Source organism: Zootermopsis nevadensis, unplaced genomic scaffold, assembly GCF_977971745.1.
Source record: "Zootermopsis nevadensis isolate Lab colony 2312 unplaced genomic scaffold, Znev_1.0 Znev_ptg000024l, whole genome shotgun sequence".
Classification (NCBI taxonomy): domain Eukaryota; kingdom Metazoa; phylum Arthropoda; class Insecta; order Blattodea; family Termopsidae; genus Zootermopsis; species Zootermopsis nevadensis.
In genome coordinates, this window is record NW_028259156.1 from 2,072,596 (window position 1) to 2,629,269 (window position 556,674).

Below are 556,674 nucleotides of genomic sequence, written 5' to 3' on the forward strand. Positions count from 1 at the left end.
CACAGGTCAACAACACAGGGACTCGGACACTGATTCAGTAGATAGGTGTCCACAGTTCGAAGCCACGTTTCACTTCTCGTGTTAAACAATCGATAATTTAATTCCGTGACGTCATAAAATCACTCTTTTCCACGAATTTAAGGATTAAAATGAAAGTAGTGTCCTTATCAACAGCAAAGCGATTTTACCATCCCCAGATTCTGGGGATAAATTGTTTTAATCCCTTAGTTTAATCCACCTGACCCCAAAAATAACTGAATAAACAATTTACATGACCGGAAATGAGTGATCGTATCCCGAAGGGGTCAACTTTACTCCAATCACAGTAAAGATTATGATATTCGTATTCTGTAAATTAAAACCGTGTCGACCTGTAGATGTATATAAACTTATCAGAGAACATACTGCCTCCATCTTCAGGGCTAAGATATTAAATGTTATAATAGAATACAAATTGTCTTATCGATTTACTAACAAGTTTTATATTAGACTTATCGACTAGGGTTTTAACACTTTGAAGGCCAGTGGCGTAATTTTGAGAGTAATTAGAGACATTTTCTCAAAACAGCATTTACCTTCGTAATTTAGATGGGCTGAGGAAATGTTTATATGGTATTCAGATGCGTTTATATAGTGTGAAACGTCCATTAAGCCGTCAGGGTCATCCGTAAGTTTATAGCATCATAAACTTGACAGCAAAAGGTTGTCAGTGGAACGACGGTTCCGGAGAATTTGACGTAAATACGTCTATACGGAAAGGAAGTTTATATATTGGCTTTATTATAAATATTTCCTTTATATATGCTTTACAATTGAGTAAAGTTTGATTAAGACATTGCTTATTTAACTTGAATTAGTTACGCTTAAGATGGGTCTGTGGTAGCTGAATGTAATGTAAAGTAATGAAATGTTTTATAGGTAACAACAATGCCGAGTAAACATATCACGTTTCCTAGGTAACCACCTTACACATTTTCATGACGCTTTTTTGCCGAATGACACTGACCCTAAAATATAGACGTATTTACGTCAAAAAACAATGAACTATCCGTTTTTAATCAGAATACTAGTAGCAGATGGAGTTATAACACTTCGTGTATGTAAACAGAACGCATTTGTCTTGTCTCTGTGTTTCTACACGACTCGCCTTTTATAATTACTGTCTAAAACGACATTAGGTAATCAGTACAAATTATGACGGTCACAGAAACCGAGCATAGATTAGAAACTGGGATCCTGGCTTCTAATCCTACGCGAGGTATGCGCCTTCCTGCGTTGTCCTTTCCTGTTTAGGTAGAGGCCTTGAGACAGGCTGATCTCTGTGCATGGAGCCCCACAAAATGTACGAACGGGCCCACAGTTTCAACAGTGATTCAGAGTTGGAACAACCCACGAGGCTTAATCCCTACAACCTGGCCAAGATTACAAATTACAAGAACCCCCGTCCAACTGTTTCTAAGGCTGAATGGCCTGTTTGTAATCTACACTTTGTTATCGAATATTCTCAATATTTTATATTTAATATATGAGAGAGTAGAGAAAATAAAGTATTTTGAACAGCGTTATAGCAATAATCTTCCCAACTAAATTCCCGTTCCTTCATAAAAATTTGTGAATTATTACTTGAAATATGAATTTATTGCAAAAGACGATAATTACATCTTGTAATGCAACTCTTCGCACTTTTTAATTCCTGTGTTAGTACAGCTTGAAATCTGGAATGACAAGTGATCTTAGAAAACGTCTTTTCGCATATGTACAAGTATATATTTATATATGCCTGCGTATATTTGCTCAGTTAATGCCAGAGATACATTTTTCATGTATTTGTCTGTATTATTTTTACATTCGTTGGTACAGTGGAACCTCGATATAACGCGGATTTCGGGGGGGACAGCTTCAGTACCCGCGTTATATGTTAAATACGTAAAATATGTATAATCGTATTGGGGAACATGATCATAGCCGCTGGTATATCGAGGTTCCAATGTATTTTGTTTAATTTATAGCAGGTAACACCTCTATATAAAGAAATCCCATTATGACCTTACATAAAAATAAGCAACGCAGATTACGTAACATTTTAAAAGAAAATTAAAGCAGATAAAATCAGTTTTGTAACACAGGCTTTGTGAAAGACGATAATATTATATAATAATTATAAATCAGAACGACAAAATAAGATAATTATTATTTACTTCATATAAAAACAGAAATATCATCTAAGAATTAAATATAGGACTACATTAGTTACTTTACTGTTCATGAAAAGGGAAATTTGAATATTGTTCTCAATACAACTTCCCTTCTGCCTTGGGGGTTGAATCAGTACACATGTACTGACTCGTCCCTTTATTTAGGCTGGAATATTTTAATAAAAGGTCACATGCTGCTCGCTGATCGCCGTTTACTGGCCCATAAAATGTTATCTCCGCCTCTGATAGGCTGACCTGTAACTCATTCTGTGCTTTAAACAATCAATGACTCCTAGTGACAATTCGCGGCGTAGTGGTTGGCACTCCTGCTCCAAAGTCGAACGGTCTACGATTCTAATTACGTTTAGGAGGCCGACTATCATGATTTAAGTGTTTCGTGGTTTTCATATGTTATTTTAACTAAATTCATCACTTACGTCTATCCTATTGTTTGACGTCTAAGTCTATAAATTTCGCCGGTAGAAACGCCTAGGTAAATAACCCAAGGCTTAAACAAGTGGTATTCAATCTTTTATGTTCGCGTACCCCCAGATATAATTTCTCTTCAACTTTGTACCCCCAAAGTTGTTGGTGTATAATTCAAGTTATACATAGTATATAATCTACATCTAAAATAAATTAAATAAATTACATTACTGATTATTCAGTGTTTATCATAAAATATTTTTTTTTTAAATTTCACGTACCCCTTAAAATGTCTTTGAGTACCCCAGGTTGAATACCACTGACTTAAACGAAGCCTTAGTGGCTATTTCTTACAGGTTCACGATGAAGAATACAAAGGAGACTTGAAATTACAGATTTGCTGAAAATATGATCTTTCCATTGTGTACTTATTTAACTAACCCTTCTCTTGAGAAGCGTACACAATGAAAAACAGCTGATTTATTCCTTGAGTAAAGGGGGTAAGTAAGGTCTAAGCGTGTACCTCCTTTGTCGTTCCCAGTACCACGCTAGGAAGCTCAAATCTTTCTCTGGTGGTCTAACTACCTGAGCTCCTTGGTGCGTCCTTCATTACCGGCTCCAGCAACTTACGAGTGACACACCTAATGGCCTAGAAGCCAATGTTAAGATCTGCTATAACCACTGCGCACCGTTAGTGTTAGTGCCATGAGAAGAACTGCACCTGTAACGGGCTCTTTGTCCAACCCCCAACCCCCGAAACGATATAGGCCTATTAGTCTATGTGGAGTGCTATTTTCTCCGACACAAATCCCAAATGTCCACCTGGGAAAGAACATGGGTCTTCCCGGTGAGAAACCTCCAACCATCGCCTGAGTACCATCACATTACGTCTATCTAAATTGTAGTTTGTTGTAAAACAACGTTTAAATTCCAGTTATCTCGGACCAAGGTCACAGGACGAGCGTTTCTACAAAGTAGACAGGTAGAATTTGGAATGAGATAAAAACAATTGAAGAAAATTATGACGTTGTCTTGCATTGGTAAGATGACGGACGTCAAACGAACGACTGGAGAACTGAGTTTTGCCACAGCTGTCGGATTCTGGTAGAAACAGTCAAGGGATAAAACCATCTGAGAGATACGGACGTAGAGGCTACATATTTAACCTTTCAACTGTACCGATAAACATTTTACAAGGCCACATACTCAGACATTCTGCACACCTAACAGACAATTCTCTGGGTGTGAGGTCTTCAACGCTTCTCGAATTACAAGAGCAAACGTGTTCTTTTACACACAAAGAAATCCAAGGCTAATTCTGGTGACCTTGACAGCCATTCCACTGGACTTGTACGCCCCAATCAGTGTCGAGGAAAGTTCTGGTTAGGACAGTGGAGAAAAGAAGTAGCAGCTGTTAATATGACTAATCATCGATCGTCCAGCAATAAACACACGTTCAGGTAAGACACAGCGTCACTGCAACGCCGAAGACAGGAGGACGTACGACCTGCTTTTTGAGTGGTTTAAGGACAAGGTCATTACGGTTTCATGAGATATTACAATTCGAAGAACGCCAGACTTTGAAGCATCCGCCAGATGGCAGACCGAGCTGGTGGCCGATCATTGTAATAGCAAATTACTGTCTTTCGTAATGAAAATTCTTTGCTCTAATTCAGTTTCGTAATTTTTCATAACTTCTAGAAATATAATTGCATAATAGTATGAACAGTAAATAAAACTGTAGTGTAATATTTGATAGACTTTATGAAACATTAAAGACGAATTATTTTGTGTCAACTTGTACACTTGTTGTTATTATGTTGTGAATAATTAAGGAACATAAATTTTGCTACAGAAGATACAACAGAGTTTCGAGTTAACAGAGGGGTGTCTACTCATTATTATTTCTTTTAATCATATTCAATCATTAAACATTTTTATATTTTCCGATTTGAAATCACTTGCTTCTGAATGTTTTGATATCTGACAGAACACCTTTGACAATGGTCGTCTCATCCAAACACTTCTACATACACAGATTACATAATTACGCTAATTAATAAGATATAGGATGTTTTTTTAATTATGTAGCCTTATTATTTAATATTATTTAAATCTTGTCCGTCTAATCACAATAAATTCGTATTAAATATTAAAATAATTAACATTTAAAATATTTAAAATATTAAATGATGTTCTTTATCGAAATATTCGATTTACATTAGACCAATATCACAATACGACGCAACTTTATCATCTTATGTAGCCTTGTATATAATTTTCCCTCTTCTATAGGCCAATTAGAAATATGGATGCTACGCATAGTTTGAACTTGTAACAATTTTAATCAATATTCCTGCTACACTGACAACCATCATCTCCTTACCTAGTCTTGAAACTGGTAGGCAGGGGAAGGTAAATTTAAAATTAAAAAAAAAAAGTAATTTGGATATGTTCGCAGAAATAAGTTCAACTTTTCCACTAGAATAAATGCAGATCTATCATTTAGCTTCAAGGCAGGTTCTTACCTCCAAGAAAACACACAACATGCACGTATCGAAATGATAATTAAGAATATTTTTTTCTCTGTATACCAAGTACCAAACAAAACCTTATAAACAGACTCTAGGAGGGAAATGCAAAATTATGAACGAAAAATATAGTGTACACTGGCCTTCGAAGTTCAAGCAGTTGGAATTGGCGTTTTCCTTCGTCTATACGTTTAAATAAAACTGTTCAACATCCAAAATATATCGGAGATGAAACTAACCAATTTTTTATTAATTTTGAGCTGCTAAGCGGTTAGAACGCTGGCCTTGTAATACTGGGGTCTCGGGTTCGATTCCCGGCGGTGCCCGAATTTATAACTTGTGTTGGGCAAGGCCGTGGTCTAGACAACACGGAGTTTTCCTCCGTGGCATGCCAACAATTACTCCATTCACACACAGAAGAAGGCAATGGCAAACCACTTCTGGATCATCTGCCAAGAACGTATATGAACAGGTCCCAGTCCGAGAAAAGGATGGAAGGATCCTGTTCATATGGACCTGTCGTCAGACAGAACACTAAATAATAATAAGATGAGGTGGTCTAGCGGTTAGAACGCTGGCCTTGTAATCCTGGGGTCTCGGGTTCGATTGCCGGCGGTGCCCGAATTTATAACTTGTGTTGGGCAAGGCCGTGGTCTAGGCAACACGGAGTTTTCCTCCGTGGCATCCCAACAATTACTTCATTCACACACAGAAGAAGGCAATGGCAAACCACTTCTGGATCATCTGCCAAGAACGTATATGAACAGGTCCCAGTCCGAGAAAAGGATGGAAGGATCCTGTTCATATGGACCTGTCGTCAGACAGAACACTAAATAAATAAAGACACGAAAATGACAAATAAGAAACGTGATTGGTGATGAACATTTCGTTGATATTTTGACGGGAGAGGTGAAAATTGCATGGGAATCCTTCAAGTCAGTTGTTAGGAATTTTCTTGGAAACAACATGGCGCCAAACTATAGGGAATTAGTAAACAAATTGTTGAAAGCTTACAGTAAAATGGGGTGCAATGTCTCTTAAAATGCATTTCCTCCACTCTCACTTGGACTTTTCCCCTGATAATCTTGGATCGTTTAGTGACGAACATGGCTACTCTTGAAAGGCGTTATCAGGGGATGATAGCTGATTACTGCTGGTCGGTGGTAAGAGATGCCTCTGAGATAAAATACAGAACAAAGTCCAAAAGACAACGTCTATAAGGTAGGTGAAAATTTTTAAACATTTGCATATCATATAGACGAATTTATTGGTGATATTTTATAAAGTACAAAATATATTCAAAACGCGAACTAATTATCTTTTTTTATTGTCATTTTCGAATTTAGCGGATGAAAATACATAAGAATTGATTAGTTTCATTTCCGATATAATATACAACTCATTAAAATTTGTTGTCTAGTGTAATCGAAATTTCGCCATCAGGTGAAATGGTACAACTTAACCAGTTAGGTCCATTTGGAAAACTAACTGAGATTAGGGTTCTCAAATAGAGACAACTGTTTCCTAGTGACGAAAGTACAGCCAGCTTCAGAAATATTGTGGGTTTTTAGAAATACAGACGAAGGAAGATTCCTACTAACACGTATCACTCTAATGGTTTCAAGTTACCTGACAGGTAGTTCTAACGCCGTACACGAGTCACTATATAAGCCTAAGGACATTTTTGCTTTCATAAACCAGTTCTAGAGCCCAGAAAAGAAAATATCAGATTCATCACAACCAAATTGTGACTTATAAGTGACAACCTCCTAAACTAAGACGAATCTGAGTCATTCTTAAGAACACAAAGATCGCTCAGCTAGCCAATACATTCCCCGTCGTTAATGGAACCTGAACCTTAATTATACCCTTCATTGGAGACCACCATGGGTCTCTAACACGAACCAGTTTAATCCAACGCCAACTCTTTTACCATCTACACCCAGATCCTGAATGTGGTGTCTTCTGTTCAGGTTTTTCGACTAAAATTTTGCATTCATTTCTCATTTCTACCAGAGGATTGGTGCACATTAATTAAGCAGTTTTTTTCCAGTCTCCTGTCATCTTATTCGTGTTGAGTACAAATATTATCCAAAGCACCCGATCCTCAATATTATAAATCTGAGGAGGGGTTTTTCCAAAAGTGAAAAGTCAAGCACGTAAAATTATTATTTCCTACAGCTTATTTTAATTTTTACATTTCTAAATAGGCGACGCGAAGGCAAGAGACTCTAAACTACACGGTAGCAAGTATTTCAAGAATTTGATCCAATTTTAATTCCTCCGTGAAGAGAATTTCGATTTCTTATCGCCGTTTCCAGGTGTTCAAATTTTTGTACATTTTCGAAAAACTATGATCGTATTGTAGTTTTCCGCGCATTCTGATTTGCATGTTTTTGCAAAAACAAATTAACATCATCAACACGGACCAGAAGCTGATGTGTCCCATTCATGGATTCTTCTGATGACGGAGCATTAAACAAAGTGCAAATCCAATGGTGACGATTAAAGATCGCATGAGACAAACTTAAAACATTTACGAGTTGTCTATATCGCGATAACGATGCTGAGTGATATTTTAGATTATTCTGTCAGCCGAAAAGTATGTGACGAGACATTTGGGGGCCACTGGTAGAAACAAAATCCTTCCTGAAATAGTTCGACATACCGTTAGCACACTCATACTCAAAATCATTAAATTAGGTGCTACGAAAATTATTTACGGAACTAACAGGATAAATGAAATTCCACAATTGGCGTGTAGAGGCGACACCAATTAGCTTTCTGATAGATCGTACCTTCGATCTCTCCGTATTTATTTCTTATAATAACTTTATGAATTGTTGGAATAATTTATAAATTGGTCTATACGTTTCTTTATTTTATTTAGTGTTCTGTCTGACGACAGGTCCATATGAACAGGATCCTTCCATCCTTTTCTCGGACTGGGACCTGTTCATATACGTTCTTGGCAGATGATCCAGAAGTGGTTTGCCATTGCCTTCTTCTGTGTGTGAATGGAGTAATTGTTGGGATGCCACGGAGGAAAACTCCGTGTTGCCTAGACCACGGCCTTGCCCAACACAAGTTATAAATTCGGGCACCGCCGGGAATCGAACCCGAGACCCCCAGGATTACAAGGCCAGCGTTCTAACCGCTAGACAATAAATTAGGCCACGACCTCTTCCTTTTTACATTATTTACAATTAATTGATTATTATATTACGTAAAGAGTTTTGTTTTCGTAGTTACGTCATGGGTTGGGCATGTAGCTCGAATGAAAGAGACACACGAAACGTATATAAAATTTTACAGGGAAAAGGTGTTGAATTATGCCACGTGGAACAACGAGACTTACAGAATAGAGTAACAAAATTCGAACTGAGTTTTAATTCCGGGTAGATTAATTACTATTTTCTAATGTTTTGCTTTGCAGTTCTGTATTTGGAGGAATAGATGACACGGTTCTGATACAATGGAGGTCAATCTGTTTACTACGTCTTTATATATTTATATATTCTTATTTAAAATTTAAACGTATGAAACACGCGAATTCGTATGTAACGAAAATTACAGGGATTCTAATGTGTATTTAATTAACAATACTTTTGGAGATGGCTGTCTTCTGGGTTATTGCGTCGTGTAGAAGTTTACCGACGTTTCAGAGGTCTCTGCTGCCTCCATCATCGCCCTGAAGATGGATTGCGCAAAAACCCAGACTCACCGCCGTGAAAACCTCAAATCCTACTTAAAAATACTTTGACGTATTCCTTTCTTTTTACGTACCATAGAAATAAGTCGTCACTATTGTACTTCTGAGTTGTATCCTACGCCTGTTTCTGCATACAAGTCCACAAGGAGTTACAACCCAGAAGACCAACATTTATAATTCACCATTTTCAAAAAACCCAAATCTCACAAAGATATTTTATCAACGCCCGCAGAATGAACATCTGTAGAGCAACAGTATACGCGATATTCTACGAATGATATTTGACGGTACTGCTTCAACAGTCAAAAGGGAGAATAATTGTCGCTAACTGGATAGGCAGTACGATTAATGTAATCTATTTTATTAAATATCCACCATACAAAGTTTAAAACAGAACCACAATTCTTACTGATGTCAATATTTCATAATATAAATTTATTTTATATTAAGTGTCATTTGTTATATGCACGCATAGCGTAATAATGTCGGTGCGTTCACGTGAATTTAACCTTTGACATTAAACTAAGGTAACCACAGTAACCATTGTAACCAAGACAGTCTATAGATTCTCCACCCTGTCACGTTGACCTTGGTGTAGGCCCACAGTGCCCATAATTGTCGACTTACTGAAACCAAAATTGAAACGTCGAAAATTTTTAGTATACAACCCCCTCAACACCCAATTTAATGAAAATTTATTCATCCGGTATACAGGCCTTTCTATTAAATATCAATTAATCTTAAAAATATATCTTCAAACAGAATTTAATATTCATAACCACAGTAGTCCGTTACATTTCTACATCAATTTGGGAAAAAAATAAAAACAAATTATTGGTAAAATATTTTTGGTTTACATTCTACGTTAGAAATCATTTTACCATAAGTTCTATCCTATTCAAACGTCGTCATTTCACGTCACCGTAAGAAGTGTCGCTACTATCGCTCCAACCTCTCAACTCTGTTTCCGCTACGATGTTATTAGTGATGATAAGAAATTTAAAAAAAACACTGTTAGTTTAGTCTCGAATAGCATACACCCAACTTTCACACAAAGTTTCGTGAAAATCTGTAAACTGATCAAATTCAGAGCAGAAGAAGATTTTGTCGCTAATCTAATCTCTTTCATAGAATCGAGATTCGATCTATCGAATCTCTTTCACAGAATTTAGATTCGATCTATCGAATCTCTTTCATAGAATCGAGATTCGATCTATCCAATCTCTTTCATAGAATCGAGATTCGATCCATCGAATCTCTTTCATAGAATTTAGATTCGATCTATCCAATCTCTTTCATAGAATCGAGATTCGATCTATCGAATCTCTTTCATAGAATTGAGATTCGATCTATCCAATCTCTTTCATAGAATCGAGATTCGATCTATCCAATCTCTTTCATAGAATCGAGATTCGATCTATCCACTCTCTTTCATAGAATTTAGATTCGATCTATCGAATCTCTTTCATAGAATCGATAGATCGATAGGGACGTCTTGCTCCTCAGAATTAAGTCCCGTTGTGGGTATTTTAGACACACGACATGTAGACATGCAGCGTCATTAAACACGGACAGTTTGCTACTCCTGTCTGACTGGTGGCTTCTCTAATAAAAGGCGCTAATCGGCCCCGAGGGAACTCGTGGACCGAGGTGGGGTGGAGGCGGGGGGGGGGGGGGGGGCTAACTCGACTGCCTCACTGCTCTTGTGTACACAACGAACAATTGCAGGCAATATAAGGCAGCCACAGTAACCATTTTAACGGTACGACAACGCAGTTGCTCGCCCAATCACTGCTAAATTAAATAATATTGTGGAGGGAGACGGCCATTCAAGCTGCTTGTGTGTGGAGGCAACGTCAGACTTTATTAACTGCTTTCCTGGGGAATCAGAACACAACACACTAAAGCGAGTAATCGAATGGTATAAAAATTCTGGAACCATGTTATAGTAACTTTGATTTCGTAAAACGTACTGCAGGTGATACGCGCTCATAATATAGCTGGAACACTCGATGGCGAAACTGAAGTCTTTTTTCTATCTAGCCTTGTATATCACCGTCATGGTAGAAATGATGTCTAAAGAATACTTATACTTTGGTGAGATGTCAGACTCTCACAGTGGCGAGTGTGAAGATGACTGTCTTATGGAATGATCGACGTTTCAGAGGTACTTACTGTCTAAATCATCAAGCCCTGACGAAGATATCTTCATTTATAAATTCTTGTTACACTACATAGGTTTTATATTTATTTTTAATATTAGTATATTCATATAAATTCAAGATAAATAAAAAAACATTATTAGATAATATTTGTTACTGACAAAAGTAAAATATTTGTATAGATTATAATATGATAAATTTACGTTTGCAAAGATACCTTAAATAAAACGCATATTACCAAGACAACTGTTAGAATAGAGACCAGTCATTCATAACGTTTCTTATAAGTTCACTGGTTCGAGCCCAGAAGCTCCTTAATATACTTTATTGGAAATAAGATTTTGGTTTGGGAGAAGTTTCTCTGTTGCCTTTCGGATCGTTGGTTTAGCATTTAGAAACCACTTTACATTGAAGAAACCTATTTTGAATGGCCGCTGATTAATGTATCTCTCTTCAAAGTACAGCTTCATTTACGTTTAAAAGTTAAAATATTCGAACTTCTGCGTGCAGAATCAAGGCAGGATATCGTTGTCGATATATTTATTGATGTTTCAGTTGAAAATGGAAATATCCACCGGAGTGTATTCCACAGAACCGGAGTTGATACGAATAAACCATTTTGGAGAGACCTAGACGTAGATGGGAGGATAATCTCAGGCGGGATCTATGGGAGATAGGAGTTGAAGGAGACTGGATTTTGTTGGCCCAGGACAGGGTCCGGTGGAGGGCTTTGGTTAATTCGGTGATGAACCTTCGGGTTCACTAAGCCATCTGGTTGGTTGGGTCCACTATTTGGGAAGCCTGAGGGGAAGAGACCTCTGGAGAGACCTAGACGTAGATGGGAGGATAATCTCAGGCGGGATCTATGGGAGATAGGAGTTGAAGGAGACAGGGTCCGGTGGAGGGCTTTTGTTATTTCGGTGATGAACCTTCGGGTTCCCTAAGCCATCTGGTTGGTTGGGTCCACTATTTGGGAAGCCTGAGGGGAAGAGACCTCTGGGGAGACCTAGACGTAGATGGGAGGATAATCTCAGGCGGGATCTACGGGAGATAGGATTTGAAGGAGACAGGGTCTGGTGGAGGGCTTTGGTTAATTCGGTGATGAACCTTCCTGGTTCGGTAAGCCATTTGGTTGGTTGGGTCCACTATTTGGGAAGCCTGAGGGGAAGAGACCTCTGGGGAGACCTAGACGTAGATGGGAGGATAATCTCAGGCGGGATCTATCGGAGATAGGAGTTGAAGGAGACTGGATTTTGTTGGCCCAGGACAGGGTCCGGTGGAGGGCTTTGGTTATTTCGGTGATGAACCTTCGGGTTTCATAAGCCATCTGGTTGGTTGGGTCCACTATTTGGGAAGCCTGAGGGGAAGAGACCGCTGGGGAGACCTAGACGTAGATGGGAGGATAATCTCAGGCGGGATCTACGGGAGATAGGATTTGAAGGAGACAGGGTCTGGTGGAGGGCTTTGGTTAATTCGGTGATGAACCTTCGGGTTCGGTAAGCCATCTAGCTAGTTAGTTAGTTAGTTAGTTAATACAAGTGATATAAACTGGCAACACCAGATTTTATTAAATTCAGAACATTCGGAGATGACGCATGCAAGCTACGGACGGACGGACACCACCACCAACATGCAACTCTGGCTCCCTGTGGCCCCCATGGGCTCGCACTCGTAGATCAGGCAACGTGTCTTACTGTTCTATCGAAATCTGGTTTGCCTCGAAGCAACTGTCAGTTAGATGGGAATTTCTGTTAATCTAGTGACCGCACGCCACATCCCGGAGTCAATAAATGTGGACAGGCCCCGAAATCTAATCATTTTGGTACGACAATATCTCCACGTTCCGCATCATCTATGTTATTAAGTCGCTCACACATTCGAGTGGCGCTGTTTAGCGGCCGGTTGGTTGGTATCTCCAGAACTGTTGCATTGCAGAGCCTCGGGTTCGAAGTCCGCCTACAGATTTATTGTCTCTGTTTTTAATCAATTGACCTCTTCACCACAGAGATAAAGTTTTTAGACAACTGTAACCTGCTCTTTCGACGACATGAACAAGTGTCGAGTTATGTTCACTTTCGGCGGTTAACGATATCGTTAACCCTTTGAAGCCGAAGATCGTCTGAATATTATTTATGAATTCAGTCCGTACCGCGAAGAAAACACTACACCTCACCATTACGAAAATCAGCTGGTTAACCCTTTGAAGCCGAAGCTCGTCTTCATAATATTTACGAATCCAGACCGTACCGCGAAGAAAACACTTCACTTAACCATTACGAAAATCAGCTGGTTAACCCTTTGAAGCCGAAGCTCGTCTTCATAATATTTACGAATCCAGACCGTACCGCGAAGAAAACACTTCACTTAACCATTACGAAAATCAGCTGGTTAACCCTTTGAAGCCGAAGCTCGTCTTCATAATATTTACGAATCCAGACCGTACCGCGAAGAAAACACTTCACTTAACCATTACGAAAATCAGCTGGTTAACCCTTTGAAGCCGAAGCTCGTCTTCATAATATTTACGAATCCAGACCGTACCGCGAAGAAAACACTTCACTTAACCATTACGAAAATCAGCTGGTTAACCCTTTGAAGCCGAAGCTCGTCTTCATAATATTTACGAATCCAGACCGTACCGCGAAGAAAACACTTCACTTAACCATTACGAAAATCAGCTGGTTAACCCTTTGAAGCCGAAGCTCGTCTTCATAATATTTACGAATCCAGACCGTACCGCGAAGAAAACACTTCACTTAACCATTACGAAAATCAGCTGGTTAACCCTTTGAAGCCGAAGCTCGTCTTCATAATATTTACGAATCCAGACCGTACCGCGAAGAAAACACTTCACTTAACCATTACGAAAATCAGCTGGTTAACCCTTTGAAGCCGAATCTCGTCTTCATAATATTTACGAATCCAGACCGTACCGCGAAGAAAACACTTCACTTAACCATTACGAAAATCAGCTGGTTAACCCTTTGAAGCCGAATCTCGTCTTCATAATATTTACGAATCCAGACCGTACCGCGAAGAAAACACTTCACTTAACCATTAGAAGTCGAATCAGGCGGTACCACATACGATTTAACAAAAGAACATCCCGGTCAAAGCCTTAAGTTAAATATAGACCCCAGACGAGCAGGTTACTGGATTTATTTAGATGAGGTCTGTAGGTACATGAACGAAATTGCTTTGAGTGAATGTTAATTCACGTGAATTGAGATTTCAATCTGGAACAACTTTTCCACACAACCGCAAGGAAAGATCCCAGAAACACTGCGTCATTTTGGTACACACAGGGGACCGTTAAATGTCTAAATGAGTTTCAACTTCTTCGGGCTGTTTGTTTCTGTTTGCCTAAAAACGAAATAACTACGCGAACAGCAGTAAAGTGATCATATCGAAATTTGTGATCTCGCTCTAGAAAAGAAATCGTCTCTCTTTTGACTCTGAAGTTTGGTTTGATCATCAGACAGACTGCATGCCCTAAAGCTGCTACGAGTTTCATTTCGGGGGCTGAAGTAATGTTTGGGGGGGCGGGGGGGGGCAGAAACCAAAAACCAATAACGTTAGCTCGGATTAGAGAGAGAGAGAGCTGTCGAGAAACCTCTATTTGTTTAAAGTCCATTATATAAAGTCGTAACTGAAGGTAACCTAACATGCTGGTTGGCTTACGAGCTGTTGGTAAAAGCAAAGTAAATTCAGAATTGCTTTTAGACTTGTAAAAAAAAAAAAAAAGTTACGCTACGCAAATCTTACAATTCCAACATCAAAGAAATGCTTATATTCATTATGTTTCAACCTAACATGAGAGAGATTTCTGTCTGGTCCTATTGATTTCTGAAAATTACTTCTACTTTTAACACTGATAAACACTCAATACCCAGTGCATTACGAGCGTTTATTGGTTCATTCATATGTGGGCTTCCCGTCTGCAATTTCAATTCTGAATATATCTTCGTACAGATTCACTGAGTAATTATTCGGTTTTTGTCCGTCTAATCAAAATTCATATTTAAAATTTACAATTAAGATAATTAAAATATCATTTTATGTTCCTCATCGAACAAAAACCGAATAATTAATTAAATTTCACAATATGACGCAACTATATCTTATAGATTCACTGAGAACAATAAAAAACGTTAGTGTGGTACATTAGTCGTCACTATAAATTAATATATTTATATCTGAATAGTCTTCCCTAGTCCTGACTGCCTTTGCCCGTCATATTCAGATGTGTTAGTCTTGCAGGAATGCTTACGTGTTATAATATTTTATATTATATTATGACCCGAAATCGTGAGGTATTTGGTAATGTGTAATCACGTGTGTCAAACTAAGGGCCTTAAGTTGAATTGAAACTTCTGTCTTAGTGTAAACATATAGGCCATTATTATATTTTACCAGTACGTTAACATTTTGTATATAATTTTAAATATATAAGTCTATTCGTGGAAATTATTTTGTCAAAGCTTCCAGTAAACTGCCTTATGGACTTCTATAGATTTATTAAATATATGTAAATCACATTCTTTTCACATGTTGGCATAACTATCCCTCATTGGCCTTCGTATTCATTTATTGATTAACTGCTCGAGAAAATCGTGCACCGGAGGAATTAATATTTGTTTATTTTTTAGTTATTAATGCGTATATTATTAGTTATCTAAAATATAATTAAAATATGATTATCTTCAGCCCCCTTTCTACGACATACGACAATATTCTCCATCGCCAGCCATTTGTAAGTCGTAATACGCAGAATAATACTGAATCGATTTAATATAGGCCAAAGTTTTGAATTGGGATATTTTAATTTTAATTATATTTTAATAAAACACAAAAAAACTAACTAACTCAGTGGTAGCAGAACCCACAGGCAAGAATACGTTTCAGTAAGTACACAATGCCACCTAAAATCATATACAAAGTATGATTTGAGGTTTTAACAGCGGTGAGTATGAAGATTTCTGTCTTCTGGGTTGTTGCGCTGTGTAGTCTGGTCAATGTTAACCAACGTTTCAGAGGTCATACTGCCTCCGTCATCAGGGCGATGAGTATGAAGATTTCCGTCTTCTGGGTTGTTGCGTTGTGTAGTCTGGTCGATGTTAACCAACGTTTCAGAGGTCATACTGCCTCCATCATCAGGGCAATGAGTATGAAGATTTCTGTCTTCTGGGTTGTTGCGCTGTGTAGTCTGGTCGATGTTAACCAACGTTTCAGAGGTCATACTGCCTCCATCATCAGGGCAATGAGTATGAAGATTTCCGTCTTCTGGGTTGTTGCGCTGTGTAGTCTGATCGATGTTTACCAACGTTTCAGAGGTCGTACTGCCTCCGTCATCAGAGTATGAAGATTTCTGTCTTCTGGGTTGTTGCGCTGTGTAGTCTGGTCGATGTTTACCAACGTTTCAGAGGTCGTACTGCCTCCGTCATCAGAGTATGAAGATTTCTGTCTTCTGGGTTGTTGCGCTGTGTAGTCTGATCGATGTTAACCAACGTTTCAGAGGTCGTACTGCCTCCGTCATCAGAGTATGAAGATTTCTGTCTTCTGGGTTGTTGCGCTGTGTAGTCTGATCGATGCTAACCAACGTTTCAGAGGTCATACTGCCTCCATCATCAGGGCAATGAGTATGAAGATTTCTGTCTTCTGGGTTGTTGCGCTGTGTAGTCTGATCGATGTTAACCAACGTTTCAGAGGTCGTACTGCCTCCGTCATCAGAGTATGAAGATTTCTGTCTTCTGGGTTGTTGCGCTGTGTAGTCTGGTCGATGTTTACCAACGTTTCAGAGGTCATACTGCCTCCATCATCAGGGCAATGAGTATGAAGCTTTCTGTCTTCTGGGTTGTTGCGCTGTGTAGTCTGGTTGATGTTTACCAACGTTTCAGAGGTCATACTGCCTCCGTCATCAGGGCGATGAGTATGAAGAGTTCTGTCTTCTGGGTTGTTGCGCTGTGTAGTCTGGTCGATGTTAACCAACGTTTCAGAGGTCATACTGCCTTCGTCATCAGGGTGACTCATCTCAACAACCCAGAAGACAGAAACCTTCATATATTAAGTAATTTGCGATCCAATGCAATCTTTCGCGGTGATAATTCGAACGACTTGTTACAGTGACTCCAAATCTCGATTCTATTACAGTCGATCCTAACAAAAAATTGTTATATATATATTTCAGGCAAATATTATGAAATGAAACAGAACACGATCGACTATTTAAAGTCCACGTCTCATTCAGCTCAATTAAATCACTGTCGTAATGACTTTAGAATCTATTTTCAATGCCGTCTGATTGACGACTGTGATATAAAGTCTAAGGAAAGTTTGTCCTGTTCCTTAACTAAGCACTAAGTGGAGGTAAAGCTCCACGCGTTCTTAACCGTGGTACTAAATCCACATCAGGAGTTAGCTTTGTAGAATCTAATGCGTTTTGATGGTAAACAGAAATGCCAGGAACCCTCGCTCGTTCATCGATCCGGTCGTAAGGCCGACGCTAGAAATGCAAATGTCTGCTCAAAATGTTAAAATGTTGCGGTATGGAACAGTAGTCTCACTTAAATAAAATCAAAATTCATTAAAAGCGTATTAAGGACGTCTTTCAAGTTCAGAAGCACCGAAGAGCTACGTTAGATCAAATATGGAAACTTATAATTCTCTGACCTGGTCTTCGAGTTGTAATCGAAAAGAGATGCGTCTGTCTGCCTGTGTCCATTTCAATTTCTGAAAAGACGCGACTAGTTACCCAATTAATTCCTTAAATAAATTTCGAAACCTAAAAATTTCAATCCTTGCCGGGGTGGATCTATAGAGAGTTTTCAAGTGAATACAAGTACACCACAGCCGATATCGTCGTCGTGAGAACCACAATTATAAGAACGCAGAAACTACATATATAATAAGCCTATTCGTTTATATCCGCATTGATAGGTCATTAATACATAAATTATCACACGCCGTACATCAAAAACACGTATTGTAATATAAAATAAAAAAACGTCATTAAAACAGACGGACATAGAAAATATGGTTATGAAAAACATGCAATTCTGGGTCCTTAGTAACCTAACCTGTACGCTCTATATTGTACCAACAATTTGTATGACGGTCATGGCATTTGTGACTCAGTTCAAAGCATTTCTTAACATCCTCGGAGCACCTATCAAATTTTGAGAATCCTGTACGAATTAATTAGCCCCATTACAAAAGCAATTCATATGTATTCCTTTACAGTGCATTTTTTATTTATTATTTAGTGTTCTGTCTGACGACAGGTCCATATGAACAGGATCCTTCCATCCTTTTCTCGGACTGGGACCTGTTCATATACGTTCTTGGCAGATGATCCAGAAGTGGTTTGCCATTGCCTTCTTCTGTGTGTGAATGGAGTAATTGTTGGGATGCCACGGAGGAAAACTCCGTGTTGCCTAGACCACGGCCTTGCCCAACACAAGTTATAAATTCGGGCACCGCCGGCAATCGAACCCGAGACCCCAGGATTACAAGGCCAGCGTTCTAACCGCTAGACCACCTCACCTTATTATTATTTAGTGTTCTGTCTGACGACAGGTCCATATGAACAGGATCCTTCCATCCTTTTCTCGGACTGGGACCTGTTCATATACGTTCTTGGCAGATGATCCAGAAGTGGTTTGCCATTGCCTTCTTCTGTGTGTGAATGGAGTAATTTTTGGGATGCCACGGAGGAAAACTCCGTGTTGCCTAGACCACGGCCTTGCCCAGCACAAGTTATAAATTCGGGCACCGCCGGGAATCGAACCCGAGACCCCCAGGATTACAAGGCCAGCGTTCTAACCGCTAGACCATACAGATTATTAAATCAGGGACGACAACGAAATGTTTTAAAACAGACGCGTTCAATTCCACACGGGACCATCATCAGCGTTAGCTTATAGGCCTATACTTGTTTCAGACGATTCCACTATTTAAAAACACACAATGTTACAGTTTCTAAAACTATATTTCATACAAACATCTACACGAAATGAAATGGTTTAAGAACACGGTCTCAATCTGACATAAACTATACCTCGGAATTACACAAAACTAGATTATAAAATAAATTTCAAGTACAACATCACATTTTGGGCTGCTGGAGGAATGTTGACAATGTTACGTATAATCGCGTACGACCACAGATATTGATCACATGTTGAGAGGATTTGATTGGATACACTCCCGCCTAATTTTCATTATCGAGTAGGAGAATAAGAATCAAATCACTTTTCTGCTAATGTCAAGTGAGAATAAAAATGACAAATGTGAACATAGTATGAACAGGAAATCCGCTAGAAGAGACATTACAACCCCTAATGACAATTGTCATTCACGTAAACTCAAAAAAGCTAAACATAGATAAACAGAACTATCATCCGATGACAAAACTAGAGAAACCAACATTTTAAAAAGTAAAATGGTTGTCTTGTGGGTCGTAGACTACATCTTCGTACTCACCGCCGGTATAACCTCGAAAAATAATTCACAAAACAATAAATATTCCCCTTAAACATTACGAAATTTCTCACACAACATTCAGAATCACGTACGTCTACAACAAAAATAGTCAATTGAATAAAAATTTCCTTGGATATTATCCATCGTCTAGTAAATATAAAACGTAAAAAACGACGTTTCGGAGATGGGACTCTATCTCCGTCTTCAGGTTCCTACACAGTTGGGCCCACTAGATAGAGCTAATCCCTATCTCCGAAACGTCGTTTTTTACGTTTTATATTTTACTAGACGATGGATAATATCCAAGTAAATTTTTATTCAATTGACTCTTCGCCATCGTCAAGAAGTTTTAGATCTGCTAAACAAAAATAGACCATCACAAACTTCGTAAAACAAGTCAGATATAAGAAATACGTTTAAAAACACTAGTAACATTTATCATTACCCACCGTGAAAGAAACTTGTTTTAGGCAAATACTTTAAATTCAGCATCTGAATGTTAACAGAGAAGGAATATTTAGGATAAAAAACCCGAACAAGTTACCAAAGACACACTGAAGCCACCTGATCGAAGACTGTGTCAATAGAGGGCGAACCGGATGTAGTACGAGCTTCAGACGCTAGGGGGTGCGGCCTACATTCATAGTGAATCAGTGTGCCAGCCGGCATCATCGAATTAGCATTTGTTTCTTAGTTACGGGCGTTTTGGTAGTGCATTACACCGACCCTCCTGCGACTTCGGAATGGCGTGTGCATCAAATTTTGCCAAAGACTCGCCAAAACGGCTACGGAAACCTATGAAATGCTAAAGCAAGCATTTGGGGAGTCCGCAATGGGTCGTGCACAAACTTTTGTGTGGCATTCACGTTTTAAAAATGGCCGAACCTCTGTCGATGATGACGAGCGTTCTGGACGACCATCTTCGAGCACAACGCCCGAAAATGTTACGAAGATTCGGCAGGCCATTCACGAAGATCGACGTCGTACCATCAACGACTTGTGCGACATTGTTGGGATAGGCTATGGGACCTGTCAGCTGATTCTAAAGGAAGAACTCCACATGCGACGCATCATGACAACGCGCCAGCGCACACCGCCCTCAAATTTCGGCAGTTTTTGGCCTCAAACACCATGGCCGTCATCCCGCACCCTCCTTATTCGCCGGATTTAGCTCCGTGTGACTTCTTCCTCTTCCCAAAGATGAAAATTCAGCTAAAGGGAAGGAGATTTGAGACGATAGAAGAGATTCAGGCAGAATCGCAGATGGTGCTTGACAGGCTGACAAAGAAAGATTTCCAGAGATGCTTCCAGGCTTGGCAGCGGCGCTGGGATCGTTGTGTTCACTCCCAGGGGAACTACTTCGAGGGTGATGGATGAATTTAATACCTGAGATAAGTGTACGGGTTTTTATAGGCGCAGTCTTGAAACTTTCCGATCGCACCTCGTAGAACTAACTCAGAACACACACACACACACACACGTGTACTCCTACGAGAAAATAGAATTCTACGTGTCACCAAAAAGACAAGGGTACATTTGCATTAGAAATGTTTCACGTATATTTTACAAAGCTGTACATTGAAATAAATCGAACATCGACAATATAAAACCCATCTTTGATATTTCGATAGCTACAGATAAAACCCAATATTACAATTCTATCCCCACCCCTAAGTTTAACTTTCTATGCTTCAGTCACGGAATGTTTAAGTCTAGTGATTTGCACTCCTGCTTCGCATGTGGGAGGTCCTGGGTTCAAATCCGGCCCCCATATCGGCTATCCTGTCATAGTTTTCCTCAGTCTCTCCAGAAAAATTCCACGACCGTTCCTTCCAAATCCTTTCCAGTTCATTATTCGCTAATCATCTTATCATCAGACACTATAAAGTCTTAGCAATTGACAATGTCGTAAGATAAAAATAATTAAATAAATAAACAACAGATTCCAGTCCCAGTCCACTAACAGAAACATGCAATCAGTGCTGTGACTAGGACGAATTTGGTGACTTCTATACATCATTAAACAATAACAGAAGAGGTACGTCCACAGAAATATTTTAGTTTAATTCATTTGTTAATCAAACCACATGTTTCGATCCTAATGGAGTCTTTTTCAGGTGGTTACGTACTATAGGATACTATTGAAGCTGATGTGGATATGATAATAGAACATTAATAGGTAGAATGGTTAAACCATTTGATAGACTTTCTTAAGGTTAAAATTAAAATTACTTCAATAATTAAGGTTTTCACAATGGTGAGTCAGAAGACGGGGAATTTATTGACTATCTAAGCAAATATTTGCTTTCCAATATCGATTCTTCTCCATGGAAATTTTAGTACGAATAATTAAGAGAATTGTGGGAAAATTTCTTATTTTATTACGTTATTGTCACAGGTGATCAGGTGTTTGTAAAGTTACTGCCATTAGAAATGAAAATTGTGACAAGAAGTTAACTATATTAATATTTTAATATTTTCCGTCAAATCACAATTTTTTAATAAGATAATAAAATATAAAATATTTAAAAATATCATTTCACGTTCGGCATCGAATGATCGATTTACAAATTGAGACGTTCCAATTTGTAAATAGATCATTCGATGCGGAACGTGAAATGATATTTTTAAATATTTTATTATCTTATTAAAAATTGTGATTTGACGGAAAATATTAAAATATCAACTTAATTCACAATATGACGCAAATATACTACCTTAAGAAGTTAGCTTTCAAAATGTGGCGAATTTTTTTGTATAAGTCATAATTGCATTCACGAGGAGACTTAGAGAAAACTGAATTCGTGGAATGTTAACATTAAAATAATTTTAGATCTTTTTTAACATGGTTGTAAAACCTGGTCCCTGTGATGAAGGGGTTCATAATTCAAACTTTTAACCAAATCAAGGAGGACTAGATGGACAGGGAATGTAGTGCGCGTGGTAAAGATGAGAAATTTCGGTTTAAAATTTTGAAGAGAAGAAACTTCTCGAAAAATCTAAGCGTAATATGGGAGGATAATTCTAAAATGTATCTTAGCAAAATATGATTGGATTGCGTGGAAAAAATTCATCTGGCTCGGGACATGTGGCGGGCTCTAGACTCTAGAGTCTAGAGTCTAGAGGACATGGTAATGAACCTCCGAGTTCCGTAGAACACGGGATATTTCTTGAATATCAGAGTTTCTCAAGTAGAATTCTGCTTCATGAAGGTAATTAAGCTTAAAACTTTGCATACCGTGCAAGGTTATTAAGGAATGTGAACCGGGTTAATGAACCAGGACCGAGGTTAATCCATTTAACTTATTACAAAATAACAACGTCTATGGGTCTTTAAATTTATTGGAATTTTAATTAATGATATAATTACTTTATCTTATTGGATACTTAACATATTTTAGCTTAGTAATAAATTAAAAATTATTAGTACAAACGCATGTAATGGCAATGAACACCAGTTTAATTCATATTACTAAGAATAATAATTAGACTATATGAGAGTTGAGGAGTTTGCGGTTCTGAGTTCAAATCCCAATACAGAAGGTTATAACATCATGTAGTCCTATAAGAGATTACCGACGTTTCGGAGGAATCTGGGGGGTTCCGGTATCAAATTGTCAGAAAGGAATCTACGTAATTCATATTTGAATTAAATTCGGTTTAAAACCATGATCATCAAACCGATTACCGTGGAGTAAAAGATTATAACATAAATAAATTAAATGTAGCCACGTATTATGTGTGACGAAAACGATAAGTATATAATTATAAACAAAATAAAATATGGCTTGTGATTTGTTTTGATAAACAGACGAACAGTTCTTAGCGACAAAAGTTGTTCGTATTTCCCGTCTTTGCAAAAGACTACTGCGAGTCTCGGTGGTCGCAGTCTCGTTTCTTGAGGCGGGCTGCACGTTGCCCGGGGGTCTGTTCAATGCATCCTATAGAGAGACGCTCTCCTGCAATCCTCAACAGATTGATTCAACATTTCCTCACTCTCGCGTGCACAAGGACAGATTATAATATGGCTGACGCTTACACAGAAAAAGAACTTTTGCTCAAGCACCCGCTAAGAATCGGGTTAGTTCAAAATTACCCCCTTCAAAGCACGTTGGATTTCAATTTCAGCTGTTCACAAGAAAGAGCTTTTGATGGGTAGAGTTCTCAACGGAGACTAATATTACAGATTTGGATAACGCCACTCTACTCCCAACGTTCCCCACACGCTGAGAGAGTCAGTCGACATGAAATGAAATGAATTTTCGCCCCCTTCCCCCCCACCCAAAACCCCCCTTCCCCCCCCCAAACAAGTTGTCCCCCCCCTTCCCCATCGCGTACCGTCGATTCCAATTTCGGGCAGATTCCACTAAAATTCTGACTTTAATTCGAAGGCTTATCTATTGTATTTGGTAAGAGAGGCAAGGCATTTAAAACCCTCTCCTCCCCCTCCCCCTCCCCCACCCCCACCTGCCCCCGCACGCCTCTTTGCCGTCAGCGATTCAGCGAGCCCCATTATATAAGTCTGACATTCAGGAGCGTTATTACACACTGACGATGTATACGGGCGGCTCGAATATTACGAGGGAATTCACTCCTCGAGATTGCACAAAATGAATAGGAATTAGCCAATTTCTGTCAAATTAAATGTGCATTAGCGCTAAGTAGCTGCTACCGGATACGCATAGTTTCTCCTCCCAAGCGACAGAGTTCGCTAGTGAATCAGTCCCGGTACGGTGTTGCTACGATTAACCCCGTTGCATGACTTTGTGTCTTCCAGAGCTCTGGGTCTTTATCCATTATAACTTCATCGAATTCACTTTTGTTAATGGCGACACTAGGGACCAGTGCGTCTAGATTACAGTTTCTTATGAACGAAAACATTTCCATGGGTCTCCGAGGTCTACGTGCATTTTCGTCTGCCTGTAATGTTGTAAAATTATCTCGCCTAACCTAACCTAACTTCTTAGTGATCACGTAAGAAAACAAAACACGACAATTTTTATTTCAAGCGCAAGGAACATTTAATAAGCGACCGAATACAGCTTTCCTTGTTTGAATGACAGACGTTTCAGAAGCGATACATTAAAATCAAGAAAATTGACGTTTGCAACGAGCAGAAGTAGAATATTCTGGAATTTATTTAATAATTATAAATCATGGAATACACCCAACAAAATAAATAGAATAATACGAATTACAAGTTAAAATTAAAAATAACATGCAGAAGACATGAAATTGTACGAAAATGTTCAAATGAATACAAAATAAACACACACTAACTCCCTGGTAGCAGAGCCCGCCACCGAACACGATCCTCAGCCAACTCCATCCTCACAGCCCACCGCCATAAGATCCATCCTAATGTTATCCTTCCATCTCCTTCTTGGTCTGCCCAGTTGTCGTTTCCCATAAGGATTTTTCACCAAAATTCTGTATGAACCCCTTTCATCTCAAACCCAATTCGTGCTACATGTCCAGCCCATCGGAGCCTCCTAGATTTCATTATCCTCACTATGATAGGTGATCCGTACAATCCACGTTATGAAATATTCCAAATTCCCCATTTATCTCATCCATCCTAGGACCAAATATCTTCGTGTGCGCCTTGTTTACAAACTCTTCTAATCTACGTTCTTCCTTCAAAGTAAGAGACCAAGTTTCACAACCATACAAGACAAAAGGCAAAATTATTGTTTTATATATCGTAATTTTCAGTGACTGGATAGTAAACGAGATTATAACAGCTTTTGAATTAGACAGAAACACGTTTTCCCCGAATGTATTCTACTCTTAATTTCATCATGGAACTCAATTATATTTGTTATTGTTATTCCCAGATATTTTAATTTTTAAACATTTTCAAATTATGAGTCAATTATAGCCTCTAAAATACACTCTTTAAAATTAACCGAAATTCGACTCAAGTCAAACGGGAGACACGGATAAAACTCTTGATGCCGGAGGAAAACCTTGAAAAATATATTTATTTTACGTCATGTCCAAGCGTAATATAACTTTCGTAAGCATGAGCGATAATTTGCGACAAAGTCACAAAAGAAGAAACGATTCCAACTCCAAAATCCATATTTTGCCTTTGAATTACGAATTTCATATTCCTTTAAATATTTACTAATACTTTTAAGTTATTTAACGTGTTTGTCGGGAGGTCGCTGGTTCAAATCTAAGCCCGGAGACTCAGGTTTTTCGTGGTTTTATTCAGTCCTTCCATGCAAATTCCGGGATAGAACCTCAAGCGAAGCAACAAATTATAATAACTAAATAACTTTTGTTGAAAAAAAATACAAGTTGCGTTCGTCAGCTACGACGACGGTATGGTTTCTTGTTCAGTTGGTCATACTGGAGTTACTGATGGTATGGGACACCAGACACCGACGCAAAGCCACAGATTTGTCTTCTCCTTGGTATACAAAGTGTTCAGAATGCCAAGACTCGACGTGTTCATCACTGACAAATGTTCCAGAAGGCACAATCCCAGTCGACCCCCTCCTCAAAATGCTTCATTTTTCAATAATCTTAGTCCAGGCGAATACCTTGATATTTAAAGACGCAAATTAATTTTACACGAATTCCTTGGCAAGCAAAAGTGAATCTGCGTTAGTATCAGGGAATGTTAGTGCTCGCGTGTCTGATAAATTGCTTTCTAGAAGATGGCAACATTATAAACACAGTGACAAGCTATACGAAAGGAGACCAATGCAAATTATTAGATTAACACGGCTAGAATCAGCCGTTAAAATGACAAATGAACGCGTTCTTCGAACAAATAATACGAAGGAATATTTTATCAGCGAAAGGTACATAATGAAATTTTAATTTTGTTTAAACTCACATTTACTGACACGTTCATACAAATTACTTGTATGAACAGTATTAATTTCTTATTACTTATAAAGTCTAAATGCATGTAAAATTAAAAATGTAAAATTTTTATTCCATTCATTCAAGTTGTTATTATTATTATTATCCCATCTATTCACCATTTTACAGGGTATTTACTTCTATGTGCCTGAGGCAAACCTCGCCCCTGAGGTACATTAGCGCAGAAGGTATTTTCGAAATACATTTTGTTTTTAATACGTGTTACGTGTATTATATATGGTTATATATGTATGTTAGGTTTTCCGAATTCTCTCGTCACGCCAGGATTTCCAACAAAAACTTTGTACGCATTTCCCATAACACTGTCAAGATGGATCAAATGGACCACGGTTCACACTTTGGTGAGAAAAGTGGCAGGAGAGTTCAGATAAGTGAACGAAACGAAGTTTTCATTCTGCAGGTATTGTAAAAAAAACTATGATATGTGAATTTTTTTAAGAAATACATTAAAATTCTTCCTTAAAAATAAAACCTCTCCTGTTCACAAAGACGATATCCGAAGGCTATCAGTTGTCGACACATTACGGACTGAAGTTAGTGAGTCATTTTACAGGTTAACAAGATTTATAGCTACTTAAGGGTTTGACCGGGATGTTCTTTTGTTAAATCTTATGTGGTACCGCCTGATTCGACTTCTAATGGTTAAGTGAAGTGTTTTCTTCGCGGTACGGTCTGGATTCGTAAATATTATGAAGACGAGCTTCGGCTTCAAAGGGTTAACCAGCTGATTTTCGTAATGGTGAGGTGTAGTGTTTTCTTCGCGGTACGGACTGAATTCATAAATAATATTCAGACGACCTTCGGCTTCAAAGGGTTAAATATAATCTATTTAAATTGTTTTCATTTCAATTTTATTTTTAGCCGTCAGGCACAAAATTGTTTTAACTGACTGAAGTGTAGACGAATCTATCGTAAGAAGTTAGCACAATTCATGAATTTAATTACGTAATTCTCTTTAATCCTCTGTACTTCTGGCTTAGAAGACGGAAGAATATTTGCAAAAGAGAATTAAATTTAAAACATTCGTATCTGCTTTATTAAATATTTAATAACTGTAGCAGTGTACGATAAACTCAATTACGTAGGGTAATGAGGGGCAGAGACAATGTAACAAAAGAGTTGATGCGAGGCGTGTTCTGCCTTTCGACATTCTTCTTTCCGGTCGAATGATTATGCTTTGAACGCGTTAATTTTCGCAAGAATTTTCAGTACAACTCGTAACATATTACAGTACCTATTCTATTATATTCTATAATGATATACGGATTAAATCCTCTATAGCTTCTTGATTACGACTGATTCATTACTCGCACGTCGCAATACAATAAATCCTTTCGTTCGTCGTAAGTAAAGCTTCACAGTTCACAGGTCACATTACAAAATTATCGAAGAAATTAAAAGCAAATATAATTCAGATAATACTTTGTACATTTAACTTCAGAACCTTTCCTCATTCCCAAAACGTAAAGATTAAATTATAAAAACTATAATTGTACATCTTATTTTCTATGTTCGTTGTCTGTCATATTTCGGGAATAACGTAGAATAGATTTAGGGCATTTTATAACAGGGTATTGAGGAGAATATCGAAATCGAAAAGGGAGGTAAAGACATTAGGGTGGAGAGCATACATAACGCTCGCCCAAACACGAGAGGAATCATGCGAGTGTGGTCCAGTTGTAGTCCATTATTTATTTATTTATTATTTAGTGTTCTGTCTGACGACAGGTCCATATGAACAGGATCCTTCCATCCTTTTCTCGGACTGGGACCTGTTCATATACGTTCTTGGCAGATGATCCAGAAGTGGTTTGCCATTGCCTTCTTCTGTGTGTGAATGGAGTAATTGTTGGGATGCCACGGAGGAAAACTCCGTGTTGCCTAGACCACGGCCTTGCCCAACACAAGTTATAAATTCGGGCACCGCCGGCAATCGAACCCGAGACCCCAGGATTACAAGATTATGGCATAAACATGGTTGCTATACTGCACGATTGCACCAAAGGACGAGCTACATTAACGCAAAGTCTATCAGCTGTTACCGCAATATTTACACTACAGTTTCTAGAAAGGTTTACGTCGTTTGTGGACGTAGATCGTGGCTATTGCATGTTGGATGTTCTTGGTGAAAAACCCTAGTGAATCCGTCGTTAAACTACGCTCACTCGGCGCAAATTGGCTATAACTGAAACACATATCACCTTTTGACGTCGAACTTCTGCATGGAGAGGCCTAAGAAGTGTTTTCTGTTATCAATAAAAAATATTCCAATCCTAACCTTACCTTTTAATCTCCTTCTTGTGTTGGACTCTACGTGTTGAGGGGTGATGGGGGATATGCTACTTTCATCCTCGGGTGACGGTAATTACTGTGTTGACAAATTTGATTTATTCATGGCAGTAATGAAGCTGTTCCCGATTATCTTATGGTATTGTGCAATGACGATTAATTAAACCCGAAACCCTTTTAAACGTCGACCATAAACTCTGGAAGGATCACACAGACAGGTCCAACTAAAATCTAAGTTAATACTTTAATATTTTCCGTCAAATCACAATTTTAATAAGATAATAAAATATAAAATATTTAAAATATCATTTCACGTTCCGCATCGAATGATCGATTTACAAATTGGAACGTCTCTTACGACATGTTTCGGTTATATTTAACCGTCCTCAGGTATAAATTAGATTGGTAAATTTAAAACTCGAATTAAAATCATTTACAATGTTATGCAGTTTATTGAAATGTTCTTATCAGATTACTCTTATATATTAGAACGAAGGTATTGTTTTTTATATGGCGTGCGTAAATGATTGTAATTCGAGTTTTAAATTTTACCAATCTAATTTATACCTGAGGACGGTTAAATATAACCGAAACATGTCGTAAGAGACGTTCCAATTTGTAAATCGATCATTCGATGCGGAACGTGAAATGATATTTTAAATATTTTATTATCTTATTAAAATTGTGATTTGACGGAAAATATTAAAATATTAACCTAATTCACAATATGACGCAAATATTCTACCTTATAAAATCTAAGTATCAAAATACGAAAAAAACACGGAAAATATGGGCTAACAATAACAGACGTATAATTTTAAGGATATTATCCTCATATCTCTTCATGCACCGTCATATTATTTTAAATATTTTATTCGTCATACATAACTATCTCCATGGAACATTCTTCAGAAGCTGATAGCCGCTGACGAAATACTCACCCAACGGCTAGTTACTCTACCACTCGAATATCAATGAGACCCATTTTAATATTATCATCCCACACACTCCTACTTCTTCAAAATGCCCTCGTCTCTTTATACTTCCCAACCAAAATCTTTCACGTATTTCTCATCTATCTCATGCATGCTGTATGCCCAACTCATCACGTCAAAAACATTTGCTGAAGAATGCAAAAGCTTTGATAATTAAATACAAATTAAACGAGAGATTTTGTGTGTAACGAATGCGAGGTGGAGTACGTGTAGGTGGGCTCTGGCTTCGCAGTCGAAGTCTGCGCACTTCGCCCCCTATCCCCCGGTAGCTGGTTCACTTATTGAATTCGCTCCTGTGTTTACAATGGAGTCTCCACTGTTTGTAACTACTTTAATCAAAGCTCAACTCCAGCCGCGTGTATTTTTCATCTACCACGTTTATTAACTTCTTCGTCTTTTATTCGCTAGAAAATTGGACTCACCCAAGGAGAAGGCAAATACAACAAGAAGTCGATAACAGTTGAAATGCTGGGCGCGTTATCCGCTTAGCAGATAAATTGGTTACTTGTGGAGGTATCGGCCTCAGATTAAATGCAGATGAACCCTTTCACCAGTCGTACAAGACCATTTCTTCTGTTTAATGACGTGTTGATCTTTTGTGTCAAGTCAAGCGGTTGGCAGTGAATTAAACGCTCTGGAAAGGCAGAGTTTGTATAGACTACGTGTTTCTTTTAGGGTAAGGGTGGGAATTTCAAGTATGTACAGTTTACAAATACGATATATTCGATGTTTTTAATATCTAAATTAAAATCGAGTTGGTGTTTTTTATCGGGAGAGATTACCACAGTTTTTAAAAGCGGCACATTATGTTAAAAATCTTCAGAACAAAAATATATTTAAGTTCTACAAAATTTTATGACACCCCGAAATGTTATTTAAACTTTAAACCCGACATGGCACATCTCTTCCGACCCCAGCGATCAGGAAAGTCTCCCTACGTAAAAGCCTTTATTTTCTAAGATTTTTCTGAAATTAGAGGGGATTTTTTTTTAAAAAAAATTCGCCCTCAAAAATGTAGGCCTGCTTAGAACAGCGTTTACGGAACCTTTTATTACATTCTGAACACTTGAACCAGCCGTCTGCCATTTAAATTTGGCAATAATTTCCACCACATTAAAGCCTCCATCAGGTTTCAAGTACGAACAGTCGGATTTATAACTTGTGACACCTTAAATTCCCATTTTTAATAAATAATTCTAGGTTTTATCAAATCTTTCTCGATTGTTTCTCAGTTTCCTTTCCTTTTGACAATTTTCTAAAAGTTTTCCGGAAATGTCAGAAGGACGAGGGAAATGAAGCAAATAGAATTATTTGGAGGTTGAAGGAGTCACGTCAGGAGACTTGAGGACAGACACTGAGGTTAATTCGAACGTTTTTTGTAAGCTCCAGTTAGGCTAACCTCGAAGCCAGCTTTTCACAAAACAACATTCAGAAGTTCGCTAAACGTAAGCCAAGTTACTGTAAGAACTCATTATTTTATAATAATAACAAGCTTTGAGCGACTTGAAAGAGGCCTTTCTAGAAGCTGAAGTTAATTAGTGGATAAGTTAAGAAAATATTATCATAATCGGGTTAACAACTCCACCATGACGATCGGTAATTCGATTTTACACGGAGATACCCTCAGATACATAATTATTTAAGACTATATTATATTTGCTGGTGTCAAATTGGATACATTCAACCAAATACACGCGGCATCTAACCCGAGAAACATCGACAATCCCTCCCGAAGGACAATGACAGACCTTTCACTAAAGCCGTTCTGCGCCATAACGTAAGAAACTGCAGTCTTGTAGCTTATTTATTTAACTGGACGAAAATATATGTAAATATATTTAAAATACCTTGGGCATAACTTCCAAACCGCTGAATACGTTCTTTCAGCCTGCCAGCACAGACGCCATATGCACGACTGCAGTGCTATCTGGTTTCTACTACTTGTACCAGTGACCGCGTTCCAATCAGCAGTGGCGTGGTGAATGTACTTCCGGGAGTACCAAACGCCGCTAAAATACAAGAGTTTTCACTTAGTGCCACAATGAGATATGATTATGGCGCCAGGGAACACCTGCAGATAATTCCTATCATTTGCTTCCAAATGATCTTTGAATCCTTGGGGCTTTAACACCCAGATCTATCGTCAGTATACTCGTTTCTTGGACCCTAGACCCCTGTCCCACTGGCATGTCTCTCCATTGTCTAGCCCAGTGGTATTCAACCGGGGGTACGCGAAGACATCTTAGGGGTACGTGATATTTTTAAAAAAAATATATTATTTTATGATAAACACTGAATAATAAGTAATGTAATTTATTTAATTTATTTTAGATGTAGATTATATACTATATATAACTTGAATTATATACCGACAATTTTGGGGGTACAAAGTTGAAGAGAAATTATATCTGGGGGTACGCGAAGACATCTTAGGGGGTACGAGAAATTTTAAAAAAAAATATATTATTTTATGATAAACACTGAATAATCAGTAATGTAATTTATTTAATTTATTTTAGATGTAGATTATATACTACGTATAACTTGAATTATACACCAACAACTTTGGGGGTACAAAGTTGAAGAGAAATTATATCTGGGGGTACGCGAACAAAAAAAGGTTGAATACCACTGGTCTAGCCGACCTGAGCTTTCAAAAACTGTTGCTGGTCTTAGACACCCCTGGACTTCAATCATGATGGGTTATACCGCCATCATGTCTCCATGGGCTACAGCACATTTGGGGCCTTCACGTCTCTTCCACAATTCCATCGCGATAAGGCCCATGTGACCAGTCAGAGGACGGTTTCATGCCTGACGTTTGCTACATCGTGGTAATCTTAAAGCTCAGGTTGGCTAAAAAATATCTAACAAGCCATGAAAGGGTGTTTCGTACCTGAATACACTGGCATTTCTCAGGAGGTATTTGCATCCAATTACATTATCAGACTTTCATATATTTTTTCAGATTATAAACTTGTCATGTCCTCAACATCTTCAAAACTTAAAATTACTCAAAATTACAAATTTGAAAGAAAAAAACTAAAAATTTAAAAAAAAATGTTAATATCTGAAATTTTCAAAATTTGATTTCATCCATTATATTAAAGTTTCAAGACTTTTTGGAATTTCAAAATCCAAAATTAAAAAGACTCATAATCCATATTCGAAATGCCAACATTCAAAATTCAATTTTAGACATTTTTAAACGAAATTAAACTTATCCAAGCTAACAACCTAACCTAACTTAAAATATCCTAAATTTACTTAACCTAAAGGAACGTAACATAACCTAACCTACACTGACATGTCTTAACTGATCTAACGTAACACGACTCAACAAAAAATTACTTTTACATCATTACGAATCAGTAAAAAAAAATCCTTGCAGATCAATTAGACTGGGTTGGATGTAGCGATGGACAAGGTGATTGGCGGTATTGAAAAACGCACACAATCATTAATAACATAGGCGGGATACGACCGTGAGACCGTGCCAACCGAGGCCACAAGGACCACGCTGTAATGGTTATGTCCACCGCAGGTCAAAAATGATTATATTCACCATTTTAAATAGCAAAGTTTTACCGACACTTAATTTTAAGCTCTACAATCGAATGGCGATTATTTCGAACAAACTGTGCTCCTCACTATACGAACACGGTCGACATTTTCAATTACGCTGAATCTCCTTTTCACAGAAAGACGAACAGAAGACAATCTAATGGACAAATATCTGTGATAAATTGTCTGGACAAGAGTTCAAAATTAAGCCTAGCAAACAGGACTGATTTCCGAAAATTAAAAAAAATTCCGAGGAGATGTGGGAAGAAGTTCTATGACCATCAAGATATGAGATCGTTCAATTTGTTATTTAGTGACATAATTACACTTTTAAATGCAGAATTGAACGATAAACACCCCCCAAAATGCAAATGCTTAAAGAGGTTAATGCTCCCGACAGAAAATTTTTACAAGCTATCTGACTTGTAGTGCAAATTCAAGATGGATGTCTTCTGGAATTTTGCGGGGCGTGGTATGGTAGATACTGACCGACGTTTCAGAGGTGCTGACTACCTCCAACGTCATCGCCCTAATGATGGAGACAGATCCCTTGAAAAACTACATAATATTTTTAAGATAGAGGAATGTAATTTCATTTCTTATATACAGATATATGAGAAATATATGAATAACAATAAATACGGGTACTTAAAATAAACAGTCGGTTTGTGCTTCAGTAAACAGATTTATATACAGCAATCAAACTGGTGAAAGTAGAACACTGCTCTCGGAAGCCATGCTTAGAATTACTAATCTTGTCTTTAAATAAATGAAAAAAAAAGATCATTGATAATAAATTCAGACATTTTAGAAAAAATCATTAAGTATGTAAATACGCCTATAATTTCAAGCCCTAAAACTGTTCTTGCCTGTTTCTAAATAGGTCTACGCTGTTGGTAGTAACTAATTTCATAAAGGATGAGTCCTTCTTGTAAGCTGACAGTCATACATCTTGTCAACAAGATTACGTCTTGAGAAGTTAATATTGGCTCAGCTGCTCAAGAAACATGACTACTAACCTTTTATTAACGCGAAATTTCATTACCGTATTCAATACTCAAACGAATCCAGACCACACCATCTTACACAGTGTCTGTAAGATGCATTTTAATATTATCCTTACAGCGTCACAATTTTGTCACGCGTATGGGCTAATATTTGTAATAATTATTCATCTACCTCAATGTCTGCTACATGCCAAACCCATCTAATTCCCTTTCTTTTAATAATCTTAATAATACCTAGTAATTATGAAGCTTCTAATTATGCAGTTTTCTCCATCAGTGCATAATTATGTACCATAAAGCTGTTTTTTTTTTTTTCACAGAGCGAGGTCGTAGGACAGAACTCGGGTTAAGGAAATGACAGTCTCAGTGTCCTCGTTCGTCAAACAAAAGCCACAACAACGAGAGAAAAAAAAAAGAGAGAGACTTTGATGACGTGAATCGATGCATAGCAACGAGGCATAATATTACAGGAAACGAATCCATTCAAGACGTGCCTGCTGATTCTCGGGGACAGAGTCTTTTATTGCACAAAGCCTGTAATTGTTCCCCATCAAGAGCGCACCGAAGACCCCATTCTCCCTACTCCTTCCGGCAGCACGCCTGCCTCCGTTCCGAACAATTTCCCAGATCCAAAAGTGTTCCTCTATATTCACTATACTCTACTATATATTGACAACACTTTGGAGCAAATTGGTCGTATTGGGAGAGCATTAAGCTTGTCCATTGACACACAAAGGCTGAAAGCACGAGAGAGAGAAAAATGAGATGAAAAAGGCTTGATAATTGTACTCAGCTTTCCTTCATTATTATACCGAGACGACTACACACATTCTTCGCCGCTCTTTTGGGGAACGCAGAAAATATTCAAGTTTTTTTCTTCTGCGTTCGACCACTCGAACAAATTGTACATTTTAATACAGTCCAGTTGACATTTTATTTATAACTTCGATTGTTTAATTTTAACCGTCTAATCACAATAAATACCGCCACGGTGGTCTAGCGGTTAGAACGCTGGCCTTGTAATCCTGGGGTCTCGGGTTCGATTCCCGGCGGTGCCCGAATTTATAACTTGTGTTGGGCAAGGCCATGGTCTAGGCAACACGGAGTTTTCCTCCGTGGCATCCCAACAATTACTCCATTCACACACAGAAGAAGGCAATGGCAAACCACTTCTGGATCATCTGCCAAGAACGTATATGAACAGGTCCCAGTCCGAGAAAAGGATGGAAGGATCCTGTTCATATGGACCTGTCGTCAGGCAGAACACTAAATAATAATAAGATGAGGTGGTCTAGCGGTTAGAACGCTGGCCTTGTAATCCTGGGGTCTCGGGTTCGATTCCCGGCGGTGCCCGAATTTATAACTTGTGTTGGGCAAGGCCGTGGTCTAGGCAACACGGAGTTTTCCTCCGGGGGCTTCCCCGGTTTCTAAGTGGCATCCCAACAATTACTCCATTCACACACAGAAGAAGGCAATGGCAAACCACTTCTGGATCATCTGCCAAGAACGTATATGAACAGGTCCCAGTCCAAGAAAAGGATGGAAGGATCCTGTTCATATGGACCTGTCCTCAGACAGAACACTACAAATAAATAAAAATAAATCACAATAAAATATTTTATTAAATATTAAAATATTATTACTACAATTAACATTTAATATTTAAAATATGTTAAAATGATGCTCTTTCTATCGAAATGTTCGTTAATATTTTAATATTTAATAAAATATTTTATTGTGATTAGACGGTTAAAATTAAACAATTATAATTCATCACAATATGACGCAACATAATCATCTTATAACTTCGAATTAAAATAGGGAAAAGTTATTTGTCTTCGTCATCTATTACATAGTTTATGCGCTAAAACTTTCATTTTGAAGCCCCTAATTTAACAAAGACCTAAAGTTAGAATACATGAGTCTACGGTTTCTGAATTTTAGCTTTTAAATAACTAAGAAACCAGCTATCAACTTTCATCATTAAAAATCAAGCTCTCCTGAATGCAATTTCCTTTTGTAATAAGGATTAAAACACGTCGTAAATGAAGGCGTGTTCTATTTAATCCGATGAAGATTAGCCAGTCATAAAAGAACAATAAATTATATGATATTGTAGGTGCGTCATATTGTGATTTTATTTAAAAATAGTATTAAAATATATTAAAATTGTCCGTCAATCACAATAAAGTAATATAAGATAATTAAATGGTTAAAATATTATCCTTTGTTCCGTATCGAGTACTCGATTTACATATGGAACATTCTCGACATATTTCGGCTTTCATAGAGCCATCATCAGTAATTGAATTAAGAGTTTATAACATACACCTGATGACGGCTCTATGAAAGCCGAAACATGTCGAGAATGTTCCATATGTAAATCGAGTACTCGATACGGAACAAAGGATAATATTTTAACCATCTAATTATCTTATATTACTTTATTGTGATTGACGGACAATTTTAATATATTTTAATACTATTTTTAAATAAATTATATCATTTTACTTTTTAATATTTTGGCTTTGCATTGGTGTAATTTTAAGGCACGATGAATATTGTTGAACCAGTGTTATCATCAGTAAACAACACCATCAACAGATGAGTTTCCCCACACAAACACCTTCCCTTCTGCTGTTTTAAAACCCCGTCCAATAAATACCCTGAGATCAACGACGACCTAACCCGACAAAGCTAAAACCTCGTCCACTCAAACTGTCTCATCGTCACCCATCAAGAAGACTTCGCTAATGCGTGAATAACGAATAAAACCCAAATAAATATGTGAACTGTGAACAGCGATTCCACTGTCGCCTCTGCTTTTGGTTAAGTCTATTTCCCCCTCTGCGAAACTCTCTCTCGCTGACCTTCGCACTGAAGACAGACTGTAGTCAGAATTAACCCGATTATATAAAACACGGCGTTCAAAGTCATAAATAAATAATGTGTAATAGTAACAGTTATCAAGGCCTGAGAGCCTAAAGTTCGTTTCAGGAACTCAGATCCACAATTAAGCACTCGAAAGTTGAATGTATCAATGCGCTATATTTTAACAGTTAGGTTATAATAATCATAATTTATATTATAGGCAAGAAATGATAAATCCCACATTATACGTTATTATGGACCTAATCATCACACATGGCAAAAATGCACCCTCTGACCCGAAAGCCACCACATGATATCAACGACTTACTACGATGTAAGAGACAGTCGGTATGACGTTCAAAAATACAAATGGCCGCTGCACTGGAAATGTGCACGCGAAGTACGAAGAATCAATACGACAGGCATCGGGATTACTGAGATTTCACATTACGCAGTTCAAGTGAATTTGACTTTCGAATATGGAAGTTTCAATCTGTCCAAAAACTTTTTCCTGAACTCTGTAATAAACGCAAAATTTTCTTTATAAATGTATCTTGAAATGATTCAATATTCTATCGTCTGGCGAAGCTATTATCAAGGCTTGTTAATTTCCATTGTATTTTATTTATTATTATTTATTTAGTGTTCTGTCTGAGGACAGGTCCATATGAACAGGATCCTTCCATCCTTTTCTCGGACTGGGACCTGTTCATATACGTTCTTGGCAGATGATCCAGAAGTGGTTTGCCATTGCCTTCTTCTGTGTGTGAATGGAGTAATTGTTGGGATGCCACGGAGGAAAACTCCGTGTTGCCTAGACCACGGCCTTGCCCAACACAAGTTATAAATTCGGGCACCGCCGGCAATCGAACCCGAGACCCCAGGATTACAAGGCCAGCGTTCTAACCGCTAGACCACCTCATCTTATTATTATTTAGTGTTCTGTCTGACGACAGGTCCATATGAACAGGATCCTTCCATCCTTTTCTCGGACTGGGACCTGTTCATATACGTTCTTGGCAGATGATCCAGAAGTGGTTTGCCATTGCCTTCTTCTGTGTGTGAATGGAGTAATTGTTGGGATGCCACGGAGGAAAACTCCGTGTTGCCTAGACCACGGCCTTGCCCAACACAAGTTATAAATTCGGGCACCGCCGGGAATCGAACCCGAGACCCCATGATTACAAGGCCAGCGTTCTAACCGCTAGACCACCTCAAATCCAAAGTGTGTAATAATTTGGAGAATTCGTTGGCCCGAACTTGTTACGATATACCATGAACAAGATTACATTTTAAAAAGGCTTTTTCGAAAACGTTACAGAAGAAATCTTGACAACGCTAAGAACGTATTGAATTTTAAAGTAAACGTTAAGTAGCCTTCATTTCAGTTAAGAGATGTTTAATGGATCATTAAGTTTAGAAACAACACTTCTTTCCAGGACCCCTTTGCCGTTCAAGTCAGCTACGACCCGAGTTATAGGACCGATTCCTCAGCGAGATGTGACGACAGCTCGACTCCGCCTAGCGGCGCTGTGCACTGGCGATTGTCAATTGCTTCTACTAAAAGAGTTTCTTGGATTGCCGTTGGCGGCGCTAAGGACCAGCAGTTTGTCGCAGTGTCAAGAAGACGCTGTATTTCGAATTTACTCCGCAAAAACAGATGAATATTCCCTGGCTACATCCTTAGACTCTGATTTAACAACGAGAAAGTTACGTTCTCCTTTTGGATGAGATAAGAATCAAGTATTTTAACCCCCTATTCGGGGGGGGGGGGGTGCGTTTTAAAAACTTCACCAACCCCCCCGAAGAGCTCCGAAAGGAGAGCTCTGCTCTAGTAGAAATATATTTGGCAAATTAAAAATTAATTACGTTAAACTGTGTAAAAGCATATTAAATAGTTTACCAAACGTTTACTTTGTAATCCATACACGAAGAAACTATCATATTCTCGTTGGCACGTGAGAAGACGATTGGCTATTCTGCTAAGAGTTTTCCATGTACATATTCAGCAATTACCTAAAGTTATTTCCACATTCTTCCTAATTTATCATTCATAATCATCCAACGCTATACTTCGTATTTTATTAGCCTGTTTATTTTATTTGTAGTTTTCCATAGAATAATTAAATTTCAGAAAGGAAGGATTTTGAAAGAAGAGGCCATGGAATTCCGGGATTTACATGGGTTAACTAACAAAAACCACGAAGGACCTCGGTCAGGTGTCTGGATCGAGATTTGAACCAGGACCTTCCGAATGCGAATCAGGAGTGCTAACCACTCGGACCTGACGTTCGGTTTCATTTTGTTTGAAGGATCATTCAACAGCCTTGAAAATGAGGACAGAGATGGTTCTCGAAATCTTCATACTCATCGCCCTGATGATGGAGGCAGTATGACCTCCGAAACGTTGGTTAACATCGACCAGACTACACAGCGCAACAACCCAGAAGACAGAAATCTTCATCTCTTGTTCGCATTACAGTGGGCTTATGTTTCTCTATGACGCATTTTAATAACATCTTTCCATCTGGTCTACGTATTTATGTTTCAAAATTAATAAAATAACTCCATATAAATGCTAGATAATCCTAGTGGCACATGTCAAAAAAATGGGATCGAACTGAACTCTTTTCATTCGAGATTTGCGGGAACATAATCGAATCAATCGATGTATCGATTTAGTTTCGAGTTACGATTTTCTGTTTTATACAATGACAGCTAGAAAAGAGCCTTAAGTTACGTTCTCTACCTCGGCGTTATTAATACTTATAAAAACTACAGTTTGATCATTAGGCCTACCGTCTCCTTTAGAATCCGCCCCTCCGGAGGCTGCGAAGGGACCACTATTCTTTGACGTCTGCAACGCTAGAACCAGATCATCAGAACACACAAAACACGCTGTCGGTTATGCTTCAAGCCAATTACCGCGCGACTTGGGGGGTCCGGCTGTTTCTGATTGGTCGTGGATCTGTAACGAGCTTGTTGATTATTGAATGTACTCAGCATGTGGAAAGCGTACACCGCACAGCCTAATTGAAAAATGTTCCGGTAATCCGAGCTAAACGATATAACTAAGGGCTTGACGGTTAATTACGCGGTGGTTTTTGGAATAAGAAACACATTCACGTTCTGCTCAAACGTCAAGCTAATAATGAAATAAGCTTGGGGGCCCCTCAAACAATTTCCTGTGATTATTACCTCATTGCAGGTGCAACTGACAGCTCCCAATAGTAACCCCCCCGCACTCCACCCCACCTCTGAAACCGCCATCATTTTACGAAAGCTGAAGGTGTATAAATGAGGTCGGACAACAAGCAACTGATAAACAAGGCACAAAGCAACCCTTGAAATAATCTCAAATCAAGCTAAAATGAAATCAATTTACGGAAAACTTGAGAGAGAGTGTTTGATATCTGGTGGGGGGTGTCACGTTAAATTGTCGTGAAAGTGAATCAGCTTTTATATCACAACGTACGTAAGACAGAGGTTTAAAATAATTGAAAACAAAAAACAAACGTATTGCGTCAGACTACGTCACAAATAAATAATATCGCATACGGATAGCTGGCGTTTTTGTTCGCAAAAGAGAACATTTCATCATATTCTTGAAAAATGTTATGGGAATTACAACTCCAAATTTAATTATTAACGTAACTAAAATTTTTAAAGATTAAAAACGGAGACTTAATAAAATGTGGGCTTTTGTGGGGCCTCCTTAAATATTTTGAACTAATTATGGAAAATTGCGCATCACAAAATAATTTTTTTTCTATAAAGCGCGTAGAGGCAGGATTTAAACATAAATATTCCCTGCTGTGTTTTCGAACGAGAAATACTGTACTACAGGGTGTTACTTTTAAAACGCAGTCCTGATCATAGCAGATTTTGAATGCTTTGGTGACACCAACGAGAAAAACAAGTTAGGATTTGACGTTTTCACGGCAGCAAAAAGGACCTCCGAAACGTCTGTAAACTTTTACCAGACTACACGACGCAACAACCCAGAGGACGGCAATCTTAAGTAATTCGAAACATAATTTTTAACGTCGGAACACAATAAGACGAAAGAGAGAGCTGAGAGAAAAAACAAACATAGAAAATGAACAGCAAATATTACGAAGAGGAATATCCATTAAAAAAATCTCTAGACGGCGAACACGTGGCACTGACACAATTTAAATTGCAAGTTACGTCACCTTACGAAAATAAATATTTAGCATAAAAAATTTAAATTTCATTACCAGTAGACTTCATTTTTTTAAAAAACCGAGTTAATATTAAAAAAGATAAAAAAATTCCTATCTTTGTTTTAAGGTAATAATAACTGAAAATTTGAAGAAATAAACAAGTAAACCTGGAATTTGTATCTGATGGTGTTTCTCGACGAAACACGTCAATTTCATTCTCTTATTACCACGTTTGTACATTTTATCCCATAACCTCTGACGAGATCCACAGCGCTTACGTGTTAAGGTCTATTTATACAGGAACGTAAAGATAACGACACGAGCACGACACGAGCCCTTGACGATTTTTCACAAAATATTACTCAACATCTTTCAATGGAACTGTTTACGAAAAATATCGTTGGAGACGTAAGTTGGGCGAGACTCGTTCGTGGAACGGACGAGCTCAGAGTCGATATAAACAGTTCCACTGAAACACGTTGAATAATATTTTCAGAAGATAGTATAATTGCGTCATATTGCGAATCAAATATTAAATTAATTATTCGGTTTTGTCCGTCTAATCACAATTATATTTAAAATTTACAAATAAGATAATTAAAATATCATTTTATGTTCCACATCGAATAATCGATTTACATTTGGAACATTTTTACAACATGTTTCGGTTTCATCGAACCATCTTCAGGTGTAAAATTATATCGACAAACTTAAAACTCAATTACAATTTATGTTGTGTAGCTTTTTGGAGATGTTCATATCCAGATTATTTTCACATATTGGAGCGAATGTATTGTTTTGTTTTGAAGTTGTAAATCGATTATTCGATGTGGAACATAAAATGATATTTTAATTATCTTATTTGTAAATTTTAAATATATTGTGATTAGACGGACAAAACTGAATAATTAATTTAATATTTTCAGAAAAATCGGCAAGGGCTCGTGTCGTTATCTTTACGTTCCTATATAAATAGACCCTTATAACTTACGAGGAAGTTTTCTGTAAGTGGATGTAATCAAAAATTGGATGCATATTTGCCTGCTTTGTGATTCTAGAACACGAAAGCAACTTTTACAGTTGACGGAAGACATTTCTGTTCGTGAGTCCAGAAATGACAACTTTTTACTCAAAATTTTTAAATTTTACATACTGAGAGAACTACTAAGGTAAAAACCATGCTTCATCAATCGTGAACAGCAGCAAATGGGAAATTCATGTTGTACGACGCCATTTTGCACAAAACACATCAGCAAACCACAGATTGCAAACCCCTGACTTTACGATTTCGTTGCGAGTACGAGAAGTACCATCTTACAAGAAAGAACGAGGCATTTTCAATTATTGAGTCAAATCCGCATTTAAATTTAATTTTCAAAAATTCATCTGCGAGATTTGTGTGTTTCATTTTTCCACCAGTTCCACGTAAATATCTCGTATTTCAAATATTTAAAAAAATAAATTAATGATCATTATTTTACTTCCTTCGTAAAATCAATCTCGACGGTCAGCTGTTGCCCTACACAGTTCATAAACACCTGACAATCCTGGTTTAATCATTCATCATCAAAATCATCTAGCAGTGAAGAGGTTAGGACATTTGTCGACCAGTTCGAGGCTCGATGTTCCGAAGGTCTCTTCAAGGTCATCCTTTTTTTTATTCACGTAGTTTCAAAAATCTGTTTATTAAAAGATTTCGAAAAAAAATTCATTTTATATTTCAACATTTTTCCCAAATTATGAATTACTTACGGTTGTAAATAAAAATTACTCGAGGCTGTTAAAATTTTTCCAGAAAGTAAATCATAAATTCGAAATAAATAATTTTTCCAAGTTCTGTTTGAACGGCAGGGGTTGTAACCTTTCAAAACTTAAAATAAATTTCAAAATATTACATTTATTTTCTAACTGGGGATACAGAACACTTACGATCTTCCGTCACTTCAGTCACACGGAGCTGAAAGTGTTCAACATTCACAAAACATCAAACTCGTCTCTTCTGCGTGCTTATGTACAAGACGTTGTTGCCTCGAATGAACGCGTCGCCATATTTGTTTTTCAGTTGCCCATTTACATATTCCTCCGTTTGCTCTAGAGCAATGTTCATGTAGCCATCCAGACACGCCAGCACACCTGGAAAAGGATACAATTCTTTGAATCGTCGCAAATCTGAAATAAGGACCGCAGAGAAACACAACTTCCTCAAACGCGCGTCCTCCGTCCTCTAAACTGTAAGAAACGAGAGTACAGGTAGGCCCCGCCCCCTCAAGGTCGTTAGCTGACGCGACATAAATCGAGGAATAATTATAATGGCGGATGAGGAGACAGCAACTGACACCGACACTAGCGCCGCCTAGGTGCCAACTTCCTGTACTGCGTTTACGCTGTCGTTTTAAAATTTTCTTCTTATATGCGTTTTTTATTTTATTTTTTCAATATTATTTTAAAAGGCTCGTGAGGAGTTGCTGGTCTCCCATTGGGCGCCTCCCCCGGTGGCGGATAGGGGAATGGAGGGTACCGGGAGAAAACAATACCCAGGGCAGACCAAAACCAGACACTGCTGCCTTGTAGTGATAGAAGTTGGTTCTTCAAAGGTTAGGGGAAGGACACCCTGAGGAAAAATCACCTGGTCCTCCAGGTTTGTGGTTGACACGGTGGGCCAGCTCCTCGCCCGTCGGAATAAACCACGATGCTAAAAAAGCCTAATAAAAATAAGCCTCGGAATTGGAACCCAGGGCGGCTGGAATATCCAGAAGAGAGAGAGTGAGGAACGAAAGGATTAGAGAAATCATGAGGATGGATCGAGATACAATAGAGGAGATAGAGAGAAGACAACTGATTTGGTACGGACAAGTGCAGAGGATGGAGGAGGAAAGGTTACCAAAGAAGACTATGAAATTGCAACCAAAAGAGAGAAGGAAGACCGAGACCAGGATGGAATGACAGAATTACAAGAATCATGAAGGAAAATACCTCTGGAAGGATGGGAAAATAGAGAAGAATGGAAGAAAATATTAGGCACTGGAAGACCGAAGTAAAGGTCAAGAAACGGAAGAAGAAAAAGATTTTAAAAGGGCATTGAAGTGAAACAGCGTAAAATGAACCGTCGTAAAGCGGGGCCTACCTGTAATTGCATTTTTATAAGAGCCATTCTTAACACCAGAAAGGGCAAATTAAACAACAATCAAACTTAGGGACTAACCTACAAAATTTTTAACAAGCATTTACTCCTGTTCCAGCTCACCAATAACAATTCAGTTCCGATCACGTGGTTTAGGATTTATGTGAACAGACCTTGCTGCCAATTAGTCATCATTAAACATATAGAGATCATCTCTCACATCCTCCTCACACATCACGTCACTTACTTAAGCTCTACTCCTGGAACAATGCGTTTCGTAGGCAGGAATGGTGTAACCTAGCAAGGGACGATGTCTTGCACTTGCGCAGGACACCGCCCTTAGTCAGCTTTTTCATTTGTTGGTTGGTAATCGTGGCTTAGTCATCACTTCCATGATGGACACAGCAAGGACCTCTCTCAAGCACTAGTCTATCGAGGACTTTGGCTTCCAGCACAATTTTCCTCCATTATTGATGGTCCTAAGTCATTGAAGGTCAATTTCTTGTTTCCATAATCTTCAAATCCTCTTTAACCTCATCTATCTATCTTTTGTGTGATCTACCTCTTTTCTTTGATCCTTCCAATGTAATTGTCATGTTTCCAGGGATTCTTTGAGTTATTCACCCTTTCAGTATGTCCACACCATCTCAATCCGAGATATTTTATAAATTTCACATCTGTCCCTTCTAATACATTCTCTACCTCCTTATTGGTTCTTATTCGCAACCTTTCTCCTTCATTTGGACCTCAAAATCTGATAACACTCGACCTGAGTTAATTATTCACAGGACAAATAATGGTCACTTTTGTTCCTTACAATACGAAGCACAAAACACTGAATTATCGGTGATAGTGAAAATAAAGTATATAATCTAAGCGTAAACCAGGTCTTCCTTCTACAAGAACAACAATCATTTATTTCTTTATCCTTCTTCAGCCATTTTGAACCCAATATCTGCAATATTATAAAATATCCACTATAAAAGGCTTTTTTTCTCGAAGGTATCACCACCTTGTCGAAGGCAATCTGCCGGGTGAGGAGGCTTGCGTGCTCAAATGACCCTTAGGGCTATGCCGGCCTGAGCTTCGGCTCATGGTAGGGTCACCCAAGCCGGACAGGTCTAAGGAGATGCGCTAGACTAAGAGTGATACCCTGGTCCTCCAGGTTGGGGGTTGGGTGTAGGGCTAACAACCTTTCACCTTTAAAAAAAATATGTGTTACGAAAAAATCAACCAAGCCTCGGATCAGGACGGACTCTTTGGCACGACCACGGCAATTGAAAAAGGACATGAGATTTGGTACCTGGAACATTAGGAGCCTCTATAGGGCTGGGGCACTGAAATCAGTGTGTAGGGAATTAGGGAATTATAAGTTAGACTTAGTGGCAGTGCAGGAAGTGCGATGGGAGGGGGAGGGCACGATCCCAGTGGACAATTTTACATTTTTCTATGGAAAGGGGAATGACAATCATCAGCTAGGGACGGGTTTTTTTGTTCATAGCAGAATTAGGGCAGCAGTTAAGAGAGTAGAATTTGTTAGTGACAGGTTGTCTTACGTAATTTTGGAAGGACGTTGGTGCGACATCATTGTCCTTAATGTTCATGCCCCAACTGAAGACAAAAGCGATGATATCAAGGATAGCTTTTATGAAGAATTGGAATCAGTATTTGATACATTTGGCAAGTATCACATGAAAATTCTGCTAGGAGATTTCAATGCAAAAATTGGGAGGGAGGATGTCTTCAAACCCACAATAGGCAGCGAGAGTCTCCATGCACTTAGTAATGATAATGGCGTCAGAGCAGTGACCTTCGCTACGTCAAAAGATTTAATTGTAAAAAGTACAAAATTTCCACACCGTGATGTTCATAAATACACTTGGACTTCCCCAGATGGCAGAACACACAATCAAATAGATCATGTTTTAGTAGATAAGAGAAGGCAGACAAATGTAATTGATGTGAGATCATTCAGAGGAGCAGATTGCGACACTGATCATTATCTGGTGGTAGCAAAAGTGAGGGAGCGGCTTTCAGTAAGTAGACGAACTAAACAAAATTTTGACACAGAAAGATTTGATTTGAAAAAATTAAGTGAGGGAGAGGCAAAGGAACAATATCAAGTTGAAATTTCGAATAGGTTTCAAATTTTAGAGACAAATGAGGATAATGAAAGTGTGGACATCAACAGGGAGTGGGAAAATGTCAGAAACTGCATCAAAATTTCAGCAAAAGAGAAACTAGGATACTACAGGAGAAAGCAAAATAAACCGTGGTTTGATGAAGAATGTTCAAAATTAATAGATCGAAGGAAGCAAACAAAATTTCAATGGTTGCAGAACCCAAACAAAACAAATGCGGATAATCTATGTAACGTGAGACGTGAGGCTAGTAGAACCTTTAGGACTAAGAAAAGGGAATACCTGAAGGGCAAAATTGCTGAACTTGAGACAAATAGTAAGGAAAAAAACATCAGAGACCTGTACAGAGGCATTAATAACTTTAAGAAAGGATATCAACCCCAGACTAATTTGGTAAAGGATGATAGTGGCAATTTGCTTGCAGATCCAATAAAAATTGTGAATAGGTGGAAAAATTTCTTTAGCGAGCTCTTAAATGTTCATGATACTGGTGATATTAGACAGATTAAAATGCATACAGCTGAACTGTTGGTGCCAGAACCTAGCTTAGATGAAGTGGAACTAGCCATTGGGAAGTTGAAAAGTTATAAATCTCCAGGAATTGATCAGATTCCGGCCGAATTAATTAAAGCAGGTGGCAAAGGGTTGCATATGAGGATCCATAAGCTTATTCAGTTAATTTGGGATAAGGAAGAGATGCCACATCAATGGAAGGAATCCATAATTATTCCTATTTATAAGAAGGGGGACAAGACTGAGTGTGGTAATTACCGAGGAATATCGCTGCTATCAACCTCATACAAAATTCTATCCAACATTCTTTTGGCAAGATTAACCCCATATGCGAATGAAGCTATTGGGGATCATCAGTGTGGGTTCAGACGAAACAGATCAACGATTGATCAGATCTTTTGCATTCGTCAGATACTAGAGAAAAAATGGGAGTTCGGTGGGACTGTACATCAGTTATTTATAGATTTCAAAAAAGCCTATGACTCTGTGAAGAGAGAAGTGCTATATAATATTCTTATTGAATTTGGTATACCAAAGAAGCTAGTGGGTCTAATAAAAATGTGCTTAAATGAAACCTGCAGCAAAATTCGAGTAGGTAAATATGTATCTGAGACATTCCTCATCAAGAACGGTCTAAAACAAGGAGATGCTTTGTCTCCCTTGCTCTTTAACTTTGCGCTAGAATACGCCATCAGGAAGGTCCAAGGTAGGCAGGAGGGTTTGCAATTGAACGGGACACATCAGCTATTGGCATATGCTGATGATGTTAATTTATTGGGGGACGATATAAATACAATAAAGAGGAACGCAGAAGTTTTACTAGAGGCTGGTAGACAAGTGGGGCTGGAAGTAAATTCAGAAAAAACTAAGTACATGTTAGTATCTCGTCATCAGAAGACAGGCGGGCAAAATTATCTTAGGGTAGCTAATAAATCCTTTGAAAGGGTTACAAAGTTCAAATATTTGGGAACAACAATAACAAATCAAAATGATACTTGTGAGGAAGTTAGGAGGAGACTAAATTCCGGAAATGCTTGCTACTTCTCAGTCCAAAATATTTTGTCTTCCCGTCTGATTTCTAAGAACCTGAAAATTAAAGTATACAAAACAATAATCTTGCCTGTTGTTTTGTATGGGTGCGAAACATGGTCTCTCACTCAGAGGGAGGAACACAGATTGCAGGTGTTTGAGAATCGGGTGTTGAGGAGGATATTTGGGCCTAAGAGGGAAGACGATGGGGCGTGGAGAAAACTGCACAATGACGAGCTTAAAAATCTGTACTGCTCCCCCAGTATTGTGAGGGTGATTAAGTCGAGAAGAGTGAGATGGGCGGGACATGTAGCGCGCATGGATGGGACAAGAGGTGTGCACCGGGTACTGGTTGGGAAACCTGAAGGGAAGAGACCGCTGGGGAGACCTAGACGTAGATGGGAGGATAATCTCAGGCGGGATCTATCCGAGATAGGAGTTGAAGGAAACTGGATTTTGTTGGCCCAGGACAGGGTCCGGTGGAGGGCTTTGGTTAATTCGGTGATGAACCTTCGGGTTCGGTAAGCCATCTAGTTAGTTAGTTAGTTAGTTATAAAAGGCTTTTTCTGTTTCTTGTAGGAAGCAATGGTATGTTGTACTGGAAATTTTTCACACACAAATGAATCCATCCATCCACCTATCCATATTTATTACATTCCATGGATCCATAAGTTAGTCAGATGACAATAAGATGTAGAATAATATCCTTCAAAGTTCATAAAATACTAGAGGCTGAAACTGAACAATGCCTAATTGGTATTATATTTGTCTGTCCCTCAACTGTTTTCATGCAAAGATACAGTCTGTAAGTGTTCATAAGCCACAAGGTATATCTGAAACTGAGGACAACGGGCTGCTAGCAAATATTTTCACGGCCTTACCTCGGTAATCTACACCACTGTTCAACTTTACCACTACTGGCCTCCCATGGATTTGCTGAATGAACTGCGACAAAGCTTCCTTTCTGCTCATGATACTGCCAGTAACCTGCAAAGCACAGCAGTTTATGTACAGGTAAAGCCAATAGTTTCACCACACTATCTTATGAGTAGATTGCATTATTTGATAACAGTAAACACAGACAGACAGACAGACAAATGCTGAGCAGGTAAAAATTACATGTTGGATTTCTATGAGCTGTGTGCCATGTGCATCATTACATATAAATACAGTAGATTCCGGTTAATTGGGCCATCGGTTAATCAGGGCAGATGTTTATTCGGACAAATCTTAAAGAACAAACACTTTTAATCCTTTACATGGAACTTCACATAATTCAGGCCGCCACTTAATTGGGCTAAAGTGGTCTGGTCCCAGTGTGTCCCAATTAAGTGGCTGCCTGAATTATGTGTGTCAATCTATACATATGCAGAACCGACACTTACCTAATGTTACCCTCCACTTCTAATTGCCAAACACGTCCTACCAATATTTAAATTACTCAAAGAATGACAATTTTTCTTACTGCAATTCACATGCGTTCAAATATTTGGATATATAAATTTATCTTCGATACATCGAGTTCAATACATTGCCAAAGAGAACATTACAAACCTCCAACCAGAGAAAATTTCAATGGCCGATTTACCAAACCAAAGATGCTTGAAACCATGTAAATAGTATCAGAAAATTCGCTCCCACGAATCTTATCACAAGAATTTTTGCGAATTTTCAAGACGAAAATGTTCTCTATAAATTTCAGCAACTCGTTAAAAGGTCTATAGTTCAATGAAAAGGCTTTGTGGGACCAGAAAATGAAAACTTATCACAAGGAAGGTATGGCAAAATATAAGTGAGGTTATGAATGTTTCAAGTAAATATTGCAAACTGTTCCTTGGCACATCAGTACAAATTCTACATTTATGTATATTGAAGTAGTGGATTGTGGCACACATAATTAAGGAACGCAGAACTGTTAGATAATGCTATCTTCACTACTTTTAAAATGCATATCTGATGACACAAGCTTGTTTTGCTAACCTATTATTTGATTGTTATTTGTTTATATTTTGTGGTGTGGACGATGTGATAGTTGGATCATACATTCTTTATTAAAAAAATATTATGTAACAAGCATATGCACTTTACAATTAAATCAGCTTTATCTGGTGCAGTTTCAGTACACTTATTGAGTAACCTCCATTTGGGTGCAATTATACAAAGGCACAGTCCACTATTCTCCTTGCTCTAGAGAGTCTGTAGTTACAGATCTGTTCTTCCCTTGATAATTTTTTTTTGAATATGGTTTCAGGATATGTATCATCACCTAATAAAACATGAGGAAGTGACGAATCAGTTTGAGGAAGATTTGAATTTTGTGATAATAAATTTTCCAGGGATTTGTAAACACTTGATGCAGTGAAGGTTCCTCCATCGACCAAGACACGTTCAACATCAGTATACATCGTGTCATGGTCAGGGAAACATGATCTTCGGCTGTCGGAAAGCATGTTTCTGAAAATGTTAATTGTTAGTAAAAGGAAGGCTGGTCAAAGGAATAGATCTCCAACAAACGCCATCTGCTTGGAGAGGGAAGTGTACGGTGAATTTCACCATTTGAGGAACTCAGAAATTGGTCAAGAGGACCACAACTGTTTCACGAATACTCAAGGTTGCTGCCCAATATATTTTATTATATTGCAAATGCAATAAGAGATTAATTCATTTACTGTGTAACCAAGTTTCAACTGCAGTATTTTATTATTTATAATGAGATCAGTTTGTACAAATATGAATAATAAAGTTAGAAATAAAATTTTAAAAAGTATCAATTCCTGCTATCGTGCTCCATTCCCTGTCCACAAGCATCCAATTATGATACCTGTTATGTTTCATATCGCAAAGAATGTGTCTGCCAGTGCTTTCCCTGTATTGTATGGCCAGCACAGCTTAGTGTTCCGTGCGCTTTTTTCCAGACAGGAAAAGTGGGATCATGTTGGGCTTGGTCCACTGTATATTCCAAGGTCAGGCACAAATTGTTTCCTGAATTACAAGCCACTCCATAGACAGAAAGATAAAACTGAAATGGGTCTTACATTGGTGGCTTTGTAAACTGGATTAACGCCTTCAGGGTTCAATTGTTTTTCAATATCTTGAATCTTTGTGCTTTACAGACCACTGAGTTTGTGAAATTTTGCTGTTAGTAAATTCTTATTCTTCTCAGTGTTTCGCCCCCACAGCTCTTTGGAACTCTGGAAGTAGTTGAAGATTGAAGATGAGAAAAGATTATGGGGTCTACAAATATTTAAAACCAGGACTAATCCCAAGAAACAACAGGGATCAGAGTTATCACATTCTGAGATGATCTATTTAAAGTTTAAAATATTTAAATATAAACTGAGTCATGTACTGCAGAATACGTTTATGTAACAGGCACCAAGAGGCTGTTTTCTATAAAAAACACATTCAATTTTGACTTTCAAACGAGGAATCCCTTTTAGAATATTGTAGTTAGAATTAGTTCCTCATTGTCAAAAAAATTATAGTAAAATAAGATCAAGAATACAGTATATCATTTTGAAATGTCCATATTTTGGTCAGAAATGCATGTCAAAATTGCATGCATGCATATTAATATAAAATTACACAAAACTTTGTTGTCTGGTGACATAATATGCAGATACCAAAGTATTTTTAAAAACTTGCAAATATATTTTAAGTTACAATATGTTGCAGCATTGACCTCTCTATTCTTCTTCTATGGCGCAACAGCCCGAAGTCGAGCCTTGGCCTCCTCCCATGTGGGAGGATTCTTTGCCTTTAATTTTGCTTACGAATCATCTTGTTCATGCTCGTAAGGTTCCTTCACATGCCATAAATCTACGACACGGGACTGCCGGATTTGCTTCCCCTCCGAAGGAAGTTGTGCTACGGATTTTTATCATCCTTAAAATCCATCGACCTCGGCCGTGTTTGAACCTGCGAACCTTGGGTCCAGTGGCGAGCATGTTAACCACTAGTCCACCAAGGGCAACTGTCCTCTTTATTATCAACAAAGAATTCACTTCTCATTAAAGAATGGGAGTAATAGCAAATAAAATACTGTAATTTGCAGAATCTTCATTAAAAAGTTTCTGCACATACTTTATCTCAAAACAACAAAATTTTTATCTAATCCAAACCTTATTCATCAGTGTATTAAAAACTGTCTTTTACTTCAACCATGAATGAAGATATTGGTCTCTACACCAACTGGTGTGGGAGTGGCACGAGTCTCTTCAGCATCCATGGGCATGGAAGTGCCATCAATCCGCTCAGCATCCACTGGCATGGAAGTGTCATCAATCCCCTCAGCATCCCCTGGCATGGAAGTGCCATCAATCCGCTCAGCATCCACTGGCATGGAAGTGCCATCAATCTGCTCAGCATCCCCTGGCATGGAAGTGCCATCAATCCGCTCAGCATCCACTGGCATGGAAGTGCCATCAATCCGCTCAGCATCCACTGGCATGGAAGTGTCATCAATCCCCTCAGCATCCCCTGGCATGGAAGTGCCATCAATCTGCTCAGCATCCACTGTCATGGAAGTGCCATCAATCCGCTCAGCATCTGCTAGTGTAAAAGTAACATCAGTCTCCACACCAGCAGCTTGCATTAGTGGTCTCTACAGCAGTGTTCGGCAACTGGTGTGATGCCACAAGGTTTCAGGTGTACCATGAATTTTTATAGAAAATGTCATACTTGCACACAGAAGTTAGCAAAGAACAACATTTACATTTTGTAACTAGAATTTGTAAAACATCGTGCGCGTGCACACACACATTCATTATTGATATTTTTATTCAACATATGTAATGTTTTGTTTTCATACGCCTGCATTCTTACAGGGCAAGGACTTACGTGTAGATATATTTCTACGGCAATGTATGATTTCATACCCCGTTTCTGCGAGGAAAATTCTGTCTTGTCATGTGTCTGACAAATTAAGATGTGCCGCAGATTAAAAAAGTTTGTAGACCACTGCTCTACAGCATCAACTAGCATTACATTTTATGAATTAGTCTGAACCAATTCCTAACTGGAACATGAGATTACCATCCGAACCAAACCCCTTCAATTAGTTTAGAAAAAGTAATGATCTTACCTGGTTCAGTTGGTTTGGAAAAGTTGCTGACTTTGTCAGTTGGTCCAGAAATAATTTTCAGGTTATCAGTATCAACTGACTTGGAAATGGCGCTGGTTCCCCCAACTTCAAATGCCTCGCAAAACAAAGTGGTCTCTTCATTTTCACACGTATTCGCATCTTGGACATCAACTGTGTCACTGGTACCGCCGTTAATTTTAGGAGACGGTAATTCGAAGGAGGTACCGGCTTCAATATTTGATACTGAGGTGGCAGTCCGTTCTGTCTCGGCAGTTTCCTGTAGTTCCTGATTTGCTTTCATTCTCGCAAGCCTCTTCTCCTTTGCCAATAACTGATTCCTAAGCATACGTTGTCTCTGTTCTGCAGTCATGTCCTATTGTGAATAAAGAAACGCCTGTCATTTGTATCGTGCTAATGTTTTTTATATAACGAGGCAGTCCACGTAATATTTGTGATGGAAATTGTAGCACTACAGCAAGTTTCTCTCCAAGTACTACAGTTTTCTCTTGCTAATTAGCATTTTACTAGCATTTCATATTCATCTGATAACTCTTTTAAGGCGTGTACTAGGCCTCCCTGCTCAGTACATTATCACAACCCCAAATGGGGTTTCAAATCTGACTCACCACACAGCCAGACACAGAGTAAGAAGTTTAATATTTTTGGTACTTGTGGGTTATCGGGACACATCGCTTTAAAAATAGGTTAGGTTAGGTTAGGTTAGGTTAGGTTAATGTGTGTGGATAAATGACATATACTTGAAAGTTATTATATTTTATTTCAATAAATGAAAAATTATTATATATTATTTGGATATGCACGAGATGTTAATTAATCCGAAATTTTTAACATGGTACCGAAAAGCAAGAAATAACTGAACGAACCAAGAGATATCAACAACCGAGTATACGGATATACCGATACGCATGCGCCGTGCCGATTCAACTCGCACATATATGACTCTCCCGTTTTGTGTCCCGATAACCCACAAGTACCATATTTTTCATATGTTAGACGTGCCAGACTACATAAAAATGTTTAAATTAAACAAGTGCTTTTGCCATACAGACATCAAATCATCAACTATTGACACTTAAAGAAAGGTAAACACTGAAAATGTTAACCGAGTTTGAAACTGAATTTCCAAACTACTCGCTTGTTTCATTAATTCACAAAAGTGAACAGGGAAGGGGGGGATTATATACTCACTGCTGATTGTGATACTGCGGACTGATGTGGCGGTGGTAGTGTCTGCGAAGAAGGGAACTGTGTCCTGCTTTCTTGCCCAACTCTGGATAACTGCTGACTTAAAAGTTCATCAAAATCATCGACAGGTGCTTCATAATGAACTTCAGGTTCATCATCCTCATCAACTAATTCCACTGGTACATCAGCAGTTTCTAATCCCATGCGTATCTTTTTCACATAAACCTGGAAAGGTACACCATCTAATGGCAAATTACTATAGCAAGTCCAGGATCAGTGTAGCCGCTTGCTACACTTGGCTTTATGTAACATTTGCATGAAGTACCATTCATAAAATAAACACATAGCACGAAGTCACGTCTGTCCCGTCTGCTAGCTCAATTTTAAAACTACTATATCCTGATGATATTTAATATTTGGGTATTACACTAAAAGCTTCCACGTAAATTTATACAATGCCACCTCTACCAACCAATTATTATATTTTGTGAATGTATATTTATTTTTCCTACTGTTCACAAACACCAGCCACTGGACTCTACCATGAACCAATCCGCATCTTAAAAAGACATTTTCCTAAGAATTATTTTAATATTTACCTCCTAGCTACACCTAAATATCCCAAGCCCCCTTGAGACTGTGATAAAAATATGTGTATGCATTTTTCACTTCTCCCATGCATGTACCTTGGTTTAAAAACATTAACGTCTACTGACCACGCATCACTGTTTACACAAAATTCAGATGGCCATGCTCTGCGTAATATACCACTAAACTGTTAATCCCACACTGAAAGTCTGGTTGGCAGTTCCTTAGTTCGGGGACTTACATCTCCTGTACATATAAGATAAATGTTAATATTAGGTGGAGCGTAAAAATAATGCCCCACTTAATGGTACCTGCACCTTGTCGTGGTGGTGGGGCCGAGTACCTCAGTGACCCCAAGAGCTACTGGTAAGGTCTCCCTAGCCAGATTGGTCGAGGGGGAGAGGTCAGACTAAGACAGGTACCCTGGTCCTCCAGGTTGGGGGTTGGTCACAAGGCTAACAACCTTGCACCGTAAAAAGGAAGATGTTTCAAAACCTCGGACAGACGGACCTAACAGAGCAGCGGAGGATAGGACCGAACGGAAGAGGAGAATTGAGGAGGCCATGGACCGAATACGGACCGGAGAGCCATAGAAGAAGAAAAATAATGAAACCCCTCATTATGTAATTTCCCTCAGTCAGTTGTGCTTCATGTGTCTGATACAAATATCTTCAGATATTCAATAACATTTTTTAGGATATCAGCCACATCATATCATCAGGGTTCTGGCAGAATGGGTCCCTGAGATGTCAGTTTCATCGTTTAACCATCTGACGCAGCTGATCTGCTAAGAAAATTTTATTGAGTTACGTTGCCGGAAAACCTTCAAATCACATATCCTCAGATATTCTTCCTTCAGAGGGAGACGCAAAGTCTTTTCATCAAACGAGACAATACTTCAAATTATAGTTTTTATGTCTAAACAAACAGTGCAACCTCCAGTTAACGTTCCTTAAAATAAGGCTTTCCCTCATTTAACATCTGTTAAATCTGCACCACTAAAGGTTTTCCTGTTCACCTGTTAAGCAGCGAAACTTAAATGTGGTCTTTGTAATGGATGGCACTCGAAAACATAGAAATCAAACTCCGGATCGTAAAAGGTCGGTAATTACTCGACCAAATGAGCGATCAACAGAGTGCTTGAAATAAGGATGATGTAGATTCTAGCAATGCTTTGCCAATAAACTTAAAAAACATAAAATCCCTCTTATCCTTCAGCTTTCCTTACATATTTACCTGCACATTCTTATTCTGCCCTAGTTTCTCAATCCTTTCTAAGCAGTCATCGAACTGAAAGCGGGGGGAAAGACGATGCGCCCAGTGCTCCAGTCTCTTCATTACCCTATCAAGATCAAATTTTTCATAACCTTTTCCGCGGAATTTGAAATCTTTGAAAGTATTCTCTAAGACAGCGATACCACGAGAACTTTGCAGCTGCTCCGGACCCAATTTTGGCCGAGGATTCCGGATGACTTGTTTCTTCCTGGGTTCAACTCTAGTACCATCCGGGTTTTCATTATCAGCAGTAGCTTCAAAAATCAAACGAGCACATTTATTACTGACATATTTCAATTAATTCTTAGAGAACATAACAAAACCATTCCATTTGCAGTGGTAATTTAGCTTTGAAATAAATGGGATTATAATCACGAAAACAGAGTACGTAAAATTTTCAAAGGAAGAAGCTGTTGCATATTTTAAGGTACTACGACATAGGTGAATAACAAATATCCTCAGTCAGGATTGCTGGAAATCGAGCTGAGATTCAAACAAGATGTCCTGCATGTACAGGTCCAGAAACTTAAACCTTTTGTGGAATTAATGGGGAAGCGATATGCTCACTAAATAAACTGTCCTGAACAGAACTGAAATTGGAGAATTACGATGTCAATCTCAATTTGTCTCAAGTACGTTATCACTTCAACAACAAAAAAACAAGTAGTTCAGGGCCGAAGCCTACTTTTCTATTGCATATTTTGGTAATTCCAAGTTTATAATCCAATAAAAACAAACAAGTTTGGGGAAGACTCCAGTGGTATAACATCCATACTGAATTTTGTAAAAAGTGATCAGTATGTACATGCATACATGATCTAAATAAGTCCATTTTTAGGCATATTTACAACTAAATTGAAAAAATGCACCTGTAAGCTTTACCAAGTGTATCTGTACATCTATCTGTCTGCAAGTAACAACTTGAGAACTGCTAAACATATTTTCAGTTTGTAAATGTCACATTTACACTTTTAAACCAGACATCCGAGTTTCATTTCAATAACATATTGGTACGCAGTTTTTAGCCTGACAGGAAAGTGTAATTTTAGAACAATGTATTGTACTGATGCATTCAAAGTATATAAATTATAGTCAAATTTCTATTTCATGATCATTAACTAAGAAAATTACAAAGCAAAACTCATTTTAATGTTTTTATTTTTTTTTACACATTGTTAGGAGAAAGATTAAATGAGGGGCAGGATCACTGGTGTTTACTTATGGAGTCAAAAATTTTTCCAATTAAATTTCTAAAATAATATAAAAATGTTCTGTTACTGTTAAAACAAGAACAAATTTAATTTAAACAAAGTCAAATTTGACTCTTAACAAAATAATGATCACATACCATCGTTAACACCGTCTTCAGACCCCCGGTCTTCTTCCTCTGCTTCACCAAACTGCCTATCACCCTGCTGCTCTATTATCTCATCTAAATCATTCGGATCGCCAATGAGGTTATCTTGATATATCTCTTCCAACATCTACAGTACAGCAAAATTGTCACCAAAATAATCATCAGATAGCTTCTTGCTATGGGCATATATCTTACGTAATTTTGTGAGACGCCTCCAGAGATAAAAGAAAACATAAACCTGAAGATTGCTGTCTTCCGGGTTGTTTCGCCATGTAGTCTGGTAGACGGTGGATGTCTACCAGACTACACGGCGCAACAACCCGGAAGACAGCAATCTCCAATCTCACTGCCGTGAAAACCTCAAATCCTACAAAACATAACCTCTCTGATAGTTGTACGCAGCAAAGTAAATGCTAAAACCCCCGACCATAAACCATAAATATTAAATTCATATATCAGATGCATCACACTGCAGGTTTGTAAGGGATAATCTGCCTCTTGTAACCTCTCCTAACCTTCGCCTTCTCGTGGTGCAATCTGTGCCTACTAATATGCTCTGGGGACCGTTGCATCAGGTACAGAGGAAATGTTGTACATAACAGCCGATCCAGAGGTTAGAAAGATAGCAGCCCTACCACTGGACTTACCTTCTTTCGCTTAGCAACCAATCGAAGGGACGTATATCACTTTCAAGGAAATAAAACAAACAGAACCGGACACATACATCTGATGACGATCAGGATTTGGATAGAGGACAACAATAAAATACATGGAAAAAGAAAAAATATATTACAACTTACTACCTGGAATGTTCGTGGCATACATTTTAAAGATCAAATGGATGGTATTTTGGAAGGAAAGAAAAAAAAATATGTAACAAAAACTAAAAGGTTTACAGGAAGCCAATAATTTCATTCAAATTTATATATCTGGAGTAATGATAATGATTCACAAATCCCTTAAACCTAACACAGACAGCTATTCATACTGGAGCGTCAGAATTATACAAGTAATGACTGTCAATGAAGACATACAATGTACTGTATGGGTTAAGACTGCATTCGGATGAGACATGAGCCACATCGCCTGTGGAAACCACATTAACTACCTACTTTTACATTTGTTTAGGCTGTATTTAACTAATTAAAATGGCAAAGACACGCATATAATTAATCAAATTGTTAGGTTGCAGCTTATTTGTAACATAACACAATTACATATAAAGCCACACAGTTTACTGTGATCATTATCAATTCCATTTCATTCCATCAATTAATTCACTGCTATGAAAGGATTTCTTGTGGAAACTGTAATGGAAAACAATGCTATAGGAGGGACATGTTCAGTATGCTTGCAGTTAAAGGTTGAAAACCACTGATTTACAAAATGGATGACAAACATGTAGAGGTTTAGAGCCACATAAAATAATTAAACTTGAGTGCATAATGAGTTCATATTCACACCATCGAAAATCAGGCATATATTTTTTTGTCTTCATTCCACACAAGGAGAAAACAAACCTGCTGTTTGGCACATGTACAAAGCTCTTCTAAATTTTCAGGATAAATTCCATTCTCCTTTTATTATTTTTATGTACATACATTCTAACCACTCAACATAACCAATCTATAACATGCACACTCTTGATAAACCCAGAGGTTTTCCAGTACAAGAACAAAACCTGAATTAAGTTGCATTACTTTTCATTGAATTAAATTATTTTCTAAAAGAAATATGTACATGACAGAAAAGGAATTGACACTGTACTCCTTGCAGCTTACAGATTGGTCATGTGTATACTTCTATTCTACTATTCCTTACACACAATTAAATAGTTTAAACAAAATTATTACCATGCACCAGCAGTATTAATTTTATTACACCCGAACTACAATTCACTATAAATGTAGTAACAAATTACAAACTTTTTAGCACTGCTTTTATCAGCATTAATCACAGGCAGGAAAATACCGCCAAAATATAAACAAACGATACAAATGTACATCTTCCGATACATCGTCAGATGTCTCGATGTCCACTCTGGCAACGAATTCCTAAGCGTAATAATTACATTATCAAAAAACTCTTGCAAACCTGTTTTAAAAAAGACAATATTCGTACGGAGATATAACTACGGTAAAAATTCGTCCTCAGTCGGCGAATTCTCTGGGTCGTTTTGAGGTATAAACCGGTCGAACTGCGTTCCACAATTCATCCTCTCTAACAAGGAAGATAAGAGTTTCTTGTTCAAACGATCAGTCAATGTCAGGACATTTTCGTTATTTTCCACCGTTGTGTTGCTCGCAGTGTCTTTAGATGTCATTTCTTCACTTGGTTTACTCGGCATGTTTCAGAACGTTCTAAGAAAAAATACAGCAGTATATAAACAATCCACACACAAAAAACAAATTATCCAGCTGAGTAACTCTTTAACCGTTAGCGAGAAAAGTAACTCCGTGCGTATTGTGCTGCGACCTGTAGCGATATAAATGTAAACAACACAACAGCGACGACCAATAGCCCAATCGGTAACAAGGTTATCAACTTTTCAACCTTACGGTAAAAATGAGTGTGTATAATGATTTCCACGTAACTCTTATCCATCAGTTGATGGTATCCCAGCAACATGACTGTTCCTTAAACAAACGCAACAATGTCATTAAACAAACACAACAATTATAAACGAATACAACAATGCCAAACGCAACAAACAGACAACTAAACTGTTTATTGGCAATGTTGCGCTGCTCTCACGGCAACACGTCACAATATCATTTGATTTCCGACCGGGGCTGAGTTTTGAGTTTCTATATTTATCCTCGTGTATGATACGAGATGTTTCGTAAGCAAAATACAGCGGCCATTTCTCACCCAAAAAGTCTCCTGATTCACAGCTAGATGGCTCTGGCAGTCAAATCAGGATTGAGTAGAAATTGTGCAGTCTCATTGGGCTGGTCACTCACTACATATAAATGCACGCTTAAAAACCAAGAAACCTTCGTAAAGGAGACGTCGAAAACCCACAACAGGGTTGTAGTGCCGATAAACATTTATCCTCGTTAAGATAAATGACTTAAATTAGCCACGTGGGAATTTTGGTAGTTGATGGGTTATCTACTTATTTAACATGAATCTCTCTTTTATCGCAGAAAAATTGGAAAATTGTAAACAAAGAAATACTTTTATTGGCCTATTAACCGAATCTTATATCTACAGACACTGACAATTCACACCAGAAGAAATTCTGGACAAGGAAAATGTATTATTATCAAAAACAGATTTACATACGTTCTTAAATAACCATTTATTTTCACGAAGAACTTTCAATTTGAGACTCATGAAAATTTCACGTACAGAACTCGAGAGTATCGATTAGCAGACGTACATTCGATCGATTGTCTCATATTCCATAAATGTGCGAGATAAATATTGGAGTATCACTATCTCATTACAAAGATGTATGACAACTACCATAAGTCAATATTATTCCAAAGTATTATATTCATGACAGATCTAAGTGCATCTCTTCACAAAATTGGTTTTGTCTCCTGTCATCCATGAGCTCATACACAAAACCTCTTTAGGTTATAACATATTATAGAACTAAGGGGTGTCCATTATATTTCCCATCAATAAATTATATGCTTCAAGGCCACGGGGAAAACTTCATTTCCCTTAACGCTCGACTCTGAGTTAATGCGATGGAAAATTTCTTCCGAGAACTTAACTTCTGTCACGTAAGGAAAATCACATTTTAATTGGCCCCAATATTTGAGCGTAATAGAAGCGTCAATATATATTTCACACGTTTATACTACTTTAAAAATCAGATTCCATCACATTTATCTTCAACACCCGTTGTTATATTGTACCTGGTACATTTTTACCTTCCATTTGGACAACGTAGCTACGATGTGTGTTTAACTTTACACAGAAATATCTGCTACAAATTCTGCAGGTATCTTGAAATAATTTTATTTGGACAGCCCTTGATAAAAATCGTAAAATATATTAGATGCGTAAATAAATAATACTGCAGACAGACAGAGCTCAACACCACGCTCTGATCTATTTCTTCTCAAGCAGGTTGTAGGTGACTGAAGTAGGTTGAAGCCATGGTACCTACCAAATGCGTTATAGTTTTCGTGTTATCGGCACTAGTTATAGCTGGCAATAAGAATGAATCAGGTGTTATTCCCATAAGCACAGTTTCCCAAGTCATCACTTCAATTTACCACCAACTCCACTCAAATTTCGTAATATTACTCCACGAATCTACTAACATCGGAGGACGTAAGTATCTTGATGTTTATTTTAATATTCCGATGACTGTCTTCTGGGTTAAGCCGCGTAGTCTGATAGAAGTTTACAGACGTTTCAGAGGTCTGCCTCTCTTAACACGGCGATAAATACGAATGGACATCAACTATACGAGAATTTCATAATTTTTAACTGAATTCTTAAAGAATTCTGAATGAGATTAGGCCAGAGGAACTAATTCAAGATGATTTAGCTCCCAAATACAAAATTAACTAATTTGAGTCGTAAATTGTTTCGCAGAGGTCGGTCTTACTAAAAGACTGCACACACTTAAGAGACAGCTGACTGTGGCAAGAGTGTACACTGCAGTTATCGACATATATGCTGTCGATAACATTCTACAATTACATTCTGTAGACCACCGTTCTCCCCTGGTGGTACTGCCAACGGATACGCTGACCGTCCACGAGGTAAGTCCTTACTGGGACGAGCTCGAATTATCTGCAAGTCCACCTTACTTCATTAACAATACTTTAAATTAAATCTAGTTAATTATGTTATTATTTTATTTATTTAGTGTTCTGTCTGACGACAGGTCCATATGAACAGGATCCTTCCATCCTTTTCTCGGACTGGGACCTGTTCATATACGTTCTTGGCAGATGATCCAGAAGTGGTTTGCCATTGCCTTCTTCTGTGTGTGAATGGAGTAATTGTTGGGATGCCACGGAGGAAAACTCCGTGTTGCCTAGACCACGGCCTTGCCCAACACAAGTTATAAATTCGGGCACCGCCGGCAATCGAACCCGAGACCCCGAGATATAAATATATTTTATTAATATCAAAGAAATACAACACAAATATTCTCTCAGGGAATTTTCCCAACGCGTATGAAAGTATCAAAATTCATGTCTACTCAACCCAGATCCAGTTTTATTTACACAGAGTGAATGTCGAATGCCACTGAATATTCTGTTATGCAATCCCGCACAACGAACGTTATACACTCTTACCTGAAAACATCAATCTTTATATCTACCTTTTCCTTTATATACACATTTTTCTCTTCGCACTGTTAGTTAATTCACACTTTAATTTTCAAACTTGAATGCACTCCATCACAATGTTTTTTTTTACAAAAGCCTTTCCAATCAAAGTCAGAAGCTGGATCTTACTTAAAGCATATCACATATTACGTAAACACTATTTACATACCAAACGCTTAAAAGACCAACACCAGAGACTTTAATAAGTTGTGCAGGACTGAATAATGATACCAGAAGCCTGTCTAATATCGATGGTTGTCTACCGATGTTATATTAAATGCAAAAAAATATTTTTCATAGACACTTTTAAGTTCCACCGACAGCAAACAATTTTTACCGACAGATCAATGAATGCGTCTTAGAAATTAAACTTAGACCCCCAATAAAAAATTACCCAACACTTAAAATTAATGTTTGTTTGTGTCTTTTTTAACTGAAAATCAACGCGTATGACGATTTGGAATGGTAAATTCTGAAAGGATGTGACAGTGACGTGTTTTAACTGGGTTCTAGCATTTTTTAAAGGGACTAACAAAACTTCAGTCAATGTAATCAGGTACGAGGTGACTCCTAACAGAAATAATCGGTGCCCAGAGACTTTCAGTATATTCCACAGAGCTGATCATAAATCAAGCAAGTGTAAGTAATATTATTACAAGCGATTTACCTTGAGAGAAACTGAAAATACAAAACAACCACCACCTAAGATACGTTACAATTCGTTTTATCTTAGTCTTACCCGATTTAATTTTTATATCGGTAAATGTGATCCATTTAAAATATATAATTTAAATTTTACCTTAAACATGATATGCTTTGATGCTTAAAACTTCTTTAGTAGTATAATTAGAAATGAGAATAATTAGAAATATTTAAATGTTAATTATAGTAATATTTTAATATTTAATAGGAATTTTATTGTGATTAGACTGACAAGATTTAAACAAACAAATATAATTAGAAATATTTAACATCACAAATATATCGTTTATATTTTAAAATAAGAGTTTATCATTATACCGTAGTACAAAGAGATGTCCGGATGCAGGAACATTAAGGTATATAATGACTATTAATATAACTCCCCTAACATTTCCCTAACATAAGTCCATATGACCTTTCTTTGTTGACAATTTGCCTACAGAATTATAATAATACAATATAATTTACGTTTTGTAACTTAATGCAATAATTTATTGGTTTGTATTGTGTGTAATTTACGAGAAAATTACATTTTCAGTTACAGGTTTCATTATACAGAATTAACTTTCAACCCAAGGGAATACCAAGTGAAACCTTAACTGAGGTTTTAAGTATTAATCTGTCGTTTGCTCACAATTTCTGTTTCTATTAATATTAATCCTTTGCCTTGTCATTCGTCAAAATACCATATTAATTCACGATTAGACATATTGTATCTATATAATTTTTAAAACCCAGGTCCCGTCTTTATAAAACCTCATCACATCGTCGTTATAAATGCAAACATATTAATGATTAACAGAAAATATTAACTAACTAACTAACTAGATGGCTTACCGAACCCGAAGGTTCATCATCAAATTACCCAAAGCCCTCCACCGGACCCTGTCCTGGGCCAACAAAATCCAGTCTCCTTCAACTATCTCCCATAGATCCCGCCTGAGATTATCCTCCCATCTACGTCTAGGTCTCCCCAGAGGTCTCTTCCCCTGAGGCTTCCCAAATAGTAGACCCAACCAACCAGATGGCTTACTGAACCCGAAGGTTCATCACCGAATTAACCAAAGCCCTCCACCGGACCCTGTCCTGGGCCAACAAAATCCAGTCTCCTTCAACTATCTCCCATAGATCCCGCCTGAGATTATCCTCCCATCTACGTCTAGGTCTCCCCAGAGGTCTCTTCCCCTGAGGCTTCCCAAATAGTAGACCCAACCAACCAGATGGCTTACCGAACCCGAAGGTTCATCACCGAATTAACCAAAGCCCTGTCCTGGGCCAACAAAATCCTGTCTCCTTCAATTTCTATCTCCCATAGATCCCGCCTGAGATTATCCTCCCATCTACGTCTAGGTCTCCCCAGAGGTCTCTTCCCCTCAGGCTTCCCAAATAGTGGACCCAACCAACCAGATGGCTTACGGAACCCGAAGGTTCATCACCGACTTAACCAAAGCCCTCCACCGGACCCTGTCCTGGGCCAACAAAATCCAGTCTCCTTCAACTCCTATCTCCCATAGATCCCGCCTGAGATTATCCTCCCATCTACGTCTAGGTCTCCCCAGTGGTCTCTTTCCCTCAGGCTTCCCAAATAGTGGACCCAACCAACCAGATGGCTTACGGAACCCGAAGGTTCATCATCAAATTACCCAAAGCCCTCCACCGGACCCTGTCCTGGGCCAACAAAATCCAGTCTCCTTCAATTTCTATCTCCCATAGATCCCGCCTGAGATTATCCTCCCATCTACGTCTAGGTCTCCCCAGAGGTCTCTTCCCCTCAGGCTTCCCAAATAGTGGACCCAACCAACCAGATGGCTTACGGAACCCGAAGGTTCATCACCGAAATAACCAAAGCCCTGTCCTGGGCCAACAAAATCTGGTCTCCTTCAACTCCTATCTCCCATAGATCCCGCCTGAGATTATCCTCCCATCTACGTCTAGGTCTCCCCAGAGTCTCTTCCCCTCAGGCTTCACAACCAGTACCCGGTGCACACCTCTTGTCCCATCCATGCGCTCTACATGCCCAGCCCATCTCATTCTTCTCGACTTAATCACCCTGACAATATTGGGGGAGCAGTACAGATTTCTAAGCTCGTCATTATGCAGTTTTCTCCATGCCCCATCGTCTCCTCTCCTAGGCCCAAATATCCTCCTCAACACCCTGTTCTCAAACACCTGAGACCTCTGAGTGAGACACCATGTTTCGCACCCATACAAAACAACAGGCAAGATTATTGTTTTGTAAACTTTAATTTTCAGGTTTAATAGAAAAAATTAATTTTCAGGTTACCACACAACAACAAAAAAGTTTATTCACCTAGCAATACGCCATCATCAAAATCATTTATGAAATCTCATATAATTTTTTTAAACTTTATTTCAATTTATAAATTATTTTACGTATTCTTAAAGGCATTGACAAAGGTACAGCTGACGATGGCAGAATGGTTGTTCTTCAATTCGGAGCCAGGGTCTATGGAAGATATTTTCAAGCGACTATTCATTCCTCTGGACTGCGAGTTCCTGGTGGCTCAGTGGCAAAGAGGTGGGACTGTGCAGTTAACAGAGGTCTACCACATAAGCACAAGGTCCGCTCTGGAACAGCGCAGCGTCGGGAATTGGTCCCTCCGAAAAGGCCTTCAATGGAGAACTATCGGCTTCTATAAAAGGCGCAAAGACCTTCGAGGTCTCAAACTTCGAGTGGTGGTATCGGAAGTAAGACTCCTCGTTTATATTTCACGCATGCGTAGTACTAATTAACACGTATGAGCCGATTCAATAATACCGTGGTTGGGTTTCGAACCACAGAAAAATTCGACAAGACACAACACGACAGAATCGGTAACTTTCAGTAATATTTGCCTTTAACGGGCAACAAGACGGGGTACAGAAAAATTATACCGGTAAGTATTTCACTTATATTTACCAAAATAAAACAAACAAAGCTACACTAATAAGATATTGTAGGTGCGTCATATTGTGATTTATTTAAATAGTATTAAAAATATATTAAAATTGGCCGTCAATCACAATATAAGATAATTAAAAGATTAAAATATCATTTTACGTTCCGTATCGAGTACTCGATTTACATGTGGAACATTTAAAAAAAATTAAAATCAGTAATTCAGTTAAAAAGTTTATAACATAACACCTGATGATGGCTATATATAGCCGAAACATGTCGTAAATGTTCCACATGTAAATCGAGTACTCGATACGGAACGTAAAATGATATTTTAATCTTTTAATTATCTTATATTGTGATTGACGGCCAATTTTAATATATTTTTAATACTATTTACACTAATAAGGTATTGCATAATAATTATCAGTACCCCGTATCGTACTCAGACAGAAAGAAACCTTATTTTTTCGTCGTTATTAAAATAAATATTTCCGTGTTTGTTTCAAAGTATTTATGTTTTTTATTTCGTAGTAAAGATATTCGAGCCTGTTCCGAATCCACAAATACTCATTTTAAAAATTTCCAAATTCTGACTCGGCCTCGAAGTGGATGTGCTTGGGAATCCAGTTATCCAAAATATTTAGCAACATTAAATTACAAAAACCGAATTTTGACTTAACCGGTTCAAAATAGGGTTCATTGGCAAGCTTTTATGACCACGATAATGTATCTCTGAGATACATAAAATATGGGTAATGTAATCATTTTCGCAAGCATTAATCTCCGCTAAGTTTATTATTAAGCATAACTAGAGATTTGTTCTACCTTTTTAATCATTAATTTTAATTTTTTTTTAAAATGACATAAGCTTTATTGTAACAGATGGATGTTCCAACAACGCTGCAAAGAGATGAGAAAGGTAAAACTGTTGGAATCACCGGATTCTTTGGCGAAACCTGGAAAGCCCTCGAAGAAAGTCTAAACTTCACGTAAGTTTAATATTATTTATTTTTTTCATAAGATAGTGTAATTCCGTCATATTGTGAATATTATATCAATTATTTATTTTAATCCGTCTGATCACAATATAATTTTATTTAAAATTTCTTATAATTAAGATAATAAAATATCATTCATTCATATCTAATAACATTTAAGAAAAAAAAACACCTTCGCCCAAATATGGAAAAACAAAATGTAATGAAACATCACCAAAAAACTACAGAAATCATAATTGAGTTTTAAGTTCTTAGATATACTTACACCTGATGATGGTTTTATAAAAACTGAAACATGTTGTGTAAATGTTCCGAAATGTAAATCGATCAATCGATAAGGAACATGAATGATATTTTATTATCTTAATTATAAGAAATTTTAAATAAAATTATATTTTGATAAGACGGATTAAAATAAATAATTATTTAATTTTATCAAATAAGTCAACAGTTTCCAGTGACTTTAACGTCACTCTATTGACTTATTAGGTACTGGAGTAAAAATAATTACTAGTAGAACACGTCTGTTGAAATTCAACAGTTAATTATTTATTATTTTTATAATTATCCCTTCCTTCGTGGCTTTATCTCATTTATAAATACTTTTAATAGAAAACTAATGGCATCAGAAGTTTTATAAAGTAGGACATTCTGCCATGATGGTCCCGCGTAAACACACTCACATTATTCCATTAGCTTACAGACAACTGCACTACTCTTATCGCATAACTAGTAACAGGATAACGTCTTCTTATCCTAAAGCAATAACGTCATCAATAACGTTATACACTAAATGCGCTGGGATACTGCACAAGCGGAACCTGATTCCCTGTTCATCCCTTGAATAATCAGCTTCATAAATCCATAAATACTCTGCCTTTTATGGAATACAGAGGTTTATTGCCACATTCACGACACTGAGATAAATCCATTTCACATATTAAATTTGAGGGATTATTTTAATATTTTCGTCATAGCTAAAGTAAGTCTCCGACGTAGTTGCATCTCTTCAGGACTTTAACTAACATTTTGTAAGTGTTTATCTCTCTTAAGCGTGTAACATGTACCGCCTATACCAATCCAAGTCATTTCATGGTTCTGTTTGATACATTTATTTATTTATTTATTTGAGTGTTCTGTCTGACGACAGGTCCATATGAACAGGATCCTTCCATCCTTTTCTCGGACTGGGACCTGTTCATATACGTTCTTGGCAGATGATCCAGAAGTGGTTTGCCATTGCCTTCTTCTGTGTGTGAATGGAGTAATTGTTGGGATGCCACGGACGAAAACTCCGTGTTGCCTAGACCACGGCCTTGCCCAACAACACAAGTTATAAATTCGGGCACCGCCGGGAATCGAACCCGAGACCCCAGGATTACAAGGCCAGTGTTCTAACCGCTAGACCACCGTGGCAGTTATGTTTGTTATAGGAGACTGTTCGCAAAAATAGTTAAATCTAATCGGCTTTACAATTTATTAACCTTTTTGGTTATTATATTTAAAAAAAACATATTTTCAAGGTTAAATTATCACAACTTTCGTAAGAAAATGATCCCGTATTTGATCTGCATGTTACCATGAACGTAGACTTCCATGGAACATCTAATTTTACTACTCGGAAAGGATGTATCGATCAGATTCGATTATCAACCAATGGATTCAGTACATATCCTATGTTATGATATTAGTAGAAATGCTAAATTCTCATCCATTCTACAGATCTAATTATATTGAAACCAAGGAAGAGGATTGGGCGGTTATGTCAGAAAACGGAACTTGGTTTGGAATGGTTGGGATGGTGGCTAGAAGAGAAGCGGACGCAGCTGTTGGAGGACTGACGATGTACCCCAGTCGACTGAACCTGGTGGATTTCCTTATACCACTAATGGTAGACAAGTACGAACAAAAACAAAACAAATATTCTTATAAAAACTAACTTTCGTAAGAAGCATTTTAAGTTGGCATGTGTGGTAACCTTTTAAAAGTCCTTAACAAACCTCATACAGGACAGTCAGACTCGTACTGGACCTCCCAAATGAGAAGATACTGTCTGTAAATCTGACAGTTTCTTTCCCACAATTTTAAACAGTAGCCATTAATAACTTACGAGGTAAACATATTGATATGCCATAATCTTACGCAAATTTGGCTGCGAGATGTTTCTGAGACGATACAGAGATTAAATATGAGATTCCATCTCTCACGGCGGATAAAATATGGATTGTGATCTTCTGGGTTGAAACTACGAGTAGTTACAAATGTTTCGGAGGAACATACAGCTATCATCTTCAGTGTTACCCGAATATTGATTTCTCATGTTATACTTTTAAACGTCGTTCGTTACGAGAAAATGTGTTAAACTAGAGCGAGTTTCATGTTACATGAAATTAAACCATTAGGGATAAGGTAATCACACACACATGCATAGAAACATAATAGTAAGGATGGGAAAATATGGCAACGAGATCTGGGCCGTGGGCCCTGATCGCTCGGAAACTCGGACTATGAATTCGAATCTCACTACAGGCATGGATGTTGTCTGCTGTCTTGTACAGATAGAGACGTTGCGAGGACATTTATGAGAAATGTAAAATAAACTTGGAGAGTTTCTCTTTCTATCGGCATGTCGCATGTTACAATCCTTTGCACCATTCAAGTCTGGCGACTTTTTGTAATGTGTCAGGGAATTATGAATAACCCTGTATATATATCTACAAAGACTGATTATACCTATACGGGAAGGGTATGAAGGAAAATACATTATTAATTTGTGAAAAATACGTTGTTTCTCAACGCTGTATCAACTGCCCAATAGTTCAACCCGTTAATAACTCTCGTGGTGTGTTTTTGTGCAGCACAAACATGTACATCCGAGAGGTTGAAACGCTGGAACTACACTGGGGCAGTTTTCTCGCCCCGTTCAGACGTCAGCTATGGTTTGCCATCATTGCAGCCATCATTCTACTGACAGTGCTACTAGTCGTATCTGACAAGCTCTGTCGTTGTTATGGAAACACTGGCCAACATCATGAACATTTCTGGGAATCATTTTACTGCGTTTTTGGAGCTTTCTGTGGACAAGGTAAGGAACTTCTCATTCAAATACATCGAATGTGGAAAGTAAGATCAATTCCAATAATTATAGGAGCAATTGGAACTGTCTCCAAATCAATCAAAAATATTTGGCCAACATCCCGGGCGAACAGGACATCAGGGAACTTCAGAAAACCGCCATTCTAGGAACATCGTACATCATTCAAAAGACGCTCATGTAAAATGCCTCACGCGAAATCCATTTAAAACAAAATGTATTTCGGAAATAGCTACTGCACTACGTACCTCAGGGGGCAAGGTTTGTCTCGGGTACACAGAAGTAAATATCTTGAAAAATGGTGAACAGATGGAATAATAATAATAATAATTTGTATCTTATATGCGTCATGTTTGTGTTTGATTAAATATATTTATTTTGTACAGTCTATACACAAACGTTTGAAGTTTATTGGTGTTGTAAAGAATTATATAATATTAAAACATTTTATTGTGTAAAATATTATATTAGCGCTCTTAATCGTAAATACGATTTTACATTATATATTTTAGCGCTTTTTATTAAAACGACATGTTTCGACGGGTAATACCGTCGTCTTCAGGTTTTTATCAATTTAAAATATTTTAAAAACTATTAGATATTTGATGCAATATATTATAATGATCCGTAGTTCTGTTTGTAGCTTTCCATTTTCATTGTAAGTTGCTTATTGTAGTCAGACGTTATATTTATCTGTAGAATTAATGTTTAATTATTTTCTTGGAATGAGTATGAATTAACTTCAAACGTTTGTGTATAGACTGTACAAAATAAATATATTTAATAATAATAATGTTCCTTTGTAATTAAAATGTTTCTATACTGAATCCCTATTCTTCTGTTTCGCCTAATAAGATATTCGATCCCGACTTTTGGCCATCCCTGTACAGTAAGGACCGCATGGGGCAGGCACAGATTTGGATGATAGCTTTTACTTTATGTCATCTATGCGTCACCGAAATCTGTCCATTAGCGTCGAAATTAGTTGGCGTAGATAGAAAGATCAAAGGACACGACATATATATATTTTTATTTTTTTAGAAAAGTCATCGAAGTAAGACCTGAGTCTCGCGAAAACTATTTGTGTACTGAATCATTAAAACTCAAAATTTAATTCGTCAGATAAAATCCAGTAGCCTTCCAGCGTAGAAAATCTCGTTGTGTGTTGAGTTCAGGGCATGCGCTCTGCGTGTCTGCAGGCAGAGAAGAGATGCCAAGTTCCTGGCCGTGTCGAGTGGTGTACTTCACGTCGTACGTCGTGGGCTTTGTGCTGGTAGCAGCGTATTCTGCCGAGTTAGTGTCCTTCCTAGCGGTTCAGAGGGAAGAACTTCCCTTCATCAACTTCAGAGGGCTGCTAGAGGACGGCACGTACAAGCTCGGCGTCACTAAGGGAGCGGAGGTCTCATATTTCAGTGTAGGAAGCCACTGAATTACTTAAATAATACGTCATTCGTCGCACTACTTAAGTATCTGACATCAATAAAAGTCTTAGAAAATATTTATTCCTATTAGCATTTAATAATGAGTTAAATATCAAAAGTCAACAAGTTTAAAAACAAAACAGAATCAATGCCATCTTTTCTAAGGTGTCGTTTACAGATAAAGTTGATTATTATTAATTATATAAAATTACTTTAAAATCAAATTAATAAAGCTACTTGAGACAGACAAACCGAAACGAAACATTAGCATGTCATGAACAAAAAAATATTTCTGAAAGTTCAGTATAAACAAAATTGTAATTGTAATCTGAAGTACAGAAAAATTTTAAATTAATAATTTTAGTGAAATTATAATAAATGAAAAGTGTCTTAATCAATCGTGGTTCATGGTCATTCGTATCACGCTGAGAGAACGGTCCATGGGACTAAGAGGTCCCCATACCACTGACTAACGCCATTTCCTTACTTGGAAGCCCTGTAATGCATAAAGCGATCACTATACGAGCCACAATAATACATAGTAAAAATATATGTTCAAACTATCGTCACAAAATAAACAATTACACAATTTCAATACAGTTTTCTTAAAAAAAGACTATGTCGCTGTCAGAAATTCGCTTCATATACCACGCCCTTAAAATGCGGCCAAAATTAAATAAATGTATTCGATATATATTAAATCTTGTCCGTCTAATCACAATAAATTCTTATTAAATATTAAAATATTACAATAATTAACATTTTAACATTTAAAACATTTAAAATATTTAAAATATCAAATGATGTTCTTTATCGAAATATTCGATTTACATTAGACCATCATGTGAAAAATGATGGTCTAATGTAAATCGAATATTTCGATAAAGAACATCATTTGATATTTTAAATGTTAATTATTGTAATATTTTAATATTTAATAAGAATTTATTGTGATTAGACGGACAAGATTTAATATATATTTATTATATCACAATATGACTTCAACTTTACCATCTCATAAATGTATTCGGTTTTAAACGAAGTGATCAACGCATTTCATATTGAGAATTCTGAAGTATTTTTTTTCCGTAGGAATCGAATAACTTAGTGATGAAGACGTTGTACTATAAACTATTAGCCAAAAAGAAGGACCACTTTCATGACAACGCACTTCAAGGCTTCTTGCGTCTGTGTGCGGAGGACAAATACGCACTCGTCACATCCGATATGTGGTTAATGAGACTCAGAAGTGGAGATGTCCCATGCAACATCCAGAAGATACCACAGACCACCATCCCTGGCAGCGTGTCTATGGCTCTCAAGAAAAGGAGTCCTTACAAAATTCTTTTCAATTACAAGTAAGTATTAATAATATTCCAATGCTATAAAGTCAGTACTAGCGGTTAGAACGCTGGCCTTGTAATCCTGGGGTCTCGGGTTCGATTCCCGGCGGTGCCCGAATTTATAACTTGTGTTGGGCAAGGCCGTGGTCTAGGCAACACGGAGTTTTCCTCCGTGGCATCCCAACAATTACTCCATTCACACACAGAAGAAGGCAATGGCAAACCACTTCTGGATCATCTGCCAAGAACGTATATGAACAGGTCCCAGTCCGAGAAAAGGATGGAAGGATCCTGTTCATATGGACCTGTCGTCAGACAGAACACTAAATAATAATAAGATGAGGTGGTCTAGCGGTTAGAACGCTGGCCTTGTAATCCTGGGGTCTCGGGTTCGATTCCTGGCGGTGCCCGAATTTATAACTTGTGTTGGGCAAGGCCGTGGTCTAGGCAACACGGAGTTTTCCTCTGTGGCATCCCAACAATTACTCCATTCACACACAGAAGAAGGCAATGGCAAACCACTTCTGGATCATCTGCCAAGAACGTATATGAACAGGTCCCAGTCCGAGAAAAGGATGGAAGGATCCTGTTCATATGGACCTGTCGTCAGACAGAACACTAAATAAATAATAAATAAATATAAAGTCAGTACTCGACCGGTTAGCCAGAGAAAAAATATTAATTATCAATGTATCCATAATCTTCATAATTGAAGAGGTGGACTCACTAATGACGTCTCGGATTACAACAGACATCAGCACGCAATTTGATCCTATTACTTAGTTATTAAAAATCCTTTGATCGTAAAACTGTTGAGTTGTGATTGGGACGTACACAGTGACTCATAATAAATCGTCCAATTTAAAATAAACTAAATATTTATTAATTATTAGTTTTTAGTTTTTATTTGTCAGAAATAAAGTAGACTATTATATAACTATTATAAAAACCACTATACAGCCCAGCAGCATGTAGAAATTCTTGAATTATTATTTAAAAAAAAAAAGTTGATAAATTTAATTGAAGCAGATAGTATTTCACAGAAATTTTAAAACCGAAATGTCTGAGCGAATCTTGAACATTTTTTTCCTATACAAGATTCGACTAAGAATCATCCAAATGATCGTGAAAACCCCAGCACCACCCTGTAATAGACTGTAAATTCTATCAAGAAGTCTTCAAATATTTTCAAGATTAAACAAAATTACAGAAAAGAGATTTCCGTGATTCATTATCAGTAAAATCATTAATATTACGTACGGTTCCTAGCGTTAATATAAATGTTCTGTAGGCATTTACTTACTTCAAATGTTTAATACGCCGGTAAAATTTTAATCCCGTGATGATATGTTTAAATAACGATTTATTTATAACTTTGTTTATTACAGAATGTGGGTTATTTATAGGAAGTATTTAATCGTTCAGCATTAATGATACTCTCAATATAAGTTTGCATACAGACTAAATTCTTTCAAACAAAGTGTCTTAAATATAAGTTTAAGGTTTACATGCGTCATGTTTGTGTTTTTGATTAAAATATATAATAAAATACAGGTCAATACACAAAACTATATTTGGATGTTAAAATTTAAAATGTAAATGTTAAAATTTAAGTTTTTTTAAAAAAAATTAATTTTTTTTAAAAAATTTAAAAAAAAAATTATTTTTTTTTAAAATTTTAAATTTTAACATCCAAATATAGTTTTGTGTATTGACCTGTATTTTATTATATATTTTGTCTTAAATATGTACCTTCTTGTCAGAGACATCTAAATACAGGTTGTCCCAAAAAATACGTATCCATAGCAGTAAATCTGTTGACTGCTTGTCAGTCAGCTGCTAAACGCTGAAAACTGTAACACGAAGCTGACGGTGGTCATTTTAAACACCTAATACATCAGATTCGCTAATTCACCAAGCGCTAATATTGACGTAATTAAAATGTAATTATTTAATTTATTAAATGTGTATATACATGTTTTTTGGGACATTCTGTATATCCTACTTTAGGGAAAAATTTGTTTTTGTTACAGCCTGAGACAAATGAAGCTAAGCGGAGTTTTACACCGATTACGTCAGCTTTATTGGCAAAATAATATTCCTAAAATAAATAAAACGTCATACGGAATAACTTTCGCTGCAATCGCACCATTACTCACAATTTTAGCGTCTGGTATGGTGATCGCCATTTTGATTCTGTTACTAGAATGTTGTCTTCACAGTTTAATGCAAAACGCTGATAGATGAGCGTATTAACTGATTGAAGACGTCTTGTGTCTTGTATTAAAAGCACTGACTGGATTATTTCAGGCACATTAATCGATGTTGTTTAATATCTGCGCTTAAGTAGTCAAATCGCTCAGATTACTTGAGAATATAATGTCTTAATAAGAGTGAAATAAGTTAAGAGCAAATATGCGTAACTGTAAACAGAAAATAAAATGGTAACTCCTAATTATTTTGTCGTAATTTTTAAGAAATTTTCAGGTAAGAATTAACAAGAAATAGTGAGGTTTCTTTAATGTAGTTTTTTAGCTTCTCAAGGACGACTCTGTTCAGTGGAGTTGCTTATTCAAAGTATTATGAATGAAAGCCAACCTCACTTTGGTGATGCTGTATACTAGTGGTATTCAATCTGGGGTACGCGTACCCCTGGGGGTACGCGAAGACATCTTAGGGGGTACGTGATATTTTTAAAAAAATATATTATTTTATGATAAACACTGAATAATCAGTAATGTAATTTATTTAATTTATTTTAGATGTAGATTATATACTATGTATAACTTGAATTATACACCAACAACTTTGGGGGTACAAAGTTGAAGAGAAATTATATCTGGGGGTACGCGAAGACATCTTAGGTGGTACGTGAAATTTTTAAAAAATATATTATTTTATGATAAACACTGAATAATCAGTAATGTAATTTATTTAATTTATTTTAGATTTAGATTATATACTATGTATAACTTGAATTGTACCCCAACAAATTTGGGGGTACAAAGTTGAAGAGAAATTATATCTGGGGGTACGCGAAGACATCTTAGGGGGTACGTGAAATTTAAAAAAATATATTATTTTATGATAAACACTGAATAATTAGTAATGTAATTTATTTAATTTATTTTAGATTTAGATTATATACTATGTATAACTTGAATTGTACCCCAACAACTTTGGGGGTACAAAGTTGAAGAGAAATTATATCTGGGGGTACGCGAAGACATCTTAGGGGGTACGTGAAATTTTTAAAAAATATATTATTTTATGATAAACACTGAATAATCAGTAATGTAATTTATTTAATTTATTTTAGATTTAGATTATATACTATGTATAACTTGAATTATACACCAACAACTTTAAAGAGAAATTATGTCTGGGGGTACGCGAACAAAAAAGGTTGAATACCACTGACTTAGACTACATAATCATGTGGTAAGGCTTGTATTTGGGAGGTTTTCAGTTCAAATCCACCACGATGCAGAACTATTACCACGAATAAGTTAAACCAGCAAATGTGCCGGGTCTTCTGCACACACGATACGTGATTAAACTGGTTTTCAAAAAACCGCGGTACATACCCGAACGTCTGAATTACTCTTACGGAAATTACTGCTTTGTACAGACGGCAACTACGTCCGTTTCAGGGGTTTTGTCTGTCATTGCAACTCCAATGCAACAGGTGTTAACTTTTCTTTTTATTCCTTGTGTTTTGTGGCGCTAAGGACATGTACCTGCCCCTGAGCGTCGTATTTACTACAAACATGATTTACTTTTGTTGTATTACAAAAAAAGGAATGGCGACCTTCCCAAGTACACTTCATCTTCAATAAGCATAAGTGTTTTTTATCTGTCTGCAAAGAAGAAGCCAAACGAGACTGAAAGGAGGAGGGACACGATAATAATGAAAGATTGATGTTCTGAATCACTCAGCGGCGTCTTCAGATATTTGGTTAGACAGAATCGGTGACTAGATTCGTTATTTTCAAGTTTCTTTCTTGTGAAGAATTTTAAACTGTTCTTGGTAACTGTTACAGGATAGAATTCGTATTTCTAGACTGACAGTTCTTCCAAATATCTGTGATAACCCTGACGTCACAGTGGCCCTGTGGTCTGAGGCGTGGGCCTTGTGACCGTGGGTTCGAATCCCACTCAAGGCATGGATGTTCGCGTTTTTCTGTGTTGTGCTGTCCTGTGTACAGGTAGAGGCCTTGAGACGGGCCGATCCCTCATCCAAGGAATCCTACCAATTGTCTAATAGATCAAGCCAACGAAGAGTTGGGACCCGCAAATGCTCAAAGCACTGAAGAACGGGTCTCCTAAGTATCATAAGTAAATATCTGTAATAATCCTCTTGATTATATTTCTGGTATATCTGCATTTTTACGAAATTGTTACATTAAATTCAGTATTTTGAGTCCAACAGTATTACTGGCATCCAGCAAGAATTTCATTTTCTATTACAAAATAGATTAGAAATTGCTTGTTTTTGTAACATATATTTAGAATAAAATAATATGTTTAGTAATTATAATTCTTAATATACAAGCACACTGGTTCATCATCGATAGTTTTATCCAAAAATGTGATATGCTTTGTTTTTTATACGCCTACATTATTTTAAGGCAAGCATTTATATGTAGATACATATCCTGGGGTCTCGGGTTCGATTCCCGGCGGTGCCCGAATTTATAACTTGTGTTGGGCAAGGCCGTGGTCTAGGCAACACGGAGTTTTCCTCCGTGGCATCCCAACAATTACTCCATTCACACACAGAAGAAGGCAATGGCAAACCACTTCTGGATCATCTGCCAAGAACGTATATGAACAGGTTCCAGTCCGAGAAAATGATGGAAGGATCCTGTTCATATGGACCTGTCGTCAGACAGAACACTAATAATAATAATAATAATAATAATAATAATAATAATAATAAACATATTTATGTCTATGTGTTCCGTGAGGTAAAATCTCTTGATTGTATTAAGAAAAAATTATGATATTTAATGTTTTACTTATTTCACAGTATTTATAGCTTATCTTTAGAGTGATAAGGTGAAATATTTTCAAGAAATTTAATGTCCGTTGTGCGAACGATCATGATAGTAGCAATACTAAATTATACAACGAAATTCTGTGACGTAGTAAACATTTGAAAAATATGCAACGTTTATGAAGGCAGTGACAAATCTATATTCAATGTTCAGGTGAAAGACATTGTTTTAGAAAAACCTTTTATGTTGTGTTGATACGGCAGGGTTTGTATTTTACCGACACAAAGAAATACTAAATTATCTAAGCAACGTACAGTGATAAATTAATAGATATTCAGTTAGTAAGTAAAATAAATATCCAGAAGGAAATGACCTCATTACGTGTACGTTTTGTGCATTCTGAATTCATAAAATGTTTTGACGAATAGTATAGCTATTTATCAGACAAATGTACCTCCATTTACGAAGACTTGAATATAAAAAGAATAAACATTCTGTAAGTATGAGTCATTTAACGTGTGGACTTAATGAAACTTCTTTTTTACAAAACTAATTTCTTTCTTTCTTTCTTTCTTTGAACAGAATTATGTTATTAAAATCTCATTATTTAGTACTGATTTATGTACATTCTGCGTAGGTTGTCTTTAGTAAGTAGAGTAGCAATTTCAGATGAATGTGATTATTACAATAAGAATAATGTCTTACTTAGATTCAACAGGTGACACTTTGTATCCCATCTGAGAAAAGAACTTTGACTGTAGGTTAAAGTAACGAATTTCTTAGACATTAACCATCGCCTTAATATAATTAAAACGCGAGAAATCGAATTTTAATTACATTATGACAATAGATAGTTACCAGGAATTTTATTTTAATAACACACCACCGTCATAAACCTTTAGATTTAATTTGAATGATGGTGTTGAAGGAAGCTCAGGTGAATATCTAGGCTTGACGAAACGTAAAAACAAGAAAATACTAAGATTTTCATCTTCAGCAGCAAAAAGGACCTCTGAAACGTCTGTAAACTTTTACCAGACTACAACAACTCAGTAGACATCCATCTTTAAATAATCACAGCTGTTAGGTCTATAGTATTTAAGAGAATTCTACGGGTTACAAGGAAAGCTAAATGTTTTTTTGTATGTGAAAAATAGTTAAGCTTTTAATACAGTTAAAGAAACCTGTGGTAAGTTCTCTTAAGAAACAAAAACACGTTATAACGAATTTGTTAATGTAATTCAATTATCCTTTATTTAATATATCTTGCGTTTATAGAGGTTTATAACAGATTCAGAGCGGATAAAGCAAAATGGTGGAACATGAAGTTCATAACAATCAACCCACTGCACACGAGGTGCGATCAGAAAGTTTCCACACTGTGTCAATAGCGGGCGAACCGGATGTAGTATGAGCTTCTGCCGCTAAGGGGTTGGGCCTACATTCATAGTGAATCAGTGTGCCAGCCGGCATCATCGAATAAGCATTTGTTTCTTAGTTACGGGCGTTTTGGTAGTGCATTACACCGATCAAAGATCTCGCAAGAACCGACCCCAACTTCCTTTCTAAGGTTTCCTCTTCCCAAAGATGAAAATTCAGCTAAAGGGAAGGAGATTTGAGACGATAGAAGAGATTCAGGCAGAATCGCAGATGGTGCTTGACAGGCTGACAAAGAAAGATTTCCAGGGATGCTTCCAGGCTTGGCAGCGGCGCTGGGATCGTTGTGTTCACTCCCAGGGGAACTACTTCGAGGGTGATGGATGAATTTAATACCTGAGATAAGTGTACGGGTTTTTATAGGCGCAGTCTTGAAACTTTCTGATCGCACCTCGTACATATGTTTAGGTGGTGGTCCTGTAATTTTGAACCATAAAATTTAAGCACTAGGTATTATAACATAGTTTTCCTATAAAGAGACAACCGGTTATTTTACGATCAACTTGATGTTATTAGTATGGGTCCCCACGAAATTTCTTCAAAATATCAAGGCTCGCACATGAAAGTATGGTTATTTAAAATACAACGTACAAATAAACAAACTTGTGTTGTAATTAATATCATAAATAAAACCTTAAGTGATAGTTAACTGCATACAGAAATACACATATTTGCATGTCGTACCTATAAAATCTAACCACCATGAACAGTATTACCGTAAATTCGAATTATATTACAGTAATATTTTATTTCCAATTTTTAAGAATTCTGTTATAGTATTTTCCCACCAGGATTGGAACTGAAAATATTCCGATTTGTAAAATAACTGCTATACACTTCATCACGGTGTTCAATGGTTGGGTTTCGAACCAGGAACATTCCGATATGAAGATGTAGACCATTAGTAACCATTACATCACAATTTTGATAAATTATCTGTAACACATGGATATATTTGAGCTGAAACATCGGTGTCCAGAATTAACATTTCTAGCGTCTTCGTAATTAAATTTCAAAAAAATAGAAAAGTGTCGAAGAGCTTCGCCCTGTCTGTTCATCATAAGTGGGAATTATAGAATAGGTGAATAGGTTTTTAATAAAATATGATATTGGAGCGTTCTAATAACATATGTTAAAATCTCCTTTTTTAAATCGCATTAAGTCAGGACACGCCTTGCTGTAAACTGTGATTGCGTGCAACTCACAAGATATTTACCACAACGAAAAAGTCTCGAAGAAATATTGAAAATAAAATAAAATTACATTTAATGCCCGATACAACTTTTTCGTAAGTTCTGTGGTTTTCGAAAAAAAATACATTTCATATCGGAAGGTTTTACTCTGCTTTATTAAACACCATAACAACTTAAGCACCTACGAATTAAAAATTTAGAAGCATTAACAGGACAAAATCATCGGAAATATTCTTGAAATTTAAACGTTTCATAATACCAAATACACTTAACACTATCCATTGCCCGAGATACAAGTTTTCGTATATTTGGTATATATTATGTTTCGGAAGTTTATTTTACTACCATCTTCAGGTGACTGGTTATCAGAAAATTGCTAGGTTGGCTTCTATATTAAAGAATGGAGTAAAAAGTTGTTCACGATTCACAGTAATTATATTATGTTTCAATGCAATAACAATAAGAATTAGTACAAGCCAAAGACTCATTCCAGAAAATGTATCCTTAAACATAAAATATATCTGTACAGTATGAACCATGTTCTTGCGGGTGGAGAAATTCCATAAGTTTTTTCTATATCCAAATTTATTTTGTGATCATATTTATATTTTTTCCACATAAATTCAGAGATTCAGCGTCACATAGCGAACATTTCAATCCACAAATTTAATGATTATAGTAAACGCATGCTTAGGAATGCCTTGTAGGATCTAAAAGAAGTTTCTTGAGTTAAGTGGTTCATCTTCTTGGCTTGTCGTTCAGTTTCATTATTTGAAATTGTTGGGTTCAGCTCTTTATACGCTATTGCATTATACCGCAGTCATTATAAACCGCAGACATCTTGATGTGTGAGAGAATATGTCAGTGGCGGCTCGTGACATCTCAATGTAAGAGACGGTTTTTCTGGATAAATGAACAGTCCTGAGCTTATCAAACATTCTACTATGCCTCAGAAGGTTATCTCAGAGTTAATGCATTAGATCTGTATTATATAAGTGACCGGTTTGAAACTCACTGACATAAATCAGTGCAATGGAATCTTAGGGAGTCTTCTGGGTTATAAAGTTTTGTAATCTTGCTGGTAGTTATCAACGATTCAAAGGAACGTACTGACTCAATCTCCAGACTTTAATAATATCTTGCTTGTTGTTTAATTGTTTAATTTTAACCGTCTAATCACAATAAAATATTTTATTAAATATTAAAATATTAAAATATTATTACTACAATTAACATTTAATATTTAAAATATATTAAAATGATGCTGTTTCTATCGAAATGTTCGATTTACAATTAGAGCATCATCTTTTTCACGACATGTTTCGGTTTTCAATGAACCATCTTCAGGTGTATAATCGATATAAACTCAAATGTAATATCTTAAATGCAATCCTTCGTCAGATGTCCATTAAATATCATCTCATGAATATCTTGCTTGTTTGTTTATTGATTCATTTTATTTGCTATCTCAACTTCAAATGTTTATAGCCTCGAATGAAAGATAATGGTAATAAATCAAGAATTAAGAAGAACCTGGAAGGGAGAGGTAGTTGGCTATTTAAGATACTATTCCACTTATTGTTCGAACACATGAGAAAAATTATGGGAATTATTTTATAGGTTTTCCTTCCGTGCATTGTATTTATCCACTAAACATTTCAACCAAGTCGGTAAAACTCATGCTTCTTACCCCGTAGGTCATGGGGTCACATCTCGGTTCGAAACCCTCGTATTCTGATTGAGATTTTTCGTAATTTCACGCATTCCCTTCAGACATATATTGAGATACGAGGTGCGATCGGAAAGTTTCAAGACTGCGCCTATAAAAACCCGTATCTCTTATCTCAGGTATTAAATTCATCCATCACCCTCGAAGTAGTTCCCCTGGGAGTGAACACAACGATCCCAGCGCCGCTGCCAAGCCTGGAAGCATCCCTGGAAATCTTTCTTTGTCAGCCTGTCAAGCACCATCTGCGATTCTGCCTGAATCTCTTCTATCGTCTCAAATCTCCTTCCCTTTAGCTGAATTTTCATCTTTGGGAAGAGGAAGAAGTCACACGGCGAATAAGGAGGGTGCGGGATGACGGCCATGGTGTTTGAGGCCAAAAACTGTCGAACTTTGAGGGCGGTGTGCGCTGGCGCGTTGTCATGCGGCGTCGCATGTGGAGTTCTTCCTTTAGAATCAGCTGACAGGTCCCATAGCCTATCCCAACAATGTCGCACAAGTCGTTGATGGTATGACGTCGATCTTCGTGAATGGCCTGCCGAATCTTCGTAACATTTTCGGGCGTTGTGCTCGAAGATGGTCGTCCAGAACGCTCGTCATCATCGACAGAGGTTCGGCCATTTTTAAAACGTGAATGCCACACAAAAGTTTGTGCACGACCCATTGCGGACTCCCCAAATGCTTGCTTTAGCATTTCATAGGTTTCCGTAGCCGTTTTGGCGAGTCTTTGGCAAAATTTGATGCACACGCCATTCCGAAATCGCAGGAGGGTCGGTGTAATGCACTACCAAAACGCCCGTAACTAAGAAACAAATGCTAATTCGATGATGCCGGCTGGCACACTGATTCACTATGAATGTAGGCCGCACCCCCTAGCGGCAGAAGCTCGTACTACATCCGGTTCGCCCTCTATTGACACAGTCTTGAAACTTTCCGATCGCACCTCGTACTATCTTTATTTGGGGTAAAACCTCTTCCTTACTTATCCTTTCGAATTCCCTATTCATTAACTATCCGAAGCTAATCTAAATAATATTTAAAAAGTCAATCCATGCCTTAAAGGGAAACACAAAGCTCATTCGTTGGTTAATGACGTATTCGGAAATATTTACCCATCCTGATACTCATACGAAGCCCATATATGCACTCTATGGGCAGAATTAAGCGTCATTAAATGTCAAAGTATGTGGAACATGTCGCCGTCTTGGTCTCGTAATATCGTGTTTGCCAATGGGCCAAAGGTTTGCGGGTTCAAACCCAGCCTAGTATCATAACTTCTTTCGGAGGGAAATTAAGCAGGCGGTCCAATGTCTTAGATTTAAGGCACGTAAAAGAACCTTATGAGCATGATCGAGATGTCTCTGATAGAGGCCATGTGACTCTTCAAAAAATTCAGTAACAAATGTCTAAAAAAAATAGATCAGGAACCTCCGAAAGAATGCCCCTATGCTCCAAGAACGTGGTACATACACTAAATACTGTGATGTATACGTAGAGTTCATGATATTCAGTGAGAAATTTATTTTATTTTCAAAAAATTATGTTAAAATATAAACAAACTTTCCATATTGATAGTTCATAAAATCTTCAGTCAGGATAAGAAATTTCCGAGCTGATACTCGAAGCCTGGACCCTGAAATACTAAGCAGGGTTATAAGGTTATGACCGAGCAGGTTAGCTCAGATTATTATTAATCCTCGGATCCTCCAGGGGAATACTGGGATGTACAAAAAAAATCCTAATCATTCCACATCAAAACGTGAAGTCTGCGTCCGAGTGTTGTGAAACAGCTTTCGTTTAAAATTCAATGAATGAAAATGCAACTTCCATCCACCCACATTTTTCTATTTGTTTCAGTGAGGAGAAAACACGTTCTGAGTTCTATTTTACGTCGTTTAGATTATTTCACACAACAGAACAACGCACGTACATGGTGTTAAGGTTACAATTTCACGAAGCAGGTATCTTATTTGCCTACAAAGGAGAGAGAGAGTTTTTGTACGTGTATTTGTTTTGTGGGTTAGAAGATTCTTGTTAGAAACATCTCCTTCTCATTAACTTCGGCTTAAGCGTAAATTCCCAAGGAGAAACACAAGGCCACCAGCTTGAAAGTGGAGAGAAATGATATAGCAAACAAATGTTTAAAAAAACTGGTTCCTTATTCACGACAAATTTACATTCAGAACCAAGTGAAAACATACGAAGCCCATGACCAATACGATTTCAGGGGTGTATCAAACTACGGATATTAAATGCCAAAAAGGTCAGATATATTGTAATCCTGGGGTCTCGGGTTCGATTCCCGGCGGTGCCCGAATTTATAACTTGTGTTGGGCAAGGCCGTGGTCTAGGCAACACGGAGTTTTCCTCCGTGGCATCCCAACAATTACTCCATTCACACACAGAAGAAGGCAATGGCAAACCACTTCTGGATCATCTGCCAAGAACGTATATGAACAGGTCCCAGTCCGAGAAAAGGATGGAAGGATCCTGTTCATATGGACCTGTCCTCAGACAGAACACTAAATAATAATAATAATAATAATAATAATAATAATAATAATAATATGAAAGGCCGTGATGTAAAAAAGCTAATTCCTCATTTTCAAGTTCAATCATCGTGATTAAATATTTCAGAAGATATACAAATTATTCAGCGTACAAAACATGAACTCAATGGAATACAGTCCTTGTTCAGAATTAACAACATTCGCTTAGCTGGTTAACAAACAAGACGGTCATCACCTCGACAACTGTAAGATACTGGACTCCATTCTATGCCACTTTAATCTAGTCCACATAATGTCCTACTTATTTTAAGTACTATTTTAATATTATACATACATGTATCTATGCTTAAAATTTTCAAGTGGTCTTTTCCCTTCAGATTTATCTACTAATATTTTGAAAGACGTTCTTGTCTGCCCCCCCCATGAGTTCTTCATATTTATCATTCTCTAACCTCCTTAATTTTATTTAAAGTCATTCCAAATATCTAAGTCAGGGTTCTCAGGCAAAAATATCCACGGATTGGAATTGATTTAGTAATTTTGTATAGTTTTAAACTCATATACTCTTTAAAAAAATAGAAATAAATTGTAACTAAGAAAACTTTATACTAAAAAAAGGACTTTTAACAACAGTAATGTCGGTTTTACAAGACCTTACACCTTGAACTGAGACCACAAGTTCTCACGCGGCGAGTACAAAGATTCTGTCGTTGGTTTGTTGCGCCGTGTCATCTGGTACAAGTTTAACGACGTTTCAGAGGTGCTTACTGCCTCTAAAACGTCGATAAACGTCTATGAAACAACGATCCAAAAACAGCCATTATCCTGTTCCTTAAACTGTTATAATTGAACTCTGTAGCGTCGGACTTATCACCATTTTGCATTTATTAGATATCGGATTCAAGTCGCAGATCAAACGGCGTGTTCTGAGAGTGAGATGTTACACTGTCATCATCCTACAAGACCAAGTCCGGGATTACACAATTATTTTCTCACCGCCTGCACTAAAGCACATCCGTATCCCGCTACACACATGCACAGAAGATGAATATTTGGTTAACGATGCACTTTGAACTGTTATACAGGGTTATTCATAATTCCCTGACACATTACAAAAAATCGCTGTACTCGAATGGTGCAACGGATGGTAACATATGACATGCCGATAGAAAGAGAAACTCTCCAAGTTTATTTTACATACCTCGTAAATGCTCTGTGTGTCCGCCCTTTGTGACGCGGCAGACGTCAAGCCGATAATCCATTTCCGCCCATATTCGCTGCAGCATGTCACGATCGATTTGTGAGATGTCAGATCCCGTGGCAGAGACGGTACAAAGGCCTGGTCCTTAACGTACCCCCATAAGAAAAAATCACATGGCGTCAGGTCAGGTGATCGGGGTGGCCAACGAAACAGCGCATGGTTATTGGCAGTCATGCGTCCGATCCAACGTTGTGGCAAATGCTGATTGAGGTAGCCGCGGACGAGGCGGTGGCAGTGTGGCGAAGCCCCATCTTTCTTGTAAATGAAGTCATCGCTGTGATCATAAAGTTGCAACATTAGCCATTCCTGCATCATCTTAAGATAGGACATGCCAGTGACAGTTGCCTCGGCGAAGAAGAATGATCCGTACGCCTTCTCTTTGGATATGGCATGGAAAAGTCCAGTTTCGGTGAATCCCGAATGTACCCAATTATAGCACGTGGGTTTTCACATCCCCATACCCGCACATTGTGTCAATTCACCTTCCCATAAACGTGAAACGTAGTTTCGTCGCTAAAATTCAGTTTTTCAGCGGCCACCGACGAATCCAAGTGACCGCGGCACGTACAAAGAAACTTGGAGAGTTTCTCTTTCTATCGGCATGTCGCATGTTACAATCCTTTGCACCATTCAAGTCTGGGGACTTTTTGTAATGTGTCAAGGAATTATGAATAACCCTGTATAGTACAAAACAAGATGGGGAGATGATTATTAACGGTAAATAGGCAAGGAATTTAAGTAAACAACCACAGTATTTTAGAAGCATCACATTCCTACCACGTTTTATGTAAATCTACCAGTTCAAATATTATAGGTTGGGATATATGTAGACTAAAGAATTATATCTGTATCACCTGCATGCATTACTTCTCGTTTTAAACAAACAAAAAACATTGTCTTCAAGTACAACGAACGCAAACGTAAACAGGCAGTTACAAAAGCCTTGCGTAACGTCCAGAGTTGTTATTATGTGGATTCACTTCACGCCACTTCATTCGACAATAGTAATTTAGAGACGGACAACTGAGGGCAGAATTTTAACCACAGATTTTTTATTAATTAGTGTTCTGTCTGACGACAGGTCCATATGAACAGGATCCTTCCAACCTTTTCTCGGACTGGGACCTGTTCATATACGTTCTTGGCAGATGATCCAGAAGTGGTTTGCCATTGCCTTCTTCTGTGTGTGAATGGAGTAATTGTTGGGATGCCACGGAGGAAAACTCCGTGTTGCCTAGACCACGGCCTTCCCCAACACAAGTTATAAATTCGGGCACCGCCGGGAATCGAACCCGAGACCCCCAGGATTACAAGGCCAGCGTTCTAACCGCTAGACCACCTCATCTTATTATTATTTAGTGTTCTGTCTGACGACAGGTCCATATGAACAGGATCCTTCCATCCTTTTCTCGGACTGGGACCTGTTAATATACGTTCTTGGCAGATGATCCAGAAGTGGTTTGCCATTGCCTTCTTCTGTGTGTGAATGGAGTAATTGTTGGGATGCCACGGAGGAAAACTCCGTGTTGCCTAGACCACGGCATTGCCCAACACAAGTTATAAATTCGGACACCGCCGGGAATCGAACCCGAGACCCCCAGGATTACAAGGCCAGCGTTCTAACCGCTAGACCACCTCATCTTATTATTATTTAGTGTTCTGTGTGACGACAGGTCCATATGAACAGGATCCTTCCATCCTCTTCTCGGACTGGGACCTGTTCATATACGTTCTTGTCAGATGATCCAGAAGTGGTTTGCCATTGCCTTCTTCTGTGTGTGAATGGAGTAATTGTTGGGATGCCACGGAGGAAAACTCCGTGTTGCCTAGACCACGGCCTTGCCCAACACAAGTTATAAATTCGGGCACCGCCGGGAATCGAACCCGAGATCCCCAGGATTACAAGGCCAGCGTTCTAACCGCTAGACCACCTCATCTTATTATTATTTAGTGTTCTGTCTGACGACAGGTCCATATGAACAGGATCCTTCCATCCTTTTCTCGGACTGGGACCTGTTCATATACGTTCTTGGCAGATGATCCAGAAGTGGTTTTCCATTGCCTTCTTCTGTGTGTGAATGGAGTAATTGTTGGGATGCCACGGAGGAAAACTCCGTGTTGCCGAGACCACAGCCTTGCCCAACACAAGTTATAAATTCGGGCACCGCCGGGAATCGAACCCGAGACCCCAGGATTACAAGACCAGCGTTCTAACCGCTAGACCACCTCATCTTATTATTATTTAGTGTTATGTCTGACGACAGGTCCATATGAACAGGATCCTTCCATCCTTTTCTCGGACTGGGACCTGTTCATATACGTTCTTGGCAGATGATCCAGAAGTGGTTTGCCATTGCCTTCTTCTGTGTGTGAATGGAGTAATTGTTGGGATGCCACGGAGGAAAACTCCGTGTTGCCTAGACCACGGCCTTGCCCAACACCGCCGGGAATCGAACCTGAGACCCCCAGGATTACAAGGCCAGCGTTCTAACCGCTAGACCACCGTGGCTCTACTTGCTATATTACTGAATACTTATAACCTTAATGATGTAATGAAAGGCACTATTTATAACGAACTATGACGCAAAAGAGATTGTAATATGATATCTTCACATCTAGAAGGCATACGACAAAATTTGTCATGGCACAGTAAGAATAGGTATTCAGTGTTTTGACAAGTCTGGACGTTACACAACTTAGAAATTGAACCGGGCAAAAACGAGGAACAGAAGACATTTATATCATCACATCCACATCTTTGGCTGCTCTGTTTAATAAACGGTCTGAACTGGAAAGCCAATGAGAATGAAACTTAATATATGTACTATAATTGCATATCTGAAAACAGTAATTGAAAGGGATTTATCAACTGGGCCTATAAACCTCTTCAATTAATTCTTCTTAGTGATAGCTTCAAGTACAGCGTGGAATGCAATCACAGGCCAAGATCATCCACTGTTCCTGGATTATAAAATGAAGTCTGAAAGAACAAACTATCAATTTGTCCAGAGACTGTACTATGTATCGCTTTTCTAAGGCGTATAATAGTAAAAAAAATGCCTCAGGTGTTTAAAGCTGGTTTTCTTTCGGTGTGTGGGAGGGCGAAGGGGTAATAGGAGGTATAGGAATTCCTGAGCCACCGCCTAATAGTTTCCCATTGGCGGATGGCTCGTGACGTGAGCATAACACAAGATGGCACCGCTTGTTGTTACCTGGCTCAGGTAAGCCAGTCTACAGAGACGAGCAAGTCGCCGCGTCCCGTACCGTGGATCCATTTTTACGCAGAAATTATTTTAAAAAATACTAGTTCTTTTGGTAACCGTGGAGTGTTTGGAGTGAATTGTGTGCTTGGTGTACGGAAAATTGGTGTAGTGAGTGTTGAAGGTGTGTCCTTCCAATTCGATTGTGTTAAGTGAGTTGGTGTTGTGATCGTGCGTTGATATCTCCTACTCGCTGCGTGCATCAATACAGTGGATTTGGCTTATTACTGTGGATATATCTTCAACCGTCCACCTCATGCTGTCAGAGGGATATATGTACCGAAACATGTAGGTCAGGTAAGGTCTCATTAACAAATATATTTATATAGGTTTATTAAAATTAATCGACAGTTATAAAAAAAAATTTAAACATTTAAAAGTAATGCTACAAAATCAATTTTAGATAAGAAGAGATTCATAATATTCTTTTTAAACAAAATCATCAACCACTAGAACATATTAGACTAATGTTTATAGTAATATAAACTCTTTCTGTAATTATGGGTTAGTATTTTTTTACGATAAAAGTGAGAAAATAACTAGAGTACCTGTAAATGCAAAATATTTCTTATTTCCAGAATGAAATTAACGGAAATAAGGCAGGTATGTTGGACAAACTGGATAAATTATAGTAAAGGGAAGATTTTTATATGATCGATAACCGAAGTATAACAGAAAATGAACAGATAACAGAATAAAAACGATTCATTCAAATTTAAACCTTCATGAGAAACGTTAACGTATTATAACTCACCAACTACAGATGATCGAAGTCAGGAATAAACTGACAATGCAAGAAGGCGTATGGATACAGAAACCTCAATATGAGGAATGAATCGAGGTTGAATGGTCGTGATACTTATTAGTCTTGTGTTGTTACATTTAATTTAAACAACTCATCTAATACGATTTGTTAACGATAAGACTTGGTGTCTTTGAAAATTGGACATTTTAAATGTTCTCTTTACCTCGCGTTAACCGTATGAAACTTTTTTCAGTTATTTACCAAGAGCTTAAAGAACGGGTACTGATAGATGTACCAAGTGGATTGTAGGCTATTGCTTAAAAGAGCATCTTGGGAGAGCCTTATAATTAAATAAAACCACAAAGAATATTCACATTATATTTTACCAATCGAAGCAATCAGTTTGTTGTTATAATGTTAGTTACTTCAAATTTTAAAAAAAGTATTACAGCTACAAGAGTTCTAAAAATGAAATATTAAAGTAATATTCTTGATTGTAAAGATAGATGTATCGTCCAATCATATTATTAGGAAGTAAATACGTTTTGAAATTGATGTAGGGTTATCTAAGAGTCTGATTATTTAACCTAATCAAACTGTAATAAGGTCCCTAATCAAATATCCCACTCAACGTCACAAAGAAATTAAAGTGGAAAGCCAAACATTAGAGTGAAATGTGTACTTTTGATGTTCAGAAGAAATATGTACATAAGGGGTTTCAATACTTTTCTTCGTACGCAATAAATAACAACTCCATAAATTAAGTACCCTTTGTTACTGCAATGAAATTAGGCTTCTGATGTCGAGAAAATTCTACTTTCCGATATCAATCGATTAATGTACACTAGAAATAGATTTCTAGAACTCGCGATAATCTCGTTATCTTCTACCAAGAACTTAAATGATGGGATAAAATATTTGTGTTGGAAAGCTTTAAAGAAAGATACCAGATGTTATGACAGAGTCAGAACTGGATTTAGCTCAGGATAATGACTGACGAATCCTTGTAAAAACGTCTATGAAGTTTCAGGTGTCTAAGATAAAAGAGTTAGCATCTGAAAATGATTTTTTCGACATGGAGTGCGTTAGTTAATATCCATAATAGCAACAGAGACTTGTGCCAAGTTCTGTACGATAACATGGCGGTCTAGCGAAACCTATATTTAGCTTTTGATTTGATGGCTATAAATGATTAACCATTGCAAATATGTATGTAAAGTTTTGAACGATGACAATCGATCTGCAATTTATGCATGGAAGAAGTTAACAGGTTATAATTAACACCTGGAAGTGTGAAGACAATTTGGGCTGTCTGAAAAATTTAATACGGTGAAAAGTCATACCTAACTAGATTAACTGCATGTAGCAAAGTCCTCCCTGAAAAGGTAATAGTAGAATCAGCTAGTTAAGTAATTTCTCGTCTTTTAAGGAACCCGAAATTTCATTAACAACAGTCCCTATCCTAAATTACATGAATCGAATCCACATTCACCAACCCGATTCCTCTAAGATACATTTCAATATTATACTCTTATCTACGCCTAGGACTTTCAAGTAATCTCTTTCCTTTAAGCTTGACAAGAAAAATATTGTACTTATTTACCATTTCCCAATGCACGCTACATTCCCCGCCCATCTCAGCCTCCTTTATATAATCATCCTAATAATATCTTAAGAAAATCACAAATTATAAAATTCCACCCTGTCACTCAAGTCAGGTCAAAATATTCTTCTCTCTCTTCATCGTAACGTAAAATCAAGTTTCAAACCATAAAAAATATTTTTTACTATTAATTTATAATTATATAGTTATTACTATTTGTTGTTTAAAGTTATATTTGAAGAAAATTTCGGGCCGAACATTATTCCTAGAACCAATTGTTCGTACACTAATTCATGAAGTCCATTGACACTTCATGTTCGCCATCCGAGTGATAAGACGATGTACACTGAAACGTACATAAGGCTTTTTTATTATTTATTTTATTATTTAGTGTTCTGTCTGACGACAGGTCCATATGAACAGGATCCTTCCATCCTTTTCTCTTCTCGGACTGGGACCTGTTCATATACGTTCTTGGCAGATGATCCAGAAGTGGTTTGCCATTGCCTTCTTCTGTGTGTGAATGGAGTAATTGTTGGGATGCCACGGAGGAAAACTCCGTGTTGCCTAGACCACGGCCTTGCCCAACACAAGTTATAAATTCGGGCACCGCCGGGAATCGAACCCGAGACCCCAGGATTACAAGGCTAGTGTTCTGACCACTAGACCACCGTGGCGGTTAAGGTTGTTTAATTATAAACGCGTGGTGTGATACATTAAATACCTTCATTATTATGTTGGTTCACGAATAAGCCATAGAAACTTAAATATTTTAATTAATATTACAACTATCAGAATTACTCTTACCAGATACAAGATGATGATCGCGCTTGAGTGATTATGACACGTGGTTTCGTGGTTTGTGGTTTATTTAACGACGATGTCTGTAGTTCAAAATATATAGAATCGGTCGTGACCCGTCGGCTTTAAATCTCAACCTACAAACCTGTGTCTTGACAAATACATTTTTGTGATTTTCCTCAGAGACTCGAAGCAAATTTTTTGGATAGTTACTTAAAATAGGAGACAAATACTCTTCATTCAGTTCTTCAAATCAAATTTTTTGTACACGGTCGAATGCTGTCTTCAATGTAATTACAAATTAATATTATTTTCCAAAGAAAGTCGGTAGTAAAATTTTACTAAGACTCGGGAGTTCATTACGTATTATTTTACATTCAATACAACGTCGTATAACACAGACCCCAAAACCATACAAAATTATTTTTCAAAAACATCATATCACATTAAATTAATTTTATACATTTCAGCACAGAATGCGAAATGACTTAAGCGCTGAACACGACATAAATCTACAGGTTACATAATTTCAATCATACCGGTACGTTTAAATTCATCTGACGAGATTGTATCGAAATATTAGTTGTCGTATATCAACGATCTACACTCTAACATTACAATTTCTTAAAATATCTCCGGTTTCTCAGTTTGCGCCCCATGGGCATAAGAGAGAAGCCAGTTCCGAGTTATCACTGGTCCCGTTTAATGACGCAGAAAAACCGGTACATAATCAAAATTTCAGTCACGTTTCACCATCAAATGAAGAATTACGCCAACCGACGGTTCTTCTAAACGTGTTTCTTATAGACATTAATAGCGAGAAAGAACAACATTTTGGACTGATTATGTAGGATCACTGAAATGGAACACGTTTAGAACAGGTTCATATGTCCTTAATATAGCAACAAGAAATCAGTGGGTCACCTAATTCAGATAGACTTAGCTATGGTTTGGTGTTTGTACAATAAATTGTGAAGAATGGAATAGATTAATCAAGGAATTGATAAATTATACTGAAAGGGAAAAAAAAAATTAACTATCAATTATTTATTTTCATCCGTCTTATCACAATATTTAAAATTTCTTATAATTAAGATAATAAAATATCATTGATGTTCCATATCGATTGATCGATTTACATTTTGGAATATTTTACACAACATGTTTCAGTTTTTATAAAACCATCATCAGGTGTAAAATATATCTACGAACTTAAAACTCAAATATGATTCCATTTGGTGATGTTTCATTACGTTTATTTTTCATTTTTGGGCGAGGTGTTGTCTTTTCTTAATTTTATCAGATGTACATATCGGTCGTAGATGTAGGAGTGATTGTTCCGATATGTCCAGAAGTACTACTGTCTTCGTATAGGTGATAAGACGGATTAAAATAAATAATTGTTAGAATATTCACAATATGACGCAATTACACTATCTTAAAAATTAACTATACTTAAGTGTAGTATGTCTACAGTTCATAAAATGTCTCGTGAGCGAAAAAAAATATTCAGATTTTTCCCAAACACTTGAACGTCAACAGGTTCTCGGAAATATTATTAGAGGCCGAGCGAGAAGTTTTGACACTTTCGCAAAGGACTGGACGAAACCTCGAACCCCAATGACACTGTCCAGAGTTTTGATCATGGTACTCCATCGTAAAAATTCGCCTCGTGGAATTATGTTCTCTAGTTCTACAGAGAAATAGTTTGTGAAAAATCTACGGCAGGGATCGCCAGTCATATCCCAGTGGAAAACGTGGTGCCATCGAGGGGGAGATTCTTTGGTACAAGACAATTTTAAAATACACATTACAAATGTAATTTCCTAAGATTATTGCCTATTTTTCAAGCATCTTTTGTGTGAGAGAGAACGTATCAGTAGGCTATGTTTTGTAAAGTGTCTTCATGTGAGAACACGATGTCTTCACATTCATACTTTTTCCTTTCGAGCTTCGGATTTGTAGAACATATCTGATACAGTACGAGCATACAAATGTTAATCATCGGTCTCTTACTAGGGAGGCCTATATTCGTGCCCAGGTCAGTCCATATGAGATTTGTGGTGGGCAAAGTGGCACTGGGACATTTTTTTTTTCAGAGTTCTTCGATTTTCCCTTAGTAGGAATCCATCGCTGCTAAATATTGAGAAAAAAGAACATCCATATAAAATTTAAGATATCGTATGACAGTTCTACCTGTTCCCTTCTTACAACCTAAGAACTGCCCGGAACACATAAAATCAGTTTGAACCTGATATTTAAATTATCGAATTTTATACAGTAAAACCTATCTAACATCCATAAATGTAAATTGTGTTAATATTTTTATCTGATTAGCTATTTATTTTAACTGGTAATTAATTAGATAAAAATTAATAACAATTAATTTATAATAAATATATAACACAAAATCTACGAACACAGAAATGTAGGATAGAATTTTTGCTTCTCGGATTAGAAAGAGAATGGTATAAGTCGCCTTGTACTTATATTAAACAACAGAAGTGAGTAATAGAATATTAATTACTCATTTAATCGGAGATATTACTGTAATAATTTAACAAGTCTAATAAGAAAATGTCCTTAAAACACGATTACCCTTGGTCTCAGCATCCGGCGACCTATATTAAGCCACGTGAACTAACAAATGGCATGACGTCAGACTCACAACATCCTAGTAAATCAGCACACAAAATGTGGAAATGAAATATGTATGAAATCTTGGCATTTAACACGGAATATCCTAATAGTGTAAGAATAAACGTAGGCGTGTCCTTAGATCTCAAGGTGAATGGTAATGCACACTGCGAGCTCAAGAATAAATTTCGTGGGTTCCAAAAAAACTATGATAAATTTTTGGTTTCCATAAGAGGAAGATGACGTGGGTTGGGACATGTATTTAAACTGACTTTCTAAAAGAAACATAATAGGCATATTATGGAAATTAACGGCGTCTCTCCCTAAAACCTGATTATCACGAAACTCGGTATGAATTGTCACCTTATTCTGAAATTCTGAAACTCAGACTTCGACACAACAAAATTCGAAAAATTTTGAAAATCGGCACTTTGATATTTTCTACAGTAGATCTTTTAAAATATCCCACTTATGTCGTTAATTTTGACTAAAATCCAAATTAATATTTTTCAATTAAGCCTTCGGTCTTGATACACCTTAAAACAACAAAGTATAAAAAAATGTATTTAACTGATTTATCTATTCGTTGTTTTTGGGGTGATGGATGTGATATGCATTCCCGAAACGTCGGCAACACAGTCAATATCTGAATAAATATGATCAACATCATCAATGGACCGCTGTGAAAGTCTTAAATCTTCTATAACTCACTTATCTGCTGTTAATGCAGAAACATTGATTATGTTTTCGGAACGGCTAGTATACCTGCACTCGTACACTGAAGAATTTTTGTATGAGTGTCGTGCCATCTCCGTCTGTCGCTTACTCTATAATCGCAGTGACCGCGTCTCCGAACTCGTAACTCCGACGGACAAAGACTCTCTTACATTCGACTGATTCGTTGCACTTATTCGAGCCTTATTTAGTGCTCTAAAGTCGAATTCAACGCAATTTGTTAGTTGTAAGTAAAATCTACAGTCCCCACTATCCCGTCCTGATTCTGTTCAGTCTTCTATGTTATCTGTGACAATAAAGAAGCTGGTTATAGTCAGAGAGGACGGTTATCAATACCAGATCGTGATTGATTTATTTAACGATGTTTTTTTAAAATGCGGAGTTTGATAAAAATCAACTGAGATCAGATGATCATAATTGGAAGATCATCGTGGCTTATTTCCAGATAAAATACAGAAAATAATTGCAGTAACTGAGGAAAATCTACGAGTAATGCTGGAGCATCACCTCTCAGCATCGTCCACGGTGACTTCGGATCAATTCCGGACATATTTGCTCCGACTACAGTACAAAATAGTACCATCTCCCTGACGACAATTCTACACCGGTCGTCCATTTGTTATCACTGCACTCATGAAATAAATATCTCATGAACTGGCACGAATTAGAAAGGTTTCTGTGTTTTAAGGCGATAATCTAACATTTATGTTATTACAGAACAGTTAAGTTTAAACTCGCCTCGTACCTGTAGTCATCGCTTCTGGAAAATCCAATCGACGAGTCTCAGCTGAACGATAACTGGGCTATTTTAGACGCATAAGATAAACGTTTATATCTCGGATTGAACACTAAGTATTATGATTTATTTTTGTTGGGTTTCTCAGTCAACCACGAGGAAAGTCGAAGTAGTCCTTCCCAGTTCACTGCACATTACATTCATTTCGTTCTACATAACCTAACCTCACAGCTGCTGCAATGTCTTGGATTGACGAACAAATGGGTTACGAGTTAATCAACCAGACAAATATATTATCGTTATTTAATGGTAAGTGGAGTTCAAATCTTATGATCGTGGTCTTTCTAACCCTTTAAAAATCAGTAACACTTGCAGCATGTATTTATAGGTTTCGTCTACTTCTCATTTGAAACAGTGTTAAGAAGTCACACCTAAGTTTTTCTCTGAGGTACGGACTAAATTCTTAACTTAGCAACGGTAAAACGTGACATCTGGAAGTGAGTTGTTCTTACAGAATGAAATCGGAAAATTGCTTATAAATTACAGCTAAATTTCGTGTAATTATTTTATGGGGGGGGTCTTACTGTGATGCTTGGAGAAACTCTGTGAAAGTTGTTTCATGAGAGTGTAATCAGGTGTGAACCTCATGGAAGGCTTCCATTAATTTCACAACTATCCAAATATTTAGTAGTTAAATGACTACTTCTGTGTAGCCCTGGTATTTCCCGAATTTTCCCACAGTAGTATTCTGCAATGGGCCACGGTGGTCTAGCGGTTAGAACGCTGGCCTTGTAATCCTGGGGTCTCGGGTTCGATTCCCGGCGGTGCCCGAATTTATAACTTGTGTTGGGCAAGGCCGTGGTCTAGGCAACACGGAGTTTTCCTCCGGGGGCTTCCCCGGTTTCTCCGTGGCATCCCAACAATTACTCCATTCACACACAGAAGAAGGCAATGGCAAACCACTTCTGGATCATCTGCCAAGAACGTATATGAACAGGTCCCAGTCCGAGAAAAGGATGGAAGGATCCTGTTCATATGGACCTGTCGTCAGACAGAACACTAAATAAATAAATAATAAAGTATTCTGCACTATAATATTAATTACTTTGTATGTTTCATTCTCAGAAACAAAACGTCCTATTCCATGCATCCAGAAATACATAGTGGAAGATTCTGTGGAAATCTTTGCCGAATATAAAACCTAGAAAGATACAGGCTTTATGTTGTGGTACAATCACTTATCACGAGTAAAATGAACATTTATATCACGACTAAACAAATTCACACAACAAAGTGGGATGGTATCCTCCAAGATACAGTAATTTTCAGAAGCACAGAGCATTCTGGGAGCAGTTTGATAAATTATTTTACCATTTTAAGTGTAAACTCGTATAATATTTAATCAAAATCCTTACCGCAAAGAAATACTATCCATAACCAACACATATCAGCTGATTAACGCTTAGTTATGCAAGATAAAAGATGGTTTTGTTTTCCAGTGGAAAAGACAGTCAACGAGGATGGAACGGGGGGCATGTGGAGACTCTTGGGATACATAAATGCGTACAAACTTTTGGTTGGAAAGCCTAAATGAAAGATACCACTTGACAGACCTATTCAAAGATGAGAGGATAATATTAAAATGGAGCGAAGAGAAATATGACTTGGGCTGAATTGGTTTGGCTCAGGACAGAGACAGATAGCAGACTCTCGTGAACACGACATTCAACCATCGGGTTCCATAAAATTCATAAAGTTTTGACTAGCTGAGTGCAAGGGTTTCGTCTATAGAATTAGTTTTCGTCAGGTATGGAAAACGGAGCTGTCTTCTACGTCTGACGTAAGAAATGCGTGCTCTTACACTGCAGTCGTCGTATTTTTCTTAATTTGAAAACAAAAGTAACAATAAAATAGACCAAATACATCGTGAGTACACGTGAAGCTTGAAGAGGTTAACCAGACCGTTAACGTCAGTTTGGCAAACAAAGTAAAAGCTTTGCTTAGTGTCTGGAGAACTTTCAATGCGAATAATAAAAGTTTCACAGAAAAATGTGCCTTAAATTTTACAATCTACAAGCACGTCAATGCTATCTCAGTCTTCGCTGTTTTTATTTTAAATATGAACGAACATAACCTTAAAAGTAGTAACATATTTTTAAGGGTATAAAGTACGAGAGTAGTTTGAAACGTCTTACTTTACAATAACGTGATTTATTGATTCCCCAAAATTTTCATACATCCGCCATGTTTATTTTCCTGAAAGAACGGTTTTATGACAGAGGATTTAGTAAATAGGGTATTGAGATCGTTTCCCACTCATTGTCAAATAGTCCAGAAGTTATTAATCATTTGAAGACGATTTGAGACGGAATTTAATTTTAATTTTCTTGTGAATATTAAGATGATAATTTGGAAAGTTGAGTACATAGATAAGAGAAAAGAGAAAGTTGGAGAGTAGCAATGGACACTAAGGTAGGCTGAGAAGGAGTTAAGACGCAAAATGCTTTGCTAATAACAGACACGTAAACGTAAAAGAGAAAATCCGCTCAACAAACAGTTTTAGTCAATGTTTAAAGTTACTGTCATCAGTATTTGTCGCAATACATTTATTAAATAAGAAAACTATTATTTGTGTGCAATATTATTATATAGGGTAATTCAAAAGTACCCTTGTAACCGGAAGGACACAAATGTTTCTCATAATGAACCAGCTTACACTTACAAACGCCGGTCAAAGTCACACACGTGGACTATCTATAGTCCGCAACTGTAATCTTGAGACTTGCGGGGTGTGGAAGTGGGGTGAAGGAGGAAAGCGTCTGCCTTTAATAATCCGGACTTTCTGCATTCCTTGCAAGTATCAAGATTACAGTCACGGACTATAGATAGCCCACGTGTTTTTCTGAGTGTCAGGTGTTTTGAAATCGATTCTAATAAATGCTGTTATTACAGGTGCAGAGGGAATTTTGAATAACCCTAATTACGTGTTACTATGTTGTATTAAAGATTTACCACAAAAATGGACCACGACATACGCCACTTTCAAATATTACAAAGTCGTATATCTTAAAAAAATAAGCTCCCATCCCCTCACACGCAATTAACATTAATATTAATTTAAATGTAATTTCCTTTTTATCATCAGTAAACCTATCATCTTCAACATAGGATTTTTCAGAATCATTCCTAAAGAATTTACTTTGAATGTAACCGTGACTGTCATTAGCTAAGTCGCTTTTAAAATGTAAAGTCCTTCATTGCCCTGATTTTACGTATGAATGCAAATATAGTCCGTGTTATTCCTCTTGGCCTCTGGCTGGCGTGTTAAGGTGAATGTAGGGGAAAGTAGTGGGGGGGGGACTTTCTCAGAAGCAACGTACGTCACTGAAGCATGCTGGTCTGTAATTACTAGTTCAATGAAAAAATATCTGCCGTAGTTTCCCAACACTCGAGACACGCAGAAATCAACTCAGGTTTTTTACAGCACGAAAGTGTTGCTATGGCAACAGTAATACAAGACATTTTCACTGAACCAAAGTATTTCAATAGGAGGCATCTTATAAGCTGCCGAATGTTTATATGTACGTTAGTATCACAACTCGGAAGTGCCAGCAATACCTAACGCGCCCACAGCTGCAACACAACTAACCCAAACACCCCTTTGTGAAACAATGTCGGAATTTGGACTCGCCCAAACCTACGGCGCATGCGCAAACGATACATGCTGCTACGCGTGACAGAAAATGCCTTCGGAACAGGTTTTAAAAATGCACTGGACACAAGTCGCAGCTTGCATTTCAAAATGAGTTTGTGTTTAAAACGTTTTCACACTGCTATAGTGAAATGGAGACAACTTTAAAGGATAATGCCATCTGCTGAGAGAAATCGAGGCCTCAGGCAGCACATTTATTGATATGACGTCGTATAATGCATGTGTTAAAAGGATAAGAAGATAAAACAAACCCGGACATCAGGCTTTCTTTCGCTGCTCAAACGATTCTGTAGGTGTTTTATCGTGATGTTGCAAAAGTGCTTAACACATAGGTGTTTTTTTTTTAAATTATTTAAGTAGACTGTGTGAATTGCCAAGGTCTTAAGTATGACGTGAGAAGAGGTGCAAATGATGGTCTCGAGGTCACCTACCAACTTGGCTTTCGTCTGGGGTCTGAGCAAAACTTCAGTCAAGAAATAAACTTGTTCAGAATTCGAGTCAGTCACTTTCCGAATGCAAAACTACAATACAGTTTGTCCGACAATGTCTTGAGATGCAAAGTGTCTGAAGAGGGAGGGAGAGGGGTTGTCGTACACAACAAAAACAACAACAAAAGTTGCACAAACATTCTTACGTTCTTTTCTGTTGTTAATAAATGTAAAGAAAGTTGTGGTTGTACTTCGTACATGTACAAGAAAAATGTGTTAACTTCACGTGATGATAAATAGTCTTTTTTTTTCCCTTACAAACCTTTGGACAATTATACGAGTTCCAAGGGCAAACAATCTGTCCAAACCATTTCATACGTGGTCTTCCTAAATATCATTTTCCTAGAAAAAATATAGTTAAACACCATTTTATACAAATAATTCAAGAACTATCAGAAGAATTAAGAAGTCGTTTTCACCAGATTCCAGACTACAGAGGAAGAATTTGTCAAAGATAATCAATTACGTCGATGATGCACGAACCTTATCAAAGATATAGAAAAAAATTAAAATTAAAAAGTCAAAATTAGAATTTTAAAATACGTTTCAGTACGATTAATCATTTCATTCTATATACAGTGACGAAAAAATAGAATAACGTAAAGAAATATACAGAGACCTGTTAGAACAAAGGAAAATAGAAACAAAATGGAAGGAGAAAATAATGAAACAGAAACGCATCGACTCCAAATAAGGGTAGGCTCTGCGGATAAATAAGACTGATATCGGATTTTTTTTTATATTAAAATACGTGACTTTTAACCTACAAACTACATTAGTCCTTCCGTACCTTGTAGTTTTAAAACAATTTTTTATAATTCCAACAACTTTCATTACACATCAGTTTATCGTAACTAAAAAACAAAAACAAATTTGACATATTGGTAAGACGAACTCAAGTCTTTGTTTATCCTTTACAATCCTCTGGTAACTATATGTACCAAAATCAATAACTACATTTTTTTAAATACGGGTTCCCTACGATTCTCACTGTAAACAAGATATTTTTCTTCAAACCTCATAAAATGATTAACTTTGTAATAGTAAAATGTTAAGTTTTCTTCGCGGTACGGACTAAATTCTTAAATATTATTTACATAGGTCTAAAACTTCACTTTCATTCGTCAATTCTCAGACCCCACGTATTACAGACAATTGTTGATGTTGAAGGGGGGGTTAGTTCTGTGTCTTATTCAAGATTTTAAAACGCAACCAACCCCCCCGAAGAGGGGGTTGGTTTTGTTTTAAACACTTGACCAACCCCCACCCCCGAGGAGCCCCGAAAGGAGCGCTCTGCTCTAGTTAAAATATATTTTATATGTTTCTATAACGTCTTTATTGTACAAAAAGAATTATCATTATCGTTATAGAATATAAATCATTACGCCTTTCAGTAGGTAATGTAGTATTATAGCTCTTGGCAGAAACAGTTCACATTTTACGGTGATATTGTAACTGGATAACCACTCAAACCACACAACGAAACTATGAGCTTCATGAAACCAAAACGTGTATAACATGACGGCGTTATAATGGCTGTGCGCTGGCCAGTTCCCTCAGACAAATCAACCTTTAGCCCTTGAAGTGATTGATAGGCATCATTATGTACTGGGATCTGTAAACTGGAAGACTGAGCACAGCCTCATTTCTTCTTAAGGTCTTCTGCGTTGCAAACGCCAACCAAAAGATTCCTTGTTTACTATTTGCATCGTGTCTACTTGAATACGGAGGAAACATAATAAATTATCTTGACCTGAAGATGGCTGTCTTCTGGGTTGTTTAGCCGTGTAGTCTGGTAGAAGTTTACCAACGTTTCAGAGGTCCTCGATGCTTCCATCATCAGGGCTATCGCCAATTTTAAACTTTGTTTTTGGATAAGAAACCAGAAAATTCCGAGAAAATCAGAACGGACTGACATTTATTGAGATATACCAGCTCCTGATTTACGCTGATGATGTAACTTATTGGACGATGACATAAATACCACAAAGATTAAAAACAAAAACTTCGTCAGATGCGAGAAAGGAAATTGGCTCAGAAGTAAACGCAGAGAAAACTAAGTATATATTTATGTCTCGACATCAGACTACACGTATAAATGTAGCTAATGAATTATTCATAAATGTAATAAGATTCAAATAATATTATTGAATGATAGAAACTTTAAGAATTGAATATTGCTGTCTTCTGGATTATCGCGCCGTGTATTCTGGTAGAAGTTTACAGACGTTTCAGAGGTAAATGCTGCCTCGATCATCGCCCTGATGATCGAGGCAGCAAGGACCTCTCTGAAACGCCAGTAAACTTCTACCAGAATACACGGCGCAATAATCCAGACCAGTGGTATTCAACCTGGGGTACGCGAAGACATCTTAGGGGGTACGTGAAATTTAAAAAATATATATATTATTTTATGATAAACACTGAATAATCAGTAATGTAATTTATTTAATTTATTTTAGATGTAGATTATATACTATGTATAACTTGAATTATACACCAACAAATTTGGGGGTACAAAGATGAAGAGAAATTATATCTGGGGGTACGCGAAGACATTTTAGGGGGTACGTGAAATTTAAAAAATATATATATTATTTTATGATAAACACTGAATAATCAGTAATGTAATTTATTTAATTTATTTTAGATGTAGATTATATACTATGCATAACTTGAATTATACACCAACAACTTTGGGGGTACAAAGTTGAAGAGAAATTTTATCTGGGGGTACGCGAAGACAACTTACAAAGTTGAAGAGAAATTTATATCTGGGGGTACGCGAACAAAAAAGGTTGAATACCACTGATCCAGAAGACAGCAATCTTCAGACTCACCGCTGCGAAAATCTCAAATCCTACATAACTTTAAGAATTGTACGCACGTAGAAATTAAAAGCAGATCAAAAGCGGATAATCCTCTTTCTCTTGCAATTCAAACCACTTTATCTCCCCGTCTGCTATCAAAGAGTTGATAGAACAAAGTAATATAAACTGTAACTTCGTCTCTGGTTTAGCTGCTGGGAGATCTTGTAAAGGAGGAAACAACCTGTAGGCGTTTGAGAACAGGGCACTAAGGTGAATATTCGACCTCAAGAGAAAGTGACAGGTGGGTGGAGAAATTTGCATAACTAATGACGAACTTTGTGGTACTCTGGCTCTTGAAGACAAAATGACGTCACAACCCAAATTACCAACAGCGATATCTTCTCACCACCGTGAGAACCTCAAATCCCCAGAGCAGCTTAATAATTTGTAGCTGAATTGTTACGGAGATCGAATAAAGGAATATGAGATGGACAGGGTATGTAGCACACATTATTTATTTATTTATTTAGTGTTCTGTCTGAGGACAGGTCCATATGAACTGGATCCTTCCATCCTTTTCTCGGACTGGGACCTGTTCATATACGTTCTTGGCAGATGATCCAGAAGTGGTTTGCCATTGCCTTCTTCTGTGTGTGAATGGAGTAATTGTTGGGATGCCACGGAGGAAAACTCCGTGTTGCCTAGACCACGGCCTTGCCCAAAACAAGTTATAAATTCGGGCACCGCCGGCAATCGAACCCGAGACCCCAGGATTACAAGGCCAGCACACATAGGGAATATAAATACACACACAATTCTAGTCGGAAAGCCAGCGGAGAAAATAACGTACGACAGACCTAGATGCAGACTAGAGGATAATATTATAATAGGATTATTCTAAGTCGCTTAGTACATGGATCAGTGTCGACCTCTTGTAAAGATAGTAATTAACCTTTTGGTTTTTGACAAGCTTCTATATAAAGCCTCTGGAATCAAATATTTAGGCCACCAAATCACGCAGGACGAGATTGAAAAGAGAAATGCTTACAGAATTTTAGAAAATCCTGAAATTACGACAAATGCGTAAATGGAAGAATAATATTAAAAAAGATCTTACATAAGGTATGAACTTGTGGACTGCATTCACAGTGATCAGTAGCAGTCTCTCGCAAATGCGGTAACAAACGTTTCTTATCCAATAGATGACGAGGAATTTCTTGGCTGGCTAAGCGACTATCATCTTGTCGATTATATACCGCCGTGTAATATTTCAGATGTTTACCAACTTTTAGGATGAACTTGTACCGTAACATTATCAGAGCAGAGGCTATACTTTTGTGTTAAATATCAATTTTATTCATTTACGTAATAAGATTAACCTCATTAAATTATCAACCAATATAATTAGGTTAATAAATCGTGACCAAGGAGTTCAATCACAGCCATGAGAAACTCAGATATCTTGAATATCAACTTGCCAAGAAGACGTCTTCTCTATGGAATCTTCGAGAATCTTATTTACCTTTATGAAGGTGCAAAAGTAGATTTAAATCTGTGGTCATTTAGTGTTGAGAACTTTGCTGTATTCATGGACTGGTGTCCCATGTCCCTACCTAGCTCGTTCGGTCTTAAGCCAGCTGTCGTCGTAATTAGACTCCAGAGTCCACTTCTTTTCTAAAACACATCAGTCCCGAAATAATAACTTAAAATTATCTCAGATGCACAATTCAGAAGTTGGTATAATTGAAATGTCTGTTGTCCTAAACGTATCTAATGCATTACCCGTGGTTATGTATTCCTTTCTGTAATTCACGGCTTCAAATTAACTTTTATTACGCGATTTACAAACTTGATTAAAATCGTTTAGTGTTCAGTGTTCCGGATCAAGAGATTATTTAGCTACCGTGATTCATTCGTAACATAATCAACTTTACAAAGCTCACGTTATAGAGAACAAATGAAGGCTTTCAGCGTTAGTAACAAAAGAATTTCCTAAAGCGTACGTATTTGCATAAGGTAAAGGCGATCACAATTGAATTTCAAAGTATTTATACAATAATAAGCCATTATTATTAAGTACCAATCTGAAAACTGAAAGCTATTAGCATTTTTTAGGTAGAGAAGAAAATATTTTGTTTCAAATACAGCCTCTTAATCTTTCTTTCATCCTGCTGGAAAATAAAACATATGAAGTTTCATCTGATCCACATCGCTAGCCATTTTAATCCATTTTACATGTGTAACAGTCGCTACGTTGGTATCAAATTTAATATTTTAACACAAGGAACAGCTCAGCGAGAAACATACGAGGTGCGATCGGAAAATTTCCAGACTGTGCGTATAAAAACCCGTACACTTATCTCAGGTATTAAATTCATCCATCATCCTCGAAGTAGTTCCCCTGGGAGTGAACACAACGATCCCAGCGCCGCTGCCAAGCCTGGAAGCATCCCTGGAAATCTTGCTTTGTCAGCCTGTCAAGCACCATCTGCGATTCTGCCTGAATCTCTTCTATCGTCTCAAATCTCCTTCCCTTTAGCTGAATTTTCATCTTTGGGAAGAGGAAGAAGTCACACGGAGCTTAGAAAGGAATTTGGGGTCGGTTCTTGCAAGATCTTTGAGCTCCTGACAAACGAGAAGTCGATTCTGCTTCTGGTCCTCAGACAGGATGCGTCGCATGTGGAGTTCTTCCTTTAGAATCAGCTGACAGGTCCCATAGCCTATCCCAACAATGTCGCACAAGTCGTTGATGGTACGACGTCGATCTTCGTGAATGGCCTGCCGAATCTTCGTAACATTTTCGGGCGTTGTGCTCGAAGATGGTCGTCCTGAACGCTCGTAATCATCGACAGAGGTTCGGCCATTTTTAAAACGTGAATGCCACACAAAAGTTTGTGCACGACCCATTGCGGACTCCCCAAATGCTTGCTTTAGCATTCCATAGGTTTCCGTAGCCGTTTTGGCGAGTCTTTGGCAAAATTTGATGCACACGCCATTCCGAAATCGCAGAAGGGTCGGTGTAATGCACTACCAAAACGCCCGTAACTAAGAAACAAATGCTAATTCGATGATGCCGGCTGGCACACTGATTCACTATGAATGTAGGCCGCACCCCCTAGCGGCAGAAGTTCGTACTACATCCGGTTCGCCCTCTATTGACACAGTCTTGAAACTTTCCGATCGTACCTCGTAAGAACCGAAGTTCGACTCACTGGTCCTTATTTTCTATTGGCTTCTTTGAGATTTAAGGTTGACTTCAGACCTGAATATGGAAACAAAATTTTTACCCGAAAGTCGGTATACCTATCTGCGAGTCTGCAAATCGTCAGAACCCTGATGAAGATTACCTTCATATCAATTTATCTGATCATTTATAATATTAATGAAGCTTCAAATGCATTGCGCGGTTTTCGCCAGTAATTTGTTTCATAATTTCTGAATCTGGAACATTTTGCTGAGTACCTTTAGCCACGAGTAATTACTAGAAATCCGTACGCCATGTTCTTAGGCTCCTGCAGCTGATGGTGACGTAGAACAAATCTCACGTATGCTCTTAAGTCACTGGACCCTTAACACTCGTACGTCTGCTAGCAACTATTCCAGACTTCTGCCACGTGACTCACTGATTACAGTTTCCACATCAGATTCCCGGATTTTCTGTTGAATTTGACTTGATTTTAAACGAAGTGTAGACTTGTAGGTACTAACGTTTCGGTGAAACGTATCGCCTCCATCTTCAGGGTCGATCTTTTTAACGTAAAATAAGAGTACATCAAATGCGGAAAATTTAAAATTACTTTCTTTTTTTCGTGTAGATAACTGAAGAATTATGCAAGACAAAATGTCGTATAGAAATTTTTGATCGTTAAAAATTACGAAACGAAGCCAAAATATCAAATAAGTAACAAAGAAACTATTAATACTTTAAAAAGACACTATTTCCATACGCGTTTCGACCTCAAGAGGTCATCATCAGTGGCAACAGGGAAATCATTTCATTTAACCAAATGGTTATTTCTAAATCCAGTTTGAACCTTTTGGTTAAATGAAATGATTTCCCTGTTGCCACTGATGATGACCTCTTGAGGTCGAAACGCGTATGGCAATAGTTTATTTTCTAAAGTGTTAATAGTTGTTTGTTACTTAATTCATATTCTAATACATTACACGATATACAAAGTTTTAAGAGTAGCCAAAACAGAAAAGTTTTATTAATTTAGGTAGCGAGTTTAATTTTTATTGAAGACAAATCACTAAGCTGCATTTATAGTAAATATTCTATGTACATTATTTACCATTTATACGACAGGATTCAACCAAAAGGCATAATTTAACAGGTAGAGGACGTTCGTATATCCGGACTACGTAACACTTTCGTGAGTATGAAAAGACGACACAAACTGTAGGATTTCATACGTAAATCTTTTAGTTAAACTTATAAATTACTAAGACAGACAATATCACGTAGCGTGTCACCAGGTTAAAGAACATAAGTAGTCATAATTTGGTAACTTGACTTCATTTTTAACATACATTACTTTCTTAACAAAAAAAGTATATCTATGATATCACTACGCTGTATGTCATGTCTGCGTGTTTCTCGCTTAAACTCTTGAACCAGTTTACCGATTATCATGACATTTGGTATAAATGTTACGCCACTACAGGCCACTCCAACTATTTTATATATTTATTTAGTGTTCTGTCTGACGACAGGTCCATATGAACAGGATCCTTCCAGCCTTTTCTCGGACTGGGACCTGTTCATATACGTTCTTGGCAGATGATCCAGAAGTGGTTTGCCATTGCCTTCTTCTGTGTGTGAATGGAGTAATTGTTGGGATGCCACGGAGGAAAACTCCGTGTCGCCTAGACCACGGCCTTGCCCAACACAAGTTATAAATTCGGGCACCACGGGGAATCAAACCCGAGACCCCAGGATTACAAGGCCAGCGTTCTAACCGCTAGACCACCGTGGCATCACTTATTAATTTACTATATCTAACAATAACAATATGGCGGACGCACGAACTTCTGGGGTGAAGGCGATGCCACTCTCATTTAATTCAGGGCATTGAAATAATGTATTATAATTCCTGTCTCTGACGTGTTGCGAAGTTTGGTATAAATTTACCGACATTCCAGAGACTATACGGCGCGACATTCGAGTAAACAGAAATTGAGAATATGAAATATCATTTATTATAACAGAACTTCGGGAAATTAGAAACTTTTGTTTCCCTGCAAGGAATTTAATAAGACCGTTCAGTCAGTGGTCAGTGTCCTATACCACGGCGTTCACCATTTAAGTACATAATGCATACATCGATCTGTGCCCACTGTAGTATTATCGCGTGTGTTTTAATGCAAGAAGTGATTTACTTGGTAATTAGCCACGTAAGCTAAGAATTAGCATCATACGTCGACATAGTAATAACTGATATAAATGATTCGGGGTTTATTTATTCTTTTGGTATACGAACTTTCAGGTCTCATGTTAAAGGTAGGGTGTCTTGATATACAGACCACTGTTTATGAATTTTATTAAAGATGAACGCAGAGAATTAACAAGTTAGGAATGATACGTATAGCGTAACAATTCTAGAGCGTTCGCTCTGTTACTGACTTTAGATTTTCAATTAGTTTATGCCAACTGTTTATGTCTCTATATAGAAACCGTAAAACAAGCTGATTGGGCAACCAGGGTCATTGAATTTTAAGCCTCATTATAATCAATGGTTCAAGTTTTTCGAAAAAATAATTCTCAATGCATTTCTTATCTGTTTTTTTGGTGCGATATATTTTTCGCATTCAAGTTCAGGAAACTAAACTTATGTGAGCTTTGGAGAATGTCAGGCCACAGATTCTGTAAATTACATGAATAACCGTTACGGTAACAGTATTAACCATTATAACACAAGCTTAAGAAAGAATGCATTAACTTCAAAGAGAATTTCTAACCGAGGATGTTTTTCAATTCGTCCTGCCTTTACACATTACCTGCTAGCTACAATTTAGAAGTCACGTCGCGGCTAGTAAACTGTCACTTTGTGACTTTCAAAATGAAATCAGCGAAAATAAATACCTTCATATCATTCCTTACACTGTCCCTAGACTCTTCCGGTTGCTATGGACACTGAATCCATTACAGCAAAGAACCAAATGCATCTGATCCAAAATACTTGTAAACTCATGTAATTAGATTTTTTTAAAAAAATATATTACATTTTATGACTTTAAATTATTTAACACTTTAAAATTTTACCTCTTTATAAATTTCAAACACCTATTCCATCAATAATTACATTAAATACTGATATCAACAGAAATGTGATATACTAATTACTAAGATATTGTAGGTGCGTCATATTGTGATTTATTTAAATAGTATTAAAAATATATTAAAATTGGCCGTCAATCACAATATAAGATAATTAAAAGATTAAAATATCATTTTACGTTCCGTTAATAATATTGAAACCTTTACTTCACAGTCCAATATACACAACATTGGCATCACTACGAAATACAATCATATTAGTGACATGTGACACAACAACGGATGAAGATACAATATGAAGGACGTGAACATGATAAGAAAAATGAAAACTAAAAATCATTAAAAATCAGTAAAAATCAGTAATTCAGTTAAAAAGTTTATAACATAACACCTGATGACGGCTATATATAGCCGAAACATGTCGTAAATGTTCCACATGTAAATCGAGTACTCGATACGGAACGAAAAATGATATTTTAATCTTTTAATTATCTTATATTGTGATTGACGGCCAATTTTAATATATTTTTAATACTAATTACTGTTAATTGTACGTAAACGAAAGATTTGAGTTTTATGTTATAATAAACACAGAAATTATAAATTAATTAAATATATTTAATTTGTATGGGAGAATTCTAAGTAAGATACTTAACTGAGCTTGTCACGTGGAAAGAGCTTTAATAGTTAATGGATTATACACCAAGAGAAGTGGAATCCATTCGTGGACTCCTGCTGCTTCGTTGGAAAGAGACACACGAAATGAATAGTAAGAATCTAACCTTGATACCACTGCCGCAAATTTATCATTTACATCTTACTCTTGAACTAATCTCAGAGGCTATGAAAACGCACGGACTGATCTTGTCGTGATCCTGTGGTGACGTTGACCTATCCATGACCTCAGTCTGATATTAATGTGGTCAGTCAGTTTTCTACAGAACGGCAGATAAATGCGTTTGAAAAAATGACTGCGGAATGAAGTTGAAATTTTCAAAGGACTCTATTCGGAAAACCCATGGACTGATCTTGTCGTGATCTTGTGGTGACGTTGACCCATCCATGACCTCAGACTGACATGAATGTGGTCAGTCAGTTTTCTACAGAACGGCAGATAAATGCGTTTGAAAAAATGACTCCGGAATGAAGTTTAAATTTTCAAAGGACTCTATTCGGAAAACCCATAGACTGATCTAGTCGTGATCCCATGGTGACGTTGACCTATCTATGACCTCAGTCTGATATTAATGTGGTCAGTCAGTTTTCTACAAAACGGCAGATAAATGCGTTTGAAAAAATGACTGCCGAATGAAGTTGAAAGTTTCAAAGGACTCTATTCGGAAAACCCACGGACTGATCTTGTCGTGATCCTGTGGTGACGTTGACCTATCTATGACCTCAGTCTGATATTAATGTGGTCAGTCAGTTTTCTACAGAACGGCAGATAAATGCGTTTGAAAAAATGACTGCGGAATGAAGTTGAAATTTTCAAAGGACTCTATTCGGAAAACCCATGGACTGATCTTGTCGTGATCTTGTGGTGACGTTGACCTATCCATGACCTCAGACTGACATGAATGTGGTCAGTCAGTTTTCTACAGAACGGCAGATAAATGCGTTTGAAAAAATGACTCCGGAATGAAGTTTAAATTTTCAAAGGACTCTATTCGGAAAACCCACGGACTGATCTAGTCGTGATCCCATGGTGACGTTGACCTATCTATGACCTCAGTCTGATATTAATGTGGTCAGTCAGTTTTCTACAGAACGGCAGATAAATGCGTTTGAAAAAATGACTGCCGAATGAAGTTGAAAGTTTCAAAGGACTCTATTCGGAAAACCCACGGACTGATCTAGTCGTGATCCCATGGTGACGTTGATCTATCTATGACCTCAGTCTGATATTAATGTGGTCAGTCAGTTTTCTACAGAACGGCAGATAAATGCGTTTGAAAAAATGACTGCCGAATGAAGTTGAAATTTTCAAAGGACTCTATTCGGAAAACCCACGGACTGATCTTGTCGTGATCCTGTGGTGACGTTGACCTATTCATGACCTCAATCTGACATGAATGTGGTCAGTCAGTTTTCTACAGACCGGCAGATAAATGCGTTTGAAAAAATGACTGCGGAATGAAGTTGAAATTTTCAAAGGACTCTATTCGGAAAACCCACGGACTGATCTTGTCGTGATCCTGTGGTGACGTTGACCTATCCATGACCTCAATCTGTCATGAATATGATCAGTTAGGTTTCTACAGAACAGTATATATATATGCGTCTGAAAAAATGACTGCCGAATGACCTTAAAAATTTCAAAAGCCTATATTCGGTAAACCCTCCAACTGATATTGTCGTAACCTTGGCATGACACTTACCTTCCTGTGACCTCAAACTGACATAAATATTGTCACTCCCTCTGCTACATACCGGTAGAAATACGCCTTTGAAAAATTGACTTTTCCATGACCGTTACAAGAATTTAAATGCTTCTATTCGAAAATCCCAAGGATTGATTTTGTCGTGACCATTACAGAAATAACAGATTAAGCGAAGATAATTATTTATACATTTTACGTTTTAAGCTCTCACTTCTAAATCGCATTTAAATTATATTTCTATTACTCTTAATTTGTCTTCGTTAAAATTTAAACTCTTGTCACCAGTTCGATTTCTCTTACGAGGACAAAGCCAATTATCTTTCAGAGTGCCTAGCCTATTGGGTGGAAGACCGGGGTTCGATTCCCGTCATGGGCAGAGCTTTTCTCTTCTCCACTTCACCCAGACCGACTCTGGGGCCCACCCAGCCTCCTAACCATAGCCACCGGGGCCTTCTGTCCTGGGGTAAAGTTGGTCACACACTTTCATCTATTGCCGAGGTTACTGCATACAACTACACCTTCGCTCTACATGAGACTTCTTTTGTGCTTAATTAAGCACATGAAAACCTTTATATTTACATATACAATATTTTATTTTCCGTCTATACACAAACTTAAAATAATGTTGTTTAAAATTACTTAAAATTATAACATTCTCAGTAGACACTGCATCTTGTTACATTTTTTGTATCGACGACATGTTTCAATGTGTATCACATCATCATCAGGTCTATCAATTTTAATATATTTTAAAAACTGTTGTACATCTTGCGTTGCGTATATTGGTTATTTTGATTTGTTTTATTTTTAATTTTTAAGTCTCTTCTTTTAATTTTGGAGGTTGTACTTGGATGTTTTATATCTGTAAAATTAATTTTCAAATCATGATTTTGGATATTGACATAGGAAATACAATAATTCAAAAAATTAATACGTAATATAACGTAATAAAATGTAAATGAATATGTTAATAAGAAGTAGTAAAAGGTAGTTATAATTTTAAGTAATTTTAAACAACATTATTTTAAGTTTGTGTATAGACGGAAAATAAAATATTGTATCAATAAAACACAAACATGACGCAATTAAGATATAAACCTTTATCTTTACTTTATATGTGACGACAACAGTAAAGGAATATAGGTGACTCTCGTTATACGCGGAGGTTGCGTTCCTGATAATCACCGCGTATATCGAAAACGCGTAAAACATGTCGGCAACATACCGGTGGATTTTCTGAATAATACACAATGAGAAGCCTTAATTTGTAGTCGCCGGGTCCAAAATTGTGGGGGGGAGTCAGTGAAACTGCCACCGAAAATAGGATCTGATGTTCATGATACGAAAACAAAGCCTCGGATATAGAAATCTCTTATAACAAGTCATCTGTATATTAAATCTTTAAACCCCAGTGGTAAATACATTTCCGAAGTGCTTTAAACAGCGGAAACCATCTTGTAATGGGCAAGTGCTGTGTTTTCTTTGCGGTACGGACTGAATTCTTTAAAATTACTCATACGAGCTTCGTCTTCAGAGGGTTAAAGGACCACACTGAACCCGAGTTGGTAGCTCTAAAGCTAACTTTAATACACTGCCACGTTTATAGTTAGGTAAGTGTTACTGCCTTAAACCTAAGATATTATCTCTGGAAACGTATATTATAGTAAGTATCTTAAAGAGATGTCTGTTCCAAGAAAGAAGCTTTCGCTCCGGCAAGCTCTTTGTCCATTATAAAAACCGAACGTATCTGCCAAGTCACAATGACTTACCATGGCGGCCGCTGCAACGTCGCCGAAGTGAAGATACGACAAAAGCCAATGGCGAACAGAGAGAACGTAGCTCCTGGCTGGTTCAAATAAACTCTTAACATTTTCACGATATCGTGATATTACATTGTTCATATGTTACTAAATTAAAAACACAATTATTCATCTTTACCAAGTAATAAATATTAAACTTTTTGTTATAATACTGAAGGTCCAATTCTTGACGTTAGTCGCAAACGTTTCAAGGGTAACACGATGTCTTCGTTTTACGAGACGGCTATGTTCCTGGAAAGTCTTTCAGTAACCGGAAGTTCTATTTAAATTTCTCATAGCAGCTAGTATGAAGACGGTCGTGTCCTGGGTTCTTGCACTGTGTAGTCTGGTAGAAGTTTACCGACGTTTCAGAGGTCATTGCTGTCTCCATCATCGCGGCGACAGACCTGACCAGATTACACAGCGCAACAACTCAGAAGACAGAAATCTTCAAGTAAAAATTCGTTAAACAAAGATGCGTTCTACTATTATTTAAAGGAAATCAACAGAGAAATGTACATTTAAAATAATATAATTACAAACAATTATTATTATTTAGTGTTCTGTGTTCATGGTTCTCCAAGTTAGAAGACCATGTTGGTGTATAATTCAAGTTATACATAGTATATAATCTACATCTACAATAAATTAAATAAATTACATTACTGATTATTCAGTGTTTATCATAAAATATGATTTTTTTAAAATTTCACGTACCCCTTAAGATGTCTTCGCGTACCCCCAGATATAATTTCTCTTCAACTTTGTACCCCCAAAATTGTTGGTGTATAATTCAAGTTATACATAGTATATAATCTACATCTACAATAAATTAAATAAATTACATTACTGATTATTCAGTGTTTATCATAAAATAATATATTTTTTAAATTTCACGTACCCCCTAAGATGTCTTTGCGTACCCCCGGGGGTACGCGTACCCCAGGTTGAATACCACTGCAATAGACTACTGATACCTGGATCAGCAAAGCGTAGGGCCACCGACAAAATAGAAAGAATTTTATTGCCACTACGTACAAACTGGCTTTATAACCTGTTCTCCTTTTCATCTAGGCTTCCTTGAAAACTGGGATAATGGGTTTGAGCCCCACTCGAGGCATCGGTCTCTTTATGAATGTCCTAGTTTAGAAATATCTTATGTTTTCAGATGTTAATTCTGAGTTGGAAAAGACCACAAGATAAAATCATAAAATCCAGAAGAAGGAGAATTAGCACAGAAAATAGTTCTGCAAACACAGATTGTGAATACGTAAATGTTATCGTTTGAAAACTCCTTTGTAATTCAAACGCACTTCGGGACAAGTTCTGTTTTAACCTCTCCCACGCAACCAACCGATCAAACGGTTAACATCCTGCTGAGTTACATTAGGAACCTGACCTTTATAAAGGCTGTTTCACACTCTGGGGCAAGGCACGGTCAAGTCTGGAACAGGACAAGGACACATTTTGCACACTGTTAGGTCAGGTATCGATCAGGACCCAGACAAGAGCATGATGTAGTATATACCAGGATATTGGACATTATAAATTCTTCTTGCCATCGCAATACCCTGAGGACGAAGATGGTTCTCGAAACGTTCTTCATTAAGGCACCTTCCACGGGTGGTAGCCCGAGAATAATTTATTATACTTAGTCGCCATGAAAGTTGCAGATCATTGGATATCGGACAATTCGGATGTGAAGAAAATGTGAAAAGTAAAAATACAAGTGAATGTAGATGACCGACATTTTGCATGAAGATGTAACAAGGATGAATTCCACGCACTATTGCAAAGACCATGCAAAGATCCCGGAAACTGGCGACAATTCTGCACTGGATTGCTGCCTCAGACACCGACGTGACTTCGGGTGTCATCGGGAGAGGCCCGGGGCGTCGGACAAAGTTGCTTGCTTGAGTGACTCGAGGTGTGTCCTTCCGATGCGAAAGCATTTTGTCCTCCAAGACAGGATCCGTATTTTAAAAGGTTTCTTTTGTATTCGGTCTAAAATGACCTAACCGTGTCCTCCCCACAACGTAAACCATCCTCAAGTATGCAAGAAGGCAAGATTACTAGTTGCACCGCACCAAAGACTGTCACGTGGTAAAGAGTTAAACCAGTCAGCATCAGCTAGCCTTCGTGACTACTAATGTATATTTCTGACGTGGGAAGAGACCGCTGGGGAGACCTAGACGTAGATGGGAGGATAATCTCAGGCGGGATCTATGGGAGATAGGAGTTGAAGGAGACTGGATTTTGTTGGCCCAGGACAGAGTCCGGTGGAGGGCTTTGGTTAATTCGGTGATGAACCTTCGGGTTCCGTAAGCCATCTAGTTGGTTGGGTCCACTATTTGGGAAGCCTGAGGGGAAGAGACCTCTGGGGAGACCTAGACGTAGATGGGAGGATAATCTCAGGCGGGATCTATGGGAGATAGGAGTTGAAGGAGAGTGGATTTTGTTGGCCCAGGACAGGGTCCGGTGGAGGGCTTTGATTAATTCGGTGATGAACCTTCGGGTTCAGTAAGCCATCTGGTTGGTTGGGTCCACTATTTGGGAAGCCTGAGGGGAAGAGACCTCTGGGGAGACCTAGACGTAGATGGGAGGATAATCTCAGGCGGGATCTATGGGAGATAGGAGTTGAAGGAGACTGGATTTTGTTGGCCCAGGACAGGGTCCGGTGGAGGGCTTTGGTTAATTCGGTGATGAACCTTCGGGTTCCGTAAGCCATCTAGTTGGTTGGGTCCACTATTTGGGAAGCCTGAGGGGAAGAGACCTCTGGGGAGACCTAGACGTAGATGGGAGGATAATCTCAGGCGGGATCTATGGGAGATAGGAGTTGAAGGAGAGTGGATTTTGTTGGCCCAGGACAGGGTCCGGTGGAGGGCTTTGATTAATTCGGTGATGAACCTTCGGGTTCACTAAGCCATCTGGTTGGTTGGGTCCACTATTTGGGAAGCCTGAGGGGAAGAGACCTCTGGGGAGACCTAGACGTAGATGGGAGGATAATCTCAGGCGGGATCTATGGGAGATAGGAGTTGAAGGAGAGTGGATTTTGTTGGCCCAGGACAGGGTCCGGTGGAGGGCTTTGGTTAATTCGGTGATGAACCTTTGAGTTCTGTAAGCCATCTGGTTAGTCTGTTAGTTACGGAAATAGGTTTTGGGGATGGGAACTGGATGAGACTAGTTCATGATCGTGTCCAGAATCGCTAAATCTGAAATTTATACTGCCGGAGAATTAGTTACGTACTTCGTGCCATAAAGTACGACGTCGTGTGTGACAGCGGAAGCCTCTAGGTCTAACAAGCATCTTTCTTCGCTCTGATTCATCCTAATTCACTAATTTCAACCCATCATTCGTATTCTTTAACATTCCAAGAATTCGAATCTCTCACTGTCAGACGACAATGGACTGACAGGTTCATTCAGTGATAACAAAGAAGATCTTAGACTGAGGTGAAGGGAGGTTCTTCACACTATCTAGATCTGAGTTTTCATCAGCGCTAAGTAATGCCATACTCAGCTCGAAAACCGCGTAAGAAGTTGTTCAAGCAGTCAAGGGTCCAATCTTCGTCTTTATATAAGCCAGGACAAAATACAAGACGCGATAGGCATGCACAGAGAACGGAAATGAGAAATGTGCACATTTTGACCGGAAAGCAAGGAAAATGACCACCAGGAAGACCTAAGCGTAAATGGAAGGATAATATTAAACTGGATACCATGGACTTAAGGTTGAAGGGTGTGGATTGGATTGAACTGACTCAGGATAGGGACTGTTGACGGGCTCTTGTGTACACGGTAATAAAACTTCTGGTTATACAAAAAGCGAGGAATATCTTGATTAGCTGGGTCTCCATGGAGACAGAGAATAATTCAATAAACCGTTTCGAACACGAGACCCTTCGGAGGTAACCTATTTCCGAACCATGTTTTCTCGGTCTTTGGATTAAACATCGCTAAGTTATAGGATCTACGTCACAGACATTCTCGCTTCGCGGCTTAGCTGTGAGAATCAGCAACATCTCACATAGAATCTACTGTCTTCCATCTAATAGTGTATCCCGAACACAAACGAAGAAATGTTGGTGTTCCCCACCGTAGATGCCTTCCTGGAAACCAAGACTAGTCCTGATTTAGACCGGTTAACTCGTACCTCACCTCCACACCTTTAAATTGTTCATGTGTAACATTAACTCTTTTGTTTAGGGTTGAGTCGGCAGTACAGAATTACTGAGCATTTATAAAATAAGGGCGAGTGTAATCAAAATTCCTATTCCTGTAAATGTCGTGTATTGAAGACACCGAGTAATTATTTACGAATTTGTAGGACAGAAATTCATAAAATATTTTTCTCAACTTCTACTGTTTTATGTTAGCAAATAAGCAAATTACATAAACTTCAAAGCGATATAAATGATAAGAAATTCCGTATAACAGTTTAAATACCACATCGTTTACTTGAGACAGGAAGTTACATATGGAAGGATAATTTTAAAATTTGTACTGGGAAAATATTGTGTTGTGACGAAGAAAGATTATTTGAAATGTAATCCAGTTGTCGGATTGTGTAGTAAAAATAATAAACCCCAATTTTTTACAATAGATAACTCCTACTTTTAACTTGTAAGTTAAAGTTGAAAGTTAAAAATTGAATACTTACAAATACCTTCGGAAAATCATTATATCGAAAACTCAGTTACTTAGAATTGCTACAGTGGCTACTGAAAGTCTTGTGATAATCTAAACCCTCAAGTAAGGCAATTATCCTTCAAAACTAAAAGAATATTAAGAAGGCACGGGGGAAATGGTGGTGACAAAATGGTTGTTAAGCTTACTTAAACAGTGTTTTATAGACACGTTAAATATCACAGAAGTCTTTTATATAGTGTAAACTTGTAATTATACCTCCTAGAAAGCGTCAACTTCTGGATCGTTCGTAATTATAGTTCACGAAAAATGTGGCCACAATTGCACGCCAGTTTTAAATCACGCATTGGTTCAACTAAAAAGAAAATAGGAAGACATTTATGTCCGAAATAAAATACAGAGTAGTACTTACTTTTAACCTTTTAAAGTCTAGTGGTAACTATACGTCCCACTTGCTTCAGTAATCAATATTCCGGGGTGTACTCCAGCAGAGAGCACGAACAATATTTTAATGATACAATATTTTATTTTCCGTCTATACACAAACTTAAAATAATGTTGTTTAAAATTACTTAAAATTATAACATTCTCAGTAGATACTGCATCTTGTTACATTTTTTGTATCGACGACATGTTTCAATGTGTATCACATCATCATCAGGTCTATCAATTTTAATATATTTTAAAAACTGTTATACATTTTGCGTTGCGTAATACACATTGAAACATGTCGTCGATACAAAAAATGTAACAAGATGCAGTATCTACTGAGAATGTTATAATTTTAAGTAATTTTAAACAACATTATTTTAAGTTTGTGTATAGACGGAAAATAAAATATTGTATCAATAAGACACAAACATGACGCAATTAAGATATAAAAAATATTTTAATGGTGTGATTTCGGTAAATTGAAATCTCTACATTCCTAATTTACAACGTGTTAACTAAAATCAATTCGCTACAATATCATCGCAGTTGAACTATCAGAAATTCACCTACACCACGGTGATCCAACTCTTTCGCCAGCAACAATTTTCCTGTCGGAACCAAGGGCCAAGAAACCCCTTCTTACACTATTTTTGAAAATTAACATACAATTTCCATATCATTAACAATACTTATTCCAAAATTACAAATTACCATAGTACAATCTACACTCAAATATAAATTTTATTGAAACATTGCATAAATTACTATAGAGTTAAATATCATTTATAAATTTGGTCCTGAAAAATCTCGTATCTAACATAATTTTTTAGCTAGAAAGTTTGCACATAAAGCATCAGGGGACATAAGAATCACGATATTATTTTTCAAATCCTTCTGCGTAAAGTTAATATATACACTTATAGTAACTAGTAATATTAAAAGAAATTCGCGGGCCTGGTTACAAGTGATCTCGAGTAGGATGTAGCCCGCGGGTAGGGCTACGCTGACCTCCATAAGAGAACAAAAGAATCACTCCAGATATTCTGATATAAAGTCTAATTACTGAATGGTTTGCATGTTAACGTACGTTCGTACAAGATTAGGTATGTTCCGTGCCTGAAACAATTGTATACAATGCAGAGCAGGGTACTACTAATGTAAGCTGTTAATATACTCACATGTTAAACGTGTTCTGAAATTTAAATAACAGGCGTGATGTTTTGTGTTGAAACTCGAGACCCAGTTGACGAGAGCGAGTTTAGGTTTCAGCAAATTCTTGTTAAATATCCACTGGGATACAGTTTATGAAGTGACTGTTAATATGGATTTAGTGTTTTATTGTCGAAGCATTTTCAAAGTCAAAAAATATGGATGACAAATAACTTTTTATTACAAAGATTTTTTAAGAACTTTTATTAAAATTAAATTATTTGGTTATTCCGTCAAATCACAATGTATTTAAAATAAGATAATTAAAATAATTAAAATATCATTCTGTGTTCCATATCGAATAATAGATTTACAATTGGAACAGTTACAACATGTTTCGGTTTTATTAAACCATCATCAGGTGTAAAATTATATTAAATTTAAAACTGATGATGGTTTAATAAAACCGAAACATGTTGTAACTGTTCCAATTGTAAATCGATTATTCGATATGGAACACAGAATGATATTTTAATTATTTTAATTATCTTATTTTAAATACATTGTGATTTGACGGAATAACCAAATAATTTAATTTTAATTTAATAAATCACAATATGACGCAACTACACTATTTTAAGAACTTTTATGTCAATGAATTATGGTATCAGATTAGAATTTATTTCCCTCTAAAACAGTCAACCAAGAATTCTATCACCCAGCGCATTCGTTGAAAGGAATATATAAATGAAGATTTCTGTCTTCTGGGTTATTGCGCTGTGTAGTCTGGTCGATGTTAACCAACGTTTCAGAGGTCATACTGCCTCCGTCATCAGGGCGATGAATATTCATCGCCCTGATGACGGAGGCAGTATGAATATTCATCGCCCTGATGACGGAGGCAGTATGACCTCTGAAACGTTGGTTAACATCGACCAGACTACACAGCGCAACAACCCAGAAGACAGAAATCTTCATACCCTGATGACGGTGGCAGTATGACCTCTGAAACGTTGGTTAACATCGACCAGACTACACAGCGCAATAACCCAGAAGACAGAAATCTTCATATTCACCGCTGTGAGAACCTCAAGTCTTACATTGAATATATAAATGCTATCCTAAAAACATTATTCCATCACGTCTTTGAAACCGTTATAGACATCTGCATCGTAATGTCATTACCAGCAATTAAATATTTAATGCTTTTGAATTGACAGTGGTATATTCTGTTTCGTAAGTTCAGCACGCCACTACACGACAAATAACTTCTATTTAAATTAAGTATTAACAATTTTTACCGATTTGATAAAGATTTCTCCAGCGTTTCTGCTAGGCAATTATGCTTCAAGATCGACTCAGTTCTCTGATCGGACAATCAGTACACTAACATTTGTTTTTGTACAGAATCAATCCGGTTATTTGATTACGAGACATCATATTACGTATGATTTCTTGATAAACTTCCCCGCTGTCAGAATTAACCTCAATATTTACGAGGTGCGATCGGAAAGTTTCAAGACTGCGCCTATAAAAACCCGTACACTTATCTCAGGTATTAAATTCATCCATCACCCTCGAAGTAGTTCCCCTGGGAGTGAACACAACGATCCCAGCGCCGCTGCCAAGCCTGGAAGCATCCCTGGAAATTTTTCTTTGTCAGCCTGTCAAGCACCATCTGGCACACTGAATCACTATGAATGTAGGCCGCACCCCCTAGCGGCAGAAGCTCGTACTACATCCGGTTCGCCCTCTATTGACACAGTCTGGAAACTTTCCGATCGCACCTCGTATTAGATTTATATTATGATTTATCTTCGCAAATCAGAACACTCGTGAACTGAGTACACAGTATGATCACTGCTTGTTTATGTTTCTTTGATCAAAGTGTATTGTCTTGAACTATTAGATTACCTTATCTCCCTCACTCTCTCTTTTTCTTTGGCGCGTGTAAGCGATAGAATCTGTGTTATAGCTCCAGTATCTGAAACAGGTTGTAGTTTTTTTTTTTATAATTGTATGTAAAAATCTTTTGCGTTATTCAAGAAGATTTCTGTTTAATTATTCGTGTTTTTTCCCCGTCTAATCACAATTGTATATAAATAAAATTATACATAAGATATTAAAATATAATTTACATATTTGGTACAACTTTTTACTACATGTTTCGGTTACATTGAACCATCTTCAGGTGTAAAGTTAAAAGTTAAAAATTATAATCTTATAAACCTAAACTTAATTACTGTTGTTGTGTAACTTCTGATGATGTTTACTTCCAAAGTATTGATCCAGTTCTCCTCGGATACGTTAGTACTTCTGAATACCTTCAAGACATACCCACGCTCTTCCTCGGCCAATGTTAAACCACTATCACTTCAAAATATACCCTCATTCCAATGAATTTGGCAGTAAACATCATCAGAAGTTACACAACAACAGTAATTAAGTTTAGGTTTATAAGATTATAATTTTTAACTTTTAACTTTACACCTGAAGATGGTTCAATGTAACCGAAACATGTAGTAAAAAGTTGTACCAAATATGTAAATGATATTTTAATATCTTATGTATAATTTTATTTATATACAATTGTGATTAGACGGAAAAAAAACACGAATAATTAAATTTTAATTCACAATATGACGCAATTATATCAACTTAAGATTTCTGTTGTTAGATTCACAACCCGCAGGTATGAAACATTAAATTATGATCGTTCTAATACCACGCGTCAAAGAACGAAGACATGGCATTTTTTAAAAAAAACCCACTGATATTCTGAGAACCTCCGTGGAATTGATGGAAAAAATCTTGATCCCGCCAGGAATCAAAGCTCGACCGTTCAGGCCTTAGTTAGTCGTCTTACTGAATAAGGCACACAGATTCAATAATTTAGCAGTTAAAGCTTGATAAAACATCTATTGTTCTATTTTCGTGGTTTAAAACATTTCGTCATAATTTTGGCCTGAAAATGTTTGTCTTCCGGGTTGTTGCGCCGTGCAGTCTGGTAGAATTATGCCGACGTTTCGTAGGTCTTTGTTGCCTCCATCATCAGGCAACAAGGACCTCTGATACGTTAATAAACTTCTAACAGACTACACAGCCATCTTTGTACTCACCGCCGTGAATACCTCAGATATTACAAACAATTTGGGTTTTCTTTCGAGATATTTGTAGAACGAATTAAGGATATTAAGAGTTGAACTTGTGCAAATATACCGCCAATTTTTGTGTCGTAACGTTTTAGAAGGTTTTTAAATAACAGTGCAAAATAATTCTGGTTCTGAACATATAAAATAAAATCGGTTTGAGTGCCTTCGGTACGTTCATATTTTTCTATCCTAATCTATCCCCTAATATGTGGAGCTCTTAATATTACCGTCATCTATCCATGTTACATGTGGTCGAAATTAAAACTTTTAATTTAAAGTTTCACTTTCCGTCTGGTTTGATAACCTTACTCATCTTATCGTGTATCATAAAAGTATCTCTTTACACTACAACACGGACGCGACTAATCGAGCGGAATTCGAAATCACGACCTCGTAAGACAGCTTACTAAAATATAACGCTCTTAACTCCCAGACTTTAAGTTTGAAGGTGAACATGCTATTAGTCTCATTAATTTTTATGAGATTAGTTTTATTTTATATTCGGTTATGTTACTGGTGTTCACCGTATATACAGGATGATTTAGAACATCAACGCGTAATTTTATCCCATTAGCTCCGATGTCTGAAAAACAATTATGTTTTTAATTATTCATTAATAAATCCAATTTAACATAGACAATATATTTGTTTCAACGGACGTTCATGAGACCTCAAAAATTATTAAGTAACTTCAGACCCCGTGTAAAATTTCATAAAATTATATTTTTTTATAATAATGGGGGGGGGGGTTAGTCAACTGCACAGCCCCCAAAAACTGAGGGACCAACATCTGTCAAAAGTCAAGCAGTGTGTATTAAATAAATCGCCATTTGGCATACACACCTGGAGGCCGCCTCCTTTCATAATTTGGGGATACAACGTCAGAATAAAAACGGTACCCCGTGCCCTACGTTGGATTTGAACAGTGCAACCCCAGGATTAAGATACCACGTGACAATGACTAACAGACTTGACAATCACAAGATCTAAAACAATTGAAGCCGTAATTCTGAGACCAGTTCGTAATGTCTCAAAAATGTTCATGCTAATCTATTTAAATAAGCAAGTATTTATCTCCCCAAAATTGTGCATCAAACAATTAGGTTTCTCTAAAGGCTTGTAACAACAGATAGCCATTTTCTGAAAAGTTCCGATTCGGTCGTTGCTAACTCCATCATCAGGGCGATGATGATGAAGGCAGCAAGGACCTCTGAAATGTTGGTGAACTTCTACCAGACAACATGACGTTACAACCCAAAAGACAGCCATTTAATATATCTGCTATTCAGAATAAAAATATAGACCAAGAACACCTTTTTCTGTTTGATAATGATTTAAATTTAACATCAGTGTCTGGAATCGAATCCGGGACCTTTTGAGTATTAGGTCAGTAGGCCAACCACTAAAATACTAGGATAAAACAGCCATCAATTTAGATGTAAATTTCATATGGCACCTTCTATTAGTTTGGATATAACAACATACACAACACAAGTTTCCTAGGGCCATAAAATCAACCAATCATGGCCCGCCCTGGTGTCTGCTTAGTGGTTAGTGTTCTAGCTTATAATTCAGATGTACTGAGATCCATCCCAAACGCTGTTAATCTTGAAATAACAAAACTTATTAAAGAACCGTCAAGACCGAACATTCAACGTGAACCGACACAAAAACGTCGAGAATATCAAATACGTTACTTTAACAGACAACGTCATAAATGATACTGGTCTCACGTTCTTTGGATCTGTCCTGGTCACATATAAATCTGTTTTATAGCCTCGCGACAGACTCGGCTTACATTCACAATTTAAACATAACAAATTTTAAAAATATATTAAAATTGTCCGTCAATCACAATAAAGTAATATAAGATAATTAAATGGTTAAAATATTTTCCTTTGTTCCGTATCGAGTACTCGATTTACATATGGAACATTCTCGACATGTTTCGGCTTTCATAGAGCCGTCATCAGGTGTATGTTATAAACTCTTAATTCAATTACTAATTTTTAATTTTCTTATCATTTCTTCATTTTTCATATTGTTTCAACATTTATTGTTGTGTTATATATCATTGATGCAATCGTATTGTCGGAGTGATGTTAATGCTGCGTATATTGGTCTGTGAATTAAAGGATTCAAAACCATTAATGAAATTGAATATAGAAAACAAAATAAATAAATGAAAGTGAACGTATAAACTTACCAGAGAAGTAATATCGAATTTGTAAGAGGAGAGATCAGAAGTACATCGTATCGGAGCGAGGTTGGTTATTGACTGCGGTGTTAGTGGATGAAAGGCGGTTTGTCAGGGTTGAGGTCAAGGTACTGGAGTGCATTAAAAATGGGGTTGTAAATCGAGTACTCGATACGGAACAAAGAATAATATTTTAACCATTTAATTATCTTATATTACTTTATTGTGATTGACGGACAATTTTTAATATATTTTAATACTATTTTTAAATAAAATCACAATATGACGCACCTACAATATCTTATAACAAATTTTATCTCACAAAATTTAAGCGCCGGTTTTGAAATGTTAATCTTAAACATACGTATTATTTAATAACATGTATTATTATGGAAAATAAATCCTCTTATGAGGATGGCAATCGTGACGTTGCTACTTTAGATGCTGGAATCAATCATTAGGAGAGTCTGCACGTTAAACCTAGTAGCAGAGAGTTCGCCTCGCAGGCACAGATAAAATCCATCCTAGTTACAACTCTATGTAACCCATCAAAAACTGTAAGAGCTATGTCCCATCAGTTTTAACTCAATGTCTCAGCTGTCATGATTTACAGTAAGGTCGTCATTGGGTCCAGTGTCTTCTTCATCTTACAGCGCAGTATATGACAGCAAATCTTCATGTAAAGCTGTCCCACTATACGCCATGTAGACGCTTGGGGGGAGAGGAGGTATGGCTCCTACTAATTTTTGACCTCGGCACTAGATGGGGGTGAGTGGTCAGCATCAGGCTAGTGGATAGGAGGCTGGGTGGGCCCCAGAACCGGTCTGAACGCAGAGGCTGGAGGAAAAGTCCTCTGCCCCCGTCGGGGATCGAACTCCGGCCTTATTAAATATTCGTTGGGTAAGCTACTGGGTAGCGAAGAATATCATTTTGATCAGACCACCATCATCTGTTATTAAACTAACAATTTGTTAAAGACAAAAGGCGATCGAGAATTTATTTGAAGCCTTAAAAAACAATATATTCCCATAAATTGAGGAATCTAAATACATTTCTGACTAAAATGATACATCCTGTCACGTATTCCACGTAAATATGTTGATTATGAAAATTTAGATTAAATTTAATCATTCGATGTGGAACGTGAAATGATATTTTAAATATTTTATATATTTTATTTATTTTTTTATTTGTAGTGTTCTGTCTGACGACAGGTCCATATATCATGAACAGGATCCTTCCAACCTCTTCAGGTTGTCAGGGACCTGCTCATACATATATACATTCTTGGCAGAGATGATCAGAAGTGGTTTGCCATTGCCTTCTTCTGTGTGTGAGTGGAGTAATTGTTGGGATGCCACGGAGAAACCGGGGAAGCCCCCGGAGGAAAACTCCGTGATGCCTAGACCACGGCCTTGCCCAACACAAGTTATAAATTTGAGCACCACCGGGAATTGAACCCGGGACCCCAGGCTTACAAGGCTAGTGTTCTGACCGCTATACCACCGTGGCGGTATATCTCATTAAAAATTGTGATTTGACGGAAAATATTAAAATATTAATCTGAACGTAAATGATTACTGCAAGAAAGCATACTTTAACATTCGACATCATCTTCACATAACCACACAGTTATTTCCTCTTGAACCTTGAGACTGACGATTCCATTAGTCCAAGGGAATGCCGATGAAAAAGTAAATAATCAAACATTACTTATCTGTATTCCTTACATATTTATGTACTCTGGTAAATACGCAGAGAAGACTGATGGTCAAATCTGAACAGCACGTTTCATTCATCGTGATTTGAACTTTGTCCACAAATTCGTGGCACAGAACACAAAGGTTACTTAAACCTCTTCTGTCCTGGGGGGTCTTAAAAAAGGCACGTAATCATTCAATACCCCGATCTAAACCAAGCATAATCATTATACTAACGAGAAACTCATTCGTCCATGAAGGCTTTTCAAATAGTTCCCAAGCGTCATAAGCCAGCTGTCTTAAATAGTCATGTATTTCTTTTATCCCCAAGTTCTTTTAGGACACTGTCACAGAATAATCACTGTTTATTTAACAAAAGAAAGACGACAGTTAGCAAAGAATTGTCAGTCCATAAAATGTTTAAAAGAGTTCATTCAATAGCGTTTTATTTTTTGTATACAAAGACAGAACTCATTCGGCCTTTCAAACACTCGTTATATCTCGACAAAACGCTTTAAGTGACATCGACCATGACGTGATCCTACCTAGGATCGATATTATGAACCACTAAAGGTTCCATTTTACTAACATCAGTTACAGATTCGAGGTTTTGACGGCATTAACCCTTTGAAGCCGAAGATCGTCTGAATATTATTTATGAATTCAGTCCGTACCGCAAAGAAAACACTACACCTCACCATTACGAAAATCAGCTGGTTAACCCTTTGAAGCCGAAGCTCGTCTTCATAATATTTACGAATCCAGACCGTACCGCGAAGAAAACACTTCACTTAACCATTACGAAAATCAGCTGGTTAACCCTTTGAAGCCGAAGCTCGTCTTCATAATATTTACGAATCCAGACCGTACCGCGAAGAAAACACTTCACTTAACCATTACGAAAATCAGCTGGTTAACCCTTTGAAGCCGAAGCTCGTCTTCATAATATTTACGAATCCAGACCGTACCGCGAAGAAAACACTTCACTTAACCATTAGAAGTCGAATCAGGCGGTACCACATAAGATTTAACAAAAGAACATTCCGGTCGAAGCCTTAAGCATCTTGGTGATAGTCTTCTGGGTTTTGTACACCTCGAAGGCTCGTAGAAAAATGACAACGTTTTGGAAAAATACTGTCTTAGTCTTCAGGCTGAATTGAAAATACTACTACACTTCCCAGCATTGCCACGTCAACCCTAGAAGTGGAGACAGTAGGTTTCTACGAAACGTAGGCATCTATCTACGAGTCTTCGAGACGCCAAAACCCATCAGATATATCAGATACAGTTTTCAGTATTCGCCTATTTGACAGCAAAAATCGATAGGAACATTCATTTGTCAGCTAAATATGCCATGAAATACAAGCGATTATATTTTTACAAAATTCTTTCTTTTATAAATGTTTCTTGGGTGTAATTTAAGTTTTCTTGGATCAGTGTTTTACAAGTTTATTGAATCACTAACATAACTTTCCTCAATATCAACAAGTCTCTCGATTACAGGCCTATTGGACATTGAACACTTTTCGAGGTATATTTGGTATTAGTTTCATAATGAGCAGTTGGCTCTACTGCCATTTCCAGGTGACTGCACCAAACAAATCTGATTCAGCTATAAAATATGGAAACCTGACCAGTACTTCAGGTTTCAGTTGGTGTCATTACACACCACATTCCACAACCATTACAAGAAACAATGACAATGTGGATTGTGGTTTCTGGACTGCGAGAGAAGGCAATCATCACAGATGTAAAAACATCAGAGCACAAAAAACAAAGTAGTGAGCACGAATGCAGGTCTAAACTACTCACATGGATGTTAAGTTGATTCTTACGTGATATAAGGACCTCAGACAGGGAATATATTCTCAATTAATTCCGTATATCTATAAAACTAATTAAAATGTATTTAAATGAAGATTACAGTTAGACAAATATTTCTCTGATGCATTTCTAATTCAGAATAACCTGAAAAATTTATCACCATTGCTCTTAAATCTGCTACAGAAGTCTAACGAAAAAGACAGGCTGTTTGAGAACATGCATCAACAATTTGAGCTAAAAACTGAAAGGAGGACATTTTTGGAAAACCTGGGCGAAGATGGGGAGAATAATACGAAATTTTATCTAATAGAGACTTTCGAATATCTCGATTTATTACATCGATCGCTCGTGATTTGTGCTATAAGCAAGTTTACACGTCTCTAAATTGTTTATAAATAATAGTCTTAATAATAACGAAATATCTTAAACAAAATTTGGCGTGTAGACAATCACGTAATTTTCTTTTAACCGTATACATTTCCGAGTTACAATACATCTTGGTATACCAGAACCACTACTGTTCGCGACTGTAATCTTGAGACTTGCTGGGTGAGGACGTGGGGTGAAGGAGGGGAGATAGCGTCAGCCTTTAACGCTTCGGACTTCCTGCATTCCTTGCAAGTCTCAAGATTACAGTCGCGAACTTTACTTGAATATAGAGAGTGGTTCTCATTCAGAAGATAACAATGAGTACTTTACTGAGAATATAACACTTAATTTACTTAAATAACTGTACAGATGATTTAATGACATGTTTCTGGTTGTGAGACCTTTTATAAGAGTAAATAACATGGGAAACTGTAATAATCTTTAGATGAACAATACAAATTATATCAACCTTTGAAGTACTAAACTTCTTACGTGACACTGCGTCTTCCATATACGTACGTACTACAGCACTCCAAAGATTTTAACTCAGACAGTACAATTTAAATTCCAGTTATGTCGGACAGCGGAGGTCACACAGAGTTGGAGGCTGTTTGCAGTTCGCAAACCTGACACACTACATCTTCGGAATATGTTACACAGTTTTGTACGTTTCGAAAACTAGGAATCTAAACTATAACTCTACATTTTGCCAGCAGAGTGTGTTTATGGATTTCTTCTGATTGTCGTAATAGACAAAGATACTTTTCCTAAACAGCGTTAACCAGTTGATCTTGTGGTTGTGTTTTCTTTGCGGTATGGACTAAATCTTTGGGTGTTATTTAGGCAAGTTCCGTATTCAAAGGGTTGTTTGGGATAATTGGGAATATCGCCGATGCATTTATTGTTCAATATTATTAATAAAACATTTTATCCCAGTATTGTACGGAGATCCGAAATTTGTCTAAAAAATATTAATAGAAGGGGAACTTCTGTATTGGTTTACCAATACCACTCGTTTTTTTTTTTGTGGTTCAATAACGCAAAAAAAAATATTTTTACATCTCGCGTCTCCTTGACTTAAGCTACAAGGATCCCAGGGAGGCCGTGGCCCCTAGTTTGACAAACACTACCAAAAACAATAGAAAATATCCAACACAGTGTTTCTATAATGACTCAATCATTGTCAGAAACATTTATGGAATAATTTTCTCCTGTATCATAATTATTATTATTGCATTTAAATTAATTGGAATTTATTTTTATCTGAAAAGGATTTTCAAAGACATCCTTTCCGGGAATAGAAGATTTAATACACAGAGTATCTACCAACACGTATCGTTTGCATAATCGATTATGTTAACCCCAAATTGGGAACGTGGAATGTTAAGTAGTATATCTTGTTCTCAGATTCAACATGTCTGTCTTGTAGAAACAGAGAAGTACATAGTTTCTTGTCTAGCGGAAACACGTTCATGTTAACTTCATCTCACTTACGGTTGTGATAAGATCGAGTCTTTTATTTTACTACGAATGGCCTGCTTTAAATGGTAGTGTCTGTGTGAATAAGCTACTGCTTTATACGAAAACTTTAAACCTAAACCAAATCCACATAATAAAGCGGAATGAACTACCTAATTCGATTCTCTAAGTCTGATTTGTTTTATCCTCTATATCAGTCATTAAGACTATTCTACTTGTTTCCAATATTTACTAGCATTACAGGCGTTCTTTATGGTCCTTTTAATATTATAATTCCATCCAATCTTCGTTAAAATCTGTAGCTACTGCTAAAATATAATTTGGCTTCAAATTAGATTTTAAAGGAGATGGATGTCTTCAGGGTTGTTGCGTCGTATAGTCTGATATAAGTTTACCGACGTTTCAGAGGCCCTTGCTGCCTCCATCATCAGTACTCATCGCCCTAATGATAAAGACAACAAGGATCTCTGAAACGTCGGAAAACTTCTACCAAACTACACGGCACTTTACCAACGTTTCAGATGTCCTTACTGCTTCCATCATCAAGGCTCAGTAACGGTTCAATTTTGGAAGTCTATGAATACAGTGATAAACCTTCGAAATTAATTGACCAGCTGGAAAAATATGATTCGCTCAATACAGAGTTATTTAAACTGGTTTAGCTCACAAGAACCTACAATAATTCACATCCACACGTCATATTTCGTTATTACCGTCTTCAATACTGATCTCCGGTAATATTGCGTTAACTGGAAATTTGGCCTCGTTTTACGAATCTCACCAGGATAGTAACTAATCTTATTCGCTTCAGGTTTTCCCGACTAAATTTTATCGCCTTCATGAGTACTATATATTGAATAAGAAACTTAAAAAAATCGATCAGAACCTCAAAATTTTATTGACTTAAATGTCTGACTAGCTACTATTTCCTCAAGGATTCTACATCAGTTTCTAAGGTCCAGGAACAATACGTTTCAAGCTAAAAGGCCTTCAATACGTATTAAATCTATTTGAAAATTGTAACAAGCCAATGTACAGAATGGCATTTTCAAGACATACATTTGATTGCATATCAGCTACACGTGTAATTAAACAAGCCAGTAAACACCCTACAGCGACTTATTTTCATTCGTATTCACAAAATATCCATCATACAATAAAAAAACATTCAACCATCATCAAAACGAAATATATCGAAACTCTTTCCAACGTCGTCGTCCGGTACGAAAATCCAGAACTCACTACGGCCTCAGAATAGAGAACGTAGTGCCATTCACTTTACACTAGCCATACAAGTTATGTGGTCCTCAAGACAGACAGCATTCTGTTACAAACCAGACTCGTCGGTCTGCGACGGATGGTTCAGTTCAAAGTATCTAGCTGACAACATAGAAATGGTACAGCAAATAAAACCCGGTTGGTGACGTCGGTGTGACGGAGGCACATTTCATCTGAGCACAAGATAATCCCGTCATACGCGTATTGGTCCGCGATCTTATCTGTTACTCTCGTACTCTAAAATCTCCCTAGGTTGGACACTTGAGGTTCCACGAAAATGTGTCCAACTTACAGAGGTGTCCAAGATAGAATGAAAGGGGAAAACCATCCTTTCTTATTGTGGTGTAATGACAATGTAATATATTTATTTATATAAACTAACTACTGTAGGCTTGAATTAAGAATTAACGACGATAACAATAATAATAATAATAAGTAACTTCTCATTGAAATACAGCGAATGTGAAAAGTGAAAAATTCCAATAATTATAGGAGCAACTGTAACCGTCTCCAAGTCACTTAGAAAATATTTGGCCAACCTCCCGGGCGAACACGACATCAGGGAACTTCGTAAAACTTCAATTTTAGGATTTTCATACGTCATTCGAAAGACGCTGTCGTAAAATATGTAGTCATCCCTCACAATAAAACTATATAATACTTTTAAATATACTAAAAACAAAATGTATTTCGGAAATAGTTGCTGGACTATGTACCTCAGGGGCGAGGTTTGTCTCGGGTACATGGAAGTAAATAACATATAAAGTGGTGAATAGATGGAATAATAATAATGTTATAAAACCCACTCCCATTCATTGCACATTACACCCCAGCGTTTTCTAAATTTAATTCCATCAATTTTCGCTTCCACATCGCAAAGAGAAAAACTCCATTTCTGTCAACACAGATTGAACTCAAATGGAAGCACAGTGCTGATGGAGTTAAAACCATCTGCAATTCTGTAGTCCAGTGGAGGGTTCAACAAAAGAATAACTAAACACTTTCACTGCATTCCAAAGGTGGGTTCAACGTCTCCCACCCTCAACCATAAACTAATCCTCCAGACAGAAGGCATTCCTCAGTCAGAAATTCAAAACAACAAAATAACTGCAAAAGTTTCCCTAAAAAGTATCGAAGCTAAGTGCGTGAACCTGTCCAACTTACAACAAAACGGGTGTCCAACTTCCAGGATAAATGGGTTTCCAAAAATTACAGGATATTCGCCGGTTCCAATAAAATGTGTCCAATATAGAGGGGTGTCCAGGATATAAGGAGTGTCCTACTTGAGGGGTTTTACTGTCAGCATGGTCAGATTTAAATCGCCGGACATATCGATATATCTTGTCGACCTTGTAAACTAACTACCGCCCCTAAAATAAAGCTAAGAACATGATAGTTGACCAAAGGCGTGTTAAACGGGAAGTATCACTTTAAAAAACAATGGCTGGATTTGGTTTCGAAAAAATATAGCCTACGCCTGTTTCGCGAACAGTTTAATGAGACTGATGTTTGTTAAACGCTGCCTGATGTATGATTTGACCTCCTCTCCTGTCGCCAGACAGTGAAATGCCATATGCAGTATGACGTCATACCGTGGTTTGCTGTTGTAGCTTTATTAAACCTTTCAGGGTTCTGGTTCGAAGTAGCGTCACGTAAAATCGATGTGGACGTTATTCGTCACGTAACTTCTCGATACAATCGAAATTCATCTACATATATAGGCTAACACGAACACATACATGTATAATTTGAGTGTAATGTGTTTATGTAGCAGAGAGGCGCATTAAATATTAAATATTTTAGCTAGTAGGCATGTCAGTTTCGTATTCTGAAGACTACAAATATCATTACGATTTTGTGTGTCGCATATTTAAATGTATTTTGAAAGTTTTATGACATTTCCCATGTTTGGGGTTTTGGTGTTTTTTAGTGTATAATATTATAAACCAGATGAATAAATAGGATCTACTTACATTTTAATAATAGGGACATATTTTATATTTATTATTTATTTATTTAGTGTTCTGTCTGACGACAGGTCCATATGAACAGGATCCTTCCATCCTTTTCTCGGACTGGGACCTGTTCATATACGTTCTTGGCAGATGATCCAGAAGTGGTTTGCCATTGCCTTCTTCTGTGTGTGAATGGAGTAATTGTTGGGATGCCACGGAGGAAAACTCCGTGTTGCCTAGACCACGGCCTTGCCCAACACAAGTTATAAATTCGGGCACCGCCGGGAATCGAACCCGTAAAGACACTAATTTGTTTCCTTTCTCAGCCCTGGAACATCTCACACTCGTACTAAATCGAAGTGAACTGTGCATTACAATATATTTGTATCTGAGAGGTATATGTATCGAAATGTATCACGCACTGAGGTAGAGTACAGGAAGGAGACTGGAATAAACTGCCATAATATTCATTTCTCATTACATGTGTAGATTGACGTGGTGGAAAATACAGAGTATTTAAAAATGAAGTAATTCTGTGTCCCTCATTGGTTGTAAAAGACTAAATTGTGTCCGCAGACTCTGGACTCTCAAATGAACCGTTAGATGGAACAAAACACAAGAATATATTTCAGACGAAATAAGTTAGTGTTATTTTTAAGGACTAAACTACAAAGGAACAGAATATGTTTGCTGGAAACTTTAGTATGTAATTTCAGACTTTCCTATTAAGGTAAGTTGTTTGAAATACAGTACAATCGTTAAGTCTAACATGTATCGTCTTTAATAATTTATTAGACTGTTAACAGAAACCAGAGATTAATGGAACTTCTGTTGCTTAATGTGTTTATTCGTCATTGTAAATGGACAGGATTCCCAAGCCTTCGAGACACTCCGATTTTTAAATACAAGCAATTCACAGAGTGGTACAGCGGTCTAACATTTTAGACCCTTAAAATTTCAGGCCCCACTCGGGTTAGAAATAAACATCCGTGACTTTTAATATCTTGTGCTTAGCATATCCCTTGCGTCATTTGAAATGTTTTAATTCAAATCTGAAAAAAAACAAGCCTGTGTACGGATAAGTAAAACGATTAAAGATAAATAATAAATTACCATAGACACGTCATCCATGGATTAAGACAGCCAAAATATATTCGGCAAGAAACAATTTGCTTGTAAGACCATCATCCATATCTAAGTTTCCAAAACTCTACATATTAAAACGTCGCTATTTTATGTTCAACGTCATCTTTATCCACAATCCTACCACTGGGTCTAAGACAGTTAAATCAATTTCATATATTCACACCCTATTTCTAAAAGATCCGTTTTAATATTATCTTAGCATCTACCACAGACATATCAGGAGATGAAAACAAATTATTAAGATTTTAATTGCGTCACTCTCCATTCTCTTAAAACATTTTCTTCCTCAGGTATGAAATATATTAAACTCTGTGTCAAAAACTCTGTAATCTGTATTATTTATTTTGAGTGAAGGACCAAATTTCACGACCATACAAAGAAAGAGAATTTTACAGTTACCACCACTATAATTTGTATAAGATAATTACAGGAAACTTTTATACTAATGACAGTAATAATAGTTGTGGTGTTACTGTTAACCCATAATGACGTCTCTCAGACATTGACACTTCCAACTCAGAACCACCTCTGTTCTCAAACAAATTTAATGCGAATAATGACCAATTCATTTTATGACAACGTGCACGATCGATTGCTTCATATTCGAGAGGTCGCGAGTTTAAATATCGATCCGGAAACCGAATATCTTGGTTGAGGTTAACAGTGAGTTTCCTCCGTTCCTCCAGCCAAAATCCGGGCTAAAAACTTAGCTACATTCCTTCTAATTAATCATCGTCAATATATCTCATAACTAGATTCTACGTACCGTTATTTATTTATTATTATTTTAGTGTTCTGTCTGACGACAGGTCCATATGAACACGATCCTTCCATCCTTTTCTCGGACTGGGACCTGTTCATATACGTTCTTGGCAGATGATCCAGAAGTGGTTTGCCATTGCCTTCTTCTGTGTGTGAATGGAGTAATTGTTGGGATGCCACGGAGGAAAACTCCGTGTTGCCTAGACCACGGCCTTGCCCAACACAAGTTATAAATTCGAGCACCGCCAACAATCGAACCCGAGACCCCAGGATTACAAGGCCAGCGTTCTAACCGCTAGACCACCTCATCTTATTATTTTTTAGTGTTCTGTCTGACGACAGGTCCATATGAACAGGATCCTTCCATCCTTTTCTCGGACTGGGACCTGTTCATATACGTTCTTGGCAGATGATCCAGAAGTGGTTTGCCATTGCCTTCTTCTGTGTGTGAATGGAGTAATTGTTGGGATGCCACGGAGGAAAACTCCGTGTTGCCTAGACCACGGCCTTGCCCAACACAAGTTATAAATTCGAGCACCGCCGACAATCGAACCCGAGACCCCAGGATTACAAGGCCAGCGTTCTAACCGCTAGACCACCGTGGCTTATCTACGTACCGTACGAAATTAAAATGAACCAAAATGAGTCGATCTAATATAAAATGTAATGGACGTATCGACAGGTATTATCACTCTTACAGAACTGAGCTGTTTTAATACTACATTTTTCTAGCCTTCATTTTTTGATTTTTGAACGCTGTGACTTTCTTTTCACACTTGAATGCCTCCAACTAAATAATACAAAGAACAAAAACACGAGTACAAGACTCACTTTGTCTTCAGTTCCAGTCAGAAGAAAAACCATCAGTGACGCAGTAAAACAAAGAAAGAACGATTTGCCCCAACATTCAATTGAACATAACTGATCTATAAGGGCAGGAAACAATTTGATTTCAAAGAAATATCACATTATAAAACCAAAAAAGATCATAGAAACTTACAGGACTAAAGCAGGACAAATAGAATTTTAATTTTTAAAGTTCCTTAGCCTAATTTTATTGTCTCGTGGATAATATTTTCGATAAAGTAATTACTAACTAACCAACCCATGGAGCAGTGTCATTCTTGGTAAACTAATCTGGTCAAAAGAATATAAATCAAAATGATTAGATTAATATACTTACAGTCAGTGGAAATCATTTTAATGATGACACAAGACGAACAGCATAAATTTTGAAGTTGAATTATATTTACGTAAATTCCTTACACATTAAATAGGATAACACTGAATTTTTAGCAAATGGAAGGGGTCCTATTTACGCTCACTAAGAAAAGGATAATGACAACGTTACTACTTTATTTGCTATTTTGCATATATAATTAGTCCTCATATTCATTTACAGCAGATACAAAAAATCTGGTTTTGTACCCTCAAACACGTCGTTACATATTAAAATCTGCAAAGATAAAAATTATTCTTATTTCATAGGATTTGAGGTTCTCTGGGCTATGAGTTTTAAAAATGGCTGTCTTCTGATTTGTAGCGCCAGAGTAATGAGTGCTCATCGCCCTGATGATGGAGGCAGCAAGGACCTCTGAAAAGCTGGTAAATTTATATCAGACTACACTGCGCTACAATCCAGAACACAACCATATTAGATTATTTGTTATTACGTTAAGTATTCACAACGCAAAAAAATGCTTAAAATAAAAATTTCTGCTCTCACAACGTTCTATATTTTATACCGTACCCTAATTATTTTGTATGTCAGCCACTGACGGCACTGTTACGTAATAATATTTATAGTTACATTTAATCTTTATGTAATGCAGAGCTCAACTCAAATCAAAACTTAAGTTTACAGACACTTTCGAATTAAATTGGATATTCGCACAACACACGGAGGAACATACAAAGAAAACTAATCTAGTAGTAATGAAACACGAAAGGCACTACCTCTTGGCTATTAATATAAATAAATTCGTGTTATAAATCAGACATTCCGTGCACACGTCGTACATAAATGGGATACGCCCCCATCCCAAATTTCATTTTGCCCCAATGCCTAAAACAAAATACAGATATACAATAACTACTGAGTTATTTAATAATAAAAACCTATATATAATATAAGAACCTTCTTTATCTCCAATTTTTCTTAATCCTGTCTGACTAGTTGTTAATAGAAGACAATATAAGGCATAATGAATAATAATATTAATGTCCACAGCTGCTCCGTCAACATTTCGTATACAGAATTTGTGTCATTCCGTAGTCCCAAATATCATTCATGACCTCTCGCCTGTTGGAAAAAGAACTCAGAATTTTACACGTATCAACTCTTCTGATTCTTTAAGCATCTGATACTGTCGGAAGAACAGAGTGCATTGCGGGATGCCTAAATGATAAATATAAAGGCGTGGTAGCTCTACAATATTGAGAAGAAGAAATGTATCGATCATGAGAATCGAAAGATATCAAAAATACGTATTTCAATTACACCAACTCTGTCGTCAAGATTATGTAATTTTCTTTGTCATTTGTTGGAAATTATGCGTTAAATTTGTTTCTAGTGACACTTCAACAGTGGAGGACTTGTTTTTAATTGGTTCTTATTCATGTATAATTATCCACGAATATTTCATAACCTAGAAATGTACCACGATTGTAAAATTCATACTTCGTGTGTTGGACGAAAAGGCGCGCGTGTTTCTTCGTCATCGTATAAGAAAGTACCAAGCCGAAGTATGAAAGACAGAGTACGGATGTTTTTATAGACCTACACGAAAAACTGCAAAAGTTAACACTAGACACATTTGTAGTACTAAAATGATACATAACAAATATAAATAAATTGTAAAATTCCCAAATATATTTCAATATTAAATTAACCAAATTAATGGTACAATCTTAATAAATGTTTATTTTCCTTGAATATGGCTGTCTTGTGAGTTATTGCGTCATGTAATCTGGTGATGAGTAAACCGCTCGCCAGGAATCACCCTGATGATGGTGGGAGCAAACGCCTCTGAAACATAGGTAAATTTCTACCAGACTACATGGCGCAATAACCCAGAAGACAGCCATCTTCATACTTACCACCGTCAGAACATCAAATTTTACTTACAACTTATTAATTATAAAACATAACCTCAATAATTTTTGGAATTGCTAACTGTGTCACCGTTCCTACGTTATTTGAAGTAACTTCGCAATTTGTTTTCACTGTTCTAACCCGCTGGAATCAATTAAATGTTAATTTCCAATGTGCCCTGAACCTAATCTCTTATTTCAGTCTTAAGCGATAAATATTCCCATGTTTAACTGAATCACCAATTTCAAAATGACGTTAATCACAATTTAAGACAGAACTACTCGCATGTCTCTTTTATGGTTACAATAACAAACCTGTTTGCAATAGCCTTTATTTCTTGAACTCACCAATATCTGGACTGGAAAATGTCTTAAAAACGACTTACAGCGTTACTATATTGCTAATTTTTTTATATATATTTCTACAGCGTATTTTTAAGAAAAAGATTTGTTTATCTGGGCTCATATTTTAAAGTATTAACTGTTGTGCCACGGTGGTCTAGCGGTTAGAACGCTGGCCTTGTAATCCTGGGGGTCTCGGGTTCGATTCCCGGCGGTGCCCGAATTTATAACTTGTGTTGGGCAAGGCCGTGGTCTAGGCAACACGGAGTTTTCCTCCGTGGCATCCCAACAATTACTCCATTCACACACAGAAGAAGGCAATGGCAAACCACTTCTGGATCATCTGCCAAGAACGTATATGAACAGGTCCCAGTCCGAGAAAAGGATGGAAGGATCCTGTTCATATGGACCTGTCGTCAGACAGAACACTAAATAATAATAAGATGAGGTGGTCTAGCGGTTAGAACGCTGGCCTTGTAATCCTGGGGTCTCGGGTTCGATTCCCGGCGGTGCCCGAATTTATAACTTGTGTTGGGCAAGGCCGTGGTCTAGGCAACACGGAGTTTTCCTCCGTGGCATCCCAACAATTACTCCATTCACACACAGAAGAAGGCAATGGCAAACCACTTCTGGATCATCTGCCAAGAACGTATATGAACAGGTCCCAGTCCGAGAAAAGGATGGAAGGATCCTGTTCATATGGACCTGTCGTCACACAGAACACTAAATAATACAAATAATTAACTGTTACGCTTAATAACTGAGGTAAATCAAATACGATGCAGTCCCCACACAAGATGTAGCCAGTCTTTTGTCATTACTGTACCCACACAAAGCTAATAGTACGTGTAGGTATGATATTATTACGACAGGATGCACTTTGGAAGACAAGTTCCGTTATGCAATTAAAATCTGTGTAAAACTATACCACGGATTTCAAAGAAGCAAGTCCTTTATGTACAAAGCTTTACTGTTCAACGATGCGAAATTTTACATACAGTGCAGACACTTTACCTCGGCGAATTTGCTGAGTGTCGCCAACACTTGGCTTCAGCGCGTCAGTCCTTGTTTCAACATCACGAACACCAGCGGACTGACGCCTTCACTTGTTTGTTTTTGAGACACGGTCGACTGTTCAAGTTACAGTCATGCTTCATCGGTGCATTGTCTGTCCACCGTCCCGCTGTACGTCTTTAGAGGTCCATTGTGGTTGTCGAATACTATCTGCAATGTCATTTTCTCAGCAGGTACTGTTTTCACAAGATATCATGACCTCCCTTATCACTCTTTTGCTTAGATGCCAGTGGTATTTCCGTAAACTTATCACTAGAAAAACTGTAAATTTCTTTGAAATCATCCACACAACTTACAGTTCATTTAGGTTCTTCGGGGAAACTACCAGAGAAATATTCTTACAAATAAAACACAGAAATATATGAATAAATAGGTATATTTAGTATAAAATAGGTCTTATGAGTGGTCTCACACTTCAGGCTTACCAAAATATTGCTTAAAAAGCCTGAAGCGAAGAGACTATTTAGAAAACGTAGGCGTATGTAAGGATAATATTAAAGTAGATATTAAGAAAATTAGTTTAAAAGGTGTGGATTGGATTCATCTGGCTTAGGATAGGGACCGATGGCGAAGTCTAGAAAGACATTTCTTCACACGTAGGCCAACATATTAGCTTCTTTAAAATATTAAGTAAATTTCTCTAAAGAAAAGAAATGATTTCTCCAGGACTTTTGTCATTACGAGATACAAAACATTCACGAACTTGTAACAGATACAAAGATTAATTCTGTTTCATCTTCCATAACATTTTCGATATACCTTGACGACCTACCCGAGATAACCAGATGCAAATCCGTCATCGTCTTATATCAGTTGACAATTATGTCAAAATTGCTAAAAGACAGGAAATTATCACAGATATATATATATATATATATATATATATATATATATATATATTATACCAACCTTCTACCGCATGAAGTCTCCTAGGTGTAACCCACAGGTCGTGAAATCGTGTAAAATGCTAAATTCAATCTACACGCAGCCCAAAATGGATATCGGCCATGAGTCTGCCGCGTATTTGGCAAAAGCAGGCAAGAAACTGTAACCAGTTCTGTGCCTCTAAATGACGTATTATCGTATGTTTTTGGGCGTTTAGATATAGAGCCACGGGCCAGCTTTGAATTATCTGAGACAAATTGCGAATTCAGATGCGGGCATTCTATAATGATAACGTAGTGTTTATAATTAGGAGTCATGCTTTTTAAAACAGCACGAGCTGGAACAGAACGTTCGCCTTTGTTCTTTATATTGGCCATATTTGACATAAAGCCTCTCTAAATAAGGTAAAACTTATTAATAAGAAATGCAGTGTTGTCTCACGAATTTTCATGAACGCGTCCTTTCTGTAATACTCATGTTCCATAAGTTTATTCACCTTTGAAGGCAAACATCGTTAGATATAATGCTTTCTACAAATGTCAGAGTTCACGTACTATGTTACGAACTCATCGAAAAGAGTCTAACGCTACTCCCGTCAAGTCCTGTCGACCCGTAACACGTAATTTCGATTCACGGTTGCGCTGTCTAGAAAACAACTCGTGCTGTTGGCCAGAGAGAGTAATTTGTGGACTCAGTCACACTTTGGGGTATCAAAGTCACTAATATCGTAAACTGGTGTTGTTAACTTTGCGAAAGTTCGTCTTCTGATTAAACCTCCGGCGATAAGTCGTAGAATACAATGGGATCCTGACCTTGTAAGACTTGATTACATGCATAAATTAGTAGAAGTCGTCATGAATTTCAATTTCGGATCACGACTTCGTACGTATATACGACATTCCTTTCATTACTTCGATGGTTTAACCTGCATATAACGGAATCCCAATAGACCTGAACATTTTAACACCACTATGAACCGAAACACGCCACGTGGACACAGTATTTATTTATTTATTTATTTAATTTTCTCCTTCTGATCGTGTCCTTTGATTTTACTGTCCTAAACTTCCTCCAATACTCGTGATAAAGATTTATTTTTCATCCCTCTGACGATCGAGGCAGCAAGAACCTCTGAAACGTCTGTATACATCCCATAAGACAACCATGTTCGTTTTAAAATTAATTCTGGAATTATATATTATTTTAGATAATTGGTATAACTGTTTTATAGAAGGGAAATCAGCCAATTTAAAATATTAGAGACTGCACAATAAATCGAAAAGCGAGAGTAGTTTATATTCGTGCTTTAAGCAGATTCCGGTCGACTTGAAGACAATAAGATCATGTAATTGCTTAGCTTGACATGTACACCGCAAGGAACTACAACATCCAAGAACTCGGATGTGTGTCATGTATTTTGCTCATGTTAGCGTGGCATAATCCTCGACATTTAAGAACAATATGAGAATATATTTTAATGTCATGAAGACCTAACAAAGGCGCACGGTTTCCTAGTCACATTTTTCGTTGTATTTTCTAGACGTTTTGTTCATGCCCGCCTCATTTATGAAAGGACAGTTCCCGACATCTCTACGCAGACTCCACCCTGATAACTTCAAGCCAAGATACCATTGTTCATTGAGACAATGTAACATGAGGCGACCACACAATTCTTACCGATTTGTATGTGGGTTCCCGTTACGAACTTGTTAGTACCAGTCAGTGTCTTCTCACTGATTTCATTTAGCAGAGTCATTCTTGGCAATCTGATAGTCGCTCACCGTGTTCACTAAATCTCGCCACTGAACCTTATCATTTGAAGCTAGAATCCAGTCTGTAGCTTCATGCTCGAATTTTTAAGATTTGATATATAACTAACTAACCAACCAGATGGCTTACCGAACCCGAAGGTTCATCACCGAATTAACCAAAGCCCTCCACCGGACCCTGTCCTGGGCCAACAAAATCCAGTCTCCTTCAACTCCTATCTCCCATAGATCCCGCCTGAGATTATCCTCCCATCTACGTCTAGGTCTCCCCAGCGGTCTCTTCCCCTCAGGCTTCCTAAATAGTGGACCCAACCAACCAGAGGCTTAGGGAACCCGAAGGTTCATCACCGAATTAACCAAAGCCCTCCACCGGACACTGTCCTGGGCCAACAAAATCCAGTCTCCTTCAACTCCTATCTCCCATAGATCCCGCCTGAGATTATCCTCCCATCTACGTCTAGGTCTCCCCAGAGGTCTCTTCCCCTCAGGCTTCCTAAATAGTGGACTCAACCAACCAGATGGCTTAGGGAACCCGAAGGTTCATCACCGAATTAACCAAAGCCCTCCACCGGACCCTGTCCTGGGCCAACAAAATCCAGTCTCCTTCAACTCCTATCTCCCATAGATCCCGCCTGAGATTATCCTCCCATCTACGTCTAGGTCTCCCCAGCGGTCTCTTTCCTTCAGGCTTCCCAACCAATACCCGGTGCACACCTCTTGTCCCATCCATGCGTGCTACATGCCCAGCCCATCTCATTCTTCTCGACTTAATCACACTGACAATATTGGGGGAGGAGTACAGATTTTTAAGTTCGTCATTATGCAGTTTTCTCCACGCCCCATCGTCCTCTCTCCTAGGCCCAAATATCCTCCTCAACACCCGAGAGGCTCTAATCTGGAGTTAGTCATTCCTCGCTTTACGAAGATTCCCATTCTCGTACGATCTTTTGTAATGAAGCACGTGACTTCCGCTTGGCTTTCCACCCGAACGCGAGCGAGCTCATCCGAAATCTTCCGAACAAAATCGAACATCAGTTACTCAAAACGTAGACAATGCAACGTCGGCCAAGTCAGTCATTCAAAGCAGGAGAAGTACAAGAATTAGTTCGCCTTACGCCCTACTTGGTGTGAATTTGTGAAAGATTTTGTTGTATCTTAACATTTTTTTTTAAAATTTTATAGCACGAAAAATTCAATGTTTCGGTTCCTTCTATTTTTAGTTTCAGGAAAGAATGGTTCATTTGTGACTTTTTTAGTCATTTTTCCTTCTTTAGAGAACGTAACCCTCAGTTATAACAATTCGTTTTAAGAACTCCCTCCAGGAACATAACTGTTAGTAAACAATTGGAACTTCCCACAAGGCCAAGTTCCCTTCCATAATAAACTTTTGTGGGCATTTCTTATTTCCTATATGTGCTTTATATGTAACATTGGAGACTCTGCAGCTCATTCGGAAGCCATGTTTAATTCCCATAAGTTCAGTCAATACAGTGACTGAACTATGGACAGCGCGGCCGGGGTTCGATTCACCGTAAGTCAGGACACAGGACTGCGTCTTTCCACGAATCTGGCACGATCAATAGTAAAAATCATGTTGGTTGATTTTACATTTCACCCTCGAGAGCCAAAGCTCGTCTAATTAATTTTTAAACATTCAGTCCGTACCGCAAAGGAAACACAAGTCTTCGCCATTACAAGGATCAACTGGTTAATGTTATAAAAATAAATAATCTCTGTTTACACCAACTTGTGGGTGTATGTAATGGTTTTGTACGATTCCTGTAATAAACATATCTAATAATTTTTTTAATTTTTTTTTTTTTTGTAATATTTAACTCCAAGAAGCAGAAATTGACAATCGCTCAGCTAGTTAATAAAATTCTCGTCTTTTATTCAACCCTAAGAGTCATTATAGTGTTGATATCAGCTCGCCATTGGTCCCTATTCTGACCCAGATTAATCTAATCCACACGTACCACATTTCCATATGATCCATTTTAATATTATTTTCTCATCTACGCTTAGATCTTTAAAGTGGATTTTTACCTTTAGATATCCCGGCTAAAAATGTCCTACGGATTTTTCCAATTGTAACAATCCTCCTTGGCCTGATTCTTCCTTATCATTTAGTGAATAACAAAATTATTAAGTTTTCATTACGAAATTTCTCAAGGATTCTGACACTTCATCCTTGTTCTCGATTATTCTCGATATAAATCTAATCTTGGTGCTTTAACGATTGCTACATTTATGAATAACCCACGACATAGTACAAACGTTGTTTCATGATGCCCTATAAGCTTCAATTTGTGTTCCAAACTCATTCTGTGACTCTTTCCACTACATTGGAAAAGTTTAAGCGTGTAATCTAAGTCTGAGCTTCGTCTGGTAATAAAATTCGTTCCATGTTGATGGTACGTAAGATGAATACAGAGAATGTTAATTTATGGTTTGGAATGCTGAGATACACTGGCAATGACCTCATGGAATGAGGGATTATGAGACGTTGGTTCATTTGTGGAAATGACCGCGAAATGATCACCACACTAATCATATACTACATGAGGCACTTAAAATGGATGATTCCCAACTCCTTAGTTCTGTCACTTAACACATCCACGATCACAGACGGGAAGGATACGTGTTTATGGAGATTTTAGTAATAAATCTCATTCTAGATTTCTGTGCTGCAAAACCAGATAAGATTTTTTTTTAACAGTCTAGCTAGATATATGGGAATGAAATGATTTATTCTGTTTGGGAAAAAGATAATTAATATCTGTAATGAGAACAAAAAGGAGAAAACAAAATTATATCTCATGAGTGTGTTCGCTAAGCCTGTTGGTCAGAGCCCTTTTTACGTGTACAGTAATGAACATAATAACATGCACCACACGTAACAATTCTGTATTCATGAACACAACAGCTTCATGACAAAATGTTGCTCCATTGTCTTTAACAAACAAAATTATTGTTATGACATGTAACGCATTTAATGTACTAGGAATTTTTTTTTTAAAATTATGAACCACTAATAAAATCATAATTCATCCTACTTTTTAATTTCAGACGCATACGTAACTGAAAGTAATAAAAAATAACCCTGTTACCTTTCACATGTCTGTCTGTCCATCTGTACTTATGCAAAAACTAGCAGCTAATCAGGTTTTCAAGAACTTTGACACTAGATAGTTTCAACCAAAGTATGATGTGAAGTTTTCACGGCGGATGGGTCCGAGAAAAATTTATTAAAATTTTACCTAAATTTTATCATCGCTTTATTATTTCGATTAAAGACAATAATAACGGACACTTTAAGATGTAAATTAAGACCGAGAGACGTTTCTGTTCGCGGGCGTTAATATTTGGGGAGTCCCCAGTACATTGTCCGAAATCCCTGTGGGGAATCCCGCGACGGCAAATACCCAGTAAGCCGCGAAAATATGTGGGTGTATCCTCCATTATGACATGATCACCCAACCAAATCAAAACCTATTTTCAAAGTTCTAACGTCGAATTCGTCTGCAGGTATTTAAAAAATTCAGTGCAGCCAACATACAGGCCGAAATTCATGTTCGACAGATGTCCCTGCTGGTTTCTACGCCATCTGTCTGTATAAAGTAATATTTTTTTGTTACAACACTTAATAACGTTGGGTTCTGATGATTGAGGTTCAGTTCAATTGAGATGTTCATTCAAAATTACTTTCAACTGCCTCATTTGACTTTTGTACACGTTATCAGACTAGAAATTCAACTCGATGTTACAGCCTTCTAAATTCGTCTTGCATCAACTGTATATTCCTGGACATTAATTCGTAAATCTAACCCTGAGACGAGACGGCGTCACGTGTAGAATGTTTTGTTATTACATTTGCATAATGTTTCCACCACCTCCTAGATCTTATAATTCTTCGTCCTCCACTTCTAGTCTATACTTGTTTTGCATACAGGAAACTTAAGCTCTTTTTAATTCTTCTGTGACCATCAATGTCATAATATCAAGTACTAAGCCCATTCGTTGCACTGTCTTCTCTTTGTCTTGGTGTCATGAACCCTAAAACAGTCCACTGTGTCTCCTTTAAGCCACTCATCCAGTAAGAGCAGGACACTGTAATGTTACTCTGGCTTCAAAGACAACATTTTTGTACATCTTCAGCGGGATCTTGTAAATACGTTATAGAGCCCTCGTGTTTCAGATAGGCGGAGAGTTCCTTGACCGACAAAGCGATTATCGGCTTCCGTGAAGTTAGTTATATTTCATCACATTGAATACGTGACGAGCAGGTGATCCTACGTACAGAGAAACCTCACTATAACCCTGGTATCGAAAGACAGATTTAGTACCCGGGTTATAATTGTACGACGTAAATTTAAGTTATCGTATTGGGGGGGGGGGGGGGGTATGATCTTAGCGGTATATCGGAATTCGCGGTATAACTGGGGGCATTTTACAGTGGTACCACTATATTACCATTTGGGAGATTTTGATCTCGAAAAATGTCAGACTGAGAAATTCTCATGGTTTCTTCAGCATATCTCACACCGATTACATCTAAATCAGGGGTCCTCACCCTTTTTCGTTGACGAATCACTAATTCTAATTTGACACATTAAATGTACCACTAACCAAATGCGTTCAAGGAAAACTTATTTATATTAATATTATCTTTCGATTTTCTTACCTAATTCGCGTACCACCAGTGAAACTACATTATTGTAGCATCACTTTCAAAATAAAACATTTTACCACACAGAGTCTATACTGAAGAATTCTAGACCTCTGTGAGTAAATATCAGACTGTGAGATTTGAGATATTCACAAAGGCGATGATGATGTTCTTCAAAGCTGAAGATGGAAACAGTACGTTCCTACGAAATGCTTACATCTACCGACCAGTCAACATGGTGTCAAAATCCAAAATAACATCATCATTTAATTTCAAATTCCTTTTTGTTTACCTACAATACATTTTTACTTTAAATTGATGCGAAAATTTTATTAAACGAACGAATTAATAGAATTGTATACCATTCGTATAACATGAAATCAAAAAGAGTGCCTGAGGTTTTGTCTCTTTTGTGCTCGGTTTTGATATTTGATACCCTGAATTGAAATCTAACCGGAAAACCAGGTGAATGTCCTTAGTACGTGGACAGAATCTCACAGATCCAAATGAAGGTCATATCTCCAAGAATAATAAGTGGAAAGTTAGAAAGATAATAAAATGTAATGGTTTCATTTCGATTAACGTCGCTGTTCGTTCGCATAGCTTGCCGGGAAATCACGTTTGAACCACCAACGCCCATATCATTGGCCATCACTACTTTCAATTGGCATTTAAACACAGGATGAATCTGTCGGTTACAACATGCATCTGAGTCTTTACTACTGTCTCATACTGAAAAACCTCTCACAGTCAGTAAATGTGACTGGTTGTAAGACCTAGGTTTGATTCCCGGAAGGGGTAGCCATTTCTAGAATCGACATTACAATCGCACCGTCTGTAAGAATAAAACAACTCGATTTTGATAACATTAGACACTGAATAATTTTACGAAAAATTGTGTATAAATGAAAGTTGTAATTCAGATTGCACAATTTCAATGACAACTTTAAAAAAAAAAAAAGAATATTATCTGATATTATCTCAGTATGACTGGAGGCATTACATTTGGGTACCACGTTGGCTGTCAAGATGGAGGTTGTGCAAGATAGTCGCGAAAACACCAAAGCTACTGAATCTGAACACAACAAAAGTTTTGAGAATTAAAGAAATTGTTTTATATTAAATTTTTAGCAAATACAAAAGATAGGTCTAAATCTTACTACAGAAACTTCTTTGTTATATTCTTTGCCTAAAGAATCCGATGCATTTTATAAAATTCCTACGTATTCTATAAAATAAACTTTTAGTTTCATACATTGCCTAAAAGTTCTAGGCATTTTATTAAATGTCTGGGCATTCCATAGAATACCTGAATTCCATACTTTGCCTACTGACTTTAGGCATTCTATACATTGCCGGATTTCATAGTTTGCCGGTAACATATACATCTTTTGGGGACATACATAATGCATCTGTTTTCACTGACAGTGCAGTGACTTAAATGCACTGAAATTTATTCATGAAACTGATGATGACCAGAAAATCGAAACGTATAGTTCAAAACATTAGTTACCAGCTTGAACGATACAACGTTGAAATAAAGTGATACGAAATGTGAATTTCTCTGAGATATTAATGATACTTCGCAGAAACCAAATCTTCAGGTTTTGATACAGCAAAAACTAAATACACCGGAAACTGAGGAGCTCAATTGTCATATTCACAACAGAAACAAATGCGTGTTTGCTGATGGATTTATTCCATTTATCATCCTGGCATGGATCTTGTACCTGCTACACAGAAAATGCTAATCGACGTGCCAGCAAGATGACCCTGAGTTCCATAAATAAACAGAAGTCAATAAGTATTAAAGATGAGACTTGAGGTTTTACAGCGTTGAGAATTTAGATTTCGACACCGTTTCCTCTATCTTCAGAATCTAACTTTGACCCTGAAGAAAGACGCAGCAGTATCCTCCGAAATTATCTACGCAACATTCTATACTACACACCGTCAAAATAAACGGTAAAAAGTAATTAATCTCGTGATCTGGAGTTAATTTAGAATTCTAAAAAAATACATTTTAGTTGTAAAAATTGCTTCTTTAAAAGATTAAATAAAGGGACCGCCAGGTTTTAGCAGAAAAAAGATTGAACTGTCACTGTTGTAATAAATGGGAAGGAAGTCTAAAGAAGTTAAAGTAAATTTCTTTACTTAAAATGAAGTCGTGTCAATTAACAAGTGTTCTCGTCTGCTCCCAAATGAATAAATTGACTCGTAAACTTAACAGATCAAATTCCAAGGCAGAACAAAATAAAGATTTTAAAATGTTTCTTTCTTTTTTCTAAAGAAAGGCAGAGATATCCTACCTAATTATTTCTTTCTCTCGACAATCTTTTTAAAATTCATTATCCAGTCCTGCAAACTAGCTCTTTTTTTTTTTACAACGACCTCGAAGAATAGCAGAACGTAATTTAGTACAAATTAAATTACTTCAAACACAGCAACGTTAAGAGAAAAAAGCTGGAAAATAAGTACTTAATATTCATCAATATTAATTTTAGGAATGATTACATTGAAGACTGAAAATATAAAGTTACAGACTCCAGATGGGCGAAGACATAACGATGAAGTAAATGACAAAGAACATGACAAAGGAAGCCCGAAAACAATACGAAACAAAACAAGAGCCATTAAAAAAGGAAGAAATTAGAGACGACAATGAACGTGATCGAGAAACAATGAGACGGTGAGTGGGGTTGGTAGGCCTGGTCACGACAGACGACTGCTCTCTCCACTGAATATTCAGTTGGGCGAGAGAACACGAGAATGATACGAGATGGTCACGACCGCAAGATGGACACTTCGGGAATGGAAACCGTGTTACGCGAGCCTTTTAAAGTAGAAAATTGCCCCCAGGAACACCTACCAAATCTTCATCGCATGAAAACATAACTAACTACAGTTTTACCAACAAAATATTTGTGGTCTTCAAGCTGAAAAACGGGAGTTGTTGAAGAAAGGTTCCCATAGAATAAGTGCGGAACGAATAACCATTGTTTTGTAGAATCAGACTGAACTGGACAAAAACTTGAAAGGTTCATTGCTACAAGATTCTAGGTTCCGTATTGTTGGCAGTATTCACTCGTTTGTATGTCATAATACGTAAAATTAAAGTCGGATTCATGGTTAGTAAACAAATCCGCCACTAGGTAAGCCCTAGTACGATTTAGCAAACTTGAGGTCAACTGTCCTCTAAAATCTATTATTTATTATATTATTTAGTGTTCTGTCTGACGACAGGTCCATATGAACAGGATCCTTCCATCCTTTTCTCGGACTGGGACCTGTTCATATACGTTCTTGGCAGATGATCCAGAAGTGGTTTGCCATTGCCTTCTTCTGTGTGTGAATGGAGTAATTGTTGGGATGCCACGGAGAAACCGGGGAAGCCCCCGGAAGAAAACTCCGTGTTGCCTAGACCACGGCCTTGCCCAACACAAGTTATAAATTCGGGCACCGCCGGGAATCGAACCCGAGACCCCCAGGATTACAATGCCAGCGGTCTGACCGCTAGACCACCTCATCTTATTATTATTTAGTGTTCTGTCTGACGACAGATCCATATGAACAGGATCCTTCCATCCTTTTCTCGGACTGGGACCTGTTCATATACGTTCTTGGCAGATGATCCAGAAGTGGTTTGCCATTGCCTTCTTCTGTGTGTGAATGGAGTAATTGTTGGGATGCCACGGAGGAAAACTCCGTGTTGCCTAGACCACGGCCTTGCCCAACACAAGTTATAAATTCGGGCACCGCCGGGAATCGAACCCGAGACCCCAGGATTACAATGCCAGCGTTCTGACCGCTAGACCATCATGAACGCATAATGGAGAGGGCCTGTGAATCCGCAGATTTAATCGCCAGGTATCTTGATGAATTCAAGCAGAATTTGATTTGAAATTCAAATCCTGAAATTTGTAGATCAGCCCTAGCGATGTTAATTTTAAAACCCACAGTTCCTCTAGAACGTCATGTAGATTTGTTTTACGTCTACCCGTGGAAAACAAAAACGATGCTAGAAGAATATTGTTTGACAAATTTGTTTAAGAATATTGACTTTTCCAGTCAAGAGACTAATCCCCATCTGAACTAAAAGATTCATATGAGACTCAATCTCAGAACAACACATTTAGCCCTCCATAGCCCGAAGTGGATCTAGAAAATATTTTAAAAAATTCAGTCCTTGCCTCAAAAAAAACAAGGAAACAATAACTGTTTACAATGACAATCATGGGAAATAACTTTGTGGGCAAAATGAAATGTTAGAAACTTGTAAAATACGTAATACATATAATAATAAATCAATTTAGCAAACATAAAAAAATCGAATTTAATTTTTTTTCCACATTTAAGAGAGGGGGAACAACACTGTGGCAGAACGTAGTTAGAGGACAGAGTTTTTGAGAAGTTTACAGTTGCTCAGCTAGTCAAAAACATTTCTCACTGTTCATGTAACCCAAAGGTTGATTACCTTGTTCACAAGAGCCCGCTACCGTCACTATCCTGAGCCAGATCGAGGACCACCCCTTTTCGATCATCCACAGCTATTTCTCTCTTCATTTGTGGTTTTCAATATGTTATCTAACATTCACCTACGCACGATAATGTAATTACCAATAAACTAGCTCTTAGTACGACTAAAATGTCGATCGTCCTTCTGGGTTGCGACACCAAGCGATCTTGTAGCGGTTACCAACGTTGAGGAGGAATATATCGCCTCCATCTTCAGGGTGAATATATGCCTACACTACACAACCCAGGAGACCGAGATTGACACCAATAAATTAATCTTCATCTTCTACATGAATTCAAAAAAATTCAATTTCCGATTTCGATTGTGTCTTTCGATTATCGTAGTTTTAATTTTGTCAAGTTGCATACCTGGAACATCGCCACACGGAACACGTGCCGCATTCTTAATTAGTAAGAACCTTCTTTAAATCTTTGGTTACTAGACTCGTCTTACCACGCGTAGCTAAATTTCAGTACTGAAACACTGATTTAAAGTTTATTTCTTCGAATTATTTTTTAGAATGCTAAAGAAACAAAACACATGATTAATTACGCTTGTTAGAAATCATTTTTGAAAATGTTACGAGAGGAAGCTTTACATTCATCAATTCCCTGACTTAACTTCAACGATATTTAAGCATTACGATACGTTATGTAGTCGTATTATACGTAACATGAGTATTTGAAGTATAATCCGGATAGCGATTACTAAACAGCACAAACCTATTTAATATCATCGTAATTAAGGCTTCGACCGGGATGTTCTTTTGTTAAATCTTATGTGGTACCGCCTGATTCGACTTCTAATGGTTAAGTGAAGTGTTTTCTTCGCGGTACGGTCTGGATTCGTAAATAATATTCAGACGATCTTCGGCTTCAAAGGGTTAACCAGCTGATTTTCGTAATGGTGAGGTGTAGTGTTTTCTTCGCGGTACGGACTGAATTCATAAATAATATTCAGACGATCTTCGGCTTCAAAGGGTTAACCAGCTGATTTTCGTAATGGTGAGGTGTAGTGTTTTCTTCGCGGTACGGTCTGGATTCGTAAATAATATTCAGACGATCTTCGGCTTCAAAGGGTTAACCAGCTGATTTTCGTAATGGTGAGGTGTAGTGTTTTCTTCGCGGTACGGACTGAATTCATAAATAATATTCAGACGATCTTCGGCTTCAAAGGGTTAACCAGCTGATTTTCGTAATGGTGAGGTGTAGTGTTTTCTTCGCGGTACGGTCTGGATTCGTAAATAATATTCAGACGATCTTCGGCTTCAAAGGGTTAACCAGCTGATTTTCGTAATGGTGAGGTGTAGTGTTTTCTTCGCGGTACGGACTGAATTCATAAATAATATTCAGACGATCTTCGGCTTCAAAGGGTTAACCAGCTGATTTTCGTAATGGTGAGGTGTAGTGTTTTCTTCGCGGTACGGTCTGGATTCGTAAATAATATTCAGACGAGCTTCGGCTTCAAAGGGTTAAAAATACTCACATCATCCCAACATCAAAATTTCCACAAAGAAGCAATTGTGGTTAATTGAAATTAAGTACTGGGATCTTACGCATACCCAGGGGGGTCTATGGCCCCTCCAATCTCAACAAACTTGCTGACATGTAAAATTAGGACAATAAATTGTAACAACATCCTATAATAAAATAAACTATAATCATTCTGTTGTTAAACTTCCCACTGTCATAACAGCAATCTCGATGGCATAACTACACTCTGTGACGTAGAAAATGATGAATATTCACATTCGGTTTACTGGACACCGGAGATGGTTAGAACACGCCCCACTGGCCAGGTTTGTTTTAACTGGACCTCCATGAATATCTCCTTATCTGTATCATCAGCCGATGATATTCATTTTGAAATATTTATAGTTTAAAATTGCGTACTTCTAAATAACAAGTGTAAAGTTATTTCTCAAGCGTCAAAACTTTAAAAATGCAGTATCTTCAATCTTAAACGCACGAGAATTAAACCCACGTCTATTATTTGAATGTTTATGTTCATCTTGTGCATTCCACAACAGATATTTTCAATGACGAATAAGATAATTTTATGTTTACATTCATTCATCTATATTTATATCACACACAAGGATTTTAAGACGATGGTGAAGTTGCCTCAGAAATAAACGTAAGGAAATCAAATAATACAACTTCATGTGCGATCGGAAAGTTTCAAGACTGCGCCTATAAAAACCCGTACACTTATCTCATTGTTCATGAAAATCCGCCATTCCGAAATCGCAGGAGGGTCGGTGTAATGCACTACCAAAACGCCCGTAACTAAGAAACAAATGATAATTCGATGATGCCGGCTGGCACACTGATTCACTATGAATGTAGGCCGCACCCCCTAGCGGCAGAAGCTCGTACTACATCCGGTTCGCCCTCTATTGACACAGTCTTGAAACTTTCCGATCGCACTTCGTATTCAAATCAGAATGCAGGGTAAAATCCTTCGAAAATGTTGCAAAACTCAAATATTTTGGTAACTATGGTAGCAAATAAATATTATATTCACTGACCAGTTAGGCAGAGAATAAATTCGTATAAATCTTGCTATAATTCGGCTAAGAAAACATTAACTTCCAGTTTCCTACATAAAACTCGATAGGTGATTTGTTAACGAGAGAGATTTCAGACGAATATTAATACAGCTGTCTTCTGGGTTGTTGCGACGTGAAGTCTGGTAGAAGTTCGCCGACGTTTCAGAGGTCCTTGCTGCCTCCATCATCAGGTCGAAACGTCGGTAAACTTCTATCAGGCTACACGTCGCAACAACCCAGAACTCACCGCCGTGAAAACCTCAAATCCTACATATCTACTGGGATTAGTAGTTTGATGCTTCGTTCTGACGTAAAAATACATCTAACTAAGACAAATTGATGAATATACGACCCTACTGAGGACCTTGTTTTCTGATATCGTTTCTTCTCGTGTCAATATGTAAATTATATCCTCCGGCCCTACCAAAAGTGTTCGACTATTGTTACGAGTTCCGCGAAACGCCCTGTATGCCATTTAAAGAGCACAGTTATCAAAGCCGTTCCACTGTTACCTTACTAAACTTCCAGTCACGTCATTACGGATGAACAAATACAACCCTAGAAATGAAAAGTTAGGTGGAGTTCAGATTTTATGAAGCATGAATCCCAACAAATACAAAGTACTGGGCGATTAATAACATTAGATAATACTGTTACAGGATAAGAATGGAATTTTATTTATATTCTTACAAGAGGTATTTATTAAAGTCAACTTAAGTCCTGTGTATCCGACTGAATAAAGTCCCTACGGTTACCTCAGTCATCCCAAGTCAAATACCGGATACCTTAAATCAGGCTATAAACGCTTCCTTACATATCCTTACCTTTCATTAATCATTCGAGGCTGATTCACTGAGAGTGTAGTCAAACAAAATAAATCCTTTCCCGACTAACCACAAAGTACCAAAAGAACTGCTGTGGTTTTACGAAGAAATGAAAGGCTACTTTTAAGATTTATATCGTATGAAAGCCACTTTTGAGCGATCATATTATTCTAGTGTCTTTTTTTTTTCCCTTTGTTTGCACGCTGCAACTCGGCAGATGACGCCAGAGGGGGCATGGCAGCGGGGAAGCTACGGGTAGCGGCCGCCCGAGGAAATCTGCAGGATGTCCTTCGCCTCATAGAAGACGGGGCGAAGATACAAACTGACGAGGTGAGCCGTGCGCTGTAACTTGAAAAGGCTTCTGAAATTTACGAATCTCACAAAATATGATGATTGTGATGACAACTATGATGATAAGCACTTTAATCTGAGCGTGTTTTGGTACGTCAAATATCATCAGATAATTTGAAATTTACAAATGACCTCCAGACCAAATAATAAACCTTTTTTACACAAATATTTAATATTTCTTTATTATAATAGGGAACTATGCTTATTAATGTAGAAGAAAATTTCACGAAATATTTTCAGAAAACTACTACCGAAGTACGTCTGTCCATCTGTGAAGAAATATTATCCAAGTGAAATTATCGTAAATTTCAAGACGGTTCTGCAATGTTGGAACTGACTTTGAAGCCTAAACCACATTCACAAACACATTGAAGAATGTGGATCCTCTTTCAGGGTGATGTCACTGTCAGGATATAATTTTCAGAGATTCTTACAGTCTCCATCTTCCGATACGTAAGCAACACAGCCCATATGGCCATCACCACGCCAACAATTTTACTCAGGAACAACGAACAAGATTCACATTAGCAACGGACTACTGTAATAGCCTGAAATTTTCTAAAAAAAATTACGAATAGTTGGCATATTATCAAACTTATATGTAAATTCGAAGATTCCGTTTACAATTCATGTTTCTGCGTGTAATAAACAGTGAGGATATTTCGCGACTGTGCCGTCGGCATGGCACGGCCTTGACGCTATGCGCGATTACTGCGTCGGCTACCGCATATCCTAGTACTAGCGGCACAGCCGCCAAGTATCCTCATTCTACTTCAGAACATCGCAGAATAATTTCCTCTTTTTAATTTCGATTTAATTTTAATACCGTGCGCTACCCGTTATATTTTAACGTGTTTTCAGGTCACGCTCTCATAACACTTACTGTGGTGGGATTCAAACTCGGAATTATTTTGCGTCCACTGTAAATGTGCCGACCCGTGTTAGTGTAGCTGTTCGTTAAACGTCTTTCAGATACATTGTTATTATTAAACTATACGTGGCTGTCTAATTGGCGTATATATTACAACTTCAGCCCGTCTGAGAGTTGGCGTGTCTGGAGAATTTTTCTACCGAAATTTTTAACATTTTCTTCGACGTCTGTCGAATTCTTGTATGTGGAATCGGCCCGTCGCTAGCCTCTGCCTAAAAGGAGCGGTATAACACAGAATAACGCGGATAAACATTCGTGCCTTAAGCAGGATTCGAACCCACGGCCCCAGTGACCAAGCGGGACAAGGATTTAGGGAACGGCGTATATAATTTATAACATTTCATTTTTTTTAAATACGCGAATGAACCTTTTCTATGCCAGAACTGCAGTTTTTTTAGGCACGATTTCAAATTATTAATTCTGACAACTTCCAATTTACCCCAACTGAAGTCTGGCGCTAATTACTCTTTGCAGAATGGACGCAACGCATTACACCTGGCGTCGTCTGCAGGCCACGCCGACGTCGTCGCCGCACTTATTCTTGCAGGATGTGACGTCAATGTATCGGATTCGGTAAGTACATCGATATATCTCGCATTACTTCTATGCGACTAGGACATAGTTAATAACAAACGTCTGAGAAAGGTTTCATCTGCCCAGTCAATTATCAGAACACAATCTACAACAACAGGAATCAGCCATTCTGAAATAATATTTGAGAATTGGAGGTAAATAACCTCCCCTAACCTCCATCACGAAGAGAGTAAGATACACTCACATGCTAGAAATGTTGCTAATATTTGTGAAAATGTAAGTCACGTTGCACATAAAACATAATTCAGCAGTAATTAAAAAAAAACGAATATGTACCAATTAATCCACTGTTCAGTCACTGCTTTTGAGATATTCTTTCGATACTGTCACCTAGAATCGCATGTTATCGAAACTGATAGTAGCAACGCTTACCGTTCTGGAAAATTCCTAATTCCCCATCTTTATCAGATATTATAAATACGAATTATTTTATGCATTAACAAGAAAAATTAGTATTATTTGTTGCTTCTCGTTTATTAAGCTTAAATGCAAGCTCAATTTTCATTTTAAGGAATACATATGCAAACAGCGGTGCATTCAACCAAACCTCCCTCTTAAAACAGTTTACGTCATCGTTCAAGCACCGTGGGGCAGAGTCAAGCGACCTTCAGCTAACAAACCTCTCGAAGGCTGTTAAAAGCAGCAGGCGATAAGGACAACTCCCCCCCCCCTCCCCTTCCCGAAATATCTTCCGCCATCTTGCCATTCTCTATATTAAAGTTGTAATGGTTTTCTGTCTACCGTACTAGAAAATCTGCCGGGAATCGAACCCCGATCGTCCAACCTATAGTCATTCACTCCCTGAGCTAATCGACGTAATTGATATGGAAATATTTTCAGTGTTTTTCACACTGTGTGTTGGCATACACTTCGTGTTATCTGAACGTCACGTATTAACCACGCCAATGATTTCATTGTACTTCGTTCCAATGGTTCCTGCAAAGTACAGACTATCTCAACATCAGTAATACTTACCAAGTGTATTAATCCGCCTGGAGTTCTTCTTGTGCTGAATATGCTTTTGAATTCACATTGCAAGTGCATGTCACTGTTATATTTCACGAACAAAATCACGCACGTTCCATTCCGTGTCGAATCGTCTTCGCCATATTTGTCTACACAATGCTGTCAATTGTACCACACGAAACTCCCTGCTTCAGGCCTGGTTTTGAGACTCTCCCTCTCACAAGTGGTTTTTGCACGAATTAAATTTCCTTCAGAATAAATAATTGTGAGATATCCCACATTTTTATTTACTACTATCCTGGTGTTTGCTAAAACACCATTTAGAATCTCACGTAATAATAAGTTCAATCACCTGTCCTTTTCAGCAATGTACAATGTTTCCCACACTTTACCTTGGCTACAGAATGCGTCAATCAACTCTAACTCGATCTACGTAATGGCTTATTTATTATTTTGTGTTGGACAGCTGCCAGGAGCCGTGAATCATCGAGTCACTCATCCTACTATTGTATCCCTCCTTCATTCCTCGTAATATTTTAAGTGTTGAACAGTTTAACTAATCATACAGACACTGAATATCAAATTTCATCTCGTGACACCTAAACCAAGCAATAGAAGCAAACGATTGAACCTCCGTGCGTATTATTTGATATCACTAGATGGATACGTACGTATATAAGCTAATACTGTGTGTTGTCAGGGATATTTCAACCTTTTTTTCCCAGAATTATTGCCGGATTCACCCTTGTTTATCGACTCGCGGGCATTATAAATAAGTACAATAAATTGAAAGTTCATGGCAATGTATTATTAAATTAGTATTACAAAGAGGTTAGCATGACTCAATATTTAAACAAGGTCTGTTATTTTCGATTTCATCGTACAAGATGACATTAAATTACAAAAGAAAATATAAGATGATAATGTTGCGTCATATTGTGTTGAAATATATACTTGTTCAATTTTATCAGTCTAAACACAATAAAATATTATTATTAAATATTAAAATATTATTACAATTAACATTTAAATATTTAAAATATATTAAAATGATGCTCTCTATCGAAATGTTCGATTTACATTAGAGCATGTAAAAGATGATGCTCTAATGTAAATCGAACATTTCGATAGAGAGCATCATTTTAATATATTTTAAATATTTAAATGTTAATTGTAATAATATTTTAATATTTAATAATAATATTTTATTGTGTTTAGACTGATAAAATTGAACAAGTATAAATAAAATATACTCGGGTAGCACAATGCGGATCGGCGGGCCACATGTTAATAACCCCTGCCCAGTTTCGTATTATTTAATATCCCTAGATGTAGGCTTGAACATAAAAGTAAAAATTAATGGATTTGACGAGACAATCTACTAAGGCGTATACTTCTGGTGTTGAACATTTTGGAGTGCACATCTTCGTACCAGAACATTTAAATAAACAATTCATCTTGTTGAGCGAGATGAGATAAAATTTCAGTGCAAACATCACATGACAACAACACAATCTTCAGGGCGATGGTGTCAAAGCTTTCTCTAGCATGTTTCCACTCTTCAACACACATTACTAACACATTCTAAGACAACACAAGGCATCTTCTCGTCTCTTTAAACCATAACTTCGAAGAAAAAATTACATTTTTAGACAACAATTATAGTTTGTATTATGCGTTATTTTCATAATTTTCATAAGATTAACTGTTAATAGATAGGCCGCGTCTATTTTTCCATCCGCACGCATAATATAAACAAATTATTCAACGTATTCCGATTAAATTTAGTATCTGCAGCAAACGTTAGCGTAAATTTGTCAGTGTCGGTGCCCTCCTACTTCGAGAGCAGTCAAAATAAAATTCTGTAAATTTTATTACAATCACTCATCGTACAATTAACGTTTACCTGACGTGAACTATAGACTTGAGGAATTTAAATTATTTTCCTACGTCGTGTTTAAATCAGATACAAGGAAAAACTTGTAACTATAAGCAGTGTGATTAGCTTCGCACCTAAAACTTTGTTTGCACGATAAACGAACAAAGGAAATTAGCAAATACAGTCAAAACAGTATCCTCTTTCTTACAAACTCACATAATTTACGTCTCGGGCAAGGAAGCAAATTGGTCACTGGTTTACAGTTAATAAAATCTAACACAAATTCCTTCTTTAATAACAATAAAACACGCTAATGTCATTACTGCAGTATAAAAAAGTAACATATATTATCTAATGTAACGCAAATAAACATTAAAAATGTCATTATTACATTAAGTGTCTATCTGATTAGACATTCACGTTAAATTTATACAATATTCATTTTGTATTCTTTCGAGCTTTTAAAATTTTAATTGGAAGTTGATCTCTTGCCCGCTACTCGCAGCGTGTTACGTAAACGATTTAGCACGAATTAAAATAATCTGATGTAAATTCGTGTTACCTTAAAGGGTATTTCAAAGACAGAGGTCAATTCTTTAGACAACGGTCATAATTTGTGTTTACCAAAGACTATTTTGACCATATATTTGTATTTAAATTTAATATAAGAAGGAAAGTTGAAATTTCTGAAATACGAAAATTTATTTATTCAAAATAAAAAGAATTTCGCTGTAAAAGTCTGAAATATAAACAAATTTCAATATAAAAAGTTTCCTATATTATTTAAAACATCAAAGGAAATTTCTGAATATTCCTTTTGGCGAATAATTAGAGTTGTAAGTTTTGAACTAACACGTCACAATAATACATCCATAATTGTATTTATTTCTATTGTATCAGTAACAAATTATCAAGACCCATGTATGAAAAATAATGAGTTGTAGGCATCCAGCAGAACATCGAGTAGTCACATGTCGAACGGATATGCCGAGTCGATATTTGCATTCTACATATCGCATATCTGTCGGTCCCAAACATCACGATCACGGCTAGGGTTACTCTTTTGTTACAGTTGTCAGTCGACCATCTTTCTTCCAGTTGGAAGAACACGATTCGACTTTAGTTCGATCTAACCAGAATACAAATGATACGCTCGGAAGTTTCGATTCAACAGGATCACTGAAGATGAATAAGTTTTGCATAAGACTGCTGGACAATCCTGTCCGGTTCAGAATACAAAAGGAATAAAAGTGAATTCAAAAGTGAAAGGAGTATAAATAATAAAGTAATTTCTCACAAACCGGAGATCACCGCTTGTTCTCACATTTCGGAGACACAGAGACGTTTATCTACGGATCGTATGTAACTTGTTATGAAAATGTAAGCGTAACAGATAAAAGTGAAAACTAGATTCTTAGACGGCAGATCGCTCGAGAAGATTTCGTTGTGTTCAGTCGCCGTGAAAGCTTCAAATCTTGTTAAATATAAAAAAATAAAGTACGTTCTAAAAATATGTTATATTTCTTATTATTATAAGCACACAAAACATATTCTTGCGTTAAGTTCGTCGCCTTTTCACAGCGAATCTAATGAATATTCAGTGTTGTTGGTACGCGTTACGTGTCCCCCTGCTCCCCTGGAACTTTTGACCGGATGAAATAGCCTGCCCCAAAATTCCGGGAAGAAACATTCACACTGAGTTGCTGTACAGAGCTTTAGAAATGTTTGTTATTATAGTCAAGAAACATGACGGATTAAAGAATCAAAATGCAAATTACTTACTTAAGAATTATCGAATGGGACATAAAGTTGACTACAATTTGGAGTTACAATCTATTTCGGATTAAGATTTTTCTCAGGAAATGAAAATTATTTACCTTGATATCTCAGGATAGAAACAAGTAGCTAGGTGTAGATGGGAGGATAATATTAACATGGATCTAGATATAAGTGGCTCAGGATACTGTTGTAAATGAACATACGAGTTCCATAAAAGTCGATTTTGTTGACTAACTGGATGATTACCATCTTCTTAAGACGTACTCTGCTGCTACACGAATTTCGTTGTAAAGAATAAGTGAAATTTGTAATCTGTAAAAGTGGTATTTTGGACTATGTCTATCTTCTAAAATAGAATAAAATCACAACATTTTGGAAGCTGGGTCTTCTTTTTTTAGGTGAAAGGTTAAGGATTAAAACCGTAATTGATGGACTCCTGGTTAAACTATCCTCGGACCTGGAGGTGATTGCTAAAAAGGGGGCCCAACAACTAGGGTTTCTGCCTTTATCATTTTACCTGAAGACGGAAGAATATACATCTTCCGAAACATAATTTTACTGAAATGTAGAAGATGACAAATTTTAAAATACAATTTTTACAGATCACTATCGTCAGAAACCTTCAGACTTCGTGTTACATATAAATTATGTGGATTTCTACCGCAGCTGAAGTGATATATTCTATTACTGACGGTGTGTTATGAATTGTCCGGCGGGGGTTCCAACACGACCATAACAACTCCAACCTGCCCGGTTTAATACGTGTATGTTATAACATTTACGAGGGTCGCTCATTAAGTAATGCCCCACATTTTTTTCCTCAGAACATATTTATTCAAGATGGCTCAAATTTAGTGACAATATAAATCAATGTTTCCTTTACACATACTATTTTTCCACATAGTCCCCATCAACTTGTACGGTTTTACGCCAGCGTGGAACAAGTGCATGCATGCCTTGCCGGTACCAGCTCTTGTCCTGTGCACGTAGCCATGTCCTCACTGCTTGAATCACGCTCTCGTCATCTTCAAATCTTGTTCCGCGGATAGCATCTTTAAGTGACCCAAAGAGATGGAAGTCGGAGGGTGCCAGATCTGGACTGTAGGGTGGATGGGGTAGCACCGTCCAACCCAATTTGGTGATTTCTTCCCGGGTTCTCAGACTTGTGTGAGGGCGTGCATTGTCGTGCAGGAGCAAAATTTCTGCTGGATGCTTGTGAGGCCGAACTCGTCGAAAACGCTTCTTGAGGGTTTTCAGGGTCCTGATGTACGCGTCTGAATTGATGGTCGCACCTCTTGGCATCACATCCACAAGAATGACCCCATCACTGTCCCAAAAGACAGTCATCATGACTTTTCCGGCGGAGGGAGTTGTCTTGAATTTCTTCTTTCTCGGTGATTGAGGATGATGCCACTCCATTGACTGCCTTTTTGTCTCTGGCTCAAAGTGGTGTATCCAAGTTTCGTCACCTGTAATGATCCGGGACAGAAAGACCTCTCCCTCAGCATCAAAACGCTCCAACAATTCAGAAGAAATCGTTTTCCTTTGAATCCTGTGGTCTGCTGTGAGACTTCGTGGAACCCATCTTGCGCACACCTTCGAATATGCGAGAGCCTGGATAATTGCAATCACACTTCCATTGATGACTGAAAGCTGTTGGGCCAATTGTCGAGTTGTGATGCGCCGATCCTCACGAATAATGGCATCCGCGCGGTTCAACATGTCTGGAGTGGTGGCTGTGGCAGGACGCCCAGAGCGCGGCAGATCACGGAGCTCGGTTTCTTCACTTCCTGAAGCTTTAACTCTCTTAGCCCAGCGACCAACGGTGCTCCTATCGACTGCACAGATTCCATACACAGCACACAAACGTTTATGAATGTTCACCACCGTTTCTTTTTCAGCAACAAGGAATTCAATTACAGCTCGTTGCTTGTAACGAGAGTCGTTCACAGACGCCATTTTAACAGTTCACTACAGCTCCGCTATCGGTTGGAATCATTTGAAACTCCGTACACGAACGCGGGAAACATCAAATCTCAAGCATGTAAAAGTACACTTTTCTATCTTCATTATTGGCTGAGAAAAAAAATGTGGGGCATTACTTAATGAACGACCCTCGTATATGATAACTAGACTGCATTTGCGAGCCACATAGTTTTAATCAAAGAAGCTTTTATTTTGATTGTTCTTAACTGATTTTTATTTATTAATTTTAATTTCGTGTCATACTTTAATATTAAACCAAAATGAAATGAAGTAACATTATTCAAATAACATTAATATTCACTTTAGACAATCATAATTATTATTATTTTAGTGTTCTGTCTGACGACAGGTCCATATGAACAGGATCCTTCCATCCTTTTCTCGGACTGGGACCTGTTCATATACGTTCTTGGCAGATGATCCAGAAGTGGTTTGCCATTGCCTTCTTCTGTGTGTGAATGGAGTAATTGTTGGGATGCCACGGAGGAAAACTCCGTGTTGCCTAGACCACGGCCTTGCCCAACACAAGTTATAAATTCGGGCACAGCCGGGAATCGAACCCGGATTTAAAACTCAAAACATGTCGGAAGTAATTCATTACAAGACATAATGAAACTGCTGTGTATGGACGGATAACAATAATATTTTTGATAATTTTCACAGCACGACACAATCTTACAAAATGCAGAATCATTGATTTTTACAGTCTGTGGTACATATAGTTACCACTGGGTATCAAACGCTTATTGGAAGACGTGTGTCCACATTGTCTGAAGGTGGCATAGAGATATTAATCCAAAGAAGAATTTACTTAACATCAACCGATGATTCGCATGTAATTGGTACTTTGACTATTCTTATCCTCAATTAGTCAAAACAGAGACAAAAATCTTATCTGAAATGCAAAAGACTAAGGATCTTATGTCATTAGCAGTTCTTTAAAATAATTTGTTTGATAGCGGAAGGCAAATAACACCAATACTTCAACACGCGAACTACGCACACGGTTAAATATAATAATGAAAGAAACAGTTGTCTCAGTTGATAATAAAAGATTAATATTGCTAATAGAACTCCTTAATGGAATGAAATCTACCGTCATTAAATATCTAATGTAATCTGTAAGTGTATAAGTCATTTTCAGTGTAAACTGTTAGGATACGTAAGTTTCAATTCTGGGACGGAGATCTAAGATTTATACAACCACATCGCAATAAAATATTGTTATGTGGCACAGAAGTTGTACCAGAGGTCACCTAGATGCGCCAACATACTTTGAGGACCCACTTAAGGTCTAAAACAAGGTGGGAATTCATACGCGTTGCCCAACTCCTGAGGTGCGGTAGCCAGAATTTGAACTTTGACCTCAGCAAATGGTGCCATATGGTTTCAGTTGTCTAAATTCGACATTTCCGTGGGCGGGGAGTATGGAATTTGCCTGATGAAAATTATGGAGAATGCTGTTAATAGCTCAACTCCCACAGCGTAAACGTACAGAACGAATAATAAATTATCAACTGGAAAAGATGAGCTATTAAAGAGTTTGTGACCTAAATTAAGGATCTATTCAGGAATAGAGAAAAACCTCGAAACGCCTCTGTTATATAACCGATCTCCGGGACGGGATATGAACCTGGGACATCCACTTAACCACAATGTTACATAACTTATTCTTCTGATATTTATTCTGTCAATAGTTTATTTAATCTCTGAATTGTTATATCATTATTATAAAACTTAATATCATGGATGATGAAAAGGTCTTGGAAGTTGATACGTCGTAGTCAAATGTAGCAGTCAGCGCTCTTACAACATTTTAACTGTTAAGACTGGTAATAGTGGAAATATATTCGGTCAGTATCACATTCTGACACACTATAAAAGTGCTTACTTCTTGTGTAATTTGTGTTGACTTAAGTCCTTCTTACCCAGCAAACACGATACACTATAGAATTTTACGTTTGTCTCCCTGAGAGGAATACCAAAATAATTTACATGTTTCATGTTATGTTTATTGCAAATATCCTGATTATAAATTTATAAAACGTAAAGTATACGAATGTACAAGGATTTAAAAATGGCCGCAAAGAATCAAATATAAGTTTTATGCATAAATTAACCTCGCTTTGGAACGTATTTTAAAGTTGTTTGTTCTGTACAGATGTGTTATTTTTTTATATCTTCATGGCGATAGTAAATCAGGAAGAGCTTAAGAGCTTTATCATGACAGCAATGCAATGGTAATGGCCGGTGTTAAAATATTTCCACACCACATACTGAATTTTAATTAATCTGGGAATCTATCCGCTTGACGAACACTGGGGCTTCCAAGCGTCAAAACAAGTCAAAATCATAATTTTGTCTCCCTTCCACAGTTGCTACGATCTGTATACGAGGTGCGATCGGAAAGTTTCAAGACTGTGACAATAGAGGGCGAACCGGATGTAGTACGAGCTTCTGCCGCTAGGGGGTGCGGCCTACATTCATAGTGAATCAGTGTGCCAGCCGGCATCATCGAATTAGCATTTGTTTCTTAGTTACGGGCGTTTTGGTAGTGCATTACACCGACCCTCCTGCGATTTCGGAATGGCGTGTGCATCAAATTTTGCCAAAGACTCGCCAAAACGGCTACGGAAACCTATGAAATGCTAAAGCAAGCATTTGGGGAGTCCGCAATGGGTCGTGCACAAACTTTTGTGTGGCATTCACGTTTTAAAAATGGCCGAACCTCTGTCGATGATGACGAGCGTTCTGGACGACCATCTTCGAGCACAACGCCCGAAAATGTTACGAAGATTCGGCAGGCCATTCACGAAGATCGACCATCGTCGTACCATCAACGACTTGTGCGACATTGTTGGGATAGGCTATGGGACCTGTCAGCTGATTCTAAAGCAAGAACTCCACATGCGACGCATCCTGTCTGAGGACCAGAAGCAGAATCGACTTCTCGTTTGTCAGGAGCTCAAAGATCTTGCAAGAACCGACCCCAACTTCCTTTCTAAGCTCCGTGTGACTTCTTCCTCTTTCCAAAGATGAAAATTCAGCTAAAGGGAAGGAGATTTGAGACGATAGAAGAGATTCAGGCAGAATCGCAGATGGTGCTTGACAGGCTGACAAAGAAAGATTTCCAGGGATGCTTCCAGGCTGGGCAGCGGCGCTGGGATCGTTGTGTTCACTCCCAGGGGAACTACTTCGAGGGTGATGGATGAATTTAATACCTGAGATAAGTGTACGGGTTTTTATACGCACAGTCTGTAAACTTTCTGATCGCACCTCGTAATATGCCTGCATCTTGTGGCTACAGGCTAAGAGAACTTGTTTGAAAGTACGTACCACGACACAGCGGGGCGTCTCCGTATTCAAGAGATCGTATAAATAATGCAAAATAAAACGTCTCTGATATATTAGCATTTATTTTCAGTCTACACAATTGTAAGATGCCGTATTTTCATAAGCAGCTTTCGTCGGTTGTCATATTCGGACGTTTCGGCAGCTGATATAAGATGAACCCTCGTTCACCTGGTACACCTACTGTTAGAAGCAAAGATGGGCTGGACATGTAGTTGGGATGGAGAAGACAAGAGATGCGAGCACAATATTGATGGGGAAACATATTGAAAAACGTCCACCTGTTAAACCAAGAAAGAGATGAGATGATATTACGAGGATCGTAGGTAGAAAGATTTTAGGGGACAGAGGTGGATGAAACTGGCACAAAGTTTTGAACAGTGGTGGACTTTTGTATCACTTGGTATTCTGCAGTAGCAGATTTGATTATTTCGTGAGATTGTAAGGTGAATTTAACTTTTTATTATATTGTATCTATGAGCGAATTATATGTTAGTGTCAGTTATCAATAAATTCTGTATCAGTAAGATATTATTTAGATCCATATTAATATTATCCTTCTATTTTCACACAAGACTTACACCCCACTAATAAAATAATAATTGCATGATGAATTAGGATGCTAAACTGCGTTATTTTCTTCAAATCGTCTGTAATTTGACGTCCACCAGAAAAACACACCGACAGCCTGGAAGAAACAGTCCTTTATGTCACGTGACATACGCCTGGCTCCTTCCGTTCCATCATGGCGGCCACTGAACAATCTCCAGTGAACCGTGCTTCCTCGCATAACAAATGACATCCTTTTGGCGCCCAAACTGTCCGGCGACATGCGACTCATCACATCAGATACAAACATATTCACGAGTTGTAACCTTGCGGGGTCTTTTATACAAATTTAAAACTAAATTTCAAAGTAATTTTAACATTCCAAAGAGTAATTTCATCTACTGCGGTACGAGGTCAGCTTGATATGACGGATATCCGGTTTAGAAATTGCCGTATGTGGATGAATATTTATATGGACTTAAACCCTCCACTCTTCTAGAGTATCTGAGGAACATACGATAGAGTTTTCGGTGTCAGAATTAAGAAAAAAGATTAAAATGCTATCAGTAAAAAACGTAATGCAAATGTCTAACAAAGTAAATTAAAGGCTTGTAATGTCTCATGCAGTCATAAAGTCCGCCCTCACGATTATGTTGGCTTAATCCATATTCTGAGAAGCATTATGTCACAATTAAGGTGAATTATATTAATATTATAACAGTTTTTAATTCAAAAACAATAATCATGCAAATAGAAATATCTTTGTCTCATTTGATATACATTAATATTAAATTACAATGTCTCGGGTAATAACAATATAAATTGCCTATTATAAGTAAATTATATCTCTACTTATCATAATTATGTGTTGTTGTTATTATTATTAATATTATTCCATCTATTCACCACTTTATAGGGTATTTACTTCCATGTACCCGAGACAAACCTTGACCCTGAGGTACACAGTCCAGCAACTATTTCCGAAATACATTTTGTTTTTAATACGCATTACATATATTATATAGTTTTATTGTTAGAGATGACTACATATTTTACGACAGCGTCTTTCGAATGACGTATGAAGATCCTAAAATTGAAGTTTTACGAAGTTCCCTGATGTCGTGTTCGCCCCGGGATGTTGGCCAAATATTTTCTGAGTGATTTGAAGACATTTCCAGCTGCTCCTATAATTATTGGAATTATTTTTCCTTGAAAGTTCCACATTCTCTGTATTTCAATGTGAAGCTCCTTGTATTTCAAGATCTGTTGTTTCTGATTACTCATTATTATTATTATTATTATTACTCTTATCTGTTCAAGATAAAAACTATTCAACGATTTATATTTAACGTCGGTAAACTTCTACCAGACTACACGGTTCAACAACCCAGAAGACATCCATCTTCAAACTCACCGCTTTGAAAACGTCAAATCCTACGAAAATCTAGTTATTTCAAATGGAATGATTAATTATGCGTTAACTTATATACGTCTCAGTTTTCGAGCCGTCATTGTCCATAATAGGATAATGTCTCATGTTTTCCTCTTGGTCTTTAGTTAATGAGTTTATACTCGACTGAGATGCTAGAAAGGGTATTTTGCTACTGGCTTGCAGTAATGCCTTCTTGAACACTTTTAAAAATTATATCGACTACATTTTTATTTTTTATTTGTAGTGTTCTGTCTGACGACAGGTCCATATGAACAGGATCCTTCCATCCTTTTCTCAAACTGGGACCTGTTCATATACGTTCTTGGCAGATGATCCAGAAGTGGTTTGCCATTGCCTTCTTCTGTGTGTGAATGGAGTAATTGTTGGGATGCCACGGAGGAAAACTCCGTGTTGCCTAGACCACGGCCTTGCCCAACACAAGTTATAAATTTGAGCACCACCGGGAATTGAACTCGGGACCCCAGGCTTACAAGGCTAGTGTTCTGACCGCTAGACCTAATCTCGGAGGGAAATCGATGTTTGTCGTCAAAGAGGTCACGTCCCACATACTACGAACCTTTGACGAAACAGGATATGTTAGTCTAGCATATATAATTGAGATGTCACGTCACTGTTCCTTAAGGCCAAAGTGTTTAACAGCTCAACAACTTCTAATGGAAAACATTAATGTCTTGGAAAGGAATAACTACAAAACACGACTCAATTTGCACTGTAAAATGGAATATTCCACGTAAAAAGTTCTATCGGTTAGCCTAATTGTGTAGAGTTTCTTTAAAAAAGTTAAGGCAATCATCAGAACTATTTTATTCATTATTATATCCAGCTAGATAACTTTATTACAATGTCTTACTATATGGCAACACGTTTCGGTATATGTCATGTCACCTTCAGGTCATTAAATGTTACGTAAAACATATTAAAAATTAAAGTTGTAATGAATTTCTGTAGATGGCAGTAATAATGAACATAATATTACAAAACTCAACCAGATTACTTCGATATATAATTATCACTCAGGCCTACATCAAAATTTTGTATGCAAACATCATACATTTCAAATACAGTGTTTAATCAAGCGATGATGAGATGTTCATGTCTTTTCTTAACTATGTAGCTCTCTGTGTAATACCTAACCATGCATCCTGTGTGCCTGTAGGTATATCGATAATTACCTACAGATTCAGTTAAGTACAAGTAAGTGGTCATTGGCTTCTTTGTAAAAATTATACATACGGCCAGTGTCCACGTCAATGAACTCCCGTTTTCCTTATCTTATATGGAAAACCAGATTTATGGTAAAATGTCCCCGTTCCACCTAATAACTTCTGAACCAACTGAAGGATTTTCATAAAACGTATTATGAATCACACGCCACCAGAAATTACCTTATACTGGAATCATTTGTTTTACTGTTGTTGGAAAACGACATCAGGTCTACTACATATAAAATCCTAAAATGTTGTGTTGCTAAATGTTCGATTCTCACACGTACAGAACATTTTGGAAATGCAAATTATTAAGCGGTCTATATTTTAGCCCACAACATTAACAAATCAAAATGATACTCGTGAGGAAGTTGGGTGGAGACTAAATTTCGGAAATGCTTGCTACTTCTCAGTTCAAAATATTTTGTCTTCCCGTCTGATTTCTGAAAACCTATAAATTAAAGTGTACAAAACAATAATTTTGCCTGTTGTTTTGTATGGGTGCGAAACCTGGTCTCTCACTCTGAGGGATGAACACAGATTGCAGGTGTTTGAGAATTGGGTGTTGAGGAGGATATTTGGGCCTAGGAGAGAAGACGATGGGGTCTGGAGGAAACTGCATAATGACGAGCTTAAAAGTCTGTACTCCTCCCCACAGTATTGTCAGGGTGATTAAGTCGAGAAGAATCAGATGGGCTGGGCATGTAGCGCTCATGGATGGGACAAGAGGTGTGCACCGGGTATTGGTTGGGAAGCCTGAGAGGAAGAGACCTCGGGGGAGACCTAGACGTAGATGGGAGGATAATCTCAGGCGGGATCTATGGGAGATAGGAGTTGAAGGAGACTGGATTTTGTTGGCCCAGGACAGGGCTTTAGTTAATTCGGTGATGAACCTTCGGGTTTCATAAGCCATCTGGTTGGTTGGGTCCACTATTTGGGAAGCCTGAGGGGAAGAGACCGCTGGGGAGACCTAGACGTAGATGGGAGGATAATCTCAGGCGGGATCTATGGGAGATAGGAGTTGAAGGAGACTGGGTTTTGTTGGCCCAGGACAGGGTCCGGTGGAAGGCTTTGGTTAATTCGGTGATGAACCTTCCGGGTTAGGTAAGCCATCTAGTTGGTTAGTTAGTTATATTTTAACCCCATGGGATTACAATCTTCACGTAGAACAGCATGACAATTCAACCTAACTTTCATTGTTTATTCGTTAACTGCCGTGTGTCCTGCGTCATGTATTTTGATTCTGCGAAGTTGATAATGAAGCTGTCTAAATTTTCTACGCTTCGCAAAGACACAACCGGCCAGTAAGTCTCCTTGTTGAAGACAGGAAGAAAGGAGAAACCTTTAAACCGTTAAGTCTATGACTCCTACAGCGCTCCTGTTAGACACTGTTTCATCTATTCGGTCATATGAATTCCAATTAATAATATTAGCGGTAGATGGAGATCACAAATCATTGAGGTCGATGATCTGTATCACAATCAGAGGACAATGTTCTGTTGAACAATAGGAAGGAATTCTGCAGAGGAACAGAGCGCAACGGACAGCTACAACTTAAAGGGAGTCCTTGGTGGTAACACGTAATAGAAATTTATTGTTCCTTTAAATAAATTTGGTTAAAATGTCAATGATATAGTTTCAATAAATAAATGTATTTCCATACTATATTATAATAAATATTCGGGGTGTTTATTCGTTTTCGAAATGTTGTAAAAACTTCAGAGTTTATATTCTTAAGATCAAATAGTTCAAATTTAAAATATGCTGGTTTATTACAACTATAGTTGTAAGGTAAATGCAAAGTACTGGTTTCAAACGACAAACTTTTACCCTGAATAAATTATTTTTTATAATTTTGTATGCTATTTCAGGTGATTAAAGACTGTATTAGCGGCAATTTATAAACTTCACGTCACCAAATAGTGTTTTAATTATAATTTTTATCCTAAACTACAACATTTATTGTCACGAATGACGGTAAAATATAAATAATTATTTCAAAATAAGTTTTTTTATGTTAAGGGTTTAACAAAACAGAATATAAAAATTAAAATCATTATTTATCTTGGCTCTGTAATTTGCTTCTGTAGTTGCTAAGTTAGCACGTTATAAAAGAGGAATCGAATTAAAATTAAATAAATTAATTATAAAAGCTATTAAGCTTTAACATCTGCATGTATAACTGAACAGTCTTTCGCTTTGGTTCATTGTTTCCACAAAGCATCATAGACAAACCAAAATTAAATAATATTTTATAACAAAATTAATATCATTATTTATCTTCTAGATTATTGCACCGTGTAATCTGGCAGTTAGCAGACATTTTTAAATGTGCTTAATGCCTCTATCTTTCGGGCGATGATGTTGATGGAGGTAGTTAGCACCTCTGAAACGTCGGTCAACTGCCAGACTACACGGCGAGAGTAACCAGAAGACTGTTATCTTATTCAAACAATTACTTTGTATTATTCAAAAATATGATTAGGGTACTAAGATCATGAAGTATGAGAAGGATAGGACATAAAACACGCACATGTAACCTAGAAATGCACACAAAATTTTAGTCTAAAAGATGAAGTGATCTAATCGGAGGTGTAGGGAGGACAGTATTGAAATTGATACTACAGAATTAAAGTGTGAAGAAATGGAGTGGATTAATCTGGCTGGGAATAGGGACCACTGGTGGGGGGTCTTGTTATGGCAATGAACTGTCTGATTATTAAGAAGCTTGAAGTTTCTTGATTAGTTGGGAGATTTTTCCCCCTATGGGCCTTCCTGAGGACTTTTTTTTCCGGCATTTGGTAGAGCTCCACGGTTCAAATGTTCCAAGATCCACGCCTTATGCAGCGCGGAGTTCATTAATCAATTAAAATATTTCAGACAGCGGATATATAACTTAGTGGGAACATGTGTACAGCATATGCAAATTAACTTCGAGCTTACACATACACGTGTGACGGACGGTAAGACCTCGAAGCGATGGCACACACGAAGAGATAACCCAGCCCTTCCCTGTGAACAATAGTTTGTGAATCTACCACGTTTTTAAATTTTAGAAATAGCTCATGCGTTGTTAGTATTTTACAGTTCCCTTTGTTTATAAAACATTTTCGTGTATCAAAATTCTGAAAGTTTGTGACGATGGTGCGTTGTTGAAGCAAGCTTTTTTCTGGATAAAAGCCATCGCCCAAGACTAAATAAAACACGACGTTTCGAAGATTGAAGTCTATCTCCGTCTTCCGGTAAAACCTATTCTGTTAGGCCCAGTCCCTATCTCCGGACATAAGAGAAGTTAAAGTCATGGTATATATAAGTTAAGTGAGACAGCGCATAAGGTAAGGAGTAAGGGAGTTTTATTTAGTCTTGGACTTTGAAAAATGTCCAGAAAATAGTTTGCTTCAGTATATCAGAATACGAATATGTCAAAATGAAAATGGCAAACACTTTTTTAGTCACACTATACTTGTTCAGACAGCCTCTTTGCCGTCTGGTCCAATCTCGGAGTTATTTTGCGTCGCATGTTACAGACGGGGACTGGTAATTATTTATAAACATTTATTACAATAGTTTTAAACAGCGAGTGTCTCGAAACACTGCGTGTTTATTCCATTTCGTGTTTGAATTTTAATAGAAATAATTGTTAAAATGTCTGCAGTATCTAAATATCATTTAACCGGTTTCCTTCTTGAAATGCGACCGACTTTGAATGGCAGGTAGCATGCTTCCATTTGTCGCACTGGCAGGGGGCAGACAAGAAGCTTGAAGCTGGCATTACATTTGCAGAAAGAGCATTCGTCCCACTGCATTGCATTTGGGAGATTCCCTGCGGTTGCTTTGTCAAATGACTGCTCGGCTGATACGAGGTGCGATCGGAAAGTTTCAAGACTGCGCGTATAAAAACCCGTACACTTATCTCAAGTATTAAATTCATCCATCACCCTCGAAGTAGTTCCCCTGGGAGTGAACACAACGATCCCAGCGCCGCTGCCAAGCTTGGAAGCATCCTTGGAAATCTTTCTTTGTCAGCCTGTCAAGCACCATCTGCGATTCTGCCTGAATCTCTTCTATCGTCTCAAATCTCCTTCCCTTTAGCTGAATTTTCATCTTTGGGAAGAGGGAGAAGTCACACGGCGAATAAGGAGGGTGCGGGATGACGGCCATGGTGTTTGAGGCCAAAAACTGCCGAACTTTGAGGGCGGTGTGCGCTGGCGCGTTGTCATGATGCGTCGCATGTGGAGTTCTTCCTTTAGAATCAGCTGACAGGTCCCATAGCCTATCCCAACAATGTCGCACAAGTCGTTGATGGTACGACGATGGTCGATCTTCGTGAATGGCCTGCCGAATCTTCGTAACATTTTCGGGCGTTGTGCTCGAAGATGGTCGTCCAGAACGCTCGTCATCATCGACAGAGGTTCGGCCATTTTTAAAACGTGAATGCCACACAAAAGTTTGTGCACGACCCATTGCGGACTCCCCAAATGCTTGCTTTAGCATTTCATAGGTTTCCGTAGCCGTTTTGGCGAGTCTTTGGCAAAATTTGATGCACACGCCATTCCGAAATCGCAGGAGGGTCGGTGTAATGCACTACCAAAACGCCCGTAACTAAGAAACAAATGCTAATTCGATGATGCCGGCTGGCACACTGATTCACTATGAATGTAGGCCGCACCCCCCTAGCGGCAGAAGCTCGTACTACATCCGGTTCGCCCTCTATTGACACAGTCTTGAAACTTTCCGATCGCACCTCGTATTTCAGATTATCACAGCGGCAATCTGTAGATAAGTACGTACTCATCGCCCTGATGATGGAGGCAGCAAGGAACTCTTAAATGTTGGTAAAACTTGTATCAGACGGAGCTACAATCCAAATTAAAATCTGTCCAATGGCTCGTGATTTTCGAAATGTAACCAAAACAAAATAAAATTTCTTTCGTCTAATTACCACCGAAACTGTAATACGTAGGGAAATTGCTATCTCTTTGATGTTTCTCCGTAGCTACTATTCGGAAAATGTTTCGCTCCAATAAACATTTAAAGAGTTACGCTACGTAAATGTAACGAAAAGATCGATATTTACCACTGTATCACTTATAGCGAATTAATTTCATTCTCAATTTACGATGGCCAAAGGCCATAATAAGATAAAATCTGTAGCAGCTTCCAGACATTGCTTGTTTACACTAATTCCATACCTAATCTTATCCTACCATAATCCCCCATTCGCCTGTCCCATTTTACTATTCCCACTGATTAAATCGTCTTTGTATTTGTTATGAATTATGTTTTCTTTCAGGTAAGGAATAATGTTTAAATATTAATAATACGAGCTCCGTATTAAGAATATTAATGGTTAAAACATAGATATTTTACTTGCAGGAAGTTCAAATTTAGCATTTAAAAATTTCTACATGAGCGATTATTATTGGAGTGTTTTTCGAAATCAGAATTTTTCTTACAAAAGCTCAAGTTCGAGCGATTACCAGTTTTAGGTTCAAAAATTAGTCCTTCTACGCAGGTGGATCCAAAATCAGTCTGCCAAACTTTTTCGTTACAGTTGCCAAGTTATTCTAGTCGTAATAATTTGGTCCCAACATGGAAAGGTTAGAATTCATTTCATTCAGAAAGCACGCGGCTTTACTGATAAATTTCGCAATCAGTTCAACATTAAAATGAAAATTTTTATTTAATAATATAACGTGTTACGGATTTCACAACTCACAGACTGCGTGACACCGTTCTGTAATACATTCACGTGGCACACATTTTAAGACATATTTTATTATTAAATATTAACATTTATTTTAATTTAACATTGAAATTACTGTAATTTTCTTGTATTAAATCCCTTATTTCTGGTATGTCTTTATATTATTCTCAAACCGCTGTGGTTCCTTAATCTATTCGAATTGGGACCTTCCTTTTTCAATCGCAATGACTGATTGACGTAACCACGAAGTTTGTCAGTCTCTAGAGACTGGAGCGGTGGTTTCACTGACCTGTAGGACTACATTTCATTGTCCATGTCACGAGCTGTTGCTGGAAGATGGTGACGTATGTCATAAGTGTCTACAATTACAATCTGTCAACTTTTCAGTTTCTTTATAACCAAACTTCGCTTCTTTGTCTCTACAGCCTGACAACCAGAGGAAATATGTAACATTTTAACATAAGTCCATCATAAAAATAATTTAGACTACTTAAACCACGCGTGTTCCTGGCTGTCTGGTTGTTTAACAGCGCTATATTAGCCACAGAGTAATAGCTTCGAATTAGACAGGTGATTACGAACTGTGATAAGAAATGATTTGGAAGTCGGCGTACATCGCCTATTGAAAGTCCTATAAAGATCACGAAATCTCCTACAAATCCGGTAAAGATTCAAATCAGGAATCTCTAAAATACAAGTCCAGGTTGTTATTGATTTGCAGACATGCTCTATAACAGTGGTATTCAACCTGGGGTATGCGAAGACATCTTAGGGGGTACATGAAATTTAAAAACAATATTATTTTATGATAAACGCTGAATAATCAGTAATGTAATTTATTTAATTTATTTTAGATGTAGATTATATACTATGTATAACTTGAATTATACACCATCAACTTTGAGGGGTACAAAGTTGAAGAGAAATTATATCTGGGGGTACGCGAACAAAAAAGGTTGAATACCACTGCTCTATAAGACCCGCTTATGAATACATACACTACCCTGCAATGTGTTTTCTCAGTCAGACGCCCTGTTCTGTCAAGACCTGTCAGCGCGATCCATCAAATTATTATCTGAGCAACACATCACGACAGACTGTTACAAATACGTACTACTGCGCTCTCAGACACATCCCAAAACACGTGTAGGTTATTTACGAGTCTTACGCCGTTTTTATATCGTATCGGGTGTCAATTTATAACCCTAGAACATCTAACATCTATTTCTTTTCATGGACACTGAATTTGGAAGCTTCAGTTATTCGAAAATTAAATTTCAGTAAGTATTCTTACTAATAAAAATTTCACGCTTGAGACACCATCTGATACTGAATCAAATGTTTAATTAACCAATTTATTAAGTTCTTTCCTCGGATCAACTGAACCGAAATTTGAAAATGTTTAATACCAAAACGTTAATATCAAAACCAAAAAGAGATAATTACAAAGGAAAATATCAAATCCGCAGCGCAGTGGTCATACCTCTGAGATATTGCGGTTCGGTTTCAGACCACCGCAATAAAGCGAGTCATATGAATTTTTTGGTTTCCCAGTGCATATAAAAGTTATGTTTACTCTATACTGTAGTCTGTTAAGCGTGCAATAGAATTATGTCTATAAAAACATTGCGAGAATTACCAAAATGTGACACAGAGACGCGAAGTGAGCACGTACTGTTGGAAAAATGGCGCCGATAGACTTCCTCGACGTAGGGTTGCCACAAACCTTCAATTTGTAAAAAACGCAATATCTGCGAATCGCAATAAATCGAGGTATGTCTAGTCCCTGGTGTTTAATTAAGTTGAAGGCCATATGGATGTGTTAACCCTTTTAAGCCGAAGCTCGTCTTCATAATATTTACGAATCCAGACCGTACCGCGAAGAAAACACTACACCTCACCATTACGAAAATCAGCTGGTTAACCCTTTGAAGCCGAAGCTCGTCTTCATAATATTTACGAATCCAGACCGTACCGCGAAGAAAACACTACACCTCACCATTACGAAAATCAGCTGGTTAACCCTTTGAAGCCGAAGATCGTCTGAATATTATTTATGAATTCAGTCCGTACCGCGAAGAAAACACTACACCTCACCATTACGAAAATCAGCTGGTTAACCCTTTGAAGCCGAAGCTCGTCTTCATAATATTTACGAATCCAGACCGTACCGCGAAGAAAACACTTCACTTAACCATTAGAAGTCGAATCAGGCGGTACCACATAAGATTTAACAAAAGAACATCCCGATCGAAGCCTTAAGAAGCTGAGGTAACTATAATCTCCGGACTATATTGAGCTGAGTAGCTAGCTTTAACCCGAAAAATAGAACTGTGTTATCAATTGTAGGTCCTGTAGGAAGCTAGGTGGGTCCTTGATCCGTTCTGGATGTCGTGGCGAAAATAAAAATCTTGCCCTGTTAGGAATCAAACCCCGCATTCCAGTCACTGTACTGACAACCATTCAAGCTTTCCTCTGCAAAGTAATTATTTGAAATTAATTTTCACGTTTTCGTCTTTAATCGCTTGGGATGTGGCATTTCTTATGAAGCTTACTGTGGTGCGAATAATATAATATAGCGGTATAAAGCAATTCCTACGGCTACAAATAGTAAGTTAGAAAGTCAAACTGACGGAGATGAGGTGGAATTAATGACAGTACTCGTGTCCATTAACTTAACTACGCTTTAAAGTGTCTATAAAGTGTCGAATGAGATTGTTACTGAACTGGAAAGGAAGCGGTCGTGGCCTAATTTAAGGTACTATCCTGGAATTTGAAAGGACTGATGAATCTCCGGGTCGGAATACGAAGCAGGAATGTTAACCACTCGACAACGACGTTCGGTATTTACGTAATATAAATGTTTAAGAAATACTAGATTATACAAAATTGATTAACGCGAGTACACACAGAAGAAATTAAAAAGGCCTACATATTCGATGAATTGAGGTACAAACGGATAGAGATAAAAATAGATTGTATATTTCATAATACATTCAACATTAAGCTTAACAAAAGCATTAATTATTAAACAGTTTAATTTATTGTTTATTAACAGAATGATTAATAATAAACTCACGAAATGTTATTTTTCGAATAACCAAATGAATATTAAGACATGAGAATTGTATTCAAAATATGGCCATGAAGAAGCCCTCAACTTTGGATGTTGAACTCCGTCCGTGCTTCTGAAGCCAAAACTGAGTGTCACAGTTGGTATTTAAGCATGCACTAAGTCTATCTGAAACTCAATTTCCTTACGATCCATATTATTTCAATTTATTTTAAAGATTTCTGTCTTCTGGGTTGTTGCGCTGTGTAGTCTGGTCGATGGTTACCAACGTTTCAGAGGTCATACTGCCTCCGTCATCAGGGTATGAAGATTTCTGTCTTCTGGGTTATTGCGCCGTGTAGTCTGGTCGATGTTTACCAACGTTTCAGAGGTCATACTGCCTCCATCATCAGAGTATGAAGCTTTCTGTCTTCTGGGTTGTTGCGCTGTGTAGTCTGGTCGATGTTTACCAACGTTTCAGAGGTCATACTGCCTCCGTCATCAGGGTATGAAGATTTCTGTCTTCTGGGTTATTGCGCCGTGTAGTCTGGTCGATGTTTACCAACGTTTCAGAGGTCATACTGCCTCCATCATCAGAGTATGAAGCTTTCTGTCTTCTGGGTTGTTGCGCTGTGTAGTCTGGTTGATGTTTACCAACGTTTCAGAGGTCATACTGCCTCCATCATCAGGGCGATGAGTATGAAGATTTCTGTCTTCTGGGTTGTTGCGCTGTGTAGTCTGGTTGATGTTTACCAACGTTTCAGAGGTCATACTGCCTCCATCATCAGGGCGATGAGTATGAAGATTTTTGTCTTCTGGGTTGTTGCGCTGTGTAGTCTGGTCGATGTTTACCAACGTTTCAGAGGTCATACTGCCTCCGTCATCAGGGTATGAAGATTTCTGTCTTCTGGGTTGTTGCGCCGTGTAGTCTGGTCGATGTTTACCAACGTTTCAGAGGTCATACTGCCTCCGTCATCAGAGTATGAAGATTTCTGTCTTCTGGGTTGTTGCGCCGTGTAGTCTGGTCGATGTTTACCAACGTTTCAGAGGTCATACTGCCTCCGTCATCAGAGTATGAAGCTTTCTGTCTTCTGGGTTGTTGCGCTGTGTAGTCTGGTTGATGTTTACCAACGTTTCAGAGGTCATACTGCCTCCATCATCAGGGCGATGAGTATGAAGATTTTTGTCTTCTGGGTTGTTGCGCTGTGTAGTCTGGTCGATGTTTACCAACGTTTCAGAGGTCATACTGCCTCCGTCATCAGGGTATGAAGATTTCTGTCTTCTGGGTTGTTGCGCCGTGTAGTCTGGTCGATGTTTACCAACGTTTCAGAGGTCATACTGCCTCCGTCATCAGAGTATGAAGATTTCTGTCTTCTGGGTTGTTGCGCCGTGTAGTCTGGTCGATGTTTACCAACGTTTCAGAGGTCATACTGCCTCCGTCATCAGAGTATGAAGATTTCTGTCTTCTGGGTTGTTGCGCCGTGTAGTCTGGTCGATGTTTACCAACGTTTCAGAGGTCATACTGCCTCCGTCATCAGAGTATGAAGCTTTCTGTCTTCTGGGTTGTTGCACTGTGTAGTCTGGTCGATGTTTACCAACGTTTCAGAGGTCATACTGCCTCCGTCATCAGAGTATGAAGATTTCTGTCTTCTGGGTTGTTGCGCCGTGTAGTCTGGTCGATGTTTACCAACGTTTCAGAGGTCATACTGCCTCCGTCATCAGAGTATGAAGCTTTCTGTCTTCTGGGTTGTTGCACTGTGTAGTCTGGTCGATGTTTACCAACGTTTCAGAGGTCATACTGCCTCCGTCATCAGGGTATGAAGATTTCTGTCTTCTGGGTTGTTGCGCCGTGTAGTCTGGTCGATGTTTACCAACGTTTCAGAGGTCATACTGCCTCCGTCATCAGAGTATGAAGATTTCTGTCTTCTGGGTTGTTGCGCCGTGTAGTCTGGTCGATGTTTACCAACGTTTCAGAGGTCATACTGCCTCCGTCATCAGAGTATGAAGCTTTCTGTCTTCTGGGTTGTTGCGCTGTGTAGTCTGGTTGATGTTTACCAACGTTTCAGAGGTCATACTGCCTCCATCATCAGGGCGATGAGTATGAAGATTTTTGTCTTCTGGGTTGTTGCGCTGTGTAGTCTGGTCGATGTTTACCAACGTTTCAGAGGTCATACTGCCTCCGTCATCAGGGTATGAAGATTTCTGTCTTCTGGGTTGTTGCGCCGTGTAGTCTGGTCGATGTTTACCAACGTTTCAGAGGTCATACTGCCTCCGTCATCAGAGTATGAAGATTTCTGTCTTCTGGGTTGTTGCGCCGTGTAGTCTGGTCGATGTTTACCAACGTTTCAGAGGTCATACTGCCTCCGTCATCAGAGTATGAAGATTTCTGTCTTCTGGGTTGTTGCGCCGTGTAGTCTGGTCGATGTTTACCAACGTTTCAGAGGTCATACTGCCTCCGTCATCAGAGTATGAAGCTTTCTGTCTTCTGGGTTGTTGCACTGTGTAGTCTGGTCGATGTTTACCAACGTTTCAGAGGTCATACTGCCTCCGTCATCAGAGTATGAAGATTTCTGTCTTCTGGGTTGTTGCGCCGTGTAGTCTGGTCGATGTTTACCAACGTTTCAGAGGTCATACTGCCTCCGTCATCAGAGTATGAAGCTTTCTGTCTTCTGGGTTGTTGCACTGTGTAGTCTGGTCGATGTTTACCAACGTTTCAGAGGTCATACTGCCTCCGTCATCAGAGTATGAAGATTTCTGTCTTCTGGGTTGTTGCGCCGTGTAGTCTGGTCGATGTTTACCAACGTTTCAGAGGTCATACTGCCTCCGTCATCAGAGTATGAAGATTTCTGTCTTCTGGGTTGTTGCGCCGTGTAGTCTGGTCGATGTTTACCAACGTTTCAGAGGTCATACTGCCTCCGTCATCAGAGTATGAAGCTTTCTGTCTTCTGGGTTGTTGCGCTGTGTAGTCTGGTTGATGTTTACCAACGTTTCAGAGGTCATACTGCCTCCATCATCAGGGCGATGAGTATGAAGATTTTTGTCTTCTGGGTTGTTGCGCTGTGTAGTCTGGTCGATGTTTACCAACGTTTCAGAGGACATACTGCCTCCGTCATCAGGGTATGAAGATTTCTGTCTTCTGGGTTATTGCGCTGTGTAGTCTGGTCAATGTTTACCAACGTTTCAGAGGTCATACTGCCTCCGTCTTCAGGGCGATGAGTATGAAGATTTCTGTCTTCTGGGTTGTTGCGCTGTGTAGTATGGTAGATGTTAACCAACGTTTCAGAGGTCATACTGCCTCCATCATCAGGGCGACGAGTATGAAGATTTCTGTCTTCTGGGTTATTGCGCTGTGTAGTCTGGTCAATGTTTACCAACGTTTCAGAGGTCATACTGCCTCCGTCTTCAGGGCGATGAGTATGCAGATTTCCGTCTTCTGGGTTGTTGCGCTGTGTAGTCTGGTCGATGTTTACCAACGTTTCAGAGGTCATACTGCCTCCGTCATCAGAGTATGAAGCTTTCTGTCTTCTGGGTTGTTGCACTGTGTAGTCTGGTCGATGTTTACCAACGTTTCAGAGGTCATACTGCCTCCATCATCAGGGCGATGAGTATGAAGATTTCTGTCTTCTGGGTTGTTGCGCTGTGTAGTCTGGTCGATGTTTACCAACGTTTCGGAGATCATACTGCCTCCGTCATCAGGGCGATTCATCGCAACAACCCAGAAGACAGAAATCTTCATACTCACCGCTGTGAAAACCTCAAATCATACGATTTAATTTAGTTTAACAACATTAACTTAAAACTGAACATATTATACACGTCGTTACTTTGACGTTTTGTTCGTAAGTAAAGTTTATAGCGACTTTGTTATCTGTTCTTCATTTTTGGAAATTTTTCACTATCAGACTTCAAAAACAAAAACTTTGCGACTTCTCCCTATGTTCGCTGCTCCTTAGCTGCCAGTGAGATTTGTAATAGACCTAATGTTAACAAGTTCTATAACATAAGTTAACAAATCTTTTGTTCAAATCTATTAGTCGGTAATAATCACTTACTTTGTATATTTACTTCTTGTATGTACTTTCGTTCTTTTATCTTTGTATTTAATTTTCTTAATTGGTTTGTGTAGCTGTTGAGTTAGCACGTTAAACTAAAGTACTAAATTGAATTATGTAGGTTTCTATTTACAGACACATTACCACAGACACTGAAAGAATCATAACAAAAAAAAAAGTGTTTTAAAATACATAGAAGTTTTCTCGCCTTAAAAATCTATCGACCTCGACCGGGTTTGAACCCGTAAACCTTAGATCCACTGACAAGCGAGCTTACAACTAATCCAACCGAGGGCAAGAATAATTAATTATAAAACACTGCAACTCTGTCACTGTGACTTTAAAATCGTCTTTAAGTATCGGACAGAACAGTTAAGACATTTGTTTCATTTTAAAAGTATTTTAATTGCGTTATGAAACAGCCACTTCGTTTCAACGAATTCACGTGTCAATAACTGTCAGACACGAATCTCATATCTGACGATGAAAACGTAAGATAAAGAATTCCTAGTTTTCATCAAGGCGTTGGCTATTAACACGCGGAATACAACAGTGGTCTTCTTTTGTCACCTTGAAGACCAAAACAAGTCTGACTGGGTTTGCTTTACCAACACCCCGAGGGCAGACCGCGAGACGACAACTTACATCTCCATCATCAGATGAAAAAAAAAAAAAAAAAGGCTGAATCAACCAAGGAAGAAGGATGTGATATATGACAGAATGAACCAAGATTACACATAAAACGGAATGTTTATAGTTTCACTTAACACGTGTCCGTCTGCTATTCTCATAAAAATATGTTACGAGTTAACTATTCGAAGCCCGAAGCTCAGCTTACTAATATTTAGAAAATGCAGTTCCAACCTCAAATAAAACACGTGTCTCCATTACAAACACCAGTTGGTTTGTTCTGATTATCATAAGAAACCCGTACATACATTCCGTGGGCAAAATGTTGGTGGTACATATAGTTACCACTATTCTTAAAGGGTTAACAAACGAATGTGGTTCGTGGAACCTGCAGGTTGGGAGACGTATGGTTATGACGTCATCAAAGTAAACTGGCCACGGGGATTCCCCAATCAGTCACTTGGCATGCGGAAACGCTTAGAACTCCCGATATTTTCGCCCGATTTCAACAAAAATTAGAACAGATCTTAGAAAGAACTCCCAATATCTTACTTAGGAGACCCGTTCTTCAGTGCTTTGAGCATCTGCGGGTCCCAACTTTTCGTTGGCTTTGATCTATTAGACAATCGGTAGGACACCTTGGATGAGGGATCGGCCCGTCGCAAGGCCTCTACCTGTACACAGGACAGCACGACACAGAAAAACATTCATGGCTTTAGTGGGATTCGAACCCGCGGCCACTGTGACGGCCCCCAATATCACAATTAAATTGTTACATGTGGCCAGGTAAGAAATTACACAATAATTTGGACAGCCCTGACATTTTAACACCTTCCGTGTTATGTATGTGTCGTATAGCTTGTTATGGGACTTAATTTTGCTTTCGCTCTGTTATGGGACTTAAAACATCGGTCTTATCGGAATAAGACATTATTTTGTTTCAAGTTCCATTATCTTCCTAACAGGTCGACAAACTCTTATTCCGCAAAATATTATGTACTCTGAGTGACATTTCGGGTTCTCAGGGTGGCGAGCATAAAGACGACTGCCTTCTGTAATGTGTAGTCTCAATAAACCGAAGTTTTAGGACCTGATGATGACAGCGGGAAATCCCTTTGAAACGTCGGACAATTTCTCCGAGACTATACGGCGCAAATTTCAGAAGACACCAATTTTTATTGTGTATTTTTTAACCTATAGACCAATAAAAAATATCCAACAGTATGCGCCAATTCATGTATTCTGGCCTGTTTCGACACAGAATTATTCTGATATAACAAACGAAGTTAACACCTTTTACAACCATCTATCAATCTTGCTTCATTCCGCAGAAACACCGGTTTTCCTCTATTAGAATAATTAAGAACTGATATGTACATAACCTCTGTGTCGTATTGCCTGCATTAGTCAATATCTTTACTCGAATATAAATTTATCACCTCTCAATTACGGTACACATTCCATGTGTTAATTAACAGGTTACAGAACTCGAAAGGACCGTCTACAAAGTGGTTGCAGCCTATTTTAAGAAACAAATTATAAATCTCTGTCAAGATATTAGTATCAGAATTCGATCCCTATAAATTCCGAACGCGTAGAGTTCGATTTAATGAAGACATGAACCATCTGTTCTGAGACTTGTAACACTCCAGTTTGATTCAGTAGGTTTGGTTATTTCGTAGATAACACTGGCCATTTTAAGTGGTTCCCTTGTCACAACAGCAAGGCACGTCTTTTGGTATTGGTGTAAGAGATGGCCTTCAGATAAAAAGTGATGGATAATGGATTGTTGCAAATATACTGAATAATCACTCAGGGACAGACAAGAAGCCTTTGTCTTCGAACTTGGGTGTAGGGCGAAGTGCTAACAACCTCTCAATGTAAAAATACCAGAATGTTAAGAAATGTTACACAGATGTGGCGAGTTTGATAACATGGCTATAAACGTTCGGTTTTACGTAAGTGAAATGTCTTCATCACTAAGAGACATGGATTTTTACCACAAGCAGCATTAACTAATTTATCTTTGTAATGGAGAAGTTCTGTTTACTTTGCAAAGTAGAAGCTTTAGTCACATTACGAATAACTCCTTCTTTCCTACTGACTTCTTTGCATTGTGTGTTCTTCGCGTTAGTGACACCACGCCTGCCAACTTCTCTGATTTCTTCCTACTGTTGCCGTACTTAACGGTAACTGTTACGAAAAATCTGCAACTCATTCATTTGGAACTTACAAATTCACAGCTGTAACAATTTATATTAAACTTCAAAGACTTAAACCTTAAGGGGTAATTTAAACTACGTTGTTCGATTTAATTTATCACGAAGTAGGAGTTGAGCTTCTCTCAGCGGTGAGTACAAAGATGGCTGTCGTCTGATTCGTAGCGCCGTGTGGTCTGGTACTACCTTATTACACTGTGGTAAGAAGTACTTAATGGAAGGACTTATTACAGGCATATTTCAGTGCATGTCATTAAACAAATTAATATGTTCGTAATGGACAATTCAAAAGTGAAATAAGCTACACTACTACAGACTAAAAATGTATAATTTTCGCGAATCTCCTATCTTTGATTCTATAATATAATCTAGTACTTAAATTTCGACAAAGCTAATTGAGAACATATCACCTACTCATTCTTAATATCGGCCGCGACTTACCCCCGGGAAAGGAGCCGTGGTAAACATTAGATAGACAAAACCAAGAATCGTTTGTCCCCACCGGTGATCAAACCCCACGATCAGCCAATTCGTAGGCAACATGATACTGACGGAACTATCCAGGCCCACACAAAACAGCAGAACTGAAAAAAAAACTTTTTTTTTTCAGCAGACCTGTTTCGAAGGAATATGTCGCCTCCATGTTCAGGAAATAAATGGGGGGAAAAAACATATCGAAATGGAGAGTAGCAGGGACTTAACAGATGCTTTAGAGTTCTAACCAATTGACAGATTAAAAAAAATACACAGTCCTCCAATAATTCACCAAAATGTCAACAGTCTATATCCTGTTCAGAATTTACAACGAAAATTTTGTACGCATTTCCTCAATCTAAGGAATTTTTTTTATAAATAAATCTCGATGATACTGACGTTTATGAGGGCTCCTTTTCAAGGCCGTCACTGAAATGAGTTGTTTACCCAAAGATCGACATTCCTCCAAACCATACCTCACGCTAGACGTACTCAACACGTTATAAGCGAAACTTGTAATGAACCAACATTTTTTAACCCTCGTACATCACAGATACGTACACTAGGCAACACTGCCATTACGCGGTCATTAAGTATTGTGCAAAGCCACGCAACCCATATTAAAACATTTATTAATGGTTACAATTCAATACAATTCGATTGGACTGATAAACACTTAGTATCGCTCTGACTATGTAAGAGCCCACGAAGGTCACGTGATGTCGTAACCTGATCACGCCAGTCCTTCCTTCAACTGTTTTTCAACAGTCGAAGTACAAGGACGTATTTTTTTTCACAGCGCAAAGAAGGTTCATTGTCGAACACTACCTGACATCGCGTTCTTGCTCAACTTTCCACAACGAGTTTCGGGCTACATTTCACGAAATAAATCATTCCCCGTTTCACTTTACTCATTTATTAATTACAGATGGGGTGCACTGCACTGCAAAGGGCAGCAGCCGAGGGACACCTGGAGGTTGTCAAACAGCTCATCAAGAATGGGGCAGACGTCAATCGTCAAGACAACGTGGTAAGTATAATTACCACGCTCAAAATTCCGGACAACAAAGTTGTTGACATTACGTGTTGTGTCACATATCGCAGAAAAGATCGTGCTTACGTTGAACACCACTGAGTTGTCACGTGTGTACCACTGTTTTAAAACTAAAAAATGTGTACATTTTGTTTAACATTTAATAGTTTCTGAAGATGCTCCCACTAAAATGGCAATATGCAAAACACGTTTTGTAATATTTTCAGTTTCCTAGACAAAAGAAGTTCTTATCAGTACCACTTGAAAAATATTGCTGGTAGCATGAAACACCTTTATCTGATTGAATAAGTTGGAAAATATTGAAGCATTGTTTTCAGGTCCCACACACTTCTTTTAAGCTGCTATCTCGAAACGTCAGAACAAAGCAAGACGAAACTTCGTACTTGATAAACAACGGAACATGGCTGCAGCCTTAAAACGTTTCATGTGCCACGATGGGTGCCGAACAGAAACTTATAAACATCAGAAAACCTGTTTTCTACACTGCAATGGTACATACGGAGAACATACAATGAAAGAGAACAATTTAATTATTAATTTTATAAGTACTTACCGATGTAAACTATAAAATATCCATCACTACAAGAAGGCGACTGTCAACTGCACTGTTAGTTGCTATAGTCAACGCTAGGCTTCAGCACATTGCAAAGGTAGAAGAGCGGATTACGTATTACCACCCTTTTTTCAGTACTGCATGGAATAAAAATTAATTTAACCTCGTAACAATTATCGGCGGGAAATAATCTAAACAAACTTTAGTTGCTATAGTCAACGCTAGGCTTCAGCACTTTGCAAAGGTAGAAGAGCGGATTACGTATTACCACCCTTTTTTCAGTACTGCATGGAATAAAAATTAATTTAACCTCATAACAATTATCTGCGGGAAATAATCTAAACAAACTTAAAAAAAAGAATTTCCCTTCCAAAACAATTCAAAACAAAGCTAAACATACTGTGCAGATCGTTTCATTGTTCTTAACTAATTTCGGTTAAATGGAAGGAATGTCTATTAAAGAAAGTTGCATGGACACTGATTACGCAATGTTGTGATTAAGTGTTTTCAAACTGGGTCACTTAGACTTTCAAATGCCATCCAATGAATGACATAAATTCAAGTAATCATTAAATCTCCTCTAAAAAGGTCAAACAATATTACCTTTCCATTGCAAACATAAAATCAATTGAAGTGTGATTATGCACATGTATGTCTGTATCTGAAGACGACGATGCTGTTCTGGCTTGTTTGATGCATGTATCCAGAGACTTAAAATCGATCGGAAAAGCAGACGGGCGTAATGGCCTCGTAAACACGGACTATTTTTACTCTTATTCTGTATTGGCTATCATATTAGGGACAGACTGATGCCATTGAAGGCCACTTTAACCTCAATCTTGTTAATTTCCTGGGATCTTGATATGATGTATGAAAAGAGGTAAGAGATCTTTGAAATATGATGTCTTCCCTTCCGTAATAATATTTGAGGCCTTGGGACTCTACATCTTGTAAAATATAGGCATACAAACAACACTCCTTCAAGCTCACAACAACGCGAATTAATGACACAAGACCTTGTAGCCAGCCTGTACAGATAACATCTCACAGAAAGGGAAAAGGTGAAAGGTGAGAGAAAATGAGTGAGGTTATGTTCTGACTGGAGTCTAACCTGAGGGATGTTTCCCCGCCCACTTCTAAGCACTTATAAAAAAACTGTTTTGCATCTGAACAGTCGTTGATGTACGGGTGTTCGGACATTTGTTTCTACTTATGCACCTTATTCATACGTAAATCCCAAAGCTCTTCCAAAGAATATATAACAAAACAGTTCCGACCTCAAAGAAAACAAGTTATTTCATCACTGAAAAGATCGATAGGTTAATGATATTTAAGGAAATAATCGATGTTAACTCTGATAATCATACCACACCCATAAATAATACAATCTTTGCGCAAAATAGTTATTGAGTGTTAAAACTAGTGGTACATAAGTTATTAATGGACTTTAATCAGCCTTGTTAAATTTATAAAATTTGTCGAACACTATCAGGTATCTCGTTCTTACTTAACTTTCTACAAATAATTTAAGGTTACATTTATCTATTCCCCTGTGCCAAACAAATCGATAATATCTGGCGAACCATTTCCTTGACACAGGAAACGCGCAGGACAGAAACCGTTCCGGTCGACAATCGATATTAAGTATCGATAGTTTAAACGATAACCGTCGAACTTTGTTTCGCTTTCCTTGAAAGTTACTGAAAAACTTTCTCTTCATAGTAAATTATCCTACGGGAAGTGTACAAACAGAACATATGTCAGGAATGTTTTGCATTACTTTCAAATCATCCTGTAAACAATTTCAGTATATTAACGAAAAATTATTATATTTTACTACGTGTTTCGATTTCATGCTTTGGTTTCTAAAACAGACGTTACTTATGACGACACACAGCTGAAAATTACTCCGATTCAGTGCGGAAATGGACAACCCTGTATAAGACGCCCTGAGGGCCGATTCCAGGTTTTATACGCCGACAGCAGATCAGACCGTTCACTGAAGGACTCGCTTGTTAATAGGCCCGGTCTATCAACCGAGTCTTCCATTTCGCTCCGTTCCAGTATTGCTTTATATCACAGGACCACGCGATCAAATAAGCAGATGTTTTTTACTGTTCATTTTTTCGCCTGAGAACGAGATATTTATGCGATGTTACAATGGACGCTACAAAAGTTGTTCCGCCTTCGAAAAAAAACACCTAACCAGGAAAAGGTTGGTCACTGCGGCACGAATTCACAAGTAATTTTATGCAATGGCCTGAAACTTATGTTGTTTTTTTATCAGCAGTGTTGAGGTATCGCCACCACCTGTTTTTCCAACCCTACGTTCATCACCACGTCATAAAACAACACAGAGGGAGTGGCGGTTAAACCCCACGCGTTGTTAATTCGGTTCAAGGTCAACCTGATGTGCAGCATGCCAGGGAACGTGACTCCCCAGACAAAAGCAATAGGTTACACAAACGTACTATTTAATATAGCGGATTGTGTAAAAATCTTATTTTCAAACTTTTTATTAATTGGGAGTAGGGGTATCACAGTCAATGAGAAGACTGGCTTCGGGCTGAAAAACCGGGGTTCGATTCCCAGTTTGTGTAAGGATTTTTCCTCTCTGCCACTTGCAAAGCTTCACACAGAAGAACTTTCACTTTCAATATATCTTGCAGATGTTTTTCTCAGCTCTATGCAGCAAATGGTGTCTTGTTAAACTTCTAGATTACATAAATATAAAATATAAATAAAAGCCTTCTGAGTTGTGATGTCAAAAAGGGACATATCAACTTCTATTCTGAATTACGACTACCTCACAACCCAGAAGACCACAATTCACATTTCCCAAACCTGTTTTCAGTTCCCCTGAGCGAATTGTAAAATTTTATACTCCATACAAAATGGCATTCACTGCTTCTTTATTATCAGACTTTTTATATTTGTATCCATTAAAAATTAACCTACATGCATTTCAGTAGCTTCTTCCATATTCTGCTATTTTATTTTACACGCTAAACCTGAAAATCAGGGTCATAATTGAACGTGATGAAGTAAATTGTATACATTCTTGGTTCCTTTACTATAGCGTCTCAGATAATATCAGCAGGTTTACCAACACAGAAGACGACGATAAAATACGTCACGTAATGATACTCATTAGCGTCATATTCTTGAGCATTACAGTTTCCTACAATGAGGAAACAGCTTTATCTACTTCTACTCCACACGTAATTTTAAGTTTAACGCAATTTTTACTACATAATAAAACGTCTTCTATAGAATTCCAGAAATAAATGTTATATTTCAAAAGCCTTCTGAGAGCCAAGAACTGTCCACAACAATGATCAGATTACCTACATTCAGTTGCCTACACAGCGTAAATGTTAATCCACGATATTGTTACAGCATGGCAACACCGCATTGCACGAGGCCAGCTGGAAGGGTTACAGTCACAGCGTCGCAGCCCTGGGAAAGGCAAAAGCCAACCTGCACCTCAAAAACTGTGGAGGATTTGCAGCTCTCCATCTCTGCTGTCAAAATGGTCATAACCAAAGTTGCAGGGAATTACTTCTGGCAGGTTGCAACCCTGACCTGCAGAACAACGTAAGTCGCGTCCCAAAGGATTGTTCATTGTTAAATATAACGTAAGGGTAATATAATTTATCTACGCAGGTGCCAAGTAGCAACAAATGTCAAAAAATTACAATAAAAATTGTTGGCTAACTTATTTTTCAGTACGGGGACACACCGCTGCATACGAGTGCAAGATACGGCCATGCAGGGGTCACACGCATCCTTATCAGCGCGCAGTGTCGGGTGTCAGATCAAAACAAGGTAAAATGGGAGACATAAGAGCTTACTTCAACACACAGTGTAAAACTAGATTATTATTTTATATAATAATTTATTCACCGTCTCTACACAAGCTTAAAGATTGTTAAAATCACATAAAATTATAACATTTCTTCATTTGATATTGTAAATGTAACAATATCAAATGAAGAAATGTTATAATGTTGTGTAGAGACGGTGAATAAATTATTATATTGAAGAACACAAGCATGACGCAATTAAGATATAGATTATTATTTTAGTAAAAGTATATTCTATATTATCAATCCATTGCATTTAATGAAATAAAAATCAGTTCGGCTTCTCGAAGCATGCCACATGACGTCATCAAAAATAACTATAATATAATACCATACAAATTTAAATTATTAATATAAAAGGTTTACTTTAGGAAATATTTTTTTGGTCACACTTATAAAAAGAGAAAATTCAGAGAAAAAGTCTCTAACTGTTCAAGGGCATTCAAATATAATAACTTTCAAGTATATGTCATTTATCCACACACATTAACCCAACCTAACCTAACATAACCTATTTTTAAAGCGATGTGTCCTGATAACCCACAAGTACCATTCATTATAACCTTATTATAGAAGTTAAACTAGCAAGTGGTAATTAAAACTTATTTCTCAGAATGGGGACACTGCGCTACACATAGCCGCAGCGATGGGACGGCGGAAGTTAACCAGGATACTGTTGGAGGCCGGATGTGACAAGAGTCTAAAAAATAAGGTGATTATGTTTAATGCCCCTGAAAATTTAAAGCCAGGCACATAAATAAGCATGTATCAAAAAATTGAATATACAATTCATTCTTACGAAATAACTATGGAAAAATGTCAACATGACGTCTGATGAAGAAAGTATAATGGCAGAATTCATATCTTCATAGAATGCAATCTGAACGCGCCGCAAGTTGCCGATTCACCTTTCTGTGATGTAATTTGAAGTTCGTCAAAATTCCTCCAAAGAGTCAATTTTCCTCAACAAATGCTCAGATACAGGAGCCAGTCTTAACAAATAATATACATCTAAATGCACCGAAATGGTGGGGCTGAGTACCTCAGTGACCCCAAGAGCTATGCTGGCGGTAGCATAGCTCCTGGTAGGGTTGGTCGAGGGGGAGAGGTCAGACTAAGACAGGTACCCTGGTCCTCCAGGTTGGGGGTTGGTCGCAAGGCTAACAACCTTGCGCCGTAAAAAGGAAGGTTTCGAGACCTCGATCAAAGCCTCGGACAGACGGACCTGACAGAGGACCGGATGGAAGAGGAGAATTGAGGAGGCCACGGACCGGAGAGCCATAGAAGAAGAAATGCACCGAAAATCTTCTGCTACTATAAAACCCAAAGGCTCATAACTACCGTAAAAAAGGAAAAATTATATCTCTACGAAGCAAGGAAGTTCAATCCGCTTTATATTTTCATAACATGTTTCAAAGATCAGATTTAATATTACTCTCCCACCTACGTCACAGCAAGCAGGTAATTTCTCTTATGATTCTAAAAGCATTTATTATTCCTCGTGCATGTTGCACGTACCACCAACTTCGATATCCTTCGTGCCATTACACGTAACAGTACAGAAGGTCGTCTTCACGTACTCTTATAAAACGTAACGAATATTCTTTACAGCAAAATGAGACCGCAAGGGACATAGCGACCCGAAAAGATCTGAACGAAATCCTCGTTATCCTTAACAGTCCATCCGCTACTAGATCCAAGAGCAAATCGGGGAAGACCGGGCACGAAAAGGACCACAACGAGAAAAAGAGGGGTAAGAATGAGAGCGGAACTAGCAGCAAAGATAGCAGCAGCAGGCAGAAAGACAAGAAGAAGGTGAGTCACAGGCCGATTGCTCGAACCGTCGTCGGATAAAAGCCGACAGGCTGATTTGATATTTTATGGGCTTGTTCCAAGAAATCTTGAAATTTTGCATAAAAAGTTTAGATTTGTTTCTCAGTCATTAATGAACTTTCGGATCTAAAAATTTGAACTTCGCTATAGCGAGAGAATATAATGATGATGTCGACTTTCAGCATAAGAACGCGCACAAGGTGCACTTTGAAAGGCCGACGGGCAAACAGTGGTCCCCATATGGCTGCCACTATTATCCAGATCCTAAGGCATTCCCGCAGCCAAACCTGGACTCGCTGCCCCACGAACCTCTTAAGAAAGGAGAACAATACTACCTGGACCTGGCCGGCAACATTTGTAAGGTACACCAACTTAAACATCATCAAAAAGTCATATTAAGTTATGATCATGTCACCACATAACTACAGTACGCGACAGTAATCTTGAGACTCGCGAGGAATGCGGGAAGTCCGAAACGTTAAAGGCTGACGCTGTCTCTCCCCCTTCACCCCACAAGTCTCAAGATTACAGTCGCAGACCGTACACAACGTACGTTTTCTGGCGACTTAACGACGTGACCATTAAACTGAAAAAATAATACATACATGAAAAAGTTCTACTTCCGAGAGACCAGTTCAAAAGTATTTTTTTCTCTTGTAATAACGTGGTTCAGCGGAGGATTCTTCTATCACCTCGCTGTTTGTAACAGTTGCAACGGTGCCTGAAATCAGAAAAAAATATAATTTTACATACCACCTCCATCTTAAATGCTGAAGATCAAAACAGTAGGTTTCTCTGAAATACTGGCATCTACTGATGAGTCTACATGGCACCACAACCCAAAAGAAACTGATTATTAAATAATAATGCGTGTTGATCCGTAACCATTTTTAATGTTAGTGTCATTCCCAAGTACTTTATTCTTCAAAAAGATTAATTATTACTAACCATAGCTTAACTACGGCGCTTGTGGGGTCGTTTTGAGTCGAAAAGTTCAAATAAAGATGGGTCTTACGTAAATACATGTGGGTTTTGGTAATTCAACATCTGATTTTGAAAGGATGTTTATATAATTCTTTATGGACCCATGTTTTATGCATAATCATGAAAATCATCAATTCTGTACATGGATTTAGACCATTAAACTAAGAGGCCTATGGATTTTCATCTTTTCTCCTAACATATTCCACAGGAAATTAAAAGAGACTGGGGACAAACCATGCTTTCGTTTCAGATAATTGTGAGTTGGAGATGTAAACACATGTTTTAAAAGAAAACTTATGTGACTTGTTTCAGGGCCCTGTTGGCGTGGGCTACACATGCTACTGCGCTCCTTTTTTCCGCCACATGGAAGCCCGACTGGACAGGGACAAACAGGAACTGAAGGAACATATTGACCAAGCGCACCAAAGACTAGATCAGAAAGTATCGAGTCTGGAACGTCGTACGCAGGGACAAATCTCAGAACTGACTCGCTGTGTCGTCGCAGAACGTGCACTGTGTGACCAACGCCACTTACATTTGGCACAGTGGATAACGAGGGGAGCGGCAGGACGCGGTTCTGAGCGAGTGCGTGGATCAGAGCCTCCAGACTCAATGGGACCTGTCCCAGTACCTCGAGCCCGAAGTCTGGAACATATGTTGGATCATCAGACAGAATGGCGAGAACAGCAGCAAGACACTGCGACTAATCCGAATGCCACGAGAGTTAACAAGGGTCTACGACATGATCAAGATCACCGTAGTCTGGAGATGTTGGCTGATGATGGTGGAAATGCTGGTTGGAGAAGACGTTACATGAATTCTTCTCATGAGATCTCTTGCAGACAAAAAAATGCACAAGCATATCAAAGTGAAAATAAACACGAAACCTCTACACCAAACATTCAGCCAAATCACACTTATGCTCATGAACTAGCACTCAGATTAAAACAAGGCATTCAGAAAAGTCACAAGCTTCCTAAATCTAAACAAGAGCATAATAAAAGTTTTGAGACCCTACTAGACAAAGATGTCACTTCCTGGAGAGGCCAACTTCATCGCAGGTCAGCACATGAATTACCAGCATCTCGTACAAATAATGAAAGTACAAATAATCCAGAGAGTTTCAATGCCCGAGACAAGCACAACCGTAGCTTCGACACACTTTTAGACCACAGGTCAATTTCATGGAGAGACCAACCTCACTACAGATCTGTTAACGAGTTACCTGCGTCCCAACACCAAAGACCTCGCGAATCTATCAACGGACAGGGTTTGTGCCAGTCACAAGACCATAACCGCAGTTTTGATGTGCTTCTGGAGAATGGTATTACATCCTTGAGAGATCAGTCAAAGAAGAGAAGTGCAGAGGTACCTAAAGCTAGGAAAGAAGATGGCACCACTAGTAGTCATACATCAACCTGGAAAGAGAAGTACCAACAAGAGAGTAAAGAAGACGAGCAAAGGCACAAAGATACACAAGCGGACAATGCGTCACCTGATTGGCGAGAAGAGCCACTTCGAAGATCAGTTCATGAAATGGTTGCAAGATTTCAAAGTGCTCAACAAGCTAGCCAAATAGTCCCTGCTTGGAAAATCCATAATAAACTGAAGTCTGCCGACGCCGAAACCCCAAAGTTCCCCGAAGTGAAGCACGGTGAGCCGCCGGAATTACCGAGGTTTGACGGAAGAAGAGAACACGAGTGGCAGAGTCAGAATTTCCACAGAGGAAATGCTGCATGGCAAGGAGAAGCAGTGGCGGTACACGGTTCAAACCATTACCGTTGCCATGACGATAATGGCAGTTCAGAATCAAGTGACGCAGAAGATGGTGACGAAGATGGCATATTAAGAATCCCAGAAGCAGGAAATCCAGATTACGAGAATGTCGTAGCAACATGTCCGTGGCAAGTGGAAGAAAGTCGCCTGATGTCAGGGCTCCCATACCGCAGTCGCAGCGCTGTATACAGTCCGACTCACGAGCAAGCTGATCTTCACAACGATTCTGGCTATAGCACCAAACTGTATGGGAGCTCAAAGGGGCCTTCTCCATCTCTATCAGGTTAATAAATTATAAAAAGGGGTTGGGAAAGTACAAGGACATTTAAAATTTCACTGCATTTTGCTGCCATCTAGCACAAAAACTGATAATTAAATGAATGCAAGTTTACAAACATCATGAAACATGAATGGTACAAAGAATAAACATGACGAGTGTTTGGCAAAAATTGTTGCTGATAAAGATGCAACAGTATAAAGGGTTTTTAATATTTAAAATGCAGAAATAAAATGTTTTACTACAAGCAAAACTATACCAAAACATATTAACAGTATTTTAATTTTTCAGGTCAGCTGGAATGTGAGGGAATACTCCCCACACAAAATATGTTCACCTCAAATAAATTACCAAATATGTGTGAACAAACTCAACCCAACAACACTGCACCATCACGAAACAGATACCATGAGAGAGGGGACGGAGCCAGTGGGACCAGCATCGTGGCGGCAAGTCTCGTTTGACAATACGCAGACAAATATGAAAAATCAATAAACCTGCAAAAAAGCTAACGATACTCGCTTGTTATTAGAGCAGTAAAACGTCAGTTCACAGTCAAGCCTGTTCAAAGACAGAAACTAAACTATTTGTACAATACAGACTTTTAAAACCAAACGCTGTGGCCAAGTGGCCGACACTCGTTCGAGAGACCCTGGGTTAAAATCTCAGCCAGATACTAGCTATCTTGACTGAGGGTTCTTCTGTTTTTTCTTCAGTACCTCAAGACATGGGGGCCGCGCGGTCTGAGGCATGGGCCTTGTGCCGCTGGGACCGTGGGTTCGAATCCCACTCAAGCCATGGATGTCTGTCCGCGTCTTTCTGTGTCGCGTTGTCCTGTGTACAGGTAGAGGCCTTGCGACGGGCCGATCCCTCGTCCAAGGAGTCCTACCGAATGTCCATAGATCAAAGCCGACGAAAAGTTGGGACCCGCAGTGCTCAGGCACTTGAACAACGGGTCGTTCCCAGTATCCCAGTACCTCAAGGCATATGTTAATATAGTACATTAAATTAGGCGACGACCACTTCCTTCCTAACTTTCCAGTACCACTAAAAATAAAATAAGTACAAAAGTTTAAGGGCTCTAGCATACCATATTTAGTTTATAACGTGGAAAAGAGTAAACTGTGACCTCAAAGAACATATGAGGTTGCTATTTAAACTCGCTGTCCGCATCATTTGTCGTATTACCAAACCCTCTTTAAACCTAATATATTTATCACTGCCAATTTTTACTTAGACTGGGATAACTTATGTTACTGCTGTGTGTACTTCAATATATTCAGTGTACCATCGTCTTGTATATTTTATTGCTGAAGGATGTAGCTAAGAAAATTAATTTGAAGTTTCTTAGTCTGTCAACGCTTAATTCCTTACAACAGATTATACCGAAAAAAAAAAACCAAAATATTCCATGTACTGGGATACAAACAGTACCTGAAAAAATAAACTGTATTATGATTTTCCCTGAAATTTCTTATGTGATTTCTGCATTATTCATTTCATCATAACATTTTATTATCAAGCTTTCATTATGATCAAGTCCAGGACAAAAGGTGACCCAATAAAATATATTTTCCCATCCACCTGCCTTACATCAAGAAAATATATTCTGTGAAGTGTTATTCACTTGTCACTGAAATATACAGTATCAATTTTTTTTTCAGTCTCATATCTATTTTTTAGAGGAAAAATAAACAATTAATTAGTCTTTTTAACATTTCACGTGTGCACGCAAGAAAATTTGTAAAATAAAGACTGTTCATAGAATCAAATTTTACGTTGAAGCAGCATTGATAGTTTCAGTTCACAGCTACGAACTATCTCTCAACATTTTATTACACATATTTTGATTAACGTAATAGTACCAAAAACAGAAGTTACGTAATAATTTCACAGTTTCATGACAACGAGATTTATAAAGCCCTGGCTATAAGCAAACAACTCGGTATTTGGGAATTGAGCAAATTTATTTTATTTTTAAACTGTGATAAATTACTTTTCTTCGACATCTCTAATGCCTAACTGTTACCATAACTTGTGTGTCACATGGCATGCACTGGTACCAACATGTGAAGAAGATGGATATTTAAAGCTTCATACAGACACATTTTTTTCTTCTATAAATCAATGACTTCTTCCGAACCAATAATTGTACAGGAAAGAATATTTTCCATCTCGAGTTTTTCGATCACTTTAAGAAGCACTGGGCAGCGTACATTTACGCTTCTGAATGGGACGAAGTCAAGAAATGATCCGAAAATCCTTTACAGTGAAAGAAATAGGCCAGCCAGCGCTATACCTACATGTATTACGGTACGACAGCCTCCCTTCAAAACTAACACATTTTAAGTTGGACCTTTTAAAATGACAAAAAGGTGTCAACCCCTGACATTCTCTTACTTTTTCATAATGCTGAATGTCACAATCAAGTGATTGGCACTCCTGCTTCATATCCGAGACGTCCTCAGCTCAAATTTCAGCCCAGAGACTGTCTGTCGTCATATATTTAGTGGTTTTCACTGGCAAAAGCCAGGATAATGCCTTGAATTAGGCCCTGACTGTGTCCTTCTACATCCTATCCATTATCCAATAATTATCCTACCATTCAACGCGATACAATCTCGGTTACGAAGAGCGTCTAAAATAAATCAAACTGCCCAGATAATAACTAACTTGTGTGATATATAAAATGTATTTATATAATTTAGTATGTGTTAATTAAGTGTAAATAAATTAATGAAACTAAACAGGTAAACTGTGCAGAGTAACGACACAAAAGAACACCCAAAAAAATACAAACCGAGCGCCACTATATTGTGAACTGCTGACGCAAAACATTTCTAACATTAAACTGTTGCTACGTTTATGGTTTATCGAACGTCCGAGTAGCGCACTCAACGAAACAGAATCGTTAATATGACTATGAAATGGCACAGCGGTGATGCTGAATGCAAATTGAGACTGAACAAACACAATATAATAAGGATTACAGATTTGATTAAAAAACTGAGGAATAAGTCCTTGTGTATCAAACATATATTTCACATGTAATTAACAACATGTATTTTGAGAAGTGTTCTTCTGGTCTGTGTAACAGTAATATAAATTGTATAAATTACTAAACATTTATAGTGTCCCACATGTAATGAAAAGAGAACATTCAAGAGAGTTCACTTCAAGTTAGAATAACGTATTTGTAAAAAGTACACATATTTTAAGTGCCTTGTTTAAATGTTATGTATTCAGATCTGACTCCTCTCTTTGCAGTTCATACTGCATATATTTATGTATTTTGTTTACATTAAAATACAGGGTTTCATACCATTAGTGGAACTCAAACTTCAACGGACGTCTCCTTATTTCCATGCAAACTGGTACCAAGACCCTTCACCCGTCTCATCGAGGACCACGCATCAGATCTGCAAAACAACCAACCTCTCACATGCATCAGATCATAAACAGGCTGCTATGATATTTAATTTGCATTCATTGGTAAATTTCAACGTGACAAACGATAACCGTCAAACCCTATTACAGCGCTACACTTTGTCCACCACCGAAACTAGCATTACAGTTGTTTCAGGTAGCAGTGAATTGAAAATCTTTTTATGTCTGAGTGTATTTTATTTCTTAACATATGTATTAAAGTTCCAAATGATGTGCAAAGTGTAGCTGGGAAAAGGCAAAATTGTGGAGAACATATTTGTATTTTTTTTTATTTGTAGTGTTCTGTCTGACGACAGGTCCATATATCATGAACAGGATCCTTCCAACCTCTTCAGGTTGTCAGGGACCTGCTCATACATATATACATTCTTGGCAGAGATGATCAGAAGTGGTTTGCCATTGCCTTCTTCTGTGTGTGAGTGGAGTAATTGTTGGGATGCCACGGAGAAACCGGGGAAGCCCCCGGAGGAAAACTCCGTGATGCCTAGACCACGGCCTTGCCCAACACAAGTTATAAATTTGAGCACCACCGGGAATTGAACCCGGGACCCCAGGCTTACAAGGCTAGTGTTCTGACCGCTAGACCACCGTGGCGAACATATTTGTATTACAATAACAAAACAAAAAATTCTGATAAGCACACCAAATTACCCTATATTTTTTTATTCAGTATTAATAAATAACCCCACTTCATAAAACTTTAAAAATAAATTGACTTATACCACTTTATCTCTAAGGACTTCATTTTATATCACATATTTCCTCTTACGAAACAAAGCCAATGTCTTTTTTTTAAACATTTTTCATAGTACATCAATGTCTCATTTTTAAGTTAAAGGACTTTGTGACACATATTTTTATATATTAATGTATTACTTTAGTGATCTATTGCATTTTGGTTTTCATGTGAGACTCACCTGTTCTACATACACGTGTGTTCTCTTGTACCTTAAAGTTGGAAAGCAACGTGTGATATAGAGGTACTCCTTTCAAGATCTGGGAATTAGCCGAACTGATCTGAAAGAAAAACATCTGCTCAGTACGGATGATCGGCAATCATTTCACTGTTTGGAGAAAAACATATCAGTCAACTGCGTACTATTCACAGACTGAAAGGTTACGAGGCAGTTTTATTTTACCACCTGCCGCCACCGCTACACTGATCAAATAAAATTCTAAATAGGACTCCAGGTTCTCACAGCAGTGAGTATGAAGATGGCGGTCTTCTCGGTTGTTGCAGCGCGTGGTCTGATAGAAGCTTATCAACATTTTAGAGCAATTTTGTGTCTCTATCATCAAGGCAATGACTCAATCATCTGATGACAGAAGCAGGAAGCACCTCTGAAATGTTGATAAACTTCTAAACAGACCACGAAATGCAATAACCTATCACAAGGAAATATTATTCTGAGTGGCAGTGCTGAGCAGAGTAGATTATACTGACCTCCCTCCCTCCAGCGACCTTTCTGTAAGAAACCCAGACAAATAACAACACCCAAGACTCTGATGTGTCATTTGACCTGGTAGTAAACAGAATCAAAGTTAAATTTTGTATGCAATAGATGGCCACACTGGAAGCATAAGAAGAACTTACCTGAACCACAACATAATCTCCTGGATTTATAGTTCGAAGTGTGTGTGAATATTCTGAATCTGGAATTTCCACTGCAGGAAATATTACTTTGGTATTGCCATCATTACGACCAACCACATCTTTCATCGAGCGTTTGCTGGGCTATAAGAAAACAATATATTGTACATATATCTCTTATTTCAGTCCACCGTTCTGTAAGGCTGTATTTATTTCTGTGATGGAAGAACAAACATTGAACATATTTGAAAACAAAGTGCCACGGCAAGAAATAAGACCTACGAAAGATGACACACACGAAGAACAGAAAATATTTCACAATAAAACATCTGTGATTTATGTAAAAGCCAGGACAGATCATCTGTAAGGTAACTGGCTATGAGATGGACATCCTGAGATTCAATATTTGGCAGGGACAAGGATTTATCTCTTTGCTACGATGTCCATATAAGCTCCAGGGTCTACCGAGTGACCTGCGACCCTGACGGTAAAGTAGCCACAGCATGGGTTACATACCTAATAATGGCAATTTTTACCTGATCTGTACAGACGAACCATAGATATTGAAAATCAGACTATCATTTTTTACCTCTCTCTTTGCATGTCTCTAATACATGTAAGAATTTGTGCCATAAACAATATATAATGTTTCGTACAAAGTTGTCCCATGTGATTAACCTTTATTATATAGAAACATATGATTTAAACCACGTCCCGCGCTGTAGCCGCGCGGTCTGAGGCATCACGCTTCTGACCGTGCTGGTTCGAGTCTCGGGGGAGAAGAAATTTTCTCATGAGCTTTCGACCAGTGTATGGGACCGGTGCCAACCCAGCATCGTGAGGAAATTGGGGAGCTACAATGAGTAGCGTAATCCGGTCAGGAAAACTAGCAATGGCTGGGGGTTCGTCGTGCTGACCACACGTCACCCTACATCTGGTTGGATGATCGTTCACCTATGCTTAGGCATGTGAACGTGAGGCCAGCAGTCAAGCTAGTCGGCTTTGGCTCTCAGAGGGCTGTTACGCCACGGATTTAATTTTAATTACCAATTACATACCCCTTCCACTAGCACCAACTGCTGTTGGCCTATCTGGGCTCGATTAAGCTTCTCGGCTTCCCTTCGGAACAATGACGTCATCCTGACAAGTCGCTGTTGCTTAATCTCAGGTGGCACATCATCCACGAGACGCCTGTGAGCTGTAGTTTTCTGTAACACAATATTAAGTAACAATTTGCAATATACAGGTAAACCTCGATTTACGCCATGGATCAAGGAAAATACTCTACTTCGTTATTTGTTTTCTAAACCATTTTTAAACCATTTTGATTAAATTAATTAATTTCCGTTGCCACTGATGATGACCTCTTGAGGTTGAAACGCGTATGGCACTACTGTCTTTTTTATAGTGTTAATAGTTTGTTTGTTTGCTTATTTTATATTCTATTATTTGTATTTTTAGGTAATTATATCAATTTATTATTATAATTATTTTACATGTTACAATATTACAATGAATGATCAAGTCAGAGAATTGATTACATACGTCATATAATTTCTGAAATACATTTAACTGGCAATATGATGTACTTCCCACAATTGTATTCAGATTATATTACAAACTAACTTTTGGATCCATAGAATGTATATAACTATGTAAACACGACAACCACTGGAACTACCCACCTCTCGCAAACTGTAAGCAAAGAGAAATGCCATATTGTACTTGACTTCTGCCATAAGAGTGAGTGTATCTTCAAATTCTTCTTCAGTTTCTCCACAGAATCCACAGATAAAATCACTTGAAAGGCTGACACCTGGAATCTGGTGCCTCACGTGATGAATAAGATCAAGGTAGGCTTCCCTGCTGTATCCTCGTCTCATCCGTTCCAATACAGCACTGTTTCCGCTCTGAGCTGGCATGTGCAGATTGCAACAGATGTTACTGCGATCTTGAATTAGCTCTAAAACCTAAGAATGATTAGACACGATTGTTTCGTTAAGTCTAATGTGTACCTTCCATAACCTAAGTTATTTTTAAATTGAACATATAAATCTGTACCAATCTAGTAATTTCAAATATTAATAATATTAGTCTCGCACAAGTTAAGATTCAGAAGGAATAGTATTGCTTCTTCTGTTTCATGCTTTCAATCATCATTAAACCACCATCATTTATTATATATAAACTACATGCTTGTAATTATTACATAATTATATTATGGAATACATATTAATCATTTTATAATGCCAGGCAGAACAAAACAGTTGAAGGAACAAATTCTATAATTTTTATAAACGAAACCAGAATCCGAAATAGTGTAGGTGATTGGAAAAATTTTGTGATAATTGAACTTGCGTACTTTTGCCACTTGATTTTAATCCTCGACTACTTTTTAGCAAAATTATTACTTTTCCCACATATTACAATAGAATTATACATAATCGATTAGCACTGACATTAACAATTTGTAGTCGCTGATAAAACAACTTTCTTTGACAAACATCTTACTACAGTAATTAGACAATTCCATAAATTAAAAGTACAGCTGTCCCAATATATGCCACGTGGGGAGAGGAGGTTTTGTTCCTACTAATTCTTCACCTCGGCACTAGATGGGAGGTGAGTGGTTAGCATCGTACCCCAGCCACACTTTACCCCCTGGGAAAGGACCCCAGTACCCATTGGATAGGAGGCTGGGTGGGCCCTAGAGCCAGTCTAGATGCAGAGGTTAGAGGAAAAATCCTGCTCCTGTCGGGGATCGAACCCCAGTCATCCCTAAATTACATTGGAAATTAAATTACAGTGCAATTTGCATATTTATACATCAGTTGAGGTATTCACAGTGAGAGACAACACCATTTATTTATTTATTTATTATATAATAAAAACTGTAGGATGGCCAGAGACAAGACATCACACAAGAAGGACATTTGCACAGGGTAGGACTTCACAGAAGACTATCTTTATCTCTCAGCCTTTCTATTTCTGTTTTGGAGAAAAAGCCAGCCTTCAAAATATCATATGTACCTCATCAGAAAAATCCTTTGGATGAGGGGAAGTGAAACGTATCCGCATTTCAGGATCAATTCTGGACACTTGATCTAGAAGGTCTGAAAACCTTAGTCCTCCTTTCTTCTTTTTATACACTGTACGAAATCCTTTTGCTAAGTGTGTTTCTCCATCTGATGGTAAACTACCATCAAAATCCACTACTGACAAGTCACGATAACTATTCACATTTTGACCTGAAAAATAAATGTTAAGTTTTCTTTTTGTTTTATTACAAAACCATCTAATAAAAAACACTGGTACATGTTTACCTATAATTCCTTATTCATGATCCAACTGTTCTATGCATATTAATGATTTATTCTCACATTGAAAATATCTCCAACTTTGTTCCTTAAATACTACATAATTCAGAGAAAACTGTCTTTCTTATAAACAATAAAAAATTAAAATGATATAATCATCTTATTATCAGATAAAACAATATTTTCAACAATTAATAAAACTTATTTCATTTTGTTTATCACACAAAGTGGTTATTTGTGGAAGATCTAACCTAAATACATCCTTAAACATCACGTCCAATTACTGCAAAACCCTCTGGAACATCACCATGTTGTCCGAACAGTAGTGAGTAGAAGTAAAAAAGTATCTTCTTCTTCTATGGCTCTCCGGTCCGTATTCGATCCATGGCCTCCTCACTTCACCTCTTCCATTGAGTCCTCCGTTAGGTCCGTCTGTCCGAGGCTTTGATCGAGGTTTCGAAACATCTTCCTTTTTACGGCGCAAGGTTGTTAGCCTTGCGACCAACCCCCAACCTGGAGGACCAGGGTACCTGTCTTAGTCTGACCTCTCCCCCTCAACCAATCTGGCTAGGGAGGCCCTACCAGTAGCTCTTGGGGTCACTGACGTACTCAAGCCCCACCACCATGACAAGGTGTACTACTTAATTACAAAAAGTCATTATGACACATGAAACATGTCAGAATATGTCTAAACCACGCAGTAAATTATAAAAAAATTATGTGGATGTTAACGAGTATTTTGATAATGATTCCTGAAATGACAACAACAAAGTCTGTAATGAAATCAGTCATGTGAGAATAGAGTTACTGTAGTTTCCAAAATTACATCAACACCCGAGGATGGTGGCAGAGAGTCTCCAAAACATATAAAACTAACTGCATTCTCACAACACTGAGTGCCCAGCGATTCTTTCAGTCGCCACGAAAGTAAACGACGAGGCCGCTCCTTACCTAGTAAAGTAACTTCCTTGACACCCTGTTGAGAAAGATTCCACACTTCCTGAAGAATAGAAGAAATAGGTCTAGACCTCTCACGACCTCTAGTAAAGGGTACTATGCAATACGTGCACATATTGTCACATCCACGCATGATGGATCTAAAATTAAAAATAATATAATCCCACGTGAAGCTACACCATAAACAGATATAAAAATTCTACTTACTACAAACTAAATCTTACATTACATAAGAAAGATAGTAGCAGGCTTATGACGCTAATACGAAAATTTAAATTATGCAACCGAACAGGAGGAATTATCAAATACAGACACAAATTACAAGTTAAAGAAATAAAAAGTAAAAACTTCACTTAGATTCAATTCTGTGGCCACCTGCCCACAATTTTACACCGGGACATTTTGTTTTCCAAAACTGTTCACAAGCTTAATACATTAATCCAACAACAAAACTATTTTAAATTTACATCACCTAAGTGTAACAAAACAACAGAAGATTTGTAGGATTGGAATACGAATAAAATTAAAAAGACTGTAAAAGCACAAAATCTCTTAACTACTATTAATTAGGCCAATGATATACGTAGGGCAGTCAAAAAGTTCCCAGAATTGTGGTATAGCACTGTAATGGTAGGACATATGCCAACGCTTACCTAATCACCTTCAAAGTAGGACCCTTGCGCACGCACACACTTGCTCAATCGATCCTGCCACTGTTGGAAGCACCGGCGGAAGGCTTCGTTTGGAATCTTCCGGAGTTCGGCCGTCGCATTCGATTTGATGTCCTCCATGGTTGCGAAACGCGTCCCCTTGAGGCCCATTTTCAGAGTAGGGAACAGCCAGAAGTCACTCGGAGCGAGATCCGGAGAGTAAGGTGGTTGGGTGATGACGGGAACGCTTTTCTCAGCGAGGAATTGCTGCACAACCAGCGAGGTGTCGAATGCGACGGCCGAACTCCGGAAGATTCCAAACGAAGCGTTCCGCCGGTGCTTCCAACAGTGGCAGGATCGGTGGAGCAAGTGTGTGTGCGCGCAAGGGTCCTACTTTCAAGGTGATTAGGTAAGCGTTGCCATATGTCCTACCATTACAGTGCTTTACCACAATTCCGGCAACATTTTGACTGCCCCTCGTAAATATCACTGAGTGGCTTATAGTTGCATTGCTCATCATGTACATGAGTGTGTGTACATACACACTATACAACTGTTGACTTAAAAATTTAGGAATAACTATGATTTATTTGTTACAGCTTCATTTAAGAATACAATTTTTACCAAAACATGTATCATATATCATTTGGCACAAGAAGATAAAGTTTCTTACGCAACAGTGAAAATGAGTAACTGAATTGAATCGAATGAAAGTCATGTAAGTCGCGTAAAACATAATTATACATAAAAAAGTACCTATTTTAAGCACTACAAAATGGAAGATCTTTTTTGGGGTAAGAAACCAATAAAACTGAACCAACATTTTTGTACATAAACTTTCTTATATTTTGCAGTCAAGTGGAACCAGAACCATTTAACTCAACTTTTACATTTTTATTTTTTTATTTATTTAGTGTTCTGTGTGACGACAGGTCCATATGAACAGGATCCTTCCATCCTTTTCTCGGACTGGGACCTGTTCATATACGTTCTTGGCATATGATCCAGAAGTGGTTTGCCATTGCCTTCTTCTGTGTGTGAATGGAGTAATTGTTGGGATGCCACGGAGAAACCGGGGAAGACCCCGGAGGAAAACTCCGTGTTGCCCAGACCACGGCCTTGCCCAACACAAGTTATAAATTCGGGCACCGCCGGGAATCGAACCCGAGACCCCAGGATTACAAGGCCAGCGTTCTAACCGCTGTTAAACCAGCGTAGAAATTCGGAACAAAAACTTCAAGTACAACGACATTTACAGTTTCATACTGTTGGAATAATAACTCATTGGTGTTTAAACCGAACACAAATTTAAAATAACCGAGGAATAGCAACCGGTCTCTCCAAGACATTTCAACCAAAATTCTTGCACATTCAATACATTAATTACAGGTGGAATCAGAAAATTTTATACGGTAAACTGACAGGCCATTTAATTTTCTTGCTGATATCCAATTAAAAACATAATATTCAGTAAATAAATTAGCCATTTTACTTACACAAAAGCAGTGACTGAATCCTGATTCAACCTCACGGGTGCAATATCAGCATATGTCTCATCCAGTGAAAGTAGCACATTTACAGCAGTCTGGTTATTGTCGGTAAGAGTCAGAAGTCGTGGCAGATCCTTGTAACTGTCTGGACCAGCAACAATATCTACAGTCTGCTCCTTCTCCAAGAGCTGATGTTTAAGTCGCTCAGCCATGCATCCTAGAACAGTCACAGTAATTTATCTTCTACCAACAGATGAAATCTGAACACAAAAGATACATAAAGTGAAGCTTTCACGGTGACTGAAGTTCGCGAGCGACTCTCGGGTTACAAGCCGCGTCAGGTGGCTGAATGAATAAACCATATCTTCTGCCAACGTTTCGAGAACGTCTGCTCTCATCCTCAGGGCAGCTGCGTAACAAATCTGATCCTTTGTAGCACGCTTGCTGATGGGAACTCCATCCCCATGATAAACATTTTACAGCTATCTATCTTAATGTTATCCTACCATATTCTCAGTACTCCATATGCTTACTTTCCAGGAGTATTCATACCAAAATACTGTTAATCCCAAGCAATATGCAGAATTATGAATGAAAAATCAGGTGGTTATATAGTTACCACTGACTTATAAAGGGTTAGGTTAATCTTCTGGGCCAAACCAATCTTTGGTTATTCATCAGTTCTGTTTTAACTACAGTAATTTGGAACTGGTACATTTCTTGGCTTTCTAATTTAATATTCTTAGTTTGTTTCCTCCCATCTACCTAGTATCAAACATGGTAGAATAAAGTTTGATTTGAGCTTCGTGGAAAGGTTTTATATCTGAGAAATGTAAACCAAATTAAATTCATAAAATAAAGCTTACACAGTGGCTGTCATCAACAAAATCTTCTCAGGCTAACAGCTATGTCATATGGTTAGAATGGCAAGTTTTAACCATTTAACACAGCTGACAATCCGAGATTTTATTAAATAAAATTCACTCGGCAACTTTCTCCGCAGACACCAAACACATATTTACTTATTTATTTATTCTTGGTACATTTAACAGCACTTTCAGTTGCTTAGATCATACAGTGTCAAATTTCAACATTAAACTTCAACAAAATCCAACCAGTAGTTTCAGAAATAAAGCATGCAGATGAATATAGATGTTCAATAAGCATTCATTTATATGTAAAACTTCATTTGCATACTGAATGTCAATAAAGGTTCGGGAATACGTAAGAAATGCACATGAATCAGCCATATGAGAATTGGGTTAATATCCAACAATTTAGAGGAGATTTCTACCTTCTTAATCACAGAATGATTATGTTTCAAACTAACATGGCTGGCTGCTCGAGAAGACTTCGCTACATTCAGTAACCATGAAAGATTTAAATCTTACATAACCATGAATGCTTTTTGCTTGTTATTAGAGACCAACAAAAATTATCTTTGATGTTAAAGACTAGAATAAAGTGTTCATCTTTTCCTGTTTCTGATACCTAATATTCCAATCTTCAGCTGTGGTTTATGATTCTGTTTTTCTCTAGCTTTCTTCAGGGATCTGAAGTGTTTTAACTTGTTCCACACTTTTATCTCAGCTCCTTCACGGATAGCACAGGTTACTATCAATATGACATCTGCTTCCTGAATAGATTCTGATTTCAAGTATCCTACATCCTTCAGAATGGACCATATAATCTCTGTGTCATTCACATTCATTTGGCATCCATACACTTCAAAGTATACTGAAACACATAATTAAAGAATACTAAATTACAGGAAAACGTGACAAAGAGCAGAAAACTCCAAGCCAACTGCCAGCTAATAAAATTGAGAATCAAACTTTCCAAAAAGCATGTAATAGTCTATATTACTCATTGCCACATTAATACCAATAACTTTGCTAGACTGAATGAACTCTTTTGCCTTGCATTTATCTCATCAGGAATAAACAAAATTTCCCTACCAAAAAACCACTCTTGAGTAAGGCAGTCCTAGGCCTTTCAGACTTGAGGATGACAGTGGTGTCAACAGCACCAAATCATATATGATTATGAGGATATTACCATCTCAATTTGATACAAATCAATGAAATTTGAGGACACTAACAGGAGCTTATCTTACTGCTGATTATACCTACAGCAATTAACATGCTGGCAGTGTCCAAATTTTGACTAAAATATTTCAACGAAATTCTTATAAAGCAGGACAATTGCATCTTCCCTTCAGAAGACACACAGGCAAAGACAGATTATCTCCTTTGCTTGCACGTGTTGTAGATGTATCAGAAGAGTTAAAGTAAATATCTGCCAAGCAGTTGGACATACTAATATATTTTTCAGACAAACCAGAATTCGGTAATAACGTTAGTGTCATCAGGTTAGAGTTAGGTGTATAAGCAATTTGGTGGTAAACAGGTCAAGTATATGGTCGCAGTACAATAAAGCTCTTCTTAATTAATTACTGCTGACTCTTACACCAAATTAACGTTACTGAACAATTACACATACCTTTCCTATTCAGCCCATTAACTGACGCGTTTCTTACATACGGCACACTCTCACGTGTGACTGGCGGTACAAAAGAATTAGTCACGAAATCCTTTAATCCAGGTCCTTTACTAATATCAACTGCAAATTTACGCCTCTTCTGATCATGTGCAACAGGCTGCCAAAACGTATTCTGTTCACTGAAGACAGTATTACTGACATGTTTTTCATTATCACCACCAATTTCATCAATATCACCATAAGAAGAAACACGTGCATTGGAAAAATACAGTTTTGAGCTCCAATAGCTTACTGTTCGATGTTTCGTAGTAAAAAAAAGTGTTCTTCCTAAAAATGTCATTTTCACTCCAGAACGTTTTTTGAATATGGAAATCCGTACACACGTAGAATGATTTTAAGGTTATGTTCCACTGAAGGTATTCTTCCTCTATTCTAGGCCTTCACATAAGTCTCACGTACCATCAACCATACCCTAAGGACTTTTGTGGGCTATGGCTGTTTTACACTAACTTAAAAGCCACTGTGAATAAAATTCCAGAATCGTTCAACCTGAATACCTTTTTGAAATGCCGACTGACGTGTTCAGAAATGTAACAGCGAACATAGTGAAGGTCACAGGGTGGATAGCATTAAATAATTAGTGACAGCGGGTGTGAACTGAATTCATTTGGCTAAAGATGAAGTCCTGCGGAGCGCTCTCATGAACGCGGTAATGAGCCTTTGGATTCCATAAAAGCAGGGAGCAAACAACGCCTTCGTGGAACTATTAAGATTCTGCTACTGAAACCATGGATTATGCCATAAGCAAGGAAAAATGGAAAAATCTAAAATTAAGTTGTGAACGTGGCTCTGAAAGCAGGTCATGGTGGCGCCATACGGTGGGGTTTGGCAGAATCTGCGTATAGCAAGTAAGGTGTATGTTCATCTGCGTAACTGGGACCTAGCAACAACATCCATGAAGATGCTTCCATATGTAATCTGAATTGAAAAGAAATTTAGATTGTTGCGTATTTAAACCTTGTGCATCGGCTGACGTTATAAAGCACAAAACGTTTCGAGGACTGGATGTGTCCTCGTCTTCAGGTGTAGTGATGAAAACCTACTCTGCAGGGTCCTCGAAACGTTTTATAACACGATGGACATGGTCCTAAAGACCCAACAATTCAGATTGTATTACGCCATCCTCAGAATTTTAAATTATCGATTTGAAAATAAATGTTACAAATGTACTTTCAATGCAATCATTGTTTTAAAACAAATAACAGAAAAGAGGAGGAAATATAATTTGCCTCTATTCCTGCTCTTTCTAAGTTATGAGAAGGCTTATGACTGAGTGGACCCATGTAAAGTATGGAACATTTTGGATGAATTTTGCCTCCTATTAGGTCTGGTGAATTCTATTAAGTCATGATTTTGTGACAACAGAAATTACACCACCTCAAATAACTTTTACAACAAACTTTACTAAGAAACAGTGCTAATCAGTGCATGTCTTCATGGCCAACTACACAGCACTGGACAATAACAATTATATTTGATGTTAATAAAAATGCCTGATTACAACATAAACTTCTTATCTACTGTATTTCACAAAGGTAATAACTGGTACAGTATTTTGTGTGGTATAAAAACCTCGATAATCTTACTACACAATTACAGCTCTACTATTAAAACATACCTCTTCACCATTATAATTTATATTTACAAATTCATTTCATTATCCAATATGTTTCAGCTCTGTCAAGCCATACTTATTCAGTTCAATTAATTTATTTAAGTGTTTGCCAACAGCAAGAAGCCAATGTTGTTACCTTCAGAAAGATACTAATTACAATGTACATAAACATTATCGAACAATTCACTATTAAAACTTATAAGTATTATTAAATAGGTATCAGTATGTGTCTGTCAGTGACAGAATAACTCAACACAGGAGATTTAATCTGGAACATCCGCAGCTTGGTATCCCACCAACCGCGTGAGAGGACAACAAAAGCATGATGCTGTCTCAAAATTTTCAAAGGTAAAAGAAGGCTGTGGCTCAGAAATGTTCACGTTAACATTCGTCGTCATTTCTGCACATGCAACTCACCTTTACATTTGTACCAGACCTTCAAGTTGCACCCTGCGTATTTCAACCCAAAAAAGTAACTGCGCTTTAGGAAATATTTTATATAGTAAAAACACTGGTAACCATTTAATAAATGTCGCTGCAAGCAACAGTCAGAATTAAAAATATTTAAATTAAATTCATCCATGTTCGCTACAGGCAAAAAGGTTACTAAAAACATACAATTCCATATATATTTTAACAGCATTTATTGTACTGGTGTAATAATAGGTAAGTCATGTAATGATTGTTAATAATATGAACTAAGTGTGAATAAAGACAAGAAAAAATGAAAGATGGCTAATTTCTCAAATATATACATGAAAACTGTTATTTCAAAAGAACATCAATAAGACCAATAATGTTACTAAATTATCGCTACAAGAGTAATATGAATCTATTATTATCATCTGATACTAGCAACAACAACTACACAATTCAGTGATCATCACATATTCACACTTGCATGTATATTTATAATGCTCTGCGTACCAAACAGACCTGGAAATTCAAAGTCTTGCAAATCAAATGCCATTGAAGTTCTCAATTATTCTGGATATAATTTTCATATCACACCCACATCACTCGGTCGTCTTCTTGGAATTATCCGTACTATCCATCGCTTTCTTCATTGTTTTCTCAAATATCTTTTTGGCATCACAGAAACCTTGCTTTGTCTTACCAAATGAATTTGGACCTGCTGAAGTTGGAGTTTCTCTGTAACAAAAAAAAAAAAATAAAAAAAAAAAAAATGTAAGATCACCAACATTTAAATGTTTTTTGAAAAGAGTCTGAAAGAATTATCGGCTGAAAATAATCTCGGCATTTCGACAATCAAACACTTTCCTCTGTTGTTTCTGCTGCTTGACATTTCCATTTCATTCTGTCGTGATAAAATGTGGAGTTACCACATGATTAATTTTTGAATTGATTATTCAATAATAATAAAAACTTCACTGGTTAAACTCTGTAATTAGATGACATTACTACTATGAGTGCCATTTTCCCAGATCCATTATTACATTAACAATGAGTAGTAGTTTTAATTTTTAAGATTTCATGTTAGGGCGATGACGGAAGCAGTATGACTTCTGAAACGGTGAAAATCTACCAGACTACACAGCGCAACAACCCAGAAGACAGAAATCTTCATACTCATCACCCTGATTACGGAGGCAGTAGGACCTCTGAAACGTTGGTTAACATCGACCAGACTACACAGCGCAACAACCCAGAAGACAGAAATCTTCATACTCACCGCCCTGATGACGGAGGCAGTATGACCTCTGAAACGTTGGTAAACATCGACCAGACTACACAGCGCAACAACCCAGAAGACAGATATCTTCATACTCAACGCCCTGATGACGGAGGCAGTAGGACCTCTGAAACGTCGGTTAACATCGACCAGACTACACAGCGCAACAACCCAGAAGACGGAAATCTTCATACTCATCGCCCTGATGACGGAGGCAGTATGACCTCTGAAACGTTGGTAAACATCGACCAGACTACACAGCGCAACAACCCAGAAGACAGATATCTTCATACTCATCGCCCTGATGACGGAGGCAGTAGGACCTCTGAAACGTTGGTAAACATCGACCAGACTACACAGCGCAACAACCCAGAAGACAGAAATCTTCATACTCATCGCCCTGATGACGGAGGCAGTATGACCTCTGAAACGTTGGTTAACATCGACCAGACTACACAGCGCAACAACCCAGAAGACGGAAATCTTCATACTCATCGCCCTGATGACGGAGGCAGTATGACCTCTGAAACGTTGGTAAACATCGACCAGACTACACAGCGCAACAACCCAGAAGACAGATATCTTCATACTCATCGCCCTGATGACGGAGGCAGTAGGACCTCTGAAACGTTGGTAAACATCGACCAGACTACACAGCGCAACAACCCAGAAGACAGAAATCTTCATACTCATCGCCCTGATGACGGAGGCAGTAGGACCTCTGAAACGTTGGTAAACATCGACTACACTACACAGCGCAACAACCCAAAAGACATAAATCTTCATACTCATCGCCCTGATGATGGAGGCAGTAGGACCTCTGAAACGTTGGTAAACATCGACCAGACTTCACAGCGCAACAACCCAGAAGACAGAAATCTTCAGACTCACCGCTGTGAAAACCTCAAATCCTACATTTTAATCTGTTTCTTGGGACAAGACATAGCAGCGCGGAATAAGATGACGTAGATAACAGAACATAACGATTTTACACAAAATACAGAGTGGACAAAAAGTCACATAACCCATATTAAGATGTCTTTAGCGAGGTAAGGCACTATGTTACAGGAATGCCAACGTCCTATGTTTCTGACTACGTCTTTCCACTCCCCTCTGCTATCAGTAGAAGTCAAACTGCAATGTGCAAGCCAAAGTTCAACTCCTTGGTACGCGTCGGCATACTCTCCATCTAGTATTGTTACAGACATTAAATCAAGGATGTCTGAAACACACAAGTGTTTAGAAGAAGTAAAATTCTAACAGGAGGACCTTCACGGTGACCAAGGACAGGAGAATAAAACGAGAACAGATATTGAAAAGTGATTAACAATGGTGAGAACTGGATTGACCTTGCTTAGAATCAGGTAAAATGGACAGTTCTTCGGTGGCGGTGATGAAATCCAGCTTCATATTGCTAAGCAAGAAATTATTTCACCAGATTTGGAAAGTTCAAGGTATTTATATTCAGCCACAAACAGGGAAGTACAAATTCCAAGAAAATCAACAGTCTCCAAATCCAGATTCACACCTGCCAATATTACGCATCCTCATCCGCGCTTCTGGAGGCATCTCCTCAGGTTCTTCCTCTTCGTCCAAATTAAACGCAGCCGCCACTGTGCTGGACTGCGATTTAACAGCACCACTTTGATGAATAGGTTTCTGAACAAGAAGACAATAACGTAGTCACAATTTCATTAATATATTCAACAAAACTCAATACTGTAATCTAAAATACTGTTACTATCTAACATATAATGTACATATTATTTAATCTTTGAATTCTGAGTCACCGCAAATTAAAATCTGACTGAAAAAAGAAAAGCATCACACATTTTTTATTTATTTATTTAGTGTTCTGTCTGACGACAGGTCCATATGAACAGGATCCTTCCATCCTTTTCTCGGACTGGGACCTGTTCATATACGTTCTTGGCAGATGATCCAGAAGTGGTTTGCCATTGCCTTCTTCTGTGTGTGAATGGAGTAATTGTTGGGATGCCACGGAGGAAAACTCCGTGTTGCCTAGACCACGGCCTTGCCCAACACAAGTTATAAATTTGGGCACCGCCGGGAATCGAACCCGAGACCCCAGGATTACAAAGCCAGCGTTCTAACCGCTAGACCACCGTGGCTAGTTCATCACACATTAGCACAATGCAATGTTCTACAATCAGGAGTAACTTTTACAAAAGACCAAAGATGATGACACGAAAGGGTTGAAACATTAATACGTATTGCCAACAAGGTTATGTGTGTGTATCACTATTTGAACCTTACACATAAACTTCTTAAGGTTCATGCAACAATATATTTTGAAAGAACACGTAGAAACAATGTTGTACTACATGTAATGACTTATGATAAATTTAATTATTTAATATTATATTATATTAATATTTTGTAATGTTTATTACCTGAGTTCCTAATTTTATCTGAATTCCCTTCTTAACTGATGTGTCGATGACTTTCTCTTCAGGCTTCATAAGGGATTTCTTTACATAACCAAAAGAAAGTTTCTGTTTCTTCCCGCTGTCATCCTTTCCTGCCGTGTCATCCGGACTCTGATCGGATTCCGATCCATTATGGGAAGACCCTGAGCAAGGTGAAACACTGGCAAAGTTGAGATGATGTCACAATTAGCCTCAACCTCAATCCTTTACAACACATTCCTACACTTCAATGAGAGGCTTTGCATATCCTAATTTAAATATTATGTAAGTACCACACTTGCTCAAACATGAAATGCACTTGTTTTTCCTCAAAATTTCTTCCAAAAGTGACGGCACAGAAAGTGCGATCAGTTCCGCCATGCATTTCACTAAAAGCTAAAACAAGTCGTTCCTAGAATAATTCATAAAGCTTATTTTCCAACCGCACAAGTCCACCAAATCTTGCGCAGTTTTTATTATATTCATGTGATATATTTTTATAATGAGTTAATAAAAGTTATTTTGTTGCTGTGTTACTTTTGTTTTGTTATTGTTATTTTATATTATTTTTGGGATGAAGTATCTCAATGTTTCATACTGTAGCAAGTAAAATTCTGCATGGCCAACATGTAACTCCTAAAAGCTATGTGAAATCTGCGGTTCTCATAGCATCACAACCGTAAAAATAACATCAACTACAAAGAGGTGTTCTGACAGGAGTTGATATACATCATTTCTGGACCCTCTGTTAAATGGTGCTACTTTTGCTCCCACCTCACAAGTTTGTGTCTCCCCATGCTGTTAATACTGATTGTATAAAACGACAAAGTACAAGGTTTGAGTGGCTTCCAACACCACAAATGCATACAAAATTCAGGTGAAACTCAATCAACTTTCAATATGAAATGAATATCAAGGACCAGCCTACAAATAAATTACTTGTTGTCAGTAAAGCAAGTATTTGTATTTTAGTAAGAACTGTATAAAATTATAGCCCTTAACATAGTAACATGTTAACAAAAAAAGAGATCAGTCCAAATTAGTTGACAAATTAATGTCATACATATACAACTGCCGATATCATGAATATCTGCTTGTTCATGTTGGTAACATATAGTTTATATTTTTAGTTCAATATATAAATAAGGATCAAAGCCTTATCATATGTATAAAATCGACATACATATCAAAATAACAAGAAAAGGTACGTGTTTCAAATTCTCGGTACAATATTTTGAAGCACAGTAAATTTTCTCTCTTACTGCTGCTCATCTGACTGGATGGACCTTCAATCAGTACCAACAAATGAGAAGGTTACAATGCATTTAGCAACTGTAAGAACTTTGAATTTTAAATAAATAGTAATGTAACAGAAACATTCCAACATACCTAACCAAAGTTATACGATTCTGATAATATTTCCATCATTTTTACAATAGTGACGAACATAAAGAAGGCGACTGTTATTGACGAATTTTAAAATTAAAAACAATTTCAACTGCAATTAAAGCCAGCCAGCTCTAAAGCCCAAATAGATTGGTCTTGAAGCAAAAAATAATTCATTCTAAACCTGATTCACAACTTACTTGTAGAAACATATATTACTATATGCACTTCAATAGCAACAGAAGGCTGTTGCTTTTACCACATGCAAATTTAAAAGGACCCACACTCAAACATGTATATATAAATGTACTCAGCCCGCAAGAAACGGGAGAATTTATACCATTCCATTCATTGGAAACGTATATAAAAACCACCGATATTAGACATACATATTTAAAAATAGGATTTAAACTGTATAACGTCTACAAACTGGTAGTTTGCACTATAGTATTGAGGTTTGTAATATGCTCCAAAGTTATAGCTCAGATAGACTGGTATATCCCTTAAAATATCGTTTCAACAAGTATTAAGATTGCCACCTTTCTTAAATCCACCTAATGAACTCCTCTTCGACATGCTATATCGACAAATTATACAAACATATAACTTCAATTACAAACGTTCCAACTAGGCGTTTGCATCAATACACACATGAATAATGTCACAGATGACGAAACGTCATCCGGTAGCTCTTTCGTTGGTTTGTAATTTTGTTTCATGGCCAACAAGTTTATTATATTCGACCTGTGAATCGAGGAATATCGTCGTTTAAATATTATGTCTAATGAGGACAAATGGAAACTATCCCCACTGATCTAAAGGTATGAGGAGCAACTGCCACCATAATAATATCATAGTTTTATATATATCCCATTCAATACGTTTTCCGCATATGAAACTATCCTATCTAAAATTGGAAATCTTAAGAGCACGTGAACATTTCAGTGTCAGATTATATTTCCTGCAGAAATGAATAAGAATCAAAGCAGACTTTCCCATACCCACTAAAAGGCGGAGGAAGAAGGAAAATGATGTCTTGTGCAAGTTTTACGTCATGGAGCCTATAATAAACAAACTGACCGCACAGAGCTTAAACACAGTACAAGGCTTCCACCAAAGGAGTGTTATCGAAGGGAATCTTCCGAACGCCAACTACCGCTGTTACCTTAGAACGTTGGTATTATCTGTGGTGTTGAGTGTGGAGGTTCATGTTATTGACTGCGTTTGGTGTAACAGTGTCATCCAAGGCTTAGTAGTTCGTACAGAAACTTTACTTATCGCATTGATGATGGAGGCAGCAAGGACCTCTACAACCCAGAAAACAGCTATCCTATCGGATTCACCGCCGTGAAAACCTTCAATCCTTACAGAAATTTTACCATGCACATGGGAAGGTTACTATAGCATTCACAATCTAACATATAAGGGACATCCGGAAAACCCAGCAGAGGGATATCCTACCTGGGGCCCATACCAGGTCGCACGTACGAAGCAGAACATTCTACCTTTGAAAACCAAGACTGGAACAGCGAGCTGTGTATACTTCTGGCTAAACTCCCATCCAAAGGATATACTGGATTCACCAAGGCAGATTTTCAGTAAAATATTCACTCTAGCCACTGTTGCACGTAAGCAACTGCTGAGCTGACAAAAGAACAAGAACAGTGACATAGTACACTTGTTAAAAAAACCACCCTACTGAACCAGAAGCTAATAAGAGCCATCACAATACTATTGATTAAACACTGAGTAGAAGCTGCCAGTGTGTTTAAACCGCAGAAAACTTTAAAGAAAACCAGATTAAAATTATACAAAACACTAGCTCTCCCTACTCTTTTGTATGGTAGTGAAAACTGGACAATCAGAGCAACAGATGCAGCAGAAATGAAATACATGAGAAAAACAGCAGGTTACAATTGGATGGATTACAAAACTAATACAGAAATTGTAGAGGAGTTGAATATAGTTCCAGTATTAGAAAAAATAGAAAATTATAAAACAAAATGGCTTGAACATGTAGACAGAATGGCAAGAAGCAGGCTACCCAAAATTTTAATAAATTATGTACCAAAAGGAAGAAGAAGTCGGGGAAGACCTCTGAAGAGGCTTCTGGAAAAGTGAAGCCGGAACAGGCCAACAAATGGCCTAACTCCATGAAAGCTACATGATGATGATACAAGCTGCCAACAATGCCAATTTCTTAGAAAAATTAAGAGAAGGATAAATAATGTGACTCAACATTACACAATCTACAGTCAACAATAATATCTAAAGAATTGTCATTGTAGTTTCTATAAAGCAACAATTTGTTACCCACTTCAGTTTGTCGTGTTCTGCATTTGTGCTGCTCTCTATGGGGAAAAATTATTTAACTCACTAATTCATGACAACACCTGTACTACTTGCTGCCGAGAGGAACCGAGTAAAATTTCCATGAAGCCGTGCTATGATCGGTGCTTGTATCTTGCAACCAGCTAACAAAATATTTGATTCCTTGAACTTTATGCCAGGGAGGTATTAACCTGTAACACGTAATTCTTTCAAAATTCTGAAATTATAGTTTACTGAACTGAAATGCTAATAACCAACATTACTTTCAAGGGTAGAAATACTTTGAATGCACATTGGTGTGGAGTAATATTCACATCCTGGATGCCAAAGAAACAGACGATCTTTAAATATACATGGTGTCTACAATGAAATGCCCAGTCATATTCTCAGGAAGCAAGGAATAGAGATATGACCTATTTATTGACAAATATCAGTCACACAACACATCAAGTTTAATTAAAAGATATCAATGCACTTGTACATGAGCACTGTTGGTCTTCGTCTTATTTGATCAGAGTATGTGTCGAGCATTAAATAAAACTTATCACAAAACAATTTATTTTATTTGTAATTTATACAATTCAATTGATTTCACAGTTTCTTTTTGCGCAAGTCACCGCAAAATTTTAAAAAAGTTGCCAGATGATGGAGGCAGCAAAACCACTATCCTATCAGCCAGGTTCAGACAAGCACCGCTTCTGTGGTGGACGCCTCCTGCAATTTTTAAGGGAGGCTTCCACGACCAGCTGAGGTGGAGGGCATCCCCCATGTCTATGTTACGTTGTAGCCTGATCTCAGTTCCCTCCCTGACCATTTGGTCCATGTTCGTAGATTTGGTGGCGAATGGCCCTGGTTTATGCTATTTGGCCACAGCAGATTTGTCTGTCTTGAACCTGATTTCAATAGAATAGCAGGTCTGCTCAATTTAGATTTGACCACATTTTCAGGGCACAATGTATATACCAGGAGTCTCCGAGTCCCAAGAAGTCTTTCAAAGACCACATGACAATGGGACTCTTCCTTGGATGGAGATCCACAGACATCCTACTGACGTTACTGAAGGTCACGGTGACAGAGGAGGAAGGCAGCTGAAGTAGGTCTCTCCAGGGTTTGGAATGACTCTCTCCAGTAGATTGACACCCTGTTGGATCTGCCAGTTGCTACAGCCGTTCTGCCTGAAAGTGGCCCTGAGGCACTTCAGCTTATCACACAGGCTTTCGCAGTCGCAGAGCGTTCTGGCCCTGTGCACCGACGTTTTTGTTGGAAAGTTCTGTGACCCATGGCTGAGCTGGGTTGAGTTAGGCTGGCCACTTCCAGCTCCAACAAACGCTGTACACTCCATGTTGGTACACAGGACCACTTTCATGCAGAACAGCTCCAGTAACTGGCAGATACAGCAGGCTCGCCAAAGAGTAATCCCACACCAGGAGAATCCTGTGGAAGCTTCTCATCCTGTCCCTGAAGGAAGACAGGAAGCCCGAGCCACAGAAGCAGCAGTTATCCCACAATGACTGCTAAGTCAACTCAGAATGATCTGGTCCTAGCCAGTTCCTTCTTTCCTCTCCCACCCCTTCAAAATTTCCTGTCACCCCTGACAGGGGCTGTTTTTAAACGTCCTTGCATGTTGGACCCTTATCTGCATTTCCCCCTTATATCCCTTTAAAATGGCACATAGTTGTTCTTTTATTTTGAAGATCCTAGAACTGCCAGCAATGTTTCAGCAGATTCTAATTATTTTTTGTCACTTCAATGTTTTATTTTACGTGCTCCTTGTTCAGAAGGGTTGCCTCCAATATCATCTCAACCCATATGAATGTTTGTCAATTCATCACTTTTTAAATGGCTGTCTACGCAGCTTCCTCTTGCGTGCCATTCTGTTAACATCTTTCTTCAATACAGTCTTTGAAGTAGAAGGCCCTGAAAAATTCTCTTCTAGATGTTGTCTGTGTAATGCCGTTCTTGCTCGTGTTTCTGGTATCCTCGATACATTTGTACGAGATGTAAGACGTCTTCTGTCAGTAGTTAACTGTACACCCCCTCTTGCTGGCATCTCTGGTGCTATGAACATATTTATCTGAGGTGTACATTCACTCTCCGTTGTCATCCTGTGTGAAGGTTTGTCAATTCGACACTTTTTAAATGGTATTACAGACTCTTCTGAATCTCTTTCCAGCTTCCTCTTGCATTCCATTCTGTTAACATCTTTCTTCACTACAGTCTTTGAAGTAGAAGGTCCTGAAGAATACTCTTCTAGTTCAGGTCTGTGTATTGCCCTTCTTGCTTGTCTTTTTGGCTTCTTCATTACATTTATATGAGGTGTATGATGTCCTCTCTTAGTAGTCACCTGTAGAGCCCTCCTTTTTGGTGTTAATTTCACCTGGTAACAACAAAATAGTCAGTTCTTTGTCATGTAATGTATTTTACAAGAATTTCTATCCCATAAGGCTCTTCTTCCCCATTTGAAAAGATTTGTTTATCAATAAACAAACATTAATTTGTATTTTATGCAGCCCATGGTGTAAGGTATAGTATGTCTAGCCTACGTGAACACTTCGATAATGGGTTCAAAACCCACTTGATGCAAAGTACAAGAAAGAAATTAAAATCCCCTATTGACTTTTATAATTTTTTAATTAATAGACTAAAATAATGGAAAAAAGCATTGTGACAGGGATATTCCTTGATACTTTCTATAGTCAGAAGAGTTGTTGATTAAACTGAAAACAATATTGACGATACCCAATAATTTCGTCTGTGATGGAGTATGTTCTTTAGAAGCACATGAGTTGAAATGTATATTACTAGACAATGGTAAAATTCTGGCAGGAGGTACAACACTGCATCCTGAGATCCAAAATAATATTAATTCTGTTCGGAATAAGGACTAATTAATTGTCACAGCAGGTAAAAGGGTCTGCATTTTCCAAACTATAAGACACATGAAAATAAAATGCAGAATTTTCCATGAAAAAAGTTGTCCTGTACTCTGGAAAATACATTTACAATAATATTATAGACTGACTGTAAGAATCACCAAAGTACCACTTTCATCAACTACTGTTCATACAAAATGTTATCCAACAATCTTCTTTCAAGGTCAATTACATTGGGAGATGAAATTATTATTATTTTTTCTATTTCAATGTATGAAGTGAAGCTTTCGCGATGACTGAAGTTGATGAAAGACTCCCATCGGCGGGCGCGCTACATAGGACCGGTTTCGTATTGCAGCTGCCCTGAGGATGAGAGCAGAGATGGCTCTCGAAATGTTGGCAGCAGAAATGGTTCCTTTACCATTCAGCCACCTGACACGGCTTGTTGCCCGAGGGTCTTTCATCGACTTCTTGATTTTAATTCATGCTTTATTATTGCAACCTGCTGTGTTGTTATTGTTGCAAAGGGGGAGAATGACTGTGGGCAAATGTGACTGAGACGTTTCTGTAATCTGAATCTGTTAATCTACCATTTCTTTTGTCACACAGTTCTCTTTATATTATTGTGACAGTGAAGTGAAGACACTTGTATAAAAGGGAAAAAATGGCCAAAGTATGTTGCTGTTATTAAATAATTAATAACTGATCCCTTATTTTGTAATTTGCATTCTGAGAAATTAATGCAGCTCAAATATTATCACTTACCATATTTGGGCACTTCTGATAGGTTCCACTTGTAGAATTTCCATTAGGAATTAGTGCCTGAGACATGAATGAGTAACCCTGCAATACAAATTATAAATGTTACAGGTAAGAAAATTCAGGTGTACCATAACCAAGAATGCAGAAACTCTCCTACAGGCTAGCAAGGAAATAGGTCTAGAAGTAAATGTAGACAAAACGAAATACATGGGCGTAATACGGGATAAACAACAGCGGAACATAAGTATAAGAAACACATCATTTGAAAATGTTTAAAAATTTAAGTATCTAGGAACAATAACAAATAGAAATGAGGTATCATCATCATCATCCATTGCTGTTTCCAGCCTGGGGCCGGGTCCGCTTGGTAAAGCTCCTCCATCTCTTCTTCCACCAACTGCCACTGGGCGCACCTCTCCATTACTCCTCATTTTCTTCTGCTCCTCCCACCTTCTTCGTGGTCTCCTCCTTAGTCTTGTGCCAGTCACTCTCATATCCAACATTTGTCGTGCTATCCATCTTCTCCCATTCGCTTCACGTGTCATTCTTCTACTCTCTCTACCAGACCCCTCACATCCATTCGTTTCCTAACTTCCTCATTCCGTACTCTATCCCTCCTTGTTATACCAAATGCACTCCTCAAAAACTTCATACCCATTGCTTCCACTTTCTGTATCTCCTTCCTTTCTGCTGCATATGTAACAATTGGTACAAGGTACACCTCATACAGCAACCTCTTGCACCTCATTGGGACTTCCTGTTGCCTAAATCTGCCGGCTATTGCCCTTTTGAACTCGAGTGATGTTTTCTTGGCTTCGGGTATCGGCTTACTAGGCCTGTCATACCCTACACCCAAGTGGTGGGGCTGCCACCGAGTCCTGGATACCTCTTTGTGGTGGTGGCCCTCCCTTACTGGGGCTATGGGCGCTGCCGTCCACCTTCGTACATTCAGAATTTTCATAGGGAATCCTGGAAAACGACCTCTGAGCAGACCAAGAAGGAGATGGGAGGATAACATCAAGGTGGATCTTAGGGAGGTGGGCTGTGAGAATGGCAAAAGGATGGAGTTGGCTTAGGATAATGGCTGGTGGCGGACTTTGGTGTTGTCAGTGTTGAACCTGTGGGCTCTGCTACCAGGGAGTTAGTTACTAAATCATGATACTGTTACAAATTTTATATATCTAAGCCAGCAGCATCTTATGTGTCTAAAATGCTTCTAAGGTTTCACAGATTGTCAGAGATCCATTTGTAACTGAAATTTCCAATGTAAGAGGTGGGTCGTCTTACTAACATCGCCTTCAGTACCGAAAAATCTGCGTAGTGTGGACTGTTATCTTTGTAGTAGTTGGGTTTTATGACATTGTATTTCCAGGAATTAACAACCCTCATGGTATTGTTATCACTGTCTACAATTCTGTTAATATCTGCTGTTTGTGCCCATAAATCTTCTTGAACATGGCAGCGTAAATATTTAATCCCATTGTATGCACCATATCCTAGTTACAGTGTGCAATTATTAGCCAAGGTTTTGGGGCAATCACAACATTCATCATTACTATAACACCTTCAAGGCAATATAGACCTCAGTTTCTAACACCTGTTCTAAATGTAGCAGAAACACCAGAAATAAACCCTGTTCTTACGCACCACATACTAAAATTGTTCTCACCCTGAGAGTGGTGTCACCCTTGCACAACAAAGTGATGGACGGCTGCAGGAAAATGTCCATGGTGCAATGTTTTTGAACGGTGCCAACACGGACCTCATTAAGACGTGGCACACGAGGCATAACCGTGGCTTTTCGTGCCACATCTGCCCAGTTGATGTCCTGTAGGATGAAGCACAAGCATTAATGGTACGGACCAGAATGCTGATTGCAGAGTAAAGTTTAGCAAGGTAGACGAGAGAACAAATCCTTTAGCTGTGGAGAAAGTACAAGGTTTTTGAAGTGAAGTCTTCTGTTGGTCTGTGCTTCTAAGTTATTTAATAACACTGCATCTACTACAAAGGCTGTCTGAGGGCAAGGTTTCAACTACGTTCTTGGTAAATTTACACTTGTTATACACAAGTTGTTCCACACATTTTTTACTTCCTGAAGTTAGAACAGAATCAAGTCGTCTAGAAACAGTGTTGTTCGTCTCAAACTGATTTGATTTTCTTCATACATTACATGGAGAAGACAGATTAGAACCGAAACATTAAAACAATTACAGGTAGGACTCGGTTTACGCCAGGGTTAGGTTCCTGATATTTCCGGCATAAATTGAAGCAAAAATATAATGGGATCATGTGTAAATACATTAGGTCACGTTCCAAGATTTTCAGTAATCGACACAAAATACTTGAAAAATTAATAATTTTATGAAATTTACGTATTGAAAATTGTATAATGTTTAAGATAATAATATTTAAGAAAAAGAAAGAAAAATGACTGCTTTAAAAATGACAGAATGGATGTCTGTTTGGTTTTCCTCTTTTCTTACAATAAGTTATAGTATGGCTGTAGAACTGTATCAATCCCTCTCTTAACTGTTGAGCTCTGCTCCCAGATGGGGTCATTGCTACACAAGATGTCACATTCCTTATTCATAAGAGCAATAGCCTCTTGCATTGATTTCACTGTTAGTGTCACATTTTAAATTCCATTTTATGTTTAATTTTTTTAAATTTTAGGTCGTAGTTTATCATTTAGTATCATAGTTTTATTACAATGTCGGGACCATCTGTGTCTAGGAAGTTGGGCAGAATCATGACTCATCACCCCCTCCAATCGTGATCTATGAGAGGCGCAAAAGTGAAGCGGGCGTAAACCGAGTCCTACCTGTACTGTATGATAACAGGTATGAAAAAAGAGCTCACACAAAGAAATGGATGCCTCTTCACCTTCCAAATATCATCTTTTCCTCCACCTAAACGTTTTCTTGGATCTTGATCTAATAATCTGGTGATAAAATCCACGACTTCCGGGGAAAAGTGCTTTGGCATCACCGGTGTACGATACCGAACCCGACTAAAAAAGAAAGGTCCATTCTTGTACTTGCCATTAATAACATAAATATTAAATATGCATTAAAATTTGTGTTTATAATGCCTTTCAGAGTTATTATAAATGACTTATGTGTCTAATTTGCATGGAGATCTCTGAAGTAGGTAATACAAGAGATAGCAATGGCTTGTATATTGTTTCCTTGCATAAGGTTAAGGACTTACAAATGTGGCTTTGTCATGTCTTTTTGGTTGACAACTGTAAACGGCATGGATCCAGTCAGCATCTCATATGTCAATATGCCAATACTCCACCAATCCACAGCCTGTAACAATTCAAATTAGGGCCAAAAGCTGCAGTAAGTCATTTTAATTTCTTCACAAGTCTCTCCAGAAACAGAAAATCTGTGGTGTGAACAGACTGTTGTTCATTTCTTGTCTCTAGGTTTATATGGAAGATCCCTATTTATGAAAAGTATTCTTTCTTCATTTATCTAGTTCACACAGCTATCAGTTTGATTCATAGCAAGAGTTTTCTTATGGCTTTCCTCATGAATGCTGGGTCAGAAAAATAAAAACCGCCATCATTTATAATTCACATTATATAACATCAAGAGTTTAATCAGGTTAATTAACAAATGCCATTAAAATCTATTGCGCAAATCTAAAAATATTACATGTGGACAGACAGACATGGTGACGCAAATAAGGGCATTTTTGCAAGGTTTAGATATGAACCTTGATTTCTGTATTTTTCAGTTTGTATGTTTCGAACTGCTGTGAGTTCAGCAGTACTTTGTAATACAAGTTACTGTAAATGTTCCTCTTTATTTTCTAAAGCTGTTTATATAGCACATTTAATCTTTAAAAACCAACCTGTACTTAAGTCATTAATATTTTTATTTTTGTTTGTGGGAATAATGCAGCAAAAATAGATACAAAAAGCTAATTTGTTGTTTGTTTGGGGGGGACATGAAAAGACAGATTGAAGAAAACTTCTTGCAAATTTCCGGGCCTCTCCATTACTTGTAATTTAAATTACATTTTCAGACAAATATGTATTAATCATCAGACCAGATGGCAGGCAGGTGACCGTACCAAATTCATTTCAAAAGTTCTACCTCCTGTAATGTGCACTGACTAAATTAATCATGTCATTATGAACTATCTGTGGTTACATATCCTCAGATTATTATACTGTGATACTTTATTTGTTTACATTAATCATACTGTTGGTTAAATTACACAAAATAGATTATTTTCACACTAGAAGAGTGCTTGCAATGTTACTACAGGGAAATTCAACAAATACTTTCATTTCTTATAAATCTTTATTTCCAAAAGAATTATCATAGGCTTGATCATTCAACATGTATCATTTAATAAATAAAAAAAAATTATTATCCCTAAACCCAACATATACACCAAGACTCGAACCCAGGGCACTTTTTCAGGGTTTGGGCCTCTGTTCCTGTAATTTCCTTGCCAAAACAAACCCTGGTCTTCATATTGTTCTATCATGCTAAGTTTCTGAGCTACAAAAACCATCTTCACCAGGAATCAAACCCAGGATATATTCTGGGGTTGTAGCTTAAATTCAAGACATTTTTTGGAGTTTTAACCTTTCTGTAATCTCTTCGTGGTATCAAGGAATAAGCATGCCGAGTCTGGTGAAAATCAGTTTATCTGTTCTCAAGCTGCAAGTGAACATACATACATGCCCACAATTTCAATTTAAGACTGTCAAGGTATAAGATACTTAACTTGCTGTAGCCTCTGCCGCTGAACATCTCAGGAGCCAAATATCCCTCAGTTCCGCAGAAAGAGTAGGCCTGTTGATGAAAACAACATTTTAAATGTATGATTTGAGGTTTTCACAGCGGTGAGTATGAAGATTTCTGTCTTCTGGGTTGTTGCGCTGTGTAGTCTGGTCGATGTTAACCAACGTTTCAGAGGTCATACTGCCTCTGTCCTCAGAGTTTGAAGATTTCCGTCTTCTGGGTTGTTGCGCTGTGTAGTCTGGTCGATGTTAACCAACGTTTCAGAGGTCATACTGCCTCCGTCATCAGGGCGATGAATATGACCTCTAAAACGTTGGTAAACATCGACCAGACTACACAGCGCAACAACCCAGAAGACAGAAATCTTCAACATTTTAAATACCTGTAGCAGGAATGTGACACACAAAGCAACTACTAACTCTATAAAAGAGCAAAGCTGTCCCATGTAGGCACTTGGGAGGGAGAGGAGGTATAGCTCCTACTCATTCTTGACCTCGGCACTAGATGGGAGTGAGTGGTCAGCATCACGCCCCGGCCGCGGTTTACCCTCGGGAAAGGACCCTGGTACCCGTTGGATAGGAGGCTGGGTAGGCCCAGGTCTGGGCGCAGAGGCTGGAGGAAAAATCCTCTGCCGATGTTGGGGATCAAACCCGGTCGTCCAGTCGGTAGCCAGTCACTATTTGACTGAGCTATGCCGGCTTACAACTAACTCAAATAAAACTCTTCAGCATTGGTAATACTGAAGACCACCACTGGATACAGACATGAGCCAGTTCCATTCACAGTCTATTTCTCTAAGATCCCTCTTGTTGCTGTACTCTCATCTTCTTCTTGATTTTGTAAGTTGGTATTTTCCAAGAGGTCTTCCACCAATATTCCCCTCTTTCTACATGTCCATCCCATTGTAAGCAATCTCCTTAAATTCAGTAACTAAACGATATTCTGGGAGCTGTAAGAACCGCAGATATTCCTTTACTTTATCCCTCTTAGCTTCCAAAATTGTCCTTTTTTCAAACACTTGTAATTTATGTTATTTCCTCAAAGAAAGGCAGAGATTTATGTATCTTATATATTTAATGTTCTGAATACTAGATAGAATGTTAATGGGTTTAGAACCAATAATAGTAAATATTTATGAAATGCCTAAAAGAACAAATTACAACAATTTGATAGGCAATACAAATCAGCACTTCTGACTTCACTCCCTCAAATTCAAAGAATTTCTGATGTCTGTTAGTTCAACTTTATCTTATATATTGGTAAAAAACAGTCTGAATACGCGTCCAATTTGAGGCCCCTGAAACCCCTTCACTCATTACGGTTCTAGTACTTTGACTTTTTCCGAAGAGTACCGCCTAAGAGATAGTCAGTGGTCCATGGAACTCCTTCATTTTGAGCGTACATGATCCTGTATGTAAACTCACCAAGACATAAGGTTTCTTAAATTTACCTTGTTACGAGACAGGAATTTGCACAGTCCATAATCTGCGACTGCAATGTGACCACTTGAATCCAGCAGAAGATTTTCTGGTTTAAGATCTCGATGGATTATTTGCATCTGAAAGCAACAAATGAATAAATTCTCTATACACTGGCGATTAATGTTTCCATTCTTATTGTGGTAGTGAGATAAAGACATACTATTTTGCTTTTCTGCTATATATCACTCTGATTAAGCTGCCATATTTATTATTATTGATTAAATTAATTAAATACCACTAGACCTAATTAATTTTAACTTCTGAGCATGTGACTATAATTGTGAATGAGGTTCTACCTCGTCTCTTATGTGTATACAGATGGAATTATTATTAACAGTCTTAGTTATTGATTTACAGAGATAACAAGGCAGTTACGACGATAGGGATGGGTAATTTATGAATGAATTATTCAAAGTGAATTAATCAGTTCAGACAACTGCACAGCTCTACAACTTACCTCATAAATGATGTAGCGCACACCTCCCTACATGAATATGGGAGTCGCAAATGATTACAAACGAGTCAATTCACAACAAAATTATCTATAGCTTACTCTGGAGTTGTATCACACATTCACTACTTTTTGTATAAAACTGTGTTTTCCCAACAATTTATTCTTTTAACTACTCTTATTTAATTAAATGCACAATATTTAATATCTTTCATAAATAAAGATCATATAATTTTCAGTTGTTAGCTGATATGATCATTGACATACCTTTGTTTATTACAGGGGTGGCCAAACCAAATGATCTTTCGGGCCACTTTGGAAATGCATCATAACTCCGCGGGCCACATATAAAATTATATATCCCCATATTAGATTTAGATACACTATAGACATTTTTTTTATAATGGCCAAAGTCTTTGGCCATTATAAAATAAATATATTTTGTAAAAGTGTGATGAATCTCGCGGGCCGGAAAAATGTTCAAGGCGGGCCACATGCGGCCCGCGGGCCGCGGGTTGGCACCCCTGGTTTATTATATAACTTACTATTGAGAAATTGAGTCGGGATAGCTCAGTCAGTATAGTGACTAGCTACGCGCTGGACGACCGGGGTTCGATCCCCGACGGGGGCAGAGGATTTTTCCTCTAGCCTCTGCATCCAGACCGACTATGGGGCCCACCCAGCCTCCTATCCAATGGATACCGGGGTCCTTTCCCAGGGGTAAAGCGATGCTGGGGTGTGATGCTGACCACTCACCCCCATCTAGTGCCAAGGTGAAGAATGAGTAGGAGCCATACCACCTCTCCCCCCAAGTGCCTATATGACATATAGTGGGACTGCTTTAATTTACTTTTACTATTGAGAAATGATGGATAAACATTGTGAATGAACAAAAATTAGCTACAAATATATATCCTCCAGCAAAGTTATTTACGAAGTAGGATTTGAGGTTTTCCCGGTAGCAGGTCTGAAGATGGCTGTCTTCTGGCTTGTAGCACTGTGTAGTAACCTTGGCACTAGACAGCGGTGAGTGGTCAGTATCACATCCCTGCTATGCTTTACCCCCAGGAAAGGACCGCAGTACACATTAGATAGGTGGCTGGGTGGGACAAAGAAGCAAATCAGATGGCAACTACATTATTAATCAATGTCTGAGCTAATTAAACCTGAAAAGTCATTCAGACAAAAGAAGCAGAAATTCAGGGACAGATGGAATTATCCTTTGTTACTATTTCAGATATTTATGACAGAAATTTAAAATTGTCTGATGTGTAATGAAGAAATAAAGTACTGAATGAAACTGAAAAATTCTGTAGCCATACAATTAATCAATTACATAATTTTAGGTTTCACACCTCATGCAGGTGTTGAATGGCCAGGATAATTTCTGCTAAGTAATATTTAACTTCAACTTCTGTAAGTTTCCCCTGCCTCGATATGTACTGCCTCATGTCTCCGCCAGGAAAGTAATCTGGAACAGTAATAACGCAACCTTGTTACTGTGAGGACACTTATAGCCATGTGTGGCTCACCTTTCATAATTTGCACTGTTATTCCCACCTGTCTCAGTTTAATCTCATCTTCCCTAATCTCAGTTCCACCTCCACCCCGCATTTGACGTTGCCATTATTCAGTCACTTCATTCGGTAGTTCCACTCCAAGCAGTCTGTTACGTGCACTGAAGGTGGCATCTCTGCCAGCTGCTTGTGAGGTTTGGCCTAATAAAACATGTATCTGTTTGTGTTTCAAAACGCTGTTCGGGCGGTTTGGTCGATTGGAATGAAGAGGGTATAGGCTGCAGAAATTATCATTTTTTAGGATAATTCTTACAGCATTTTACCATACTGTGGTTTGCAGAAACTGTGTTTGTATTACAGGTCATTTAGTTTGTGAGGAACTGCTGTTTTGGTTTTTGGAGTTTACACTTTATGAGCATTTGAATTTGTCTGAGTTAACTGATTTTCTCAGCTGATTCATAGGAAACTTCCATTGTGCTTATTAAACTTATTGTATTTGATCTGCTGAAATTTGGTATTTCACTTAATGACCATTGGTCACAACTTTCTGTTTGGTCACCCCAGGCAATAAATAAAATCTACCCTACATACGGATGCACTGTATATAATTTTTTACATCCATCCATTCAATGGCACTAAAGCCCAATTTCGCGCCTTGGCCTCCTCTCACATGGGAGGTTTCTTTGTCCTTAAAGTGTGCATCTGTGAGTAGTGAGTGTACAATTTCTACTCAATCCTGATTTGACTGCTAGAGCCATCCAGAAGAGAATCGGGAGAGATGGGTGAGAAACGTCTGCTGAATTTGAGTTACAAAACTTCTCATTCATGCTCATAAGGTTCTTTTGTTGTTGTTCCTTGGCTCTACAACCCCATTGTGGGTTTTCATTGCCTCCTTTTCAGAGATTTCTTAGTCTTTGAAGTGTATATTTGTTAGTGAGTGACCAGCCCACTGACTACATAATTTATACTCAATTCTGATTTGACTGCCAGAGCCATCTAGCAGTGAATCAAGAGAGACTTCGGTGAGAAGTGGCCGCTGAATTTTGCTTACAAAACATCTTGTATCATGCTTGTAAGGTTCTTTTACATGCCGTAAATCTACGACATGGGACCGCCGGCTTTACTTCACCTCCGAAGGAAGTTCTGCTACGGACTTTTACCACCCTTCAAAATTCATCGACCTCGGCTGGGTTCAAACCCACGAACCTTGGGTCCTGTGGCAAGCATGCTAACCACCAGTCCACTGAGGGCGACATATAATTTTTTATATACTCACCCATTACCAAGAACAGCCTTGATTCTGTTTGAAAGGCATACTGTAGTTTGACCAGGAATGGACTGTTATCAATTTTTCCAAACACACGACGCTCCATCATTACATGTTCAGTGACCTCATTATGAATGATGTTACTCTTCTGCATTACTTTCATTGCATAAAGTGTGCCATCGTCAATGCCGCCTCTCTTAAGAACAAGGTATACCACAGCAAATCCTGTAACAACACTCGGTTATGTTCATCTTGATATATGCTCTCATATATGTAAACTCTCTATTAAAAAGATTATAATTCTGTATGAAGGTTTTGTATAATATAAATATAATACATCAGTACAATCTCTGTATAGGATACTATTCAACAAGTACTAAAAGCACATGCTGTTAGTGTGATAATTTTGTGGTTTCAAAGGATTAGAGCACATAATTTCAATCACTAAGAATAACCTTACAGGTGACAAAAATAAGATAAAATCCCACTCAACTATGTGATATTTTCATTAATATAATAATAATAATAACAACAACAACAACTTTTACTGTTATAATACTTAGATCAAAGTTTGAAGGCTTCTAATGATCAAACATTACATTGTGTTAAACTGTTCTTTTGGATTTTGTCCATGGTAAAATATTATAAAATTAAATTTCAGAAATTGGATTCTATTTTCTGAATGTGATACATGTTTAAGACTAGCTTAATCAGGAGGCCTAAAAGGCAGATTTTTGTCCCCTCTCTTTTTATGTGATAATGAAAATAGAAATCCAACTACCAAAACGGTGTAATGTCATAATATTAATACACTATTTCAAGTCTGAAGGAACAACTGAACATGTAATACTTGTACTTCGAATCTTTTCTGGATGGGTCTTTGACCCAGTAACACAAAAACCATTCACAACTTGATTACGTAGCAACTCAGTTGAAAACCCGCCATTTTGAAATTTCTCCACAAATTTTTGCAAACCTTCAATGGGCACAGTATAAATAATATTCAACAATAACAAATTTTGTTCAGCACAGTATTGTCTACACCATTTTTACTAACCCCTAATTCTGAGCTGAATGAAGTAAAATAAGAAAAATATACTTTTCACACATATTTACCAATGGTGATGATGGGATACTTTAGGATGATGTCTTCAGGTGATAGGTACCTACTCGGTTGGGTCCCTTAGATAGAGCTAGTCTCATCTGAAGACGGAGACAGAACCAGCCTCCGAAACGTTGTGGGTTTTTTAAAGAAAATACAATGGAAAAAGTCCTGATAATGAATAATTTTAAATATAATCGTTTCTATACAGTAGCAGTCATAAATGAAGTTTAATATCATTAAAGTTTCTACAGCCATGTACAAATAACTACTGCAACTGTTCCTAAAACTGAGGCTGTGCTGCACGTTTTTGCTTCCAGAGCAGATGTTGTTGCTACTGTACTATTACTACTGCTACTACTATTCTGCCCATTTATCTATAAGGGTTCAGAAAGTCTCATCAGTATTCTTTAAGCACAGAAAAACACAGATAATTGGTAAAGTATTAACAAAAAGTTGTACTTACCGCCTTCTCCTAGATGTCTGATAAAAATGAAGTCCTTTGCACTGACAAGACAGGACTCTGTTTCTTCAGCTGTAACGAAGTATCACAATAACAGACATGATCCAAAGTATCTTTAGTTTACATGCATAATTATAATAATTTACAACAGTAAACCATGCAATTTTCCCACTGAATGGAGTTTTCATTATAATTAGGGAGGAATGCCACAACATATGGTGGTCTTTGCGAAATTACAGTCAGTTCAGCTTAAAATATAATCTACATAAATATGTTTATATTATATTTAATTAAATATTTCATGTATGAAAAGTTAAAGTAACTAGCTAAGTGATGTCTGTTACAAAACATGTGGCTCTCTATACATCCAGAAAAAATACAAGTAAGCAGAGATTGCTCTTGAAACGTTGGCAGAAGATATGGTTTGAAGATTTCCGTCTTCTGGGTTGTTGCGCTGTGTAGTCTGCAACAACCCAAAAGACGGAAATCTTCATACTCACCGCTGTGAGAACCTCAAGTCTTACAAGATATGGTTTATTCACCATTCAACCACCTGACGCTGCTTGCAAACCGACAGTCTTTCATCACATTTAATCCTGTCAGCAATTACATACAAAAGTTTCTCCTTGCTTTTTGAACTAAGGTGTAATCCATGTCTGGTATCGTCATACCTATTAACGGGTATTATATCTATTAGACTAACGTGGGACTTGTAAGCAGTCTACAACACATGATCAAGCACCATATTAACAATCCTTACCCTCATATTGTCATGATGATCAAGAAGGCCAACAAGTCCAACATTTGTATTAATGGCAATATTGCTCAGACCCTTTTTAATTTGATAATTTCCATCTATATCAAGGCTATTTCATGCCCCCCCCCCCCCCCCCCCCCCTATAATTTCATGGCCATCCTTAGTCATTTCTTTACTTAAAGCCTTTAGATCTATTACAACATTGTGAAGAGCAGTATCGGGTTTGAATAAACTAGTGATAGCGTACTCAGACCCTAGGATTGAGTAAAGCTGGCCACTCAACCCTCTACCATGGCTATTGCCTAAAAGCAGAACCTTTTTAAATTTATTGTTGCTAGGTTTGGGATCCTTGCACTTCTTGAATAGAGCAACAATTTCTGGCTCCAACACAGTTACTGGCTGAAATTAGTCAGTCAGTTTTGCCTTAAGACTTTCATCCTTAATAGAGCAAAGACTTTTGACTCTGGGTGATGTTTGGTCATGTTTTGGCTTTAACATCAGTCCAAGAAAATGACAAACAGTTACAACCACAACTGAAGCTATTTACATATTTTGAATGATTTAAATTTGTAAAACTACACTCAACTACACTTCACTCAAAATCATTTATTGATACACTTCGCTCGACATCACTTATTGTTGCACTTATATAAATTCACTTACCGATGGGCTCCAATTAAAATTACATTTTTATTTGCTTAAATCTACACGTCACATAACCTAAATAAACAATGTGAATTTGTAAAGCATCGGCTTCAAAAAGGTAAATAATGCACAAGACCTAAGTAACCAAAGTGAATTTATAATAAAGAACTTTTATAATTATATTATAATTACATTCCAATTTCGGCGCCTGTAAGTGCAAAGAGTTGTTTTGCCTACATGGCAGACATATACTTAACCGATCGGCAACAAAACTGCTTAATCTCCTTATTGATAAATTCAAACCCTTTTATAAATATTATATTCATATTTTATAGTTACAAAATAATTAATACGATATATTTTATGTTTTAGATAATCAGTATAGTGCTTCTAAAGACTGAGTAGTATTTACAGTGCTACCAATTATAACCGCCCTGACCACTGAGTGTAAAGGTTGATTTTAGAACTACCTTTCCATCAGTTTCAATTACATCATAAAAGCATCCGTATTATAAAGTTCAGTGTTACGTATACGTGAATATGTATAATGTATGAATTTTCTAATCCCATGACTTAAGCTTAACGAAATTTAGATCTCTGGTGTGGTAACACCTTGATAATGATCTGCTTACTACAATTTCGTTACATTCCACAGCTCAAGACCCTGATCTATTTTAAATAGCAAACTAAGATGATCAGTGATTGTAGTCCACATTTTCTCAAGAACGATTCGTATTAACTCAAGCACCGAACCGAAATTATAATCGAACTTAACTTAGAAGCAGGAGGAAGGTGGAATGAAAATAAATACGTTACCCCTATTTGAGCGATATCTAAGATTGTAGTTGCAAATTGCTTTCGTCGGGAAAGTCATGGAGTCCACTATACGTCTTCAGAACAATTTAATGTTCTTCAACCACGCAGCAAACATTAATAATATGGTTGCTGGGATTTTGGACACCAACACGCAAACATAAATAACATTCCATAGCAACTAATTTGTATTGTTGGGATGTTAGACATAACATGTATACACAGATAACGTACCTTAGCAACGAACAGAGAATTGTTGCGTTTATGTTGGCCATGTGTTATTTGTAGATTGTTAACGCCACAGCAGTGAGTGGTGTTTGAGATTATTCATATCACGTAGTATTTGTTGGTAAACGATGACTGTACATAACCTATACATATTTGACCGTTTTGGCACGTTGTTGTACTACTGTGAATGGAACAGGTTAAAACAATCCGGTATCACGAAAGAAGAGGTAAAGGAAATATACTTTACTACGGCTTCAGTTATTTAATTTATAAGTAATAGGCGAGGCTAGCTTTTTTAATATAAATTGACAAAGTGTCTCTTCATGGTGAGTGACCATGATGTTAAAATGTGATTTTGACCATGTCAACATTTTCTTCTCTAATTTTTTTTGAACAGTTGCAAAAATTGAAGATTGGCACAAAAGTTAGCATTTGTATGAGGAAGGCTCAGCTGACAAATCAATTTGTGTTACTGAAGTAATACAAATTCAGTATAACATACGTCATGTCCCTTCATCACAGGACTACATATAAATAAATTATAAATTGATAAAAATGCAGGTAAAACATGCACAGCAATTTACTGAAATTCATTCTGGGCATCACGTCAGAAGTGTGAATGTTTGAGAGAATCTAAAGTTTTATGTGACTGCCTGGCTTTGTATTTTACAACTTGGGGAACAGTTGTTGATCAGATTGTTATATGAAATGAAATTTGTACACATTGCCCTCAACTGGCATGCCTGAAAAACCCCACTTTGTTATTTAAGGGTGATTGAACAGCACAACTATAGGTTTACATGGGACTCATTTGCATATTTACTTTCCATTAATGAAAATGTTTAATGTGTAATCAGAAATAAGATTTTAGAATTAGCAAGTTAATATTTCCTGGGGCCACGACTACCAGAAGCTTGGTGCTCATTTGGGAGTTTATCTTCGTTATACTTGACTGGACTTCGATGACACCATTTGCAGTGTTAAGATATTCTTAAAAAGCAAAAGGCATCACTATGATAATGGTAAATTTGCAACCAACTACATGTCAAACCAGAGATATTGCAGGAGCTACATTCACAGTAGGACTGGTTTCTCACATCTCAGGCATGTGTCCAAACCGTATGTTTTTTTTACCATAAACAAGAATGTTACCTATCATAACTAAACGTGTCTAATTCTATCTTGTCTTGACTAATCGGTTGCAGTTTACACGAGATTAATACAAAAACACTTGATGTCCTAATGTAAACTTATCGATGTTCAAGAAAGGGAATCTAATGCCACTTCCTGCTCTTACCCATGCTGACTTGCAGTCTAACACTGCAGCTTAATGACTAGGAAATGTGGGAACTGACTTAGTAATCACGCAGAGCAGAAAGGCCATGCCAAAAAATAGTGGCCATATATCTTCGTTGTACATGAAGATACCGAGACTGCGTATGAACTCTAATAGGAAACTGTTCATCTTCATTTTGTGTAATTACATCTGCTTTATTCTTTTGCAGGAAGCCAAGTTAATGTATGGTATGCTGTATTCAATCAAGTCGTTTGTTAGTAAAATATCTCCCCTCGACACAAAAGAAGGGTTTTTATATTACAAAACCAACAAATATATCTTACATTACTTTGAGACACCATCAGGTCTCAAATTTATCTTGAATACGGATGTGAACGCCCAAAATGTCAGAGAACTTCTGCAGCAGATTTACAGTCAAATCTACGTGGAATATGTGGTGAAGAATCCAGCGTGCAACATGAAGGAGCCGATTAAGAGCGAACTATTTAAGAGTAAACTAGACGCATTTATCAAGCAATCAAATGTTTTTGCACCCAGAACAATGTAATGTTCATTTTCATGAGACATTCTCTAAATGAGTAACTGTAAATTATTAAAAGATTGTACTTCAGTTGGGATATTCACTGTTTGAGTAACAATAAAGTTCTGAATAGAAATTATGTACAGAAATGGTTTATTCTTAAATTATGCAAACATTGCAAGATCAATACAAACCTATCTCAACAAGCAAACTGGGGAAGAAGCTATAATATTGCTTTTTAAACAAATGCAACGTTACTGATGCTGAATGACCTATGTTCAAAATAAAAATCACTCACAGTTTAAAGATAGTCTGTTTTTTTTTCTGTCAGGACATGTTTGGAGATTCACACAAAGACGTACAACTTGAGTAAGACACAGGTGTGGTGTTTCTTTGAACACTGTTGAACAATCCATTGTAGCTGTACAACATGTTACCATTCTTGCAAGTCCATTCTCTCCATCCATACTTGATATAATTATATATCAGGATACATTTCTTGAAGTTCACAACAGTTGGTTTTCAGCATGTAACAGAAAGCTTTTTTTCAGTCATCATTTGGTACTTACTCTACAGTTACACAGACATATCCAGTAAGAGTTGCTAGTAATGCGTACACGAACCATCAAAGAAACTGAAATTAAAACTGTCTCAACTGAACCTAAGCATTATTCAGGATAAAGAAACAAAAACACTGATCAGAAAGAAGTGTATATCTAAGGAATATTGTTTATTAAAAAAGGGCACTTTGTTATTCTGAAGTCCTACGCTCTGCCTCGACTCGCCATTCCATGTGCGGATCGTGTGTACATAAACGCACTCCAAACATAAATCTGGACACAGCACACACTACACAACTGACCAATTGGTACTAGAGATACATCTATACTCGGAAAGAAATATTGCATCGTAACAGAGCTGCTATTCTGTTCTGTATAAGTTTTCTTTCTTTCTAAATAACAATGTACTGAATCTTAATGCTGTAATCTTCAAAAGACCAAATTCATACACCAGAATAATGGATATCATCAATGTGTGTTACGCTTTTCTACATAAAAACAGAACATTTACACTGTGCCATGACTACTGAGGTCAGGAAACCACACAAATATATCAAATGTAAACAGGGGTGGAAAAATATGATAGCAACTTTTCCCATGTTCTACGCACAAGATTATTACGGCTTCATTCTGCTATGCAGTAAGCTTGACCAGAGAGCGAGCTTATGAGCACAACCATTATGAATGAAGTATGGAAATTTATCTTTGTTCTTTCACTGGCCAATATGTAACAAGAAAATACTGCTCACTAAGAGAACACAAAGTTAACAAGTCATTGCAGGCCGTCTCTGTCCTAACTGCAGAGCATATTTTCTGCAAGGTTCTCCAGTTAAGATATAAAGATGCAGTGGTACAAGCCAGGAAATATTCATCAAAACAATTATATGCTGCATGAAGAACACTACAACAGTTCATGTATACCTGCATCAGATGTGTTATTTATAACAGTTCTTACAAATAACAAAAAAGGTATGTGGTATACAAAGTCTGAAAAGAATCATATACATTATTACTTAAACATTAGGTATTTTGCAAAATGCGTTAAATAAATTGGTAGCGGAACAAATATTTGTTCCGACTATAATTCATTAACATGCCAGTAAATCTTCACAAAACATAAAATGCCAATTTCCCAGATACTGGACATTGAAAGAAATTCTGTAAGTTGTTTAAAATGTGGTTTTAAATCTAATTTTCTCTTCTGTATTCACCTTACAAGTTAAAGCTCTCAACTCATCACTAGATTTGTTAGCATTCAACAAATTTCAATCTCTGCTGCAACTACAGGTAAAAATGTTAAGTAACTCCACTATGCAAGTAACCAAACTTGAGACAATAAATACTAGAAGGAACATCTGAATACTGCTGTTATGCAAACTTTACACACAGCTGCCTCCTACAAAGTGAGCTACAGTATTCACACAAAAATGTCATTCATCAGGAATAATAAATCTTGCCCTTTACTATGTTACGAACCCAAAAAAAAAAAAGTTTCATTCTGCTCTACAAAATGAAAGGAGGAAATAAGGGAGGGTTAAATTTTGGTAGCAAGTATAAAAAAAGGCAACCATGAGCTAGCCCTGAACAAGAGGGAAATTTCTTGTGTGTTGAGGCACTGCTGCACTGTATATATAAAGTGCAAGATGAGTGAGCATCCATCACACCTAATTCTTGTGCCTTCCTATCACAAAGTGATGGGGTAGCTTTATTAACTGAAAACCTGCAATAGGGTTTCTTTCAGCTATGTATCAACCTAGATTGATAAGAACTTTCACCAACATGAAAAGAAAACATTTTAATTACTCAATTTGGACTCAAAATCTTGCAAAATGTTTTGTAAAAATGCAAGATTTCAAGGAGAACATATCAAGGAGAACCAAATTACACAAGAGTGGGATACTAGTGTATATTTATCACTGGACAATTCACAGAATGTAACTTTCAGTAATTTATAAACCCCATATCAATCCCACATGTGGTTAAAGCATTAGCCTTCTGTGAATATGATCTAAAGGTCCCAATTACCATTTTCTTGGCACTTTGTTCTTAATATAAACCATGTATACATTTTCCATGTATTCCTGTTTTAATCGTAGATGAGAAATGTCCAGAACTACTGTGCAGTTTGTCAAACATTGTGCGTCTGAGACAAAATTGCACAAGCCTAGACAGATGTGCCATTGACCATTGTTTCCTTGGCTTTGCCTTCAGATCGCTTAGATGCCGGTGGCCTCTGACTGCGGGATTTTGGTTCTCTCTGAGTTTTAGGTGGCCCTTCTGCAGCTGGTGTTCCTTCTTTGCTTGTAAATGCAGACTGATCACTGGGGCCTGGGGCAGCACCACCACCTGTCAACATAATACTGAACATTCTAGGCTACCACACTGCCAGGTTACTATAGAAAACATTAAACACGACATTTTAAGAACCAAGATTCATTGTTTTTATTTAAACGAAGTCTTGTCCATCCACGTAATCAAAATGTACTTCATACGAGAGTTCCTGTTGTAGATGTGGCTCATTCTCTGATTTGGTTTATTGTATAAAAAATAAGACTCACCCTGTATATCAGCATTACCTCCTGGAAGGTGGTCACTAGGCCCGCAGTCCACATGCTCGCCCGAGGGCGTCTGGCTACGGGGCCTCGTCCTACGTCTACGACGGCGTCGACGGGTGCGGGAACCCTCCACACTCGACACTGATTCTACATGGGACAGGACACACAGCCGTTTGTGACCAGCACTAACCTCAAAACCTGTACCTTTTCATTGCATTCTATAGCAAACGTAAATTTTGCCTTGTTCATAGGATTTCTATATGTAAGTTGATGGAACTACAAAGAGTATACAACACACTATTCTTCTCAGATCATAGAAGTGCTTCCTAATTTTTATCATTAATTCATTTAATTACTTAAAAGTTTCAAGCAATGAACCTATTTTAAGTTACTGGAACAAATCACAATGGTTGGTGACATCTGAGAACTGAATCATAAGTAACTCAGTTGTAAAACATTTAATCATTACAAACATTTATTACATGTACCTAAGATTATTAGTACATTTTTAAAACAATGGAAGAAGGGTATATAAAAGCACACAGGTAACCTGGTGTGTAATGACAAGAACGAATGACTTTTGTGAACTCGGAAATACTGCATTACAGTTAAATTCACTATGTGCAGCCTGGCTACACATAATAAATCAAATTTAAGGACTTAAATTACCTGTAACTGTTTCAGATTTAAGTGACACCTGTAAAAGGTGGCTTCACATTTTGAATTTTCTACATGGGTTAGTAAGAATCACATGCATTGTTTTCAAGTAAAGTAACAGCAGTGTTACATACTATAACATGGTCATTTGCTATTTGATTATGTTACTGATGGTCACAAATGGAGAGCTGTCCTATTTTCCCTACATGCACTGGTTACACCCACACACACATTAAGCACTGAGTAGTAGTTTGCACACATAAGCAACCACAATACACGTTAGTTAGCTAAGTTACAGAGAAGAAAACCCTGAAGTTGCAGCTTTTTAACAACTTGAATGAATACGAGACTCGCCCTGATGATGAATACTGCAAGCAGTTCTGAAAAGTGGTAAACTTTTATCAGACTACACAGTGCAACATCCCAGAAGACATCCATCTTCATAAGACTTGTGGTGAAAATGTGGACTGTGGTCTTCTGGGTTGTGAAGTCACGTAGTCTTATCGACACACATATTTCCTCCAAATTCAAGTACTTTCTCAGAATCACTAGTAACCACCTTTTTTTTTATTTAGTGTTCTGTCTGACGACAGGTCCATATGAACAGGATCCTTCCATCCTTTTCTCGGACTGGGACCTGTTCATATACGTTCTTGGCAGATGATCCAGAAGTGGTTTGCCATTGCCTTCTTCTGTGTGTGAATGGAGTAATTGTTGGGATGCCACGGAGGAAAACTCCGTGTTGCCTAGACCACGGCCTTGCCCAACACAAGTTATAAATTCGGGCACCGCCGGGAATCGAACCCGAGACCCCAGGATTACAAGGCCAGCGTTCTAACCACCTACAAGATTACAAATGGCATCACAACTTAAACGACCATAATCCACATTTTCACTGTCCTGAAAACCACAAGCGTCATATAAGAAAACTACAGGAAGTCCCAAAAAGATGTATACACACAACCCTCATGTCACTATTGTATATACATCCTAAGACATCTGGAGAGGCAGCACTACAGAGTTCAAGAACTAGAATCCCCATACATCAAAAGAACCAAGGTACATAGTTCAAGTAACTTCAGCATTATATCCAATCAGAAGATCACATATACTCTGAAGATGGAGGTAATACATTCCTCTGCAATGCTGGCAATCATTGTTGACTACATGTCACAACCCAGAAGACCAGAATCTACGCTTTTATTGGCATGAAAAACTCATCTCATTTAAAATTTTGAATTCGTTAAGAGTTTTCTCCTGCAGTAAACAACCAAAACGTGGTTTTTGACAAACAAAAAATGTTCAATGTAGAATTATATATATAATTTATGTGAGCATTTCAGTGAAGTTGTAAAAGTCGTTCAAAAGTTATTTTACAACAGTATTACAGTGTCACGTTAAAAATGAATGTTTTACTTATGGGTCAGTGATATTTCAATAAAGGTGGTTCTTTTCACACAGAAACTGAAATGCATGATTTATAAAAGGGGAATTATTAGATCGAGGAAAGGTAAAGATTTTAAAGCACTAGAAAGCATGCATTACAGAATTCAAAAGAAGGCAATGAACACTGAATCAAAAGGAAAGTGTCCAAGAGGAAAACCACGCTCATATCATGCAAAAGGAAGAATATGAGGAGAAGGAAGTGTGGGAAGGCAGATAGATTTGGTTGCCAGATGACTCATAAAGCTGGGAATGTAGCAACGCGTAAAAACTACACTTTGTTACAGAAAGGAGGTTATGAAAAATAAGTGTAATAACTGAAACATATTAAATCCTTTCACTGTAACATTTTTTAAGTCTCTTGGGGTTTCTCTCCAACAAATTTTTGGACAAGAAATAGGACAGCAATTTATTGGCTGAATAATTTTTTAGCCTGTGTCCATCTTGTACGTGTGAAACAGTATCAATTTTTAATTTTGTGCTGGTATTACAGAACAAAGAAATATATTTTCTTTGATGAAACTTTGTACAAAAATGACTAACATAACTGTACTCACCTTATTGTAATAATCGTTGTGAATGATGTTGCCTCTTGTAAAAAAAAATCTCATGACAGATAATATATTTACAAAGTATTTAACTATTAGTCATCTTGAAAACTTAACTCCTAATAAACAATAAAAGTGCAGAATATTCATGTCATCTTGCGTAGGGGAAAAAAAAAGACAAACAAACAAACAATGTTGATATCACTCACTACTACTGTCTTATCACTGTTTAGTCACTCTGGAAGGAAGATAAATTTACAAAGACACAACTCACACATTAATGCCTCCCTTAAAGGCAGTTGTAGAAACAACCATAACACACAGACCAACATCACACTCAAAACACATGTAGTAAAATTATTTTTATATCACAAACTACAGCAGGATGAGGTGAAGCAGTGAATGAGTAGCTATTGTTTCCCTATTGACCTCAGATTTCACTGATATTTATTTTATTTTATTTTTATTTAGTGTTCTGTCTGACGACAGGTCCATATGAACAGGATCCTTCCATCCGTTTCTCGGACTGGGACCTGTTCATATACGTTCTTGGCAGATGATCCAGAAGTGGTTTGCCATTGCCTTCTTCTGTGTGTGAATGGAGTAATTGTTGGGATGCCACGGAGAAACCGGGGAAGCCCCCGGAGGAAAACTCCGTGTTGCCTAGACCACGGCCTTGCCCAACACAAGTTATAAATTCGGGCACCGCCGGGAATCGAACCCGAGACCCCAGGATTACAAGGCCAGCGTTCTAACCGCTAGACCACCTCATCTTATTATTTATTTAGTGTTCTGTCTGACGAAAGGTCCATATGAACAGGATCCTTCCATCCTTTTCTCGGACTGGGACCTGTTCATATACGTTCTTGGCAGATGATCCAGAAGTGGTTTGCCATTGCCTTCTTCTGTGTGTGAATGGAGTAATTGTTGGGATGCCACGGAGGAAAACTCCGTGTTGCCTAGACCACGGCCTTGCCCAACACAAGTTATAAATTCGGGCACCGCCGGGAATCGAACCCGAGACCCCAGGATTACAAGGCCAGCGTTCTAACCGCTAGATCACCGTGGCTACTTCACTGATATACACAATTTTTGTTTCCTTGTGTATGATACACGATCTCGATATGTTTTTCATTTCTGATAACAAATTTAAAAACTGAATTCTGCCATCACCCACAGATTTAAAAAAAAAAAACATTTTTTTTTAATTATGCCCATAGCTAGTGTTTAAAGAATGTCTTATTCATTCCTGCCAATCTTATTTCATGGTTTTATTATTTTTATTTTTGAGTTTAACTGAATGACATTAAAAAATAAAAAAACATAACCTCAAAGTTATATGTTCTATCTACTGCTTTATTTATGACTGGGTTAGCGGAGCCAACGACAAGCACTACTCGGTGAAACAATGGAAAAACGTCAGAAACTGACCCCAGGTGAAAATTTTTTTTGTTCATGATCCCTTAGTTGACAATGCAAAAGTATTTTTACCAGCAATAAAAAAAAATTGTTGTCAAAGCTATGAAGAAGGATGGTCCTGTTAATTTTATATCTGCAGCATAAATTGAGTGAGGTAAAGATAAAAGAAGGAATTTTTGTTGGCCCACAAATAAGGAAACTTACAACAGATACAATTTTTGATTCTATTTTGAATGAAGTTCAACTAGCAACTTGAACAGCATTCAAAGATGTTTGCAGCAATTTCTTGGGAAACAATAAAGCAGACAATTACCAGGAAATCATCGAAAGATTCCTCCAGTCATATGAAGCAATGGGGTGCAACATGTCACTAAACATTCACTTCTTACACTCACATTTGGATTTCTTCCCACAAAATCTCAGTTCAGTTAGTGGCGAACATGGAGAGCATTTTCACCAAGATATTGCAGTTATGGAAAACTGGTACCAAGGGAAGTGGAGTGTTAACAAGCAGTCAGATTATTGCTTGAGTATTATAAGGGATGTACCTGGGGCTAATTACAAACAGAAGTCATCGGCTAAATTTTTTTTAAAAATAAGTACATAATTATACAATAGATTCAGATTAATTGGGCCATCGGTTAATGGGGGCAGCTGTTTATTTGGGACAAATCTTAAAGAACAAACACCGTTTTAACTATTTACGTGGAACTTCGCATAATTGGGCCAAAGTGTTCTAGTCCTGATGTGTCCCAATTAACCGGAATCCACTATATTATAATGTAATATTGGATTCATTTATGAATAAAAATTATGTTTTTGAATTACGTATTTCTTTTTAACTGAGGGTGATAGAAATATTCTGTACAGCATAAAAAACAGTACAGGAAGACATGTCATACCTAAGGAAACAGTTTTTAAAAAAATGTATATCAGTGTTTTTGTACATGGAATTTCTCTAGCAATTGCTCATTTATTTTCAGGTGTAACTGTGCTCGTGGTACATGTTTTCCCACCACGACCAAGTGTACTGAATGGTCATTTAGTAGAATGAAACTTGTTTGTTAAAATGATGCAAGACTCTGAATGACAATAAAATAAACAAGACTTGGTATGATCACTAAAACCTGAATATTCAAAGTGCTAATTAAATCACAGCATCTCAAGTGAATAATTTCCAACTGATGGCGAATGATTACGGAATAACACATTCTTGACCTACCACAAAACGACGTGGTCCAGCTGATCTTCATGTGAACCAAAATGTATTTGAACATAAATAATACAATGCTAGATGTAAAGAAAAAAAGCAACCCTGCGTCCGCCACCACTCAATGTTAATTGTAACTAACACTTTATTTTGTAACTCACCCCTATCAACGCTTGAAACATCCTGACTATCCATCACCGTATCCTCTTCATCTGTCATACGCCTGCGTTCATCTCGGCGGTGGTCACGACGCAACGGCTGACGTGAGGGATGTGTGTTTGGCCTTGGCCCTGCTTGGTACTGGTGTTGCCTTGGTGGCAAATCTCTCACACGTTCATCTGCAGTGTCTGGTGTCTGATGGCGTGAACCTGCAATGTAAAAGATACTGAATGGGTGCAAGCTAAGTATTATGACTTAAATATGAAACTCAACATATGAAACACATTCAGCATATTCTGTACTTTATGGATAATAATAATAATAAAACAACAAACACACACACACACAGTTAATATCAGCTTTCTACTAAAAACATCCTTCTGGCTCTACTCATCAGAACAATAAAAAAATAAACATGTTACTGTTCTCTTCCAGCTGCTCCAATTTCTTTTGTACCCAAGACAAAGATAATTTGTATTGAGTCCCCTACCACTGACATTTTTAAAGACACTGCAACAAACACAGTAAATTCATAAGAATGCCAGAAGCATGGTATTATAATACTAATACATAAGAAATCTGAATATATTAAGTGGTACCTACAGTTGCAAAGACACTTAAAATGGTTACCAATAGGCAATGGTTTGTAAGAAGTCTTCTACAGCCTTAACAAGGAATGGAAGGGATGCATCTAGAAGGTGTTGTCCAAGAACACAGCTTGGCCTGTGAAGAATCTAAAACATTACTGGAGTGTTATACCGAAGTTTGTAAAATTGCCTTCACCAAGTACTGCAGAGAAATTAAAATTATCTCTACAAACACCCAAAATAACACAAAGCAGTTTGGATTACTTTATTAAACAGGATGTCTAAGAAATCTCCACATCAAGAGTAGAAAATTCTCTTGCTTGTGCACAGTTCAATTTCTCACACTCCACGTGTATTATGCAGCATTTTATAAGTTACTGACACTGTCCATAAGCATCAGAAGATTTCAGTTCTTTATAGCCAAAAATCAAACTGGTGAAGTGGTTAATCAGAGACGTGCATTTATTATAACTACGTGAAGACAATTTATGTTCTTTCAAAGGTTAGGAACAAGGATTCGAGGAAGTTGCAACATGTTAGTTGACAGTTGGACTCGAAGATACTTTTGGCATACCCTTTCAGGCTTCAAGTTTGCAAACTTTTCATGGCTTATTCGTACCACACCATGCAGAGAAAGATGTAGTTAAACCATGCAGGAAATCAAGGTTAGTAACATAAGACATTTGTTCCTTCTTTCTGAAGCTGTATATGTGAATTTGGATACAAATCTTCCCACATATATGCTACTGGCTTTTGTGAACTTGTTAACTTGTTGAAAGAACTAAGTCCCCAGCTGAAAGGGTAGCAAAAGTTTCGAGTCTGAATTCTGCAACTCTGCAACAGAGGCTCACATTTAAATTAATAAGACACTCTGTAGTTTTTTAATCACTGTACAGCAGCTTTTTATTTTCATTTCTTAGAAAATTTCTGTAAATAATAAAGAGGTATGATAATACGAAAAAATGCCCTCAAGTCCGTAAACTGGCAACATTTTTGTCACTTTTTTTGTTTCCTCTTTTTTCTTCTCAAGCTGTCCTGACCAATTACAATTATAACCATAATGAACTGGTTTTAGTACACATTCCTAGAATGGACCAAACCAATCAATCACCCTTTTGTCGTCTTCACGAAACAAAAGCCATCTATAATTTAAATCCTTCCAGCTTGGTCTCAGTTTCTTTCAACTTTAGGGAGCATAGAGTTTAGCCAGTGCAAAAATTATGTAGCAGGGGTCGGAAAAAAATCTTCACCAACATGCTTTCACAAACCACCACACAGTTCCAGTTCTACTGATGGTGACGAGACCTCACTGATTGTTCATCCCTTAGCCGTACTCTGGTATTAATATATACAACAAGTTAATTCCCTGAGAGTAAAAAGCACTAAGGTATAAATCTTCACATCTGTAAGCAATAATAACTTCTAACCTGTCTCTCTATTATACTTGTTTCCAAAGAAATGTGAAGTTTAATCTCCGACCTCTTGCTAAATGCAGTGTATTCATAAACTACCACACAAATTCCAACTCTGTCGTACAATAAAACCAGAATAATAATTTGCCATTGTTTGTATTAGATGGACAAGTTGCATATAAATTATAAAATTTCTGAACATTAACAAAAGCAAACCATAACACTAAGGAGAGGTTTGTCAGACTTGGGTACGAGTTTTCAACAAAAATAGGATCAGCGGAAAATACACGAAAAATAAAGACAGACCTGACTTTCCCTTTTATTCAATGTAACTTAGTTTCTAAAATATATGCTTTATAAAGGTTTTCCCATTGGTATAAGTTAGCTATACCAAAGGAAAAACTTTTAAACCACATACTTCAGAAACTAGGGCCCACCACCGGATGAAAGACGAGCCAGGCGTCTCTTTACTTTCCATCTGCTTACCACTGATGCTGTTTCTAAATCCTGGACTTAAGTCTGATAATCTTTCTTACCTTTGAGTTTAGCTTTAAATAATGCAATGACATTCAACTAACAATGTATACATGACATAGAAATTTAACAGCATCCATCCAAACATCACAAAGAAAGACAGTTTAGTTTAAAATAAATATACAATGTCCTTCTTTAATGTCACTGCTTATTTTAAATATTATGTGACAGATGAAAAGTCACCCACTACCTTCACCACACATGTATACAAACAATGTTTACAAATTCATTACACTCTCAGAGGAATTACACTGCATTTGTTTTTTTACCCCTTATGTCAACATTACAAACATGATTATTAATATTATAAAGCCTACAATCGAGAATGAGGTGTTACAAGTCTGTATTTGGAACTGTGCAGCACATTTTTTTAAAAGTCGAGAAACTAACGAAGCAGATGCAGGCAGTTAAGTAAGGGCAATTTTCAACAACTTACCAATTTCCGTATCATGCGCCATGAAAATATAATTTACAGAAAGTAATACAAGTACACAACACTACTTGCAATGTCCTGACATGGAAAAAACAAGCTAGGAAAACGTATTCCACACTGGAATACACGTAATATTCTCACGCGTTCTTTGCAACATGCACGTGGAGGTATTAAATCCACTTTGTTTTACAGAAATCACTTTGGCCGCCAGATCGGAGCATTTCAATATCTACCTTATAACTTTCCTTATCCAGCCTTTTTTTTTATCACCGCTCCTAGGATACTCAAAAGTATGATTTTGAGGTCATGCAGAAAAGCATGACCTCCACATCAAATTTCATCCAAATACGTCCAGCGGTTCTCCAGCTGAATCGACATACTGACAACCAGCCCACAACGCACTTCATGCAAAGAACGCATAATAAAAGCAACAATCACCATACAATCATGCTGTTAAATTTATTTTCAAGTCAGCTTGGGTTGGCAATGAAGACACCACATCCCAACACATTCACGTTGCTAACTCTACATGGTTTCCTTATTAAAATGCAATCCCACATAAAATATGCTACACATTTCCTGATGTCATATTTCATCTAATATTATAGGCCAATATGTTTTCATACTGATAACATAATACCTTTCAACAAAAAAACTGGAACACATATACAGACAGAAGTAAGAGTAATTTCTAACAAGTAAATTTCTGACTTCAAAAATTTATCTAACTTATGTTTCTTTAAAGTACATCTCATGTTTTAATATGGGAGTTGCAATATGAAGCACTGTTAAAATTTTAGCGATGATGTTTGGTGCTACCACGCACCGACTGTGAATACCGCGATCTCTGTTACTTGATGACGGAAAGAAATAGCAAATTGTTCCAACAAAAAAATTTAATTATTAGCGTCTACATCCATTTCGCTTATGGATGATATGGAGACTGGACTAATTTATTATAAAAGAAGGGAGCATACTACATTTTACAGGTGAGACTGATGTATCTAAAACCTCATTTCCAAGAAATTATATTTAAGATAAGTTAAACTAACATTCCAATCGTCAATGGAAAAAAAAAAGTCACAGAACCTCAGTCCGCTATTAACTTACACAGCAAATCCCACAGTCATTTCTTAACACAATCTGTATGTTAAACCAAAACGCGAAAGAAATAATAACAAGAATACAGTTGTGCTGCAAGTAAAATGCAATACTGCATTAAAACATATTAACATAACACAGTCAAATCACAATCTACAGAAGTCATGTCAGAAGTTTTTTTTTTTGTAACGAAGCAGTAACATTTGATAGATTTTTCAGCACGATGTGCATCAGCAATAATTACAATTCAAATATACAAATGCTACATATGCCCATTAACTTCATAAACAAAATGGATAATTAAGGACAAAATGGACAGCTGTCAACTATTAATTTCTTTTAATGTATCTGTTACACATTAATTTCTGATACATTAACGTAATTTTAGTAAAAACCAGTCTTCTACACAAGAAAAATTTTTCAATTGTGTGATCACCATAACTAAATCACAGCACCCAATAAAAATTGTTTCCAATGTACTTGGCACCCAGTTCCAGCATCAAATGTTGTATGCTGCGAAATCTACAAAACAATGACGAGACAGCATAAGGTTGCCAACATGAACTAATGGACTTGGAATAAATTGTAAGAGAAAGCTGCACAAAATAAAAAAAAAATTACCCCCATGGATTTTTAAATAAATTTTTAATACATACATAATTAAATCACTGCATGTTTCACTTTTAAGAATGGAGAAATATGCCTTCATTACATATATATATGTGTGTGTATACATATATAAATGGTGGGGGGGAAGATTTATAGTCAAAAGTATCCTCTCCACATTAATTTTCCAACATTACTTCAACTCTGGGAAAAATTAAAACTGAACAGAGCAGTTTTTTTTGTCTTTAAATACACTGGGAGTCTGGAATATGCAAGGGTATCATAGTGAATGTTGCAAGCAACATTATAACGTAAGGAAGATTTTTGCCACCTAATCTGTGTCACATCCTAATACTGAATTTATAACAATGACAAGAATTATTTGACAAGAATTTTAATAGGCAGGAGTCAATTAAGTCTTCTCCCGTAAGTTTTACTATAGCTGATAATTCCATGTCACTCATGGGTGATTAAAAAATGGCAACTTGGCAACTAAAACTCATTGCATCCTGCCTATAAATAGTGCCATTAGTTCAAGAACCGTAAGTCAAAAGCCAGGGGAAGTCAATATTACCCACAAGGTATACTGATCAACGTTTGAAAATATTTTCCACTTTTAAAAAGACAACTTCCTTGCTAGTATATCACATCGTTCATGATGTGAAACTTATCTTAGCTAAATTTCTCCTGTCATTAGTGTTAAATATACAATACCATGTAATTTTACACTTTCTTGGATATTCATTACATTTAATTGACACAAGTCTTCTTCTGTGATGGTATGAGAGTGGTTACATCATCTCAACATCTTCAATTAGAGTTTCAAGCAAAGATCAGTGGCTACCTTGTGACCAGGTGGATCAGTCCGGTACTGGTAGTGGTTCACGAGCCATCACTTACGATCCTTATCCATTCCTCCTCCACCTCCTCCCCCCTTACTCCCTCTCCCTCTATCCCCACTACTTCTTCCCATACGCACATTACCCCCTCGTCCACGGCTTGTTGATGGGACTTGCCCCTTCTTACCCTCAACGCTGTTAATATAGTCTGTGATGGTATTACCGGCATTGAATCTGGCATCACCATGACGCCCAGGGCCCCCACGGCCCCGTCCACGCCCCCTCATTGGCCCACCTCGGCCTCGGCTGCTGCCTCCATCCATGTCTGAATTATAACCCCTGAAATGGAAACAAAATTTCTATCAGTACAAACCACTTAACTTAAATAAATCAAACGAAGAACATTCTGCAAATTAATAAGACTTATCGCCCTGATGATGGAGGCAGCAAGGACCTCTGAAACGTCGGTAAACTTCTACAAGACTACATGGGGGCAACAGCCAAAAAGACAGCCATCTTCAGACTCACAACCATGGACACCTCAAATCTTACAAATTAATAAGAATTAAATTAACATTCTCAACCCTTCGTCTGAACATGAAATTTGGTGTTGATGTCATCACATTTTTTGTACAATTCACATGAATTTTGATGAAAGGTAAAATACAATCAAATTTACTGATTTCTATGACCTCTAGTTCTTGATACACATCGGGGGGGGGGGGGGGGGGGGGGGGGGGGGCACATAAAATCCAGCTTCAACAGTTTCTGTGCTTGAACCAATGTACAATGAAGAAAGAAAGAGAGAAATGTAAACACTTATACTGCATTTTAATACATAAAATGTTTCACAAAAGAACTGACTCACCTGTCATTGCGCCTTTGAATCGGAAAATTCTGCATTGAGCCCATTGTGGAACCGTGTATACTGCGTAGCTGCTGATCAATTTCTAATTTTTCTTGTCTTAATGCTTCTACCTCCTGAAAGGAGCAAAAATATAAGACTGTTTCCTGGTCATTAATGTTACAATTTTAAGCTGTTACATGCATAAAGAAACATACAACACATTTTAAAACAATGAAACAGCCAAATTCATTATCACCATAACTGATGCATTTGAAGTTTTCTAGTGTCTAAGTAAGTAAAATTAGAAAAAAATAAATCTACATTTTAACCTAAAATAATCATAAAAAAGGAACTACAAAAATAAAAGTTACTGGAATTTAAAATTTTCTGGGGGAGAGGGACAAAAGAATTTATTGCAGCAGATTTAATGCATCTAGTATGAAAATTAAATATGTATAAAATTAAAATATATATAATATAATTCAGGTCTATACACAAACTTTATTTGCAGATGTCACTACGATGTTACAATATTGTAACATCGTAGTAACGATGAATAGCGCAAAATATCAACATTAAATTTTAAAATTTTAACATCTGCAAATAAAGTTTGTGTATAGACCTGAATTATATTATATATATTTTAATTATAAAACACAAACATGACGCATTTAAACTATAAAAATGTATAAAATTATAAGTGACTTACCTTTAAATGTGCTAGATGATATTCCAAAAGAACTTTTGCATTCGCTATGCTTTCTACGGTACCTACAAACACAAAAGGAACTTGACCTTCTTCGCGAGGGATCGTTGGCTGTGGCTCATTATCTCCTTCAATTTTGACCCGCACCTGTAACAAACATGGGTGAAAAATTAAAGTTCCAATTCACAAAGGACTGACATACAAATTATAAGTCATTAATAATATGTCAAAGTGAAGGCGGCAGTACTCTAACATGTGCTACACACTTCACTGGACATGACCAGCAAATATACAGTATTAACCATTTAAAGCTCCGTGGTAACTAAATATACCACCTGCTTTAACAATCAGTAAATCTGCATTCAGTTTTTATGGCTTTCGTATAATTCTAAACAGACTGTTTACAGCTTTCTAAAAAATCTCTTTGCTAAATCCCAGCCACTCGAGCACAAGCGGCGGAAAGTATTTAAAAAACGTAAAAACAATTTCAAAAGTGAAATATTAATATAAAATATATACGTTTTCAATAATCTGGCTTATAAGTGACGGTCATGTATAATATTTTCTTTTTTTTTTTGACTTTTTACAGCAAGCTATTCAACATAGCCTCACTTTAACATTTTGAACCCTCATAATGTAAGGAAGTAAAAAATGGAACATGCAGGGTAATCGAAAAATCATGCAACCCACATCAAAATATTTATAGATAATCGCAATTCAAAATAATTTGATCGTCGTCACTGTGACTATACAAGAGCCCATGCAGGTAACATCAAGTTGTAACTTTCTCGCACCAGTCTGTCAGTTCTTTCAACAGTCGAAGCGCAAGAAAGGAATGAGTGTTCGAACAACACCTGGTATCTTGTTCTTACTGAACTTGCTAGAATACATTTCCCCGATTCTCTTGTGCAAAACAAATCTCATCTGGTGAAACGTTTCAATCACTGCAGAAATTCTTCACCAGGCTGCATCAAACATAAAAGAGTAATTGCTGAATGCAAGATATTTCCAACACTTAATATAACATCGTTTTTTGTTTTATAATTTCAGCGTAATTTACTTTTCGATTAATGGAACATATAAAGGAATGGGTTATGTGATTTTTCGATCACTACGTATAAAGAATGTAAACCTTCGCTTTACCCACATTTCTGTTTCAAAACAAATGCTTTCTACTATGCACTTTATTTATTCTAACTCGAAAAAGATTTCTAATTCCAGTTCTGATTTACACATGGGCTTACTGTATTTTCACATGCAAATAAATTATGTTGAGTTTTTAATATGAACCACAAGTTCATAGACATGTTAACAAGAGACGTCCTCTGAACTATACAAGACAAAAAAAATCCATTTCGCTGGACACTTTGTCAGTATAATAATGATGACAGACAGTACTGCACACAAACAAATGGTTCTGGGTTGAAATTCATTCAATAAAATAAAAAAGTCAAGTTGTCTGATTTTCAGAAATATTATTACTGACTGTTACTAATTTAAAGAAATCTGTATGAAACACAAAAAGGCAGACTATTAAACCATGTGTTTTCTTGCTTGTAGTACTTAGATATTATAAAGTTATATGAGGGTCAAGCTGGATTTCCCACAAACAGAACAAGCATAATAAAATCTGAAGAGCTTTAATGGGAATGGGATGGGAAATTGTTCCTTATGTAAACTAACTCCATGGGGCAGAGTCTTTATTGAGAACCTACTAGAATGCTCAACTAGCCCAGAAGTTCTTTAACGTTTAAAGAAACCAAAGATTCATGACCATGTTTAGAACAGCCCACCACCAGTCCCCATTTTGTCCTCATCTTCAACCAGACATATTCAATCCACACCCTCAACCATATTTTGTTTCATTCTAAAATAATACTTCCCTTCTAACTGATTCATAGGCTTTCTTGCAGTATATAAATAGCTGATGCAATTGCATTTATTTTACTAATTTTCTTTCCAGTATCTGACAAACATAAAATATCTGATCAACAGGTAATCAATTACGTCAAAATCCCACACTGATGACTCCCAATAATTTTGTCCATGTATAGAGTTAACTTTGACAGAAGAATGTCAGAAAAATTGTATATATATTTAAGTAGAGAGATTTCTCAATAACAACTACTGCCAGATTCTTCACCCTTTTTATTAATAGGTATACATTCCTTCCACTGCTGTGTCAATTCTTTGTTATTCCACACAAAATTTGCTGGTTCCAGGGTAAAAAAGATGTGCAAGTCCTACAGAAACAATTTTTGGAAAGTTTTCACAAACATATTTATTGGGTTTTTTTAAAAAAAATATGTAAAATGATTATATAATTTACAATTTAAGGCTGGTATATTGAAATATAGATTGTAAAGTAAGAAGCACACTTCTATTGTAATTTTTTCATTTACCTTGGTACCAATGAATTTAAATATCTGTGGATCTCAGGATGCTTGCAGGCAGAATGTCTGATTTTAAATACCGATATGATAATAGTGAAAAAACAAGAGTTTGGAATTTCTCATATGATATGAGAAACAACCATTGTATATCTTATTATAACTACACAGTAAATTAAACTCTGTGACAAATATTCGGAAACAAAGTCATCCATCTCCGCACGTAATCTGGCTAACTTCACTCGATCTCTTTGAAAGTCAAACATAGATGGATATATTTGCTGTTAAACATTATGGACATACTGTAGCTTCAATTTATGTGTTTAGCAGGATGCAACTCTTTGCCGCAAAACACCTCCACACTCAGAGTTGCAAGGTAAATAACTGCAAAGGGTTCTCTGAAGGATACCAAAATTAATGACATACTAAGACTTATCAAGAAGACTGAATGAATATTCTGACAACATTCTAAAATAATACGAAAAATAAAGAGCTTCTCATTTTGACTGAAGAAGCAACAGCAGTCTATAGTTATATTGAGAAAATTGTGGGAGTCACTGATAAATCACAAATATGTAATATTTCTTTTAACAGACTTTACACAATATACATGTAAGCTAAGTTTAAAGAAAGCCAAGGGAAGGTTTGCCACATATATAGAATGTAATTGCTGCTACATTTCAGTTCAAATTAAAACAGAATCAGTGGGTGAAATTATAATTCCCATATTTTAATATTAATAATTTAAGTACCAACCTACAACCTATTAGAATTTGAGGTTTTCACGGTGGTGAGTATGAAGATGGCTGGCTGTTTTCTGGGTTGTAGTGTTGTGTAATCTGGTTATACCAGACTAAATGGTTATAAAACCCAGAAGACAGCCATCTTCTACTTATATATACTTCTTTCATAAACAGACAATACAGGAGGAGCTACCACATTCTCTTTGAAACAGTTCAGTAAACTTCCAAGTCTTCTTGAACGCAAAAGGTTACCAAATCCCATAAAACCTACAGGAAGTGAGCCAAATCACAGATCACATCTGTATGGAGAAAACGCTGCTAGAAATTAAGATATTAAAAAGTGCTATCGTAACATGAAAGTTTATGATAAGAAACATTTTTCATCATTTATTATTTATACTGAAGAAAGATATTCTTAACGAATTAGCTCAGCTTACATGCTGTATGCATGCATTTCAAGTACGTACAGCTGTAATTTTCTAAAGGTATTTTAGACAAAATTCTGCCAAAGCGCCTTAAATGGGTCTCTGACTGCTTAACATTTCATTACTTCCGTATCATCCTACTACTACTCAGTCAATAATATATATATGATTCCAACAGTTGAAAAAGAATTGCTAAATAACTTAAAAACATACTGAAACTATTTTGTTGTAATCATGAAAGGAATTATGGACTAGTGTTCCTTGGAAACACCTACAGATAAAGCAGAGTATATGAATGATAGTGGGGGAGGGTATGCAATATAAACGCAAAGTAACAGAAAATTAATACCCATATAATTAATCACTGGATCGGTGATTCTCAACAGGTGTGCCGCAAGCTTTTGCCAAGTTTGCCACTGGGATTTAAACTGAATAATTATTATATATAAAAATTAAAGAATCAATTAATATCATAATTAAATATAAATTAGTTCAAGCGTAACAGTAATCTTATATGTGAAACTTGGAAGCAGAAATTAGTGGTAATGGTATCTGTTGTTGCTTGTATAAAGGTACCTCACTCCACTCCTTGTTCAAATAAATTTGTATGGCCCCCATTTGTCAACAGTCCGCATAAACAGTAAATATCTACGTTTGTGTACACGAGGTTCTGTCACTCACGTTTCACACAAACCGTGTTGAGTGCGAGAGTGCCATTTTAAAAAATTTCCGTCGACAAAAAGAATTATTACAAGTAGTGCACCTAAAAACTGACAATCTGTCACATGAAAATGTGATGGCTAAAAACTATTTAAAAATAGGTGTGCTCTTATTACACGTTTTAATTTTTTATTCTAATTGTAGTGTACCACAAAATTAATTGTCTAATATGGTCATGAAAGGACTCTACGACACACATAATCTGACAATCTCTTCTGATACAATGGCCTAAAAATTTGTCATGTCGAGTTTCTTGAACATTTATGTTCAACATGGTACACAGCCATCTCAATTAAAATAAATGGCAATTATTTTTAATTTGAAAAAGACAAAGTACCCCAATTCATCCTGACAAATCTGTTTTTCCAATGAAAAAGAATGGTTGGCCCAGTATCTGTTCTAGCCCACACCAACCACACACACATATATTTCTGCTTTAATATGAGAACTTTCAAAGCTCCATTTATGACAATTTCCTGTACCATTCATATAGAATGTGACTTCACTGATAGAAAGGATCTGATTCAATACCCCCTTCTCCACCAAAAGTACCCTACTTTTACTTAGGGCAATTAATTTAACATTTTAGTTGTATTTTATAAACAAAATATTCTGATCATAGTTATTGGTCACATGAGCTCAAACCTACGGCACGACACTGATTTCCTACTATCACTCAATAATATACAAATCAAAATATATAACTACAAATTTCTTCTAAGACAATAACTAACAGCCTTTCCAGACACCGACGAGCAAAAGTGTTACTAACTTGACATAAAGATAATTTTGTGTTCCACTTCTAAATGGCAATTATGACCTAAATTCATATTAATGTCTATATGTTCATGTATATATTCTTTAAAATGTAAATTACAACAAAATAGACACGGGAGTTGAAAGGTATGATTTTGATAACCTCTAGAATCCGAAGTTCGTCTAAATAATGCTCAAAAATTCAGTTCCTAACAAATATACATACACACTTCTCCATTACAAAGAACAGTTAGTTGGTAAATACTGATTAAGGAAACGATAGCTATTTACCCCAAGAACCACATCAAACCCATAAATACATTCTGCGGGCAAAATACAGGGGGCACACATTATCACCAGGGCTCAAATGAATAAGATATCCTACTTATATATCCTAACACACAGTTATGATAAATAAAATTAAAAAGGAGCTGAATAAGAGCACTTCTGTTACTGCACTCTTAGAATAGTAGCCTTTTATTCAAATTAGAACCTGCCTAATAATACCCAGCACCCGAGATTTGTTTCCGAAATAAGTGTAAAAGAAAAGGTGACTGCAAAATTGCTATAAAATCATTTTTAAACACACACTACCATTGTATTTCAATACTTTAGGGCTGTATCCAAATCTTCTAAAACATACTTTAAAGTATTATTATTTAATATGAATGAGTTATATAAAGTGTACAGTATCCAGAAATGTGGCCATTTAACTGCACATAAATATATTTTTTAACTCATGGATGTGTCTGCTTATTGACATTATTTTAGAAATCTTTTTCATCAACTTAATACTTTTATTTCAAGTAGAGAGTTCATGTTTTCTCCTTTCTTTTAGATCTATGTGGTTTTATGTCTGACTGAAACGTATTAGATCAATCTGATCCAATAAGAAAAAAGATTAATCAATTACAAAGCAACCCTGAGCTGACAATGATAATGGCTGTTTAAACGAGATACTTACTTTAATAGTATGTACATTCCCACTCGAGCCTGTTGTTATCTATTTAGAGAACAATCAACAATTATTTCAACTCATTCCATGAAAAGAGCATTTACTCACTCTCTAGCCAGAGCAGAGATGGCCGTCAGCTACGACAATATCCAGAAGGTCACAAGTAATTTCAGTGCCTCTGACCTCGGTTTATTAAAGAATGGAAAATATACAAGCAGCTACTTAAAACCTGCACTTACGAACTCTGAATACAAAATACTGACATCTACAAAACTTATTTTATTCTAATATGCATATCAGCTCAGTACTCTGGCGAGAGATTCAGTGAATGCAGAATACAACCATTATCTAGTCTAACATCAAGGGTTGCAAATCATTTTTATTGCTTAGACCTTGTAGTAATGGGGATATTAATTCTTACTGAACCTGTCTAAAGTGGAACTAAGAAATATGTTTATCCAGTTTAAACAGGTTTCAATTTAATAACAATCAAAACAAAAGACAGAAACCTAACCCAAAAAATCTCCATTTCAATATCTTTTGAACTTGCAGTTAATTTAGGCCTAAAGGTTCTGAAATAAAATAAGATAAATAAACCTTAGAAGTACCACCATCTGCTTGATTCAATGCAAATTACTAACACATCACACTCTAAGAATTACATGTTACTGTTGCCGAGAAAAATTATACAGCAGAATGCCGATTATCCTGGGCCTAATCATCTGCGGAGTGGATTATCCCTGCTCTCAGATTTTGAATACATATGTTTCTATCCACAAATATCTGCACTATCCTATTTTACTTATACAGATAACAATTCTAATAAAATATAATTTGTATTAACTGTGTTTTTAATTAACTGCCCGCCCCCCCCCTGCTTCCCCCAGTTACCACGGACAATCGGCACTCTATTGTATTTGCTTGTACATGAACAGACAAAGCAGCAAAACAGTAATTCAAAAAGCTGTTTTCAAGCCATTCAAAGTATGGTATTTATAAATTTAAGATTTAAATTCTGGAAGCAGAGGGTGAAAAAATGTATGCTTAAGGCATGCAATAGTTGTTACATTTCTCAAAATTGTGTTCATATTAAAACAGCATACTTTTCTCAGTATGATCTACAGAGTATGCCTGGAACATATGATTTAACATGGGTCTGTTTGTAAGTTCATTTAAGCTTGGAATCATAGAAACAGTACTGTTTGTCCACATCAGTACAAAGACTGAAAATAGAAGCAAATTGGTAAATTAAACTACAAGCACAAAAATGGGTAATGTGATACTTGTTTTGTGGATTCAAAGACTGAATGAAATCTGCCCAGATGTGAAAGAGAGGACTGATCTTCAGTAAAAGTAAAGTAAAGTAAAGTTTGTCCCACTATACGCCATGTAGGCGTTTGGGGTGAGTGGAGGTATAGCTCCTCTCTTCCTTGACCTCGGCACTAGATGGGGGTGAGTGGTCAGCATCACGCCCCGGCCGGCTTTACCCCCGGGAAAGGACCCCGGTACCCATTGTAGAGGAGGCTGGGTGGGCCCCAGAGCCGGTCTGGACGCAGAGGCCAGAGGAAAAATCCTCTGCCCCCGTCGGGGATCGAACCCCGGTCGTCCAGCCCGTAGCTAGTCACTATACTGACTGAGCTATCCCGGCTCATACTGATCTTCAGTAAAATTTAAAATTCATTAACCCCGTGTACAAGCGAGCGAGATCTTTGGTTCTCACAACAATAAAGACAATGATGATGGTCTCCTTGGCTATAACTATAGATGGAGACAGCACGTTTCTTTAAAATGCTGGTATATAGAGGCCGGGCGAGAAGTGGTGGCACTTGAGCAAAGAATTTACTTTGGTCATATGAGATGGACCTGTCTGAAACATGCGCTAGAGGGGTGTCAGTTTCAGTTGGTTTGTAGCTCTAGCCGTGTTTAGATCGGTGCGTCGACTGCTATAAGCAAACTAAAAACATTACCCTACTCGGTGTTTTGCTGTTCATTGTCGGTATAATTAAAAGTTTCAACATTGTTAAACACATATATTTTATTCATTTATTTGTATTGCAACCTCAAATTGAATAACATGGCAACGTCTCAGATAGGCGATAACAAAGTTATTCATAGCCTAAATTTTAAAACCAGAAATGAAAACTGGAGACTATCATGATGAAATGAACGCAGGAAATTTTGCAAGGTATACATACGTTTTGTCACAGATAATTTATTTTCATAACAGCATAGGCTTACATCGGTTTGTGATCATTTAAGTTATTATTAAGATGCTGGTATTTTATTACCATCTCATTTTTTAATGTTTTATTTTCTTTACATCAGATGGCTTGAGTAGAAGCTTATACCCAATCTCCCACCTAGCTCAGTTATTGAGCTAGACGTGTCCTATCACAACGATCAGAATGACAAACCACCATCATTTAGCAGTAAGAGGGACGTAATGAAGATTTGGTTGGATACCCGTGGGATACACTATCCGGAATATTCAATGAAAGTAGAGGTGTTACAGTTGATAAAAATAAAAGAACCCAGATTTCAGAAGTTCTCAACTGACAACCTTTTGGCAAGCACTTTGCTTGCGACCCTAACACCCAGAACTAAATCCCATTGAAAAATATGTGGAAATGGTTAAAAACTGGGTGGCGATGAAGAACGTCACATTCCAATTGCAAGACGTTTGAAAACTGGTGGATGAAAAATTCTTCTCCATCACTACAGAAGAGTGGTTGCTTGTACGTAAACACGTACAAGGAGTGGAGGAGAAATACACAGAAAATGAACAATTGCGTTGATAACATAGTTGCGGAATTGGTTATCAACCTTGAGTTATCAGATTCAGACATGAGCAAGGAGGATGAAGACAACAATTTGGAGGGAATACTGACTCTTTTGTCAGATTCAGAGTGAAGCAGTGATGTGAACCACAGGCAGGAAAAACCAAACTCAATATTTTTAGAAAAATGAATAGTAAGTGGTCACACTGGTTCCCCTCCACTCAGGCGACCACAGCTGAGGCTATATGACCCCCACTATTACTGAACTCCCTCTCATGGATTACACATCGCCCATTTAGGTGCCACCACTATTCGCGTGACCTCTACCCAGAAGCCCACCTACTACCCAGAAGACCAATATCAACACCCATATAACCATATTTCTTATAACAGGAAGAACAGTTTTTAGAGATATTTAACAATTAGAAGTTTCGAGTTGAATGTGTAATTTGTTTTTGTTGTCCCTATTTTCATACAAATTAATCTGTAAAAAAATACTGTTTTATTTCTCAAAGTAATAAAAACATTTATGCAGCATTAAAATGTCAGACTTTCAATATCATATTTAGTACCAGAGTTCCATTAATAATGTTTTACACTGGTAAGTGTTGATCTCAAGAGTCCAAGTGGTGTACTGATACTTTAAAAAATTTCATGCAAAAATTACTACTGATCTGTCAGTTTTGAACTTCAACTTCATTCAGATAGTTGTCTTCTGGGTTGGGGGGACAATGCGTTTTGGCTGTATGCCAACGTTGCGGAGAACATATTGTCTCCACTGTCAGCCCTGAAGACAGAGACAGTATGCTCCTCTAAAATTCTTACAAATGACCCTGCTGACCTAATCCTCCATCTAACTCTTTATACCCATCAACATCCAAACAATTCTAACTTCAACTATGAAGATGAAGGCAGTATGTTACTCCAAAACATTGGTATGCAACCAGAAAACTATATGGTACAAGGACTGAGAAGACCACATCTCAGAGTAGTTGTTTTGGCTTCAGCAAGTGAAATCAGGTTTAAATTACTGATTCACCCACTGAGGAAAGTATTACTTTTCAAGTAGAAATTTGTTCGATTTTGACAATATTTTTGGCACCCCTAAACTTGTGTAGTGACATTGCACTGAAGTTTTGTAAATAAAATATATGTTGTAACAAGTACGAGTGTGTTAAAGTGCAAGGAAGCAAATTCATTTATTTATTTCAGATTTTCTAGATTATAATTTTGTTTAGTTTTTGATATAATATTTTGGGCCTTACTGATCTCGGGTAGAGAGGATACTCTGACGATTTCTACACAAAATTGCTTGATTTAAAATACAATTCATCTTGTGACCCTGCAAGGGAACATTTATACATTTTTCAAACTTTCTACATTTTCAACACCTGGTTTATGCATAACATTTTTATAACATTAGTTTGGTCACTCCTTGGCATGTAAATTTACATAAATTTTGAAACAGTGTCTACATAATTATGCAGCTCAAAAATTAAAATAAATATTTTCAAATAACACAACACCAAGTGAAGAAAATGGGCAATTCTAAACAAAGTATTATGTGCAGTCAGACCTTATAATCTTAAATATTCTGCTTCAAAACATCTTTGTTTTTTGTTACACCGTGTAGTTTCAAATAAAAATAAAACACACAAAACTTCAATCACTGCACTGAAAAGTCCCAAAATTTCATACAAAAGTATGTATTTATGACAGTAATGATCTGTCACATGTCAAAATGTCCAGGCACCAGGGTACTTTGCAGATAAAATAGCTTGCAAGGGTTCACTGTGGTTCACATGTACTGTGATAGTTCTGAATTACAATTTTCATAATATTTAATACATTAAGACTGCTGCTGATACTACTAGGTTATGGACGGATGAACACAACATAATAAAGATAGAGAAGAAATGGTAATAACAGATACCAATACAACAATAAAGAACTATCAAAGAAAATAGCAAGAATATTTGGAAATAATGCTTGAAAACTGGATCCTAGAGCAGATCTATCAGTACAAGCTGAAGGGTAACAGACGCTAAGAAGATTAAAAAAAAAAAGTTTTAACCCTGTATATTACTAAATGTTACAGTATATGTATTGCATGAATGTTGGACAGGCTGCAACAACGCGTCGACCCTCCGTCACCTTCACACACTGTATGTTGGTTAAATCCCAATTCTTACACTCTTCCACTGATGTCAAGAATCTACCTCGAACTACATATTTCATTTAGCAACCAACCGTCTACAGGTTAATTATTTATACACAAGTCACTGCACATCTAATACAAACAAATGATTGGTGTTTAATGTTCAGTAAAATAATTACAACCTTTAAAATGACTCTGATAGTACATAAAATCCAAAGCAGTACAGTATTTCAGGTAGGATTTGAGGTTCTCACGGTGGTGAGCACGAAGACGGCAGTCTTCCGGGTTGTCTTGTAGAAGTTTACCAATGTTTCAGAGGTACTTTCTGCCTCCATCAACAGGACAATGAGCCTAATCTACTACTTCTACCAGACTACATGGCACTACAACCCAGAAGACAGCCTCCTTAGTATTTCATGTATTCCTTTCTTTAAAGTGATTTCGTACATGTGACGTATTTGCTATTTCATGTCCTGGTGCAATGTGGGTCAAAGTGTGTGGTATAGCAACGGACAGTACAGCACCACCAGGTGTGTTTCTGTCAGTCCTCAAACCTCCACTGATAGCCCACCAGCCCCATTTTATATAGCTATAGATCAGACTGCTGATGCTGAGACACGTCAACGGCATGTGGGCCAATGTAGCACTGCAAACAAGCTTATGCTTCATTAATCTATATTAACCCTTTACAGACCAGTGCAAACTTTATGTACCACCTGCTTTAACAAACGATAACTCCGCATTTTATACGATTCTTACAGTAAACAGGGAATGTTTCATTAAACAGCATTAACAAATTGGTCTTTATAACGGTAAAGTGTTATCTTTTCTTTCAGGTACAGACTGACTTCTTAAATTAATATTTAGACAGCCTTCAGTTCCCGAGAGTTAATTAAAGAATACAGATATATATATTATTGCTCGTTAAAAAGGTGTTTGGCGCGAGCGAATTAGGCCTCTTAAACGTCAATGCCAGAATCGATGCCGATGGAGCATCGTCTACAAGAAGTGGAAGAGTGTCGAAGATACTCAGCACCGATAAAAGCTATCTATCATTCCTCTGTCCTGACAAGATGCACCCCCAAGGCCTGCTTAGCTGTCCCTGGAAGGAGGCAACTGGTATCCACTCTAGAACTCTGGGTGAACATCAAGTAGCTTGTTGGCACCTTGCTGGCAGCAGACCAGCCGTTGGTAATAGTAATATAAAGCGGACATAGACAGCGTATTCTGTAATGCTCGTCCATGTGATTCCAGATAAAGGGTAGTCTGGATATAATGCAAGACTGTGCCTGCTGTCATTAGTGCTACTAGATGTTTCACCTCGCAAGCTTGGAAATCTTTGGATGCACGTTTGCGACTATTAAGAAACCCGAAGGAAGATAGCGCTGAATATCATTTCTTGCTTTATCTTCACTGACATTACAGGGAATGGTACGTTCTGTTGTGTTTGGAGGCATCTGTCAGTCAAGCAGTGCTGTACAAGGTCTGGTTATAAGGCTTCAATGGTCGCAAACAGCTTCATTCAGAGCACCTTCTTTTGTTACTGCTTTGGACTTGGCTGGTCTGGTATATCCAATTTTGATGTAGACAAGGACCACTGATGCACTCACATGGTTAGCATGAACCAGCGACAAAGTCTTTGGCCGAGAGTGAGAAACTGATTGCACGCGAGATTTATGCTCTGCTTGTTCATGGGCGACTCCTTTGAATAAAAGTACAGAGACTGTTGTTGTCAGTCCCTGAGCACTGATGGACACTACTACACCAAATTTCACCAGAATACCAAATACATTACAAAAACAGAACACCTAAAATAATACGCTGCTTTGGATTTTATCTACTATATATGTAAGTAATTTTAAAGATTTTAATGACTTTATTGAACATTAAACATCAATCACAAATACTATATGCATCAGCTGTACACCGACTTGAGTAGAAATAATAAGCCTGAAGACGAACAGATGCTAACTGAAACACAATGATAATAGTGGACACTCCAGAAACAGTACAAGTAAGACTCAACCAATATACCGTGTGTAAAAGAGACGGTGACTGAATGCAAATAATTAGTGAACACACCAGGATGAATTTTTAACTAAAACTTATTATGGTCTCTGTAAAGATTGATTTTAAAGAAGTAAATGCAGTTTTGCATGAGCAAAGAAGTTCTGAACAAAACATTATTTGCCTTTCTACTAAGCAGAGATTTCTTCAATGGTTCAAATTTCTGTACCTACAAGAGATGAGTTAATATTTCTACATGCTATTCTACGGTTGGAACTCTTGCAGGAGGTATAGCAGACAGTATCTGAAAAGATTATGTTTTCTAATGAATTTTATAATAATGATTCTGAAATATCCATCGTTTTAAGATGTTCGGTGCTTCAAAACAAATTCCAATCTCTTCCAGCCCACCTTACACCCAACACAGCCCTTGCTGAAAAGATACCATTCTCAAATGAGCAGACAAAACTATGTAGTCAGTCCAGGAATAAAAGCAAGACTTCAACAACAAGAAATTAAACTTTGGGATTTTTGAAGACCAAAAATTAGCAACTGGCAGAACCTATTATTTTAAGGATATTAAAATGCATGAAATTGAGCTATTTGGGAATTGATGAACATTACATTCCTCGTATTTTGTAAGATTAATAAATATAAACCTAAAAAAGAATGAAGTGACAAGAGGCCAGCAAAAACTGCACAATGAGGAGCTCAATAATTTTTAATTTTAATTAAATTTTGTCAGGATAATCAAACTAAAACAACTGAGGACTAACCAAGGATGGTACATGGCAAGTAGCACACACGGGGTATATCTGAAATGCACACAAAATTTTGGTTGGAAAGTCTAAAGAGAAGAGACCATTTGGGAGACCAACGCATGGATGGGAGGATAATACCCACTGTTAAGATAGATCCTAGAGAAATGGGGTGTGTAGTGTAGATTCATCTGCAAGCAGGTTACAATATGACATGACCTGTATAGGCTCTTGTAGTCACAGAAATATTGTATTTATTAACCCAATGAAACTGAACTGTAACTATAAATAAATATTTAAATATGGGTTGCATGACTTTTCAATCACCCTATACTTTTTGCAAGAATCAGGAAAACAGAAGCAGACTTAGCGAAGAAAGCAAAAAAAGATGTAGAAAGGCATATTATAATGCTGATATGACAGAAACAATGTTCATTTTATAATAAAAATCTATAGAGAAATTTGTGTTTTACAGGGGGAATATTTGCTTGCTACGCCAGGGCACGGCCTTTTTGTGCCCAGTCATTCGGCTGTGAGATTGCAAAAAAAAAAAAAAAAAAATGTAAAGTTTATTTAGCTATATTACAGGAAATGATGAAAATTTTACCATTTGCTCATATACGTTCCCCACACACTACGGTAGCCGTTTTGTTCCAACTTAAATCGAAGCGAGCTTTGTTTGAAATATCAACTCAGGATCAAGTCTGCCATTGTGGACTTATTGAAAATACCACTTAAAGAAATGAAGTCTGACTACTGGACCACATGGTAGTGACTAGCTACGGGCTGGACGACCGGGGTTCGATCCCCGACGGGGACAGAGGATTTTTCCTCTAGCTTCTACGTCAAGAACGGCTCTGGGGCCCACCCAGCCTCCTCTACAATGGGTACCCGGGTCCTTTCCCGGGGGGTAAAGCCGGCTGGGGCGTGATGCCGACCACTCACCCCCATCTAGTGCCGAGGTCAAGAAAGAGAGGAGCTATACCTCCACTCACCCCAAGCGCCTACATGGCGTATAGTGGGACAAACTTTACTGCAGTGGGTGCACAACTATTGTTTTGTAAGACCAGTTTCAATAATTTTGCAGTGGTACTCACAGCCCTTTTTGATACTCTCATTTATCATAGAAGGCAATTTACGAGGTGAGGCAACTGTCCAAGTCGAGCTCTAATTCATCCAACTTCTGTTGTTACTGCTCCATATTGATAAAATGGTTACCTGCATCAGTTGTTCTTACTTTATGAACAACAGTGCTTATGTTAGAAACTTAAATTCTAAATTGTCTTCTAAATTTCCGTCAACTCCTTCTATTGGAGTTACACTCCATATAAGATTCATGTTATATATATAAACGATGCTACAGTGCAAGTTTACCCACGTCTTGCACAGAGAGAATTTTGAACATTGACTCACATGTGAACGTCAAAAGAACCTATAACCCCATTTCTTATCACTGCCGCTGCAGCAACTCACAGCAACCAGCACAGCGATTCTCATAGCGGAAGGGCCGTGCCTGACATAGGATGCAAATATTCTCCCTGTAGTAGTTAAATGTATTACCACTTACCACCCCACTCTTGTCCACTATTTCTTGAATAATACGCCCATTTTTCCCAATTACTTTCCCCACCAAAATCCGAGGTACTTGAATGGATTCTTCGCTGTATTCTAACATACTACGGGCCTTTTTAACAGATTCAGAAGTCTGAAACAGAATAATTCATCAACTTAAAAAATTATAATTTATTTTATTAAATCCAAAAGAGCAAGTATTAAATATATTTTGCTTGAAACTTTTTAAATAATGTAATCACAATTTTAAAATACTTCTTGACACTTACCTCCCCATAAATTTTAAAAGTGCACGAATTCTCTTCAAGTTCAATGTTCGTGATGCCCTCTACTTTCCGTGCTTGTTGAATATTTGCACCGTGAGCACCGATCGCAAGTCCCATGAGATCTTCGCGTACACTAAACTCGTCCGAGTATCTGAAAACAAATACCCTTACTTTCATAATACTATATCACGGAATCAGGGTAATACTGACTTTAATGTAGCAACACACATGCATTTTATGTACAATGCATATCTTGAAATATTACTGACTAAACTCCAGTAACAAAATGCAATCTCCATGGTTCTAACATGGAACACAACCATAAATCAAACTGGTACCGTTTAAAAAAACAGCACAGTACAGATATATCAGTGGTTCTCAAACTTTGTGGCAGGCTATTTGTTAAGTTGCCAGCTCTGTAGAAATTTTCACAGCATATACAATTTGTCAAAAATATCTAACCCAAACTACAAGTATTGCAGAAGTAATCTTAAAAAGGTCTCTATTAACGAAATGGAGCAATGAAATAGTAAGCTACAATGAATCATAACTTCTCCATGAAGAGGCATGCAGTATCTGATCAACAACAAACAGTAAGAAGGCCAAATTGTCAAGAAATACCGCGCCTCACCTTGCGTTTGCTCTCACCCCTGCCTCATAGTTTGAGACACGCTGATATATAAAGTTTGAAGGCCTAAATTTGCTGAAATAAAAAGAAACGCTGAGTTGAAGTCAGAGTTAAGTTAGTTCACATACTGTAACGCGTTAACAACAAAACCATATGAGAATGTAAATTCCATCTCCCAAACAGAAGTTAGATCTATTCTAATGGTTAAATGACACTTCAATTAAAACAAGAGTTATTTTACGCTTAAGCCACACGTAATAACACAAAAACTAAAAATTATCTTACAACTGCATTATTTCATCCCATAAATTGCATGGGGTCAGTGTGCGTCTGAACTACGCTGGCATGCAACAACACAAATCTGCTCGCATGAGAATCATTTTTAGAAGGAACCTTACCCTCCAACATTCTGCAACTTGGTTGATTCTAATTGCCTGGCCGCTTCCTCAGTTCGTTTCAGCAACAGCACCTTCTGACTTAGATTCCTAAAATGCATCTCTTGAAGCATGGATGAACGCTTTTTTGATTGCTCGGTTCGCGAGATCACACTCAGGAGTCCTCTTTCTGGTACGTATCGGCAGATTGCCGCATCTATGGCTCTCTGAAACTCCTTATGAGCATTGTCCATTTTTGCACTAGAACAAAGAAAACTCAAAAATATACACAAAACACAAATCAGTGAACTAACTAAATGTATATACATCGCTCTCAGAGTACGTGAATATAAGATATTCAGTTAATAAATACAGAAGATTCACAAACTTGTCATAACCACCTGTGTAGAAGCTCAGCATGCTAATTCATAAGCTAAATCGCATTTTATTGTTGGATTTTAAACTTACGCCACCTAAACAAATATAACGACACAGAGATAACAGAAATGAAAGTCTGTGCAAAGGAAAAACAGGCCTTAAAAATCCTGTTCCAAACTCCATGTTTCATCTTAATTATGTAAAATTAAAGTAAAGTTTGTCCCGCTACGTGCCGTAAAGGCGCTTGGGGTTAGAGGATGTATAGCTCCTCTCTTTCTTGACCTCGGCACTAGATGGGGGTGAGTGGTCAGCATCACGCCCCGGCCGGCTTTACCCCTGGGAAAGGACCACGGTACCCATTGGGTAGGAGGCTAGGTGGGCCCCAGAGCCGGTCTGGACGCAGAGGCTAGAGGAAAAATCCTCTGCCCCCGTCGGGGATCGAACCCCGGTCGTCCAGCCCTTAGCTAGTCACTACACTGACTGAGCTATCATCTTAATTATGTATGATTTTAAATTCAGCTATGACCTGAATATTTTGTAGACTTTATAATTCTACCCTCCATGTTAAGAAAATTACGACAATAATTATGGCTATCACAAAATCTGTAAACTGGATAATCCACACACACACAGATATTAAGGAATTTACTGTAATTATAAGCTGTCATCATACATGTTCTTTTGTTTGGTCAATTTTCAAATAAAACTTTTTTACTTGTTCCATGTTCTTATAAATGTTTACTCTTTCTCTTTTTCATTCACAATTGCCGAGTGTCTAGATGGTATGTCTAATTTAAACATTCCAGGAAAAAAAAAAACCCTGGCAATCTTCCATTAAAATACATCTAATCATCTGTGCAAAGATACAAAGAAGTTAAAATTATCCCTGAATACGTACTATTCACGCAGATCTTCAGGTACTTCAATCTCAAACTTGTAGAATGTGGTTTTATCTATGGGGGTATTTGAATTCTTGGGCCGCAGCCTTTCACTCGCGACAATTTCAGTATACGTGTTCTCCCAACCTAAGTACTCGACCACATGAAAATCACCCTTTATCATCTGAAAGAAAAGATAAAATTAAACAAACATTTTACATTCATTATAATTTTTTTCTTAACATATGCACTCTCCACTAACCTATTCTAAATCAGACTGTACAAAACAGAAGGGACTAATACAGACAACGAACAAAATTATACCTGCACCTACACGAGATCTGGGTCACAAAGCAGTGAAGATATTGATGTTGGTCTTCTGGGTTGTAACACCGTATGGACTTGTAGGTATACGCCAGCATTTCAGACAAACATACTGTCTCCATTTTCAGGGCTGAAACCTTTGGCATTAGAACCCAGAGGAGCAACACTGACATACATCAGCATGATTATGAAAAGTATAATTTGAGGTTTTCACAGAGGTGAGTCTGAAGACGGTTGTCTTCTGAGTTCTGCGCCATGTAGTCTGGTAGAAGTTTACCGACATTTCAGAGGTCCTTGCTGCCTCCATCATCGCCCTGATGGAGGCAGCAAGGACCTCTGACCACTGAGTCAGATACCCACAGAGGACTAGCAAATAGAATATCCAAATCTGAATGCACATGAATTTTCCCATTGCTTAAATAGAATCATGTGTTTTCAACATGCTATTTAAGGTACTGAGACTTAAAATGTTGCTGAAATGAATCTGGCATTTTGTCTCAACTGGATACTGGAAAATTTTAACAAAATCTTTGAAGCTCTTATGAGCTTATACCAATATGACAGCATAAGTATAATGCAAACCTGAAATATAATGGTACATTCTGCAGATATGGATATACTTATAGTAAAATCACGAAATCTAAAAAAATAAATGAACATTAGGTATTTTGCCCTATTTTACCGTCATTATTTAGGAAAAGATTGTTCCAAGTTATTTCATAATAATAGAATTTCTGGAGGAATACAGTTGCAGGAAAGCTATATTCCTCTAGGCCAAGTATTTTCCCACAATGAGCCCCATCTCCACCCAATACTTTCTTGGAACACAGTAAGCAGTACAAAGTTGCAGTGCGCTATACACCTTGAAAGTACGCTCCAAATGAAACTTTAAATGCAAAGTGATACAAACTCTCTCAACCAAAAACTCTTCATGACACCAATGCAAACCATACGGTGTGCTCCACCCCCATCCCCACTAAATTTTCTTGATTTAAACACTAGAATTCATATGAAAATGGAAAAAAAAAAATAAAGGATTCTGACAGGACATGGCCTCTCCTGTTTAATAAAACTTACATATAACATTTTTGAGAAACATAAAAGGATGAAAGCAAAAGGAGATCATTTATAAGAAAATAAATATCATAAAAGTAAAGTAAAGCTGTCCCACTATACGCCATGTAGGCGCTTCATAGAAGAGAAGGTATAGCTCCTACTCATTCTTCACCTCGGCACTAGATGGGAGCGAGTGGTCAGCGTCACGCCCCGGCCGCGTTTTACCCCCGGGAGAGGACCCCGGTACCCATTGGATAGGAGGCTGGGTGGGCCCCAGAACCGGTCTGGCCGCAGAGGCTAGAGGAAAAATCGTCTGCCCCCGTCGGGGATCGAACCCCGGTCGTCCAGTCCGTAGCCAGTCACTATACTGACTGAGCTATGCCAGATCAATAAATATCATATTTCAGTATTATTCACAGGCACGCCCATTCACACATAACTTGTATTATGTCACAGAATTAAGCATATAGATATGCCTTTCCAACATCAATAAAAGTTAAATGAGTTTTTTCTCAATAACCATCTTAATATCTAACTGCAAAAATTAAACAACTACTAACCTATTACCTCTGAAACCATGTTGTTCTTGCAACAGTTTATGTTTGACCTGTCTTCTCTGATTCTCTCCCACAATGGGGCAATACATCAATTATCCACAGACTCAAATAACACCCACAATTCATTTCACCCACGAAACTATTTAAGCTAATTAAAATGTGTTTGAACAAATCCTATAATAAGGCACGTTCGGTAAACACTAGCCTAATGCATTTCCAATGCAAATGGTCTGAAACAAGATGCTTTAACACCACTTTCTTTCAACTTTGCTTTTACAGTACACCGTCAGGAAAGTCAATAACAATAAAAAAAGGTACTGAAATTCAATGAGACATATCGACTTCTAGCCTACACTGATGACGACAACCCTTTAAAGCCCAGTGGTAAGAAAACGTACCACCTGTTTTAATGATCAATAATTGTGTATTTTGCCTGCAGAATGTATTTGTCAGTATGAAATAATTCTCAGCATAGAAAGCAATATTTCCTTTAAGAGTATTAAGCAACTGATCTTTGTAATGGAGAACACTTCTGTTTTCTGTGAGGTACGGACTGAATGCTTAAATATTATTCAGATGAACTTTGGATTCAAATTGGTTTAATTTGTTCAATAAAAACATAAATATCATAGAAACAGACAGAAGATGTATTAGACGCTATTAAGTTGATCTAGAAGTAACATCCGAAAAAACTAGACTAGGACAAAAACATTATATAAAGGTAGCCAATACATCTTATAAAAATGCACAAGAATTCAAAGTCTATCGTGTTAACGGAACGGCATCAAAAACGAAAGCGGGGCTGAGTAGGTGTATAGTATGCATGAGATGAGAATGCTTATATAATTTGCTTCGGAGGACAGGCACCACTTGGAAGATATAGACTCAGACAGAATGATAATATTAAAATGAATCTTAGGTAAGCAAGGTAGAATGAATTCACGTGGCTTAGGAAAAGGACTGGTATTGAGATATAGTGAACAGGTTCCAAGAAGGGTAGAATCTGAATAGCTGACAGACTATCAGCTTCTCAAGAAGGGTCCTGCTGGGTGTTTTCACATTTACATAGGTATTTATCAGAAAAAGGTACATTTCCAAATCCAATGGTAGGTCATTCAATACAGCAAATGGCTGATTAGGAAGAGGTCATATTGGGGTTGGCATACAGTAGTCCACTCACTCCATATGTTAGTGAACACACAAGCTACAAACGAGGGTATGGAGAACAGTTAATTGCCACAGTTTTCTACTTCAAAGGCAAGTTGTTCAAGTGCTTCAGCCTAAAGATTACACTTCACATACAGAATTCAGCAAGTGGAATCATTCAAAATGATCAGCTCACTTCCTGTATTCTATAAACATCTGATTCTGGGTTAATGACGATAAGACTGACCGTCTGTATTTGAACACTGCTTCACCGCAGAGAAACATCAACTTTCTTGAACACTGCCTATCAGAACTTTAGGTCAGAAAGGTACGTGGATTCAGCGCAGTGGTGTACCAGCATGTTTTGCAAGATACACACAATTTTTAAACCAGCTGTTTGAAGGTCAATGAATCTATTGGGGAGGGCTGCAAGCATAGCCACTGAAGCCACCAGATATAATGCCACTAAATTATTACTTATAGGGGTATACAAAAGGCCTGAAATATTAACAGCAGCAGAGCTAACTGGCCACATAACTGATGCTGGAACACAGATGCTTGGCAGAGAAACTAGTTCTGTTTTAAAGATAGCAAAAACTTGCCTCAGAGAAAGCAGCAGCCAATTCGAGCTATTATTATCATCAGTTACTGCTTTAACAAAAATACTAACGTAAGACAAGGTGGTGGCCACTTTCAGTAGTTATTGTAACAAGTTGCTTCTTCAATAAGATCTGTAAAACAGTACTCAGTAAACTTGTTTTTTCTGCTCATTTCCACCAACAACTTCAAACATTCATAATGGCTTCAATATCTTTGACTTGTAATCTCTCCCCCCCCCAACCAAGATGAAGTATAGACTTCAACGAGACACCCTGCATTTCTTGGTACTCTGTGCACCTAATAATATCTAGGCGGTCCTATAACTTTCATAATTTCTATTCATATTTCATAGACTCTTGATGCTTCTCCAAATGACATATTTCCATTTGTTTTTTCAACATCCAGCACATTTATTTATTCATTCTCTTCCATTTTCAAGACCTGCTCCCTACACTTTGGTCCGCATTAATAACTTATGTTCTCTTATTTAGCAAACAAAATTATTCACGTACTCACCAATTAAATAACATTCTATGCAGCAATGTTCACTCCACTGCAACATTTGCAACATTGCTCATGCTGTTATTATGGACAGAAGTAGACAATATCTAATTCACGATCAAGGAGTGGATAGAAACATTGCTAGGATTTTGAAAAAAGAACTAGATCCTTCAAAACAATAAAAATATATGCTGTTAGTTTCCTGTCAAAATGTATAAAGGCGAAGTATTCAGTACTGAATATTCAGCGAGTAGTGACGTTTAAAGACACGTAAAAAGCCGCACGCATGTACTAAGAATAATGGCGGATCACGAGAAGATAGCACAGAAATACTGGTGACTAATACAGCGTAAATTAACGCAAGAAGTATGCTTTTTAAAGTGAACCTAAAAATAAATTTTTAATCTAAGCTATTTATGTAAACATGTTTTGGCAATATGCGTATAACAGAAGTTTACCTTTTATCCACCGACACTCTATTCCAGTACATAATGGAACAGTTCTTGTATTACATGTTGTTTTACAGAAAGAATAACTTCAGGGTAATAAGTTCATAAACCAAACTGTTACTATCCCAAAACACAACTTCCAAAACTCTATAAACCATACAACATACAAAAGAGTAATTTAAGCAGTTAAAACAAAGTTCTTAACACCATATATCATACTAAAAGGAATTAAGTGGGGTAACAGAGTGTATTACACGATAAGTAACTTGGTGATTTATGAAAGTCACTTGAGACAGCTTGGACCAAGAAATCAAGAACTTGATAGGTTACTGGTCCTCATATAGGTCAATGACCTATATACCTGTTGAATTCAATAACTCATCAGTAAAACAAAATCCTCTAAGCATATAAGAAGAATGAACTCTATATTGAGACATAACTAGAAATAATCAGGACATCCAACAACAAAGAAAATTAAATAAAAAGGAGTAGGTTATTTTCAGTGCTTTGTAACCATAAACTGGAAGGTCAGAGCTAACTGCTGGCCATATTGCCTTGTAATTCAACAGTGGATAAATATAAAGCCACCATGAGCTTCTACTGGACTCGGTGAATAGTGAAAAATGCTGCACAATCAACAGAGTGATATCAATAATCCAACAAGAAATACACATCCTTGGCTTGGGCATATTAAGGATGTACAGAATGTAAATAAATTCTATTCCATTAACATTAACTAAACTATCTATTCATCCCTATATCAATACACATTATAAATTGAAGGAAAAAGTACTTGGCCATTCAAAACACTCGCTAAAAAAAATCATAATTATCATTACATCTTTCTTTAAACATATTAAAATATAATCTCACCTTGATGATGGCCTTCCACCAGCCACACGCCTCTTGATCATTGGCCCGAGAATATACCTCAATTTCCTGATTTTCTGTGTAGTCAGGTTTTCCTGGGACACCTTCTGGGGGAAGACGCACTTGGGAAAATGGAAATTTGGACTCTGGTTGCCAACTGAAAAAAGAAATTAATCCTTTACAATAAAAAGTACAAAAACTGCTTTAAATTCACCCTTTTGTTCCAGAACAACATGGTATGTACAATGCAGTGCTATGGTTTAAATGCAAACACAATTTAAAGCAACTACAAAAAAAAAGCATTCACATAACAGATTCTTAATACTACTTACTCATTTTCAAAGGCTACTGACACTTCTTCATCAAATACATCCGTCACAAAGGCCTGCAAAGAAATTAATATGATTCACAAAAGAAATGTATTGATTTAGGAATGTCTGTACTTTTGTACAGACTTGGTCATTCTATATTCTATTACTGTTACAGTAACATTTCATTTCTGGAAACTAAAATTATCTGTTTACAAGGTATAATACACCATTGCTCCTAGAGGTTATGATCATTTAAGGTAATAAAAGAGAAGCAATTTTATTTTGCAGTATAAACTGGCTTTTATTGAGATACATTTTGCTCAAATTCATAACAATATAAACAATTATCTCATAATAAACAAATCAGATCAGACCATTGACCTATGGCTTCTGAGTCGCTATATATGCGTTCTAATCTCAAAATAATTACTTTCCAGTTCAAACAACTTCTAGTACAGAAATTCATTGCTAGAAATAAAGACAGGGTATGTAAAACTCTTCTGCTATAACAGCCAGTTGCAATATTTAAGGCAATAAACATTTTCAGGTCAGCAAAACCGGTAGGTCTCGGCTTGCCCACGAAGGCTAGGTTAGTCAAGTTGTGGGCATTTGAATGAATTTGTCAAGAAACGAACTGATGAAGTATTACTGGTGCTATAAGCTTTGAAATCTAAACACTTTGATGATGTTAAATGTGAAGAAAAGCCTCTGCAGGGTTGAATAAAAACGACAATGAGGCACATGGGGAAAATCACGCCCTGTCAAATGAGACATGGCGTCCTACCGCGTTCTCTCGTGCCATTTAAAACCATGATTCTCATAAAGTAACACCTTTGTGACCTAAATCTCTTCATAAGATGTGTTTGCCTGGTAATTGTGTTAAATTAAAATAAAACATATTGCACTTTTAGCTTACTTTAATTAATACAAACCTTGTAATAGGCCCCATTCTCGCCGCATACTTCGACTGCGAGATCCTCCATCTTACTTTTGTACGATGGGAACTTTGAGTTTGAGGTTATATCAGTATTAGCCAATCAAACAAAAATATGCATAAAATGTATCGCCCCTATTGGGTATTTCTAACATTACCATGATTACAAGACAGTCATGGCTGAGGGATGTGGTAGAAGAATGATGAAAATGGTGTTTTATTTTACTGTTTATACGCATTCAGAATCTCACTGAAAGAAAATAAACATGTCTGAAAGTAGTGATTCTGAGGAATTTTATGATGCTGAAGATTTGACACCTTATCGCTGTTCAAGGTAATAGATTGTCATTGCTTCTCTGCTTGTTCACCAGTTATAAAATTATTTGGGTTCTTGATGTTGTTTTAAACGGCTAGGCAGCCAGCAGTACCTTTAGTTTTTGCAAATGTAGTATGTTGTACGTACATTAATAATTGTAATATAAAATTATGATGATGTACAAAATAGCGTTTCAGTAAATTGGTGTGAAGTGTGACTTAACCTCCCTTTTTTTTTATTAATAAGTATAATATTTGTATTTTGGGCTATTCCTTACAGGAAAAACAAATCAGGCAAGGAAGTGTTAGTAATTTCAAGAACGCAATCAGATGAAAGTGTATCACTCAAAGGTAATGAAGCAGAAGTAAAACCAGGTCTGGAAGTTGATGGTACTGAACTTCCAGAATTTCCCCAGGAGTGCTTTGTACCTGTCTTTGACAAAAATGAAACTGTTGTAAGTAACGACATTCAGTTTTTCGATAAATTCTTCCTTATTTCATATGCATCATAAGTAACTAACTCCATATAGCAGAACACATTGGAAACTGATAATGGCTTAGTTAGTCAAGAAATTCCTGGCCTTTTATGGAATCTGAAGGTTCACTACTGTGTTCACAGGAGGCTGCTGTAGGTCCATATTCTAACTCACATGAATGTAGTCTACATCCTCCTACCCTGTCCTTAAACTCCGTTTTAATATTATCATCCTATCTGCACCTGGGTATTTTTAATGGCTTCTTCCACTCAGGCTATCCCCAAAGTGTGTTAGATGCTCCACACCTTACTTGCTTTGATTAGATCATTCTGTTATTTGGTGAAGATTAAAAACTATCTGTATTTTCTTTACATTGTGTTAGAAGTAATAAGATCCTATGAAAGCATATCAGCAATATAAATCTATGTAGAACAGTGAGAAAAACAAAATATTCATATTCACTAGATACTTACACAGGTGACCTGATGAAATTGCACAACATTAATGTCTACTTTGGGCATATGAAGTTTATTTCTTTACATGCTTAATTAAGAATTACATATTTTCATGGATTTTTATTAAATAGAGATATTTAAGTATTGTACTCCTTGCGCTGATGTGTTATGATGCCATGTGGTAAGTAAATACCGGTGTTTTGAAGAAACATACCATCTCCTTCATCTTTAGGGATGAAGTCCGAACAGTACCACAACCCAGAAGAACAGTATCAACATTTTCACTACTGTGAGAACTTCACACCTCACATACTAAATATTCTTATAAACATATACATTACTGCATCATAGAACACCTTCAGAACATAGTAAATTTTAGATTTATTTATAGTTACTAGCTGGGATGTTGTTTTAACATACTCATCCATCTAACTTGTCATTGAATGTAGGTTTTATGTAGAGTTACTAACCCTAACACAAAACATTTTAACTGTTCTAACACATCTATTAACGGTTGTGAAGCTATGTTGATATGACTCTCTTATCAACAATTGAAACTATAATATTATCTGAAGAAGACTGTCTTCTGAGATCTTGTCTATAATTTTGTGATTTTTGTAATATATTTGAATAGTCCTGTGGAAACAGGGCTGTGGAGTCGGTAAAAATGTACCTAACTCTGACCCAGTCCTCGATATAAAGTCTTAAGAACAATTTCTATACCGTGTGAGCCGCCGGCGGCTTCACGCTCAGGGATATTGAAGGACGCGTTGAGCCACATGGTGTGGGAATAATGCTTTGTAACTTTGGCTCCAGTAACTTAACTATACAAACTGTCTACAAATCAACTGATTTTTGCAATAACCATTAGACGTATATTTAAATATAGGTTACAAATCTAAAAAGTAGCCTGATGATTAACGTGGTGGTGATGAAATCTCTTGTGGTGCCATTTACCACTTTAGTAGGTTTACAATTATTAATACATATTGAGCTTTTATGAAGGAGTCGGAGTCGGAGGTTTTAGTACCGACTCCACAGCCTGTGTGGAAGTTCCATCAATATCACTTATTATTATTTATTATAATTTGGAATTTCAACTATTATTTTTTGCAGGATGTGGAAAAGAAAATTTCTGGAAACCATGGTCGTCGTCGTTTTCAGGAGCTTCGACAGAGAATGCAAACAGAGGATGAAGATGTAGGACTAAACAACTCTTCTCCTCCTGATAGTCAGACTTCATCAGTTGAAGGAGTGTTTGCAGTCCCAAGCAAGACTTCACATCCGTTCCGTATTATTGAGCATGATGCTGTAAGTCTTCAGAGCATGACATCGCTTGGCCGCGTGGGTAGGATTCTGGGAGGTTCTGTGGATAATACAGGTGAAGTGTTAATTGCCTTTTTTTGATGTTTGATGTTACGTGGGTACTGGCTTTATAGTAATCTGCCTCAGGGAGCTCCTATAGTTAATGTTACTTTGTCGATATCACTTAACATAGCCACGTTCTGATGACATTTTGTATGTATGATTACTTTAACAAACTGTTTCAGCTGCACAGGTTATGTAGCATTTATATCAGAAGAGGATGATGTATTGTTTGTAGATAAAGGTTCAAAAGAGATGTTCTTGATGTGTTTGATAGTTCCACTCTGGATGTAGCATGAAAAGACTTGCAGATGACCATGAAGTACCTTCGTCAGAATAGCCTGAAACTGTTTTCAGATATAGACCATGTACCTCTGAATTCAAGTCCAGAGAATCACTGCTATACCACTCTCCTGCTAAAAGTAATGATTATGCTGATAGCACTCGTGTGTTGTATTTGGGATGTCCTGGGTTCAGTTCATGCTCTAGAGCAGTGGTCCCCAACACGGTGCCCACGGGCGCCAAGGCTTTTTTTTGGATGCCCGCGTTGTTACGGAAAGAGATTATACTGAATAATGAAGGCCATTCAACCATGAACATTATAAAATCCATGACAAGATGCAGGTACCGTTAAGTGGGAGGGGGGGATAGTAGTTTAATTTAAAGAAAATAAACAATGTAAAAATGTTATAACAAATATAATATTCTAGAAGTGGACATAAGTCCAGGGGAGTCATGTCCAACATTGTAAACAGAAATCAACGAACTAATAAATGACAGAAAGGGGAGTGAATCTGAATATTTGCACACTCGTTCAGTGATCATTCTTGTAGGAGTGATATTTTTTCAGAAAAGAATCATAATGTTAAAACATATCTCTATTATTATTGTAATTAAAATAATTTTTTTTTTGGTATTTAAATGCATTGTAGATTGTGTTCCAACATTAGTGTGTTGTCTTGTATATTTCAACTCCTAATATAGTTTATTTATTTTCAGCTGGCACTATTGGTCGTGATAGTCTGACATTACCACCAGCTGTGTTACCTACCGCATCGGGTGGAAAAGACGATGATTCATTACCAGAAACTTTGTCGTTAACGTCACAGAGTTCACATAACTTATCTACTGATTCTTCTGCAGCTGCGACTCAGAGATGTTTTAGCATTGACAGGGCAGAAACATCAAAAGATTCCCTATCAGTCCAAAAAGTTGAAGAGTCGCAGACATCACGTGTGACTGTCCCACTGCAAGATCAAGATGTCAGAGCAAACATGAAGCATACAAACAATACTAATAATATTAATGGGATAAGTTTTGATGGCAGCGTAGAGTCGTCTGTTACAGTTCCAATTGCGCCTCCAAGACGTAAGAAGAGGAAACCTCAGACACCAAGAAGTCTCACTGTGAGCAATATTCCCTTCTCTTGTGTATTAATATGTTGTTGGCTCCACTAACAGTTCAGTTACAATAATTCTTGATTATAAGTCTGCGTAGCATTCATACAATGTTTATGTTCCCCAGCCGCCACCTTCAGAAGAAGCTTATCCGCAGTCGTCACCTCTTCCAAGTCCAGCCAGCACAATTGAGTCTTTGACCCGGGAATTTGAACATTCATTAGACATTAGGTCTGCAACCAAAGGACAGTATGTGGTGAAGCCACAAGTGAGTGATTCCTTTTGCTTGGGTACCGTATTTTCGTTCATATTGGAATCCGTGAAAGTTGATGACATGCTAGTTCTATTCTCCGAGTTTCTGAAAAGCAGTTAATGCCATTTTCATTTAATGAATAAAATGTCACACTCTTTTTTGAAGATGTAGCAATGAAAAGGGTTTCCATTATGAAATACAGGCGACTCTCGGTTTACGAACGAGTTCCGTTCCAAGACGTTGTTCGTTATGTGTATCTTGCATTCCTGAGCTTTTACGATACGTGTCATATACGTTAGCAGCCATTTTAAAGCATTAAAACCATGTACTAATTATCATATAATAATTTTCTGATAATTATTGTAATAAATACATTTTTTAAAAGTTTATTTATTTAAGTCGTACAATTATGTTCACTATACGTTTGGTATTTCGTTTTATAAGGAACTGTATCTATGGGCGACTTTAAAAATTTTTGAGTGAATTGTGACGTCGTTATAGCGAATGTTCGTAAACCGAGAGTTGCCTGTAATTTCCTTTGTATCTGCTGTTTTACTGTGTACAGTTCTGCATAATTTTATCTTTTTTATCAGCTCCTGTGCTTCAGTTCCTGCGGTGAATAATCTTTGCTATTGTAAGGTTCAAGTGTTAAGAAAGCTATAAAGTAGTAAATGGAAAAAAATCTTCTTCTTCTTCTATGGCTCTCTGGTCCGTATTCGGTCCATGGCCTCCTCAATTCACCTCTTCCATTCGGTCTGTTAGGTCCGTCTGTCCGAGGCTTTGATCGAGGTTTCGAAACATCTTCCTTTTTACAGCACAAGGTTGTTAGCCTTTCGACCAACCCCAACCTGGAGGACCAGGGTACCTGTCTTAGTCTGACCTCTGCCCCTCGACCAATCTGGCTAGGGAGGCCCTACCAGTAGCTCTTGGGGTCACTGAGGTATTCAAGCCCCACCACCACGACAAGGTGCAGGTACCATTAAGTGGGGAAATTATATTATAATTCAGCATTATCAGACATTGCAGTGAAGTGATTAGCACTTGTTCCGTATTTGGAAGGTCATGGGTTCACGTGTCAGCCCAGAGACCAGGTAGCATGACTTGTCTTGGTTTCTGTTGGCCCATTACAACCCCTGATATATATGAATCTCAAAGCAATTAGTTCTCTTGAGAATAGGCCGTTAAACAAGACTGATGCTTCGTACCTGAAACAATGGTCTGATTAAGCTGTAAGGCTTCAATTTGTAATATTTTAAAATATTTCTTTAATATTTGTGACATTATGTGATATCTGTAGTCTAGCGCTGAGGTATGCTTAGGCCATACCATAACGAAGGTTATTAATTGCCATCTTCTCACATCTGAGTTCAAAGTTTGTTCCCAGTGCAGTCTGTATGGCATTTGTGGTGAAAAAGTCGTACAGATTTCTCTCCGGTTCCTGCGGTTTTCCCGTATCGATATCATTCCGCTTCTTCTCGATATTCTGTCGTGAAAGGTATAATGGATTGCGAGGATCATGTTTTAGAAATGCGTTTACTTAAAATTGGAGTACGTATTTCCTCTCTTTTTGTTAATGTGATTGTGTCTCGGCTGTCTTCTTGTGACCCTCTAGTTTTCGAGTTAGACCACGTGGCCAAATTGAGATCATGTACATCAAGGCAGGAATAGATGGTCTTTAAATTTAGTATAATTATTTCTTATTTTATTTTTCTAATTTATGAAATTGTCTCTTTTTCAGAATCTGCACGGAAACTTGTTATATGCTGTGATCAATATAATTCAGTTTGAAGATTTCTGTCTTCTGGGTTGTTGCGCTGTTTAGTCTGGTTGATGTTAACGAACGTTTCAGAGGTCATACTGCCTCCGTCATCAGAGTATGAAGATTTCTGTCTTCTGGGTTGTTGCGCTGTGTAGTCTGGTCGATGTTAACCAACGTTTCAGAGGTCATACTGCCTCCGTCATCAGGGCGATGAACATCGACCAGACTACACAGCACAACAACCCAGAGGACAGAAACCTTCATACTCACCGCTGTGAAAACCTCAAATCTTACATAATTCAGTTTACTTGTCTCGGCTCCACGTGCATTATTTAAATAAGAATAGATTTCTGTAATGTGAGAATGTCATCAACTTTCACTTTCTGTGTAGCACTTTCTTTGTTGGTTTCTGTGTTAATGATTATCATCTGTTTGTTGGACTCCTTTTATTCCTATGCTTTAGTAGGCAATGTACTGAAGTTCTTCACATTTTGGTTTTAATATGCATCATTTCTTTCTTTTAGGCTAATTTGATTTCTTATTTTTTATTTACTGACTCGTGTAGGCTTATTTATGATTCATTATGTCATGTTATAAAACCATGTACTGAGTGTGAATTCACGATGAAACTTGTGGTTTTATCCATTAGGTTTTTATGGAAGATTTTCGTAGAAGTTGCTATAGGTGATAGAGCATATGTGTTATATGATGTGTTCAGAATGAAGGGAGGATCTTGTAGAAATATCGTGTGTCCGAGAATTGTGTGAACTGTAATTCTTATTATCAGAACTTCGGAACACAAAACTCACTGACATAGTTTTGTAAAATTTGATTGGTAGGAGACAGACTATGCTACATATATACTATCAGATGTTTGTTCTTTTTTTGTCTGTGGCGTAACAGCTCCAGAGAGCCAAAGCCGACTAGCTTGACTGCTGGCCTCACATTCACATGCCTCAGCACAGGTGAACGATCATCCAACCAGATATAGTGTGACGTGTGGTCAGCACGACGAACCCCCAGCCATTGCTAGCTTTCCTGACAAGGATGTTTGTTCTTATTCATGAGAATTAACATATTTGTTTCTTTGTGCATAGAAGATAATTAGTTGATTGATTTCTGGTAATGTGTTTTTAACTGCGGAGTCTGTTGATGCTGTAATTTTACATTTATTAGGTAAAGCTGCCCCACTACAAGCCATGGAGGGTGTTCTTGACCTTGGTACTAAATTGTGGGGGGTGGTCAGTGTCACAGTTGAGCTTTACCCCTGGGGAAAAATCCCGCACCGTTGGATAGGAGGCTGGGCGAGCCTCAGAGCTGGTCTTGATGCAGAGGCTAGAAGATAATTCCATTGCCCCTTCTGGGATCAAACAATATACTGACTGAACTACCTCAGCTCACATTCTTACATTTGTGCAATGATTAAGTGTACTAAATGGTTGAGCTCCAGTTAACAGTCTTTCTACCCCACATTTTAATGCTGCTATGTTTGGTTCCGCTTGGAAGTTATATTAAAATACAATAATAAGGCTTTGTAGAATAACTTTACAGGGACAGATTCATCTGAAAATATATATCGGTTCGATACATTTATGATGCATACATGTTTTTAACATACCAGTTGTCATCTTTTTTTAAAATGCACTCACGTTTTATAAACAGGACGAAGACCGCGCAAAAGCCGAAGGGCCTTCTTCTGAAGAGGTAGAGCGTTTAGAAAGATTTAAGGCTGAATTTCTAAGTGCTAATTCAAGTCAGGCTTCTGGAAGTCCAGTGGGATCCATCACTAGTAATAGCATTGGTCGATCCAGTCTGGCGATCCGAAAGAAAGGGCTGAGCCCAAGAGGTTCAAGAGAGAGGAGACGATCAGCTGGCGATGAGCAAGGAATGATGTCACAGCTAAATATGTTTGTGAGGACAAGAACTGACTCTGGAAAACAACTGAGTGATCTGGTAAGATAAATAATCTGTGATAAGTTTAAATGTTGGTCTCAAAACTTATGCAATCTTAGGGTTTGGAATTTATTGTTTCATCAAGAAATGTAAGCCTTCACTGCACACCGGATTACAACACTTGGTGATTTTCTGAAATTAGAAGTGGCTGTTTTTGGTTGGTTTGGAGGGAGTGGTCGTGACGTAGCACGTAATTAATTACGCTGCAACCGTTAACAGGAATATTTTGGAAATGTATTTACTTTTGTTAATTGAACTTAATCCTAAGTATGAGGTAGATTTCGTACTAATGTTGGTGTTACCTTGCGTGTGTATAGTCAAAGTTGTGTTGTGGTTGAAACATGCAGCTTCGGGGAATCAAATCCTAAGAATTGGCTTAGTTTTGAATTGCAAGACAGAAACACCGCACTCTAATAGTGTACCAGTAAGGTCCAATATAATGATTCCTCAGTTCTCCTGATCTAACTCCAAATGACTTTGTCCTCAAGTGTTGTGTTGGACGATGTTTGTGGGGGGGGGGACACCCCCCCCCCCTCACTCACTGCCAGAACTTTGCCATTTCATTAAAGCCACATTTAATGATTCACTGCTATGACCTCTGTCTTCTTGGCAGTGGTGACCATGTGAAAAACAAATGAAACATCACCACTCTTTGTGTATATTGTAATCCTTTCAGGGTCCGCAGCGGCCGCGCGTTCTGAGGCGTGTGCCGCTTGGTCGCTGGGACCGTGGGTTCGAATCCCACTCAAGCCATGGATGTTTGTCCGCGTTGTCCTGTGTCGTGCTGTCCTGTGCACAGGTAGAGGCCTTGCGACGGGCCGATCCCTCGTCCAAGGAGTCCTACCGAATGTCTATAGATCAAGCCAATGAAAAGTTGGGACCCGCAGTGCTCAGGCACTTGAAGAACGGGTCGTTCCCAGTATCCCAGTAATCCTTCCACATCTAGATATGCTTTTTTCCCCTCTCCAATACATATTTTGGATGAGACACTGCGTTCTGTGTCACTACTGTATTGTGAGTGTCATCTAAAAATTGTCTTACTAAGGAGTAATTTATTCTAAATCAGAGGAAATGTGAAGATTATGTTTCTGGCCTTAAGTCTGAAAGTGTTAATTACAGACTACTTTAATAGGACTAGCATAACTTGCTTTTTTTCATAGTCTTCAAAAGTTAACAGTATTTTTTTTGAGAATGAGTATTAAGGTCAAGAAATTTTGTCTTACTTTAGGTCTTTTGTTCTATGAGGTCCTCATGCTCATTTAATGTTGTTCTCTTTATTTAAGAAAGTTTCTTTGCAGGAAATATTGGAACAAGTGACAGTTCTTAATCTGGATACAGGAGAGCGTGTTCCGCTAAGTATTGCCGAGGACAAATTACCTCAGTGCATCAACCCACTCTCTTTACATATTATGCGACTCACATCTGAGTATGTGAGCAATCCAAGCTTAGAAAAGGGAAAAGAATCAGATGAGGAGAGCATGGATAGTAAGAAGTTAGAGGTACCGACCGGTGAGGACGTTGATGTTAATAAAATTAGTCGTGCAGCACAACTGAAAAAGATGTTTGGCTCAAAATTGAAGAAGACGATGAACAAGGCAAAATCAATCGCTCAGGAGGTGTCACATGCTCGGCACAAAGAAGACATTATGGATATCGTGGATGACGTTTATCCGGAGGAGCAATATATTAAGCTGAAAGCGTCTGGAAGTCATAAGGGCCCTTACGAATTTGATAGCCTACAGCATGTTCAAGATCTTGGTGGAGAGCATGTCGGCCCAGTTTGGTGCATGAAATTTTCGTCTTGCGGACGGCTCCTGGCCACAGCCGGCCAAGATCGAGTCCTACGTGTGTGGGTAGTGCGAAATGCCTTTACCTACTTCCAGGTAATTATGGGATTATATATTCAGCTTTATAAACTTCCTTGTTTGATAAAGTTGCCCGAGTTTTTAAATTTTGACACATTCCATGAATTATTGCAATATATGATGACTACAGTAGACTTGGATGTAGGGTGATTCCCCTTCGCACTGGAAAGTTCTAAGAAAAATAATAATATTACTTGTACAGGTAAAATTCTTAGGTAGGAACAGGACTTTTAATATAAGCTTGTTTGGGTCTGCAGAATGCTTCTCTGGTAAAACTTGCATCACATAGTTAAGTGTTTATGTATTCTTTCATCGCCACGCATTGGCCCAGAAATACCGTATTTCCTTAATACACAATTGTTAATAAGTTCCTGATAACACGGTAACTAGCAATTTAAATTTTGCATCATTTACTATTTACAAAATGGAAATCCGTATCTCGTTAGCCTCCCTTGCTTATGCGGTGTCTTGGTCACATCATGTGAGTTAATAAACTTTGTTAATTGCTGCTACTGGGATACTGTGGGTCCCAACTTTTCAAAGGCTTCATTTATAGACATTCGGTAGGACTCCTTGGACGAGGGATCGGCCCGTAGCAAGGCCTCTACCTGTACACAGGATAGCACAACACAGAAAGACGCGGACAAACATCCATGGCTTGAGTGGGATTCAAACCCACGGTCCCAGCGACCAAGCGGCACAAGGCCCACTCCTCAGACCGCGCGGCCACTGCTGACCCCGATTGCTACTACAGTTATTGCAAACAGTTAAAACGTAGAAGTTTTAAAACTAATTACGTTAATTATGCACAAGTTTTCAATAGGAGCATTTACGTGAAAAACCGCACTTCAAAATATTTCATAACAATTTAATGATACCCACAAAGGATCACTACACATCCGTATATTAAATTAAATTTAGTAACTGTGGCACATAACGAAACTCGTGAACCTGTGGATGATTGATTTCGCCCTTCTTTTTCATTCATGATTCTGTTTGGTCGAGCAATTGCAAAGACGTAAATATAGATTCAGGTCTAATTTTGTGGTACTATTAACAGATTGCCGTGGAATTTCAATAAACTAAAGAAGAAGAATCCTAAATTAGGATTATTCTTCTTCTTGAGTACTTCGGTGGCCCCAAGAGCTACTGGTAGGGCCTCCGTAGCCAGATTGTTCGAGAGGGAGAGGTCAGACTAAGACAGGTATCCTGGTCCTCCTGGTTGGGGGTTGGTCACAAGGCTAAGAACCTTGAACCATAAAAAGGAAGATGTTTCGAAACCTCGATCAAAGCCTCGGACAGACGGATCTAACAGACCGAATGGAAGAGGTGAATTGAGGGAGGCCATGGACCGAATACGGACCGGAGAGCCATAGAAGAAGAAGAATCCTAATTTACAACCTGCTCACTAGTTGATAGGCAAGGATGAATGTTGTCCTAGGTCTGGAAAACACTTGACAACCCCCGGTATTATATTTGTATTCACCTTCCACATTCTCATATTTGATAGCGTAGATTCATTTTAAAACTTTGTGTTATGTGCGTAGGCTTTGTGCTGTGTAAAATGAGAATCAATTTTATTCTTCTCAGGACATGCGAACTAAATATAATGCAGAGAAGGTTTCCCCGACACCATCTCAAGAATCGTTGGTCTCGCAACACTCGGCGGAAGATCCGAATGCCGCGTTTGCTGATTTAAAAAGTGATGACCGAAGTCCATTTATGCCAAAGCCGTTCTGCACTTACACCGGTCACACGTCTGATCTGTTAGACGTGTCGTGGTCGAAGAATTATTTTGTTTTGTCGTCATCGATGGACAAGACTGTGAGGCTGTGGCATATATCAAGGAAAGAGTGTCTCTGCTGCTTCCAGCACATTGATTTTGTGACGGCCATCGCGTTTCATCCTCGGGATGATCGCTACTTTCTGAGCGGGTCTCTGGATGGGAAATTACGTCTCTGGAACATTCCCGACAAGAAGGTGGCTGTATGGAATGAGGTGGATGGTCAGACTAAACTCATCACTGCAGCCAATTTCTGCCAGAATGGTAAGTTCGCAGTTTTGGGATCGTACGACGGTCGTTGCATCTTCTACAACACCGATCAACTCAAGTACCACACGCAGATACACGTCCGGTCAACGAGGGGGAAGAATTCGACCGGTCGTAAGATCAGCGGGATTGAACCGATGCCAGGTGAAGATAAGATACTCGTCACTTCGAACGACAGCCGCATTCGATTGTATGACCTCCGTGACCTCAATCTTTCATGCAAGTACAAAGGGTATGTGAATGTGAGCAGTCAGATAAAAGCGAGCTTTAGTCACGATGGTAAATATATTATTAGTGGGTCCGAAAATCAGTGCATCTACATCTGGAAGACGCATCACGATTATTCAAAATTCTCGTCGGTTCGCCGGGACAGAAATGATTTCTGGGAAGGGATCAAAGCGCACAATGCTGTGGTCACGTGCGCCGTGTTTGCTCCGAATCCGGATAATATCATCCGACAGATCGAGGAGCGCGAAGGAACCGCGGATGCCAGCCAGAATTTGCGAGTGGAAGATCCCGTCGTGGCTCAACGTACCAAGGGCTGCGGGGGTTACGTTCTGATCAGTGCCGACTTCAACGGGTGCATCAAAGTTTTCCTCAATAAAACAAAACCAAAACACAGCTCGTTGCCAGCCTCGGCTTTGGCCTAGGCATTTAATGGATTTTTTCATTGCGGGCCTGTTATAAAATGGGACTGATTTTGGTGAATATGTACGACCCATTTGATTATGGGCGTTTAACTTTATATGCTGTACATAGATTTCTACAGGGTGATTCAAAAGTTTAGGGCCAAACTGAAGGAGGGTATAGAGGGACTCAGAGAGAAAAACTTTGGAATAGGAACCCATGTCCTCCGAAGTTATCCTGAGTCAGTCGGGGCCATTGAAGGCGGGGACGTCTGATAACATTCCGCTAAAATAATATTCTCGTACTAGCTTAATTTTGTTTTTTATTAATGTACAAGGATTACATTAGCAATCTTACAAACCAGTTTTACAACAGGTGTTCAAAGCGGCGTCCGCCACGTTCAACGCAGGCATTGCATCGGCGAACGAAACTCTGGCGCACCCTTTCAAATACCCCAGGAGTCTCAAGGACCACGTCAGATGCAGCAAGTATTCTGGCCAAATTTGTTCTGGGTCGTCCGCCGGAGTCTTGTAAACGAGGCTCTTGACTTGCCCCCAAAAGTAGTAATCGAGAGGTGTCGAGTCTGAGGAGGACATGGATTCCTATACGCTCATTCAGTTTGGTCCTAACTTTTGAATCAACCTGTATAGAAACAATGCAAGTTAGACACGTTTATTTTATGAAACAGAATTTGTATTTGTTTAGCTTTGAAGTATGCTCAAATAATAAACTTACTGCTGTCAAAATTTAATGTGTGTCGTCAGATATTAAACTGATTTTTGGGCTGTACGAAAATGTTATATTGTTCTTCTTTTTTCGTTGTTCAAAAATATATTTTCAGAACAAAATAAGTCATTCAGCGGATGAATGCGGAGGAAATTTTATATTCGATATTACGATATTAGGTTTATTTTTATATTAACTTTTTCAAAATGGCATGTAATCTGAAATGAGTCTCGTAGAAGTGGAGGATGCGATGTCGTACGTCATACAGAATGTAATCTGGTATTGAATAAAATATATTGAATGTGATGAATTATCAGTAATGTATCGACAGGCCATCGGTATGGAAAATGCTTTAATAACGCGTTTCTAAGAAAGGTAAGACATAAGAGATTACGCGTTATTAATGAGATATTAATATTAATCACGAATTAAAGTTTGAATATTTATATAAATATTATCTCAGCTTAAAGTTCTGATAACACATTTCTAGAGAATGTTTATAAATTATTAAAAACAGAGTTCTTGAATTTACAGGGAATCCCGAGTTATGTCTTTAATTTTATTGTATGAACTATTTATTTATCGCGTAATTTTATCGCTAAGATTCTGTATAAAGATCAGTGTTGGTGAAATCGAAGCCTGTGAAATACCATTAATCTCGCTTGCGAGAAATATCGTTTGTGTATAGTGTATATGGTAACAGGATTATATAAAGTGTTTTGCGTTTGTTACGACGACTGAAGTCATGTTGCACGAGTGCTGTTAAGATATTTTTGTGAATCATACTCGCCGATAACTGATTGGGATTAGTTCATTTTACAAACTTTTTGTGCCCATAAAAAAAATTCTTTTAATAATTCACTTACCATCGCTACTGTGATACTTTCACAAATCCTGTTTTTAAAAATTTTCTGACAGGCGTATTACATCTCGCAAGACACAGACATGTATACAGATTTGAAAATATATATGTTAGTTAATATATCCGTGTTTAATTTTGTAAAATATGAAAATTTGAAATAAATAAATAAATATGTATCATCTGTATATGAATAAAAATGTAACATGCTGACTTACCAAAACTGTATAACACCAAAATGCAATTTAAGGAATAAAAGTGTTATTCCGAGTTGTTGTGTGTTTCTTCATATGAAGAGAATTAGGTTGGATCACAGTTTTAAACAGTATTTGGGTACTTTGGATTACGATGGATTTTAAAGCTCTGAAAATATTAACCTAAGATTAAGTTACAAGAACCAGTGATGCCAATACACAAACCAGGTGCTTGAAAAAACCAAATGAAGGAGTATAATATGAGTAGAGCAAGGTAAGAAATTCAGCCTAAGAGCTGCTTGTTTCTAAATTGTGTAATCATGGTTACAAAAGATTAAAAATATATAAACGTGGTTTATGATAATTCCCTGATTTCTTTTCAACTTAAAAGACTTTGTCCTACCATTCTACCCCGACACCGACTAATTTAAAGCTATAAATAAATACACGGGAGGGTAGTTCTAAGTTTCGCGTGTAATATTTTGATTGTTCGCAGTGAAATTATATTTCTATAAATTCTACAAAATATTTGATATTTTATGCAGGAAAGGCAGATTGTTTTATTTGCTGGTAACCAAGTGTTTCGGGTGTTATAACGCCTACGTCTAACTGTCGAGAAAATTTGACCAGCGGGGAGAAGGACTTATCACTTTAGTTTCATTACGACGGAAAAGGAAACTTGATAAACGTTGAAGCAAAACTGGAGTGAGGATATTCTATACATAGCACGTCTCTCACACTACCAACATCGACAACCTAATTTTACCCACAGTTGATCAATTTCGTTATTTCTTTTTCCCTCCAGAAAATAAAATTTTGAAGGCCTCGAACGTGATCACATTTATTAATTACACAAGGCTGTAGACGGGAAACTAGTTCAAATTAACCAATTTATTAATTGACCAATAATTGTTTAATTTTTATTAATCTGAATATTTTATGAAATTCAATGTGGGTTTGTAGCTGATGACATATTCGAATTTAGGCTCTACAACGGTGATAATGTCGATGTTGGACTTCTGAGTAACAACACCGTGTCGACGTTTAGGTGGATACCAACGTTTTGAAGGAAAATACTGCCTCTATTTTCAGGGCTAAAGACGGAGAGAGTATATTCATCCGAAGCGTTGGTAGATACGACGTTATCACTCAGAAGTCCAACATCGACGTTGCAGTGTTAGACTACAGAGAAGCTGTAACTAGGGATTGGACCGACACGGGCGTTGAGCATTACATTCTACGTTATTATCTGCAGAACTCCATAATTATCTGCTTGAAAGCGAAGACTCCGCCCTCTCTTGAATCCTCATACCATATCCTCAGTGCATCAAGTACACACGTCGGCAGCATGTCGCCACTGTTTCTCCTTACCACCGTCATCGTTTTCCTGGGATTCTCATCCTTTGGACATCCGACCAAGAGGCGAGAAGATAAAACCAAGTGTCCCCATGTGAGGGCCATAAGAAACTTCGATCTTCACGAGGTAACAGTATGAATACTATTTTTCAGAAGAAAATATTAAGAGATACTAAAAAATTTTGCGGTTAGTGTGTTATATACTTATGGTACATAACTTACAAGAGTTTGAAATCAAAACTGACCACGAAAATACTTGGGTCTAGAAATTAAGAAATAATTGGTTAATGAGAGGATGTTTCATGGTGCTTCAATTATAATAGTCACGTCGAGAAGATTACAGCGAAATTTTAATTTTAATGTTTATAAGTATGTGGTGATAACAACTTTACGAAAAAATACTTTAAACATTTACGTGTTGATAAAATATTTAAAAATTAGTTGAAGCATCTATTTTATTGAGGATGGAGTACCTTACAATTGAATTTTACGATATTAAAATGTACCTACTAACTAACTAACTAACTAACTAAATGGTTTACGGAACCCGAAGGTTCATCACCGAATTAACCAAAGCCCTCCACCGGACCCTGTCCTGGGCCAACAAAATCCAGTCTCCTTCGACTCCTATCTCCCATAGATCCCGCCTGAGATTATCCTCCCATCTACGTCTAGGTCTCCCCAGCGGTCTCTTCCCCTCAGGCTTCCCAAATAGTGGACCCAACCAACCAGATGGCTTACGGAACCCGAAGGTTCATCACCGAAATAACCAAAGCCCTCCACCGGACCCTGTCCTGGGCCAACAAAATCCAGTCTCCTTCAACTCCCATCTCCCATAGATACCGCCTGAGATTTGTATGGGAAATAATCGAACATCAAGGACGATGAGGTTTGCAACATCAATATCAAAACCGCGTTGAGAAATGCATATCCTATTTTAAAAATACACGTTTCTGCTCCGGTTAGTTTGTAAATCCTTACGGTTCTTGAGAACGCTGACTAGCCTTATGTTGTTGCTGACAGTTGTTGGGGTCATGGTTCGTAGTTCAATACTACGCCAGTTCTGAGGAGGCGCTGTCGTATGGCTGCATGAGACCCGTATTCTCCGTGTCTCCGGACCGCCTTCAGGTCTCTATGAATTTCACATACACTTTCACAGACGACCCCGCTTCTGAACTTCTGTACGGCAACATCACGTGGGAGATCCCAGAACCCAACAGACCGTCTCACTGGGTCCATGCTGAAGACACGTGTAAGTCAACATTAACTTTGATTTCAATAAGATTTGATATCAGTTGACGATATAAAATAAAAACACTTGAGGATAAGAATCCCCAAATATCCTCGCTCTGTTTTGGTATATTTATAGTCATTCTTGTAAAATAAGATCTATATTAGATGCTACTAATGTAGTTGGTCTATAAATATGAACAAGGAAAAGTGCGTACGTAAACAATTCTTATCACTAGACTGTAGGATGAATCATAATATAAAGAGAGTAATAATAAATCCTTCTAAATACCAGATGATCGTCATATTTATAAGACTACAAGGAGAGGAGATTGAGGAAGACTAAATAATCATTAAAAAGTTAATTTTTACATCAGACAACTTTAATTAGGACACGGCCATATCTTTCCACTGCCCTCTGTGTCATTTCTGGGATACTGGGAACGGGGGTCCCCACTTTTCGTTGGCTCGATCTATAGACATTCGTTAGGACTCCTTGGATGAGGGATCGGCCCGTCGCAAGGCCTATACCTGTACACAGGACAACATCCATGGGTTGAGTGGGATTCGAACCCACGGTCCCAGCTGCCACTGGGGACCCCTGTCTCATTTGACCAGACACAATCAACACCATTTAACGTTATATAAATATGGTAGTTTCGGGAACTTTTCACAAACCTGGGGGGGGGGGGCACGTTTGTTTAAATGTTGTGACATTTTTTTTTAAATTCTCCTAAATTAGATTTACTTTCGCAGATATAATAACATATCACTCAATATATGTCTTTGAGGTGTTGACTGATTTTTCTTGAATAGTCTTTCAATATACGATCTCAATTTCCGTTTTATTTTTGCTATTTGTGTGCATTTTTCTAAGTGTCCGTCATTAATACGCGTCTTAGATTTTGATTTGAAATTATTCATTACGCTCACAGCGGTAATCACTGCCAGACACTGACGAAATTAACACAACACGTGTTCTGATATTATATAAATTCTTTTCATCATGCATTTTTGCTTAGTATTACAAAAATTCTCGCTGGCCACACAGAAAACAACGACCTGCGACCCACGGTTTTATGATCTCTATTGTAATCAACACAGCGTACTCTTAAGATGGCTGTCTTCTGGGTTGTAGCGCCATAGCTTAGGGACGTTTCGTATAAACTTACTGCTTCCATCATCAGGGAGATCCCACGGCTGTCTTCTGGGTTGTGGCGCCGTGTAGTCTGGTCGATGTTTACCAACGTTTCGGAGGTCCTTGATGCAACCATCTTCAGGCCAACCCAGAAGACAGCCATCTTTTGCATTCACAACCTTTAAATCCAAAAATCGCGTGTTTTAACTGTTTACAGACGAAGGGGTGTACAACACGTACGTCCTAGACTCAGACTACAAGTCCTGGGCTCTGCTCCTGCACTGTGCAGAGAAGTCTAAGAGTCCCAGGTACCTGTCTAGTTTCATCATGAGCCGACAACCGATTCTGGCATCGAACGTGGTGACGTACCTCAGAGAGAAGTTGCCACGCTACGACATTGACCTCGCATATATGTTCCCAATGGTACAGACCAACTGCTCTGTCGGTAATCGACAACCAGGTCTTGATCGTGATACTGTCAGGAACATCTTGAAACAGTCGAGAAAACATCCTATGAAGCTGTAATGATTCAGACGAATCTGACGACGAAGACAAATTTCCTGAGAATTAAATATTGTAAGATTTTTTTCAACATGGAATTTTCACATTAAAATTTAAAAATTATTGGCATGTAATGTTGTGTTGTAATTAAGTTGCATTTCAAAATAAATATTTCTTGTCAGAGATATTTAACAACTGGTTAGTCATACGTCAAGTCTTTTAATTCCGATCGAATTATTAGCAACCTTCAGATTACATAAAATACAGTGAATTTATTTGGTTACTCACTGACCATTTAGTTTGTCAAGAATAACTATTTTTGTGAAGTTAGAATGTAATGATATTTCATTACTTTACTTTTACCGATAACCCCACATTAAAATATGTGTCATGATAAATTTCAAAGACCTTTGGATCAACAAAATATTCATTTTTGACTTCGATAAATCGATGTAAACCTCCCAATGAATTCTGAATGGATGCGTTCAATTCATTTGGCAAACACAATTCGCAAAGTAACGGTAAACAATATTATTCATTTAACCATTCTTTGGCAATTTTATAGTTGATTGATTACTGACAATTAACCTGTGACCAGAGAAGCAACTTCATGCTCAGCTGGGTGCAGTTATGCGTCATCGAATTATTGGCAAACAGTAGACAATGCCGACGTTCAGGCACGCAAAGAAATTACTAACATTGTGTTACAAAAGGGAGTCTTATTATTTTATTTATATAAAAGGTTCTGTGGAGTGTTACTACGTAGGCACAATCGATATTAATTGTAGTTGCCATTTCGAGAGATTCGACGATTGTCGATAACTAAAATATTGTACCAACTGTTAAAAACAAAAGAAGTGTTTTTTTTCACGGCCACATCATTATTACCAGCGAACGTTAATCTTGTTTCGGCGTTAAATTGATTACCCAGTTTGGATGTCACAACAACTCGAAACAATAGAAAATGCGAGATGTTCATAGGAGTAAAACAATGTAAGCGAATTAGATTTCAGAACGCGGTCTTCTTATTTGTGTAGTCAATCTAGAGGGCGCATTCAGAACGCTCATCGCCGTGTACAAATCTCATACCGTGACTTGTTTTGTTTCAAATTTATCAGGATCGCCAAGCAAGAAACAAATAAGTACTGAAAGACAGACTAACCAAAGAAAGGATGGATTATATGTAGAAACTTTGGAGTTTAAGGAAGAGTGTGGGAGAGAATTAAGTCTAATAAAGTGAGGTTAAATTACGCAAGGATTAAGTGACGCAATGAACAGACGGCAGCCTTTGGAGAGATCGGAACGACAATTCGGTTGGAGTTTTCGTCGGTATTTTCAAGGTTATCGCAAACAGAAATCCTAATGAACAGGGTAAGATGTGCTTTTAAATATTTTGATGTTATTTAAAACTTTTTTTAAAATGTGATATAAATTGTGTAAAACATTTGACCCACTAAAGCCTTGTGTTAAATATGTGTTCCACCTGCTTTAACAATCAATAAGTTTGAATTTTTGCGTATGTGTTTCGTATGATTCTCACTGTAAACATCAATTATTTCATCAAACAACGTTAACAAATTTAATTTTGTAGTGGTAATGTGTAGCACAAGTGATCGTTATATCTGAACTGGACGTCATTTCTAATCGCTTTTAATTTATTGTCAGAGTTCAAGCTGTTAACCAGAAGAATGCCGATTAATGAAAGTATTTACCATCAAAAGTTATTAATCTGGCCCAGCATTGTAACTTCCAGGCGTATTTGAAAAGTAAATTAATGTTTTTGCCCTGTTTTACTGTACCTAACATTGCATATACGTAGACACATAAGGGTAACCTTTAAAAAGATGTTTATAACCTCCTTATAGTGTCAACAAGCAACATTTATTTTTGTTGTTAATTTGTCTTAGAGTTGCATATTGAAAGTTTCTCCTTTCTAATTTAACTTAGAAATACTTCTAAATATGACTAAGAAAGTGTAATTTACGTATAAACGTTGTGTTTATGTGTATTTGAGTGTAGACAGACGTTAGCGTTTTGTAAATACGAATCTTACAAAATTGAATACTGAACCACAAATCGATCTTTTTTTTGGTCGAAAATTTCTCTTGTAAATAAAATATACTCCTGTGTATGAAACACGATCTGTAAAAATCATCATATAACAAATACTTATTTGAAAATATCAAGGTAATTATAGATGTTTCTAACTTATGCAAGAAACCTAAGCAAAATTTGTTGTATTTTGAATCGCTTTTCAACTTCATTTTCTGTGGATATTGGATCAAAATATATCGAGCGTACGAGGTATAAACAAACTATGATGTGTGATTAGTGGTGCGCTCTGGTGGTCGTGTTGACTTCTAGGCGAGGCCAGCGCTCAGATGTGTTCAAGGACAAGAGGCCTGTGAGGTATGACCCAGTTCTCAGCTGTGATGTGTTCGATTAGCCAGCGTTTGGCGTCATTGTACTCTGGTAATATCGACAGGAGTTCTCGAATGCTGATAATTTACACGTCAGATACAGAAGTCCATGTTTCATGCTGCAGTATCGTTCAGTATCAGTTAAATAGAGGGTGTTACTAGATACAGTGTTGGAAAATAGATATGAAAGTCGTGATCGTCTTCCACGGTATTCATGAATCTACTCGAGAAAGAATAACTCAATTTTCTTTAAATTTAATTTTTTGTAAAATTTTACAAAATAGAAGTCCTACTGTTTAATTGTTTATTTAAATCGGAAAATTTTTAAAGACATCTTTACACAAGAGTATAAATATTCTTGAAAAAGAATCTGCAAAAACTGAATTTTTAGTTTACCTGGATAAGCGTGAAAAATAATTTACAGAAATTTATTTTAGCTTAAAGACGGCAATATTCTAGTTTGTAGCACTATGCAGTCTGGTAGATATTGATCGACATTTCAGAAGATCTTTCTGGATCTATTATTTGGGTAATACAAGATCCCACGCAAAATCACAGAAAACAATCGTCTTCATATTCATCGCCGTGAAATTTGATCACATGATCAAAGATGATGCAATTCACATGTCGGTTGTTTTGTTACAGTCTGTTTATCGCCATGTATTTATTTTGTTTTAAAACCAGTTTTTGTTTGCTCTTAGATACAACAGAGACAGTTTAATCTGGTAAAAGATATTAATAACTTAATAATACCCTAGGTAATGCTCTGACCTGCATTCTGGAGTCTCCATTTTGAACCTCTGACACGGCATGAACTACCGAGACTGAAATATTTCGTGGTTTTTTTGTAGATTACTTTCAGGTTAGGTTAGTTTAGGTTAGGTTGGGTTAGGTTAGGTTAGGTTAGTTTAGGTTAGGTTAGGTTAGGTTAGGTTGGGTTGGATTAGGTTAGGTTAGGTTAGGTTAGGTTGGGTTGAGTTGGATTAGGTTAGGTTAGGTTAGGTTGGGTTGGATTAGGTTAGGTTAGGTTAGGTTAGGTTAGGTTAGTTTAGGTTAGGTTAGGTTGGGTTGGATTAGGTTAGGTTAGGTTAGGTTAGGTTAGGTTGAGTTGGGTTGGATTAGGTTAGGTTAGGTTAGGTTAGGTTAGGTTAGGTTAGGTTAGGTTAGCTTAGCTTAGCTTAGCTTAGCTTAGCTTAGCTTAGCTTAGCTTAGCTTAGGTTAGGTTAGGTTAGGTTGGGTTGGATTAGGTTAGGTTAGGTTAGGTTAGGTTGGGTTGGATTAGGTTAGGTTAGGTTAGGTTAGGTTAGGTTCAATGCCATCATGAAGACTTGAAACACTTTCTTCCGCACTGAATAGGTGTAATTTAAAAATCGGCATTGGGCAGAATGTAGTTAAGGGCTTCCAAATTCCTCTAAAATATTCATCATAAAGGTGGTAACTGCAAAGTTTGCCGAAAACATGGAAAATCTTTGATCCTCTATGACGCTTGATAAAAAAAGATTTATAATGGATGACGCCAGTGTGACTTCCTTCCCAATTCGCAATTTGTTGAGGTAACATTTGTAATTTATTTTTCTTGTCAGAAATCAAAATTGCAGTTAAAATTATTTATGGATTCAACTAGTCTAGTGAGGGTGACGAAATGGTGCCCAAAAGTGTACGCGAGAGCCCAGTATTTGACGTACGTTACTTTTAAGTCAGCTGAAATTGAAATTAAGCATAGTAAGAAATCCAAGTCATTCATTGTCCGTTTTGTATGTGACCAAGTTTAAATACAGCTTTATTTAAACATTACCTAATCTAACATCTCATTTAATGGTGTCTTCTGAACACTCATCCTACGGAACAGACTTATTTAGAATCTAATCAGTCCTCAGCTAGTCAAATTATTCGCTTCATGTCGAATTTTAAGGTACATTATCGTGTTTTCAACAGCTCATCACAATATCAGCCCTTAGATCAATTTCATCTGTACCTTTCCACACTCTTTCCTGAATATCCATTTTAATATTATATATACAGAATATTATAGTTGGTATATTTTAATCTTTTTCAAATTTAGCTGGTAAACTGAAAGACCAAAATTTCTTGTTAATTGTTATGACGCGTTTTTCTCTGGTTTATATATATAACGGTTTGTGATTGGCTGTGCCTGTCAGCATTTTAAATAATAACGCTAGATGGCAGAATGCTCTAGTTTGTAAGCGCTGTTGTCATTACAGAAAGATTTTTCTGCATTGACAATAACAGTGTTATTTTGAATCCTAAGGTCTTCTAAATCAGTGGTATTCAACCTGGGGTACGCGTACCCCGGGGGTACGCGAAAACATCTTAGGGGGTACGTGAAATTTAAAAAAAATATATATATTATTTTATGATAAACACTGAATAATAAGTAATGTAATTTATTTAATTTATTTTAGATGTAGATTATATACTATGTATAACTTGAATTATACACCAACAACTTTGGGGGTACAAAGTTGAAGAGAAATTATATCTGGGGGTACGCGAACAAAAAAGGTTGAATACCACTGGTCTAAATAACATTTTAAAAATCCAGTCACTAACGAAAAGACAACACAACGCTTAACCATTACAAATATTGTTTAGTTAATACTGTTTAAAAAAAATCCCTGCTTACAATGAATATTATACAAGACTCATAAATAAGAAACCTTAATTACTAATTATTAAAATAGATGGTACATATAGTTACCACTGGATGATAAGTGGTTAAGTACCACAGATTTGTTGGTTACGTAATGGGCGAGATCATGTATATTCCTAATATTAAAAACACGTTCACACAATCCAAGAGAAAAAGTGTTTTTTTTTTAAATAAAAGTCATTGTTTGTATTTCTGCAACGTATCTTCGGATGCTTTAACCGGAACTGCTAGAGGGAAGGATTCTGTGTGTACCTGCACACAGTAAGAGTGTTCAAACAATATTTGTATTCTTCCTGAGCTAGAATGCATCATCATCATCAACACTAGGCTCCTGACGGCCTAGATTCGATCAGAAAGAATCGACTTCAGTGTTCAGACTAACGGTACGTCTGTGAATGACGTAATAACCCGCTAATTGAGTAGGATAACAGTCCTATATGCTGTGATGAATTTTTTATACACAGATGTGTATATATGTTGCAAATTTCTTCTTGTTGGAATTTTACCTAGAGGCAATTTCATGTCTATTAAACATGGCCGTCGTATGTCATCTGGCGTCTTGTATGATTGAACTTTTCTGTAGTAGTTCCTCATTAAATTTATCTTTCGTAAATAATTCTCCCATTGGTACGACATGAAAACAAATGATAACAAGTTGCTAAACTTATTCATTTGTTTATTTGTGTTTAAACAAAGGCGTGGTTATGTTTTTTTGTTCTTACTTTGCTTCGAGAAATAGTCGATAGTCGATGGCTGTTAACATATTTATGAATGATTACTGTAAAGAAAGGAGCGGTCATGACCTCTTTTAAATATTCTAAAGTTATTAAAAAAAGAAAATATATACGACATGGTCTTATTTGTTACAACTGTTTAGAGCAGTGGTATTCAACCTAGGGTACGCGTACCCCCGGGGGCACGCGCAGACATCTTAGGGGGTACGTGAAATTTAAAAAATACATATATTATTTTATGATAAACACTGAATAATCAGTAATGTAATTTATTTAATTTATTTTAGATGTAGATTATATACTATGTATAACTTGAATTATACACCAACAACTTTGGGGGTACAAAGTTGAAGAGAAATTATATCTGGGGGTACGCGAAGACATCTTAGGGGGTACGTGAAATTTAAAAAATATATATATTATTTTATGATAAACACTGAATAATCAGTAAAGTAATTTATTTAATTTATTTTAGATGTAGATTATATACTACGTATAACTTGAATTATACACCAACAACTTTGGGGGTACAAAGTTGAAGAGAAATTATATCTCGGGGTACGCGAACAAAAAAGTATCATCCATGTTTGTTGTTAATTTAAATGAAATCATACCGATAATAACCGCACGTTCTGCAGAGATGAGCTTCCGCGGTAGAAACATAATCCCAGTGTAAAGATGTTTGTCTTCTGGGTTGTTGCGCCTTAGAAATTTACCGACGTTTCGGAGGTCCTTGCTGCCTCCATCATCAGGACGATGATGGAGGCAGCAAGGACCTCTGAAAAGTTAACCGGTATATAAAAAACTAAATTAATGTAACTGAATTTTGAATAAAATTCCAAATGCGGTTGAAGGTCGTAGTCACACGGGATTGCTGAGTGTTTTGTTTTTTTATATTTCAGCCTGTTGTGTGTCAAATGACGAATCGTTCACCTCACTGCTTGCCCAGAACTTGTTCAATCCGCCATTTTATATGCTTATTTTTTTTGAGATGTGATGGCGGAGTGGGGAGCTTTCGTATTTGTCACTTTGTCTCCTGGAGACAAGTATTACAACAAGATCAGGTCATCAGCATTCAAGAAACAAATTATTTATCTTATTATTACTAACCAGTTGACAGCACTGTAACTTACAACGACAGCCAACCATATCTGATAAATTCTTTTAGTCTTTAAAATGGCCGCTACTCTAGATTACCATTTGTTTACGAAATCAGAAATATCTGAGTAAGTTATATTCAGCCCTCGCCATGATTTTGAGACCCAATTTGAACGGAATTCATAAGCCCTTATCTGGTTTTTATACACGTATTCGAGCGGGTTCCATGATAATTGCGTGCATTTTATTTACAGATGACACAGACAAGTTTGCGCTGTCTTGTAAACACGATAATGAACCTTAGTGTTCCATAAAAGGTCGGGGAATTTCTTCAATAGCTTAGTGACTATTATCTGCTCAAGAAGGAATCTTCTGCATGTATTTAGTTATTATTACCAAGTTATGTGTGACACCGTCATGTAGAGTGGAAATTATTTAAAAATAACTAAAAATCCTACGTCCTACTTAGTCTTATCCTACCAATTTGTTTATAAATTGGATATTAAATCTTGAAATATAATTTTTGAATCTGCCTAGTCCGTGTTCCTGTTAAAATATAATTATACAATTGTAATCGACTCCACAACTTTCGTATACGTCTTCGCAAATACTATATAATAACACTGACGTCTTTCGGTTTTTAAATCTCATGGTACAGAATGAATTTATTCAGGGCCACCGGAGATTTGAAATAAAGCGGGAACTACAAATCGAAAAGCCTAAAATATTTTCATACTTTTATTATACTTTCTTTAGACTTATTCTACAAAATAAAGACGGATGAATTCTGGAATATTATGTCCTGTAGTCAGGTAGATACTGACTTTTTATAACTGCTTAATACTTTTATCTTCAGGGGCGATTATAACTATCTTTATATTCGACCTGAAATCTCGGATTTGCATTAATACATTTTGACCTTCAAATATAGTCCTACACGCTTGTAACAAATGAAAATTAAAATCATCGAGGTCTACATTTCTAAGCCTGTAACACGAACACATCTATATTTTATTATACTAAAGTAAAGTCTATGTTACGAATACATTGTTCGTCTGGAAAATACTTTAAAGCTATCTAGACATGTCTCTTGAATACAGAATAAATTGTGAGCTGCCAATGCTTATTCTACATTTTGTTTTATTCCTCGTAGCAGTTTGGCTTAGAGCAGGGCCCTATCCCACTGTTGACACTACAAGACACACAATTATAAAGGTGATTTGTTCTTCAGCGCGGAGTAGAAGCAGCCAACGTATTGACATACTGGCATGCTAACAGAAGATGTCTCCTGAGTTGAACCTTACCAAACAAACGTATATGTCATCCACATGTAATATTATTTAGGACAACAATATTTTATTTGTGACACGCCTTTCTATACCTGCTGGTGCATTACTGTCCTCGTAAATTCAGCTTTCCGTCTCGGAATCAACCTCTCGAGACAGTTGACTGTCTATGAATGGAATAGACTCTCGATAAACTGAGACAGAAAAGTTGTCAGTGGAACCACGGTTCCGGAGAATTTGACGTAAATACGTCTATACAGAAAGGAAGTTTATATATTGGCTTTATTCTAAATATTTCCTTTATACATGCTTTACAATTGAGATAAGTTTGATTAAGACATTGCTTATTTAACTTGAATTAGTTACGCTTAAGATGGCTCTGTGGTAGCTGAATGTAATGTAAAGTAATGTAATGTAATGTTTTATAGGTTATAACAATGCCTTGCTGGCCTTGTAATCCTGGGGTCTCGGGTTCGATTCCCGGCGGTGCCCGAATTTATAACTTGTGTTGGGCAAGGCCGTGGTCTAGGCAACACGGAGTTTTCCTCCGTGGCATCCCAACAATTACTCCATTCACACACAGAAGAAGGCAATGGCAAACCACTTCTGGATCATCTGCCAAGAACGTATATGAACAGGTCCCAGTCCGAGAAAAGGATGGAAGATCCTGTTCATATGGACCTGTCGTCAGACAGAACACTAACAATAAATAATAAATAAAACCATTGTTACACTTTTTCGTTACATTTTTGTCGAATGACACTGACCCTAAAATATAGACGTATTTACGTCAAAAGGATTTGAAACAAAAAGACTTCCGTGTTGGCAAAATAACAACTTTCCTGTTGTCGTCCATTGTTTTGTATTTATATACGTGATATCCCATAATTATTGATACAAAGAGTAAAATTTATTGAGTACAAAACTGCTTGTGAGGGAGAGGTGGGAAGACTCAAAACATGGGGACAGAAGTAGGGAGTTTTGTTCAGGCCGGTTGGCAAACCTGCGTAGAAAAAAAGTTGACGACGGTCGTATGAGTAAATGGAACAGGATAAGACGCGTCTTCACAGACGAATTTGTGTTCGGTGTTTGTAGTAAGGTTAGCACGCACGGTGTTATTGCGTGGCTCACACACTAACACATAACATACGAACTGGAACATGAGTCATTAAAGGTCAATGTGTGGTGTACGATAGATCGTTTTTTTTCCTTCACAGCGGATTTTAGGGCGCGATGTTGGTAACCACTGCTGTTTCCAACAGGACAGTGCCAACTTCGTTTTCCCAAAGGAGTCTTGAATCAAACATTTGGTGATAAATTTTTCGCTTTCCCTATAAAATAATAATTACCGTGATTTATCTTAGCAATAACAAGTTTCTTGTTCATTTCAGACAATTCATAACAACGTGAGATTTTAAGTTCTCTCGTCTGTGTTGTTTCGCCGTGAAACACCTCTGAAACGTCAGTAAACTTCTACCAGACTACACGACTCAACACTTAATCCACATTTGATATTGCAACCTGAGTTATTCTTGCATTTATCTTGTAAAAAAGTCTTTATTATATCTTTTTGCCATTTTGGGGCCCAAGTAATCTTTTCACAATTGATATATTCCAACAATTACCTAAGATAATTTTTGCTCTAATGTGAATAGAGGTTTAATTGTTGAATAAAAATAAAGAGTTGTTTTGTTTCATTGTTGGAACATGTTATTACCCAACAATCGGGCGTACAAATTCGTTTGTCTGTCATATTGGTATTACTGATTGTGGATAATTGATAAGTGCGATTTTAGGGTAGTCTTCAGTGGCACAAAGTTCATACAAAATTCCATCAAAATCTGTTCAGAGTTCACGACTTGAATCACGCGTAAAAATAGACACACGGAAAGAACAAAAAAACTAGCCCATGAGGAATTCTCCGCTCACGTTTGTGAGTAAAAAACACATAAGAATCCATGTAAACTGTGAGAATCATACAAAATCTATATAAAATATAGTTATTAATCGCTAAAGCAGGTCCTTAGGTTTTAAGTCCACGTCACAGGACACAGTTTACTTAACGTATTCCACTGCTACACAATTTCCAATTATCTTAAGACGCCGAGGTGGGAATTTGAGTTCCGTGAGTTGGTACACATGGTATAGCAGGTCTATTATGAAGACGCAGTATCGATGTTAATGGGTTAACAGTTGGTATCGTCACAAGCGATTGGGTTTATGAGAAGTGCAAACATTGAGACAGGTGTGATTGTGCTCTAACCTAAAATAAATTTACTGTAAGTCTACTCGTAAATACGTTTAAGAAAGAAGGCAGATGCTTTGTGTTATTATTAGTATTTAAACCAGAAACTATGCATAAAACTCTGTCACAAGTACAATTCATATACCAGAATTAAAAACCCATTGTAAATAACTGTACGTCTAAATTGTTGTACAGTGTGTGCCTTAAATAAATGCCTGACTCAATGGAGAATTTTTTTTTAGACGTTATAATCGTTCAAATTTTTATGGAAGTATAAGGTTCATTAGCATATTCAGAAGAATTAGTCACTTGTACATATTTTAAGCCAGATGAATCCTATCCTGTTTCGTCCTTTCAAGTTTTACGTCTTTAACAATCTTTCAATTTGTAAAAAAAGATAGAAACAGGTCTGTGGAGTTATTTATACGTGAAATCTAATTAAATCAGTGAATACACTTTGCTCGAAATCATTTTAGAGCGATATGTTTCAAACTGCTGAATCATACGAATAGTGATTTTCGCAGACAGACGCATTTTTAACGCGTAAGGTTAACGGTGCTCCGTCGGCCGATCGACCCCCGCTAGCTACGTGACAGGTTTCTCAAACTTTTGTCTCACTTCTCATGAGATGTTATTCGCTCTCAGCCTGTTCGCCATTATGTTAATTACAAAGCTTGCCGCTTTAAAATGCTGCAAGAAGTATGTTTACGTAGGGAGCCAGCACCTGCGGGCACATTTACGAAAATGCCAAATACCAAGACCAGAATTTCCCTCACTGAAATTAATAAATTCCCTTCCTTGAACTAAACTTTTTACGTGTCTTTTTGGAACATTGAAGAACAACCAGTGATTCGAATACCATGCTGGCCCGAAAACCAACTTTACACGAGCAAATTTACCATAGTTGTTTAATGAATCACTGTATCTCAATACTGTGAAATGTCGATATTGTTGTTCTGGGTTGTAACACAGTGTAGACGTGTAAATAATATATAAAATGAAGCTTTCGCGACGACTGAAGTTGATTAAAGACTCTCGGTTTACAATCCGCTTCAGGTGGGTGAATGAACCATATCTTCTGTCAACGTTTCGAGAACAATCTCTGCTCTCATCCTCAGGGCAGCTGCTAAACTGATCCTTTGTAGCGCGCTAGTCGATAGGAACTGGCCTAGGGCTTAATTCCCTGAAAATGAAGGCAGCAAGGACTTCTGAGACGCTGGTGAGCATCTACCAGACTATATGGCGCTGTAACCCAGAAAAAAACTATCAAATTAATGCAATTTTAGTTAGTGAAGGGAAGAAGCCACTTGGAAGACCCAGACATAGATGGGAGAATAACTAGTCATTTGCCATTTTAATGAAATCCGACGGTGTATTTTCGTGTTCGCAAGAGATTGTCATATATTATTATAATGAACCACTTGAATCCAATCCATACCCAGCAACCAAAATACCATGCGATCCATTTTAATATTATCCTCCCATCTATGCCTAAGTCATTCGAGTGATATCTTCCCTTCAGGCTTGCCAAGGATAATTTTTCACGCATTTTTTTATATCCATGCGTAACATATCTCATGCGTCTTATCGTTATTGATTTGATCATCTTTATAATATTTGGTGACGATTACAAATCATTCATTATGGCATTTTTTGTTTCCAGGTTCTTGGGTTCAAATGTTACGTCCATACAACGGATAAAATATAGATTTGTTTATTTTAATTTTCAAATTTTAGATGGCAGGGAAGAAGTCAAAAGAATCTTACGTCTATGGTAGGAAACATTCCCGAGAATAATGTGGTCTTAATTGCTCTATTAACGCTACTTTGGTTTGTTATTGTAGCTCCCTATATGCAATTGCCATATTTTAGGATGATCTGGAGCGCATTCTGGTGACGGAATATGATATAATTGCGAACGGGAATACTCCCGAAGTGGTAGCCGAATTATTCCGATTGTACAAAACCGGAAGCAGCTAGCGAAGCTCAGTTCCGTGCGTGTACGAGTGAAGAAGGGTGAAAGTTAGTCTATAAAGAATGTTTAAGTGTTGTGTAATACAAAGTTTTCTGCTTAAAGCTCTATAATTATGGTGCTACGAGATGTTAAATAATATTCACTGACGTGTGTTACAATAGTTGTAATTATAAGACGAAATGTAGACCGAATGCATCATGATACGTACTTTATCAAAACAGTGTTGAGGTTAGGTTTTCTACAGCGACAGTGCCAGCCTGCCATTGGACTGTATTAAGGTAAGGGAACGAAAATATTACGTAATAGATAGTGTGGGACATTGGGCAGTGGTAATGACAATACTGCAATTATGTCAGGCTGCCAACTTATGCTTTCAGTTCGAAAACACGTAGCAGTGTAATAATAATACATGTGACCTTAGAAGGTTGTAAGTGGAATGTCGAAAACCTTGCCATATGTTCTGTTTAAAAGTTTTTCAGCAAACAGGCTATAAAATACATATTACCGATACTATAGGATCATGTTAATAACATGGCCCGTTGTGATGCGTTGTAGTTGCATTGTGGGTAAAGTACAATTCTTTTGGAAGTCTGTATTGTTTTGTTGAAGCAAATATTTAGGTTTCGATTCCGAATTTATGTTTCAGTTTTCATAATTCTGTCTAGCTTTAAGGTGATTTAAAACTGTAATAGCTTATTTCTATTGTCATAGTCAGATCATACATAACCTTCTAATGTAGGCAGGCGAAATTGATGTCTGCTTACAAAATGTTGTGCTTTCCATGGGTCACTGTTTGAAAGAAACTGCATTGCCTAAATTTTATGAGTTATAAATTGTAGGCCTGTTCATTACCTGACAACGCTGACCATCCAAGGACTCGCATTTTTTCAGAATCTTGTAGTACCTCAGCTAGTCAATAGGTTTACCCATTTTATGGAAACCGTAGTTTCATTGCCATGTTCATAAGAGCCCTGAGGCATTGCGTAACATTTTGTAACATTCTTGTTTGTTTCGTGAGGAGCTGTTAGACACCGCCAAACCCCTCTTGTGCGCTGTCCGCGATTATTTATTCAGAATCCGTGGTAATGAGGGACCCACTTAATATAGGTTACATTTAAGGTTCTCACGGATATGAGCAAGAAGTTATTTTAGGATGTTGCATGGTGTAGTCTGGGTAGAATTTATAAACCTGCTCTCCTACTACGCAGACTCCAAGAATATTTATATAAAAAAATGTCATAGACACACAACGAGAGAAATCACTGCCCTGGACCTCATTCTTACTTGCATTTGATTAGCTAAGAATGCAGTGGCGTTCGTATCATTGCATACCAAATTGACTGCGTTCACAACTGAATTTTAAAGAGCGTGTGTATGTAGGCTCGGCGAATAACTCCGGGAGGGCGATTCAGGAAGCGACGTGCAGAGAATTGAGGTCATGCAGTCAGTGGGGAGGTATACACGTCGACTGCCATCTTGGAATGTCGGCTGACCTTGACTTGGACAAGTTGAGGTAGACTGACGTGTGGCGATCCAGCCATGGTCAGGTTGAGGAGACACCCCTCCCTCCCTCCCTCCCTCCCTCCCTCCCTCCCTACGTCAGATTACTTTATTTAGCTTAGATCTTACGAATTTTTACTATGTTCATTACCGGGTGTAAGTGACCATTTTCCCCTTTGGCAACTTTCTTTCTTTTATGGTATTGCACGTCATTTTCCCCGAAATCATAAATGTCTCTTTTTGAATATTATGTGATAAATTATTAATTAAGTATGTAATATACAGATATTATTGTCTTTACATTACGTCTAATCCTCATATGTAAATCACTTGATGTCGTCATAACATGCTCGTGGCTCGGTCGAAGGTGAATAGTTAGAAATTATTTTGTTTTAAATTAATTTTACAAAACTGTAAAAGTTTGATGACTGTAATCATTTCCAAAACAATTAAAATCGATACAGTACACCTAGTTAATACATGACTTATGAAAATGTACAGGTTGATTCAAAATTTTATATGCACAGTTATTCCGTGACTGTATACCTTTTACCAAACACTCTTTGTGACTTGAAACTGTAAGTAAGTTAATTATGAGAAATACATATGTATTCTTGTAGGTTCACAGGGACTTTTAAATTATCTTGTTTCAAATTCTAGTCAACAAATAAAATTACGTTTATAACCTCAGTGACTTAAATAAAATATACCTTATTATTACCTCCGAATAAAATTGTCATTAAGAACTAATACTCGCTCAGCTAGTGAAAAAATCCTCTCTTTTCATGGATTTCGAAGGATGTCAATGGATTATATACTGAGTACCTAGCCCACAACCTCGCATCCTAAGATACATTTTAATATTATCCTCTAATAAATACATTTGTGTTCCAAGTGGCCTCTTCTGCTTAAATTATCCGTCTAAATAACACGAAAATATTTTAAGTCTTCATATTACTAGCTATTACGTCAGGGGTGTTTCAATCTGATACGTACGTGCGTGTGGTAAATGAAGATCATTACATAGAAATATAACGTGTTAATTGGTTTTCAGTGACCATGTGTAAGCGGTTGTAGAATTATGCGCCCAGACTTAAATATTCTGTTCTCACTCTATGAAATAGACAGTATCGCCTGTCCAGCCTCCTAGATAAATTCTAGGTTGCTTTGTATTTGGAAGTCACCGGTTCGAATTACGGACGCCGATTATTCTGATATATTTTGTGGGTTATTTTAGTACCTTAAAATGTGCCACAAATTCTCAATTCCATCCCCATATCGATAAAATTCAGCGTTGCTGAAAGAGCGATTGGGGGTCTGAATCAAACATCATTACGAAAAATCATAACATATTCATCAATCAACCACACAGGATGAATAATATGTTTTATACTAAACGTATTTACATTTGCCAAAGCCATGCGACCTAATTAAAACTAGACAGAGAGTAGCAGCAGGAGAGGAATTTTATCTGTGATGGTTTTTAGTATCTCTTCTGTTTCCTTGTTTCAGTTCTTTTCCGTTCTCGATTTGTGCCAATTTCACTTTTCCCATGCAGTAACACGCGTATCAGTAAAATGCTTTTAGCGTCGAGCTTGTCCTTTCAACGTGACGTAAATAAAATTAGTTTAAAGGACACCAGGAAGGGAGCGCGGTACATCATTCTGAAGAGTAAATCGCGTAAGGTTGGTAGTAAAAGGAATCGTATTTCCTCCATTTTGAAAAGCACTTTTTCACGTATTAGAATTTCTAAAATCGGGGTTCGTCGAACATTTGATAGTGTTTAAGAATCAAATTTTGCCTGTTGTTTTGTATGGGTGCGAAACATGGTCTCTCACTCAGAGGGAGGAACACAGATTGCAGGTGTTTGAGAACAGGGTGTTGAGGAGGATATTTGGGCTAGGGTTTATACAAAAACCAGTTTTCGAATTCAAGTATTTCCAAAAAAACCGGTTAAACCGGTTTTAGAATTTTTACAAAAAACAAACAAAATATAGTTAAACATTGTCGAATTGTGACGAAGGTCTACAAAGCGTGAGCAAACGTGATTAAGCGTAACTAGCCGTGATTTACTATTAAGGCATGACGAAATGCGGCCAGAAGGGTCGAAATATGACGAATTTAAACAAAGCGTGACCAGTCGTGACGTACCGTAACGGCGTGACGAAGTGGTTCCATAAGTTTCGAATCGCCACAAAAATATTCAAAACATTACCGAACGTAACAAAATACACAAACCTAACCTAACCTAACCCAACCTAACCTAACCCAACCTAACCTAAGCTAACGTAACCCAACACATGCTTACGTAGTCATTATTACTTATTTTAAGGTATTGGAATGTAGCCAAAAATAACCGAGCCGTGCGTAAGATAAATTAGACTTTCCGAAACGTGACGTGCTGGACACGCGTGTTCAAGCGTGACAAAGCGTGACTAGGCGTGATTTATAGTAAATGCGTGACGAGAAGTGGCCAGAGTCAAAATATGAGGAATTTAAACATTGCGTGACCATGCGTGACAAAGCGTGACAAAGCGTGACGAGTCGTGACTTACCGTAACGGCATGACGAAGTGGTTCCAAAAGTTTCGAATCGGCACAAAAATATTCAAAACATTACCGAACATAACAAAATACACTAACCTAACCTAACCTAACCTAACCTAACCTAACCTAACCTAACCTAACCTTACCTAACCTAACCTATCCTAACCTAACCTAACCTAACCTAACCTAACCTAACCTAACCTAACCCAACCCAAACCAACCCAAACCAACCTAACCTAAGCTAATGTAACCCAACACATGCTTACGTAGCCATTATTACTTATTTTAAGGTATTGGAATGTAGCCAAAAATAACCGAGCCGTGCGTAAGATAAATTAGACTTTCCGAAACGTGACGTGCTGGACACGCGTGTTCAAGCGTGACAAAGCGTGACTATGCGTGACCATCGCTCACGTCGTGGCAAGGGATTACCATAAGTGTCGAATTTTGACAAAGATTTACAACGCGTGATCAAACGTGACTAAGCGTGACAAAGCGTGACTAGGCGTGATTTAGAGTAAAGGCGTGACGAAATGTTTCCAGAAAAGTCGAAATATGACGAATTTAAACAAAGCGTGACCTTGCGTGACAAAGCGTGACAAAGCGTGACAAAGCGTGACAAAGCGCGACAAAGCGTGACGAGTCGTGACTTACCGTAACGGCGTGACGAAGTGGTTCCAAAAGTTTCGAATCGGCACAAAAATATTCAAAACATTACCGAACATAACAAAATACACTAACCTAACCTGACCTGACCTGACCTGACCTGACCTGACCTGACCTGACCTGACCTGACCTGACCTGACCTGACCTGACCTGACCTGACCTGACCTAACCTGACCTGACCTGACCTGACCTGACCTGACCTAACCTAACCTAACCTAACCTAACCTAACCTAACCTAACCTAACCCAACCTAACCTAAGCTAACGTAACCCAACACATGCTTACGTAGCCATTATTACTTATTTTAAGGTATTGGAGTGTAGCCAAAAATAACCGAGCCGTGCGTAAGATAAATTAGACTTACCGAAACGTGACGTGCTGGACACGCGTGTTCAAGCGTGACAAAGCGTGACTATGCGTGACCATCGCTTACGTCGTGGCAAGGGATTACCATAAGTGTCGAATTTTGACAAAGATTTACAACGCTTGATCAAACGTGACTAAGCGTGACAAAGCGTGACAAAGCGTGACTAGGCGTGATTTAGAGTAAAGGCGTGACGAAATGTTTCCAGAAAAGTCGAAATATGACGAATTTAAACAAAGCGTGACCTTGCGTGACAAAGCGTGTCAAAGCGTGACAAAGCGTGACTAGGCGTGATTTACGGTAAAGGCGTGACGAATGGTGCCAGAAGAGTCGAAATATGACGAATTTTAACCAAGCGTGACAATGCGTGACAAAGCGTGACTAGGCGTGATTTATAGTAAATGCGTGACGAGAAGTGGCCAGAGTCAAAATATGAGGAATTTAAACATTGCGTGACCATGCGTGACAAAGCGTGACGAGTCGTGACTTACCGTAACGGCGTGACGAAGTGGTTCCAAAAGTTTCGAATCGGCACAAAAATATTCAAAACATTACCGAACATAACAAAATACACTAACCTAACCTAACCTAACCTAACCTAACCTAACCTGACCTGACCTGACCTGACCTGACCTGACCTGACCTGACCTGACCTGACCTGACCTGACCTGACCTGACCTGACCTGACCTGACCTGACCTGACCTGACCTGACCTGACCTGACCTGACCTGACCTGACCTGACCTGACCTGACCTGACCTGACCTGACCTGACCTGACCTGACCTGACCTGACCTGACCTGACCTGACCTGACCTGACCTGACCTGACCTGACCTGACCTGACCTGACCTGACCTGACCTGACCTGACCTGACCTGACCTGACCTGACCTGACCTGACCTGACCTGACCTGACCTGACCTGACCTGACCTGACCTGACCTGACCTGACCTGACCTGACCTGACCTGACCTGACCTGACCTGACCTGACCTGACCTGACCTGACCTGACCTGACCTGACCTGACCTGACCTGACCTGACCTGACCTGACCTGACCTGACCTGACCTGACCTGACCTGACCTGACCTGACCTGACCTGACCTGACCTGACCTGACCTAACCTAACCTGACCTAACCTAACCTAACCTAACCTAACCTAACCTAACCTAACCTAACCTAACCTAACCAAACCCAACCCAACCTAAGCTAACGTAACCCAACACATGCTTACGTAGCCATTATTACTTATCTTAAGGTATTGGAATGTAGCCAAAAATAACCGAGCCGTGCGTAAGATAAATTAGACTTACCGAAACGTGACGTGCTGGACACGCGTGTTCAAGCGTGACAAAGCGTGACTATGCGTGACCATCGCTCACGTCGTGGCAAGGGATTACCATAAGTGTCGAATTTTGACAAAGATTTACAACGCGTGATCAAACGTGACTAAGCGTGACAAAGCGTGACTAGGCGTGATTTAGAGTAAAGGCGTGACGAAATGTTTCCAGAAAAGTCGAAATTTGACGAATTTAAACAAAGCGTGACCTTGCGTGACAAAGCGTATCAAAGCGTGACAAAGCGTGACTAGGCGTGATTTACGGTAAAGGCGTGACGAATGGTGCCAGAAGAGTCGAAATATGACGAATTTTAACCAAGCGTGACAATGCGTGACAAAGGGTGACTAGGCGTGATTTATAGTAAATGCGTGACGAGAAGTGGCCAGAGTCAAAATATGAGGAATTTAAACATTGCGTGACCATGCGTGACAAAGCGTGACAAAGCGTGACGAGTCGTGACTTACCGTAACGGCGTGACGAAGTGGTTCCAAAAGTTTCGAATCGGCACAAAAATATTCAAAACATTACCGAACATAACAAAATACACTAACCTAAACTAACCTGACCTGACCTGACCTGACCTGACGTGACCTGACCTGACCTGACCTGACCTGACCTGACCTGACCTGACCTGACCTGACCTGAGCTGACCTGAGCTGAGCTGAGCTGACCTGACCTGACCTGACCTGACCTGACCTGACCTGACCTGACCTGACCTGACCTCACCTAACCTAACCTAACCTAACCTAACCTAACCTAACCTAACCTAACCTAACCCAACCCAACCTAACCTAAGCTAACGTAACCCAACACATGCTTACGTAGCCATTATTACTTATTTTAAGGTATTGGAGTGTAGCCAAAAATAACCGAGCCGTGCGTAAGATAAATTAGACTTACCGAAACGTGACGTGCTGGACACGCGTGTTCAAGCGTGACAAAGCGTGACTATGCGTGACCATCGCTTACGTCGTGGCAAGGGATTACCATAAGTGTCGAATTTTGACAAAGATTTACAACGCGTGATCAAACGTGACTAAGCGTGACAAAGCGTGTCTAGGCGTGATTTAGAGTAAAGGCGTGACGAAATGTTTCCAGAAAAGTCGAAATATGACGAATTTAAACAAAGCGTGACCTTGCGTGACAAAGCGTGTCAAAGCGTGACAAAGCGTGACTAGGCGTGATTTACGGTAAAGGCGTGACGAATGGTGCCAGAAGAGTCGAAATATGACGAATTTTAACCAAGCGTGACAATGCGTGACAAAGCGTGACTAGGCGTGATTTATAGTAAATGCGTGACGAGAAGTGGCCAGAGTCAAAATATGAGGAATTTAAACATTGCGTGACCATGCGTGACAAAGCGTGACAAAGCGTGACGAGTCGTGACTTACCGTAACGGCGTGACGAAGTGGTTCCAAAAGTTTCGAATCGGCACAAAAATATTCAAAACATTACCGAACATAACAAAATACACTAACCTAACCTAACCTAACCTAACCTAACCTAACCTAACCTAACCTAACCTAACCTAACCTAACCTAACCTAACCTAACCTAACCTAACCTAACCTAACCTAACCTAACCTAACCTAACCTAACCTAACCTAACCTAACCTAACCTAACCTAACCTAACCTAACCTAACCTAACCTAACCTAACCTAACCTAACCTAACCTAACCTAACCTAACCTAACCTAACCTAACCTAACCTAACCTAACCTAACCTAACCTAACCTAACCTAACCTAACCTAACCTAACCTAACCTAACCTAACCTAACCTAACCTAACCTAACCTAACCTAACCTAACCTAACCTAACCTAACCTAACCTAACCTAACCTAACCTAACCTAACCTAACCTAACCTAACCTAACCTAACCTAACCCAACCCAACCTAACCTAAGCTAACGTAACCCAACACATGCTTACGTAGCCATTATTACTTATTTTAAGGTATTGGAATGTAGCCAAAAATAACCGAGCCGTGCGTAAGATAAATTAGACTTACCGAAACGTGACGTGCTAGACACGCGTGTTCAAGCGTGACAAAGCGTGACTATGCGTGACTAGGCGTGATTTACGGTAAAGGCGTGACGAATGGTGCCAGAAGAGTCGAAATATGACGAATTTTAACCAAGCGTGACAATGCGTGACAAAGCGTGACTAGGCGTGATTTATAGTAAATGCGTGACGTGAAGTGGCCAGAGTCAAAATATGAGGAATTTAAACATTGCGTGACAATGCGTGACAAAGCGTGACAAAGCGTGACGAGTCGCGACTTACCGTAACGGCGTGACGAAATGGTTCCAAAAGTTTCGAATCGGCACAAAAATATTCAAAACATTACCAAACATAACAAAATACACTAACCTAACCTAACCTAACCTAACCTAACCTAACTAAACCTAACCTAACCTAACCTAACCTAACCTAACCTAACCTAACCTAACCTAACCTAACCTAACCTAACCTAACCTAACCTAACCGAACCTAACCTAACCTAACCTAACCTAACCTAACCTAACCTAACCTAACCTAACCTAACCTAACCTAACCTAACCTAACCTAACCTAACCTAACCTAACCTAACCTAACCTAAACCTAACCTAACCTAACCTAACCTAACCTAACCTAACCTAACCTAACCTAACCTAACCTAACCTAACCTATCCCAACCCAACCTAACCTAAGCTAACGTAACCCAACACATGCTTACGTAGCCATTATTACTTAATTTAAGGTATTGGAATGTAGCCAAAAATAACCGAGCCGTGCGTAAGATAAATTAGACTTACCGAAACGTGACGTGCTGGACACGCGTGTTCAAGCGTGACAAAGCGTGACATAACAAAATACACTAACCTAACCTAACCTAACCTAACCTAACCTAACCTAAACCTAACCTAAACCTAACCTAACCTAACCTAACCTAACCTAACCTAACCTAACCTAACCTAACCTAACTAACCTAACCTAACCTAACTAACCTAACCTAACCTAACCTAACCTAACCTAACCTAACCTAAACCTAACCTAACCTAACCTAACAACTAACCTAACCTAACCTAACCTAACCTAACCTAACCTAACCTAACCTAACCTAACCTAACCTAACCTAACCTAACCTAACCTAACCTAACCTAACCCAACCCAACCTAACCTAAGCTAACGTAACCCAACACATGCTTACGTAGCCATTATTACTTATTTTAAGGTATTGGAATGTAGCCAAAAATAACCGAGCCGTGCGTAAGATAAATTAGACTTACCGAACGTGACGTGCTGGACACGCGTGTTCAAGCGTGACAAAGCGTGACTATGCGTGACCATCGCTCACGTCGTGGCAAGGGATTACCATAAGTGTCGAATTTTGACAAAGATTTACAACGCGTGACCAAACGTGACTAAGCGTGACAAAGCGTGACTAGGCGTGATTTAGAGTAAAGGCGTGACGAAATGTTTCCAGAAAAGTCGAAATTTGACGAATTTAAACAAAGCGTGACCTTGCGTGACAAAGCGTGTCAAAGCGTGACAAAGCGTGACTAGGCGTGATTTACGGTAAAGGCGTGACGAATGGTGCCAGAAGAGTCGAAATATGACGAATTTTAACCAAGCGTGACAATGCGTTACAAAGCGTGACTAGGCGTGATTTATAGTAAATGCGTGACGAGAAGTGGCCAGAGTCAAAATATGAGGAATTTAAACATTGCGTGACCATGCGTGACAAAGCGTGACGAGTCGTGACTTACCGTAACGGCGTGACGAAGTGGTTCCAAAAGTTTCGAATCGGCACAAAAATATTCAAAACATTACCGAACATAACAAAATAAACTAACCTAAACTAACCTGACCTGACCTGACCTGACCTGACCTGACGTGACCTGACCTGACCTGACCTGACCTGACCTGACCTGACCTGACCTGACCTGACCTGAACTGACCTGACCTGAGCTGAGATGACCTGACCTGACCTGACCTGACCTGACCTGACCTGACCTGACCTGACCTGACCTGACCTGACCTCACCTAACCTAACCTAACCTAACCTAACCTAACCTAACCTAACCTAACCTAACCTAACCTAACCTAACCCAACCCAACCTAACCTAAGCTAACGTAACCCAACACATGCTTACGTAGCCATTATTACTTATTTTAAGGTATTGGAGTGTAGCCAAAAATAACCGAGCCGTGCGTAAGATAAATTAGACTTACCGAAACGTGACGTGCTGGACACGCGTGTTCAAGCGTGACAAAGCGTGACTATGCGTGACCATCGCTTACGTCGTGGCAAGGGATTACCATAAGTGTCGAATTTGACAAAGATTTACAACGCGTGATCAAACGTGACTAAGCGTGACAAAGCGTGACAAAGCGTGACTAGGCGTGATTTAGAGTAAAGGCGTGACGAAATGTTTCCAGAAAAGTCGAAATATGACGAATTTAAACAAAGCGTGACCTTGCGTGACAAAGCGTGTCAAAGCGTGACAAAGCGTGACTAGGCGTGATTTACGGTAAAGGCGTGACGAATGGTGCCAGAAGAGTCGAAATATGACGAATTTTAACCAAGCGTGACAATGCGTGACAAAGCGTGACTAGGCGTGATTTATAGTAAATGCGTGACGAGAAGTGGCCAGAGTCAAAATATGAGGAATTTAAACATTGCGTGACCATGCGTGACAAAGCGTGACGAGTCGTGACTTACCGTAACGGCGTGACGAAGTGGTTCCAAAAGTTTCGAATCGGCACAAAAATATTCAAAACATTACCGAACATAACAAAATACACTAACCTAACCTAACCTAACCTAACCTAACCTAACCTAACCTAACCTAACCTAACCTAACCTAACCTAACCTAACCTAACCTAACCTAACCTAACCTAACCTAACCTAAACCTAACCTAACCTAACCTAACCTAACCTAACCTAACCTAACCTAACCTAACCTAACCTAACCTAACCTAACCTAACCTAACCTAACCTAACCTAACCTAACCTAACCTAACCTAACCTAACCTAACCTAACCTAACCTAACCTAACCTAACCTAACCTAACCTAACCTAAACCTAACCTAAACCTAACCTAACCTAACCTAACCTAACCTAACCTAACCTAACCTAACCTAACCTAACCTAACCTAACCTAACCTAACCTAACCTAACCTAACCTAACCTAACCCAACCCAACCTAACCTAAGCTAACGTAACCCAACACATGCTTACGTAGCCATTATTACTTATTTTAAGGTATTGGAATGTAGCCAAAAATAACCGAGCCGTGCGTAAGATAAATTAGACTTACCGAAACGTGACGTGCTAGACACGCGTGTTCAAGCGTGACAAAGCGTGACTATGCGTGACTAGGCGTGATTTACGGTAAAGGCGTGACGAATGGTGCCAGAAGAGTCGAAATATGACGAATTTTAACCAAGCGTGACAATGCGTGACAAAGCGTGACTAGGCGTGATTTATAGTAAATGCGTGACGAGAAGTGGCCAGAGTCAAAATATGAGGAATTTAAACATTGCGTGACCATGCGTGACAAAGCGTGACGAGTCGCGACTTACCGTAACGGCGTGACGAAATGGTTCCAAAAGTTTCGAATCGGCACAAAAATATTCAAAACATTACCAAACATAACAAAATACACTAACCTAACCTAACCTAACCTAACCTAACCTAACCTAAACCTAACCTAACCTAACCTAATCTAACCTAACCTTACCTAACCTAACCTAACCTAACTTAACCTAACCTAAAATAACCTAACCTAACCTAACCTAACCTAACCTAACCTAACCTAACCTAACCTAACCTAACCTAACCTAACCTAACCTAACCTAACCTAACCTAACCTAACCTAACCTAACCTAACCTAACCTAACCTAACCTAACCTAACCTAACCTAACCTAACCTAACCTAACCTAACCTAACCTAACCTAACCTAACCTAACCCAACCCAACCTAACCTAAGCTAACGTAACCCAACACATGCTTACGTAGCCATTATTACTTATTTTAAGGTATTGGAATGTAGCCAAAAATAACCGAGCCGTGCGTAAGATAAATTAGACTTACCGAAACGTGACGTGCTGGACACGCGTGTTCAAGCGTGACAAAGCGTGACTATGCGTGACTAGGCGTGATTTACGGTAAAGGCGTGACGAATGGTGCCAGAAGAGTCGAAATATGACGAATTTTAACCAAGCGTGACAATGCGTGACAAAGCGTGACTAGGCGTGATTTATAGTAAATGCGTGACGAGAAGTGGCCAGAGTCAAAATATGAGGAATTTAAACATTGCGTGACCATGCGTGACAAAGCGTGACGAGTCGTGACTTACCGTAACGGCGTGACGAAGTGGTTCCAAAAGTTTCGAATCGGCACAAAAATATTCAAAACATTACCGAACATAACAAAATACACTAACCTAACCTAACCTAACCTAACCTAACCTAACCTAACCTAACCTAACCTAACCTAACCTAACCTAACCTAACCTAACCTAACCTAACCTAACCTAAACCTAAAACCTAACCTAACCTAACCTAACCTAACCTAACCTAACCTAACCTAACTCCTAAACCTAACCTAACCTAACCTAACCTAACCTAACCTAACCTAACCTAACCTAACCTAACCTAACCTAACCTAACCTAACCTAACCTAACCTAACCTAACCTAACCTAACCTAACCTAACCTAACCTAACCTAACCTAACCTAACCTAAACCTAACCTAACCTAACCTAACCTAACCTAACCTAACCTAACCTAACCTAACCTAACCTAACCTAACCTAACTACCTAACCTAACCTACCTAACCTAACCTAACCTAACCTAACCTAACCTAACCTAACCAAACCCAACCTAACCTAAGCTAACGTAACCCAACACATGCTTACGTAGCCATTATTACTTATTTTAAGGTATTGGAATGTAGCCAAAAATAACCGAGCCGTGCGTAAGATAAATTAGACTTACCGAAACGTGACGTGCTAGACACGCGTGTTCAAGCGTGTCAAAGCGTGACTATGCGTGACTAGGCGTGATTTACGGTAAAGGCGTGACGAATGGTGCCAGAAGAGTCGAAATATGACGAATTTTAACCAAGCGTGACAATGCGTGACAAAGCGTGACTAGGCGTGATTTATAGTAAATGCGTGACGAGAAGTGGCCAGAGTCAAAATATGAGGAATTTAAACATTGCGTGACCATGCGTGACAAAGCGTGACGAGTCGCGACTTACCGTAACGGCGTGACGAAATGGTTCCAAAAGTTTCGAATCGGCACAAAAATATTCAAAACATTACCAAATATAACAAAATACACTAACCTAACCTAACCTAACCTAACCTAACCTAACCTAACCTAACCTAACCTAACCTAATCTAACCTAACCTTACCTAACCTAACCTAACCTAACCTAACCTAACCTAAAATAACCTAACCTAACCTAACCTAACCTAACCTAACCTAACCTAACCTAACCTAACCTAACCTAACCTAACCTAACCTAACCTAACCTAACCTAACCTAACCTAACCTAACCTAACCTAACCTAACCTAACCTAACCTAACCTAACCTAACCTAACCTAACCTAACCTAACCTAACCTAACCTAACCTAACCTAACCCAACCCAACCTAACCTAAGCTAACGTAACCCAACACATGCTTACGTAGCCATTATTACTTATTTTAAGGTATTGGAATGTAGCCAAAAATAACCGAGCCGTGCGTAAGATAAATTAGACTTACCGAAACGTGACGTGCTGGACACGCGTGTTCAAGCGTGACAAAGCGTGACTATGCGTGACTAGGCGTGATTTACGGTAAAGGCGTGACGAATGGTGCAAGAAGAGTCGAAATATGACGAATTTTAACCAAGCGTGACAATGCGTGACAAAGCGTGACTAGGCGTGATTTATAGTAAATGCGTGACGAGAAGTGGCCAGAGTCAAAATATGAGGAATTTAAACATTGCGTGACCATGCGTGACAAAGCGTGACAAAGCGTGACGAGTCGCGACTTACCGTAACGGCGTGACGAAATGGTTCCAAAAGTTTCGAATCGGCACAAAAATATTCAAAACATTACCAAACATAACAAAATACACTAACCTAACCTAACCTAACCTAACCTAACCTAACCTAACCTAACCTAACCTAACCTAACCTAACCTAACCTAACCTAACCTAACCTAACCTAACCTAACCTAACCTAACCTAACCTAACCTAACCTAACCTAACCTAACCTAACCTAACCTAACCTAACCTAACCTAACCTAACCTAACCTAACCTAACCTAACCTAACCCAACCCAACCTAACCTAAGCTAACGTAACCCAACACATGCTTACGTAGCCATTATTACTTATTTTAAGGTATTGGAATGTAGCCAAAAATAACCGAGCCGTGCGTAAGATAAATTAGACTTACCGAAACGTGACGTGCTGGACACGCGTGTTCAAGCGTGACAAAGCGTGACTATGCGTGACTAGGCGTGATTTACGGTAAAGGCGTGACGAATGGTGCCAGAAGAGTCGAAATATGACGAATTTTAACCAAGCGTGACAATGCGTGACAAAGCGTGACTAGGCGTGATTTATAGTAAATGCGTGACCAGAAGTGGCCAGAGTCAAAATATGAGGAATTTAAACATTGCGTGACAAAGCGTGACAAAGCGTGACGAGTCGCGACTTACCGTAACGGCGTGACGAAATGGTTCCAAAAGTTTCGAATCGGCACAAAAATATTCAAAACATTACCAAACATAACAAAATACACTAACCTAACCTAACCTAACCTAACCTAACCTAACCTAACGTAACCTAACCTAACCTAACCTAACCTTACCTAACCTAACCTAACCTAACCTAACCTAACCTAACCTAACCTAACCTAACCTAACCTAACCTAACCTAACCTAACCTAAAATAACCTAACCTAACCTAACCTAACCTAACCTAACCTAACCTAACCTAACCTAACCTAACCTAACCTAACCTAACCTAACCTAACCCAACCCAACCTAACCTAAGCTAACGTAACCCAACACATGCTTACGTAGCCATTATTACTTATTTTAAGGTATTGGAATGTAGCCAAAAATAACCGAGCCGTGCGTAAGATAAATTAGACTTACCGAAACGTGACGTGCTGGACACGCGTGTTCAAGCGTGACAAAGCGTGACTATGCGTGACCATCGCTCACGTCGTGGCAAGCGATTACCATAAGTGTCGAATTTTGACAAAGATTTACAACGCGTGATCAAACGTGACTAAGCGTGACAAAGCGTGACAAAGCGTGACTAAGCGTGATTTAGAGTAAAGGCGTGACGAAATGTTTCCAGAAAAGTCGAAATATGACGAATTTAAACAAAGCGTGACCTTGCGTGACAAAGCGTGTCAAAGCGTGACAAAACGTGACTAGGCGTTATTTACGGTAAAGGCGTGACGAATGGTGCCAGAAGAGTCGAAATATGACGAATTTTAAACAAGCGTGACAATGCGTGACAAAGCGTGACTAGGCGTGATTTATAGTAAATGCGTGACGAGAAGTGGCCAGAGTCAAAATATGAGGAATTTAAACATTGCGTGACCATGCGTGACAAAGCGTGACAAAGCGTGACGAGTCGTGACTTACCGTAACGGCGTGACGAAGTGGTTCCAAAAGTTTCGAATCGGCACAAAAATATTCAAAACATTACCGAACATAACAAAATACACTAACCTAACCTAACCTAACCTAACCTAACCTAACCTAACCTAACCTAACCTAACCTAACCTAACCTAACCTAACCTAACCTAACCTAACCAAACCTAACCTAACCTAACCTAACCTAACCTAACCTAACCTAACCTAACCTAACCTAACCTAACCTAACCTAACCTAACCTAACCTAACCTAACCTAACCTAACCTAACCTAACCTAACCTAACCTAACCTAACCCAACCCAACCCAACCCAACCTAACCTAAGCTAACGTAACCCAACACATGCTTACGTAGCCATTATTACTTATTTTAAGGTATTGGAATGTCGCCAAAAATAACCGAGCCGTGCGTAAGATAAATTAGACTTACCGAAACGTGACGTGCTGGACACGCGTGTTCAAGCGTGACAAAGCGTGACTATGCGTGACCATCGCTCACGTCGTGGCAAGGGATTACCATAAGTGGCGAATTTTGACAAAGATTTACAACGCGTGATCAAACGTGACTAAGCGTGACAAAGCGTGACTAGGCGTGATTTAGAGTAAAGGCGTGACGAAATGTTTCCAGAAAAGTCGAAATATGACGAATTTTAACCAAGCGTGACAATGCGTGACAAAGGGTGACTAGGCGTGATTTATAGTAAATGTGTGACGAGAAGTGCCAGAGTCAAAATATGAGGAATTTAAACATTGCGTGACCATGCGTGACAAAGCGTGACAAAGCGTGACGAGTCGTGACTTACCGTAACGGCGTGACGAAGTGGTTCCAAATGTTTCGAATCGGCACAAAAATATTCAAAACATTACCGAACATAACAAAATACACTAACCTAACCTGACCTGACCTGACCTGACCTGACCTGACCTGACCTGACCTGACCTGACCTGACCTGACCTCACCTGACCTGACCTGACCTGACCTGACCTGACCTGACCTGACCTGACCTGACCTGACCTGACCTGACCTGACCTGACCTGACCTGACCTGACCTGACCTGACCTGACCTGACCTGACCTGACCTGACCTGACCTGACCTGACCTGACCTGACCTGACCTGACCTGACCTGACCTGACCTGACCTGACCTGACCTGACCTGACCTGACCTGACCTGACCTGACCTGACCTGACCTGACCTGACCTGACCTGACCTGACCTGACCTGACCTGACCTGACCTAACCTGACCTAACCTAACCTAACCTAACCTAACCTAACCTAACCTAACCTAACCTAACCTAACCTAACCCAACCCAACCTAACCTAAGCTAACGTAACCCAACACATGCTTACGTAGCCATTATTACTTATTTTAAGGTATTGGAGTGTAGCCAAAAATAACCGAGCCGTGCGTAAGATAAATTAGACTTACCGAAACGTGACGTGCTGGACACGCGTGTTCAAGCGTGACAAAGCGTGACTATGCGTGACCATCGCTTACGTCGTGGTAAGGGATTACCATAAGTGTCGAATTTTGACAAAGATTTACTACGCGTGATAAAACGTGACTAAGCGTGACAAAGCGTGACAAAGCGTGACTAGGCGTGATTTAGAGTAAAGGCGTGACGAAATGTTTCCTGAAAAGTCGAAATATGACGAATTTAAACAAAGCGTGACCTTGCGTGACAAAGCGTGTCAAAGCGTGACAAAGCGTGACTAGGCGTGATTTACGGTAAAGGCGTGACGAATGGTGCCAGAAGAGTCGAAATATGACGAATTTTAACCAAGCGTGACAATGCGTGACAAATCGTGACTAGGCGTGATTTATAGTAAATGCGTGACGAGAAGTGGCCAGAGTCAAAATATGAGGAATTTAAACATTGCGTGACCATGCGTGACAAAGCGTGACAAAGCGCGACAAAGCGTGACGAGTCGTGACTTACCGTAACGGCGTGACGAAGTGGTTCCAAAAGTTTCGAATCGGCACAAAAATATTCAAAACATTACCGAACATAACAAAATACACTAACCTAACCTAACCTAACCTAAGCTAACCTAACCTAACCTAACCTAACCTAACCTAACCTAACCTAACCTAACCTAACCTAACCCAACCCAACCCAACCCAACCCAACCTAACCTAAGCTAACGTAACCCAACACATGCTTACGTAGCCATTATTACTTATTTTAAGGTATTGGAGTGTAGCCAAAAATAACCGAGCCGTGCGTAAGATAAATTAGACTTACCGAAACGTGACGTGCTGGACACGCGTGTTCAAGCGTGACAAAGCGTGACTATGCGTGACCATCGCTCACGTCGTGGCAAGCGATTACCATAAGTGTCGAATTTTGACAAAGATTTACAACGCGTGATCAAACGTGACTAAGCGTGACAAAGCGTGACAAAGCGTGACTAGGCGTGATTTAGAGTAAAGGCGTGACGAAATTCCTGAAAAGTCGAAATATGACGAATTTAAACAAAGCGTGACCTTGCGTGACAAAGCGTGTCAAAGCGTGACAAAGCGTGACTAGGCGTTATTTACGGTAAAGGCGTGACGAATGGTGCCAGAAGAGTCGAAATATGACGAATTTTAACCAAGCGTGACAATGCGTGACAAATCGTGACTAGGTGTGATTTATAGTAAATGCGTGACGAGAAGTGGCCAGAGTCAAAATATGAGGAATTTAAACATTGCGTGACCATGCGTGACAAAGCGTGACAAAGCGTGACGAGTCGTGACTTACCGTAACGGCGTGACGAAGTTTTTCCAAAAGTTTCGAATCGGCACAAAAATATTCAAAACATTACCGAACATAACAAAATACACTAACCTAACCTAACCTAACCTAACCTAACCTAACCTAACCTAACCTAACCTAACCTAACCTAACCTAACCTAACCTAACCTAACCTAACCCAACCCAAACCAACCCAACCCAACCTAACCTAAGCTAATGTAACCCAACACATGCTTACGTAGCCATTATTACTTATTTTAAGGTATTGGAATGTAGCCAAAAATAACCGAGCCGTGCGTAAGATAAATTAGACTTTCCGAAACGTGACGTGCTGGACACGCGTGTTCAAGCGTGACAAAGCGTGACTATGCGTGACCATCGCTCACGTCGTGGCAAGGGATTACCATAAGTGTCGAATTTTGACAAAGATTTACAACGCGTGATCAAACGTGACTAAGCGTGACAAAGCGTGACTAGGCGTGATTTAGAGTAAAGGCGTGACGAAATGTTTCCAGAAAAGTCGAAATATGACGAATTTAAACAAAGCGTGACCTTGCGTGACAAAGCGTGTCAAAGCGTGACAAAGCGTGACTAGGCGTGATTTACGGTAAAGGCGTGACGAATGGTGCCAGAAGAGTCGAAATATGACGAATTTTAACCAAGCGTGACAATGCGTGACAAAGCGTGACTAGGCGTGATTTATAGTAAAAGCGTGACGAGAAGTGGCCAGAGTCAAAATATGAGGAATTTAAACAATGCGTGACCATGCGTGACAAAGCGTGACAAAGCGTGACGAGTCGTGACTTACCGTAACGGCGTGACGAAGTGGTTCCAAAAGTTTCGAATCGGCACAAAAATATTCAAAACATTACCGAACATAACAAAATACACTAACCTAACCTAACCTAACATAACCTAACATAACCTAACCTAACCTAACCTAACCTAACCTAACCTAACCTAACCTAACCTAACCTAACCTAACCTAACCTAACCTAACCTAACCTAACCTAACCTAACCTAACCTAACCTAACCTAACCTAACCTAACCTAACCTAACCTAACCTAACCTAACCTAACCTAACCTAACCTAACCTAACCTAACCTAACCTAACCTAACCTAACCTAACCTAACCTAACCTAACCTAACCCAACCCAACCCAACCCAACCTAACCTAAGCTAACGTAACCCAACACATGCTTACGTAGCCATTATTACTTATTTTAAGGTATTGGAATGTAGCCAAAAATAACCGAGCCGTGCGTAAGATAAATTAGACTTACCGAAACGTGACGTGGTGGACACGCGTTTTCAAGCGTGACAAAGCGTGACTATGCGTGACCATCGCTCACGTCGTGACAAGGGATTACCATAAGTTTCGAATTTTGACGAAGATTTACAACGCGTGATAAAACGTGACTAAGCTTGACAAAGCGTGATGAAGCATGACTAGGCGTGACGAGATGTTTCCAGAAGAGTCGAAATATGACGAATTTAAACAAAGCGTGACAAAGCGTGACTAGGCGTGATTTACAGTAAAGGCGTGACGAATGGTGCCAGAATAGTCGAAATATGACGAATTTTAACAAAGCGTGACAAAGCGTGACGAAGCGTGACTAGGCGTGATTTACAGTAAATGCGTGACGAGAAGTGGCCAGAGTCGAAATATGAGGAATTTAAACATTGCGTGACCATGCGTGACAAAGCGTTACGTATCGTGATGTACCGTAACGGCGTGACGAAGTGGTTCCATAAGTTTCGAATCGCCACAAAAATATTCAAAACATTACCGAACATAACAAAATACACAAACCTAACCTAACAACGTAACCTAACGAAACCTAACCTAACCCAACCCAACCTAACCAAACCTAACCTAAGGTAACGTAACCCAACACATGCTTACGTAACTATTATTACTTGTTCTAACGTATTGCAATGTAACCAAAAATAACCGAGCCGTGCGTAAGATAAATTAGACTTACCGAAACGTGACATGGTGAACACGCGTGTTCAAGCGTGACAGCGTGACTATGCGTGACCTGCGCTCACGTCGTGACAATGGATTACCATAAGTGACAATTGGGACGAAGATTTACAAAGCGTGATCAAGCGTGACTAAGCGTGATGAAGCGTGAGTAGGATGATGAAGCGTGACTAGGCGTGATTTACTGTCAAGAGGTGAGGATATGTGGCCAGAAGAATCGAGAAATGACGAAAATATGCAAAGCGTGACTAGTGACGTACTGTAACTGCGTGACGGATTGTGGCCGTAAGTGTCGAAACGTCACAATAATTTTCAAAACATTACCTAACTTAAGAAAATACTCCATCAAAACCAATATAACTTAAATGAACCTAAGTTAACCCAACCTAACGTCAGTTAACCGAACTTAACCTAAGCTAACTTGTTACTTCATCGAATGTATTGGAATATAGCTACAATTAACCGTACTGTACGTAACATGTAAGCGTGCCGAAGCATGACTTAATGTTATTAGTCGTGACCTGCGGTCACGTCGTGACTTGTTTATACAAATACCGACTTTTAAAAACCGTTTTTCGAATTCCAGTTTTTCAAAAAAACCGCTTAAACCGGTTTTCGAATTTTTACAAAAGCAAAACAAAATGTATTCAAACATTTAAAACATATTTATACTTATTTTAATTTTTTCAGTTTATTTAATACTTATGGAACTACAAAAATATAACAAAATAATATATATTCTATACAAAACCAAATAAAAACTAAAATAACTAAAATCCGTACAAAATATGAATTATACACTATGTCGTTTGCTAGATCCAAGTTAAAAATTTGTAGCCTCTTAGAAACGAATTCTAATGTTTTCTTAGTATCGCAGGAACTAAGCCCAAATTAAAATCTTCCGCAAAATGGTGTACGTTGATATTCAAATATCTGCCATTTCTTTCGCTAGTCCACTCATCTAAAGTTATAGAAAATTGTACCCATTCTTCTTAATACAATCCAATTCATTTATAATTTCACGTTTGGCATTGTCATGAAACATATGAATAAGATCCATTACTCGAGAGTTGTTTTTTGGTAATGAACATCCCCGTTGTTGCAAAGACTCTCGTATGAACGAGCTCGTTTTAATGCTATTAATGGACAATCCATCCATTGCAGCAAGTTTTGCTATAATTTCTTCTAAACTGCTCTTTTTCACGAAATTAAAAATAGAATGCGTTTGTGGATTTGCATGTCAAACATTCGCCTGACTCATGAAGATTAGTTTTACTACAATATGCTTGTGCCTGAGGCGATTTCAAGTCAAACTATTAACGTTTTTAATTAATTACTTAATTAATTTTTCCATATTAATTCTTTTTCACATTTTAAAAACCGGTTTTCGAATATTACAAATTTATCAAAAAACCGGTTTTTAAAAACCGACAAACGCTAATTTGGGCCTAGGAGAGAAGACGGTGGGGCGTGGAGAAAACTGCATAATGACGAGCTTAAAAATCTGTACTCCTCCGCAAATATCGTCAGGGTGATTAAGTCGAGAAGAATGAGATTGGCGGGGAATGTAGAACGCATGGATGGGACAAGAGGTGTGCACCGGGTGTTGGTTGGGAAGCCTGAGGGGAAGAGACCGCTGGGGAGACCTAGACGTAGATGGGAGGATAATGTCAGACGGGATCTATGGGAGATAGGAGTTGAAGGAGACTGGATTTTGTTGGCCCAGGACAGGGTCCGGTGGAGGGCTTTTGTTAATTAGGTGATGAACCTTCGGGTTCCGTAAGCCATCTGGTTGGTTGGGTCCACTATTTGGGAAGCCTGAGGGGAAGAGACCTCTGGGAAGACCTAGACGTAGATGGGAGGATAATGTCAGGCGGGATCTATGGGAGATAGGAGTTGAAGGAGACTGGATTTTGTTGGCCCAGGACAGGGTCCGGTGGAGGGCTTTTGTTAATTAGGTGATGAACCTTCGGGTTCCGTAAGCCATCTGGTTGGTTGGGTCCACTATTTGGGAAGCCTGACGGGAAGAGATCTCTGGGGAGACCTAGACGTAGATGGGAGGATAATCTCAGGCGGGATCTATGGGAGATAGGAGTCGAAGGAGACTGGATTTTGTTGGCCCAGGACAGGGCTTTGGTTATTTCGGTGATGAACCTTCGGGTTCACTAAGCCATATACGTTAGTTACACCTTTTTTACGAAACCCATTACTAAATCACGGGCGCTTCTTACAATCGATAACGCCTTAAATTCGAGGAAATACGATATTATTTTTCGGTCCGTTCGAATATGTGATCTTGCTTTCCAGAAACGTTCATCCCATTCGCATTCTGTATATATAGTCTTGTGTTCTGCTGTGTTGTACTTTGAAGGAACGGTTTATGGTTCCAATCATCAAAAATATGTAAATGATCAATTCTAAGAAAGTTTTGCCCGTTCCGGTCTTTTTTACTGGGGGGGGGGGGGGGGTAAAGCAAACCACTCATTTCGATCTATTGCCGATTTTAAGAACTTTCGGAAGGGATATGCTGAAAGTTCGAAGACAATTACTGATTTTATCGATTGTCCTGTGACACTTATTCTAATTCGAATATTTTACGTGACCTTCGCTGCTATGAGCGCACTTTTTATGAGCTGTTTGGTGTCAATGAATGTTCTGACATTCAACAACGCTAACACTGAACTTAGGTATAAAATTATCAGTAGGTATTATCGGTTTTGAGTGTCGAACCTTACACTTCTCGGTAGATGGACACCAAGACCTAATATTAAACAGTAATTAAGAGAGCTGTTGTTATAATTGTGGTGAAATAAGGTCTCGTGTACCCGCTGTCCGTTTTATAATATGAAAACTAGTGACTTGTCAGATCCACTTATCCAGTGACCATTACAGCGAAGCTGCCAAATTGCAATTCACATATGGCAGGCCAAGCAGAGAGCCTTATTAAATATCATTGCCTTACTCATCATTCACTGCTTACAGATTGATCCATTTACCAAACCATTTATCATTACTTAAACTACTGTCAGTATTAATTTATGGTTTTATGAAACGAAACGAGTGTTAAATTACTTGCTGCTAGGTGTAACACCTACCTGTAACCTAAATTTAAATGTAAATGTAAACTAAGACGAGTTAATGGTACTGTAGCTAAGCAGATGGAGTACGAGATGCCACGAGACTTCATAATGCAACGTAACGCGATTTGTTGTTGTGGTTCACAAAGGTTTTTGTAAAACGTAACCAATGTGTTATTGACTTTAACTTATTCATTTGGAATGTATTTTCAGTACAAGTCATAAATGGAGCCTGATATCGGGAAACATAAATGAGCTTTACGTAATAACGTTTCGATTTGCTGAACAGAATAACTTGGGAAAATACGGTACAATGACCATGTAACATTGTGACCTCAATAGTGCGAGTGATATAGAGAGACACGTTCCGTTTTGTGGTGTTGATTACGATAATACATATTTATAGAGTGTAATACAGTCTTGATACGTCATTTTAAACTACAGTGCGTAATCGAAATAATGTTTTTTTTTATCGAAGGTTTGTTATATTAAAGATTTCTTGAGAATAAGAAATACAAGTTAAATTAATAAGTTACGTACGAGAGGAATTTATGCATATGTTTTGCAGTGAAATTTAAAGTAATGAAGGTTAAACGTCGTAAGTTCTGGACTGGATATTTAAATAAGTTTAAATTTCATTAAAAATAAGATTTTCAAAACGTATCAGATTAAGTTATATGATTAAACAAGAAATGCATTATGTTAATATTTTTGTAATGTAAAACTTATAAAATTTTATTTTATGATGTCTACAACTTTGACTTCCATAGATCCGTCTGATAAATGATAATAATAATAATTTAATGTAATTCAATTCTTTATTTTAGCGTGCTAGTTCAGCAGTTACATGAGCCAATTACGTTCAGCATACACAAAAATAAAAAAAAAAGATTAAAAACAGTACAGTACATACATTAAGTATACATAGTAAAACAGTTTATTACACAGTACATAATAATTAACCGATAAATAGATTTTAACAAAGGATTTATGTTAAAAAGTTTATCAAGCATGTTAATATTTTCAAATCACTTTGGCAGTTGAGTCTCAGCGAATAGAGGGATATTTGCTATGAAAAAAATGTGTGGAAATTACTGAAGTCTTGTAAGATTTTCTTCGAAAAGCTAATATCAACAGTTTCCAAAAGCTAAAAGCAGGTAAAAACGCTGTTATAAACGCATTAATAATAAAGTTATCATCATAACCTGTAGTAATAGAGCTGTGTCTTCTGATTCACAGTTAGATGGCTCTGGCAGTCAAATAGGGATTGAGTAGAAACTGCGCAGAGGCATTGGGTTAGTCACTGACTAATTCACGCACGACCAAGACCAAGAAACGTTCGTAAAGGAGACGGCGAAAACCCACAACAGGGTTGTACAGCCAAATAAACAACAATAGAACTGTGAGTCCCATTTTTTTAAAAAAAATATTGTTAAATCAGCTATAGGAAAAATTACAAATACGTACGTAATTTAATAAAAATCCGTCGGAAATTAAACATCCGGAGAGACGGGCAGATGTTTTTATATTATACTTTCACTGAATACAATTTGTGAAAGGAATAAAGTTCCGAACATTATAAAAGTTTAATATTTTATCTAATCGCGTAAAATTTTACGTACATCTCAGTGTATTGCTCTACAAGACTTTTGAAACTTCATGTCAAGGTTAAGATTATCTGATCAGTGTTTATGTCTAGGGATAAAAGATTTTGTACTTTAAGAATCTGTCATTACTTTCTATTACATATTTTGTTAGCCATTATACAAGAAAGTGGTCGTGAGACGTTTTAAAGTTGGATATCAGCTTCCCACGGCGACAAGTATGAACACGACTGTCTTACGCGATTTTCCATCGTGCAGTCTGGTAGATATTGACCGATGTTTCAGAGGTACTAACCACGGCCATCATCAGCAAATTGACCGGCTGACATTAAATTTTTATACGTTGTCATCTCGGACACAAGGCCCGAAATATTTTGTCTCTGATATGATCTGAAATTCATTTTATCCCGATTAGAGAAAAGTCAAGACACGGCATGTCTGCCATATGTGAGTCATTCCATCGCAGGTGACCCAGTTTATCGACAAACCGGCTATCTGCCTCGACCTTCAGTTCAGCTGCTGCTGAAGCTCAATGGGGGTTCCTATTATACTTGTCTCGCCGTGAGGATGGGGGTGCATTCTGTTCTGTAAACCTGTGCCACTAGCCAAGGACGCCGAGACGTCTCAGCCAAGGTTACTGCTGTTATGAACCTACCTTGAGAAGCTTTTACTACACTGAGAGTATAAAGCGATTACCCGCATTTAAAGCCAAAGATTCATTGTAGTGTTCACAAGCATCTTGTCACGAGTCATAAAAATCCACACACGATAATCCTATTCTCCTTAGATCCATCTACATCTATATCTTCCGAGTTGACTGTTTCCTTCAGGATCTCAAAACAAAATTTTGTACACATTTCTTACATCCTACATAACTCTACCGTGTCATATTAATTAATTTATTACCCTAATAATGTATGGTGAGGAATACGAAATATGAAATCCTCATTAAACAATTTTCTCCAGCCTTCTGGTACTTTCGTCCTTAAGTTCCAAATAAATATTCTTCTAAGAACCGTGTTCTCAAACATCCTTAAATATTGTTGTTCCCGTGACATGATAAGCTAGGTCTCACACTCAAACAAGACAACAAGCAAGATTTTTGTTTGAAGATGGCTGTCTTCTGGTAAACCTCTACCAGAAGACATTTATCTTCAGACTCACCGCCGTGAACACCTCAATTCATAAATAAGATTATAGTTTGTTTAACTTAGTCCGCTGGTCAAATTGGCTTCGTGGTCTACGGTGTGGGCATCGATCGATCGGACGCTCGGATTGTGAGTTCGAATCTCGCTCGAGATTGATAAGGCCTTGCGTCGAGCTGATTACCTGAAGAAGGAGTTCTACCAACTGTTAAAATAGATTAATAATATTAGGAGTCGTTTTGAATTGGATCATGCCAGAAGGCAAAATCTGTGAAACCTGAAGACGAAATTTTTAATCTTTACGGCAGATTTTTCGTTCTCAAAAGATTGAAGACAGCGTGTTATGAAAGCAGACATACTATGGTAAATATTGACCACTGTCTGAAGTACATCTTATATAAATGATGCTACTAGAGTCGACTTTTGAGTTATTTTTTTAATATTAGTGGCTATAGTTAGAATCAAAACTGTAACCTCTTGACAGCTAGGAAACTATGGAACGTAAGTCTGTAATAAAGTCGCTTCTGGGTCACTCCCGTCAATTGAAATGTCCATCTTGTATCTTTGTTAGTCATATTAGGCAATCAGGTATGTGCAAAAACGATCCAAACGTGTCTTACTGTAGGCTTATTGTGAGACACTGAGTTAAGTTTATTTTGCAAATCTTTTGTTTAATCCGTGAATTCAACTGAACAGAAATATTTTCACTGTTTCTGTTATTTTATTACGACATCCACAGTTTAAAGGATGCCCTCAATTTGCAGATTGAAGGATGAGATAAAAGTGCATATGGCCACAGTGTAATTATAGGATTCCACCATAGAGGCTGGGAAGTCTAAATGCCGCAGATAAACATTTACATTGTGATAACATCTGCATTACATGTCGCAGTATGAAACATAATAATGTGTGTCTGTGTGTTTGTCTAACACATTTATTCCTTAAATAGTAAGGAGCCAAAATAATGGTCCTTTGGAGGCTTTTTTACAGACCGAGACGTGGGTAAATTGGGAAAAACGTACAGATCTAGTAATTTTTGTTTATTGTACTAAAAGTAGGACGTACGATCAGATCTGGATATTTTATTTTTATGAAAAAAAATGTACAATACAGGACAAAGTGGAATAAAGTTGTGTAAAGAATAGATTAATCTCGCATTACATCACTAGTTTTAAAATATAACCCCGGCGGAAAAAGATATGTAGGACCCCCGGGGGTACGCGAAGACATCTTAGGGGGTACGTGAAATTTAAAAAATATATTATTTTATGATAAACACTGAATAATCAGTAATGTAATTTATTTAATTTATTTTAGATATAGATTATATACTATGTATAACTTGAATTATATACACCAACAACTTTGGGGGTACAAAGTTGAAGAGAAATTATATCTGGGGGTACGCGAAGACATCTTAGGGGGTACGTGAAATTTAAAAAAAATATATATATATTATTTTATGATAACACTGAATAATCAGTAATGTAATTTATTTAATTTATTTTAGATATAGATTATATACTATGTATAACTTGAATTATACACCAACAACTTTGGGGGGTACAAAGTTGAAGATAAATTATTGCTGGGGGTACGCGAACAAAAAAGGTTGAATACCACTGGTCTAAACTATGTACTGGAGAAGCAAAGAAAACTTAAAGAAAATTGTTTCTGTGTTTAAAAACAATGTCATTGTATACGCGGAGTGGAATCCCACACAATTTCAACCTCAATATGGTAAGCTTACTCAAGTGAAAATAATTTGCAATTGGGTGTACTCAAAGCAGGTCTGTATCTTGTTGCTAACAGTTAACACTACATCTGCCGGAAATCAAAACCTATTGCCTAGATCCACTCATTAAAAGTCAGATACGAAATTTATCCTTTGATCGTTCATTGGTCGAAATATTTGATTCTAATCCTGATTTGTGTTGTTTGCGTCACTGAAAAACTCTTCGATGAGGCGAGTTAAGATTTAGTCGGATCGACTGGAATGTCGCAAAGACTAGATGGGTTGGGCGAAGTTTTAAACTTGAACTTATGTATGTCGTGTTGGCGACAATGATCAAACTGCTGGGTTGGGTTACAGTGTTCGTTCTTCAAGATCGTAATGAGTACTCATTAGGACTATTTAACATAATTCTAACGGACAAAAGAAGTGGTATTTCACGAGGTTTGTAGGAAGACAAATTATACCAGCGAATGCCAGGAAGATAAGCACGTTATTGTAATATTTTCTAGTAACATACTTCCTTGACGTATACTAAAAAAAAATAAAAATAAAAAATGTTACCAACGTGTTATTTGCCCCTCGAGGTACAAGTATGATGAGAGTGGATACCACCCATGGGTTTAGTCTAACGTATTTGATGTTTAAGTGTTCTTATATTTTTATTCATGCTTTATATATCATATGGAATTCGGATTCTACATAAACCTGGTAAGCAAGGTGAAAAGTTTGCCTCATAACGGATCACACAGAGATTTTTAAAGACGTTCTTCTCTGTCGGCAACTGCTCCGTGCTGCAATATTTACATCGTGTTCAGCCAGGGGTGTAGTAATACTTTGACAAGAAAGTTCCGGGCGGGGGGGAGGGGTTATGGCACCCAGTTTCAGGTTGAAAGAAATTGACATGGATCATAATATGACTCCCTTATCATTCTTATGTAAAGATAAATTTTACAATTTTATATACACAGTTTAACGATAAATATCTGACAAAATTCAGATACTCAACCCTTTGTAGCTGAAGTACGTCTGAATAATATTTATTAACTTAATCCTTACCGCAAAGGAAACAACATTTTACCGTTAAAATGATCTATTGGTTATTGATGTTTAAGGAAATAATCGCTGTTTATACATAGTTAATTATTATTAAAGCACGTAGTACGTATGGTTAGCACTGATTTAAAGGGTTGAGGAATTAAACTTTGTATTTATTTATAATACGTCAGAATTTATATAAATTGGTTTGAATTTCTATTAATTTGTAGCAATTATGAGAGAATGATACACAATGTCGGCTTTTATTTTAAATATGATTTCCTAATGTAAGTATGTACTGTTTAAACGTGTAAAGATTCCATTACACGTAAACAAATACATAATTAAATATAAAATATTATTTTATTTGTAATCATGTATGGTAGTGAAAGTTTGATTATGTTAGTGTTAGGACAGGCAGAATTTACAGGGTTAATCAAAGTGTGTTATGCGTTTAATGTACATCAGCATTGCTAAACTGGCTGCCCGCGGGTCACATGTGGGCCGAGACAACTTGTAACCAGACCGCGGAATTATATGTTAATTTGTTATTATGTGCTACAAGCTAAATTATTTTCTGAACTTAGAAGGATTTCAAGAAAATTAATATTAATTCTTACCTCGTCATAGTTTATAAAGCTCTTGACTTCAAAACCTGTTAGAAATTGTTTCAGATATAAGTTATTGTTGGAGCAAATTTAAAATAACATGTATTTGTGCACATTTCAATTAGTTGAGGGGTGAGTGGAGGTATAGCTCCTCTCTTCCTTGACCTCGGCACTAGATGGGGGTGAGTGGTCAGCATCACGCCCCGGCCGGCTTTACCCCCGGGAAAGGACCCCGGTACCCATTGTAGAGGAGGCTGGGTGGGCCCCAGAGGCTAGAGGAGAAATCCTCTGCCCCCTTCGGGGATCGAACCCCGATGGTCCAGCTAGTCACTATACTGACTGAGCTATCCCGGCTCATAACAATACATTCATCAGTTAATACTACAATAAATTTTAATTGTTAAAAGTAACAAAAATCGGCCATTAGTTTTAAAAAATAGTTCCAGAAGATCAGTTGTACCACCCTGATGTTCGCCATAGTTTCAAAGTCAGGCCCAAAGCTAGACGTGTCCTTTTTTTTCCTCGGGACAGTGACGTCATCAACAAAGGTAATATTTCGACTACTCACATTTTCCAATTTTTAATGACACTTAACGTATGAGCTTTTCCAGACTGGTTAGATTTTTTTACACCTTATCGATGTTTTTGTGTTATGTGTTATTCTCATTGTGATTTGCCTTTCATTTATATTTTATTACATTTTGTCAGCAAAAGATGTCAATTACAGGAAAGCACTGGAAACAGTGTTTGTGCTTTCCTGTAAATGGCTTGTCTGCTGTTTTCAAGCCATTAAATAAATTAATTTAATTATTATAGACGATAAAAGCTAATTTTAATGTTAATGAGTTATCGGGATTGTAGAATCTTATTGTAGGCATTTGCTTAGAGTCTGAAGGGTCAGATTAAACACGTTCAGTCATCTTCGTGTTGTGTTCGGCGTCACGCTTAATTTTTTATAATTCATTTTTGCACTTGACAAAATACAATTCAATAGTCTCTGTTCTGTTTGTATTTTCCCAATACCTATAATAAAGCAACAGATGAGAAAAAGGTATGGAGTTCAGTACTTCAGTAGTTCAATAAACTTTTAATATATTTTTAATAAAGTATGTCACGAATATATTTTGTTCCCAATTCGGAATGGATGTCCTTCAAAAAATTGTGCAGCTGTCTTTGTAATTTGGGTTATATTGGCCCTACCATAATGATTTATTCAGTGATAAGCAAACTTTATATGGTTCTGTATTGAAGTTCGTATGGAATTAAAAAATTAATGTATAATCCAATATTTACTTATGCGTTTATATAACGATATTGTCTGTGTGTCACATTTGTGTTAAATAGTAGGATAATTAGCGAATAATGAACTCAAAATTATGTTGAAGGAAGCAATCGTTAACTAATTTAAGAGATTATCATGGAATTTGTCTATAGGAATTGAGATGAACCACGAAATACTTCAGTGAGCACAGCAGATTTCTACTACTCAGTAGTGACGTTTTGTATGCAGTCTTGTGTGAGGTTAATGCCACGCTGGAACACAAAAGTTTCAAAATATATTTACAGCAGGGGCGGAGCTTCTATGTTAATGGTGTTAACTGTGTTAACCCGCTCCCCGCGATCGTAAGCCTGAACTAGCTGGCTAACAACGCTCTCTGGAGATGGTTAAATATGTATTTTATTTGGTCTGTTATGTTGAGTAAGAAGGGGCGGTTTTATATTTTGTTTTTCAAAGTGTTAGCAAGGCTGACACGGTTAACATGTACACTCTGCTTTGATCCACACATATTTTCTTACTTAACATTTTATTTAATTTTAAATGATAACATTAATTCCAGGTATAGATGAAAATTGGCCTTGAGTGAGAAATGAGCCAGCAGAGCGCTGATTATGGACCCCCAGAGCCAGAGTTTTCTTTTTTTGATAGGGGCGTTGGGAATTTCATATCTTTGACATCGTGTCAGCACAAGACTCAGTTCGTTTGTGGTGACAAAGGTACCCGAAGCTAAAAGCTATTTACTCACTTTTGTCTGATACCAAAGTTAAATACGCGTGAGACTTAACATTCTAATTGGTGTTGTGCTAACATTAGGCAGTTTTTATCTTATTCCGTTTTTTATGGAAAAAGTTAGGCGTCCATAACGAACGATCTGTTTTCCAGTATAAAAGTTGTTCAGTGTGTAACCTATTATTATCCCCTTAAATATTCACCACTTTATAGGGTATTTACTTCTATGTACCCGAGACAAACCTCGCCCCTGAGGTACATAGTCCAGCAACTATTTCCGAAAAACATTTTGTTTTTAATACGTGTTACATATATTATATAGTTTTACTGTTAGAGATGACTATATATTTCACACCATCGTCTTTCGAATGACGTATGAAGATCCTAAAATAGCAGTTTTACGAAGTTCCCTGATGTCGTGTTCGCCCGGAATGTTGGCCAAATCTTTTCTGAGTGACTTGGAGACAGTTCCAGTTGCTCCTATAAATATTGGGATTACTTTTGCTTGAACGTTCCACATTCGCTGTATTTCAATGAGAAGGTCCTTGTATTTCAAGATCTTCTCTGCTTGTCAGTCGGTTTTGCTATGTCAATTAGGAGACAAGTTCCATTTTTGTTTCGGGTTATAATATCTGCTTTGTTATTAGGAATGGTTCTCTCTGTTCTGACTTGTTGGTCCCACAAAATAGTTATTTGGTTAACCTGACTTGTCTCCACTGCCTTCGGGATGTGTTCATACCAAATATTTCTTTTCTAGCTTCACCCCAACTTTCCTGCGTATGTTAAGATGTGACTGAGTACACACACGATCATGTCGTCGTATATATTGCTCTTTCGACAGCACTGGGCATCCAGACATAACGTGATCTGTCGTCTCATCAAATTGCTTACATAATCTGCATTTGCTGTCTGTATCTTTTTTTAATATTTTTGTTGCATAATATTTTGTGTTCAGTACCTGGTCTTGTGCTACTATAATCTGGCTTTCAGTTTCCCCTTTCAGATCTCCTCTTATTAGCCACAGAAATGTATCTTCTTTCCTTATAAGTTGTTTGTCCAAACTTCGGAGATACTGCCCATTTTTTCTTTATACTTCCTAGAATTATTATTATTATTATTATTATTATTATTATTATTATCCCATCTATTCACCACTTCCATGTACCCAAGACAAACAGCAGCAGATATTTCCGGGATAGAAATTATTTTTAACACGTGCTACGTGTATTATATAATTTTATTATTAGAGATAACTACATATTATTATAATTATTAGGCATAATAATTTTATTAGTGGTAAAATTTATCTCGTAAATTTAATTTTGACCTCCATTATAAAATGTTATTAAATTCCTTTCCATTACGTAACAGCTTGGGTGCCCTGAGGTGTATGACGTATATGGGTCAGGCTGTTTACCACGGACCTGTTTTGCTTGTCTGATTCTTTAGCACGGCGAGTTTCAGAACGTAATGGTCGCTATGACCCATATAAATAACTACGATGAGACTATAAAACTTTTTCCTTAAAAACTTTCAATATTTTTATTACTAGGTAAGAAAAATTTTATGGGTGTAATAAAAATCATTCAACGTGTTTGAGGTAAAGGACAAATTATTCCTGGTGATTTTAAAGACGAGACAGTAAAACATTTTGTTGTACCTGCCGTCTTCTGCACACAGGTATATATTGAGAATGGAGTGGATTATAAATTGGGGTGTTGCGTATAAAATCACCTGTTACAGCTTTCCCAAAACATAATAGGACGAGGCCTGAAATTTCTTTGTTAAATACGGTTTGAAATTGACATATAAAATACGCTTTCACTTAAAGAGGACTGGGAAATCAATGAAAAGAATTTTACCTACTTTCAAATTGCATATACGCAGGTGGATGTTGTGTAATATCACGATTCTTTTTAGAGGAATATTATGTTTGAACGCGTACGGTCGCTTGAATAACTGTACCTCTCTCATTCTGTGTCTGGGTCAGAAGGAGGTCGGTAAAATGCTGCTCGAGAGCGCGGCACATGGGAGGGGAGGAGATAAGAGGGGGGGGGGGTATGAGGGATGGGACGTCCATTTGTGGAATATACATCTCGGAAGGAAATATTGCTAGTAGCAATATCAAGACTGAACAAGACAGGTGTATTCCTTAAGAAAACTGTCGTTGAACTCTATCTCAGTGGACAGACTGAAATCGTAGCTTCGTTCACGTAGATACCTTACCGGCTAATGTAAAAAAAGGAGGTCTTAGCTCGGGTATTCGAAACTGAAATTTATATACAGGAATATTAGAGGTGCTTTCATAGTGAATCGCTCTCAGCCCACTGAAGGGACTATTTTGTGGGGAAAATTAAGGTATGTAAAGTGTATATATTTAAAAGTGATATGTGTTTATATTATTAATATGTTTTGTCATATGTGATTGTATTGTGTAGTTCGTCGTTATATGTGTACGCGATGGTTTATGATGGACGACTGTGTAGATGTGAGCGACGGAACTTAGAACCAGACATTTTTTTTTATGGGTGTATCGTTTGTAAATGATTTTGGTTTCAGTGCTAGTTATTAGATCTTAACGTAGACCTCAAATAGAGCAGAGATGCTACAAAAACCATTGCAAGAAATCTGTAATTTTCTTGAGAAACTCCAATTTTTTTTTATGAGCCGAGATAGCTTTCGACTCTGATCCAGGAAATTAATTCAGGACGTGGTGATATTCTTTTTAGTGCCTCGTGATATTCGGAAACCACAACGGTTTCGTCATGTTAAATATTTGTATACCCCAATGCTGTAGAATGTACGTGAGATGTAAACTGGTAGCTCACGGTCGTAGTTGCGTGTAACGTCATGTAATACTTCCTACTTAGCTGCTCGTTAGAAGACCGTTTGTTGATTTCCGGTGGTAATAGTGTTTTTGTTACGACGGCCTGACCTGTTTTAGAGCTCACATATCCTCTTATCAGGGTACATACCGTACTGAGGGTTTCCCCATAGGGTTAGATCGGCTGGACTTCGAAGTATGTCGTTCAGTACTGTCAAGGTTGGAAAAGCTTAAAGTGAGATAGCCACTTGGAAGACCTAGACATAGATGGGTGGATAATATTAAAACAGATCTTAAACAAATCGATTGGAACGATATGGATTGGGTTAATCAGGCTGATGGTTGGGACCGGTGGGGGCTTTTGTGAACATGGTAATGAACCTTCGAGTTCAATAAATGGAAGGGAATTTCATACCTTATTGAGCGTATACTATCAGGTTCTCATGAAGGAATGGTACAAGAAGTTGGTGTGGAGTTTATGTACTGATATATACTACACACGATGTCAAATTTTGACGCAGTAGAAATTTTGAAAAATTAATTTAATTTTTTTAATGCTTACACAAATTCTGTCATTCAGAATTTTACGAACAGTGTAGTAGCTTCTTTTAAAACCTCATCTCTCGACAGTATTTTTCCATTAAGATAAAATCGAAAATTAATCAAATATTTCTCTCAAACATTTGGTATACGACATGTATATAATGTTGTTAGGGTTTAATATCTGCAACATTATGAACATTGACAATATTTAAGGAAATAATTTCTGTGTAGTGCGAACAGATTTAGTTTCAATAGACCTAATAGATGTACTGTTTACTTTTATGGATTAGTATCTGTGGCCTGTTCAGTTCAGAACAAAAAGTTTAACCCAGCAACAAATGAACTTCAAAGCCATGAAAACATTTGAAATTTAAGTGTAGGTACTCCAACTTGGAACTCACTTTTCTTGTACTGTTTTAATATAATTCTGGTTTCGTCTGCTTAACCCAGTTGCGACTTTTAATGCAAGTCACGTTCAGCAGGTGAAGCAGTTATCTTGGGGTGGAAGGTTGACATCCAAGGACGTCTATCAAGCTTAAATAGTTTATTATAAGTCACTATAGGATTAACTTTTCTTACAGTAAAATCTGACGCAATGTAGCCACCTGTGTCACGAAAATTAACTTGACCGACGAATCTTATAAGCGATATTAACTATTCTGAAATGTATCAGTTCCAAATGAATTTGTTATGACGTCTGTGAATATACCGTTCGAGTTATTTACAAAATGGGATATCTTAAATATCTTAATATGTACCTTGTACATAGGATTTAATTTTTACATGTAACTGTTGCATATATTTAATTATTTATTTAAGAGATGATATTGTTGCGTCATATTGTGATGATTATAATTGTTTATTTTAACCGTCTAATCACAATAAAATATTTTATTAAATATTAAAATATTATTACTATAATTAACATTTAATATTTAAAATATTAAAATATTAAATTATTATTACTATAATTAACATTTAATATTTAAAATATTAAATTATTATTACTATAATTAACATTTAATATTTAAAATATATTAAAATGATTCTCTTTCATCGAAATGTTCGATTTACAATTAGAGCATCATCTTTTTCACGACATGTTTCGGTTTTCAATGAACCATCTTCAGGTGTATAATCGATATAAATTTAAATGTAATATTCTAAATGCAATCCTTCGTCAGATGTCCATTAAATATCGGAAAGTTATCCTCTTCTAGATCAATTGTACTTTGTTATCACATTCAATGTTGTTTCGTAAATGTATGTTAATTATAGTAATAATATTTTAATATTTAATAAAATATTTTATTGTGATTAGACGGTTAAAATAAACAATTATTTCTTTAAGTTCTCAATTTTAATTTTAAGATTTGCGTTTCGTTTCTGGGGCCCAGTTAGTTTCCAGGTTAAACTCAGCGTAAAATCACAATAGGACAGACTATCTTAATGTTATCATTACCGCAGGCCTATGTTACATCATCATTAATCCTAACCGTCCTTAACATATTCAGTCATCTGGTTTCTAGTTTAAACATTTAGCTACAATCTCATCCTTCCTATTTAAAGAGTGAGTTATGAATAATAGCGGTGGAAATTATAAAAAGTCTTCCGTGACTAATTAACATGACTCGTGAAGGACTGGGAAGTTTTTATATGCACTTTTAGATTCAAGTACACGTTACATAATTGTATTTTACATAACGGCGGTCAGAACTTGACAGATGCATATAAGAAATGGCAATACGTACTGTACTCATTAATGTAAGGTTATCTAATAAGTCTGCCACATTTGAATTCTAATATTAGATTCAAATTTATTTTTCTAAAAGTTAGAATCTGAGAGTAACAGCCGATTCTGTAGCAGCCATATTTCTTAGTCCAGTGATAATTAAAAATAAACCTTTCCTGGACATTGTGTTTGATGTATTTAACCCATTAAAGTCCAGTGGTAATTATGTGTACCACTTATTGAAACAATAAATAAATCTGTGTGTTGTACCATGGGTTTCGTATGATTCTCAGTGCATCGTTAAACAGCATTAAGCACTTGATTTTTGTAGTGTAGTGTTTTAGTTCAGATACGGACTGAACTTTTAAAACATAATTTAGGAGACATACACTTAAAATTTTTATTATATTTTAAAATTAATAAAAAAGTTTTAATTAAATCTTTAGGCCATCTGCATATGATAAATATGAGATTTTAATATTATTTCTTTTGGTTGTATATGATAATTATGTAAATCCATTTCAGAATGAAATCAGGTTTATGAATTTTTTCAAGGCGACAGACATTATACCAAACCTACCGGGGTGTTAAACCGGATAGGTACTTGAAGATTTATCTATTATCGAGCAGATTTCTCGAGTGATTCTCGTTTTCCGTCTGTGTTATTTCATTCTTGTATCAAAAACACAATCACTGCTACATAAACCCAAAACGACAATTATAATTCTTCAATCAGGAAAATATTATTAAGTGGCCAAATCACGAACTTCGTGCTTCAAACTTCACTCCTTAGAAATGACTTGTCTGAGATTTCACCCATCCAAAAGCTGTTTAATTAAAACATTGCCTTCACAGCATACAGGATATTTCCGTAAGCTGTCAAGTTTCTTTCTACAGAGACTTTTGATATGACGTCCATGACTGGCCCAAGCTGCTTACACTCGGCAATGAATATATTATGTCATGTGAAATGACTGATGACTTAGTTTAGGGTGTTGTATTAATCTCTTGTCTTCTCAAGACACGCGGATTACGTTATTAAAAACTTCATATCGTTTATAAAATGTATGCGTGAATACACATATAGAGTGTCCCATAAGTTTAGGGCCACAGGAGAACTCTGTTATATGACAAAATAGGAAACATATAAAGAAGGGAATTTTGTTGTAAATCATACGTTTCAGATTTCAACTGTAGATTATTTTTACCTATCCTTAATTCGTGTTTCATGTAATATCTGAGTCTCCTTCACTACAGTTCCCCATTTCGCTGACTACGCCGTCGTAACTTTTTACTGTTGATGATGTAAAGAATACAAGAGTTTATCCTAAGTAAAACATTTCAACATTTTATTTGTAAACACGTGATTTTCAACAACTTTTCCATCAATACGTGTTTTCACATGTTTCGAAATAACAGATGTTTCTTATGGCTTATGGCTTATGGGACACGCTGTATATTACGTACGACATACAACTACACTTGTAACTGTTTAGTTGGGAATATTACCCTACTTAATAGGACATAAAGATTGTGTTAGGATGGGGCTGTTTTAAAGGAGCTACGAACCTCATTAGAAAATATGCATATTTGGTAAATATTAATTAAACTTATATGTAAACTATTCATTCCAGTTGTGTATAGGCCAAATTGTGGGTATAACAGAGGTCATAATAATATAATTTGTAATACTGATAACTATTTTTCATTGTACAGAGTGACATAATTCTTTTAAAAAAAATCACGTTGTCATCAAAAATACATCGGACGGCCGAGTGTTGAGAACCTATTTTTATTATTTTTGTTACAAAACATTTCCAGACACGTCTTGTATTTTCGCAAAGGCGGAAGGGGTTCGTAGAGTGTATCGGTTAAAGTTCGCGGAATAAGACAGAGAAATTTTGAAACATTTATGGCCAGAGAGAGACTTGAATGCGGGATTTAATGTCCAGCCGGTGTATGGGTTCGGTTGTTTGTTATGAAGTAGGCCACTGCTGGACAGTGTTAGTGTAACGGTTCCACATTATATCATCTGAAAGTTATTCAGAGTGTAGGTAATTGTAAACCCATGGGCATTCATTTTACGTCCTAATAAATATTTGTGGTTTGATTATAGCGTGTATTCAGCACGTGACGTTTTTGCAGTGTGTAGTTGTAGTTTCAGGATAGATCCATTACATTAAATGTATTCTGACTGTGCAAGGGGGAAAAACAACAACAACAGAGCCCTGTAGCCTATAAATACGATTAAATGGTTTTAAAAAATTGTTTTCACATGCTTTTAACTCATTAAGTAATAAATATTGTTTGTTAGAGAGTATTTTGTAGTGAGAATTTTGTAACAGTAATATTTGTACATGTCAGACATTTACCATTCCTTATCCTGCATTCGAAAAATGATGTTTTGAGTAATAACATTGAAGGCTGAACATCGATAAGTAAGTGATAATTGTTTGAACTCTATCGTATGGCAATTTTTAGTACATATATCCTTAAATTTTTTAAACGACAGTAAATTATCTTGTATAATTATTAATTTGTAAGATGATAAAGTTGCGTCATATTGTGATAAATATATATTTGTTTAAATCTTGTCAGTCTAGTCACGATAAAATTCCTATTAAATATTAAAATATTACTATAATTAAATATTAAAATATTACTATAATTAACATTTAAATATTTAAAATATATTAAAATGATGTTCTCTATCGAAATGTTCGATTTACATTAGAACATCACTTTTCACACGACATGTTTCAGTTCCAAATGAACTATCTTCAGGTGTATAAATTATATAAACTTAAATATAATTTCTTAAATGCAACTTTTAGTCAGATGTTTATCAGATTTCAAATGATGTTTTCTTCCAGATTTTATTGTATTTTTAATATCGTATTCAAAGTTGTTCTGTATATGTACGTCGTGCTTAATATGATTTTGTGTGGGTGGACGTTTTGTTGTTGTTTTTGTATCATCCTGTAAAGTAAATAATATAAAGACTAAATTAATATTAATAAATTATAAATAGAAAATAAAATAATATATTTGATAATTTAATTTTGAAACATAATTTGTAATTAAGGATAGTCACTATATCCAGATGTCAGACCGGCTCTGGGGCCCACCCAGCCTCCTATACAATGGGTACCGGGGTCCTTTCCCGGGGGTAAAGCCGGCCGGGGCGTGATGCTGACCACTCACCCCCATCTAGTGCCGGGGTCAAGGAAGAGAGGAGCTATACCTCCACTCACCCCAAACGCCTACATGGCGTATAGTGGGACAAACTTTACTTTTTACTATATCCAGATGAGAGCACATGAGGTTGTCAGTTACGTGTTTATTACCCTCAGTTACTCATTAGAAGCTGAAAAAGTGACAAATAATTAGATTTTTCATATAAAATACAAAATGTATATTACGACTCAGACTTGAGAATTTGTTAACAAACTTAAACTGTACGTCTAACGTTTCTACATCCCATCTTTGACTCTAAAGTTACTATACACTGTTCACGATGTGTAAGAACAGCCATCAGCACTAACCTGAGACAGGTATAATGGCTTTATGTTGGCCGACAGACGAGCAACTTCCTTTGAATGCAGTTTCATGCCATGTACTTTACCTCTCGGTGTATGTAATCTCATTGAGATCATTGGACTCAGTTTAAAGTGCGTCTGTAAACACTTGTCACTTTGCTGCCCTGTTCCTCATTTATACTTATTTCCGTTCCATGCCATAGAATGTTCGTTCCGTTTAAAACTCAACCCTAACTATAACACATGGATAATGGATGTGAAAGGCCCCGGGTTCGATCCCCGGCATCTCCATATTTAGATCCACGGTGGTCTAGCGGTTAGAACGCTGGCCTTGTAATCCTGGGGTCTCGGGTTCGATTCCCGGCGGTGCCCGAATTTATAACTTGTGTTGGGCAAGGCAGTGGTCTAGGCAACACGGAGTTTTCCTCCGTGGCATCCCAACAATTACTCCATTCACACACAGAAGAAGGCAATGGCAAACCACTTCTGGATCATCTGCCAAGAACGTATATGAACAGGTCCCAGTCCGAGAAAAGGATGGAAGGATCCTGTTCATATGGACCTGTCGTCAGACAGAACACCAAAAACATGTAGTTCAGATGTAATTTCTGACCTTGTCTTCAGTCTACCGTCCAATGTACGCGGTGTGAAATTTAAAACGTAACCCCCCCTCCCAAAAAAAACAATCACGTGCTACGATTCAAAAATTAAATCATACGCAGGTCCAACCCCGTGTAACAGACTCTCCCAACCTCACCCGTAAACTATTGAGTCAAGGTCACCTTAGTTGCTAGGCCGCTGCGTAGAAGCTGGGCAGATCCGATCATGGTGTATTCACGAGCAGAATGTGTGTTCAATATCGATCATTGCCTCGTATCGAATTCGTTTGTGTCTGTTCGTGAAACATTTAGCAATGCGTATTATGACAAGAAAGCACCGGATAAGATTACAATACGCCGACTGAAAACACGATGTCGGGACACAGAAAATGTTTTGTCTGTGACAAGTGCTTGATTTCAATCGATGCATCGACTACAACAACGGAATACGATTCAAGAATTCGATATTTCCACTAGTTGCGTCGTTTTATGCGTGAAGTTTTTTATTTTTAGTGTTCTGTGTGACGACAGGTCCATATGAACAGGAGCCTTCCATCCTTTTCTCGGACTGGGACCTGTTCATATACGTTTTTGGCAGATGATCCAGAAGTGGTTTGCCATTGCCTTCTTCTGTGTGTGAATGGAGTAATTGTTGGGATGCCACGGAGGAAAACTCCGTGTTGCCTAGACCACGGCCTTGCCCAAGACAAGTTATACATTCGGGCACCGCCGGGAATCGAACCCGAGACCCCCCAGGATTACAAGGCCAGCGTTCTAACCGCTAGACCACCTCATCTTATTATTATTTAGTGTTCTGTCTGACGACAGGTCCATATGAACAGGATCCTTCCATCCTTTTCTCGGACTGGGACCTGTTCATATACGTTCTTGGCAGATGATCCAGAAGTGGTTTGCCATTGCCTTCTTCTGTGTGTGAATGGAGTAATTGTTGGGATGCCACGGAGGAAAACTCCGTGTTGCCTAGACCACGGCCTTGCCCAACACAAGTTATACATTCGGGCACCGCCGGGAATCGAACCCGAGACCCCCCAGGATTACAAGGCCAGCGTTAAAATATTTGTCTAACTGCGTTGTTCAGAATACCATCTGCATGTGACTCTGAGTAAGTTCAGAACCGATTCAGATATTAAAATATATTTTGCATCATGTTACTGAACGGTAGCGTTGTTAACAAAAATGTGGTTTGGTTATGTTCGCGTGTTCTGATCAAGCCAGGACGTGAGCTACAGCCGACCTTGACCGCGCTGAGGAAATTCACCTAGCCAGACACATGCAGGAGAATGCAACAGCAGTACAGACGCCTAACACCAAAAAAAAAAAGAATCCAGAACGGTGTAGGTCAGTGTTTCCTAATCTGTGAACCGTGGCTCGCAATGGCATCAACTCTTTGTAGGTCACTTGGAATTCTTTGTACGGCTCTTGAAGTCTGTGCATCGGCTTTAGGCCTGCATGAGCATCGTTCGTTGCTCGGAATAAACAGCATTTGTTACCTTTAACTGCCGTCGACTGGGTTTGTAACGGTGATGCGGTGTTTTCTTGGAAGTAGTAGCTGAATTTTTTTAATATTATTGAGAGAAACTTTGAATCATTATCGACGTTGGATGTTCTGCAAAGCAGCGCAAATTTCAACAGTGGTACCGAGAAAGAAATCACGGGAACATACTGTCTCCATCTTCAGCTTGAAATGTTTGACGTCTACCTACAAGACCACGAAACATCGAAAATATTAATTGTGCACAGATATCTTTAAATTTATTTTGTTAACTTCCTTAAGTTTTTCGTTTCCAAAATTTCTAAAATGTGAGGCAGAAAAGGAAGGGGTAGAAGGGGAAAGTAGAGAGGGGAGTTTCTGTTGGTTAACGAAATGAGGAGGGGTAAAGCCATCTCGTAATTCATGCCTTAAAACTAAGAGTTCGGCGAATATGTGTTTTATCAATAGTTTAATACGATCTTTGCTTAAAATACAGGTTGCCTCAACGTTAATAGACGGAAATCCAATATTTTGTATGCACTTATTTTTAATAACGATTTGCCGAAAGGAAAAACTATTCTGAATTTTTAATCCCGTTCAGTGTAATCGCTGAACCCGGTGGTGATTTCTTTCTTTTTCTAGAACTAAAAAATTTTATCATCCACTCGTATCAGCAACTTCATTGACTGAGTTTTCCCAAGTCACTCGAAATTATAATACGATTATGAAAATTTTCTCATTCGGCCAGTACTAACTAACCAGATGGCTTACAGAACTCAAAGGTTCATCACCGAATTAACCAAAGCCCTCCACCGGACCCTGTCCTGGGCCAACAAAATCCAGTCTCCTTCAACTCCTATCTCACATAGATCCCACCTGAGATTATCCGCCTATCTACGTCTAGGTCTCCCCAGAGGTCTCTTCCCCTCAGGCTTCCCAAATAGTAGACCCAACCAACCAGATGGCTTACGGAACCCGAAGGTTCATCACCGAATTAACCAAAGCCCTCCACCGGACCCTGTCCTGGGCCAACAAAATCCAGTCTCCTTCAACTCCTATCTCCCATAGATCCCACCTGAGATTATCCTCCCATCTACGTCTAGGTCTCCCCAGAGGTCTCTTCCCCTCAGGCTTCCCAAATAGTAGACCCAACCAACCAGATGGCTTAGTGAACCCGAAGGTTCATCACCGAATTAACCAAAGCTCACCACCGGACCCTGTCCTGGGCCAACAAAATCCAGTCTCCTTCGACTCCTATCTCCCACAGATCCCGCCTGAGATTATCCTCCCATCTACGTCTAGGTCTCTCCAAAGGTCTCTTCCCCTCAGGCTTCCCAAATAGTGGACCCAACCAACTAGATGGCTTATGAAACCCGAATGTTCATCACCGAATTAACCAAAGCCCTCCACCGGACCCTGTCCTGGGCCAACAAAATCCAGTCTCCTTCAACTCCTATCTCCCATAGATCCCGCCTGACATTATCCTCCCATCTACGTTTAGGTCTCCCCAGTGGTCTCTTTCCCTCAGGCTTCCCAACCAATACCCGGTGCACACCTCTTGTCCCATCCATGCGCGCTACATGCCCAGCCCATCTCATTCTTCTCGACTTAATCACCCTGACGATACTGGGGGAGGAGTACAGATTTTTAAGCTCGTCAATCGTCGACCAGTCTAAATCTAGGAGATAGAACGTTTGAAATGATCGACCGAACGAAGGCGGGTGACAGAGAGAGGTATATGTTTATAAATGGAGTCTGCATGACGGTTGAAATAACCAAGTCTTTGTAATCAGACTGGCTCACGGGGTCACGTGACAGATGCGTCCAGAAACTCGGTCTGTCACTTTAGCGATGTAATAATCGCGTCTTTTGAAGTCGACATGAAGGTGTGTAATATTAGCATCAAGACGGATGTAATAATGTTGCTGTATCAGGTAGATGACATGTGGTCGACAAACCTGCTTACATTGTCAATTCAAAACCGTGACTTTTCATAGACGTGATGGTATGGCATAACATTGAGTTCAAGGCCACATTTATCCTGTATAATCTCACGTAACATCTACCTACGGATGTGTTTTAATTTACAAAACCAAGAGTTGCAGTAGCACTGTATAGTCTGGTAGGAATTTACGGACGTTTCAGAGGTCCTTGCGGCCGCCATCATCAAGACGATGAAACCTGATGTTGTAGGCAGCAAGAACCTCTTACACGTTGGCAAACGTCTATCGATAGCCACGGTGGTCTAGCGGTTAGAACGCTGGGGTCTCGGGTTCGATTCCCGGCGGTGCCCGAATTTATAACTTGTGTTGGGCAAGGCCGTGGTCTAGGCAACACGGAGTTTTCCTCCGGGGCATCCCAACAATTACTCCATTCACACACAGAAGAAGGCAATGGCAAACCACTTCTGGATCATCTGCCAAGAACGTATATGAACAGGTCCCAGTCCGAGAAAAGGATGGAAGGATCCTGTTCATATGGACCTGTCGTCAGACAGAACACTAAATAATAATAATAATAATCAGGATACTTCCACTGTATAAGTGTATCGATTGAAGCTACCAAACCGATGTCAGCAGACATTCCATTGCTAAGTCAAAATTCGAACTGGTATAAGCTGTTTGTAGATAGAAGGCAAATATGTGTCCTGGCACGCGATCCACACTGACTAAAACTGGGACCAGGGCCAACTTCCGCCATTCTTAGCCAGATAATACCGTATACCGTATGATGATACCGTGGCATTGGCCGCGTTATGTAGAACGTAGGTGCTCATACGTGTTCACTGCGGACCTCGGGTGGCTGAAGATGGCAGATACATTTAAGGGGGTTGATGTTTCAAACACTGGCATAGCGAGCTGTGATTTACCTTTTAATTTATATGGTTGTGGAACTCAGCTTATCACTCTGAGGAAGGAACACGTTTTGAGGGTGTTTGAGGACAAAGTCCTGAGGAATGTGGGGGGAAAACCAAAGAGGAGGACGTGTTATCTTCAAAGTGCTTTAACGTACTTATGATTTTTTTTCCACAAACTCTGTTCACTGTCTTTTTATTTGAACAAATGTGGCCATTAGGTTAAATTCTCCTGCCTCTGTATCATTACATTTAGGATCTCCTACCAATGTCCAGAAATAATGATAATATTAAAATGTTCATAATTTTGTTAGAAGTTAAACTGATTATTAATGTTTTAGACACAGCCTGTGCGATGTATTTACTTTGCGTTGTATGTGTTTTGGAATTATATTGGGTATGGTGTGTCTGTCTGTCTGCGTTATTAGGGGTTACATATAAAATTTCATTCTGAAATAATAATTTATTCGAAACTTACATGTCATTTACGAAACAAATAATTGATAGTACTAAAAGATATATGTAGACGTGATACTTGAAATTCTTACGGCGGTGAAGATACCGATGTTAATCTTCTGAGTTGAAATATCTTGTGGACACTAGTGTTTCAGAGGAACATACTGCGTTTATTTTCAGACTTGAAGATGGGAGCAGTATATTTCTCCGAAACGTTAGTATGTACCAACAACACGACGCAACGACCCGTAAGACTAACATCGATATCTTCAGGCAATTTATAGACGATTCTGCGATGTGGAAATTCGTGTAAAATCAACTGCACAAATGTTATTTAATATACGTGAATATCTTGTACTGGTAACATGTAGGGATATTTTGTTATCAACTACGTTATTTAGGGCGATTCAGAGCTGCTCGTAAATAGATTTTAGAAGGTGGTATATTTTTTTGTGTGTGTGAAAGCCATTCTGGTATTTTCTTTACCCAAAATTCATTAAAAGCCAATGTAATGCAGGTCCACCAAGTTCCTTCTCTGGCTTATGTTGCACTGGTTACAACTTCTTAGTGTCATTTAAAAATTTATCTTCGTAGATTGGTTTGTTCATGGTTTTGGTCGTTCTGAACATAGTGAGAATCTATTTGGTGGTAAAAATATGCCTGAAATGTCTGTATTAAAAATACACTGTGTACGAATAACGATCCATTTTATATTTCTAGCGTGGCGAATACATTTTTTTTTTCTAAATGTAATTCACCTAAAATAATCTGTGACTCCAATTACACGACTGCGTTTGCTCCATTCAGAACTTACACAATTTATTAATAAATACAGTGAATGATTTTGTATAAATCAGTCAATATCAGCAGACGTCTATCGCCTGTTATATTCTGATGTCTTATAAATTGTGTGTCTTTGTGTTAAGAACAGTGGTTAATATATGCACCACGTGTTTTAAAATTCAGTAACTCTGCAGTTTACCCACAGAGTGTATTTATGGGTTTCATATGATTATCAGAATAAAGATATATTATTGCTTTAAACAGCATTAAACATTTATCTTTGGAAATGCGTTATATTCTCTTTGAGGTATAAACTGAAGTTTTAAATATTTTTTTTAGATTACGTTGATGCTTCAAAAGATTGAGAACAATTCATTTAAAGTTTTTATTTTTACGAGAAAAGTTAATATAATTTTTCTACCTTTAATTGGCTATATTTTTGTAATTTTAATTTAAATAGGTAATTCTTGAATTTCGCGAAGTTGTTGTTGTTATTTGATTTATACTTCGTGTATTTCACTAGTTGATACGGGCCGGATCTTTTGAGAAACGTTGAAAATGTATTCTGTAAAAATATAAATAAAATAGTCGACTTGAATACCTAAATACGTTTTATAAACAAAGTTTTCAAGAACATTGGAGACGGAATGACATGAAATAACCCGATTTTGAGAGGTTTATAAATCTCGTTTCAAATACCACATAAATAGGAGGGGTCAATTTATACCACATGTTTCAGTGATCCATTCTGAATACACTTATCATAGATTATATTTTTGTTAAATTTTAAGAACCACAAATCTTTTCCTTGAATAATACTAATATTATTAATTCAATTAAATTCTTAATTTTAATATGCTAACTCAACAGCAAGCAATCACAGACTCAGCACAAAAATAATTCAAAACACGAACAAAAACAAGCATGAATAAATGGCTGCTGTACTGTGCACCTCAGGGGCAAGGTTTGTCTCGGGTACATTGAAGTGGTGAATAGATGGGATAATTAAATTAAATTAAATTAATTTATTAGAGTGCTTGGCAACAGCCAAGCACTAAAAATAACAATACAAAAACAAGCAATAAAATAAATATATAAATGTACAATATAATAATATATCAATTCATTAATTTGTTACAAAATAATCAACAAGCAAATGAGCTGAATAATATGTCTAAATATAATAATTAAATTAAAAACAGTTAAATATAAATAATACATACAAAATGAAATTTTAATTACAAAATAATCTTACATTCTTCGATGTTTCAGCGGAGATACAATGCATATGTAGACATTTGGCTGTGCTGTGTTGAGGACGTTCTTAGCAAAACACGTATGACTACCAGCGTAATTGCGCGCGTATTTTGCAGTATTACGGTGCCCTGACCTTAGCCCAGTTCCATTCGCATTCACTAGTCCTGTTTGCTCTTTTTATAAGTTGGGCTACTGGTTCCGTGCATATCCCAGATAAATTACATCCGAATATTGGCTATGACCCGGTTAATGTTCGCGTGTTAAATTTTTGTTTTTGCACAAATGTCAGAAATCAACACCAGGAGTAATGCGTGTTGTCACGAAGAATCTCGGGTATGGCACGCAATGGATAATCGCAGGAAGTAATCACGCAATCGGCGAGAGATTCAACTGAAATGCGGTTTGAACTTCAAGGATTATTATGATTTAAAATAAAGGATTTTCTCATTACAGTGACCGCGTGGATCTTGACATTGAGTCTGTGGTTTCAATGACATTCGATGTTCGTCCGTGTTACCTTCCGGAAAGAGTCGAACGGATTCTGAATTTCGGAACAGACCGAACTCAAAATCCGTAAAATATTAGGAAGAAACAGTGGATTTAAAAAGAAGTGTCAACAGTTTCATCTGTCATTTACTAGCCTTCAAGTTCATTAAGGATAAGTATGGTTAGACACGCTCAGTGTACAGGCGAATTACCGTTCTACCTCACTCGTTTTTACATCGATTAAATCAGTAACAAAACAAAATGTCTGTCTTTTTATCGCGAGCATCCACGGTAACGGACATAAATATATTTTTATTTCGCCGAATACGGCAGCAGTTTGGTTTTGATGGCAATTAAGTGGACCTACAGATGCATTGCCTAGAGGCTGTACTCGTGGACAGCGTTACCGTACACTGTCCGATAGGAATAATTTTAAATTGAATTAATCTAAAATATATTATATTAAAATTTGTTTGTAATCGCTAGATTTGAAGTTCACGCGAAGTTCGAAATTTGAGGTTCGGTTTTTTTTTTTTTTTTTTTTTTTTTTGGCTTTTGATAAATGTTGTGTTCTAGATGAAATCATTATTGGGAATGTTTTTATTTGGTACGTTAAGACACAAGTTATCTATAAACTCGTAGACAGTTTGTATCTCTGATATCATTAAATGGCAATTCCGTCGAAAGTAGATGTTGATTGGCTATACATTAAGTGTTTTCGTGTGTTTATCTTCAGGCAGCTTTTCAGATAGTATCTTAAATGGGTCACGGCCGCTTCCTTCCTCACATTTCCCAAATTATCGTCCCCGTTTCGTCTCCGTGTTTAACTCTTTTATAAAGTATAAAGTTTAAAAAGTGTTCTTAAATCAGAAAGAAATATAGAACGAGTCTGTGTAAGTGTAGACGATAAAGATGTGCATCGCTGCATTTTCTGTTAATCTTAAAAGCCATTAGTCACACAGACGTCGGTCAACCACGGACTAGAATGTTTATTCCGCTGATATTAATGTCAACCACGGAATCGATTGTTTAGTCACTCGAATTTTGATGTCAATCACGGAATCGATTGTTTTTAGTCACTCGAATTTTGATGTCAACCACGGAATCGATTGTTTAGTCACTCGAATTTTGATGTCAATCACGGAATCGATTGTTTTTAGTCACTCGAATTTTGATGTCAAGCACGGAATCGATTGTTTAGTCACTCGAATTTTGATGGCAAGCGTGGAATCGATTGTTTAGTCACTCGAATTTCGATGTCAAGCACGGAATCGATTGTTTTTAATCACTCGAATTTTGATGGCAAGCGTGGAATCGGTTGTTTAGTCACTCGAAATTCTATGTCAAGCACGGAATCGATTGTTTAGTCACTCGGATTTCGATGGCAAGCGTGGTATCGATTGTTTAGTCACTCGAATTTTGATGTCAAGCACGGAGTCGATTGTTTAGCCACTCGAATTTTGATGTCAAGCACGGAATCGATTGTTTTAATCACTCGAATTTTGGTGTCAACCACGGAATCGATCGTTTAGTCACTCGAATTTTGATGTCAAGCACGGAATCGATTGCTTTTACTCACTCGAATTTTGGTGTCAAGCATGGTATCGATTGTTTAGTCCCTGTGATTTTAGTGTCAAGCTCGAACTGTATTGCTAGGTAACTATTACTCGCTGTTTGACACCTGTCTTTCTTTGATGCGTATATTTAACATAACGAAGTTCTTCACACAATATGACTGTCATACTTACTTGCAAGACCTTACAGCTAGACTCCGTTTTAGTACACAACATTCTGGGTCCTACTTATAATGCACCCACACTGCAGATGGGCAGCGAGCGTCGTAGCCGAGTGGTTAGCACTCCTGCTTATTGTTCGGGAAGTCCCGGAATCATGTCTTGGTCCGGAGAACGGCTGTCCTAATTGAGGTCGCAGCTGCTTTATTCTATACCCTTTCTAATTTATTATTTATTATTCATCCTAACATTAGACGTTATGAAGTCTGAGATACTGACAGTGTCTTTAAATAAAAAGCAAATAAATAAATAAATACAAGTGGAGGCCATAGTGAAATGTGGCCTTGTATTCGCGCACAACTTCAGAATATCTTAACAGGACATTCATGATTTAATCGATTGTATAATCTCGAAATGTGAGAGTTTTATGCGTATTTTGCGAAACGCACACACACAGTGAACGCGTAATTGGGAGTTCGCGTATCCGTCAATTTGCGTGTTTAATTTGAGAATCTATTTAAAAGACTTAGAATAATTTTTGGTATTTGGGTGTACTACAATTTGTGAATATCTCAAATCTTATTTAGATTTAATTTGTTGTTGCTGGTTCCATATAATTGTATATTTTACTTAAAGCTAAAAATAATTTTATCGGTTTTTAAATAAACGACTCATCCCACAAACATTTGGTACTTGACTTAAAATACGATTTAGATATTGTAAATGCTTAATGAAATACAAGAGAAAAAAAGGAATTAACTTAATCTGAGAAGCAACGCCTTCGTTCACGAACCAATAAAATTGTATATGCAGAGAGTAAGTATTAAGGCTTAGTGAAGTATGCAACATCGTAAAGAGACCATACGTTTAGAATCCTCCACAACACGACACTGCTGACATATTTTAAAATATGTTCTTGTTTCAAAATAATAACAAGATATTATTCGTTACTGTAGGATTTAAGTTTGTTGCTGATAAGTTCAAATCTGACTACATCGCCTCATTTTTATCAGATAGATGTAGTGATAATACTTCATAATTTCAGTCAGTATAGTGATTTGCTACAGGTTGGATGACCGGAGTTCGATTCTTGGCAAGGGTAAACCAGGATTTTCTTTTCGCCCCAAATTCCAGATCGGATGTGGGGGTCCATCCAACATCCTTCCCAGTGGATGCCGGTATTGATATTTCTGGGGTAAATCGGCCGGGGTTTCAAGCTGATATCTCACCTCCATCTAGTAGCGAGCTTAAAAATACGAGAAACAATACTTCATCTCCCCCCCGTGGCGTGGTGCTTTGTTAAGCATCAAGATGATGAATGATTTTGAATGTGTTTCTTATGTTATACTTAAGTCCTTAATTCCATTTGCAATTCTGAGAGCATTCGATATTATTGGATGGATTGAAAACATCTGAAGTATGCTAGGATAAATTTTATAAGCATCGTTCTACTTCGGTTGTATTTAACGGTGAGCTCTTTGCCATTAGGATAGACGATGATGGACATTGTGTTGCACCGAGTCATCCTACGTGACCAAAATACAGGGTGATTCAAAAGTCGATGTGCATCTGAAAAAAACAGTACGAATTCGAACTGAGAAGTGGCTCTAAAGTCCCTTTCCACACGCAATACCTGGGTGTAACAAGCGACTTGTGCGTGAGACTCACACAATTCAAGTGCGTCGTCTAAGACCAAAATGTGTTCTTACAGATAATACACACAAACTTTTGAATCACCTTGTGTAATATTCTGAAATCATGAACTGGAACAATCTTTTATCCGCAGTAAACTATTACAACGTGCTCCATTTCCAGTCAGATGAACTATGAAAAACCACATTTCATATCTAAATGCTGAAACGATTTACAATAACGGGTGTTTCGCAATATCGTGTAGAATAATATTAAATATACAAAACAATAATTTTACCTGTTGTTTTGTATGGGTGCGAAACATGGTCTCTCACTCAGAGGGAGGGACACAGATTGCAGGTGTTTGAGAATCGGGTGTTGAGGAGGATATTTGGGCCTAGGAGAGAAGACGATGGGGCGTGGAGAAAATTTCATTATGATGAGCTTAAAAATCTGTACTCCTCCCCCAGTATTGTCAGGGTGATTAAGTCGAGAAGAATGAGATGGACGGGGCATGTAGCGCGCATGGATGGGACAAGAGGTGTGCACCGGGAAGCCTGAGGGGAAGAGACCTCTGGGGAGACCTAGACGTAGATGGGAGGATAATCTCAGGCGGGATCTATGGGAGATAGGAGTTGAAGGAGACTGGATTTTGTTGGCCCAGGACAGGGCTTTGGTTAATTCGGTGATGAACCTTCGGGTTACGTAAGCCATCTGGTTAGTTAGTTATTGCAAGATTTGGCAATTAAAATTACGTTTTAAACGTTCTGTGTGTTACAGCTTAGTTTTATAATTATAATGACCTGTTATTATTTTAGGATTAATGTATATGGTGGTTTAATATGTTAAAATTTGAACAAGCGTTATTCTGACTAAGACTTTGGAAACAAAGACAATTACTTTAACAGTGTAACCGAAAATGTTTAAGAAATTCTGACTTCTGTGCACAGCTCATGGTCAGGTATCGATAAGAGTTAATTATTATGTGATTGCTTGTTATTAGCAGTAGTATGGTTAGCGGTGATGTTTATTTGTACAAAGCGTTGTTAATCATACGAGATGACGAGAATCACTGTTGAATCTCCTCTGCTTACGTTCGTATTTATTTGAATATTTTAATGGTATTTCTTTAAATTTGACTTAATTTCGAAGTTATTCCGAATTTTTAAAGACTTTTTAAAAATCATATTTCAAAATCATCTTTTCACGATGAAAAGGGTCTTAGCGATATTTATCATACACAATTCTGGAGATTTAAGTTTTTAAAAATGTTACTATATATAATCCATAAGACGCAGAGGCAAATTAATTACAATCCTTTACGATTTTCATTATGGGTTATTGGGAAATATTTCAATGAATTGATCTCTTATTAAAGAATTTATCTATAAAGTGCAACTACGTTATTATAAATTCCAGTCAGTTGTGTACTTGAGTGTAAGAATAATTAAGACGTTAAGAATGAGTGGAGATTTATTCCTATCTCCCACCCTACGTTATTACTTATGACGTGGGGTATAAATACATGGATAGCTTGACCTTCACCTTTGACATGTATAGCTTGAGCTGAAAAGTAGTTAGTACTGAGAACTCGAAGCACTGTGTGGGAAATTTACTCACACGAACCGTACGTTCATACAGAATGGCCTGACTTCTAGGTTATCGTCCAGTGGTAGAGGTTTATTTATGATAAAGATTTACGTTCCATAACACGAAAGAATTACTTAATTCTATCATCATTATTAATACCATGTAATTGTAATGGAGTTTTTTTATTCATTGTCGATATCATAGATAAAATAAGCTGTTTTTAATAAAGTAGTTACGCTGATAATGAAAATTATATAAATTTGTAACGCGAAATTTTTTTAATTACCTAATTTTTATGTTATTAAAATATATGAACTTGCATGTAATCAATTACGAAGTTTGAAATATGGACGTTATTTAATTTGGATTAAATTTTTAATTACTATTAAAATAACATAGGAACTATTTATGGTTGCAAATATAACAAAATCACTAACAAGAAATATACGTACATGAGGAAACAATTACTTGGAGTCAGATAATACAAAATTTTAATTTTACGTTATGGTTGAAAAAATATAACAGAACACACAGAAAAATATGGTACTGTCTTAAGTTTTTAACATAGAAAGTAATTTTCCCTCTAATGAAAAAAAATGTTACAATTTTTATTTTTTTAAAATGTGGAGTGATGCAATATTTTTAAGCCCAGATCTGAATAAAGAATTAATGTAAAAAGTTAGTTTTCAGTCATGTGACCAAAACCGTGTTGATTGTTGTTATTGTCTTGAAATGTTACATCCGCTTATTTTTTCATGTTTATATCATTACATTGACAGGCCTATTGAATATACCCAATTATAATCTTTATGGTCCGTCGTTCTCTGTCATGGGAACGACCTGAATTAACACACCCTGTATTAATTTTATCAAGTGTTTTTTCACAAAATTTTAACGTACGGATACGTGTATAGAATATTCAAAGAGTCTCTTAACAATAAATAATATTTGTAAGTTCACGGCGTGCGGAGATCGGCATCATGGTTATTTTTTGTCTAGGTTGGTAGCAGGTATCTATGAGATTTTTAATGTTGACATTATGCTAAATATAAAATGGTGTTACGTCTAAAAGGAAAGAAAACATTTCTGGTAGAAGTGAACGTGAATGTTTTGTTTTATAATATATAGAAATTTTGAGTACACTGTAAAAATATTGGTGTCATTATTTTATATATAGTTTTACTAACTTTTGCTGCAATTCATCTAATCTTTAAGTTAAAACATTATCCATTACGAACACGTAAATAGTTATATACAATACATGAATTACATTTTTATTTTGTGTTAATACCCGAAGAAACACCGCCCACAATCAACAATTATAATTCAAAATTATAATCAATGACACATAGAATTCGCCAGAAATATCCTGTATTTACTATCATATGTTTCAACGAAATTTACACAAGACTCAGAATAATTTAGTACAAACTTCTGTTTTTATACAAAGGGATCCCTTAATGCCTTGTCAAGCGTGTTTAATTTTATATCTGGAATGTGATGGCGTCTTTATGGAGCGGCGAGTAGATTTTCCGCACCACAACAAATTAAGCCGCCGCGGACCACAGGTTTAGAAACATAATATTTATAGCGCAGAGTTCGTACTTGTTGCTTTCGACTAGAATGAAGCGTATTTTGTCATAAGTTCGGTAGCACTGCCCTGAAGGAATCAAATGTACGAACTTTTACACCTGATTGTGGGCTTTTTTTCTGGTAGAAGCAATGTCTACGTAAACAAATAACACTACATGCATGTGAGTATAATATAGGTTAGAAATATGATGACATAATACATTATACAGATTATCACGGCGATGAGTAACGAGATGTTGAATCATCAATGCGAAGATTGGTTTAACATCGTATCAAAGTCCTCTAATTTCAAACGATACCATTTGGGAGTGTTACACATTCCTTAAACCGTTAAACAGATAAATTCTGCATGAAAATATTTCTAGAATTTATAAACTCACAACTCAGTAGGTCATTTTTATTCCCATATTACCTCAGAGCTATTATTGACACAACCTGAGGGGAAGAGACCTCTGGGGAGACGTAGATGGGAGGATAATCTCAGGCGGGATCTATGGGAGATAGGAGTTGAAGGAGACTGGATTTTGTTGGCCCAGGACAGGGTCCGGTGGAGGGCTTTGGTTAGTTCGGTGATGAACCTTCGGGTTCGGTAAGCCATCTAGTTGGTTGGGTCCACTATTTGGCAAGCCTGAGGGGAAGAGACCTCTGGGGAGACCTAGATGTAGATGGGATGATAATCTCAGGCGGGATCTATGGGAGATAGAAGTTGAAGGAGACTGGATTTTGTTGGTCCAGGACAGGGTCCGGTGGAGGGCTTTGGTTAGTTCGGTGATGAACCTTCGGGTTCCCTAAGCCATCTGGTTGGTTGGGTCCACTATTTGGGAAGCCTGAGGGGAAGAGACCGCTGGGGAGACCTAGACGTAGATGGGAGGATAATCTCAGGCGGGATTTATGGGAGATAGGAGTTGAAGGAGACTGGATTTTGTTGGTCCAGGACAGGGCTTTGGTTAATTCGGTGATGAACCTTTGGGTTCCGTAAGCCATTTAGTTGGTTGGGTCCACTATTTGGGAAGCCTGAGGGGAAGAGACCTCTGGGGAGACCTAGATGTAGATGGGATGATAATCTCAGGCGGGATCTATGGGAGATAGGAGTTGAAGGAGACTGGATTTTGTTGGCCCAGGACAGGGTCCGATGGAGGGCTTTGGTTAATTCGGTGATGAACCTTCGGGTTCCCTAAGCCATCTGGTTGGTTGGGTCCACTATTTGGGAAGCCTGAGGGGAAGAGACCGCTGGGGAGACCTAGACGTAGATGGGAGGATAATCTCAGGCGGGATTTATGGGAGATAGGAGTTGAAGGAGACTGAATTTTGTTGGTCCAGGACAGGGCTTTGGTTAATTCGGTGATGAACCTTTGGGTTCCGTAAGCCATTTAGTTGGTTGGGTCCACTATTTGGGAAGCCTGAGGGGAAGAGACCTCTGGGGAGACCTAGATGTAGATGGGAGGACAATCTCAGGCGGGATCTGTGGGAGATAGGAGTTGAAGGAGACTGGATTTTGTTGGCCCAGGACAGGGTCCGATGGAGGGCTTTGGTTAATTCGGTGATGAACCTTCGGGTTCCCTAAGCCTCTGGTTGGTTGGGTCCACTATTTGGGAAGCCTGAGGGGAAGAGACCTCTGGAGAGACCTAGACGTAGATGAGAGGATAATCTCAGGCGGGATCTATGGGAGATAGGAGTTGAAGGAGACTGGATTTTGTTGGTCCAGGACAGGGTCCGGTGGAGGGCTTTGGTTAGTTCGGTGATGAACCTTCGGGTTCCCTAAGCCATCTGGTTGGTTGGGTCCACTATTTGGGAAGCCTGAGGGGAAGAGACCGCTGGGGAGACCTAGACGTAGATGGGAGGATAATCTCAGGCGGGATTTATGGGAGATAGGAGTTGAAGGAGACTGGATTTTGTTGGTCCAGGACAGGGCTTTGGTTAATTCGGTGATGAACCTTCGGGTTCGGTAAGCCATCTGGTTGGTTGGGTCCACAATTTGGGAAGCCTGAGGGGAAGAGACCTCTGGGGAGACCTAGACGTAGATGGGAGGACAATCTCAGGCGGGATCTGTGGGAGATAGGAGTTGAAGGAGACTGGATTTTGTTGGCCCAGGACAGGGTCCGATGGAGGGCTTTGGTTAATTCGGTGATGAACCTTCGGGTTCCCTAAGCCTCTGGTTGGTTGGGTCCACAATTTGGGAAGCCTGAGGGGAAGAGACCTCTGGAGAGACCTAGACGTAGATGAGAGGATAATCTCAGGCGGGATCTATGGGAGATAGGAGTTGAAGGAGACTGGATTTTGTTGGTCCAGGACAGGGTCCGGTGGAGGGCTTTGGTTAGTTCGGTGATGAACCTTCGGGTTCCCTAAGCCATCTGGTTGGTTGGGTCCACTATTTGGGAAGCCTGAGGGGAAGAGACCGCTGGGGAGACCTAGACGTAGATGGGAGGATAATCTCAGGCGGGATTTATGGGAGATAGGAGTTGAAGGAGACTGGATTTTGTTGGTCCAGGACAGGGCTTTGGTTAATTCGGTGATGAACCTTCGGGTTCGGTAAGCCATCTGGTTGGTTGGGTCCACAATTTGGGAAGCCTGAGGGGAAGAGACCTCTGGGGAGACCTAGACGTAGATGGGAGGACAATCTCAGGCGGGATCTGTGGGAGATAGGAGTTGAAGGAGACTGGATTTTGTTGGCCCAGGACAGGGTCCGATGGAGGGCTTTGGTTAATTCGGTGATGAACCTTCGGGTTCCCTAAGCCTCTGGTTGGTTGGGTCCACAATTTGGGAAGCCTGAGGGGAAGAGACCTCTGGAGAGACCTAGACGTAGATGAGAGGATAATCTCAGGCGGGATCTATGGGAGATAGGAGTTGAAGGAGACTGGATTTTGTTGGTCCAGGACAGGGTCCGGTGGAGGGCTTTGGTTAGTTCGGTGATGAACCTTCGGGTTCCCTAAGCCATCTGGTTGGTTGGGTCCACTATTTGGGAAGCCTGAGGGGAAGAGACCTCTGGGGAGACCTAGACGTAGATGGGAGGATAATCTCAGGCGGGATTTATGGGAGATAGGAGTTGAAGGAGACTGGATTTTGTTGGCCCAGGACAGGGCTTTGGTTAATTCGGTGATGAACCTTCGGGTTCGGTAAGCCATCTGGTTGGTTGGGTCCACAATTTGGGAAGCCTGAGGGGAAGAGACCTCTGGGGAGACCTAGACGTAGATGGGAGGACAATCTCAGGCGGGATCTGTGGGAGATAGGAGTTGAAGGAGACTGGATTTTGTTGGCCCAGGACAGGGTCCGATGGAGGGCTTTGGTTAATTCGGTGATGAACCTTCGGGTTCCCTAAGCCTCTGGTTGGTTGGGTCCACAATTTGGGAAGCCTGAGGGGAAGAGACCTCTGGAGAGACCTAGACGTAGATGAGAGGATAATCTCAGGCGGGATCTATGGGAGATAGGAGTTGAAGGAGACTGGATTTTGTTGGTCCAGGACAGGGTCCGGTGGAGGGCTTTGGTTAGTTCGGTGATGAACCTTCGGGTTCCCTAAGCCATCTGGTTGGTTGGGTCCACTATTTGGGAAGCCTGAGGGGAAGAGACCTCTGGGGAGACCTAGACGTAGATGGGAGGATAATCTCAGGCGGGATCTATGGGAGATAGGAGTTGAAGGAGACTGGATTTTGTTGGTCCAGGACAGGGTCCGGTGGAGGGCTTTGGTTAGTTCGGTGATGAACCTTCGGGTTCCCTAAGCCATCTGGTTGGTTGGGTCCACTATTTGGGAAGCCTGAGGGGAAGAGACCTCTGGGGAGACCTAGACGTAGATGAGAGGATAATCTCAGGCGGGATTTATGGGAGATAGGAGTTGAAGGAGACTGGATTTTGTTGGTCCAGGACAGGGTCCGGTGGAGGGCTTTGGTTAGTTCGGTGATGAACCTTCGGGTTCCCTAAGCCATCTGGTTGGTTGGGTCCACTATTTGGGAAGCCTGAGGGGAAGAGACCTCTGGGGAGACCTCTGGGGAGACCTAGACGTAGATGGGAGGATAATCTCAGGCGGGATTTATGGGAGATAGGAGTTGAAGGAGACTGGATTTTGTTGGTCCAGGACAGGGCTTTGGTTAATTCGGTGATGAACCTTCGGGTTCCCTAAGCCATCTGGTTGGTTGGGTCCACTATTTGGGAAGCCTGAGGGGAAGAGACCTCTGGGGAGACCTCTGGGGAGACCTAGACGTAGATGGGAGGATAATCTCAGGCGGGATTTATGGGAGATAGGAGTTGAAGGAGACTGGATTTTGTTGGTCCAGGACAGGGCTTTGGTTAATTCGGTGATGAACCTTCGGGTTCGGTAAGCCATCTGGTTGGTTGGGTCCACAATTTGGGAAGCCTGAGGGGAAGAGACCTCTGGGGAGACCTAGACGTAGATGGGAGGACAATCTCAGGCGGGATCTGTGGGAGATAGGAGTTGAAGGAGACTGGATTTTGTTGGCCCAGGACAGGGTCCGATGGAGGGCTTTGGTTAATTCGGTGATGAACCTTCGGGTTCCCTAAGCCTCTGGTTGGTTGGGTCCACAATTTGGGAAGCCTGAGGGGAAGAGACCTCTGGAGAGACCTAGACGTAGATGAGAGGATAATCTCAGGCGGGATCTATGGGAGATAGGAGTTGAAGGAGACTGGATTTTGTTGGTCCAGGACAGGGCTTTGGTTAATTCGGTGATGAACCTTCGGGTTCGGTAAGCCATCTGGTTGGTTGGGTCCACTATTTGGGAAGCCTGAGGGGAAGAGACCTCTGGGGAGACCTAGACGTAGATGAGAGGATAATCTCAGGCGGGATCTATGGGAGATAGGAGTTGAAGGAGACTGGATTTTGTTGGCCCAGGACAGGGTCCGGTGGAGGGCTTTGGTTAATTCGGTGATGAACCTTCGGGTTCACTAAGCCATCTGGTTGGTTGGGTCCACAATTTGGGAAGCCTGAGGGGAAGAGACCTCTGGAGAGACCTAGACGTAGATGAGAGGATAATCTCAGGCGGGATCTATGGGAGATAGGAGTTGAAGGAGACTGGATTTTGTTGGTCCAGGACAGGGCTTTGGTTAATTCGGTGATGAACCTTCGGGTTCGGTAAGCCATCTGGTTGGTTGGGTCCACAATTTGGGAAGCCTGAGGGGAAGAGACCTCTGGGGAGACCTAGACGTAGATGGGAGGACAATCTCAGGCGGGATCTGTGGGAGATAGGAGTTGAAGGAGACTGGATTTTGTTGGCCCAGGACAGGGTCCGATGGAGGGCTTTGGTTAATTCGGTGATGAACCTTCGGGTTCCCTAAGCCTCTGGTTGGTTGGGTCCACAATTTGGGAAGCCTGAGGGGAAGAGACCTCTGGAGAGACCTAGACGTAGATGAGAGGATAATCTCAGGCGGGATCTATGGGAGATAGGAGTTGAAGGAGACTGGATTTTGTTGGTCCAGGACAGGGCTTTGGTTAATTCGGTGATGAACCTTCGGGTTCGGTAAGCCATCTGGTTGGTTGGGTCCACTATTTGGGAAGCCTGAGGGGAAGAGACCTCTGGGGAGACCTAGACGTAGATGAGAGGATAATCTCAGGCGGGATCTATGGGAGATAGGAGTTGAAGGAGACTGGATTTTGTTGGCCCAGGACAGGGTCCGGTGGAGGGCTTTGGTTAATTCGGTGATGAACCTTCGGGTTCACTAAGCCATCTGGTTGGTTGGGTCCACAATTTGGGAAGCCTGAGGGGAAGAGACCTCTGGAGAGACCTAGACGTAGATGAGAGGATAATCTCAGGCGGGATCTATGGGAGATAGGAGTTGAAGGAGACTGGATTTTGTTGGTCCAGGACAGGGCTTTGGTTAATTCGGTGATGAACCTTCGGGTTCGGTAAGCCATCTGGTTGGTTGGGTCCACTATTTGGGAAGCCTGAGGGGAAGAGACCTCTGGGGAGACCTAGACGTAGATGAGAGGATAATCTCAGGCGGGATCTATGGGAGATAGGAGTTGAAGGAGACTGGATTTTGTTGGCCCAGGACAGGGTCCGGTGGAGGGCTTTGGTTAATTCGGTGATGAACCTTCGGGTTCACTAAGCCATCTGGTTGGTTGGGTCCACAATTTGGGAAGCCTGAGGGGAAGAGACCTCTGGAGAGACCTAGACGTAGATGAGAGGATAATCTCAGGCGGGATCTATGGGAGATAGGAGTTGAAGGAGACTGGATTTTGTTGGTCCAGGACAGGGCTTTGGTTAATTCGGTGATGAACCTTCGGGTTCGGTAAGCCATCTGGTTGGTTGGGTCCACTATTTGGGAAGCCTGAGGGGAAGAGACCTCTGGGGAGACCTAGACGTAGATGGGAGGATAATCTCAGGCGGGATCTAAGGAGATAGGAGTTGAAGGAGACTGGATTTTGTTGGCCCAGGACAGGGTCCGGTGGAGGGCTTTGGTTAATTCGGTGATGAACCTTCGGGTTCACTAAGCCATCTGGTTGGTTGGGTCCACAATTTGGGAAGCCTGAGGGGAAGAGACCTCTGGAGAGACCTAGACGTAGATGAGAGGATAATCTCAGGCGGGATCTATGGGAGATAGGAGTTGAAGGAGACTGGATTTTGTTGGTCCAGGACAGGGCTTTGGTTAATTCGGTGATGAACCTTCGGGTTCGGTAAGCCATCTGGTTGGTTGGGTCCACTATTTGGGAAGCCTGAGGGGAAGAGACCTCTGGGGAGACCTAGACGTAGATGAGAGGGTAATCTCAGGCGGGATCTATGGGAGATAGGAGTTGAAGGAGACTGGATTTTGTTGGCCCAGGACAGGGTCCGGTGGAGGGCTTTGGTTAATTCGGTGATGAACCTTCGGGTTCACTAAGCCATCTGGTTGGTTGGGTCCACAATTTGGGAAGCCTGAGGGGAAGAGACCTCTGGAGAGACCTAGACGTAGATGAGAGGATAATCTCAGGCGGGATCTATGGGAGATAGGAGTTGAAGGAGACTGGATTTTGTTGGTCCAGGACAGGGCTTTGGTTAATTCGGTGATGAACCTTCGGGTTCGGTAAGCCATCTGGTTGGTTGGGTCCACTATTTGGGAAGCCTGAGGGGAAGAGACCTCTGGGGAGACCTAGACGTAGATGAGAGGATAATCTCAGGCGGGATCTATGGGAGATAGGAGTTGAAGGAGACTGGATTTTGTTGGCCCAGGACAGGGTCCGGTGGAGGGCTTTGGTTAATTCGGTGATGAACCTTCGGGTTCACTAAGCCATCTGGTTGGTTGGGTCCACAATTTGGGAAGCCTGAGGGGAAGAGACCTCTGGAGAGACCTAGACGTAGATGAGAGGATAATCTCAGGCGGGATCTATGGGAGATAGGAGTTGAAGGAGACTGGATTTTGTTGGTCCAGGACAGGGCTTTGGTTAATTCGGTGATGAACCTTCGGGTTCGGTAAGCCATCTGGTTGGTTGGGTCCACTATTTGGGAAGCCTGAGGGGAAGAGACCTCTGGGGAGACCTAGACGTAGATGAGAGGATAATCTCAGGCGGGATCTATGGGAGATAGGAGTTGAAGGAGACTGGATTTTGTTGGCCCAGGACAGGGCTTTGGTTAATTCGGTGATGAACCTTCGGGTTCACTCAGCCATCTAGTTGGTTGGGTTCTTTTGAAAACGGCAATACATAATCTTTAGGCTTCAATAAATGTAAGGGTTTCTTTTGTTCAAATATTTAAGAAAATTCATGCACCAGTGAGATATAGTTGGTTTGTCGGTGTAATCATAACATCACTGAGATTTATCAACTAGAATTACAAAGAAAATAAAGCTTAAACAACATCATTTTTAAATAAAAAACCCGAATCTCTAAAGATTTAGACATTTGCCGACGCGCCAACTCCCAGAAGAACAGTATCATCCTCCTTAGCGTCGTAAAAATCTCATATCTTAACAAGAAATCTGCGGTTTTGAAGACCTGGCTGGAATGTCTCGTGCCTGATCGGTCTCTCATGAAGCAGTTGACAAAACAGCGTTCGTGCAATGCGTTGCCCGGAGCTAAGACTCCGTGGTCTGAACCTGCACGCAGTGAGTTCTGTAGCTAGGACCCTGATGTGGTTCTCCGCTATTCGGCCCTTCATCACAGACTGGCCTACATTCATTCACCTTCCGCGATGCTACTAAAAGTGGTAACACTGCTGCAGGTGGTGATGGTGGGGTTGAATATATTGGAATCTTAACGAATTATTTATGTACAGGTACTCCAGTTTTACACACGTCTCGTGGGTGGGATATTTCAAAATGGCAAAAGATTCCCTATTGTACACACTACAAAGATTTCTCTTTATATCTGAAGATCTTACAGCTTTCATTAATGCATCCTTTGATTCTGAATGAGGCTGGTTAACGGTAAATTTTATGTTTAATAAGTTAATCTAGTGCTTGGTACCTGAGGCATGTTTATTCATGATGAATTTATAGTGTAACTGTTTAATGTAAACGAAGAATTACATGCCTTAAATTAGGGCATCGTAATTTTACTGACGTCTGTAATTAAAGATAAAGTTTGTCCCACTATACGCCATGTAGGCGTTTGGGGTGAGTGGAGGTATAGCTCCTCTCTTCCTTGACCTCGGCACTAGATGGGGGTGAGTGGTCAGCATCACGCCCCGGCCGGCTTTACCCCCGGGAAAGGACCCCGGTACCCATTGTAGAGGAGGCTGGGTGGGCCCCAGAGCCGGTCTGGACGCAGAGGCTAGAGGGAAAATCCTCTGCCCCCGTCGGGGATCGAACCCCGGTCGCCCAGCCCGTAGCTAGTCACTATACTGACTGAGCTATCCCGGCTCATGACGTCTGTAATTATACGAGAATTAGAACTTCTTTGGTGAGTTCTTTACTAATTTTGTCATCTCAAGAGGTTGTTGGACAAAACAGATTAAGTTTTGGAAATGCTTGCTTTCAGATTTTTGTATGCTCTTTAAAATGTATAGTTTTTATCTGTTGATTTGTATGGATGTGAAAAATCTTGGTCTCTTATGTTAAGGGAAGACTAAGATTTTGAGAATTTTTTTACATGATGGAGGACACAAGATGGGTCTGAGGAAAAAAGCGTAATGAGAAACCTCATAATTTGGAAAGGAGGGCGAGATGATCGGAAAATGTAAACGCATACGTAATGTTTGGAGGGGGGGGGGACTTGAAACAAGGGAGCCACTTGGAAGAACTAAGAGTAGATGGGAGTATAATATTAAAATGAATATTTTTAAAAAATAACTTTGTGACTTGTTCTGTTTTGTTTAATCGATCTATTACTAAGATACTGCTGAGGGTAATAAGAAGTACCTACAGAATTTGATGGAGAAACCCCTTGGAAAACTAAAACTTAAGGCTGAGAAAATATATTTGGTTTGTATTAAAATTTATCTGTTAGGATAGAAAATGAAATGGATAAACAGTTTTTACCTAGTTTAGTTATAATTTTAATCGGATTAGTGAAGTTTTGATTCCATATTTTATTTTTAAGCAGATCTATTTTTTTTTTTGCCGTAAAATTTAATCTTAAAAAGGAGACTTTAAAATTCAATTTGATTGCTTTAATCTGTTATTAAATGATGGCGATGAATTGAAGTCCAGACCAGTCTGGGAAGTTACCGAACTAAGTCGCGGATATGTTTCGAATAATTTATGCTTACTTAAGTCAGTTGTCTCTGCTTTCATTTCCGATTCAAGCCGTTAGTATCCATTTCGTAGATCTCTTGAGTGTAATGAGCTCCGACTGGTTTTAATCACATGAACACGTGCCCGTGAACTTTCACAGACCGCTTCGGGCTAATTTGACAGCAGAAACTTTAAGCAGTGATACGGGAGTTGTAAAAAGAATAGACAGACTAATGTATGTGTTGATTTCTGCTTTATAAACTGGTATTTTCGGTAAATGTACAGTTAACTCCGCGCTTAAATACCACGCCATATTGTTACAAGAAAGTCCACCTTTATCTAGGCCACTGCAATAAATACAGGTGAGCGGTCAGCTTAACGCACCGGCCTTCTTAACCACTGGGAAATGTGCTATCCATTGAGTTTCAACATCAAAGACCCGAATAGTGAATATTTTGACAGTTTTAGGTGTTTTCTGCGCCTATAATATGAAATTTAATTGAAATCCAACAAAGACAAACCAAGAGTTACATACGCAAATGAATAATTAATTTAAATTTAATTATTGATGTAGGTCGAATATCGTAAAAGTGTGACTGACCATTGTTTCAGAAGTTGTGATAGAAATGTTTTCCTAAATATATATATGTAGAATTGTTTATAATTGTTTATTTTAACCGTCTAATCACAATAAAATATTTTATTAAAATATTATTACTATAATTAATATTTAATATTTAAAATATCAAAATATTAGTACTATAATTAACATTTAAGATTTAAAATATTAAATTATTACTATAATTAACATTTAATATATTAAAATATATTAAAATGATGCTCTTTCTATCGAAATGTTCGATTTACAATTAGAGCATCATCATTTTCACGACATGTTTCGGTTTTCAATGAACCATCTTCAGGTGTATAATCGATATAAATTTAAATGTAATATTCTAAATGAAATCCTTCGTCAGATGTCCATTAAATATCGGAAAGTTATCCTCTTCTAGATCAATTGTACTTTGTTATCACATTCAATGTTGTTTCGTAAATGTATGTCGCGTATAGCGTGATCTTGCGTGGGTGAAATGTTTGTACTGTTTTTTTTATAATCGGTCTGTAAATTAGATAATAATTTTATAAAGACTAAATGAATATTAGAGATAGAAAACAAAATAATATATTGAGGAATTTTAAAAACATACCAGATATGTAGAACTTTTAAATATTCTGTCGCTACAGATCAAAGACCGAAAAACTGGTAGAATTATGAAGAAAATACGGATGAATAATTAATGATTAATTGTTACATATCACGACTGATTAAACAAAGTGGCTGGATACTTAATTGAAGCTGCAAAGGTTTAAGTCCCTTGGCCACCGTGGGCCCCACGGACTACAAAGAAGTCAAGATGGCCGTCGTACTTCTCCTCATATGTAGTTACACTTCGGAGATTACTGTTTCATGTCAAATGAAGACTCGGGATTGTATCCCCATTAGTAATTCTGAAAACAAATTCGTACTCGTTTAATTACTTAAAGACGTCTGAGAACTATCTCTTCTCGAGACCTCATACATATGATTCATCGCCCTGATGACGAAGGCAGTATGACCCCCGAAACGTTGGTTAACATCGACCAGACTACACAGCGCAACAACCCAGAAGACAGAAATCTTCATCGCCCTGATGACGGAGGCAGTATGACCTCTGAAACGTTGGTTAACATCGACCAGACTACACAGCGCAACAACCCAGAAGACAGAAATCTTCATACTCTGATGATGGAGGCAGTATGACCTCTGAAACGTTGGTTAACATCGACCAGACTACACAGCGCAACAACCCAGAAGACAGAAATCTTCATCGCCCTGATGACGGAGGCAGTATGACCTCTGAAACGTTGGTTAACATCGACCAGACTACACAGCGCAACAACCCAGAAGACAAGAAATCTTCATACTTGCCGCTGTGAAAACCTGAAATGTCATCCAATGTAATGAAGCTTCGGTTTTGACGAGAGGTGGGAAAATTATTGACGACTATTAGTTTCTGGAGCTTAGTTTGGGTTGTCTACTATAAAAAATTGCATATAAATTCGTGGACGTAGATTATTTTTTAATAGATAGGACGAAATTCGTACTTCAAGAAACAAATAGCCGGTTGCTGCCAGAATCACTCTGGTCACGACGAACAGCGTGTGAATCCCCAAGTCACGATTTTCCTCAAGCCGTGCGTCAGATGACCTACTGTAGTACGTATCTATACGGACCTTACGCTACAGGATTCAAGATCTTCATTTACACTTTGTTACCCTTAAAAACGTAGTTGTTACTTCAACGATCAATAGCTCTGAATTTTGAATGTATGGGTTTCGTATGTAAACAACAAAATTTTTCGTAAAACGCATTAACCAATTGATCTCTGTAATGGAGGTATTTTTTTTAACGTACGGATTGGATTCTTAAATATTATTTAGATAAGCTTCGCCTTTAAAGGATTAAGGAAGGAATTAAGAACATAGGTTCTCTTATCGTAATTTAAACAATAAGCTTTTATTTTATAATATATTATTTGAAGTATTGAAAATAATTATTTTCCCTGTTTGATCAATCGGAAGGTCTTTGGGAAAGAGAAATGTAATGTGGATTGGATTCATCTGGCTCAGGATATGGGCCGGTTGAGAGATCTTGTGAACACGATAAAGATCTCTTGGTTCCGTAAAAGGCGAGGGATATCCTGACTACTTGAGCGTGTTATTAGCTTGTGAAGAAGGATTCTGCATTTTTTGTTTTATTTGTATCTTCTCAATTTCATATAAACATTAAAGAATGACTGGTTATAATCGTCTGATCGTCTGCCAATGACCTGGTCCCTGCCTCAGAAGTCCTACAGTCTCTTGAATGTCACACTTAATTTCTTATTCGTATTTATTAAATTTTATTATTTAGTGTTCTGTCTGAGGACAGGTCCATATGAACAGGATCCTTCCATCCTTTTCTCGGACTGGGACCTGTTCATATACGTTCTTGGCAGATGATCCAGAAGTGGTTTGCCATTGCCTTCTTCTGTGTGTGAATGGAGTAATTGTTGGGATGCCACGGAGGAAAACTCCGTGTTGCCTAGACCACGGCCTTGCCAAACACAAGTTATAAATTCGGGCACCGCCGGGAATCGAACCCGAGACCCCAGGATTCCAAGGCCAGCGTTCTAACCGCTAGACCACCTCATCTTATTATTATTTAGTGTTCTGTCTGACGACAGGTCCATATGAACAGGATCCTTCCATCCTTTTCTCGGACTGGGACCTGTTCATATACGTTCTTGGCAGATGATCCAGAAGTGGTTTGCCATTGCCTTCTTCTGTGTGTGAATGGAGTAATTGTTGGGATGCCACAGAGGAAAACTCCGTGTTGCCTAGACCACGGCCTTGCCCAACACAAGTTATAAATTCGGGCACCGCCGGGAATCGAACCCGAGACCCCAGGATTAAAACCGCTAGACCACCGTGGCGGTTATTTATTAAAATAGAAAATAAATTTATTCGTTTGATCTACAGTTTTGATTATTGATAGATCAGTATTCATTTAAACCAAAAATGGTTCATCCGTATAGAAATTGTCCAAACAGGATATGAAATGTTTTTCGCGAATTTCATATCAGCAGCAATTGCGATAATGGAATCGTTCTTGGCTTCTCTAATGCCTAAATGCAGTTGTGTGGGCGGATGTCTGTTACTGACTGTTTTAAGGTATTTCGTAAGTTAATCCTTACCCTGAGGAACACCACTATACCGAGAGTTTTCGCTTTCCAGGTTCCCAATTAGGTCTTCCTCTGTAAAGAAACATTTGACGATAGCTAAAGGTATCTAATAATTTGTTGCTTAAACATACGAAAATATGCAGTAATACAATTTTATTGGTGTAAACATTGCGACTTGGTATCTGAAGGATAGAATACAGGACAATTGAAAAGAAAATTGTCACGGAAAAAAACATTTCTTCGAAGATATCTTCGGAAATGCAAGTCACCGATATTCAGATAATCTATTATAAGCAAAGTCATTCTCGTGATAGAATTGGCTATGTTACAGAGGTAACCAAATATCAAAGACTCTTTCAGTTAATAGTAAGGGAATAATATAATGGTTTAATCAGATAAGTGTCTGCAGGAACCACAAATGAAATGACAAAGCGGTTATCGACCTTTGACTATTATTTTTTTATTGTCTTCTGAATATTTGCGAATAGTTTTATCAATTAGTCTCACTATAGGAGAACATAGCTCAGTGATGGGTGAAACAAACTGAACCCAAGAAAATTACCTATAAAGAGCTTCATAATTTGTAGACATGGCGTTTACTGAACAGGCCAACGCTTTGGCGTATTAAGTTTAAATGGAACGCGCGGTGGACGAGGCACGGCTTGTGTGGGAAGTGATAAATGTATGCAGAATTTTAAGCTAAGTCTACATATTTTAGATCAGTGGTATTCAACCTTTTTTGTTCGCGTACCCCCAGATATAATTTCTCTTAAACTTTGCAACTTTTAAAACAAGCGAACAGGATTACTAATTCTTCCTAAACTGTATATTTAACCTTTCAAAGCCGGAAGACCATGCAAATGTTTAAAGATTCAGTCCTTATCGCAATGATACCAAAACATTCTACATTTCAAACACCAGTTGTTTAATGACGTTTGATGAATAATCACTGTTTATTCTGAGAATCATACGGAACACACAAATACCATCTGAGAGCAGAGTTAAATGCTAAAGTATGTGGTATATTTTAATCACCACTGGTCTTTAAAGTGTTAAATCGGACAAAGAAAGCATTCTATGGTAAAAAAAACCCATAGAGAACATTTTAAATTTATTAATTATCAGTCAGTTACATAACGTGACGTAATAGAAATCCCTTCAGGTCGAACGACCTTGAAGACATCTCTACACGTTTCCTTACAGAAATACAATAATAATTTTGCTATTAAATTTTCGTACCGAGCTTTCGAAGTCATATACCAGGCCACGAGAGATGACAACACAATAGCAGTTCGGATAGATTATCTACTAAGAGTTTAGTAAAAAGTACATTCGTGACCAGTCTTGAAAGGATACGTAACTGAGGTATATTTGTTAGGGGTCCGTACTTTTATTTGCCTGAGAATGAAGTCGTAACAGCCAGCAAGAATCCTGTTAACAAATGAATGTTTAGAAACAAGGAAGTCGATTCGCATGCAGTACATAATAGTACCCCCTTCTCATCAGCAGATGTAGAAGGAAGTAAATTTTAAATACATTTTCTTTATTCACACGATTAAAATAAATACATCCCTTTTGTTGTGAGTTATGTTGTTTCCATAATTAAAATTTATTATGTTTGTATTGTGGATTTCCTAGATAAATGTACACACAGTAGTTCATCGTTATGACCCTATTATAAGGACGTTGAATTGACATCATCATATACTATTTGTTTGCAAACTGTTGAGGTGTGTAAGACTGTGACTTGACTACGGGATGGACGACCGAGGTTCGATCCCCAAGACGGGCAGAGAACTTTTCGTCTAGCCTCTGTGACGAGACAGGTTCTGGGGCCCATCGAATGGGTACCAGATGTTGAACCTCTCCATTTATTGCTAGGCCTAATATGACCTGTTTCAAAAACAAGCCAAGAGCTGAAAAACGTCGCTCAGATAATTCAAGAATGTTAGTGGCATTTATGGTGTTTATGGAGGTGATTTTATGTATCCACAAATATCGTGGTTACATGTAATGGTACGTATTTAACAGACCGCCAAAACACAGATAATTTGTGTCCATCTAATGGAACAAATATAAAAATTTAAGCACCAATGTAATGATTATATCTTACGTTCTTTTATTTTAATCCAAATTACTCCAGTTTACTGAATCGAGATCCGTAACACTGAAATGAATTTTGCACGAATTTAGTTAAGATGTGTGTCTTAGAATCGTGTTTAAAAAATAGTTTTATTTGAGACATTGTTGACAGTAAAATATCCATAGGTCTTAATTAATTAAAAGATCGTATATCAGACAAACGTAGCTGGGAAGAATATATGCATATATTTATATAATTTTTATGTCGTCATGTAATTTTATTTATTTTTACAGATCTATATTAGTTTAAGCTTTAAATAATTACTTACACTTAACTGTTGAAGTCAACAGGATACGTATATTCATTACTGAAAATTATTAAGCGTTCTTTGCACGGTGTGCATAAAAATGGACGCATATAGAGCTGGTCATGTCAGTCTGTCCATCAGCATACCTATGATTCAACTCAGGTCGTTGGACGGATTTGGGCTAAATTCGGCATGTTCATTATGCCACTGGGGAATCCTGTAAAATCGTACTTTACAATTTTCTACGGTCGGTAATACCAACATGTCGGATGAACAAACTTCTGTGGTGGGACCGACACTAACGTCATTTTCAACAGGACCATAGAGTCGTAATGGTTGTATATTATCCGCTACTGACGTGGAACTACCCGAATATTTTGCTACCCTGATGATGGAGACAGTAAACACCTCTGCAACGTTCATAAATTTCTATGACATTACAGGCCGCAACAACCCAGAATACAGGTTAGGTTAGGTTAGATTAAGACAGGGAAAGGTTAGGTTAGGTTAGGTTAAGTTGATTTGGGCTAGGTTGGTTAGGTTTGGGATTGTTAGGTTAGGTTTGATTGTGTTATCACATCAGTGCAAGAATTATCTACGTGAAGAAAGCATTTGGAATGTTGATGTACTCAAAGTTCAATGGAGGTCTTCATCTGCTTACCATATGAGTTAAATGGTATGATGATTAATAAATTTATAGGGATCTGGAAGGTACTTTTGTAATATTTACCAGGAGGGACTGAGACGTCTATGGTAAACCTCCGTTACGATAGTAAAATTATCGACCTCCCGAATACGAAGCATGAGTGATGATATTCGATAGCGATGTTGGGGGATATTTTAAGAGTATTTTTTTTAGGATATAATCTTCATGGCTCGAGCCGCACCAAGATATGTCTGAAATTATGTGGGCCTGTTATGCAATGATAACAGGTGCGAGGAGACCGAACGGTGCTTCGAACTGTCCACAGAGCTAGAATGCAGGTAATTTGGATTAGCTACAAATACTTTATACAAATATTTTCCTTGCATTTTGGTATTCGTCATTAGTTGTTATTTCAATGCAGTGATGACCGAAATTTATCGCCATTGGTTTAGAAGAAAATCTAACACTATTACTGGGGTTTAATGGAAGACGCCAGCTTCCTGTCTGTGCTGATGGTGTTAATGTATCGGGGGGAAAAATACCACAAAGAAACACAGGATCTTCAGGCCCTTAGACACTAGTAAGGAAGTTGTACGATCTGAGGTTCTCACGGCGGTGAGTCTGAAGATGGCTGTCTTCTGGGTTTTAGCGCCGTGTAGTCTGGTAGAAATTCATTAGCATTTACTCAATATCGCTCTGAAGATGGAGACAGCGAGGACCTCTGAAAAGTGTGGGAAAGCTTAACACACGGACACGAAAATTAAGTATGAAAAATTTCTTCATGAAGATAGAACAGAGTAAGTTTGGAGAATGCTTGCTAGTGAATATTTCTCTGTCACGTTAAGAACAGAACAGAATAGATTCATCAGAATGTTGGTGAGGAATATATTTTGGACCTAAGAAGGAGATATTAACATAAACATTGAGATAAATCCATAAACAAAGTCCCACAGTATCTACTCTTTACAAATTATTAGCATTTTCAAAGCAGAGATGTTGTTATGAACGGGGCATGTATTAATTTCACTCGGATGATCTAGGTAAACGGGAGACTGTGGGTTGAGTGTCCTCTTCCCGCGCCTGAGGACAGCTTTTAATACTAGTTTCAGAGCGTGTCTTCGCGTAGATAACCCGGGTGTAAGCTAACACGGATGGCTCTTACAATAACAGTAACCATACACGCGAGATGAGCTAGGTGAATGTTGGCATGCATGAGGTAACAGTTGGGTAATTATCTGGCCTGCGAAAGTCACGTGGTACGATGCTATCCATGTCACTGGGATAACCAATCCGTAACTAACGGACAGCCACAACGAGATAAAAACACGTGTGTAAGTTATGTCATGTAACATATTTTATGTTGGTGTGATAATAGATACTTCGGAATATCAAAATAATTTAACATCTCAGCATTCTGTTATAGGCTACGTGTTTCGGTTTGTGTCTACGTTTCATTAACGTGAAACGTAACGTTTCGCACTTTGTTTTGTATGGGTGTGAAACATGGTCTCTTACAAGCAGGGTAATATATTTTTTGTAATTGTAGTTCGATATGAAAATAGATTAATTACAAATATTATTCCAACACAACATTAATTTTAATATTTTACGTAATCTGTCACAGGCCTTTATCAGAACAATGTGATAAGGAGAAGACAGCTGTTTTCTGTATCATAGATATTAAGTGGCTGACATATTTCTGTAAATCTTAGTATGAATGTCATATCAGTTCTGATGATCATATCTTGTTACTTATAGCCACCTGTCAAATATCTTATTTAACAAGGCAGCTATACAAATCTTTGAAGTTCAAATATCAGTAGCCCTGCCACTCAGTCCTACGTTTTATATGGGGATCTATTATTTTAAAATATTTAAAATTTAAAGGCGGCCTTGATTATGGAAATGAACTTTAAAATCACCTTGTTACTTACGCAAATATTTTGGGCCGATAAAACTTACCGATCAATCATTGTACTATTAACATTCTAGACTCGTATTCATGTTCCCATGTCATTTAACATAATGCCACACATGAAATGACAGTACTAAGTTGATTCTTAGATTATATAACAGCGCTGTTTCAACTGCACAGGTTGTATACGATAATGATGTTACATTGCACATTTTCATAGTGATTCCGTAGGGTAATAGTGTTGTAATGTACATGTCAAATAGATCCTTTAAAGCCCAATGGTAACTATATGTACCACCAGCTTCATCCGAGGGACGATGAATTGAGTAGAATTCCACCCTCAGTTCGGTTTCTGGCTCGCCGTGGCTCGTCTAATGCAGATGGTTAAATCGCGTATGGTTGCTTAACGTTGAAATATAAATGGACAGTCTATTAGAGATAATTTTAAGTATAATATATTGCGTGTTCTCTTAGCAATAAGCAGGCTAACATGTGAGATAAAAATGGAGTATTCAGAAGTAGTCTATAATTATACAAAATCTTGTAGAGGAAGGAATTATATCTTTGTGGAAATGTGACTCTTTAATGATATACAAGGAGAGATATTTTATGACTATAAAATGTATCTGTAATGTGATTAGTCCCTGCATTATTAATGACATAAAATATCGCACAGAGAACATTCTGTAGATTCGAATACATTTTAATTACTATTTTAAATTTAGACAAATAGTTCGATAATAAAACATTTCTTCTCCAAAATTAATTCTTAAAAATGAAATGATGAATTGCAATCAACATTTTTGCTTTAAAGAATATATCCCTCCCCTACGCAAGGATATCGGTATGTTGTTTTTAATTACAGATCCAGTAAGAAGCTCGCCTCTTCTTTCGAAGCACGAACACTAACGGGAACATTTCCTTAGGCAGACACTGGCATTCTGACAGACTCAGTTCGTATGCTCCCGCATTCTACACAAGAAGCCTCACATCGTCCAGTTAGACATTCATTTATATCTTAATTGCGTCATGTTTGTGTTTTATTGATACAATATTTTATTTTCCGTCTATACACAAACTTAAAATAATGTTGTTTAAATTACTTAAAATTATAACATTCTCAGTAGATACTGCATCTTGTTACATTTTTTGTATCGACGACATGTTTCAATGTGTATTACGCAACGCAAGATGTACAACAGTTTTTAAAATATATTAAAATTGATCGACCTGATGATGATGTGATACACATTGAAACATGTCGTCGATACAAAAAATGTAACAAGATGCAGTATCTACTGAGAATGTTATAATTTTAAGTAATTTAAACAACATTATTTTAAGTTTGTGTATAGACGGAAAATAAAATATTGTATAGACATTCATTGTTCTTCGTAGTCTCTTCATACTCTTGGAAACATTTCAAATTCCCGACATAATCTTTGGAAATTTCATACAAGTCACATAGTATTGTTATTACAGGAGGTTACAGTGGGTTTGGCCGGGTAGCCGACGAATTAAGTGAGTTTTATTGTTTAAATCTCTTGGAAAATATCCACTTGGAAGATCTAGATGGAGATGGGAAATCGACTTTAAGGTGGGTCTTAGGATAAATCGTCAGTGAAGATGGTTGTTTAATAAAACTGTCACAGAATCATGTCCAATGGCGGCGGGATTTGATATTATCGGTATTTAACCATCGGATTATAATGCAATATTTGTTACTTATCTGGAAGACATTAGAAAAAGTCTTACGTGTAAGTAACATAGAAGTGTTCTGATGGATTGTGTAGCGTTGTTTTAACCACATGAAATGTGGTTGTGTGGTTTAGTGGTTACCACCGTTCGTAGGAAGATTTAGACTAAACTTATTCCCTGTAGATGGAGGAGATATTTTTCTCCGAAGCGACTGACGTTGCCACAGATCGAAAGACCACAATACGAAGTTTCGTGAAGACCTGAAATCTCATACAAAAGTTAAGCCGATCATAATGTGATTGAAGAGCAGAGATGAGTTTGTATGGAGGCTGTTACGCTGATTTCAATAAATTTGTCTGAAAAGACCAAAAAACTCACAAGAAAATCTCAGTCAGGGCAGGCACTTAATGTTTATTGGAACTTACGTTCCGTAGTGGGGCTTTGAAAACTTGTGGTTTATTACGAACTCTGAAGTATGACGGCTACTGAGAGCCGTCCATAAGAAATTATCGATATCACAACAGAAATTATTAATCGATCTTTTTTTAAACTGTGTTAAATGGCTTTGTTAACATACCTTGCCTTAGTTCAGAGAATGGACAATTTAGATACACACTGTGACGTTTCCTTTGTGTCACCCTGTTCTAAACCTTACCTGTTTACCGTCAGAGTGCGCCCTCTCAAACGCGGGCCGGCGTGAGTCAGTCTTTGCCCCGTGGTCGGACGATTAACGACTCTTAAATTTTAAATTGTGTGGGCCTTTTGATGATTTAGAAAATGGGGCAAAGACACAGGTTCCTGAGACTTCTTGTTGGTCCATCGTTCCTTTCTGTGTGTTACGAGTCTGTATCTTTATATATATTTATACATTTGTTTAAATTATAATCTGTTTATAAACAATATTCTTACAATGGGTTGTGGGCTTGTGTGTGTTTCAACACTTTAGATTCAAAAGCAGAATGGTGACTAGAGGAGGATTTGGAAGGAAAATAATGACTTATCAGAAGGCCTATCTTGTAAGATCTAATGGAAATCACGCCGTGATGATGGAAGCAACAAGGACCTCTGTAACGTCTGTAAACTTTTACCTGACTACACGGCGCAACAACCCAAAATACATAAATCTACATATTTAACGCCGTTAAAACCTCAAATCCTATTTAAACTTGCCTCAAAACGCTTTGGAACATCTTGAACACCCGTTATTGGGATCTCACTACGGGTACGTATCGTGGAATAGCTCGGGTAACTTCTGCAATGTCGGTGAAATTTTTACGTTTTGTAAAATATTCCAGTGAGGTATTGTCCGCGTCAGTTTAATTGGCGGCTGCCTGGGCTCGTTACGGCTTGGTTTATGCAACGGAACGGCAAGGCAGGTATTTAGGGATCAGATAACATTTTGCGCGGTGGAGTTCCAGCCATCGTTACACACGCATACTGCTAACTAGAACAATTGGAAGGTATATACGCGAAAAATACGGGGGTCCAGCAATGTATTGCCAGGAAATACTTATGAAAAAGTTCACGTGAAAACCTTTGAATATCGGTGTCAAAATAGATTGCACAAAACTTATTAATCATATTTTTAATTTTTGGATTTTCTAACCATACAAACGACTGTTATTAGTTATATGACCGAGCTTTGAGAAATAGTATTCTAAACTGAAAGAAATTATTCTTAAAAGGTTCGTACAAACTTTAAAGCTTCTAAAATACCATGAATTATGTCTCAACTGACTCCTTCCATACCTAATCACTCTTCGTGATTATCATCCGCTAACTTAAATATAATTCGACATTAATAACCTCTGCTGTTAAAACAGCATCGTTATTGATCTAAGAATAAAATCAAATTCAACGAGGAAGGGGACATGTAAGTTAATGATGTCTCACTGTACTAATCACCGTGAAATATCCAGTCATACTTCGCTGTGTGCTCACATTTGGAGCGACAAGCGATTAATTCGAACCTTCAAACATCCACGTACGCAAAGCGTGCTAAACATGGAACACCACTTTGTCATTCATTTGTTACAACCGTACACATTTGATCCCTGTTCAAAACACAGGGCAGACTGCCACAATACTTGTTAATATTATTATATGCTTCGTTGTAACGGATTAAAACCTGCACGTATGTTTTGAATGCAAATTACATTCATGGTTCATGTAAGGACATGAAAACATACATTCAGGTCTCGAACTTGCAGCAAATCAAGAACAGATACACATACCAAATGCATTCCAGTCGCTATACCAATACAACAGAAGCAAACTAGCTGATGTGTATTCCTTGGATAATTTACAGGTCATCAGCTCTTCAAGACATTAATTGTTGTTATGAAATCTCAAGGTTTATCACTGCTACAATGTACAACTAACTACTAGATGGCTTACGGAACCTGAAGGTTCATCACCGACTTAACTAAAGCCCTGTCCTGGGCCAACAAAATCTGGTCTCCTTCAACTCCTATCTCCCATAGATCCCGCCTGAGATTATCCTCCCATCTACGTCTAGATCTCCCCAGAGGTCTCTTCCCCTCAGGCTTCCCAAATAGTGGACCCAACCAACCAGATGTCTTATGAAACCCGAAGGTTCATCACCGACTTAACCAAAGCCCCCCACCGGACCCTGTCCTGGACCAACAAAATCCAGTCTCCTTCAACTCCTATCTCCCATAGATCCCGCCTGAGATTATCCTCCCATCTACGTCTAGGTCTCCCCAGAGGTCTCTTCCCCTCAGGCTTCCCAAATAGTGGACCCAACCAACCAGATGGCTTACCGAACCCGAAGGTTCATCACCGAATTAACGAAAGCCCTCCACCGGACCCTGTCTCCTTCAACTCCTATCTCCCATAGATCCCGCCTGAAATTATCCTCCCATCTACGTCTAGGTCTCCCCAGAGGTCTCTTCCCCTCAGGCTTCCCGTCCAATACCCGGTGCACACCTCTTGTCCCATCCATGTGCGCTACATGCCCAGCCCATCTCATTCTTCTCGACTTAATCACCCTGACAATATTGGGGGAGGAGTATAAATTTTTAAGGTCATCATTATGCAGTTTTCTCCACGCCCCATCGTCTTCTCTCCTAGGCCCAAATATCCTCCTCAACACCCGATTCTCAAACACCTGCAATCTGTGTTCCTCCCTCTGAGTGAGAGACCATATTTCGCACCCATATAAAACAACAGGCAAGATTATTGTTTTTGTATACTTTAATCTTCAGGTTCTTAGAAATCAGACGGGAAGACAAAATATTTCGAACCGAGAAGTAGCAAGCATTTCCGGAATTTAATCTCCTCCTAACTTCCTCGTGAATACTGCTGTTTCAATATACGCTCGTACACCGCCTCGTATCAGTCTCTCCTCAGACTTTATAACCACTTTCATTAAGACTATTTGTTCTTAATGTCATCTTTCCATCTCATACGTCGTGGCCTCCAAAGACGTAGCTTTCTTGTTGTTAGCATTTGCAAACATCATCATATGTTTTTTTTCTGAAGATCGCTATCTTCTGAGATGTTACGCTATGTAGTCTGATAGAAGTTTATCGAAGTTTCAGAGGTGCTTATTGCCTCCATCATCAGGGTTATCATCACTCCTCGCCCTGTTGATAGAGACAGTAAGTACCTCTGTAACGCTTGTCCATTTCTATCAGACTACATAGCATAACATCCCAGAAGACAGCCATCTTCATACTCGTCGCCGTGGATACTTGAAATCTCAGTATATTCTTTTACATTTTGTTCAAATGACGCTCTAGAGTTTTATAAAAAATATAGTTCTCCCTGTACATAAGCACATTGCTATGAATGTTGGTTACACACGGTCATATTATACTCATATTAGGTGTACTTTGGAATATCAGTGTACTCCAAAGAGTACATATTCCGGTTTTTATTCACATATTACTGATCAGAAGTAGTCGATTTGCACCATGCATGGACAAATGTTGCGTCGCTAAGGTCGATTTGGTGTGTATCGATTCTGAACTTGAGCGCGACACATACGTGAGTGAGTTTTCAGATTCGGCCCCTACCAAAGAATCGAAACCCAGTCGTCTAGGTACAATCCAGTCACTTTTCTAACTGAGATATCCCAATACAAAAGTTTTAACTCCTTGTTACTTTTATTTTGTATCATCAAACGTGCTTTTTTTTAATCATTTCAACCTACAGACTTCTTGCTGTAGACTTCGATTATCCAATATATCGATATATATCACCTACTTAATTACCGGCGCGTGCCAAATAATTTGTACACCTGATTCAGATCGTACTCTTATGACATGTAGTAAACATAAATCATGTTTACTATCTTCTGGCTCGAATCACTTTACGAAATAGCTGCAGTTAACAAAGACCGGACGTGCCAAGGTTATGTTAGGTTAGGTTTGGTCTTGTTAGCCTTTCGGAGACTGAACGCACAGCTGTGTGGGTTAGGACGTTGAAGAATCGAGAAGAAAGAGAAGGAAATTTATTAATTTTAATTTTAATTTTAACAACAACATTTAAAAATTAAAATTAAGTTTGTGTATAGACTGAAATAATAAATAAATATATACTAATTTTGTCTTATTGTTTCGTTTGTCATGTTTTTCGTATTCTTCAAAAAAATTGACACTACACAAAGACGCTGCTCATAGCCCTGATGATGGAAGTACTAAGGACCTCCGAAACTTTGATAAAATTCTAATAGACTGCGCTATAACCCAGAAGAAATTGATCTTCGTGCCAACTGCTGTGAGAACTTCAAGTTCTAAATTGGGGATGTAGGTTTTACGTCGAATAAGTTTGTTATATCCGCCGCGGTGGTCTAGCGGTTAGAACGCTGGCCTTGTAATCCTGGGGGTCTCGGGTTCGATTCCCGGCGGTGCCCGAATTTATAACTTGTGTTGGGCAAGGCCGTGGTCTAGGCAACACGGAGTTTTCCTCCGTGGCATCCCAACAATTACTCCATTCACACACAGAAGAAGGCAATGGCAAACCACTTCTGGATCATCTGCCAAGACGTATATGAACAGGTCCCAGTCCGAGAAAAGGATGGAAGGATCCTGTTCATATGGACCTGTCGTCAGACAGAACACTAAATAAATAAATAAATTTGTTATATCTAAAGCAATATTAATTCAGATTTTTAATGTATTTAAACGTTAAGTCGACTTGTAGATGGTACAAGAATAATCGTCATCTGATATATGCCTCTTAGTATATCAGACTGTAAGTATGAACACGTGGATTGACGTCATTAAATAGTTAAAGAAATGTGAAACGTGAGCGATGAAAGGAAAGGTACAGTACGGAACAAGATATAATGCAACCCTTATTAGAAGATTTTTTTATGGCTTGTTGAGAAAATCGCATTTATCTCGCTGACGTCTCCAACATCCGCAATGACGCGTGTTGTAAAATGAAAGACGAAAGAGGCTTCATCTGTATCGGCGGCTTCTCAGCAGACTTTCCAAAGAAGGCGAAGTCTAATTTGTACCGGCTGAGAAAAATCTGGTTCCGTAACTGTGAATTCCGGTTGTGATCCGTTATATCAAGACTTCTTGAGCGGCATGAGAAGCCCCCCCAGGGGGGGGGGGGTCCTGGGGAGGAGCCACATAAACGCTGGTAATATAGGGTACCATCTGATTGGCAGATAGTAACAAGTCCTTGTTCGAGTTCACATATGATCGCGTTACAAAGTGTGAAATGTGCTCTTGTAACTAAATAAATGTGATATTTGGAATGTAGTCGCCGCCATCTTAATCCGCTGTTACATATCTCTGACACTTAGGCATACGAGAAGTTCCAGTAATCTTAATTTTGTGAGATTTGTGGGATGTAGCAAGGAGTAATTATTATTTTCGATTTATTTAAAAATATTAATTTATTTAGTGTTCTGTCTGACGACAGGTCCATATGAACAGGATCCTTCCACCCTTTTCTCTTCTCGGACTGGGACCTGTTCATATACGTTCTTGGCAGATGATCCAGAAGTGGTTTGCCATTGCCTTCTTCTGTGTGTGAATGGAGTAATTGTTGGGATGCCACGGAGGAAAACTCCGTGTTGCCTAGACCACGGCCTTGCCCAACACAAGTTATAAATTCGGGCACCGCCGGGAATCGAACCCGAGACCCCAGGATTACAAGGCCAGCGTTCTAACCGCTAGACCACCTCATCTTATTATTATTTAGTGTTCTGTCTGACGACAGGTCCATATGAACAGGATCCTTCCATCCTTTTCTCGGACTGGGACCTGTTCATATACGTTCTTGGCAGATGATCCAGAAGTGGTTTGCCATTGCCTTCTTCTGTGTGTGAATGGAGTAATTGTTGGGATGCCACGGAGGAAAACTCCGTGTTGCCTAGACCACGGCCTTGCCCAACACAAGTTATAAATTCGGGCACCGCCGGGAATCGAACCCGAGACCCCAGGATTACAAGGCCAGCGTTCTAACCGCTAGACCACCTCATATTATTATTATTTAGTGTTCTGTCTAACGACAGGTCCATATGAACAGGATCCTTCCATCCTTTTCTCGGACTGGGACCTGTTCATATACGTTCTTGGCAGATGATCCAGAAGTGGTTTGCCATTGCCTTCTTCTGTGTGTGAATGGAGTAATTGTTGGGATGCCACGGAGGAAAACTCCGTGTTGCCTAGACCACGGCCTTGCCCAACACAAGTTATAAATTCGGGCACCGCCGGGAATCGAACCCGAGACCCCAGGATTACAAGGCCAGCGTTCTAACCGCTAGACCACCTCATCTTATTATTATTTAGTGTTCTGTCTGACGACAGGTCCATATGAACAGGATCCTTCCATCCTTTTCTCGGACTGGGACCTGTTCATATACGTTCTTGGCAGATGATCCAGAAGTGGTTTGCCATTGCCTTCTTCTATCAGAATGAAATTGAATGAGTACAACCGATTTAATGGAAGTTAATTTACTGAGACATTGTAGCGTCTTAAAATGTTTCTTTCGTGTGTAGAAATAATAGTAATAATTAATAAATTTCTTGTTGTTTCAGACGTTGGTCGGACTAAAGACGGTGGCTGCTGAACGCGCGGCATGCTACTACTGAACACTTTTCTGCTAGCCTGTCTCCTACAAAAGGGGGTGAGTAGCTGAGGCTCTGTGGAAAAACCATCACGTTTTGGAGTAACAAAATATCTCCACTTTCCACTTAAAGATTCAGGCAGTATGTTCCTCCGAAACGTCTGAAAGTTGTTACAACCGACACTCCTCGAAAACCTCAAATCGAACAGCTATCGATAATTTGAGGTTCCTACGGCGGTGAGCACGAATATTATAGTGCCATGTAGTATGGTATATGTTTCAGAAGTCATTTTTGCCTCCGTCATCAGGTCGAAGACAGTCATCTTCTTTCTGAACGCCGCGAGAACTTCAAATCATACTTATTTAACCTTTTGCCTGAGGCTACTTGTTACTGCGTTTCGAGATTCCTAACCCTCACTCATTGTCCTGATAATGGCGTTAACAGGGACCTTTGAAACGTCGTTAAAATTCTACCAAACCACACGGCGCTACAACCCAGAAGACAGATAATTAAATTCCCGGACTCCGACCAGATGTTCTGATTAAATAACTACATGAAATGGAGAAATCAGTATTCGCTTAGCTAATCAAGAAATTCTCTGCATTGAGTGGATTCTGAAAATATATTACCGTGCTGATAAGACCCTGTTCCCAGCCACATTAAAGCAGCCTATACTTTCCCAACTTATTATCCGAACATCTACTTTAATATTATCCTCCCTTATACGCCCAGGTCTATTGAGCGTTTTATTATCTTCAGGATTTACAGCTAAAATCTTTTTTATTCAGCCATCTACCTCATGCATGCTACATGCCCGTTGCATCCTCCTTGATTAAACCTGTTCTGACAGAAATTTCGTAGGTTTTTTTTATAATCTCAAGTCAAATGGAATTCGTTTTAAACCACAACAGGCTTAAGACTATCAATTCTTTATCCATAATCGTCGGCACATGTTTTAAAAATTCTTGAGTTATACGTTCCAGTAGCTTGAGCTTTCAAATGTTCGGAGACTTAACCATTTTATCAACGTAACAATCAGGATGGTTTACTGCATTTTAGACAAGACTCTAGTTTTCGTATAGTTGTGAAAGTCTTCACCTCACAGACGAGTCTATTTTCTATAATATACATATACGAGGTGCGATCGGAAAGTTTCCAGACTGCGCGTATATAAAAACCCTGAGATAAGTGTACGGGTTTTTATACGCGCAGTCTTGAAACTTTCCGATCGCACCTCGTAATATAAGATCCATATAAAAAATTATCGAAAAGTCACGTTAATCATATTGAAATATTTATTAAGTACAATTCAGTTGGATTGATAAACACATAATATCGCTGTGACTTTACAAAAACCCACACAGGTAACGCCATTTTGTAAACTTCTCGCTCCATTCAGTGTCGTAGATGTATTTTTCACAAGAGCAATGAGTGTTCACTGTCGAACACTATCCGACATCATCTTCTTACTCAACTTGCCAAAAAGGTCTACAATATTTCATCTGGTGAGACGTCATCGTCAGTGTAGAAACTCTTTATTGGGTTACGTCAAACATAAGGAAAGTGATGTACATCCCAACACTAAATGTAATATTGTTTCTTGCTTCCAATTCAATTTATATTTTGACAAACAGAACATGTCCCACTTCAGGATCATTCTGTATTTATCTCATTTCCTTTCGCCCTGTGTGCCTGGTGATTTGCAGGAAAACCTCATGGACAGAGAAATGGTGCCAATTTGTTAAACGAGGGTCTGACATCACTAAGATTTCTATACTGGCATTTGGGCAAATTATATCGATATTTTGATACTTGTATAATCTGATATTTTCTATGCCGATGACAAGGGTTCGGATAATTGTTCGTAAATTAAAAATAAGCACGCTGGAACATAACCCTTACATAAGCACAGAGCGATATATGTACACAGCTGTTTTGTCGATAGGTAACTATACGCAGTTTTATACTTAAAGTAATTTATTTTATATTTTATAACGTGTGAATTTTACCACAAGTAACCATATCGGTGGATATTAAGTAAGTGAATTTAAACACCTTTCATTTATTCTTAAACTTGAATTTGATTAACGTGATGATAATGTGATTATTTGATTTCAACTGATTTTATATCACAGAATTTGGTATCTGTTATTCTTTTTGCACAAATGTTTATTTCATAAAATTATAACTTGTGGGATTGTGACGACGTGTTTCAAAGAATCAGACTACTACTTTGTATGACGAAGTTTTAAAACTAATATAGCCAAACGTCCGTTCACCATGTTTCTCTAAAAGTGCGCGTCGTATAAACAATTTTAAGCATAGAAATTGTTTCTCATGGAAAGACTACCCCCAGGAAAGGTATTTGCCTTTTTTATATTTCGAAAATTAATCACAGGTATGTCAAATCCCTCTTAGACTGACCTGGGCGCGAACCGGGGCCCTCTGTTGTGAGAATCCGGCAACTAACCGCCTGACCTATACTTTTATTCCTTCCGTAGATTAAATTCTCCTATGTGTAATTGTGTAATGTACAAATTATTTTTATCTCTCACTGTTTCCTGTCATATATTATCGACTATAATTAAAAAATAATTAAATTTAATTATTTTTAATTAGTTTTCAGGTGTCAGTTAAAAGATGAGCGCGCCCTGTTTTTTAGTGTACCTTGTCTATGAAGTTCAAAGGTGCTTGTGCAGTGATTTTTGTAGTCAGCGCAACCGTTAACTTATAGGTCGACCGGACTTGTTGGGAGGAACGTTCGAATTGAGCCTGAGTGGAGGCTAACGAAAGGAGTTTAATTTAGTATACACAAGTCTTAAGTAGCGACTTATTGAAACTGTGTTAATGCAACAAACACGCTAATTTAATAGTTTAATCCTAAATTATTTTCAGAAACCCCAAGCGAGGGAGGGGTAACTTCTAATATCTTCCTTTGTTACTGAGCTGCAGAAAACATCTTCACCAGGATTTGAAACCAGGACAGAAATTATTCTTATAATCTCCCCCACCGAGACAAAAAATCTTTCGTCTTGGCCCCCCTTCGTATATCTTGCTTGGTTTCCGAGTATCTTCAATGGGACACGAACCCAGGCGCTTTAATGAATGAATTATCGTGATTTTCTTTAGTATTTCTAGAGATTAAACATTCGGGCAACGACAGTCCCCTGCTATATATTTACCTTCTCAACCATTCACGATAATTTCTTTGTGACTTTGAAAACTAACAAATTTCAATGTGTGGGTCAACACAATTCTTAACCAGACGTAATAGGATCTTTTTATGACCAGTACAGGCGACTCTCGATTTACGAACGAGTTCCGTTCCAAGACGTTGTTCGTTATGTGTATCTTGCATTACTGAGCTTTTACGATACGTGTCGTATACGTTAGAAACCATTTTGAAACATTAAAACCATGTACTAATTATCGTATAATAATTTTCTGATAATTATTGTAATGAATACATTTTTTAAAAGTTTATTTATTTAAATCTTACAATTATGTTCACTATACGAGGTGCGATCGGAAAGTTTCAAGACTGTGACAATAGAGGGCGAACCGGATGTAGTACGAGCTTCTGCCGCTAGGGGGTGCGGCCTACATTCATAGTGAATCAGTGTGCCAGCCGGCATCATCGAATTAGCATTTGTTTCTTAGTTACGGGCGTTTTGGTAGTGCATTACACCGACCCTCCTGCGATTTCGGAATGGCGTGTGCATCAAATTTTGCCAAACACTCGCCAAAACGGCTACGGAAACCTATGAAATGCTAAAGCAAGCATTTGGGGAGTCCGCAATGGGTCGTGCACAAACTTTTGTGTGGCATTCACGTTTTAAAAATGGCCGAACCTCTGTCGATGATGACGAGCGTTCTGGACGACCATCTTCGAGCACAACGCCCGAAAATGTTACGAAGATCGACGTCGTACCATCAACGACTTGTGCGACATTGTTGGGATAGGCTATGGGACCTGTCAGCTGATTCTAAAGGAAGAACTCCACATGCGACGCATCATGACAACGCGCCAGCGCACACCGCCCTCAAAGTTCGGCAGTTGTTGGCCTCAAACACCATGGCCGTCATCCCGCACCCTCCTTATTCGCCGTGTGACTTCTTCCTCTTCCCAAAGATGAAAATTCAGCTAAAGGGAAGGAGATTTGAGACGATAGAAGAGATTCAGGCAGAATCGCAGATGGTGCTTGACAGGCTGACAAAGAAAGATTTCCAGGGATGCTTCCAGGCTTGGCAGCGGCGCTGGGATCGTTGTGTTCACTCCCAGGGGAACTACTTCGAGGGTGATGGATGCATTTAATACCTGAGATAAGTGTACGGGTTTTTATACGCGCAGTCTTGAAACTTTCCGATCGCACCTCGTACGTATGGCATTTCGTTTTATAAGGAACTCTATCTATTAGCGACTTTAAGAAATTTTGAATGAATTATGACGTTCGTTATAGCAAATGTTCGTAAATCGAATGTTCGTAACTCGAATGTTCGTAAACCGAGCGTTGCCTTAATGGAAGCCATCAGGCCGAAATCCCTAACAGCGTTAACGTGGCAACGGCTAAGATTAAAAAAAATTTTAAGCACAATTGTGAAGGATTTCGACTGTTTTATAACGAGTAGGTAGTTCATACGATATGATACTTGATGCGATGTGATATATGAGACGATACGATAGGTTTCTGCTTACTGAATACCATTCTTATATACGCGCATTCACACACAACTTCCGCGGTAAAAGACACTGTGAGGTACTGAACTACTTATTTGTCTCGCTATGTGAAGAAATTTCAGAAATATTGATGTAACCCAGTTTGTATTTTAGTACTACATCAGTGATGAGCAGTGGATAATGCAACATTTGAATTAATTTTAGGAACGAAAATTATTAGAATCCTGAAGTTTAAAAAGCCCACAAAAGCTGATAATTAACCAATTTTCCTGAAGCTTCGCCCCCTTGTTCACAAGAGCCTGCCATTGGCCCCTTGACTCCAGTCTAGATCTTGTTTTTTAAGATTCACTTTAATAGTATCCCCAACCTTTTCCAATTAAAGGTGTGTACTTAATTCTAATCTTTCCTATGCAAATAGGATTTGAGGTTCTAACGCCGATGAGAACTAGGATGACTGTGTTCTGGGTTGAAACGTCGTGCAGTCTGGTAGAAAGTTACCGACGTTTCAGGTGTATTTGCAGCCACCATCATCAGGGCAAATTCTAGCCAAGCTTTGTCCTGTGCAGGTGGAGGATTTCCTTTGTTTTAGAATTAATTGTTGATTAGAACAGGTCAGAGAACCCAACTGGTAAAAACTGACGAGGTACTAATTAGGCCCAAGTTTTTACGCTAGACAAATGTCGTTGAACTGTCATTTTTCGAGGCCTTTCTGCTGTAAATTAGACGTTTTAACTAATAGGTTATGTCGACTGCTGCTGGTGACTGTGATGGAATATATAGGACAATAGAACTTCAAAATTAACTGACGATAGAATTTTACTTTAAAACGTACCTCGTTAAACATTTGGATTCTCTAGAAGGGATTCAGATGGAATCAGTAAATTCAATGAGATAAGTCCTTTATTGACTAATTTGTTTCCATCTGCGATTAACAGTTTCTTTAAAAATAAGTTAAATTCACGTATTTAGTTGGTTTTTAAGAACATTTTTGTATCTGTTAAAATATTTCAGAATCGTGCAATGGACAAAGAGTGTAATTCAGTATTAGATGTATATCTTATCTCGTACTTTCAGGTCTTTAAGAACGAAATAATTTTACTCAAAAGACATATAACCCCAAATATTAAGTCAAAATACACACAAGAACAAATGCGTATAATTATCTGCCGAACGCAAAAATTTGGAATATACGCACGTGTTCCAGAATGTTCTCATCTCTCAACACTCCTCAATCTCTCTCGCAACATCCTTTATCCCACTAGTTCACAAGATAACGATGTTTAATATACAATATAGGATATCACAAGAAGATATATTCACAATCATTACATACGTCAGCATTATTTATACATTTTTTGGGGGATATCCTGTATTTTTTATTTTTAGGATATATTTAATACATGCAGAATTATTCATTTGAACGTATGTGTATAAAATCTACGTATATATTTATTAATGGGAGATTCTACGTGGCATTTGACCCTTAAAGTAAGCTATCAAATTTGTCAAGTGCCACTTTATATAACATACCATTTTCGAGGAAGGTAGCAAATCATTAAATATTTAAAAGTGTAGTTGTCTTTAAAGAAATTGTTTTGTATAATTATTAAATACATTATTTCTGAAATTATATCGTTGTCGGGGACTTCCGGACTGAGACTATGTAATCACCGTTTACGCAATACCCTGAGGATGAGGACGAAGATGGTTCTCGAAACGTTAATCTTTTCTTATTTAATCCACCTTACACGGCTGGTAGGCTGAAAAGAATTTATTATAAAATCGAATGAGATTCTACACTGAGACTCAGATATTAGTAATCTTTATCAGTAGATAAATAACAATATTTTGCAGATTTAAGGTTTGTACATGCGTCTTCCTACATCGCATGACATAAGTTGTGTGTACGAGATGTGTTTGGATCAACCTGTACTGAGAACATTATAACAGGAACTTGTCTGCCTTAGACCTTCTTCTGTACCGTTCTGCGTCTACTTACTGCTGTGCGTGGTTCATATCTTGTCCGGGTCTGTTGCCCGACTTATTCCTAGAAACGGCTTGTTCGTCACAAACGTCAGCTTACGGAAGCCAATGATGGCTTTTTGTAGTTCCAAGATGAATCCACGAGAGCAGATTTCTCTTTTCTGGAATTGTGTTTATGTCTACAGAGAATTTTAACTGTTACACATGTGTTGTTTCATTGCGGTTCTCAAACTACTTGCTAAGCATAATGAACAATTCGTTTGCAAAATGCTTAGTATTTACTATACGATGTAATACAACGTCACGTATCACAAATTGCCCTCGGATATTTAACCGAAATTAATCATCTGTATAATTTATTCATGTTATTAGTTTATCTATGTTAAATGGATTAGGTTATCGCTTGTTATAACTTCATATCTTTCATGATTCCTTCCGTTTCTTACCGAAACGTCGCGGTCCTGTGTTTAGCAATCTTGTATCCTGTTCGGGAGGTCTCGGCCCGACTACTGGCTGCCCTGACGGGCTTTTGGTAGCTTTTCTCAGCCCCTCCAGGCAAATGGGCCGCTTCTCGTAAACCTATGTTCGTGGTATATATATATATATATATATATATATATATATATATATATACACAGGGTGAGTCAGAAGTATGTTTACAAACTTCGTGTTCGTGTTCCAGGAACAACAATAATAAAAAAAATTCTATGGACTTGGAGTCGCAAATGTTTTATTTTCGAAATAATAGCCAAAAATAAGATTCAATGAATGATTTTATGTCAAAGTGAATCCAGCTTCCAGCAAAGATTTTCAATTAACGTTTGGGCAGGAATTTATTTTATTTTATTTATTTATTATTGACTGCAAATGGGTTTATACCCGGTGGCAGTGTCCTACAATAACATACAAAACAATGAGACAGAACAGAACAATGAGATACATCAACACAATGAATTGTTGGCGACATGCTTATTGGTACACACATGCTTCGATCGCGTCTAATAGGACCTTCATATCGGCGATTCTTAAGAAGACACTTGCCACGTCACCACTGAATACAAGAAGATAAATGTGGTTTATGCACGACAGAGCCCCAGAACACTTCTCCCATCGCGTCAGATATCATCTCAATGAACAGTACTCTCAGCGTGGTGGCCCAGTAGCATGGCCACCGAGGTCACCGGACCTGACTCCATTGGACTTTTATCTGTGGGGTCACTTTTAAGTCCGTCGTAAATGCAACACCCATAAGCAATGAAGACGACCTATGGGAACGTGGTGTGTACGAACGAATCCGTCAGTCTTGTGTACGTCGTGCTCGGGCATGTGTGGAGAATGGAGGAACAACCTTTGAGCATCTGTTCTTAAACTTGGAAATAAAGACATACATTGAAACTTATTTTTGGCTATTATTTCGAAAATGAAACATTTGCGACCTCATGTTCATAGGAACAATTTTTATTATTTTTAATCCAGGAACACGCACACGAAGTTTGTAAACATTCTTCTGACTCACCCTGTATATACACACAGAGTGAAATAGCTCTATCTCCGAAACCGTTCGGAATAGGACACATGTACATATACACTTTTTTGTTTAGAATGAACGATACTGTGGCCTCCCAGAATATTGACCTTTCCTCCTGTGATCCTTCTTTGTAAGATATTTAAGAGTTTACTTAATGGATTGATTTTCTAAATCAATTAGTTATTTCAGAGTCCATCTACATTTCAAAAAACACTGAAGATAAAGATTTAAAGAAATAAATTTTATCACGTTGTTTTACAGGGAAGGAACATAGATTGACGGTCTTCGAGAACGGAGTGTTGAGGAAGATACATGGACCTAAATTGGAGTGAGACAGATAATAGAGAAAATTGCGTAATGATTAACTTCACGGCCTGAACTTCTCATCTGATGTTAGGGTAATTAAATTGAGGAGAAAAAGTTTGTCGGGACGTGGGTTGTTTACAAGGTATTGGTTGGGAGGTCCGAGGCGAGGAGACCCAGGCGTAGGTGGGATAACTTTAAGATGGATCTTAGGGAGAAACGGATCGATAGAACTAATTGGATTCAGCTAGCTCAGGGTAGATTCCGGTGGCGGGATTTTGTGAACACGATGATAAACCTTTGGGTTAAGTAAAGAAATTGGGATATTCTTTTGATAAGCAGAGTATAAATTCGACTTGTCAAAGAATTTCGTGCACCATAAGAGTAGTGAGCCATGGCTTTTAGGGCCTGATTATTTTAGAATGTACTACGTGGAAACAAATTTGTTTTCCTATTTTTATTACAAATCACAGTTTTCGTTGTTAATTTTGCATTTATATCATCTATTGTCGACAAATTGTTCTGTGTAACGTCATTGAAGTGATTTAAGTCAGAGTAGCCATTAATGACTGAAATGTGACTTTACTCCATGAAATGCTTGTAGTTAAATCAGCTTGTTTTCTTGCTGAAGACAATTTTTAAACGCTTTTGTGAAATGTCTTATAAATAATTGACATCTTCGAAGTTTTATAATACTGTTATATTTGGTGTTTATGAAAGAATCTGTTATCAACTGTGTGTACACGTGTTTTATATATTATTTGTTCTGTAGGGCTATTTGTCATTCTTGAAATTAAATGAAAAAACTATCGGAAACTACATTACACATTATGAGTTTGACAAATGTTGAAAAAACGTGCATATAAATGTGATCCTTGAGTTAATATGGTCAACAAACAGAAAAACCTAGTTATTATCTTCAAACACTAGAAATGCAGATGTTAACGACAATCGACTAGGATGGAACTTCTCATAAATGTGTTATGAAATTAAAATTGCGGAGAAAAAAGTATTTATCGCAGTTTTATTTATATTAATACTTACAATTATTATTAACTGAATACAGTATAAATCCGTATTTTATCCAATAAATTGTAGGCGCTGTAATTTTTGTTTATTTATTTATTGAATTAAGAACGTAGACTCGATTTCCAAAATGTTTCGTTTTATAAAACAACAGCAAAATTTGAAACTATTCAAAAGAAATTAATCGTATTCTAATAAATATTCTTAATTGTATTTAATAATCCAGTTCTTACCTCAAAGAAAACACTGCCCATAACTATTACAAGGTTCAGTTGGTTTATTATTATTTAGTGTTCTGTCTGGCGACAGGTCCATATGAACAGGATCCTTCCATCCTTTTCTCTGACTGGGACCTGTTCATATACGTTCTTGGCAGATGATCCAGAAGTGGTTTGCCATTGCCTTCTTCTGTGTGTGTGAATGGAGTAATTGTTGGGATGCCACGGAGGAAAACTCCGTGTTGCCTAGACCACGGCCTTGCCCAACACAAGTTATAAATTCGGGCACCGCCAGCAATCGAACCCGAGACCCCAGGATTAAAAGGCCAGCGTTCTAACCGCTAGACCACCTCATCTTATTATTATTTAGTGTTCTGTCTGGCGACAGGTCCATATGAACAGGATCCTTCCATCCTTTTCTCTGACTGGGACCTGTTCATATACGTTCTTGGCAGATGATCCAGAAGTGGTTTGCCATTGCCTTCTTCTGTGTGTGTGAATGGAGTAATTGTTGGGATGCCACGGAGGAAAACTCCGTGTTGCCTAGACCACGGCCTTGCCCAACACAAGTTATAAATTCGGGCACCGCCAGCAATCGAACCCGAGACCCCAGGATTAAAAGGCCAGCGTTCTAACCGCTAGACCACCTCATCTTATTATTATTTAGTGTTCTGTCTGACGACAGGTCCATATGAACAGGATCCTTCCATCCTTTTCTCTGACTGGGACCTGTTCATATACGTTCTTGGCAGATGATCCAGAAGTGGTTTGCCATTGCCTTCTTCTGTGTGTGAATGGAGTAATTGTTGGGATGCCACGGAGGAAAACTCCGTGTTGCCTAGACCACGGCCTTGCCCAACACAAGTTATAAATTCGGGTACCGCCGGGAATCGAACCCGAGACCCCAGGATTACAAGGCCAGCGTTCTAACCGCTAGACCACCGTGGCGGTCTTTTCAGTTGGTTAACGCTGTTTAAATAAATAATCAGTTTACTCTGAGAATCATATGAAATCTGCCTGTTTAACTGCTTGTAGTCTCCAATCAGAATGACTATTTTATAGACTCTGTTATACCTAATACTGATCGACATGTGAATGAGATTCTATAATAACACCTTCCAGACTGGATAATTAAACGAGCCAGAGACAGTACCTGAAAGTCTAGTGTCCAGGAGGCTGTACACATTCCAGTACCTGTCATTATCTATTGCACTAGATTGTACATATCTTGTCCAACACGTGTAAGATTTCAAGTTTAATGGATAGTATACCTATACAGTAACAGTAAAGCAGGGACGACCAGATTGCTGTGCCACAATTTGCCCTCGGGTGTACTTCATTCTGGGCTAATTGTTCTGTCAGCATTCACCGGCTTCGCGGTTCAATGGTTAGTACATACCTTGCTCCACATTTGGTAGATCCAGGGTTATGAACTCTGTCTGAGGACCAGTTACCTTAACTAGATTATTAGTGGGGTTCCTTAGTCGCTGCGGACAAATTCTGATATAGATGGAGTTTGAAGGTATATGTAAAAGTATTTTGAACTTTGTAAGATTTGAGGTTTTCACAGCGGTGAGTCTGAAGATTTCTGTCTTCTGTGTTGTTGCGCTGTGTAGTCTGGTCGCTGTTAACCAACGTTTCAGGGGTCATACTGCCTCCGTCATCAGAGTATGAAGCTTTCTGTCTTCTGGGTTGTTGCGCTGTGTAGTCTGGTCGATGTTAACCAACGTTTCAGAGGTCATACTGCCTCCGTCATCAGAGTATGAAGCTTTCTGTCTTCTGGGTTGTTGCGCTGTGTAGTCTGGTCGATGTTAACCAACGTTTCAGGGGTCATACTGCCTCCGTCATCAGAGTATGAAGCTTTCTGTCTTCTGGGTTGTTGCGCTGTGTAGTCTGGTCGATGTTAACCAACGATTCAGAGGTCATACTGCCTCCGTCATCAGAGTATGAAGCTTTCTGTCTTCTGGGTTGTTGCGCCGTGTAGTCTGGTCGATGTTTACCAGTGTTTCAGAGGTCATGCTGCCCTGATAACGGAGGTAGCATGACCTCTGAAACGTTGGTTAACATCGACCAGACTACACAGCGCAACAACCCAGAAGACAAAAATCTTTATTTTGAACTTTGTTCACCGTCTATATTTAAATGAAATTACGTTTCGGAAGCTGGATTTTCACCTGTCTTCAGGTAACAACGGTAGAAGAACAGAGCTGTTGGGGCCTCCTGGGTGAGCTATCTGAATCAGGGGACCCAACATCTAGAGTTTTTGTCCTTCCAGCTTTTCAACTTGAAGACAGAAGAAGATTCAGTTTCCGAATAGTTGTAGTTTCACTGAAACAAACACTTCAGAAAAAAATTCCAAAATTACACTTCTGTAAAGTCTTAAATATTAAAATAGGCCACGGTATCTCTTTCCCGATTCATTTTTCGTAGTCTCAACATCTTAGGCGATATAACCGATGCATATGAAAAAGCATTGTTAAATATTCGTATCAGCACAGCTTTTGCGCGCATCCGGGCGTGAGCAGCGACCCAGTATCTAAGGTGACCTTGACTCGAGTATCACCCATTACATTACTTGCATCTGTTTTAATTTTTACATCTTCATACGTTATTCTCGAGTTGCGTTTTAAATGGTACATCTTGTTAAATGATAGGGAATTTCTTGACTAGCTGAGCGACTTATTATCTTGCTTATCGTTTTTACCACAGGATGTCCCACAGGATCTCTCTGAAGGACTCAGCTTATAAGCGAAGACTCTGCTACATGAAGCTAATTAAAACGTCAATTGAATAAAAATTTTCTTGGATATTATCCATCGTCTAGTAAATATAAAACGTAAAACGACGTTTCGGAAATAGGGATTAGCTCTATCTAGTGGGCCCAACTGTGTAGGAACCTGAAGACGGAGATAGAGTCCCATCTCCGAAACGTCGTTTTTACGTTTTATATTTACTAGACGATGGATAATATCCAAGAATATTTTTATTCAATTGACTCTTCACCATCGTCAAGAAGTTTTAGATTTGATAATTAAAACGTGTATGTAATTATAGATTCTCTGGTATTTATTCAGTTCAGGGACTGAATAACTCTCTAAAGGCATACAACAAGAAAAAACCCGGTTGATAAAATTAATGAATGAAGGATATAAATGTTGTTTTCACACCCACAAAGGATCGGGTTATGAACTGGCCTGACGCATTCATTATTACTGCGTGAGTAATTTTTGGCATCTGTGTGGGTCAGTGGGGGCCCTAGGGATACACTGCGCGGTCAATCCTCCGTTACCACGAGGAGAGTTGTTTCTAGTCTACCTACCTGTCCAACCCTTTGCGTATTTGCCTACCAGCCACTCTTTACCGTCCAGAATGTTAATTGTTCTTACATCATTTTCCTCGGACACGAATTCCTTTCCTGGTGTTAATACTCTAGTATAAGAGCCACCCTAGGTTTGCGTCGATATAAGGAGGTCAGTGTGTGTATTAAAGTTAAGTTGCGTACTTTACATAGTAACCAAATATCGTACGTTCACTGATAAATGTATTTACCCTGTTCTTCTAAATACGGGTTTGCTATTGTAATTTTCGTAAGGCATAATTTTGTGCACCGCAGACCATGATTTGAAATAACACCTGAAAGATGTTTATTTTTTAAGCTGGTAACACTGTGCCACACGAAAAGACTTAAGAGTCTCCTACCCCAGCTGTGAATTACATCGTTAAAACCCGGGTTCGCTCCCAGTTTAGTCCATGCGGGATTTTGCGTAAACGTAATCAAGTACTCTTCGATTAACCGTGTGAGAATTGAATAAATACACAACGTCTCGGAGACTGTTTCTATCATTGATTCATGTTAAATAAATATTACTGGTCGCTCGAGTACAATTCAGTGCATTCATTCATCGTGGAAACTTTATATATTTTATAGTTATTTAATTCATTATAATTTGAAATGTGAGTGGTATAAATATAATTTATTTACGTAAGAAATTAATAAAATGACACAATCATAAATTTTTAGGTGAGTTCGTGTTTGGGAAACATTAAAATTTAAGAACACTAAAATGAGCTACTTGTTTTCTCCGTGCGAGTGAATTCGACAGTCGTTCTTTCACATTCATCGAGATTAATGAATAAGTCGATAAAACTCGGTCATCAACATGAGGCAATCTGCATTTATTCTTCAAAGTTACTTCCATAGGGCGTTCTAAATTTATGCTGATGTAATGAGTGGTTACCATCTCCCTGCTTCATATTCTGATGGTCCCTGCTAAGTTCTCGGCCCAGAGAGCGACTATCCTAAGGGTTTTAGTCGTTTTCCTCAGTCCTTTCACACAAATTCGAATTCAGTGTCTTAAATCAAGCCACGATCTCTTCTTGCGATATCTTTTCCAATTCATTATTCACTAATACCGTCATTTGACGTTTTATAATCTGAGCCACTGACAGCGTCTTTAAATAAACCATTAAATAAATAAATAATGCTAGTTTTTGACTTCCGTTAACAATCGATTTTAAGTGCAGGCACGTTTTAGTTGTAGAATACGAATACTATATATAAATCACTTGGATAATTTAGAAATTTTAATGTTATTTCTTCCGCAACAAGCCCGAAGATGTTTAGGAGCTGCTAAAGCATGGAATGGGGTAACGTAATGATTCTTAAAGAAATATTGCCACGCGTTCCTGTTTTTTCTCTTATATTTATGTTCTGGTATAAGCTTTACAATTACAACGCGTAGTATTTATATTAATATTAGTATTATCCCATGCCAATTCTTGCTTATGTTTTAATCTTACGATTTTTAAGATAGTATAATTGCGTCATATTGTGAATCTAATCGTAAGTTAATTATTCGGTATTGTCCGTCTAATCACAATTATATTTAAAATTTAATATTATACAAATAAGATAATTAAAATATCATTGTATGTTCCACATCGAATAATCGATTTTCATTTGGAACATTCCAAATATTAAATTAATTATTCGGTATTGTCCGTCTAATCACAATTATATTTAAAATTTAATATTATACAAATAAGATAATTAAAATATCATTGTATGTTCCAAATGAAAATCGATTATTCGATGTGGAACATACAATGATATTTTAATTATCTTATTTGTATAATATTAAATTTTAAATATAATTGTGATTAGACGGACAATACCGAATAATTAATTTAATATTTGGAATGTTCCAAATGAAAATCGATTATTCGATGTGGAACATAAAATGATATTTTAATTATCTTATTTGTATAATATTAAATATTAAATATAATTGTGATTAGACGGACAATACCGAATAATTAACTTACGATTTTTATAAAAATGTGGACTATATTCAACAGAACGTATTTATAATTCTTGCACATTTTATCTTCAGTGGAATGCTGTTATTATTAGCATAAATGTAGCCTTAAGTCACGGATAGGAAGACGTTTGTAATGACGTAATTAGTCTTCAGTTGACTAAAACTTGACTTCAGTATATAAGTTGCTGTTTTAAGCTTCAGTTCCGTTACATTGTGCTGCTAGGTTTAGATACTACGGAGTTGAGACAGGAATATCCAGGCAAACAGGTCTGCCACTCCTTCAAAATGCTTTGCTTAGAATCTTCAATGACTCTTCTCCTTTGATGATTCTATCTGTTTCATTGATACACTGGGAAATGTCAATGCGCGAACAAGACACAAGTTCAGTGAGTGGACTGATGTGTGTTTCTGTAGGTGCAGTGCCCCTCTTTTCATTTAATTTCTTTTAGGAACTGTTAAATGACATCCCCAATAGTGGTTTGAATATCGACGAAGTAAACACACTTTTTGGTGCATTTCTCATAAACATTCGTACACAGTCCAAAAGAGAAGCTGTAATATTTTTTTTATGTAGATTATTGTTTGGTTAGTTTTGTTATATATTAATCAAAAGCAGCAAGGCCGTGGTCTAGGCAACGCGGAGTTTTCCTCCGGGGGCTTTACCGGTTCCTCCGTGGCATCCCAACAATTACTGCATTCACACACAGAAGAAGGCAATGGCAAACCACTTCTGGATCATCTGCCAAGAACGTATATGAACAGGTCCCAGTCCGAGAAAAGGATGGAAGGATCCTGTTCATATGGACCTGTCGTCACACAGAACACTAAATAATAATAAGATGAGGTGGTCTAGCGGTTAGAACGCTGGCCTTGTAATCCTGGGGTCTCGGGTTCGATTCCCGGCGATGCCCGAATTTATAACTTGTGTTGGGCAAGGCCGTGGTCTAGGCAACACGGAGTTTTCCTCCGTGGCTTCCCAACAATTACTCCATTCACACACAGAAGAAGGCAATGGCAAACCACTTCTGGATCATCTGCCAAGAACGTATATGAACAGGTCCCAGTCCGAGAAGAGGATGGAAGGATCCTGTTCATATGGACCTGTCGTCACACAGAACACTAAATAATAATAAGATGAGGTGGTCTAGCGGTTAGAACGCTGGCCTTGTAATCCTGGGGTCTCGGGTTCGATTCCCGGCGATGCCCGAATTTATAACTTGTGTTGGGCAAGGCCGTGGTCTAGGCAACACGGAGTTTTCCTCCGTGGCTTCCCAACAATTACTCCATTCACACACAGAAGAAGGCAATGGCAAACCACTTCTGGATCATCTGCCAAGAACGTATATGAACAGGTCCCAGTCCGAGAAAAGGATGGAAGGATCCTGTTCATATGGACCTGTCGTCAGACAGAACTCTAAATAAAAATCAAAATCAAAAGCAGCTTTGAATAATATATTAAATGCCAGATGTAGATTGAAATTCATGAAAGAACATTGGGGATTGAATTAAATCTGTAAGTAGTAAAGCAATCTCATTACACGACAAGTAGGTTGTTTGGGTTGAATGGAGGTATAGCTCCTCTGTTTCTTGACCTCGGCACTAGATGGGAGTTAGAGGTCACCATCACGCCCCGGCCGGCTTTACCCCCGGGAAAGGACCCCGGTACCCTTTGGATAGGAGGCTGGGTGGGCCCCAGAGCCGGTCTGGACGCAGAGGCTAGAGGAAAAATTCCTCTGTTCCCGTTGGGGATCGAACACTGGTCATCGATTCCGTAGTCAGTCACTATACTGACTGAGTTACTCAGCTCAATCATCTAATTATGCTTAACGTAGTGTCATTTGTTTACCTTCGACAAGGTGGTGATACCTTCGGGAGGTTATGTTGATTTCACCAAAGTTTAAAATACGGTTGAGTTTCAAATGGGACGTTCTGTAAAACCCTTCACAGAGGCTAGAACGTTCTGTTCCTGGCCTGAAGATATTGGCCCATATTTAAGGTTTAGGCTACGATGTAATGATGTATGTCGGAATGCGATACGTTCTGACTATCCTTGGTTATACATAATCTTCACCGTTACACGTAATTATTTAGGCTTCTCTAAGGGCAGCAATAGTCTTAATTATGAGTTAACCAGTTAAAATATACCATTGTTTCTGCCCATATTGTAATTTGAAGGCTAGATAAGTTACCCGTTACAACTGAGGTAACATAGGCCACGGCTTCTTGGCGTGTCTAAAAATGTAAGAAATTTATGGCGAATCTGTAAGAATCAAACAAGAAATTCCTTTATTTCAAAGGAGTTAAATACTCCTTGTAAAAAATAACCGGTTAGAAAACAAAATCAATAGAGTAAAGCCTTTTTTTTTTGAGAAGCTGATAGTCGCCTAGCTAGCCAGAAATATTCTGGTCCTTCTTAGAATTTGAAGGTTCATAGCCGTGTTTACAAAAACCAGCCATTGGACCAAATATAAATAGCAACACGTAACAGATATTATTTTAACATAAATACGATATTACAAATTTGTTTTCCTTTTTGTAACATACAAGTTTAAGCGGCGTGGAATAAGAAGATGAAGAATGAAGTGGTCGTGGCGCATTTAAGTTAGAATACTAATTCATTCTTCGCCAGGGGTGACTTCCTAAGATAAATCTTAGTATAATCGATCTCTGGGCAGAGATTCAAAGCAGAGGTCTCTGAAGTTTAGCCGATCTCACTGTCAGTGATACAGTTGCGGAATATTCTGTCATCAAGTGTATATGTTACCGACAATCTATGGAATGTAGGCAAAGTATGAAATTAATTGTAATGTTAATATTGTTTGGTTGTGTATATTAAAATGACCAAGCGTGACAAAGCGTGTCTACGCGTGACCTCGTATAAAGGCGTGACGTTAGGTCACCATAAGTGTTAAAAAAGACGAAGATTTGAAAAGTGTGTATAAGCGTGACCAAGCGTGACTAGGCGTGACCTACTGTAACGGCGTGACGAATTGTGACCATCAGTGTCAAAACGTCACAAAAATGTTCAAAACGTTACATAACGTAACAAAATCCACTAATCAAACAACCTAACCCAACCAAATCTAACTCAACCTAACCTAACCTAACCTAACCTAAGCTAACGTAACCTAAGCTAACCTAAGCTAACGTAACCTAACCTAACCTAAGCTAACGTAACCTAAGCTAAGCTAACCTAACCTAAGCTAACGTAACCTAAGCTAAGCTAACCTAACCTAACCTAAGCTAACGTAACCTAAGCTAACGTAACCTAAGCTAAGCTAACGTAACCTAAGCTAACCTAACCTAACCTAACCTAAGCTAACGTAACCTAAGCTAACCTAACCTAACCTAACCTAAGCTAACGTAACCTAACCTAACCTAACCTAACCTAAGCTAACGTAACCTAAGCTAACCTAACCTAACCTAACCTAAGCTAACGTAACCTAAGCTAACCTAACCTAACCTAAGCTAACGTAACCTAAGCTAACGTAACCTAAGCTAAGCTAACGTAACCTAAGCTAACCTAACCTAACCTAACCTAAGCTAACGTAACCTAAGCTAACCTAACCTAACCTAACCTAAGCTAACGTAACCTAACCTAACCTAACCTAACCTAAGCTAACGTAACCTAAGCTAACCTAACCTAACCTAAGCTAACGTAACCTAAGCTAACCTAACCTAACCTAACCTAAGCTAACGTAACCTAAGCTAACCTAACCTAACCTAAGCTAACGTAACCTAAGCTAACCTAACCTAACCTAAGCTAACGTAACCTAAGCTAACCTAACCTAACCTAACCTAAGCTAACGTAACCTAAGCTAAGCTAACCTAACCTAAGCTAACGTAACCTAAGCTAAGCTAACCTAACCTAACCTAAGCTAACGTAACCTAAGCTAACGTAACCTAAGCTAAGCTAACGTAACCTAACCTAACCTAACCTAACCTAACCTAACCTAACCTGTCGTAACTTCATCTATCGTATTGCAAAGTAACAAAAATTAACCGAGCCGTACGTAACAAAACGTAAGGGTTCCGAAACTTGACGCGTGCCCAAGCGTGTCACAGAGTGACTAAGCGTGACCTGCGTTCACGATTTGACAAGGGATCACCATAGGTGTCGAAACGTGCCGAAGATTTAAAGGCGTGACCAAGCATGTCCAAACAACATGGCGACTACATAAAATATATTTCGGTTTACCAAGCTTCGATTTTATGGCCCAGTTCCCGTGAATCTTAATTCGTTACCACAGTACGCGCCGTATGATATTTGCTACTCGTTAAAGACGACATTAAGACCATTCGTAACTAAAGCTGTGCTAAGTAAGACAAATTACGTAATCTTTTATTAGCAATCCAGACTTTGCAAAGAACGCATTTGTGTATTAAGGTACGTATTACACATTTCCGGGGTCCACATTGGCCGCGCGGTCTGAGGCGTGGGCCTTGGGTTCGAATCCCACTCAAGCCATGGATGTTTTTCTGTGTTGTGCTGTCCTGTGTACAGGTAGAGGCCTTGCGACGGGCCGATCCCTCATCCAAGGAGTCCTACCGAATGTCTATAGATCAAAACCAACGAAAAAAGTTGGGACCCGCAGTGCTCAGGCACTTGAAGAACGGGTCGTTCCCAATATTTCATTTATTTAAAATTTGTACAGGTATTTTATTAATACCAACAATAATTAGTAATAAATTGCCATATTACGAATTTGAATTCTGACTAAATATAATAATTTATCTATTCCACGCGTAAATGCTGTAATTTGCAACGCTGGCGAATCTGAATCTCTTTGCATCTTTAAGGAACAGTTAATTTAAAAATCGTTTACAGTGTTTACAGTAATTGAACTGATTCACAACTGGAAGTCCGTAACTTAGTATCTCAAGGCAAATTGCGTCCCGCTCACAACGCCCAGACGACCACCACGATACGAGCCATCACACGTGATAGATAATGGGACCTCAAGATGTGTCTCAGAATCATTAATCAACGAGATTTAAGCAGGACGAATCTTACAAAACGTTTTCCTTCCGCCATCACAGACTACGGTCATTTGGGTTGTAGGCTACCGCCTGAAGCAAACCTGCAGGCCATTGTTATTAAAGTACAACCTGAAACTGGTCAGGTGCTTAGAGCCCGAAGCACGAGGTCTATCGTTTCATAATCTCGATTTCAATTTATCACCAGACATTCATCTGCAGTTTCCATCGGCCGAAGATGATCTCGCTGACAGAAAGTAGGACAAAGTTCTCATTACTTACTCGAAACATTTCGAAGGAAGTCACGACTCTGTGGCAGTGTAATTAATTTAAAACTCGGTATTTTAAAAAAAAAAACTATTTTTCAGCAAACAAAATGGTAAGAAACATTTTACTCTTCTAAGCAATTGATACTTCTAACAAGAAATTAGTTAAAAAAATTGTACGTATAATATAAAAATTCTGACACGTGCACCAGAATTTGTCAAGAATTCGTTCTGCCGGTCTTCATCTTGTTATGTGAGAACAAATGACAGACAGAGAGGGCGAAGATACTAAGCGAATTTTTTTTTAAAGTTTAACAGTGAACGTAAATTACCAGTGTTAAGGAATGTAAGTTAGAAAACAGTTTTTTATTTTCAAAGCCAGCTGCGTGGCTTTCGGGATTCAATGTAATTATGTTGTAATAGGTTATCAAAGAAATATATTTAAACATTTACACCACTACGTAATAAAGAATTTTAATTTGGATTCAAGAGCCCATCTTTAAAATCATAACTTCTGACAGAAATGTTCTATAGAATTTAATGGACCAGTTCTGCTTCTATCTCACGTTAGTTTATAGTGTGTACAATTAATTTGGTAATTTGGTAAACCACGCAAGTCCACTCTTTTGAGGCTACTGTTACCACGACAAAGACCAGGTGCAAATGCATCGTCCCCCACATAAGTCCAAGCTTTCCCACATAAACGACATGAGTCCTTGACAAATGTTATTTTACGGCTATTACTAGGTTTTGACCATAAATACACCATTGAAATCCTCAGCGATTTAAATAGGTCGCCCCAGTAGTAAAATTAGATACACAACTAGACGGGTCTTTCGATATTACTTCAACATTATATGGGTGCTTAAGACCGAAAATACCTTTAGATACAAAAGATGTTAGACAATAGTATCTGTATTGAGAAAAATATTCTATACAAGTGTAATTTGCTTTTTATTACCAAGGCTGAATGTTGCTACATAGCAGTCAACACTCCTGAGTGGTATTCAAATAAATACAGGTTCGAACCTCGATGAAAAATTATGGGTAATTTAACGATATTCTTAATTACTTGTAAAAAGACGTGGCATTGTATGAGGTGTAATGAAGAACAAATATGGTGTTATTTAAGATTTTCATGGCGACGAGTATAAAGATGGATTAATATTTTAATATTTTCCGTCAAATCACAGTTTTAATAAGATAATAAAATATAAAATATTTAAAATATCATTTCACGTTCCGCATCGAATGATCGATTTACAAATTGGAACGTCTCTTACGACGTGTTTCGGTTATATTTAACCGTCCTCAGGTATAAATTAGATTGGTAAAATTTAAAACTCGAATTACAAACATTTACACACGCCATATATAAAAAAACAATACCTTCGTTCTAATATATAAGAGTAATCTGATAAGAACATTTCAATAAACTGCATAACATTGTAAATGATTGTAATTCGAGTTTTAAATTTTACCAATCTAATTTATACCTGAGGACGGTTAAATATAACCGAAACATGTCGTAAGAGACGTTCCAATTTGTAAATCGATCATTCGATGCGGAACGTGAAATGATATTTTAAATATTTTATTATCTTATTAAAATTGTGATTTGACGGAAAATATTAAAATATTAACCTAATTCACAATATGACGCAAATATACTACCTTATAAAGATGGATGTCTTCTACAATAAACTCCTCTGAACGTCGGTCAATATCAAATTCCATGGTGTAAAATCCCAGAATACAAACATCTTTATGACCGTGCATGATAAGAAAGTAAGAATTCGTAAAGAGTTTGTAGTGACCTGCTTCAATGTACCACCATAGCAGTTACCACGATCAGAATATCCCGTAAACAGACTAAGATTCGGACTGGGTACAATTTCAGTGTGTTAACGCTTCGACAATCCGTCGAGAGATGGATTGTTCTGATGTTTTCCTCAGTCCACAGACCTTGAAATCTAATAGGGCATAATTGCATCACGCAGCCTTGTCAAAAATAATATCATTTCGAACTAGCCGATAGTAAAATTCTACAGATAACATCATGATACAGAAATAAACAACATTAATTTCACAATGTGAAATTAAACAGCATCCCTGACAGAAATTTAATAATAATATTAATATTCCCACGTCATTAACACAATTAATAAAATATAAAATTTTGTCTCTTACCTCCTGTAACTATCAAGAAAGCTTCTTATGCCTTTCTTACCCTACACACTAATAAATTACGTCTCTCACAGACGCGAGTATTCTCAGTTCATTTGTCCCCACAGACACTTCTCAGCGTGACGTCATTTTTTTTTTTTCAGTGCTCGCATTAATGCATAAGACGTATAATCGCCACCTTCACATGCAAGCTCGTGTATGTATTTATTCCCCGTAAAGAATATATATATATATCTCTCTCTCTGTGTAATTAAAGGAGGATGTAATTGGCTTGTACTTACTGTGTGTGCTGTTTCAAGATTCTCAGAGGCTTCTGTCTTAACACATTACGTCATCTGAATGTACGTACCTAAGTAAAGCCTTCTAATACTTATGCGCAAATAAATTATAGTTATATTTCGAAAACTTTCCTTGAGAATTAGTTAATTACGCCGTGTCAACAGCTAGAGGATTTCAGCTTTCAATAACTGTAGCTGCCACATACGTGTGTCAAGTTCTCCCGCGTAAGGACTGGCCGTTACAATAAGTTACTATAATAATTTCTTTACAATTATTTAATTTATCCGTAAATTACACTGGAAATGTGTAATACTTGGATACTTGGAGGACCCGTTCTTCAAGTTCCTGAGCACTGCGGGCCCCAACTCGATCTATAGACATTTCACGCTGCAACGTAACCAGAAATGCCATCTCATCTTGTAAAACGTATTTCATATAAAATTACACATAATATTACTTCGTTGAATTGCAAAATTATGTGTAAACACGTCTTCAATGCGACCTGATATTAAATGTGATAGCTTACGTCTTAATAGAACGCTTATGTAGGCTGTAGTTCTCTTTTGTTTTGAGCTGTTCTTGTGCTACACGCGCATTCTAACGTGAGAAGAAAGAACTAAGGAGCTTATATCACGCCCCGTGTAGCAAGGAGGTCATGTTCGTTGTCGTGCGTGCAGCTTTAAACTTCAAACGTGTATTATGCTAAACAGGTGCTGTAATTAACAGACTGACTCGACGTCGTTAAACATTACATCACGGGCCCAGTTTGTTCTTGGGAGTTAGCGCATATGCACGTTTGGTCTGCATTTTGGAAAGACTTTAGATCGAGACAAACTATTTTATTTTTCCTGGTTTTTCTGACTCCCTCAGCTGAGTGGATGGATTAAGTCAAATTGTACGTAACGTATTTCTTTCCCATTTTTAGCAGAGATAAATTAAAATCGAATTTACGAATTTATCAGTAAAAGTAATGAACCCAAAACCACGAGAATTTTAAAAGATAGTGTAGTTGCGTCATATTGTGATTTATTAAATTAAAATTAAATTATTTGGTTATTCCGTCAAATCACAATGTATTTAAAATAAGATAATTGAAATAATTAAATTATTACTTCTGGATCACCTCCAGACACAACTGTGTTGTCTACTATTTCATCTCTGGTATGTTTATTTTACTTTCCTTATAATATTATTTATTTATTTATTTATTTAATTGTTTTCTATATTCATCCATATTCAATAATGTTTCTTTGAATCATTTACTTCGCAGACCGATGTAAACATCAAAAGCATCACTTCAAACAATAAAAGTTGATCCATTATATGAAAATATCTGGACACGATCTTCAAAAACTACACTACGAAAAATTGTAAAAAATTGTAAGTGAGTTTTAAATTTAATATAATTTTACACCTGATGATGGTTTAATAAAACCGAAACATGTTGTAACTGTTCCAATTGTAAATCGATTATTCGATATGGAACACAGAATGATATTTTAATTATTTTAATTATCTTATTTTAAATACATTGTGATTTGACGGATCAACCAAATAATTTAATTTTAACACAAGAATTATGTGAAATTCTAACTTGCTGTTGTTAATGTACAACGCCACAGTACGTGAATAAATTATTTTTACGTGAAACCATTTTAAAAGTCATACAGCTAATTTAAATGACATTTTCCTGCTATCAAGTCAAAATGTTCGCCGATATTATAGCATTTTTGTCTTCATTCCCACACATGTTTTGCCTGACAGAGAGTGCCACTAGAATTATATTTCAACTCTTATTTAAAGACTGACGTAAGTGCACATTTCAACTTGTGGCTTTCCACAACAGAAGTACTGGCCCCTGTAGGTTTTCAGAGCCTATCGGCCAACTATCTTCACCCATCCTCGGTGTATACTCCGACCGTTTTAATAGGCCTGTAATAGGCCAGAATGTCCCAGTCTCCACGTGACACTGATTCAAGGCCACACTTGTTACTAGGCCGCTGCTCAGGCACGTTGCGCAGAAACTGTGTACGTGCGAACATGGCGCATTCCAGAATGTTGCGTCTTATCTAAATCATTTGCTGCTATCCGCAAAGACTTTAGCAGTGCGTTTCCTTACAAGAAATTACCGAATAAGACAATATTACAACCGGGTGTCTTTGAGAACGTGTTGTAAGACTGTTCTGTGAGTTATTTCTAACAAATTGAAACTTAGAAACAACTCGTTTGTCTTATTATATCGATGTCAACAAAGCTTAAAATTTTTGTTGTAATGACAAATGCTTTCTAAATAGAACAAACACTGAATGTATCGCTTATGCCAGTATCTGTTATCACTATCGTATTCTGTGATTGGTTTAAACAGTACTTTGTAGCCTAAATATTCTTTTAATAGAATATGGCTGTCATCTGGGGGTGTAGCTTCGTGTAGTCTGATAGAAGTTTACAAACGTTTCAGAAGTCCGTTCTGCACCCATCATCAGGGCGATATCGCTATAACCTAGAAAACAGCCATCTTAGGACTCACCTCCAAATAAACCTCAAATCCTACCTATTATTTTAATACGTCAACAATCTTATTATGGGGATATATTATATAATACTTTGAAAACCTCCAAATGTGTATAAAATTGTTGTGATTTTACGCTAAAATATGTCTTATATAGACATTCGAACAAGAGTACATTTTAATAGTGGTTGTGTCGTAAAATGTGTGTATTTTTCAAAATAATTTTCATTTTTAATAACTAGGCCCATATTGTATTTTATAATGACAGTTTTTCCTCACTGATTTAGTATCATGAAATGTTTGTACAATTTCAGTTATGTTATATACACGTGAACATTAATTTACCAGATTTTCTGTAAAAAAAAATACCACTTCTAGCTATAATTCCCTTTTATTTTCCAAATATCTCTCACCTCCTAAACGCAGTATAGGTTTATTTAATAAGCTCGTCGATTTAAATATATAATCTTTTGTGTGTACATTATATAGATTGAATAAGTCATATTACCATAGTTATTCGATTAAAGACCACAGTTTTTATTTTATTCAAAGAAATGTTCGAATGAAAGTGGTCCATTTTCCTCTTAAGTAAAATAAGAATTTCATGTGTCCCACATTCAGGCTGGACACTACAATTCGGTACTAAAGTAATTCCACACATTGCAGTACAGCCGAAGGAGTCACATACTCGTAAATATGAAAACAAACAACACAAAGCATACGAGGTGCGATCGGAAAGTTCCAAGACTGTGTCAATAGAGGGCGAACCGGATGTAGTACGAGCTTCTGCCGCTAGGGGGTGCGGCCTACATTCATAGTGAATCAGTGTGCCAGCCGGCATCATCGAATTAGCATTTGTTTCTTAGATACGGGCGTTTTGGTAGTGCATTACACCGACCCTCCTGCGATTTCGGAATGGCGTGTGCATCAAATTTTGCCAATGACTCGCCAAAACGGCTACGGAAACCTATGAAATGCTAAAGCAAGCATTTGGGGAGTCCGCAAACCTTTGTGTGGCATTCACGTTTTAAAAATGGCCGAACCTCTGTCGATGATGACGAGCGTTCTGGACGACCATCTTCGAGCACAACGCCCGAAAATGTTACGAAGATCGACGTCGTACCATCAACGACTTGTGCGACATTGTTGGGACCTGTCAGCTGATTCTAAAGGAAGAACTCCACATGCGACGCATCCTGTCTGAGGACCAGAAGCAGAATCGACTTCTCGTTTGTCAGGAGCTCAAAGATCTTGCAAGAACCGACCCCAACTTCCTTTCTAAGCTCCGTGTGACTTCTTCCTCTTCCCAAAGATGAAAATTCAGCTAAAGGGAAGGAGATTTGAGACGATAGAAGAGATTCAGGCAGAATCGCAGATGGTGCTTGACAGGCTGACAAAGAAAGATTTCCAGGGATGCTTCCAGGCTTGGCAGCGGCGCTGGGATCGTTGTGTTCACTCCCAGGGGAACTACTTCGAGGGTGATGGATGAATTTAATACCTGAGATAAGTGTACGGGTTTTTATACGCGCAGTCTAAAAACTTTCCGATCGCACCTCGTATTTACAGGACGTGTTCAAAGTTTGACGTAATGACACTAATCAAGATTAAAATAATAAATTATACAATCGAAAAAGTTCACAATTTCGATTATGGATTTTTGTGACGTATTTTGTAGGCCCTTCCACACTTTGGAACGAATGGCTTTTACAGTAATTCGAAGGGAAGTAAACTCAGCTGATCATCTTCGTGGTATAAACGTTTGGAGCTACGTACAATCCTACAAGAAGTCAAACTTGCTCCATAGAGCCGAGCCCTTCCTGACAAGCCGCCAGTGGCTCATCAACTCAAGAATTTCTTAAAAATTTAATGGAACTCGAAGGCTCATTATAGTGTTCACAAGAGTCCGCCACTGATTCCTATCCTCAGCCAGATGAATCCGGTCCATAACAATTCATCCTATTTCTCTAAGATCCATTAAACTCAGCTGATGCAAAATAAAATTCTGTTGACTTCTGTCCGTAAACTTAAATAATTTGCACAAATTTAATAATATTTTACTTCTACAATTTTTAATATTAAGAAATTACTCGGCTTTGTGGCAGTTTATTGTAGGAAATTAGTACTGTGGATTTTTTATTTTCACAATTTAAATTTTATGAAAGTAACATAACCTAGAATAAAAATTTACTTGGATATTATCCATCGTCTAGTAAATATAAAACGTAAAAACGACGTTTCGGAGATGGGACTCCGAAACGTCGTTTTTACGTTTTATATTTACTAGACGATGGATAATATCCAGGTAAATTTTTATTCTATTGACTCTTCACCATCGTCAAGAAGTTTTAGATTTGATAACATAACCTAACTTAATGGAGTCTGAAAATTCGAAAGTATTTTCTGAGGAACAATTAATTTAGTCTGCGATGTTCTAGACATAACTTTGTTTTCATTTCCTCTGAAATTTTTCTCAGACTGATTCCAAAGATGTAAATAAAGAAACTGAAAACAGTAATAAGAAAATCTTGACTCGAATTGATAGTATTTGTGATCGCATATTCTCCCTGTTAGCGTGTGTAGATGGGCGATGTACTGTGGGAATGTTTGATCGAGTCCGTGGCCGACTGACCTTCCCTCTGTCGGTAGGATCCGTTACTTGTATAGACTCACGTGATTAAGTTGATTCTCATTTCTCATTGTAATGGATGATACCACCTGACATTCTGTACCGACTTCTAAGTTTATGAACGTTGTCAGAGGCTCTTACCGTATGAGAGGACGTTCGGCATTGTTATTTGATACAGAAAATACAGATACAAGTCACTGTAAGGTGGTGAGAATTAACATCACGTGTTAAGAAATCATTCACTCCTCGCGGGTTACAGGTGTTCGTTCATACCTCGGCAATCGGAACAAAAATAATGCTTTCTAACGTAATTTAATTGAACGAACCGCTCCGTTAGACGTTCCAATTATGGATTTTTTGCTCTGTTATTTTTACAATCGTAACATTATGGTTCGCTGTTTGTCTCTCCCTAAAAGGGCTATGTTTATTCGAAGATTTCTGTCTTCTGGGTTGTTGCGCTGTGTAGTCTGGTCGATGTTGACCAACGTTTCAGAGGTCATACTGCCTCCGTCATCAGAGTATGAAGATTTCTGTCTTCTGGGTTGTTGCGCTGTGTAGTCTGGTCGATGTTGACCAACGTTTCAGAGGTCATACTGCCTCCGTCATCAGGGCGCTGAAGATTTCTGTCTTCTGGGTTGTTGCGCTTTGTAGTCTGGTCGATGTTAACCAACGTTTCAGAGGTCATACTGCCTCCGTCATCAGAGTATGAAGATTTCTGTCTTCTGGGTTGTTGCGCTGTGTAGTCTGGTCGATGTTAACCAACGTTTCAGAGATCATACTGCCTCCGTTATCAGAGTATGAAGATTTCTGTCTTCTGGGTTGTTGCGCTGTGTAGTCTGGTAGATGTTTACCAAAGTTTCAGAGGTCATACTGCCTCCATCATCAGAGTATGAAGATTTCTGTCTTCTGGGTTGTTGCGCTGTGTAGTCTGGTAGATGTTTACCAACGTTTCAAAGGTCATACTGCCTCCATCATCAGGGCGATGAAGATTTCTGTCTTCTGGCTTGTTGCGCTGTGTAGTCTGGTCGATGTTAACCAACGTTTCAGAGGTCATACTGCCTCCATCATCAGGGCGATGAGTCTGAAGATTTCTGTCTTCTGGGTTGTTGCGCTGTGTAGTCTGGTCGTTGTTAACCAACGTTTCAGAGGTCATACTGCCTCCGTCATCAGGGCGATGAGTCTGAAGATTTCTGTCTTCTGGGTTGTTGCGCTGTGTAGTCTGGTCGTTGTTAACCAACGTTTCAGAGGTCATACTGCCTCCATCAGCAGGGCGATGAGTATGAAGATTGCTGTCTTCTGGGTTGTTGCGCTGTGTAGTCTGGTCGATGTTTACCAACGTTTTAGAGGTCATACTGCCTCCGTCTTCAGGGAGATGACTGCAATCTTTAGACTCACAAATTGTATTTGTTTGTCTAGCAGGAGAGAGATATAATCAGTATCAAGGCAAGATTGTCATTTGATCAAAACACTCTGTGTAGTGGAGACACAAATGCTTTATATTTTTGTTTCAGCTGGCGTCAGCTGAGGAGGTGGACGTCGTTGAGGCCGTTCCAGGAACGGTGCAAGGGGTAGGTCCCTCGCAAGAGGGAGCTGAGACAGGGGACACCCAGTTACTCCAAGAGAGGGGTGACGACTCTGACCTGTCGGGATCGGATCAAATAGCTCTGGAGTCGGGCGACCAAGAACTAGGAGGGAAGCAGCCGAATCATGGCTACTCTCCTCCGCAGAGAGGGCATCCAGTACGAGGCGCTTCGGGACTCGGTCTTCCACCGCCTCATTCAATCGGGAAGCCATTCGGAGGACCTCATCATGGAAAACAGCCTGTGTTCGAACACAGTCTGGAGTACCACGGTCCTCCACCACCTTTGCCTCAACAGAAACCACAGCCAGAGGCCATGGATAAAATTTATGGTGGTGGGGGTGTAGGGGGTGTTGGAGGCGATGCGTGGCCAGCCCCGATGCCGGATATGCCAAAGATCGTGTCTTTGGATGTGAAATGCGAGAAGAATTTGATGAAAGTTTATATCGGATTCGACAAACCTTTCTACGGTATAGTGTTCAGTAAGGGGCATTATAGCAATGTTAACTGTGTGCATCTCCCGGCTGGATTGGGACGAACTTCTGCGAACTTCGATATCAGCATACACGCGTGCGGAACTTCTGGTAACACAGAGAACGGTCTCTACGGCTATGGAGCAGATTCAGGGTCTGGCACCTACTTCGAGAACATTATCGTCGTGCAGTACGATCCTCAGGTACAAGAAGTGTGGGACCAGGCCCGGAAACTTCGCTGTACCTGGCATGACCAGTACGAGAAATCGGTGACGTTTCGACCGTTCCCAGTCGACATGCTCGACGTCGTGAGGGCCGACTTTGCAGGAGATAACGTCGGTTGCTGGATGCAGATACAGGTCGGCAAAGGACCTTGGGCCTCAGAGGTATCCGGACTCGTCAAGATCGGCCAGACAATGACGATGGTCCTTGCTATTAAAGACGACGATTCCAAGTTTGATATGCTTGTGCGCAACTGTATGGCCCACGATGGCAAACGAGCTCCGATCCAGCTGGTGGACCAGAAGGGCTGCGTCACGAGGCCGAAATTAATGTCTCGATTTACAAAAATCAAGAACTTTGGCGCCAGTGCTTCAGTGTTGTCTTACGCTCATTTCCAGGCGTTCAAGTTCCCGGACTCGATGGAAGTTCACTTCCAGTGCACGATTCAGATTTGCAGATACCAGTGCCCCGACCAATGTTCGGATCCTACGTCTCTCCTTCACGGCGGTCAAGGTCCGGACACGGGCTACGGCCCGCCACCTCCACCACCACTGCCTCTGGAGGCTTACCTCCACGCTGCGGCCGGAAGACCTAGAGACGAGCGGAGCGTCAGACGACAGCGCCGCGACACCTCGTCCGACCCCGAAAAGGAGGTCGGCGTGAACAGAGTGATCCGCGTCGTCTCTACGGGTGACCTCACGTTCTCTCTGGAAGATAACACCAACAGCAGCGCCCCCACCATGGTGTTCCCGGGGCGAAGTGAGGACCCGCCAGTCTCGGGGCTCATCTGCATGACAACCCCTGGATTCGCGGCAACCCTCGTCGTTCTACTCGCAATCCTCATCATCTCCTGCCTCATGTCGGCGTTTCTTTGCATCCGATTGCGACCATTTGCAACTTCCAACAAGAACCTGGCTGCCTCTTTCAGTAATCCTTCCCTCAACAAGAAGAAATCTAAGAGCTGTTTCTATTCGTAATACAAGGAGTGCTGGTCTAACGAGTCGATAGTGGCAGAGTGTTCATGGAATGAACAGGAGTAAGTTCAGGACGCCACTAATGCCCGAGCACAGTTTTATTGCAGGTTGTATGTTTAGATATGCTACGCGTTACCCAGGTCGTCCAACTTCACAGTTAAGCCTTGGGAATAACGCACGACGTTTCAGTGGTATCAAAATATACTTGCAAGGATAACTTAGATGTCGGCACACTCACAAAAAGTGAAAATGGAGCCTATAGAAGATGCTCGGAATTTTGAAAAAAAAATATTCTAACGAAGGCAGTGGCCGTTTTTGAGAAGTTAATAAAACTTAATGTGCTCATTTTTAACAAATTATTGTGTCAAAATTAAATCGTATCATTGTCAGATACCCTCATACGCCAGTAAGAAAATTTATTTAATTTTTATGGTCGTATACAGTGTTTTGAAAGAAAAATGTTATTAAAATTTTTGAGTATTTTTTATGCAGGCTTTAGAAATAAGTGTTACTTGGATTTAATTAGAGGCCATCTGATAATGATCCCTATCTAAATACCTGAACAGGCTTAGTACAGGCTAACCTAACCTAACCTTAACCTAACCTAACCTTAACCTAACCCAACCTAACCTAACCCAATCCAACCCAACCTAACCTAACCTAACCTTAACCTAACCCAACCTAACCTAACCCAATCCAACCCAACCTAACCTAACCTAACCTAACCTAACCTTACCTTAACCTAACCCAACCTAACCTAACCCAATCCAACCCAACCTAACCTAACCTTAACCTAACCCAACCTAACCTAACCCAATCCAACCCAACCTAACCTTAACCTAACCCAACCTAACCTAACCTAACCTTAACCTAACCCAACCCAACCCAACCTAACCTAACCTTAACCTAACCCAACCTAACCTAACCCAACCCAACCCAACCCAACCTAACCTAACCTAACCCAACCCAACCCAACCTAACCTAACCTAGTACCAGGAATTTTCTTTTCTCATCTTGATTTACTTGCAAGCATTATGTCTGTTTGGGTTTCTTTTAAATTGCTCAATGTTCTTATCTAATTTAATAGTTATTTTATTTATTAAGTATTTATTTTGCTAAATAGTGTTTTCAATAATCTTTTATATAACATATTTCGCCCACAGTACTGAAAGAGGACAAGGGTTACTTTGGGATGCTGTGGAACTCATGGTCTTATTATCATTTTGGTATTTATCTTCGTCATTAGCTCTGTGGTCTGCGTGCCCGTCATTTGTATTCTCATCATTATTTCCATCATTAACATCATCATTATTATCACCCAGGTCATAAACTTAACTCCATATTAACTTATATATTTATTATTCGATTTAAATCGACGAGTCATTTAAATTATGTATATTTTTTATTATTTTGAAAACCAGCTCAACAACTCTCTTCAGGGATATTTCACTTTGGTGTTCTGGTTTAAAGTGATCGATCTACTTTGTTGATCGATTCAGTCTGTGGGTTCGATAATTTTTATTTTGATGTATGTTATGTTATTTTTTATTAAAATGTAGACAGTAATTTAGTGGTTCCAGACACGTCTGTGAAGGAACCATTAGTTTGTAAATAGCCTATATTTATTATCGCGTTATACTGTGACAGCCCAGATCAGATTTGTTTGATCCTTTCAGACGTGTAGAGTGGCAGAGTCGATAACTGATCGAGACTACATTTTCGACCATTTAAATTGAAAGAGAACAGCTAAATGACAACAAATTTTATACGAAAAGTGTAACAAATGCTATGACTCTTTGAGTTCTAAATTTTATGTTACAGATAGTTTTTTTTAAAAAAAATCGAATTAAAGGTATCGATATATCGCAGGATATGTCTTTTGGTCGATCTTCAGTGGCTGAAACATTTACGATACAAATGGATGGCCGTAAATTTTGAAACAAATTCCTTGTGATAATTTTAGTAATTTTTAAAAGAAACATGTTCACGTTGGGGTGTAAGCAAAGAGGAATATTGTAGGACCACTCCTCTGCCAACCTCTTGATATTTTACTTGTTAAAAATAATATTCAGTGAACTTATTCTCCAACTCGGTTGAAATAAACTGACGTAGGTTTTGTACAATTTCTGCAGTCTAACAAGTTCTTCAAGTTCTTGACAGCCAAGTAACTTAACTTGATTAAATCCTGTTTGTAGTAATGTACCATACTCTTAAATCTAGTGTTCAGTTGATTAATGGTTCGTCTGAGGGAATAACTGAGTAAGTTATTTCTTGAATAACTGTGCGCAAGTGTGAAAATATCGCACACTGCAAAACAGTTTGTGGATGTCGGACCACGTTCAACTTACACTGATATTCAACTAGACCAGTGGTATTCAACCTGGGGTACGCGAAGACATCTTAGGGGGTAGGTGAAATTTAAAATATTTTTATTTTATGATAAACACTGAATAATCAGTAATGTAATGTATTTAATTTATTTTAGATATAAATTATATACTACGTAAAACTTGAAATATACACCAACAACTTTGGGGGTACAAAGTTGAAGAGAAATTATATCTGGGGGTACGCGAAGACATCTTAGGGGGTACGTGAAATTTTAAAAAAAATTATATTATTTTATGATAAACACTGAATAATCAGTAATGTAATTTATTTAATTTATTTTAGATGTAGATTATATACTATGTATAACTTGAATTGTACCCCAACAACTTTGGGGGTACAAAGTTGAAGAGAAATTATATCTGGGGGTACGCGAACAAAAAAGGTTGAATACCACTGTGCTAGAAGACCCACATTTAGATAAAAAACTCAGGATGAAACTGGTCATTATGGGCAAAGAAGTCTTCATTCATATCTTTGGGAAGAAAAAGTTAGGTTAAAATATATCCATTGTGGTGTCCAGGTGATTCTGTGAATTCTATTGAATTCTATAAATAAAATGGTATTGCATTTACAAAATACATACTCTTCTTTGGAAAGCGACGCTGATTTTGAATTTTCCGTACAGTTTCTTTTGAATACGTAAATTATAGTCTTCGATATAATTATAATTACAATAATCTGATTCCTTCTTTTTGTCTGTCTGAAACCTGGCAGAACTAGGCGATTGTAAATGGTTATCTCACGAATTGTCCCTGTGTATTAAAAAATGTGTCATGGTGGATTTAACTTGGGGGCCAAGCGGTCTGCTGTCCTTAAGCTGTTAATATGAAGCCGTCTCAACACGACACATGTAATTCGTACTTGGTACAGTTAAATTATTTAAAATGGATGTTAAATTTGGAATAATAAAAAGGTTTTAAAATAAATTTTGAAATTTATTAAATATTTACATATACACTAGCCAAAAAAGTTCGTTCTTTTCCTGGGTTTTTCTTAAAAGTAATATCACTGAAATAATTAAATTATTTATGAATATAACTCCGCTTAAATTAAAAGCAGTCATATGTAACAAATTTCATAACTTATTTGTTGTATAAACAATAACAGAACACTTTAAACCTTTTAAGGGACATAATATTAGTGCGTCGCTAGAAATAAACACTGAATTACTTATCTTTTAAAAATTAAATGCTGGGAACAGAAGAATTATACCTTTTATACTATTTAACGTCATGGCGCCTCGTAATAAATACGTAATAAATTACTTTGTGCATTGAAACCGTGGTTTCTTAGCAACAAAATATCAGTGAATATAGATCGATATGTAAATTGGGTTATACTACATACGATTTCTTAGCAAATAGCAGATAAGGACAGACAGAATCACAAGATGACAAGAAGGAAACTTAATAAAAAAAATACATGTATTTTAGAGGACAATGAATTTTTTTGTAGTTTAAGAGACGCGGGGACCAAAGTTTCGCCTGAACACCGCGCTAATATAACTTTTATACTTTCTTCCCATCACACTTAAATTCAATTGAGCAATACTCATATTAATTGTAGATGTGTGTTTGGAGAGAATGCTGTTTTATTATCAGTTATGTGCGAAATGATGAATGAAGAATCAAAATTGTTCTATTTTGTCACTGAGTGCATGTGTGTGATTGGAACGTAGGTATTACAAGACTAACAAATTGTATTTTGTACTGTAAGGAAACATTTGCTAGAAATTATAAATAAAAGAATACAAAAACAGCATCCATGGTTAATTTATTTGGATTTAATATTATTCAGCTAATGACTCCCCTTTGTCGAGTCTGAAGTAAAATCGTATTAACATTTTCAGCATAATAAACGTCTAAGTACAGTTGGGCCATAGATAAAACAGCACGTTTGTGGATGTCATGCAGATGGACAGATACCCTGTAAAATGGTGTGTTAATAATAATAATAATATTTGTCTCTTAATTTATGTAGCAATACCAACCGACAGAAATGTAATTAAGAAGGATTCGGAGAAGATCTTGAAATACAAGGACCTTCTCATTTAAATACAGCGAATGTGAAAAGTGAAAAATCCCAATAATTATAGGAGAAAATGGAACTGTCTTCAAATCACTCAGAAAATATTTGGAAACATTCCGGGCGAACACGACATCAGGGAACTTCAGAAAACTGTCATTCTAGAAACATCACACATCATTCGAAAAACGCTGTCGTAAAATATGTACATCCCTCACAATATAACTATATAATACTTTTAAATATACTAAAAACAAAATGTTTTTTTGGAAATAGTTGCTGGACTACGTACCTCAGGGGCAAGGTTTGTCTCGGGTACACAGAAGTAAATACCCTATAAAATGATGAATAAATAGAATAATCATAATAACGAGTTTCAGGAAAAAAAAGTTTTGAACCTGGTTCGTAGAAGGATACTAGGTAAGTTATTGAATAATAGTAACGATAATAATAATCTTAAAAAAAGCCCCTATATGGCATTCCTGATAAGCAGTCTAGCCACGTTACATTTACGTAACACCAGTAATTTCTAATATATCAGTTACTACATAATGGGCTTTAAGGACAAAGATTAACGCACGATCATACCCTGCAAGATTCTCCTGTTAATAAATCTTATTCAGACCGAATACGAACTGAATAGCATCGAGCCAGCACTCTATAGATTTATGTTGTTGTTGTTTATTTGGCTGTACAACTCGGTTATGGGTTTTCGCCCCCTCCTTTACGAAGGTTTCTTGGTTTTTAAGCGTGCATTTATGTGTAGTGAGTGACCAACCCAATGCCTCTGCACAATTTCTACTCAATCCTGATTTGACTACCAGAGCCATCTAGCTGTTTATCAGGAGACTTGGGTTGAGAAATGGCCGCTGAATTTTGCTTACGAAACATTTCGTAAGGTTCTTTTACATGCCGAAAATCTACGACATGTGACCGCCGGCTTTATTTCCCCTCCGAAATAAGTTGTGCTACGGATTTTTATCACTCTATAGATTTATAAGTAACGTTAGCCTTTTAAAGCTCAGTGGTAACTATATGTACCACCTAATTTGACAATCAATAACTCTACTTTTAAAAGCTCATTTATCACGTTTGCGTTATTCTCGGTGTAAACAGACATTATTTCCTTAAGGGCATTCACCAGTTGTAATGGTGAAGTGTTGTGTTTCTCTGAGGTACGAAGTGAATTATCAAGAACAATTTTAGGAAAAACTAACCTTAAACGACACACCTCTGTTACTGACAAAATTATTTATTGAATGATTTTGAATTTTGCGCTATTTGGGTGACTAGGTTGGTACTCAAGTTTAAGATGGCGGATGGCGTGTTTAGAGCAACTGAGCAGTGCAGAAGTGTTTTTTGGTTTTTCTCTTGCGATTTTCCTGTCATAGTTCATCAACATCTTCAGTATAACATCTGTCACCAGTTTAATGAAGACTTTGGAAGTAAGTCATAATTAATTATAATTGCATCTATCAGTGTTTCTTTTGTTTTAGACTATGGTTTGGAAAAGTAAGTACAGTCATTTTTAGGTTAAATTACGTAAGAGTTGTCAACTCTGCACACATACGTAATAGCACATAATATTTTCCTTTCTCTATCGATATGTTTAGTTGTTAATACTCGATATATCGCTTTCACTGTATTAGGGACTTTATTGTTTAAATGTTTCTACTATTTTATCAACAAGAAATGGTTCTTTTACTGCGTTATATTGTTCTCTGTTTAGCTTTTGGCTTAACATGTTATTAAAATCATGATAAGTTTCGTGTTATGTAGTGATTATTGGTAAATATGATAGTAGTTTATGAGAAAAATAAAAGTGTGCTATTTTACCCATGTGATATGATAAACAGTACGCATTGCGGTATAAGACTAGTTGCATGTATAACAAACATTCTTCACAAACCAAACGTTGCAGGAAGCACATGGCAATTCATTCAGACGTCAATGTTTATTTGTTAAAACCGATTTATATTTAGTGTGTAATTTTAGTTCAGTCGTGTATAATCTGTGCTATTTAGACGTACTTCTAATACATTTGTTTAACCAGTGGTTGTAAAATTAAAAGTAGCTTTCCTTGGCATTCGAGGCAAGGACCTCCAGATGACGAGGCCCCTCGCTCCATAGTATTTATATGCCAGTCCTGCAGTGAATTTGCCTCGGCCGGCCATTGACTCAGCAGTATAAGTGGTGGCTCCAGTGACCTAGAAGCTTGCGTCTCACTCACTCCAAGGGACAAGTAGCCGTCCACTTCCGCGTACTGCGTGTTGACATCGTTAACATGCATATTGGCGCTGTTGTAGGTCGACAAGGTTATGGTCATTGTGGACATAATTGTGAATGTTATTCTGAGATTTAATGGGCCACTGTAAGCTTTATAACTAAGGGCATGTTCACACAGGTGGGTTGTGTCTAGCCTTGGTTCGTTTGATGATTACAGCCTACTTTCCTTACATGAAAAATATGTTCGTGTCCGCGTGTCTATATGTCTGCGTCATTAAATAGTGCTATTAAGATGTTTGTGGTTGGGCCTACCTAATACATTTTGAAAATAATTCAACTTTTGTTAAGAAATTCACTGATGCGTGAAATGTGTAGTTAGATTTCAATTTCCTGACGACGAAAAGTTAGAAACGAGGACAAATCGAAATAACTATTTGTCTCTGTCTGTGTACAACTAGCGCGCCCAACGGCGAGTAGTAATACTACTTCCAGTCTGTACTGTAGCATCCTGGTGTGTTCTTAGTTTTCGTGAGTGCTTTTAAGCACAACCACTTTTCACACCGTCTTATAAACCACTGTCAATTTTATATTTTTTATATATACATGTTTTGGCTGAATTCAGTTATCAAGTCCAGATATTTTATATGTTTTTACACGTTTCTTCTGTTTAAAATGTTCTTATTTAAATTTTTAAAAACCTTTTGCACGTATATAGTTTACATTTTTATACATCAACCACGTTTTCCACAAGCAGTATTTGGATACTGTGGTCTTTGTCAGTTTTCCGTTATCGTGTATTTGTAAAAACATATATTTATTATTACAATACTATAATTTTTTGCGTCGGTTTTGTTTTTTCATCTTCCCTGTGTTGTGTTGTTGGTTCTGGTGTGGAGATGTCGCGTGTGAATGGGAAGGATAAATAAGAAGTTATAAAACAGTTAGTTAAGTGCTGCTATCTGTTGGAAAATTCCGATAACTTGAAGGTATGATTGAAGTCGTACAAGTGTATTTGGTCTTCGCTAATATGGACTACGTGTCTAGGCTATTTAAAAGCCTCCCTTTTTAATTTTTCACACAACTTACATTGTTTTATTTATTCTACCATATATATGCCCCATTTCCAATACACGGCGTGAGTCTCCAATGTTGGGTTGATTGCTACTTCTGACGTGGGTATGTTCTTTAAATACAATTTTAAAAGTACGGACCTTCTGACCAACATACTTAATTGCACAATTTAAACAAAACTTTTGATGTACACCACTGTTTATGCCAATTTCTCTTGTTTTTAGTATTAATATGCACTTTATTGTTTTATTTGCCCTGTAGGCTATATTTATGTTTTAGTCTTTGAATAGCTTTGTGCTGGTTTTTGTCTACGTCCTGAATATGTAAAATTAACCCATTATTCATTTTTTGTTTGTAAGTTCGTGTTTTTATTTATTTTTTATTCTTCGGTTATTTTGCAATACTTGTCTTATTATAATTTTTAATATTTTAGATACTCTTATAGTTTTAATTCTTGTAATTTTGCTTGTTTGGATACTGGGTATGTGTCCAGTCTATTTATTTAAATAATTGATGCTTGCTAATTTATATTCGTTTGGAAGGCATTAACTATTGTTGATAAGGTTGCCTGTTGCAGTGGATTTTACGTATATTCCAAAGCTTAATGTATTATGCATTCTTTGTATGGTTAAGTCTAAAACAATTCAGCATGATACTGTTCATTTCTACAACTCAAATCAAAGTCATCCAAGTTTATACTCCTTTAAACTTTCAAAACCTAAACTTGCCTGGAATACATAAAGAAATTTAATTGTTTTTGTATTTTGACCTTTGGATGTCGAAGTACATTTTCTGTTGTTATACTGCATTTGATGTCTTACTAAGCCACTTACCCACAAATATCCTATATTTTTCAACAAGAGTACAAAATGTAGCTCAGTGCTTTTAAATTAAATTGCAGTCAAGGTGAATTCTGATTTTAATCACAACACTTATTAGCCAATGAAACAATCGATCTACTTCCAGTGGAAGTTTAGTATCTGAATTAATTATATTTATGAAAACAAAATTAGGGACAACTTCTTACAGTCTGAGCCTTTAATGAATCTTACGAGTCAAATCTCGGCAGAAACTTTTTAAGAATTCATTCATAAATATGGCTAAATTATAAAATAACCAATGTGTTATTTGATTGCATTGAACAGTGACCGCTAATATTTCTTCTTACCTGTTTATAACTTGACAAAGCGGCACAGCAAAATGTTCCACTGGCTCCTGGAAGTGAATGTAGTAAATTCATACTCACTCTGTCTTCGTTCAGGAACAGTACAATAAGATGCCTATATAGGATTTGAGGTTCTCACAGCGGTGAGTCTGAAGTTTGCTGTCTTCTGGGTTGTTGCGCTGTGTAGTCTGGTCGATGTTAACCACCGTTTCAGAGGTCATACTACCTCTGTTATCAGGGCAATGAATGACAGAGGCAGTGTGACCTCTGAAACGTTGTTGGAAATCTGTCAGATTACACGGCGCAACAACCCAGAAGACAGAAATCTCATGATGCCTACAAAACATAAAAAGTTTGAACAATCTCATGGAATCCACAAAAGAATCACAAGTAAGAAAAGTGAGACCTGAAGAAAGGCTAAATGGTAGACCTCCACTTTATTGAGAAAAAGGAAAAGGGGTCTTGTGTTGTGTGCAAAGAAATTTCAGCAAGAGAAAATTTATTACTGCAAGTAAGTAAAGTAAAGATGTCCCACTATACGCCATGTAGGCACTTGGGGGGAGAGGCAGTATAACTCCTACTCATTCTTGACCTCGGCACTAGATGGGAGTGAGTGGTCAGCGCTTTACCCCCTGGGAAAGGGCCCCCCGTACCCATTGTAAAGGAGGCTGGGTGGGCCCCAGAACCTGTCTGAACACAGAGGCTAGAGGAAAACTCCTCTGCCCCAGTCGGGGATCGAACCCCGGTCGTCCAGCCCGTAGCCAGTCACTATACTGACTGAGCTATGCTTCAGATAAGTGCTTCGAACTGCACCACACAGTCAAAAGCTTCTGAATAGTTTCTAAATACCTGTTTAGTGAATGTACACCAGAGATAGTGCCAGCAGTGACATCATATGCTAAATGTATCCTTTTTTCTTACTGAATATTCTGAATTAAAATAAATGACAAACAATTCAATTACAAATTTTATTGATATACTTTGGTAAGTTGTTTTATATGATATTACAAAAATATATTTGTTACCTTATTGTATAGATCACTCTCCTCACCAAGTAATCTTGGGATGCAACAAATATTTATTCGCCTGAACCTTCTCATTTTCAGTTATGCTGGATGGCTCAAATAAATGGGAGCAGAGTTTGATTCTGTGATCAGGATTCCTTATGGGAGTTATTGAGGTTAGTTTTACTGGACTAGCTGAGTATAATACATCATTGAAGAGTGCTCAAATCTCATGCACCATGGATACTGTAAGCTTGCCCGATGTGGAGAAATTGTTAGACAAAGGTTCTTCTAACCTCTGGGTTGATCAATGAACATTGGCTGGTTCCCTTGAATCTAAAATTTTGATTTCAGGATAATTGTTAAGGACTCTGTTTTCAGATTCATATTTTACAATTTATTATTGTTTTGAAAAGTATTTATGAATTGTTTTGTGTCATATGCAAAAATACTTTTCAATACAATCAGCAAAGTCATGTCATATTTGTCTGATTTCTTTGTAGGAAAATTATCTCAGTAGTTAACTGTTCATAGCAGAATGATAATGTACAATAAATTACAATTACTTCCTGCACGACTACAGTGAATAGAAATATGAATCAATCCACATTTGCTCATCCATTATTATTTACATTTACTCAAGTGTGACTGGCCAGACATATGAATCACCGTCTTCCGCAGAGGTCTCTTCAAGAGTAATAATTAATTGATTCACTATTTTCTATACAGGTTTCTGCTTCCTGACTCTCTTTCATCAGCCTCTCAGCATGCCACACATCATTTTCCCGCATTCACGGAGTCACTTGAAGGTTAGAAAAACGCACTGAAACCATTCTTTCCAAAATCTGAAATAATATATAAAATAATGCAAAAAGAAAAAAATTGTGTCACTGCAGGTATTTGATATTTAAACAATTCAGAAAAGAATAACATACCTGTTCAAATGATTCCTCCCCATCTTTATCACAACCTCCATTCCAAGCCCATTTTGACCAATTTACACAACTTTGCCTGGAATCAGACCAGTTCAGTGGGGTTGAAATGACATGGTGGCATTGGTGATGGAGGCAGTAAGCACCTCTGAAACGTCAATAAACTTCTGCCTGGCTACACTGCCTTACAACTCAGAAAACAGGCATCTTCAGGATGTATCTTACCCATGATATAAGTTCGTATGTTTATGACACCTCCTAACATGATCGCTGCCAGATATGGATTTGTGATTTTCTTCATTCTGTTCTTTGCAGAATAAACAACAAACAACTCACATTAAAATTTTAAATGTAATGCTTGTCTCAAAGTGTATCTTCAGAGCTCTTAAAGTTCACTAAAGGGGTTTATAACACTTTCCTGAACATTTTCCCCAACACGAGGCTAAAGCAAGCCATGTTGGTATTTCCTGTGCAGTAGACATCTACGCCATTACTGCCACAATAACGGTGAGAAAGTACATCATGAAAACATGTTATACTTCATCAATTATCAGAAGTAACACTAATATTGTTCAATTGTATGTGATTAGTTGTAATAGGTGTGAATTTATTTAAGTCTAAACCTGGAGAGACAGTGTATGTTACCATTATATACTTATATTAATAGGTTACAGCCTTCGTGAGGGAATTACTCCACATAACACAAGAACTGTCATGCAGAAGATCCCATTCAACACACCAGACTTTTCTTCCGCTTACTCAAGGTATGACGCATTACAAATAACGATAGAACAAATAATTTTCTGCTTTCTCTTCGAAATGTTTGCAAAGCTTGTCAAATTCAAATTCTGTAATTTTACACGTTGTGCAACTGTAAATACTAGTTCCATAGCCTTGCCTTTAATCGGTCTGTCTCTTTTCGATGTCAACTGCATGATTTCGAAAATATTGCGTTATGAACTGTTCTGAATTAGCCACAGTATATATTAAATGCCGATATCTTGCAAGTGATATCCTGAAGAGAAAGAAACATTTTCGAAGAAATATCCTGCTATCTCGCGCGCAAGCAGTGACTCACGTCCCTAGGTTGGTATTACTTGTGTAAATAGTGGTGGGATTTGCGCATGCTCATTAAAGGGTCAGTAATGAAAGTACCGCTCTATAAATGTGACTAATTAGAACAAAACACAATTCGCCATCGTGACTAGTTTTCAGCACTTTTCCTCATTTGCAAGGTGTCAGGGTATGTCAAAAGAAGCAGGCCTGCCAACCCCCAATCATGGAGTCCACCAGTCAAAATCCGCCCCTTTAGTCGGAACCCCCCCCCCAAAAAAAAAAAAAGTCGCAGCAGCCAAAGCAATTCCAACCTTTCTTGGTTCAACTCCAGACATGCATCCAACCTAAGTTCTTTTCGCAAAGGAAAGTTTGTTGTATGGGATCATCCTCCAACTTTTTTAAAAGGCGTGACAAAGCCTTCAGCTAAGACAAAAACCCCGTTAAAGTACATCACCGGTTATAGTTAATTAATTCCAGTTTAGTGTTTCGCACGAATGGTCTAATCTAGCAAGGGACAACACGCGAGACTCCGCCCTTTTTTAGCTTTGTGGTTCGTTGTGTTGGTACGAAACAATACGGCTTGTTCGAAAGGTGCATTATCATAGTTTCTCCCAAAAGTGCAGATAAAAACACTTCCGTACTCAGGCGACGAACAGTGAGGTGCATATTATCATATTACTGTCACCAGAGTGAACGGGTAAAAATTTTAAAGCTCAGAACAGGAAAAACATATTTCGAGAAGTCCGTTCAAATCTGATTTATTTTCACCGAATTGTAGACGACACAAATTCATATTTCAGTGGTCGCGCTTTCTAGGCGTGACTTTTCGTCGTCTTTCTGTGTTGCGCTCTCCTGTGCAAAATGTCTAACTGATTTTCAGTTTCCGAGGAATTGAAACAGACGTGAATCCTGATTTATTCATTTCGGATGCTTACTTTTGGATATCATACCCTTTCATCATGGCACTGACGACAAAATTCGTGTCGCATGAAACAGCGCATGAGCATACGGTTCAATTAGCAAACATTTTGTTTCATGCATCCTCTCCCTACTCTTTGGCCATGAGTATCGTGTTGCGGGGTTGGGGGAGTGTGGTACGTAGGAAGAACAAGTTCACAGCGAGAGAACGCAGCCGACTCAGCTGCTGTTCGAGGCTGACTGGAATCGCTGCGTAGTCGTTCAGTTCGTGTAATGCTGTAGCAAGCGTTTGTGATTCGTCCGTGTTTGCTGCATCAAGTGTATTTTTGTGCGGCTGTGAATCTCATGTTCTTTAAAAAATATTTGGTAATACTTTTGGGATCGAACAACACGTAAATGTGTGGAATACCATTTCTACAGTCGTACTGAAATAATACATTGTTACTGAGAGAAAGCACTTTCTCTGAAGCTTTGAGGTAAGTTGTTGGTTTTGTTTTGCAATGAAAGTGGTCATTTCTAAGTTCATTTTCGTACTTCCAGTTAAACACGGTGAGATATGAAATTGCGCATGGTTGGAACTGGTTGTGAACATTTTTAATTATGCATGAAATTGTATTAAATTGTGTTTATTTGGTTATTCTCTGCAACGTGTTTCACACTGTTCACGTATCTCTGAACTTTGTTGTTCTTCATAAAATAACTGGAGGTGAAGAGTCGATTGTTAAATTATACACGTCCGCCCCCACAATGATAATGACACGCTTCAGGAATTTAACCTCAGTATTCCATTTGCTGCCTGTCCTTCTACATACCTTGCGATCAGCTGACATTCCAAGGACACCTTAAAAGGCATCTTCTTCCAGGACCTTTGAGCGTCTTAAGCAAAGAAAGGAAAAGTTACAGTGGAACCACGGTTCCGGAGAATTTGACGTAAATACGTCTCTGTATTTAAATTATATTTACGTCTCTGTAATGTAATGTAATTTAATGTAAAGTAATGTAATGTTATCTTCAATGTAATCCATCTTGTCCAGATGACGTTTCCTAGGTAACATAGCACGCAAGCTGGTCATTGTTGTCGGTCCATATTTACACATTGTTGTCGATTTGTTGATACGGATCTTACACATTTTTTTGTCATTTTTTCGTAACACTTTTTTTGCGGAATGACCCTTCCATATAGACGTATTTACGTCAAAAAAGTTTTCTTCTGTGATGTGCATAAGTAGACATTCTGCTTATTTGTGGTATATTTAAGAACGCTGACGGTAGCGCAGCGAATGATATGATTTATGAAGTGATCGCAGTCCAGTTTAAGTTCTATCTCGGAGTGGCTGAGGAAAACCACAAAACCTCTCGATCAGTGCAGCCTGTTTCATGCCGCAGAACCAGATACCTCCCTTGTACGAAGCAAGCTTTCAGTAAGATGTACAATATTTTTACATCTGGGAGATACCCGGTTTGTGCTCTCCACCATGACAGCACAAACTGGCACTGCGTCATTGTTGTTTTAAAGCGTATTCGGTCCAAATTAGCGTAACTTGCAAACACGTAGTTCATATCTACTGCTCTCACCTCTACAAGCGTCTTCAAGTTTCCTGCACTCCCAGTACGAGCAAACAAACCATTTGTTAACATAAAGGCACGCCAGACAGTTTTTTAACTCACTGATCAGATTAGCTCAGTAAAACGGAAACACAATGTTCACGGTTCTGTCATACGGTGGTCGTAAAATGTGCCCACATTGAGGTTAATATTGCATTATATTGCTTCTCTCCACAAGTGTATTCCAAGGAAAGAGTAGAAATTGTGTATACATGTTTATTATTCCAGCAAGGAATGTAGTTTAAAAGCAGCGGGGCATGTACTCAACTGTTTTCAACAAAGAAGGCTTATTTTATCACTGCTGGACTTGACATGAGTGATGGGTCGGTCCAGTTCACTGTCTCGAGCTAGCTCCCTCAAGGTCGCCCACGGAGTCGTTCAAACGCGTCGGTTCCTTCGCGAGTCTCAGTGCCTGGGCGCGTCATTGTCTAGATTTTAATTTGACTCAATTTGACTCTCGTATTATTCAAGCGGCGAGGCGGACGACGAGTTCGTTCCTGGTGTTTCTGAATTCGTGTTCAGGGAGGAAAGTGGTAAATCGTTGATGAGTCGACGCTCTTAATTCATTCTTACTGACGAGAACAACTAATTTTTCGCAGCCCTCATGAATGAGTCGTTCACTCTAACGACTCAACCCTATTTGGACTACTTTTTTTTGGCGGCATTGTTTAACTCAGATTCGCGAAGGAAGGGAAAACTGTGTTGTGTTCCACAGCATTTGTTTCGTAGTTCCCGTGTCGGCCGCGGGAGTCGCGTTCCTGTTGGTAGTACCAAGGCGTTGTTAACACTGTCGATGCCCGAACAACGTGTCTGTCCCTTCCCTAAACACAAGAATGTGTAGAACAGGGGTTCTCAACCTTTTTCGCTGGCGTGCCACTAATTCAGTGGTATTCAACCTGGGGTACGTGAAATTTAAAAATTATTTTATGATAAACACTGAATTATCAGTAATGTAATTTATTTAATTTATTTTAGATGTAGATTATATACTTTGTATAACTTGAATTATACACCAACAACTTTGGGGGTACAAAGTTGAAGAGAGAATATATCTGGGGGTACGCGAAGACATCTTAGGGGGTACGTGAAATTTTTAAAAAATAATATTATTTTATGATAAACACTGAATAATCAGTAATGTAATTTATTTAATTTATTTTAGATGTAGATTATATACTATATATAACTTGAATTATACACCAACAACTTTGGGGGTACAAAGTTGAAGAGAAGTTATATCTGGGGGTACGCGAACAAAAAAAGGTTGAATACCACTGCACTAATTCTAATTTAACACATTAAATGTACCACTAATCAAATGCGTTCAGGGAAAACTTATTTATGTTAATATTATCTTTAGATTTTCTTACTTTGTACGCGTACCATAGGTTGAGAAACGCTGGTATAGAATATTTTTAAAGAATTGTCTCATAGGCGCATCACATTTTTAATCTATAAATATGATAAATGACATTTAATTACCACCATCTGTTGTTGTCTGTTCCCAAATGAAAACCAGATACAGCTTGTGGTAAAATTGGGTACAAATGGAGAATGGCAGATACTTGAATAACAATTAGTAAACTGCGGTTAGCCAAGGAACTCTTGGTCACACAGAAGACATGAACCAACCAGCCAATTTGTTTTCAGAACGTAACCTAAATTGTTTGCTTCGTCACCGTTTTGGAATTTAAAAAAACACAAAAGTATCAATAAAATCTTAGGAAATCAGCCGCCCTGATGATGGAGTCAGCAAGGACCTCTGAAACGTTTGTAAACTTCTCCCCGATTACACGGCGAAACAACAACCAAGAGGAAGCCATCTTAGAAAATATTTTCGATAGATTTAACAACGTACAAGCTAAGTTTATTTTTTATTTTTTTATTACTGGATGGCGATAATATTACGCCTGTTGGACTGTACACGGATTGATGTTTGGATCGGAAGTATGCCTTATAGAGCATGAAGGCATTTCCTCCTGAGTTTCTTGGTCATTGGTCAATTCGTTCAGAACTGATACAAAGGTGAATCGAGCTGTTTTCCCTTTGGAAAGCCAGGCCCGTTCAAATCTTTTTGTTACTAGATGTTTGTCAGACGTGAGCTGTAATCTGGGAGTACCCTGGATATTTATTATTTATATTATAATAATACCCCACTTTCTTCAACAGTCAGTACGTTTTTAGTTTTGAGGTTAATGGTTTTTGTACGATTCTCACAATAAACTGCGATCTATATCGATATCTTCATAGTCGCGATACCTCGCATGTCAGATGTTCTAATATCGATTATTTCCGAGAAAAAAAACTTACGGCGCCTACAATTAATCCCATCACATTCTTGCGTTGTAAAAAAAACTTAAGGTTCGTTTACAGGAGCCAGCTTCAGCTCTGTATCCCGAGACAAATGATCCCAGTCCACTCGCCCCATCCTGTTTCTTAAGACCCACTTTAATATTATCCTTCTGTGTCTATTTCGAGTGGTTTGACCTTTTCGGGATTTGCAACGAAATTATTTATAATATTTTTCTTTGTTCCGACTTTGGAATTAGTTTTAAAATTAAATCAAAACAGAATTAGTTATGGCCCAGAATAAATGTAAATACGAAAGCTTGGAAATGTTTGTGTAGCGTAGATCAGAGAATTCACGTGAGTTCTTTACTGTAGACGATGGATTTATTTACGCTCTGTTAAGGCTTTGACCGGGATGTTCTTTTGTTAAATCTTATGTGGTACCGCCTGATTCGACTTCTAATGGTTAAGTGAAGTGTTTTCTTCGCGGTACGGTCTGGATTCGTAAATATTATGAAGACGAGCTCCTCGGTACTAGAGCAAATGCTGAGTTGGTACCCAATTTCCACGTCGCTCTGCATGCCTCCCATGCAGCCCTCTCAGAGTAATATCAAAATTCCGCTCTATAGTAGCCCCCCCCCCAAAATTAACGTAAATTATTCCTAACGCCACCCCCAAGGCCAATATCAAAATTCAAAATTAACGCAAAGACCCGAATCAACTCCCCCCTACCCTATTTCTTACCCCATCCTGTCTCCTAAATCCCTTGTCCTCACTAAACGTATTCATACCAGAAGGACGAGCGGGCACTGCCTGGGAACCTTCGTAGCCCACAACCAACTTTATACCCCTCCCCCATTTATAACAGTAGTGCCTATCGCTACTCCCCCCACTTTCTCTCTTCTCTCTCTCTCTCTTCGACTTCAAAGGGTTAACGAGCTGATTTTCGTAATGGTGAGGTGTAGTGTTTTCTTCGCGGTACGGACTGAATTCATAAATAATATTCAGACGATCTTCGGCTTCAAAGGGTTAACAGTTGATGATAATTTGTTATTGAACCAACAGAAATAATATTTTAAGTAACTATTCTGTAGTAGTTATTCTTTACATGTTTTTAGTTTATTATTCTCTAAATAACATTTATTTTGTTGTTCGCTTTAAAATCACGGTCAACTCAAGTTCAGAGCACATGCTTTCGTCACGTGTTCTTTGATACTTTTATTTCGCATTGGCCTTTGTGTTTGTTTATTAAGGACGCGTATCAGTTGCTGAAAACACAGATTTGTTGATTTTATAGTAGACTCCGTTATGTACACATTTATATAGGACTTTATCTTCTGTAGGGGAGCCCAGGGCAGAACGGGGAATTTAATCTTTGGAGACATGTGGAAGGGACAAACACATGGAGGATTTATCGTCTATTTGAGATTTAAAACGAGTTATTAGTTTAGTTGTAAGAGTTACAGTTTTTATGAAATATTAATTGTTTTTACAAAAATGTAATTTGCCCCATTTTGCCCTGTGCCCGGGGCAAGACGGATTATGATTGATATTTATTTGAAAAAGTTGTAAGAAGACACAGATTATCTAATAATTGTGACTTAAAAATTATTTAGTAAATAATGTAAAATGTCGAAACTTTAAACATTTGAAATCTACTTAGGCCTAACACAGACGGTATACACGTGCGAGAAATAAAAATTTAGTTATTTTAGTTTTCTATATTTGGTTTTGTATGGAGTATATTTTATTTTATATCATTTATATCTTAATTGCGTCATGTTTGTGTTTATTAATACAATAATTTATTTTGTTATATTTTTGTAGTTCCATAAATATTAAATAAAATGAAAAATTTTAAGAAAAGTATAAATATTTTTTTACTTTTTTAATTATTTATTTTCTTTTTGTAAAAATTCGTCGTTGTTGTTCGTTCAGTGGTTGTGGAACGAATGCTTTTAGGATGGGTAGTCACTCACCGCGAAATCTCGCGCATGCGCGTATATCGAATTCCTAGCAGGGATTTTCTCCTGATCTGTGGACTGTAGTCTTCGGTGCATTGATCCACGGTCAGCGGTGGTTTATCGACTGTTGGCTGGCAATCTGAATCAGTGCCAAATTATTATTCTTTGGTCTTAGTACCGAATTTACTCGAATCCATATTTTATCCGCATTCGACTAATAATCCCATATTACATGATAGTCTACAGGCATCTTGTGATCGTGGTTATCAGGGAACGCGGAACTGATACTGTCGTGTTTATGAACAAACACTCCTTTTTTTGCTGAGTAATTTCCTGGTTCGAAAATGGGTGTTATCCTTGGTTAGTCATCGCATATGTCAGATGTAATGTTGATTAATCAAATAGAAACACCTAATATTTTCCGTGGTGATTTAAATATTTGCGAATTAACGGAATTCTTTATCAGGTATTTATTTAATATGTTTGGCTCCTTCATTGCATAACTCTTAACCGTATAAATTGAAGGAAAATAGTGAGAGAGAAATGATATATACGAGGTGCGATCGGAAGGTTTCAAGACTGCGCCTATAAAAACCCGTACACTTATCTCAGGTATTAAATTCATCCATCACCCTCTAAGTAGTTCCCCTGGGAGTGAACACAACGATCCCAGCGCCGCTGCCAAGCCTGGAAGCATCCCTGGAAATCTTTCTTTGTCAGCCTGTCAAGCACCATCTGCGATTCTGCCTGAATCTCTTCTATCGTCTCAACTACTTCGAGGGTGATGGATGAATTTAATACCTGAGATAAGTGTACGGGTTTTTATACGCGCAGTCTTGAAACTTTCCGATCGCACCTCGTAATATTTCATGTTTTGTCCTTTGATTTTATGAATATTTTTCCTGTACGCTCCTTGTCATTAGTAGGGTATTTTACTTTAAAATTAATTACTTTTATCGTTTTCTTATTAAATTTATTACCAGAGTTTTGTGGGATAAAGCGTGCCTTATATTACTTCGATTTCTGAATTTCGTCATCGACGAAGAGTAGAAACATTTCGAGTCCTTTGTAATACGACGTGCCTACACAAATTGAATTTTTGGTTTATTGAACGATGATGTTATTAGCTCATTGTGTATATAGGATGACTAATAAATGATTTAATGAAAAGAAATCGGTTGGAGCCTAATTTAAGATATGCCGCTAACTTTCTGGAGGGACTGAGGCAAACCACAAAGGTCATCAGATGGAATAGCAGGTTTCTGGACATATTTGAACCTGGGACCTTCCGAATACGAAGCAACATTAAGTTGGACGCGTAGTTTAATTTTTAGTGATAAGTTTAAAGAATGCAGGTAAACGATTTATCGACTGTAGATGCTGGCGACGAGGCTATGTGGTCCTGGGCTGTACTGCAAAGGACATCTAATCCCTGCTTTTGTTGGGATTAGAACCCCGGTCATCAAGCTCGTAACGTAACGAGAGATACCAAATTATTTTTTTGTAATGTAATGAATTTGGGTCCCTGATAATTATAAGTGAAGGTAAATATTTGTGAACTAGCGAATATATCGAAATCGACAGACTGTTTCAGTGATATTTATCACCGTAAGTAAAGTAAAGTTTGTCCCACTGTACGCCATGTAGGCGTTTGGGGTGAGTGGAGGTATAGCTCCTCTCTTCCTTGACCTCGGCACTAGATGGGGGTGAGTGGTCAGCATCACGCCCCGGCCGGCTTTACCCCCGGGAAAGAACCCCGGTACCCATTGTAGAGGAGGCTGGGTGGGCCCCAGCTGGGGTAAAGTGGTCTGTGTCCAGCAGGAACAATCGTAGTAATATTTCTGCACTCTTTACAGTCTATATTTAATATTACTTGTAATTTTGAAAGAGTCAAACTTGTCTAAAGTTCATGTCTAAATTGCTTAATGATGTTTATATAATTTTTTTTTTTTGAGAAATCAATGAAGATTATATGTCACGTATTTCCGAAAATTGTTCTTCGTGTTCTGAACTATCAGGATTCATATACCCTGTTCCTGAAGTTATAATGCGATTAAAATTATAGTTGATTAATTCTATATTAAACGATGCTACATCAACAATTTAACTATATAAACATTTTATATTCTGAATATGGGACAAACAAGTTAGATGAGTGGTAGAGTTTGTCTCTCTTCAGTACCTGATGTGTTGATTGAAGAATTTTATGTTTTCCATCATAATATGAGAAAATAAGAGAGTACTAAGTGCCACGACCTGTTTCTTTCACTCCCATCATCGCTGTACCCACCTCTTCTCAAATGACAGTACTTGAAAGTTAACACCGCTCGTTGTGTCGAGTTTTTCTTCAACGCCACTGGGTGGAATTAATGCCTGGATATGTGAAGGTCTTTGTCATCCTTTTTTTGAACGTAGGATGTTACAAGTGTGCATTATACACTTGTGTTTCATTCTTAAACGTCTTGAAACTCCGAAGGAAAATTATACATTTCGGAATACGAACCATGATAACTGATTTGTATAACATGTTAGAATCATTTCCTGAGGGCCTGTGACGATAGTCGGGTTGTAATACGTATATTGTTTTCTTACACTGACTATCGTTTGATATTTTAATACAGTATTTCCCTTGGCAACCGCGGATATCGAGTGTCCGTGGTTTTACATTTGTGTCCAGTTTACAGAGATATTTGGTTTTGCCTGCCCAATGTTTTTATTTTGTGTACACACGAACAATTGACACGTGACAAGAAATTCACAAATTCTGCTGGATTGGCCTCGAAAAGTGATTTTCTGTCTTATAATTATCACTGCAGTTCATATTTTTGTGGAATATTTTACGTTTGATGATTAGATATATTGCATATTTTAATGTAAAATTTTTGGCTTTGTTGAGTGTAAATACTGCAAACGGTTCACCAATCTCCAAATCTCCGTAAGACCTTGGTCTTATAAACCGCGGTGTTTTACAGGAACGTAACCCCCCATATGTTACGTAACGTATTGATGTAATCTAAATACTGAGCGATCTTTGGAGCCACAGACTTCGATGCCCTTACGAGGCAGTGCGGCGGGTAGTCTGTGTGTGTTCGCCGCGCAGAATACTTCCCCGGAGAGTGCCTGAAGACAAAATTTTCCTGCCTGTTTTGAGCTAGGTCTGATCTTGCGTTTTGTTCTGTATTTGTCGAAAGTTGCTGGTCTGTATCCCAGCCGCAAGCCTGAGCAGAGTGAGTTTTGTTTGACTTCATCCTGTATGGTCTTTTTTATTTATACTTTTAATATATTTTGATCATTTGGAACTGCCTTTATATTATTTTGGGTTTAACGTCTGTAATCCTACGGCCGTACCACGTCTCGGTCTCTGGGTGATATTTCAATCTAATTTCACGATCGGTCCATTGGTTAATCGGGGCAAAGTGTTCTAGTCCCGATGTCCCAATTAACCCGGAATCCAATGTAGTTGCATTGATGAAAACATTTAGCGAGGTACGCCGTCACAGAGGCCGCGTGGTCTGAGGAGTGGACCTGGTCGCTGGGACCGTGGGTTCGAATCCCACTCAAGCCATGGATGTTGTCCTGTGTACAGGTATAGGCCTTGCGACGGGCCGATCCCTCGTCCAATGAGTCCTACCGAATGTCTAATAGATCAAAGCCAACGAAAAGTTGGGACCCGCAGTGCTCAGGAACTTGAAGAACGGGACGTCGTGTTAAGTATCCTAAGTATTTAGCGAGATTTTAGGTTCTCACGGCAGCGAGTATGAAGATGGCTGTCTTCTGGAATTTACTTTTACGAGACAATTATCTTGAAGACGACAAGCGATTAAAGATATGGGGGTTTGGTGTATTAAACGGTGTAATTAGCAGTGGAATGTTAAGTTTTGTAGGCAGTTGTAACGAATTACTAAATTATGAGTCATTTTTCGCCGAGAACTGGTGACTCTACTTCGGGTGGTTTCTTAAGAGGTAGGAATGCCCTGGGCTGTGTACAAATTAAATTAATTTGTCCTCTACATTGAGGAAGTTTGGGGGGGGGGTGACTTAGTGCTGAATGCGTGTTTTGTAAAAAGAAATATTTAATTGAAAATAAATAATAAATAAAATAATCAGCAAGTAACATTATTACAGGATATTTAGTAAATTAAGAAATGAAATTATTTGTGATAGCGACGTAAGTCAATAGCATTTTAACACGTTTTATTTAAATTTGAATAAATTGTAAATTCTGATCCAACAGACTGCGTAAAGGTTTACCGAATTAATAATTCGTATTAGCATAAGCTTCCTTGCGACTGAAACATTATTTAATAGACGAAAATATCTGATCCTCCGATTTATGAAATGATTGTTATTCCCGTTTTCTGCTGTCGGTATAGAAAACTAATTAATTGACAACACATGTTGTGTCTGTTGCTGAGTGGATGTCTGCTAGTTTTCCGTCAGTAACATTTATATTTGTATTAGGCTTTATATCAGGTCTCAGAAACAGTTGCTGTCACACACAAAAGCCAAGCCTGATATTTTCGTTGTTTTTTTTTTTTGGGGGGGTTATAATGCCATGTAGCCCTAATGCTTTTGTGAACACGGCAATGAATCTTCGGGTACCTTAGAAAATAGAGAAAGAAGTTTCTTAAAAGTTCTTTTACGTGATTTTGCTCATGTTACTCTTAAAGACGCCAGTGTTTCGCCATACTAGGTGCGATCGGAAAGTTTCCAGACTGCGCCTATAAAAACCCGTACACTTATCTCAGGTATTAAATTCATCCATCACCCTCGAAGTAGTTTCCCTGGGAGTGAACACAACGATCCCAGCGCCGCTGCCAAGCCTGGAAGCATCCCTGGAAATCTTTCTTTGTCAGCCTGTCAAGCACCATCTGCGATTCTGCCTGAATCTCTTCTATCGTCTCAAATCTCCTTCCCTTTAGCTGAATTTTCATCTTTGGGAAGAGGAAGAAGTCACACGATCTGGAGTCAAACTGAGGCTGTCAGCGTATCATTCAAGCCTTTTCTTTGCACTGGTTCTTTCCTAGTTTTCATGATAAGACTTTGTGAACCTTGTAATAGTGAAAGAATCAGGAGAGACAGTCGTCTTATTCTGACACGTGTCCAAAGAAGCCAGTGTTTCGCCATACGAGGTGCGATCGGAAAGTTTCAAGACTGCGCCTATAAAAACCCGTACACTTATCTCAGGTATTAAATTCATCCATCACCCTCGAAGTAGTTCCTTTGGGAGTGAACACAACGATCCCAGCGCCGCTGCCAAGCCTGGAAGCATCCCTGGAAATCTTTCTTTGTCAGCCTGTCAAGCACCATCTGCGATTTTGCCTGAATCTCTTCTATCGTCTCAAATCTCCTTCCCTTTAGCTGAATTTTCATCTTTGGGAAGAGGAAGAAGTCACACGATCTGGAGTCAAACTGAGGCTGTCAGCGTATCATTCAAGCCTTTCTATCCTAGTTTTCATGGTAAGACTTTGTGTACCTTGTAATAGTGAAAGAATCAGGAGAGACAGTCGTCTCATTCCGACACGTGTCCAGAGAAGCCAGTGTTTCGCCATACATCATATAGTGAAGGAACACCGTCGGGTGTGTAGCTCTCATATTTACTTAGAATAGAAGTTTTTTATATCTGATAAAGTTATTGAACAAATATCCCATCTTCCTAGTAGGAAATTATATTTTTTAATTATTTTTTTCGCATAAAGCAATCCGCCACTGACATTTGCATTTCATTCGTCTTTTTTTCAAGCGTTCTTTATGGGTAGTGACTTCGTCGTTTACACTTTCCTGGTGTTGAACCTGGTCTTGAACTTACGAACACAAAGAGCTCGAAAGGAAGCCTAGTTCTGAGATTATGAAATCCGTGGTTTATACATCGTGTATCTGCACGCAGTAAGAGATGTTTAGACGTCGCCAAAGTCCGATCTGTCGACTTAGACCTGCTTTATTCTCTACCGAACGACAGGACGCAGAGAGACACGATTTATTACGCATCTCACTAGCGACAGTGGTACAGTCCGTGAAAAATATTTCACAGGGTCAGTGTTCAAACAAAAGGAACTGTGATCCTCTCAGAACATATTTTTACCGTATTTAGCAAAGTTTCTTTCCGTTTTATGCAAGTTATAAAAGAAAATCGAAACACTTTTTAATAGTAGTTGAATTTGCATAGCTTAGTGGTATTTAAATAGACCAGCAGAGAGACGTAGTGGTATTTAAAATGAACCGCAAAGGGTTAATTGGGGGTTTTGGTATTGAGTCATCAGGTTATATATCCAAGGTAACAAACAATCTGAAGTTACTGGGGATTTGGGGCGCAAATTCTGGTGCAAGGACTTTTACCATGTTTTTCTAAAATACGCTACAAGTTGTCTTTTGTTTATGTTCATGTCGTGCAATCCTCAAGTTCTCTACCGCGCTTGAAGTAATCCGTACATGGCAGTGAAGCATTCCTCGCCAACCAAGTACCACGCATTTTTGCGACGAAAGCAATGACAGGTTTCAAACTTTTACTGTAACAGAGGAATTCAAGTCACGTATTACTTTCCTCCGGTTATTGTGCTCTGACGCAGTTTAGAGAGAGCAACAAGTATCCACCTGCTGCTAGCATTCGCTCCCGACTGTCCCGCCTACCCTCGAACTGGAGCGAACTCGTCAGTCGTAGCCTTGACTGTGGGGATCTTCACAGTGAAGCAGCTAAACTCCTTCTCGAGTTACGAACGAATTCCGTTCCAAGACGTTGTTCGTTATGTCTTTCTTGCATTCCTGAGATTTTACGATACGTATCGTATACGTTAGAAGTCATTTTAAAACATTAAAATCATGTACTAATTATCATATAATAATTTTCTGATAATTATTGTAATAAATACATTTTTTAAAAGTTTATTTATTTAAATCTTACAATTATGTTCACTATACGTTTGGTGGTCTAGCGGTTAGAACGCTGGCCTTGTAATCCTGGGGTCTCGGCTTCGACTCCCGGCGGTGCCCGAATTTATAACTTGTGTTGGGCAAGGCCGTGGTCTAGGCAACACGGAGTTTTCCTCCGTGGCATCCCAACAATTACTCCATTCACACACAGAAGAAGGCAATGGCAAACCACTTCTGGATCATCTGCCAAGAACGTATATGAACAGGTCCCAGTCCGAGAAAAGGATGGAAGGATCCTGTTCCTACGGACCTGTCGTCAGACAGAACACTAAATAAAAATAATAATACGTTTGGTATTTCGTTTTATAAGGAACTCTATCTATTGGCGACTTTAAGAAATTTTGAATTAATTGTGACGTTCGTTATATCGAATGTTCGTAAACCGAGAGTTTCCTGTATTATAAAAAATTTATGCGCAACATTTTGTATTAAAACTTATAGCAATGTCCGTCTGCTACAAATGAAATTTTTTGTCGACATCAAATCAAACATTGCACTACTACACGTCCTTGAAAATTCATCAAAATCTGTTTAGTTCACGTCTTTATAACCTATCTATCCATGATTTTATTCGATACAATTCTTCCATTTACATCTTGGTCTTTGCAGTAGCGTTTTTTTTGTGGGGGGGGGGGATGAAGTTAATGCAAGCAGTGTATCGGAGGAACTGAGTTCGGTCTCAGAGTTCGGCGTTACATTTGCAGTTAATTTCAAACCGAATAAGAGCTGTGATTTGATAGAACATCAATAACTTATCTGCGGCATGATCTATCGTGGTTTGAATCCCGGAACTTTCCTGTGAATGAACCTCTACATATAAATAACACTCAAAGGTTGTCATCTCGTCATCGGGGTGTCAGAACATCATATTCAAGAACAAATTCCATAATGTAAAAGTGTATTAAAGTCGGAAACAACATTAAAAGCTTTTATATTACTCTGCCTTGTTCTGTCCAAAATGCAGACTTGCTGAGTATTTAAGCAGGTGGTACATATAGTTGCCACTGTGCTTTAAACGGTTAATATAGTGTCGGTTTCCGTACATTTGCAGTCAAGATTCGTAAGTCGATAAACGAACATGTAAGATTTTGAGGTTTTCACAGCTGTGAGTATGAATATTTCTGTCTTCTGGGTTGTTGCGATGAATCGCCCTGATGATGGAGGCAAATATGGCCTCCGAAACGTTGGTTAACATCGACCAGAGTACACAGCGCAACAGCCCAGAAGACAGAAATCTTCATCGCCCTGATGACGGAGGCAGTATGACCTCCGAAACGTTGGTTAACATCGACCAGACTACACAGCGCAACAACCCAGAAGACAGACATCTTCATACTCTGATGACGGAGGCAGTATGACCTCCGAAACGTTGGTTAACATCGACCAGACTACACAGCGCAACAACCCAGAAGACAGAAATCTTCATACTCATCGCCCTGATGACGGAGGCAGTATGACCTCTGAAACGTTAGTTAACATCGACCAGACTACACAGCGCAACAACCCAGAAGACAGACATCTTCATACTCTGATGACGGAGGCAGTATGACCTCCGAAACGTTGGTTAACATCGACCAGACTACACAGCGCAACAACCCAGAAGACAGAAATCTTCATACTCTGATGATGGAGGCAGTATGACCTCTGAAACGTTAGTTAACATCGACCAGACTACACAGCGCAACAACCCAGAAGACAGAAATCTTCATACTCTGATGATGGAGGCAGTATGACCTCTGAAACGTTAGTTAACATCGACCAGACTACACAGCGCAACAACCCAGAAGACAGAAATCTTCATACTCTGATGATGGAGGCAGTATGACCTCTGAAACGTTAGTTAACATCGACCAGACTACACAGCGCAACAACCCAGAAGACAGACATCTTCATACTCTGATGACGGAGGCAGTATGACCTCTGAAACGTTAGTTAACATCGACCAGACTACACAGCGCAACAACCCAGAAGACAGAAATCTTCATACTCTGATGATGGAGGCAGTATGACCTCTGAAACGTTAGTTAACATCGACCAGACTACACAGCGCAACAACCCAGAAGACAGAAATCTTCATACTCTGATGATGGAGGCAGTATGACCTCTGAAATGTTGGTAAACATCGACCAGACTACACAGCGCAACAACCCAGAAGACAGAAATCTTCATACTCTGATGATGGAGGCAGTATGACCTCTGAAACGTTAGTTAACATCGACCAGACTACACAGCGCAACAACCCAGAAGACAGAAATCTTCATACTCTGATGATGGAGGCAGTATGACCTCTGAAATGTTGGTAAACATCGACCAGACTACACAGCGCAACAACCCAGAAGACAGAAATCTTCATACTCTGATGATGGAGGCAGTATGACCTCTGAAACGTTAGTTAACATCGACCAGACTACACAGCGCAACAACCCAGAAGACAGAAATCTTCATACTCTGATGACGGAGGCAGTATGACCTCTGAAACGTTAGTTAACATCGACCAGACTACACAGCGCAACAACCCAGAAGACAGAAATCTTCATACTCTGATGACGGAGGCAGTATGACCTCTGAAATGTTGGTAAACATCGACCAGACTACACAGCGCAACAACCCAGAAGACAGAAATCTTCATACTCTGATGACGGAGGCAGTATGACCTCTGAAACGTTAGTTAACATCGACCAGACTACACAGCGCAACAACCCAGAAGACAGAAATCTTCATACTCTGATGACGGAGGCAGTATGACCTCTGAAATGTTGGTAAACATCGACCAGACTACACAGCGCAACAACCCAGAAGACAGAAATCTTCATACTCTGATGATGGAGGCAGTATGACCTCTGAAACGTTAGTTAACATCGACCAGACTACACAGCGCAACAACCCAGAAGACAGAAATCTTCATACTCTGATGATGGAGGCAGTATGACCTCTGAAATGTTGGTAAACATCGACCAGACTACACAGCGCAACAACCCAGAAGACAGAAATCTTCATACTCTGATGATGGAGGCAGTATGACCTCTGAAACGTTAGTTAACATCGACCAGACTACACAGCGCAACAACCCAGAAGACAGAAATCTTCATACTCTGATGACGGAGGCAGTATGACCTCTGAAACGTTAGTTAACATCGACCAGACTACACAGCGCAACAACCCAGAAGACAGACATCTTCATACTCTGATGACGGAGGCAGTATGACCTCCGAAACGTTGGTTAACATCGACCATACTACACGGCGACTAAAATCTTCAATTAACGAACAGATTAACGCCTGTCATGTGTAGCTTTATCTCGACAACAAAGAGTAAACAGTCCGCTCAGAAATCTGTTAAATGTTTACAGTGTGAATAATGTGTGACCTGTAACTGTATTAAATTGATATTTGCGAAGAACAGCTCAACAGAACAGTTACATCGATAAAGACTTGGGTTTAGTCATCACGAACAAGTTCGTTTAACCAAAATGTCTGCGTGGTTTTTAATTGTTATGGAACTTAGTCTGAAGGAAGATATATAAAAAAGTAATCAAGCGATTAACCCCACTGTATCGGAAATATTGGTTTTTGATTCTGACGAGTTCATACGACACCAAGCACTGCTAATATTTAGTTTATTTTTGTACGGTATTTGGGGGTAGCTTGGAAATTGGACGGACATTTGAAACGTCTGCGAAAAGAAATGAGGATATCATCTGGGCGGTTTTGTAAATTAATTATGTAAATGTAATCCCGACGGAAATAGGCCACATTGTTCGTAACGTGCATTTTACGACTCTCCATAGAAAGTTCCTTTTCTTAAGAGATACACGCCCTGAAAGCTGTACTACTTAAAGAGATGGATTGTGACAACGCCATGTGGTGTTTTATGAAGATACCGACGTTTCGGAGGAACGTATCTTCTCCATGGTCCTTGTGCCTTATTACAAACAAACATGACACTTCATTTCCAGTTGTTTATCTGTCCTCAGATATATATATCGTCGTTAAGTAAATTATGAAGGAATACAATATAATACATGTTCAATCGTGAGCTACACATAGTTAAATTGATAATATGAAAATGTTCGTGATTATGCTACAAGTTCTCAGCCTTTCCCAGGTCTGGAGTCAAATTAACCCCTTGTTATCGTCTTTTTGGACGCAAGGTTATAAATTGGGCCAATATGTTGACAGATTGCAGTTTATTAAAAGAAACCTACAAAATTAGGCAAAAATGTTCACATATTACTCACTATTTTCCTTTAACAAAATCACAGTGAGATATTTGAAGCTGTTTTTGCTGGAGTAATCGTTGAATGTCAGGTTTAATTAATCTTATTGTGATGTTTATTCATCCCTCGAAGTGTTCAAGACTTAGACGCGACATAGTTACTGATTTGACGTTCTTAATTAAGGCCTAAACTGATAGTTGGTCACAGCGATAGGTGTTGTCAGATACTGGTAACATCAATAGAAATTGTTTTGTTATCAAATAATTGTTACACATTATATAGGTGGTATATTATTTTTATATATTTAGTGTTCTGTCTGACGTCAGGTCCATATGAACAGGATCCTTCCATCCTTTTCTCGGACTGGGACCTGTTCATATACGTTCTTGGCAGATGATCCAGAAGTGGTTTGCCATTGCCTTCTTCTGTGTGTGAATGGAGTAATTGTTGGGATGCCACGGAGGAAAACTCCGTGTTGCCTAGACCACGGCCTTGCCCAACACAAGTTATAAATTCGGGCACCGCCGGCAATCGAACCCGAGACCCCAGGATTACAAGGCCAGCGTTCTAGGTGGTACAATATTATATAATCGCGGGCCGTAACAAAACAGGTTGTTGGGCCGCGGGTTGCGAACCCCTTCTAGAGGGTTGTAGGATAACTAACCAAGGTCGCAGCCCCGCGGAGCGTCTATTAAAATGCATTCTCCCGTCTGTCCGTACGCACGCAACATCTCAAAAGCAGAGTAAACGACTTTTTTAAAAAATTTAATTGGAGAATTAGTGAGCCACTTATTGTATATAATTACATCAGACTGTTTTAACGACCACGTTAAAGAGTGAAACAACATATTGATACATTATGTGCGAACACGCCAGTTAAGTACGCAATGTTATTTACGTTGATATAAGTTTAGACTGCACTCTGATTACTTTAGTCTGACATAACCTTAAAATGAAGTGCTGTCGCCATGTTTGTATAATTCGTAGCTTTGCTTACGATTAATAAACATATCGGTGTAGTTCGCCTCTACAGTGTTTTATCAATAACTAGCCCTTAACAAAGATGAAGTAGGATTTTTATATGGGAATAGAAATTATTGGAAACGTTAAATTATTTGTATACATGGGATCGTCATAAGGAAAGTTGAGGTGTTTATTTAACTCTTGCGTGTAATAGAATGAGACTCTCCCATGTGACGATATCGAGCTGTTAAATTCTTCTCGGAATTTGTAAAATAAAACTCTGTTCTGTTATTGAATCGGAATATGTTTACATGTTTCGTATGTAAGCTTCAGTAACATAAATGAATGAAACAGAATAATTAGATTAATTGAAGAGGTGTTTAATTAATTATTCTTGTCCGTCTATTCACAATTTAAAATTTAAAATTAAGATAATTAAAATATCATGTGATGTTCCTTATCGAAACATTCGATTTACAGTTAGAACAACTTTTTCTTACGACATGTTTCGGTTCTTAAATGAACCATCTTCAGGTGTATAAAAATTAAAATTATATAAACTTAAAACTTAATCGTAATTTCTTATATGCAACTTTTTTTATGTTGTTCTAACTGTAAATCGAATGTTTCGATAAGGAACATCACATGATAAGAAATTACGATTAAGTTTTAAGTTTATATAATTTTAAATTTTATACACCTGAAGATGGTTCATTTAAGAACCGAAACATGTCGTAAGAAAAAGTTGTTCTAACTGTAAATCGAATGTTTCGATAAGGAACATCACATGATAAGAAATTACGATTAAGTTTTAAGTTTATATAATTTTAATTTTTATACACCTGAAGATGGTTCATTTAAGAACCGAAACATGTCGTAAGAAAAAGATGTTCTAACTGTAAATCGAATGTTTCGATAAGGAACATCACATGATAAGAAATTACGATTAAGTTTTAAGTTTATATAATTTTAATTTTTATACACCTGAAGATGGTTCATTTAAGAACCGAAACATGTCGTAAGAAAAAGATGTTCTAACTGTAAATCGAATGTTTCGATAAGGAACATCACATGATATTTTAATTATCTTAATTTTAAATTTTAAATTGTGAATAGACGGACAAGAATAATTAATTAAATATATATCTTCACAATATGACGCAACTATACCAACTTATGAAGAAGTGTTGTTTTATCCCAGTCTGCACAAAATATTTACGTTTTACTTATGTTCTGGTAACTAACCGCGTATGTTTTTAGTTTTACTAGGTAATATAAACAGGTTATTGATTATTTCATTTCAGGGTCACTGACATGTGATAGGCAAAATTTATTACGTGAACGCATATACAGGGTGATTCAGTATTTCCTTTCGTAAACATAAGGATATGTTGTATGACCATAAAGCAGGTATACAAATGTAAGGTAGTATATTTGCGTCATATTGTGAATTAGGTTAATATTTTAATGTTTTCCGTCAAATCACAATTTTAATAAGATAATAAAATATTTAAAATATCATTTCACGTTCCGCATCGAATGATCGATTTACAAATTGGAACGTCTCTTACGACATGTTTCGGTTATATTTAACCGTCCTCAGGTATAAATTAGATTGGTAAAATTTAAAACTCGAATTACAATCATTTACAATGTTATGCAGTTTTATTGAAATGTTCTTATCAGATTACTCTTATATATTAGAACGAAGGTATTGTTGTTTATATGGCGTGGTTCATCTGATGTTCAATATTAGTCTGTAAAGCAATGATTTAATTAAATAAAATATTAATAAATATGGAGTAATATAGAAAACAAAATGATGGAAGTAAATAAATAGTAGAATGTATAAGTAAAATAAAATAAAATTAATTTAATAAAACATACCGGTGATGAGTTGATAGAGACATGACGTGTCTAGCGGAAGACATCTAGAAGTATTACTGTGTCGGATCGTGGTTTAATACTGAATTGCGGAACGTGAAATGATATTTTAAATATTTTATATTTTATTATCTTATTAAAATTGTGATTTGACGGAAAACATTAAAATATTAATACAAATGTAAATACACATTGGTTTGGAAACAACTCTATTTTGTTTTACATCCATTTAAAATTTATTCGTGTTGCAAGTATCTTGGATAAACACGCCCCTAAAATGGTGACGTTTGTTACTAAAAAACTCTGTAAAGTTAATGCCCCAGACTTTTATCGTATAGGTTTATGGTCATGGATGTTAAACGGTAATAGTGAAATGAATTAAAATTACAGTTCAAACTATAGGTTTCCACCGGTAACTACATCTACTCGTACATAGTCCACTCTACTTAAGTAGGTAAGCTACTTAAGACAGTTCATTATGTAGTGAATCAGCAACAGAAAATATATCAAATCTAAAACTTCTTGACGATGGTGAAGAGTCAATTGAATAAAATTTTTCTTGGATATTATCCATCGTCTAGTAAATATAAAACGTAAAACGACGTTTCGGAGATGGGACTCTATCTCCGTCTTCAGGTTCCTACACAGTTGGGCCCACTAGATAGAGCTAATCCCTATCTCCGGAGATAGTCACATCTCCGAAACGTCGTTTTACGTTTTATATTTACTAGCAGATTCTATAGGCAAAGTATATAACAAAGAAGTTTCTATAATAAGATTTATACAGTTTTATTTTATATTTGCAAAAACTTAATATAAAACAATTTCTTTAATTCTCAAAGCTTTTGTTGTGTTCAGATTCAGTCCGGAGATAGGGATAGGGAGGTAACGATGAACAACAATTCTATCCCAGGGGACTGGAAGAAAGCTATAGTGGTCCCTATTTATAAAGGGGGAGATCGATCGGTAGTTGGGAACTATAGACCGGTCAGTTTAACCTCGGTGGTTTGCAAGCAAATGGAGCACGTTATAGCAGGGTATCTAAGGCAAGTCTGGGAAAGGAGTGAGTGGTTATATGAGGGTCAACATGGGTTTAGACCAGGGTACTCATGCGAAAGTCAAGTAGTCACGGTTTGTCAAGATGTTGCTGATTCATTGGACGAGGGAATCAGGACTGATGCGGTTATAATAGATTTCTCAAAGGCATTCGATTTAGTCCCACACGATAGGCTGATTACAAAAATTGCTGCAACCGGTGTGGACTTGAGGGTAGTGTTATGGGTAAAGGAATTTCTCTTAGGACGTTCGCAAAGAGTAAGAGTGGAAGGACAGCTATCTCATGAAGTCAGGGTAACGTCAGGAGTGCCGCAAGGGAGCGTATTAGGTCCCTTGCTATTCCTAGCTTATGTTAATGATATTTGGAAAAACATTGATTCAAATATACGGCTTTTCGCTGATGATTGTATAGTATACAGGAAAATAATGGATAGTAGTGACATTGATAAGTTACAGACAGATATGAATAGATTATGGGAATGGGCGGTAGAAAATGAAATGAAGATAAATCCAGGTAAAAGTAAAGCAGTCAGCTTCAATAGAGCTAGGGTGAAGGATAAGCTGAGTTACTTTTTTGGGGATCAATTAATTCCAGAGGCAAATAGCTTTAAGTACTTAGGAATACTTATTCGCAGTGATCTGAGCTGGGCAGATCATGTGAATTATACACTAATTAAAGCATGGAAGGCTCTCCATTTCGTAATGCGTATACTAAAAAAGGGAAATAACAATACGAAACGTTTAGCTTATACGTCGCTAGTGAGACCGATACTTGAATATGGAGCTGTGTGTTGGGACCCTTACAGGGAAGGACAGGTAAGAGCACTAAATCGGGTGCAGAAGAGAGCGGCTAAATTTGCTAATTTCACGAACGAATCTGGTTGGGAAACATTGGCACAGCGTAGATTGATAGCCCGAATGTGCGCCCTTTTCAAAGCATACACGGGGGGCCGGGCTTGGAAAATGATAGAGGATAGATTATTAAAGCCATGCTACCTGGGCAGGGACGATCATACTCGGAAAATTAGGACTAGGAAACAAAGAACGGATGTAGGCAAATATTCCTTTGTAAATAGGACCATAAGAAGCTGGAACCAATTACCTCCAGGCGTGCTAGAGTCTTTCCCCTGTAAATTAGGCACCTTTAGAAAGAGGGTCAGAAAAGTAGTTACAAGCTAAGGGTTATTAAGTTGGGAATAAATGGTGATAAGTGAAGTGAAGTGTCTTAGTCTCCAAGTGATGAAGGGCTGTAGTTCTTTGGGATAAAATTTTCATGTGCTGAGAGCGGACTTTATATTCCACTCTTAAGTATTGTGATTAATTAGTGGATGTGTGTTTTTTTATTGTGTGTCAGATGTTTTATTTTGAGTGTGGTATGTTGTATTGTTGTGTCTCATTGTATTGTTGTGTGAGTGCATCAGTTCATGACGTTTGTAATACATTACAGTTATTGTCTTATGTCTAGGTGGTATTAAGTTCTTTTTTTTAAGTTAAGTACTTGAGGTTGGATGGTTTTGTAATTTATGAGTTGGTTGATTTTGAGTGGGATGTGTTGTTTTTGTTGTGTCCTTTTTTATTGTTTTGTTCTGTCTCTGTGTTGATGTATCTCATTGTATGTTGTGTCTTATGGTTTTTGTTGTGTCCTTTGTTTATTGTTTTGTTGTGTCTCATTGTGTTGATGTATCCCATTGTTTGTGTGTCATATTGTTTTTGTTGTGTCCTTTTGTTTATTGTTTTGTTCTGTCTCTGTGTTGATGTATCTCATTGTATGTTGTGTCTTATGGTTTTTGTTGTGTCCTTTGTTTATTGTTTTGTTGTGTCTTATTGTGTTGATGTATCCCATTGTTTGTGTGTCATATTGTTTTTGTTGTGTCCTTTTGTTTATTGTTTTGTTCTGTCTCTGTGTTGATGTATCTCATTGTTTATTGTGTCTTATTGTTTTTGTTGTGTCCTTTGTTTATTGTTTTGTTGTGTCTCATTGTGTTGATGTATCCCATTGTTTGGGTGTCATATTGTTTTTGTTGTGTCCTTTTGTTTATTGTTTTGTTCTGTCTTTGTGTTGATGTATCTCATTGTTTATTGTGTCTTATTGTTTTTGTTGTGTCCTTTTGTTTATTGTTTTGTTCTGTCTTTGTGTTGATGTATCTCATTGTTTATTGTGTCTTATTGTTTTTGTTGTGTCCTTTTGTTTATTGTTCTGTTCTGTCTCATTGTTTTGTATGTTATTGTAGGACACTGCCACCGGGTATAAACCCATTTGCAGTCAATAATAAATAATAATAATAATAAGCTCTATCTAGTGGGCCCAACTGTGTAGGAACCTTGAAGACGGAGATAGAGTCCCATCTCCGAAACGTCGTTTTACGTTTTATATTTACTAGACGATGGATAATATCCAAGGAAAAAGTCCGGAGATAGGGATTAGCTCTATCTAGTGGGCCCAACTGTGTAGGAACCTGAAGACGGAGATAGAGTCCCATCTCCGAAACGTCGTTTTACGTTTTACATTTACTAGACGATGGATAATATCCAAGGAAAAAGTCCGGAGATAGGGATTAGCTCTATCTAGTGGGCCCAACTGTGTAGGAACCTGAAGACGGAGATAGAGTCCCATCTCCGAAACGTCGTTTTACGTTTTACATTTACTAGACGATGGATAATATCCAAGGAAAAAGTCCGGAGATAGGGATTAGCTCTATCTAGTGGGCCCAACTGTGTAGGAACCTTGAAGACGGAGATAGAGTCCCATCTCCGAAACGTCGTTTTACGTTTTATATTTACTAGACGATGGATAATATCAAAAAAAAAATTATTCAATTAACAGAAAATATGTATGCAGTTTTTAACGCTTAAATAGAACCACCTGAAGCTGACCAGTTAAGATCGAAACATGTAGTGGATTCAGAATAAACATTGAAACTTGTTGTGTAGGCGGAGTCGGTGATTTTTTTAAAATAAAATTTTGATACTGCGTGTTACTTTAATTTTGTCTGTGTTCCGGAATCAGACTCCGTAAGTTTTATAAAAGGAAAGTATCGACCTAAATCGAAGTGGTAGGCTCTACATAATGCATGAACTGCAGAAACTCATTACGATTTATATCGATCTGGCGCGTCTGTAGTGCTCGAGTCGTATTTTAGCTCAACAAAAATGCTCACAGAACTGTCTGACTGTCTCACTGATTCGTATAATGTTTGATCAACTGATTTAAATTATTTTAACAATTATTTATTTTAATCCGTCTGATCACAATATTTAAAAAATTTTATAATTAAGATAATAAAATATCATTGATGTTCCATATCGATTGATCGATTTACATTTCGGAACATTTACACAACATGTTTCGGTTTTTATAAAACCATCATCAGGTGTAAAGTATATCTAAGAACTTAAAACTCAACTCACTCCTACATCTTTGGCCGATATGTACATCTAATAACATTTAAGAAAAACAACACCTTCGCCCAAAAAATGGAAAAACAAACGTAATGAAACATCACCAAAAAACTACAGAAATCATAATTGAGTTTTAAGTTCTTAGATATACTTACACCTGATGATGGTTTTATAAAAACCGAAACATGTTGTGTAAATGTTCCGAAATGTAAATCGATCAATCGATAAGGAACATGAATGATATTTTATTATCTTAATTATATATTTATTTTTACAGTCCATACACAAACGTTGAAGTTTATTGATGTTGTTAAGATTATATAATATTAAAACATTTTGCTGTATAAAATATTATATTTGGCGCTCTTAATCGTACATACGATTTTACATTATATTATTAGCGCTTTTCATCTATTAAAACGACATGTTTCGACGGTAATACCGTCGTCTTCAGGTTTTTTTTTATCAATTTTACAATATTTTAAAATTATTAGATATTTAATGCAATGTATTATAATAATATTATATAATCTTAACAACATCAATAAACTTCAACGTTTGTGTATGGACTGTAAAAATAAATATATATTTAATCAAACACAAACATGACGCATATAAGATATAAATTAAGTTATAAATTTATTATCTTAATTATAAGAAATTTTAAATATTGTGATCAGACGGATTAAAAATAAATAATTGTTATAATATTCACAATATGACGCGATTACACTATCTTAAATTATTTTGTAGATAAGAAACTTTTTTTTTTTTTTACAGACGCAGTATTTTGATGAAGGATTACAACAGACTACACGGAAAACGCCGACATCAAGAAATGCCTTATGATTGCGGTACTTCGTTGGCGAAGTACCTACTTTGCCTGTTCAATTTCGTCTTCTTTGTAAGTACGATGTGTTTTGTTATAGTTCCTGGCTGTTTTAATTCTTTAATACGTGAATACGATTATTCTGTTCCGAAACCGAAATACGAGGTGCGATCGGAAAGTTTCAAGACTGCGCCTATAAAAACCCGTACACTTATCTCAGGTATTAAATTCATCCATCACCCTCGAAGTAGTTCCCCTGGGAGTGAACACAACGATCCCAGCGCCGCTGCCAAGCCTGGAAGCATCCCTGGAAATCTTTCTTTGTCAGCCTGTCAAGCACCATCTGCGATTCTGCCTGAATCTCTTCTATCGTCTCAAATCTCCTTCCCTTTAGCTGAATTTTCATCTTTGGGAAGAGGAAGAAGTCACACGGAGCTTAGAAAGGAAGTTGGGGTCGGTTCTTGCAAGATCTTTGAGCTCCTGACAAACGAGAAGTCGATTCTGCTTCTGGTCCTCAGACAGGATGCGTCGCATGTGGAGTTGTTCCTTTAGAATCAGCTGACAGGTCCCATAGCCTATCCCAACAATGTCGCACAAGTCGTTGATGGTACGACGTCGATCTTCGTGAATGGCCTGCCGAATCTTCGTAACATTTTCGGGCGTTGTGCTCGAAGATGGTCGTCCAGAACGCTCGTCATCATCGACAGAGGTTCGGCCATTTTTAAAACGTGAATGCCACACAAAAGTTTGCGGACTCCCCAAATGCTTGCTTTAGCATTTCATAGGTTTCCGTAGCCGTTTTGGCGAGTCTTTGGCAAAATTTGATGCACACGCCATTCCGAAATCGCAGGAGGGTCGGTGTAATGCACTACCAAAACGCCCGTAACTAAGAAACAAATGCTAATTCGATGATGCCGGCTGGCACACTGATTCACTATGAATGTAGGCCGCACCCCCTAAAGGCAGAAGCTCGTACTACATCCGGTTCGCCCTCTATTGACACAGTCTTTAAACTTTCCGATCGCACCTCGTATGAGTCAGTGGGCGAAAGCCTTGACCCGAAGTGAACATTTGCGTTATATAAAATGAAACTTTGGCTACAAAAGTTGAGGGGGTGGCTACTCCGAACAATGAATCTGACTTATAAAAAATCCTAAAATTCCACTTTCGATACCTCACGCTCGTTTTAAGTTGTTTACGTCGGTCCAAAAATTACCCGTCCTAGTCCAAGGCTCTGTGTAGTATTTCATAACGGGTTACGATACTTTTACCGCGAGAAATTCTTCGACATCCTTCCAGCCGTCAAGTTGGGTTATCGCCCCTTTTCGGCTGTCCACAATTGCGTGTATTTTCATCTTACTCGTTATCTGGAAGGTTTTTTCCTCCCATCTACAACCAGAGGACTCTGTATGTCGTGGTGACAAGTGACTTCCTTTGAAGTTTATTTTAACTTTGGGCTGGTTTACGTGATTTTAATGGAGAGGAGACCTTAATGCTACGGAATCGGTTTTATGTGTTGAGGTTTAGAAATCCCGTAAATGTGTTTTTTCTTCAATTTTTTAGTTCGTAAATTTAAAATTGTCTTTGAATATCTTGTATCTATTAGACCCTGGAAACATGGTTTTATCTTTGCAGGGGTTTGGAACTGTGGTTCTTGGCATTGGAATATGGATTGCTTCGGACAAACATTCATTTATTCAATTTACTAAGCTAATTGATAACGAGGAACTGCGGATTCAGGTGAGTACTGAGTAGAATTTTCAGAACTGAGTGTGTTGTCTGGTCTTTACATTTAACGAGATTACATCCCATCCCCAAATATGATAAATGTGCCCTGATTTTTGTAATGGTAAATGTTTTTTTTTGGAGAATCTTCATGTCTGATAAGAAATATAGGCTTCCGCTGAAGGTTGCCGTCTAGTAGTTAGCATTTCTGCGTCGTATCGGGTGGTCCTGGGTTCAGGTATCTGTCTGAGGACCGGCTATCCTGACTGAAGTTATCCATGGTTTTTTTCAGTCCCTCCAGCCAATGCCTATCTCAGGACAGACAGTCTTAGAACGGGGATTCGAACCTTAACCTCCCGAATACGAAAGACGAGTGTTAACCAATTGATATTCATACCAAATTTTGTGAAAATTGGTAAACTGATTCAAAATTAGACAGCCTATCGATCTTATAAGCCTGCTTCTTTGTCAAAATATCACGATCGTGCTAACAGAATAGAAATATCAGACGTTGAAGGGAATGAGTTTTGAGCATTTGAATGAAATTAACACGTAATGAGGAGGTCATCACTTCGTCTCTGTTCAGAAGCTAAAAGTCACTCTTATCGTCAAGAAAATTGTTTCATTGTATGGAACCTGATATTTAATTATAATTCCTCCACTTTTACCTATCCTAAACTAGATTAATCCTGTCCACACTTTCACTGTGTTTATTTTAAGATTCATTTTAATATTATCCTGTCATCTACGGCTGGGTATTCGAAGTGGTATTTTATCTTCAGGTCGTCTGACTAAAATGTGTTAATTTCTCACCTCTTCCATACGTGCTACATTCCCCGCTCATCCTGTGCTCCTTAGTTTGATCACTCTGAACGTATCTGGCGAAGAGTGTAAATAATGAGACTCTTCAACTTTGTACCCCCAAAGTTGTTGGTGTATAATTCAAGTTATACATAGTATATAATCTACATCTAAAATAATTTAAATAAATTACATTACTGATTATTCAGTGTTTATCATAAAATAATATGATTTTTTTTAAAATTTCACGCACCCCTTAAGATGTCTTCGCGTACCCCCAGATATAATTTCTCTTCAACTTTGTACCTCCCAAAGTTGTTGGCGAATAATTAAAGTTATACATAGTATATAATCTACATCTAAAATAAATTAAATAAATTACATTACTGATTATTCAGTGTTTATCATAAAATAATATATATTTTAAATTTCACGTACCCCCTAAGATGTCTTCGCGTACCCCCAGATATAATTTCTCTTCAACTTTGTACCCCCAAAGTTGTTGATTTATAATTCAAGTTATACTTAGTATATAATCTACATCTAAAATAAATTAAATAAATTACATTACTGATTATTCAGTGTTTAACATAAAATATAATTTTTTTAAAATTTCACGAAACCCCTAAGATGTCTTCGCGTACCCCCAGATATAATTTCTCTTCAACTTTGTACCCCAAAAGTTGTTGGTGTATAATTCAAGTTATACATAGTATATAATCTACATCTAAAATAAATTAAATAAATTACATTACTGATTATTCAGTGTTTAACATAAAATATAATTTTTTTAAAATTTCACGAAACCCCTAAGATGTCTTCGCGTACCCCCAGATATAATTTCTCTTTAACTTTGTACCCCCAAAGTTGTTGGTGTATAATTCGAGTTATACATAGTATATAATCTACATCTAAAATAAATTAATTAAATTACATTACTGATTATTTAGTGTTTATAATAAAAAAAATTTAATTTCACGTACCCCCGGGGGTACGCGTACCTCAGGTTGAATACCACTGTCCTAGATTATGGGAAGTCAGTGGTGTAGCTAGTCCGTTCGTTCTGACAAGATGGCTCCCAATCGCTAGGCTAGGCAAAAAGATACGAGCGTCTCAGTTAACAAAGCGCCAGTTGTTCAGGACGTCACGCATTCTGAGTGCCAGTGTTCATTTGAAACATATGTTCGTAAAGAATGCCAGCATTCACACATACAAACGTGGTTTATTTGGCACACACTGGAGAAATTGTGGCGAAGGAAGGAATAAGGCAAAATGAATATGATTATACCAGATGCTACCAAGAGAAATCATTTGTGTTAAGTGGAGATTAAGTTAAGTTACTGTACCTTGTCCGCCATATTTCATATGTTCCATCTGTCGTTTAGACGGGGGGTCCCCCTTTCAGATGTGTTTAAAGACGAATCTGGTATTGTACCAAAATGAAGAGTTTCTAAATTATAATAATCCTGTTCCAGTTTCAGGGTTATAAACAAATTACAGGTTCTCTAAGTCAGATTTGTATACACTAAGGAGATTATCGAAGCTGTAACACTTTAGACAGCTTGAAGAAGTACCCGGTTTGAATCTCGACTGAGCTACTAGCTTTTATTAATCTAAAATTTCCTTATTTTTACTCTGTTTTGCAAACGAATTCGGGGACAGTACCTTCCAATAGGCCACGATCACCCTCCCTTTTTAAATGTTTATTTACTCATCTCGTTCGATTCAGTACAGGGTGTTTCGGAAAAAAGTACAACAAATCGATTACGTAACCTTAAACAAAACATGTAGGATTTGAGATTTTCACGGCGGTGAGTCTGAAGATGGATGTATTCTAAACGAAACAGTCATCTAAACGCAAAGGAGGGTTCTGTGCTTCGGAACAGAGCTATGGTTTTTTTTTTTGGACACGAAAAGTGAATATATCAGTGCCTATCAAAGTACAAAAATTTATAGGGTGTGTTCTGTGGTTTAAACCGAGTAAAATTAGCCCGTGTCTTATACAGACGTTCACAGAAATTTTAGTTTTTGTGGGTGACGATTACGAAAATGATTCCCCCATCATCAGGGATATTGATGTAGGTAGTACATACCTCTGAAACGTCGGTAAACTTTTACGCACCTTGTACTTAGAGAAATGCAATGTAGACAACGATACGCCAAAGTTTACCCAACGTTGGGTCGTTTGTACCTGAGGACCGGAGTTCGTGAGAAAGTGGAATTCTACTCCACAGATATGTTGTCAGCTGACGAATAAACAAGAAAGAAAAACATTCTTAATACTGTTGATGATACCCGCATGGTTAGCTGTTTCTGTGTGGAATTACCAAGTGTTACGTAATCTGCGAGATATATGAGCTATACAAACGTGTAAGCCTTGCAACTAGGCAATATTGATCTGAGAGTAACATTTTTATGGGGGCTTCTGAAAATACGCGCTAAAGACCCATTTTTTTTATCGGGAATGCCCGCAACGTCGTCATCAACATGTGTAACACGTAGACGCGGACAGAACACAACCGATGTCAAGGATAGGCGGTGACAGAATCCTCATTGGCCTACACGATAACCGGACCTCACTTCCCTAGTTACGAGGTGCGATCGGAAAGTTTCAAGACTGCGCGTATAAAAACCCGTACACTTATCTCAGGTATTAAATTCATCCATCACCCTCGAAGTAGTTCCCCTGGGAGTGAAAACAACGATCCCAGCGCCGCTGCCAAGCCTGGAAGCATCCCTGGAAATCTTTCTTTGTCAGCCTGTCAAGCACCATCTGCGATTCTGCCTGAATCTCTTCTATCGTCTCAAATCTCCTTCCCTTTAGCTGAATTTTCATCTTTGGGAAGAGGAAGAAGTCACACGGAGCTTAGAAAGAAAGTTGGGGTCGGTTCTTGCAAGATCTTTGAGCTCCTGACAAACGAGAAGTCAAGTCGATTCTGCTTCTGGTCCTCAGACAGGATGCGTCGCATGTGGAGTTCTTCCTTTAGAATCAGCTGACAGGTCCCATGGCCTATCCCAACAATGTCGCACAAGTCGTTGATGGTACGACGTCGATCTTCGTAACATTTTCGGGCGTTGTGCTCGAAGATGGTCGTCCAGAACGCTCGTCATCATCGACAGAGGTTCGGCCATTTTTAAAACGTGAATGCCACACAAAAGTTTGTGCACGACCCATTGCGGACTCCCCAAATGCTTGCTTTAGCATTTCATAGGTTTCCGTAGCCGTTTTGGCGAGTCTTTGGCAAAATTTGATGCACACGCCATTCCGAAATCGCAGGAGGGTCGGTGTAATGCACTACCAAAACGCCCGTAACTAAGAAACAAATGCTAATTCGATGATGCCGGCTGGCACACTGATTCACTATGAATGTAGGCCGCACCCCCCTAGCGGCAGAAGCTCGTACTACATCCGGTTCGCCCACTATTGACACAGTCTTGAAACTTTCCGATCGCACTTCGTACGTTCAATACATGGTGTATGAACGTAACAGAGGAACATCGTCGAAGTTTCGAGTCTGCACGACGCATGAATAAGTTTTATGTTACGTTTCAGTTATCTCAGTTTTCAAATATTCGTGCTTCAATAACCATTAAGAATACGAGGATTTGTTCTTTCGACATTTATGACGGCTGGTAACGTGTATGTAAAACGCTTTGCTCCAGTGACCGAGTACACGTCTGTAAAGAAAAGTGTATTGCTTTGGTATTCCGAAATAATAAAACTACATTGTAATGTTAAAACGTAATAAGTGTAGACAAATGACGGTAATAAAATTATGAACACAATAGCCTTTCTAAATTATAAATGGTACAGTAAATTCTAGGTTTTAATAGCGCGAGGCAGCGGTTAAGAATATAAATGGATGAATTTGAGTTAAGATCGAACAGTGTAGCTGCTTTAAAACAACGGATTTGATTAATTTTAATGAATTTTAATAATTTATTATTATCCCGGTGGTGCTCAGATTTATAACTTGTGTTGGGCAAGGCAGTGGGTCTAGGCATCACGGAGTTTTCCTCCGGGGGCTTCCCCGGTTTCTCCGTGGCATCCCAACAATTACTCCATTCACACACAGAAGAAGGCAATGGCAAACCACTTCTGGATCATCTGCCAAGAACGTATATGAACAGGTCCCAGTCCGAGAAAAGGATGGAAGGATCCTGTTCATATGGACCTGTCGTCAGACAGAACACTAAATAATAATAAGATGAGGTGGTCTAGCGGTTAGAACGCCCTGGGGTCTCGGGTTCGATTCCCGGCGGTGCCCGAATTTATAACTTGTGTTGGGCAAGGCCGTGGTCTAGGCAACACGGAGTTTTCCTCCGTGGCATCCCAACAATTACTCCATTCACACACAGAAGAAGGCAATGGCAAACCACTTCTGGATCATCTGCCAAGAACGTATATGAACAGGTCCCAGTCCGAGAAAAGGATGGAAGGATCCTGTTCATATGGACCTGTCGTCAGACAGAACACTAAATAATAATAATATTTTTTTTTTTTTTTTGCAAATTGATATATGATTTGAAAATTCGTTTAAGTATTGATATTTTTAAAATGAAGGTTTATAGGAGTGTGAAGAGGTTTACTAGAACGCTGATGATGTAATAATACCGGTTTGCGACACAAATGGAATATTTTATCGTATAGTCCTACAAGAGAGGGGACACGTAGACTCCAACCGCGAGTCAGTTCACCGTAGATCCCCCACCGGTTTTAAATTTAGCTGCGTCCTGGATGTAAGGTAGTGTTGTGTACTTCTGAAATCTGGTTTGTGGTGTGCTGAGTAACTTTGTACGAATTACAGTGCCCGGATCGTATGATAAAATATCGCGCTCGATATCTCGTCGCTTTCAAATACCGGATGAACTCTCTGGGCGTGAATTACATCCGTTCTGTTTGTTTCATTACACTTGAGCTCACCCGCGCTTTCCCTGCGCCATTTTAATGCAGGAAAAAACAATTCCGTTCCACGTTCTGAATTTTTTTAACTGAGGAATCTTCATCTTCGCACTCGAAACAGACCACAACCGCTTTCGAATTGCAACGCGGTTGTATAACAAGAAGCTTTTGGAATTTTCCGAATTCGATATCGGAAATGTTCAGTTGGCGTCATGATTCCGGTAATTTTTAATCTCCTTGTGTTAATCTGTACACGGCTTTTATGTACCGTCCATTAATTAGAGTTATTTATGTCAGATAACTGTTAACCAACACTTACGAATATAACGCTTGCATTTAAAGAACATGTACGAACATGAGAAATTGAACAGGATCACGTAATCTCCCCATTAACGTTCGCCGACTACGTTAACGATTTAGGTACCCAAGAATATGGATGTTCAACTTCGACTTCGTTTTGCCAACGAACCAAATCACACGTCTTGGAAAATATATTGACATTAATTCAAGGTTTTTTTTAAAATTAGGCATATATATCTTTGTTCTGTACCCTGATAACGCTTATTAGGACCCACATGTACCCCCGTATTATTATTTATTATTTAGTGTTCTGTCTGACGACAGGTCCATATGAACAGGATCCTTCCATCCTTTTCTCGGACTGGGACCTGTTCATATACGTTCTTGGCAGATGATCCAGAAGTGGTTTGCCATTGCCTTCTTCTGTGTGTGAATGGAGTAATTGTTGGGATGCCACGGAGGAAAACTCCGTGTTGCCTAGACCACGGCCTTGCCCAACACAAGTTATAAATTCGAACCCGAGACCCCAGGATTACAAGGCCAGCGTTCTAACCGCTGGATCACCTCATCTTATTATTATTTAGTGTTCTGTCTGACGACAGGTCCATATGAACAGGATCCTTCCATCCTTTTCTCGGACTGGGACCTGTTCATATACGTTCTTGGCAGATGATCCAGAAGTGGTTTGCCATTGCCTTCTTCTGTGTGTGAATGGAGTAATTGTTGGGATGCCACGGAGGAAAACTCCGTGTTGCCTAGACCACGGCCTTGCCCAACACAAGTTATAAATTCGGGCACCGCCGGGAATCGAACCCGAGACCCCCCAGGATTACAAGGCCAGCGTTCTAACCGCTAGACCACCGTGGCGTCTACCCCCGTATAGGCTATAAAAATAAAGTTATGTTCTGTTACGAAATGTTTTTGACGGAAGAAAATGTTCAGAATGATTTTTGTACTCGAGATAGATGGTTTACTCTGGCTAACCTAGTAGAAGAATTTGTAAAATAATGGAATATCACTTGTCTCACGTGACATTATTCCTGTAGGAGGGTATATGTGTAAATTGGAGGATATTTATGACACCCCCCCCCCCTCGGTCACAATCTGTTTTCTGGGAATAAACCAGAACAAAGTTACATTACAGTCCTTAAGTCGAGAAATATCGGAGAAACACTGCGAAGTTTCTTTTCCCCGGTCTGTGGCCTTGCCGGAGTGAACAAAGCAGTTAGCGGAAGCTTACGTCTAATTGAAGGGGAGAAGGTTCGAATACGGGATACCATTTTGTTTTTGCATGTATCTCTGAATCACCTGCGCGAAATATAGGACAACGAAATTAAACGACGACAGATTTATGTGACTACAACGGTTTGAATTCTAATATTCTATTTTAATTATTAATATAATAACTTTGGAACATTATTTAAGATGAGGGAACAAGCATATGTTACCGGCAAATTATGAAATCCGGCAATGTCTAAAGTCAGTAGGTAAAGTATGAAATTCAGCCATTCTATGGAATGCCCAGGAATTTTATAAAATGCCTAGAACTTTTAGGCAATGTATGAAACTAAAAGTTTATTTTATATAATACGTAAGAATTTTATAAAATGCATCGGATTCTTTAGGCAAAGTATATAACAAAGTAGTTTCTGTAGTAAGATTTATACAGTTTTATTTTATATTTTATATTTGCAAAAACTTAATATAAAACAATTTATTTAATTCTCAAAGCTTTTGTTGTGTTCAGATTCAGTCCGGAGATAGGGATTAGCTCTATCTAGTGGGCCCAACTGTGTAGGAACCTTGAAGACGGAGATAGAGTCCCATCTCCGAAACGTCGTTTTTACGTTTTTATATTTATTAGACGATGGATAATATCCAAGAAAATTTTTATTCAATTGACTCTTCACCATCGTCAAGAAGTTTTAGATCAGATTCAGTAGCTTGGTGTTTTCGTGACTATCTTGCACGACCAAACAATATTAACATTACGATTAGTTTCATACTCTGCCTACTGACTTTAGGCATTCCGTACATTGCCGGTAACATATACACCGTTTTGGTTATAAAATCTCGCGGAAAGACTGCCTTTTGTGAGACATGATAGGATGGGACAATACACGCTTATATACGTATTTGTATTTTTGAAATCATGGTCGATATTCCGTGAACTCCGATTAACTGGGCTTATCTGTTTACAACTGCAAAACTTGCAAATCCATTGCTGACAGCCTCGGTCTAGAAGTCATGAAGGCGGGGATAATACATACTCGTATATGTTGAACTAGCGAAGATATCGCAAAGTTAATTAATGTAATTGCTATACGAGTTACATTTCTTTGAGTGATGAAGTATTTTCTGGATTTGGGCGCCGTTTAGAGCCCTGGGTATGACAACGTTTTGGAAAAGTTTTCGTCTTTAGCCCGGAAGATGGATACACTATGTTTCTCCGAAACGTTTGCATCTACTGATAAATCTTTACGGCATCAAAACCGAGAAGAATATTACCTCACCACGTTTTAGACCGGTTTTTGAAATAGTGAAACCGCTATTAACCCTTTGAAGCCGAAGATCGTCTGAATATTATTTAAGAATTCAGTCCGTACCGCGAAGAAAACACTACACCTCACCATTACAAAAATCAGCTGGTTAACCCTTTGAAGCCGAAGCTCGTCTTCATAATATTTACGAATCCAGACCGTACCGCGAAGAAAACACTTCACTTAACCATTAGAAGTCGAATCAGGCGGTACCACATAAGATTTAACAAAAGAACATCCCGGGCAAAGCCTTAAGGACAGAATCGTATAAATTTGCCTGCTAGCAAATATTATTAGTTTAATTATATCACTTTTGTTTAGACTATTTTTACGTAACTTAAAAATTAGGAGAAAGATGTCTGATTTTGTGTTTATACGAGATTAAGCAAAGCTGGCAGTAATGTAAGTTTTAAATTCTGTATGACGAATGATAGATGTACTTTGTACATGCATTGGTAAAACTATGGCCTGCATGTAAGGATACAGCTATAGAGATTAATTTTTTTAGCCGAAAAAAGTTTTTTTTTTGTTTGTTATAAAGATTTTTTTATAACTCTTAGCGTCGAAGTCCAGTGGGTGTGACATACAGGATTATTCGATATTGATCGTTTTAATGAATAAATTTCCTGTTTCTGTGGTAGACTGGTTTTATGACCTGTTGGACTGCGATTAACAGTGGCAAGCAAACAGAACTTTGATCCGTAAGATTGTCGTTCTACTTTGATCTCGCGAGAAAGCAGGGACGAAGCCTTCGACGTGACCCTTTCCTATACTTTTTATCACACAAGAGAGATCCTGATGTCGGGCGGAGAATTCTGGCTCTGGCGACGCCACGTGATTGGTCGAGAGAAATTTACGTGTACTTAACATTTATGAGGTGTACGTACGTTTTTGCAGCTCTCCGATGCGTTATCAACTGATTACGTGTGTTTCGACCAGGATGCTTAATATTAATTTATGAACTTGTAGTCCTGGGGTCTCGGGTTCGATTCTCGGCGGTGCCCGAATTTATAACTTGTGTTGGGCAAGGCCGTGGTCTAGGCAACACGGAGTTTTCCTCCGTGGCATCCCAACAATTACTCCATTCACACACAGAAGAAGGCAATGGCAAACCACTTCTGGATCATCTGCCAAGAACGTATATGAACAGGTCCCAGTCCGAGAAAAGGATGGAAGGATCCTGTTCATATGGACCTGTCGTTAGACAGAACACTAAATAATAATAATATGAGGTGGTCTAGCGGTTAGAACGCTGGCCTTGTAATCCTGGGGTCTCGGGTTCGATTCCCGGCGGTGCCCGAATTTATAACTTGTGTTGGGCAAGGCCGTGGTCTAGGCAACACGGAGTTTTCCTCCGGGGGCTTCCCCGGTTTCTCCGTGGCATCCCATTCACACACAGAAGAAGGCAATGGCAAACCACTTCTGGATCATCTGCCAAGAACGTATATGAACAGGTCCCAGTCCGAGGAAAGGATGGAAGGATCCTGTTCATATGGACCTGTCGTCAGACAGAACACTAAATAAATATATAAAAAATCCAACAGAGAAGGATTATTAAGAAATCGTAATATTTCTTGTAAATTCCTAACAAGGTTGAAAGGTGCCCACGGTCTCCCTCCAATCGTGTGGTCGGCTGAAGATCTTTCTTGGGCAAGACTGAATAACAGCAGCACTAAATGTCAAAAGCAATCATTGTTCTTGTTTTCGCTAGCAACGGCATGACGTGAATCCGGTGTTGTAGAACTGACAAGTGAAATTATCATACAATTAACAGCGACAGCTGGAAACTTTCCACTTTAAAATTTCACCGTGATTTTAGTAAGCTAGAAAGTAAAAGAAATTCTTCTTTTAACAGCCGTGATGATGACTGAGATTTTTGTTAAATTTATTTCGCATTAAATCGTATTTGGAAAGTCCTTATTTTTCATTCATATATACGAGGTGCGATCGGAAAGTTTCAAGACTGCGCCTATAAAAACCCGTACACTTATCTCAGGTATTAAATTCATCCATCACCCTCGAAGTAGTTCCCCTGGGAGTGAACACAACGATCCCAGCGCCGCTGCCAAGCCTGGAAGCATCCCTGGAAATCTTTTTTTGTCAGCCTGTCAAGCACCATCTGCGATTCTGCCTGAATCTCTTCTATCGTCTCAAATCTCCTTCCCTTTAGCTGAATTTTCATCTTTGGGAAGAGGAAGAAGTCACACGGAGCTTAGAAAGAAAGTTGGGGTCGGTTCTTGCAAGATCTTTGAGCTCCTGACAAACGAGAAGTCGATTCTGCTTCTGGTCCTCAGACAGGAGCCTTGGCGTCGCATGTGGAGTTGTTCCTTTAGAATCAGCTGACAGGTCCCATAGCCTATCCCAACAATGTCGCACAAGTCGTTGATGGTACGACGTCGATCTTCGTGAATGGCCTGCCGAATCTTCGTAACATTTTCGGGCGTTGTGCTCGAAGATGGTCGTCCAGAACGCTCGTCATCATCGACAGAGGTTCGGCCATTTTTAAAACGTGAATGCCACACAAAAGTTTGCGGACTCCCCAAATGCTTGCTTTAGCATTTCATAGGTTTCCGTAGCCGTTTTGGCGAGTCTTTGGCAAGAGATTCAGGCAGAATCGCAGATGGTGCTTGACAGGCTGACAAAGAAAGATTTCCAGGGATGCTTCCAGGCTTGGCAGCGGCGCTGGGATCGTTGTGTTCACTCCCAGGGGAACTACTTCGAGGGTGATGGATGAATTTAATACATGAGATAAGTGTACGGGTTTTTATACGCGCAGTCTTGAAACTTTCCGATCTCACCTCGTAATTCACTTCCAAGATCGAACAAGTTTGCATCGGCGTGTAAAAATTCTAGGCAGGTTACAGAAACCGTTTTAGGACGATGCTGTACCAGTCTAACGGTATATTGGAGGGCAGAGGCTGCCGAAGGTTGAAGTGACCACTTACCTCTCATAGTGTCGACTATTCTGAATGTATCGAGTTTTAATATCTCGCATGGCCAGCTTTCGAGCTGAAGCTCTACTGGGTTACTGGCTGACCCGAGAAAACAAATACACAATATGAATTAATTAATTTACAGACTTGGAGGCTGTAGTATGGAGATTTAAAATAAAACGTTAACTGAAGCAATCTTTGCCGGTAGACCGCGGATATTAAACCTGTTGGCGTCTTTAATCGAGTATTCACGGGAATGCAGATTCAAGTCTTATCAATTACGTGTAGGCGTCTCAGTCCTGCGTACGTTCATGACTTGCGTTAAGCCTGCGTATTGCGTAGGGTTCAGATCCTGCGACGAGCCGATCCCCCATTCAGTGGCGACTCGACAGTGCGGAATTTCGAAGTTTATACCCAACAGCATCTAACCAAAAATATCTTGCTAATACCTAATTATTAGATAAGGTTGCAGTGTGAAACTTGGAGGATATTTGTGGGAAATATGTACGTACTGGGGATCAGTCTTAGTGGAAATTATACTTGGTTTTATAATTTAATGACCGACGACCCGCGTAACATTTCGTAACACGAAAGACTTTACCATATCTCGGAATTGTATAATTAATATTTTTTTTTCCGTTCTGTATCTCCCACTGTACAGGCTGAAGAATTTGACACATTGTAGAGCCTTTAAGTGGATTTTAATTTGCCGGAAAAGTTTTGAGCGGTCAGAATTTTGTACCCACAGCCGTAGTACTTGAGTAAATTGACGTGGGACAACATAAATTGGCTGTAGCTTCGGACAGCAGAGGGCTGTATTGGTCGAGGCGTGAGAGAACATCTCTTTCCCTCGTTGTTATGAACAGTGATACTTGAGAAACGTGAGTTTGTATCCAGCGGATTATTAAGCACGTATAAGTAGTGTTCATAGCCACGGTGGTCTAGCGGTTAGAACGCTGGCCTTGTAATCCTGGGGGTCTCGGGTTCGATTCCCGGCGGTGCCCGAATTTATAACTTGTGTTGGGCAAGGCCGTGGTCTAGGCAACACGGAGTTTTCCTCCGTGGCATCCCAACAATTACTCCATTCACACACAGAAGAAGGCAATGGCAAACCACTTCTGGATCATCTGCCAAGAACGTATATGAACAGGTCCCAGTCCGAGAAAAGGATGGAAGGATCCTGTTCATATGGACCTGTCGTTAGACAGAACACTAAATAATAATAATATGAGGTGGTCTAGCGGTTAGAACGCTGGCCTTGTAATCCTGGGGTCTCGGGTTCGATTCCCGGCGGTGCCCGAATTTATAACTTGTGTTGGGCAAGGCCGTGGTCTAGGCAACACGGAGTTTTCCTCCGTGGCATCCCAACAATTACTCCATTCACACACAGAAGAAGGCAATGGCAAACCACTTCTGGATCATCTGCCAAGAACGTATATGAACAGGTCCCAGTCCGAGAAAAGGATGGAAGGATCCTGTTCATATGGACCTGTCGTTAGACAGAACACTAAATAATAATAATATGAGGTGGTCTAGCGGTTAGAACGCTGGCCTTGTAATCCTGGGGTCTCGGGTTCGATTCCCGGCGTTGCCCGAATTTATAACTTGTGTTGGGCAAGGCCGTGGTCTAGGCAACACGGAGTTTTCCTCCGTGGCATCCCAATAATTACTCCATTCACACACAGAAGAAGGCAATGGCAAACCACTTCTGGATCATCTGCCAAGAACGTATATGAACAGGTCCCAGTCCTAGAAAAGGATGGAAGGATCCTGTTCATATGGACCTGTCGTCAGACAGAACACTAAATAAATAATAAAATAGTAAGTTGACGCATTTATCAAAGTAATTACAATGACTTAAGCCGAGAAAACGATTTGATGAGGTCACCTGTCTGTTCACTTTGGCATAATAATTGCAGTTGGTGGATGGCAAAACACAATCCCAATTAAAACCAGGGGCATTGAAGTCTCCAGAGAAAATGATACGAAAGTTAACTGCGTCTAACATTTTTCTGAAAAACTAAATAAATTATTTAAGTGATTACAAATAAGTAAACTGAATCAGTCACCAAAATAAGATGGCTGTCTCCTAGGTTCTTATGATGTGTAGTGTGGTAGAAGTTTACTGATGTACTTTCTGCCTCCATCATCAGGACGATGACTGTTTGAACTTCTAATAGTAGTGTAAGAAACAGCACTTATTGCGTCTTTTGAAGTTTAACTTTCAATAGATCAACCCATTCATTGTCTACGTCTGATTTTGGGTTCATTGCCTGGAAACAAATTATTGCAAGAACGAAAATACGAAATTCTGACTGTACCATTGGAGACACGAATAATATATTTTAATGAAGAGTCGATTAAATAAGCCTATTACTCTCTCTGGCGTTCATAATACTCTTTTGAAGTGCACACGTCTATTAATAGCGAGCTTTGTGGAAGTTAATGAAGTGTTTGGCTTTGGCAGAATGATAAAGGCCGGGTAATACATTGGTTACAGTTGACGAAACACATCCGGTGGCTGGTACTGGGCAACGTATAGAGAGTTCTTTTGTTTTGGGAACTTGTAAAGAGAACTCTGATCCAATGAACAGGCGCGCATAATTCTAATATGGATTTTCTGCTCTAAATCATACTAGTTACAGGATTAAAGTACAAGGTTCAAGACGAACTATGTGTATAAGGGCATTAATTCATGGTACATTTACGTTTTAATTCTACTTAAGATGGGCAGGATGTGTTTGAAATTTAGTAACCAAATATACTTTGAGAAGAAGTCTTTCTTGAGAAGCTGATCGAGAAATTCCCCGTCTGTTATGGAAAAAATGGTTCATTACTTCGCCCGCTCTTTAGGGTAGAAGGCCCAAGGATCATTCCTCTGAAATGTCACTAACCGCTTACAAGATCGCATGGCATTACAAGCCAGAAGTCCACATTATCCACAAAGAATGTGTTAAAATCTGTACGTTTAAGAGTTAATCACGTACGTGTTTAAAACACAACTATCCAACGAGAAATCTTAAATAAGGAATTTGACTGTGTGTTAATCGTCTGTTTTGGAATTAATTGGCTTGTAACAAAGTATATTATAAGATATTGTAAATGCGTCATATTGTGATTCATAAGTATTAAAATATATATTAAAAATTTTTGCCGTCAATCACAAATATAATAATGTTAAAAGATTAAAACATCATTTAACGTTCCCCATCGAGTACTCGATTACAATAGGAACTTACACGACTATATATATATATATATATATATATATATTTTAATAAAGTATATTATTTATTATCTAGTTCCAGCAGATCACACAGCCAACTGTCATAGAACAAGCTGCATACATTCTAATTGCAGCTGGGGCATTCATGTTTTTGGTTAGTTTTCTTGGTTACTGTGGAGCACTACGCGAGTCAAGATGCTTGCTGACATGTGTAAGTATTGCTGTAATCACTTGAGTACGTATTTTGAAAATAAGGTAAAATTTGATATTATTTCTTTTGCGTATTTATTTTATGCTTCGTTTTGTAACTCACTGTCACCATGTCCACCGGTCACAACGAACTCAATCAGCACCCATAAAAATCCACCACCTGTAACACCCCAACTTCCATGACACACCAACACGCACCAACAACACCACCAACACCACCAACCATGCAGCACTGCCAACAGCCACCAGAACCAAACACCACCACGCACCAACAACACCACCAACAGCCACCAGAACCAAACACCAACACGCACCACCACGCACCACCAACACCAACACCACCAACCATGCAGCACTGCCAACAGCCACCAGAACCAAACACCAACACGCACCACCAACACCACCAACCATGCAGCACTGCCAACAGCCACCAGAACCAAACACCAACACCAACACCAGCACCACCTCCATGCACAGCCACCATCCACCACCTCTACAACCACTCACACCACTACCACGATCGACACTGGCCATAAAGACGTCTCGATACTTAGATATTCATCAAAAATTAATATGTGAAACATCCGGGCACTTTATCTTAAAACTTTGCCTACTGTGTAGTGTATTAGAATATAAAAATAAGCATACAAACTGTTTACGCAATAAATGAAATAAATAAAGAACTCGCTATTAACTTCATAATCTGTTTAAAAACTGTATATTTTTTGTTGAGATTATATGAATTAATTTCCCCTTTCTTGCCACTGATGATGACCTCTTGAGGTCGAAAGGCATTTGGCACTAGTGTCATTTATTGTGTAAACAGTTTGTTTGTATGCTTATTTTTTTATATCTGGGCACTTAGAAAGTTTGGGCCACGGCTTTGGTACACTTTTGTCCTCATGTTTCTGTTTGTCGTCCACTGCACTGTAAGTTTTCATGCTCAGGTAATGTAATGTTTCTGTTCATATAAAATATATGTGTGACATTTCATGATACATCTGACATTTCATTGACTGAATTCATACGGCTCTCCGAAACCAAAGATGCAAGCAAAGAAATACACGTCTGTGAAATTATATCTCACCTTTTCACTGTCGTCTCTTGTACAGAACGTTTTAGAATGACATCGGCCTTGCCTTTGCATTAACGCATTCCAGTGTGAATGGTTTTCGCACGTAACAGATGGAAAAAAAATAAATTTCATATTATGTAAACCTTCTGTGTTTTGCCATATTTTTGAACACGAGAACAGTAACTGGATAGCGTACGTGCAAAATGAACATTTTGTGATTGTACTTGTTTGACTCCTGGCTTTGTTCTGTCAAATAGTGTGCTGTTGCTAAGAATTTTATTATTTGCATATGAAACACGAAGTCTGTTTCAGATTTTAAAACTTATTTGTCAGAATAAAAGGACAATTTTTCATGTGTGGTCCCTGATGTCATGTCACTTTGCAACAAAACATTATGCATTTGCCTAAAGTGCATAGTGAGAATGCATTATGGGCTGGTCGTGAGGGTCTATCCATCTGTCTGGTCCAGTCTACTCGAGAACCACCGGACAGATTTTGATGAAATGTGATGTGGATGTTGTGTCGTTCTGCGTGACCTTGGAATCATACTTTTGAATAGCCTATGAGTAATGATAACAAAATTATACTGGGATACTGGGAATGACCCAATCTTCAAGTGCCTGAGCACTGCGGGTCCCAACTTTTTTAGTTGGTTTTGATCTATAGACATTTTGGTAGGACTCCTTGGACGAGGGATCGGCCCGTCGCAAGGCCTCTACCTGTACACAGGACAGCACAACACAGAAAAACATCCATGGCTTGAGTGGGATTCGAACCCACGGTCCCAGTGACCAGGCACGAGGCCCACGCCTCAGACCGCGCGGCCACCGCGGACCCAAACAAAATTATGGATGAGGATATTCTTGAGGTGGATACTGAGATACTGAAATCTGGTGACGATGGTGGTAATTATCAAACAAGGCAGACTTATATTACCTCTAATTGCACATCGCAAAGAACACAAGGGGATATTATGTGTATTCTGGCATGGAATACATTTTCCAAGCTTGTTTCTATAAACCTGATGTGTTAATCAAACAAGCGATCGTGTTTGTGAATTTTGTTTCAAACAGTTTGTGTCTGAAAATATTGTAGTATTTTTTTTTTTAATTTGCAGTATGGAGTATTTCTTCTTATAATTCTGCTGATGGAAATTACTGCTGGAGGTTTGGCTGCAGCCTATAGAAGTGAGGTAATGTTTTCTGTCGTACATTTTACGTATAGACGTATAGATGTATGTATGATGGTAATTCATGATACGAGACTTTGCTAACTAACGTCTGGCATTTCATACCGTGTTTGAACAGCAGGTCACAGATTCTGTCCTTCAGAATAGTTTTCTTGTGTGTTTTAACAAGACACAGGGCAAGTACGAAGTTGTGGACAAGTCACATAAGACCGGGTGCTACGCCGACTGTGCGGTAACTTCTCTTCGACCCTATTTATAAAAAGATCAAAGAAGTGAAATTAATGTATTATTCAATTGATTGTATCAACTTTCATGTATGAAAGCATGCGAGTTCTCTAACACTGAAAAAAATATTCTGCCATATATTTATACATTGAGTAATAAATGTATTTTAAAATAAATTTTATCAAATCAGTAAGTTACATAATATTTGAAGCATTTAAGGAGTTAGGATGATATTTGTGTATGTGGCCGTGATCGGTGAATTCAGGAACAGCGTAATACTATAATTGCTGGTAAAAAAAAAAGTTTGAAAGTATGTATTGATTCTAAAATATTTTGTTTTCAGGCTGAGAAAGAGACTCGAGTTTTCTTGAAATCCACCATTAGTAAATACTACGCTGCCAAAGAAAAGGATGCTGTTACCCTCATGTGGGACTATATTATGGCTAACGTACGTACCGCAAACTGCAAGTCCTCGCATCGCTGGGCACTTTCATGCCAAGATCAGGCTGTGTTTTTAATTCGAAACATTCGGTCCAACCAGTGCATTTTCAGATACATCAAATTAAACTGAATCGAAATTAACGTGTGAAGGTTTCCTGTGAAAAAACTATCGGAATTGATTTACAGATATTTATTTTTGAATGCTGCGTGGAAAATACTGAATCCGCAGAGGCAAATAAAAATAAGTTTGTGATACTGTTACAACAGTTTGAAAAGAAAAAGTGTTCTAACAAAAACATGACGTGGAAAAATTAGGATATGTAACAAACTTTATTGTTTACGCAGGTCACCTAGTGTTAGCAGAATGTAATCGAGGATGCCATCACGAACTCCATTTGGAATTTTGGTGGGGAAGCTCTTTGGTAAATAATCTGCTTTCTCACATTGAACTTCTCTTTTCCCCCAGATGAAATGTTGTGGCGTTGACAGCTATGAAGACTTCAGTGAGTCGAAGAAATGGATCGAGGGAGGCAAGAAGGTCCCAGACGCTTGCTGTGTTTTAGAAGGCGATGTAGCCAAGTTTAAACCGATGTCTGAAATGTGTCCAGATGTTCCAACAGACATCAATTCCTACTGGAAAAAGGTGAGCGTACAAAACATTTCACCTTTACTGACAGGTGTCACGGCTTACGGTCGTTTCCCATGAAATGACCGCTAGATCATTGATCCCAGAGTTAAAGTCTGGCTAGCAGCGATGTAGTCCAGGGTTTTAAATCCCCTATTCTTAGACTGGGAAAATATTATGAAGATCTAAGCAACGATTATATGATAGATCCGTTTGTGAATGACCGGAATTAGCCTTTTCTCAGTTACAATGTGTATTTAGAAAAACTTTTTTAACCCAGATGAGCTTAAGAATCTGTACTCCTCCCCCAATATTGTCAGGGTGATTAAGTCGAGAAGAATGAGATGGACGGGGCATGTAGCACGCATGGATGGGACAAGAGGTGTGCACCGGGAAGCCTGAGGGGAAGAGACCTCTGGAGAGACCTAGACGTAGATGAGAGGATAATCTCAGGCGGGATCTATGGGAGATAGGAGTCGAAGGAGACTGGATTTTGTTGGCCCAGGACAGGGTCCGGTGGATGGCTTTGGTTAATTCGGTGATGAACCTTCAGGATCCGTAAGCCATCTGGTTGGTTGGGTCCACTATTTGGGAAGCCTGAGGGGAAGAGACCTCTGGGGAGACCTAGATATAGATGGGAGGATAATCTCAGGCGGGATCTATGGGAGATAGGAGTTGAAGGAGACTGGATTTTGTTGGCCCAGGACAGGGTCCGGTGGAGGGCTTTGGTTAATTCGGTGATGAACCTTCGGGTTCGGTAAGCCATCTGGTTGGTTGGGTCCACTATTTGGGAAGCCTGAGGGGAAGAGACCTCTGGGGAGACCTAGATATAGATGGGAGGATAATCTCAGGCGGGATCTATGGGAGATAGGAGTTGAAGGAGACTGGATTTTGTTGGCCCAGGACAGGGCTTTGGTTAATTCGGTGATGAACCTTCGGGTTCGGTAAGCCATCTGGTTGGTTGGGTCCACTATTTGGGAAGCCTGAGGGGAAGAGACCTCTGGGGAGACCTCTGGGGAGACCTAGACGTAGATGGGAGGATAATCTCAGGCGGGATCTATGGGAGATAGGAGTTGAAGGAGACTGGGTTTTGTTGGCCCAGGACAGGGTCCGGTGGAGGGCTTTGGTTAATTCGGTGATGAACCTTCGGGTTCGGTAAGCCATCTGGTTGGTTGGGTCCACTATTTGGGAAGCCTGAGGGGAAGAGACCTCTGGGGAGACCTAGATATAGATGGGAGGATAATCTCAGGCGGGATCTATGGGAGATAGGAGTTGATGGAGACTGGATTTTGTTGGCCCAGGACAGGGCTTTGGTTAATTCGGTGATGAACCTTCGGGTTCGGTAAGCCATCTGGTTGGTTGGGTCCACTATTTGGGAAGCCTGAGGGGAAGAGACCTCTGGGGAGACCTAGATATAGATGGGAGGATAATCTCAGGCGGGATCTATGGGAGATAGGAGTTGAAGGAGACTGGATTTTGTTGGCCCAGGACAGGGCTTTGGTTAATTCGGTGATGAACCTTCAGGATCCGTAAGCCATCTGGTTGGTTGGGTCCACTATTTGGGAAGCCTGAGGGGAAGAGACCTCTGGGGAGACCTAGACGTAGATGGGAGGATAATCTCAGGCGGGATCTAAGGGAGATAGGAGTTGAAGGAGACTGGATTTTGTTGGCCCATGACAGGGCTTTGGTTAAGTCGGTGATGAACCTTCGGGTTCGGTAAGCCATCTAGTTAGTTAACCCAGGGGTAGTGTGCTGATGTTCTTCTGTTTCAGCACTAACTAGTAACACACAATCCTAAGAGCAGAAAAGTGTACTGCAGTACAGCCGAGATTGGAGTACACATGTTCCAAATGCATTTTTGAGATTTTACTTGTGCTTTATTCTTCTTATTTGAGTGTGGAAAATTTTTTAATGCATGTTGCTGTACAATTGTAGACGCCGTTCTGTAACTGTGATAACATTTCCTATTTCTGTGATTTGTGAGTTATTTTATACAAATTGAAACTCTGAATACTTTTAATTGCTGAACTAATTTTTTTCCCCCCAGCTACTGCTACTGTGTCTTCGTACAGTTTGAGGAATGTAAATTTTGCACAGTTGTAGCGTTATACAAAAATCTTTTTTATTTGACACGTACCTTGTACGGCTTACTGGTCTTTTCCAAATCCCACACATTCATGGAATTGATACTTTGCTAAATTAAATGTGCAAAATAAAATTAGTCTGGTATACTGATTACAACTTTAAGTATTTATTTTGAAAAGTATTTATGTGCTGTTCTTAAAAACCGTATTATGACATACAAAAGGAAGGGGGTTTTGAAGGTTAGTAATATATTTGACGTTTCCCATACGTGATATGAAATTCATATAAAATTTGTTAATTATAAATAATAGATAATGCTGATTTGTAAATGCAGACACGCATATACAGGAATGATGTATTATATAGTTCTGGCGCTTTATTTTCCACGATATGAACATCTTCAAACTTCAGTTGTGCTGATGCAGTACTTACAGATAGAGAACTGTTCTTGCTGTCACAGATTCACCTAAGCGAATCTCTATATCTAATTTTTTTTAGTAGGATTTAGGTTTTCGGAGCGGTGTGTACAAAGACGGCTGTTTTCTGGGTTGGCCTCCATCGCCTTGATGACGGAGGCAGCGAGGACCTCTGGAACATTGGTAAACTTGTAACAGACTACACAGGCGCTACAACCCAGAAGACAGTCAACCTCCTGCAGTGTTGACAGAAGACTGTAATCATTGCCCTTCAAAATAAAATATAAAGACGACTTGTAAATCATCTCGGTGTTTTCCAGGGCTGCTACGACACATTCGTTCAACTGATCATGGAGAACATCAACATTGCGATTGGAATAGGAATTGGAATAGGTCTCGTCCAGCTGTTGGGAATCATTCTGGCATTCTGCCTCTGCAGGTCCATAAATGGATACATCAAATGAAATGTCTTGTCACGCAGCCGTAAAGAAAAACAAATTTATGTTACTCAACATTCTGTGATTTAAAAAGTGTTTTCAAAGGACATGTATTTATGATACATTGTAGTGGAAAGGAATATTTTTGTTTCGTTACACTTTGTTTTATACTTCTACTTAGGTTTCTAGTTGTGTTAATGTGAAGTTGTACTGTTTACCATAAAATACAAAGTATTTCCTCCCCATAGGAAATAAAATCAAGTTATTACATTTATAAACACGTACAATTTTGCAGAGATAATTTCAAGAGAGGTATGATATAAACTTGTTTGAAAACTACCATTACTCATCTTTAAATGTGAATGTATTTAAGACATATTTTTAAATTATCTGGTATTTGTTAATTTTTCTTGCAGTCACTGAGAATGAAATTTCACTATAACCCAAGATATGTGAACGACAAAAAGGAATACATACCACAAAATGAGAAGTATGTACTGAAAATGATTCCGTGAGCATATCTGAACGCGTAATGAGTTCAAGGTGTTTTTGAACCACATGTACATTGTATCTGTGTGCCTGAATATTGATGATTATTTTTGTATCATAAACTAGGTAGCTTAATGAATAAAATGGACTTGCACCGAAACATTCCACATCTGTTGTACATAGGAACACAGCGAGTTACATTTTATTAGGAAATTGTTTGTTTTGTTGTCGTGGTGCTACATTACCTTAGGCCGGACGCAAACGGAGCCACTAGCCACAGCCACTTGTGGCCGCCACAAGCTGCGGACTGTATTTTGTATGGAGTTTTAATAGACTCAGCGCAGACACGGCGTTCGTAGTGGCCCGACCGGGCCACTCGCTGCGGTAGTGGCCGTGTCTCGCTACTTGTGGCTGCCTCCGACCACTGTTTATCCCGCTAGTGGTCGTGTTTAGCCACTAGTGGCTCCGTTTGCGCCCAGCCTTAATCACCGGCATCCAGACAAACGAACACTCCGCATTGTATACCATGTTATCTGATATGGTAATTGTACTGAATGTTAAATGTGTTAAATCTTGTGTACATGTTCAATATTGTATAAGAAGTGTTTGAATCTAAATTTTGTCTAAGTACAGAAGATAAACTAAAAATGGATAATCTACAAAGAATTTTTATGTTGTGTGGAACTTTTCAAGTTTATCTTATGATGTACTGATATTGAAAGTGGATTAATTATACAGAAAATAAATAATTTTTTTATATGTCATCTACCTTTATAACCAATCACGTATACTAGGGAATATGAACTGCAGATGATATGTACAAATTTAATATAAACTGTTTTAGATTCAAGGTTCTTATTCATGGTAGTTTAAATGTCGGTTCTGGTCTTCTGGGTTGCGACCCCATCTGTTTTTTACGTAATTTCAAAATCAGAAGCAGGATTTGAGGCTCTCATAGTCACGAATATGAAGATAGCTGTCTTCTGGGTTGTAGCGCTGTGCAGTCTGGTAGAAGTTCGCCAGCGACCTCTGAAATGTTGGTAAACTTCTACCAGACTACACAGCGCTACAACCCAGAAAACAATTATCCTTGTACTTGTAATAAATTGCACAGATACAGCTTCAGTTTTATATAAAAAAGAGTTGAATATCTATTCAACATAAATTTGTTACAAGTTTAAGTGACTGTAATCCATGACATTGACAGCTATTGCTAAAAGTTCTTTTTTTTTATTCACCAAATACCATAAGGTGCTTATGACCTGAATTAGTTAAGTTTCATTCATAATAGTAGCTATATTGATAAAATGTGATCCTTAGTATACGTTCGTCCTGGGTATGACGTTAAACTGCGTCCACAGACCCTGAGTGACCACCCCATCTACCAAGTGCCAACAGCCTCTTCGGAGGGTGGATGAGGGGGTGGAGGTTCAGGGCACCCTCATGCCCTTGGGGTGAGAAAGCACCCCTAAAGGCGGATGAACCAGATGGATCAACGGCATAGGACGCGGAAGGCAAGGGGAATCCACCGCATTAAAGATCCTCAGGATTTCCCAAGTATCAGCAGCTCAAGAGCTGCTGTCAACCAATTCTAGGATTGATTACAAAAGAAGGAGTACACATGTCAAGCAGTAAGTCTCCATCACGTTCAAATTCAAGAAAACGCTCGGGGAACAAATGACATTTATACTGCCTGGTAAAAATAAAATGACTATATAACTAGTAACCACCTATAGTTAAAATGTCCTTAACATGCGACTTATATCCCAAGACACACTTTTGTGAGATGTTCTTTCAGCTCTAAAATGAATGGGTATACCAAAGCGTGACACTTGTGACTACTATTAGGGGCTATGCTGCTTGATTAAATTTCCAGAATTTTTTTGATTTTTCGGAAATTTTGAAAAATTAGAGAATTTTTTTCAAAACTTTCCATGCCTGGTCTGGTCTCTGCCACACTCTGGTCATTGCCGAACTCAGTCTGTGTCTTGTTAGGTTTGCCGGACTCCGTCTCTGACGGACCTGGTCTTCGCAGAGACCGGTTCATACAGACAGCGGATTGTGCTGAAAATTGTCCAAAAAGCGCACAAAACCAAAAAAAAAATTTGAGAAATTTCAAATTCAAATATTTTTTCGCAAATATTTTTTAAAAAAAATTGGTTTTGTGCACTTTTTAGACAATTACTTAGGTTCAAATATTTGCCTGAAGAGCACAATGGGGAATTGAAGAATTTACATAAAGATGTCCTGTGATTTATAGTGCTTTCTTACTGTAGTTAGCTTCATTGTATTGAACATGTTTATGATTTTTCACTTAGAAGACACAAAAGACAGCCAGACAAACTTTTAGTATAAGTTTAATTCAGAGTGATATTACAGTACATAATGGGGATTATAAACAGGAAACATTTTTATTTCTACTTGGTAATGTGTAACTGACGTGAGAATTACCATCACTTACTATGGTGAATATTTTTTTTACAGGAACACAATATTAGAATATCATGCCAAATAACAGAGTGCAGCTCTTCACAGTGATGTTGGTGGAACCTTTTGGTGTCCTCACTGAGGAACAGCTGCGTGGCATTCCACTGCACTGACATTCTTACTGGAACAGTAGTTTTTGGTGTTATCCAGCTTTGTTGATGTAAGTAATTTTGAAGTCGCATCTCTCATCCTGACTGTGTACCTACTAAGATTCCCTCCTTTTCTAAGGGTGCCTCCCTCCCTCCCTCACCCTCTTGTGGAGGAACAGGAATTAAAATTGCAGTCGCTGCCTCTCTACAGTCATTCAATTGCTCCTTTCTCCCGGCTTGCTTATACTTTATGTGGGTTGTATGTTGATCACGTCTTTTGTCGCTTAATTTCATATACTACTACTAGGATTTCCAAAGCTGGAACACCTTGTGACTAGATTGAGTCTTGGTGCCAGGCTCAGGTTCATGCAGTCCAATGATCCAGCTATTCATGCCCTCCTTGAAAGTGCCAGCACGACTGCACGTCTCAAGTGGCTGGCAACATCCGCAAGATTGCCATTTCCATATACTGCGGCAGATCTTCGACAATTTAAAACTTGTATGCAGAAGGAGGAGCTGAAGAGATGGTCGGCACAGATGGGTCAAGGACAGGCGGTTGACAGCCTTGCTGGAGATAAACTGGGGAATTCATTCCTGTATGACCCCACGCTGTTAAAACCATGTCGGTTCATAACAGCCCTGCAGTTACGTACAAACACAACAGGAAACAGGACCAGCCTCAACCGTGCCGTACCTCAGGCAGATCTGAACTGCCATAAAAGTGTTGCGGCCAAGGAGACACTTGCACATATTTTGGGCCAATGCACGTTTACTAAGGCGCTTACGATCCGTCACCATAATGAGGTACATGATTTCATTATGGACAAAGCAATGGAAAACGATAAAGCCGCGGAAGTTACAAAGGAACCTGAACTCCCAAGCGACAAGGGGAAACTCAAACCCGATCTAGTTATGAAGAACCAGGCTGGGGTTTTTGTGGTCGATGGGGATTACCTAAAAGTTGCTAAACTAGAAAAGGAAATAAAATATGGTATTCTTCTGTCGGCTATGCAGCGGGAGCGGGCTGCCCCGTCTGCTGAAGCCCTGCCCATTTTTGGGACTAGAGGAGCTATGCCCGCTGATACTATAAAATGTCTTGATAAGTTGGGGTATAGTAAGGCGCCATCAGAAGACCATTTCCCTGATGGCGCTTAGAAGCTCCGTTGAATTGTATCACGCATGGATTATAATCGTCAAATCCTCTAGCTCTATGGGCAGGCTACCTGCTCATACCTGGGGGATGGAACCTCTCCTAACCAGTGTAGGTTCCCCAGCTATGTAGTAGATGAGGGTCTGGAGTTCGGCCCTCGTTTGGCAGAGCCCACTCTTCATATTAATATTGAATGTTACTTTGGCGAATATATAATTCTAATATTAATTAGCCCTATACACCTTGTGTCCTTTATTTTATTTTGTTACCTGATTTTAAATTGTTTTATGCGGTCCTTTACACCGCTATTGTTAAAATTCTGTTAACTTTGTTAACCTAGTATTAAGTTATACACCTTAATTTGTTTTGGTGTTTGTACTTGTCGTACAATTTTAATCTGTACATGTTGTACAAGTTTATATATATTTATCCTTATTGTAGTATTAGAAATTTTTAATTGTAATTGAAGAGTGGTGCGAGTCGAGGGTGGTTCCCTTGGCGGCGGGTCGACTGATGTCGAGTGGACGCCTCCGCGAGACCTTTCCCTGGCAACGTACAAGTCAAGAGTGCGGCTAAGATCCACCCCCACACTGAGGTCCCGTTTGCTCTGATACTTCCTATGGAAGAGGACAAGACATCTATCCCGTTCCCAAGGGACAGTGACGAAATCTTGGAGGGATGGAGTTAGGCGAAATGCGAGCAAGCCTTTATTCATTTATGTTCTTGCAACATGGGTTACCACGCCCAATAAGTGGGAAGTTGGAGCTTGAAGAACTTTTCTTGCACCCTAGGAATAGCATTAAAAAGATACTTAATTACACACTCCTTTTACTCTGTCAATGAATTTATGTTGTTTACAAATAAGTGATAAATTTTTCTTATGTGTAATGGGTAATCTATTTGTAGCTTATCATTTCTTTAGGTGAATACTTTGTTTTGTATTATGTGAAATTTATATAATAGTATGAATTGTACTTTATAATATGTATTGTATTTTTATTATGACTTTTTCCACGTCCTATTGTCATCTGACTCTCTTATGGATCCATGGAATGTAAATAAATTATTATTATCCATTTTAATTACATTGTTAGTGACTTTTTAATCTTGCGTACTAATTGTATAAATGATCTTGGTGTTTTGTTAGACAGTAAACTGTATTTTCACTGTCATGTAAATTGTGTTCATTCCCAGGCACTAAGGACCTTAGGGCTTATTCATTTTATTACTTATAATTTTTCCTCTTTAGACAGCCTTGTTGTTTTATATAATGCTTTAATTAGGTCAAAGCTTGAGTATGCCTCGGTCGTTTGGAATAATCTTACACAAACAGATTCTAATAAATTGGAAAATATTCAAAGAAAATTTGCCAGTTTGTGCAATTACAGATTTTTTTAGTTTAATATCCCACGCAAATATGAATTGATCCTATCTACTTTAAATTTTAGAACACTTTATTACAGACGACGACATCTCGATGCGTTATTTCTTGGTAATGTCTTTAAGGGCAAAATAAATTGCAATTCCATTATGTACGCTGTTGGTTTACGTGTGCCGGCATGGCAAATAAGAGAATTTTATACTTTTAGTGTGAGCAGTTCTCTAAGACATAATCCTTCAGCTAGGTGCGTCATCGCTGCAAATGACGTATGCAAATCTTTGGACGTATTTCGCATAAACATTGTCTCCGTTGAGGGCACGTTCTCAATAAGGGAAAAGATCTAGCTTGGTTATCTGTTTTTTATATTTAACGTTTTACAATTATATTAGTGTTCCCTAGGTGGATTATTTGTCATTATTTATATTTCTTCATTTCTTTTGCTTTGTGTTAATATTGTTTCTGTTTTGGGTTTGCCTGTATTTGGCTGTTATATTTAATACTGTACATGTATAAGTTTAGTTAATCTGTTTGTGTACTATTTTTCATTATTATTGTATGTATTATCAGTGTTTGCCTGTTATTGGCTTCTTGCTTTTGGCAAACACGTAAATAAATTAATTGAATTATTATTATTATTATTATTGATGTGTGTTAAAATGGAATATGGGACAATTTTACTACCGTATCATTTTCAAATTGGTTCTTTATCATCATCTAGTGCCAAGAATAAAATGCATGGAGCCATACCTCCATTACCTCATGGCTTGGTGATTGTTAAGGACCATGGAAACTTTGCTCTTTTTCTTCTTCTTTGCTTTGATGGGTTTTGGTGAGGTTAAGTATGGTCATCTGTGGGTCAGGCTACATAAGCTTGGAGGAAAACAAACCACATTCTGTGCTGCCAGGATGTCTGAAAGAAAAGACAAGTTTTATTATTTGACATGATTCATGCCACGGTTTCTACCGAAAGAATATTATCGACATTGAAAAAACGACCGTCACGTTTTTTTTTGATGCAGATGGCACGGGGATCTGCACTTCAAACCGACAAAAAAAAATAGAATGACGTGGTAGGCATTTTGTGAGTTTTTGCTCGATGTTTGAGTAACGGTAATATTCTCAAAGATTTTAATGAATGTATTGAAAAATATCGAATTCTGGTTATTTATAATGGTATTCATAATTTTGAAGAATGTATTTATATAAGATATTGCAAGGAAGAGGAAAGTGACATGCTACCTACACGTGTATTATAATCGGAAGATTTTACAATAAAATTTCAGTAAGTGTGTAGCTCTAGAAAGAAGAAGAGATATTGTACAAATTGGAGCTCTAACCTGTATTAGATTTTTCAGGAAAGAGACGGGTTGGATAAGTTGAGTGGGCATTTGTGTCGTACAACGTGGTATGGGGCACCAAAATGTCGTGTTTTACTTGCAGCAAGAGAACGCTAGAATAAACTACTTGCTGTTTGATTTGTTTGTAATTTTTTGGCAACAACCAGTTACAGTCATTGGCAGTTATCTCGAAATAGCATTTCCATTTAAGTTTAAAGCAAACTGTTTTGTATTATTTGTCTGTGCAGTTGGAATGGGTAAATATTCATAGAAATTGTCATAATGGAGGTTTTTCTTACCATTCTTGGGCTAACCTAACCTAGCAGATATTGTCTGAGAGAATAGAATAGATTTACATTCCTTAGATCCTTAATAGGCCTAAGCCAAGGATGTGAAACAGGTCATAGCACAAATACAATACTTGTTTCTAGTACAAATATAAATACATAGTTATAGCAGCTATGTACAGATTTTTGGAACTACAGTATTACAGCAAAATAATTTTGATGAGAAACTATCACCATTATTACATGTATTTATAAATTCTTCTACTGAGTAGGAGGAATGAGATAGGAGATACTCTTCACACTGGCTGAAACATTTTTATATCTTGATTTAAACTTTTGATAGTAGGTGGAAGATTATTGAATAACTTAATTCCATTATAGTAAACTCTGTTTTAACATTTACTGAGGTTAGAATTTGGCACATGAAGGTTGTATCTGTATCTTGTTCTTATATTGTGGATATCTGAATTTGTTCCTATGTTATCCACCACAAAAGATAATAGTGAGAGCAGGTGGCATGCAGATGGTGTCCCCCCATGCCTTGAAATTTCGTTGAGAACTGATAAACAGTTACATGATCGGTTCTCTTATTTGCCTTGGTTTGGTTATCATTATGGAAGAAACTCCATTCCAAGAGTTGAACGATGTTGAGTGCGAGCTGAGCAAGAATCAACCTGGAAATCTTGTCCTGCCATCATGAAGAAACTTGACATCTGGTCGAGGGAGCATCTGCCAGGCTTGCTTTCTCAAACACAAACTATCACTGTGAGGTGAGCATCAAGTGAAGTGATTATTTTGGGGTCTGGTTTTGGGGGTAATAAGTGACAGGGCCAACAGCCAACAGATTTTCATTACATTTTTAATTTTAAAGTGTGAAGAGTAAATTGTTGAACATTCTGTATTATTCCTCTTGCTCGTTGACATGTCTCGTGAGACACCAGTGAAGAAACTGCGTCTCCAGCTGATGGGAAGTATCGTTGACTTTCGCTGAACCAAGAGGATCCAGGAAGGCAAAACCCCATGCCCCTCTCACGTGCCCACCAACAACAAGGCTATCGCGTGGATACTGTGGAAAGATGCTCAGGAATTGTCTCTGCGTCAAACCAACGATAAGGACGGAGAGGAAGGTGGCTGTCTTCTAGTATGTTGCTGCTAAGGACAGGAGAATAAATTTAGGTGAGTTGATTGCTGTCAGTTTATGTTTATTAGATACCGCTGCTTCCCCTACCGAAAGTAATACCACACGCCACTGATATACAGTAGATGAAGTCATAACCTCACTCATTTGGTAATTTGGTGTTGGGACGAGTAGTGTTTGTTTAGACGTGCTTCACAATTTATTAATAAGATGTTCGTAAAGCTCGTTGGTACATGGGTTTGGAACGGACTTTAAGGATGTAAGACCAAATTGGAGGAAAGGAAATTGGCAGTGATGAAGGAAAGGGCAGGTGAGTGTTGCTATTGCATTCGATTGAAGTTGCCCGGAAACTTAACTTTTTTCAACTCCGTAATGATGTCGTCATGTGTGATGATGATGTGAGCACTTGACCGGACAGGTACCATATACTCCGCACCCACACTTATATCACGAACTCCAGCTGTTGCAGAAATTAAGGAATAAAAATATGATATATTTAAATTACTATTGTTTTATTTTTCTGTTGTTACCATTTTATGAACAATGTTCTTACAGTATTTTATATGCCAGAAAATGTTAATATATTTGTGGGTACATTTGGTTTATTATAAGTTTTCAGCAGAATTTGCGGCTGAAGCGTGCACCAGTCACGTGTACTGTGCCTAGGTAGGAAGTAAAAGTGGGAGGTGGAGGGGTGATGAAACAACATATAGTGGGGCCAGATGTCGCAGATGTAAACAGCATTTTTGTGATTTTGCACCACACTATTGGCTATTCTTAAACTATTTGCAACCTTGTACTGATGGAATAGTTGATTATCCCATCTAAACTGTAAATATGATTAATTTATGTAAGACTTGAGGTTCTCACAGCGGTGAGTATGAAGATGTCCGTCTTCTGGGTTATTGCGCTGTGTAGTCTGGTCGATGTTAACCAACGTTTCAGAGGTCATACTGCCTCCGTCATCAGGGCGATTGGTTAACATCGACCAGACTACACAGCGCAATAACCCAGAAGACGGACATCTTCATGATTAATTTAATTAGAAGATTTCTTGTAACTTTACTTCTTAAACTGTTTAACTATCAATTTCTGGTTAACGTAATGAATGTGACGTGAATAAGGATGAATTTTATCGATAATTATAATATTTTTCAGTGTTAGATTTGTTTATTTTTATGTAAAGCTTGCTTACCGTGATAGTTCCACAAGGAAGAACAATTTTTTAGAAATAAGTAACTTAAAGCTTATCTTGAAACAGGAACCTGGTTATCTCCATTATGCTAATTTCTAAGTGATATTTGGGATACGTTATCATGCAACTGGAATTTGTTGATGACTTCAAATATGAATGTTGCCGCCTCAATTAGCAGCATCAAATTCTGCTTCCAGTATATGGCATTGAGTCATTTCTCCTGTTAGGGACGTTGTTGTAGAACAGAGTTTGTTTCTCAGACACCAGTTATCATTTTCAGCACATCCACTACCTCTGCTGGTAAACCTGGAGAACATAAGAGAGAACTGTAGCAATTTAATCATGCTTCAACACTGTACGTTAGCTTCACCTCAATAATTATTAATATATTATGGCACTTCCTTCAACACCATATAACCTACATAGTTGAATCAGGGTAATTAAATATCTTAATAATCAGCATAAGTTTACTGAGGTAGATTTTAATGTTAAATTAAATTGTTTATAAAGTTTGAGGAGAAAACAGGGGAGCAGACAATAAAATAGTAATATTTGCAGAGGATTCATTAATTTACAGGAGAGATGAGATGAAATTGAAGAGACGTTAAATCATTGAACTTGTTACAAAGGAATATTAATAAGACAGTGACTATGAGGATTTTAGGGGACCCAGACAAATACCAAAATGCAAGCTGATGATGCCGTGGTTGAGGTGTTGGACAGCTTTATTAATTTGTAAAATGAAGGAAACTAAGTGCGGTTACCTTGAGTATTTGTGTAGAAGGCTTCTGTTAACAGCCAATTTATGGGTCAGTTTTTCCATTTCTGTAGCAGTCTGAGACTCCACTCCAAACACATCTTGGAATGAATATAGTTGATTCCAGTTTGGGTTCACATAGGGATATTTGTTAGCTTCGACCATATCGAAGGTCCAAGATTCACTGTTCAGAACATTCTGCAAGTAATTCCCAATGAAGTTTAATAAAATAAGTCCATGAGGCAGAGGCTGTCTTGAGAAGGTGATAGTTGCTCAGCCATCCTGGAAATTTCCTGCCCTTAAAGGCACTTGAATGTTCATTACCAAGTTTACAAGAGCCCACAAGGTTAATCAGTGAAATAATAACTGAGTAGATAATGAATTTCAATTATTTATATTATAGTGTAGTCTACAGTAATGACGTTCCTGTTAATGCGTAATTATACAGGTTTCAAAATATATGTGGAACAAAAATTAAAACACTTCTTGGGAAAGTACAGGAGGATAGTCTGCTTAAATGTTATAAAACAATGGCAGTACTAACTTTGTTATATTGATCAGCACACATAAGAGATTTTAAAGTAAGACGGTCTCAACATTTCGGAAAACTATCAGTAATAAAAGCAATATATATTTCAAGAACGCGTTATGAGTCAACTTGAAGGAAAGAGATGCCTGAGATGTCTGTGGGTGCAGTGGAGAGAACACTTTTGTGTTTATACTTTACTAATTGTTCATGTCCTCATTGATATCATGATCACAGTATGCTCCTTACAGAACTTTCCTTCAAACAAAGCAGTTTTCGTATGTCTGTGTGTAGTGGCTATATAGTTCAATCAATGAAGTAGTTGTTGTTGTTGTTGTTGTTGTTGGTCCCCCCCCCCCCAAGAATTCCTGACGGGCAGGAATTCTTGTTTGCCACCACATCCATGTCTGACGCATCCTCCTATCCAGTGGTGCTAAGGAATTTGGAACTTTACCACCCCCTCCCCTATACCCCCATATGATGTGTTTAGGCAGAAAGAAATTTGACTTTTAATTTTGCATGTACTTACGAAAGTTGTTGAATCCACGCTGTAGGTCTTGTAATTAGTGTTAGAGTTTGGGACGAGGCTTCCACCATTGAATGCAACTCCAATAGCATGAGTTGGTTCATCAGTGGAATAATAGATGTTAAAGTGATCACCATGAGAGTGTCCGTTGAATATGGCCGTTACTGTATTTTCAAATCTGAAAATCAATGTAAGACTTGAGGTTCTCACAGCGGTGAGTATGAAGATTTCCGTCTTCTGGGTTGTTGCGCTGTGTAGTCTGGTCTGGTCGATATTAACCTAATATCGACCAGACTACACAGCGCAACAACCCAGAAGACGGAAATCCTGAAAATCAATGTCTGTGTTTAGAAACTGCTGTAGTGCGACTTGAAAGTTAATACTTCTTTCTGTGTGTATCAGCAATTTCATTAGAGAATGATGTGAGGTTATAAGTGGATATAAAAAGGGTGATGTAATGACTGATGACAGAAAATTGCTAATGCTTCACTTGTTGTACCCGAACAAGTGTGTTAAGAATAAAAAGATAAAAACAAGTTAAAAATATTATTTAATTATGTTGGTTATATAGTGCATATTGTGTTTATAACTCGTAAGAATATGAACCTGTCAATGATCCTGTGAAATTCTCTGCTCCAAGTCCTCATACAACGATCTGAAGGGATGTGACCAAGAATGTGAACCTTTTCTCCATCTTCCTCAGCTTGTAGCAGTGTGTCCGCCAACCATTGTAGCTGCCCATCTTGGTCTTTTGGGTTGTGATTCATCCACCTGTCAAAATTCATAAAATATATATCAATATGAACATCGTAAAAGTTTTTTTTGCATATATCTATGGGTTATGTGTGTGGCTGCGTATCATTTTGTAATAACTGATTGCTGAAATAGAGCGCACTACTTCAGCGGTAATGTGTCTGACTAAAATTGAGAAGGATGTTGATTGAATCGTAGTGTTTCGCAGTTCTGCTTTCCTAAATAGTCATTCAGAACCACCCACCTTTCTGTATGCCTTGCAAATAAAACATAGAATATATTTGGACTTGAAAGGGTAGTATATATATTAATTTTCAAGCAACATTTAAGCTTGTAAGTGATGGAGTTCAAGAATTAATTTAATATAATAATAATTGGAACTATCCAGTTTTATTTTAGTCATATATGGCAAGCACTTGATTAAATTTTGTTTTCAATTTACCAGTTTTCAGTTGTACAGACGTTGTTGTTAAGACCTATAATTCGGAAACCAGGTTTTGCCACTGCAGTGTAGAATCCTCCTCGTAGAATAGTTTCTCTGGCGTCTGGTGGCAACCAAACAGACCACAGGTCTGCTATCAATTCATATAACCATTTTGTGGAAACTTTCTCATCGGTAATGTAATGTGGTGCAAACCTGTAATTAAATAATGGAAACAGTTAATGTGGTTGCACCGTGTAGAAGCAAAGCCATTCTCGACAAACATGTTGTCCAACTGAACATGAAAATAAGTTTTCTTTTTTAATTTACCACTGTTTGATGTCATTTTCATTATTGTAGGTGTTTATTTTTACAAAATAGAAACCAATTGTTTTAACATAACATGTCAGTTTATTTTCTTGTTTGCAATAAAAGGAATAAAAAAGAAAGCAAATTCTGCCCTTTGGTGTGCATTGTTTTGGAAATAAAATTTACACTATTATATGTCAGTATGTACTGATGGCTAACCCTTTGTAATTTATTTAGTTTCTACAGTGTCAGTGTAATACTTGTAATTAAATTAAGAAAAACTGGATAGGAAGCTTAGATGAGGGGAAACAAGAAATGTGCACAGGCCATTGATAGAAAACTTCTTGGTGCTTGGAAAGTGTCTGATTAGACAACCAAGACGTGCATGGGAAAATTATTTTTAAGTGGTTTGTACTACGTGGTAGATGCGTGGAAACATGAAATGAATACGCATAACCTCTATGTGCCCAGTGTACTCAGATAGAGTGTGTGAGCTGTTTTGTCAAAAATTCGTTTTGTGACATTTAGTGGTATTCTAAATTGTGCTTGGGTTTTTTTTTTATTTGTAGTGTTCTGTCTGACGACAGGTCCATATGAACAGGATCCTTCCATCCTTTTCTCAGACTGGGACCTGTTCATATACGTTCTTGGCAGATGATCCAGAAGTGGTTTGCCATTGCCTTCTTCTGTGTGTGAATGGAGTAATTGTTGGGATGCCACGGAGGAAAACTCCGTGTTGCCTAGACCACGGCCTTGCCCAACACAAGTTATAAATTTGAGCACCACCGGGAATTGAACTCGGAACCCCAGGCTTACAATGCTAGTGTTCTGACCGCTAGACCACCGTGGCGGTATTGTGCTTGGGTATATTAATTAAATTGGCTACTGTAAATTTAATTCGGTTTAGAATATTTATGGGTGAGATTTAAGCGTGGTATTGCAAGGGTTCAACTGAACATAGAGGAACGGGCCTTAATTGTATTTGTAGGATTCAGTTACAGCAAAATTTAGGCCTTTTTTGTTAGTGACGAAGCTTTGCGTTGCTACTTGGTTCTTTATTTGTTAGGGCATTAGGACATCCACATTAATTGAAGACAAAGTAACTTTTATCTATGTTGTGTTTTGGTTTTATGAAATAAGTACATTTATAAATATGCCATGAAGAGGTGAAAATTAAATATAAATCAACATCTAAAATACTAACTTAAAATATTTTACAACCTTGATAAAGTATTGGAAGAAGCACTTACACATTTAATGGACTTGGTTCATGATTTCCAAGAACTGGATACACAATTGTGTTTGGTAAGTGATTTTTCAGTTGATTTGTAATATTTGTTATTACACCAATATTTGTTTGAACACTTGAATCCCATACTGCGTGGTCCACAAAATCTCCAGTTATGTAGATAAAATCAATGTTCTGTAAAAATAGAATTAGTAAAATAATGGCACTTCACACTTCTTGAAGTCAGTTTCCTTTTGTTTGTATTTGTTTTATGTTACTACACAGTTTGTCATAAATATCTCCTGTTGTGTGTGGCGTTATTGGCGGTGATATCCGATCTCCAGCTTAGAAAGCCTTGCTGTTTGATATGGATTTATATTTTTGCATATTTATATGTTTGTTTTAATAAAATGTGGATGACTACCATGTCTCTGTGTGTCCATCTATGTCTGCATCTGTATCTGCGTATTGGGTCTATCAATTCTTTTTCCCTTCTTGGGTTTTGATATTTAGCCTGTTTTCCATATTTGTAAGCAACATTAACACTGTAAGATTTGAGGTTTTCACAGCGGTGAGTATGAAGATTTCCGTCCTCTGGGTTGTTGTGCTGTGTAGTCTGGTCGATGTTAACCAACGTTTCAGAGGTCATACTGCCTCCGTCATCAGTATGACCTCTGAAACGTTTGGTAACATCGACCAGACTACACAGCGCAACAACCCAGAAGACAGAAATCTTCATACTCTGATGACGGAGGCAGTATGACCTCTGAAACGTTGGTAAACATCTACCAGACTACACAGCGCAACAACCCAGAATACAGCCATCTACTTAGATGTGTGTTATTTTGTAAAGCTATGAATCATAAACATATCTACAATATCTGCATGAAATATGTTTTGCATATCAACAATTACAAAAACAGCAAGGGTTTGAAACTTTAATGTTTTATTTGGCAATTATAATTTACTTTGGATTTTGTTCTAGGCAATTTATTAAAAAGAATTACAGATAGGCAGACTTGTGGTGTCATCTGTATGCGAGTTTGTGTATACGTGCGTCTTTGCATCTCCTCGTTAATTTTCAATTAGTTGATGGATTTTTATGTAATTTGGTATAAGCATTGTGCCAGTAGAGTCCACTCTAGAGTTGTTATGTAATGTGCAGATTTAGTCAAAATGGAGACCCAGAATGTGAATTTGTGCCACTAGCTTTTCAGTCTTTGTGTGTATGATCCTTCATTCTGGAATTTACTTTCTTATTTTTTTAAACGTCCAGTTGCATTCAAAATAATAATTTATTACCTGATGGGCTGCCTTAACTTGCTGCAGTGTAGCTACAAAATGATGCAGTGGTATGTCACAGCCTCTGTTATCACCCCAGTAACCAGCTGCTGCCTCCTCATTTGGCGGACTGCCTTGAACGCTTCTGCAGCACATCGGTTGTCCACATGCTGTATTCCCACCTACTAAATATATTGGATCGTGGTGGATATCTGTCATATGTATGACAGTAAGAGAATCAGCATCCTGAAAAATTGTTTACAAACTATGCTCAGAAATCTTTCAGCCTGATATTAATATTAATAATATATACATTTATTTACTAACATCAATGCTTTAGACTGATGGTATTCAACATTTTTTTGTTTGCGTACCCCCAGATATAATTTCTCTTCAACTTTGTACCCCCAAAGATGTTGGTGTATAATTCAAGTTATGCATAGTATATAATCTACATCTAAAATAAATTAAATAAATTACATTACTGATTATTCAGTGTTTATCATAAAATAATATTATTTTTTTAAAATTTCACGTACCCCCTAAGATGTCTTCGCGTACCCCCAGATATAATTTCTCTTCAACTTTGTACCCCCAAAGATGTTGGTGTATAATTCAAGTTATGCATAGTATATAATCTACATCTAAAATAAATTAAATAAATTACATTACTGATTATTCAGTGTTTATCATAGAATAATATATTTTTTAAAAAATGTCACGTACCCCCTAAGATGTCTTCGCGTACCCCCAGTTATAATTTCTCTTCAACTTTGTACCCCCAAAATTGTTGGTGTATAATTCAAGTTATACATAGTATATAATCTACATCTAAAATAAATTAAATAAATTACATTACTGATTATTCAGTGTTTATCATAAAATAATATTATTTTTTTAAAATTTCACGTACCCCCTAAGATGTCTTCGCGTACCCCCAGATATAATTTCTCTTCAACTTTGTACCCCCAAAGATGTTGGTGTATAATTCAAGTTATGCATAGTACATAATCTACATCTAAAATAAATTAAATAAATTACATTACTGATTATTCAGTGTTTATCATAGAATAATATATTTTTTAAAAAATGTCACGTACCCCCTAAGATGTCTTCGCGTACCCCCAGATATAATTTCTCTTCAACTTTGTACCCCCAAAATTGTTGGTGTATAATTCAAGTTATACATAGTATATAATCTACATCTAAAATAAATTAAATAAATTACATTACTGATTATTCAGTGTTTATCATAAAATAATATTATTTTTTTAAAATTTCACGTACCCCCTAAGATGTCTTCGCGTACCCCCAGATATAATTTCTCTTCAACTTTGTACCCCCAAAGATGTTGGTGTATAATTCAAGTTATGCATAGTATATAATCTACATCTAAAATAAATTAAATAAATTACATTACTGATTATTCAGTGTTTATCATAGAATAATATATTTTTTAAAAAATGTCACGTACCCCCTAAGATGTCTTTGCGTACCCCCAGATATAATTTCTCTTCAACTTTGTACCCCCAAAGATGTTGGTGTATAATTCAAGTTATGCATAGTATATAATCTACATCTAAAATAAATTAAATAAATTACATTACTGATTATTCAGTGTTTATCATAGAATAATATATTTTTTAAAAAATGTCACGTACCCCCTAAGATGTCTTTGCGTACCCCCAGATATAATTTCTCTTCAACTTTGTACCCCCAAAATTGTTGGTGTATAATTCAAGTTATACATAGTATATAATCTACATCTAAAATAAATTAAATAAATTACATTACTGATTATTCAGTGTTTATCATAAAACAATATATATTTTTTAAATTTCACGTACACCCTAATATGTCTTCATATACCCCAGGTTGAATACCACTGCTTTAGACTAGTGCAGAGGTTCCCAAAGTGTGAAGCGCGCACCCCTGGGGGGGGGGGGTGTGTTTGTATGAAAAACGTTTTTAACGAAATATGGAGAAACATTTTTAACATCCTTTGCTTGATTGAGGCAGTGCTGTAGAATTCAGACTCGTAGAGCATCCCACTAATCCAAGTATGAAGCGTATATTTTACTAGAGCAACGCGCTCCTTTCTATAGAGTCGTTCTTTCTCGATAATTTTGCTTTTTTCGTCTATTGGTTTCTCCTTTCGGAGCTCCTTTCATCTATCAAGGTCATTCGGCAAAAAAGTGTGACGACGACGGGTCACAAAAATGTGTAAGATCATCAATCGACAATGGTTACCTAGGAAACATCATCTGTTTACTCGGCATACAATGAAAGGAAGGGGGTTAAAACACTTGACCAACCCCTACAGAAAGTTATGGAGATGGCAACATTCTTTACCCTCCAGCTTTTGCACGTAATGTTACTGAGGAACATAAAAACCCAAAACAAGGCATGTGCATCAGAATAAGATTGGCTGTGACAAAAAGTTTTCATCAGTGATAGATGTGGAAATAACGGTTTTCATGGAATCTGAAATCATCAGAGAAGAAAATCTGCCTTTTCGTCTGAAGAGAACATTACCAAATGGACCATCTTATTTAGTGACTACAAATCACAGTAACAGTCATTTGATGAAACAACACATTCACATATAAATTTGTACTTAGAGATGAACAAATTTTCATTGCTTCAAGAGTCGGAAACGTCGTCGTGTTAAGAATTCTTATGCAAAAGAATGGCATGTTTGCTTACTTTTACGTCTGCTTTTTTGTTATCAATTTTGTTGGCTTCTGGTTTTGGCCCAATCTCAATAGACCATTCAAGACTAGGCTCGTCTCTCGAACAACCGTTTCCTTGAAATACGATTCCACAGACTCGGGCAGCAGGGAGGTCTTCTGTGTTCTCAACTATGTAGATTATTGAGTCCTGTGAAACATATACAGTTATTAAAACATGTTTGTAATTTTAAAATGTGAAAAGTGAGTGACAAACATACAAGAACACACGCAATCATAAATGCGTGTGTATATCCGACACACACGTCATGTTGGTTAACCATATTTTAACCATAATTTCTTAATTTTGTGATTAGAAGAAATTTGTGTTACTAACTTTCAATGACTTAACCTTACATCAACTATCAATAAAATTATGCTAAGGAAGAAAATTATATTATTAATTTAAAGAATGGAATTCACTTACCAAGTGTAATCCAATAGATCCAGCACAAACTTCTGTACTATATTGTGTAAATTCAATACACATTGTATGCACAACGTTGAAAACTTCATCTCTTGTATGACTTGCTATATATTCTTTCATAACATCAACTGCTGCAGTACATCCCATACAGATGACACTGTCACGCGTTTCGGTCGATGGTTTGAATGGTTCTGTACCGAAGGCAGATGACAGAGGGATTTGTTTCATTATCGCAGAGAGCTGCGGTGTGAATTTCCCAGTTATATCAAATTGTCTGAAGCCATGTAACACCTCGTCTCTCATCTGTCTTTCTGCCTCAGAAAAAATGCAACATGTAAGACTTTGAGGTAGCCAGTTCATGTTAGTTACAAGCATACTTTTTTATTTTTGATAGTTAATTTAGCATGGCTACTCTATTTGTATGTGTGGGGGGCCAAGTACCATTGAAGTCAACCTGTTATTCAGAGATCAAATTTGAAATGTGTGTAAATATATAATGAACTATTATTATATTATTATTTAGTGTTCTGTCTGAGGACAGGTCCATATGAACAGGATCCTTCCATCCTTTTCTCGGACTGGGACCTGTTCATATACGTTCTTGGCAGATGATCCAGAAGTGGTTTGCCATTGCCTTCTTCTGTGTGTGAATGGAGTAATTGTTGGGATGCCACGGAGGAAAACTCCGTGTTGCCTAGACCACGGCCTCGCCCAACACAAGTTATAAATTCGGGCACCGCCGGGAATCGAACCCGAGACCCCCAGGATTACAAGGCCAGCGTTCTAACCGCTAGACCACCGTGGCGGAAAATAGTGAACTACAGCATATAAAATAAATTTGTCTCATAGTTTGTGCATGTGCTAAGCGTAAGTGCTCTTTGGTTCATCCTTTACACAGAGAGTACATACATTTCACAGAATTTTACCAAACTTTGTGCTTGCTGAAGTGGTTAGCACTTCTACTTTGTATTTAGGTCTCAGGTTCAGTTGTTGGTGTTTGGGTTTCCTTTACTCACGGACTATTTTTCTGGTTTTCTTCAGTTTGGTTAGTGAAATGCTGGGATAATACCTTAAAATATTCTTTGTATATTCTTTCTAGCGCATCCTACCACTATGTAACCTATTTATTTGAGGACGTATGCCTGATTTATATATGAACAACCAGAGCATGTTCCATTTTGTAAATTAACGTTGGAACTGATCGAGAAGGATCAATATTTGGTCTGTCTTCTATCGTTAAGTGTGTGTTGGGAGACTGCTTTGGGTTAATTTATTTTATACTATGCTCTTTAAGATATTTAAAATAAAATAATGCTACAACACTTCCCAAATTTGCCTTCATAATTACATGTTTAAAAAGTGTGTGCTTTGGAAGAATGAAAATTCTACATGTACAACAACTCTTTAGTTTGAAATGAAGGTTTATTCATGACATTAAATACATTCTATATTTGACACCAGTTACTTTTAATATTTAAATAGTAATCACATATTTTAATATACCAAGAAATATTTATCTGAGGAATTATAGTTTTTCTCTCTGTTATCGACAACTGATACTTTGCATTGTAGATCAACTTACCTGTTAACGAAGTGGCATTTATTGCCACACAGATTGTGACTGTCAGCACAGCTACCGTAATAACCCGTTGCAGCGACATGGTCCCTGCACACAAATTAATCTGTCCCCTTCTCGGTAATCGGCATGTCTTATATAGGAAACACCTCTCTTGAGCTAGTTTATCTTATGTGGTGTGTTGTTGTATTTGATAAGCCACTAAAAGTATTGATTTACTTTCAAAATAACTGAAGTTTAAACTTCAGTCCTTAATTTTGCATTGCATGAAGTAGGGATGACCATCTTTTACATGTTTAATGGCCACAGGTTTATTCCTTGCTGTTTGTTTTAAATGGTAGGGCAATAGAATGGGGGGAGGAGGGAAGCTGAAGAAATGGATAATGTGACTGGAAATATACAAGAACCTTTTTGATAAATAAGATAAAAGATCCCACTGTAAATGAATCCTTTATCTTCATGGCATTCCATTTACACTATCTAAAACGGAGAATGTTCTTCGTTGTGTCTGTTTGGCAATCTGTAGCGAAGTAATAGGTTTATAGTTCATGCTCCAAGATTTAAACCAAAATTTGTAATGTGTGGCCTTATTGTGTGACAGTTTGGTGACTCCTGAGAATTAACACCTGGAATTACTGAGATAGAGGTGGTGGTGGTGTGATGAAACGTTAAACTCTTAATTGTTATCTCTCTGTACAAGGTCATCGGTTGTCCAAATAGTGAATAATGGATATTTGATTTGTCTTATACCTACTGAATCTGAATTCTGTACATAAAATTTAATCTAAATTGATTTGCTCTTGTGTTAATAGCCTCTTTGCCAGATGATAATTACCAACTTGTGCATTTATTGTCAAGTGTTTATATCATGTTGAGTGGTTTCTTTCCTTCAAGGACACAATTATCATGTTTTGTTTCTAATTCTGTACAATTTGTGTATCATGAAATAGATAATGAGACAGTTTTTAAAATGGTGTGCAGGACAGAGCTATGGGAGAGTACAAATTACTGGGACTAGTTGTCAAATTTTCTGCTACTCACTCATAAACCATCTAAGTTTACACATATGCGTCTTGGCTTCCTGATATATGAAGTTACCGCTAAATATTTATATTCAGACAACAAATATGATGGGGAATGAAGATGGCTGTATTCTGGGTTGTAGCACCATGGAGTCTGGTAGACGTTTACCAGTATTTAACAGGTCATTGCTGCCTCCATAATTAGGGTGATAGACTGCATGGTACTACAGTCGAGAAGACAGCTATCCTTGTACTCGCTGCAATGAGAACCTCAAATCCTGCTAAACAAATATGAGTTTCTGGGAGAAGCAAGTTTGGATTAAAATGAATCTACAAACTCATGTTTTAATATTGAAAGTTAAAGGTCTAATATGCATGTATATCATACAATGAAAATATGTATTTAGGTGTGAAAACACTTTATTTTCTTGCATATAGTAGCCAAACAATGCTAAATAGATGGCCAGATCCTGTTGTAGAAAAGATGAAAGACAGAGTAAAAAAAATATTGTAGAAGAATTATGGTTGTATATATATTACAGATTGCATTGCAGAAATTAATGATGGGAATCAGTTGAAATAATGGAGGGCAGTTGTATTCAGAAGACGATAAATTACAAATTGTAATGGAAGAAATACATTGTAGGTCAAAATTCAATGTTAATGGGTGTGGAAGTGGATGTTTGGCTCAGTCTCATAGTCTTAATTGCCGTTAGAATTGTAGTACTTTCCTGTTAATTTTCAAGCAGACTAATTGTCAGTAGCAATGGCTGTTTTCTATATATAATCAACAGTTTGAAGTGTGAAAAATACAATGTTCTGTAAACAAGTAATGATACTTCCTTATCTTAAAGAACTTCCACGTGTATTGATAAATAGGACCTTTGATGTCGTGGCATTGCATGTTCTGAGATTATGAATGATGATGATCATCTCCAGATGTTTAGAGAAACATGGAACTTTGGTAAGATTCTTTGAAATCAGTAGTAACAGAATTACCAGAGTAGAATTTTAAGATTTAGTGGCAGTACAGGAGGTGGCACTGAATGCAGATTATAAGAGAAATCCTTGTCCTTTGGGCCATTTTTTACAGATGACTAAGTACTGACCCACTGAGTGTCATATGCTGTACTAACTAACTAGATGGCTTACCGAACGCAAAGGTTCATCACCGAATTAACCAAAGCCCTCCACCGGACCCTGTCCTGGGCCAACAAAATCCAGTCTCCTTCAACTCTTATCTCCCATAGAGCCCACCTGACATTATCCTCCCATCTACGTCTAGGTCTCCGCAGCGGTCTCTTCCCCTCAGACCAATACCCAGTGAAAACCAACATACTAAACCACATGTTTAGTTATTGCAAGTTCCATTTATATTATTCACTTGTTCAAATGAAAATTAACAAAAGTAGCAAAACAGTTTATGTATATTCGCTGTTTAAGTTACTCCCTATTACCTTTGGTTATTGGGCTATTTCCATTTTAATTTGTTATTCCAGACAAGATTCTTTTCTTGTATTAATTTTTCTATTGAGATGCAGTTTGGGGAAGAACTTAATGCTTCCCCCTATTCTGTTCAGCTAGCATAAATTAACAATGTATCTACAATTATGAATAGTTTAGCAATAAATTTCCACCAATACAGATTCTCATTATTTTAATTTTTTAATTTGTCAGCTATGACAGTGATGTGCAACTAGTGTGCCGCGGAGGCCATCTGGGTATGCCGCAAAATTTTTACCTCATATTATAATTATAACCATAATGAGATAATTGTTTGTCTTGTCTTCTGCTCTGCCTCAGTTTTCATTTTCTTCAATGTGGCCGGGCAGACAGGAACTACTGAATGGAAATGAGTGTGTAACTATGGACTGGGTGACCAGATTTTGATCCCCTGCAGGGGCAAAGTATTTTTCTTCTAGCCTCTGCATGCTGACCAGCTCTGGGGCTCACCCAGCTTCTTGTCCAATGGGTAACAAGGGTCCTTCCCATGGGGGTTAAAGTGCAGGTGAGGCGTGATACTGATATGTAGCACTGAGTTCAGAAATGAGTAGTAGCCGTACCTCCTCTCCTCCCAAGTGCCTTCACTGTATATACCAGGGACTTTTTTGCATAAACAGTGATTCTGTAAAGTAGACTTTATGAAGATTTCTGTCTTCTGGGTTGTTGCGCTGTGTAGTCTGGTCGATGTTCACCAACGTTTCAGTGGTCATACTGCCTCCGTCATCAGGGCGATGAGTATGAAGATTTCTGTCTTCTGGGTTGTTGCGCTGTGTAGTCTGGTCGATGTTAACCAACGTTTCACAGGTCATACTGCCTCCGTCATCAGAGTATGAAGATTTCTGTCTTCTGGGTTGTTGCGCTGTGTAGTCTGGTCGATGTTAACCGACGTTTCAGAGGTCATACTGCCTCCGTCATCAGAGTATGAAGATTTCTGTCTTCTGGGTTGTTGCGCTGTGTAGTCTGGTCGATGTTTACCAACATTTCAGAGGTCATACTGCCTCCATCATCAGAGTATGAAGATTTATGTCTTCTGGGTTGTTGCGCTGTGTAGTCTGGTCGATGTTAACCGAAGTTTCAGAGGTCATACTGCCTCCGTCATCAGAGTATGAAGATTTCTGTCTTCTGGGTTGTTGCGCTGTGTAGTCTGGTCGATGTTTACCAACATTTCAGAGGTCATAGTGCCTCCATCATCAGAGTATGAAGATTTCTGTCTTCTGGGTTGTTGCGCTGTGTAGTCTGGTCGATGTCAACCGACGTTTCGGAGGTCATACTGCCTCCATCATCAGAGTATGAAGATTTATGTCTTCTGGGTTGTTGCGCTGTGTAGTCTGGTCGATGTTAACCGACGTTTCAGAGGTCATACTGCCTCCGTCATCAGAGTATGAAGATTTCTGTCTTCTGGGTTGTTGCGCTGTGTAGTCTGGTCGATGTTTACCAACATTTCAGAGGTCATATTGCCTCCGTCATCAGGGTGATTCATCGCTACACAGCGCAACAACCCAGAAGACAGAAATCTTCATACCCAAATAAAGTTGACCTACTTATAACCACTAAGAACAAAATTATTTAAAGATTTCATGGCGACATAACTCAATAAAATATTCTCAGGCGATCAGCCGTGTCAAATGGTTAAGCAATAAAACTGATGTTTCAGGGACCGTCTCTGTCCCCATCATCAGGGTTCTGATTTTATTGAACAAAATTATTGTTTGCCACTGTATTTTGAACACATAATACAAGCTGCCTAAAATCTTTAAGACATTTGTTTCATCACATCAAATTCCACTTATGTAAGCTACAGTGTTTTATCAGTTACCACCATCTAACTGTTAAGTGGTCCAAGATGTTTCAACTCTTTCCATGTTGTTATTTCAGACTGTAAAAATATTACTTGTGCAAAGTTACTTGATTTTGTAATCATCATTGCTTTCCGATTCTTGTATTTGCTATTAGGAAAGTCCAACAAAATCAGGAGATGTTACAATTAAATGGGACACATCGTCGTCTGGTCATGTGTTAATATTTTGTTGGGCAGAAACATAAATTTAATAATGAAGAACACAGAAATTCTATTAAATGGTATTACAGAGGTGTTTCTTTATCCCTTGCCACATTTATTCTTTTCCTTTTACCTTTTCATGCCTTTATCTCTTTTATCTCTTATTCCATTTCACTGTAGAGGAGCAGTGAAAATTGTCAGCTGTATTATCATGTTTTAATTGACTTATTGCTCAAATTAGAATTAATTTTAAGAATTGAGTAATGATAGTAGCATTGTATAGTAGAACATTTGCCATCTAGTGTCAATTTGTAGAAGTATTAGATCCCTGTGGGTACAACCAAACATTCATCAAAGCAAGCGAATGCCATAGAGTAGTTTTTTTCTTTTAGTGTTTAGAAAAAATCTTGTTACCAGACGCCATCAAATTAAACACTTCATTGTTTTAAGAACCAGAACTTCAATCTGTAGATGCAAGGATCTTCTTCTATGGCTCTCCGGTCCGTATTCGGTCCATGGCCTCCTCACTTCACCTCTTCCATTGAGTCCTCCGTTAGGTCCGTCTGTCCGAGGCTTTGATCGAGGTTTCGAAACATCTTCCTTTTTACGGTGCAAGGTTGTTAGCCTTGCGACCAACCCCCAACCTGGAGGACCAGGGTACCTGTCTTAGTCTGACCTCTCCCCCTCGACCAATCTGGCTAGGGAGGCCCTACCAGTAGCTCTTGGGGTCACTGAGGTACTCGAGCCCAAAGAGGCAAGGATCACAAATGGGAAATTTTAATGCTGAGGTATGGTTTGGATCAAGAATTAAGGTACATACGTAGAAAGGTTAATTAGATAATATGAAGACATTGATTGATTTTTATTATGTATGTTCTAATTGAAACATGCATGTAGAAGTTTTGCACATATGTGCAGTAAATTATGTTTCGAAACAAATAACTATCATAAACCTGTTATCATCATTTATTCACGAGTGATGTGTCTTACGGTTTTAGTTTGCAGAGTTTACATGGTAATGCAAGTCTTTACCAACAGAAATGCCATTGTTTCCTGCGTAACCATGATTTTAAAATTAACACAAGAACATAATGTTTAAAACAAAGTCACTGTGTGCCTTCTATTTGTTTTAGGCTTTATGGCGTAATATTAATCTGAATTGACTTTGTCACCTAAATTGAAATGTTTATCACCTTAACTCATTACATTGAGTGCAGTTGCTGGGTATAATGTATTTATGAATATTAAAGTCTTCTCAAAGTTATTTTTTTTTTACTTGAAAGTTTCTAGTTTCCTATATCTTTGTGTTCATCTGATGAGTGTATATAAACTTATTAGCCTGATTACAGTATGTATTATGTCTGAAGTCAATGACAATTTATCAACCTTTGATTAGGGATTATTGCTCTCAAACTCTTGTAGTAGTATATCACATTGAGTGTAGTCTCCAACTTCTGTGGTTGCAGTGTAACAGAGTCTGTTTCTTAGGCATCCACTGTCACATCCACTTGCAGCATCTTTTACATAATGCCTGGAATATAAGAATGTAATTGTTAATACTGATTATGTCTCTTAACATTTCTTATATGGGAATAGGCGATTTAAACCCTCTACAGTGCAGCCAGCCAGAATTTAATTCTGAGGGCTTAATGATTGGGGTCTGCAGTGGCCGCATGGTCTGAGGCATGGGCCTAGTGCCGCTTGGTCGCTGGGACTGTGGGTTCGAATCCCACTCAAGCCATGGATGTTGTCCTGTGTACAGGTAGAGGCCTTGCGACAGGCTGATCCCTCGTCCAAGGAGTCCTACCGAATGTCTAATAGATCAAGCCAACGAAAAGTTGGGACCCGCAGATGCTCAAGGCACTGAAAAACGGGTCGTTCCCAGTATCCCAGGACTAAATGATTTATTGATATATTAATGCCATTAACAACCAGCTGGATTGTGTGATGCATGACCAATAAAGTTTGAAATGTTAACACTATATTAGGTAAAACTATATAAACATTTTACATGAATAAATGTTTATAATTTTCTTATCAGCTGGGAGTTCTGACCTTTTATGAAAATTTTATCTTTATATACATATTTAAACTTATGCAGCATTTTTCATGGACTCATATATTGTATAAATGGAGAAATTGCTGTATTTTCTTTTTATCATATTACTGACATTATAAGAGCACAAAGTGTACAGACACAGAAAGAGCCACGTAGAGGAACCATCAGTTTGGATCAATCCAGAAATTTTTGCTTCCAAACACAAAGAATGATGACTGTTTCATTTTTTGTAGCGTTTCTTAAGTTTTAAATCACAGGGACAGAATACTGGTTGTGGCATCATTTGCTATGGATGTTACATTTAAGGGAAGCCAGTAACTGCATTTCCTCTTATATAGAATAGGAAATTTATGTATTATACTAACTTTGAGATAAGCAACACCACCAACAACAACAATTACTTTCAGTTTCTTTATTAGAGTGCTGTGTAGTCTACTATTTGCATATTAACATTTTTGAGAAGCATGCTGCCTTCATCAACCCTGAAAATGGATGTAGCATGTTTTTCTGAAGCCATGGTATGCAGCCACCCAGCAGACCACAATCTAAGATGATAATACAAGTAATAGCTTACCTTGAGTATTCCTTTATAAGACTTGAGTTGCCAGCCAGTTTGTGGGTCAATTTATGCAGTTCTTCAGGGGACAGAGACTTCACTCCATAGTCATCTTTGAATGAGTATAGTTTAAACCAAGTTGGATTCACGGTCACGTCTTTGTTAGCTTCCGCCAGATTGAAGATCCACGATTCACTGTCTAGAATGCCCTGCAAATAATTCCCATTAATTGTTCAGTCAAGGTTTATGTTGTGAAACAGCTGTTCTCATTGTGCGTAGCATGGGAAGGTGTGTTCATGATTATAGTTTTAAAGGTGTTCGTAAGTACAGTAAACCTGAACTCCTGGCTTCCATTCACATGCACTACCAGGCCTTTCCTCCATTAACTGTAACACATTCTTTAGAATTGGCATATCGGATCATACTGACACTTCCATGGATACGGCATTAGTGATACAATTATCTCGCAGTACTCTGTTCTCAGATCGTGAAACTTTTAAATCAAGAGCAATGAACTATGTCACTTTGAAATAATTTTCAGGCTTCCGGAAGTTTTTTTGACTGAATTTCTGGTTTGTCGCTAACTTGTTGGTTTACTCTCAGTACATTTTTAAAATACCTAACCTGTGCCTTTCCGTCCTGAATTATTGGTAATATGTTTGTGAATGTGTGTCATTGAAATGTTAATACAGCAGACACTTATAATCAGATTTTGGATTAAATTGTTTCACATACTAGCACAGACATTTTATATACTCACAAAAGTGTCAGAATCCACACTGTAGGTCTTGTAATTAGAGTTTAGGTTACTGAATTGGGTTACACTTCCTCCGTTGAGTGCAACACTGATGGGACGAGTTGGTTCATTAATGGAATAATAGACATGAAAGTGATCATTATGTGTGTGTCCGTTGAAGATAGCTGCAACTGTGTTTTCAAACCTAAAAATAAATATGCATGTTTTACAAACTGTTTAGATGTTTGTGTATTACATGTTTTTTGCCAGTGACAATTGCGATATCTTGTTAACTTCCTTCTGTGTGTAGCAGTCATCTCAGTAGAGCATGGTGTAAGTTTTGTCAAAATGATTCTAAATTAAGATACATAATAAGGAAGTAGCATTTTTTATCAGAGCAAGTATCATAGTCACAAGTAAAATAAAATTTCCTGGGCATATTATACATTATTGGAAATTTATGATTAACATTTTTGCAGATTTGTGGCTTACACTGCAGTAATTTGAAGAAAAAAATTATGTCTACATATCTACCAGTATAATGTTCATATAAAATTAGAAATAATAATTTTTCACTTTTCTAAGCTTAGTTTTGTGTTAATGTTACAAAGCATGGTGATCATGAGACTTGAATTACACAATTTTAGGGTATAGAAAATGTTATTGTGAACATATTTTTAGGCACCCTGTTGTTAATGTTTAAATTCAGAAGTCCAGTTACAGATACAGCACAGAGATGAGCACGCGAACACAATAAAAACATAGAAGGTGAAACAAGCAGAATATAAAAATACATTAGACGCTAATACACAAGAAAATTGCAACTAAATATATTAGCATATTTCTAATAATAATTTAAATAAATTAAGGAAATTAGACTATTATAGAATGTGAATAAGTGTGACAATTTTCATCTCGAATATGTCCAAGTCCCTGCAGACGACATTAGCAGCTGATGCGCGTCTAGCAGAAGGACTGTTTTTGATCAAAGGGCTAAAACTGAACATAGAAAAATCTCTCAGATTCCGAGCAGGGATGCGGAGACTGACAGCATTTAAAACCGCGGTAAAACATGTCTATAAAAATAATTGTTGAAAATTCTCTATGTTCTCTCCTGTCTTATCATTTAGAATATGTTTCCTTTGAAAATTCTCTTGACTCAAAGGTGAAAGTGGCAAATCTGCAAAAATCTGCTTTTCAGGAGAGACAAGACAAAAGACTTTTATTTTAAAATAAAAAGTATTTATTCTGTGGTAGTTTCTGTTTAACCAGTAGTAGGTTATTAAAGTGTCCATTGGTTTTGTACTACAACGCTTCTTTGTCCGACCCCTCTACGTGCTCAACACAGCCGACTAACCTGTCAATGATCTTACGGAATTCTCTACTCCAAGTCCTGATACATTCTGAACTTCCTGAGGGAATATGACCAAGAATGTGAACCTTTTCTCCTTCTTGCTCAGCTTGTAGCAGTGTGTCAGCCAACCACTGTAGCTGTTCATCTTGATCCTTAGGACTGTGAATCAACCACCTGTCAAATAATCAGTTGTTTATTTTGTATTCAGGTTCATGCATTTTAATGTCATAAAAATAAGCACTGAATTTGTCTGTAGGTGATATGTATGCTTATTTCTGATGACACGTGTCTGTTACCATTGCCTTCTACATCTTTCCTGAAATAACTGATCAGAATAATTCAGGTTTCCACAAATCTCGGAGTAAATGTGTCCCAGGAACTAATGAAACTGTACAAGAAATTATAATATTTAAATTTATCGATAGAATTTATTATTGGAATACAAAAAAGTTAAGAAATGGAGGACTAGCCGTAAGAATTAATGCGCAGGAAATTATTGTGTCTCCAACCTCACTCCAAAATTGATTTCCACGTAGGCGGTTTTGAATGCGATGTATCTTTTATCACAGTAAAACAGTGTTAAAAGTCTGACTGCTGTATGCAGACCCGAATGCCTACTCATTTATGGTAAATGAAGCATCAAAGAAAAATAAGGATGTTCATATATGATACTTGTCCGTAGGTTTTCCTGGCCAGAGTAAAATGTGTAAACGTGGCTCTCGGGGTGTGATTAGCCGTGAATGTTAAATGTGTCCCAACATTTCAGAAAACACTGCAGTTTCCTTCTTCAGGATGAATTTGAAAGAGAAGGGGATCCCTTATATACAGGAGTAAATTTAATTATGTCAAAACCTCAGTATCCTATGCTTGAGGTAATTCCTTTTCAGAAGTATCATACGGATGTGGGTTTGATTTTCAATAGTTACAGAGCTGTGGGAATTTGAAATTTCCCAGTGCACCAGGAGCTTGTGAGTGCATTCATGTCGAGCTTTGAGCTGCATCGTGTGAACGTGTTGTTTATATTTTCTAGGGAAGCTTTTTGTGTATGGGTTTTGCAATGGCAATTTCACTGATGCTTTTGAGGAATATTGGCAGTGACTTTTACCTTTGTGAGAAAGTGGCTTATTTCCAGGTGTGTTGTTGAATGCTAAACATCCATAATGATGGAATGTGGATGAGGAGGAAAATTTAATTGAAACGGCAGAGAATTTCTGCCTGCCTCCATGTTCAAGACATAAGAGTATGGGAAATATTATACAGTGGAGGACTGTATCCATACCATAAGTGAATCCATGATGGGACACCCACTTTTCAGTAGGAACGTCACAGAGTATCTGAATGAACAGTTTCCTAGACCGATGGATCACCTGTAGTGATATTCATGATTGCCCACCATGCAATTACTGACTATGTAAATTGTACAATGTCATCGATGAAAGATTCTCGGGTTACATCAACTTCAGTTGCCGTGAAAGCTTCGCTTTATATGCACAATGTAATCTTTTTCTCGGTTTGTTCAATGTACTGTACATTGTAATCTCATTTTCCCATATCTTTTTCCATAAATAACTTGTTCAAGTCAAAGTACATTCCAAATACCCATACTTTCATAACCGAGAACCAGGCCCATGTTCGTATGATATATCTGACTGGGAATGATGGAAGTAATAAGATGTTGAAGTATTGTTGTTCTTCATTTACCAATTAAAGGTGTAGCAGACGTTGTTGTTGAGGGCTATAATTCGGAAACCAGGTTTTGCCAGCGCAGTGTAGAATCCTCCGTGTAATATAGTTTGTTTAGCTTCTTCCGGCAGCCAAACAGACCACAGATCTGCTATCAATTCATATAACCATTTTGTGGAAATAGTCTCATCGGTAATGTAATGTGGTGCAAACCTATGAAGAAATAATAGAACCAGTTAGCATGGTTGCACTATGTAGAAGCACTTACGATCTCCGTTAACAAGTTTTACGTGTTGTACCCAACTTAAAATAGTCAGAATGAGTTTTCTTACTACCTACATGGTATTTAGTGTCCTGCAGTATGGTCAAATGCTGAAGATTATAAAATATTATTGATACAGCATTATGAATTCTGATGTGAAACGTGAAGTTGCTCAGAAAAGAGCAGGGGATGCTATGTGATTTTTCACAAATCATTCTTACTGTTTTATTTTCAGGAAATATGTGATAAGATACAATACCGATACAGAAACTTCTCATAATATATATATAGGATGTTTATGTAATTGATGCATTGTACCCATTATTTCTTTGTCATATTGCTGTACAGTGGCACTTTCTTTCGCTGCTTTGCCCAGTAGTAAATCCTGCTGACAGATTCCACTCAATATATTTCTAAGTACCTACAATGTGGCAACGCAAAGTTGAAGATGTCTGTCTATCTTCTAGGATGTTGCGTCATGTATTCTAGTATAAATTGACTGGTGTTTCAGAGGTGTTTGCTGTCTCCATCAACATGGCAATGATGCAAATGATGCCCTGATGATGGAAGTAATAGCCCCTCTGAAATGTCAGTCAATATCTATGAAAGTTCATAATGAAACATCCCAAAAGAGAGTCTTTTTCGTACTTGTTACCATGAGAACCTGAAATTTCAGCTAGCGTAAATTTCATCATCCAAAAAAATAAAAAAAAGTGTCTACCCTTCATCCTTTTTAATTAATGAAACTGTGTTGTCTGTGATCAGGAGAATAACACCAACAACAGTCTTAAGTGCAGCTTTTTGCAATGGTTTCATTAACGACTGTACAGTCACAAGTCACCTGAAGATGATGATAGATGCAAAAGAAATATAAAGTGCCATCCCAGTAATCTAGTGGTAAGCTTACTAGCATACCATTTGAAATGTCATGGGTTAGTATAGTGACAACTGATCATATACAGATGGAAGTCGAGCCAACTCCCAAATCATTGTCTCCGCCAGGTATACCTCAAACAACGGGCAATGCTAAACATAGCATACATATAAAGATGTATTCTGGATTTATGTAATTCAGGATTTAGCATGTGGTGGACCTTGGTGTTGGCAGTATTAGGAGTTCCACTTTATTTGAGTTTGTAAAATAACTGTTATGTCGTAATAATCTTAGAAAATTCTGTCAACATTTGGCATATAACTTTGAATGGAAGTACTACACAATAATAAGGCATAATTAGTGACCTAGCCGAAAAGCACCTGTACAGAACATCCGTCCATAGTCTTCTATTCTTGTTTATTTTTAGCTTAAAAATCTGAAAATCTATATCCGCTCCTAAGATAAACACTCACACATTTAGTGGACTTGGTTCATGGTTTCCAAGAATTGGATATATTGGCGTGTCTGGAAATTCTTCTTTCAGTTCATTCATAACTTTTGTTATTACATCACTGTTTGCTGTAATACTTGTACTCCATACTGAATGGTCTACAATATCTCCAGTAACGTAGATAAAATCAATGTTCTGTAAAAAAATAAATAAATTCACTAAATTAATGGCCTGTTCACTCTTGTTTTTCATTTGTATTATGGATAGTTTTCTGATACTGTAGAGATTATCATAAATATTTTCCATTACGAGGCTTCTCTGGTCTTATATCTAATATAATTGGTGAGATATGTTCCGAGTCACTCATACTGACTCGAGCTCTGGAGGCATTTGCTATTTTTTATATAATTTGTATTATGGATATTATGTTTTCTTTACCTATAAGCTTAAAATAAATGATGAAATTAATCAACAAAATATGGGTTAGGACTGCAATGATAAGTTATTTGAAGGTCCAAAATGTTTGTTGCGTTAAATATAGACAAAAGGACTTACTATAGTTAAAAGTTTTGTGCTATGTACACATTTTTCATACAGTAGGTAGATTATGACAACATTTAAAACATGAGCGTATGGAATTTCAATTTACTAACAATATCTGGGTGAGAAACATGGTCTTGTGTAGGTCTCTTGTGTTTATGACTCTTTCCTTTGGAAAGTGTACCCTTCTTTATTAACACCCTGCTGATAGATAATTATTTATTAGAAGGTGTAATCCTTTACCTGATGAGTTCTTTTGATTTGTTGCACTGTATCATTAAAAACATTCCACGGTAAATCACAGCTCCTGTAATCACCCCAAAAACCAGCTGCTGCTCCAGGGTTTGCTGGTGTACCTTGATCGCTTCTGCAGCACATCGGTGCAGCACATACCGCGTTCCCTCCTGGTAAATATACTGGATCATGGTGAATGTCTGACAGCTGAATGATTGTCAGAGGATCGTCAGCCTGAAAATATGTTTGAAAGAAGTATGTTTAAGATGCTCTTAGCCATATTTTAATATTACTAATAAAGATACAGATTTGTTTACTCCAGACCAAAATAAAAAGATTAGGTTTCTGTCAGGATATCGTATTACTGACTGCATTCAGCAATTAAAAACAGCACTCCAAGGAAATGCTGTGTTGCTAAAGTTTAATTTGCTGATGGTGATAAAAAAGATATTTTTGATGTAAAACATACAGTATTTCTTGTATGGCTTAAGGTAGGGATAAGATAGGGATTCTATTCTACTAACTAAATTATGGCAGCTGTTAAATGAAATTGGTCCTGTGTAGCGTTCTCACCGATGAGAGCATAGATGGCTCCCGAAACATTGGCGGAAGAAATGGTTCATTCGCCATTCAGCCACCTGACGCAGCTTGTTGCCCGAGAGTCTTTCATCTACATAATACTACATTAAATACAGTTCAAACACACCTGAATATTAGTGTCATGATGCTCAGATATTTCTCATTTATTAGTAAATACATTCCTGAAAAATTATGCAGTAAAATATGTGCTGAATAAAAAATAACATTCATGTGAATATATGAAGGAAGGGTGTTTTCATGACTGGAAATTTTATCTACATGTAAACTTTCACTAACTGTCATTGGCGGTGGGGGTTACATTTACTTCGATATGCTAGAATAGTCTTCTGTTGTAGGTTAAGTTTTGGAAGGAGGATAGTGGCTCGTATCTGTAAGATCTAATCATTAGCATTTCATGCAGGAACTGATGAAAGGACCTTATACAACTGTATAAGGCCCTTCCTCTTCCAGAGACTGAACTTCCCAACATGAATACTTACGCCTGTTATAAAGCTTATCAACACTACTACGAAAACATTGCATATAGAAAAACAATGCAAAATTGGTGTAATAGACTAATTTTTGGGAAACTGTTTTTCCACATCTGCAATTCATTATGTGGGCAGTATCTTGATGACGGTGAATTGGAATATCATTTTTATATCTTATTATGCTTTTCATGCAAGATTCAATGTGAGTTTTATTTTATTTTACTACGTTAGACACGGTTGAAAGTGAATTTAAATTTTAAGTGACTTTATCATAAATTTTCACCATCAGAAGATAACAGCATTCAAGCAATATAAAACAGTAGGATTCTTAGATTTTTCTTTATTATCAACCTTCTGATTCAGGTTCCACAAACCTCCTTCTTCTGTAAGCTGTATCCTACGCATTAAGAACACGTCTTTTTATTTCATGTTGTTATGGTTGTTTATACTGAGAAAATTTTGAAACTCTCTGAATTTGTGACTGTATATATATTTATATATTAGGCTTGCTCTTACATCTGCTTTCACGTTTTCAATTCTGTTGACTTCTGGTGCTGGTCCAGGTGGAATTTGTATAGTCCATTCAAGACTGGGGTCATCTTTTGAACACTCATAATCCTGAAGTACGATTCCACAGACTCGGCTGGCAGTGATGTCGTTGGTATTTTTAAATATGAACAACGCTGAATCCTATAGAACATGTAAGATTATTACCTCAGAATTTAAAAATGTACATAATGAGTGATTCAGATTATATTTCTTTGGTTTATGTTGTGAGTTTTCTAATCTTTATGTTATATTGGAATAATTTTCTGTAGTTATGCATATTTTCAATGGTGATATCAGTTTTTGGGAGTTTTGTACATGCGTGTATAAGCACTCTACTTAAATTACTTGTCAGTGTTAATGAACATCTGTCATCTGTGAGTGTAACTGTCCTCTCTGCTCATCTGAAAGTCTGTCTAATTTTTCAGTTGCTGAATTCTTTGACAGATTTGATTGAAATTTTGTTTGAGGTTAATCAAACTGAATGTTGGAATGCTAAATAATGTAATATGCACTTGAAAATTGTAGCTGTTAATCAGCAACCTCATGACTGTAGGAATGAGTTTTAAATTCCTAGTGACATTCTGAACTTACAGAGAGCAATTTGAAATACGGACATACACACAAGTCCATGCATCCCGAAACCCAAAACAAATTAGTTTTCTTAATCATACAGCTGCTTTATTTGTTTTTAATGTTATAGGTTATTTTTGTGAAAAATATCCTGACTGATAAATTTGTACTACTAACTCGTTCATAACTTAATTATATATCATAATTTCAATAAAATTACTAAATATTACGTAAGAAATAATAATATTAATTTGTAATTTAATAATTAATAATTAAGACTGAAAATCACTTACCAAGTTCAGACTAATGACCCCAGAACATACTTCTTCGTCGTATTTTACCACATCAATGCATAGTTTACTTATAAGGCTCAATAGATCCTCACTTGAATGAGTATTTATGTAATCTGTCAGAGCATTTACCACTGCGATGCATGCTGAACATATTATATTGTCACGTTTTATGATTTCTGTTCTTGAGTTCATGCTGAAGAGAGTTGACAAAGGCAGTTGCTTGATTATTGCAATAAACTGTTCTGTGAGTTGCCCTGTTTCATCGAATTGTCTGAGTCCATGTAACACTTCATTTCTCATCTCTATTTCTGCCTCTGCAAAATACGATGTTTTTATACTGTGGTGAATTTGTGTAAAGGGATGTATTAGTTTTTATATTTAGTATTAACATTCTATATTTAATGGAAACACAACTGTCTTGCATATGAAATAGCTGAGTGCCTGCAGTGTTATTATGAGGAAAACTGACAAATGTGTACATTTTTTAACACTCTTGCTTGTCTGATGTCACATCATTCAACATGTATTGTTAGATATCGTAAGAAAAAACTATCACTTAAACCCCAGAACATTTATCTTAGTTATTAGTTTCAAAGATATTTGTCGCGATTTTACCCACTACTCCTCTATTAATATAAATGGTAGGTTCATTCTTCGTCCTTAGATTAGTGCACCATAAATATGCTTAATTTTGAAATGTATTATACAGAAGCATACTGAGAAATGAAAGCAATTAAATATCCGTGCAGTAGTTTAATTTATGAAATTAATTATTGAATCTAAAAAGAGGGATGAATATATTTGAATAATATATTTACAATATTTTAATGATGATGCGTAACACAACAAATATTAAAATTAATTGTTCTTGAGAATGCAAATGTTGTACAGTCTTATGATGAAAAACCAGCACACAAATTTTTTATTAACTAAATTTGTTGTTTTACCTGTTGGCGCCAGTTTATATAAGCTTTTTGCAGAACCATCTTTTGATAAAGCCACACATATAGAAAACATTACTTTTTAAAATCAATGTCAACTTCTTTTGAAGACTGGCCATGAGCTTTTTTGATTATCGTATAAAAAAACAATTTAACAAGAAATTGAAAATGAACTCTAACAGGTAGTCAGGTGGCTTAATATTATTGATATTTTGAGAATAAGTACAGTTTCTCTCTTTCATAATCTGTTAAAATTATGGCTTGTGTTATGTTATTTTTTTAAATGTTTAGCCTGAAATCTTTTCTCATTACATCTTTTTAGGTCCTGAAAGAGAACAACTTTTGTATTGGAACTGTTGTTTTATCACCTTTTGTTCATTTGTCTTTGAACAATCAACCACAACCACAATTAGTTTTCACTGTACACCAATTCTTGAACTTGGGACACTTTTCTCAAAGTTATGGCATTTGTTCCTGTAACCTTATCACTGAAACAAACAGTCCTCATTTTGTCTAAATCCTACCATCATTAGTTTGCATGATACAAAAATCATCTTTACAGAGAATCGAACACAGGGCAGATTCTTTGGGTTTATGAACTGTGACCCTGTAATCTCATCACAGAAATAAACAATGTTGGTTTTATCTATGATCTACAATCATTAATTTCCAATGTGCAGATAACATTTTTACTGGGACTTGAAACCAGGACAGTTTTATGGCTTGTAATCTTGGTTTCAATAATTCCTCTGAATCACTCAATTTTGGTTGTGACGCCAGTCTTCTGTTGTACTTGGTTTCGAGCTACCAAAACAATTCTCATGAAGACTTGACCCCAGGACAGACATTTAATTGTGCTTAGTTTCTGAGCTACAGAAACCATCTTTACCAGGACTCGAACCCAGGCCAAAGTGCCCATAGTGTTACTGTCGGGAAGTTTGAGAAATGTTAACATTTTCATATCAGTCTTTATTGTCTCAAGGCTTCTCATAGGCCTGTCCCAACATGAAGGCCTATCGAATGTAATCAGTAAACCCAAGAACATTTGTCTGTTCAGTATTATCTACAGTAATTAGTCTCAAAAGTATTAATCAGGTTTAACCTATTCCTTCTGGATGAATATAAAAAGCAGTTGGGTCTGCTTCCTCCTCATGTTAGTTGCACTATAAGTGTTTTGAATTACGATGTCATAGTTAAATATTCATGTGGTAGTTTCATTTATTAAATTAATTATTAGAATCTATAAAGACATAATAATAAGTGTGAATAAGATTTTATATTTAAAACAAATTTTAAAACGAAGGCTTCCATAATATTTCGTAATTCTCATGTCTTGGATCTGGAAATTTTAATGAAACAGATGACAAAAACAATGTGACTGTCGAAGATGGCTGTGTTCCGGGCTGTAGCCCTCTGTATTCTGGTAGAAATTTACCAGCATTTCAGAGGTACTTGCTGTCACCATCATCAGATCAATGAGGAAACAAGTACAATGCAGAAGACGGCCATCTTCAGATTTTATGCCATGGGAACACGAAATCCTACAATGTAGCTGTTCCTAGTTAGCTTTATCTCAGTAGACTTACACTGTATGTAGTTCTGTGTTACAAATATTACCACTTATTTCTGTCGTAAGAGTTGCGTGCCGGTTGATAAGAAACAAAGACATATATATCTGTATCTGCAGTAAATGAGCATGGGGTTGATAGGAAAAAAAAAGAGACACATAGCTTAACCTAAAACAAGACTTTTCAGCCAGGTACTAGAATACATCAAGGAGAGAGAAAAGATCAGACAAGAAATTGAAAAGGAAAGATTGAGGGAAAATGTAATAGATTGACAACACTTAGTTCATTGACCCATATAAAACACAATGGTAAAAGAATAAGCAGTAATTAATCAACACGTTTGGAGAATATGTGTGTATGTATGTTACCTGTTAACGAAGTGGCATTTATTGCCACACAGATTGTGACTGTCAGCACAGCTACCGTAATAACCCGTTGCAGCAACATGGTCCCTGCACACAAATTACTCTGTTCCCTTCTCGGTAATCGGCATGTCTTATATAGGAAACACCTCTCTTGAGCTAGTTTATCTTTTACATGATCTGTCAAAGTATATGATAAGGTAATTAAAAAGTACTATCAAAAGGAGTGATGTTTTGAACTTCATTCTGCCATTTCACAATAAGTACTACAAGATAGAGGTTTGGCCAGTTTCTACACTATTTATGGGCTGTGGATCCTTACTGGATGTAGGTTTGAGCCACAAATATATGTAGTTAGTTAGTTAGTTAATTCCTTTTATTCCTCTTGGGAACATAGGGCTGATATAAAGCTCCTCCACCTCATTCGGTTGTTGGCGAGTGTCATTACAAATATATGTAGTAGGAATCAAAGTGATTGTACATGCATCATTAAAAAGAAGGGAAAGTTGAAATGAAAATTTTTCCAGGTAATAAATTCAATGACATGAATATTTAGGTATACCCTGTACAGTATCCAGTGATATACTGTATGTATATGTGTATTTATTTTCAATATACAGTAGACTTTTTTTTTTCGTCTTCGGCGGATTAGTAGTTGGCGTGCTTGCTACTGGACCCAAGGCTCGTGGGTTCGAACCCGGCCGAGGTCCATGGATTTTTAAGGGTGACAAAAATCCATAGCACAACTTCATCGAAAAAGCCGGCGGTTCCATATCATAGATTTACAGCATGTAAAAGAACCTTACGAGCATGAACGAGATGTTTTGTAAGCAGAATTAATTTGCCATTTCTCACCAAAGTCTCTCCTGATTCATTAGCAGACAAATCAGGATTGAGCAGAAATTGTACAGAGGCAATGGGCTTGTCACTCATTACTCATAAATGCATACTTCAAGGACAAAGAAACCTCCCACGTGGGAGGAGGCCAAGGCTCGACTTCGGGCCGTTGTGCCTTAGAAAGAAAGAAAATATATGTGTTAAAACAGAACCTGTCCAATCTTTTATTTATAAATCTTTGTAAAAATGTCAGTAGGGAATCATCTTGGAAAAGATGCACTTGGAAAACCAAAAAGTAGATGGGAGGTGACATAAAGATGGGTTTTAGGATGAAGATCAGAAGTAGCTGGAGCTGACTCAGGGTCATTTTCAATGGCAGCTTTTGTATTACCAGTGTTTAACCTTTGGGTTCAGTTACCACGGTGTTGGTTGGTTAACTGATACTTCATTCCACTTCTGGTTCAGAAATGTCTAAGGAACTGCTAGCATTTAGGTGGGAAAATAGATTTTTGTGTTTGCATTAAATGAAGATGGAAGTCAATTAAGGTATGCCAAGTCTCAGTTATCTTTCATTCTTGATTTTGAACTCTTGTGCCAGTTCAGATTTAATTAAAACAATTTTTGTTTTTATGCCATTGAAATTAAAAAGTAGTTTTCTTAATGATACAGATTCAGTAACATTTTTAGTATATACAATTTGTTTATAGTCAAATTTATTATATTAAAATAGTATTAAAACTGCATTGCCACATCTATCAAGCACATTTATCTTAACAGTAATGTGTTTGGCATATATTTAAAGGGCACGTGTTTTGAATCTTTACTAACTTCCCAGTTTTCCTCAAGCCCTTCAGGGTAATGCAAAAATAATACCTAAAATGCAGTCATAACTACTAGCTCCACATGTGTTAGTCTTGCATCTCATAAGTTCTGCAGTTGCCAGTGTTATTACACTCAACCAAAACCTGTCCTTTTTTTGCCATATAAAATGTTTATCTGATTTTATCAAATCATGCCACAAGTTTTATGACTCTTGAAGAAAACAGATTATATCGAGACCTGTAGAGATAATGGGTTCAGTTATGATCAAACCACTCTTTGAGTGTTCTCTGTGTATTCAAGGTCACTTGTTGGAATCCAAATTTTGTTTGTATGTAATAAATCTGGATCCTCTACTTTACTTAATCTGGAACATTTAGCTGTTAATATAATCAGTTGATAATTATCAACCCATGTATGTCTTTTCAAGTTTTATCATGTTGAGTGATTTTCTTCCTTCAAGGTCACATCATTATTCTATCTGTTTTTAATTAAATAGTTCAAAAACTGACATAATATTTAAAGATGGTGCTCATGTTTATATTTCAGATATAGCAAGTTACAGCATCATTCTATCATCTGTGATAATAACATTAATGTGAACTTAATTTATTGCCCAAGTTAAAGCATGCTTAATCATACTTTCTTACATTAATGCCAGTGTTACAGAACATCTTATGACTGTATTAACTTTGTCACGTATTCACTAAGAAGGAGCTAGCTAATTCACGCATCTCGTTCTTATACTGAGCGTGACTTCTGGCACAACGAAAGTAGCCTTGTCTATTTATTTATTTATTTAGTGTTCTGTCTGACGACAGGTCCATATGAACAGGATCCTTCCATCCTTTTCTCGGACTGTGGCCTGTTCATATACGTTCTTGGCAGATGATCCAGAAGTGGTTTGCCATTGCCTTCTTCTGTGTGTGAATGGAGTAATTGTTGGGATGCCACAGAGAAACCGGGGAATCCCCCGGAGGAAAACTCCATGTTGCCTAGACCACGGCCTTGCCGAACACAAGTTATAAACTCTACTTGGTTTTAAATATGGCTGCATGCCTTTCAAAGAAAACAACTTATTTGAGTAAGATAACAAATTTTATGTAAAACAAAATAGAATTTTATCACTGTGGAAATTATTAACCGCTGATATATGACTTCAGATAGCGAGTAACAGTATCAATGATGCCGCCACTGCCGCTTCCATTAGCTTCTTCGTATTCTTGCATTAATATATCACATTGTGTAGTATCCCCCATCTTTGCAGTTGCTATGTAACAGAGTCTACCTTTTAGACAGTCTGTGTCACATCTATTTGCAAGCACTGTATCAGCATCTTTCACATAATATCTGTAACAGAGAAAAGTTTCTTTGCCGTCTGCTTGAATACTGCCTTCATATATTAGTATCGTCTATAAACAAACTAATTTTTGTTAGCCTTGAACTGTAGCAGTGTTGCTTACCACAACTGCCTAAATTAGTACACATCATTATAGCCAAGAAATAAAAATGGCAGAAATCCCAGTTTCTTGTAGTTTAATTTTACAAATTTTATTATCAAGAATAAATCATGAAGGAAGTTGTGCTGCAGATTTTTATCACCCTTAAAATCCATCGACCTTGGCCGGGATTGAACCCGCGAACCTTGGGTCCAGTGGCGAGCACGCTAACCACTAGTCCAGCGAGGGCGACACGTTATGATCAGTACTTTTTTGGTAATAAGCTATAAGAATTAGTCATAATTGCTGTATGAGACAGAAAAGAATATTTATGTTAATAGCTTTTGAAGAACTACATCATTTCTGTGAAAACTCATAATTAGAAGTGATATCATACAGAAGTATTCTAAGATGTCATGAGTATGTCCTTAAAATATGTAAATATGTTAGGTAGATTTAAAAAAATAGTATTTATTATGTTTGGGGCTGAGATTTTCAATCAGTATCTGGCATTTTGTATGGTAGCTTCAAGCAGCTCTAGAACAGCAACCATACCCAAAATACACCCATGATAAAAAGGCTTTAAACACATTTTCTGTGCAGCTAAAAACTTCTGCCAGCATTTATACAGTTTTTAAAAACATTTTTGGAAGTGTCTTTATGCAGTCTCCTGCAACACACTCTTCAGAGCTGCTTGAAACAAGTGAACATTGCATAGTGTGGGGAAGTAGCACGGTTTGGGGAGCTGCTTTTGGGGCATTCTCATGCACAAACTCCTGGTCATTGACCACTCATATTTTGCATTTATTTAGGCAAATTACGTACTAGAGATCGGTGAGCACTGTTTTATCCTCTTGTTCACTCTGACAAGCACAAGAATGTGTGAGATGCAGAGTATCATTCTAGTCCCAAAAGATTTTCAACGTGACCTTCCCATTTGAGTGGCCCCACCCGAACTTCATGGCTCTCAGTAGCAGTGATGACTTCCACGTGGAGCACTGTCATTTACTTTGCAGATATTACAGGAAAAACCAAGTCTCATAACGTGTGAGGATCTTTTGGATGAAGTGTGTATCGTTATCTGCTGTGCTGATGAGCTTATCACTGATCTTCATGTTCTTCTTTTTCTTCTTCTATGGCTCTCCGGTCCATATTCGGTCCATGGCCTCCTCATTTCTCCTCTTCCATTCGGAGTCCGTCTGTCCGAGGCTTTGATTGAGGTTTCGAAACATCTTCCTTTTTACGGTGCAAGGTTGTTAGCCTTGCGACCAACCCCCCAACCTGGAGGACCAACTGATCTTCATGTAGTCATTATATTATTCCTGCATAAGAATTCTTGTTGCATTGTGTTGGTAGATATGGTACATCTTCAAATCCTTCCTGAGGACGTTGTGGCAACTGCCAACTGAAATTCTGCATTTTTCTATACTGTATGATGACAGATTATGCAACCCTCTATACATAACACTCATTGTCATCATTCTGCGATGTTACACGTCACCCACTTCATGGGTTATCTTCCGGTTCACAAATATCCTTGAACTTTTGATGCTACTGGGTCGTTGTTTATTTATCATTGACTGTCGAAAGCATTTGAAGCTGCAAAAATTTGTTGCTATCCCATTTCTAAAGACAGTCCATTTCTATCCTTCTAGACCATCCAGTACATTGTTCTGTACTCTGGACCTGTTGCACGTATTAATCTAATGACAAAATAACAAATTCAATTTTTGTAAGGTGCGTGTGTTCCGGGTTTCACATAATATTTGATTCTTATTACACGCCTTTGTAATAAAATATCCCCAGTGCTGATAAGTCAGGTATATGTACAGACCAATGGACAGGAACCATGAGTTTGGATCTGCTCAAAACTCCTTGTTTGCAACATAAAGCTTTATAAATGGTCTCTTAGTTGTTATTCCCGTTTCTAAGTACTTTTTAACTTTTAATTATAGAGACGGAAAGGTTAGTTGTGATATCATTTTCATATCCAAATAAACGAGTCAAGTAGAGGTATAATTATGCAGAGTGAAGTAATAACTTTTAACTGTGCAACAGGAATCAGTTACCTTGAGTATTCCTCTAAAAGACTTCTGTTAGCAGCCAGTTTATGGGTGAGCTTATCCAGTTCTATAGGGGACAGGGACTCCACTCCATATTGATCTTTGAATGAGTATAGTTTATACCAGGTTGGATTCACATTGGGGTTTATGTTGGCTTCTGTCAGATTGAATATCCAGGTTTCAGCATCAAGAATATTCTGCAAGTAATTCCAAATTAATGATGAATAACTAACTAACTAGATGGCTTACCGAACCCGAAGGTTCATCACCGAATTAACCAAAGCCCTCCACCGGACCCTGTCCTGTGCCAACAAAATCCAGTCTCCTTCAACTCCTATCTCCCATAGATCCCGCCTTAGATTATCCTCCCATCTACGTCTAGGTCTCCCCAGCGGTCTCTTCCCCTCAGGCTTCCCAACCAGTACCCGGTGCACACCTCTTGTCCCATCCATGCGCGCTACATGTCCCGCCCATCTCACTCTTCTCGACTTAATCACCCTCACAATACTGGGGGAGCATTACAGATTTTTAAGCTCGTCATTGTGCAGTTTTCTCCACGCCCCATCGTCTTCCCTCTTAGGCCCAAATATCCTCCTCAACACCCGATTCTCAAACACCTGCAATCTGTGTTCCTCCCTCTGAGTGAGAGACCATGTTTCGCACCCATACAAAACAACAGGCAAGATTATTGTTTTGTATACTTTAATTTTCAGGTTCTTAGAAATGATGAATACCTATGTTAAAAACGTGCTGATATTTACAAGAGTGACTGCATGAACAGAATTTTTGCTTTGATCCAAAGTACATAGCCAACACATTCATTCCTTACAAGGAGCAAAGTTGTTGCCATTTCTCAGTGCATGGATGTAGATAAAGGAAGTGAAATTGGTATTTTATACTTATTCTTATGATTGTGGTTTTGACTTTTCCAGTTGCTACAAGTTTTAGATTGTGGTTTTTAAATGCATTTCCACAACACATTACCATAAGGTGTTCTTTAAATTACGTATGCGTGGGAGAACACATCTGTTTTTCAAACACAAGGGTTCTCGTTGGTAAGCATTTCCAATACCAAGCCTCTCTTTCCACCGCCATGTCTATTAGATCAAACCTCCTTACCCCATCATCTCATATACTCACGTAAGTGGCGGAATCCACACTGTATGTCTTATAATTAGAGTTTAGGTCATTGAATGTGGTTACACTTCCACCATTGATTGCCATACTGATAGGACGAGTTGATTCATTAGTGGCGTAATAGACATGAAAGTGATCATTATGTGTGTGTCCATTAAAAATAGCTCTTATCGTGTTTTCAAATCTGAAAATAAATGTACACACATTATAAATTATTCTGATCTTATGTTATGTATGGCAGCTGCAACTTGAATGTTTATACTTTTCATCTCTACGTCTCGGTAGAGTATATTTTATGAAGATGATCATATGTAAATTAAATTATAAATAGAGGGACAGGGCAGCTAAGATTCTACTGGAGGAAGAATATTGGATATTTTTTAATACTGGAATTTAATCTCTCAGGAGATTATAATCTGAAGGCTAAGTCGAGTGTGTTTTCAAGTTGTTATCATGTCACCAGGAACATAAAGATAAATCATAGCACATCATATTTTTAATCTATTCATTACTTCATCATCTGTTTTGTTGAAGTGACAAAAATCAAGTTTATCTTCGTTGCATTAAGTATTATAACTGATTGTTTTGTCCCACTTCTTATGACATTGGTAGCAGGATACGTTACTAACCTGTCAATGATCTTGTGGAATTCTCGGCTCCATGTCCTGAGACATTCTGTGTCTCCTGTAGGGATGTGAGCAAGAATGTGAACGTTTTCTCCATCATTTTCAGCCTGGAGCAGTGTGTCCGCCAACCACTGTAGCTGGCCATCTTGGTCTTTTGGGTTGTAAACCAACCACCTGCCAAATAATAAGATATTTCTTCTTTGTACACTTATTGTCTAAACAAGCTTGTGCTTCTGAACTTATCTGTCTCATTCTAGTAAGTGACACATGTGCTTATTTATGGCTCTCCAGTTCTACAAAATATCGCAAAAAGATATATATACACACACACATTCAGTGAATCAAATGATGACATTTTAATTAAACCATTATGTATATCAGCGTGGCACTTTGTGAATTATCAGCTGACTGACAGGCAGCCACTAAAGTTGCTGCTGGGACAGCGCAAGACCATTCAGGGTTTTTTTTTTCTCTCCAGAACTCTTGAAGTGTTGCTGAATTTGTGCTGTGTACTGCGTCCTTCAAGTAACCCCACAAGAAAAGTCAGGTGGAGGGGCAGATCCTCTGCATCATATCCATTGGTCCAGATCATGAGAAATGATATTGCATTGTCATCTGTCAAGCGTAGACCACACTAGTTTCCCCTCATAATCACAGCACATGATGATTGATAGTAACGTTAATATTTTATATTATAATATGTATAATTCTTTTTGAGACAGCCGGTATTATATTTGTAATTTTGACTACTGAAATTGAATAAGTTTGACTGAAGGTAAGAAGGATCTTGGTTCACTCATGGTTTACGTGTTGTCCCAGATTTGCAACTTCTGTCTACCTAAGATAGTGTAATTGCATCATATTGTGAATATTATATCAATTATTTATTTTAATCTGTCTGATCACAATATAATTTTATTTAAAATTTCTTATAATTGAGATAATAAAATATCATTCATGTTCCTTATCGATTGATCGATTTACATTTCGAGCAATCGATAAGGAACATGAATGATATTTTATTATCTTAATTATAAGAAATTTAAAATAAAATTATATTGTGATCAGACGGATTAAAATAAATAATTGATTCTGTCTACCTGTCTAACATCATGTTAAGTATTGGTTATTGTGCGTGTGTGGATATGGGTTTAATATAATGTTTAACAGCTTGTGTTTTTGTATGAATAGTATGTGAAATATGGTTTTACTAGAAAATGTCAGAGAAAATTTCTTCGTAAATTTCCTGGGTTCACAGTTCCAGCACAACAGACTTCCAGGTCTATTGGGTAACTTCTGGGCAAGAAACCTCCTTGAAATATGTTGTGTACTTCCCAAAGAAAACTAGACGAAGTAAGGGCTGGGTTAGAACACATGCCACAGAAATCACGGAGATGCCTTGCACAAGAGACCAGCATCTTGAAATTGTCAGCATCCAAAGCAACAGCAGTGAATTTTAACATATTTAAATGGTACAGAGATTGCATACATGCACGAAAGACATAATTTTCAGCATCTCTTATAATACAGTTAAGTTTATCTTATTGTTTTGTGGGGTAATACTTTACTTGTATTGAGAAAATCTTGTAGCAGTTGGCACTGATTCGTACACTTCCTGTCGATAGTTACGATCTAACAGAAGCACAGACAACCCTGAAGTTGTGATGTGGAATATAAAATAAATATGTGGATCTTTTTAACTGAATACTGTGGTATAATGTGTGTTGTTTGAGATATTCTTTTAATGTCAAAAGCTAGTTATGAAAGGCATGAAACGATATCAGATCAAATTGCTCTGAAAAGACTTTTCATTCTTACACTTATCAGATTATTTTATGTAACATGAAGTGAATGGGTTTTTTTTTTTTTTTCAAAATGGAAGGGAACAATTTCTTATGAACAAGAGCATGAATTGTATAAGGTAAGAATTTTGATAGCTCTTTTTTTAAGATTATGCTCTCTGTTTACCAGTTTAAATTGTAGCAGACATTATTGTTTAGAACTATGATTCGAAACCCAGGCCGCGCTAGCACAGTGTAGAATCCTCCTCGTAAAATAGTTTCTCTGGTGTCTGGTGGCAACCAAACAGACCACAGGTCTGCTATCAGTTCATATAACCATTTTGTGGAAACTTTCTCATCAGTAATGTAATGAGGTGCGTACCTGTAAAGAAATAACAGTCATGTAGAAGTAGACAAATTTTTCAGAAACCTTCTGTAAATTTCAGTTTTTTCAGTAAAATGTACCAATTATTTTTTATATGTGATCTTTTACAGTAAGGGAAGAACACTAAATTTTAAGTATTTGAAGAATAATGCAATGGAAAATATTCGAATTTAAAGCATATTAACTTAGTAGGGAGCAGATGATGAGAAATCTAAATAGATTCAGTAGATAAATTAAGAATACTATTGGATCAGTATGTAGCTCAGATGGGTGGTATAAAAAATGTTGTAGCATTATGAAGAGGAGACTTACTGGGAAATTTGGTGCTTGGAAGACTGAAATAGAGATACATACTGAAGATGTTTTTTGGACTGAACTGACTTAAGATAGAGACCTGTGGAAGGTTGTTAGGTATTGGTGATTTTGAAGCTTTCTGTTCTATTAATAATGAGTTAATTTTTTAGTTAAGCAAGTTAGGACTGCCACTTATTTGAAAGCATAAAGATACTTTTGTTTTTTTGTTGATTCATATTTTGTACATCAGCCGTTCCCAAATTAGGAGTCGCAGCCCCAAGGGGTTTATGAAGCTTTCATAATGGAGCTGATGGCCTTATTATAATACATATTAAACTACAAACACTCAATAAAGAACTTCATTTATATAATTAAGGTTCATTAATAATTACTTTTTTTGAATCCCTGAACAAAACTTTAGTAAAAAGAGTTTGGAAACCACTGATGAAAATAAAAGATTTCAGAACTGCTTTATAAGGGATAGAAATTAAATATAAAGCTACTCAGTAAGCACCAGATAAATAAAAAAGTATATCATTCATGTATTTAATAAATAGTTATGGACAAACTGAATAACTTACATGAAATTATAGTATGCTGATAAATTGTATGCATCTGCATACTTAATTTTCAGACTTTTTTTTTTCATTTTTTTCATTTAAATTAGGACTGAAAATCTTAATCTGTAAATATAAAATGCACTCACGCATTTAGTGGACTTGGTTCATGGTTTCCCAGAATTGGATACACTGGTGTGTCTGGAAAATCTGTCCTCATTTTTTGTGTAACTTTTGTTATTACATCGGAATTCTTTTGAATGCTGGTATTCCATATTGCATGGTCTACGATGTCCCCAGTCATGTAGATATAATCAATTTTCTGCAGGAATAATATAGATAAAATAATAATTGTGTAACACTGTGAAATCTGTTGCTTTTAATTTGTATTACCTTTATGAAACTTCAATTGATTGATACTTTCATATCATTTTAACTTTTATGGTCCAATTAACTGGTGATGAGCTCCCATACATACCATAATTATTTTTATTATTATTATTTATTTGACTGCAAATGGGTTTTTACCCGGTGGCAGTGGTCCTACAATAAGACACAACAAAACATAAGACAACAAAAACAATAAGACACAACAAAACAACACACCACACTCAAAATAAAACAACTCATAATATTACAAAACCGTATAACCTAAAGTACATAACTTAAAAATTAATACCAACTAGACATAAGTCAGTAACAGTAATGAATCACACGTTTCATCAGGACCTTCTCTTCACTTCACTACACTTATGAAGCCTTCCCATCCTCACCCCAATTTACCCCCCTTCACTGCACCCACTCATCTATTCCCTTTACTTCACCTCATTTATCACTTTCCTAACCTTCTTCCTAAACGTACTTGGTTTACAGGAGAGAGTCCCTAAAACCTCAGCAGGTAGCTGGTTCCAGAGTTGGATGGTCCTATTTACAAAGGAATATTTTCCGATATCTGTTCTTTGTTTTCTGCTCCTAACTTTCCGAATATGATCGACTCTGCTCAGGTAGTATGGCCTTTGCAATCTGTCACCTATAGCTTTCCATGCCCGATCTCCCGTGTACGCCTTGAAGAGAGCACATATTCGTGCTATCTTCCTACGCTGTGCCAGGGTTTCCCAGTTCGAATCGCTCCTGTGATATGCAAATTTACATGCTTTCCTTTGCACCCGTTCTAACGCATTTATCTGCCCCTCCCTGTAAGGATCCCAGCACGCCGCCCCATATTCCAGAATCGGACGCACTAGTGATGTGTAGGCTAGACTTTTAGTGTTACTGTTCCCCTTTTTGAGAACACGCATTGTAAAATGAAGTGCCTTCCAGGCTTTTTTCACCGTATAATTTACTTGATCAGCCCAGCTTAAATCGCTGCTTAAGATAATTCCCAAGTATTTACAACTGCTCACTTCCGGAATTATTTGGTCCCGTAACGAATAGTTTAGTGGTTCCTTCACCCGACTTCTCGTGAAACTAACTGCCTTACTTTTACTTGGGTTAATTTTCATATCATTTTCAACCGCCCACTCCCCCAGACTGTTCAGATCCATCTGCATCTTTTCTATATCTTTACTATTTATAATTTTCCTATATATTATACAGTCATCTGCAAAAAGTCTAATAGTCGATTCAATGTTCCTCCAAATATCATTTACGTACGCGAGGAATAGAAGTGGACCCAATACACTCCCTTGCGGTACTCCTGATGTTACTCTGACTTCCTCTGATAATTGCCCTCCTACTCTAACTCTCTGCGTTCGGCCTAAAAGAAATTCTCTTATCCATACGACTATCCTCGAGTCCACGCCCGATGCCGCGATTTTCATAAGCAGCCGATCGTGAGGAAGTAAATCGAAGGCCTTCGAAAAATCGATTATAATCGCGTCTAACCTTCGTCCGTTATCCAGTGTGTCTGCAATGTCCTGACAAACCGTGATTAGTTGACTTTCACATGAATATCCCGGCCTGAACCCATGTTGACCCTCGAATAACCAATTCTTTTCCTCCCAGTTTTTCCTCAGGTACGATGCTATAACGTGTTCCATTTGTTTGCAGACCACCGATGTTAAACTGACCGGTCTGTAATTTGTGACCAATGATCGATCACCTCCTTTGTAAATAGGAACCACTATGGCTTTTTTCAAGTCCCTTGGTATAGTGGCATTATTAATTGTTACGTCCAATAATCGCGCCAGGTATGGAATCATGGCTTCCCCACCCAGTTTTAGAATTTCCCCAGAAATGCTGTCAGGCCCTACTGATTTGCTTCTTCCCATCCCTGCTAGCCTTTTTCTAATGATTTTAGTACTAATGGCGAAGGGTTCGCCTGAGTTAGCGCATTGTATCTGCGGGATGCTACGCTCGCAGCTAAATACCGAAGAATAATAGAAATTAAGGGAGTTGGCCTTTTCTATCGAGTCAGTATTGAGCCGTCCATTACCATCCTTGATCGCCGGAATATTTTCCCTGTTTCCTTTACGTCGTTTTACATACTTGTAGAAATCGGTCCAGCATTTACCTTCATTTCTTAATATTGTCCGTAAAAATGTTTCCTGCGCATTTTGTTTAGCTAATAGCAACTGCTTTGATAGACGTTTCAGTTCCTCTTGGTGCTGTTGTCCTAATTTTCTGCTGTTATATGCTTTTCTCACCCTTTGGTTCCATAAAAGGTAGGGAATTCATTAATTAATTGTGCAAATGTTAGCTTCTAAAGAAAGGCTACACAGATTTTAATGATTACGAGTATATTAGTGATTTTTATAATTCTCAGGCAAGAATGTTTTGTGTGGGAACATCACTGTGGGTAGGCACCAAGTCAGTGTGATATAAAAAATGTTTAAACTCTGATTACATGAAGGTACAAAATTCATATGTGAGAGAAAGGAAGAATGGTCACCTTTGTACTTAATACATCTTTACTCTTAGAACATACAAATCCTAACCCCTTGTGATATACAATCTGTGAAAAGCCATAGAAATCTTGAGAGAAAAGTCTGCTAGCAGTGTTTGAATATGCTCTTTTTCCAAGACTAACATCATTAGAAATTTAGTTTATAGTTTAGATGCGTCATGTTTGTGTTTAAAATTCAAATATATATTTATTATTCAAGTCTATACACAAACTTTTAAATTGTTGATGTTAAAATTTAAAATTAAAGATAAAAAACCTGAAGATGATGCTATGACATTGAAACATGTTGTAGTATAAAGCGCAATATTGTAACATCGAGATAACGATGAATGGCGCAGAATATTAATATTAATTTTGAATTTTAACATCAACAATTTAAAAGTTTGTGTATAGACTTGAATAATAAATATATATTTGAATCATTAGAAATGTTTGTGGCATTGGTAGAACTGAAACACTGGTTTCTGGATTTTATGTTCATTCTCAGATGTTGAAAACTGAGGGGAAACTTGTGAATTAAATTAACCTGCAATATTAACTCAGTTTTTAATTCCTCACTGAAGAATTTCACTGTGTTGTACAAAATGTGGTTATGTATGTTCTGACAAAATTTCTGCAGTGAGGGACAAAAACATCTGGTTGAAGATCTGACAGTCTATTGTGCGCTATGGTTTAACGTGTAGATTCAGATATTAAACTAATGTCACTGTATTTAATGACCACTGCTCATTTCTTCTTTTTCTACCAAGTTTTAATTCATACTTACATTAAACAAAATATTCTTTACCTCATGAGTCTTCTTGATTTGCTGCAGTGTATCTTGAAAAACATTCCATGGCGTATCACAAGTTCTGTAATCACCCCAGTAACCAGCTGCTGCCTCTTCATTTGGCGGACTGCCCTGAACGCTTCTGCAGCACATCGGTTCGCCACATTCTGCATTCCCACCAGGTAAATATGTTTGATCGTGGTGGATGTCTGATATTTGTATGATAGTCAGGGTGTCAGTGGCCTAAAAAGTGTAGAGAGAAATATTTTAATGTTTATCAAGTTGGCATCATTTTATTATAATAATTAATATTGTTTAATAATATTGACACTTCAGATCAGGCTTTGCGTTATTTCTGCGCTATTTCCTCATAATAAATATATATTAACTGAGAAGTCAAAATATGATTTTAATTATTTTACTGAAATATAATTGCTTTTGTGTTTACATTTGCTTATTGACAATATAACTCATAAAAGACTACTGAAATGATGAAGACTTGTTCCCTACTTAACTCACCAACTATAACTAACTAACTAACTAACTAGATGGCTTACAAACCCGAAGGTTCATCACCGAATTAACCAAAGCCCTGTCCTGGGCCAACAAAATCCAGTCTCCTTTGACTCCTATCTCCCATAGATCCCGCCTGAGATTGTCCTCCCATCTACGTCTAGGTCTCCCCAGCGGTCTCTTCCCCTCAGGCTTCCCAAATAGTGGACCCAACCAACCAGATGGCTTAGTGAACCCGAAGGTTCATCACCGAATTAACCAAAGCCCTCCACCGGACCCTGTCCTGGGCCAACAAAATCCAGTCTCCTTCAACTCCTATCTCCCATAGATCCCGCCTGAGATTATCCTCCCATCTACGTCTAGGTCTCCCCAGCGGTCTCTTCCCCTCAGGCTTCCCAAATAGTGGACCCAACCAACCAGATGGCTTACAGAACCCGAAGGTTCATCACCGAATTAACCAAAGCCCTCCACCGGACCCTGTCCTGGGCCAACAAAATCCAATCTCCTTCAACTCCTATCTCCCATAGATCCCGCCTGAGATTATCCTCCCATCTACGTCTAGGTCACTCAAGAGGTCTCTTCCCCTCAGGCTTCCCAAATAGTGGACCCAACCAACCAGATGGCTTACGGAACCCGAAGGTTCATCACCGAATTAACCAAAGCCCTCCACCGGACCCTGTCCTGGGCCAACAAAATCCAATCTCCTTCAACTCCTATCTCCCATAGATCCCGCCTGAGATTATCCTCCCATCTACGTCTAGGTCACTCAAGAGGTCTCTTCCCCTCAGGCTTCCCAAATAGTGGACCCAACCAACCAGATGGCTTACGGAACCCGAAGGTTCATCATCGAATCAACCAAAGCCCTCCACCGGACCCTGTCCTGGGCCAACAAAATCCAATCTCCTTCAACTCCTATCTCCCATAGATCCCGCCTGAGATTGTCCTCCCATCTACGTCTAGGTCTCCCCAGCGGTCTCTTCCCCTGAGGCTTCCCAACCAATACCCGGTGCACACCTCTTGTCCCATCCATGCGCGCTACATGCCCCGCCCATCTCATTCTTCTCGACTTAATCACCCTGACAATACTGGGGGAGGAATATAAATTTAGTTTATGGAGGATGGATAGTGGCACATATCTGTAAGTTCTAGCCAGTTATTTCCGCAGGAGTTGCTGAAAAGGCATCATTGTGCAACTACAAGGTAGAAACCCAATTTCCTTTTCAGACTTTACTAAGTAATGCCTCTAAGTCTTTTCTGGAGTAGAAAGAAATTATATAAAATACCTGAAATTAGGTGTGTACTTGTTTTTAGTAAATATAGGTTGCAGTCTTATGGTTATAATGGTTTCATCTGAATAGAGAGTTTTATGTATAAGATGTCTCTTACATCTGTCCTCCTGTTGTTTTCTCTGTTGGCTTGTGGCTTGGGTCCAGGGTCAACATTGACAGTCCATTCAAGACTAGGCTCGTCTTCTGAACACCCACTGCCTTGGAATACAATTCCACATATTCGACTAGAAGTGAGTCCTTTAGTGTTGTTAAGTATATAGGCTATTGTTTCCTGTAGAATGTGTTAAATTATTACAAATAACATCTGCTGTTTAAAATGCTCATGAGTATGGATAGTTTATATGTATAGATAACTTTCCGTTTTTCGTATTCTGTCAAAATTATTTATTTCATGTGTGTGTTCTAGGATCATAAATAAAAAACATCCTATGAATATGGGGTCGCAAATGTTTCATTTTCGAAATAATAGCCAAAAATAAGTTTAAATGAGTTGACTTTATGTCAAAGTGAATCCAGCTTCCAGCAAAGATTTTCAATTAACGTTTGGGCAGGAAATGTTGGCGACATGCTTATTGGTCCACACATGCTTCCATCGCGTCTAAGAGGACCTTCATATCGGTGATTCTTAAGAAGACACTTGCCACGCCTTGAAGATGTACAACTGAATACAAGAAGGCAAATGTTTGTGCACAACGGAGCCCCAACACATTTTTCCTGTCATGTCAGAGATCATCTCAATGAACAGTACCCTCAGGGATGGATTGGACGCGGTGGCCCAGTAGCATGGCCACCGAGGTCACTGGACCTGACTCCATTCGACTTTTATCTGTGGGGTCACTTGGAGTCCGTCATTTATGCAACACCCATAAACAATGAAGACGACCTATGAGAACGTGTGCAGAATGCATGCCAGATGATTCAAGGAAACCCTGGTGGGTACGAACGAATTCGTCAGTCTTGTGTACGTCGTGCTCATGCATTTGTGGAGAATGGAGGAACAACCTTTGAACGTCTGTTATAAAGAAACATCCCTGTCCTTATATTTGGCAATAAAGGCATACGTTGAAACTTATTTTTGGCTATTATTTTGAAAAGTAAACATTTGCGATCCCATGCTCATAGGAACATTTTTTATTATTTTTGATCCAGGAACACGCACACAAAGTTTGTAAATATGCTTTTGACTCATCCTGTATATCTTATAAATATTTCAAGCATTATTTTCTTAACAGTCTGAGGCATGGCATGGTCTTGTCATAGCCTATCGGAAATGGTAATACAGATGTTCTAAATGGATTTCAATTACCGTGTTCAAGTCAATAACGCCAGCACATATTTCATCACTGTGTGTTTCAAGGTTAATACACATTGAATATATAAGGTTGCGGAGATCCTGATGTGAATGGCTTTGTGAGTATATCAGCAGAGCTTCGATTACTGAATAACATGCAGTACAGATTGTCCAGTCATATATTACAATCCCTTTATGAGTGGGTAAAAAACTAAACAGCGAGGCCAAAGGTAATTTTCTCATTATGGAGAAGAGTTGATTTGTGAGCAGTCGACTGTTGTCAAAAAGTTTTAACTCGTGTAAAATCTCATCTGTCATTTGCCTTTCTTCATCTGAAAAAAAAAAAATTTTAAATAATAAGCAAGAGCTTTTCTAAATTGCCAATGTGCATATATAAGTATATTTTGATTACCCAAATTTAACAGTTACTTTTAATTAGTTTAATTATTTTGCGTTGAGGTTAAGTTATCTTGAAATAAATCTCGAATCTTGAAATTAAATTTCAAATATTAGTAGTAAAAGTTCCAAGAATATCAAATTTATTCCCACTGCATACGTATGCATAGTACACAGGTGTCCTTTAAGGCCGTCTCTTTTATTTTTCATATTGAATGACTGAAATATGTGGTATTGTTTATTTTGCGTACAAATTTAGAGTTATATGCATCTGTGGAGTTAGTTCTTAAGGCCTGGTCTCAGTTATATTACTTTTCAAGGGTTTACCTGAAAAATGTTTGACTAATGACAATAATTAAGATTATTGTGATAAAAATATTCATAGATTGGAAAAATTTGAACCAGTGACAGAGCTGTGACCAAGCCATAAATATTCTTACATCCCACACCATTATTATAAATGCAATATTACTTGGAGCTGTAGAAATTTTAAAACAGTATTAAAATACTTAATTATAAAAAAAACTAGATTAAGCTTGCAAGATTCTGTGTCTAGCACATTACAAGTTTACATTGTCATATGGGCTCTCTGTGACTCATAGTCCCCTCTTGAAAAGATTGTAGAAAGATCATAATGAAATATGTATATAATATTAAAATGTATATTATGTATATTGTTTACTAAGTATTTTATATGTATATAATACTTAGTAAACAAGTAGACAGTACCATAACCCACAATAATGCAATTCTCAGTTTTTACTGCCATAGAAATCCAGGGCTGTGGAGTCGGAGTCAGAGTCAGAAGCAATTTTAGGTGGAATCGAAGTCGGTAAAAATGTACTGACTCCGACCTCGATATAAAATCTTACGAATAATTTCTATACCGTGTGAGCCGCCGGTGGCCTCACGCTTAGGGAGATTCAACGACACGTTGAGCCACATGGTGCGGGAATAATGCTTTGTAACTTTGGCTCCGGTACCTTAAGAATACAAACTGCCTACAAATCAACTGATTTCTGCAATAACCATTAGACTTATATTTAAATATATGTTATAAGTCTAAAAGTACAAAAACTCAATAAACCTGACTATGGTAATCGTGATTTGCTGCCTCAACTCTCGCAGATATTGCAGCAGAGGATAGTCAGTTGGGTGGTTCTATGTGAAATTGCAAAATGCACATTGCACAGCTGTTACAGACTTTCTTCACTAACTACAGAACACACCAGTTCCTTTGTTGTGGGGCAGCAATTTTCAAAACTAGTGACATCTAATGGAGGAGCACAATGAGAACAATTACCTGGGTCATGTGCAATAAAACTGAGCGTTTTTCTGTTGATTGGTATGGGCGTGAAATTCTAAGTACACCGCATTTGTTTTCTGTATAATTTTTGAAAGTATTTTGTTATTTTGTACTCTCCGTGTATTTTTGGTAAGTTGGTAGTTTTAGTTAGAATGATGTATTGTGTGCTGTGATAATATGATTATTGATGAAAGTCTGCTGCTCCTGTGTTCAGTTTAAATACAAATGAGCTCTCCAGTTATTACTAAGTATTAGTAAACTAAAGTGGCCTATCCACGTACGAGTCTGGCTCGGCGAGCTTGACTCGTGAGCCGGGCTCGGATATATTTCACCACACACGCATAGCAGACTCGGCTCGTGACACCCCACCCACAAACGAGTTTGGCTCGATGGAACCCGAGCCGAGCCGGACTCGCAAGCCAGACTCGTACATCGGTATATATGCCAGAAATATTGACGAAGTCATTACCTGGATTGCTGTTAACCTTCTTACTGTGAACAGCAACCAGCAGCAGTGTTGTTAGAATTGTGTAGCTCAGTAGCAACATTTTCACAAGTTTGTGTTTTTTCTTTCTTACCTCTTTTTATAATATAACACAAGCTTGCATGACCTGTCAACTAGCTACGTATCTTTGAAATATGAATACAAGGTGTGTTTTTTATTATCAATTTTACTTGACCTGAAGATTATTCGTGCGGTTAATTAGATAACCAATTGAATTGTTAATAATATAGAATAGCATGACTACATTTTCACATGTTTCTGTGTTGCCTCATTCTGTTTTTATAATGCGTTTCAACTATTTGCTTTGGTGTTGCATGCTGCTTCATAGCCACGCTATATATACTAATCAGCTGTCGGTTTATTTAAATTAATGCTTCCATGCAACCGCATTGCTTTCTCTTATGAATGATAAAGTCTTCGCCTTTAAACTTTCACTTCATGAGGTAATCACATAAAAGTAACTGTTATTTATGAAAAAGTAGCTGTATTTTTTAAACTTTATTGTTTGATCAAGTCTTTTATTAGCTTTGCGTGTACTATTTGATAACTAGTTAGGAAGTCAATAACCTTACAGTTTAACATGACTGATTGGGAGTAAATTTAAGGAAGAAATCAAACAAAGACATAATTTCACATTTTATTCAATTTGCTACCGTTATATGCTCGGACGATGAGCCGGCATAGCTCAGTCAGTATAGTGACTGGGTATGGGGGGGACAGAGGATTTTTCCTCTAACCTCAGCGTCCAGACCGGCTCTAGGGCCCACCCAGCCTCCTATCCGATGTGTACCGTGGTCCTTTCCCAGGGGTAAACCGCGGCCGGGGCTCGATGCTGACCGCTTACCCCATCTAGTACCGAGGTTAAGAATGAGTAGGAGCTATACCACCTCTCCCCCGAAATGCCTACATGGCTTATAGTGGGACATCTTTTATATGCTGGGATGTGCAGCCTTCAACATGCAAATTTCAATAAGAAATGTTAAAGTCATCATGGTTAAAAATTACCAGCAAAACAGTTGAGACTGGTGTCTGGGTTGGTACATTATGGGCTGATAAAGGATCTGGGAGAAAAAATAAACTGGATAAAACAGAAGGTTTATATTATTTACTTATTATGCAATATTACAGTAACAAACACAAACTTCTTAATACCAGCAAGAAAAGCATGACGAGAGGTGTGCGCCACGTATTGGTCGGGAAGCCTGAGGGGAAGAGACCTCTGGAAAGACCTAGATGTAGATGGGATGATAATCTCAGGCGGGATCTATGGGAGATAGGAGTTGAAAGAGACTGGATTTTGTTGGCCAAGGACAGGGCTTTGGTTAATTCGGTGATGAACCTTCGGGTTCCATAAGCCATCTAGTTAGTTATAATATGTTGGATTCACTGATTATGGCCATAAATGCTGGAAACATATAACAAGGAATATTAAAAATATATATATTTAATGTTGACAATAGGCTCTTGTGACGTTGGTTTGGAAATACAAAGGCAAGGAGCACTAATATTGAAGTATTTGTTTATCATGCGGTACGATACAACTTTATGGATAATATGCCATCTTAAATAACCAAGTCCTTACAGTTTATGTTTTGTAATCGATAGCGTTATCATGCTACAGATTGGATAATATGTTTAAAATAGGCAACGTTCAGTGAACTTTGGGACAGTAACGTGCCTGATGAACAATCGAACTTGAAATCTCATGTTATCTGTTTGAGAGACGTCCATCACAATTAATTTGCTGTAAATCTGACTCTGGCACTTTAAAACTATTAGCGGCTAGCCTGTCAGTCTGACTCTGCTTTTAAGTAGTTATTGAACCGGTACTTTATCGCGTTGAACGGGTTTATTTTTCAAGGCCAGGTCGTTATACTGTTTCTTTGTTACAACTTCGTATTACGAGCTACTACGGAAGCCAAAGCCTAGGCAATGTCTATTTGTTGATGTTATGCCTACCCAAAGGTTCTGTCGCATTAATGGCTCGCAATGAGTGTTGTGTTCTAACATTTTTGTTTGTAAATATCCATTTTAATGTTTTTTCTGTCAACGTTCTTTTATTTGTTGTTTGTTTAACGACTATGTCAGTTGTTTCTCGGCACTACAATCATGTTGTGGGTTCTCGCCGCCTTCTTTACGGAGGTTACTTGGTCTTCGTCGTGCTTGAAGTGGTGAGTGACTGACTGCGCAATTTCTACTCAATCCTGATTTGACTGCCAGAGCCATCTAGCAGTTATTCAGGAGACTTTTTGGGTGAGAAATGGCCGCTGAATTTTGCTTACGAAACATCTCGTATCATGCTCGTAAGATTCTTTTACATGCCGTAAATCTACGACATAGGACCGCCGGCTTTACTTCACCTCCGAAGGAAGTTGTGCTACGGATTTTTACCGCTCTAAAAAAAAATCCATCGACCTAGGCCGGGATTGAACCCGCGAAACTTACGGTTCAGTGGCAAGCACGCTAACCACTAGTCCACCGAGGGCGACTATGTCAGTAGGTCATAAGATGAATGCCATAGAAGGGATACGTCAGGAAGCGTTGCCCTCCTGTAATTTACCTGAGAAAACCACAAGAACTTTAATTCGAACTGCTGACCGAGATTTTAACCCGACACCACCCAAATAAGAAAGCAAGAGTGGTAACCACTTTCCCGCGACTTTTGGTGTTTGATGACGTTGCATGCATCACTTTCTTGCAATATGTACACATATTTTTGTCGGCATTCGTAACCCCGAATGAAGATAACGCAGTTTGTGAGGTTATTGAAAGCGATAGCCGACCATCTCAGCAAATCGTATCTGAACACGTGCGAAGTTCGTGATCAGAACCACCTGTTGGCCACCATGGTCATTCAGCAAGACGACCGTCGCACTCAACGAGAATACATTCCACTTCATGTAATCTCTGAAGTGCGGTAACTATGCAAACATTGAGACTATCATACGATGACCAACGCATGGATATTGTACTTTTAATCTAGAAGGTTGGCAAGGTGTGGTGCGAATGAGAATAGATCTTTTTGTGCTGGCACATTTTCCCACCCAGTTGGTAACTTTAGGAAGCAATATAAACTTTTCTAGCGAATAGTGTGCTTATAATCCGAAAATAATTTTTTCTTATGGTTAGGTTGGTAAATCGATAAATTACATGTTTTAGACTTAGAATTGTAGCTGATTAGCAGATCACAACTTCTTCCAGACCTAGGACTGCATAATCGATTCGGGCAACAAGGTAATGAAGTAGATTTGTTTAAACTTAAGGCTTTGACCGGGATGTTCTTTTGTTAAATCTTATGTGGTACCGCCTGATTCGACTTCTAATGGTTAAGTGAAGTGTTTTCTTCGCGGTACGGTCTGGATTCGTAAATATTATGAAGACGAGCTTCGGCTTCAAAGGGTTAACCAGCTGATTTTCGTAATGGTGAGGTGTAGTGTTTTCTTCGCGGTACGGACTGAATTCATAAATGATATTCAGACGATCTTCGGCTTCAAAGGGTTAACGGCAGTTTATAAAAACATGCTATCGTAAATAGAATAATATGTTATCTTACAAAGTAGTTTTCTCTAACAAGATTACGCACTAGTGAAACACCATATTTGAAACCGATTTTGTTTGAACGATTTTGAATATCAGGTTGTGATCCATATGCGTCTTTACAAATGTTATCAGTAAGAATCGTCCTGCGTCTTGGTTTGATATTCTTCATGAAGCTGATAGTTCTGTTATCAACTAGTGACGCTATTAACAAGCCGCGTTTTCTGATATCAGAATAACTATTATCGTCATACGAAATGACAACGGAGTTTTGTTAAAGCGTAATTGTGATAATTTTCTTTTTTTCGATTTGGTCCTGGTGAGGTTATGTATGAATGTTGGAAAATACATAAAGTAGGAAATGTTTTATTTGTGATAGTTTTCGCATTGTGTACCTAATTGGCTGTAGTTTCTCACTATGACAACATAATTGAACCGCAAATCAACTGAATTAGCTATTGCTGTGTACCTCGATTTTTTTTGTAAGAAGTATATTCCCACGTTATAGTTAGAAAAAAAAAGACTATCTTATCTTTCGTAATTTGAATTTGGAAAAAAACACACGCACGCATATTGGTTTATGATTGATACCTGGTCTGGGTGAAAGGACTAATTTATGGGTTTAGTTACGAAGGGATGCGTGTACCTGATTTTTTTCTGGGCATTGTTTACACCTCTGTGAAAGTTTAGATGTTTATAAAGTCCTTCATATAGCGTGCAGAGGCAAAGAACGCTAAATATATCGATCGCCATTGAAAATAGTTATGAACATATTCAAGAGAGTAATTAGGCCAGAGGTTCCAAAAGTGTGGGGCGCGCCCCCCTGGGGGGGCGAGTGGTGTTTGTATGAAAAACTTTTTTTAACAAAATATGGAGAAACATTTTTAATATCCTTTGCTTGGTTGAGGTAGTTCAGTTGTCTTACTCAAAGCTAAATTTTTATGTCAAATCTGTTTGCTTGCACTTGTTCTGGAAGGGGGGAGGGCGTGAAATTTATGAAATGTTTTAAGGGGGCCGCAAGGTATAAAAGTTTGGGAACCTCTGGTAATAATGATCTAGCACTGTCATCAATGTAATTTTCTTGTATTGAGTAATGATGAAACATAATTATTCCCCTCTCCCCCGACAGATACCTCGTCACAGAATGGTCTCATTGTCGAAAATCATGTCGGTGACCAACGAGTGTTTGCTGTGTCACAGAAATTCGTGACTGGAACGAATTATACAGTTTCGAGCAAAAATTGGCCATTAAGTTATCAATGTCAGCCAGTTTAAGCAAATAGGCAGTAACGCTTTCTCCTATGCGCCATGATTGTTGATACAGATGTATGCCACATCTGTGGTGTGGTGACCTTTGAAGATGCCTCAAACGCGAATCTATATAATATTTCATCACGATATTTGTTTACGATGGAGAGTCCTTACCTCCACACCGAACACCATAACTGGAGGAACTCCCCGTGTAAGTTCTGTATTTCATTGTTTTACTACAGTTTGTCCACACATTCCAATTTGTGTAAAATGTTTCAGTAATCAGGGACACTTTACATTGGGATCCGCATAGGAATCATCCGTCAAGTTATGTCTAGACTGCTAGACTATACTTGCCCATGCAAAGATCGTTGACCCAAATTTTGACGTCACTGGCGTCATCTGCAAATATCAAATTCTGACAGATCTTCAAGAATTGTCATGCACTTCGTATGTTTCCTAAAATTGTTAAAAATCTTAATACTTTTCAAACATAACCTACAATACCATACGTCATTTCAGAACCTGGCACTAGTGCCACTCCCACCTCAGAAATTTTAACGTTAACCATTCTGCTGTTACAGACGTATGAAGTTAAATTATAAGGGACTGGCCTTTAATAGCATAACGTTCAATTAAATTAGAACAGAGAAACTAGGTAATAAAACAAGGACAGAAAAGTAAACTTGAGAAGAAAATAGTTGATGAAAACAGCTAACAATGATAAAACATTACCATTGAGATGCAAATTTTACTGAAATTGACTCATATTTTAATTTAATATTGCAGGAAGCCATACAAACACGATCTTTACCAAGCTGTATATGTCAACCATAACCTATAAATTCCCTGATTCACCCAAATTCTGTACGAAACATTATACACGTACGCCCATTAACAATTGCTTCGCGTGGACTATTAATCCCGATACGTGGGCAAATGAGACCCATTACTGAATGAATAACAGTACAGCTATTTTAATGACCACTCAGGCATGCTGATCGCGTTCTGGTACACCGGTATGTTCCACAAGGACCTTTTGGCTTCCTGTCATAATTTAGTCCTATGTCAGCAGCACGCCATGATGGTTAAGGTAAGTCTACATCTCATTTAAATTTAGCTTCCGCGATGTTTAAACCAGTCAGCTTGGTTTTGTATCGTTTCTTCTAAAGTTTGCGTTTCAGGATCAACATCTTTCATAATTCTTTATAACTGTTACGTACTTTTCTTAGCTTATTTAAACTTTCTAGTTTCTTAGTCCAGTTCTTCTCTAAACAAGAAATAAAAAAACAAGAGAGTTACGCATGCGCGCGCAACTTCACAATAACATGATTTGGGGTGTCTTAAAAAGAAACTGTTTACGTGTGTTGCCACATGAAAATGGCTCAGAAGGACAGATCATGTTTCATTAGACCTTGTTTTGAACTAGCTGACAAAACACTCATCTTTACACTATTTTCCTACTGTCTATTTTAATATCGCCCTACCATCTACAAATGTGTGTCCCAAGTCGTTTCTTCCCTTGACTTATAATTAAAATATTGTTTGTGTGCATTTATAATTTTCTGCATGTGTGCTATGACGTATTATTTTTAAATAATCTCCCTGTCAATATCAGGTGAAGATCTAATTATGTAATTACCTACGTAACTTCACGTAATACATTCTTTCGCGCTTTACTTATCAAATACTCGTTTTCCCTTAGAATGAGTCAGAGTTTCAGGTAGGAGAGGAAAGTTAAAAATTCTGGTCTAAATGCCAGAAAACATTTTATCAAGTAGACTACTATAACAACATACAGTACTCATACAGATAATTTGTAATTTTAAAGAATCTTTGAAATTGAAATTTAAAAACGTGGTTTTTAGCCTCTTCAGGCCATCGTTTAAAAAATGTGTCTCACGTACCCCATGGGTGTAATGTGTACCCCAGGTTCATAAAAGGTGGTATATAGCAGTGGTATTCAACCTTTTTTGTTCGCGTACCCCCAGATATAATTTCTCTTCAACTTTGTACCCCCAAAGTTGTTGGTGTATAATTCAAGTTATACATAGTATATAATCTACATCTAAAATAAATTAAATAAATTACATTACTGATTATTCAGTGTTTATCATAAAATAATTTTTTTTTAAATTTCACGTACCCCCTAAGATGTCTTCGCGTACCCCCAGGGGTACACGTACCCCAGGTTGAATACCACTGGTCTATAGCAATCTGGATTCTCAAGGTTTCCAGAAATGTGAGTTAGGGTCGTTTGACTCTTTATTTGATTTTAAAATTTCTGAATACGTTTAATAGTTACATTACTTTGTCAGGCCAATTGTTCGACGTATGGAACATAAAACATGGAATTTCTGCTTGTGTAAGCATCAAGGATGACTCAAGTAGAGATTATCTTTATGGATATTGAAGTAGTTTTTTTTTCAGATTGAAAACAAAAAAGCCATACAAACATATGTTTGCGTCATGTCAAAAGAAGTTTTTATCAAATCACGAAAATCATACGATGATTCTAAGATAAGTTAGGTTATTATCAGCATTTTGAATGTGTATCCCTCTTGGCGTAGTATGTTTTGATAAATAACTTACATAAGGCAGCTAAAATTATAACTTTTCTTAAAGGCCTATACAACTTGTAGTTAAACTTGCTAAATTTCAAAACAATCAGTAGGCCTTTTTTTAACATCCCTGATTGTTTACAATCTGTTCTACATGGACATTCAGTAAATCTTCTGATATTGTCTAATTACGTGCGGAATACATGTCCAGTGACGATCTTCCTTAAGAATTAACTTAACAGTACGTTACTTATGGCTTGAATGGGATTCGAACCCACGGTCCCAATGACCTCGCGGCCACTGTGACCTCCAAGTAGGCGTTTGAGGCTAGAAGAAATTCCTTTGCATTTGTTGGGATCACCCAGTCTGTTACTATACTGACTGAGCTACCGGGTTCACAAATACATGTTTATACCGATTATAAATAGAGTACTCTGTTAACCGAACTATACAGTTCAGTAGTTGGCATGCCTGTTTATTATTTTTTTTTTTTGGAGGTAAGGTATGTAATTGAGAAAGCTTGATTAATAAACAAAATAAGTGCTTTTATGTCATTGTAAATATTTAACTCTAGATTGGACAGTACTGTTTCTGCCATGGATACAACAAAGTGAAATAATAACTGCTCATTGCAGGCTGCCCAGCTGATGCTAACTTCACTCATTCTCCACAGCGTTACACTTGGAAGCCAGCTGGAGAGGCATTCACCAGGTGATTGTACTTCTGTAGCTGCTCTAGTTCAAAATTAAATTAAATGAGCAGGGAAGCTTGAAGTGGGTGAGTCACAGAAGATGTTAATACCCCAACCTCACAAATTCTGGCTGGGGTAAAGGTTATGGTTCAAGAAAAACTTATGTCCCATCTTGAAAACAAATTCAAATTTACTTTTGAAGAAATAATTTGACCACAGAAAAGTCACGTATTATCTGTTAAAATAATTATTCTTGTAGGCTACAGGCTGGATAACTGGGTTTGATTCCCAGAAAAAGCGAGGCTCTGGTGCTACCCTAACCTCCCAACTAGCAGGTGATGAGGATTCCTTCCCTGGTGGTAGTAGATGGGTTGTGAAGCTGACCACTCACTCCTGTCTAGTATCGAATTCAAGAAGGAATGGAGCTATACCTCCACTCCTCCATACATCTTCATAGTTTGGTGCTTAGCACCAGGGATAAATTTACTTTTTTTTTTACCTTTGCTACACTATATGTGTGTACGTTGTGAAACATTTGACATAATTCTGTGTGTGCCTCCATGCATTCATAATTTGATTCCTTTATTATATTATCTGACTAGATCCCTATTTCATTCAGATGATAAACTCTCTTGTTCACTGTCGTTTAGTCTTGTAGGGTTTGAGGTTTTCACGGCTGTGAGTCTGAAGATGGCTGTCTTCTAGGTTGTAGCATCGTGTAGTCTGGTAGAAGTTTACCAACATTGAAATTTCTACAAGACTACATGGTTCTACAACCCAGAAGACAGTCATCTTCTAGCGTAGTCTTCCTTCAGCATTTGATATTTATTAAAAAATTTCTCTTGTTGTTGTAACCAGCATTATAAGTGCTTTGAAACACTGATATCTACCTGCAAGCCTTCACAGTGTCAAAACCCAGAACAACAACATCGTCCTCACCAAAATGAGAACCTCGTACTTTATCGTAATTTCCGCCGTTGGCCTCTGTCTTTATTGTATGGTGACTCATATCGATTGAACTTTGTTTAAGACAAGAGACATCAAACACAGACTAGCCAAGTCTTGAAACAGCGGACACAATTTTTACGACTGCCGTGCTCATGTGGGGGCGACAACTGTGGGTGTTGTGCCACTCTAAGTGTCCCACCTCTGTATTTCAACCAGCAAGGTACAGTAAATCACATAATTCAGCTAAGAGTTTGAATAGTTTGTGGTGACTGTACATAAATACGAGGCGCGTCCACAAAGTAAGTTTCCCTGGGGCCGTTTACAGAAACAAAACACAATTTTATGGAAATATTTATTGCAACAGATACAGCAAGTGTCCAGCTATTTTTCAACATATTCGCCACCGGAATTGAGACATTTGTCATACCGTGGGACCAACTTTTGAATACCTGTGTCGTAGAAGTCTGCCGCCTGGGATTGGAACCACTGTGTGACAACCATCTCCGCCTCTCTGTCATTCTCAAAACGCTGACGCTGACCGGACAGGAATTTCTTGAGGTGTAGGAAAAGATGGAAATCACTGGGAGCGAGGTCCGGGCTGTAGGGTGAATGATTAAACACCTCCCAGCTGAACTCCTGCAGGAGACTTGCTGTCCGTCGAGCCGTGTGCGGCCTAGCGTTATCACTGACCGCACTTCACAGTCGGCGGGAGCTGGAATAAGAACCTCCATCTTCAACAGCTGCAACGATGCTACTGTGAGAACGCGGGAAGTGCCGTTAGTGCATGCGCCATGCTACGTCATTGCTCTATCACGTACGCACAGTCGCTTCGCGCAATATAAGGTTTGCTAGCTGTGGGACGAGTGGGAAACTTACTTTGTGGACGCGCCTCGTACTTAGTTATTTATTTATTTTTCCATTGGCTAGAGATTACAGAGATTTGTCTATAATTTCTTGGCATGTCACAGGGGAGGTGGAAAAAAAACTGTTAAATACAGTTTCCCATGTTTTGGAGATTTTAATTTCAAACATCATAGATAATTTCTAACTCCATGTTGCATATCTGTGATGTAGTTTTACATCAACAGATATGAATCTAAAATGATTGAACGTCAGGGCCAATGAGAAACCCCAAATAATGCGTTTGAAATATATGTAAACTCCTTTCTACTCTTGTCCTAGAGTTAACGGGTTTCAGGTGTTCCTCGTTGCAATGGATTTGAACACTCGTGTTGCAGGTCTAGCTTTAATTATCAGACTTTTAGTATTAATTGAACTAATGAGGTGTGTGTGTGTGTGTAAAATGATTCTGGATTTTTTAGTTTTTGCAATACTTGAATCTAATGCTCTCAGGATGTGTCCAGCTGACATATGTTCCGGCAGAACTTGGTGTGGATCTAGATGTCCTCCTGAATGGCAACAATCTGTACCATACCTCCTTGTCAGGTAAATGTGCTGTAACAACAGATCGCTCAGTATTTTCATAACTGTAAATCACAATTATAAACTTTGCTTGTACCAAAAATTAATTTCACAATTTCGCAGTATATAAATTTTATAATATTCTCCATCTTAATATAGAGTCCCTTTTGTCAAATCAAATAGGGCCTTTTGTCTTTTTATCTTCAGGTTTCTCTCCATAAATGTTCTCCCCATTTTTAAATTTTCTCTATTAAAGCTAAAAGCTGTCCCACTATATGACATGTAGGCACTTGGGGGGAGAGGAGGTATGGCTCCTACTCATTCTTAACCTCCATACTAGATGGGATTGGTGATTGTCATGACCCAGCTTCATTTAACTCCCGGGACCCTGGTACCCATCGGATGGGAGGCAGGGTGGGCCCCAGAATTGGTCTGGACGCAGACGCTAGATGAAAAATCCTCTACTCCTATCAGGAATCAAACTATACTGACTGAGCTAACTAGCTCTTACTTTTTCTCTCTTGCCATATGTAATTAACTTTATGAAGAAGTAGTATGCTGTGCTGTCCCGCGCCGTAGCCGCGCGGTCTGAGGCATCATGTTTTGGACCGGCGATACGGAATGCGCGCTGGTTCGAGTCTCGGGGGAGAAGAAATTTTCTCATGAGCTTTCAACCAGTGTATGGGACCGGTGCCAACCCAGCATCGTGAGGAAATTGGGGAGCTACAATGAGTAGCGTAATAAGGTCAGGAAAGCTAGCAATGGCTGGGGGTTCGTCGTGCTGACCACACGTCACCCTATATCTGGTTGGATGATCGTTCACCTCTGCTTAGGCATGTGAACGTGAGGCCAGCAGTCAAGCTAGTTTGCTTTGGCTCTCTGGAGGTGTTACGCCATGGATTTAATTTTAATTTTAGTATGCTATGTTAGTCATGAAATTCCCCATCATTTCATGAATAACCAAGGGTATTTCAATAATATACTGTAATGTGCAGAATCACTAAACATGAATTCTTTTATATTTACCAACCCATAAATTATGATAGCCTTAATATTAAATGTAATAATTGTATTTGCAGCCAGAAATCCTCCCCCCTTTTGTGTGGGGACAGGCGTACCCCTGCTTAACCTTTGCATCCGACTATACAACATCCGGGTGCAAAACAACAATGTACATGTGTGTATCAACTTGGAGCTACAGTTTGCAAATAGGCCCCTCATCGTCGTCTCTTTTGACTGTGTCCGAGTTGGCGTTGATGGAGTTGGTATTGAGAAGCCTTCTACATCTCGTGTTATGAGCCCTGATCCTGTCAGGGGTAAACATGTGAGAACTATCAGTTTCACCCCAGAAACACTACATTCATCTGCATACACTACCATCAATTCTGACTGGAATGTCCGAAGCCATTTATAGTCACAATTGTTCAGCAGCCCAGCAAAGAGAAACCATAATGGAATATGACATGACGGTAACTGGTAACCATATCTCACGGGTCTGAAAGAAGACCAGCATCAGTTATTGAAAATTTAAAGTTTTCATGAAGATTTCTGTCTTCTGGGTTGTTGCACTGTGTATTCATCGCCCTGATGATGGAGGCAGTATGACCTCTGAAACGTTGGTTAACATCGATCAGACTACACAGCGCAACAACCCAGAAGACGGAAATCTTCATACTCTGATGACGGAGGCAGTATGACCTCTGAAACGTTGGTTAACATCGATCAGACTACACAGCGCAACAACCCAGAAGACGGAAATCTTCATACTCTGATGACGGAGGCAGTATGACCTCTGAAACGTTGGTTAACATCGACCAGACTACACAGCGCAACAACCCAGAAGACAGAAATCTTCATACTCACCGTTGTGAAAACCTCAAATCTTACATTATAAAGTTTTCATGCCTCAACTGCTCGTGAAACCCATCTCTTTGTGAGAACATTACGTCAGCAACAATAAAGACATATTCCATTTAAATTAAGAGCAGTGTACCGCTGTGTATTAAAAACTGAGAAATATCTAAAATGTCCTTACCTTTTAAGAAACACACATGCCTTTATAGTGTACCTGATGATGGACTTATCTCCCTCGGTAAATCTGAGTCTCTTCAAGAAAAGTATGGTATCTAGTAGTGAAGATTATACTGTTGGTTTCTACCTTTATCATTTGCACCCTTCTTCCATTATTCTGTAAGGAAAATTAATATAGATTTATGGTTTCACCATGTCCATGTATTCAGATGAATAATTAGTTGTCACTAAAATCAATCTCTGTGTACCACTTCGGTAAATTTTACAATTATGATTAACCCATGTATCTTCAAACATCAATTAATTTGGTACAATTTTATCAACTCCAAGGTAAGTGATTTGATCCACCTCGGCTAGAAATTTTTATATCTGATCAGTAAGACAATTTGAAATTGATTTTGATGATTTCAGTAGTAGAACATATTCTTTACATTTACTGTGTGTAAGAATTATCACTGTTGTACATGTACCAGTGTATTACCCTTGCTTCATATTCAAAAGTCTTTGAGTTTGATCCTATTTACTAGCTTTCTTGATGAATACTTGTCTTCAGGTCATCCTTGGTGGTCTAGTGGTAGCTTGCTTGTCACTGGACCCAAAGTTTGCGGGTTCAAACCCGGCTGAGGTCGATGGATTTTTAAAGGTGATAAAAATCTACAGCAGTGGTCCCCAACCTTTTTGTGCCTACGGGCACATTTGAGAGTTTTTTGAGATCGTGGCGGGCGCCGACCAATTAACAAAGCCAAATTTTCTTTTCTCTGGGCAAATAAGATATGGACACCAAATAATACACAAAGCAACAAGACATTTAATGATACAAGAAACCACGCGATCAAAAATACGTAGTTTTATAAGTACAATTATTATTAATCAAGTGG

General features: G+C 38.0%; 17 protein-coding genes and 4 long non-coding RNA genes across 50 annotated transcripts; 10 read left to right on the forward strand and 11 right to left on the reverse strand.

Moving 5' to 3' along the window:
* Positions 1-43,197: 43,197 nt before the first annotated feature.
* Positions 43,198-49,668, reverse strand: LOC147872671 (U6 snRNA-associated Sm-like protein LSm6). The gene is made up of 3 exons (XM_087354896.1): positions 49,510-49,668; positions 49,006-49,111; positions 43,198-43,453 (listed from the first exon to the last, which is right to left on the reverse strand). Exons 2-3 carry the CDS (start codon positions 49,094-49,096, stop codon positions 43,305-43,307), a joined length of 240 nt encoding a protein of 79 aa, XP_087211022.1. The 5' UTR covers positions 49,097-49,111; positions 49,510-49,668; the 3' UTR covers positions 43,198-43,304.
* Positions 49,669-49,677: 9 nt separating this feature from the next.
* On the forward strand, positions 49,678-50,891 carry LOC110835954 (uncharacterized). Its single transcript, XR_002545101.2, has 2 exons — positions 49,678-49,900; positions 50,376-50,891. It is a non-coding gene; the product is annotated as an uncharacterized LOC110835954 (long non-coding RNA).
* LOC110835950 (uncharacterized) lies at positions 50,789-159,584 on the reverse strand. 4 transcript variants are annotated; one of them, XM_022076682.2, is made up of 6 exons: positions 159,178-159,584; positions 57,625-57,760; positions 56,238-56,530; positions 54,417-54,638; positions 53,208-53,580; positions 50,789-52,675 (listed from the first exon to the last, which is right to left on the reverse strand). In XM_022076682.2, the coding sequence occupies exons 1-6, from the start codon at positions 159,244-159,246 to the stop codon at positions 52,281-52,283; spliced, it is 1,488 nt and encodes a 495-aa protein (XP_021932374.2). In that variant the 5' UTR covers positions 159,247-159,584; the 3' UTR covers positions 50,789-52,280. The 4 variants fall into 4 exon arrangements, with proteins under 4 accessions (XP_021932374.2, XP_021932375.2, XP_021932378.2 ...); XM_022076683.2 differs by having other exon boundaries at positions 50,789-52,672; positions 159,178-159,580; XM_022076686.2 differs by lacking the exon at positions 159,178-159,584 and adding an exon at positions 59,728-59,865.
* LOC110835953 (CDK5RAP1-like protein) lies at positions 59,084-212,580 on the reverse strand. 6 transcript variants are annotated; one of them, XR_015536786.1, is made up of 13 exons: positions 211,802-212,580; positions 210,791-211,036; positions 209,306-209,516; positions 207,154-207,299; positions 205,916-206,133; positions 204,571-204,855; positions 203,944-204,093; positions 202,889-203,029; positions 202,212-202,311; positions 201,170-201,266; positions 189,112-195,531; positions 105,576-105,727; positions 59,084-59,993 (listed from the first exon to the last, which is right to left on the reverse strand). XR_015536786.1 is itself a non-coding variant. In XM_087354882.1 (10 exons), exons 1-10 carry the CDS (start codon positions 212,139-212,141, stop codon positions 201,244-201,246), a joined length of 1,860 nt encoding a protein of 619 aa, XP_087211008.1. In that variant the 5' UTR covers positions 212,142-212,580; the 3' UTR covers positions 201,007-201,243. The 6 variants fall into 6 exon arrangements, 1 of the variants encoding a protein (XP_087211008.1); XR_015536785.1 differs by lacking the exon at positions 105,576-105,727 and adding an exon at positions 122,656-122,725; XR_015536787.1 differs by lacking the exon at positions 105,576-105,727 and having other exon boundaries at positions 195,416-195,531.
* dgo (ankyrin repeat domain containing protein 6 diego) lies at positions 89,729-201,192 on the forward strand. Its single transcript, XM_022076681.2, has 11 exons — positions 89,729-90,083; positions 156,544-156,656; positions 158,083-158,181; positions 188,433-188,534; positions 192,511-192,708; positions 192,841-192,939; positions 193,591-193,689; positions 194,589-194,792; positions 194,993-195,172; positions 196,107-197,853; positions 198,139-201,192. Exons 2-11 carry the CDS (start codon positions 156,561-156,563, stop codon positions 198,309-198,311), a joined length of 2,997 nt encoding a protein of 998 aa, XP_021932373.2. The 5' UTR covers positions 89,729-90,083; positions 156,544-156,560; the 3' UTR covers positions 198,312-201,192.
* A 1,523-nt stretch (positions 212,581-214,103) lies between the features above and the next one.
* Positions 214,104-219,770, reverse strand: LOC110835952 (PEST proteolytic signal-containing nuclear protein). Of its 2 annotated transcripts, none has more exons than XM_022076691.2 (4): positions 219,636-219,770; positions 217,584-217,779; positions 216,698-216,828; positions 214,104-214,628 (listed from the first exon to the last, which is right to left on the reverse strand). In XM_022076691.2, the coding sequence occupies exons 1-4, from the start codon at positions 219,701-219,703 to the stop codon at positions 214,493-214,495; spliced, it is 531 nt and encodes a 176-aa protein (XP_021932383.1). In that variant the 5' UTR covers positions 219,704-219,770; the 3' UTR covers positions 214,104-214,492. The 2 variants fall into 2 exon arrangements, with proteins under 2 accessions (XP_021932383.1, XP_021932384.1); XM_022076692.2 differs by having other exon boundaries at positions 217,584-217,762; positions 219,524-219,688.
* A 1,926-nt stretch (positions 219,771-221,696) lies between these two features.
* LOC110835951 (cAMP-dependent protein kinase catalytic subunit beta) lies at positions 221,697-238,357 on the reverse strand. 7 transcript variants are annotated; one of them, XM_022076689.2, is made up of 11 exons: positions 238,216-238,357; positions 236,001-236,069; positions 234,442-234,657; positions 233,004-233,119; positions 231,167-231,274; positions 229,699-229,767; positions 228,161-228,261; positions 227,834-227,960; positions 226,620-226,778; positions 224,954-225,031; positions 221,697-223,692 (listed from the first exon to the last, which is right to left on the reverse strand). In XM_022076689.2, exons 1-11 carry the CDS (start codon positions 238,271-238,273, stop codon positions 223,144-223,146), a joined length of 1,650 nt encoding a protein of 549 aa, XP_021932381.2. In that variant the 5' UTR covers positions 238,274-238,357; the 3' UTR covers positions 221,697-223,143. The 7 variants fall into 7 exon arrangements, with proteins under 7 accessions (XP_021932381.2, XP_087211013.1, XP_087211018.1 ...); XM_087354887.1 differs by having other exon boundaries at positions 227,810-227,960; XM_087354892.1 differs by lacking the exon at positions 238,216-238,357 and adding an exon at positions 237,657-237,804 and having other exon boundaries at positions 227,810-227,960.
* On the forward strand, positions 238,344-240,396 carry Bet5 (blocked early in transport 5). Its single transcript, XM_022076677.2, has 2 exons — positions 238,344-238,667; positions 239,946-240,396. Exons 1-2 carry the CDS (start codon positions 238,569-238,571, stop codon positions 240,282-240,284), a joined length of 438 nt encoding a protein of 145 aa, XP_021932369.1. The 5' UTR covers positions 238,344-238,568; the 3' UTR covers positions 240,285-240,396.
* On the reverse strand, positions 240,394-280,501 carry Fmr1 (synaptic functional regulator FMR1). 7 transcript variants are annotated; one of them, XM_087354880.1, is made up of 15 exons: positions 280,405-280,501; positions 279,494-279,546; positions 279,165-279,318; positions 273,679-273,842; positions 272,427-272,663; positions 272,032-272,103; positions 271,404-271,551; positions 271,130-271,267; positions 261,872-261,910; positions 255,877-256,020; positions 255,189-255,301; positions 254,544-254,659; positions 248,811-249,017; positions 243,394-243,519; positions 240,394-243,163 (listed from the first exon to the last, which is right to left on the reverse strand). In XM_087354880.1, the coding sequence occupies exons 1-15, from the start codon at positions 280,453-280,455 to the stop codon at positions 242,982-242,984; spliced, it is 1,944 nt and encodes a 647-aa protein (XP_087211006.1). In that variant the 5' UTR covers positions 280,456-280,501; the 3' UTR covers positions 240,394-242,981. The 7 variants fall into 7 exon arrangements, with proteins under 7 accessions (XP_087211006.1, XP_021932363.1, XP_021932365.1 ...); XM_022076671.2 differs by having other exon boundaries at positions 243,376-243,519; XM_022076673.2 differs by lacking the exon at positions 272,032-272,103 and having other exon boundaries at positions 243,376-243,519.
* A 58-nt stretch (positions 280,502-280,559) lies between these two features.
* Positions 280,560-294,776, forward strand: LOC110835944 (WD repeat-containing protein 44). The gene is made up of 8 exons (XM_022076678.2): positions 280,560-280,740; positions 281,002-281,176; positions 282,769-283,033; positions 284,017-284,423; positions 284,542-284,682; positions 288,089-288,379; positions 289,678-290,262; positions 291,835-294,776. Exons 1-8 carry the CDS (start codon positions 280,673-280,675, stop codon positions 292,942-292,944), a joined length of 3,042 nt encoding a protein of 1,013 aa, XP_021932370.2. The 5' UTR covers positions 280,560-280,672; the 3' UTR covers positions 292,945-294,776.
* On the reverse strand, positions 293,413-295,432 carry LOC110835947 (uncharacterized). Its single transcript, XR_002545100.2, has 2 exons — positions 294,725-295,432; positions 293,413-293,563 (listed from the first exon to the last, which is right to left on the reverse strand). It is a non-coding gene; the product is annotated as an uncharacterized LOC110835947 (long non-coding RNA).
* A 387-nt stretch (positions 295,433-295,819) lies between these two features.
* On the forward strand, positions 295,820-299,112 carry Karl (lipocalin/cytosolic fatty acid-binding protein Karl). Its single transcript, XM_022076695.2, has 3 exons — positions 295,820-296,183; positions 297,080-297,308; positions 298,642-299,112. Exons 1-3 carry the CDS (start codon positions 296,049-296,051, stop codon positions 298,947-298,949), a joined length of 672 nt encoding a protein of 223 aa, XP_021932387.1. The 5' UTR covers positions 295,820-296,048; the 3' UTR covers positions 298,950-299,112.
* Positions 299,113-299,940: 828 nt separating this feature from the next.
* Positions 299,941-428,830, forward strand: dy (transmembrane protein dusky). 4 transcript variants are annotated; one of them, XM_087354885.1, is made up of 4 exons: positions 299,941-300,296; positions 336,467-336,629; positions 393,502-393,590; positions 422,944-428,830. In XM_087354885.1, exons 3-4 carry the CDS (start codon positions 393,543-393,545, stop codon positions 424,681-424,683), a joined length of 1,788 nt encoding a protein of 595 aa, XP_087211011.1. In that variant the 5' UTR covers positions 299,941-300,296; positions 336,467-336,629; positions 393,502-393,542; the 3' UTR covers positions 424,684-428,830. The 4 variants fall into 4 exon arrangements, with proteins under 4 accessions (XP_087211011.1, XP_087211012.1, XP_087211009.1 ...); XM_087354883.1 differs by lacking the exon at positions 299,941-300,296 and adding an exon at positions 311,291-311,632; XM_087354886.1 differs by lacking the exons at positions 299,941-300,296; positions 336,467-336,629 and adding an exon at positions 311,290-311,632.
* Positions 428,831-432,314: 3,484 nt separating this feature from the next.
* LOC147872672 (uncharacterized) lies at positions 432,315-436,181 on the forward strand. Of its 3 annotated transcripts, none has more exons than XR_015536914.1 (4): positions 432,315-432,498; positions 434,665-434,738; positions 435,292-435,371; positions 436,162-436,181. It is a non-coding gene; the product is annotated as an uncharacterized LOC147872672 (long non-coding RNA). The 3 variants fall into 3 exon arrangements; XR_015536913.1 differs by having other exon boundaries at positions 435,292-436,001; positions 436,162-436,180; XR_015536912.1 differs by having other exon boundaries at positions 434,665-436,001; positions 436,162-436,180.
* Positions 434,513-435,859, reverse strand: LOC110838429 (uncharacterized). Its single transcript, XR_002546108.2, has 3 exons — positions 435,720-435,859; positions 435,498-435,573; positions 434,513-435,407 (listed from the first exon to the last, which is right to left on the reverse strand). It is a non-coding gene; the product is annotated as an uncharacterized LOC110838429 (long non-coding RNA).
* On the forward strand, positions 436,182-486,979 carry Tsp66E (Tetraspanin 66E). Of its 3 annotated transcripts, none has more exons than XM_022081604.2 (8): positions 436,182-436,258; positions 462,552-462,675; positions 464,236-464,340; positions 479,105-479,239; positions 481,431-481,505; positions 482,071-482,175; positions 482,635-482,811; positions 485,615-486,979. In XM_022081604.2, the coding sequence occupies exons 1-8, from the start codon at positions 436,209-436,211 to the stop codon at positions 485,756-485,758; spliced, it is 915 nt and encodes a 304-aa protein (XP_021937296.1). In that variant the 5' UTR covers positions 436,182-436,208; the 3' UTR covers positions 485,759-486,979. The 3 variants fall into 3 exon arrangements, with proteins under 3 accessions (XP_021937296.1, XP_021937297.1, XP_021937298.1); XM_022081605.2 differs by lacking the exon at positions 436,182-436,258 and adding an exon at positions 437,664-437,944; XM_022081606.2 differs by lacking the exon at positions 436,182-436,258 and adding an exon at positions 446,383-446,553.
* A 277-nt stretch (positions 486,980-487,256) lies between these two features.
* On the forward strand, positions 487,257-492,561 carry LOC110838432 (uncharacterized). Its single transcript, XM_087355195.1, has 2 exons — positions 487,257-488,867; positions 489,104-492,561. The coding sequence occupies exon 2, from the start codon at positions 489,163-489,165 to the stop codon at positions 489,949-489,951; it is 789 nt and encodes a 262-aa protein (XP_087211321.1). The 5' UTR covers positions 487,257-488,867; positions 489,104-489,162; the 3' UTR covers positions 489,952-492,561.
* A 2,023-nt stretch (positions 492,562-494,584) lies between these two features.
* Positions 494,585-505,965, reverse strand: LOC110838423 (sphingomyelin phosphodiesterase). Its single transcript, XM_022081596.2, has 10 exons — positions 505,824-505,965; positions 504,242-504,552; positions 503,792-503,965; positions 501,107-501,331; positions 499,827-499,999; positions 498,289-498,483; positions 497,700-497,864; positions 497,097-497,271; positions 496,049-496,239; positions 494,585-495,590 (listed from the first exon to the last, which is right to left on the reverse strand). Exons 1-10 carry the CDS (start codon positions 505,900-505,902, stop codon positions 495,452-495,454), a joined length of 1,827 nt encoding a protein of 608 aa, XP_021937288.1. The 5' UTR covers positions 505,903-505,965; the 3' UTR covers positions 494,585-495,451.
* A 5,223-nt stretch (positions 505,966-511,188) lies between these two features.
* On the reverse strand, positions 511,189-524,563 carry LOC110838425 (sphingomyelin phosphodiesterase 1-like). The gene is made up of 10 exons (XM_022081598.2): positions 524,450-524,563; positions 521,573-521,886; positions 520,677-520,850; positions 519,100-519,324; positions 518,339-518,511; positions 516,748-516,942; positions 515,050-515,220; positions 513,717-513,897; positions 512,975-513,165; positions 511,189-511,872 (listed from the first exon to the last, which is right to left on the reverse strand). The coding sequence occupies exons 1-10, from the start codon at positions 524,526-524,528 to the stop codon at positions 511,734-511,736; spliced, it is 1,842 nt and encodes a 613-aa protein (XP_021937290.2). The 5' UTR covers positions 524,529-524,563; the 3' UTR covers positions 511,189-511,733.
* A 2,049-nt stretch (positions 524,564-526,612) lies between these two features.
* Positions 526,613-545,816, reverse strand: LOC110838431 (sphingomyelin phosphodiesterase). Its single transcript, XM_087355193.1, has 9 exons — positions 545,315-545,816; positions 539,955-540,128; positions 538,074-538,298; positions 534,531-534,703; positions 533,333-533,527; positions 531,368-531,538; positions 530,742-530,922; positions 529,608-529,798; positions 526,613-527,449 (listed from the first exon to the last, which is right to left on the reverse strand). The coding sequence occupies exons 1-9, from the start codon at positions 545,363-545,365 to the stop codon at positions 527,239-527,241; spliced, it is 1,572 nt and encodes a 523-aa protein (XP_087211319.1). The 5' UTR covers positions 545,366-545,816; the 3' UTR covers positions 526,613-527,238.
* Positions 538,109-555,747, forward strand: LOC110838424 (uncharacterized). Of its 2 annotated transcripts, none has more exons than XM_087355194.1 (6): positions 538,109-538,237; positions 549,136-549,236; positions 551,340-551,415; positions 552,426-552,563; positions 553,697-553,789; positions 554,845-555,747. In XM_087355194.1, exons 2-6 carry the CDS (start codon positions 549,138-549,140, stop codon positions 555,177-555,179), a joined length of 741 nt encoding a protein of 246 aa, XP_087211320.1. In that variant the 5' UTR covers positions 538,109-538,237; positions 549,136-549,137; the 3' UTR covers positions 555,180-555,747. The 2 variants fall into 2 exon arrangements, with proteins under 2 accessions (XP_087211320.1, XP_021937289.1); XM_022081597.2 differs by lacking the exon at positions 538,109-538,237 and adding an exon at positions 548,059-548,354.
* The last annotated feature ends 927 nt before the right edge of the window (positions 555,748-556,674 follow it).

Bases quoted from the DNA above. Each gene is read 5' to 3' on its own strand.
- LOC110838424 (XM_022081597.2), top strand. From the start codon at position 548,201: ATGATTGTTGATACAGATGTATGCCACATCTGTGGTGTGGTGACCTTT. The intron at 548,355-549,135 runs GTAAGTTCTGTA...ATGACCACTCAG, and splicing joins TAACTGGAGGAACTCCCCGT to GCATGCTGATCGCGTTCTGG. The intron at 552,564-553,696 runs GTACAGTAAATC...TAATGCTCTCAG, and splicing joins TCTGTATTTCAACCAGCAAG to GATGTGTCCAGCTGACATAT.
- dy (XM_087354885.1), top strand. From the start codon at position 393,543: ATGCTACTACTGAACACTTTTCTGCTAGCCTGTCTCCTACAAAAGGGG. The intron at 393,591-422,943 runs GTGAGTAGCTGA...TTTTTGTTTCAG, and splicing joins CCTGTCTCCTACAAAAGGGG to CTGGCGTCAGCTGAGGAGGT.
- LOC110835953 (XM_087354882.1), bottom strand. From the start codon at position 212,141: ATGACATTTTTAGGAAGAACACTTTTTTTTACTACGAAACATCGAACA. The intron at 206,134-207,153 runs GTAAGGAGCGGC...TTTATTTTTCAG, and splicing joins CAAGGAAGTTACTTTACTAG to GTCAAAATGTGAATAGTTAT. The intron at 201,267-202,211 runs GTGAGTCTCACA...GTTGTTTTGCAG, and splicing joins CACACGTGTATGTAGAACAG to ATCTGATGCGTGGTCCTCGA.
- Bet5 (XM_022076677.2), top strand. From the start codon at position 238,569: ATGACTGTACATAACCTATACATATTTGACCGTTTTGGCACGTTGTTG. The intron at 238,668-239,945 runs GTAAAGGAAATA...ATTCTTTTGCAG, and splicing joins CCGGTATCACGAAAGAAGAG to GAAGCCAAGTTAATGTATGG.
- Karl (XM_022076695.2), top strand. From the start codon at position 296,049: ATGTCGCCACTGTTTCTCCTTACCACCGTCATCGTTTTCCTGGGATTC. The intron at 296,184-297,079 runs GTAACAGTATGA...TGTTGCTGACAG, and splicing joins GAAACTTCGATCTTCACGAG to TTGTTGGGGTCATGGTTCGT. The intron at 297,309-298,641 runs GTAAGTCAACAT...AACTGTTTACAG, and splicing joins GGTCCATGCTGAAGACACGT to ACGAAGGGGTGTACAACACG.
- LOC147872671 (XM_087354896.1), bottom strand. From the start codon at position 49,096: ATGAGCAGAAAGGAAGCTTTGTCGCAGTTCATTCAGCAAATCCATGGG. The intron at 43,454-49,005 runs GTAAGGCCGTGA...ATCCTTTTCCAG, and splicing joins CAGTGGTGTAGATTACCGAG to GTGTGCTGGCGTGTCTGGAT.
- LOC110838423 (XM_022081596.2), bottom strand. From the start codon at position 505,902: ATGTCGCTGCAACGGGTTATTACGGTAGCTGTGCTGACAGTCACAATC. The intron at 503,966-504,241 runs GTAAGTGAATTC...TATGTTTCACAG, and splicing joins GATCTATTGGATTACACTTG to GACTCAATAATCTACATAGT. The intron at 497,272-497,699 runs GTTCATATTCTT...ATTGATTTTCAG, and splicing joins TTTCACAGGATCATTGACAG to ATTTGAAAATACAGTAACGG.
- LOC110838425 (XM_022081598.2), bottom strand. From the start codon at position 524,528: ATGTTGCTGCAACGGGTTATTACGGTAGCTGTGCTGACAGTCACAATC. The intron at 520,851-521,572 runs GTAAGTGATTTT...CATGTTCTATAG, and splicing joins GGGTCATTAGTCTGAACTTG to GATTCAGCGTTGTTCATATT. The intron at 518,512-519,099 runs GTAAAGGATTAC...ATTTTTTTACAG, and splicing joins AAATCAAAAGAACTCATCAG to AACATTGATTTTATCTACGT.
- LOC110838431 (XM_087355193.1), bottom strand. From the start codon at position 545,365: ATGTTAGAACACAACACTCATTGCGAGCCATTAATGCGACAGAACCTT. The intron at 534,704-538,073 runs GTAAAGAATATT...TTATTCCTGCAG, and splicing joins AAATCAAGAAGACTCATGAG to AAAATTGATTATATCTACAT. The intron at 531,539-533,332 runs GTAAACAGAGAG...ATTATTTGGCAG, and splicing joins GTCTGCTACAATTTAAACTG to GTGGTTGGTTTACAACCCAA.
- LOC110835951 (XM_087354887.1), bottom strand. From the start codon at position 238,273: ATGACTTTCCCGACGAAAGCAATTTGCAACTACAATCTTAGATATCGC. The intron at 228,262-229,698 runs TTAAGTATCTTA...GAATTGTTACAG, and splicing joins GCGGCAGAGGCTACAGCAAG to GCTGTGGATTGGTGGAGTAT. The intron at 227,961-228,160 runs GTAAGTCCTTAA...TTTCTTTTTTAG, and splicing joins GACATGACAAAGCCACATTT to TCGGGTTCGGTATCGTACAC.
- dgo (XM_022076681.2), top strand. From the start codon at position 156,561: ATGGCAGCGGGGAAGCTACGGGTAGCGGCCGCCCGAGGAAATCTGCAG. The intron at 192,709-192,840 runs GTAAGTCGCGTC...CTTATTTTTCAG, and splicing joins ACCCTGACCTGCAGAACAAC to TACGGGGACACACCGCTGCA. The intron at 192,940-193,590 runs GTAAAATGGGAG...CTTATTTCTCAG, and splicing joins GGGTGTCAGATCAAAACAAG to AATGGGGACACTGCGCTACA.
- LOC110835950 (XM_022076682.2), bottom strand. From the start codon at position 159,246: ATGCACTTGCAATGTGAATTCAAAAGCATATTCAGCACAAGAAGAACT. The intron at 56,531-57,624 runs GTATGTGATCAT...TGATTTTTGAAG, and splicing joins TGAAGACGGTGTTAACGATG to CTACTGCTGATAATGAAAAC. The intron at 54,639-56,237 runs GTAAATATGTAA...GTACCTTTCCAG, and splicing joins GGCAGAATAAGAATGTGCAG to GTTTATGTGAAAAAGATACG.
- LOC110835952 (XM_022076691.2), bottom strand. From the start codon at position 219,703: ATGAAACAAAATTACAAACCAACGAAAGAGCTACCGGATGACGTTTCG. The intron at 217,780-219,635 runs GTGTGTATTGAT...CAACTTTGCCAG, and splicing joins TCATCTGTGACATTATTCAT to TGTTTCACCTTGCTCAGGGT. The intron at 216,829-217,583 runs GTAATAAACATT...CTTCTTGTTCAG, and splicing joins AGATAAAATTAGGAACTCAG to AAACCTATTCATCAAAGTGG.
- LOC110838432 (XM_087355195.1), top strand. From the start codon at position 489,163: ATGCAGTCCAATGATCCAGCTATTCATGCCCTCCTTGAAAGTGCCAGC.
- LOC110835944 (XM_022076678.2), top strand. From the start codon at position 280,673: ATGTCTGAAAGTAGTGATTCTGAGGAATTTTATGATGCTGAAGATTTG. The intron at 280,741-281,001 runs GTAATAGATTGT...TATTCCTTACAG, and splicing joins ACACCTTATCGCTGTTCAAG to GAAAAACAAATCAGGCAAGG. The intron at 283,034-284,016 runs GTGAAGTGTTAA...ATTTATTTTCAG, and splicing joins AGGTTCTGTGGATAATACAG to CTGGCACTATTGGTCGTGAT.
- Fmr1 (XM_022076671.2), bottom strand. From the start codon at position 280,455: ATGGAGGATCTCGCAGTCGAAGTATGCGGCGAGAATGGGGCCTATTAC. The intron at 271,552-272,031 runs GTGAGGCGCGGT...ATTTGTTTTCAG, and splicing joins GGGGTGAGAGCAAACGCAAG to ATACTCGGACGAGTTTAGTG. The intron at 243,520-248,810 runs GTGAGTTACAAA...TGTCCCATGTAG, and splicing joins TGTTTCAAGCGTTGATAGGG to AATCAGTGTCGAGTGTGGAG.
- Tsp66E (XM_022081604.2), top strand. From the start codon at position 436,209: ATGCAGAAGATCCCATTCAACACACCAGACTTTTCTTCCGCTTACTCA. The intron at 481,506-482,070 runs GTAATGTTTTCT...TTTTGTTTTCAG, and splicing joins CTGCAGCCTATAGAAGTGAG to GCTGAGAAAGAGACTCGAGT. The intron at 482,812-485,614 runs GTGAGCGTACAA...GGTGTTTTCCAG, and splicing joins TCAATTCCTACTGGAAAAAG to GGCTGCTACGACACATTCGT.